The 576,716-nt window shown below is 38.0% G+C and overlaps 9 protein-coding genes and 1 pseudogene across 22 annotated transcripts; 7 read left to right on the top strand and 3 right to left on the bottom strand.

Moving 5' to 3' along the window:
- The first annotated feature begins 121,227 nt into the window (after positions 1-121,227).
- LOC306883396 (ecto-NOX disulfide-thiol exchanger 2-like) lies at positions 121,228-370,775 on the top strand. 4 transcript variants are annotated; one of them, XM_079438609.1, is made up of 16 exons: positions 121,230-121,459; positions 172,180-172,253; positions 234,708-234,851; positions 286,089-286,220; positions 305,514-305,669; positions 319,646-319,852; positions 322,112-322,345; positions 323,706-323,918; positions 333,838-333,944; positions 336,714-336,828; positions 341,188-341,378; positions 346,721-346,861; positions 352,196-352,249; positions 353,626-353,728; positions 357,040-357,125; positions 368,981-369,581. In XM_079438609.1, the coding sequence occupies exons 2-16, from the start codon at positions 172,217-172,219 to the stop codon at positions 369,110-369,112; spliced, it is 2,052 nt and encodes a 683-aa protein (XP_079294735.1). In that variant the 5' UTR covers positions 121,230-121,459; positions 172,180-172,216; the 3' UTR covers positions 369,113-369,581. The 4 variants fall into 4 exon arrangements, with proteins under 4 accessions (XP_079294738.1, XP_079294735.1, XP_079294737.1 ...); XM_079438612.1 differs by lacking the exon at positions 172,180-172,253 and having other exon boundaries at positions 121,228-121,459; XM_079438610.1 differs by lacking the exons at positions 121,230-121,459; positions 172,180-172,253 and adding an exon at positions 182,355-182,635 and having other exon boundaries at positions 368,981-370,775.
- A 13,744-nt stretch (positions 370,776-384,519) lies between these two features.
- On the top strand, positions 384,520-430,368 carry LOC306883702 (ATP-binding cassette sub-family C member 5-like). Its single transcript, XM_079439113.1, has 29 exons — positions 384,520-384,539; positions 387,174-387,349; positions 389,389-389,544; positions 394,676-394,823; positions 397,663-397,896; positions 398,199-398,372; positions 401,079-401,226; positions 404,664-404,812; positions 404,909-405,016; positions 406,568-406,918; positions 407,129-407,200; positions 408,527-408,651; positions 408,748-408,820; positions 409,572-409,775; positions 411,195-411,320; positions 411,640-411,751; positions 412,492-412,676; positions 415,464-415,610; positions 418,580-418,709; positions 418,834-418,987; positions 420,293-420,421; positions 422,055-422,241; positions 422,379-422,468; positions 423,902-424,088; positions 424,209-424,368; positions 425,575-425,653; positions 425,748-425,861; positions 427,683-427,847; positions 428,753-430,368. Exons 2-29 carry the CDS (start codon positions 387,180-387,182, stop codon positions 428,849-428,851), a joined length of 4,176 nt encoding a protein of 1,391 aa, XP_079295239.1. The 5' UTR covers positions 384,520-384,539; positions 387,174-387,179; the 3' UTR covers positions 428,852-430,368.
- A 2,887-nt stretch (positions 430,369-433,255) lies between these two features.
- On the top strand, positions 433,256-483,007 carry LOC306882968 (mediator of RNA polymerase II transcription subunit 12-like). 7 transcript variants are annotated; one of them, XM_079438000.1, is made up of 44 exons: positions 433,256-433,454; positions 434,360-434,464; positions 438,090-438,281; positions 438,451-438,610; positions 438,785-438,960; positions 439,664-439,774; positions 441,128-441,400; positions 441,501-441,647; positions 441,735-441,834; positions 443,165-443,301; positions 443,802-443,933; positions 444,171-444,297; positions 446,674-446,903; positions 447,000-447,059; positions 447,169-447,342; positions 449,892-450,036; positions 453,037-453,155; positions 455,659-455,802; positions 456,606-456,769; positions 457,727-457,858; positions 457,947-458,174; positions 459,039-459,183; positions 460,704-460,824; positions 462,989-463,099; positions 463,204-463,317; positions 464,377-464,540; positions 464,710-464,889; positions 465,849-465,920; positions 465,998-466,158; positions 466,340-466,501; positions 467,208-467,319; positions 467,402-467,491; positions 468,592-468,701; positions 468,787-468,922; positions 470,549-470,698; positions 470,782-471,138; positions 473,346-473,490; positions 473,634-473,824; positions 475,248-475,325; positions 475,408-475,640; positions 476,385-476,586; positions 479,913-480,080; positions 480,787-480,868; positions 482,532-483,005. In XM_079438000.1, the coding sequence occupies exons 1-44, from the start codon at positions 433,353-433,355 to the stop codon at positions 482,567-482,569; spliced, it is 6,480 nt and encodes a 2,159-aa protein (XP_079294126.1). In that variant the 5' UTR covers positions 433,256-433,352; the 3' UTR covers positions 482,570-483,005. The 7 variants fall into 7 exon arrangements, with proteins under 7 accessions (XP_079294126.1, XP_079294125.1, XP_079294129.1 ...); XM_079437999.1 differs by having other exon boundaries at positions 433,279-433,454; positions 447,166-447,342; positions 479,916-480,080; positions 482,532-483,007; XM_079438003.1 differs by having other exon boundaries at positions 433,283-433,454; positions 447,166-447,342; positions 473,634-473,815; positions 479,916-480,080; positions 482,532-483,007.
- Positions 483,000-486,951, bottom strand: LOC306883630 (methionine--tRNA ligase, mitochondrial-like; annotated as a pseudogene). Its single transcript has 4 exons — positions 486,947-486,951; positions 486,734-486,856; positions 485,932-486,261; positions 483,000-484,133 (listed from the first exon to the last, which is right to left on the bottom strand). The product of its transcript is annotated as a methionine--tRNA ligase, mitochondrial-like (transcript).
- Positions 486,952-488,350: 1,399 nt separating this feature from the next.
- LOC306883395 (heat shock 70 kDa protein 4-like) lies at positions 488,351-508,996 on the top strand. The gene is made up of 19 exons (XM_079438608.1): positions 488,351-488,635; positions 489,147-489,204; positions 489,526-489,666; positions 489,876-489,998; positions 490,935-491,034; positions 491,127-491,260; positions 491,351-491,595; positions 492,594-492,670; positions 492,754-492,905; positions 494,587-494,693; positions 494,772-494,905; positions 496,115-496,299; positions 496,466-496,558; positions 497,337-497,492; positions 497,573-497,698; positions 505,459-505,566; positions 505,812-505,931; positions 506,020-506,181; positions 508,510-508,996. Exons 1-19 carry the CDS (start codon positions 488,529-488,531, stop codon positions 508,705-508,707), a joined length of 2,526 nt encoding a protein of 841 aa, XP_079294734.1. The 5' UTR covers positions 488,351-488,528; the 3' UTR covers positions 508,708-508,996.
- An 854-nt stretch (positions 508,997-509,850) lies between these two features.
- Positions 509,851-512,605, top strand: LOC306883518 (glucosamine-6-phosphate deaminase 1). Its single transcript, XM_079438821.1, has 7 exons — positions 509,851-509,970; positions 510,340-510,477; positions 510,562-510,663; positions 510,746-510,928; positions 511,000-511,184; positions 511,966-512,140; positions 512,247-512,605. The coding sequence occupies exons 2-7, from the start codon at positions 510,354-510,356 to the stop codon at positions 512,285-512,287; spliced, it is 810 nt and encodes a 269-aa protein (XP_079294947.1). The 5' UTR covers positions 509,851-509,970; positions 510,340-510,353; the 3' UTR covers positions 512,288-512,605.
- A 907-nt stretch (positions 512,606-513,512) lies between these two features.
- Positions 513,513-518,450, top strand: LOC306883517 (NEDD4 family-interacting protein 1-like). Its single transcript, XM_079438820.1, has 8 exons — positions 513,513-513,716; positions 514,983-515,070; positions 515,158-515,288; positions 515,372-515,459; positions 516,212-516,336; positions 516,465-516,531; positions 517,357-517,463; positions 517,615-518,450. Exons 1-7 carry the CDS (start codon positions 513,687-513,689, stop codon positions 517,461-517,463), a joined length of 636 nt encoding a protein of 211 aa, XP_079294946.1. The 5' UTR covers positions 513,513-513,686; the 3' UTR covers positions 517,615-518,450.
- Positions 518,451-520,075: 1,625 nt separating this feature from the next.
- On the bottom strand, positions 520,076-522,872 carry LOC306883233 (putative fibroblast growth factor 1). 2 transcript variants are annotated; one of them, XM_079438357.1, is made up of 4 exons: positions 522,495-522,687; positions 521,048-521,151; positions 520,871-520,959; positions 520,076-520,782 (listed from the first exon to the last, which is right to left on the bottom strand). In XM_079438357.1, the coding sequence occupies exons 1-4, from the start codon at positions 522,625-522,627 to the stop codon at positions 520,755-520,757; spliced, it is 354 nt and encodes a 117-aa protein (XP_079294483.1). In that variant the 5' UTR covers positions 522,628-522,687; the 3' UTR covers positions 520,076-520,754. The 2 variants fall into 2 exon arrangements, with proteins under 2 accessions (XP_079294483.1, XP_079294482.1); XM_079438356.1 differs by having other exon boundaries at positions 520,076-520,959; positions 522,495-522,872.
- A 2,850-nt stretch (positions 522,873-525,722) lies between these two features.
- On the bottom strand, positions 525,723-554,780 carry LOC306883394 (glucocorticoid receptor-like). Of its 3 annotated transcripts, XR_013785351.1 has the most exons (10): positions 554,539-554,780; positions 551,950-553,058; positions 535,383-535,531; positions 531,996-532,112; positions 531,570-531,857; positions 530,638-530,782; positions 529,734-529,864; positions 529,449-529,606; positions 527,835-528,130; positions 525,723-526,305 (listed from the first exon to the last, which is right to left on the bottom strand). XR_013785351.1 is itself a non-coding variant. In XM_079438606.1 (9 exons), the coding sequence occupies exons 2-9, from the start codon at positions 553,047-553,049 to the stop codon at positions 527,978-527,980; spliced, it is 2,241 nt and encodes a 746-aa protein (XP_079294732.1). In that variant the 5' UTR covers positions 553,050-553,058; positions 554,539-554,780; the 3' UTR covers positions 525,763-527,977. The 3 variants fall into 3 exon arrangements, 2 of the variants coding, with proteins under 2 accessions (XP_079294732.1, XP_079294733.1); XM_079438606.1 differs by having other exon boundaries at positions 525,763-528,130; XM_079438607.1 differs by lacking the exon at positions 554,539-554,780 and adding an exon at positions 554,100-554,522 and having other exon boundaries at positions 526,013-528,130.
- Positions 554,781-559,305: 4,525 nt separating this feature from the next.
- Positions 559,306-574,973, top strand: LOC306883348 (BTB/POZ domain-containing protein KCTD16-like; the record flags this gene model as incomplete). The annotated part of the gene is made up of 2 exons (XM_079438538.1): positions 559,306-560,110; positions 573,979-574,973. The coding sequence occupies 2 exons, from the start codon at positions 559,306-559,308 to the stop codon at positions 574,410-574,412; spliced, it is 1,239 nt and encodes a 412-aa protein (XP_079294664.1). The 3' UTR covers positions 574,413-574,973.
- Between the last annotated feature and the right edge of the window lie 1,743 nt (positions 574,974-576,716).

Genomic DNA, 576,716 nt, shown 5'->3' with positions numbered 1-576,716 from the left:
AGGACAGTGTTCAGCTGATGTTATCTGTAGTATCTGCACCTTATCTCAATAATAGTCCTTTACATGACAAAGACTTTTCACTCTCGTACAAGCTCTACATCGTCAACAAAAGCAGAGACAACAAATCCCTCTCCTCCTTCACTCCCTATAGGCGATCACTGAAACTAGAGCTTCATGCTTTTAAACTCTCACCCCTGAATTAATGAAAATCCAGCATATAGATTTGAGCGTGTGCTGCAGACCCGGGCGCCAAGATTAACATTTGAATGTTTCTGTTGTGTCATTGCATCCTGAAATATTCAATATGTCTGCTTTTATTTCCTACCGCGGGAGCATTTAATATTGCCTGAAGTCATTGCGCACTGTGAGTTCAAATCAATGCGAATAGCTTCTCGCAACCCATTTTACTTCTGTAATGTGAATGAAACGGGATATTCGAGAAAATAAATGTAAGGCGAGATTTGATTGGATAGTGAAAAGAGGACATTACATATCAGAATGCAGCCAGAATGGACATGAATGTGTTTATCTTTAGGAAAACAGACATCTAGGAATTGTTATGAACGTAATTGGAATGTATTTGGATTTTATCTGGTCACTTGTAGTCTAAGCAGCTATTTGTGTGGTTTCTGGAACGTCACGGTTCTGTTGAAGGGTTGTTAGTAAGCACGTAAGGGACATTTGGCCAGTGACCTGTGAAGGTTTCAGTGCCCCGTGTCACTGATAGTGTCACTGCTCTGGAGGAAAGTGCTGTCATCGAGGTGAGACGAGGTCATGACACGCTGTTTTTTCATTTAAAAAAAAAAAAAACATATTGAGGTTGAGCTTTTTACCTTGCTATAGAAGTTAAAATTCCAACTATGGCCTTTTCAATAATTTTTAACTAATAAACACTCACATTTCTTTATACATCTTAAAGTGATAGTTTAATAAAATCTAAAATCTATATTGTGTCATCATTTATTCATATCTATGCTGTTTCATATGAATATGACTAATATTTTAAAGGTGCAGTATGTACAGCTAGCAGTGCTGCAATCCAAATACTGGAGAGAGTCGTTTCTCCTGCCAACTTCTTTAGACTTCACACTCACGTGGGTTGCCAGATTGAGGACGCAACAAGAATGAGCACATTGACAATGGAAGGCAACGGCTTCTCACACTGTAAGTCGATGAGTTAATTTTAATATTCCTCTGATCACAGAGCTTTAGGTCGAGTAAAATCTGTGATCACTGAGTCAGTTCATTTGTTGGCTTTCATGGCTGCAATACGCTGTGTTTTCCGCCAACTGGCAACAGGGGTTTTCGAAATACTATTGGTTAAACTGGCAGTGGGTGGAGTCACACAAACCAAAACAAAAACAGACATTCTGACGCAGAAAACATTCAAAATAGAATAACTGGCTGTAGTGTTGTTTTTCAGAGTGTGTGAAAAAGTGTGTGAGTGTGTGAGTTTCCTAAATATATTTTGGTCCTTTGTTTATTGAAGTTTACAATTATTCACATACTTATAGAGAAATAATAATAAAAAAGACATAATAACAGCAAAAAGTGAAGAAAGAAAAAAATGCATATCTAAAATAATCAGAACAATACCCCACATATTATCCCTCATCCCTACCCACTTATGACAAAACAAAAACTTTTAAAGCAACAAACGATTATTTGTAATGTTGCCTTAGCATCTAATTGAAAGTTGAAGTCCTAAAATTACTAAAGCAAAAGAAGGACATTTTAATTAAGGATACATATACAACATTTTATTTAATCCTGACAAAAGCACAATTTTTATGACAAACCCATTTAAAGAATTTTTTGTTATTGTTGTTATCATTCCTAGTTACTGTAAGCTACATAAACATAACTGTTTTGGCTTTAAGTAAAAAAAAAAAAAAAGTATTTATTGTGTGTATATATAGGTTGTTGAATCTTGACTATATCTACCATGAAAATTTTCAAGCTCCAAAACGGATAAAACAGCATCTTGTAAGTATCCTCAATGTAGTCCATATAGCATGTGTTATATCTCAGTAAATCTCCTGAAGCCATTCTTTACTTAAATAAGCATACAAATACATACCTGTTATTACATTAATGTAAAGAGTTTTGTGTGTGTGAGAGAGAGAGAGAGAGAGAGAGGACATTAATAATGATAATAGCATTTGAACAACATTAGATGAGTAGAGATAACAGAAACAGCTCCTTTAATCACATCTTCAGTGATGTGGCTACTGGTGTGGTTGTGGTTGTAGTGTTACACAGATATATTTATTCATGTATTCTCGGTTTATATAAAAACAACAATAGGAAGCTCAGCAAAGAAATAGAGAGAAACATGTTTGATGAGCCAATTTTACAAAGAGCTTCATTTACATACTGCATGATAATCATTTGTGGCAAGGTCAGTGTCAAGTGGCCATAGAGCTTCTTGTTATCTACACAGACATTTTAGTGAGGCCATTCTAAAACTAAACAATTGCTTGAACTTCACATTTATAGCAAAGGGTGGTTAAAGTGCTTTTTTTTAATGATTTTGCATTTTCCTCACTGTCAGAGAAGACCTAATGTCACCCACATAATGATCATTCGCTGTGTTTGCAGCATTATATATTCAACGGTTCTCATGGTTTTGGCAACACAAGACAGACTCTGTGTTTAATGACTCTCTGAGGATTGGATGTAATGTTCAAACATTGACCAACATCCATCTATCCAGAGTTTGCTTCATTAAAACATCGAGAGCAATAGGTTAATTTTGCTGTATTTATTAATTCTAGTGGAATGTATGTCAGTGACTTGTCATGTTAATGAACACCAAGCTCTGGTCATTTCAGAGATTTGCATTAAATAGCATTCTTACAATGCTGCTACCCTTTCAATTCCATTTACATATCACACACTTAGACAAATGATGACAATGACTACGTTTACATACGCACGAGTAATGCGATTATTTTCAATAATCAGAGTAAGGACTTAATCGTATTTTGATGTTTACATGTCAAGAGCAAAGCTCTTACTCCCGTTTACATGCCATTTCCATTATTCATTTTACTCGCTAAGAATTGTGGTTAATTTTTTTACTGCCATTATTCACATACCCCACTGGACAGCACAAATGATGAACTCAGAAAGAGCAAGTGTGTTACTGGCCGCTGTTTTAATTTATTTACGTCTAATGCATAATGATTTTGTATGGCTGTATTCCACTCTTTTTTGGCGCCATAGAAATATGATGGAATTTATTTGTCTATACACTGCTATCGTTTCTGGATGAGGGTAAGGTTTTCCCCAGAATGCGATACTGTGGGGAAGTCGTGGCCTAATGGTTAGAGAGTCGGACTTGTAATCCGAAGGTTGCGGGTTCGAGTCTCCGGCCGGCAGGAATTGTAGGTGGTGGGAGTGAATGTCCAGCGCTCTCTCCACCCTCAATGCCACGACTGAGGTGCCCTTGAGCAAGACACCGAACCCCCAACTGCTCCCCGGGCGCTGCAGCATAAAATGGCTGCCCACTGCTCCGGGTGTGTGTTCACGGTGTGTGTGTGTTCACTGCTGTGTGTGTGCACGTTGGATGGGTTAAATGCAGAGCACAAATTCCGAGTATGGGTCTCCATACTTGGCTGAATGTCACTTCACTTTCTTCCCCGCCATTGTTTCTTATGCTGCATTCACGTGCTATCAGAATTATCGTAAATATGAGCTTCCTAGTCGGAAATTGCACATGAACGGCCTTAGAGAGGCCTTATATGGCCAATTTGCGACTAGGAGACTCGTATTTACGATAATTCCATAGTTTGGGCAGTTTTTGTACTTGAAATTCTGGAGGGGACGTCGGATTTCATCACGTGGGCACGTAATGACGCATGCCATTAATCAAGCTATGTACTATAACATGTAAAACGGGAACATGAAAGGATTATACTGAAAGCAACTCATGTAAACACCTTAATCATAATATTGTTTTATTCAGAGTAAGGTAAATAATTAGATTACTGATGTCCATGTAAACGTAATGACTGAGAGGACTGACAAAGCCACAATGTCCAAATGTTTAAGATGGCCTGTCAAAAGCGTGGCGCTTCAGTTTTAAAGCAATAGTTCACCCAAAAATGAAAAATCTTACTTAAATGTACTTGCCCTCAGGCCAGGTGTGTTTGTTTCATCATCAGATTTGGAGAAATGTAGCATTACATCACTTGCTCAGCAATGGATCCTCTGCAGTGAATGGGTGCCGTCAGAATGAGAGTCCAAACAGCTGATAAAAACATCACAATGATCCACACCACTCCAGTACATTAGTTAATGTCTTGAGAAGACAAAAGCTGCATGGTCAAACTATTGCTTCCGGCTAAAAAAAATATATATATTTTTTTCGTTCTGAGAAGCGAGATGTGCTCTGATTGGCCAGCTATCCAGTGCGTTGTGATTGGCCGAATACCTCAAGCGTGAGACGGAAATGTTACGCCCCTCACCGTATTGTGATGCTATGTCTCGACGCGACGAGACAAAAACAATAAAACCCATTATAAACGAGGCATTTGTTGCATCCAGTGGGGACATAATTACTGATTATAATGACTTATACTGTCTTTTTACGCGTCACGTTGCATCGAGCTGTGTAAACATTATCATGTCTGCATTTGTGATCGGAGAAACGACAAACAACGAGTACTACTCTACACAGCTCAAAACTCGCGTTTGAATAGTCAGTGGCAAATTCTTTAAATATGAAAGTCAGAAGTCATAGTCAGAAGCGTCAGACTGTCCTTGCAAAGTTGGAATTGGCCCACTTTATAGAAATTTGTTGAAGCCAGCATTGTAGGCTACTCTTCCAGGTTTAGGAAATAGTCATCTGTAAAATGCGCTGCACACACTCTAATATTTGTGTTGTACTGTTCTGGAACAGTGTTGTAAATACAACTTAACCACTGATTTCTTGTTGTGTCCTCTTTTGGAAGCCCAAACAAAGTACTTTTTCTTTCACAGCAAAACACAGTGTCTCCCCAACATGCCGCCAGTGGCAGCAACAATACTGCATCGAGAATAAAAATCACACCCTCTTTCTTTGCGTATACATTTGGGTGGTGTTATGCAAATCTTCCCACACCATGACATAGACATGTGGGGGCGTGTTTAAATGAGCCGTTTTAGGAGAGGGTGGACAAGTCTTTACTATTATAAAGAATTTCTCTTTGGTTTTGAGACTTTAGTCTTTGCAACTTCAATCTATGCACAAACAGCTTGTAACATTCCAAAGAGAAAGGAAAACTTGAAATCGCATCATATGACAACTTTAAACTGTTTTATGAAAAGAATGTTAAAAGACCAACATTAAAACCCAGTGATGCAAAGTATTCAACTGTTTTTTTTCAACTTGCTGTTTTGAATTAAACATAGTTTGTCATTTACATGATTCATAATGTAATTCTTAATTGAATGTGATAAGACAAGAAACATTATCAGAGTGTGCATATTAGATTTACAATTAAGAGTGTGTGCATATTTTAAAATAAAATGTTATTTACAAATAGTTAAAATACATAAAAATAAATTTGTTATTTTACTGATAGGATATGCTTTATTTATTCCCTTTAAAAAAAAAAAGACTATTACATAGGTGACAAGACCCAATGTTCAAAACATGATTATAGCCTTATCTCTATGATATTCTGGTCTGTAAATTAAAAGAAAAATGGGTGTAGAAAAAAGTTCACAAATTGCTAGTAAGATTTGCAAACAATTTCAAAGAAACAAGTAACACATTTAATTAAATATGAACATTTTAAGTACAAATTGAAAACTGAAATAGATTTTCTTTCAAAAGGTACTCCAGTAATCTTTGTTTTATTTACCGCTTGGAAAAAGCGTTTTTTACATTATACATATGGTTCCTGTCAGTCCTGTGTCTTGTTTTCCCCTCCTCTCGTGTCTCTATTTGACCTTCCTCGCTCCTGTGATCATTAGTTAATTAGTCCTGAGCCCCGTTTGATTAGTCCTCACCTGTTCCTCGTTGATTTCCCCATGTTTATAAGCCCTGTGTTTCCCTGCCTCTGGGTCCGGTCGGAACGTCGTCTATGTTCGTCTCTCCCCAAGCTCCACGATTCTGTGATCTTGATTCCAATAAAAGATTGAATTTGGAATCTCCTTGTCTCCTCGTTCCTCGCGCCCCGAGAGGGATCTGACAGAAGAGAGATCTGACAGACCTAAAAAACCGAAGTAAGCGGCACTTCTCCACCCCCGTTTTGTTTTCCGTGTTTTGAAAAGTTTTTGTTTGTTCCTGGTTTTTCCCCCTCCAAAAACCCCCTCCAGTGCTGGCTCCTCACAAGTGCCCTCCAGTGCCGGCTCCTCGCAAGTGCCCTCCTGCGTCCCCGCTGGTTCCGTCCAGCTCCGCGCTGCAAGAGCGCCCCACAGAGCCTGCTCCCCCAGAGCTCCCCATAGAGCCTGCTCCTCAGTGGCTCCCAGGGGGGAACTTCCCCAAGAAAATTTTGGGAGGGGGTTATAGGGCCAAGGCCACAGAACCCGAAAAAATAAGGCCATGGCCTCCCGAGTCCCTTGACCAGCCATGGCCTCCCGAGTCCCCTGACCCGCCATGGCCTCCCGAGTCCCCTGTCCAGCCGTGGCCTCCTGTGTCTCCCGTTCCGCCATGGCTCCCGGAACTGGCCCCCGCTCTGGAGGCAGGTAGCCCTGCCCCTTGATCCCTGGAGGCCTCCAGAGCGCCCACCCCCCCTCCCCATTAGATGGAATAGGGCGTGAGGACACACCTTCCGGAGGGGGGCGTTATGTCAGTCCTGTGTCTTGTTTTCCCCTCTTCTCGTGTCTCTATTTGACCTTCCTTGTTCCTGTGATCATTAGTTAATTAGTCCTGAGCCCCGTTTGATTAGTCCTCACCTGTTCCTCGTTGATTTCCCCATGTTTATAAGCCCTGTGTCTCTCCCCAAGCTCCGCGATTCTGTGATATTGATTCCAATAAAGGATTGTATTTGGAATCTCCTTGTCTCCTCGTGCCCCAAGAGGGATCTGACAGTTCCTCAGTCAATGTTATTTTTATCGTTTAGCAGAGGGAAATTGTAAGTCTGAAATCTGTCACAACTTCTCAATAAGCTGCATGTTGTTTTAGGTATCATTCATGTCCATAGCACAACATGTATAAAGAAAATTTACGTTTTACAGTTTAAGATTTAGAGTTAAAAGTTTAGAATGAATAGTAATTGTGATACTCATTCTCTTAATGACCAAAATGTATTGATGGTTTTATTAAAACATGTATAAATGTGATTGCAAACTTTTCACACGTTTGGCAGTTTTCAGCAGTGATCTATTAGCAATACCAGACTGTATGCCACTTTACTTCTTTGCTAGACATTGCAGTATAGACATCTGCTGCTATTGCAAATCTTTAAAATACTGTAGTCTATACCTATAAAAATTGTAAGCAGAATCAATTTAGCCATGTTGTTTTTTTTTAGGATAGACAAGCTTGTCCAGCTGCATTGGGGGTGGAAAAACACCTCCAAGTCCAACCTCTGGTGTTAATTGTAAATGTAATGGGAAAACTAGGTTGTGCAGGAGGTGGCATATAGAGTGTAATAGAGTGCAGAACTTCTGAAAGTCCTCGGTGAACCTTTAATTAAATTTTACCCTGCTTTCATTTAGCATCATAAAGAGGGCAACTTCAGCATCATGACTGACACAGCCCTCATTTATAATAAACCTCACACATTTCTGATGGCCACAGCAAGTTTATTAGCTACGTTAGAGACTTAAAAAAGTCTCTTCTGCTCATCAAGTCTGCATTTATTTGATCAAAAATACAGTAAATCAGTAATATTGTGAAATGCTATTGCAATTTAAAGTAACTATTTTCTGTGTGAATTTAAAAATGAGAATTGTCAGCATTATTGCTCCAGTCTTTAATGTCACATTGTCACGCCTGCTTTGGGTTTGGTCTCATGTTCATGTTTTCATGTCTTTTATTTTGGAGTTTAGTCATGGTCCCTGTTTGTGTCAAGCTTCCCTGGCCCTCATGTATTCCTGCTATTGGTTCCTTTGTTCATTGTGTTCTGATTGGTTATTGTCTTGTCATGTGATGATTAGTTCTGTTTTCTCATTGGTTGTCATAGTCGTGTCTTGTTTCTCATTGGTTGATTATTGTCATGTGACCTGTATGGTTTGCTATAAGTAGCCATCATGTTGCCATTGTCTCTCGTCATATATTAATGCTGTAACCTGTTGTTGGTGAGTGTAGTCTGTTCATGCCAAGTTAAGTCTATGTCAAGTCAAGCCTCTGTTTGGATTATGTTTGGATTTTGGATTTCATGTTTAAATAAAACTGCTCTTGGGTTCATCACTACGCTCACCTTCAGTGGACTATCGTTACACACATGATCCTTCAGAAATCATTCTGATATGTTGATTTGTTGCTCAAGAAACATTTCTGATTATCAATGTTGAAAACAGTTTAGAATAGAGTTTTCAAAAGAACAGCAATTGTTTGCATTGTGTAACAATGTAGAACTTTAACTGTCACTGTTGATCATTTTAAATGTATCCTTGCTGAATAAAAGTAAGTTTTCTTTTAAACACACTCATGACGCAAAACTTTTTTAACAATAGTGTATAAATACACAAACTTATACTGTATGCATTAATTTAATATACACATGTTATTGTTAAATGGATAAACATTGCTGCTGCATTTTTGGAAAGATTTTAGGTAAATTCATTCTTGCCAAGTTTTTGCATTAAAAGATCCAAAAACCAACAGAACAATGTTATTTTGTTGACTTGTGTAGTTACATTATCCAACAATGTTTAAATGAAAAGAAATGAAACTGTCCGTGTTATTACTGTGTCATTGTGTCATATCCCCTCTACCCTCTACATAAAGCTGTAATATTCACAGCCAGCACAGAGATATCATGTAATTAATATGACAAAATAGTCTTTCAGTATTACATGATAACTGTGATTTCTGAGCTTGACTGGTCTTGAACTCTAGTGAATGCTGTGTTGTTGTTGTTCATGAGTGGGTGGCAATTATTGCTTTCCCTGATTAAAGCTGGCTGTGAAATACTTGCTGGGTCATGATTCTGCTGGGAGCTAGACGTCCGGGAAAGGAACCGGAGCTATTAGCTGTTATTGCCATTGCTCTTTCTCTATCAGCCTTCTGCTCTGGAGTAAATTTCGGCAGCCCTGAACTGATGACCACAGGCTCAGAGGTCGACCTCTTCAGTTGCTTTCTGAATAGCTGTTGTCGTCTGATATGAGTCTCCTGCACAAATGAGTACAGTGCATGCTGGGGGTGTCCCATCTCTCTGTCAGGGCTTTGGCGTGTATTGTCACTGACCCGCACCGAGGAGACGCCTCACAGTGGCTGTCACGCTGGGCATTATAATGAGCTCCTGCCCTTCCATCCCCTTGTCATTTCCACCTCTTTCCCTCCACGCTCCTGCTGGAGAGAAATCAAACAGACAGAGTCACCAGAACATGTTCTGGGACAGTGAGATCCACCAGCTAAATATAGCTCTTTACCAGTTCTTCATGGTTTTGAATCTGCTTATTTACTGTAACCAGTTTGCTCTCATCTGTTAGATCTGATCAGCATGCTGAAATAGTCTTGAAAAGAGATTTTGTTGCTTGTATAAGAGTTAACTACTGAGCCTTGTATTGTAACAAAATATAAATATATTATAATTAATTTTTTATATTTCATACAGTATTTTATCATTATTTGTTTATTTAAATATTTTATAAAATATTATATTCTAAAGTTTATGCCTGGGAGACACACTCTGAGAATTCAAGTACACCCAATAAATAACCTGTAAACTATCAGTCAGGTTTCAGGCCTCACCATAGTAACTGCACTTGTTAAAATTATAAATGTCTTGCTTCAGACCAAGGCTGCATCTCATTGCTAGTATTACTTGATCTTAGTGCTGCGTTCGACACTATAGACCATGACACACTCATAGATCGATTACAAAACTATACTGGTATTCAAGGGCAGGCTTTAAGATGGTTTAGATCCTACCTGTCCGATCGCTAACACTTTGTTCATTTAAATGGCGAGTCATCTCAATTATCACCAGTAAAGTATGGAGTACCACAAGGATCTGTCCTAGGTCCTCTGCTATTTTCAATGTACATGTTGCCCCTTGGTAATATTATTAGAAAATACGGGATTAGTTTTCATTGTTATGCTGATGATACTCAACTATATATCTCAACAAGACCAGATGAAACTTCTCAACTATCTAAGCTAATAGATTGTGTAAAAAATGTAAAAGATTGGATGACCAATAATTTCCTCCTATTAAATTCAGATAAGACAGAGATATTACTTATTGGACCAAAAAACAGTACACAGAATCTCTTTGATTACAATTTGCAACTAGACGGATGTACTGTTACGTCCTCTGAAGTAAAAAATCTGGGTGTTATATTAGACCGCAACTTGACCTAGGAAAATCATATTTCCCATGTTACAAACACAGCATTCTTCCATCTTAGAAACATTGCCAAGCTTCGAAACATGCAACCTGTTTCTGATGCAGAAAAGCTAGTTCATGCATTCATGACCTCTAGACTGGACTATTGTAATGCACTGCTAGGTGGTTGTCCTGCATCTTCAATAAACAAGCTACAGATAGTCCAAAATGCAGTGGCTAGAGTTCTTACCAGGTCAAGAAAATATGACCATATTACCCCAATTTTACAGTCTCTGCACTGGCTACCTATTGTCACACTCTGCCAGGGAGCACGGAGCAAGGAACAAGGGAGCGAGGAGTACTTAAAAAGAGAGTCTTTAATAGTCCAACATGGAGCAGGGGAGGCAGAGGAACACAGGGAATGACGTTTAGAACCGACAAACATACACAGAAGGACTGGGGCTTTTAAACATAGGGTAATTGGGGAAGACGACGAGACACACCTGGAGCAAATTAACACAATCAACATGAGGGAAAAACACACACAAAACAGTCCACAAGCCTGACATATCGTCCCCCTCCCGGAAGGTGCGTCCTCGCACTGTAGCAACATCCAATGGGGAGGAACGGACGGGAACCAAGGAGGAGGCTCAGGAGGAGGACGGACACCGGGGAGGGGGCCGGAAGACAGAGACCAGGGAGGCGACGGAGGAGGGAGGAGCCAGGGAAGAGACAGGAGGGACCCGGAGCAGGAGGCACACAGCTGGACCCAGGCCACAGCCATGAAGATGGCCCACGGTGGAGCCGACGGAGGGAGGAGCCATGGAGGAGGGATGGCCGCCGACTCCAGGGGGCCGAGCAACGGCGGCGGAGCAGGTGGTGGAGGAGGCAGAGACGGAGAGCCCACGAGCCAGGGGGATGCCGAGGATCCGGGGGGCCAGGGTGGAGCCGAGGGCTCTGGCGACCGAAGCGGAGACCGGAAGATCCGCGGCGGAGCCGCAGCAACTGAGGACCCAGGTCGAGCTGAAGGGAGGAAGGAGACCAACGGAGCCGGTGGGACGGAGCGACGAGGCGCAGCCAGAGGAGAGGAGTCCTGAGGCGATGGCAGGTCGACGCCCGACCAAGGCTGAGCCGGAGGGACGAGGGAGCCCGGTGGAGCTGGTGGATCGAGGGGTGACGGTGGAGGCGAGGGAGCTAGGAGCCGAGGTGGAGCCACTGGGTCTACGGACCGAGGCGGAGTCCAGCATATCTATCTATGTCTGGACCACCTTGCAGTGATTGAGTGGAATGAATGTCTGCAAAGAAACACTCTGATGGTGCATTTGGCAGACTGATTTATGATATTGCAAGAAAGTACAAGTAGTTAAATGTGGAATTTATTTGATAATTTTATAGATTTTGTAGATTTTGGCACTTAGAGAAAATTAAAATGTCATAGCTCAGTTTACAATTATGTGCAAAAAAAAAAAAAAAAAAAAAAAAAAAAATATATATATATATATATATATATATATATATATATATATATATATATATATATATATTTATTTGTTTTTTTTTGCACATAATTTTTACACAGACATGGAATTTTAAATTGTATCGCATTTTATAGTAAGTATATTTTTGTAGAGGTTTATTTTTTATTTTATATTAAATCGGTTTCTATTCATTAATATGTATAGTTGTACAGTTTCATTTCTTTTGCATCTTGAAATAAATATTTCTATGTTCTGTATCCCTCTGTTGTGTTTTTCCTTTTTCTGTTTAGAAGATAACTGAGCCTTTAACTCTCATTTGTAAATGCTTTACAAGGCATAAATAGTCCTCACTTTAGATGAGCTCACAACAAATAGTTAGCTAACAACCAGTAAATGTTTTATAACTACCTTCATTAATCATGAATTACAGCAGGGATGTGTTAATAAAGCATTTATTAACACATTGAGTAACTGTTATATGTCTGAATAATAAGATGTATAAATGTGCATTCAAAGAGTTTATTAATCATTTACTAACACTTTCTAAATGATCTCATGAACCACTGACAACTCCTAACTAACTGGTTTGTAAGTAATGTAATCCTCAATTTCGAAATGATGAATGTATCCTTAAAGTATGAAAATATGATTATTAAGCATATTATATAAATGCTTATAAATCAAGAATAAAGCATTTGTAGCTGTATTTATAAACTGCTTACTAATGTCTATTAATGTGGGGCCAGTGCTTTATAAATGATTAATTAACTATTTACTTATGCTTAACTAATGATTCATAGTGTGCAGTTATTATAAAGTGTTATAATAACTTCTGTAACTGTAGTTTCAACCGACGTAAAATTGAGATGCTGTTTGCGAATGTTCATTTGAACGATGCTTATCAGGATAAAATGAACAGCATACACCTAAACATTGTTGAACTATATTGATAATGATGAAACCATATGGCTAATGTTGCTTTTGGGAAGCACAGCACAGCACATGTTTGAAGTGACATGACAGATTATTCATTTTTGGGTGAACAGATTTCTTTATGTCGAATGGTTTGCTTAAAGTGTGCTTTTGATGTATTTCTGTAAAATAAATGCCATTTATTTTGACCTTTTGTTATCTAATGCAATGACATTCATACATTTTTCAGTGTAGCAGATGCATAGCCTCTTTATCTGCTTTTCACAACCCTCGAATCAGAAAAAAAGCCATATAACCTTCATTCCACAATCCATGGCCTGCTATACAGACACAGAAAAGCAAACCCAAGTCACACACACACTAATTATCAGGGGACCTTCATATTTCAGGAAGCTTTCAACAGGCAGAATGTGGGTTTTATGCTTTTCCCCCCTCTTTTGGGATGATGATGATGATGAGCGAGGAGAGCGTGCTGACACACGAGGCTCCAGATGACAGATAAAATGCACCTCATAAAATGCATTTCCTTAATGCACCTCACCTCTTCCTTTATAATTGGCTGCTGTTGATAAGATCCTGGTGGCAGCGGCTCTCAGACGGCGATAATGCCAGCTTCAGAACATCAGTCGATAGATTAGGTCCACTAGTCAGATTCCTCTTCATTGCATGCCAACACTCTGTAATAACGCTCTGACATCAATCCCAGAGAGTTACCGTATATACACACCTGTGTCGTCGCCGTCTGCATGTCTCACACCAGCCAAATCCATTTTCTTCAACTTCTCAGGAATCCTTCATGTCCTGCATGAAATGATGCCTGACTCATGGACCATGAAAAACATCATGAATAGGTCTTTTGAATAGATATTTCAGTGAAAGTGTGTTGAATAGAAGTGGATGTGACTATTATAAACAGCAGTGTACCGGGCTCTTATACCTCAATTAAAACACCATAATGACTATGCAAACAAAACAAAGATCATCACCCTTTATTATGAAATGCATTCAAGATTCAAGATTCAAGATTCAAGATTCAAGAGTTTTATTCGTCACATACACAATTATACAGAGTATAACCAGCAGTGAAATGTAGGTCAGGTCCACTCCAAGGACAGTGCAATTATAAAGTATACAAATATTAAGAGAAGAAAAGTAGAAAAAAATAAAATAAAATAAAAAGAATAAAATAAAAAGATAGATAAAAAAATATAAATATAAATGTGCAGGTCAGTATGTTGTTGACTTAAATAGTACTAAGAGGAATGTGCAAAATAATGTGCAAAAAAGTTGTACAGGGTATATAATAGCAGCAATATGAGGTAGAGAAAAATTATGAATAGCTTATTGATATGGTGATATTTACATGGAGTCAAGTGATGTTATGACACAGAGTTAGAGTTTAGGAGCCTGATGGCCTGGGGGAAGAAGCTCCTCCTAAGTCTCTCAGTTTTTGCCATCAGGCTACGGAAGCGCTTACCAGAAGGAAGCAAAGTGAATAGCTGGTTACCAGGGTGATTTGAGTCCTTGATTATTTTGACAGCTCTATTTTTGCAGCGTTTGAGGTAGATGTCCTGCAGAGAGGGGAGAGCAGACCCTGAGATGCGCTCAGCTAAGCGCACAACTCTCTGTAGTGCTTTGCAGTCCTGATTGGAGCTGTTTCCATACCACACTGAGATGCACTGAGTCAATACACTTTCTATGGTCCCTGAATAGAAAGTTTTCAGGATTGCTGGTGAGACCCTGAATTTCCTCAGCTGTCGCAGATGGTACAGTCTTTGCCTGGCTTTCTTTACCTGAGTTTGGATGTGTGTAGTCCAAGTCAGGTTCTCGGAGATGTTTACACCGAGGTACTTGAAGCTGCTCACCCTCTCCACAGGGGTCCCACTGATCATAAGAGGTGTGTAGGGCTGCTGCTGTCTCTTCCTGAAGTCCATGATCAGCTCTTTAGTTTTGCTCACATTCAGAGAGAGACAGTTGTCCTGGCACCATGATGTGAGTCTCTCTACCTCGTCCAAGTATGCGGTCTCATCGTTGTTGGAGATGAGGCCCAGAACCACAGTATCATCAGCGAATTTGACAATAGATGTGGAGCTGTGAGAGGACACGCAGTCATGCGTGTAGAGAGAGTAGAGCAGGGGACTCAGGACACAGCCCTGTGGGGCTCCTATGTTCAGAGTGATGGAGTTTGAGGTGAACTGGCCAACTTTCACCACTTGAGGTCTGCCGGTGAGGAAGTCTTGAATCCAGTCACAGAGTGAGGAGTTTAGGCCGAGGTCTGTGAGTTTAGATGCCAGTTTGATGGGGACTATAGTGTTGAAAGCTGAGCTATAGTCAATGAATAGCAGCCTTACATAATTTCCATTGTTGCTATCCAAGTGTGTGAGGGAAGAGTGGAGAACGTGAGAAATGGCATCGTCCGTGGATCTGTTTGGGCGATAGGCAAACTGAAGAGGGTCCAGAGTATCAGGGATGGAGGAGCAAATGTGGCTCTTTACAAGTCTCTCAAAAACCTTCATGACTATAGATGTGAGGGCAACTGGGCGATAGTCATTCAGGCAAGAGGGTTTATTGTTCTTTGGCACAGGGATAATGATGGATTTTTTGAATGAGGTGGGAACCACGGCGGTAGCAAGGGACTCATTAAAGATGGAAGTGAACAAACCAGCGAGCTGATCGGCGCAGGACCTCAGAACACGGCCGGTTATCCCATCAGGTCCGGCTGCTTTCCTGACGTTCACTCTCTTTAGCGCCCTCCGAACCTCATCCTCCGACACGGTGATTACAGGATCATCGCTGCTCTGCCTGCTGCTTCCAGACGCGCTGGTCGGCAGAAACGCGCCACCGCCGTTGCCATCGAAGCGGCCGTAGAAGATGTTTAACTCGTCGGCCAGCAACGGATCTGCTCTCACCTCCGCGGAGGATTTGTTTCCGAAGTCACAGATGGTCCTCAGTCCCTGCCACATCCGTCGAGAGTCGTTGAGCTGGAAATGAGACTCAATTCTCTCTCTGTATCTGTGTTTGGCGGCTCTTACTGCGCGTCGGAGAGCATAGCACGATGCTTTGTACTCGCTCGTATTCCCAGACAGAAGAGCCTCATTGTAAGCGGCGGTGCGTGTGTTAACCGCGGCACGGATTGTTCTGTCCACCCACGGTTTCTGATTGGAGAATGTCCTTATCGTTATTGTTTCTGTAGCTTGCTCGGTTAGCGTGTTTACGAAGCTTAATGCTACATCCGTGAACTCGCTGACGTCAGAAGAACTCGCCCGGAACATGTCCCAGTCAACGTCATCAAGCGCCGCCTGCAGCATAGTCTCTGAGTGGGAGGACCAGCGCGTCACTACTCTCTGCACCGGAGGTTCCTGAACGAGCCTTTGTTTGTATCTCGGTGTTAGAAAGATGGCGGCATGGTCCGATTTGCCAAAAGCCGGTAGTGAGCGGGCTTTGTAGGCATCCTTGAACTGAGTGTAGCAATGATCCAGTGTGTTTGGTCCTCTAGTTGGACAGGATACATGTTGGTAAAAGTTCGGCATGACCTGCTTGAGGTTGGCTTTGTTAAAGTCCCCCGCGATGATGAAGGCAGCGTCAGGATGTTTGTTAATGTGGCCGCTGAGCACATCGTGAAGTTTAGACAAAGCCAAGCCAGTGTCCGCCTGTGGTGGAATGTACACAGCAGTAACAATGATCGATGAAAACTCCCGGGGCAGATAAAATGGGCGGCAGATAATGGAAAGATGTTCCAGATGAGGCGAGCAGGAACGCGACAGAATGGAGATATTCCTGGGGTCACACCATTTCTTGTTGATCATGAAACATACTCCTCCACCCCTGGATTTACCGGCCTCTGCTGTTCTGTCCGTCCGAAAGACAGAGAAGTTATCACTCGGCATTACAGCAGTGTCCGGGACCGAGGACGAAAGCCACGTTTCTGACAAACAAAGGATGTTACAGTCCCTAATGTCCCGTTGGAAACTAATCCTGGCTCTAAGATCGTCCATCTTATTCTCCAAGGATTGGACATTAGCGAGGAGAATGCTTGGGAGAGGAGGACTGTGAGCCCTTTTCCTGAGTCTGACTCGAATTCCAGCGCGCTTCCCGCGGTGTTTCTTGATCCGTCGCCTCGGGGGGGTGTTGTTTATCTCCGCGTTCCGAAGAATCTCCAGAGGCCACGCAGGATTCGTGGATAAAGTGTCCTGAAACAGGTTGGTGTAGCGGTTTCCAATGTCCAAAAGTGTTTCTATGTTGTAGGTGATCAGTGCCGACGTGAGATGTGTAAAAAGAGAAAGTAAAACTAAGTAAAAAGGAAGGTAGAAGCAAATTCTCAGTGGAGCGAACCTCACGGCGTCCGAACACAGCGGCGCCATCTTGAGTTTTTTTGATCATTCACACACAAATCAGATATAAAGAGCATAAGCATGTAATTCTCTTCTGTTTTCTCTAATTTGAGAGTTTGTTTTGAGAGAGAGAGAGCGAGAGAGAGAGCCTATTTAGTTTTTTAAAATACATATGGTTGGCTGTATCAGTTCTGAGACTGGATGCTAATTTGTATATAAAAATTATAATAAAATAATTAATAATTAATTAAATGTCATTTCCTTTTGGAAGAATTGAAACGTTCTATTACTTTCTGTAACATTCTGAAAATATTCTGGTGCTTTCTGGAACATTCCAGATCATTGTGGGACTAGTCATAAAAGACAAAAATCATCCAGCATACACTTCTGAAGTTAAACTGTTGTTTTTAGCTCAGTATTATGCATGTATCATGTCATATGTATGCATGAGTATTGGCTTGTATAAGCTTGCAACAATTTTTTTGTTTTCATGAGCACTGTTAATGATACACAAAAGTCATGTGATTTTCATATACAGCATGTCAAACTTAAATAAAAATAAGAGCGAAACTAAACTTTGTTTCACAGTGTTAACTTTTTAAATATCACTTTTTTAGAATATCATTGGAAACCTGGAGAGATGCACAAAAGAAAACAAGTTCTAACTTTCTTGCAATATACCTTCTAACCTTTTTCACTTTTTCTTTTGTGACTGAAGTAAACAAACAAATACGATTCCACAGCTTTTGTTTACTTTGAAATAAGGCCAATATTACTTATACCTTGACATTTGAGTAGTTCAGCAACATCAGACAGAGGATCATGTGACTGCCAGCTGAGTTTTGACGTGTTCGACTTCAAAAAGAGAGAGAATAGATTAAAGGCAATCAATTTTTTTTATTAAGAAGGATGTCAAGTTTTCCCCGAGTAGCGCTTACACTAATACATCTTTCCCTCCTTTTTAATGACAGATTATTCTGTTTTAAGTGTTAAATGGATCTGCTTGCCATTCTGTTACACCTGCTTGTCTTACACCTGCTGTTTGATAGACATTACACAAAGATTTCGATTTCACAGAGGAAGCAGGCCAGACGTACATTCATGGAACTTTTTGACAGCTGCATTGCTCATTTTTGTCCCCTCAGTGCCAAAGGGGGGAGAAAGAATGGGAGAATAGAAAATATAAAAATGTGCCTCTTATTGAATTGGTGAGCCTGTCAAAGACACATCCCTTTGGGAGAGCAAACCCATGGGTAGAAAAAGAAGCATCACTAGGGGCCAAGTGATGCTGTAAAAACAACCCAAACTGATTCAGTTCCAAGGGAATTATGTGAGAGCAAGATATCTGTGATATTCTAAGAGAAGCTTGAAAATCAAGGATCAGATGTTTCCATGTTGACCCCATGTGAACAGAATGGGCTGGTACATCTCCGGTGTATCTTGCCTCAGGCCTGTCTCGTCTTAAAGAGAGCAGCTTGTTCTAGCTGAAAAGTTGTGGATCAACCACCTGTTCTATTATATTGACAAGTCCAGCTGTGCTTATTTTTGCAAGGACTTTTTGTTAAGTAAAGACTCATTTGCATAAAAGCATACACTGTGCGATTAAATAAAGAACATTAAGTCCCCTAAACAGCTTGGTTCATTAGCAAATAGCCAATTGCTAGGAGTGGTGGCTCACTCAAGGGATCTCCAAAACTCTTCTGTTCATTAGTCACCATGGACAGGAATCAAATATGACTTTGTGTTGGAACGCCAGATCCTGTAGAGGGCAAATTGTGTTGATTTTCATTGTTTGTTTTTAATAAAGTAGCTCAGTGTTTACCATGCAACGGTTGGTTTAGAAGATTTATGGAAAGGGGTGTTCAGAAATCACTGATATCACAACCATGAGTACGTTATCATAAGACTGGTCACATTTACTGTTGTTCTGCAACTTTGCGGGCGAAATCCAGTTGTTTAAATGGGAAATCACGCAATCTAATTAATTTGCTGTTATATTCCCTGGGGAAAGACAGAATCCTGGTTCCCATAGTACCAGTAATATAGTATGCAGCAGCATGGTCAGTGACACCCAAACTCAAAACTGAGATTAGTAAGTAACATATGTTAAAAAATGTGAACTGTGATCAGTGGTGGATGAAGTACAAACATCAAGTGCTTGGGTAAAAGTACAGATACCCTAAAAATACTCAATTTTACTTCAGTAAAAGTACACAAGTTCTTGATTTTTAATCTACTTAAGTGTTGGAAGTAAAACTTACTGATCAATGAACCATGTTTATTAATTATTCCAGCCAGCTGCAGTCAGACTAGTCATTAGTCAGATTAGTGCAGACATTTAAAATGTATTGATCTGCAGATAAGCTAACTTGTTCTATAAAAACTATTTTATACTCTAAATTATACACATTATCAAAACATTAATCTTTTGTATACTGACAAATCAGTTTGTTACTGAGTTAAATTCAATGAAAGTTAAATAAATTAGAAAAAAAAGTGTAAATATGTGGTAACAAATAGTATAAAGATACAATACAGATGTCACGTGGGGGAATGCATTAATATTTTAAGAGAAACACTATACAAACATGCTGTTTGTATATTAATTGGCTACATAAGTGAAGAAAGATGCAAAATGCAGTGTCTGTGTCTTATTCAATAAACATCTTAATGTTGCAAGATGTTCTGTCATTCAGAGACAAACAACACTGTGAGATGTCCTTTTCACCTTATAAGAAGAAAACAGTGTCATGAAGGTCCATGATGAGCTTAAATGATGGCAAGGTTTGCGGCAGTGTTACTAATTGAAAACGTGCTGAACAAGAGATCTGTAATTGCTGTCTCAAGAGTTTTCAGGCTTAAGGAGACATTCAGCATTTAGCGAACGTATAAATCAAAGTTGACAACATAATTACAAGAGTTGAGGGAACTTAAAAATCTCAAATTGCTAGTTTTCTTAAAGAGTAGTTGCAGTTCTCAGTGCAGCTAACATTGTGATGTTAACTCACGTTATTGACAACACTGTCAGTCACTATATTTACAGAAGTTGTTTACTAGAAAAAGTGCTGAGAAAGTTTGTTGTGCGGGCTTTAACTGTTTTACCATTAGAAAATACGTTGTTGTTGAGCCATGTGAAGGTTAACACTGCAAATCAGCACACAGTATGTGCTTCAGAAGGTGAAATGAGAAGACCTGCAGTAATTGCTAGGGAGTGAAGTGGAGACCCACACGTGTATTAGTGATGTGAAAGCAAAGGATTTAGTTAATAGAGGAGCATCAGCAGTGTATAGCCATTGTTCGTGTTAAGATGAGGATCTTGACATTTTACTGAGGCTATTGTGCTCGTTTCAATAAGATTTCCAGCACTGTAATCACAGGCTTTGACGTAACACAATGAAATTGTAGTGAATTAGCCTTTATGAGAGTATTCCTGAGCACAGACGTGTCATGCATTCAATGTAAGAGGACAAGTGGATTCTTTAAAGGTTTGTGTCTCAGTAATGTAGGAAATTAAGCATGTCTATTCAGCCAGATTTCACTAGGCTTCATAGGTGTGTTCATATGTATTAAAAATCCCTATGATTATTTTATGAATGGAGTTGTATTGCTAGTTTAATATTACATATTTTTTTTTCACTGGCTGTCAACTTCAGTTGCAATTTTGCTCATATTTGGTTGATATTTTAACCCCTTTCACCAAAAAAATAAAATAAAAAACTGCCACAAATTATTTTGTCTTAACAACTAGTAGTTCTTATTTGAGTAGTGCTTTTTCTATTGGTCATGTTTGCCCAGGCAGCTAGGACTGTGTAACGTAAAACGTAATATGTAATTTAAAGGGAAACAGTTTAATTAAGCTCAAAGGGAATAATTTATGATTTTATAGGGAATTTGAACAGAATCACTGTTTCCCGGCTGATCACTGAGGCGGCGGTGATTGACTGAACGAGCCGCATAACAAACTCTTTACTGGATATTAAAATACAACATATAGTGCAAACACTATTTAATAGCACAGTAACAAAATCGGCAGATTAAGACATTAACTTGTGAGCACAAAACACAAGATACTTCTCTTTTCAATATAAATAAGATTTTATTTATATAAACCTAAGACATAAACTAATCTAACACATGAACACACACATTCATATGTTGCAGAAAGAGAGAAAGTGAGGAAAGGAGGAGTTTAAGAATATGAAAATGTGAAATCCCAAGTTTACTGCAAAATGTTCAATTGCATAGACCTGAACAACCATCAATCACTTAATTAACCCTCGCATTGAGTTTCTCAATGAGGCTAAGATTTATATTAAATGCACCAATTCAGTTAGAATCTGGAGGTTACTTGCTTGCGTTGCTAAGGGGTTCCTTTTTGTCGTCGTTGTTGCAGGAAAGGGGGTTCCCCAAAGTTGCTGATTGGCTGGAAGTTCAATAGTCTTTGAAGTGAAGTCTTGGGAAGCCAATCGTTGGGCGTTGGCTGGAGAAGGTTTTTGCTAGTTGACGTTTGAAGTGGGTGCAGTCGAACTGGACTTTGTGGCAAACTTAACTTTTGAACATGAAACTCAATGGAAAGGAAAAAAACTAAAATTAAAGAATAAAAGGATGTAACAAGACTAGGTGGGTTTTCTTCTCATTGTGGTAGCAGCTGGCACGTAGACCAGAGCATGCTTCAAAAGCACGGTGGCAAAAGCAAACAGAGAAGAGCAAGAGGAAGATTTGATGGTGTCCTGAGTTTTTAAACTCGGCTTCTGGACACATCCCCTCTGGTGTCTTGACTAATTAGATAGGCTATTATCTTAGCTAGGGGTGTTCCTTCCATCATAAATCAGCATGTTATCAGTCACATGGTCCGAATTTTATACACTCTTGCAAAGTATACTTTTGGATGTGATTTCTATAACCAGAATATGATACATTTGACAAAGAATCAATTGGAAGAAACGTTTCAAGCTAGAATTGTCAAACTCATACATACCAAACACGAATATGAATCCTTCAGCTATTCAATTATTAAAAAGACATACATAATATTTGATTAAAACATGATAGTCTAATGTGTGGGTTACATGCATAATATGGAATGATGCATAAAAATGATTAGTTTCATTAAAATGAATATGAAAGTCTTTTAAGATGATTTGAGGTGCATATGGAAGTCTCTGTGTACAAAAGAATTTCAGTCTGTTTCTTTGTGTTGTATGTGGGGAGACCTGCCCAAGAAAGTCTTGTAGCTCGTGATTTCTATCACAGATTTACATGTGACGGCCATCTCTTTGATCATTAGTCTTGATTACTTGCCCCCAAATCTCCTTTCTGAATTGGAATTATCAATAAGTGTTCTTTTGTCTTAATGTTGCAAGCTGTTTTGTGAAAGAGGCTTGGTTAGGCTTTCTTCAGACTGGCTGGAGCTAGGACTCTGATTTACGACGTCCTGTTGGGCCTCTCTGGAATTTCAGCTTCTCATGTTTTGATGTTTTGATCGAATCTTAACTTTGTCTGATTCGGTCTCTGATATCCTACAACTGCCACTTCAAAATATGTAACTAAAATATATAATAAATAAATAAAGGAACATTTTCATTATTAGCTCCTATCATGGTTGTAAATAAGTGATTAATAACTTGACTATTGTGCCACATAAACATTTCTTCATCTTTCTCATAGCATTTCCTTTTCTTTGCATATTTAATAATATGCTGTGATTATAATCTTGATTCTTGTTTTAACCTGATTGTGCTCTGAATGGCTAATTCTCAGGTGTAATCAGCCGGATTTAATCAGTCTTCTGCTGTTATTTTGTATGCAGATTGATGAAGGGTTAGTATAATGAAGACATTGTCTGGTATTGTGTGATAGACTGTGAATGTCGGTAAAGGATTGGGTGGATGTGTGGGGAATCATGTGTTGGTTATTGATGGCTGCTCTCTATTAAGCTCCTCGGGTCTTAGAGTTCAGAAGGTGCTGCTCCAGCAGTGCTGTCAGACCCCATTTCTCCTGCTGTCTCTCTCTAAAGCTCCTCACACAAACACACACATCCTAAATTGTGGTGCCGCGGGGGAAATGTGCCACACCGCCACTGAGCTGGAACCCAAAACTAATTATTCCCTTAATCCGGCCAGAAGAGAGACGGAGAAAAAATGATTTGTGTAAACACACGGGCATTGGAGAACAGAGCATTGTTAGAAAGACCTTGTTAATATCATGTCTCAGATTGTCCATCTGGCGTTTGTGAAGAGCTTTTACAGGAATTAAGGGAAAAAACAATGCTTTATGAATGAAGGCCCAGTTCTTTATCAATTTTAAATGTTATTTAAAAAAATGTTTTTCTAAGAATAAGGGATTACATTGAGACTGTATCCATCTTGAATTACACAAGAATTCACATCTTGATTTCAGCTGAATTATATGCTTACAGTAGCTGCAGTGCTTCACAAGTAACTAATTATTAAAGTGGCCTGAGACTTTTTAATAGACTAGCAGCTAGATGTGATAGAAAGATTGAAAGCTAATTAGAAGATGCAACATTCAAGGCTTTGGTACTATGTATATCTGTTATACATATATCTGTTTGTTTTTTCCTTTAAAAACACATTTTTGACCTCCAGAGCCATACATTCCATCCAAAGGATCAAGGGTCAAAGAGATACAGTAGATCTACCTATTATATGAAATTTCCCACCTCCAGATGAATATTTGTTTTTAATTAGACAGGCCATAGCACGTGATGAGCAGTGCTACTGTCATATTGAGAATTAACTAAGCAACTTAGTATTTTTTTTTCCTACCGGCATGACAGCAATTTTAATGCATAATAACCCCGTAATGTGATAAAATTCTATTCAAGGTTTCACATACTTCAACTCATTTTACATGTGAAGTTAAATTTATTTGTATAGTGCTTTTTATAATGCACATTGTTTCATAGCGGCTTTACAGAAAATATTTGTTAATGTTCATATTATTTTAATAACTTCATTAATCACATTTAGCAGATTAGAGCTGTGCTGTAATATAGTTTACATTTTGTGATGATACAAGCATTCAGGTAGTTGAGATTTGCTATATAGAATAAATTGCCCTACACAAGTACATGGATAAAGTTGAACATACTTATATTTCCAACCGTATATAAAGAGCTTAGCAATAATAGTTACATTTTGCAGATAAAAAAAAAAATAGGCAGTTGAGATTTGCAATATAGTACATTTTGCTTGTACTGTATATATTAATTATACTGTGTGTGTTCAAATACAGATGGATGTGGTATATATCCAACTTTATGCATAAAGCTGTGCCTGTGCGATAATACAGTACATTTTTGCAATGATATAAAATCATGCAGCCACGATATTGGTATATAATATATGTTGCTTCATGTGCATGTCTTTTTTATCTATGTAAAATATTTGCAACTTTTTAATATTATTCTTGGGTAATAATATAGTTTACATTTTTTTAACAAAAACAAATTGGGCAGTTGAGATTATTCCCATAATCCTATTAAAGCCACCAATTAAGAAAAAATAAAAAAGGTAATTGTCACTCTATCTCACAATTGCGAGTCTCACAGTTTTCTCACAATTGCAGGATATTAACACGCAATTCTGACGTTTATCCCGCAATTCTGACTTATTTTCTCAGAATCGTGACTTAATTTCTCAGATTGCGATTTTTTTTTTCCCCTCACAGTTCTGACTTTATTTCTCAGAATTGCTACTTTATTTCTCAGAATTACAAGCTTACATCACGCAATTCTGACTTTGTAACTCAAATTTGTGAGTTTATATCTCACAATTCTGAGAAATCTTTTTTTTTCAGAATTGTGAAATAAAAAGTTGCAATTACTTTTGTATTTTTTTTTATTCAGTGGCAGAAATGTGGTTCCATATAATCCAGATATGACGACATCTAAAGAAAAACATGAACTAAATTATAGTTAAATCTACTTATATATTTATATATATATATATATATATATATGTCAATTAAAATAATAAATATGTTAATGCATTAATATGTTAATGCCACATATTAATGCCTTATTCTACATGACCTTACTCTACATCCCTAATCCTACCCAATACCTAAATTTAACAAATACCTTACTAGCTATTAATAAGCAGCAAATTAGGAATTGATTGAGGGAAAAGTCGTAGTTAATAGTGAATAAGTGTTCCCTATTCTAAAGTGTTACTATATGTTTTGATCTACAAATCACGCTACTTGTGTTTACATATTTTTCCTTCTCACTAGTAAATATTAATGCATTAAGAATTGAATGTGAGAGGGGGAAAGCTGGTCCTAGACTGACATTATCCTTCTGCAGCAACCGGAAGTTGCTAGAATTCCCTGCTCTGCTTCTTGTAATGAAATTGTAATGAGGCCGGACACACTTTGAAATCGTGTAGCCGGGACTAGGATCTTCAGGATGTGACATGCATCTCAAGTCAAAATTCACAGAGCTCAGTTGAAGAGAATGCAGCATGGCTTTGTTGTCTTATCTGTCTGCTTTGCATTTCTAAACCAGCTATAGTCAATATTCTGTGGTTTTATGTAGATTTCTCTGGATCTGTTTGTATTATTGTACTGGCTTTGACAGCTCTTCATTCAAAACCTCCAATCCAGATGGAGTCTTTACACTACGACAAATGTTCGCCAGTCTTATAGAGATTTATAATTTGGTAATATTTCACAAATTACTAACTGTCACGGAGAAACAAATCCGGGAAATTATGCTATGAGAGATGGGGTTTGAATATCATATGAGACGTAATGTGATGTTGCCATCTTCACTGCTGCTTGATTTATGACCACCAAAGCAAGTATGTGCATCACATGCAATTTATACACAAATATGTGCAAATGTTTGCATTTTAATTGGCTGGTAACACTAACCTGTCCTGTGTTATAATATAGTGGTGTCTATTTATTATTATTCATGCTGAGCTCACTGTGTTTGTCTTATTTCTAGTATCAGAGCTAACAGTGAACCATGATGATAGATCCGTCTCAATAGATGTTGACCGAAGGGTTGTATACAAATTACCCCATTGACTTAATTCAATGCTTGACAAAAAAAACAAGCACTTTTAATAACTTTCTAAATGTGAAGGTACTTAATAAATAATGTAATTAAATCAATAAAATAATTAAAAGCAGTTAATTAGCAGTTAATTATGCTTGAGACCCTTCCTGTGTATTCTCAAATAAGGTTAGAAATCTTTTAAACACCACATTTAATTTATTTCTTCCAGAAGTTGAATTAAATCAACAGCCCGAGCTGGGATGACCCTGATGATCTCTTGTTTTTAGCATGCAAAATCATGGGAAAACAATTAAGTCCGTTAATGTGATTATCTCCAAGCCTGAAATTGCTACACAATAGAATTGACCACAAATGCACTATTTTTTTTTTTTTTTTTTTTGTCAAACTCAAATTTATCCTGCTTCCATCCCTGATCCCTGAGAGTTTACTCATTAGCATAAACTGTGTTTAATTACATGGATGAAATGAACTGTCTAATGACATGAAAATTTGAACATAAGCTTTTGGTTTAGAGGTTGGACTCTATGTAATCAGTTTCCAAAAATTCAATAATCATAAATAGATTATATTGCATTTTATAATGTTCATAATTAGATTAGAGTTACTTTTTATGGATTACATATTATTCACAATTTATTGATTCTCCCTAATTCTTCTTTTTTTAAGTTTAATTTCTAAAAATCCTACTGTGTTTCATACCATTTAGCTTGAAATCTTTAGACGTGTAATGTCATTGCTGTTTTCATGTTTATTAATGCTTGTCCATGTATTACAGGGATTTCCAAAAAAATTCAGCCAAACCCCTTTGACAGAAAATATTTAGTTGAAATGTTCCTGAGGAAGTTAATGTTTCAATAATTTAACAAAAAATGTGCATGTTCGCAGTTCTCTGATGTCAATTAATGTCCCTTAGACATGCGAGTAAACCAATTTATTATTTTTATTTGACATTTTTATGATTGAATTAATAATTAGCTTTTTATAAACTCAGTCAAACCCACTGCAGTTCTTAAATCATCCCTAGTTTAGGAAATCCTGGAGTAATGAAATGTTTAATGCATTTAATGCTTTTTTTTATCAACATATATCAAAGTTCTAATCTAAAAGTAATCTAAAAAGTAGTCCGAATATGTTATCTATAATGAGTAACCTAGATTACGTTACTACCTACAGTTTTCATTATGCAATCTATGATCAGTAACAGACTACAATGCTTAAAAGATTATATTATGAGGTGTGTTGTGTTTTATCCCATTATTAGGTAATGTGGTTTGTGAATATGTTTGAAGTCATAACATTGTGTATCCCTCTCACATGCACTAATGATGGTGTGGTTTGCTTTTTGATGGGCATTAGTTCAGTGAGGAATTACACTAACCTGACAAATGCCTCTTTCAGGATCAATTTAATGTTTAGTCTGAAGGACGGAGCAATTTGGTCAAATTGTTGTTCCACTGCAGTCGTACTCAAGGCCTTTATTGTGTTGCTGTGTGTGTGATAAGGAGTAATTAATCTTTAATTGGTGTGAGTGTCACTGCAATTAGCCATGTAATAAATCTATAGCTGCTTTTTTTCTTCTCCCAATAAGAGCAGAAATGCTGCAGTCTTATGATAATTAATGTCCTCTCTGGCAGTGTAAGCAGGACTTGTATTCTGTCATGGCTTTTTAGTTGAGCCATTAACTGATAATTGTTTGTAATTAAATTTAAATTTTAATTTAAAACTGATAGTTGTGAATTAAAATTTCCCTACATTTGACCTAACTGCAAGTCCACAACATGTAAACACTGTAATTCATTTCATATGTGAACATTTTGTATTGAAGATCTTAAAGTTACAGTAACAAACAGCTTGTATAATTCTATGTGTCTGAGAGGAGCTTTTTTGAAGGAATAGTTCACACAAAAAAATTATATTTGCTGAAAATGTCCTCACCCTCAAGCCATCCAAGATGTGGATGAGTTTGTTTCTTCATCAGATTTGGAGAAATGTAGAATTACAGCACCTGTTCATCAATGGATCCTCTGCAGTGAATGGGTGCCGTCAGAATGAGAGTCCAAAGAGCTAATAAGAACATCACAATAATCCACAAGTAATCCACACCACTTCAGTCCATCAATCAGAGAAGTGGAAAAGCTGCGTGTTTGCAAGAAAAAAAAAAAAAAAAAGTAATTTTTACTGCAAACCTTTCCTTCTGACTTAGTCCATAATTGCACTTCTTCCAGTAAAAAAGTCCATCCCCTGTTGTCCTCTCATATCCAAATCAACCTGCATATTTCTTTAGAGCTGTTTTGGACTGTTTTGGCTCGTAAACGGTGCTTGATCTGTGCAGATTTCTCTCCTGATTCAGACAAGATGACTTTTTCACTGGAGGCAGCGTTATTTTGAGATTTTGAAGAGGACGGTTGAATGTTTGAAGTTCAAAATGTCATAATGATGGATTTGTTTCTTACAAGCACAAACTTTTTGCTTCATAAGACATTGATGGACTGGAGTGGTGTGGATTACTTGTGAATTATAGTGGCTTTTATCAGCTGTTTGGACTTTCATTCTGATGGCACCCATTCACTGCAGAGGATCCACTGGTGAACAGGTAATGGAATGCTACATTTCTCCTAATCTGATGAAGAAACAAACAAATTACATTTTCAGCAAAATTTCAAAATGCTTCTCAAAATGCTTCCCACATGAGCTTCACATAACCGACAAAATCGAAACTCTTGATTTAGCTCAGTGCTTGATTGACAGGTGAGCGGGCGGTCCTTAGCTGCTGTTTGAACGCATTCCACCTAATGAGATTTTACACTACTACTTATGAGCACTTTCACCAATGAATGTAAGTGGAGAAGCTGAAGATGTTTTGGCCCCCGTATTTATTGTAACATGTCTGTGTCTTCCCTTGTGACCTAGTTTTCCCCGTGTTGTGTAATTAGTCATTGTGTTCACCTGTCGGTCCTCGTTATCTGCGCCTTTATAAGTTCCTGTGTTTGAATGTTAGTTTGACGGTTATTATTTCATGTTCTTGTGTTGGTGCTGTTGGTTTCCTGAGACTCCTAATATTTGTTCCTGGATTGTATATATTAAAAGACTGTTTAACTGTTCCTGCTCCTCATCATGCTCCTTGTCCAGCACAGCACGTAACATTTATCTTTGTCCAACAAGTTTTAAAACTACTGCCTCTAATGATAAACAACAGCAATTACTTGCTGTTTTTAACACACCACTGTGATTAGTAATCATCAAAATAATTGCCAATAAAACTTCATTTCTGAACCAGACACCAATCTGTGTAGAACAAATGGTGATATAACAACATTTTGACCTTAAATGTCAACAACTGGCAACTGTGAAGGAAAGTAAATCAGGCAATCAATAGATAAGGTCTAGAGCTTGAGCGATTGGTTTTCACCTTGCTCATGGCAAACACATACCTATACATGCAGTGTTTTGAGACGGATGTGCATTGTTGTCTGAATGTTGAAGCACAAACTCGCTCCAGGCTCTGTAACTTACCACGCTTCAGGGCTTCAGTGGTTGCCACAATGTTGCATGTAGCTTGTTATTGAACAAGAGTGTTTGGAGACCTTGGGTTAAGCAGTAGACCCTCCCTGACAACAAGAGGAGATCAAGACAACAAGATAGAGAATCTTTCCCAAAAAGGCTTGTTAAGAATTTTGATTGATAGTAGAAGAAGGCCCATAGTGTAAGTAGAGGTTTCCCATGTTCACATAGACAGGGTCATGCATACAGATGGCAAGGATGGATTCCCATTTGAGAGAGAGATCATAATTATTTGATGCCATAAAGCCTGCTCTGACGTGGAAGAACTAGTCCAAAAGGGAGCAAGTGATCCACTTTCTTTTAAGAGTTATGACACATTTCCAACTTGCTTCCAACTGGTCTCTCTTGAGTAACACAGATTTAAAGACCTTATTTCTGGACACCTTTGGTCAGGAAGGATTTTCTAGGCAAATGGAGCATGTGGCGTAAACGCGTGGAGCTGCAGGGTGACTAATTATGTGTTGCAGCTGAAGGTTTTGGGGATTGAATTGGAAGTAATTCATCAAATAAACAGAAACTGGCTGTTTGCGAACAAAGCACTTTAATATTTAACTTGAAAAACTATTTTGCTTCAAAAACATTTTCTGTTAAATAAATATGTACATTTGGCTTTCAATTGATTGCTGCTTGTGCCGAATGCCAGCTGAGAGCGGGGTCCATAATTCATCCAAAACAGGCTCTTTGGAAAAAACTTTCCTGCGACGACATTTTGCAAAATTATGTTTTGCAACACTTTCAAAGAGAAATGTCTAGTGAGTGGTGTTAAATAATTAATGCTCTCTCATGTTTGAAAATAACATACCACCTACACTAAACCTAGCTCATAGTGTAAACTAGGGCTGCCCTCCTAATAGTCAAATATACATTAGTCGTCGAGAAGATGCTTAGTTGACCAAAATTTGATGGTTAGTCACAGAAACAAAAAACCTGTCCTTGTCTGTGATGGACAGATTGTTAATGGCTGGTCCATGAGCTAATTACACTATATCAGGCAGGAAATTCAAACATTTGTTTATCATTCATCAACCTAACTATGGCTTATCATTGGACATTGAAACGTGTAAGTAGTGTCAACTTAGGCGCTAACCAAGATAAATGTGCACTATTATGTGCGTATTCAAGTGTTTGTGTGGAGCGTGGAATCTGTTAACATGTTACTGAATGACATGGAGGGACCAACGCGATCACTGAAATGTTTTCCTGATAACAGTGGAAACAACTTAAAATACGCCATAATTTTTGCTCATACAGACAAGATTAATGCATCATTCGAAACTGTAAAAGGTCTACCTTTATTTGTATACATGCACAATATCAACAAAACATTGTGCTTTTGTGAAATAAAGAAAACAAACAGGATGCCTCACTGAAATGGAACACGTCACAAAAAACTCAGTGTATAGGCTACTTGCCTCAGAATTATGAGAGATATATCTATAGAAAGCTTGACATGTCTACTCATAGAGTTTTTGTTTTAGATTTGAATTGGTTTATCTGATTATGTAAAGCATATAAAAGTGTCATTTCTCTCTGAAGATGCCTCACTGTACTGTGGAGATGGCGAGCCAGCATCCTCTTTGCACATCTTTGCAGCCAGAACACTGACTGAGAAAGCACTAGTTTAATAATATATAATTAAAATATCTCCTTGCTATTTTTTCTGACAAATTCAAAGTCATTACTTTTTCCATTGCTTTGCAACAAGCTTTATGCCTGCACTTGATTGTGGAATATAGCCTGATTATGGTTTAATATTGGCCTAAACGTGTGATTAGACGTCTAATGAATTAAATTAATGACTATTAGTCGACTAGAAATTTTTAGTCAGGGGCAGCCCTGGTGTGAACAAAATGAAACATGATATAAAATGCATTTGCTGAAACAACTATGCCATTTTATCTTGCTTCTACATGTCTTTGAGTTCTTTTGTTATGACTGTGTTTCATGGGCCTCGTACCTGAGCTTTTGACATTGCACATGCAAAGCTGTACCAGGTGTGCTACATCAGAAAAGTGGGTAACACTTTAGAATACTGTTCCATAATTAATGAATAACTACATAGGAACAAATGACTAATGCACTATTAACATTGTAGTATCTACTATTACCTAACAAGAAACTCTTATTAACTATTTAGTAATAATAGCACTCGTTTGAAACTGGTAGTTCACTATTAGATATTCAATAACTACTCGTAAGAACTACTGTATACAGGATCGTAATTCATGTGAATTATGCATAATGAATAATTAATTATATAATGAAGATCATGGTAACCCACTAGTGATGACTCAAGTATTACCAAATCCTTCTAAAGGAACTACAGATTATTTGGATCAGTATTCTAAAGTGAAAAACATCATAACTCCCTAATATTGTCTGACATCATTGTAAGATGTAAGTTTTCACTTTAGAATTAATTATACATTATGTATTATTCATATTAATTATGAACCTGTATACAGTAGTTCTTAGTAGTTCTTAGGGCGGTATGAAAAAATAATAGTTACTGATTAGCTAATAGTGAACTACCACATTTGACAAAGCCCTATTACTTACTAATTCATTAATCAGTTTCTTGTTAGTTACTACATTTACATTTAGTCATTTGGCAGACGCTTTTATCCAAAGCGACTTACAATTGGGGAATACAAGAAGCGATTCATCTTGAAGAGGCAATCAGACAGAGGAAGTGCTCGTAACGCCAAGTCTCAGTCATTGTTCAAATAAGTAAAAGCTAGCAAGGGTAGGAGAGAAAGATAGTGGGAAAGATTGTTGTTGTTTTTTTTGTTTTGTTTTTTAGTTTAGGATGAAGTCAAGTAGTGCCGAAAGAGATGAGTTTTCAGTTGTTGCTTGAAGATTGCCAGGGATCCGGCGTTCCGGATAGGGGTGGGAAGATTATTCCACCAGCCAGGAATGGTGAATGAGAGTGTTCTGGAGAGTGATTTTGAGCCTCTCTGTGATGGTACCACAAGGCGTCGCTCACTAGCAGATCTCAGACTTCTGGAGGGGATGTAAATTCGTAATAGTGAGTGGAAGTAGGAGGGTTCTGAGCCTGTGGTCGTTCTGTATGCAAGCATCAGTGTCTTGAACTTGATGCGAGCTGCCACTGGTAGCCAGTGCAAGGAGATGAAGAGAGGTGTAATATGGGCTCTTTTGGGCTCGTTGAAGACCAGTCGTGCCGCTGCATTCTGAATCATTTGTAGAGGTTTGATTGTGTTTGATGGCAGTCCAGCCAGAAGAGCATTGCAGTAGTCCAGCCTGGAAACGACAATGGCCTGGACAAGAAGTTGTGCAGCATGCTCTGTCAGAAAAGTTCTGATCTTTCTGATGTTGTGTAGTGCAAACCTGCAGGATCGAGCAGTCTTTGCAATGTGCTCTTTGAAGGTCAGCTGGTCATCAAAGAATACTGCATTTCGTTGCCCTGTACCTTACATGTGCAATGACAATAAAGTTGAATCTATCTAAAATTACACCAAGATTTCTGACCGAAGTTGATGGGGCAATCATTGATGAGCCTAACTGAATCGTGAAGTCATGCTGTAGAGTCGGAGTGGCAGGGAAGACAAGAAGCTCCGTCTTTACCAGGTTGAGCTGTAGGTGATGTTCTTTCATCCATGCCGAGATGACCGCCAGGCAGCCTGAGATCCGTTCAGCTACCGTTGGGTCATCTGGTTGAAAAGAGAGATAGAGCTGTTTGTCAGCTGTGTGCATGTATGATGGGACACAGAGATGTAGTGTATGTGGAGAAGAGGAGGGGTCCAAGAACCGATCCCTGAGGAACTCCAGTGACCAGTTGATGTGGTTTGGATACCTCCCCTCCCCAGGATCTGATGATTGACAGTGTCAAAAGCAGCAGAAAGATCCAGCAGAATGAGGACTGATGATTTGGAATGTGCCTTTGCAATTCGCAGGGCTTCAGTGACTGAGAGTAGTGCAGTCTCTGTTGAATGGCCACTCCTGAAGCTTGACTGTTTAGCATCCAGTTTGTTGTACTGTGAAAGAAACAGTGAGAGCTGGTTGCAGACAACTCGTTCAAGTGTTTTCGCTACGAATGGAAGGAGAGAGACAGATCTGTAGTTTTCTAAAAGAGAAGTGTTTAATGTAGTTTTTTGAGCAGTAGGGTTACCCGAGCCTGCTTGAATGCTGTGGGGAAGATGCCTGTGAGGAGAGATGTGTTGATAATGTGTGTGATTGCCAGTAAGAGTGTGGGAGAGATTGTTTGGAGAAAGTGTGAGGAGATTGGGTCGAGAGGACATGTAGGATGGCTGGAGAGGAGAAGTTTGGATACTTCTGCCTCGGTGAGGGGACAGAAGGAGAAGATGGGAGTTAGAGCAGTGGTTGATTGGAGGTCCTGTGTGTGTGGAGTTGAGAACTGGTTACTGATAGTTCTAGTTTTGTCTGTGAAAAAAGTGGCAAAGTCGTCAGCTGTTATCGAAGTGGTGGGAGGTGGAGGAGGGGGACAGAGGAGAGAATTAAATGTTCTGAAGAGATTACGCATGTCTGGAGCGCTGTTGATCTTGTTGTGGAAATGTGAGGATTTGGCAGTGTGGACTTCAGTAGAGATAATAGTTACTGGAGTGCTAATATTGTGTTACTTATTGTGTTCTTGTGTAGTTATTCATTAATGATGGAACAGTATTAAGTGTTACCGAAAAATATAATGTGAGAAAACGTAATGTGATGAAAAAGTCAAAATATATTAATTTACAAATCATCCACTGTGATAAAAGGGATTTGAGGTCGTAACCAGGGATGGGTACTTACGAATTATAATCTGTTACCAATTCCAAATTAAAAATGATAAAAAACGTAGTTAGTAACATAATCCATTTCATTACATGTCTACTGTACAAAATTTTTGGAACCTGATTATGCAATACAGATTACATGTTATCAGTTATTACACAGAACTGGTCATAACATAGTACTGTTCAATCACAACGCGTGTGAAAATAAATAAAAGTTGTTGTAGGACTGCCACAAGAGTTTATTTCAGCTGGAAACTGCAGTGAATTTTGTATTGGTATGTTGGAGTTTTGCAAAAATGTAGGCAGAGTCACATTTTTTTTCATCGGTGGGGCGTCTATTAAAGCAGTACCAGAGTGTTTTACACCTGCCGGCCTCAGGCACATGAAAGGCCTTAGCGGAGGGTCTCTCTCTCATCCCACCCAACACAAATCTATCAGATGCTGTTTTCTTAAAATGTGGTGGGAGAGATGGGCAAGCCGCCAGTTTAGACCGCTTCAGAGTTTGCCATAAGGAGGTCATGAGCCAATGCATTTCAAACTGAATGAATACATTGAAGATATCACATTGTGCTGTGAAATTCAGTTTGTTGGGGTTCGCAATAGCAGCAGTACGTTTGCACTGTCAGAATCAATCAGCCTAGATAGAATGTAGAAAAAAACTGAACAAATGTGTTTATAGTTCTAAGAAAACCTGGCTGGCGGGATCCTAGTCTAGTCGAAGCGCAGCATGGCTTCGGTTTTTCAAGCCTCAGCACAAAGAATCATACAAAAATAAATGTTTGCTGAAAAATTCATTCAGATATCTTCATCTATGACTTATTTCAGCTAGTTTCTCTCTCATTAGTGTCTCTTCACCCGTATGCATATCATCTCTGTGTAAACAGCATCAGGTCTCTATAGTGGAAGATTGCATTCTCAGCGGTCTGCCAGCTTCCCCATTGTGATTCAGAGTCAATATATTGTTCAATGAAATTAAATGAGCCTGCTTGTCTGCCTCTCTCTCGCTCTTTGTCCTCAGCATGCTAAAGTGTCCTTTTTCTCTTTCACCTCTTACTTTCCTTCCAGTTAGTTTTCTTGCCCGTAAACAGCATGTAGAGATCATCTCAAATGAGCTAGAATCATGGCTGAACTTGCTAGGCTTCATGTATGATGGCAGTACAGCATGTTCTGGGTTTGATATGCATGAATTCATCTTGTGATAAGAGTAAGCTGTAACACCCTGGGGCCGGGAGCTCACTGACTTCAGTGCTACTTTAGATGTTTTGCATATTGATCATGAATAATAATGAAGAGCAGTGCTTGTGGTGAGCCAGCACTCAACAGTATGCAGGAAGGATTACTTGAGGATTAACTAGTTGTGCAGAAATGTGGTCGACTCCAGTCAGTTGGCCTTGTATAAATGATTTAGAATACTATGGTCTTTGCTGTATCTGGATAGTCCAAGGCTGCATCAACAGAGTTATCTCTCTGTATCTGAATATGTGTGTGGGGGGGGGGGGGAACAATTCTCTTATAACTGGCCAACCTGTGCAATTAAAAAGTACTTTGCTGTTGGGTTCAAGTAGGGTGTAGAATCAATTTTCACTCAGAAATGGCTAGTAAATTTCACAAACAATTACAATTTGAATTAAACTTTACATTTTTAAACAGAAAAAGTTAAATAATATTTTCTTATTTTCTTAGTATGAGTCCAGTATATATTTTAAAATATGTTAAAATAGTAAAAATGGCAGTATTTCACAGTATTATAGTTTCTACCGTTTTGATTTCTTTTTGATCAAATACATGTAGTCTTTGTGAGCATAAGAGAACTTTCAAAACTTTTTAATGGTAGTGTGTACATATACATACACGCACACATATTAAAAATATGTATTCAAAACAGTTCCTCCTCTACGGAAATAATATTAATTTTATGTTTAAAAAATTGTAAATGTTCATTAAACTGATTATGTTGATAACCAAATGTTCAAATGTCAAAAATATCAAATGTTGTACTAAATTAAGACATGCAAAATAGAAACATTTTCCTTAGGTCTCAGATGTTTGGACTCTGTATATAAAATATAGAGATGACATACAGCACCTGTTTTTCATTACTAATTAAAATCTCTTGCAGCACCTGCTATTTCTTGTCAAATATAATATCATAAGTCTGACTAGCTGTACAAGTACATCTCAAAAAATTAGAATATCGTGAAAAAGTTAATTTTTTCTCACAACCTGTTTCAACAAGTGAAACTTTCATATATTTTAGATTCATTACATGTAAAGTAAAACGTTTGAAAAGTTTTTTTGTTTTGTTTTAATTTTAATGATTAGAGCTTACAGCTCGTGAAAGTCAAAAATCAGTATCTCAAAATATTAGAATATTTACATTTGAGTTTCCATAAATGACCATCCCTACAGTATAAATTCCGGGTATCTCTTGTTCTTTGAAACCACAATAATGGAGAAGACTGCTGACTTGGCAATGATCCAGAAGATGAACATTGGCACCCTCGACAATGAGGGTAAGTCACAGAGGGTCATTACTGAAAGCTGTGGCTGTTCACAGAGTGCTGTATCAAAGCATATTAAATGCAAAGTTGACTGGAAGGACGAAATTAGGTAGGAAAAGGTGCACAAGCAACAGGGATGACCGCAAGCTTGAGAATACTGTCAAGCAAAGCTGATTCAAACACTTGGGAGAGCTTCACAAGGAGTGGACTGAAGCTGGAGTCAGTGCATCAAGAGTCTCCACGCTCAGACGTCTTCAGGAAAAGAGCTACCAAGCCACTTCTGAAACAGAAACATCGTCAGAAGCGTCTTACTTGGGCTACGGAGAAAAAGAGCTGGACTGTTGCTCAGTGGTCCAAAGTTCTCTTTTAAGATGATAGTAAATTTTGTATTTCATTTGGAAATCAAGGTCCCAGAGTCTGGAGGAAGAGTGGAGAGGCACAGAATCCATGTTGCTTGAAGTCCAGTGTGAAGTTTCTACAGTCAGGGCTGCCATGTCATCTGCTGGTGTTGGTCCACTGTGTTTTCTGAAGTCCACAGTCAACGCAGCCATCTACCAGGAAATTTTAGAGCACTTCATGCTTCCTTCTGCTGACTTCATTTTCCAGCAGGACTTGGCATCTGCCCACACTGCCAAAGGTACCAAAAGCTGGTTCAGTGACCATGGTGTTACTGTGCTTGATTGGCCAGCAAACTCGCCTGACCTGAACCCCATTCAGAATCTATGGGGTATTGTCAAGAGGAAGATGAGAGACACCAGACTCAACAATGCAGATGACCTGAAGGCCGCTATCAAAGCAACCTGGGCTTCCCTTACACCTGAGCAGTGCCACAGGCTGATCACCTCCATGCCACGCCGCAATGATGCAGTAATTCATGCAAAAGGAGGCCCAACCAAATATTGAGTGCATAGAAATGAACCTACTTTTCAGAAGCCTGACATTTCTGTTTAAAATATACTTTTTTTAAGTCTTATGTAATATTCTAATTTTCTGAGACACTGAATTTTGGGTTTTCATTATCTGTAAGCCATAATCATCAAAATTTCAAGAAATAAAGGCTTGAAATATTTCACTCTATGTGTAATGAATCTATATAATATATGGGTTTCACTTTCTGAAATGAGTGACAAAAAATATTGACCTTTTTCATGATATTCTAATTTTTTGAGATGTACCTGTATAATACAAGTCACCATTCAGGCTTGAACTGGTTTTTAAAACCACCTGGCATTCATCCTTTAGATTAGTCAAAGTTATGGAGTTAATTATAGAACCACTGGCAGAGATGACATAAATTCATTGAGACAAGATAAAGGGAGATAATCTGACTTCAAAAGACTGCTATTTTTATAACTGCACTAATTTACAGCTTTAATTAAGGGAAGCTCAATAAATTTGCTGTGTGTGAATGAAGGATGAAGGTGGGGTTAAAGTGAAACTCTGACTGTAATTGGACATTTGACCTCTAAGGAGACTGAGATATTCTGGCATGTAAAATATGCCACACAGCAAGAGGAGGGTCAGAGGAGACCGTGATTACCTGAGAGAGTTCGTGTCCTTGAGCCCTTGTGTGCTGAACAGAGAAGCTGTCAAAAAAAATGGTCACAGACAGACTAAACTGATTATTTTACTCTTAAAACTCATAATAGGGGTGTGTGATATTTATTGTCTGCGATAATATCATAATTGTTGTTAAACGATATGCGAGCTGACATTATGAAGTATGTCATTCACTTTGCAAAAAATTAAAAACACATCTTGAGTGTCCAAAAGTATTCACTGCGTGATGAAGACCGTTAAAATGCAACATTTTTACAAAGTATTTTTAAGAAATCCTCAGTGACGAAAAACATGATTTGCGATTCGCGATCCACTTCCTGTGGATCGCGAATCGCAATTTACTGCCTTAAAATGTAAACAATTAAGACAGTAAAATATACTTATATGTTATTTAATTAATATAATACTTGATTGTTTTTTTGAAAACCTGCATCTGAACTGTAAATCATGCTTTTTACAGTCATTTTATTTAATTTATTTTATTTTTGTGCAGATCTTAAAAAAGGTCTTTAAAAGTCTTGAAATTAATCTTAAATATCTTGCATATACCTTGGCCTGGCAAAAACCATCAATTGTTTTTTAGAATTGTCCGGACCTCGGCTGGTGGGGAGGGTTCATTACTGGACCTCAAGCCATTTTAGTTGAAGACCCCTGCTGTATACCAACGACTGCACATCTAAAGACCCCTCTGTCAGGCTCCTAAAGTTTGCAGACGATCCACACTGATTTGCCTCATTCAGGACGATGACGAGTCTGCTTACAGACAGGAAGTTAAAGAACTGGCTGTCTGGTGTAGTCTTAACAACCTGGAGCTGAACACGCTCAAAACTGTGGAGATGATCGTGGACTTCAGGAGAAACCCCCCTGCTCTCCCCCCACTCACCATCATGAACAGCACTGTGACTGCAGTGGAGTCATTCAGATTCCTGGGCACCACAATTTCTCAGGACCTGAAGTGGGACAATCACATAGACTCCATTGTTAAAAAGGCCCAGCAGAGGTTGTATTTCCTTCACCAGCTGAGGAAGTTCAACCTGCCACAGGAGCTGATGAAGCAAGTCTACTCCGCCATCATTGAATCCGTCCTCTGCACTTCAATAACTGTCTGGTTCAGCTTAGCTACCAAATCTGACCTCAGAAGACTACGGAGGGTAGTCCGGACTGCTGAGCGAATCATTGGTACAACCATCCCCAGTCTCCAAGAATTGTACCCCTCACATCCAGCACACTCCCTCTTTGAACTGTTACCGTCTGGTCGACGCTACAGAGCTCTGAGCACCAGAACGACCAGACACAGGAACAGTTTCTTCCCTCAGGCAATTCATCTCATGAACACTTGACAATAACGTGGAACACACATCACTATTATATATAATTTATCACACTTATTTACATTTCAAATTTGCACATATCCTACCTGTACATACATAATTGTCTATACATTGTGTTTTTGCTTTTTTGTACATTGCCTTTTTTGCATATTTGTATATTATTCTTTTTATTATCTGCGTCCTGTCCTGTTGCTGTCTTTCTGTTGCACTGTGAAGTTTCTGTCACTACAACAAATTCCTCATATGTGTAAACATACCTGGCAAATAAAGCTCATTCTCATTCTAAACGGGCTATATGTAGAATTATAAAAACACTTGTTATTAGCGAACCAGTGGCCATTAAGTGAACTGCGGCAAGCAAAACATTGCTTGTGCTCGTGCTCACACTCGTGCACATGTTATGTACATGCCTACTCAGTGAATTTATTTTTCGTTCTTTGATAAGTAAAAAGAAATGTGAAATATCTTTACAGTGATATAGTATATATCACTGATAACAAATGTCCAGATGTCATCCACACTGAGGAGGGCAATGTTTAGAAGAATATGTGAATGTGTTGCATACTATCTTCTTAATAGCAAAATAAACACAAGAAACATGACAGCGATGAGAAAGGATCAGATCATAGCGATGTGGATACGTTTAAACCAGCTCTGCAATTCATCAACATAATGTCGACAGATAAGATAGTTATAACTACACTATCATGATAGTTTGATTATAAAGTACATCTGAAACTATAGAGATCTAGCTATATTGTATAGTTATCAAATAAATTTTCCTGCAAACTTGTACTGTAATAAAGGACTCAATTATGTGATTGTTATTAGATATATTTGTCCATCAGATCTCTTTAGATTTTAAAACTCTTCATGTCAGACATCAGTCTCCCAGCATATCCTCCTCTCACTGCCATGACAGTTGAGCTGAATAATCAAATAGAAAAAGAGCCATGCAGATCGGTTTTGCATGAGGACAACAGAAAGAACAGCACAGTGGTTTCTAGGTCTTTCTTGGAAATGATATATATTTCAGATGATATCTTCAGATTGGAGATAGCTGGAAGGCCAGTTGCTGAGAAGTGAGGTTGTTCGACTGGACGTTTTCAGCTCAGCTTGAAATCTACATTGTCACATCATCTTACTGCTTTCAAAACTACAAAAATATGACATTTGAGCACAGGCTCAGCAGGTTTGGAGAAAATCTTGTCAGTCTCTTTTCCTGCTGTCAGTGTTTTCATTATTCGTGCTATGAATGTTGTTAATTATACAAGACACACGGCAATTACGCAGGAGCTGCCTTTTATCGTCAAACTAAAGTTTGGTCAGATGACAAGCAGATGATGCAAAAATAGCTTAGAAAAACTTTTTAAATTAAATAAAGATTTAATTAGTTAAATTTGTATTGGGATGTTATATTCTGCATATCACAAGCTTGCATTAACATTCCTGACAGTTGCTGACTTACTAAAGTGATTTTGTGAAAGTACAATTGTTATGTAAATGATAATTATCTCAGTTGGTAGCTAAAATTACATTTACACAGAAGAAAACTAAAGTAACTGCAATGTCTTTAGCATCAGGTTGGTAGAGTTAGGGTTTCATAGTGGTTTAACACACATACACACACATATATATATATACTGTATATATTAATACGTATACAGTGGGGCAAATATTTAATTGATACACTGCCGATTTTTCAAGTTTTCCCTCTTACAAAGAATGGAGAGATCTGTAATTTTCATCGTAGGTACACCTCAACTGAGAGAGACAGAATATAAAAAAAATCCAGAAAATCACATTTTATGATTTTTGTATGATAATTAATTTCCATTTTATTGCATGAAATAAGTATTTGATCACCTACCAACCAGCAAGAATTCTGGCTCTCACAGACCTGTTAGTTTGTCTTTAAGAAGCCCTCCTATCCTCCACTCATTACCTGTATTAATTGCACCTGTTTGAACTCGTTACCTGTATAAAAGACACCTGTTCACACACTCAATCAATCAGACTCCAACCTCTCCACTATGGGCAAGAACAAAGAGCTAAGGACACTAGGGACAAAATTGTAGACCTGCACAAGGCTGGGATGAGCTACAGGACAACAGGCAAAGAGCTTGGTGAGAAGGCAACAACTGTTGGCGCAATTATTAGAAAATGGAAGAAACTCAAGATGACTGTCAATCTCCCTCGGATTGGGGCTCCATGCAAGATCTCTTGTTTGTTAAATATTGAATTTATAAATGTATGTGTGTGTGTGGTTGTACATATATATATAGTTGTTGTTTTCTTTTGGTGTTTGGCTTAGTGTTATGTTAGAATCATTATTATACCTTTTTTGTTCTTTAATATTTATTTTTAGCTTTATTTTGTTTTTCATTTAAATGTTAAGTTTTGACATTTTTTATTTTTAAAATGTTTATAGGTAGTATTTATAAAGTTTTAGCTTTTAGTTTTGGATCTGTTTTAGTTGTTTTAATACTACAATTGATTGCTTCTGTTGTCCTCATTTGTAAATTGCTTTGGATAAAAGCATCTGCTAAATGACTAAATAATAATAATAATAATAATAATAAAATAATAAATCTCGCCTTGTGGAGTATCAATGATCCTGAGAAAGGTGAGGGATCATCCTAGAACTACACGGGAGGACCTGGTCAATGACCTGAAGAGAGCTGGGACCACAGTCTCAACGGTTACCATTAGTAACGCTACACCGTCATGGATTAAAATCCTGCAGCGAGCGCAAAGTCCTCCTGCTCAAGCCAGCACATGTCCAGGCCCGTCTGAAGTTTGCCAAAAACCATCTGGATGATCCAAAGGAGCCATGGGAGAAGGTCATGTGGTCAGATGAGACCAAAATATAACTTTTTGGTATAAACTCCACTCGCCGTGTTTGGAGGAAGTAGAAGGATGAGTACAATCCCAAGAACACCATCCCAACCATGAAGCATGGGGGTGGAAACATCATGCTTTGGGGGTGCTTTTCTGCAAAGGGGACAGGACGACTGCACCGTATTGAGGGGAGGATGGATGGGGTCATGTATCGCGAGATTTTGGGCAACAACCTCCTTCCCTCAAGATTTTTATTCGTCACATACACAATTATACAGAGTATAACCAGCAGTGAAATGTAAGTCAGTAAGAGCATTGAAGATGGGTCGTGGCTGGGTCTTCCAGCATGACAATGACCCCAAACACACAGCAAGGGCAACTAAGGAGTGGCTCCGTAAAAAGCATTTTAAGGTCCTTGTGTGGCCTAGCCAGTCTCCAGACCTGAACACAATAGAAAATCTATGGAGGGAGCTGAAACTCTGTGTTGCCCAGCGACAGCCCCAAAACCTGAAAGATCTGGAGAAGACCTGTATGGAGGAGTGGGCCAAAATCCCTGTTGCAGTGTGTGCAAACCTGGTCAGGAACTACAGGAAATGTCTGACCTCTGTAATTGTAAACAAAGGTTTCTGTACCAAATATTAAGTTATATTTTTCTATTCTATCAAATACTTATTTCATGCAATAAAATGGAAATGAATTATTCAAAAACCATACAATGTGATTTTCTGGATTTTTTTTTTATATTCTGTCTCTCACAGTTGAGGTGTACCTACCATGAAAATCACAAATCTCTCCATTCTTTGTAAGTGGTAAAACTTGAAAAATCGACAGTGTATCAAATACTTATTTGCCCCACTGTAGGTACAATAACACATTTAAACAAAAATTAAATGTAATTTAATATTTTAGTAATTAATTTAATTATTTAAATAAAAAACAGTATCTGAGCATTGTAGTGTAGGTAACAATATTTTACTTTATATTAGAATATTAGTAATATTAGAATTTACTTTACCTTCTCTCCTCCTTACTACAGTTTCTAGAATATAATTGACCGTGATCACACTCAAGTCAAGTTCATCATCAATGATAGTTACAATTTAATTTAAATGAGTTTCTTTAAAGATGTTGTATGTAATTTTTCGATTGTAGCTACTAAGTTCACACACTTATTTCTCAAAAAAAAAAAACAATAAAACAATGCAACAGCCAGTTGTTTTACTTTAAAATGTGCGTTCCGTGTCGGAATGTCTGTTTTTGTTTTGATCTGTGTGATTCCACCCAATTTATCCAATAGTATTTCGACACACCAGGTTGTCAGGTATTGCAACCATGGAAGCCAGCAAACAAACTGAGTCAGAAATCACAGATTCTACCCGACCTAAAAAGCCTCGGCATCCGTCTAAAAAGCTCAATGACCAGATGAATATTAAAACGTGCATAAATCAACTCATCAACTTTCAGTGAAAGACTTGTCACCTTCTGTTTCAATTGCACTCATTCCTGTTGCGTGTCATCAATCTGGCAACCCATGTGAGTGTCGAGTCTGAGGACGAGGGACGAGAGAAATGACCCTCTCCATTTTTTTTTTAAATTTGGACTGTAGCATCTATTTCAACCACTAGCTGTCAATATTACATTATGCACCTTTAAGTCAAAAATGATTTCACATTGAAATGTGTTTCACTGAATGGCACAGTGGCCCTGTGGGTAGCACTGTTTCCTCACAGCAAGAATGTTCCTGGTTTGAGTCCCAGCTGAGCCAGGAGGCATTTTTTGTGTGGATTTGCATGTTATTTTTCATGTTGGCATGGGTTTTGCCTTACTGATCCAGACATGCAGGAAATTGCCATAGCTGACTGTGTGTTAGTATGTGTGAAAGATTCCAGCATCCCTTTTATTGGTGATTTTAAATAAAATAATATTCTCAAGAGAGTTATCGGAGTTGTTATTTCAGTCAAGGATAAATTTACTTTGTGTTAACCAGTGAAATATTTACTTTAAAAAGTGTGGGTGTGTTTCATTTGAAATGTAATTGAGTAAAGTACAATGGCACCTAAGAAATGTGCACATTCTTGAGTGCAATAGCAAAATACAAAAACTCGAGTCATTTACATTTCTGGACATTTAGCGTGTCCTTCCTATGCTGAGATGAAAGCATTCATCTCTTCCTATAGTGCTGGATGAGATTATATGAGACGGCACACTTGCAGACTATGTCTCTGAAACTGATCCTTTGGGTTTCTGCAGGATTTTCGGTGGGTTTAGGTCAGGGGACCTGGAAGGCCACAGCAAATCTTCATTCACAGGGTCTGTGGACCATTTTTTTGTGTGGATTTGGAGATCTGCTTTCGATCAGTGCAATAAATCCGGACAAAGATGGTATGTGGACTAAAATCTCCTGGTATCTGGTTTAGTCCATGATGCCATTTATCTTTGTGAAATCACAGATCCAATGTTGGAGATGTGTATTTCTTTCTATTTTATATCTCTCAACAGAATCAAGTTGTAAGCAAAGTTCTAGAGAGGTTTAGTAAATGCCAGTTCATATTTATGATAATAGAGACTTCAGTTTGGCAAGTCTTCCCGATAGTTAAAGTTAAAGTAAAATTGCAGTTCTAGAGACTTTGTGATACCAAGCAATTTTGCAAATCTGTGCATCTTCGACAAAGTCACATAACTTCCAAGTGTGAAGTTGTTTGTGATGCTGGACAGTGTAATAATGAAGGTATCTTCAAGATTTGACAAGTCTCTCAGATAAGTAGCCAAATGTGTTTAACTCCATTTGGCTGTGATTTAACTCAAACAGCCATATTAAAAGCATACCAAACATAAGACCAGCACACTTTTGTCTCTCGTCATTTGCATTATCTCTATCTTCTCCATGCCGATGGGAAGACTAATGGCATTTGCCCTGCATGTCAGCTCATATTTACAGTATAATTCCACAGATCATGAATTCTGAAATGGGAATATGTGTCTAGATTTTTAAAATCAGAATTTTAAATGTGTCGGTAAGGAGGACTGTATAAATACGGCACAGGAGCCAGTTGTATAAATACAATGACTATGTTAAAACTGTGTTAACCCTGTCACCATCCAAACAAGTGGCATATGCTGCCTATCACAGGCTTGTGCACCTGAAAATGACCTTTATTTCCAGCCCGGCCGCCTGCAGCGAGAGATCCGTGTCACTGTGCATTTGCGTCTAATGGCACTGTGTTAAGAGCATTTGGCCTGTTAGCTCTCCTCACATGTATGCTGTATATACATCAGTCCTGACTGCTCCTCTATTGTCTTTCCTTCCCAGTGACACTGCCGAGGGGAACAAACAGCTCTTGCAGAGAGGCCGCGGCAAGTCTTTTTCATGGGTAGCCCATCCCTTAGAGACATCAAAGACTGGCGGGTGTGTGAGCACGTAGCTCTATAATTATCAGAAATGGGCTGAAAAATCACTGATCATACGACGGTGTCCGGTGGGAGAAAATCCTGTTTTAGCGGCTTATGATCACTGCAGGCTTCAGAGCTTTCCCAGTGTGACTGTCCTGCTTTTATTCCTTCAGCAGGGACAATGCACAGCAGGAAGGCAGCTGCGGAGATGAGTGAAGACTGGCGTTTCAGAAGACAGCATGTCTTACGCGTTATCCCTCTCAAGTGTGCAAGAATGAGTGATGCTTGAAGTGCGTCTGGTCCTCTCTAGGGTGCGCACACACATATGAGTATGCGCAAAGTAGTACACAAACACAAGCTTCTTATGAACAGCTGGACTGTGACTGGATCGCTGTGGTTTCACATGGCTTATGAGAATGACTGGCATTAATGCTGTGTTTGTCTTCTTTTGATTGTGTTGTGGTTTGTTTGATTTGCAGAGGAGACTGTGGCTTGTTTTTGCAGCACTGTTTTGTTGTTTGTGTTGGCACATACATTAACATTTTGAAAATTAATATTATTATTTCCCATGGGGAAAAAAAAGATCTTTGTTGTTACAATGGAGCCTGCCAAATGCTTTTCAGCACAATATAAACAAATAATTATGAATCACTGAGGTATTTATGAAAAAGCTAAATTGTCACATACAAAAAACTATCTTTATATGGAACTTTGTTTCCACCATGAATAAAAAAAAGAAGTTTTTTTTCTCACAATTGCGAGTTTAGATGAAAACTCGCAGTTGCTAGTTATAAAGTCAGAATTGCAAGATGTAAATGCACAATTGTGAGAAATAAAGTCAGAATTGGGAGATAAAAAGTCACCATTACCTTTTTTATTTTGTGGCAGAAATGGCCTTTCATATTTGTATTTATTATTTTAATTAAAAATTATATAATTTTACACCTTTAAAATGCACGTAAAAACTTTATGAATTTTATTTTATTATTATTTTTCTTCTGTCCTATCCTTCTCAATGTCACGTTCCCTCTCGGGATACAAGGCGCACGGAGACGTGGAGATTCAATAAGACTTCCTTTATTGAAACACATAAGACGAGGCGCTTGGGGAGAGACGAACACATACGCCGTTAAGACCGGACACAGGGGCTGGGAAACACTGGGCTTAAGAACACAAGGAAATCAACGGAAACAGGTGTGGACTAATTAAACAGGGCTAGGGACTAATCAACTCATAATGACAGGAGCAGGAAGGCAAAATAGAGACACGGGAGGAGGGGAAACAAGACACAGGACTGACACTCAACAGTTAGTTCCAGTCCTCGGATGTGATTGGCTGAGAATCCTGATACAGACAACGGCTTTTTAAAAAGGTTTGTATCGCTTTCCTGTGTTTGTTCAAGACAGACAGTCTCTGCATTAGTGGTGATAATTTTTTCAGTTAATATGATTACATGCAATAATTTTTATCAATTCCAAAATAAAATCAGTACCTACACTAAAGGTTTGCAATCAAATATTCTATTCCTAATCTCATATGTGACCCTGGAGCACAAAACCATTCTTAATTCGCTGGGGTATATTTGTAGCATTGGCCAAAAATACATTGTATGGGTCAAAATTATAAATTTTTATTTTATGTAAATGTATTTTTCTTACTGTAAATATATAAAAACTTAATTTTTGATTAGTAATTTGCATTGCTGAGAACTTAATTTGCACAATTTTAAAGCCGATTTTCTAAATTTTCTAATGTTTTATCTGATCCTCCGGTCTGTTTTTTTTTTCATGTAAATTCCTTTTTAAATAATTTAAATATTTAATTATTATTATTTTTTTATTAATATACTTTCATGAAAACATTTGCAATTGGTTTGTAATCAGTGTCATTATACATGTTTTTGTTGGATTTACACCATTTTGACCAGCAGGTGCCGTCAGGCTGTGGTCTTTCTAGCACTTCAAAATATTTTATAAAACAATTGGTTCAACTGATTAAAAGATTCTTTTCTTCCATCAACCATTTGGTGCCATGTTTAAGACATTCATAATCATACACAGCTCGATGTTGAGAAGTAGTTGATTATTTTTTTCTGATTTTGCCGTTAAAAGCAATATAAGGTTGCATGTACACATAGTGACTCTTCCTGAAAGTTACATTGATATTCCTGTTGAGACAGGTGACTGTCAGGGACTCATTGAATCATTCTTTTAAATGATTTGTTCGAAAACAGTGAGTTCTTCAGAAATTAAACAAGGGACTGGCCTTTAGGAGTGAGTCATTGAATAATTCACTTAATTGATTTGTTTATAAAGAACGAAACACATTGTGTGTGCTGCTCGGAGAGACAACTGCTAGCTGAGGTTTGTTTGGACTATTTTTGCTGGTGGAGCAAACATTAGATAAATTATGTAGCAAAATTATAATTCATTCTAACCTCTTGTTTATCAAAGTGTTTTAGACAAGCAATATCACATGATCGTGTTGTTCTGAATATCAGTTAAGAGTCGATCCCTTGAAATAAGGTCTAATATGTTAAGATGTAAGTAAAACACGATCAAAAGTGTGGGTGCTAAGGACAGATTTCAGATAGAATGAGCCAATGATCACCTCTATCAGAGTCAGCGGTGGAGGTTCTGCAATAAACAACCGTTCATCCACATGATTAATAGCTGTGTAGAACTACACTGCTGCTTTTGTGTGTTTTGGAGGACTTTCATGTTATGATCTTTTAGTTTGCCCCCTCCTTGACCTTGTTGAAATTAATTCTCCTGGGGGAAAAAAATCAATGTGATATGGCAGAAAAGTGAGGAGGGAAACAGCTATAAAGATAAACAGAATATATATCATACAGAAAATATATATTTAATACAATACAAAGAAGCATACAGCTAAAGGGACTTTTTTTTTTAAACCTGTTTACTGGAGGATTTAATAAGCCCAGTCCCTGAAGATTACAAAAGATTAAAATGTAATTTATATTTGATAAACCCTGAAAAGACTGAACCGCTAGTCTCGAGACTCATCATCAACTGAGCAGCTACAATAAACAGGAGTTTGTGTAATGTTGGCGATGATGGATGGCGAGTGTTAGGGGGCAGCTATGGGGTCCATAGAGGCTCGGTTATTTATAATGACAGGCTTATAGCCAAACATGCCTGAACCGCTCTGTCTTTGAGGGTCCGATATAAACCTAGACATGCAGCATCTCAGCAGGTGAGTCCTACATCACTGCTGTTTGCTAAAGTATGAGTTTCAGTCACACATTAGGGCTGGACTGTAGCTCACAGTTGTGGGCAGTAATCCATAAGAATGACAAGTGTGCTTTGGATCTGGAATGGCAAGTGGTCCGTGCGACTCATGAAGTCTTATGAAGCTTTAAAAGAGCTTTGTGAATAACAGACTAAAATTTAAGTCATTTACTGAAATTCTTAGCTCTGCTCGGCACATTCCTGAGAGAAATAGTCTGATTTGAATGGAATATAGTTTATAGTCACATGGACTACGTTTATGATATTTAAATGCATCCTTTTAAATTTAAAAACTTCAATCCCTATTCATTTTAATTAGTGTGTTCCATAGAATAAAATATTTAATAGAAACATCATGATGATGAACTGTCCCTTTAAATCTTTGTATGCAAATATAAGGATGTCCATCTCAGCTTTAGAAAGCAAACTTAACATGCCGGTCATTCCAATAATACCCTTTCCATTATTTATTCTTCTCTGAGTGTTGCTTTCTCAGTGGAGAGGGGTGAGATTGGAGCGGCGCCTCATATATTATGCAGCGTCGTGACAGCTCTGCAGGTCTTTCCATAAATAATGCCACTCATTTCTAACGTAGAACACATCGTATAAAATGTAAAGCAGTGATGGAGAGGTAGTAAACTCCAGAGGACCCTCTCTCTACTGTTGCCGTGGTCAGTTTGTGACCAGAAATTGCACTCCTCCTTCATGCTTGGTGCATGAAGCCAAAATTGTATATTTTCAAAAGATTTAATCACTCTCATGTTGTCTCAACCCAGTAGTTTTCTTTCTCCCATCAATTCCAAAGTGAAACCTTAGGCAGAAAGTCTGTTGACATCTAAAGTGGATGCTGATTTATACTGCTGATCTCTAAAAAGCAAAGAAGCACCATTAAAGTATCATAAAAGTGGTCCATATGACATATGCTCTAAGTCTTCTGAAGTCATACAAACTAAATTTAGCTGTAAACCCCTTGTATTTATTGTAACTCAATTGTAATTTATTTTGTTTTTATTTATTTAAAATTGTACAGAGTGCATTTGAGTTCACTAGATTTTGATTCACCTGAGCAGTTGTTTCAATTAACGAACGATTAATAATTTAGAGGTTGGGGAAATTCTGCAGAAATGCTCTTCCTCCATCTCATTAGCCTTTGCCCATTTAACATTCTAAGATCACATTCTGTAAAGTGAGAGAGAGAGCAGCACTAAAGTATAAATTTATACATGAGTACGTGACTACCAGTTGCTTAATGTTTTATTTTTGTACTTCTTGCAGTTTTAAAGCAGTATTTTTATTGTTAACTAAACTGTTGAAATCATTTTCAGAAATGAAGTTGAAATGAACCAAACGAAAATATAAATAAATGAAAAACAAAAATCTGAAATATTGCCTTGGCAGAAATAGGTTTGTGTTGAAGTACTCAAATTAAAGCTATATAGAAAACTAATAAAAATGACAAATGCACATTTAAAAATTACTTCAACTGAAACTAAAATTGAAGTAAAAATGAAAATATAAAAATAAAACTGAATTCAACATTTTCGATTAATTAATTAAATATAATGGGATTATTTTTGTTCTGTACCCCCCAAACTAATGGGAACAGACTAATTGAATCGGTTCATTCATCTTTGCACTGTTTTGTGTGTGTTTTTCCTTCTGTATCTTTAGAGAGTGACGCTGCTCTGCCTGTATATCTCTGGACTCCTGCTGTGTTTCAGTTAAAGAAAGCACCATCTGTTTTGAGAACTCTTAGAGTGCTGATATTTCGAGTAGGAGCAGAGGGAGTGATCTGCTGTGCTCAGGTATTTTAAAAAAGGAGTCTCCAGATTCAGAAATATTTATCACACGTGTTTTTAACTGGTTTTAGTGAGGTTTCAAATATTATGCATGTTTTTATTTTATTGTGTTCATATACGGATAAATACCCTAACCTATAAACCACAACATAACCCAACAGAAAGCTATCTGCACAATAAAAAAAAAAATCTGTGTATATATATATATATATATATATATATATATAAAAGGGAAGGGGAAGTGGTGTGTGGCCAAGTATGGTGACCCATGCTCTGAATTTGTGCTCTGGATTTAACCCATCCAAGTGTACACACAGTAGTGAACATACACCCGGAGCAGTGGGCAGCTAATGCTGTGGTGCCCGGGGAGCAGTTGGGGGTTCAGTGCCTTGCTCAAGGGTCTCACCTCAGTCGTGGTATTGAGGGTGGAGAGAGTGTTGGTTATTCACTCCCCCACCTACAATCCCTGCTGGACCTGAGACTCGAACCCACGACCTTCTGGTTACAAGTCCAACTCTCTATCCATTAGGCCACAACTTCCCCATATATTAGTGATGTCAAATGATTAATCGCATCCAAAAGTTTTTTTAAAACCCAAGAATATAGTTCTGGTGTGCAGAACAAGGTTGTTGAGCATCACAAAATAGAAAGTGGCTGTACGAAGAGTTAAAGCATTGAAAATCCCCATTTCCACCATCAGGGTAATAATTAAGAGGTTCCAATCAACTAAAGATTTTAAAAAATCTTCCTGAAAGATGACGTGTGTCTATATCGTCCTAATGCATGGTGAAGAGGAGAGTTTGAGTGGCTAAAGGCCCTCCAAGGATCACAGCTGGAGAATTGTAGAGATTAGTTGAGTCTCGCGGTCAGAAACCTAAAAAAAAAAAATATACATGTGTTATATGTTTGATATATATCAAACATCCCCTACATCACCACATGTTGTTTGGGAGGGTTTCAAGAAACATTCTCCTAGCTCCTAGCAAAAACAAACTCCAGCATATTCAGTTATCAGACACGACTGGAACTTCAAATGGCACTGGCTTCTATGGTCACATGAAACTAAAAGAAAAAAAAAAAAAAAGATTTTTGGCAGCAAACCCACCAGATGAGTTTAGTACAAACAGGGATATTTAAATATAAAAAAAAATAATAATAATAAAAAAAAAAGTACCCCATGTCCACAGTTAATTATACTGCTGGATCTTTAATGTTGTGGGCCTGTCTTTCTGCCTGAGGTCTTTAACATCTTGTTCGGATTCATGGAAGCATGGATTCTATCAAATACCAACAGATTAAAAAAAAATCTAAACCTGACTGCCTCTGTTAGAAATCTTATAATGGGCCGTGTTTGGATCAAACATCAAAATTAACACCGAAATGGGTCACTGAGCACAAAATTAATCTTTTACCATGGCTGTCCCTGTCCTCTGGCCTGAACCCAAAAGAAAATGAGTGAGGTGAACTGAAGAGAAGTACTAACATGGAGCTGTGACTCTAAAGGATATGGAGAGATTCTGTATGAAGAAAACTGTCTCTGATCTCTTAACGGGTGTTCTCCAAACTCCTCAGGCATTATAGGAGAAAACTCAGAGCTGTTACCCTGGGAAAAAGACGTTGCAATAATTGGGTGCCAATAATTGTGGCCAACATGAACTAGAAAGAATTTTACAATTATATTTTCTCCCCACTTTCAATTGTTTTACTTCAATGATAGGTTAGAATTTTGTAAATTTTTTGAGTAACATCCTAAACGGGTTTGAGTCAGACGACAGCAAACGTAATCCAGAGGGCTAAACGAGGGGTATCCGTAAACACGGGCAAAAGTCCTGGCGAGGAGCAAGCACAGTCCGAAACAGCAAGCAAAGGGTTAATCCAAAACACGTGGGCAAGAATCAGGAACTAGGAAATCTGGAAGCACAACGAGACTAAACTAGACTAGAACTAGAAACTAAGACAGGAAATGGCTCCGTAAAGCAGCTATCACTAGGAGAGAGATAAATGCAGAACAATACTGGAGACTAAACAGAAAATAAACCCGGAATAGCTTGGTAAAGTAGCCTACACTAGGAGAGTGCCAAACGCTAGACCAGGGGTGTCAAACTCAGTTCCTGGAGGGCCAGAGCCCTGCAGAGTTTAGATGCAAGCCTAATTAAACACACCTGATCCAGCTAATCAAGTCCTTCAGACTTGTTTGAAAACTACATGGTTTGTGTGGTGGAGCAGGGTTGGAACAAAACTCTGCAGGGCTGCGGCCCTCCAGGAATTGAGCTTGACACCCCTGCGCTAGACAATACTCAGCAATCTGAACAGGATCTGAATGGGTGTTATGTAGTGTGTGCAATGACTCTCAGGTGAGCCTGTGATTGTTTACAGCTGTGTGATCAGTGCAATGGTTGATGGGAAATGCAGTCCAGTGTGATGTGTGGTGTGAGGGTCAATATGATGGAGAGGCGACCTCTTGTGGCAGTCGTACGGAAGGTTAATTACTTTCTTATGGTTTATATTAGTGCTGTCAAACGGTTAATCACATCCAAAATAAAAGTTTTAGTTTAATAAATAATAATAAATGTATGTGTACTGTGTATGTTTATTATGTATATTGTAACAACTCTTTTTTTTTTTTTTTTATAAGATGTCACTCTGAACAGAAACAGAAATTTGATCGGTACTGAAAGATAAAACCACTTCACCAAACCAAAATTTTTTTTTTCTATTTTATTCCCACAAGTACACATTTATATAATTAGCATAAAAAATAAGTAAATAAAGAATATGAATAAACAAGCAGTCTTTGTCTCTGTGTAAATGAGTCAATATAATAACTGAAACTTATCATCAATGTCCAGACTTTAGATTAACTAAAGTGATGATGGTGATGAGAGGAGTATAAATCCACAGGGTTATTTGAAAGCGATGCAGTGATATAATCCAATAAGTAAGAAGTGAAGATAGTCAATGGCAATGGCGTTCATTACCTTGTTAACCTTAACACCACGCTGATTCAAGCCTCGCTACAGCGTGGTGATACATAGATTCATACTTCCTGCTTCCCGGAAGCGTGCGGTGAATCCACGGTGCTCACAATGAGCACGGTGAAGTAAACAACAAGAGTATAGTCCAATAGTGATACAAATGAGCTGATATACAAGATGAAAAGTCCTTTCTTCAAAAGAAAGTAAAATAACTAACATCAGTCATTATGCATACAAATACACCAAGTCATTATAAAGGTCAGCCAATACTCACGTTTGAGCGTAAACTCTACGTGTTCTCAAACCAGGACTTAAAATGTGTAGGCAGGTTGCATTAGGTCAACCAAGCGGTTTCCCTCTACCAAACGAACTAATTTGCTCGTCGGTAACCAGGCTTATATCCGGTAACTACTATGCACTAGCGCCCTCAAGTGGCTCCTAGAGGTATTACTCTTGAACCAGATACCTCTTTATAAGTAATAGCCAGTGAAAAATACAATAATAAAACTCAGGTAATGTTTAGACTGTTACAATATATAAATGCACACACATACAATATATCTTTTGAAAATATTTACATGTATACTGTCAGAGAGTCACCTCAGTCACCACAGTCTCCACCAACGACACTCAACAGATCCCAATCCCCTGATTTCTGATCACTGCCACCTGTCAGCACTAATCAGCAGCACTATATCCCTGCACTCCTCCCATTCACTCACTGTCTGGTCTCAACCATTCTATGTTGACTAACCTGACCCACTTACCTTTTGTCTACCTACCATTTGCTCCTGTGTTCCCATTCCCGTTGTCCATTTCTCCTGTGCTCCACCGTCTCCACGCGCTGCTGTTCCCTCTGGATCCCCTGGATTAGGCAACTTGGACATTTACACTCAAATAAAGCCCAAGAGACTTTCCCATTCCCCGCCTGCTTACCCGGACTTACTGCTCATCTCATTCCTCTCTGCTGCTTTTAAATAAACCTGTTGTTTGAATTGCATTTACCTCTGTGTCCCGTGCCTATCTGCTGACAGAAAACCAGACCAGAACCGACTACCGGTGATGGAGTTCCCCGAAACCCGCCGCTACGGCTCCCCCCGAAGAGCTGGTCAGCGCTCTTCGAACCGCTCTCTCTCTGGTCACACACCCTCAGTCTGCCTCTGCCAGTCCCATGGCCATCCCTGCAAACTATTCAGGTGAGGTGGTTGAATGTAGCGGTCTTTTACTCCAAGTTTCACTCTACATAGAGATGCAGTCCCATAAATTTTCCAGCGAATGGCTAAAGTTGCCATCCTGATCTCCCTGCTAACCGGACGGGCATTGCTCTGGGCACAAGCATCTGGAACTCACAGACCACTATAATTAACTCTTTCGACGCTTTCTCTTCCCACTTCAAGGAGATCTTCGGCCTATCCACCGGCTCGCTCTCCATTGCCGACCAACTCACCCGCCTCCGTCAGGGAGATTCTTCGGCCAGTGACTATTCTCTGCAGTTCTAGACTCTGGCGGCCTCGTGTGGATGGAACGAGGCAGCGCTACTCACTGCTTACCGTCAGGGCTTGGATCCACAGATCAGAGCCCAGATGACGATCTATGATGACACTGTCGGTCTGAAGAACTTCATGCAGAAGGTCGTTAAGATCACCTAATTGTCTCACGGCTTGTCAGCCGGACATAACCGCTCATTCTCTGTCCTCATCAGCTGCCTATCCTCCGGTACCAGAACCTATGCAAATGGATACTAATCACCTCTCACGCACTGAGCGTGCTCGACATCTCGCCACGGGTCTGTGCTTCTACTGCAGAGTTCTGGGGCACTTCATTTGGGTGTGCCCCTCTCACCCCCACACCCAGCGGTGAGTACCCTCCAATTGGACCCTGCTATCTCTACCTTACCACTGCTAACAGTACAACTGCTCACCCCATGTCATTTCATTTCAGTACCCACCCTTGTGGACTCGTATTCTCAGGCACTTTCATCTCACAAGCCCTCCTAAAACAGCTTGATTTACCACGCCAGATACAGGCTGAGCTGAAGATTGAGACCATACAGGGAAAACCACTCGGGCGTGGGCACATCAAGTTCTGCCGATCACTCTACAAGTAGGCTGTCTTCATCAGGAGAGGATTTCCTTTCTGGTACTGGAGGGACCCACCGTCGATATCATCCTGGGACGCCCCTGGCTATCTCAACATTACCCTGAAGTCAGATGGGATACCAGCGAGATCCTCCAATGGCGTAAAACCTGCATCCAAAACTGTCCCTCCAACGTCCCTGTACCCCTGGTTAGTAACCTGACGCTCCAAGTTCATTCCACCCCAGTGGAGAGCCCCGAACCTCGTGAGGTTCCGACGATCCCATCTGACTACCGGGCGTTCCAGGATGTGTTCAGCAAACAGGCAGCTATGAAGTTACCACCGCACCGGCCATGGGATTGTGCCATCGACCTGCTGCCTGGAGCTATACTCCCCAAGGGTCGAGTATACCCCCTGTCCATCCCGGAGCGCAAGGCAATGGAGGATTACATCAAGGAGGCTCTCCAACAACAATTAATTCGCCCTTACACCTCTCAGGTGGCCTCAAGCTTCTTCTTCGTGGGCAAGAAAGACGGAGGCTTGTGGCCCTGCATTGACAACCGGACCCTCAATGATCACACTGACAAGCTCCCTTATCCGCTTCCCCTGGTCCCGGCCACCTTTGAGGAACTCCGTGGGGCCCGCATCTTCTCAAAGCTGGACCTACGGAGCGCCTATAACCTCGTTCGTATCCGGGAAGGCAACGAGTGGAAGACGGAGCTCATTACCCCCTCAGGCCACTATGAATATCGGGTCATGTCGTATGGCCTTTCCAACTCCCCTTCCGTCTTCCAGGGGTTTATGAATGAGGTGTTCCAGGAGTTCCTCCACCGGTTTGTCATCGTGTACATAGACGATATTCTGATCTACTCCTAGAACCTGGCCGAACATCGCCGTCACGTGACGCAGGTCCTACGCCAACTCCGGAAACACCACTTCTACCTGAAGCTCGAGAAGTGTGGGTTCCCACTGCCCCACAGTCCAGTTCCTCGGCTACATCCTCAGTGCGGATAGGATCCCGATGGACCATGGGAAGGTCCAAGGCATCCGGGACTGGCCCCAGCCTCAGTCAGTAAAGGAACTGCAACGATTCCTCGGCTTTGCAAATTTCTACCGGAGGTTCATTCTGAATTTCAGTCTCCTCTCAGCCCCCCTCACTTCCATGCTCTGTCAGATACCAAAGTTTCTGTCCTGGAACTCCGAAGCTCGAGCCGCCTACAAGAAGCTCCAGGAGGCCTTCTGTACTGCTCCCATCCTCTCACATCCCAAACCCCAACTCCCATTCATAGTGGAAGTGGATGCATCCACCATCGGTGTGCAGTGCTGTGCTGTCTCAATACCATGGAGAGCCTACCCGACTCCACCCTTGCGCTTACTTCTCGACGAAGCTTTCCCCAGTGGAGCGGAACTACGATATTGGAAATCGGGAGCTGCATGCCATTAAACTGGCGCTGGAGGCATGGAGACACTGGCTGGTGGGAGCTCAACACCCCTTTACGGTCATCACTGACCTCAAAAACCTGGAATATCTCCGAAGTGCTAAGAGGTTAAACCCCCAGCAGGCTCACTGGGCCCTCTTCGACCGGTTCCAGTTTTCCATCACGTATCGACCCGGAGATTTGAAATTTGATGCCTGCTACAGGTCTCAATATAGTTGGGACAGGGGCATGTTTACCATGGTGTAGCATTTCCTCTTCTTTTCAAAACAGTTTGAAGACGTCTGGGCATCTAGGTTATGAGTTTTTGGAGTTTTGGTGTTGGAATTTGGTCCCATTCTTGCCTGATATAGGTTTCCAGCTGCTGAAGAGTTCATGGTCGTATTTTTCATTCAATGATGCGTCAAATGTTCTCTATAGGTAAAAGATCTGGACTGCAGGCAGGCCAATTCAGCACCCGGATTCTTCTACTACGAAGCCATGCTGTTGTAATAGCTGCAGTATGTGGTTTTGCATTGTTCTGCTGAAATACACAAGGCCTTCCCTGAAATAGACGTCATCTGGAAGGGAGCATATGTTGCTCTAAAACCTTTTTATATACCTTTCAGCATTCATGGTGTCTTCCAAAACATGCAAGCTGCCCATACCATATGCACTTATGCACCCCCATACCATCAGAGATGCTGGCTTTTGAACCGAATGCTGATAACACACTGGAAAGTCTCCCCCTCTTTAGCCCGGAGGACACAGCATCTGTGATTTTTCCAATAAGAATGTCACATTTGGATTCGTCTGATCATAGAGGACTTTTCCACTTTGAAACAGTCCATTTCACTTTTTTTTTTTTCACTTATTTTAAATGAGCCTTGGCCCACAGGACACAACAGCGCTTCTTCACATGTTCACATATGGCTTCCTTTTTGCATGATAGAGCTTTAGATGGCTTCTGCAGATGGCACGGCGGATTGTGTTTACCGACAGTGGTTTCTTGAAGTATTCCTGGGTCCATTTAGTAATGTCAATGACAGAATCATGCCGATGAGTGATGCAGTGGTATCCAACAAAGGTCTTCAGCCTTTAGGAGATTTCTCCTAGAAGACTTTGGGTGTGTAATGATGATGTTTTCATGTATGTTTGTATAATGTAATGTTTAATGCATTTTATGATGTTGATATTAAAAAAGCAAACAGAGAAAATATAAAAAACAATTATATATTAATATGGTACGTTTTACATTTTAAAACAAGCTTGATTTAAAAAAAAAAAAGCAGTACAAAAAAATTTGTAACCTAGATTGTTACTTACTACAGTTTTCATCATGTAATCTATAATCTGTCGCAGATTACAATTCATAAGTGTATTGTATAAGAGAAACCGATTTTACAACAATCAGCAAGCAAATGGTACAGTACTTTTTTTATGAGCTGAGGAACAAGTCAGATTCTCAATTCTAGAATATTCTTTAAAATAAATCAAAACCAATATTTCTTCACCCAGATCCATGTAATGTACAGCTGTGACAATGAATAATGTTGATGTGGGAGCATTTGTTTGATTCTGTCAAATCAGATCTGTTCTTTGATGCAACACTACCGTATCTCTGTAGAAAATGCCAGGTGATTCATTTAAGGAAGTGTCAAAACATGTGCCCTCTGGGCCTGACATCACAGACAGAGTTTGGATTTCCCTTCCAGATTTTAAAGTTTCTATAGATCTGCGTTGTCAAAGACTTTCAACACCACTAGCCTCTTTTTACCCATGTTCCAGCAAGGATTTTTGTGATGTTTGAGGGTGGCTTTGAAGCTGCTTGTTTCTTTTTTCTTTTTCCTTCAATTGAATATTTTCAGATCTGTGAGCTTTTAAGGGCACAGTGAATAAATTAGAAATTATTTAACTGGCTTGCACTGAGCTTCACAGCAACTCAAATTTGTCAAGTTATGTGAAAATGCTTTGAGTTTTTTGGAGAACTGTTGTGCTAAACCTTTCATTACTGACAGATTGATGGACTTAGGTGTTCCTTAGTCGGTTGAAAATATTTTCCTTAGTAACAAGAGTCTATACAGTTGGACTCCTCTTCAATGTTTTACATCCCTCTTGTCCGTCCACTGGTTTGACAACTCTGAATTTCCTGAGTCCATGTCCATCACACTGACCTGGATGGAGCAAGGTGAGCTGCACCTGTGAAATACCAACCATGTTTCTTCTATTTTTAGATCCTCCAGGCTCTGTAACAAGCTCATGAATGACAAGTCAACCTACTGCATGAGAAGGACATATAGGATGACGTCCTGTAGCTGAAATGTAAGTGCAGAACTCTATTTTTAGCATGTTTCTAGTATGTTTAAACATATTGTTAACATGTTTAAAATTTTGCTAGCATGCTACTGACATATTTTGGCATGTCAGTATGTTTTAACGCATTGCTTGCATGTTTCTAACATTAGCATGTTGCTAGCATGCTTTAACACATTGCTACCATAACATGCTACTAGCACAGGGGCAGGCAACGTCGGTCCTGGAGTGCCAATGTCCTGCAAAAAAACATAGCTCGTTCAGGTGTGTTTGATTAGGGTTGGAGCTAAACTCTACAGGACAGCGGCACTCCAGGACTGATGTTGCCTTCTCCTGTACTAGTATATTTTAGCATAGGATGTATTAACACACTTTTTGCATATTTGCTAACATATTTAATCATTGCAAGTATACTTAATGCACAATCTAACATGTTACCATTTTTCTACCATGTTTTAGCATATTGCTAGCATGGTTTAACATTTTATGATAATTTTTTATGTTGTTAGCATACTCAAACACATTGCTAACATGTTACTAACATATTTCTAATATATTTAGCTGGTTACTTGCATGTTTCCACACATTGCTAGCATATTTAACATGTTTCTAGCATGATTTATCATTGCAAGTATGTTTCTGGCATGATTTAACATGTTGCTAGCAAGTTAGACAAAATATAGCACACTAAGACAGAGTCTGAAGGTCTGATCTGAGTTTGGTGGATATAGCTTGAAAGCTATATCCTTACAAGCTAGGAGGTACATTCAGGAATTTTAGTCTCATAATAATAATTATTATTATTATTATTTTTATTAATTTAACAAAGTACCAGTACGGCTTTTCCAAGCCAACATAATTCGGAAATTATTATTTCTTGTAGTAATGTTTTCTGGTTTAAAATGCAAGTTGTTGTTTTTTTTTTTTACATCTTTCACTGCTTTTCAGTGTTTTCTTGGCTGATGTCCACTGCTTATGTAGTCTGGAGGCTTCTCAAGAATTCTGCTGTTTGCGAATCCTACATCATCAAAAACTTCAAGCTGAATTTGCATATTTGCTGCTTAACCAGAAAAATTATAAAAGGTCCGGTGAGGTCTGTAAATGTCTTGGGTTTACACAGAGGTGAAGAGTGTAATTGCTACGCCAGATACACGCAGAGACAAATATATGTAAGCTGTGTTTGAAAATGCCATTATGTTGGCACTTTCACACTTCACCTTTAAGTCTAGGTAGAGTAATTTGCACGTTAACTCTACACAGTAAATTAAAAAAAGGCCTGTGAATAGAGCTGTTCAGTCATGACCCGATTTGTAGGCTAAGCTGGAGGGCTAATTTAACACGGGTCGCCTAAGGAAATGTTTTGACAGTTTTGTTATACAGCTTGTATCACATACGCTCATACCTACCTTGAATTTTAAAGGTTTACAATTGTAAATTGCTAGAAAGATGCTACATAAGGACAATGACGGTTCTCTGACTACACCCCTGTGGTATTTGTAGTCTTCGTGTAGAAACTGAACATTATTTACAACATTATTACCTGTAATCTAGAGCCTCAGGCAAACAGTCCGGAGTGATCTTCAGTGCATGAACGAATCATTCTTTTGAACAAATTCTTTCTGGTGAACTATAGTTGAATCAGTTCAGCAAATCAGACTGATCTGTCTGAAACCGTTAACGGCTTGAGCAGCACAGATCTTCAAGTTACTCAGTCAATGTTGTAATGTTGTAAACAATGTTCAGTTTATTGCACAGACTGATCGTTGAACAATTTATTAGCAAATTGGACTGATCTGGTTTCAGCTGCTCTTGAGTCAACAACTCGATTCAAGTTAACATTTTCCTGAATTGCTTTTGTCTGACTCAATTGAACTTCTTGAATACAATATTTCATTAGTAGTACTTTTCCTCGAGTCCTTGATCTGTGCCCTTTATAAATTTATGTTGTAAAACAATATGTGAAAGTCTTTTCATGAAATGTTATCTACAGACCTTATTTTACTCATAAATCAAAAACCACTAGTTTGTTCTAAAATTCTTGATGAATCCCATTGCTAAAAAAATATAATTTTCTTCTGCTTTTATACAGTAGTCAAACTGAACCTATTGACAACGTTAACCGCTTTCGACAACTACTTCACATGTAGTGCACCATTTCATTCTATCAGGAACAGAGGGTCATCAAGTGCAACAAGGAGAAATACAAAACAATGGCATTGTCGTTCCTCCTGCTAGGTTGTTCAAGGGGATCATTCTTCTTTCAGATTCACTTGTTGTTAACTAACTCGTGTTCATCTATCAAGAACCGCAATGGCTCCCTGTTGTCCTTCCTCTTCTCATTATAGGTGCATCTGCACATCTCTCTGCAGACCCGTCATGCTGCTGCTCATCTCTGTGATTGATTAGTAGTCAGATGATCTTTTAGCCGTAATGGAGACAATCAGAGGTGGTCCGTCTAAAGCTTGTTTCACACAGCTCACGTAAGCAACACATTTATTTGGGCGTACATAATAACAGGTTACAGCACTACACATGTAAGTGGTGCAGCGCTGTGTAACTGCAATTAGATGATTGGTTTTTCTGAATTTATAACCGAGAAACTGATTTTGTACAAGTCTCATGTCTCTCGTGTCACTTCGTGATTGCTATAGATTTCTGATGAGCGTTTAGAGACAAATGATACAGTGTTCCTACAGTGGCTGTATTGGGTGTTGGCAGTTTAATTTTTTTTTGCAATATTCTGTATTGTGCAAATGCAAGGTACTTGAGAAGTTTGGGGCCAAACTGTTTTACGTTTTGCCAAATTGGTAGCTAATTCACGGGACTTCATACAATCCCAACCACAATCCCATGGTTAGGTTTAAGGTTAAGGGATAGATCTTTACTTGCTCTTTTTTCCTAAAAATCATACTTTTCCATACAAATCACATTGTGTGAATTCATGACTACGCCAAGTACAATGAGACCGTATATCGTATGTTGCCATAGTGCATGTCCTTCATTTTGAATTTCATTGAAAGTGTACTTCAGTTGAAACGCCTTCACATCCTTCAATAAATCTTAGATCAATTGCTGAACAAAATTTATTAAAGGTGCTTTATATAATTTTTTGACTGTACTAAAGCTGTACTATGTTTGTAGATATTATTCTACTTTGAAATGTGCGTTCCGTGTTGGAATGTCTGTTTTTGTTTTGGTCTGTGTGACTCCACCCACTGCAGATTTACCAAATAGGTTTTTTGACACTCCAGGTTGCCAGCTGGTGGAAAACACAGCTTATTGCATCCATGGAAGCCAGCATACAAAATGGGTCAGAGATCACAGATTCAAGGCCTCAGCATTCATCTAAAAAGCGCTATGACCAGAGGAATATTAAAATACAGTTGATCAGCTCATCATCTTACAATGTAAGGCTCGACGACTTCCATTGTCAATTGCGCTTGTTTTGTTGCGTGTCCTCAATCTGGCAACCTGTGTGAGTGTTGCATCTGAGGAGGAGGGGGCAAGAGATACAACTCTCTCCAGTATTTTTGAATTTGGACTGCAGAACCCATTTTCAGTATTACACACTGCATCTTTAACATTTTCACACAACTGTTCTCATGTAACGCTTTGACGGCAAGGTACAAAAATGGATACAAGGCTGTATCTCTTCAACTCTTTGGCGTATTTACACTAAATTGTATATGTGCCAGTGTCACCATTCCCTAAAAATACTGTATAAAACTGATGACAGTGCCATCTATTGGTCAAAAGTTAAAATCAGTTTTATAACGATAAATAATTCTGCTTTCATGCCCCTCAGAATATTTTGTTGCATATATATTTGTCAAAGACTACATCTGGATCGTATTCAGAACAATGATCATAACACAGATGGAGTCGATCACTTCCATCTGTGTTCACACCTCCAAAGCTTCACAGTCTCAAACTCTTCTTGGGTTGACATTTCATTTTGTAACATTAGCCAGTTTTGATTTATATGTTGTTTAATGTTTCATGATCTCATTATTTTACACATGCATCTACTTACATACGTAATCGCTAGTTTCTGCTTCTTCATCTGTGTTTGATTCAGATGTTCAGATGTGCTGTAGCATATAACAGTAAAAAACACAGAAGGCTGGAAAATCTGTCAGTGGCAGGGAAAAAGTTAATCTAGCTGTCTTTGTGGTCCACCACAAAAATAAAAGCTAGCTGAAGGTCATATGACTTCTATTCCCTGAGCATGTTGTGGAACCCAATCTATCATTATATCCTCTCAAGTCAGGACACCTCCTCCGGTTGTGTCCATCACACACAAAAAACAATAATAAATAAATAAAGACCTCTGTGGGTGTATTGTTTCACCTGTATAAAAATGTCACAACAAAAAGTTCCAGATCCCAGGGGGGCTTGTAAGCAGCGTCAGCGAGCAACAGGAACATACATGTTTACAAGTTTGTTCTTCTGCCAGTGTCAGATCTGAGCCAGTGTGGGATTTGTCAGATTGAGATGTCACATCTCTCTCAGGCACTGATGCCACCTGCCAGTTTAAGTCTGTGCGCTGTTCTTGAGTGTGGCTTATGCATTAGGAGAAATTGCTTTGGAAAATAAGTTTTTCTCTTCATTGTCATACAGGAAGTTGCCCATATGTGCTAACATTGAGTTCCAGGGAAAGGAGGCTGGCACACAAGCCAGCATTTCATCTTAATCTGCTTAATCTTAAAGATAAGAGCAGGATGACACATTTCTTCAGAGATGTATCTCTCAATTTTGGTGTCACATATATACTGTGGCTCTCTCTGTGTGTGTGTATTTCGTCAGTATGTTACTTGACAAGGGATTAATGACTTTATTTCTTTAAAATGGCATATTCTTGCATCATCTCAGTTTTTATCTCCTCAAACCAGACAGTAACCGTTATTGCAAATCTGTCATGAACAAAGATAGGGCACGTATGTCAAAAGAGTCTTTTTGGTAACCCTTTTTAAGTGTAATCCATTATTATATATACAGGCTAAACACACACACACACTCTCTAAAAGAGTCACTGCATATCTCACAAATATGTTTTATTGACATTTCACTTTGTTACCGGGTACACATCAATGGTTATTAACTGTCTACATGCCTTAGTTCTCCTCTCTCTCTCTCTTTTTGGACACCTATGGCATGCAAGGTGGGACAAACCCCGCTTCCCATCTGCCACGCGATCGATATCCAGCGTGAGAATTAAAGGATGCTGAAGTCGGTATCGATCTCGCGCTGTAGCGTCCCTGCACCTCAGACGGGCCCTGTTGATTCCCTGAAGCACATTAAAACCTGTGAGAGAGATTTAGAGGATGTGGGTATGTGATCTGCAAGAAGCCATTAGGAACCAATAAGCAAAGCCACATGAATGTGAGCCATTTCCTGTGGATGTAATGAGATACGGACACACACAATGGAGGTCACTGGAGATGATCTCACAATGTCCGATCTGCATTGGCAACATGCATTAGTAGCTTTATTTGTCTCCAATCCTTGATATTTTTAAGCGGCTACCCGATTATGTTAAGCTGGAGCAGTGACACTGCTTTAAAGGGATAGTTCACTCAAAAATGGAAATGATGTCATCATTTACTCACCATCAAGTTGTTTCAAACCTGTATGAGTTTCTTTTTATCTGTTGAGCACAAAAGATGATATTTGAAGAATGTTGTTAAGAAAACAGTTGATGGTAGCCATTGACTTACATTGTTTTTTTTTTTTGGGGGGGGGGGGGTTCATATATGGAAGTCGATGGCTTTCGTCAACGGTTTGGTTACCAACATTCTTCAAAATATCTTCTTTTTTGCTCCACAGAAAAAAGAAACTCATGATGAAAGAATTCATTTTTGGGTGAACTAACCTAGTATTTTTTGCACTGTGTGTCTTTGATGTAATTTCTCCCACATTCGTCAGCTACAAAAGAAAGTTTATTTGAAATCTACAGATTATTCTAGAAGTACAAAGAGTCCTGTTCTTACAACATACCTATTAGCGGGGTGAGTAGTATAATAGAAAACTCTTTAATAAATGCATGTACAAAATTTAATCTGATGTTAGTAAACTTAAAATATGTTAATATTACTCTAAAACTGTAAATATAAAACATTGGTTAAGAATTAAAAAAAATGTAAAAGACAGTATATGAGGGCATGTTAGTCAATCCGTCATTGAGTCTTTTTTGACATTTGATTAGATTTTTAGTCAAATTATATTAATATATCATATAAATATTCATTTAAATGTTACTATTTTGATTATACAGTATGTTATGCATATAGTTTTATTGTTCTTGAAGTCTCTTCTGCTCACCAAGGCTGCATTTATTTGATCAAAAATATAGTAAAAACATTAATAGTGTGAAATTATATATTTTAATTGTTTTATTTTATAGTATAAATATTTTAATTTGTTGTGCTGCTTTTTTAGCATTTTAAAAAACTTGAAATATAAATATTTTGTTACAATATAACAATTTCAGTGTCACTTTTGATTACTGCATCTTTGCTGCATAAAAGTACTAATATGTTCTTGTTAAAAAAAATCTAATAGTCCATTGTTTGTAGTACTAGTAGTTAGTAGTTTCTAGTACTACAAGTACATTATCTGTTTTACTATTGCTACTGACAGTGAAAACTCAATTGTGTTTGCTGGAGTTTTTGGAATATCAGTGGAAAGAATTCTGAAACTAAGTACATTATTTTGAACACTGTTATTCTATCCCTCACAGTCTTGTTTTCTGGTGATTAATTAAACATGGCATTTATTCTGACTGAAGCGCAATAAACCATTGAAGTTTGATATAAAAACTCTAAATGAAAACATCTTGACAGTGATTGCAACTACATCCTAACGGATTCATCCTCTTCCAGAAAATATTACCTGAAACATCCCCCACATGTAGTCAAACATTTGATTTACTCAAGGGTTTGCTCTAATGAGACTTAAGAGAGACATCCTCTCTAATCCATACCGAGCAGAGTAACGCCGAGCCTGTCGTTCATAAAACACACATCTAATTAGACTTCAACTTTGGATTTTCATATTTAGAGTGTGTGAACATTAATGAAGGTGAGAGGGTTTTTGGTAATTAAATGTGGAAGACGCATTAGAGGGAATAGATGTTTTCTGAAGAGAGTGGGAAGACTACTTCGCTCTTGAAATCATTTTCACGTCTTCTTTCCGACCGTGAGATTATTCAGCGGGAGTCTGACGGTGAGGGAGTAGGTTAGAAGGAATGGATGACTTAAGGAGATTTGGCTGCTAACTTAACCCTGGACTTCCAAAGCCATAGTGTTATCCTGTGGTGAGGATATTGAGCTCTGGTTTTAGGAGGTTATGGTGGTATTCTGTCCAAGAGACCTTTATGTCTGCAAAAAATCTTCAGACATATGCAGCACTGATGGAGAGATTGACTAATTGCACCCAGCATTAGCGCTGTTTCTTGCACATGCTTTGTTGATTTAGCACCTGCGCCACTAAAGAAATTATGCAAACCAGGTAACGGCCCACAGAATTACAGCAAGTGCAATTTGTCGAGTGTAATTCCCCGTTTGCAGCCTGGTTATGAGTGCTGGGTTGTGAGGGGAGCAGCGGACCACCATGATCTGATTGTACAACATCTCTGTAATCCAGACACCTGGAGCCAAATTACAGAAGCATCTCTGAATCCTGCAGCATCTTATCAGTTTAGTAACCATGGAGATTTCAGTTAGGATGTCATTTAGACTTCTCAGATCTTAACTTAAGATTCTCTCTCCCTCTCTCTCTTGATATATGGTTGTATATATTGTCATTTCATTTATAAGAATATGTTTTTATGAAGTAATGTATTGTGTTTAATGGTGTATGTATTTTGTGTTAAGGAATTGTAATTAAAGAGATGTTGAAAGGTCTCTCTCTCTCTCTGTATCATATTAAAAATATATATTTATTTATTTATTTAATGTGTATCTTCATGTGCATGTTGTCATTTGGACAACCAATCAGTAAATAAACTGTAAGTCTTGCAAACCTATAATAAATATTACAGAAAAAAACCCTAATTAATTTAGTATTTGTGTTATTTTAGTATAATGTATACAGCTATGGAAAAAAATTTAAAGACCTATTGAAAATTCTCAGTTTCTCTGGATTTACAATTTATAGTTATGTGTTTGAGTAAAACATAACTTTTGTTTTATTCTGTAAACTACTGATGACATTTCTTCCAAATTTAAATAAAAATGTTGTCTTTAAAAGCAATTTTGCATAATTACAAAAAATGCCATGTTTTCAGACATGTTGATTCCTTGCACAAAACTACATTAAGACTTCAAAACATATTTAGCAAAGGGCATGATTTGAAAATTAATACATTTTTACACACGCGTCACATAATCAACTTTATGTGTGTTTTTTTGACAGTAAACTTGCTCCAAAGCACACCTGGTTAAGCATTTCACTTGCAATGTCAAAGTCCCGTGAAACATGAATCACAATAAAAGAGCTCAAAGCTAAAATGACATGGTTTCTTCAGTTAATGTGTTTTTATTTCATGTTTGCACTATTTGTGAAGGCTTACCATTGTCTTTGGTGAAGGTGCACATTATTTTCAAACACAAAGCATTAACTTTTCAGTGCCACTCTCCAGACATCTCATTTCCAAACTTCCACAATTCATGTGTTTTGGATGAAACTGAACACGCTTTTAGTGCCACTCACTAGACATTTAAATTTGTAAGCATTGCAAAACATGCAAGAAGCAATGTAATAATTTTTTTTTAAATGCTGCCACAGGCACCTTTTTTCAGTGAGCCTGAGTTGAAGCCTCGAGTATAGTTACAAGCTTTAATTGTTGACTGTCTGACACAATCCCAGATTCTGGATTGAAGCTCATCTCAGAATTGTTGTCAAAGTTCAAATGGACTCAAAAACAGGTTTTATTGAATGTAAACAGGGTTGGATCACGGCTTATATATAAGCATGATTAGAAGATCGGTTCACGAGGACCTCAGCAAACTTAAGCTTAAAAAAACCCCACCATGTTATGTACAAGTGGGTGTTTTTTTTTTTTAATTGCAAGCACATATTGACCTTGCACACTTGAAAATAAATATGCCATGAGCCTTTGCCCTGCAGGCTGCATATATTAAATAATGTAGTAGTTTTGTTTTTAAGGGTTAGTGCTGTTTAATAATAATTGCCGTGCACACTGTACCTGCTAATCTCTGTATTACACTTTTTCTAAAGCCCTCTATCATTTCCGACCGCCTGTCTCCTCCCCCAGCTGAAAACATTTAATTAACAGCTAAAGCAGGTTGTTGGAGATTAGACTGTGGAGATCCAGCAGTATTAGAGATGTCTTGTCTGCCATGACGAGCCTCACAGCTCCACTGCAGGTAACAATGTAAAAGCACTGATGCTCACGACAAGGCTAATAACCAGAGACCTTAGGCAGCATAACACAGCCCTCCACTGTAAGTGCATTACTGTAAACACATTTATTGCTTGTTTTTACAAACTGAGGGCAGAAATGATTTTCTGTGATTAACAACAGCATGTCACAGGTTGAACTTCAAGATGGAGTTAGGAATGTTTTGCTGAGCAAATAAATGGCTCATATGGCTAATTAGTCAAAGTGTGACTCAGATAAAATGAAATCGGTTTCCAGTGATTAACACTTAATTAATGAATCCGCATGACAGTGTGCATGTTTTGGAATACTTTCTGTTTACGATTGTTTGCTTTAATTAGTATGCGTTATAAGCATGTTGATTGAACATTGAATTAGTTGTCTGTTGTTCTTGATTATGATTTACAGCAGACAGACCATGTTTAAAATGTACTCACCATTATACTAAACTTTTGTGTTACAGTACATATATTATCATAGTTGTGCTTTAGTCATTCTTTTATGGACTTCTACAGCTTTACAAATATGAAGTAACTGTGTCGCTCATGAACTTTTTATTTATATGTTACCTTATTGATATCACAGTCATGCATTCAATATTAAAAGTTTGGGTCAGTAAGATTTTCTTATGTTTTTGAAAGAAGTCTCCTATGCTCACCAAGACTGTGTTTATTTGATCAAAAGTACAGTCAAAACAGTCATTTTTGTGAAATTACTTACAAAAAAGTAGTCTGCTACTGATTACAGATTATGTTGTGATCATTATAGTTAGTATAGTAATCTAGGTTAATCATTTAGATAATCTGCACAAATTTCCATCATGATCTGACAGAGATAAGAAACAGATATCAGCATCACGAACAGCTGAAGATGAAGTAGAAATGAAAATATAGTCAATTCGTGAATAGGATTTATGAGTAGCAGAACAGAAAGTGAAAGACTTCGCATAAGGGTTTAATAAACACCAACTATCCACCAACGAGGATGAGGTTACACATTGCCAAAGTTTGTCAGAACACAAAGCTTGAGAGTGTGATTCCTTTGGTCCAGATCTATCTAGGATATGCAACATTACAGAATTCATATCTGCACCCAATACAATTTCAAAATCTGAAAACTTCAAGAGATAGGTTGACAAAACAGAGAAAAAAGTAGGGTCAGGAGTACAAGGGGCATAAACTGAGAGAAATACAATATTCCTATTCTCCACTATTGTTTTTATATGTGTTATTCTACCATCTGTATCACAGCCTTTCTCTAAAATAGTAATATTTAAAGTCCTCCGCACCAATATTAGGACACTCTTGGTTTTAGTATCTGAAGATGAGTGAGATACCACTTCATAAAACGTATTATTACACCTGTGTATATCCTCCTCTTTCAAATGGGATTCTTGAACTAACACTATATCAATCTTTCTTCTTCGCATAAAATCCAGAAAACCTGTACATTTGTGAGGGCCAATTAGGCCATTAATATTACAACTCAGAGTATTAAGGTCAGTCATAGGTATCAAACAGAATTACTGCATAATAAGACAAAATACAAGTTTGGAAATAAAACCAATTGAGTCTACCATTAAACCACCCCCCACCCTCCCCGTTACCATTAAAAAAAAACATAAACACATTCCCATAAACTATGGTAGATCAAACCAAGAACAAACCTTGATCTGCCAGCACCCCTTAATATGGTCCGTCGCCGTCAACAAAACCCTGCACATTACTGTAGCACCAACATTTTGCCCCATAGTCATATATTAACTAGGTACTATTTCTATTAAAAAAAAAAAAAAAGAGAGAAGAGAGATAAAGAATACAACTAAAACAAATAAAATATCATAATCAGTAAGCGATACTGTATGCACAATGAACTATGAATTAAGAAGTGAACATTAAAGTGAACAGTGAAAGACACAGTCACCTAACCATTTAGAGCATCTCTTCTCCGATTAGACGGCAGATGTCCAGCTGGAGTTCACTGAGAGTTGGTGGATGAAACGGATCTGAGAAAATCTTTTGCTGCTTCTGGGGCATGTAGCATTTTAGGTTCACCTTGATTGAGAATGACCTTCAGCGTTGCAGAATAAAGGAGAAAATTCTGGATGCCAGCATCTCTCATCTCCTTCCTAATTGGCGCAGATCGGGGCATGAAGTCTGGCTGCCCACAGAATGAGCTCCCTGTCCGTGTACCGCAGCAGTTTAAAGATGAAAACCCGTGGTTTAGCGCGATCTGAGGAGAGCCTTGTGTACACACGATGCGCTTGCTCCACTTCAATCTCTTTGCCTGCCAGAGACGGGAGCCACATCGGTAGCGATCTTTTCAAAAAGCTCATAGGGTCGTCCTTTTCGGAACCTTAAGGCAATCCAACCAGACACAGATTGCTGCGCCTATTGCAATCCTATAAGTCCACAACCTGTTGCTCGAGCACGACTACTCGCCTATCGAGATCTGCAACAACTTTCTTTTGTTTTCTCATCTCCCCTGTAAGAAGATCCAGTTTAGAGCATAGCGACTGAACAACTGACATGTGAGAAGCGAACTAGTTCCGCATCGCCGTCAACTCGGTTCTTAGAATGTCCTCAAAGTGTGTAACAGTGTTCGCCATCTTGTCCATCATATCGCTCGCGGTCGGTGGCTTGGATTTCTTCTTAATCGGAGAAGCTGATGGAGACAACTCCTGCTGTTTACGACTGCATGCCATCAGGTAAAACACAACCAATGAATAAAACTTAAAACAAAACGAAAAAATCTGCAAAAAGAGGCCAAATGTATGGAGCTCTACTCAAGTGCGTCTAGGTTCATGAGCACGTCACATGACTCCCCCTCTTTACTGTCACTTTTAATTCATTTATTGCATCCTTTCTGAATAAAGAAATATGATTTTCTTTGGCCCATGCCTCCAGCAGCTTTTGACATGTTTGATAAATAAGTGTATAAATAAGGATTGTGATAAATGTAACACTATACAACACTATGATGAGAATGAATATTAAAATTATGTTTAGTAGAGATTTGAGATTTATTTAAATTTATATTTTAAGATCTTATGTATAAGAAATTATGATCCGCACTCACGAGAACAGTCTTCATTTTTTGTTTTATTTAACGTTCATCACCATTTTAAGATCTTAAAAATGGTCGCCATCGTTACTGTCAGTATAATACATTAAAATAATTTAGACCGATTAAAAGTATGATTGCATTTAAGTAAAACTGTGGCTGGGACATTATTTCACCAAATCTAAGCCGAACCATTTGCTATTTCATAAAATGAGTAATTATTATGGCTCTCCAAATCCAAATGCTTCTGATTTCGTATATTCTCTTTCAGTTTTTTTTTTTTTTCTCTTTGGTGGTTCTGCCGTCTCAATCTTTCTCCATCTGGTTGTCTGTAAATTGCTTTGACACTGTTGAAGTCAGGAGCAGGTGAGCATACGATGGCTGCCGTTCATCTCAGGGCTGTTTTTAACACTGCAGCTGTGTTTGCCACCTCAGATAAACTTTTCGTTTTTTATGCTGCTGCTTGCAAGCTGCTTACCCACAGGGTGATATCAAGATTCAGCTAGTTCAGCTTCTGTGCCTGTCGGTAAGACACCCGGGGGCTGTTCCTGCATGGCTGGGCCTTGATATAGTCTAATCTTCAGACTGTGTTTTTCTGGCTCTTTGTCCTACAGTCATTTCAAGGTGTTATTTCTCACTGCAGTTCTGTGTTGACCACAAGGCACATGAAAATTAATCATAGCCGGTTGTTACTTCAGGCACTTTCATTGGAAATATTACACTCAATACAGTTGTCATTAAAAGCTTATACAACAACAGTTCTGCTTGCTTAACTGCTTGCTTAACGATCATAATAAAATTGTATTATGATCTCAATCAATAGCGCATGTTTCATTTTAACATTGGCAGGGACCAAATTTAACACTGACTTATTTTTTGTAATATCAGAATGTTTTTTCCTTTGTGCAAAGTCAAAAAGAGATGTTTAGAAGAATATTCACACTGCTCTTTCCATATGATAAAAGTAAATACTGACTAGATGTTCACATACATAACAATCTGTCTCTACACCTCTCTTCTCTTTATTCATAGTTGATCTAGACAAATACATGGAAACTGTTCTAAAGCAGAAAAAACTGTATCTCTATTCATCCTACTGTATACTGTATGTGTCCTCTCAAGGTGAACATGGTAGTTAAACCATGGTAAACACAAATTAACAATGGTTTTGCTACACTAACCATGGTATTTGTAGTAAAAATATGGTTATGCAAAAAAAAAAAAAAAAAAAAAAAACATGCACCATTACTATAATAAATCCATGGCTAATTTTCTTAAGGGATTTGTTTTTGTTATTCTTTCTTTCTTTCTCTTTCTCTTTCTTTCTTTTTGTCTTTCTAAATCAGAAAAAAAGATTTGTGTCTCCGAAGTCCCGATCTGAATCAAAAGATTCATGAATCTGTACCAAATGATTCGTAAACCATCATGTCAGATCAGGACTTTGGAGCGTGGAGCGTGAATCGAAATGATTAGCGAACCCGCTCCAAAGTTCCAATCTGAATCAAATGATTCGCTATAAGCGAAGTTACAATCTAAATCAATTGATTTGCGAACCCACTCAGAAATACTGATCTAAATCAAATAATTTGTGATATGCGCTTTGAAGTCCCGAATTGAATATGATTCCCTATACACGATCCAATTGGAGCACTTCGAAACATTGTGACGCAATGGTTTAACTGATTTGGAGTTTCGAAAAGCTCCATTTCACTCATCACTACATGCTTAAATGAATGGCTCTTTTGATCTTGTTTTTGCTAGTGAATAGCTTGAAATCAAAGTCACGAGTTTGAATTCACCCAGTTGAATCGGTTTGTCTGTTCCTCTGCTTTTAGGGTCTTCAGCCATGTTTTACACGACGCTGTCAGTACTACTACTGGCTTAGCTCGCTGGTTTTATGACATTAACTTTATGATTGTAGCTTAATTCACTATATTTTTAATAGTTTGAGCTGCAGTTTAGTTGGTGACAGTTCAATCAAAAATCAGTTGAAAGCATCAAGTCATCTCATACCACTGAGGTGAATGTTACATTATCAGTATATATTGTAATAAATATTTGAGAAATTATTATTGTATCTGATTGTATTAGTATAGAGTGATAGTAAAAAGAGGAAATGTGAGAAGCAGATGAACACAAAACAGCATAACAACATAAAGCTAAAGAGGGTAAACTTTATCATTCAACTGAACTGTGCAGATATATTTTAAACACTTCGGCTCCTTATAAGTTCTTACTCCGCACATGTTTTAAATGTGTGAAAGCGTGCAGTTTTCTAACATACTACTTCAACTTTTCAGGTAATATCAAGTCAAGTCACCTTTATTTATATAGCGCTTTTAACAATACAGATTGTGTCAAAGCACTTAACAGTATCAAATTGGAGGATAGAGTGTCAGTAATTTATAAAAAAAAGATTAAACACTCAATTTTTAGTTAAGGCATTTCATTATTGAGTTCAGAGATGTCATTGTCAAGATCAGTTTAGTTTAAATAGTATCTGCTAAATCAAATTGACAATAATCACTAGAAATTAAGTGTTCCCAACCGAACAAGCCAGAGGCGACAGCGACAAGGAACCAAAACTCCCTCTGTGACAGAATGGAGAAAAAAAACTTTGGGAGAAACCAGGCTCAGTTCTCCTCTGGCCAGGAGATAATTGTTTATTTATTGTTTACTTATTGTTTTAATTAAAATTAAATTTTGAATGTATAAATGTATTTATTTCTATTTTATATTGTTGCAATTTCTAACAATAATAGTATTATGTAGCTAGGTATTTTATTATATTTTTTGTTATTTTCTTTTATTTTAGTTTTAGTTTTATTGCATTTAAATCGAGGTCTTCACTGGAGATATGTCCCCGGGCTCATCCAGGTGTCCCGGCCTCCGCCGACGATTAGGGAAACATCATCTCCCGGCGCTGATCCACCATCTGATCCAGACACGGACTGAGAAACAGAATAAGAAAGAAACAGACAAATATTAGCGTAGATGCCATTCTTCTTACAATGTAACGAGTACATTGTGTGTTATGGGAAGTGTTCCCGGTTCCGGTTGATTTAATTAATGCAGCCTAACAATCCTTTAATGGATTTGAATAATAGAAGCATATTAGTGTGTTATGTGTAAACCATATCAATGGGATGACCTATTTCAGATGAGGCCGAAATTACAACAGTGCTTATACGTACACAAACATTTAATAGTTTGATCATAATTATTGCTAGGGACAATTTAGTAGTCGCTGGGTATTGGTAGGGACATGTCATAGCGTCTCTACTAAATTCTACTCCCTTTGCACCGTTGATACAAGAGCAGACATCTGAGCTACATATTTAGTCATAAATGCTGTGACTGTTACTGGCTCTGTATGTCAGGTTTTGACAAGTTAACTAGCATTTTTTTTGTCATTAGTGGTGTTACACATAATCACATCACACATAATATTACCTATACTTAGAGTTAGGGTTGCAATTTATGTGTGTGTGTGTGTTTGTATATACTTTTTAACCAATATTTGTATCTTGCTTTTTTGTTTTTACTTTGCAATTTTTCCTCCTGAGGTACTTTGTGCATTAATTCAGTCTTAGTCTTGCTAAGCAGAAATGCATTGCAACACTATAAACAAACAAACACACAAACACACACACACACACACATGTTGGTTTTTGTGGTTTATGGGGACTCTCCATAGGCATAATGGTATTTATACTGAACAAAGTGTGTGTGCTATTAGGGTGGTGATGGCGCAGTGGATAAGACACATGCCTTTGGTGTGAGAGACCCGGGTTCGAATCCACTGTGTGACACCAATGTGTCCCTGGTCAAGACACTTAACCCCCTAGTTGCTCCAGAGGCGTGCGACCTCTGACATATATAGCATTTGTAAGTCGCTTTGGATAAAAGCGTCAGCTAAATGAATGATAAACGTATTACCCTACACCAACCCTACACCTAAACTTAGCCCTCACAGGAGACTTTGTGCATTTTTAGATTTTCAAAAAAAACCACCATTTTAAGCCTTGTTTAAGCCTTTTGAATTACGGGGACATAGGCAGTGTCCTCATAAACCACGTTCATATTGTAATACCTCTGTCATACCCATGTCATTATACAAATTTGTGTCCTCATAAACCACATAAACATGCACACACACACACACACACACAAACAGCTTAGCATTGTCCTGACGAGCACCCAGAACACCTATCGTCATGTTGGTGAGCTTTGCACAACTCACATTTTCTCCAAAAAAACTAAAAATCCAGTTTCCCTTAAATTTTTCAGAAAAAAAAAAAATAAATCTACAGGCCAGTGGTTTTATATCAGCATGCAGCAGATTTAAAATCACGACACTGCTCCTATTGTAAGTTCTCATCCAGTTTAATTTTGACCCCTGTCCTTGCATTTAATAGCAAGACAGTTTATAGAGAATGTGGCACTCTCCATGTCAGCTTGAGCTTGACACTGCTGGCAGAAGTAGTGTCTGCCGTGAACTGCTCTTGATTTCTGTGCTTGGTAAATGGCAGTGCTCATGAGGGAGTGATTCGGCTAGAGCACAGGGCATCAAATGTAAGAGCTGGCAGATGATTCCATCAAGCTTTAAAGGTGTCATTCTCTTTTATAATCCCATAACCCCTGCGGGGACCCGAATGTGGCGACGCATAGCTGACTTTTACTCTCTTATTCCACTCGTTTAGGGTACTTGTGGTTATCGCAGAGGTACCATTAGAGACCATCTGGCATTGAACCGGCTGTGTTCTTGCATAGCAGACGAGATCCAGAGAATGGTTTTAAATCTCTGGTGTGGCATATCAATGTCTGTTTTTGGCACGTGGGGATTACAGCCACTGTTTCTATCAGTGCAGCTTTCAGACATCAAGTGAATACATCCTCTCTGACCCCTACATTTCAGTAGAAATATCTGAAATTCCTTTGTTTTAGGCGTACGTCTTAACGTCTCAGGTTACGTATGTAACCATGGTTCCCCGAAGGGAACGAGACGCTGCGTCGAAAACACTAGGGGAACTTCTCCAGCGTGACCGCGCTCTGAATCACATGTGGAATCTGTCCAATGGAAGGGCGAGACGTCACGGGCGGGTCACGTAATCGACCAGGAAGCATAAAAGCACGTGCGGCGGAGCCGGCGTCAGCTTCTAGGAATGAAGCAAGTGCTGGCAGGGATGCCGGAAGTGTGGCCTCGAGACACAGCGTCTCGTTCCCTTCAGGGAACCATGGTTACATGCATAACCTGAGACATTCCCCTTCAGGAACTTGAGCTGCGTCGAAAACGCTAGGGGAAAGAGATGCCCACGTCGCCTGACTTCCAAGTCCCTGCCCTGTGTGTATTCCTCGGGAGCACAACGAGGGCGAGAGAAAAAGGGCCACGAGTGGCTAAAGTCGGCGGGGCCTGCGTCCCAAAGGCCAACTTCTAAGAAGTGAGTCTTGATCCCCAGGAAAGGGGAGAGCAGAGGACTCGAGGCTGTGGAATAGCATCCTGATCCACCACATAGCATAAGCTCTCTGGCCGGAGGCCTCAGCCTCTGGAAGAAATATGTACTAGGGGGTGTCTACCCACTGAAAGGCCACCGACAAGGGCGTGGTAGGCCGATATAGCTGCCACGTAGACCCTCAGGGTGGAGTGGGTTAACCTGGTGGAGGAACAGGCCTGCACGAACTCCAGAACTGTACCAATCGGGCAGTTAGTTGGGTTGAGCTGGCAACCTCTGCACCATGAAGTGAAGAGCTTCCACTTCAGGGCGTACAGTTTCCTCGTAGAGGGAGCTCTGGATTGGAGGATGGTCTCAACAACCTCGGTTGAGAGACCGGAAGCTATGAGCTGTGCCCCCTCAGTGGCCACACCCACAGCTTCCACAGCTCCAGGCGAGGGTGGACGAAAGTGCCCCCCGCCAGTGTTTTTTTTTTTTTTATCTATTAGGTGGTCAATCTTGGATGTAGTGTTCAGTGCCTGAGATTGCAGTTCAGTAGGCTGACAGCTGAGGGAAAGAAACTGTTCCTGAATCTGCTGGTGCGACAGCGAAGACTCCTATAACGTCTCCCAGATGGGAGAGGAGTGAACAGTCTGTGACTGGGGTGAGAGGAGTCTTTGATGATACTTCTCACTCTCCTTAGGCAGCGTTTGTGGTAAATGTCTTTGATGGAGGGTAGCACGACACCAGTGGTGTATTGGACAGTTTTCACCACCCGCTGGAGGGCTTTCTGGTCCGAAACAGTGCAGTTGCCATACCGCACTGTGATGCAGTTTGTGAGAATGCTCTCAATGGATGTGGGGGGACAGGTGAGCTTCCCTTCGTTTCTTAAGGACGTAAAGGTGCTGTTGTGCCTTTTTGATCAGTATGGAGGTATTGAGGGTCCAAGAGAGATCCTCAGAGAGATGGACACCAAGGAACTTGAAGCTCGCCAAGCGCTCCACTTCGGTCCCATCAATGTAGATGGGAGTGTGTGTGTGGTCCTTCTTAGTCCGTCGGTGGTCTACAATGAGCTCTTTGGTCTTCTGGGTGTTGAGTGCAAGGTTGTTGTTGGCACACCACGTTGCTAGATGCTAGACCTCATCTCTGCAGGCTGTCTCATCATTGCCGCTGATCAGGCCTACCACCGTGGTGTCATCTGCAAACTTGATTATTAAGTTAGAGCCATGTACAGGTATGCAGTCGTGGGTGAAAAGGGAGTAGAGGATTGGGCTCAGCACACAGCCCTGTGGTACCCCAGTGTTTAGAGTGAGGACGGAGGAGGTGTGGGTACTGATCCTAACAGACTGTGGTCTGTTGGTGAGAAAGTCCAGGGTCCAGTTACAGAGGGAGGGGCTGATGCCAAGATCACTGAGCTTGGAGATCAGTGTGGATGGGATCACTGTATTGAAGGCGGAACTGAAATCAATGAATAGCATCCTGACATATGTGTTGGTTCTGTCCAGGTGCGTCAAGGCAGAGTGGAGAGCTGAGGCGATGGCATCCTCAGTCGACCTGTTGGATTTAGAACCAGTCTCTCAAAACACTTTGCAATAATGGGAATAAGAGCAACTGGTCGGAAGTCATTGAGGGCCACTGCACCAGCATGTTTTGGTACAGGTACAATGGTGGTTGTTTTGAAGCAGTTGGGAACAATGGCTTGGGCCAAAGTGTTGGTGAAGACCTCAGTTCGTCAGGGAGGGTGGTACTGCTGTTTGGGGGTGTACTGTTTGCTGGTTTATAGTCTGTGAGGGCATGGATGCCTGTCCACATGCGCCGAGGGTCATTGTTTTTAAATCTGTCCTCAATGCGCAGTTTATAATTGTATTTAGCTGATTGAATTCCCCTCTTCAGATTGGACCTGGATAAGCTGTAAACTTCACGGTCGCCAGATTTGAAAGCAGCGTCACATGCCTTCAGCAGGAGCCGGACTTCCTTGTTCATCCAGGGTTTCTGATTGGGGTACAATTTAATTACTTTATGGGTGGTTACCTTGTCAACACATCTGTTGATATGATGCAGAACAGAGCTGGTGTAGGTGTTAACATCTGTGAGGGAGTCCAGTGTGGCCCGAGAAGCAAACTAATTCCAGTCTGTGTTCAGGAACTTCCAGCCAAACTTTAACAGTCCTCACAGTGGGTTTCACACGTTTGATGATGGGGGTGTATTTGGGTAGCAGGAACAGGGAGAGGTGATCAGATTGTCCAACGTGGGGGAGGGGAGTTGCTCTGTAAGCATCAGGGATGTTTGTATAAACATGATAAAGAGTATTGTCTCCTCTTGTAGGGCAAGCAACGTTTTGATAAAATTTGGGGAGAGTTGTTCTCAGATTGGCATGATTGAAATCAGCAGCAATAATAAAGACTCCATCCTGATGTGTTGTTTGCAGCTTACTAACAACAGAAGATAGTTCATTCCTGGCTAGTTTAGCATTAGCATCCGGGGGTATCCAGTAACGGCATGAGATTCAAATGAGTTGAGATTGCCTAGGGGAGAGTGGGTAGAGTATTTCCAATTGTTACAAAAGAGCAAACTAGTGCCCCCACCCCGGCCAACTTGCCTAGGGGTGTGAGAGAAAGAGAAATTGTGAGAGAGAGCAGCTGGGGTTGCCGAGTCTTCTGGACGAATCCAGGTCTCAGTCAAGCCCAGGATGCTATTTAGCCAAGTTTCTGTGAAAACCATAACGTTACAGTCTATAAACATTTGCTGAGTGATCCGAAGTCGTAGCTGGTCGATCTTGTTTGCCAGAGATCGTACGTTAGCGAGGAAGTTGCTTGGTAGAGCTGGACGATGCGGATTGAGCTTTAGCTTAGCCCGCAATCCGCTCCGCTTACCCCGTCTTTGTTTACATTTGCAGCGCCGAAAACAGGCACTTCCTGTCGGATTGAATGGTTCACTCGAGCCCGGGGACCGGAGTAATTCGGGAGGTAGCAGATGAAGATCTAGTGTTGTATCCACATCGGTGTATGTGTAGCGAAGATAGATATCCAGTAGTGTGTGACGGTTGTACGAGGTTAATGCGAAGCTATGATGAGCAACTGAACTGAAAATACATTCACGCGCCGCCATAACCCCAGGTCTTTCATGTGGGCGAGAACAACATCTCATTGTCGAGCTGCCGTTTGCTCTGATTGAGCTAGGATTAACCAATCGTCTATATAATTGCGGATGCCCTGAAGCCGCAGCAGGGCCAGTACCGCATCCACACACTTCGTGAAAGTATGGGGTGAGAGTGCTAGGCCAAAGGGAAGCACTCGATATTGGTAAGCTTCGCCCCCCGAAAGCAAACCTCAGGAACTTCCTGTGACTGGAAAGGATGGAGACATGGAAGTACGCATCCTTTAGATCTATCGTGACAAACCAGTCCTCGGACCTGATTTGAGACACAACATGTTTGATTGTGAGCATCTTGAACTTCAGTCGCATGACTGAGCGGTTCAGCTGATACAGATCTAAAATGGGACGCAACCCTCCATCCTTCTTGGGAACTATGAGGTACCGGCTGTAGAACCCGGACTCTCTTTCTTGAGGAGGGACCACCTCGATAGCCTCCTTCCTCAAGAAAGTATTCTACTTCTCGTTCCATTACCAGAGCCTGCTCAGGGCCCACCAGAGTGGGATTCACCCTGTTGAATTGAGGCGGAGGAGAACCAAACTGGATTCTGTAGCCTCCCTCTACAGTATGCAGGACCCATGGAGACACATTTGGCAGTAGTTTCCTCGCAGCCAAATAGTCTACTAAGGGAACCAGTCTCTCGACACTGGCCTCTGGTGTACCCAGACCGGCTAGCTCGGTGTCCTGGAGCGGCACACCGGCAGGAGATGGCCGAACTAGCTGCTCTAGAGACCCCCGAAGGGGTGGCGAGCATCTCAGCTCCGCTATGTTTCTGGTCGGAAGAAACTGAGATGTGTGCTCACTGGAGATCGATGCGCCCTGGAACACCATACGTGGCAGGGTTGGCAGACCGATCTCCCGAGGGGCACTGAGGAGAGACGGGCACCGTGTACCGTGGTGTACACCGATCTTCCCCAGAGGGGCCTGCCCTCATGAGTCCTGGACCATAAGTATCAGGACTGCCTCAGCTGAAGTCTCCTATTGAAAAGACGGTCCTCAGACCCGCATCATTTATAGGAAGACTAGACTGATAGAACCAGAGCCTGCTCAGGCAGGACCCAATGAGACACGCTTAGCAGGGGCTCCCTCACCACCAGGTGCCTACTAAGGGAACCAGTCTCTCAAGACTGGCCTCTGGTGTGCTTAGAGCTGCTAGCTCGGTGCCCTGAAGCGGAAGACCGGCAGGGGACGGCCGCTCTAGCTGCTCTAAAGAACCCCAAAGGGGCGGCGAGCCTCTCAGTTCCGCTACGTTTCCGGGCGGAAGTAACTGAGAGAAGCGCTCGCTGGAGACCACTGCGCCCTGGAACACTGGCAGGGTTGGCAGACTGATCTCCTGAGGGCACTGAGGAGAGACGGGCACCGTGTAATGCGATGTACACCGCTCTTCCCCAGAGGGGCTGGCCCTCAGAAATCCTGGGTCATAGGCAGCAGGACGTTTTAGCCAAAGATTACACAGCAAAAATGACGGTCCGCAGATCCACCTTCTGCTAGAAGCCTTTGGTCCGGGAGCACCACTCTGACTCCAATATTATGGGGAGTACGAGAAGTGATGCTCCCTAAATGAGGAGCTGGAACACGATTAGGGCTGCTCCGCCCAGCAGCCCCTGCTGATCACCTCAACCTCCTCAGAGGAAGAGAGGTAAAACATTGTGCTCTCACTCGAGAAATGTCCCAAGAGGCTCCCATACACACATATATGTATATGTATACATATTTACACATCTAACTTCTCCTAGTTAGATGAAAAACATCATTTAATTCCTTAAAATTAAATGCAGAAAGACAACCAGACGAGTAAACACGGTCTGATATGAAAGGATTCATAATAAAAATGAGAATGACGTAATCGTCTCTGCAACGCGCGCTGCAACAGCAAGCTCTCACTCAAAGGGGGAAGAACCGCACTTCCAGACACGAGAGCGCTAGATCTGGGGAATACAGGTGAAGATAGGGCAAACCCGTCTCCAACCCGTCCGCCAGATCCATGTTGCGATCCCCGCGATCTCACTCGCCGCCGTGCCTCAGCAGTGGCGGACCAGAACCGCGAGACCGTACGGCGGGGATAAGCACAATCAGCCACTTTTCTTTAGAGCTGACAATGCAAACTCCATTTCTAGCATTTCTTACACTGCTATAATGATGTCATCCTTCATAATATGCTTGTGCAAACACTGCAGCTTTACAATTCATTGACGTCCTACACATCCACCTCCTCAGAGGAAGACAGGCGGAGCGTCGAGCCCTCTCTCTGGGGGGAAGAAACCGCGGGGTGGGCTTCCGAACCCAGAGAGCGGGCGCTGGATCTGATGGGAAAGGAAGAAGATAGGGGCTCGCCCGTCTTCATTCCCTCCACCTGATCCATCTGCGATTCCCACGAGTGCAGCCGCCGCTCGCCTCGGCAGAAGCGGGACCGGCACCGCGAGGAACGCTGGTGAAAGCTCCCTCCTCAAAGAGAGCCTTCTGAGAGCAAGCAGACGCAGTGACAAACGCTCACTACACAGATCGACAGACACACACACACAGAGTAGAGCTTTCTGAATGACAAAAAGCTGACGCCGGCTCTGCCGCACGTGCTTTTATGCTTCCTGGTCGATTACATCACCTGCCCGTGACGTCTCGCCCTTCCATTGGATAGATTACACATGTGATTCAGAGCGCGGTCACGCTGGAGGCGTTACCTTAGCGTTTTCGACGCAGCTCGAGTTCCTGAAGGGGAACATGCAGATGTGTGGAAATGTAATGTAAACGTGCATTTAATAGATTTTCATTCATCTGTCCATGTGTGACTTTGCTCATTTGGAAACAATGATAACCATCACCCCACTTTTAGATTTTGTCAGCCATGTAAGGACAAAATATCCATTTGGCTGAAGGTGAAGGTTATTCAAATATTTCACAATATTTCAAGTTATGAATTATTTCAAATTTTCCTGATATTTTATATAAAGAGAAAGATTAGTAGGCTTGTATGACACTATAAACACACACACACACACATGGTTTATGGCGACTCTCCATAGGCGTAATGGTTTTTATACTGAACAAACTGTGTGTGCTATTGCCCTACACCAACCCTACACCTAAACTTAGCCCTCACAGGAGACTTTGTGCATTTTTAGATTTTCAAAAAAACACCATTTAGTATTTTGAATTACGGGGACATAGGCAGTGTCCTCATAAACCACCTTCATATTGGAATACCGCTGTCATTCCCATGTCATTATACAAATTTGTGTCCTCATAAACCACATAAACATGCGCACACACACACACACTGCTGGGATCTCTTATCCTCATCAAGGCTGCATTTATTTGATCAAAAATACTGTAAGAACAGTAATAATGTGAAATTTTATCCTTAAGATTGAATTTATTTTTGCAATGCATTACTCTTGTTTTCAGTGTCAAATCATATTTAAGAAATTCTGATATGCTGATTTGTTGTCAGTGTCGGAAACAGTTTTGCTGCTAGCTTATTTATTTATTTGGAACTTGTGATAATTTTTAGGATTCCTTGATGAAGAAAAAAGTAACAAAGAATGGAATTTATTCAAAATATAAATCTTTTGTTATATACACTACTGTTCAATGTTTACTGTTCTTTCTTTTTTGGGGGGGAAGAAATTAATTGTTTTATTCAGCAGGGATATGCTAAACTGATTTGAAAACTTATAGTAAAGACTTATGTTGTTGCAAACGATTTCTATTTTGAATAAATGCTGTACAGATTTTACCTCCATTTAAAGACTAGCTACTGAGTAATTTTAGGTCTTATCTATTGTGCATTTCTGGCTGAGCTAGAAAGTATAGGCTAGACTAGAAGACCATTTGAATTGCTCTCTGTAGTTCCCTCACTATCACACTTCTTAGTACACCAGCATTGTGAACTCAGGTGTAATAGTCAGTAAAAGTGCTCTGACAATAGGCTGTCAGTACTTCTAGGTCTCTGCTTAGATACTAACACAGCCGGACGATGCCGACATCTTAGTGAGGCAGCCGCTTGATGAGAAGAACGGATCAATAAACACTCTACTCGCTCACTTTCTCACCGTCTCTCGCTTTTATCTCTGTCTCCGTTCCTGTTTCTTTTCTGCTTTGTGAACCTGTCCACACACTTATAGCCTACATAGAAAGTGCTGTAACCGAGTAAAGTCAGAATTGTGAGATATAAACTCACAATTGCGAGAAATAAAGTCAGAATCACAATTCTGACTTTTGTCTTGCAACTGCTAATTTATATCTTGTAATTCTTTTTTCCCTTGTAAGTCTGACTTCTATTCTCAAGATTATGAGATATAAACTTCTTGCAATAGGTTGTTTGCACATGACGTCATTGCTGTGCCGCGAAATTCAGCTGGAGGGCAGGAAGTAATTTTTTCTCCATAGGAATCAGTAGCAGAAATTCAAGATGCCTGTGTTTTGCGTTGTTTATGGGTGCTCAAATCAGTCAAACCGAGAAAACACAAGGAGCTTTTATCATGTATGAAAATGTGTTGTTCATAAGGGGGTAAAAGTCAAGAAATTGACTGAAAAACGCAGGAAAATGGGGCTTGTAAACGTATGTCTGCGGTCGGGAATAGCCAATCGGATAATGCTTGTGTGTGCAAATGGTTAATATGAGATATAATATTAATATATTAAGATATTAATACAGATATAAATAGATAATCCAAGGCTGCCACCTCAAGCATTCAGCGTGAGACAGTCAGAAGTCACCCAATGCTAAACGCCACACATAGACACAATGTAAATATGATATTATTTGCAGTTCAGAGAGCTTCATTGTTTATAACGGAACATTGTGAGATTGCAATAAATTGAAGTGAGCCAGCTTTTTAGTGATTATATAGAAGCACTATTCACTCGCGGTCTAGGCTGTAAACAATTCAGAATTTGAATAAAGTTTTGCTTTACGTGCTGCTAGGACCAACGTACACAAACCCCGTATGCAGCAAAGTGTCAGGAGTGACTGAAAATAAGAGAACAGATGAGTTTTCCGTACAAGTCCGTACTGTACTGGTTTAGGTGCTAAGCGGTGGATATAGCCTAAGCAACTTACCCTGACTGCAAACAAGCTATTTCGAAAGTGAATCCCGTATTTATATGAGGGATGTGGGATATATGTCACTCCTGAAACTTTGCTGCATGTACATGGTTTGTGGCCATGGGTCCTGTTAGCAGCAAGTAAAACAACTTTTATTTAAATTCTGATTTGATTATAGCCTAGAAAACGAGCAAATAGCGCTTCCATGTAATCACTAATGCCGTTTATCGCAATCTTACAGTTCCTTATAATCAGTGAAGCTCTCTGAACTGAAAATAAAACTTTTTTTGGAGCTAATCCATTCAGGGCCTTATAGGTAATTAGCAAGATCTTAAAATGTATACAATGTTTAATAGGGAGCCAGAGCAGTGTTGACAGAACCGGGCTAATGTGGTCATACTTCCTGGTTCTTGTAAGAACTCTAGCTGCAGCATTTTGAACCAGCTGGAGTTTGTTTATTAAACATGCAGAGCAACCACCCAATAAAGCATTACAATAATCTAGCCTTGAGGTCATGAACGCATGAATTAATGTTTCTGCATTTGACATTGAATGCAGAAACATTCATATTTCATTCACCATTAAATAGGTCGTAATTTAGATATATATTTTTAAGATGGAAAAATGCAGTTTTACAAATGCTAGGAACATGTTTTTTGAAGGAAAGTTTGATATCAAAAAGTATGCCTAGGTTCCTAACTGATAATGAATAATTTACAGGGCAGCCATCAAGTATTAGACAGTGATATACGTTATTACATGTTTTTGGTCCAATAATTAAGACCTGTTTTTTTTTTTCAGAAATTGCTAGTTATCCAGTTTTTGATATCAACTATACATTCCGTTAGTTTTGCAAATTGGTAAGTTTCATCGGGTCATGAAGAAATATAGAGCTGAGTATCATCAGCATAACAGTGAAAGCAGTGTTGGGGCTAACCCATTACAAGTAACGCGAGTGTCAGAGAGTCACCACAGTCACAGCAGTCTCCACCAACGACACTCACCAGATCCCAATCCTCTGATTTCTGATCACCAGTTCCTCGGCTACATCCTCAGTGCGGATGGGATCCAGATGGACCAGGGGAAGGTCCAAGCCATCCGGGACTGGCCCCAGCCTCAGTCAGTAAAGGAGCTGCAACGATTCCTTGGCTTCGCAAATTTCAACCAGAGGTTCATTCTGAACTTCAGTCTCCTCTCAGCCCCCCTCACTTCCATGCTCTGTCAGAAACCCAAGTCTCTGTCCTGGAACTCTGAAGCTCAAGCCACCTACAAGAAGCCTCCTTGAGGACTTCCCTTCTGGGCTCCCTGCATGCCTCCCCGGGCTCTGGACACCCAGGCAGCCAGCGTACTCTCTCACTCCTCCAAGCTCGGTACTGGTGGCCCAGTATGGCCCGGGATGTTTGTCTCCTGTGTCTGGAAGGCATTCTTCAAACTCCTCAATGTCACCGTCAGTCTCTCCTCAGGGTATCACCCCCAGACTAATGGCCAGACTGAGCGGAAGATTCAGGAGATTGGGAGATATGTCCGGGCCTACTGTCACGACAACCAGCACAACTGGAACTGCTTCCTCCCGTGGGCCGAGTATGCACAAAAATCCCTCAAGCAAACCACCACCGGCCTCACCCCTTTCCAGTGCACACTCGGCTACCAACCCCCTCTGTTTCCCTGGACAGAAGATCCCTCCGTTCCAGCTGTCGACTACTGGTTCCGAGCGAGCGAGAGAGTTTGGGACTCAGCTCATGTCCAACTCCAGCAGGCAGTGTGGAGACACAAGACCTATGCAGATGCCCGTCGGTCTGCCACCCTCGTCTATCGTCCTGGAGATAAGATCAGGCTCTCCACCCGGGATCTGCGTCTTCACCTGCCCTGCCGGAAGCTGAGTCCCCGCTTTATCGGTCCCTTTACCATTCAACTCCCTGCACGGTATCGTATCCATCCAGCATTCCATGTCTCACTCCTCAAGCCTGTCTCTCCCTCAGTCACAGAACCCGACGAGCCTGAAGTACCTCCTCCTCCCGAGATCATCGAGGTGCCCCTAGTCTACAGGGTGCAGGACATCTTGGACTCTCAGCGACGGGGTGGTTGCCTGAAATATCTTATTGACTGGGAGGGATACGGGCCAGAGGAAAGATCCTGGGTGGCCCGGGGCGATGTGCTGGATCTCTCTCGCCTGGCCGAGTTTCACCAGAACCACCCTGACCGTCCTGCACCCAGAAGCCATGGCTGACCCCGAATATGAACATGCATGTATCCATCTCACCGGAACAAAAATTAGATTCAGTATTCCTGAAAATGAATTTTAAAAAATGAATAAAAACAGTCAAATGCAAACTCAGAATATTATATAAACCTGCAATAATTAAATATGTTAAATAAGACAAATATCATTCATGTATTTAATTAACCAGTCTTTGCTACTGACCTTTGATGATCCAATTCAACTATACTAAGCAAATATTACACATTTGTGTTTTATTTTTGCTATTCCTAAATAGTGTTTACCTTTCTTCTCCTGCATCATATTCTTCATGTGATTTGTTTGAGCTGCGCCCTCTACTGTACAGATGTGAATTTACATTTCCTTCAGCCAGAGGCGTATTCATTTCACTTTTGTTGTGAAAGTGCTTTTACATTTGAAAAAGAAGAATTTTTATATAAACAAACAAGCAAGCCATGCCCAGATTTAAAACGTAGCTCAAAAGTAATGTAACACATTACTTTCCATAAAAAGTAACTAAGTAACGTAATTAGTTACTTTTTTAAGGTAGTAACACAATATTGTAATGCATTACTTTTAAAAGTAACTTTCTCCTATGAGAATATGCTGGTCTCGCGAGAACCAAGTTTTGTTTTGGAGCATAGGAAGTACAGTTTCCTTTGTTTAGCAACAGAAAACCAGTCTCCTCTTGGCTTATATTGAAATCCTCTGACACTTTTCTTTACAAATCCTCATTTTGTATCTCAAGGACGCACATTTAATGCATGTGTGGAGTAAGAACAAATAAGAGCTGAAGTGTTTAAAACATACGTGCACAGTTCAGCTGAATGATAAAGTTTACCCTATGTTGTCATGCTGTTTTGTGTTCATTGTGTTTCTCCCATTTGCTCTTTTTACATTGACTATCACTCTATACAGACTAATACAATCAGATACAATAATTTCTCAAATATGTATTACACTGTAAAAAAATAATCGTAAAAAAACGGTCAAATGACTGGCAGCTACGGCTGCCAAACAAAAACCGTAAAATTAAGGTAAAATATCTTAATTCAAACAAGGAAAAACCTGTAAAATAACAGGGTTTTTTTCTAAAACTTTTAATGAAAAAATCTGTAAAATGATAGTTTTTGCACTTTATTGGAATTAAGATATTTTTCATTTATTTTACGGTTTTTGTTTGGCAGCCGTAGCTGCCAGTCATTTGACCGTTTTTTTACGATTATTTTTTTTACAGTGTACAATATACAGTATACTGATAAACTGAACATTTACTTCAATGGTATGAGAGACTGGATGCTTTCAACTGATTTCCTACTGAACTGTCACCAACTGAACTGCAGCTCAAACTATCTAAAATATAGTGAATTAAAGGGGTTCTATTATGCTCTTTTACAAAGTCTTGATTTTGTTTTGGGGGTGTACTAGAACATGCTCTTATGCTTGCTTGCTCGAAAAATTTTCACATAATTTATATTACAATACCTTTCTCCCCAGCCTGGCACAAACAGCTCGATTAGTTCCGGGTTTGATGAAGCCCCGCCTTCCGAAAAACGAAATGTGTTGTGATTGGTTAGCTGTCCCAGTGTGTTGTGATTGGCGAACAGCTTAGACTGTGTTTCAGTATTGCCCTGCCCCTTGCCAAAGCAGCAAGTTCGTCAATATTGCCAAATCAATTTGAGCCAGATTCAGACCCGAGAATATTGAACAAGAGGATCGCGCAGAACCTTTGCTGCACGTATATTGCAAGACACATTAAAGTGGTAACGTTATTGTTTTTTTTTTTTTTTTTTGGCTAAATCACGTTTTAGATGGGATAAAAATAACTGCATTTACTATGTACAGATAAGTGCAACTGTGTTTATTGTTCTTTAATTCTAACATTATAACATGAATTGCAGTGAAACTGTTCTACAGTTGAATTTACTTATACCATAGTCCCACAGACTTACACTATTTGTGGCGGCATATACAGTCAGGTTATCAGACATTACATGCAAGATGAAATGAAAATGACATCCAAAATTTTCTTAAGACAATCGGTTTCCTTCAGATATACAGTGATATAAAAACACCAGCAACGGGTTTCGATTTTGAAATGTGCAGTGCTCAACCAAGCCTTCTCCCCACCCGCCAGCCATTTGGGATTTATTTTAATGATATTCTAATGGACCACTTTGTGATGTCACAAATACAGGAAAACAACTTTGTAGTCCAAACTAGCCGTTTATTGTAGTTCTTGAAAAATGATTTTTTTTTTAAACGAAATATCTCCCTTTGGAGTGGACTTTGAGATTTGTAACTTTGTAGGTCTTTTTATGCCCAAACATACACACTACACACTGACTAAAATTCAAAAGGTGAAAAGGCATAATAGGACCCCTTTAAGCTACAAACTCGAACATTATGCACGTTTCCATCTAACATGTATTCTGAGGTGTCATGTATTTAGCCCATCATATTAATGGAGTGTTTTCACTAGTTAGCAGTAAACAGGTTACCTCACTCGAATATGTTCATAGATTTGTGTTGGATGTTATCTTTGGAATGGAAATATTGATATTGTATGTGTAAAACATCCTTTTTGTAAAACATGCTTATTTCAGTTAAAAGTGCACTAAGCAATATTTGAAAAACACTTTTGACTACCGTGTCGGACATTGTATTTGGTCCGGACCAAAGCAAGTCAACTAGCACTTTCCTGGTGTGAATACACCCTTACATTGGAACTTTGGGTATCACAAATTATTTGATTCAAATCAGGACTTCGGAGCGCATATCACAAATAATTTTATTTAGATCGGAACTTCGAAGAATGTTCATGAATCTTTGATTTAGATCGGAACTTCTGAGCGAGTTTGTGAATCATTTCACGAATTGAATGATTCGCGTTCCACTCTACGAATTCCTGATATGAAATGATGTTATTATTTATAACATCGTATCAGCGTATCAGCGTATCATTATTCAGATTGAGACAACAGAGCGTGGAGCGAAGCATTTGGTGCACATTATCGAATCATTTGTTTTATATTGGGACTTTGGTGCTGTAAATCAATTTTCTGATTACTTTTTTTAATTAAACAGTAGCCTACAAAACATCAAACCTAGCGGTAGAGTTATAAAAACAAGACAAAGGAAAAAAAGGAATACAAAAGGGCAAATCCCATAAGAACATTAACCATGGTTATATTTTAGTAAAAGTGTATTTTTTATTTATTTTTTTATTGATTTTTATATTTTGTATAACCACAATTTTACTACAAATACCATGGTTAGTGTAGCAAAACCATGGTTAATTTGTGATTTGCCATGGTTTATCTATAGTAACCGTGTTTCTTTAACCTTAAGAGGACACATAGGATGAATATAGAGCTTTAGGATTAACAGAGCTTTGGATAGTTTCCATGTACTTGTCTAGATCAACTTTAAAAAAAGAAAAGAGAAGTTTAGAGCCAGATTTTTGTTATATTATGATTTATGTATGTGAAATTTATCTAGCAGGAAGCACAATTAAGTTATATTTTCTTACATTCTCTTTTTATGCTTAAGGAGAAAACTATAGTATCCAAAGTTGGACATCGCTTGTTATGATTTTCATACCAATCCCCAAATCAAATCTACGCCCCCTTGCACTCACGCTCGAAGCAAAACTTACCACTAGATCAACACGCCATGACTGATAGGCTAGAGCTGCTCTCTGTGTTTATCCACTGACATACAACATGCCAAATCTGACCGCGGCAGATGTAAAGATGAAGTTAATAAATTACATGTGTCATAAGTTCAACTGAGCACTTGAACTGGTCAACAAGAATAATTACTGTGCTTTGTCAAAACTAAGAGTACCAAAAGCTTAAATAAGTAAATAAATAACACAAAAATTGTTATTACTTGTGCTATTGAAACGGTTGTTTGAGTATTTTTGTTTTTGTATATATGTGATTGTAAAAGATAAAAGATTGACCACATCACATACACTGTTTATTCAAACAGTACATGATCTTCTTAAAATATTCTAGCATAGCCTAATAATTCATATTAATTTACAGTATTTTCACAGGTTTGGAACAACATGATGCAGAGTAAATGATTACACTATATTCGTTTGTGGATAAACTTTTCCTGTTAGAGAAAAAGATAAGGAGACCAACTTACAGTGCTTGCAACATCTTTTCCTACATGTTTCACAACAGGCAGAGTTTTTCCCAGCACAGCATTCTGTCAAATTCAGGATGTTAAATCTGGTTTTGTTGAAGAACGTTGTTGTGATTTCATCATTGACATTTTTGTGCATTCGTTTGGAAAATGCACTTCTTTCTTGTTTTTGTTTTGCTTGCATTGTAGACGCCGGCTTTCTGTTGTGCAGCCTTGTTTTGTTTTTTGCTTTATGTTTTTTGCTTACCCATTTATACAGCTAGGATATACTCGCTGAGTCTGCATCTTGTCAAGGTGGTTCTCAGGTTTATTTCTGTCACAGTGGACAGATACCCTGCCACCGTGTACTGTCCTTTTAGACTCAGATACGATTACATATTGGCTTTTTCCACAATGTTTATTTGTAGTGCTTTAGTGAGTATATTGTTGGTAAATGCTACATTCAACATCTCAATCTGAAGTTTGCCCATCTGCTGAATTCAACAGTGCCTCCTGCTGGCAGAGAATGAATTTTGCATATATATGCCGCCACAAATAGTGTAAGTCTGTGGGACTATGGTATAAGTAAATTCAACTGTAGAACAGTTTCACTGCAAACTACCCATAGTGGTTTGATCACAAAAAAACAACAGTCTCTGAGTAGAGCGAAGTAGTCGGATGTAGTCCAGTTTATTGTCCAAAGAGCGTACGTTCGCCAGTACGATGGTGGGGATAGCTGGCTTGTGTGGGTTGGCCGTTAGCCTAGCTCGGATACCTCCGCGCTTACCCCTCTTCTGCTTCCTCTCACGTTGATGTTATTGTTGTTGTTGTTATTATTTTGCCGTTTTATTCAATTTAATTCATAGTTCCAGAATACTGTTGTAAGTGTTATGTTGGAGCAGGAATGTAATTATCAGCAGAATTTAGAAGATACACCTGAGAATCTTTATTGAAACAAAAAAAAAAAAGCTATTTTGCTTGTCAGCTCCTGACGTGATGTCATTCACTGTACGTGCAAATTCAAAGCATTGTCTTGGCGCGTCAATGGCCCTCGCGCTCTTTTAAACTCGTAATAAAGCGGCGAATGATCTGACCAGTTGATCGACAGAGAATACATAGCAATCACTCTAAAACAGATGATGACAAATCATCTATACTACTTTGCGTGACTATTAGCCGATTGCATTGCATGGTTCGCAGCTCCTGTGTTCATTAAGCAAACATTCAGAAGGCGGAACCGCTTTGACACTGCAACATTAATTGGTTTAATTGCAGATGAGTGACAATTCAACTATATCCAATAAACAATGAGGCGGTATTTTGCTGCCTGTCTTGATTGGTGGACTGGCATATAGGGGATGCTACGGTTATGGAGGCCCCTCCTCAAAGCCCGAGGCCCTAGGCCAGGGTTCCTCAAATCTTTCCCTGGAGGGCCAATCTGCTGCAGAGTTTAGCTCCAACCCTGATCAAACTCACCTAATGATCTTGGAGACCCTGATTAGCATGCTCAGGTGTGTTTGATTAGGGTTAGAGCTAAACTAGATTTGAGGATGCTTGATCTGGCAATCACCTGCTCTGCCTATAGCTAGCGCCGGCCCTGGATTAAAGACTCAGCAACTGCAGCTCTTCCATGGATCTTGGCTTTGTGAAGTTTTCTGTGGTCAGTTTTCACATGCATAACATTGCTAAATATTTCCATTTCAAATAAATGCTGTTCTTTTGAACTTTCTATATATTCATCAGAGAATCCTTGTGGTTTCCACAAAAAATATGAAGCAGCACAACTGTTTTCAACATTGATAATAGTCAAACATATTCAAACAGAAAACCGTTATTTTAATTTGTAATCATATTTCACGATATTACTATTTTTGCTGTATTTTTAATCTAAATAAATTGGTGAGCACAAGAGACTTAAGAGAATCCTTCTTAATGTTTGACAGTCCCTGTCATTCACTTTTCGCCCACTAGTTTTGCCATACTTTATGTAAACAGGCATAAGACTGCTGTTCTTAAAACGCCAAACAATTCAACTATTAAGATAACAGCTGCTCCTGCTAAATAGACTCCAAGATTTATCCTTTTTGGAAGTCTGACAAATCACCCATTTCACCCACGGCTTGAACTAAACACTACTGAAAACAATTTATACTACACCGATATACAAACTAGAGAATATAGACAAATGAAAGATAAATAAAAGATGACATTTGTATTTAATTTTTTTCAATATAGTCTGCAAAAATGATAGTAACACATATCATTTATATTTCAGAGCACAAGTCAACATTTATCAACATTTTTGACTCTTTAAAGTCATTTGCATTTTTTTAACATTTGTTAAGGCATTTTTTTCTAACCTTATTAAATGTATGTAATCTTTTGTCAAATTCATAAATGTATATTAGAAACTTCTTAAAAATGTTTTACATTCAATTAGAATAATGAGATACAATTAGTATTAATAAGTCACCAATCAAATAAATTCAGAATCAACAATTCACCTGCACTACAGAAGAAGAACACAAAAATGGTATTTAGCTGTATTTACAGACTGTTTAATGAGGCTCAAAGGTGGCATGAATAGCAATATCATTAGATGAATGTTCTAAAGTTTTGAATATATAAATAAATGGTTTAAATAACTAAAATTATACTTTAAAAAACACTAGTAGGTGGCGGCAAGGTCATTCAATCATTCAATCGATTCCTTCAAACGGCTGATTCATTCAGGAATGAAGCAAGTGACTGTCTTCATGAATCATTGACTCTCTAGATTCGTACTAAAATTTAATAGTAGCTTCTGGTTTGAGTCAATATCACATTTGCATACTCCCTTTATAATCATTAAAATGCTGTCACTAATCTAGTTCATAAACTTCACAAACTTCTATCATAATTAAAGAAGCTCTGAACTGCACAATGAATCTCTTACTAACATTGTGTCTACACTTTGATTGTGTTCAATTGCACTTATGTAAGCTAGCAAATCCTCTCATTATAACAATGTAGAGCCCTGCCCTGTATATGAATATGGTAATCATTCAGTACTATGGTATATTTCAAAGATCCACCACAGCGATGCATTGCCTGCTAACGAAGGCTCAGACTCTGTGATCTGTGGCACAGTGTGACTATGGTGTGTATGTCATACGAATAGTCACCGTGCAAGCGATCAGACAGAGACATCTCCGTTCCCTGCTTGACTCCAGATTAATGAAGCATTTAAATGGAGATCTGAGAGCAGCTCAGCATCACTGAGCACCGGAGAGCAGAGGCACACGGTGTCACTTCTGCAGGTGCATGATGTCTGTGTGTTAAACCCATGTGGAAGCATGTTCTTATTACATGAGTTTCAGTTATCATTAATGTACGAACAGACCGCTGCTCTGTGCAAGTACACCGGAAGTATTAAGTCCTGTCAGTTTCCATTTGCATGCAGTGTTTTAATTTGACAGACTGGAGCTATTTCTGCAGCTGTCTGGAGCATCAAGGTGCCAGTCCAGATTGTTTACTGTCTCAAACACTTACCCTATTTACAACTGAACCGGAGCCATAACATTTGTTTTGCACTTTCACATTCAGCTCGTTCACACGTTTAACAAGATTTCTGAATGTGAGAATATTTCTCTTTTTTTTAAACGAAGGTGATTATAATTACTTCAGACTAACCCTGATCTTACACCTAAAAGAAAGCCACTTCCATTTTTAGAGTAACAACAACAACAATAAAACATTATGTGCTTCATAGCTTTTTCATCTTCATAGGATTTCATCCTCAAGGATTTGTCAGATTAAACATATTTATTTGGAAGTTTTTCAGCAAAGTGTCACTGGGTTAGAAACACACGCAGGGTCGGTGCTAGCTATTTGAGTTATGACATAAAGAGCAGCTTTAGTTAGATTTAAAATCATTTCTTATTTGTGACACGCAAAGGCAAATCAAATCAGCTGTTGAGTGGTTTATTTGAGCTGCCAGACTGTAAAATACTTGTCAGCATTAGAACAGGCCTGAGTGTAATTTAGCACTTTTGACAGTGGTGATATTTGTAGAGTGCCACAAAACTGGAAACACCCCACGATGCAAATAGAACTTTATAATCTGAAAGCACACAAAACTGATTAATTGTTGTACAATGTAACAAGGTTACAAAAATTGGTCCCACTTTATATTAGGTGGCCTTAACTACTGTGTACTTACATTTAAATTAATCATTTGATACAATGCACATGTTGTGTACATACATCTTTTTACATTGTACTTATATATTTTTTTAAATACCTATATGTAATTAATTTTTGTAATTACATTAATAATTACACTGTTGACCCATCCTTAAACCTACCCATACCACCAAACCTGTCACTAACCTTACTCATATCCACCTCAATAGCAGCAGAAGTGTTTTGGAATACAATATGACCACAATAAGTACATTGTACGTATTTTTTTATGCAAGTACATAGTAGGTAAGGCCACTTAATATAAAGTGTGACCCAAAAATGTATTTATTTTCTATTTTATAATGGTTCTTCTGTAGTTATGTGGTGCTAATTATTATTGTACTATTTATGTTCATGTAGCATCAATATTTTTATAAATATTTAGGCCAGGTAAATTTTAAAACTTCTATCAATAATTATGAAACATCAGTTTAATACAGATAAGTTTTTGTACTGATTTTGCATGTGTGTTTTAAAGATATTTTGCTTTTGGAAGGAAGCTTCTGAAATATTCTAGTTTGTTCTGGTCATTCCAGTCATAAAAGACAAAAATCATCCAGCATACACTTCTGAAGTTTTGGATGACTCACTTTTGGTAACTGTTTATGTTAAACTGTTGTTGTCAGCTCAGTATTATGCTTGCAGCATGTTTTTGTTGTTGTTGCTTTTTTTGCATGAGTAACAGCAGGTTAGCTTGTATAAGTTGTCAACATATATATATATTTTCATGAGCACTGTTAATGACACAAAATTTAATTTTCATATTCAGCATGATAAACTTCATAAAGAAAATTAAAAATAAAAGCAAAACAAAACAACTTATGAAAAATAGTTTCACAGTGAAATATGAAAGTGTGAGATAAAATATGACATACTGTCCATTTTTATGTAATAGTACAGTTATGAAATTTATAATATTTGATTTAAATAAATGCTGTTCTTTTGAAATTTCTGTTAAAAAACACAAAATTGTACACAACGGTTTTTAACATTGATGATAATCAGAAATGTTTCTTGATCAGTAAATCAGTATATTAGACTGATTTCTGAAGGATCATGTGACACTGAAGACTGGAGTAATGATGCTGAAAATACAGCGCTGCATCACAGAAATAAATTATATTTTGACACATATTGAAATAGAAAAAAAGTGACTTTAATTTGTAATAATATTTCACAATATAACTGTTTTGCTTATTTTTGATCAAAATAAATTGTATAGTAGTGTACATCAGTGACTTTCACAAATGAACCTGGTGAAGTGTAGTTCGACCGCATTGGTCAAAAAGTGCTGTAGATAATGATTTTTGATTTTCGTGTCACAGGTATTGGTTAAACATCATAATAATCACATTAACTCCTTCAAATCTTTATAATTGGCTCAAAATCACAAAAATGACACACTCAAACCATTCGTTTTAATAGAGGACATGTGGAATTTCCAACAGTTACAGCTTCTTAATCAAATTGGCAGAGCTGATGAACCGATGAATCGTTTAGATGTCATGAACCGGTTTTGTGACATGTACTTTTCTTCAAAAACCGGAAAATGATCCAAACTACATTAAGAATAGGTTCAGGTTGCTGGGTGAACAATTTGTGCCGACCATGTCTTCTAATCTACATGTCTATCAGATGGACAGGTCTCAAAGCTGCAGTGTGGACCAGACTTTAGTGATAAATCTAGATATGTTCTTGTAAGAGACAAACAACAAAAAATTATAGCTACATCTATAATTTGCATTATTAGAATCAGAATTCGAATCAGAATGAGCTTTATTGGCCAGGTATGTTTACACATACAAGGAATTTGTTATAGTAACAGAAGCTCTGATATGATATGTGATATATATGTCTGATATGTGCACATTTGAAATGAAAAAATATGTGTGGTGAATAAATAATATATAATAGTGTTGTTTGTTCCACGTTTAGTGTAAAGTGTTCATGAGATGGATTGCTTGAGGGAAGAAATTGTTTCTGTGTCTGGTCGTTCTGGTTTTTGCTGGTAAAATCACTCTGGACCCCTCACATCCAGCACACTCCCTCTTTGAACTGTTACTGTCTGGTCAACGCTAATGCCCTTTCTACATTAGGGAGAAAGTGGGCCCTCTTTGCCCCCATAGGTTGAACACATTCAGTGGCAAAGCACAGTTTTTAAGTGAACACATCTAGCTGTTCCTGTGAAAATCAAAGCATTACGAACCACATGGCATTTGGCCACTTTCCCAGATGCAGCAAATCAGTGTTGGCGAGAAACACGTGGTGTGATTATATTTACCGTATACATCTCCAGCAGCCTTTTCATATTCAATATTATCCTGTGATATGTCATCAACAGGACTCATTTCGCACTTCTGAATCGCTCTCATGTATGACTCCGTTTTACCGCGCCGTTTTCACCTTCAGACCGGTTTCAGTGGCTCTGTGTGATTAATTCACGAGCAGGAGGATGTGGGCGACTGCAATAGCTCATGGCCTTTTAAAGACGCACATTGTCTTGCATATACAAATCCTTTTTTGCGTATACAAACAGCGCATAAGGTTAAAAACAGCTCTTCAGGCAGGAGTCTCAGAAAACTGCTAATGTTCTTATGTTCTTTCTTCACGTCAGCTTCAATAACTAGCAATAATACGTAAGACTTTTAAATAGAAATGATAACACTTTATAATAAGGTTTGATTCATGAACATGCATTGATATGCTAAGTATCATGAAATAGCAATAAACAACATTTTTATTAATGGAATTTTTATTTATGGAAGGTTTGTGTTTTTTTGTGTGTGTTCAGTGAGAGGTCACAGGTTAGACTCTTGCACAACTAATACTTATTTTTTTTAAAGTGGATCAGAGATGACTGACAGAAAAGTGAGGCTCAATCTGATGCAATCACAGATGTCTTTGCTTACAGTGCTAGAGGGGAACTATGTGTCTTATAATGCGATATGACCGATTTTATATCACATTAACGGTATATGTCATATCTGGGGCCCAGATTTGGACTGCGGTCCACTAATTGATGATTTCTGGTTTAGTAAGGTATGTATCATTTTTGTTTTAATTTGTTTTGTTTGTTTTTTTGGGGGGTGGGGGGCGTCCTACACCACTGTAATTAAAAACCAAACTGTTACCCATTTCTGAGTTCTGTCAGCATATTCAACATGTACACTAATTGCAGTGAGAGCGGTGAATCCAAGTCAACACTGAGACCAGACAAAGGTTGAGTCCGAGTCAAGAAAATCAATATTTTCATGGTCTTTGGAGCATGTATGTAGACTGGGTCTTGACTCAGACTCGACCCCTTCCTAGTCTAGGTCTTAACTCTGACTGGAATAAGATGGTATTGACTACAACACTATGTAATTGTCTATTTATGTTTCTACAATGTTTATTTATTACTGCTCCGGTGTAATTTCACTACTGTGTGTACACTTGGATGGGTTAAATGCAGAGCACAAATTCCGAGTATGGGTCACCATACTTGGCCACACAGCACTTCCCTTTCCCCTTTATGTTTCTCTGAAATGTCTTCACCCTCAGGCCATCCAAGATGTTCACCAATAATGGATCCTCTGCAATGAATGGGTGCCGTCAGAATGAGAGTTCAAACAGCTGATAAAAACATCACAATAATCCACAAGTAATCCACACCACTCCAGTCATCAGTTAACATCTTGTGAAGACAAAAGCTGTGCGTTTGTAAGAAACAAATCCATTATTAAGGCGTTTTAATTTCAGACTGTTTTGGTTTGTAAAGAGTGCTTGATCTGTGCAGATTTCTCTCCTGATTCAGACGAGATTAGACAAGGAAGCATTATTATAGATTATTTTAGCCAGAAGTAACGGTTTGAAGTTAAAACATTTTAATAATGGATTTTTAATAACATGTTTCTTACAAACATGCAGCTTTTAGCGTCTCAAGATGGACTGGAGTGGTGTGGATTACTATGTTTTTTATCAGCTGTTTGAACTCTCATTTTGACGGCACCCATTCACTGCAGAAGATCCATTCGTGAGCAAGTTATGGAATGATAACATTTTCTAAATCTGTTCCGATGAAGAAACAAACGTCTTGGATGGCCTGAGTAAATTTTCAGAAAATTGTAATCTTTGGGTGAACTATTTGTTTAAAATTGTTTTAAAAAAAGATATTATGTTGTTGTTATCAGCATTTTATTGTACATGTAAACACTTTCAACACAAGGGGGAAGTCGTGGCCTAATGGTTAGAGAGTCGGACTCGTAATCCAAAGGTTGCGGGTTCGAGTCCCCGGCCGGCAGGGATTGTAGGTGGGGGGAGTGAATGTCCAGCGCTCTCTCCACCCTCAATACCACGACTGAGGTGCCCTTGAGCAAGGCACCGAACCCCCAACTGCTCCCCGGGCGCCGCAGCATGGCTGCCCACTGCTCCGGGTGTGTGTGTGTGTGTGTGTGTGCGTGCGCGCGCATTTGTTCACTACTCACTGCTGTGTGTGTGCACTTGGATGGGTTAAACGCAGAGCACCAATTTCGAGTATGGGTCACCATTACTTGACAATACGTCACGACTTTTCAAAAAAATTTTTACTTTCAGTGTATTCAAAAGTCTCAGTTTCAGATTAACATTATACCAGATTATGATTAACAAATTGCTAATATTTGCAATCTTAAAGGTGCAATAGGTGATTGTCTTCAGAAACATTTTTTGTTATTCTGGTTGAAAGTCTCTTCACATCCTGATAGCAATCATTAAGCTAAGTGGTCTAAATGTATTTTATCTGTATTTATATATTCTGTGGAAGGTGTAGGACCAAGAAATGTTCATCCAATCAAAACGCTCGGTCCGAGCATTTTAATTGGCTTTCCTACCTGCCTGTCAACGTCTGTATTTGCATACCTCTGCGCTGACTGTTCACGCAGACAGATACGTCATCAGCGCGTTCACGCACGCTGTGCAGACAGAGCGAGAATGGCAGACAAACATCAACAAACCAATCTTCCTTCCTGGTATTGTAGTACTTTTACTAACTGTGCTATAAAGTTTTCTCACCGGTGAATGGCACTTGATGTAGCCCAGCGGTTCCCAATTCCAGTCCTCGCGCCCCCCCCGTAGAATGTAGAATTACATCACCTGTTCAGCAATGGATCCTCTGCAGTGAATGGGTGCCGTCAGAATCAGAGTCTAACTGATAAAAACATCACAATAATCCACAAGTACTGTAACCCACACCACTCCAGTCCATCAGTTAACATCTTGAGAAGCAAATCCATCATTAAGGTGTTTTAACTTCAAACAATTGCTTCTGGTCATAATACATTATGAGTCTATAATCCATAATAATGCTTCCTCCAGTGAAGAAAAGTCTGACCCCTGTTGTTTCAAAATCATAACATGTTAAACATCTCACAAAAAGCTCTTTTACATCAAGTAAATGAAGACTAGAGCCTTTGCAAAAAAAGCACTGGTTCATATAAGACTCATGAACCGTATTTCAAGTCATCTGAAGCCATAAAGTACTAAAATGTAAATTATTACTCACTGAAAACCTTCCCATTGGTCACAGATCTCAAATATCACTCGCATTCATACTCAAATATGTCGCTTCAGGGCACATCACGCCAGGTTTGACGTCAATGATGACACAAAAAACGATGCCGCAAAGCTTGCCGGCTATACCCTTTCATTTTCACTGTATGGAAAAGAATGAATCGGACAGGGCTGAGAATATATATTACTGAACACATTAAAAGAAATGTGGAAGTGTAAGATGCACATTTGGTCCTCTTGGATTTTCCAGGCAAATATGAGCACTCAAAGCTTTAGTCCTAGAAAAAGAATCCCAGTGTTCCTCTAACTCGACCTGTGATGCTCGATGCTCGGGAAATGTTTTCAGTCACCATCTGGGAACAAGGCTTGCTTTCTGAACAATGAGTGCTCTGATTAGACTTCCTCTATTCACATCTCAGACTGTTTGCCATGTGTGATGAGAGGTCAGATGTCGAGCCGCTTTAAGGTCAGCGAAAGTTAATGAGGCCGAGCTGCTGAAGATGTTCAGGGATTTCACAAAGAATGAAACAATCTGATACCCGCGACTCTAATTAAAATTCAATTAACTTGGATGGAGTTAGCATGCGTGAGGAACAGTTAATACATAGGATATTGGCGGTTGAAGACCAAAGAGAACACACTGGACTTTTTTCTTATCTTAAAGAATTCTTCAAGGTCCAATGCAAGATAAAGGAAAAGTTTGCACACACAAAAAAAAACATTCGAATGTTTACTCATTTTTGTTTTCCCACACAGTTTGCTGTTTCTTCCCCCCATGGAACACAAAAGTATACGTTTCTAAAGAATCATCATGCAGCTTTTTCTATACAATTATAGTCACGTTGCTAGTAAGATAAAGAATTCTTCAAGGTTCAGTGCAAGTTAAAGGAAATGTTTGCACAACAAAGAACATTAGGAATAATTACTCTTTTTTGTTGTTGTTTTCCTACACAGTTTGCTGTTTGTTCCCCCATGGAACACAAAATATACGTTTTTTAAAGAATCATTTTGCAGCTTTTTCTATACAATAAAAGTTCAGTTGCTGTCAAGCCACAAAAAGAACAAAAAAACTCATAAAACAGTCATAAAAGTGGTTCATATACTTTACCTCAAAAGTTCAGGGGCAGAAAGATGTTTTTATGTTTTTAAAAATAAGCCTCTTGTGTTAACCAAGGCTGCATTTATGTGACCAATAAATATGGAAAAAAAAGTAATATTGTGAAATATTATTACAATTTAAAATAGCTATTTTCCATTTGAATATATTGTAAAATGTATTAATAAATAATTACTTAAAGTTCAGACTGTTCCTACTTACCTCATGATCTCAGGTGACTCTTAATATGGTTATTACTTTTATTACTTTTTTTTGAGCTTGATATTTTCACTGGGTGGCAAAACACTGTATCATGTTCTGTTCCATGTAAAAAGGTAAGTAAAATTTGAGTTACTATTCCAACTAAGCTGCACAGACACAGAATAGACACGTAATTTATAAATAATATATATATATATATATATATACATACACACACACACACACACACGCACACACACACACATATATATATATATATATATATATATATATATATATATATATACACACACACACACACACGCACAACATAAACACAAAAAAAATTCCTAAAATTAAAATGCAAGCAGAAAATAAAAATCTAATTCAAAATATTAACAAAAACTATAGTATCTCGATGATTTTAAAATAACACTGTTCATCAGTGCAGCAGTGTAACATGATTTTTGTTGTACAAACTGAGGGTCAAACGTGTCAGAAGGATTTTCTGTGGTAATGGACAGCGTGTGCCACAGATGCTGCTGATGGATCTTAATTTGTACTGAACCCAGAGAAAGGGCAAATGTGTGCTCTCTGTCAGAGCTCAGTGTGTCCTGTGGCTCCTCAGATGTTTGTTGATGTGCTATGAAGCGTTGAGGTGTTCATACGATCAGCGCAGCAGCAGAGGCTAATGAAAACTAATGGCTGCTCTGCAGCTCCAGACGCCACACCAGCGGCTACAGCAAGCCTATTTCAATTAACTGTGTCACCGCCGCTGTCCTCAACAGAGCTCTTATTCACCAAAACACGGTGACTGTGTTGCTTATGTCTGGTATACAATGTTTGATTTTGGGTTGTCCCAGACAAAAGAGGACCAATGGGAAACAAGCGCGGTGATTTCTTTGGGCATGGCTTCTAAACGGTGCTCCTACATCGAACTGTTGGAGAGGTTCAAACATGGCTGTTGACAAGGTCTTGCAACCAAAGATAGGCTGCGAAAAGTTTCTGACAGTGTCCGAAATTTAGCACAATGCTGGGTAGTAAATAATTACATGTAATCTGGATTACATAATCAGATTCTAATAATTGGGTACTTGTAATTGCATTACAGTATATTGCATTTTAAAATGCTCATAATCAGAGAATGGATTTTTTTATGGATCACATGAATACATGTTATTCACACAATGGCAGTAAATTATTCATCATTTATTGATTCTCCCTAATTTCTCTTAGTTTAAGTTTTCATTTTAAAAATGTGTGTTATACTATTTAGCTTTGACTATATTCACAATATACTGTAGAATGGCCGTGTAAATGTCATGTAAATAATTCTGCGATACGTTGCTTTTGAATTTGGGGGATGCACCTCTTAAGCAACTAGACCATGTATGAAACAAATAATTATGCAATTACTGAACACAGGTGATGTATAGCTGTGTCTTCATCATATCCAGTGACCTTCAGAAACGGTTGATTCTGGAAGTCTGAGCAGACTAATGTAATGTAAATACAATGTATTGTCTAATGCATTTTATATTGAATATATATTTTTTTCTCTTTGCTTTTTATATCAATATAGTGCATTTTACGTTTAAAACAAGTCTGATAAAAAGTCAGATTACATTACATAAAATGAGTAATCTAGATGTCATTATTTACTGCCGTTTTCAATGTAATCTGTAATCAGTAACAGACTACAATTTGTAAGAAATCTACCCAGCTCTGTCAATATGTGTCATCATCATGCATACTTGTACTTGAGTTTATTAGATCCCCTGTGATTTGTAACGATCTTATAAGATCTGTAGAAGATCGTTCCCAATGCAAACTGTCAAGTTCACATTAAGTCATATGTTTAATTGGATAAAATGCTTTAAATTCCTAAACAAATGATGCATGTGCTGTTTTTGTTGGCTTTTTATAGATACTAAAGAGACAACATCAGCATTTAATTAACTACATTTTCAGAGGCATGAAGCTAGTTGGTCTGATAAAGCAAATTTATTGCGTAATTTAATCATTACGAACGTCATGGCTGGTTGATGACTGATAATTTGCCTGAGAGAGAGAGAGAGAGAAATGTTGAAATGCAATGACTTTGGTTTGATTGGCACTCGGTGGTGCGGTTTATCTCGGGACTGTTGATCCGTGACAAATACTGCGAGGGGTCCTGTGTGCCACGAGACCATTTCATTAACGCAAGAAAGGAAAATCAATTTGCAGCTGGCGTTTCTCCTGCTAATTCAGCTCTTGCTCCTGTGTAGAAACATGTTTGTACACTAATGGCTGTTGTTTTTTTTTAGATTCTCAGAATTATGTGACGTGTTTCTATTCCCCCTGTGTTTTTCAAGCACTATCGTCTTTTGGGGCTTAGCCTTCCAATGGGAAATGTTCCCGCTATTGTTAGAGATATAGAGACACAATGACTATAGTAGCTGGCCTCAAAATTATTCCCCATTTTCACAGCAAAACAGCATGCGTTGTGTCTTTATATTCAAACAAAGCAGCAGGGAAGAACATCAATGCATCCTCTGCATAGACATGAATATCAATTATTTTTGTGTGATATTGAATTGACTTTGTATTTGCTGGAGTTCAGTGTAGATCAAATGGACAGTTCAGACCTAACCTTCAGATTGGATCGGCTGTTGTACAATGCTGATAATCATGCGTATGTGACTGCACATGCAATATAGTTATATTCATATTCTGATTCAGTCTTAATTGTTTGTTTGTTTTTTTTCTTTCTTTCTTTTTAGTCATAGTCTATGTCATTAAAAATATGCTTTATATATGTTTTTTTATATATACTTTTATTCAGCAAGGATGCATTAAACTGATCAAAAGTGATAGTAAAGACATGCATAGTCTTACAAAAGATTTCTATTTCAACTAAATGCTGTTCTTTTGAACTTTATATTCATCAAACAATCCTGAAAAATTAAATGTGTCATGGTTTCCACAAAAATTTAAATAAAATAAAAATTAAGCAGTACAACTGTTTCAAACATTGATGGTAATAATGAACGTTTTTAGAGCAGCAAATCAGCATATTAGAATGATTTCTGAAGGACCACGTGACACTGAAGATGCTGAACACGTAGGAATAAATATCATTTTACAATAGATTCAACAGTTCTTTTGCATTTTAATAATATTTCACAATTTTTACAGCATTGATGATCAAATAGATACAGCCTTTCTGAGCATAAGAGACTTCTTTCAAAAACATAAACACACACATCCCCCTGTATGAATTAGTGGGATGGTCCTCTTTGTTTGAAAGAAGGAAAGTGCATATGCTGTTGTTTATCGCTAAGGCATATGTATATCTGCAGTCTTTTATTATTATATCTGCAGGCAGAGGGTTATGCTGGAAACACTGTTTTAAAAAACCTTTTATGGTCTACTCTAAAGGAAACATGTACTTGCTATGAGTAAATTCTGTAGGGCAAAATATTAGTTTGTTTTATGTTTGTAATTTTTATTGTGAAACTTTTTGTGCTGCCATTTTGGCCAGGAGAGGTGAAGAAGAGATTTTGCATCTCAATGGGACTATCCTGGTAAAAGAAAGGATAAATAAAACATAAATAAAACAAGCTTAACGACCCCAAACTTTTAAACAGTAGTGTAGCTTTTTCTTCTCAAAAAACAAGTCAGTTATCATATTTCCGTTATGCTTAATTATGGTCATGATGTGTATATACTTTTTTTAATCTTATTTGTTATAGTTGACAATTTTACTCAGATATTAATTTTGTCCCCTTTACCTTTGGTAAAATTACTGTATTTTGTCTTATTGGTTTCATTTGTATATGCATATAGGTGTGTTGTGCACATTCACTGCTTACAGAGGAGTGATTTATTCACACCAGCCTCTAATTGACTGTAGCTGTGAATGAACAGGAAGCAGTGATGAAAACACATTGTGTCACCTTTGCGTCCTTTGGGTTTTGTCTCTCCAGTTATCTTTCACCTGCCTCTCCGCTTGGTTCACAGATGCTGTATGAACATGACTGCACTGCGGTAAAAACTGGAGCATTTCTGCAAGAACCATCTAAGAGTCAACCTACTTTTGGAGTATGTCTCTTGTATGTAAAAGCATTCTGCAAATGAACATACTGTGGCTTTCCAGACACTCGGCGTCCTCCCACACAGCTTCTGTCTGCTTGTCGAGCTAGTAAACAAACAGCTTGATTATTACCTCGCAATACTACAAACATGGCACACTCGTACAATTTTTCACACCTATTTCTCTGAGAGTTGTGCATCTTCACATAATGACTGCATAATGAATAGAAAGGCACTGAACACCTTGTGTTAGATGTGAAAGGGAACTTACTATTAGATAACACAGCTGCTGATTAATGTCTTCATCACTCTTTTATGTTGAATTGCATGCAATGAATATGTACTTGGGGATGTGGCTAACGCAGTGAAAGAAAATGAAATGTGTCACACTAAGAGTAGTCAATCTTTTACAACAGCATCTGTGATGTTCTAGCAGAGAAAAAGACTTGCTGGAGAAAATCCCAGGAGCCCTGCAAAATCAAAGAGTGCTGCTTATGGGTTTAGGGCTATTGGCTCAGATTTCCCAGATTTTTGCATCTGATTTATAGTTTTGATATTTAATATTTTCATTTTTATTCTTACTTAATAGTATAAAAATATATATATATATATATATATATATATATATGTATATAATAAAAAATATTTAATAAACTTTACATTTACTACAATTTAAATAAATGGGATTCACATTCTGTTAATTTTTAACTTAATAATACATTTTAAATGTAATCAAGTTTAAATTTAATAACTTATGTACTAATACATTTTAAATAAATGCGATTCTAATTTAAATTTTAATAATAGATTAACAATACAATGATATAAATTAAAATTTAATGAAAACATTTTGTAATAAATTGTAAATTTTATAATTATTTTTAAATGTATTAATAGATTTTAAAAACAGGATTTAAATTCAATTTTAATTTTAATAATGCATTAATAATAAAATAATAACATTTTAAATTTAATAATACTTTTAAAATAAAAAATGGGATTCAAATTCTAATTTTAGTTTACTTTTTTATATTTGAGTTTGCATTTCAATTTGAATTCAAATGCAAATCTCAGTCCAAGTTAACTATTGTAACGCCAAGCCAGCAGAGGGAGCCCTCTCCCGAATACTGACTGCCTCCCTCCCTCTGCTGCTTCTTCACCCACTTCCTGTTTGGCTGTATTTAAGCTCAGACCATGTGCTCACTCACCGCGAAGTATTGCCAGTTTATTCCTGCCTTACTGAGCGTTCTCTAATTATTCTGTTGGATTTCCTGTTGCCATTTTGCCTGTTTCTAGATTTACGAGTATACGGATTGCCCTTCTGATTTGGTTGCCTGCTGGACTGTTCTCTTGATTGGATCTATTGCTGCTTCTCGACTTCGACTCTGGTTTGCCCTTCTTGTTAGTTTGCCTCTCTGGACTGATTACCTGGTTTTGACCCCTTTGCTATTGTGTTTCTGTTTGCTCTAAAGCCTCTATTAAACGTCCGCATATGGATTCAAACTCTGCCTCTGCGTCTGCGTCACAGAATACTTCGCCTCCCATGAATCCAGCGGAAGTTGCCAATCTGCAAGCTGCCTTCGCTTACCAAAGCGAGATGTTAAAGAGCTACCAAGAGCAACTTACTAAACTTCAATCAGTCAACGAACATCTAACCCAATATATACGAGCACTCCCTTCTCCTACTCCGTCTACGGTAAGCTTCGCTCTTCCAGAGAAGTTTGATGGTTCTGCTGATGCTTGCAAAGGGTTCGTGAGACAAGTTAAATTATATTTTGATCATCAAAAAGATAAATTCAACACAGAGGAGAAGAAGTGTGCTTTCCTTATGACGCTATTAACTGGCAAAGCTCTTGATTGGGCCTCAGCGGTGTGGGATTCTGATCTACGTATTCGACATTCTATTGATTGTTTTGTTGAAATGATTCGTGAAGTATTCGAATATCCCGCAGGAGGCAGGGATATTTCGACACAAATTATTAACCTTCGACAAGGCCACCGCACCGCTGCCGAATTCGCCGTCGAATTCAGAACGCTCGCCGCTCAGAGTGGGTGGAATGACGTTTCACTCAAGGCCATGTTTTACAACAGTCTGCATCCCGAACTCCAGACCGAACTAACCTGCCGCAGAGAGGATTCTTCATTTTCTGAGTTTGTGTCTCTCGCCATTAAAATTGATAACCTAATGCGACAAGCACCCAAGCGCAAGGTTGACAAGAACGCTGCACGTCATTCATCCACCACTACAGCTATGCTCACAACACCACAGGAAGAACCCATGCAGTTAAGCCGATCACGATTGTCAGTGGAAGAACGTGAACGACGTCGTAATCAACATCTGTGCTTTTACTGCGGGGAACCAGGGCATCGCAGTACCGGATGCCCACAAAAGACTCAACCCCAGCCACGGGTAAATATCAATCATTTCTTCAAACTCAATAACCGCATTCTCACCCTTCCTGTCACTTTGAAGAATGATACTCTGTCTCTTGCATTGACAGCGATGGTTGACTCCGGAGCGTCATTGAATGTCATACACCAGGACATTGTAAAGAAGTTCGACATTCCTATTCAACCATGCATTCCTCCAATAAAAATCAAAGCCATCGACAACGCTCTCATCGGTGAAGGAATCACCCATTGCACCCAAACTCTCACTCTCCAAGTCGGACTAATGCATCAAGAATCCATCACCTTCTACGTTGTTCACTCACCACATCACGAGATCATCCTGGGATTCCCATGGCTATCGACTCATGACCCCAACATCTCTTGGAAAACGGGTGAGCTAACACGCTGGTCTGAATTCTGCCTCCATACCTGCTTCCCCAATCAACCCAAACTATGCTTCACTACCAGTATCGAGAGTCCAGAGAGCACTAAAACTGTAAACATTCCCCCTTGTTACCACGACCTCTCAGAAGTCTTTAGTAAGACTAAGGCAACACAACTACCCCCTCATCGCCCCTGGGACTGCGTCATTGATCTTTTACCAAATGCAATGCCCCCTAAGAGTAAGGTTTATCCTCTTTCCCAGAACGAAGATCAGGCTATGGACGAGTATATCAAGGAAGCACTTGACTCCGGGTTCATCCGCCCTTCCACATCCCCAGCTGCAGCAGGTTTCTTCTTCGTCCAAAAGAAAGATGGAGGGTTACGTCCTTGTATTGATTACCGGGGCCTTAACAATGTAACTGTGAAATTCCGTTACCCACTCCCTCTGGTGCCATCCGCCCTTGAACAACTACGAGAAGCAAAAATCTACACCAAGCTGGATTTGAGAAGTGCTTATAACCTCATCAGAATAAAGGAGGGCGATGAGTGGAAGACAGCTTTCATCACCACCAGGGGGCACTATGAATACCAGGTAATGCCCTATGGGTTAGCTAATGCCCCAGCGGTGTTCCAATCTTTTATCAACGAGATTTTCAAGGACCTCCTCAACCAGTATGTCATTGCCTACATTGATGATATCCTCATATACTCCAAGAATGAAACAGACCATGTTCACCATGTCAGAACTGTCCTCTCCCGATTGTTGAAACATCAACTGTATGTGAAAGCAGAGAAATGTGAGTTTCACGTAAACCAGACTTCCTTCCTCGGTTACCAAGTAAGTCATCAGGGGGTGAAAATGGATACCACCAAGGTTCAAGCAGTGACAGAATGGCCCCAGCCCACTACCATAAAAGAGTTACAAAGATTCCTGGGATTCGCCAACTTTTACAGAAGGTTCATCCGTGGTTACAGTACCGTCGCAGCTCCTTTAACTGCCATCCTGAAAGGTAAACCCAAGAAGCTAACATGGACCGTTGAGGCTAACCAAGCATTCACGTCATTAAAGGAAAGGTTTACTACAGCCCCTATCTTAAAGCATCCCGATCCCAGTCTACCGTTCATTCTTGAAGTAGATGCTTCCGACTGCGGCATAGGAGCTGTACTCTCTCAGCGACACGGCCAACCCAGCAAACTTTACCCATGTGCTTTCTTCTCTCGCAAACTCACCAGTGCAGAACGCAATTATGATGTGGGTAACAAGGAATTACTCTCCATGAAGGCCGCCATAGAGGAGTGGCGACACTGGCTGGAGGGTGCCTACCATCCGTTCCAAGTAATCACAGACCATAAAAATTTGGAATACATCAAGGGTGCCAAACGATTGAATCCACGGCAGGCCCGTTGGGCCCTCTTCTTTACCCGGTTCCAGTTCACAGTAACATACCGACCTGGCAGCAAGAACAGCAAGGCTGACGCTCTTTCCAGGCGACATGATCCTACAAAAAATTCAGAAACCACAGAACCTATTCTCCCTCCTACTGCCATATTAGCACCAATTTCGTGGGATCTTATGGAAGAGATCCAACAAGAACAGCAAAATTAACCATCACCTCCCAACTGTCCTCCTGGAAAGCATTATGTACCTCAAGCACTACGACAACGCGTCTTGCAATGGGCCCATGCCTCACTGAGCTCTGGACACCCCGGTATATCAAGAACCCTCAAACTCATCCAAAATTCATTCTGGTGGCCAACAATGGGTCAAGAAGTAACCAGGTACGTCAAATCCTGTCATGCTTGTGCGCAATCTAAGACTCCCAAGGAATTACCCTCTGGCTTACTCCAGCCATTACCCATTCCTCAGCGTCCTTGGTCCCACCTATCCATTGATTTCATAACAGATTTGCCTCCCTCCAATGATTTTACCACAATCCTCACCATCATTGATCGATTCTCCAAATCCTGCCGCTTAATTCCCCTGAAAGGATTACCTACCGCAATGGAGACCGCCCTTACTCTGTTTAATCACGTTTTCCGGGTATACGGCCTCCCAGAAGACATTGTGAGTGATCGAGGCACCCAATTCACGTCTCAGGTATGGAGAGCATTCTGTAAACATCTTGATATAAATGTTAGTCTCACCTCAGGATACCATCCCCAAGCCAACGGACAGGTGGAACGATTAAACCAAGAAATAGGTCGCTACCTGCGGACATACTGTAGTCGGGAGCAACACAGGTGGTCCGAGTTCCTTCCTTGGGCCGAATATGCCCAGAATTCCCTTACTCACTCCTCTACGGGTCTCACCCCCTTTCAGTGCGTCCTGGGGTTTCAGCCTCCTCTGTTCCCGTGGTCTGGTGAGCCGTCAGCGGTTCCTGCAGTGGATGATTGGATCCAACGTAGTGAGAGGGTGTGGGACAGCGCTCATGTGCGACTCCAACGGGCTGTAAGACATCAAGAGCTTCAAGCCAACCGACGACGCCGTCCGCACCCTCACTACCAACCTGGACAACGGGTCTGGCTCTCCACGAGGGACATCAAGATGCGGCTGCCCAGCAGGAAGCTCTCGCCAAGGTATGTAGGCCCTTTTAAAATTCTGAAACAGATTAATGAGGTGACCTATCGGTTGGAGCTTCCTGCTAATTATCGTATATCTCCTTCCTTTCATGTGTCCCTCCTGAAACCGGTCCACCCGGAGGCTGACCCCGGCCAGGAGGCCCCAGAACCGCCACCACCACTAGATATTGACGGGAACCCCGCTTATCTGGTGAATGAGTTGCTGGACTCGCGACGTCGAGGGGGTCAGCTCCAGTACCTGGTGGACTGGGAGGGGTATGGCCCTGAGGAGAGATCATGGGTAGCCGCCCGTGACATCCTGGACCCATCCCTCGTAGAGGAGTTCCATCGAGCCAGACCCGACCGACCTGCACCCAGGCCGCGGGGAAGACCACGTCGAGCTCCGGGAGTCGCTCCTAGGGGGAGGGATTCTGTAACGCCAAGCCAGCAGAGGGAGCCCTCTCCCGAATACTGACTGCCTCCCTCCCTCTGCTGCTTCTTCACCCACTTCCTGTTTGGCTGTATTTAAGCTCAGACCATGTGCTCACTCACCGCGAAGTATTGCCAGTTTATTCCTGCCTTACTGAGCGTTCTCTAATTATTCTGTTGGATTTCCTGTTGCCATTTTGCCTGTTTCTAGATTTACGAGTATACGGATTGCCCTTCTGATTTGGTTGCCTGCTGGACTGTTCTCTTGATTGGATCTATTGCTGCTTCTCGACTTCGACTCTGGTTTGCCCTTCTTGTTAGTTTGCCTCTCTGGACTGATTACCTGGTTTTGACCCCTTTGCTATTGTGTTTCTGTTTGCTCTAAAGCCTCTATTAAACGTCCGCATATGGATTCAAACTCTGCCTCTGCGTCTGCGTCACAACTATAGATCTATTGGACGGATGGACACACATTAAGACCAATTGTGGCAAATATCAGGCAAAACAAAACCAAAAAACATGCCATTGGCTATCTAAATTTATCGAATCTATCCATTTTTAGCAGCATCACATGCATGTCTTTTAACTTTAATATAGTCACACCCCCTTTAACATGGTTAAAACAGCATTGATTAAAGGATTGATCTTGGGATTATAAGAATCAATATCAGATGATTCAGATTAAGAGCTCAATTAATCAGAAATTCAATATTTCTTGACCCGGTAGATGTCAGAGGGCTGGAGCATCTGCTACACGAGTGTCTTAATTCTCATTTTGTGTAATTAATCATCAGTTAATGAAAGACCTGGGCCCTGCTCATAGCTCCCATCATCCACTGCTCTGTTTTAGTACAGATGTTAATTGCTCAGTCAAACGAGGTTCTCTTTTGCCTTGAATGCTCTGATTTTTAAAGTTCTCCTCTCGTTCATCACAGATAGTGATATCTCTGATATCTGATTCTATCGCGGTGTCATTTGTCCACAATCATTAGAAGGTTTGTAAGCGTGCTGCTGTCTGTTTGATCTGTCAGAGCTTCTCTCAAAGGCAGAGGAGAGCACACTCCAGGTGAGCCTCGCTTGTTAACGCTGGACTCTTGGTGTGATCCTTCTTTGATCCATTTCTTTCATATATTTACCTCACATATCTGCACGCTCCGCTTTGAGAAAGAGCCACTGCTGTGTGCATTTGCCTTTCATATTGCATGAGATAATTTTCTTTAAAAAAAATCTGAACCATCCTTAAAACTAGGAGGGGGTGCATGATATTTAATTGTTTGTTTGTTTAAAATATTGGTAACACTTTATTTTAGGATCTCTTAACTAGCTGCTTGTTAGCATGCATATTACCAATTAATATTAGCCATCATTTATTAGTACTAATTAAGCACATATTAATGCCTTATTCTACATCCCTAATCCTACCCAATAAACTTAACTTAACAACTACCTTACTAACTATTAATAAGCAGCAAATTAGGAGTTTATTGAGGGAAAAGTCGTAGTTAATATTGAATAAGTGTTCCCTATTCTAAAGTGTTACCAAATATTGATATTATTATGTAGATATACACTTTTGCAGCAGCTAGAGTTCTTACTAGAACTGGAAGTATGACCACATTAGTCCGGTTCTGTCAACACTGCTCTGGCTCCCTATTAAACATTGTATACATTTTAAGATCTTGCTAATTATCTATACAGCCCTGAATGGTTTGGCACCTCAGTACTTGAGAGAGCTCTTATCGCATTATAGTCCTACACGTCCGCTGCGATCTCAAAACTCTGGCCATTTGATAATACCTAGAATATCAAAATCAGCTGCGGGCGGGAGATTGTTTTCCTATTTAGCGCCCAAACTCTGGAACAATCTACCTAACACTGTTCGGGAAGCAGACACGCTCTATCAGTTTAAATCTAGATTAAAGACCCATCTCTTTAACCTGGCTTACACATAATACACTATCGCATTTCTATAATTCAAATCTGTTAAAGGATTGTTAGGCTGCATTAATTAGGTCAACCGGAACCGGGAAAACTTCCCAAAGACCCGATGTACTTGTTACATTGTTAGAAGAATGGCATCTACGCTAATATTAGTCTGTTTCTTTCTTATTCCGAGGTCACCGTAGCCACCCAGATCCAGACTGTATCCAGATCAGATGGTGGATCAGCACCTAGAGATGACCTCTACAGCCAGGACACCTAGATGAGCCCCAGAGACTGATCCCCAGTGAAGACCCTGTCTCCAAGACGGCCATCGGGACAAGACCACAGGAACCAGATGAGTCCTTTACACAATCTGATTCTGCTTTAGCCTAGATTTAAACTGCTGATTTTGTCTGGCCAGAGGAGAATGACACTATTTTGACAAACTATTTCCCCGTCTAAATACTGTAAAGCTGTATGTAAAGCTGCTTTGACACAATTTGCATTGTTAAAAGCGCTATACAAATAATATTGACTTGACTTGACTTTTTCTGAACATCTTCAGCTCTTGGTCTGTGGACCATTTTTGTTATATTTGTTCTTTTTTTCTGCACCTTTCTGAAAAGGTGCTGTAAATATAAAACGTATTATTTGTATTACTACTACTACTTATCTGTTGATCTTTAGCAAATCTCAAAATGAAGATTTTTCATACTGTACATTATAATATTTTCTTGTTTTCAACACACACACACACACACACACATGAATATTATATTATAATCTTATAATATAATATTTATGATGATGATGATGTGTGTGTGTGTGTGTGTGTTGAAAACAAGAAAATATACGTAAAAATGTAAATGCTTCACTGCTTAGAATAAGCTGAGAATATATCTTTATTTCAGTATGTTTTTTCATGCATACATACATGTATACTTTTGACAGGACACCAGTGTGAACTTAAAGACATGCACTAAAAATCTTGAGATCCATCCATCCATCTTCTTCCGCTTATCCGGGACCGGGTCGCGGGGGCAGCAGTCTAAGCAGAGATGCCCAGACTTCCCTCTCCCTAGACACTTCCTCCAGCTCTTCCGGGGGGACACCGAGGCGTTCCCAGGCCAGCCGGGAGACATAGTCTCTCCAGCGTGTCCTAGGTCTTCCCCGGGGTCTCCTCCCAGTGGGACGCGCCCGGAACACCTTCCCGGGACTTGATCTTGAGATCAGTTGGTCAAAATTCAATGCAAAAATGTTGACTCAGAAAAAGGGATTTTTTTTCTGCATCTGTAGCTAGACTGAGCAGTAGCGGTTGTGTAGTCCTTCATCTCTGGTCTCTGATGAAGTGAAATGGTTGTGTACCAGCTCACCTGGTTAGGTAACCAATGGACTATTCCTGGGTTCTGTTCTTTATGAGGCTCTTTCTTCTCGTTTTTCTGAGTTATTTCTCCATTTTGATTGGTTATGAAGTACATCTGCTCCTACTCAAAGCACCTGGACACCAACGCAGAGGGGCATTAGCTGAACACACACACACACACACACACATACACACACACACAGTTACACTTCATAAAACGAGTTATTGAGAGATGCTTGTATCCAGTTTCGCACAGACTAACACTCCCACCCATCACCCATCACACATTACAGCTTCCTGTTAGCCAGGGGTCTCTGGTGTAAACACAGTCTTTTCCTTGAAGAACTGTATCCTACACACAGCACATGCACAGCCTCTCTTCCTCTGGATGTTCAGTCTATGATTTTCTGCTCTCGAACCTCAGGCTGTTTCTTTTCTTTTCTTTTTTTCTCCACACTGGCTTCCTGAAAACATAGTTTTCATATCTTTATCGACAGCCCTGCATGTTTTCATGAGAGATGTGTTGTGATATTGCACTCGACTGATTGTGTTCCATATGTTTCTGAGCATGCAATTAAAATTATCCTGTATTGTGTTCTGGCAAAATACATATTAAGCTTCTTTTAAAATAATGCATTTGAGAAGCATGAAATTTATTTTAAAGTATTTTACTTTTCTTACTCCAGTATAGCAAATGTGTGTTTATTGTTGTTGTTGTTAGATTTGTGTGGGGTAAAACAAAAACATTTTGTCAATGGAACAAGATAAACATTAATTTTAACATATACCAAGGGCATAGATTTGATTTTAGCATTGGTAAGGACATAACGCAGACAACAGACATTTAATTTTTTTTTAATCAAAATTATTGCTAGGGACAATTTAGTAGTCGCTGGATATGGTAGGGACATGTCATAGTGTCTCTACTAAATTCTACACACTTGAAACATAACAAGTGATGTCTGACTTTTCTTATTATTGTATCTGATTGTATTAGTATAGAGTGATAGTAAAAAGAGGAAATGTGAGAAGCAGGTGAACACAAAACAGCATAACAGTAAAGTTAAAGAGGGTAAACTTTATCATTCAACTGAACTGTGCAGATGGGTTTTAAACACTTCGGCTCCTTATAAGTTCTTACGCTGTTGTCTTATACAACTTTGCTTATCAAATGGTTTTGTTGATGTTGTTTGTTTTTATTTTGTTAAATTTATGTAAGGGAAAACAAAACCAGATTGTCAGTGGGACAAGAAAATGTCTTTTAATGCCTTTAATGCCATTTTGCTTTGATTTGTTTTTTGGTTTTGTTAGATTTATGTTGGGAAAAACAACAAAAATAATTTTCTGTCAATGGGACAACAAAAACATGAAATGTAATATCTAACATACTTCGCTTATCAAGTTGTTTTGTTTAGCTTTGTTGATTTATTTTGATTGATTTGATTTTGCTAGATTTATGTTGGGGAAAAACATATATTTTTTTTATTTTCTTTGTTAGATTTATGTGTGTGTGTGTGGGGGGGGGGGGGTTTTGTTGATTTATTTTGATTGTTTTGATTTTATTAGATTTATTTGTGGGAAACACAATCTATTTGTCAATGTGACAATAAAAAAAACATTTTAATATCTTATACAACTTTGCTTCTCAAATGTTTTTGTTTTTTGTGTGTGTTTTATTTATATATATACTTTCAGTTTTGTTAGATTTATGTGAGGGTAAACAAAAACTATTTGTTAATGAGGCAATAAAACAGTTTAAGTTTTAACACCTTGTACAACTTTGCTTCTCAAGCAGTAAATGCATCTTTGATTTAATGATGATTTTAATAATAAAAAAAATGAAAATGTTTTATTTTTTCTGCTGCCATAAAATGTCAAATTCATGCAGTGTCCATGCGTGCATACATTTGTTCCCAGTTTGTATGCTTCTAATGATACAGAGTCATCTGAATTGGTTTGAAGATTAATTGTTTGCCGTTCATGAATTGTCCAACCTCCCAGTGCAGCATTGTCTGTGGACTTTGTATGAAAAATGAGGACAATTGTTTATGTGAGTCTTTGTGCTTCCATATTTCCTTTTCCCACATTGCTTTATTCAGCCTGTCTCTCTAGCCAAGTGCTTTTATGCCGTAAATCTCAGAGGAACCTCAGTTGCGGGTTAAAAGACACGTCATAAAGCATAAAATGGTTGTTCTGCAGAATATCTGCTCATAGAAGAAAACTATTGTTCTTGTAATAGTATATATACATTATCACCTCTGATGTTGGAGCCGATGTTCAGGAGAGAGCATTAAAGTATAAAAAATTTTGAAATAATATTTTTTTCATGCTTAAAAGCTTGTGATGAAGAATAAAACAGTGAGATGTACTCTCTTGCAGCAACTAAAGGAATAAAGAACACAGGAGAGCAATAAATCATGAGGGGTGTGATCTGTTCAGGACGTGCAGAGCGTTTTCTTGTTGGCCTTGTGTTCTCTGCTCTATTTCAGAGCTACATTAGATTCAATGTGTTTATGGTGTTAAAAACCTCACGGTGATTAATTGCATTGCACAGAGGCAAAGCCTACCAGAATTAGCTGTGTTTATGTGTGCTGCCCAATGTAAGAATGCCTCGCTGATCATTTACAGTCACTTGAAATCAAACATTGGCCTTACTAATATGCATTCATGGTCATATTGTTCACAATTCATCAATGCATGTTATATATAAAAAACATGTTTCTCATCAAAATAATAACTTGCTCTTGTTCTTGTAATGAAACTACTAATGGAACGTTGAAACTACATAGATACAGTTTGTGTCCGCTGAGGAGAATAACCAATAGCCAAAGAGGTAATCATTGTGTTGTGCTGCTGCTGCAGGTAATGTACCTTTTCTCTTTTATTATGAAGACAATCTGAAACTTTCCTTAGGTGTACCTTCATACAAAAATGTTGTCTGTTGAAGGAATAATTCACCCTAAAATGAATATTTGCTGAAATGTACTCACCCTCAGGCCATACAAGATGTTTATTTCTTCATCAGATTTGGAGATATGTAGCATTGCATCACTTGTTCACCAATGGATGCTCTGCAGTGAATGGGTGCCGTCAGAATGAGAGTCCAAACAGCTGATAAAAACATCATAATAATCCACACCACTCCAGTCCATCAGTTAACAGCCTGTGAAGCCTATGCTGTTTTTAAGCAACAAATTCATAATTAAATTGACCTTTTTTTTTTCTGCTTCCTCCTGTGAAAAATTGTCTGGTCTGAATCAGGAGAGAAATCTGCTGAAAAGTTCAAATGAAAATGATAGATTTGTTTCATACACAGCTTTTCACTTCACAAGATTTTAACTGATGGATTGGCGTGGTGTGGATTACTTGTGGATTATTGTGATGATCAGCTGTTTGGACTCTCATTCTGACGGCACCCATTCACTAAGTGATGTGATGATACATTTTTTCAAATCTGTTCCCATGAATAAACAAACTCATCCACATCTTGGATGGCCTGAGAGTGAGTAAATTGTCAGCAAATGTTTATTTTTGTCTGAACTATTTCTTGATTTTTGCTTCAGCGATCTTGATGGAAACCAGCGTTATTTTAGTGTCAGTTAGATACCTTTCTAGTTTTTTATTTTTATTAACTTTTGAATTCCCTTTTATTTTAATATTCCCTTTCATTTTAATTTTTGTTCAAGTTTTAGTAATGCTGTTGTGTGTCTGTCATTTCTATTAGTTTTTGTTTTCATACATGTCTGCATAGTTTTTATTAATTTTAATATAAATGTTAGTTATTTTATCACATCAAGTGACAGTAAATGAAAATCACACATTGTCTTTTAGCAACTAGCTGAAATAAAATATGTTTAAATTTGTTATATTTTATTTCCGTAAGTGTTTAATTTATTTCAAGTAATGAAAGTGTAATTTTTTATGGTTTTAGTTTGATCACGTGAGCTTGATTTAATGGAACAGACATTCTTGCTGGAGAACAAAGCCTTAAATGTAAGTTTTCTTCTTTTTTTCAGGTTAAAGAGTTCTTTGATGATAATTGCAATCTAATATGCATTTATGGATAATTACACAAAATCACGGATGCTCAGCTGACAATAGTCTGTATTATAACTCTAATTACATCAATCAAACTCAACATTTGTCGAAGGAAGCCTTCAACAAGGACAAAAGTGTTTCATTAGGAAAGAGCACACAAAGACAAAATTGATTCAATGCTTGTCTAATTATCATTATTGGGTTATTCAGAGTAGTTTGAAATAGTGAGTGTGTGGATCACAGGCAGAAAATCCATCTAATTGTTTTTTTTTTTTTTTTAAGTCTTCTTTTGAACTTAAAACTATTTTTATTTTTAATCAATGCTATTTTGATTTTGTTTTTTGCTTTTTTCAAATGTGCATTTTCTTTTTGTGAACCGTCAGAATTCCATAACACACGCATAATCCTTTAAAACCCTCTAAAATATTTCATAGAATGCTATGGTATTACCATAGTGGCATGCATGCCCAAATAAAAACACTAGTGTCATGCTTCTTGTTTGTGTGCATTTGAAACATTGTTGCACCCTAGATGTCGCTGTGCTTCCCCGTGTGAATACAGCACGTTGCTCCTCCAGATTCCCATAATGCCTCGTGTTTACCTCCGCTCTGACAGCAGCGATACTGCTCCCTGGCTCTTCTAGTCACCCGCTGGAGCCCAGCCGATCTCCAGCAGTGCTGCACGCGCTGGAACATCACCGTCCAGCGAGACGAGCCCAGCGCAGCGCAGCAGCCGAGCACCGGAGACTGTCGCCGGCTCTGGAGTGTTTATGTTCGCGGCGGTGGGTTTGGACACTTCCTCGCTCTTCATCTGAGGTGAGCGCTCCTATCAACTTATACACAGAGAGCTCGTTCTCATGCATTGCAGACCTGAAGCCTAAGTTTATGCTTTTCCGTGTTATTTCATGTTCCGCGCTGCGCTTTTAAACACTAACATGTCTCTTCTTGTCATATTTAAGAAAGCGAATGCAAGGTGTACGGAATCTATTATACTCTTCTGTAAGTAATGGACAGTGTCTTAATGTTTCTGGGCATGTTCTCTTACATAAAACATTATTCAACTACAAAATGCTACTTATAAGTGCTACATTTATAATAAACTATGGTAACTTCAAGCTATTAGCCACTGTTACAAAAAAAGGCAAAAAAAAATTGCGGAAATGAAATATCAAGTTCATTAACGTTTTAGAGAAGAACAATAATTATAGAAATTGGTGTAAACTATGGTTACCTTAAATGATAACACTGTGTCAAGCTAAACAGTTTTACACCCCCCCCCCCCCCCCCCCCCCGTTACGCCATGAGTATATGATTCGTAAAGCGAATCGTTCTTTTGAATCGGATCTTTTAATGAACCGGTTTAAACGTTCAGAATGATTCGTTCTGAATGATTCGTTCAGTAACCGAGACAGGTGTTTGATTCGTGATGCGCTGAGAGCCGATAAGAGCATCGTATTGCAATTTTATTAACATGATGAAATGAATAAATAATATGAATTGTTTTAATAATGAACTTTTTATTAAAACGCCCACACACTTTTGTGGCCAAGAGATATATTAGTATATCTTTGGTAATTATTAGCATATAATTGAGAACTGTAATTACTATGCGCTGTATATTTAGTATACATGATTTTGTTTAGTTGAATCATGATTAGCAAAATTAACTGAACTGGCACGTATGCAATTACAGTAATCATCCTTATTAATTCCAGTTATTAGTTATATATATATATATATATATATACATACATGCATACGCACACACACATATATATATATATATATATATATATATATATATATATATATATATATATATATATATATACATGCATTCATACACACTCACACACACACACACACACACACACACACACACACACACACACACACATATATATATATACATACATACACACACATACATGCATATATATATATATATATATATATAGACATGGTTTAATGGAGAATTTTCTTATTACTCAAATTTCCAATTTTTCTTTTCCTTTCGTGATCAATTTAACCTGAGCTGAAATATTATAGCACAATTACTGTATTAAGTTTGACAGTTTCAGTCTCGCCTCATATTTGTTACATTTGCTTTGATTAATTTAGTCTTAGTGCTTGTTGACTGTAAACCTGAGTTAGAAAGCAATTATAAATAATTAGTTGATTTGTGGGGTATGACTGCTGACAGTTAAGCACTAAGATTGGTATTTGGGTAAATGTTCACAGTGAAGCGAAGTGATGCATTTAAACTGTTGTTAAATATGCTTTGATCATCTTAATATTCACGCCAGGTGTGCTGGTAGAAATGGGCTCTTGGTGGAGCATTAATTGAATCACTCCCTGTCTCGTTGTTGTCCTCTGTGCACTGTAGGTGTTCAGTGTTTCTGGAGTGCGGAGCGCTTGGAATGGCGCAAAGTGAGTGAGTGACAGGACTGCAGCAATAACACGTCTGTATGATTCACATGAAAAGCTTTGTATCCTAGCAACACAAGAGAAATGCACAACCACCGGCGGGTATCAGTGCATGACAGTTATAGGCCTCGGTTTCAATAAGACGATGAGCGGCCAGTTTCTTGTGTGAACTTATCAAAGTTTGGGTTGTTTAGACTCTGCTCAGTGGGAAGCAGAGGTAATTGTAATATTGTGCAAACCACAGCTGTTTTATTGAATGCCAGCTCTCTGTTGCAGAACAGTATCGATCGAAAGCAGTGCGTTTTACACTTCTGTCATTCACTTGTCTTTCTGTCAAAAATGCAAACTTCTTAAATCATCTCTTAGAAACTTTAAGAAATGTTGTTGCGCCTTTTCATGCAGTTAAAGTTATGAGGACTAGAGCTTTAAATTTTTTTACAAAAGCACCACAAAAATAAAATGGTCCATATGATTTTGTGCATTATGTACAAAGTCTTCTAATGCCATACGGTAATTTCTGTGTGATAAACAGACTAAAAATTCAATCAGAATTCATAGTGATGCTCCAAAGTGATTTGTTTACAGTTCATTTAACCGGAAACTGAAACACACAGAAAATGGTAATTAAATTTGTGTAATTGAGCTTGTATGCTGTTGAGGGTGTTGTGTTTTCAGGTGATAAATTCAACCAGCCGTATTCAGTTTTGTGACTGATATCTTAACCGAACACTTTTTGATATTGATACTTTAGTATTTTTGGTTATGATGAAGTGTCCACACAGCTGACATATTTGTCTAGTGTATCCATCCTCGTACAGAGGTTATGATGCAATATAATGCGATACTGGAAGAAAATCTGTATGTTGCAAAAATGTCATAAAAAAACAAAACAAGATATATATATATTTACAGAAAACAGATATACATACAAACCATATATATTGTTAAATATTCTTATTGTATTGTATTCTATATCGTTACGATCAGATACTTTCCTAACTGCTTATTTTCTTATGGCTGTCGTTTTTGTTGTGTGTTTATTTCGTTATTGAGTGGAAAGTGTGAAGCATATATTTTAGGGCCCTTTGAAAAGTTTTTTTTTTTTTCAGATTCTATTTTTCCCTTTTTTTCATTTTAAATTCTTTTGCACTCCGTTTTAATGGTTCAATTCACTTTCGTTAATCAAAAAGCATGTCTAATTAACTGAAATCATTATTCAGTTTTATTAAATTTATTAAAAGAAATTTGTTAAAAATGTAGTTTGTAGGGCCCTATGAAATGTTGTTATTTTTTTCATAAATTCTGTATTTATTTAGTTTATTTAACCATTTTTTGGGTGTGTTTATCATTTTAATTATTTTTGGATTAAATTAAATTTAAATAATACTCAAAAGCATCTGTAATTAACTGAATTCATAAAAACATCTTCTTTATTTACAAAAATAGGGCCATATGAATTTCATTTTTTTTTTTTTTTCTGTTGTGTATTTAAAAAAGAAAAAATTGAGGAATGTTTCCCGTTTCAGATGAATATTTTTTTTTAAATATTTGACAGAATAAGTGATTTATGAATCATTCTTTGGAGTCAAATATTTTCATTGAATCAGTTGAACTTTTTGAATGATTAGTCAGTCTGGTTACCCAGTTTACCGAAGGGGGAAATGATCAGTAAATAATACTGGCATAATTTGGGTCCATTTCTCACATAATCGCATGAATTCTAAAGACTTAAATTCTAGTGCACAAGTAATACGGACAGCTTTTTTGAGTTTCATGCACCATTTTATGAGTGAACCTCACACAGCGATGCTTTCGTTTCATTCCAGCGTCTGTCTTTCTGTTTTATCCCAGCATCTCTTTAGCCCTTCATGTTGTGTTTCTCCTGGTCTGAGATGGCTTTGTGACCTTCCACAAAACCACTAAGCCTCTCTGCCTTCACTTCATATAAGGTTTATCAGTGCTGTTGAAGGCATTGTATTCCTCCGGCTGATGCTTTGAAAGCGAAGCGCTGTAGTCTGTTCTCGTAGAGCTCAATTTGCTGCTCTTAACACTCTGTGCAGCGAGGACTTAGATTAAATCCTGGCTTAGTTCCTGCGTAGTCTTTGACTAAAGTAAATAGGGGCTCAGCAGAGAATGTGTTTATTTCCTTACGCTTATTTGATATTCGGCTGTTCGAGAGGAAATTACTGGAGTATTTAAATGTATCTTTGTGTATCATTTTATCCCGCCTTATAGCATTCAAAAAGATGTTTAATGGCGAGAGAGATTTAATTCACATTTACCAGCTTAGAAGAACTATTAAAATGTTTACGCTCAATATATATGGCTCAATGCAATGACTGAAACCGGTCTGTAAGAGCGCCACAGAATCCAGTATTTTTTGCTCTTTCAATCTAGATTGAACGTAAAGAGGCATTTCTCATCATGACGCACTAAACGCACACATACCCGTCTCTAAATGAAGGACGTTCACACAGCTCAAAGGTTGGAGCATGAAGGATGCTCTGGTTAGTCAAGGGCAGAGCATCCATGAGCACTCATGGGGCTTTTCTGTTTGTTTTGTTGCTTTATGTTGTATTTCGTTGTCGTTGAGAGATAGCTGGTGTCATTTGAATATTCTTTCAAGCAGAAATGCACTGTCACAAAACTCGCTCCCCTCTCTCTCTCTCTCTATCTCTCCGCACAGAAATAGAAATGAGCGAGCGTTTCTCTTTTGACATTCCTCTGATAAGGTAATCAATGAACCATGGCTGGTCATTGAGTGGAAGGTGTGTGTGTGTTTAATACTAAAAGCTTCCTGTCACTGACAAATTCATTGTATGAATTTGCTGTTCCTCATTTCATTGAAGAAGCTCTTACATGGGGAACCATTTTTGACAGCGTAATTTAACATTTTAAGACAGAATAGACTTGATTGCTTGATGGAATCACTAATTAGTTGTCTAGATATTTTCAGGGCCTTGATAGCGGTATGAAAAGCATGCATTTATCATTTATTTAGATTGCAAAAAATAGTGGCATTTGGTTAAGAAAAAAAAAAGATGACACTTCAAGCAAAAATGTCAAAGTTTTTATCAATTACTAACAACCATTTAGATCAAATGTGTTTATAAGAATAAATCACAGACAGAAATCAACATTTTGTTACAAAACTAAAAAGTCCAGGAACGCTCTTCTGAAGCTGAATGGAAATATTGGAGCAAATATCGAATGTAGGTAGTTACAGAAACTCAAGAACAGCAAGTCTTAAAACAGCTTGCATGCCTGAAACTTTGAAGTGTCTGAAAATAATTGTCAGATGGAGAGAAGACGTGAACACTGACCTGCTGCTGAGCAACACAAATAAAGCATACACAGAAAAAGCAACTGGCATTTCAAAAAGTAAGTAACTGTTCAGTGGGCCTGCTTTACTTCTTTTAATTGATGAAGTTTGGTTTCTGCTGACAGCTGCAGTGGTGAATTCATAAAATGCTGTCAAATGCTTTAATTTGGATTCATCTGATTATTTCTTAGGCTTAATCACAGCCATGCTGATGTTCAGCTTGATTATGAGTGTGATGTTGCTCTAACAAGACATAAATAGGACTCAGTCTAAGGTGCATTTTAAAAGTTGAATTTCTTTTAACTTGACAATGTCTCAAAAATGACAAAAAAGACGTCTGTCTAGTGCATGGAAAAAAAATGCACTGCAAGACAACTTGTTCTTTTTTTTTTTAACCAGCCTTTAATATGCTTCTGATATTTATACAACAGAATCTGAAAAATCTGGTTAATATTGAGTTACAATTTAGAAACGATATTGTTTTCGCCAATAAAATAAAAGAAATTGAAAAATAAGGCTTTTTTTGAGGCAAACAAATATAATTGTTTTTGTTGTTTTATTAGGGGGTAAACTATAACCTGGAAATGTCCTGGAAATTCTCCATTGCTGGCTCTGCTGCTAAAGATAAAAATGAAAAAAGTGTCTTTTGACACATTGAAATGTTGTAGAGTAGATTTTACTTTAAAACGACAAATGTAAGATCTTTTGTAGTGCTGCAATGTAAATGTCAGTCGGGCGACTGGGAATATTAATGAAAGCAGAGGTTTCACTGAGATGACACTTGTGCAAATATGTCTAAGACGAGACATTTATGAGCAGACCGCAGCAGAAACGTTCTGAATCATTAAACACAATCAATCTACGGACATTCAGCTGCTACTCTGCTTGTTTTGGCTTGATCCCGGATTGACCTTTTTTGATTGCTTAAAGAAATTACTGGGCTGTTATTTCTAACATTTGTGAAATAGTAGGCCTCGCAGATGTTGAGTTGTTGTCAAGACTCACTCAGTTCATGCATTTGTGTTTTCAAGTGGGGATTCCTAATTGCGATCGAAAACATTGAAACATTACAGTTTGTTCCGGACTGTTGAGGATTTATGCTGCTGGTGTGATTAAATTATGCATGGAGTCTATGTGTAATCAAGACTTCTTAAACAAATCAACTGAGCTGTGCAGTGTTGCATTTTTAAGGATGTATCCCAGCTGTGAGCTGGAATATCATAGTACGGCTTCATTTAGAGAGAAACTAGATATTACGCATTTTTAAAGTGAGACTAGAAGTGGCCTAGTTTTATGATGAATGTTTCCTGCTCTCCTAAAGTTTATTTTTTGTCACATTTGTCAGCCAATTAAAGTGCAAATCCATTAGAAGACTTTGCGGAAATGATGAAAAGGTAAATCTGAAAAATTGATAAGATCAGGTGCCTGTCGTTGGAAGTGCTGTTCACTGATGAAAGCTTCACCGTGAAACCCCTTTCCTGCTACAAGTAATGGCCATGCAAGAAAGTCAGTCTGATGCCCGTGATCTTGCATCGTTACTGGTTGGATAGACTTCATCTCCTATTCTAAAGTATAGCAGAGAATAAATGTCAACTCAACCAAATAGGTCTATAAGTGAAATCTGCTGCAATATACATATACATGAATAAAATCTCTTGAAGTTAGTTCTCCAAAGTTTGCATGCCTGTAACTCAAGAAGTTTTATATATATCTTAATGGCCTATTAGATTTTGGGTCTTAACAAACTTTCCTTCCGGCATCTTTATTTTTAAGGCCCCAGATGGTTCAGTTCCAGAGATATGGGGATCTCAATGCACCTCCATGTCCAGATTGTTGGATAATAACCAGTGGTCGAAACCAAAAGGTTTGGTTACAGCTGATACTTATTGTTTTTAAAGGGGAATATCTGAGGAATAAATAATGTTGAAACTAGAAGGCCTTTTTCCCATTTTTGAATGGTCACCATTGGCATATGATGCCACAAAGACTGCTAAATTCAACAGATTTTACTAGTAAACTAGACATACCAATCTCTGTGTAAAAATAATATAATAATGCCATCTTTCTGAAGGGATTTTTAGCATCCTGTAATTTGGCTCTGAATCTAGGTGAAAATTTTCATTTTGACACTCCACTGCAAAATAGGGGATAATTCAGTAAATATACATAAATGACATTTCATATTTTGGCTTTTATCACTATGCATGTTTATCATCTGAAAAAATGTTAACAAAATCAGAAATTTGACCTGGGAAGTTTCTGAAACTTGGTTGATTTGAGACAGAATGACCCTACTGTCTAAAAGAGGATAGTGGCAATTTAATAATATGCAACTCATTTTGAATTGTATACATTTATAAAATGTGATAAAACACAAAACAGTAGCAATGGTTTCTTAATGGTTAAACTAATAATCATATTTTTTTTCTTAAAAATGATAATTCCTAATGTTTATTAAAAATATAATTCCTCATGATTACTTTAGATTTCATCAGAATTATTGCATTTTCAAATAAGCACAAATGAAGAGAATGCCAAATTGCATACTTCATCTAGTTTCCTGATGTGTTATAGTTATCATATGAATTACCACACTATAGGCCTATTTATGAAAACTGGTACAACAAGAATCTTCTTTCAAAAGCTGAACCACCGAAAATTGTTATCGTTGTTCAGTGGGCTATATCGAATGTCACTGGGCAGAAAGTATATCCGTTTAAGATACATTTTCTAATTGGGGGATTTAAACTCTTGACATTTGGCAACCCCAAGCACAAAAGCTTGTGACGGCTTGCTACCAATGCAAGATAATGACAATGTCACACTAAAATGACATTTTTTAGAATAAATAACCAGCGAGCAAATATGCTTAATTAATCTTGCAGAGCAGAAATCATAATCACATTTAAAATACGATTTATAGGCAGCTCTAACATTTTTGGCCTGAAAAGGTGCTGTACGCACAAACTCACATTAGTATGTACGACAAGATGGCACTTGTAAATGCGTTGGCCGAGCATTTGCATTTGTATGCTTGCACAGAGTGTATCTGGCTGTAGTTTGAGAGTACGACTGTCCAAGCAGACCAAAAAAAATCAAATCAGTGGGTGGAGTAATGTGATGAGGGTCCTTACTGCAGACTTGGACACATTTCATGTGGGCACGTTGAACATATGTGGTTGGTCGACTTTAAGGAGTATTTCCCCCGCAGACCTGTCCTCTTTTTAAAGCTGCATTTTCCTCCCATGATGGTTTCGACATCACTTCCATTACATCCAGTGAGTGTCAGAGCTGAGGGATTTCAGACGTCTTAATCACATCAATATGAAAGCAGTGCCATGAGAGGGGTTCTTCCACTAGTTTGAGACGTGCACTATTTTGAATAATATAAACTATTGATCTTTTAAGTGTTGTTGGAGGAAGAGGACAGCATGGCTCAGCTAAAGTGGGACTTTTTTCATTTGTGTCTGCTACTGATAAGGATACAAATATTTTGATATGCATTTAGAATGTACAAATACATTTTGTGTTCAACCTTTAATTTAAATTTCAAAATGTTTAGTCCATTTTAACATCCAACAGGCAACAATCTGGAATATAAAAAGGTATATTTCACCCAAAAATGAAAAGGTACTCACTCTCAGGCCATTCAAGATGTAGATGAGATCTTTCATAAACGCTTATTTTGTTTACTATGTTGAGAGTTGCTGAAATGGCGTTTGGTCTCATACTGTACTGTATCTTGTCAGTGTGTACAGTTGCTTGGCCATTTTTAGTGATTAATAGGAAAGTGGGTTCAGCTGAATTCTAGCAGTGATTTGTTAGATGGGTATAAAAAAGGTTATTATACCGCGGCAGCCCTCGTGTGAAGCCCTCTTAGTGTGGATTATTGTGATGTTTTTAACAGCTGTTTGGACTCTCATTCTGACGGCACCCATTCACTGCAGAGGATCCATTGCTGAGCAAGTGATGTAATGCTACATTTCTTCAAATCTGACAAAGAAACAAACTCCTGAGGGCCATGAGATCAAATGATTTCATGTGTGGGTGAACTATTCCTTTAGTCAGATCACTTATTAAAATAATAGCACATCTCTCTTCAACAAGCTGCTTGATTCAAGATATCATTTATGTTTGTGCAAGATGAGTTACATGCCAAAATTGAATAGGGTTAGAGGTTGTTCAAATCCCTAACCCTTATAAGCAGTGCTAACAGTGATGCTTCCCTTAATAAATGTTACTGCTATATCTTATAGGGAAATAATAGAACAAACGCAGTTCCCAATTAACGTGTTTTAATTATATTTAACACATTTATTTCCTCATTCTCAGCCTTCAGAGTTTTTCGTGGGTTTTTAGTGCTTGGGGGTGGTGTTGAGTTGCTGTGATATTGCTTTTCCCTGCTTTTACTGTTGTTGATGTGCCTGACAGGAGAAAACATCACACCCTGACCTCAGTGGAACGTGTTTTGAAAGCCTTGGGCCACACATGCTGTCCTTTGCAGGCACCGTTTATAATGTTTTAAACAATAGCCCCATTTGGCAGACATTTATTTTCTGTCTCGGCTGGTGTTTTATTTGTTCATCTTCTGGAACGGCCAGTAGTGTCTCTCATCACAATAGATTGTTGACCCTCAAGGGCAGTTAGAAAATAAGAGAGATGTAGATGGGAATTGATGTCAGCGTCACCGATCAATAGGGCTGTTTGGTAGTCTTCATCTGCCCATCAGAACAGGCTTTGCCTTTGATAAACGTACTCTTTGCATTCATGTTAGTTTCATATGTTTTTATACGATTTTCAAGAAAAGTTCCAATTGAATGACTCTAGTAGATGACAACCGCTAAGTAAAAAGTACTGTAATAGCATTTTATTGTACTTTTTTAAATGTTTAAATCATTCTCCAAACAATAATTATTTTTATTTTCAAATATTGTGAATTAATTTATAAATATCAAATAGTTCAAGTCAAGTTAAGCTTTATTGTCATTCTGCTACATGTGTGGACATACAGTGGAACTAAATGTCGTGTCTCGCAGGACCACGGTGCTACATACTAGTTAGACATAAGATAAACATACAACAATGCAAGTATAAGATAAACAAAAAAAAGAGCATCTGACTATATAAATACTATAACTACTATACCTAGTTGCCTAGACATACACAAACTGAGACTGTACAAGAACTTTACATATATACTGTACATGAAATTGTGCAAAAGGATAGAAATAAAAATTAAAATTGTATATATATTTCGTACATTAAATTGTTGTGCAGATTAAGGAGAGATTTTGTGGGAAGCAGCGCATAGTGCAAAAAGATTTGTAGTTCAATGCTCAAGTAAACTTTTTTTTATTGAGTCTTTGTAGCAGGGTGAGTGTTCATAGAAAGTGTCTAGTGTGCATATAGTGGAGTGAGTGCGTTACTACATGTGGTTTGTATAGCCCAGTGTGTAGCACACTCAGAATTGCACTTAAGAAAAGTTGTCAACAGTATTAATGAGTTGGGTGAGTGGGGGGTCAGAGGGGGACAGGGAGATTGGAGTTAAGAGCTCTCACAGCCTGTTGAGCAATCTGACAGAGCGAGCTTTGATACTCCGGTACCTTCTACCTGATGGTAGGAGCTGGAAGAGGTTGTGGGAGGGGTGGGTGGGGTCTTTCACGATGCTGGAGGCCTTGCTGGAGCATCGTGTAAAGATAATGTCCAGGATGGAGGGGAGAGGGGCACCGATGATCTTTGCGGCAGTGTTCACTGTCTGTTGTAGGGTCTTTCGGTCAGCAGCACTGCAGTTCCCGTACCAGACAGTGATGCAGGTGGTCAGTACACTCTCAATGGTGCCTCTGTAGAAAGTGGTGAGGATGGGTGGTGGGAGACTTGCCCTTTTCAGCCGGCGGAGAAAGTGGAGGCGCTGTTGTCCCTTCTTGTTGAGTGACGTGACGTTGGTGGTCCAGGTGAGATCCTCTGAGATGTGCACCCCCAGGAATTTAGTGCTACCGACTCTCTCCACGGTTGAGCCGTCGATGGTCAGTGAGGGGGGGGGGGGGGGGGGGGGTCAATGGAGTTTCTCCTGAAGTCCATCACAACCTCTTTTGTCTTACTCAAATTGAGGGACAGGTTGTTAGCACCATACCATTTCGCCAGCTGTGCCAGAGCGTTTCATCGTTGTTGCTGATGAGGCCTACCACAGTTGTGTCATCAGCAAACTTGATGATGTGGTTGGAGCTGGACTTGGCAGTGCAGTCGTGGGTCAGAGAAGAGCAGCGGGCTGAGCACACAGCCTTGTGGGGCACCTGTGCTCAGTGTTGTAGTGCTGGAGGAGTTGCGGCCGACACGGACTGACTGAGGTCTTGCAGTTAAAAAGTCCAGGATCCAATTAGAGAGGGGGGTGTTAAGGCCCAGCAAGTTTAGTTTGTGGATGAGCTGTTGTGGGATTATAGTGTTGAATGCTGAGCTGAAGTCGATGAACAGCATTCTTACATAAGAGTCTTTCTGTTCCAGGTGAGTAAGAGCTAGGTGGAGAGTGGTAGATATTGCATCGTCCGTGGAACGGTTTGGACGGTATGCACACTGGAATGGGTCCAGTGTGTTTGGGAGACTGGACTTGCTGTGATGCATGACTAACCACTCAAAGCACTTCATTATGATTGGGGTCAGTGCCAATCTGGTCTTTATCTGAAAACTAAGTGTTTGTAAGAAACAAATTAATCGTTTTTACAAATTAAGACGTTTCAACTTTAAACTGTCACTGGCCTAAATAAGTGTCCATAATCTAAAATAACGCTTCCTCTAGTGAAAAATTAGATATTATGGATAGGGGAAATACATGCAAACACGCCTCTTTTCACTTCTCAAGCCATTAATTGATGGACTGGAGTGGTGTGGATTACTTGTGGATTATTGTGATGTTTTTATCAGCTGTTTGGACTTTCTTTCTGACGGCACCCATTCACTGCAGAGCATCCACTGGTGAGCAAGTGATGGAATGCTACATTTCTCTGTTTTGATGAAGTAACAAACTCATCTATATCTTGAATGGCCAGAGGATGAGCCAAATTTCAGCAAGCTTTCAGTTTTGGGTGAACTATTCCTTTAAGTGTTTTTGAATAAATATATTAGCTGTTGACAAAAAAGTGCTTAGTTCAAATGGGTAGGCATTTTTTTTTTTATGGTTCTTTTGACCCTTGGTATGAGCAATACACTTGCGAAAGCGACGCTTGTTTTAGCCAGCACTAATAATGATATTTATAGGAGCCACGTTCATTGTTTGGACACTGCAGCTCATCAACACATATATATAGGCCGTGCTTTTTAATCAGGGATCTCTTTTCCCTGAAGAGTTGTACTTGAGAGCTTGATAATTTATGCGTTATAGCCATTCAGCCGCAATAATCCTTATCGGGGTCTCAAAGAATCACCTCCTGTCATCTCAAGCGAGAGCTCCATGCTCTAATTGGCCTCCCACTGTATATTGCAGAGGCGGCGTGATTGAGCAACAGAGCGATGACTCTCCCACTGGTCTTTAAGCCATGGCACCTGGAAACCGGAGCGGTCAGGTAGCGCCATTATATTCACTCCACGAAATTCATTAGAGTTCATCCTCGGCCGAAATTGAATCGTGCAATTTATCTTGCAGTCATTCAGACATCTATTTAAAATTTCATAAGTTACAAAGTTCATGCTTGATAAGATGAAGTTCACAACAAAGTAGTGTGGGTTTTTTTTCAAGGTGCAGTTTCACAAACTGGAAATAATAAGCTTTGTGTGCCTGACATGGCAATCTGCATACATCTCTTCAACGATGCAGACGTCTTTGCTTACAGTCGTGCTGATTTGTTTGCATTGGTGCTGTGGAAATATGTTGGTGTGCAGATAAAGACATTTATCCTGCATTGTGCTTTAATCGCTCGCTCTCGTTCAGCGTCAAGCTCCAGTCTGTATGCTGCTCTTCTTTCAGATCATCTTAAACTTGAACATGGGTAAACTTTTCTTTTGCGTGAAATGGGAATGAGGAAAGTGACTGTTGTCGATCCCTAGAGAGATCTAAATATAGCAACATTAAAAGACTCATTCTTTCAAACCCTGAAGGAGAAGTTCACACAGATGCGACGTGTGGGTGCCTTTACTATTTTTAACAGTGTCATTTGAATAACAGGCCTATATCTTCATACTTGGAAATTAATGTTTTGACATGCTTCAGGATGTGGATTATCCAGATTGATATATATAAGGGGGAAGGGAAGTGGTGTGTGGCTAAGTATAGTGACCCATACTCAGAATTTGTGCTCTGCATTTAACCCATCCAAGTGTACACTCAGTAGTGAACATTCACCCGGAGCAGTGGGCAGCCAATGCTGCGGCGCCCGGGGAGCAGTTGGGGGTTCGGTGCCTTACTCAAGGGTCTCACCTCAGTCGTGATATTGAGGGTGGAGAGAGCACTGGACATTCACTCCCCCACCTACAATCCCTGCCAGACCCGAGACTCGAACCCACAACCTTCGGGTTACAAGTCCAACTCGCTATCCACAAGGCCACGACTGCCCTATAGACTGAATTAATTCTGTGAAAATCATTTTGAAATCAGACATTGCATTACTGTGGATATGGTACTTTAAAATCTTTTAGCAGGCTCCTCCCCCTGGTGGGCGGTGTCAAGTTTCATGTTACAAAAATGTATTACAATATTTTATAATCTTGACAAAATGCATATCAAAGGTCTTAACATACCATATTTGGCAGCTATTGGTGATAGGAGTAATATTGTGACAGAAATTCATACATTTTGTTACAGAAAAATGCATTTAAAAGGCTATTTTGTGTGTAAGGCCTTAATAAAATTTCATAGAAACCTTGATTTTGATATCAACTTCATATTTGGAACATAACTCATTTAGACGTATGGCTTTGATTTTATAGCAATTTTAGATTACAAAATATTTTGTAAAATACTTTATATAAAAAAAATCTTCTTAGTGCAGTACATTTTCTTTATGGTAAATTTAAACCTCTTCAACTTTTTTGTACTTTCATTCTTTTTGACATTATTTATTTATTTTGATTATTTAATTAAAAAGTCTGTATTCCAAAGCATACATGGTGCTTTTCTTTAAATTTACTGACATTGTAGAGCATTTAATGATTAGGCTGTGTATTTATTTGAATGAAACCGCATCAGTTTGGTTTAAAGATTTTAAATGTACTTGGGTTTGATTGTGTAATTGCTTTGAAACGACAGCAGATTTTAGACTATTATGCACAGTATAGACTAATAAGCAAAAGACTTTTGCATTCATAGTAATCTCAGATCCTTAAAGCTGATTTAGGGGCTCTCCTCTCAGTTTTGTGTAAAGTCAGCTAATCAGATTGGAGCAGGATAAGAAATGTTTCTTGAGCAGCAAATCAGCATCTTAGAATGATTTCTAAAGGATCACGTGACACTGTAATAATGTATGGCATTATTTCACTAATTACTACTTTTACTGTAAGTATGATCAAATAAACGTGGCCTCTGGGAGAATAAGAACCTTAAGCAGACTTTTGGCTGGTAGTGTACATCAGGTGTTTAGTGACTGCCTGAGGCTGAGACTAGCATGGTTTGTGCTCTATCATGAGCCTAATTTCTTGAAGGAATAGTTCATCCAAAATTGAAAAATCTGCCCTCCTTTATTCGTTCCCATGTTTCTCCAAAGCTTCAGAATGTTGTTTCGGATCAGTCTTGAGATGTCGGATGGAAGAACAGTTTGTGCCTCCAGTGAAAAAGTCAGAAAAGTAATCTGAACATTCAACAAGTTTTCGTGATCAAGTCAGCTAGGGGAAAATGTAGAAGCAGAGTGCTGAAAACATCCGAATCCCTGTCTTGAGGTTGAGGGATTCCAGATAGGCATTATTTTATTAATAAGGAACGGCAAAGGATAGAGCTCGAGCTCTGTGGGCTTCTGTGAGGATTCAGACAGGTGCCTTTATTATAGTTTTTTACTTTTTAACAAAGCTTGATGATGAGTTAAGTGAGCATTTTTCATTTTTCTGTTATGTAATTAATATGTCCAGTTGTATCTTTTTTTTTTTTTTTGCATCTTGAAAGCTGTAACAATCTGAAACAGATAAAATGTCAGTGTATCACTGCATTGTAAAATAAGTTTTGTTAGGTTTAAGACCGCAACATCAACCCGCAGAGTTCATTTCAGTTCGAAAATTGAATTACCAGCCTGCTCCTAACATGATTGAGGGGCTGTCCGAGCTCTCCCACCCATAAACAACAAATATTTCTCATGGACAGTAAATCAATGTGAATATTAGTCACTGAGGGATCCAGACCTTTATTTTGGTGATGAATTCTGAATGCAGTGACATGAAGCGACTATGACTTTCACGGCCTGCTCTTTTTTACGATCTCGTCACGTGATGTGGATCAAAAGAGAAAGTACTAACACAACTATCATAATCTTTCAGCTAAGTTTTTAAAGCTCTGTGCTCTTCAAAAACACCTGGAAAATCAAATCCGGAGAGATAGGAGGATATCTTTAGCCCCTGCAGGCAAAACAGCTGACTTCATTCACACATTTTATCATGACTTTTATCAGCTCATGCAAAGTGTGAATTTCTTTCTTCTGTGGCACCGTTTTTTAGAATCACATACTGTAGGTCTTTCCCGTACAATGATAGATTGCAGTGATCGCAGCTATTAAGCTGACAAAAGAAAATCCATGAAGCTTTGTGAAGAATGGCTTTGTTATTTGGTTGTGATCTTCTCCTTCAGTGAGCTGTTAACACAAGAACTTCTGCAACATTGAATCAGTGAGTTCATAAAAATCAGTCCAATTCATGAAGGAATCATTTCAGTCTGATTTGTGAACCATAAAACAGTTCTTTCTGGGGGAAAACAATCTCCTTTTGTGTTTTGTGGAAAAAAATATATAGGGCCTTATGAAATCTGTTTTATTTCCATTTGATTTTTTTCCAAATTCTTTTTTTTTTCCCTTTAATTGTTCTGGATTACATTTTTTCCCATTTAAAATGATCTGGTCTTTGTTTTAATGGTTGAATTAAATGTGTATATGTTATCAAAAAAGCATGTCTAATGAATTGAAATCAAACTTGTACAAGTTAACAGCAATTTATTAAAATCTATAACAGAAAATGGCCCTATGAAATACATTTTATTTTCTTCTAAAATTCTAGTTATTTTTCACTAAATTCTGTGTTTTCTGTTGTATTTTTTTCTGGAATCTCTGCATTTTCTGGATTTCAATAGTTTATTTAAATTTTAATAATTACATTTCTTTTCCTTTTTTTCAGAAATTCTGTTTTATGTACATTATTTTTCTTGTAATCTATCTTTTGGTGGCATACAAAGTGCTGCACAACAGAGGTTTACTCTTAAAATTAATTAAGAATTTCAAGTTAAACAGAAGTTTTCTTTTGACGTTATATGATATGAAGAAGTTTTTGATGAAATGAAATGGTGATATGCTTGTGAAGTGACTCAGAGCAGCTCTAGAGATGTTCATGTATTTATGTCCTTGTTTAGCGAGATGATAGACGCTGAAAGCACTGCTAGCTTCATGCACGCTTCAGTAGGGCCCTAAATATTGGAGCATTTGGTTTGGAACAACATGAAGATGAGTAAATAGCAACACCATATACTAGCTGAAGTTGGTATTTCAAATAACACACTTGTTTATACTGATTTGTAGTGCTCCATATTAGAGCTGGGCGATAAAACGATAACGATATGTATCGCGATAGACACGTGAACGATATCAATAAAAAATGTGTTCGATAAAACGTTCGATATTTTTTATTCTTCGTCGGAAGAAAACAAAGGCTGCGAAGCAAGTTTGGTTGCATTAACAAAGGCACTCACTCTCTGGTAACCTAGCAACGTAGGGAGTGACACGCTAACAGCCAATCATGTAACAGTATCACGTTTGGTTGCGCCATATCGTTGTCTCGTGTCTAAGTGCGCACGCGCGGCTGAGAGTGCACGTCTGCAGCCAGACCCTATTGGCTGGTCTGCTGGATTCCTCTTCATAAGCAGAAAATGAGTGCCGCAGCGAGCGAGGAAATTGTAGATAAAAGAGAAAGTCAGCTCGCCAGTATGGCAGTTTTTTGGATATTATAAGTCTGACCGTAGTCAGACCAAATGTCGTCTGCAAATTATGCAAGACCGTCGTCCCCGCCAAGACTGGTAATACCACGAACTTGATGTACCACCTTAAAAAAAAATCAATAATTATCGATATCGACCGATATGAAACACTGATATCGTGATACAGTTTTCAGCCATATCGCCCAGCCCTACATATGTTTATATGTTCCACCATGCCACTTATCAAACTCGTGCAACTAAACATTACCTATTAGTGGCATCAAGATAGATCCTCTTTTCATCCTCCAAATGTTTTTTTTTTTTTTTTTTTTAACGAGACAGCATTTCGATTTTCAATCTTCAAACCATGATCGAAGGAAACAGGTCAGTTTGGCGAAAAATAGTTCTCATATATCCACCGACTCTTTTTACTAATGCCAAATCTGTCTGTTTGACACGTTGTAAATGTATTCACCCCTCACCCATATGTGAGGATTTATTGGATTTTGGTATTTTCATTTGTGATGCATGTGTGGTCATCCGTAATAGCCCCGTACGGCTGGTGCCGTTGTCTCTGAGGGGCCAACTAATAGCGGCTGGGATCAGAGCTGAGGCACGGGGGATTGCAGTGATTTAGAGACGTCTCATTTTGCGCTGCTCTCCACAATGACTCTCTAAACTTTGTCGGATTAAATGGCTTGGGTTAAAAGCCCTGAAAAAGTAATTTAGCTGTTTTCCACAGGCCGTATGCTCTAGGGTCAGGAAGAATGTTCTTGTCAGACCATTTTTATTATGGCAGCGGTTTCCTGTATTATTCAAACTTGGCCTGCACACATTGCAGGAGATGTTATTTTAAATCTATACAGTGCAGTGGACTAAACAAACACCACAACATTACAACCACCTGCCTAATATTGTGCAGATTCCCCTCGTACTGCCAAAACAGCTCTGAAGAATTAAAGATGGGGTCCAGCAAGTTGTGAGGTGGGGCCTCCATGGATTGGATTTGATCCCAGCTTAGATGCTCAGTCGGATTGAGATCTGGACACTTTTGGAGGCCAAGGCAACACCTTGAACTCTGTCATGTGCTCAAACCATTCCTGAGCAGTGTTTGCAGTGTGGCAGATACGTTATCCTGCTGAAAGAGACCACTGCCTTCAGAGAACACTATTGCCATCAAGGTTGTGCATGGTCTGCAACAGTCTTTAGGTAGGTGGTGCATGTCAAAGTAACATCCACATGGATGCAGGACCCAAGGTTTCCCAGCAGAACATTGGCCAGATCATAAAACTCCCTCCGTTGGCCTGCCTTTTTCCCACAATGCATCTGCTGCCATCTCTTCCCCCTGTAAACAGTGCAAACAGACCGGGCCTCCACCTGATCTAAAAGAAAATGTGATTTATTAAACCAGTCAATCTTCCTTTCTTGCTCCATCATCCAGGGGCTCTTAATTAACATTTTCTTGTTAACACTCTTAAAAATAAAGGTGCTTCACGATGCCATAGAATAACCTTTTTGTCTCAATGGTTCCATAAAGAACCTTTAACATCTGAAGAATCTTTCTGTTTCACAAAAGGTTCTTTGTGGCGAAAGAAGGTTCTTCAGATTATTAAAAGGTAAGAAAGAGATGGAACCAAAAAACCTTTAAGCACCTTTATTATTAAGAGTGTGACTTGAGAAAAAAGTTAAGAATACTTTGTACTCTCAAAAATTATTTTCTTTATTCTTAAGATTGTTCTTAATACAAAACTTAAGAATTAAATTTCTTGAAAGGACTCTTCTTAAAAATCATCGTAAATAACTTTTTAAAGTTAGGATAGCCTCAACTTAAATCCCCAAAGATTGATTTAATTAATTTATTGGGTTAATTCAAATTAATTGTTGTAATGAAGTATTGCAAACTAGTTCTAGCTACACACATATACAGTCATGGCCAAAAATATTGGCACCCTTGGTAAATATGATCAAAGAAGGCTGTGAAAATTAATCTGCATTGTTAATCCTTTTGATCTTTTATTTTAAAAATTCACAAAAATCGAACCTTTCGTTGGACAATAAGAATTTAAAATGGGGGGAAATATTATGAACTACATGTTTTTCTCTAATACACATTGGCCACAATTAACGGCACCCTTTTATTCAATACTTTTTGAAACCTCCATTTGCCAGTTTAACAGCTCTAAATGTTCTCCTATAATGCCTGATGAGGTTAGAGAACACCTGACAAGAGATCAGAGACCATTCCTTCATCCAGAATCACTCCAGATCCTTCAGATTCACAGCTCCATGACGGTGCTTCTTCACTTCTGTTCACCTCAATCATTTTCTACAGGGTTCAGGTCAGAGGACTGGAATGGCCAGCAGAAGCTTGGTTGTGTGCTGTTTGTGTTGTTTTTGAGGATTGTGTTTAGATTATTGTACGGTTGGAAGATCCAAACATGGCCCATTATAAGATTTCTAACAGAGTGAGTCATTTTATAGATTTTTTTTATCTGTTGGTAATCTGTTTTATCTAAAAAGCTCATGTTTTAGTTTCATCTGACCATAGAAGCCAGTCCCATTTGAAGTTCCAGTCGTGTCTGATAACTGAATATGCTGGAGTTTGTTTTTGGATGAGCTAGGAGAATTTTTCTTGAAACCCTCCCAAACAACATGTGGTGATGTAGGTGCTGTTTGACCATTTTTTTTAAAAGGTTTTCTGACCCCGAGACTCAACTATTTTCTGCAATTCTCCAGCTGTGGTGCTTGGAGAGTCTTTAGCCACTCAAACTCTCCTCCTCACCGTGCATTAGGACGATATAGACACACGTCCTCTTCCAGGCAGTTTCGTAACATTTTCTGCTGATTGGAAATTCTTAATTATTGCCCTGATGGTGGAAATGGGAATTTTCACTGCTCTAGCTCTTTTCTTAAAGCCACTTCACTAATTTGTGAAGCTTAGTTATCTTTTGCTGCACATCAGAAATATATTCTTTGGTTTGTCTCATTGTGATGGATGATTAAGGGAATTTGGGCTTTGTTTTCCCTCCTATTTATATTTCTGTGAAACAGGAAGCCATGGCTGGATAATTTCATGTTCATAATCACCCTGGAGATCTCAAAATTGTGAAAATTAATGGGAATATAATTCAGAGATATTTTACTCATAAGAATTTCTAGGGGTGCCAATAATCGTGTCCAACGTGTATTTGAGAAAACCATTTATATGTGTATATATATGTATGTATATACACACACACACACACACACACACACACATATAATATAAATTGTTACATTAATTTCCATTGATTATATAGTATAAATAGACCTCAGTCACAATAATCATCATACTGTTGTGTACTTGGATGTCTCTAGAAAACATGCAGATTTTAAAACGTTATGACATAGTGAACTTACTGCATTACATTAAATGTGTTGTTGACTCTACAGTCTTTTATTAAATATATAGTTTATATATGGTAAGTATGCAAACAGTTAACTCTAGTGGCTGTAGTAACCTATTTAACCTGCTATTAATCAGGGTGGCAGGCACACTAAAGGTAAATGGAAGGGCTGAAGCCGTTCCTTGTAAATCAACACTTAGTAATCAATGTTTAACTCTTAGGTCTGATCCGTGAAATAAATTAACAATGATTACATCATAGCTTGACAGGCGTGTGTGCGAATAAGATTAGCTGCTCCGTTAAGATCTTACCTTAGCATTGTCTCATTAAACTAGTGTCAACCTGATATTAATGTGAGTGTAATTAGGACCGTTGCTAGATGCACTTGGGTTGTAACCGACCGACGCCAGAATGTGCATAGTTACTGGATTTTCTGTCATAAACTCTTCAGGCCCAATCAATTTTGATTAACAGGCTTGCATAAAAATGAAAATCCTAGAGCCTCTTTAAAACGCTCTCAGAAACCATAAGCATGGCCATTATTGCCTTTCTCATTATTTTGGCTGCAATAAATAAATGGCGTATGTGTTAGCAGGCTATAGAACCCCATTACATTACAGCCCTCGGTGCTAATTAATTAGCATGTATGTAGGAGAATTTGTTTGTCAAGGTACAACGGGTGTGCAGTTTTATTTCGCTCCTGGGTCACATATGCATAACTTTGGGATTCATTTGCTCTAGTGCTTATTTTCAAAGAGCAGTGTCTTTTCCTTTTGCCTCTGGCTGATTATGAAGTATCCATATAAAACGCACCAGTGCTGAAGCTCCAGGAAGTTCATCGCAGAGAAACGTGAGGGAAGCTCATGAAAGACAAGTGTAATATCCCAGCAGACTCTGAGTCCCGAGTTCCCTGCTTCACACTAACAAATTGTGAATAATTTTTCCTGAAACCGAGCTTGTTCAGCAAGCAGCCTAAATCTCATTTCAAATCTTCATTCATAAGCGCCTACCTCACAAATTTCACAAGTTTCCTTTACGAAATTGGATTTCCGCCATCAGAGTTCAAGGCTTGTAATTGTGACGTCTGTGCACTCACACACTCCCCGAGAAGCTTCCCTATCCAATTTGTTTTATCTAATAGCTGATGTTTTTGCTGTGTAGTATTCAGAACTTGATTTATTCATTTGAAATCTTCACTATACTTTAACCGATGTGTTTTTAATTATGCTCAGATGACTCGTGTCCAGATAATTTTGAGCGACTGGGAAATAAATGTGCCATCAGACTGACAGACAGCTGTGTTCAAATGCTAATATGGGACATTTATTGAAGTATCATTTGTGTCAGTGGCATTTAATTAAGTGCACTTAACACAGAAATCTGCTATTAAGTGTTTGCAAGCTTAAAAATATTCAGAATACATAATGAATGCATTTTATTAAAGACTTTGTGTTGATGGTGTACTGATATTTAAGATATTTCTTTAAACATGTATTAAAACAAACTGGAGTGCATATAGGATTTCCCTATTATCACTTGATTAATTTTTATGAACTGCGTGAGTTCAACCACATGCTTTGATATCTAAAATCTTACTTTGACAATCGTACATTGCAAATTAGAAATAGCTAACTAACGGTTACAGTACAGTAATAAATGAATGCAGTGTTAAATTATGGAAGCTTATTTGCACCACTAAATAAAAATATTTAATAAAAATAAGGTAATTGCGACATTTTATTGCACAATTCTGACTTTATTCTGAACTTTTTCTCAGAATTATGAGATATAAACGCAATTATGAATCATATAGTCAAAAATATGAGAGAATAGTATTTTTTTTTCCTCAGAATTGGACTTTATAGCTCGCAATTGTGAGTTTATCTCACAATTCTGAGGAAAAAACATATTGCGAGATGTAAACTTTGTCACAATATTCCGACTTTGTATCATGCAGTTCTGACTATAACTCAGAGTTTATATCTCGCACTTTTAAGAAAAATGTCAAAATTGTGAGTATGTATCACAATTCCGTTGTTATTTAATGTTAATGTCTTGCAATTCTAAGAAAAAAAAGGAAGAATTGTGAAATTAAGACTTTTAATTTTTTTTAATTCAATGGCAGAAATGGGCTTCTGGAAAAATATGAAGTCCAGGTGTCCTTTATATTAGAATGGAATTTCTCATATCTGCATTATATGCTGTTTTTAAAACATCCAGAGAGTTGTGAAGCGATAGTAAATTGCTTCTTGATGCATAATTCATTCGTAATGCTGAATAGTGTGTGGGCTTTTCAGGAAGCCCCTGTCCTCTAGTTCAGTTTTTCCTTCAACACGCCTTTGCAGAGTATTACAATACGCAGAATAATTATTCCTGCTGCCAACCGATATACCATCAACACACACGCGCGCAGATTAGCCCACTATATTTAATGCTCATCAGGATGGTGTGAAGCTGTGGACACAGCTTTTTTACTTTGCTCTGCTTATAAAGAAGCTCTTTTGTGGTTATATAGGCCAGTGTTGTGGGCTTGTGTTATAATGAAGCCAGCACATTAATTATGCTCTACTTTTACCTCTGATTTGTGTTGTAGCCAATTGGAGTTGAAGAATAAAATCCTGTTTCAGGCATGCAAATTGCTGGAAATTATAAGGAAATGCATTGGGACATCAATTATCTGCTGTATTAAATATAGCCATTATTAATGTTCCTCAGAAAGGGTCGCAGATGCTGCACAAAGTAGCCCTAATGTCTATTAAAGTTTGGAGGTATTGCTCATTTGCTTTATGTTGTAAATTAGAAGCATATTAAAGTAGCAGTCTTATGATCCAAATAAATTCATCACTCATCTGTTGATAATCGATGCACTGTGTCATACAATCCCTCATTCTGACCACATTTCATTGCTGTGTCACGCTTTCTGGCAGGTCATTTATATAAAATTGGTCAATTACAAGTAATGCTACTTGTTATTAAGACAAAAAATGTTTCTGCCGAACAGAACAAGCAGTTTAATTGCATGCTGTCAGTGTTTACCAGCCTCTAGTTTCCTCTCCGGCTAAAAATAAATTGTTCTAAGAATTATTTAAGAAAGTTGGCTGTTGAATAACCTCAAGTCTTATTACCTGAAGCACTACAGGAGACCATGTTGGAATTTCTTTTCGAAACCTTGCCCCTAGTGGACGATAAAATGCTTGGAAAAACTTTCCCTGGCAATATGTACAGTCCAGAATATCAGAGAGATTTGCATAGCAATGCGTTAAACTGCACAGCAAAACCCTGGCAACCAACCAAATACCACATCGCTGGCAGTCTGATAACAATAAGAACGCACCGTCAAAGATAACGTGTGCTAACAACAGTTTCTTAGCGCTTTGTGTTAAACCACTCTCTTGAAGAAACTTTATATAATATGAAGATCATTTCACTATCAGATGCGCTCTATTCTCCGCTCAATCGGAGTACAGCTGTGCTTACCTGCAGTCGTGAATGCAGTGATGGACAGCTGTCTTTCCTCAGTCGACTGTTTGGATTTCATGATTTCTCATTGTGGTGGTGATATTATGATAAATCAGTTTCACCAATTCATTTGATCTGAAGTAATTACATTTTGCAGCTTTAAGTATTTGTAATAAGATTACAGTCAGGTCCATATATATATTTGGACACCGACACAATTTTCATAATTTTGTCTTAGTATGCCACCAGTATAGAATTAAAATGAAACAATCTAGATGAAATTGAAGTGCAGACTTTAAGCTTTAATTCAAGGGGTTGAACAGAAATATAACACAAAAAACTTAGGAATTACAACCATTTTTATACACAGTCCCCCCATTTTCAGGGGCTCAAATGTAATTGGACAAATTCATATAATCATAAATAAAATGTTCATTTTTTTATATTTTGTTGAGAATCCTTTGCAGGCAGGCAATGACTGCCTTAAGTCTGGAGCTCATAGACATCACCAGAGACTGGGTTTCCTTCTTTGTGATGCTTTGCCAGGCCATTACTGCAGCTGACTTCAGTTGTTGTTTGTTTGTGGGTCTTTCTGCCTTTAGTTTTGTCTTCAGCGAGTGAAATGCTGCTCAATCGGGTTGAGATCAGGAGATTGACTCGGCCATTGCAGAATATTCCACTCTTTTACCTTCCAAAAACTCCTGGATTGCTTTTGCTGTATGTTTTGTGTCACTGTCCATTTGTGCTATGAAGCGCCGCCCAATCAACTTCTGCTTCTGTCCTCTGTCACATCATCACTAAACGGCAGTAACCCAGTGCCACTGGAAGCCATGCAAGCTCATGCCATCACACTGCTCCACCATGTTTCACAGATGATGTCCCAAGCCTTCTCCATACTTTTTTCTTCCCGTCATTCTGGTACAGGTTGATCTTAATTCCAGCCCTCCAAAGAATGCTTTTACAGAATTACTCTGCCTTTTTTTTAGATGTTTTTTGGCAAGGTCTAGTCTGGCCTTGCTTGCACCTTGTGGTGAACCCTCTGTATTTACTCTGGTGAAGTCTTCTCTTGATTGTAGACTTTGACAGTGATGTGCTAACTCTCTGATAGATTTGTTTTGTTTTTGAAGCTTAACAATTGTCTTTTTCACTTGTATGGAGAGATCCTTTGACCACATGATGTGGTTCACAGCAACAGCATCCAAATGCAAATGCCACACTTAGAATCAACTCCAGACCTTTTACCTGCTTAATTGAGGCAGAAATAATGAAGGAATAGCCCACATCTATCCATGAAATGGCTTTTGAGTCAACTGTCCAATTACTAATGGTCCCTTGAAAAAGGGAGGAGGTACATATTAAAGAGCTGTAATTACTTAAACGGTTACTCCACCCCATAATGAAAATTTTGTCATTAATCACTTACTCCCATGTCGTTCCAAACCCGTAAAAGCTTCATTCGTCTTCAGAACACAATTTAAGATATTTTGGATGAAAACCGGGAGGTTTGTGACTGTCCCATTGACTGCCAAGTAAATAACACTGTCAAGGCCCAGAGAAGTATGAAAAGCATCATCAGAATAGTCCATCTGCCATCAGTGGTTCAATTTGAATTTAATGAAGCAACAAGAACACTTTTTCTGCGCAAAGAAAACAAAAACAACAACTTTATTCAACAATTCGTCTCCAAATTGCATACGCTGTTCTGTGTCAGCCGCGCCAAAAGAATACGCTGTTTTCATTCAAATCAAAGAGTAGAAAACGTATCCATGTGGTGCAGCTGACACAGAAGAGCATACGCAGTTTGTGTCCAGCGGATATTCTCCAAAATGGCGCTACGCTGACGCAGTGGAGATGAATTGTAAGTCGTTGTTTTTGTTTTCTTTGTGAAGAGAAAGTGTTCTGGCCACTTCATTAAATTCAGATTGAACCACTGATGGCAGATGGCCTATTTTGATGAAGTCTTTCATAATTTTCTGGGCCTTGACAGTGTTATATACTTGGCAGTCAATGGGACAGTAACAAGCCTCCCGATTTTCATCCAAAATATCTTAAATTGTCTTCCAAAGACAAACGAAGCTTTTTACGGGTTTGGAACGACATGGGGGTTAGTGATTAATGACAGTTTTCATTTTGGGGTGGATTAGTAACCCTTTAACCTTTCCTCCAATTGTGATGAGAATACCCTCAAATTAAAGCTCAGAGCCCACATTATATAACTGTAATTGGAACATGTTTTGGTCAACAGCTAAAATAATAAAAAATTGTGTCAGTGTCCAAATATATATGGACCTGACTGTATATTGCATTGCAAAATGCTTGTAATCAGACTACAGTTACTTTTTTATTGATGACATATTATTCACACAATAATAAATTATTATTATTATTATAAATGGAGAATTTATTCATTTTAATTATTACTAATTTGAAGTGTTTTCTCAATATTTCAACATTGCATCACCTGATGAAGCTATAATTACACCGAAAATTGAGATGCCACAGATTTACAGAAATCATTTCAGTTTTAAGAAGTGTTTTCTCAACCTTTCAACATTGCATCAAATGAGGAACACATTAATTTTTATTTAAATGATCTCTCAGTGGCTTATTTAACCATGTATTACTTTGTAAGGCTTTGGAGTATATTGAATGGAATATATTTTCTTTCTCTTTGTATTTTTATGTCAATATGGTACAAGATTATCCTATTTAAATCAATGTGATAAACAAGTTAGTTCAAAAGTCATCTAAAAGTAGTATGACTATATACCTAAAATGTGTAATGTAATGGATTACAATACTAACTACAGGTTTTTGTCATGTAAATTGTAATAAGTAACGAATTACAATTTGTAAGTAATCTACCCAGCTCTGGCCGCTCTGCTTTAATCAATAATCGACAGGCTCCATCAGTCCCAGATGTTTTAATTAGACAGTGTTTGATGGGTTTTTCATCGCAGTCGGCGTCCAAGAGTATTGTAATTAAAGTTGTCAGTCAGGAGCCAAGCAGCTTTGTTTGCTGAGATTAACATTAGGCCCCTGTCTGAGCCCACATTAGACCAACCATTCTGAAACTGTGTCTGTGCTTGTGGGTGTCACAGAGGCTTAAAAGGCATTAAGCAGGGTATCAGGCCAAAAGAGAGAGAGAAACCAACCTGACAAGTGCCCAAGTGTAAGGTATTAGTAACATGCTCTGAATAGTTATCTGTTTAACACAAGCAGACGACTCGCATGCTTCAAACAGCTGTTCTTATGACTCACATTGACATGCAGCGTTTGACAGGAGAACGACTGATGTGTGCTTCCACAACATGCTCATTCATTTGGCCAAGAGAACAGTGTTTTTTGAAGAATGGAAAGAAATAGTATTTCAAATGGTAACAGTATACAAACAGTAAAGGTCAATAAACCATACAGTTGTGCATAGTTAAAATCACTAAATAAACTGAAAGTATTTAAAAAGCAGATATGTTATTTTGAAATATACATGCTAAAATGATTGATTGATTGATTGATTGATTGAAATCAAGCAATCGCTTAACCTCTGGGCAAAAAGTGAGGCATGTTTTCTGAACCTAGAATGACCCATAAATGCAAAGAGTAAAGGTCAACATACCATAAAATTGTGCATAGTTAAAATAAAAAAATAAACTGATGGGATTTAAAAAAGGAGATACATAGTTTTGATATATCGGTCAAATTACTATTATTTATTTTTTGTGCAAGTGCAGCTGTCACTTGGCACACTGGCCAATATTAATACAATATTTTGAGCAGTGTTTGTCTTGTTTTATCTTGTTTTATACCAAATTTGAGTATAATCTCCTATTCAGCCAATGCCATTTTTAAAAATACATTTCATGTTTGATTTAAAGGACATTGTGGTTGATAATTATTAGTTTTGCACCAATATTTAAATTCTATTAGGTAAGTCAATTATTTTATCTGAATAAGTAATAACGCAGTAAACAATAAATTATACATTTTTAATGTTACAAAAGAATGTAGATGTCATAAAATATTAAAATACAGGATTAAACATGAATATTAATTTTGAGATTTGATGAAGATTAACAGTTTATTTGAGTTGCAAAGGTAATCTAAGGCCCCGTCCACATGGAGACGCGTTTAGCTGTATACACAATTTTTTTTTATCAGATTGGCGTTTCGTCCAGACGCATCCGGCATTTTGGGAGCATGAAAACCGCTAGTTTTTTGAAACCAGGTCCCCAAGTGGATGAATCTGAAAACGACACCCTTGCGTGTTTGTGTGTACAGCCAATACGTATATTTTATGCTCCTAGTCAGACACCGCTACGTCACGTAACGGCAACAACAACATGAACAAACACTGAACGATTGCCTTTTTATTAACTAACATTAACACCGAGTAATAAATGTGTTGTTCCGTGTTCGTTTGTATACCGCGTGCAAGGTTTATGCACATAGTCCAAGTTGTCCTCTCCGTTTTTAATGTATCTCTGTGGCAGAATTACAGCGCCACATACTGGTCTGGCATATATACTACATCGTTTTGTGTCGGTTTCTTGTGTACGCAGAGATTTCTTGAGACGAGGGGGGAAAAACGAACGGCTAGGGAAAGCTCTGGCTTTGTGTGGATGTAGTCTTAATGTAAAATTAGGCGGAAAAAACCTTGAACTACTAAATATCCAATAGACATTATTATAGAACCAATCTATCTTTAAATTAAATTTTCACATATGCTTTATGTTATAAAATAAAATTGATAGGACATAGAAATGATACAATGCCAAAATGTTGAGCAGAACTTTAATTAAAAAAATTATTCCTGAAGCAAAAACACAGCTTTAAACCAACAAATATCTTGCTGTCTTTCATCAGACTACTAACTATTTCGACAACAATGCAAGAATATGCCATTAGTGTGCATGCAGCTGAGTTCTTGAAACATGACCAATTAATATCCAAATATCATCATATAAATATAAAATATAAATGATATAGTACCAATACACTGTGCGTCTCTTTAAGAAATCTGGTACTGTGTTGGGTCGCCTCTTAATATCCAGTATAAAGTCTGGTTTCAGAAGCTTTAAACTAACAAATATCTTGTCTCCAGCACTGCCTGTCACTGCTGTCTTTTTGTCAGACTTTTAGCAGTTTCAACAACAGAACGCAAGAGAAGATTTCATTTGTATGCACAAAGCGAAACTCATAAAAAGATGTCAGCCCGGCAGAATGCGTTTCTTGTTTGTTTACAGCCGACAGCAGATCTCCTTCAAAGCCTCTTAGTTGAGCTGCACTTTCATGTAAAGGTGCCTGGCACGTATAAACGCTATTGCTCATTTAAAGCAAAGAATAAGGTCACCGCTGCGTCCATTAGTGCTTGTCTTTTTCTCACGGCTCATACGTAGCGCCGGGCTCCGGCTCGCCAGCGGTAATTTATTGTCTGGGGTATAAATAGGATGGCAGGATTGTTGAGGCAGGTGGTCTAATCTGCAAACTCAGCTCGCTGGTCCCGCCGCGCTGCAGAGGTTCCTGGGAGTCTCAGCGACTCCAGCGAAAGCCGGGGAAAGTAGTCCACAGGAGGTGGGCTGAGTGTGTCATGTGGCTCTCCTGAGTTAGTTTGCATGTCATTATTCAGTCACGAGAAATGTCTCGCTATTCCCATGTTTTAGTGCAGCAAATCTTTTTTTTGTTCTGGCATACATTAGGCCGTGACTATGCATCACGATATCCGAGGTTCTCGTTGAATTATTCATCTGATTCTGACTAGTCCAGACCCATTCATCTGTACAGAACTGGTCTAAGAATACTGCAGGCTTACTTCATAAGGCTTCAACACCCGAATGTGATAATTGCGTGACAGCGTTGGATGATACAGTTTAGTGGCTACTGATGAGTTGTCAGTTTGTCTGTGCTAAACTCTCGGTGCAGTCACCATTAAGTCTCACTTTGAAGTTGCTACTATTGATATAACAGATCTGTGAATGACAAAATTGGAGCACAGTCCGCAGACTGTTTCAAGTAGCAAAGCAACGTTTCAAAGACACTGCACGCTTATTGAAGTCATGAACAACATCTGCAATGCATTTTACCTCCGGAACACATTTCTGAGTAAAATGGGATGTTCAGCATGGAAAAAATGTAGTGGACTTTATTTTTTTTTTTAATGTTGTTAGATTTAATTTAAATAATTAACAATAAAACAGTCATTTTAAATGCTACAAGTGAATTTATGCATCACAATATTAGAATACATAGTACTGTTCAAAGGCTTGGGGTTGGTGAGATTTATTAGAGCAAAAAAAATAGTAATATTGTGCATTCTATTTATTTAACAATTACTATTTTCTGTTTTAATTTACTTGAAAATATAGTTATATATGATTAAATATAATAATTCTGAAAGTTCAAAAGCAGCATTTTGAAATAAATCTTCTGTAAATTAAAATTGTTTTGTTTTTGACCAATCCTATGATCAATATATTTGCAGAATAAAAGTATTCATCAAGTAAGAAAGAAAGAAAGGAAGATGTATATTCATGTGCAATCTAAAGATTTAAGGTTTTGAAATGTTATAAAATAGGTGTTTTTAAATATTAACTTTAGGTGGGTGTTACATGAAAGATAATCTATGTATAAAAATTGAGAAAATGAGCATTAGTACATGACCAATATTGGCCGATACCAACCAGCAAACAAAACAAAAGTCTAATATCTGGCAGTAGCCAATATGGCACCAATATATTGCGTTTGTCTAGATTTTATCCATTAAGAATTGGTTGGATTGTGAAAATTGGGCATCTCAACCAAAGTGGCATTGCCTTGTAAAAGGGTTTTCACAGCGACATAGAGAGCTGATGACTGAGCAACATAAATCAAGCCTATGTTCATACGTGTCCGAGTCTCCAGCCGCTCATGTGTCAGTGTTTGTGAATGAGGGTGGCCAGCCGGCGCTTCCCAGCAGAGCTCTGGCTGCTAATCACGCTGGAAGCTGCCTACGCGAGAGCCAGGAGAGCATCACAGACTACAGAGGAGTTGTTTATCTTGGGAGGCAGGCCCTCTCTCCATCATCCTGCCAATGGAGACAGTACAGTCGAGCACGTTCCTCAGCAAGATAAGGTGCCCAGACCCTGCCGGCCCTGACAGCCTACAGCTTAGACAGGACAGCAGGAGGAAGTGGAGAGGCTTGGCCTTCTGCTGCTGCAGTTTTCCACCTATACTGATGTTTTCACACACGGACAGTGCTGCGCAGTAACTGATTACATGTGATCTGGATTACGTAATCAGATTGCAAAAATTAAGTACTCGTAATGTTGTGTTGGGAAGGTTACTTTGGAAATGTAATGGGTTACAAATTACAAGTTACCCTATTTAAAATGTAAGTAGTGTAACTATTTCAATTACTTTGTAATGCAACCAAGAAAAGTAACTGATTACATTTAATTACTTTCTGATTTTAACTGTTAAATTGAACTGTTAATCATTTTGAAACATTTAAGGGTTAACCTTACAGCAGCACTCAATACTGAATAACGACAGATTTTCCTACATCACTTGAATTAAGATTATAAGAATTTTAATTTTAAAGCACAGCCACCACAAAATCAGACTTTAGCACCTGTTTTTACTTTGAGAGTTCGGAGGCTTAATACGGATTTAAAATCATAAGTTCAAGTTTATTTGTATAGCGCTTTTTACAATACAAATCATTAAAAAGCAGCTCTACAGGAAATTAAATATTTATGTTGCAGAAACTTAATATGTTTAACTTATGGCAAAATTTGTTAATTCTGTATGTTGTCTGAGTGTTGCATCCTCTGAGGTCCTCTGAGGGGTTGGCATCATCTTTTCTCAGGTGTTCGGTCATCTCAGATCATTTAAGGGCTGGATCCAGACTGAAGCTTCTGTCATTCCTAGTTACAGAAACAGAGAAACAAATAGAAATGATAAGATATAGTTTTATAGCTGGGGACAGGAAATGACAGGAAACATTCACATCTAACAATGCCTTGTGAAAAAAAACATTTAATCTTAAAAAATAAAGCATATACATAAACTCATTGTAAATTTAAAGCAGTTATTGTGTCATAAACTCCTGAAACATTAGTATCTCATATTTTAGAGTAGGCAATGCAATTTGGGAAAGAAATCAATCATATCTGTATGTGTGTGAAAATAATCAGATGTAACTTTGTAATTGTTAACATTTTTATAAATAACTGTAATTTAATTGCATATTTTTTCTCAGTAACTGTAACAGTTTAAAGTTACATTTATTTTGGAATTAAATAACGTAATTGCATCACATGTAACTAGTTACACCCCAACACTGTACATAATCAGATTACAGTTACTTTTTATGGATTACATATCATTCACACAGTGGCAGCAAATTATTCATAATTCATTGATTTTTCCCTAATTCTTCTCTTAACACAAGTTAGGTAAAGTTTAAAAAAAGTAATCAGAATGCATTACATAAAATGATTAACATAGAATACATTACTAACAACAATTTTCATCATGTAATCTGTAATCAGTAACAAACTACTATGTGTAAGTAATCAACGCAGCTCTGCACACAGATATATCATGTAGCGAGAGCACGTTTATTATTCGCTGTATTGGTAATGTGATTGGACTCTTTATTTCAGTCCCCTGAAGAAAGCGCGAGTCCGTTTCTGCAGGTTTGGTCTTGCTAAATTTGACTGTTTTGTTATGTTTCTTGACAGCAATGTTTTGGAACGGTTGTGCTTTTTTGGATCTTGGACGGTGATTTGGCTCTGTGTTAGCCCAACCATGACAGTCCCCTTAAGGCACACACATCCGGAAAATATCTGGGTCAGCCAGACTGTCGTCATGAATAAAAAGAGAGGTATTATTTTATTATACCGAGGTGTGAGCGTGAATAATGTGCAGATCCTTGAAAAGACAGGGGATTTCTTCAGTTCCCAATCAGTTTTTTTCCTCTCGCTGTTCAGATCTCGTTATCAGTCTCCGCTTTTGGTCTGCGGGGGGATTGGGAACATTTTTTACTGGATATGAGGCAATTTTGTCCATCAGAAGATGAGTCCTTGCTGAAGAGTTCTCCAGAGCACAGTAGGCAGATTTAGAGTCTTTGTCTGTTGATCTTGTGCTCATCTGTTGTCTTGGCTTTTAAGTAGCAGAAGATCCAAATATTATGATACTAAAGATGGAGTGGCCACTTTCTTTCTGGCATTGCATAAGGTCGACGCCAGAGAAGAACTGGAATCTGTGGAAAAATTCAGAATTCTTTTGTGGTGGAAAATAATAATAATAATAGTGGTAGTAATTATAGTGGTTGTTTTTATCAGTAGTATTAATTATTATTATTATTATTAATAACTCATATGAATTATTCCTTGTTGTTGTTATTAATAATAATAATAATACTGCTTTTGTTGTTGTTATCAGTAGTATTATTACTGGTATTATTAATTATTAAAACTAATTAATATGTGGCTTTTTTCACGTCATTATGCAATGGTCAGAATCACAAAATTAATTATATTCTGTTCTGTTCTTCTAACAACAGATACATTCATTAATTAATAAATTACATTAAATTAAAATTGTTTGCCCAGCAAATATTTTGCCAATATATTGAATCTTTTGTTATATACACAGTAAAATGTGTCTTTACACAATATATGAAAATATGCTAATTACTATATTACTATATTTTAGAAAAGAGGTCTCTGGCAAAAATGTTCAGTGCCTGTGTTTAGAGTTCCAGCGAACAAGAATGTTTTGGAATTGGATGCTAATTTATCCGCTGTAAATTAAACAACAGACATTTGTTGTCCTGTCCTGCTGAGGTTAGTTTTATTTATTTTTTAATACCGATAAGACACGACAGAAGCCAACAGCGCTGGCTTCTGCATCTAGTGGGGCTGCTTTCATTTTTGTTTTTTATTTATTGCTTATTTTTCACGAGTATTTTTTCCCACAGGAAATTAACTTAGTTGCAGTGTTATGGGACAATCGTGGGCAGAAATTGCTGATCCAATTGCACTACCCTGGGACCAGCAGAACCATTTTTCTTCGGCAGGCCACTTAATGGCCCTCGGTGATGCCGGGGGTCGAAACCCAATTGGATCAGACAGAGATCAGCGGTGTGCTCAGTGCCATGTCCAATGTGTTAGGGGTCTCCTCAGCGAAATGAAGGGCTCTTCGTTTTGTCACCTGACCCAGCGTCCCACAACAGAATCATCCAGTGTGCACAAAAGAATAGATTCTGTTGGTCCAGACCAATCTAGATTGCTCTAGGCAGCATAATCTATGTTCATTATTAAAGCAATAGTTCACCCAAAAATGAAAATTTGCTGAAGTGTGCTCACCCTCAGGCTATCCAAGAAGTAGATGAGTTTGCTTCTTCATCAGATTTGGAGAAATGTAGCATTGCATCACTTGCTCACCAATGGATTCTCTGCAGTGAATGGGTGCCGTCAGAATGAGAGTCCAAACAGCTGATAAAAACATCACAATAATCCACACCACTCCAGTCCATCAGTTAACATCTTGAGAAGTGAAAAGCTGCGTGTTTGTAAGAAACAAATCCATCATTAAAGCGTTTTGTCATTTCAAACAGTTGTTTCCGGCTAAATATGCGGCCATAATCCATAATAATGTCTTCTCTGTTGCAGGAAGTCATTTTGTCTGAATCAAGCATCAAGATCAAGCACAGTTTAGAAGTGAAAACAGCTCTAAACAAATATGGGTGGATTTTGATGTAAGAGACAGCAGGAGATGGACTTGTTATTATGGATGGAAATGTTATTATGGATTATGGACTCATTTTAGCTGGAAGCAACACTTTAAAGTTAAAACACCTTAACGATGGATTTGTTTCTTAGCTTTTGTCTTCTCCAGATGTTAACTGATGGACTGGAGTGCTGTGGATTATTGTGATGTTTTTATCAGCTGTTTGGACTCTCATTCTGACGGCACCCATTCACTGCAGAGGATCCATTGCTGAGCAAGTGATGCAATGTTGAATTTCTCCAAATCTGTTCCGCTCATCTGGGATGGCCTGAAGGTGAGTAATTTTTCTTTTTCTTTCTTTCTTTCTTTTTTTTTTAGGGTGAGCTATTTCCTTAAAAAGGCCATTTTACCAGCGGACAGCAAATGCATCATGTTTAAAGTTCACTCTGTGAACGTATTTTCAAAGCACAGCTAAGCTGTTTCTGTGACCTTCCTAAAGTTAGGCAGCTTGTAGCACCTGCTGTCTGGCTTGATTCCTGAGGGAACGTCCGCACAGCTGGAGGGATATAAATTGCCACGGAGGTTATTGTTCTAGTGGTATTTAACCTGCAAAAAGCTTTGGATTTCAGGCAACTTGCATCTTTTAGCAGTGTTATTGTTATGCCCTAGATGTCCAGGCCATCGGGGAATATTTGATTTCATTTATTGCACTGCTATTTCAGGTAATAATTTCAGTATTCGCTGTTGCCATGGCACCTTGCGGGGAACGGGGCCGTCATGAATGCACCTCGTGAATGTTTCCTTTTTACCGGGCCGAAAGCCATAATTCATGTTTTTCACAGAGCGAAGGAACAAAGCGAATAATAAACGGAAAGAGCACACGGTGTAATTTCCCTCTGCCCCTCATCTGGCCGGCAGAGGTTCAGACAGACCGGCTAACAGGTTGAAGCGCAGCCTCGGTGTCAGCAGCCTTCGCCGGTCATTTACATTCATAGGCACGTCACCCGGGATGAAGTTAATGACCTTAGGTGCCGCAATCAGCCTTGATGATGGTGCCCTGCAATATGAAGGAATTGGTATTCACTGTGTCCGCCGAAAACAATGAATTATTAATGGCGGGATTCTCTGTTCTCTGAAGACACGGGAAGGACGGCTATGGGGTAAATGCTGGAGAGAGAACTGAATATAGAGGTGTCATGAAACCAGCCAGGGGTGAGAACTTTAACTTTACCTCACAGTTAGCCCAGCTATATTCATTTGAGAGTTTCTGCTTTGCATCAGACATAAACTTTTTGTTTTGTACAATCTGAGTGACACAGGTTTATTTTTCTTGCCGCTTTTAATGTTCAGCTTGCGTAATTTGGGTCTGATGGTACGTTTGATTGATTGCTCCACACTGAAGTCTACCCGGTGCGATTTTCAAGTTTGTTTTCTTGTCCAGCTTCGATTGAGATGCATTTATTTTCTTCATTGCAGTTAGATTGTTGCCTGGTTCTCAACCTGCCAAAATCCGCAAATGAGCCACCAGAGACAGCTGTGAATGATTTCTCCATATCGACACATTTTCCTGCTCAACATGTGGCCACAGCTGTAAAATAAAGCACCTTTGGCCTTCTGCCTGGATATTCACAACACCGTCACATCCAGAGCAAGCTGAACATTTTAGTGCCAGTTCTCCACTTGCCGATCTGAAGATCTACAAGTACAATGTATTGTACCCTATTGTTCAGCAGTCCCAAGCAATCTCCATATTTTATTTGTATTAATTATTGTTTGATTTTGAATAAACAACATAATTTAAAAGAGTTGGGGTACCTATTTTATTTTTGTTTTGTTCAGCAAGAATACTTTAAAATTGACAGCAAATTTTTATTTTACGTTTTACATTTCTGTTGGTCCGAGAATCCTGAAAAATGTACTACATTTCCACAAAAACATTAATCAACATTGGTAATAATTAAAACTGCATCTTGAGCAGCAAATCAGTATATTAGAATGATTTCTAAAGGATTGTGTGACACTGAAGACTGGAGTAATGATGCTGAAAATACAGCTTTGATCACAGAAATAAATTGCATTTCACAATATATTCAAATAGAAAACATTTATTTTTAATTGTAATAATATTTCATAATATTAATGATTTTACTTGATGAGAAATTTAGCTGTTTAATTGCAGGCTTATTTTTTACATAACCTTAGATATAATTTAACACTCATCTTTAAAAAAAAATAATAAAATTAAATAAATGCTCTTAAATGTAATTTTTAAATCTCAAAATATATTCATTTTTCAGATACCTGGTTAGGATGATTCAATATGATGTTCATGGGGCCCAGGGTGGAAACCACCCTGTTTAAAATAACAGATTTTATGTTTTATTATAGTACTTTAATATTGATCATTTATTAGTTATCAGCCATAACATAAATAATTGCCTGCTTATCGTTCTAAGCCAGAGCAATATTTTAATATTAATGCATCCCTAATTTCCAGTGCTTTCTGTCTATATGGTCAGTCTTTCGGTCCTGCCCAGTCTTGACCTTCCAAACATATGTGAGTGAGTAGATGCCCCGGCTAGTTTTGGAGGCCAGGGGATAATTGATTTGCTAGTTACCCACCATCGAGTGCTAATGCCTCCTAAAATGGCTTTCATAGAGCCGTGTGGCGGGGCCTTTAGGTGAAGCATGTCACGGCACAAACGCCATCACTCAGGAAGTCAGATATCATCAGCACGTCTGGAGTCCCACAGGGCCGCGGGCTGGATTCAATTGACCGCAGTTCAGAGGAAGATAAAGGCTAATACTGAGGCCATTTACTGTCCGAGTGGCAGTGCTGGTGACTTGACCAATGTTGTGGTTTACAGTTCAATTCAGTGAATAGGATTGCTTCAAAAATATATTTAGTCGACTGATAAAAATAGCTTTTTCAGATTCTACTGGTCACAAATTGTGCTCCTTTTTGAGAGCAGTTAAAAAAAATCCTTCAGAAATCATTCTAATGCAGATTTTTCTGCTCAAAAGACATGTATTATTATTATCAATGTTAAACAGCTCTGCTGCTTCTTATTTTTTGGAAAATTCATGATTCTTTTGTATAATGTAAAAAAAAAAAAAACTATAGAATAAAGACATTCTAGATTTTCTATAAAGATTTAATATTAGAAGAATAATGTCTGAAGGATCATGTGACACTGAAGACTAGGGTAATGATGCTGAAAATTCAGCTTTAATCTCAGGAATAAATTACATTTTAAAGTCTATTAAAATAGAAAACTGCTATTTTAAATTGTAATAATATTTCACAATATTATTATTTTTTTACTATATTTTTGATCAAATAAATGCAGCTTTGGTGAGCATAACAGACTTCTTTATATCTTACTGATCCTAAAATTTTGAACGGCAGTATCTAAAACTAGCAATCATTGTTTTTCGATCCTGATTCACTTCAACATGTTCTAATATCCTAATTAGTTCTATTTAGTTTGCGCTGCCGTTACAGACATACCATTATCTTTTATGACTGTTATAGTCTCAGGCGTCATTTTACCGCAGGCAGAATGTCTCCTGCTTCACCGTGAGCTTTATTGTCATGTGGCTCTTCAGTCCTGTTTTGTAGTCATGTTAATTGGCTAATATTTGTTCTTTTAATAGAAACACAAAACAGAACCCATTTAACAGCACAAATGGTGTTGGTTTATGGTTGTGGTCGGACTGAACATCACATTCTGTAAAGCTCTTGAAGATTTTTATGTTTGTTGTGCTGGCTAGTGTTCATCATCTTAAACTAACAAAACTCCACAGTGAGCGTTTTTACTGACCACTGTCAGTGTGGATGCTTGTAGTTTTGGTTTTATTAAGTAATAAACAGATCTTGCAAAACATGGCTGGTGGTCTCAGCGTGGCAGACTCTACAGGAGGGTTCATGCCTCTTTTACATATCGCTTGATGTTTGCACCAGTTCATGCTTTGTAAAAAGGGGCGCTTGTGAGCACTAGGGGTGTGCGATATATATTGTCTGCGATAATATCATAATTGTTGTTTTAACGATGTGCGATTTGACATTATCGAGTATTTAGCAAAAACTATTCAGAACACTCTCAGAGTGCACGCATGCATTGTTAAATCTAGAATAGTGCACTGCACATACGCATTTAGAGTGCATTCTTTCACTGCATGATTCAGTCTATTAAAATACATTTAGAATGATCACAAATTCAAAACATGGGGGCAGAAAATATATGTATTTTTACCACTTCATATAGTTAATCAATTTCACCCAAAGAGTGCCGTTTTTCTCCACAATTTACCATGATTACAAATGTGATATTGATTCTTTACAACAGTTCAATTAACAAGAAGTTAATTAAGAGACTTAAGTTTTAGACACCATATTGCCTGTTTTGCGCTATTTTGACAACACAAATAATTCCAGCCACAGCACTGTTACGCGTCTCTGAGCAACATGACTGCGTTTCGTTCCTGAATGAATCAACTGTTTAAATGATTTGGTTCAATCGCAATGACTCACTTATTAACAGTGACTTGCTGCCATCTACTGGTGGTTTTAATTTCACATTTAAAGTGTCTTTTATTATTAAACTAATTTTAAATATCCGTATTGAACGTTTTATTTTTAATATAATACAATACTTCAAAATGTGCACAAGTCTTAAGATAGAGAGCTTCAGTATCTTCTTGTACAATCACAACATCAAACATCAGGATTATGAAAAACTACTTCCATTAAGCAAATTAATGCGCAGACATCACATCCACAAGTTATTGTTCTAGGTCGCGTAGTGTGTGCACTTTCTTGGCCATTTTTAGTGATTAACAGGAAAGTGGGTTCAAGCGCCAGCAGAAGGCAGTGTAATGAAGTGGTCTTTAAGAGAAGCAGTCTATCAGCGGAAGTTTAAAATCAGCTCGTAAGTGTATTTACTTGTCTCAGTGTTTAGCGCAGTTGCCGTTGCTAGGAAACGCTTATTTTGTTTACTATGTTGAGAGTTGCTGAAATGGCGTTTGGTCTCATACTGTACTGTATCTTGTCAGTGTGTGCACTTGCTTGGCCATTTTTAGTGATTAATAGGAAAGTGGGTTCAGCTGAATTCTAGCAGTGATTTGTTAGATGGGTATAAAAAAGGTTATTATACCGCGGCAGCCCTCGTGTGAAGCCCTCTTAGTGTGAAGACCAAAGAGTGTAAAGACCATCGACTCTACCGTGGGACTCCACCGGGCTAGGACACCGGTAAAGGATATAAGTATCGCTTTTTAGTTTTATTTAATTTATTTTTTCCTTTATATGTTTACTATTGAAATGTTGTTGTATGCATTTGTCAATTTTATTTAATTTCTGTATTTTCTTAAATGGGTGTTTATAGAGTATTTACAGAGTGTTAACTTTTAGTTTTAGTTACTTTTTCTTATTTGTAAGTCGCTTTGGATAAAAGCGTCTGCTAAATGACTAAAAGTAAAGTAATATATCAAAATATTCTATATGCATTTGTAAATGCAGGTTAAATGCATTCATGTCTTGTATTAAACAGTGTGTAAATATCTAAATGCCACTTCAGATGCAGCTTCTGTGTTTCCTCTGCATTGCAAAGATGAATTTTGTTGATACTGATATCGTTTTTTTGGTAATAGCCCAAATGTCAAGTTCAAGTTCAAGTTTATTTGTATAGCGCTTTTTACGATACAAATCGTTGCAAAGCAGCTCTACAGGAAATTAAGTTTCTACAATATATTTATATATTGCAGAACCTTAATATATTTAACTTATGGCAAAATTTGGTAATTCTGTATGTTGTCTGAGCGTTGGCATCCTCTGAGGTCCTCAGAGGGGTTGGCATCATCTTTTCTCAGGTGTTCGGTCATCACAGATCATTTAAGGGTTGGATCCAGACTGAAGCTTCTGTCATTCCTAGTTACAGAAACAGAGAAACAAATAGAGACATAATTAGCGTAGCTGCTGTTCCATCTAAGCAAAAATGATTTGTTCAACCCAAGCTAAAGAATAATAATAATGTACATTTGATCAGATATAACTGCAGTACAAGATTATAAGATGCATTATGTGAATGCTTGGCTAAAGAGATGTGTCTTTAATCTAGATTTAAACAGATAGAGTGTGTCTGAACCCCGAACGTTATCAGGAAGGCTATTCCAGAGTTTGGGAGCCAAATGTGAAAAAGCTCTACCTCCTTTAGTGGACTTTGCTGAAATATGAAGTTGCTGTCTAATATAACACCCGGATTTTTGACTTTAGAGGACGTAACCGTACATCCATCTAGTTGCAAATTGTAATTCAAGAGATTCTGTGTAATGTTTTTTGGTCCAATAAGTAATATCTCTGTCTTATCTGAATTTAATAGGAGGAAATTATTGGTCATCCAATCTTTTACATTTTTTACACAATCTATTAGCTTAGATAGTTTAGAAGTTTCATCTGGTCTTGTTGAGATATATAGTTGAGTATCATCAGCATAACAATGAAAACTAATCCCGTATTTTCTAATAATATTACCAAGGGTCAACATGTAAATTGTAAATAGCAGAGGACCTAGGACAGATCCTTGTGGTACTCCATACTTTACTGGTGATAATTGAGATGACTCCCCATTTAAATGAACAAAGTGGTAGAGATCGGACAGGTAGGATCTAAACCATCTTAAAGCCTGTCCTTGAATACCAGTATAGTTTTGTAATCGATCTATGAGTGTGTCATGGTCTATAGTGTCGAACGCAGTACTAAGATCAAGTAATAATAGCAATGAGATGCAGCTTTGATCTGAAGCAAGAAGCAAGTCATTTGTAATTTTAACAAGTGCAGTTTCTGTACTATGGTGAGGCCTGAAACCTGACTGAAATTCTTCATAGAGATAATGTTTTTGCAAGAAGGAGCACAATTGAGCAGACACAACTTTTTCTAAAATTTTAGACATAAACGGAAGATTTGAAATGGATCTGTAATTTGCCAGTTCATTAGAATCTAGTTGTGGTTTCTTAATAAGAGGCTTAATAACCGCCAGCTTGAATGGTTTTGGGACGTGACCTAAAGATAACGATGAGTTAATAATATTGAGAAGCAGTTCTTCTGCTACAGGTAACAACTCTTTCAGTAGTTTAGTGGGTACAGGATCTAATAAACATGTTGTTGGTTTAGATGCACTGATAAGTTTATTTATCTCTTCCTGTCAAATGTCTTATTATTCTAATTCACAGATTTAATGTAAGAATTTGACTCAAAAGATAATGGACACTTTTAGAGAAAATGGTTTTATAATTCCCATAAAATGTAAAAATCAGTTTAAACTTATTGGAAAAGATTAATTTCTATCAGTGAACTGACCACCGCACAGAATATGAAGAATATGAAAAACTGTAGGAGTCAGCTGTCCTTAAGAGAACAGCACAATAACAAATCAGCAAAATATCGTCTGATTATCATTATCAATAAAATCCCAGAAAATATCAAGATATTATTTTTTGTCAATATCGCACACCCCTAGTGAGCACCCATTATAACATGAAAAATGGGACACTCTATGATCTTTTGAACTTCATCGTCACACACAAGTGAACACCGCTAGTCCAGTGTGGCATTTAGGACAAGGTAGAGCTTTTTTCTAGGTCAAGGGTTTATTGTTATTGTTATTTATGTAAGTGTCAAAATTAAGATAGAAAAAAATTGTGGTAAAAAAATCAAATAAGTGGTTAAAAAAAATACTGTAGGTATTTACTGTTTAAATTCTAAAAGTTATACATATTGCCATTCAGAAGTTTTGGTTCAGTAAATGTTTTTCAGTGTTTTTGAAAACAAAATATAATAATAATAATTCTTCTGCCCAACAAGGCTGCATTTATTTGATTTAAAAATACAATAAAAACAGTATTTTAAAAAAAATTAAAATTGTGTTTTCTTTGTGAATATATTGTAAAATGTCATTTATTCCTGTGATCAAAGCTGTATTTTCAGCATCATTACTCCAGTCTTCAATGTCACATGATCCTTCAGAAATCATTCTAATATGTTGATTTGCTGCTCAATATTATCAATGTTGAAAACAGTTGTGCTGCTTCATGTTTTTCTATGTAACAATTTTTAAATATATTATTTGTTGAATACATATATATACAAACACTCACACTCACACACACATACACACACACATGAAAAATAAACATTAAAGATAAAACATAAAAATAAATTGTAATATTATTGTAGTATATTTTACAAGTAAAATACTATTTCAGTCTTTACTTAATTTCATGTTTAATCCAATGTGTTAATTTTCATTTTTTTGTAATTAATTGTGAAATTTGCTAGCAATTTCTAAATTAAAATAGTTTCTACACCATTTTATATTTGTTTGTGTTTTGTCATCAGGCTTTTTTGTACATCAGTCTTTTGTAAACTTTTGTACAGTTAGATTGCTTTTTATCTTTGTCTTGAATGGAAAGGATCATATCTGCAAAACCTGCTTTACAGTATTTGTGGTTATTTTTAGAAAGGGATGCATCTCCGGTTATTTCTGCAGTTTAATGTAAACCGGAACGAGTTATGAAAATCTTAGACCCCAGTTTCTCACTTGAAAGCTGAATATTGGCTCTGAACTGTAAGTGTGTTGAGATCAGGCCAGTCTCTGGAGACGTCTTCCCTTCCACACAATTGGAAAGCACATTGCAGGTGATGATCGGCTCTCTAAACAATATTCTGATACGCCGCGTGCCCTTTCTGTCACTGTGCTTTGTTGTTTCTATGACGGTGACATATGAGGATAATAACTGTAGATAAAAAGGCCATTTTGGAGGCACTTCCACATCAGAGGCCAGGCCGCGGGTTGTTTCCTATGGTAACAAATGCTGCAGAGAATCGAGCACCAATTCTGTTAAAATAATGCTCATCATTATAATGATTTGCTCTGGAGGCAAAGCACTTTTTGCCAATGTAGCATTCATTCATGTTTTTTTTCCCCCTTCAAATGCAATATAAAGAATTGCACTTCGTATACCTAACTACCTTATTATGTATGAAGGCCATTTTATTCAGAACATTAAACATTTTGTTTCTGATTTCAGCTGTTGGTTTGTTGATTTGCTGATCTTCACAGGCAGCGGTTGTAGCTGTGGATTGGTGGTGGAGATGGGCTGATTGGTAATCTCCTCATTTCCTGACGGCGGTCCGTTGACAAAAAAAGCTGTTTTGAAGAATGTCCTGGCCACTGGTTTCCACAACAAAATATACAGTGATTTTCAAGCTACATGTTTTTAAATATGACTCATGCTCTTTTTCAGGTCTTCTAAACAACAGCTATTTGCGAGGAACAGATCGAAATTTAAAGGTATAGTTCACCCAAAAATGAAAAGTTGTTATCATTTAAGGCTAAAGTGTACTTGTAGTAACACGTAGCCTTGCAAAGTATACTCCATTTGATAGTGTGCACGAACACAGGCAATCAACACATGCACACTACAAAGATTCATCCTTGTCCAGTGTCTGCGCTACTTTTTTCCCAGTTATGACCGATAAATTATCGTAGTACTTTTTAAAAAAAAAAAATAGATAAGCAAGCCCAGGCCCGGTGACAAAAATTAACGTAATGCATTACTTTGCATAAAAAAAGAACCAAGTAGTTACTTTTTTGTGGAGCAACACAATATTGTAATGCATTACTTTTAAAAATAACTTTCCTCAAAACTGGTGAACTATACCTTTAAGTCATTATTGATAATCTTCCCTTTGGTGTAGCTTTTAAATCCGAAAGGAAAGCTTTTCTGTGAAAGCTGTCATGTGGCATCAGAAGACTTGGAATTGCATGCACGCTTTTTTGTTTGTTTTCTTTTATGCAACTTTATAGCCCTTTGGCATTGAAGTCTTTTGTAGAATGGATAACAGTGCTTTGGCCATTCTTCAAAATCTCCCTCTTTTGTGTTCCAAGGAAGAAAGAGAATTCAAACTGGTTTGGAAGGACATGAGGGTGAGGAAATAATTTTTTTGGGTGAACCAATTCTTAAGAATCCCAGAATTCCACTGTAAATGCAACTCTTTGACTAATTTTAGCCTGCAGTTCTTTGTGATCCTTGTGATGCTTGCCATTTGAAAGCCACTTAATTCGCTCTCATACCATTGTAAGCCTATCCCATAAAACACAAATGCAAGCACCACTTAGAAGACATTACTTCCAGCAACACTTTCCCGAAATGAATGTTTGAGAGAAGCTAAAAGCTTTGCTTTCTTCACATTACAGAGGAAAAGTCATTGAAAAATCTTACAGTGAAAGCCTCACATATCTGTTCTCTTCGGTTCTGAAGACCAAGCAGGCATTTGAGGCTTGGTCTTTATGCAACATTTAGTACGTCTGGCCCACATTTTATGGTGTCTTCTCAAACTGTGAATGTCTAGTATGATAATTTGCCTCTCTCGGTGAAGAACAGGAGATTGTCTTCAGCACCCGAGCCAGGATTTCTACAGCACTGAGAGAAAGAGCATTTAACAGACATGGCCCAAAGTTCAACTTCTCTGCATTTTGTCTCTTGGCTCGGCAAATAGGGAACGTTCAGTTGAAGAAGATGGCAACTGTCACTTTTTAGACGTTTACAAGTGATAGATTTAATAGATTATTCTTTTATCTCTGTACTTCATGCGTATTGCGTTGGGTTGGTGAATTATTGAACATTACATGTCGAGATGTTCCCTTGTCAAATGAGCTGCATTGCTGGTAAAAAATAAGACATCAATCTATTTAAACAACTAATCAGTTTTCTTGCTTCTAAAAATGGAGGGGAAAGTGTTTGTGTATTCATAGCAGTAGCAGTGCATCATCATATCATGAACATGATAATTATCAGTGCGTGAATCTAAACCACTCAGATTGCCCACAAATTATTTTTTGATTATATACTGTATGTGGGCAGTGACAAATCATATAGACAAGTGCAAAATCATATACAGTAACTTCCTCTTTCCTACGGTCAACTACGGTTGCTGTGTCTCATTTCGAAGGCTGTGCTACATTTAGGCTGTGTCTTATTTTAGAAAAGTAATCATTGTAAAATTAATTGTTATTCCTCTTGAGGCATAAATTACTATAATGTATTTCTTGTTTTGGGATGTAACTGTTACTTTTCTGCAATAATGCAACTTTGAAGAAGGATTTGTTTAGAATGTTGGTAACCAAACAGTTTCTGTAGTATTTTTTCTTCTTCCATAATATGAATGTCAGCGTGGACCAATAACTGTTTGGGTACCCACATTCGTCAAAATATCTTCTTTCATTTTTAGCCGAAGAAAGGTTTGAATGGGGTTACTCTGAAACTACAATGGTTTAGTTTAGTGCTTGCTTTTATCAGCAGGCCGTGTTTCATCTTGAAAGTTGAAAATACCCTCAATGTTCAGTTACTGTATGGTGGTATTTTTATAAATATCTCGCTTTGATTTAAGCGATGTCTCAAAACCTGCTGAGCGGCCTACCTAGACAGTACTTTTCAAAAACATAGGCATGAAATATGCTATGATTCGCCTGAGGAAATATTGTCGTATCATTAGTGCCTCAATAACAAGAACCTGGGCAAATCTGTAAGTAGAAATCCCAGCATCTGCTCCACAAGTAGATGGCATGGGAAATTATTTATTAGATTGTGTATTTATTCTTTTCCCAATGCAGTAGTACTGAATGTGGGTCGAGAGGCATGTATATGTGTTCTGTCTCATTTCTTGGCAATTCCAATCTTGTTGACTAAATATACCCTCATTTGAGATGTGTCTTCTGCTTGCTGGGAGGTAAGATGATGTCTGTTTCATGCTGGCCAGTGCCATTACTGAATCATTTTCTCTGGGCCACTGACTGAAATCTAACCTCGGATGAATTCAAATGCATTTTTAATGTCCATTTTGCCAAAATGCAGTCTTATATGCCTCATAAGTTCAACCCCGTTGCTAACAGCCCTGCAAGCTATAGTCGAGTTTGAGGAATAGACATTATATAGTGGTGTTTATCATAAGGAAGGATTTTTTGCTAACGTTTTTCTGTCAGTTATGACTGCTGCAACCAATCATGTTCCTCTCCCTCCAGGCTCAACCTCAGACTAAAGACTGAACCATACCCGTTTGTTTTTGACACTTGACTTCACTTGCTGCATTTAAGCCATAAGATCAAATGCACAGATTTATTAGAGCACCAATAAAGGTGCTGTAAGCAATTTTAACTAGAATTCCACTACACTTAGCCACTACGAATGGGAATGTAACGTTTGTGGCTCTGTTCACTGATTATCATTCTTTAAAGATTTAATCACCAATACTTTTTTCCTGGCATGGGAATGTGCCCTACCTACTTGACTAAATGCATATTTTAGATCTTGCTGTGAGCAATTCATCCATGCATATGTTTAATCTTTACTTTTTTTCTGGCTTGCACCGTCAGCGAATTCCAAATAGCTTTTTTTATGTCCTTGAAGGGCACTTTGTGAACGGGACAACAGTTAACAAATGGAACCTGTGATGGTCATTTCAAGCAAGTGATGTCCATTTGTGATCACGTGATCGTAGTTTTTGAAATATTTAATAGTTAATAGTAAAACGACTCGTTTAGACAGCATTTGAATAAAATAATAATACATATTTATTTACTCCTGCAAACATTCTAATATTGTATTTCATTTTTGCGCATCGAGGAGCCGCTATTAATATGCAGGGTATTGAAATTACTTTTGAATGAGCGCTCGCTGTTCACTTTCACTATTGATTTCGCGATCGCACGTACTTTGTAAACGGAGCACATTTTAACTAAATATTGTTTATTATGACTGGACATAAACTAATACAAAAAGATGTTAACATAATAACATGGAAATATGTGACTCTGGAGCACAAAAGCAGTCATCAGTAGCACGGGTATATTTGTAGCAATAGCCAACAATACATTGTATGGGTCAAAATTATCAATTTTTTTTAATGCCAAAAATCATTAGGATATTAAGTAAAGATTATGTTCCATTAAGATATTTTGTAAATTCCCTACCATAAAAATATTAAAACTTAATTTTTGATTGGTAATATGCAGTGCTGTGGACTTCATTTGAACAACTTTAAAGGCAATTTTCTCAATATTTAGATTTTTTTGCACCCTCAGATTCCAGATTTCCAAATAGTTGTATCTCAGCCAAATATTGTCCAATCATAACAAACCATACATCAATGGAAAGATTATTTATTCAGCTTTAAATCTCAATTTTGAAAGATTGACACTTATGACTGGTTTTGTGGTCCAGGGTCACACAATCTTGAAATCGAACATTTGGGTTGGATTTGCATGTATTCGCAATTTCAGGAGTGAGGTTCATTCTGTACATACACAAAACGCAGCTGTCACTCCTGAAACTTTTCAGTCTGCACATGGCCATTTAGTCAGGATAATTTCGTCTGCTTAAACCCACCACTGCAAGCACATGTTTATCTGCCTCCACATCTCAACATCCAATCAACAGTCTCTGCCCTACATTTTTTGATAACCCATAAGTTCACTAATCTTAAATATTTTAACTGGTATAACAGTCTTTTTAACATTTTAAGAAGTCTTATATTTTGCGATGGAAAAACAAGAATTGCAATATGCCCTAATGATTATTACACTTCAGAAGGCTATGATGTAATGAAAAAAATGGTTGCATATTTAAAGTAAAATTGCAGCACAATTGCACGTTCTACAAGCTTGATGTTTCAGAGAGGTTTGCAGTCAGTGAATACAGAGCCATTATGCCAAGTGATTGCTATGATCTACTATTGATGAATTATCACAATGTTTAATTTAGGATGGCTGTAAAATTGCATCTTTTTTGAAGGAGCACCTGGGAGTGATAAAGCGTAGACCTTTGAAAGTCCAAATGTATTTGGAGCTTGTTTATGATTAAGTCCCACATTATAAATAAAATCTATTTTGGTTACACAATAAATTAGCTTTTAATTAAAGTAAACGCTTATAGCTTCTTGTCATAGGAAGGAACATCTAAGAACGTTATCACATTCACATCTTTTTTTATTTCTTTTCTGTAAACACATTAGTGTATCAACGTGTCTTGCATTTTTTAAACTTGCAGTTGAATATGTGCTGCAACCCGTATATTTATATGTATTATTTATATTATTCCATTTACACATCCTCATCTGTTTTCTTCTCACTTTGTTGTTTTTGTGGTGCTGTTTGTTCAGTTCAAATTGGATATTTCTCATAAAAGCCGTGTCATTTAGGTCGGGCCAGCCAGAGACTCGGGGGCAGGGTGACTCGGACAAATGTCAAGAGGTTAGAGTTCATTACCATGTTCTTTACTGCTATTTGAGGAGGACTGTTTCCTGGAACTCTCTCAAGACTCACACGCTTCTGTACTGACCATGCAAACCAGTCACTGCAAAACACTCATTCCTGTCTAGACAAGGTTTGTTTTTTTTGATTGTATTGATTTCATAATATAATATGTTTCCAGAACGGTGCTCTCTCTATGAAGCTGTGAATCAAGCATTCACAGACCAAAGTGATGAAAGACGGCACTCAGGATTTCTGACATTTCAATTATAGATCTGAATGAAACCTAGATATGCGATTGCAGTTTTGAAACAAAGATGCACAATGTTAATTTGTATCTTATGTCCTTTGTGCATTTTGTTTCATAGTTTGAAAAGTATAAATGTAGCACAGGTCGAAATTTACACTCTTTAAGCCTTCAGCAAGTTAGTTGGCCTTTAACTTAGCGAGGAACTGCAATATTACATGGTTTAAATCCAACATTGTTGGAAGTTGCTTGTTTAATTTGAATACATAGATCATCTACTAAAAAACCTTCTTGGTTTTATGAGCCTTATAACTATTTACTTCTGTGCAGAATATAACATCGAGGGGCCAGATTCACAAAAAATCCTCTAAAGATAAATTCTAAGAAGTTCCTAAGTACACAAGTTCTATATTATTTTCTTTAGCACATCTTTTGTTAAGAGGAAAATTAAAGGCTTGGTGTTGTCTGATTGTATGGTGGTTTTGATCAACTCGATAAACGCCCTTACGGTCATTTTTTTTGTCTACAGGTTACCTAATCAAAAATGGTTTTTGTCACAAATGGCTTGAAGGGAGTGCATTTGTGTGTTGTACTTTTTAATGTGCTGTGTAAGTAGTTATCAGCTTGTTTAAGATGGAGTAGTGTTGTCAAAAGAACCGTTTGCGATACCATTCAGTTCTGAAATGTTAAAAACGTCCATTTCCCGCTAGCATTTGAGCACTGTTGAGCAGATTCTTACACTGCGCTGATTGGTCATTTACATTTCATCAGTTACAACCCATCGCTGCTTTTAGGAATATGAGACAAATAGAATGTTATGCTTCAATTTTTACAAGAAGTTTTTTAAGAACATTCTTATCAGGAATTCCGATTTTTCTAAAGTTTCATCTTAAAAGCAAGTTAAGAATACTCTTAAATATTTTAGGGAATACAAAACATTATTGACCTTTATTGTTAGAAAAAAATAGCAGTTAAGAATCATTTTAATAAATAATTTGATTTTGTAAATCCAGTCCCAGATGCTTATCTAGGATGCTAAAATAACGCCAGAACACCATTTGGCAACACATATTGTCACATTAAGCTACTGACACACAAATATAAGACACAGAATTATAATACAAATTCTAATCTTCACAGTTTTTATGACAGGTGCCATTTTGCTGAAAGAGTGAGACTTTAGGAGAGACACAGTGACCCGAGCTGTCACAAATATGCAAGAAAAAGCAGCTAGATAATTCCATTGTCATGAGGGACAAAAAAAACATTTTTAATAAAAATGCAAAACGCAGTTTCAGGACTGGGAAGAAATATTTATGCCTGGTAAATAAACTCATCGGTGCTATCGGGAGCTAAAGTAAACAGTTAATTTTGGACTCTGGCTTTTCTTGAATCAGATGATCCCCAGCTACTTTGACTACTAAACTGCTGTGCATTATGGATATTTTGGTATTTATTTGGATATTTGTTTCTCGCTGAATTTAGATTGCTTTCTCCAAGACATTTACTATGCTGATGAAAAGGCTGTTTCATAGAGATACCTCAGTCCCCTTACCGTCCAAACGCAGCTAAGCCTGTATTGTCTTCTTAACAGGGTGCCGTCACCGGGAGATTAAGCCTCTGCTTAACACATGATGTTCAAGGACTACAGATCTGGCCGAGCTGTAGGTGAGTTGATATGCCTTCCGCTGATGGAAGTTCTGTCTGCTTGATGTACCATCAGAGACCCTTTAAGCTTCTCATTCACAGGCAGAGTGTAGATCTCACAGCAGAGAAAGGATTTGTTGGCAAGATCTCTGCTGCACACCTGATAAGGCTGTCAGTGTCCCCCACGAGAGGCTGCTTCTCAATAATAAGAGGTTTCTTCTCCGCTTCTTTGACATTTATTCTGTCACGAACAGGTGGAAACGTCTGCCGGATCGCCTCCGTCGCTTTTCGCTTCTTATTTGCGCTTTCTAAATGACAGGAAGTTTAGATTTCAGACTTTTATCAAGTTTGGAGAGATTAAGCTGAAAGGTGAAGCCGGCACTGCTTCAGATGTGTGTTTGCGAGCCAAGAGGAAAGTATAGGGTTTAGTCTGACATTAGAGCGTATAAATAACCCAAATGTTTATGCCAGTGGAGAAGTGGTGCTTTTCGGAGGATAAATCCCGAAAGCAGGGTCTCTGTATGAAATGCCAGGTGGCCAGATGGACGTTCTGTTCAATCTCTTGTGTAAACCCTCTCTGAGCTCTCTTTTTGAGCTTTTTCTGAGAGATAAAAGCTTTGTGCTTGTTAAAGTGACTCGTTTAGTTGTATTTTTAATGCTAAATGCTTTCAAAACCAACTTAACTCGGTTTTGACATCTGACGTTTGACGTGACGGACAGGTCTTCAATCGCGCAGGAGAGTGAGTGTTAGAAATCAAGTCCTGACAGGAGGATTGAGCCGGGCGACTGTGAGGGAACCAAAGGCTGTAATTTCTCAAAGGCATGTGGAAGATGAGCGTGTCCGTCCTTATTACATGGGCCGTGCCGGTCAGTTGGCTCGTGTTTGCTCCGCACGGTCCTGCTGCAGCTGTATGGGGGCAGATTGCCTCATTTACACTGGAGCTTTTCTTCCACGTTCACCTTATCTAGCCCAGCGCACAGCAAGTTGACTGATGACTTCCTCTTTTCCACAATCAAGGACAGCCGATCCGGGAGTGCTTTTTTGTGCTTTCTCATAAGGTAATTGAATGCAGGTCACAAAAAGAGAACTGACAGCACAGACTGAAAGCTGATGCATATTAAGATCAACGTGAAATCAGAATTGTATTTAATGCACGTATTGAGAACCTTCCAGTTCTTGTTATTGCACATAAAATGTTGTGGTAGAAGTATTTAATTAGAATGTTCAACAACCAAACAAAATAAAAAAAATTATAATCTTTCCTTTTTCTTCTGATGTGGGCTGATGGATATTATTAACCAACAGCTAAGTATTTATCTGGCTCTATTCTGGCTTTACCAAAAATTGCCTCATTTTAGCTGATTATTTGATCTGGGCCATGTATTTAACTAGAATTACACTACTATTCAAAAGTTTGTGATCAGTATTTTTTTAAAGAAATATTTTCAGCATCGATGCATCAAGTTCATCAAATGTCACAGTGAAGACATTTTATAAGGTTTCAAGCGATTTCTGTTTTAAATAAATGCTGTTTTTATTTGTACTTTCTATTCATCATGGTTTCCACAAAAATATGAAGCATCACAACTGTTCTTGACATCAATGATGATATAAATTTTTCTTTCCTTTTAATCAGGATATTAGAATGATTTTTGAAGGATCATGTAATGTGACTGGAGTAAATTCAGCTTTGATTACAGGAATAAATTACTTTTTAACAAACTCACATAGAAAACAGTTAATTTAAATTGCAATAGTATTTTACGATATTGCTATATTTTTGATCAAATAAATTCAGCCTTGGTAAGCATAAGAGACCTCTCTTAAAACCATTAGAAAATCTTTCAGACTAATATATTACGAATTCAGGGAGATTGACTGTAAGCCGAATGCACACAGCACAGCTTTCCTCTCTCTCAAATCTCTGTTGCAGGACTCGTGTAGGCCGTGAGGTGAAGGGCTCTGCAGGTGAAATGTCTGCGTCAATCAGTCATTAATGAATCAGGAGGTCTCATCGAACTGTCTTTGTAAAATAACACAAGCACGGTTTTGCATTATTCTGTTGCATGATTGAAGGCCTGCAATTAATTTTGCGCTTCTTTGCCTTTATATTAAAAGTATAGCTCATCCTAAAATGAACATTTGCTGTTAATTTACTCAGGTCATCCAAGATGTAGGTGACTTTTTTTTATCAGTTAAACAGTAAAGAAGAGTTTTGGCCAAAACCATGGGCCTTGGTGATTCACAAAATGCAAGTCAACGGCTGAGAATAAAAAAAAACATATCAAGGAAGACAAAATTAATACTCGTGGTTACTGATGATATATTGAGGTCTTATGAAGTGAAATGATTGGTCTGTGCAAGAAACTTAGTCATGGCCAAAAATATCGGCACCCTTGCTAAATATGATCAGAGAAGGCTGTGAAAATTAATCTGCATTGTTAATCCTTTAGATCTTTTATTTAAAAATTTCACAAAAATCTAACCTTTCATTGGACAATGAGAATTTAAAATGGGAGGAAATATCATTATGAACTAAATGTTTTTTCTCAAATACACGTTGGACACAATTATTGGTGCCCCTAGAAATTCTTATGAGTAAAATATTTTACAATTTTGAGCACTCCAGGGTGATTATGAACATGCAATTATCCAACCATGGCTTCATGTTTCACAGAAATATAAATAGGAGGGAAACCAAAGCCCAAATTCCCTTAATCATCCATCACCAGTGTTGTGCAAGTTACTTCCAAACTGTAATACATTATAGATTACTTGTTACTGTTATTTAAAATAATTCCTTACCTTACAATATTACTGTCTCAGAATTGTAATGTGTTACATGATTCCTGTATTACTTTCACCAAAATAACTACAGAAGTAGAACTTAACATTCTAAAAAGACAAAATATACTAGAGCTTTTAAGGATGAAAAAAATATTATTTCAAAAATGTTTTATACTTTAATGCTCTCTCTTGAACAACTGCTCCCACATCAAAGAAGATGCATTTCTCTCTAAAGGCGCGTCTAACGAGGAGATGACGAATCCTTACTATTGCCCCTGGACACATTCATGGTAATTACTTTTGCTGGGGCTTTTGCTTTATTGTGTGTATTTGAATGCAGAACTCTTCATCTGTGCTGACAGCTCGCTGCTGCTGCGGGACACTTAACACCGTCGAGCCGCTCTTGACAGTCGCGGTTGCACGGACTCATGTTATTTCCACCAGCGTGGCAATTTTTTCATCAATAATTGATGGGTGTCTAAAAAATAAAGATAAGTAGAAGCCTAAAACAGGCCCGAGGACCGGCCCGCGTCTGAACTATTACGTGAATATTGTCCCAAAGGGACATAAAAAAGTCGGAGCCCGACTTTAAATTAAATAAATAAAAATAAATAGCTTTTGGGCTAAAAGTGTGTTGTAACGCAAGCGTTACTGAACATGTACAGAGTAAAATATTACTGAAAATTGATTTGTAATGTCTTACACTACTGCGTTACAGCAAAAAGTAATCCGTTACTGTAATGCATTACTTTTGTAACGCGTTTCTCCCAACACTGTCCATCACAATGAGAAAAACCAAAGAATATATTTCTGATGTTCAGCAAAAGATAATTGAGCTTCACAAATTAGTGAAGTGGCTTTAAGAAAAGTGCTAGAGCAGTGAAAATGAACATTTCCACCATCAGGGCAATAATTAAGAATTTCCAATCAACATAAAATGTTACGAAACTGCCTGGAAGAGAACGTGTGTCTATATCGTCCAAATGCACGGTGAGAAAGAGAGTTTGAGTGGCTAAAGACTCTCTAAGGACCACAGCTGGAGAATTGCTGACAATAGTTGAGTCTCGGGGTCAGAAAACCTTTAAAAAAATAAATTGTCAAACAGCCCCTACATTACCACATGTTGTTTGGGAGGGTTTCAAGAAAAATTCTCCTAGCTCATCCAAAAACAAACTCCAGCATATTCAGTTATCAGACACGACTGGAACTTCAAATGGAACTGGCTTCTATGGTCAGATGAAACTAAAAAATGAGCTTTTTAGCAGCAAACACTCAAGATGGGTTTGGTGAACACAGCGATAAAAAGTACCCCATGTGTACAATGAAATATACTGCTGTATTTCTGATGTTGTGGGTCTATATTTCTGCTGGAGGTCCTGCACATCTTGTTTAGACACATGGCATTATAGATTCTATCAAATACCAACAGATATACAAACCTCAAAAACAACACAAAAATGGGTCATTGAGCACAAAAGCAAGCTTCTGCTGGTCATTCCAGTCCTCTGACCTGAACCCTGTAGAAAATGAGTGAGGTGAACTGAAGAGAAGAAGCACCGTCATGGAGCTGTGAATCTGAAGGATCTGGAGTGATTCTGGATGAAGGAATGGTCTCTGATCTCTTGTCAGGTGTTCTCTAACCTCATCAGGCATTATAGGAGAAAATGTAGAGCTGTTAAACTGACAAATAGAGGTTTCAAAAAGTATTGAATAAAAGGGTGCCGTTAATTGTGGCCAATGTGTATTAGAGAAAATCATTGTGAAGCTCAATTATCTTTTGCTGCACATCAGAAATATATTCTTTGGTTTGTCTCATTGTGATGGATGATTAAGGGAATTTGGGCTTTGTTTTCCCTCCTATTTATATTTCTGTGAAACAGGAAGCCATGGCTGGATAATTTCATGTTCATAATCACCCTGGAGTGCTCAAAATTGTGAATATGAATGGGAATATACTTCAGAGATATTTTACTCATAAGAATTTCTAGGGGTGCCAATAATTGTGTCCAACGTGTATTTGAGAAAAACATTTAGTTCATAATGATATTTCCTCCCATTTTAAATTCTTATTATCCAATGAAAGGTTAGATTTTTGTGAATTTTTTAAATAAAAGATCAAAAGGATTAACAATGCAGATTAATTTTCACAGCCTTCTCTGATCATATTTACCAAGGATGCAGATATTTTTTGCCATGACTGTATTTACAACATTATTACTTGTAATCCAGGGCCTTAGACAAATCTGGTTCTTTTGGACAGTTCCTTTCAATGAAAATGGTTCTGTACTGCTTGAGCTGCGAACTGTGAACTCAACTAGTTTACTAAAAGGACTTGTTCAGAAGAATGACTTGTTTGTGAACCGAATATCATTCTGGACTGTTTGCCTGACACTCTGGATTACAGGTAATAATGCTGTAAATAATGTTCAGTTTCTTACACAGACTGATCATTTCGCTTCATAAGACCTCAATATATCGTCAGGAGCCATGCATATTAATTTTGTGTTCCTTAATATGCTTTTTGTCATCAAAGACCGGCAGCTGCTCACTTGCTTTTATGAAGCACCAAAGACCACAGTTTCAGCTAAATATCTTGTTTACTGTTATACTGATGGGGACAAAAAAGTCTCTCTTAAAGCCTGTTTGCAACAACTTATCTCGTTAGTTCTAAAAGTTCACCAAACAGTCCTATTCAGTCCTTTAATTAGCCTCTTGGAATATAAGCTAAATCTTCCAGGTTTTAAAATGGCAAAAAAACTGCAGCTCTGCCTGCCAACATTCAACCTCTAAAGCAGTTAAAATGTTTAACTGACTCTCACCACCAGACATTTTACATTTCCAGTGAAACATTCCTTATGGAAACCAGAATTGTGAACTGCAACACAGTGTCCTAAAGTACTTGTGACAAGGACTTCACTTCAGCTGTCTTACCTTAGCCATATTTATTTGTTTAGTAGGTCTAATGAAGTTATAATATGGGCATTATCTCATCTTACCAGCACTACTCAGCCCTTGCCACCTTGGAAAGACTTCATCAATGTGATCCCTGAAAATGACAGAGTCATTAGTGTTGCTGAATGGGACAAATCTAAAAATGTCAGTGAAAACAATAAGAAATGGAAATGGCTTTAAAGAATCTGATAAATTCAGCTGCCAGGTTTATTTTTGTTTGTTTTTTTTGTTGTTTTTTTGTGCTTTTTTTGTTTGTTTTACATTTATGCCTTTGACAGACACTTTTATCCGACTTATATTGCATCAGTTCATACATTCCCTGGGAATTGAACCCATGACCTTGGTGTTTGTAGTGCCACGCTCCACTGTTGGAGCTATATGAATGCCCAATTGCCTGCATTTTATATGATTTCTATGCAGTGAATTGCTCTGAACATAGTTTAAATTCTCTCTTTGTCTGATTTTCAAGGCCTTCAGGATTTATATTTAGGTGCATCACTCTTTCAATATGAGTTGGGCCAAATGATGGGCAGAATTCCAGTTTAGCTCTTGGGATTTTAATTGCTTTTCGTGACCCAGTGATTGAGGCTTTAGCCTTTTTTTTTTTTTTTGTGCTTTTTTTTTCCCTTCATTAGAGCAGCCCCCCCCCCCCCCCCCCCATTTTTCCCAGTGAAAGAAAGACATCCTATAATGTAAAGAAATTAATGACTTTCTTTAGAATTTTTTTTGGGGATATTGTTAACCAATATCTAAATAGCTATTATGCAATCTGGCTCTATTCTGGCATATTAAGTCATTTTTGCACCTTCTAATCTATGGATGGATAAATCCTGATGGATAGAAGTCTTGCCGTACACTTTTTCGTATTAAAAATCCTGAGAAATGTGTTGCAAAGACAATTCATGGCGACTTGACTGGCTGATATTATGATGATATAAAACCAATTAATCCATGTATACAAATTTATTTTGATGCACTTCATCAAGAAAACTTAAAAGGAGAAAATTTATGTTAAAGCTAACAGTTCTCTAAATCTTCTTTTGCCTTCTTTGACCTGAGTCACATATTCACATATTTATCTATAATTACATTACCATTCAAAAAATGTTGCATTTTAGGTAATTTGCTCCCATCTAATGCAATATTAATCCTTTTTTTTTTGCCTGTGGAAGAAAACGTTGTTTGAAATCGGGAAAAAAGAAGTAGAGTCAGTCCCTCAACTTGGCATGAATTAAATAAGAGCTCAGTGCAGCTTTTAATCATTCTCTGTGAGGTGAGAGAATTCATTAGATGCTGCCTTGAGAAACTTTGGCCTGTTTTTATTGTGTTCAAGTTATTAAAACATGAACACCATATGTGTGACTAACAGGACATGGGAAATGAACAAACACCCTTCTAAAGACCAACCAAACACATCTGTGTCACACAAGTCGCATTATTGTGTAGAATCAGGATGAAAATGCATCTTACTGTATTTGCTGTTTTGCAGCCAGGGGCAACGCTGCCATCCATGAAAGAACTAGCTCACCTTTGTAAAGGTGAATCATCTGTCAAACACCTACAGCTCTATTACCACCACATAAATGATAGCCGCAGATGGGAACGGGGCAACATGATTAGATCTTTGCTGGCCCTTTCCTAAAGTCAGAATTTAAACAGAAAAGCAAGATACTAGCAGATTATTAGTGTTAATTGTACCTGTTGGCTGTTTAATATGTGATGTAGTTCACTGAAATTTGAGGGAAAACGTCTGTTCGATTAGAGTAAATGAAAGGAAAGTGCACTGCTCAGACAGGCTTTGATTGCTGTTATTGGGCTAATTTACAGATAAGAGTCGTGACATGCAAGAAAGCTCTTATGTGGAACCCTCTCTTTAAAGAAAGTTTTTTCACTTAAGCTTAATAATATATTATAGTAACATATCAAAGGCCACGTTTCCAGTGCTTTTAATGTGTCACTTTGATGCTGTGATATGTAATTTCCTCGCAGCACAAATGACTCAGGCGCAGCTTTGGAATATTTCTACGTGACCAAAACAGCAGCATGCCACATTTATTTCCCTAATTGCATGAAAACTGTTTAAAACGAGTGCCGAAAACATAAAAATGCTCATTTTACCTCTGAAAAATCATCTTGACAGCTGTTTGTATCCCCTTTGGCTTTGGAATATTCAGAGCTAATTGTTAAGAATGGCAAAATAAACAGTTTATTATGAATATGCCAATGCTTTCATTCATGCACATCAAAAGAATTCCAAGGGAAAGCGGCTGATGCCAAAAACGATGGCTGGTGTTGGTGTCCAGGAAAAGTGAGGGAATAAGGCGACTTTGTATCAGGATACACGAGGGCGGTGTGCCAAAACAAGCTAATTATATTTGCATCTAACATCTAAGAATATAAATAGACTCCTGAGCAGTACACTTGATCTGCTGTAGATATTTCAGGCTTCTTGAATGTGCTTCAGTATAAAAAAAAGTCGTGACGTATTGTCAAGTATGGTGACCCATACTCGAAATTGGTGCTCTGCATTTAACCCATCCAAGTGCACACACACAGCAGTGAGTAGTGAACAAATGCACACACACACACACACACACACACCGTGAACACACACCCGGAGCAGTGGGCAGCCATGCTGCAGCGCCCGGGGAGCAGTTGGGGGTTCGGTGCCTTGCTCAAGGGCACCTCAGTCGTGGTATTGAGGGTGGAGAGAGCGCTGGACATTCCCTCCCCTCACCTACAATCCCTGCCGGCCGGGGGCTCGAACTCGCAACCTTTCGATTACGAGTCCGACTCTCTAACCATTAGGCCACGACTTCCCCCTATGCTAATTCTATAAAGTCTTGACTCTTTCTTTTCCCCCCGAGGATGTTGGTGTGCAGCGTTCATCAGGTTTGAGATAAACACAGCAGCTGTAGCAGGCCGCGGTTTCCACCCACACTCTTATCATGCTTTTATGAGACCGTTGTAATGTCAAATGCTGTGCTCACAACACCGGTCTCCCCTGCTCTCCTAAACGCGGTGCACGGTAGGACTGTGAATTCCTCCTGAATGTGTTAAGACATCTGTTAAACCTTCTTAGCTCTGAAAGTAACCCTGGCTATGCCGCGCAGCTCAGGCCGCAGATAGTGATCTGTAAACATGGAGGTGCTAAAGTTCATCTGGGATTCTGGCAAGCCAAAGCATTATTTAACCCTTGTACATCAATTTAATAAAAATTACACAGAGGTCCTTAGAGGATGAAAATGTTTGTGTCATAAAAGTATTATACATTAATATTTTTTTCTACTTTCAGAAATATTATACTTGCATATAATATTTTTCTTTTTAAACCAAAATAACTACCAAACATTTCATTCATTTAGAGGTTTAAACTAGCAGAACACAACAAGCTTTTTTTTAGTGTAGAGTGATAATTTTCCCTGGAAAATCATCAGTATCATTACTTAATTATGAGGGTTTTTGTGTTTTAATAAAATTCTAATAAAAATACATACTTGGAACCTTTTGTATTACCAAAATAGTCAAAAATGCACAAAGGTTAATCTTTTTTTGGTCCTCTCGTGTGCTGACAGTCATATGTGCTGCTAAAATACCTTGCTGCACTCATTGTTCTGAGAAAATTGATAATCACATGTAAGAACAGTAGCTCAGTGTTAGTCGGTTCATATGTGCTGGTCACCTACATTGCTTTTGTGCTTGAATGTCATTTTAATATTTTTTTAAAATAAATAAATAATCAGGTCAAATTTGAAGGCATGCTATCCCTTGGTATCCCTTTACATTGAAATGTGCTTCCTTTGACACTTGAATATGTATTACTTTAGCAGTGTTCTTGTCCACTGCAGTGAATGGCCCATGCTTGTACATTATTTAAGAGACCTTGGGGTTTTACTGTAGAGCCTGTTGTAGTTTATATGGCAATTAGCCTCAGGTTTAAGTGTTGCTCTGCTCCCTCTACTGGCACACAGCCTCACATCCACTATATGCACACTTTACAGTGATAAAGAAACACATCTAAAGGATCCCTTATTATACACAGACGTGTTATTGCATGCATTTACTAAAGATTACCACGGCAACTAGCAACCAGAGTTTTCGCAATGCATACATAAAATAATATTGTGCACACATATAAGTTATTTTTGTTGGCTAATACCAAGTTATTGCTTGCATTTAAATAGGCTAAATAAATACCAAGTCCTAACAAGAAGTAGACTAACAACTTGTGTGCCTCAATAGACACATTTCACCTTATATTTCACCCACTGACCGCGAAAAAAAAAAAAAGAAGCATATTTTGTGAATGGGATTCTCACGCGCAGCAATCAATATGAGTAACGGTCAACCGTCAATCGAGCGCGTGAGAGACGCTCGCGTGCAGGGTTAATTATAACGACAGCGTGCTAGTTTAGTCGCGTCGCGGGCAGTGTAGTAGTTATGACTGTGGATCCTCCTCTCTCTCTCTCTCTCTCTCTCTCTCTCTCTCTCTCTCTCGCTGTGGTCTGCTCACTTTAAAGCAGTTATAAGCGCAGCGGACCCACAGACACCAGCAGCCAAGCTCCTAGCGCGGAATAACGTCCACTACCGGAGCCCTACGGGACTTTAACTGGCTTCTTTTTCAACCGAATCCTCAGGACGATGTTCCTTGTGCAGTACACAGGTACGCTGTCTTCAGTTTAACTTTATTTGATAGATTAGAAACATTAAATGTGGCTAGTCCCGTTTCTGAGGTGTATAGTACAGAATAGGGAGCCGCCCGTTAAGAACGGACGTACGGTCAGGAAAAAAATGAATGAAAACTCTGATAAGAATCAGCATTACATACAGGGATTTCCTCACGAATCACTTTAGTGACTGAAGTGACATCGCGCTTCACTTTAAATACACATCTTAGCGATGTTTCGCCGTTATATATCGGCCGTGTCTTAATACCTATAGTGAGCTGTCTACTAAGACACGGGCGCGTGCAGCGTTTGTGAGAATCACAGACCCATAAATGCTGTTTATATTGAGACACAGCCATCGTCGTCCAGACGACATTAGAGCGCAGTCACTGACAGCTCCGGTGATTAAAACAACTGTTTTGCTTCCGTTATAATGAGATTATAATGACATCGCAATTAACTATATTTGCTCGCCTGTGTTCCTGCAACATCTTGCCACATGCGCTTGTAATGCATCAAGCCATTCCAGTGGGAAGTGGAAACCCAATCCACATGTCCACTGGAGTGAATTGCCACATAAAAATATTTTGGCTTGAAGCTTGCTGACTAGTGTCATTCATTACCTGACTTGTAAGGAATCATTCAGCTCAGAATACAGACTGTAAGGCATGTTGTCAGTCTCAACAATACAAAGCATGACTCAAATCTTAGGAGTTGTAAAGGTGCTGGCAAGATCAATGATAGTTCAAATTGATCAAAAACAAGTTGACCTGTATGGTGAGAAAGTAAGAAAACAGAATAAAAGAAGCTTTGTTTATTCAGAAAGCTACTCAGTACTGGGTGACACTTTAATACGGTTCAATACAGTAATAGCAGGTAATGCATTAGGTGTCATGAACTTATTTTTACAGCATTCACTATAGTTTTAATGATTAGTTATTAATATTGCTATTTGCATTTGTTTCCAGTATGTTAGAATGCTGAATATGTTACTTCATGTTAACTGTTGTGTTAACAAAGTATACAACTTTATAGTAAGTGTTATATACTGTAATTATTTGGTAAACAGTCATAAATAGTATAAAGTATACATGCACCTGTTATATTTGAAATTATTATAACAGAGAACATAAAGTGTGTGACTTACATGTGATTTATTATGAAGCTTGTGTCCTCTTTTGATTGCACGGTGAATGCATCATTGTTAACGAGAGGAGAATTGAAACTATTGTCATCTTTTTACTCAATAACAGAAAAGAGGCTTACTCTCATAATAATATTAATAATAATAATAAATATGCATCAATCAAGGGTGCGTGTGGTTATATTGTGTGTGAAAATGATACTAATATATTTATAAAGTCAGATTTTTTATACCTCCTCACAGGGCTGCACGATTCTTGCTAAAATGTGAATCACGATTTTTCTCCATGGGAATTGAGATCATGAATCTCTTACACGATTCTCATTTTTTCAACCAAAATGTATTGCACTCAAGTACAAAAAACAAAAAAAACACAGGACATTCAGTATAATAAAGTGCTGGAGTAACAAAAAATTATCTTTTCTTTATTTTAGACCCCTTAAAATTAATAATTTTAAAGCTTTAAGTTGTTGAACATAAGAGAACATTAACAGTAATAAATAAAAATATTCACATTCACACGGGACGTCGGCGTCAACGCCTCTCGTTTACTTTGAATGGAGTGACGTCAAGCGTTGCCGAACTGAATTGTGGGTCCCTCGCGTCGCTTCACTGGCGTTGCACGCGGCAGAAGTTGAAAACTTCTCAAATTTTCAAGCGCCAACGCAGGCGTCAGCCAATCAGATCGCCTTATGCAAATACCCTAGCGCAGACGCTAGCCAATCCCGTTCATGCAGCACCAGAAAAGTATGTGATTGGCTGTTATCACTATGACGGTGCGTCAGCACCATGGTCAGCACCAGAGCCGTTGAGAAACAGAGTTGCGACACTCCCATAGGCTTCCATAGGAACTTAGGAATGCGGAAGTAAAGCGTGTCATGGAGCAGCCAATAGTTCCAAACAACCGATAGTTTCAGCATTGAAGCCCATTCATTTCAGTGCTTCTCAAGCACAGTCGCCAGAAAGTTGAGGAAATTACAGCATTTTTTGCCATTATAACGCATTGGTTTACCTCTCTGAAATCTGACCAGTAGTTGTATTTTATGAAACGCGTTATAGTTAATGTTTATTTTTAGATAATAGGCAGTATATGCTATATTTGCAGTTAGATAACGTGGATATATTATATAATAAAATATTTTGATGAATACAGTTGGTTGCCTTTTTTTATTTTGAAGTAAACTTAAATTCTATTTTTTTTTCATTTACATTTAGTAATTTAGCAGACACTTTTATCCAAAGCGACTTACAATGTAGAAGCAAACAGACCAACGAAAGAGCAACAAAATACAAGTCTCAGTTAGTCTAGCACAGTTCACATAGCATTATTTTTTTTTTAAATATCAATAAATAGAATAGGTAAGTGCTAGTATTAATTGGTCAGATGGTGGTGAAAAATATGTCTTTAGATGTTTTTTTGAAAATGGCTAAAACCATTTCTAGCATTTTTCTTGCATTCATTGATATTCACTTGTATATGCATATTGTATCTTATATTTTAACATAATATTGTATTAAAATGTGAATAATAGATGACCATAGATGAAGAAATATATATTAATACAATAACACATTTTACATACTAATTAGATTTCTTATACTCTTTAAATGATCATAATTTATTTCATCATTAGTCTGCACATCCACAGGAATAAGTGTAACACAAAAACACACAAAGGCATGCCTCAAGTCTCCAATCTTTATTAAGCAGTTTACACTATTTATACTTTGCATACAAAGAAATGTAGCCGCCTTATCCTGTGTGTTGCATTGTACTATGCTTTTACTCCTCCATAGTTAAACAAGAAAAAAACATTAATATTATTTCCATTAAACTCCACAGACAAACGTTGTTACTTTGTTGTTGTCTGACCCGATTAATCCCATTCAAACCTATGGACAGCGCGGAGCTGTTTGGAACTATTGAGAGCTCCATGAAGCACGTGACCACGCGGCGGCGAGATCAAAGCGTGTCACAACTCTGTTTCTCAGCGGCTCTGGTCAGCACCAAGCTTCAGACACGCCCTCCGTCAAGCGTTGATGCTGACGCCCCGTTGAAGCAGCGCTGCACAGAATGATCACCGTATGACATCAAAGTTCAGCAAGAGCGATTTGAATGCATAGGATCCGACTGCTTTCTTACCGCTCTCGTGGTACTTTGATGTCATACGGTGATCATTCTGCGAACGCGCCTATTGACTCCGTTTAGGTCTGACGCCTTGTTACACGTCACGTGAGTGACAGCGGAACGTGGCCAATGAGGGAGAGGAGAAAAGTGATCGAGATTTATAATTGATTGGTGAATTAAGTGTTTTGTTACTGTGTGAGTGTGACCAATAACGCGTGAATGCAGCATGATCTGAATGCAGGGAAATACACGGAAATGAATTGCCGTCATTTAGAAATGAGATCGCATTTATGTATGAATCGAGATCGTGATGTTTTTTTTTTCGATTAATCGTGCAGCCGTACCTCCTCATGCCTATTTACTGTGAAAGGCGTCCGGCATTTGTCTGAGTAAACTTACTCATCCAATCCTCAAGTGTGATGGAAAAAGCCTCTTGCTCTGTGACAGCCATGAACTTTCTCACACATTGCTCTTTTGCTGGGTAGGGAGTGGCCATTTAAATTGCACATAATGGATAGTCTCTGGGCTTTCGTGAAAACAGAAGAACCGAAATGAAAAAAGGGGAGTGCGGCACTGAAGACGTGTAAAATGCATTTGTGACAGAGGTTACTTACGTAAAATTAAGCAAGAAATGGCTTTTTTATATATATATAGAAGAAGACTCGAGTGAGAGAAGTAGCTTGTGGGCAGATATCTGTGGTTTGGTGATTCAGTGACTTTCCCTTAGGAGTTGCCAAGAGGATTTAATGCACAGAGAAAATTATTTTAATCCAAAAATCTGACAGTAGACAATACGTCAAAAACAATCTAGCATGTTATAAATCTGATCAACTGTGAAGTACTACAGCAGTTGTGATTGTTCAGCAGCAGAATGAGTTCAACATCTGTGATTAAAAAGCCACAAGTCCTTGTCCAATAGATTGAATTTCTAATAGATTAGTATAGAATAGATTAATGTACGAGACTCTCGGAGTAGATTCAATGTTAAGAGAAAAGTACAAGACAAAGTAGCTGATGTATTCTGCTTTCTGAGGTGGTATTGTAGATAGAGTGGTCTGGCAAACGTGTTGCTTTGTCAAACCAATGTATGCCTTTTGATTTTAACTGGAGGTTACTATATTTCTGGATGTGCTCTGTGAATTGTTTGCTGTATTACTTTGTTGAATCACCTTGGTTTGTACTTTGTCTTTAGAGATTTTTCTTGTATAGAGATCAGGTAAATGTTTATCAGAGCCCATTTGATAATTTGGCTTGAAGATGAGAGGACTGTAGAGAGCATGTCAATAGAGCATTTAAAAGTTCATTTTGGTCTAAATATTTTGAAAAAAAGTTATCCGAAGTTATTTATTATTAGTAATATGAGCTGCAGCAACAACAAAGTTGAGAAAAGTTAAGCGTTATGCCAAATGATGTGGCAACTACCAATGGGGGGCGAAGACAGTGGAGCTCACACGATCCGTCTCCTGTAAGATACAGTTGAGGGTAGGCAACTCTCAGAAGAAGTCACTGTGAGCGATTTCACTCTTCTATACAATTTGTCTTTGCCCACATAGAATGATATAATGAAAAAATGATGCATGGAAAAGCGTGTCAGAAATTGTCGGCATTCTGAGCGAGTTTGATTCATACATTGATAATCGTTCATCTTGTTTATGATAGCATGCATTATTCACTGATGCAGGTTTATATACAAGTGCTACTGCTTTCCCCTCCAGAAACTGATGACTTGTCAAAATAAAATTGCATAATTTGACATTATATTTTCAAAAGCTATGGCCAGTTGCACAGCCCACCAGTAACGTTAGGCCATCCAGACGCCTACTAGCAATCAACAGTACAGTGACCTACCTTTCTCCTGCAGAAAAAATAGCTGTCAGTGTGAATAATAAATCCAGATGGTCTGAATTATTGTTACACGGTGTAATTGACTGCAGTTGCACAAATACATAATCATATTGTGAATGCGTAATCATATTGGAAATGCATAATCACATTGCTTTTCCATGCAAAACAGGAACTTCAGGATTTACCATTTTCAAAGACGCCTGATGATTGAAAACAGTTTGATTCATTATTTCATGATTATCTTTCTGCCCTGGATGTCACTCATTTCATACCTTTGTTCTCTCCATGCATGAAATGTGTCTTGTGCTCACAGTCTTATTTAGGCTCGCAAGGCTTTTCATGTGTTCTCCCAACCTCATTTCAATGCATGTGCAGTATTTTGCCATAATTGAGTTTGTTGTACTCTCACGGCTCTCCACATGGCTGTCGCTCCAGCAGTTTGCACAGATCTGCATCTTTCTGTGCTTTGCTAATTAAAAGCTGTGGTATTCAGTGCTAAGGTACCTAATAATTGATGCTGCAACAACTGCTCCTCAGTGTAGGATAATGAAGAGCCACATTGCGCTGAGTCCTGCTGGGTAAGCGTTATCAGTGTTATTTTTATTTAGTGTATTTTCCCTTTCATTACAAGAAACCGAGTGCATAATGAGATGCTAGTTGTAAATATTTACTATATTAGACAGTTTCAGCTCCAAAATAAAACGGTGTATATAAATGTAAGTTAGATCTGATTTTTATGGTGTTAAACAGGCCACGTCTTAAAGGTGGGGTAAGTGATTTCTGGTAGCCAATGTTGACGTTTGAAATCACCAAAACAAACATGCCCCAACCGTAAAAGGGTCTCGCCCCTATTTTTATAGCTTCACCCCACACATACGTGTGGCAACAATTAGTTCTGTGAAACAAAGCAAAACCAATGTTACTCACCTATCGAGAAGAAACAAAGCAACTTTGGCGTCCGATCGCAGGCCTTCCCACTCCTTGAGTTCTCTCCAACACTGGAAAGCTGATCCGATGTTTACATGGGTCCTACTTCTTGCCTTATCGTAACACCGTGTCTAAACCGGACGCAAGCGGCGCGGTGTGACAAAATAGTATAGAACTCATTATAATCAGTTATACTTTCTACACTGGATGCCACGCCACGACAAATCCCCAACAGTAAACTGCTGCCGCGTTCTATTTATGACATATTGACACAAATTTCAAATGATTTTCAATGGTCGCTTTGTTACGTCCAGTGTAGACCCGGTGTAAGCCCAGTGTTAGTGGAAAATCTCCCCTCACCCTACACGTTTAATCTTTTAATTTTACATTATTGACACACTATTTTCCTTTTTTGATATTGTGCAGTTGCTTTGACACAATTTACATTGTTAAACGCGCTATATAAATAAAGGTGACTTGACTTGACGTTTCGTACTGCTCGTTCTGTGTGCTCAACTGTCGACACTCCCACAGACAACCTCCAGTGTTTCTCATACGTTGATTTATTTGTGGCGGGCCGCAACAATATCCACCACCCGCTGCCATCAGCTCCCGCATCTCACACACACGAGTGCGACTTTAGCACAATATTTAGCAACTTTCAGACCCTTTTGGCGGCTTTTTCCCCATAACAGGTACATACTGAGAAACCTAGCGACTTTTTTGAAAAAACCTTAGCTATCGTTCAGTTGGAAGATATCTCCAGTACTGCCCCGCGAGCGTGAGGTCTGACTCTCCTGGCGCAGTGTCGCCTCTCTCTGCGTCTGTTCTGTGCAGTGAGCGACAGAGAAGCAGCGCATTCAGTTGGCCATAACGCAGCAGACTCGTCAATAAATCATTTACAAAACAGCGTTTCCAAGCACCTGTCGCTTACTGACTGTTTGGACTTATGAACATATGCACATAACATATGAATATGAACATAATTCGTCTGTTAATATGCTCATAGTTTGTTACTCAGACGCAGACAGTGTGCTGAATGAGTCAAAACAGTAATATAGCCAAAACCACCACATATAGTTGCTTTTTAGTGTAAATTAAGCCCTATTCGCACGGGATTAGTATTACCTGGTGACCTCCAGTCATTTGTAATAATTGCGGAGATTGTCTGTGATCTTAATCTCATGCGAATCGGCCATGTCTGTAATTTGTAAAGTAAAAATTCCCCCGCAAATGACCTACCATATTTCGCCGAACACCGAGGTCCTGTGATAATTTTAGTCCCGTGCGAATCGGCATCTCTGTGATTTGGCCAGCATTTGGCGGGTCGTATATCATTTTTCAAGGTTTTTGTTTCCTGTGCGCCTTTTTATCCATCTTTCGTGAAGAATGGAGCTGCGATGGAGTGTTTGATAGTATTTTGGGTGCTGTCATATCGCTACACCATACAATTTGCAGAAAGTGTATTACATGTATTACAAATAAATCAAGCATAAAGCTTGAGATATTATTTTAACCTGGTGAAATGTAAATGGCACGGGGCACAAAACGTTTTTTAAATCCATCTAATTAGACCATAGAACGGGACTCTCAAAGCCTTGACATCCGGGTATCTGGGAGATAAGTCAGTAAATTTGAGTAAAATCACAGGCTTCGCTTATCCCGTGCGAATGCACCACACGAAATTCAGATGTGGGGGGGTAATTTCAAAATCACACATGGTCCCCAGATACTACTGGTCCCCAGATAATACTAATCCCGTGCGAATAGGGCTTTAGATGTATATTGATTTGATCAGACGATGTCATGATTTATAAATCAGGATTTAAGGAGTATAGTGAGAGTGATTCCTGGTTAACATTTAGTATCAATGGGTCATGTTTACTATTTATACTTGTTTTATGTATGACAACAGAAAATATAATGTGAGCTTTATTGGGCATTCAGTTGTATTACAGTATGTGACAGTTCATAGAATAGAACAGATCTGAAGTGCCAAAACTCTCATTGGCACAATGATGTCATAAATATGCAAATTAATACATGACGTCACCTGCCGCCACAAGTCTCACATAATCCTGTGGGAAACACTGGTAAGTTTTCTTCTGTACCGCAGACGTTTTCCTCTTTTGTTTTTTATCACGCCCCTTACTGCTGATTGGCTACAAGTTTGTTTTGGTACTGGCCAGACTTAGTTTTCTAAAGCGTTTTTGAAAAAATGCATACCCCACCTTTAACTGTGCGCAAAACAAAACTTAGCCTGAAGAACTGCAAATCACATTTGTTTAAATGGCATCCATAAAATCTCAAATCCTAATGAGAAATGCATATGAGATTTATTTATTTATTTTTTAAGCATAATTGTTGTTTATGAGGCCCTTTGTGTATTTGTTTGGCTCTCTCCTCTCAGACGTGCCAGAGCACAACAAGGCGGTTGGGTCTCTCTCCATCTGCTAATGCTAAACATTCTGTCCCAACACATTTCAATTGTTCAACAATTAATTCTTGCTAAAGCTGTTTCTTTTGTAATAATGTATTGGTAACATTTAATTGCTAGTTCATTTGTATACTGTGACAGTGTTTCCTGCACCATTTTGAATTACAAATCTGAGTTTCATTCTGTAGATGTGATGTAACAAAAAGACTTGTTAAAAAGTCTTGTTAAAAAGATATGTAGTATAATGTGTAATGCACATTATTTCTTTTAATGAATAGTAAAGACCAGTTATGAATAGTTTGAATCAGCCTAAATCCTTCACAGAATGAATCTATCAGTGCAGTTAACAAATCAATATTTGACTCAAGTTACTCGCAAGTTATGTTATATTCAGTATTATAGATACATATTTCCGACATATATTATAGCAGAGCCCCTGACCATCCTGCACTTTATAGAGGTTTCACTTGAAAATCTCTTTTGCTGAAAATGAATGTGCGTGAATTTGTGAAGTACTGCTCTGATCATTCAGGCGGTCACTCAAAAATCTCTCTCTCTCTCTCTCTCTCTCTCTCTCGCTCTCTCTCTCTCTCTCTCTATATATATATATATATATACGGCCTGCTGGGCTTTCAAGCAAGGGAGGAGGTTCAGGTTCAAGTGTCTGTGACAGCAGGCCCTCTCACTCAAATGTTTCCTGAAGTGAGATAGAAAGCAAGAAGATTCAGCTCAAACCCCCAGCTACTAACAAGGTCTTATCACTTCAAGTTTAAGGAAGCAGGCATAATGGCCGAGAGGATTCTTCTCTCCCCTTGCAGTGATAAATAATGGCCTTGAATCTGGCAGAAGCGCAGAACTTGTGTTCAGAGGGCCTAGAAGTGAGACAACAAGAACAAGCTCACTGTTCATTATTAACAACCATCTTTTGGAACACAGGAGGCATCTAATTCTGTGTGGCTGTCTAATTTAACCCCTCGAGGTTATTCTCGCTGAGCTCAGGCAGCAGAGCATGCTGGACCGCCAAGGGCCAAACGCAGCCACTGGAGAAGCACTAAGCCTCGGTCCGCCTCCCAGTTTGTGATGGAGCAGATTGGTGGCTTAAACATGCACTGTTGCCGGGTCTCTGCTGAGATGACAGAGCCAAAATGGTGAGCTCTTCTTCTGAGGCGCTAGTAATATAGTACAGTGCTGCTGTAACACACAACAGTGTGAGAGATAAAGCGAGCCCAAGATTTTGTTGTTACTATGGTATTTTTTCTTCTTCCTTCCCTGTTCTGCCAGGAAAAACCATTGGAATCAGCACGGCATATAGCATGATGGATCATCCAGAAGATGCAGGATACTATATCTCTCAAGTGTGCCTGTGTTTGCTAGGGCCCCTGAGAACGTGCCGAGATGCAGCCACTAGCTCACCGTAGATAATGGAAAAAATCACATGTTCGTCCTATTTTTCATCTAATACTATAAATCTGCACTTAAATTGCTTTTTTCGTTTAAGCCCGAGTCACTAGGTAACTCGTGCACAGCCTCAAGTAAAGAACTTTCCTTTTCCATGCACTTCTCACTGGAACCTTTCTTCGCCTCGTGCCCTTGTTTCATTGAACTCTGAAGAACTGTGTATTTTCTTTTATTCATTTTTTTTTTGTTTGTTTGTTTTCCTGTTTTCAGTATGGAACAGAGAGTCTAGTTTACTCCAGTTCTGACTCAGTGATTTTCCACATTCAACGTGGTTTTGGGTTGGAGTTTGTCAGCTGCTATTTTTGCTAGTTTTGCATAAACACACAAACCATTTAGACCACCTCCTTTCATTAATAATCTAAACACTTCTAAAAAAGCTCAAATGCAACCCACAATTTGAAGAATGAATGAACGGCTCAGTGTATGATTTGAGGTCAGGCGTCAAAGGAAAGGCTGTAACTGTTACTAGTCATTGCCACTAACCAGCCTCCATGCATTTAAAACAAAATCGCTTAACCTTTTACCGGGCTTTAAAAGGGGCTTTGAATTTGTTTTTTGTATTTTTAGCATGAGTTTGGTCAGTGTTTTCAATCCTCTAGATTGGTTTTGCTCATTAAAAGATGACGGATCACAAGGTGGGATGATTTACCTTTGGTTTCGTCACTAACTTTATTGCTATCTCTATTTTTACCGTAGGAATGCATGCTGTGGAGATGACCCAGTAAATCTCTCTATGCTTGTAAGGGAGGTCAGTGTTGGTTTACAGCTCGAGATCTCTCATTACTTTTTTGTGTGTTTTGACCTTTTCTCAGCCTTGATGCTCCACAGTGCTGCAAATCTGCAAACTTCCAAAACCAAATTCTGTTTATTTAGCGAGTTAAGCTCTTTAGTTTGTCCAAAGGGGAAATTTTATGGAATTAAATTGTTTACATTTGATACTGAGCACTTTGTGTATCTGTTTGTCTAAAAAGTTCACAAGACCTTTAGAGTTGAACCAGGTATTGTCAGTAGTCATTCAGTTTGTAATGTCCCAAATAATTGGTTGTTTTCTAATTAATTTGACAAAAGTTCACCTTATTCATTAATTATCCGTTTATTTACCAAACTACTAACACACTTTAAAATGTTACTCAGGCTTATTTTCAAAACAAAGGCACCAGAGTGGTTGTATATCATGGCCTCATTCCGTACGCAGTTCTATTGATAGTAACAAAACCTCTTGAGGGTACAGAATAACCAGGAATATCTCTCCCTGTGATTAAGAACATTCACCTTTAGATGATGTCTAATATCATTTAGGAATGGGATATTGCTTGCTATGAACATCTTCCTCTTCATGAAGTTTAATTAATTGGATTTTCATTTTGGCAATAAAATGCACTCCAGCTCACAGTATTTTCTTGGACCTTCTCGCAGTGCTTAAATGCCTCAGCGAGACTTAAAACAGCCAGCTTGCTCTCATATGTGGAGTCAGATATGTCAGTAGCTTCACACCAGCAGCGCCAGGGTTTTGGAGGGGACACACCAGGTGTTTGGTTGTGCAGTGGCTGTGATTGGTTTACTCTGGCCTGCCAGTTCAGCTCTTGCAGAAGCCAGGACCACCGCTGGCCCTGAAGATAATCCATCTGTCAGCACCTGTCAGCTGGCTCCCCTGCGCCCCTGTACCCACATGGCCGTGTTGACAGGGGGATTCAGCATACATCTGGGTTACATCACCGAGGGCCACTCAACCGAATCCACTGCAGGTGTAAGCAGCCCCTCTTCGATAAATGTGGAATGTCAATGGCGTTCTAGAGCTAATGACAAAATGACTGACCTCTTTCGTTTCCTGTGGATTGTCATCCAGGAGTTGAAGGCACATGACGAGTGCTTTTCTTGGGGCACGGTCCGAAACGGTGACCGCTGAGGTCAGCGACGAGCAGGAAACTGAGGAGCTGCCAACAATTGACTGAACATCATGGCACTGAACATAGCCATTACAGAAAGAAAGTAATTGGATCCACAAATCAGCAGATGGGTACAGGTTTATAGTGGCACACAGCTTTATGGCCTTATATTTCAGAGCTCGGAAGGAGGACGTCATGGCCGTTTTGACATTGTGGGTAGCTTTTGACAGCGGGCAGCACACTCATGCTTCTTAGCCCTCGAGGGCCTTGTTGGTTAGAAGATGGAATTTCACCCAAGTCCACATAAAGGGCGCGGATGGCACAACCGTGTTCTTATTTGATTAAAAGTGTGGATTTCTTTACTTTTTTCTACACATAATCTCATCCACCTGAACAGATCAGTGAATTTTTTTGGGGTCGTTCACACAGAATGTGTTTTTCCATTCCAATGCGTTACGTTTCCATAGTTTTCTTGTGTAAACATGCGCTAGATGGACATGTGTGACCGTTGCACTCGTGTCTCACATATTTTGCAATGAGTACCGCATTTTTTAGATGCGTCAAGTTAAAAGAATACACAACTTTTACACACAGCGTCGCTCATCAATGTCAGTTCCAAAACAGTGGATCAATCAGAAGACCCTGGAGGCAGGGTAAGCTGTGCGAGCTTTTTGCTGAGTCCCAATTTGCCTACTTATACTATGCCCTAAAAGTATGTACTCTTTTTGTGAAGAAAAAGTATGGTAACACTTTATTTTAAGGTGTCATGATACAGAGTAATTTCTAATTAAGTACTTAGTAGTAGCCGTTGTACTTACATGAAATAAAATGTACTTACCATGTAACTAAGTTATGGAACAGCCTGCAATTACAGTTTGTAATTATGTAGATGTAATAGGCAGCTACTGTTACACATAGGGTGACCACCCGTCCCGCATTTTGCGGGACAGTCCTGAAATGGGACGCTTTGTCCCGCGTCCCGCGAGTCACAAGCAGTGTCCCGCATTTCAATTTGTCCGTTTTATTTTTTATTAGTATTGTTTCTGTATTTTGTCCCTATTCCTTTAAATTATAATTCCAAAATTAAAAAAAAAATTATAATAATAAAAATAATTAGAAAACACTGAACATGGGCAGCGTGACAGTAGCGCCAGAGCGGGAAAACACAGAGAGAGAGAAAAAAAGCCGGCAACAGAAAAAATTGATCTATCGGGAGCTCCAGATAATCTTTGGACTATAAACCCTTATTGATGCTTTTCAGTGAAGCTATGTGAACAAATAAACCGCTGCTGATGTAACTGAATATGAAAGCCTCGAGAATTTCTATTTCAAACATGACACATACAGATTTATTATTTTGTACTCCTGACATAAATTATGGACACTGCAACAATGTTTTATCAAAACAGTGGTCAAATAAAATGTCCGACAGCTAACGTTAAGGGCTTAATGGAATTTATGTGCTTATTTGGAAATGTGATTTTAAGGCTTAGATTATTTTTATTTTCACTTTATATTTAGATTGAATAGGTCTAGTACAATAGCACCTGTGCCAAACTGAGTGATGTACGTTCACGACTTCACAGTGCCATCATTGACTTTTTATAACGTTTATTAGCGATTTAAAGCATGTTATAATCACTGCAAGAAGACATGTTGTTTAAAATCATAATTTATTTACATGGAATAATATAGTAAGTTATCTCTCCCTTGTGTCCCGCATTGTCCCGCAAAATCACGTCGGCTGTCCCGCAACAGAGCAATAGCCAGGTGGTCACCCTAGTTACACATATGTAACAAACCGAGTCTGTTACACCGCTACTAGTACACTTAAGTACAATCTTGATACACTTTGTTTTAAGTAGCTTTTGCCTGTGTAATATTCTGCAATTTTAATGTAATTAGAAAGCTATTACATGTATTTTAGCTGTGTACTGGTGGGTTAAATCAAACTAAGGTGCAGCTGGATAAGGTGTACAGTATAGATACACATGAAGTACACTTAAGTACAATCTTGATGCCCTTTATTTTAAGTAGCTTATGCCTGTCTACTTACATTTGTAATTACGTTGTGTAATGTCTGCAACACATGTAACAATCTTTTGGTTACACAAGTTGCAGCAGCGTGCGCAAGTGACTTCAGCGCAGCTGAAGAGTTCTGCGTTCAAATGCATGCAATAGGCTAAAGCTTGCTGCAAAACCCCAGCAAACATAACCATGAATGTGTCTGCGGGAAATAGTAAGGAGATATTTGAATTATTTACTAATAAACTAATGTTTTCTGAGTCTGTGTCGCAAGGATGAAGTTGCTGATCCTGACTCGCCGTCTCCTCATTAGACGCGCCTTTAGAGAGAAATGCATCTTTATTGATTATGATTACGATTATAATAAAAGAGTTTGTTTTCGATTTTTTTATTTCGTTAAGTGATAATTTAAAGCTTTCTATAGATATATTTATCATGTCTGTGAGGCATGTATTCGCCCAGCTTCGGTTCATTTTTATGAAGCGCTCCTGTTCAAGACAGCAGAAAGCGCATCATGTTTGTTTTCTTTGTTTTATAAAAGAACTACCTTTTGTTGGTATTGTGAGTGCGCACAAATACAAGTAGACCCTTTACAGTTCCGAATGATGTATTACTCTTACCTTTATCAAAAAAAAAAAAAAAAAAAGACGGCGTAGGCTATTTTAATTTGTTTCCACTGAAAAAAATCCAAGTGTTTGCGCAGGTGCCTCCATGTCCTGCAGAGCGCGCTTTAGCTTCCACTCTCCGCACAAACTTAAGATATAGGCTAGCACACATTATTATTATAGTGCAGGTTTAACGTTTAAACATTGTTATATGCTTGAACTGTTTTAGTATATCTATAGATTTTATTTTAGGCAAGTTGTGATGATATGAGAAAGCAAAATTTATCAAACATAGGCTATGATCAGCTCATGCCGCTGGCCGCTTGGTCGTTACTTAAAAAAAAAAAAAAACGTATAGGCTATTTAACGAACAAAAATGCTCCAAACGTTTTTCTAAATTAACTTCATGAAAAAACAAAACGAAATATAATAATTTTGCCATTACACACAAAACTGAACTATTTTAATAGCCGAAACAGTAGTATAAACTGTTTTAGGAGAGGGGGGGGCTCGGGTCGGACTCGGGCCGGTAATTCTGATAAGCTGTCGGACGTGGGCCAGGCTAGGGCCTGAGCGTCTCGGGCCAGGGCCGGGCTAGGCCCTAAATTGGAGGCCCGTGCAGGGCTCTAATAGGACAGTTGGTTTGGAGGATTGAGGAATGTTGTTTATTTTTTTGGGGGGGGGGTAATTAAAAATTAAGTAAGGTCAGTTTTGATTCGATGTTGACTTTAGTCTGGTAACCACATCCTGCTACATCTGGATTAATTCTCAGTCTGTGAAAGATTTGCAAGTGCACAAGCTGATTCATGTATTTTACATTGAGTACTGAGATCTGCCTTTTCCTGGAGAAACTTTTTCTACTGTTCTTGCTGTTATTTGTGTGTTTGTTTATAGCAGGCAGTCCGTCTCCTCCGTACACTCAACCAGGGAAAGTAGGAAGGGTCAGGGGAAGGCCAGTGGAGAGGAAACCACGTGATGTGACTGAAAAGCAGAAACACGTCAGCACACCATCTTTAGTCAATTTTTTAAACTCTCCTGTCTCTCTCTCACTCTCACTTCACCCCTACACTTTCTCTCTTGCTGCCCCTCGTTCTGTGCCATTGTCCGTGAGAAAGAGAGAAAAGGTAGATTAATTGTTTTCTACAGGTAAGAGATGCATCTCCGACGGTCTGCTTATGTGAATCCTGGCGAGGTCCCATATGCTCTGCGAAATCTGTTCCTCTTCTCCGTGAGTGTTAGCGTGTTCAGTGAAGCGGCACTGCATAAAGACAGGCCTGGGCTGGGTTCCAGGAATACCGTGGTACCACCAGCTGATCCTCAGCATCCACAACACATTCATCTTGTATGAGGAGCCGTGTCTAAAATACTTTCCCCAGTGAGACTTTCTGTGCCCTTGGCCAAAGGGTTTGTTCCTTATGTAATTAAAAGTCAGAGAAAAAGCCTGAATCCCAAGACCGTCTTTCCGAGTTTCACTAACATTCAGCTTCTGTGTTTTTGCTTTTGTCCCTGAAGTAAGTTTGAGGTTATTTTGGGTGCCAGTGCACTTTGGAATTCTTTTAGAAATATTATTGTTCCATTTTTTTCTTTAAAACGTATTTCATAATCGCCTGACTTCACAAGGAGAGAAATCAAGCAGTGGAAATCGGTATTGATTTGCAAAGTATGGGTAGGCGAAGCCAAACCCAGTCAGTATTCCCTGGGTTCTGCTTATTTTGAAGCCTCTTTGCCTGTGAACATCTAGTCGAGCCAATCCAATTCAACTGGAAAGACTTGAAGCAAGACGTTCTTTAGTTTTCTATAAAGCTTCTCATCCTAAAGAAATAATGTTCTGTTGATTATATGAGCATGTCACACTTACGTGTAAATTTAATCCTAAAAATCCAATCCTGTGAAGCCATTGTTTGTTATTTGGCCTAAACGCAGTGATTTATCATGGGATGGTTGAATTATGGAGCTGTTCTTTGACGAATGTCGCCAACTCATGCTGACAGATGTCTGGGGCTGATGTCACCCCTGGGGCTGGTGGGTCTGTCAGATCGGAGGGGTGAGAATGCTGATGAAAACATCACATAGAGGAATGCTTAGTGAACCCAGTCAGGTTTTCTCTGTGTGTGTGTGAATGCTAAACACTAGTTTAAGTACATCTTCAGTCTAGAGCAATCTGAATGAAGCCTCTTGTTTGTTTACACATGTGTACCTATCATATCTAGGCCTATTTCCTATTTCTTGAGTGATTTTTCTGGCAGTATTTAGCCAGTCGCAGTAGATAAAATATTTAAGGAGCAATCGTGGAGTGCAGAGGCGCAAATTTAGCAGTACATTTTTATTTTTTTTCTCTCTTCCTTAAGGCTAAGCAAATCAGGGAGTGCATTAAATATACTGTCTCTACACTTCAGTCTGATTAGTTCTTAACTACATGGATCTGTTGCACCCTAGACCATTTTCCATCATGGTTGGGTAACAGTTGGTCAGTAATGGACACTGTAATTATGCGTTTTAGGAGTGGGACATTAGCATAACTAAGCAATGTTTTTCGTTTAATGAGAAAATTGTAATCGAGCCAGTTTAAAATGGCAAGACTTGGAGGTGAAAGTAAGGGTAAACAGAATTTCTTTTTTTTCTCAGGCTCCTGTGGGACTGACATTGCTCATATCTCTCGGGTGTCATTAGCTGTGTCATTGACAGATCCATTTTTCTTTTCGCCTGCTGTGTAGGTTGTGATGCCTTGTGGATGCTGAACAAAATGCCTGTGGTTTCGAGTGCCTCAATCAATTCAGTTCTTTCTGTCTAGTCGGGATTTGTTGCTCACTAGATGCCTGTGAGCCTATTGTAATCCATATGTGTGTGGAGAAATTGCTGTAGTATTCTGTTGTATTCTTCCTTGGCTTAGTAGCCTATATTGTCATAGTAACATCTGCTAACCATGCTTCTGAAAAAGTTTATTTATTAATTATCTTACTCTGCAGTTCAAAGTACTAGAAGGTTTTGAATCTTTTTTTCCACAGATTTCTGGAGGATCCAGTAAAACCTTAATTTGTGGTTTAAGTCTTGTATCTAAGTACACAGAACAGTCCTTGTTTCAGAGAAATGGCTTGTGGTTTGCTTCTTCATGGCTGCCACTTGTCATAGACCAATCAGAGATTATTCATTATCAATTACCTTTACTGTATCTTTTATGTGTTCAAAAACAGATTTTATGGTTTAATACTAGGGCTGCCACTAACGACTATTTTTATTTTGATTAAGCTAACACATTGTTTGATTAATCGATTAATCTAAACGACTAATTTCCCGCAAATAAAATCAACAATATTACTTAAAAATATTTTATTAAACCAAATGAAATCTAAATTTCTATGAAATCCTTTTTTAAAGCAAAAGTGAAGTGCACCAGAGTGCAAGAAGCAAGTGTCCATCTCATAGTCCAAATCACTGAAATCACAGTTCAGTATTATAGTGTGAGAATGACAACATATCCACGTGTTCTAGTCTAATAATAATCAAATTATAATCAAAAAACACTTTTTAAAGAAGTATTTACCAGAAATATTATTTACCAGAATTTATTTAGGTGAAAAATGTAAATGTGCAGTATTTCTGAAAAAATACTTTTTATTTTTAATATAAAATCAATTAATTGGATATGCTTTTTATTATTAAAATTTAATGGAACAATTAAAATGGAATCCAGAAAATAATGGAAAACAGAATTTGGTAAAGATAAAACTGTAAAACTCAATTAATTAGACAATAAAAATGTAATAAAAAAATTTAATAATATTTTACAAAACTGAATTTGGAAATAAAACGGATTTCATAGGGCCCTATAATTATATATATATTTTTGTGGTAATAAAAATGGATTTAAGTGAACAATAGCTTTTAAAATGACTTAAAGTACATATATAATAGCAATGATGCAATAATAATTAGTTCAAATAAAGTATCAAAAGCAAGAAATCATATATGCTTTTATTGAACAAAACTGTTAAAATATATAATGTATTCTAAACAACAGAGTTAATGTAGATTACGCATTACAACAAAGGCCTGCAGGGGGCACCAGCGGCCTGACGATTGTTTTTACACATTACTGTTTAATATTGACCAGCACCATTTAATTCAAATGTACACTTAATCTTTAATATTTGGCCATTTCTTTAGGACAGAAATGTTATAGCCGCTGTAATTAAATGAATATGTGGACATCAAACCGTGTAAACTCAGAGTGAGGGTTTGAGCTTTTATTTTGAAATTGCGATGTATTCTCCTGTGTATGTGTAGATTTATAAATGATTTACCTCACAAATGTGATGAAATGGCGCGCGCTGCGTTCTCAGATGAGCGTTAATAAACACAAACTCACAACAACATGCAGAGATGAGTTTGAGATGCTCCACATGTAAATGATCGTTTCTGTGGAGCTACTATGAACGGAGCCGCTGTGAGACGCACGTACTTAACCTACACGCATGGAAATAATTAAAGAGCATATACTGTGTGAACTGCATCGCATATAATTATTTAATTAAATCATAGCGTTTGTAAATTCACAGTTATGCTTAATTATGATTTTTAAATGGGTTTAATATATCATGCAGCCTTGGAAAATAGTCTAATAATGTGTTTTATGGATTCTCGTCCGTGAAATGCGCCACTTCCGGTATTTTGCCGGTTAGTCGACGCGAGCAAAATTAAGTCGACGATTTTTAATAATCGACTAGTCGCGGCGAATCGCGACAGCCCTATTTAATACATGCCATTGCACCTGAGCTTAATTTGTAATTTTATTATATTTTCATTTAATTTGGTTATTTTTATTAGCTTTTACTTCCTTGCAACATACAATTCAATATTTATACAGTAATTGCCTCATATGAGCAGGCATTATTGCCATCATTGTTCATTACTACGGCAATAAAAAGTTGTTGCATACTGTGAAGAATGCATTCGCTTGTGAACTAGATTTATTTTTGCATGTGTACAATGAAGACGACGCAAACAAAGATGTGTTGACTTTGCGTTTCTTTACGGTTTTATATGTTCCCTTATTCAGTTCAGACTGCAGTTCCTCACAACTCTATTGCAATATAGTTTATTTTGCCATGCTGCTGTCGATTCAGTAGCGGTGCAGTGCCACCGCTTAATTATGTTTTCAGGAAACAATGATGTGAATATGACCTAGTCTCTGGAATATCATTAGTTGTTTTTTTATGTCACAAGTCATCATGTACTCGCTGTCCTTCAGTTACCAGAATGCAACAAATAACCTCTAAACCTCTGATATCACAGTTTGCGTCTTGGGGGGAGGCAGATGACCTTCAGGCATTTCTCTGTGTATACGTGTGGGCGACTTCAAGAGCTAGCAGACTGTTTGTGAATATAAACTGCAGAAGCAATGACAGCCCCACATCAATCTCTCTGCCTCCAGTCAAATGTTTGCTTTAGCTCACTTTGAGGGATTAAAATTTAATAGTGGTGAGCGGCGAAGCCCCTGAAGATATTTCCTTCGTTCTCATCAGCCTGAAAACCAAGGGAGGGGCCTACTAAACAGACAGCAGCAGATCGGAGCATGTTTCTTTGTTAGACGTCCATCCCCCACCTCATGCACAGCTGCCCACTCCTCGCACCGAAGAAAGAGAAGAATGAGGGAGGAAACGAGCAGGCTATGTCAGTACTCAAGTGCCGCTGACCCGTGCCACGCGCATTAGTCTTCCTGCTCGGTTTACTTTGGACGGGTAATTATACTGGCGAGGCATGGCCGAGTCTTGCAGTGTTGTTTTCCGTTTGCTTTTTTTTTACCATGTCCTAATCTTCTTGTAAAGCCAGATAATTAATAGCGGGGCGACAAGAGGACCTGTGGTTGTCATGTTAATGGATCGGATTCAGCTTGTTGCACCAACTTCTCTCTGTTGCTCACACAGTATATTTTGTCCCAGTGAGTTGAAACTCAACAACTGACTTAGTGTAGGAATAAAAATGTCACATTAACTTTTTTATCTTTTATCCTGGATCCACATATCAGTTTGGTGCTGTGACCCAGTTTTCATAAGCTGTTTTTTGGCCCAAATTGTTGCATTGAAGTAAACTAGAAATATTTTTTTTGTGCACCAAATTAACTGCATCAGATTTGTTATTGAAGGCTTTAGTTTTGAGCAACATTGGCTCGCTATGGATGTATTGTTTTTGCCAAGAATAGAGTCACTCAACACAGTGGCAATGCAGGAGAATCTAGACTTTGGCTACAAACTTGTTTACATCACCTTTGATGTGCGAAAGTTGACATTTCGCCCAAAGGAATAAGACTCGCTGTCAGATTTAAGGGATAAACCGTGCAGCTATTGGTCAGCGTGGAGTGTAATGCTTAAAAAGCCCCTCGGGCACACTTAAAAAGGTCTTTCACAATCTGTCACATATAGGCACAAAGCCAGACCTTCATTAGCTCACAGCAGTGCAGCCAGATTGAGAAAAGGGATTTAGGTCTACTGTTCATTTTAGATCCAGTCTACTGAATGTTAAAGTAAAGGACTTCTGTTTGGCTGAGAGAAGAAAGGAGCCAACTGCATTAGTGTTGCTTAGCGGTTGCCACACTGTGTGCTTTTCATTGTGATGACCAAACTCAAAAGGCTTCTTATAACCTCTTAAGCCTCCTGTAGGAGTGGGAGGTATGACCAAAATCTTATATCACGATATGAGTCAGACTATCACAGTAATGCTATATTTCACAGTATAGTTATTTTTGCACAAACATTTGAGAAGAAGTGTTAATATAATTAATGTAATAAATAGGAGTGTGGTATAATACATATTTGTGCACATTCCAGTTAATTAAATAATAAAAAAATGGTAGGTGTTATAATTTTTGTAATATTTTTCTCATTTTAATTTGAACTAGAAAGATTGCAAAACAAAAAATCAGCTTATTTATAACAGATGACTGATATATCTGGCATCCGTGCAAAACCGCTTCATGTTATGTAAGACATCAGTTGAATTCTACATTAATGAGACAAGTTATGTTGCTCAGAAACTGTAAACAACTAAGCTCACATTCACAATGTTAATGACAAGTTCTACCTCATCTCGATTTGTTCTTGACTTTTCTCACTCTTTTACCATTATTCCACATTTCATTGTTGCTCTCATGTATAATTTCAGTGAGAGTATTAACAGGTTACTGCATTTCGCAAGATGTAGCCTAGTTCTAGAAACTAGCCAGCAGGATGGTTCCTAGAGAAAACATTTCTCCCTCGCACCGGCAGCAGCGACAGTCTTTATTTGCGGCATTTACAAACGTCAATAACCGGTGAATCGAGGACGCCGTGATCGGAGCTGTTTTTGTTGTGTATCGTGGGTTTTGTGATAATGGAGACAAACATGTAAACAAACAATTTACGTGATTGAAAGAGCATGAAAATCTGACTAAATCTCTTCAATTCGAGGCTGAGAAAAGAACTCAACGCTGCAGACAACAGGCAACAACAGGTTCATGGATAAAATATTTTTACATGGCTTTTTAAAAATGCCAGGTAGTCGATGTTTCGCATGCTACACTACGTCACTGGTAGTTCCTATAGACCTAATTAGCTGAATTAATTCTCCCAAATGGAGTTCCTAGGACTAAATACGTTCCTAGTTCCTGTGGTGCGAACACTGCAAAAGCAGGAACTTTTGCCAATAGTTCAAGGAGCTGTGAAAAGGTTCCTCCAGTGTGAAGGTGCATATTCACACTGCCTGCATGACCTCTGTGATGCTGAGACAGGGTTTCCCACAGAATTTTGTGAGACTTGTGGCAGCAGGTGACGTCTCACATTAATTTGCACTAGTGCTGCCACTAACGACTATTTTTATTAATCTATCGACTAATTTATCGATTAATCTAAACGATTAATTTCCCACAAAAAATCTACTTTTACTTAAGAATATTTTAATAAACCAAATGAAATCTAAATTTCGATGAAATCCTTTTTTTAAAGCAAAAGTGAAGTGCACCAGAGTGCAAGAAGCAAGTGTCCATCTCATAGTCCAAATCACTGAAATCACAGTTCAGTATTATAGTGTGAGAATGACAACATATCCACGTGTTTGGAAATTTGGAAATAAAACTGATTTCATAGGGCCCTATAATTATAATAATTTTTTTTGTGGTAATAAAATAAAATAGATGTTAGTGAAGAATAGCCTTTAAAATGACTTAAAGTACATATATAATAGCAATGATGCAATAATAATTAGTTCAAAAAAAGTATCAAAAGCAAGAAATCATATGGTTTTATTAAACAAAACTGTTAATATATATAATGTATTATAAACAATAGAGCTAATGTAGATTAAGCATTACAACAAAGGCCTGCAGGGGGCGCCGACGGCCTGATGATTATTTTTACACATTACTGTGCGATATAATCCATGTTTAATATTGACCAAGCACCGTTTAATCCAAATATCCACTTCATCTTTAATATTTGGCCATTTCTTTAGGACAGAAATGCTATAGCCGCTGTAATTAAATGAATATGTGGACATCGAAACGTGTAAACTCAGAGTGAGGGTTTGAGCTTTTATTTTGAAAACGCAATATATTCTCCTGTTTGTGTAGATTTATGAATGATTTACCTTACAAATCTGATGAAATGGCGCATATTGCGTTCCCAGATGAACATTATAATAAACCCAAACTCACAACAACATGCAGAGATGGAGTTTGAGACGCTCCACATGTAAATGATAACAGTTTCTGTGGAGCTACCGTGAACGGAGCCGCTGGGAGACGCACGTACTTAACCTACACGCATGTAAATGATTAAAGCGCATATACTGTATAGACCAATTTCGTGTAGACGTCACAGTTACGTCACTTACTTCATTGTGTATTTTTATGTACTTTTAAAGCATAAATTTGATTTAAACAATTGGTCTACATAATATTCACATATGCAGTTCAGTGTTTCCCACACATAGAATCTAAAATCTCCCCTCGCCCTACGTGTTTCGTACTGCTCGTTCTGTGTGCTCAAGAACTGTCGACACTTCCACAGACAACCTCCAGTGTTTCTCATATATAAATAATATCCACCACCCGCTGCCATCACGAGCGCGACTTTAGCACAATATTGTTATATTATGTTATGTTTACGACGTAAGGATGCAATAGTAAAATGCGCACGTTTGTGAAGTTAAATTTGAAAATAGCTGTGAAGCAAACATAAATCAGATCAATTCTTTAAAAAGTAAAAGTCTTAGCAATAAATCCAGACCATCTACAAATGAAACCCGACAGACCACCTGAGGGTGCTGGATTTATCGATTGGAAACTTCTGAACCAAGTGTGTTTGAAACATCAAATTAGCATAGGTACAGTGTTTGATCCGCTAAACAAATGCGTCCTTCGTGGAAAGAAACACATAAACGTTGTGCTAGATCAGGCATCCTCAAATCTGGCCCACTCCTGCAGAATTTAGCTGTAACCCAAAATCATCAGCGAAGCCCCGTTGTTTCACACTGAGGTAATGCTTTTTAATAAACTTCCTTTAGTTACAGCTACACAGCTGGCCCACCCAGTTTTATGTAGGCCCACCCACTTAAACATTTTTGGCTATGCTAGTGGTTGGAAGATATCTCCAGTACTGCCCCGCGAGCGTGAGGTCTGACTCTCCTGGCGCAGTGTCGCCTCTCTCTGCGTCTGTTCTGTGCAGTGAGCGACAGAGACGCAGCGCATTCAGTTGGCCGTTGCGCAGCAGACTCGTCAATAAATCATTTACAAAACAGCGTTTCCAAGCACCTGTCGCTTACTGACTGTTTGGACTTATGAACATATGCACATAACATATGAATATGAACATAATTCGTCTGTTAATATGCTCATAGTTTGTTACTCAGACGCAGACAGTGTGCTGAATGAGTCAAAACAGTAATATAGCCAAAACCACCACATATAGTTCCCACTTCCGGTTCTTCTTCAGTAGTCCACAATGTGAGAGTAAGAGGCTTCTATTGTAAAGCCAATGGTCAAATGAAAACGTTTCCCTTGATTTCTCTCATTTAGCCAACTCTTAATGCTTTTAACCACCTGTGGTGTTGATATGCATAATAGGCTGTGAGTTTTTTCAATGATTTATGCTATCCCACGGATTCGGCCATCCATCTGAAAGGTCTTTACCAGGCAGATTGGCAGGCATTTTCATTTCTGGTTTTGTAATTAACTCTAATGGTGGAGTCCTGAAATAGATGTGGTTTATAGTTGGAGTTAAATAATATTCCATGACTTGTCTCTCTGTTCCCTAAATAGAAAGCTGATTTGTTTGTGTATCTGGCACTGTGCATGCCGGTGGTCTGGTTCCTGAAGTCTCAGAACCAGCACTGGGGAAATCAATTAAAAACAAGTCAGGCCACCCCTCATGCAGTATATTTTAATGCGGTATTTATTTCCTCGTAGGGCATCCGTCACAACGGTGGATGGCCGTCTTGTGTTACGAGACAATATGCTGTGTGTACTCAATGTAATACTCATCCATGAGTCATGTCACATGTTCATTTACTAATGCATTTGGTGGGTGTTTATTTCCCTTGGTGATTGTCTACTGATGCTTTCTTTTATTAACATCATATAAGGGGAAAACAAATCTGTAAGACTCTTTAAAAGACTACTTTTTCAGTCACGTGACGTGCTCATGAACGTAGTTGCACTTGAGTAGAGCTCCGTATGTTTGGCCTCTTTTTGCAGATTTTTTTCGTTTTGTTTTAAGTTTTATTCGTTGGTGGTGCTTTACCTGATGGCATGCAGTCGTAAACATCAGAAGTTGTCTCCATCGGCTTCTCCGATTAAGAAGAAATCCAAGTCACCGAACTCAAGCGATATGATGGACGAGATGGCGAACACCGTTACACACTTTGAGGACATTCTAAGAACCGAGTTGATGGCGATGCAGAACAAATCACACCAGACGTGAATGAAGCGTTAAGCGCGAGTGATTTACATGTTAAGTCAATGCAAAGACGCGCATAGACATCCTGCGGCGCGAATTGAGCGTTTCAGGCGTTTGACACGCATAACGCGTGATTCGTGCGAATCGAGCAAGTTGAAAAATCTGAACTTTGGCAGATATTCGCGCCGCGTTAACCAATCAGGAGCTTGCTCTAATAGTGACGTGATTACGAGCGGAGGCAGAAATCCGAAACAACAGTAGAGGACAAAATCATCGTCGCTGTATGTGGATACCCGGAGCTGTACGATAGACCAAAGATTACCTGTTAGATTTACCCAAAACAAATTATATCTTATGTTTATCCACTACAGAGACATCAGAGCCAGCAGCAAATGTCAGAAGGACTAGCCGAGGTTATGCTCCTCTCTTCGGGATACATGAGCACGAGCGCCCAGTGATCGAAATCGCCGCTGAAATTTTCAAATAGGCGCTGTTTTTATAAATAAACCACAGACTTGAGTTTTAAACAACTACACTCTCGGCTGAAATACACGCGTCCCGTGTTTCCATAGCACATAAAGTACAACTACCCTCTCAACAAAATCTATGTCAGCCATTTCGCAACGAGACTGGAGCCGCCTGGTAGAAGCCCCTCCCATGACGCTAATTCGCATCTGTTGTGAAGTGAATTTCACTCGAATGAAGCGAGTAAACTCAAAAATATTCAAGCATCCAACTACGAGCGAATACATTTATTTTAAATTTCTCAAAATTTATAATAATCAGAAATGTTTCTTGAGCAATAAATCAGCATATTAGAATGATTTCTGAAGGATGATGTGACACTGATGCTGAAAACTCAAATTAAATTAAAAACAGTAATTGAATTCTAATGATTTTTTACAATATTACTGTTTTACTATATTTTTGATCAAAAAAATGCAGCCTTAAGATTAAGCATAAGAGACTTTCAAAAAAACTTCCCAAACTTTAGAATGTTGGTATTAAGAGCAAATGAATGCATTAATATTGAATTACCGACAATAGCTTTGAATGCAGAGTTGAAAAAAGTCTATTTTATAAGCCTAATTTTAATGAATTCCTCCCCCTGATCTGACAAGGTAATGTCTGTGTCTGATATAGAATAATTATGTAAAACTGCACACATATTCAGTAACATAAGTGCATCTGATAGAGCAGAATGCGTCTGTGGCAGACCTTGTTGAGTGAATGTGGTGCGTTGACTCTAGGGTGATGGAAGTTGTGATTGTGTTCTTCGGTCTGTTCTTGTGGGAGCATCGACTGTGTGGGCGGATTTGTTGTAATTTAACAAGGATTAACCTTTCTAGCATTGCCTACTGAACAGAAATCTGCAAACCTCAGCCCAGCTGTTACCGTACACTATGATAAGAGGATTTAGAGAAATGTAGTGAAGTTCTCAAATGTTGTAAGACATTTTGAGTTTAGATTTATTCCTTCATTTGATTTTGGGCGAAGTGTTTTCTGCCAACGGTTGTCTTGTTAGTACGTTCTCACCTCTGATTTGCACTTTGATAGTTTCACACTGTATAATACAGTTGAAGTGAATTACTGCTTCAGCACGTGTTTATTTGAAACAAGTCAAATTCTAGTCTCATCCTCCACGTTAATGAAAAGGTGAGAAAAAGTCTTCACACCATAGCAGTGTGTGATTTATTTATTTATTTTTTATCTTTTCAAATAATTTTAAACAATCAGTTTGTTCATTGTGTGTATAAAGGAGGACATAAGTGATGAACATAACACATTCACTTTCATCAGTGCTGTTGGTGCAATGATACTTTAACTGAGTTTGTTTCTCACTAATGCAGTTTTGATGTCTGAAGGGGCCCGGTTTACCAGTATATGTTATTAGTGTGATCTTATGGACTGTTGTCTTGGATTCATTTCAGAGAACTGCTAAATTGTAATCCATAGCCAGACTAATTGCCCCCATCCTTTATGGTCTTAATGGCCTGTGTGACCTTATTGTTTTCTCTGTCTGAAAGGCTTGTCTGCTGGGTCTCAACAGAGGCTTTCAAGTGGGACCGCTGTGCAGAGATTATTCGTGGTACATGTTCACTCACTGATGTATTTATTTTATCTGTACCCAAGTTTGTTTGTGAAGCAGAAAGAAGCGAAACGCCAGAAACGGAGATCGGAATGTCGTTCGACGGTAATCATACGGCCCAACGTTACTGTCGCTCTTCATTAGTGACGCATTTCTTTGTGAGTCTAAGGGAATAAATGCGCTCTACAAGAAATAGCGGCCCTCCAATTACCGAGCAGGCTTCCGGATCTGGACCACTCAGATAGAAAGAGCTGAAAATCAATCCTTGTTCTGACCGTTCTCTGAGGAATTTGTGCTTTTTGAGGAGCATGTATTGCATCAAACATCCTGAGGAATCTTATTCTTTGTATTTGTCTTAGTCATCTGTATTCTTAGTGAAGTGTTTTTGAATTGTGATGGTTGGAAAGCCAGTAAAGTAGACTGAAGAGACTGAACCGGTTCTCTATGTAATCACTATGACTCAACATCTTGTACATGCTCTGTTTTCCATCTGCTGGCTCGTGGAAGTTTCTGTTAGTTTATTTCCTAGGGTCATATTAGTGTTTGCCCTCCATCGTCTACTGCAGAGTCAGAGTTCGTTTGTTGAAACCCCAGCTCAGTGAATGAAAACATGATCCACAGGTCTTTAGGGAACACTGGAAGCAAAACACTGAATGTGCTGTTTGTTTTGAGCTTTTGTTCGTTTTCTTCCCCACTGGTAATAGGCAGATGTGCCAGGCTTCACCTTCGGTGATGAATATTTTGGAATAACAACATTCCCATTCATGAAGGTGCCACAGAGTTCTCTCAGGGCCGACTGATTCAGCGAGTTCATCTGTATTCCGCTGTTGTGTTTGTCATTTGTAGGTGTGTCATGGGAGAATTTGCAGAAACGTTGCAGGGTAACTGTACAAGTGTGATGTGGAAAATGTTTATATTTCAGGAGCAAATAATCACGTTGCTGCGGTGTAGCCACTCCCTTCATGTGGGCTTTTTGAAGTGTAGCCTCAGCCTCGCCTGACCTCTCTATCCCTTCATCTCTCAGTCTGGTCCTGGTGGAACTGGAGATGTGGTCTTGAGGTTTAGTGTCCTACTTTAGCTTTCGTCTTTATTTATTTCCTGGATATCAGAGTGCTGGCTTTGGGAATCATTGCTCCCTTTGATATCTCCCATCCTCCTCTTTAACACCACCATCTCAGAATCAAACTCTCCTGCTCCATTTGTCTATAAACTACGAATGGTTTTGAAGTGAATTGAATTTCAGTGCAAAATATTAAAACTACTAGTACAAGTACAAAAATAAAATTTCTGAAGGTTTTTGTAGTATGTCTTTCATGTTTGGACAAAACCTTATTTCATTATGCATCATCTTTTACTTAATGCTTACATTTAATCAATAAGTTCAGTTAAATAAAACCAGTATCAACAAAAGCAATCTATGCACTGCACAAAAAGATCAGAAGCTGCATCTGAAGTGGTTTTTTGTTTGTTTGTTTGTTATAAATGCAGCTCAGAGGTGGCATGAATGCATATACACTGCAAGTCCCTGTTGTAATGAGTCATCGAATAATTCATTCCATTGATTCATTTAAGGTGGCTGAATCATTCATAATCAAAGCAAGTCACTGTCTTAATGAATGGGTATTAAGTAATTTACTTCAGTGATTTGTCGAAAAATACAGATTCATTTAGTAAGCTGTCTGTTGCTCGGAGATACACAACAGTTTCGTTCTGGCTTTGTTGTCGCTCCACCTCTAAAAGTTGGAGGCATACTGCAGTACCCAACTCTTCTCAGTCCCATCAATAATAGAACTGTTCTACTTTTTAGTTTTAAAGTAACTAATAATCATTTTCTCACAACAATAAAAATCAAGTTTTCCATCTTTCATGATGTTTTTGAGTTAGCTCGTACTCTCTGGGGCTTTGGTAACTCTTTGGCCATATGCAACCTTTATCATGACGAGAAGTGCTCAGCGTGGGCCTGTATCTTATCAGCCGTATCATTGTTGTAGAAATTAAACCTTCATGCTTGTCATATCAATTTATTGAGGTGTAATTTCTGTTTGCTATGGAGGATTGTGATCAGCCAGAAGACAGTGTGGTTCCTCTCTGCAGTGTGTGGAGGGGTAAGCTCCAGCGCTGACTCTCAGATTAGAATCATCCGTATATATGGAGCGCTTGGGATTTGTGGCACATCACCTCACTCATGCTGGATAGGGTGAAGATTGCTTCAAATTAGAATTAGTGATAAACATTTCACACAGGTATTAACTGTGGCAAAGAGAATATGAGTTGTACAATAGTTCTTCTTGAATCTTGATTGCATCTCAAATCTGTTCCATAAACAGAACATAGCTTGATATCAAATCACATTATAAACAGACCAGAAAAATACCTTTTTAGAAAACAGATTTTTTCTTCTTCTTCTTCTTCATTCATCGCCTTCCTTGCCTTGTCTTCTTCAGATTCTTGTCTTCTTTTTCTTGTACTCATCCTCCTCTTTTGTCTTTTTTCTTCATCATCCTCTTCTTCACTACTGTCATCCTTTTCTTCTGCTTTTAAGGAAAGGGAAAGGGGTGTGTGGCCAAGTATGGTGACCCATAGTCTAAATATTTAACCCATCCAAGTGTACACTCAGTAGTGAACATACACCCGGAGCAGTGGGCAGCCAATGCTGCTGCGCCTGGGGAGCAGTTGGGGGTTCGGTGCCTTGCTCAAGGGTCTCACCTCAGTCGTGGTATTGAGGGTGGAGAGAGTGTTGGTTATTCACTCCCCCACCTACAATCCCTGCCGGCCCGAGACTCGAACCCACGACCTTCAGGTTACAAGTCCAACTCTCTATCCATTAGGCCACGACTGCCCATTTACATTCTTGTTGTATTCTTCTCCTCTTTCGTCCTGTTATCCTTCATCATCTTTGCCGTTCTCATTTTTTTCTTCTTCATCTTGGTCTTTTTTCTTGTATTCTTCATCCTTTTTCATATTTTTCTCCATCTTCATCATCTTCTTTACCTCCACCATTATCATCTTTGTTTTCATCTTGTTTTCTTTGTCTTCATCCTCATCTTATTCTTTTTATCATCATCTTGTTATATTTTCAATTTAGATATTGCAATTAAAAATGTAAGATTTGTGATGTTACTGTAATATGTCCATATTTACTGTATTCCTGTTTTGCAGAAGTTGGCATTTCTTGGTATTTCATATACAGAAACAAAGCCTACAGCCTACTTTACATAAAATGTCAACACTATTCTTTTTCTGCCTTTTTCTTACTTATTTCCTTCAAGTAATACTCAGTTTTTTTTTATTTTTATATATAAAATCAAAAGACTTCACTGTCTCCTTGGTTGCTTCATATCTTTTGTGCTGTTCAGAGCTATGTTGTGTAGTTTCCTCCTAGATTAAACCATTTTATCAGAAAGACTGCTCTGTATGTCAGGTTTTTTTCCAAGGTGTGAGTACGAAGCCGAAAAGTGCAATCTCTTCCTAGTGTTGCATAAGTAACTTGTCAGATGAATCAGGAGTGTAATCTCACTGCGAAGTCTTCGTCTCTTCTGCTGTTTTGTGTTATCATTCTCTATCCAGTTGATTAGTCATTTCTCTATAACTCCTTGTCTGTCTGTTCTGTTGTATTGCTGCTGGGAGCGATCATAGCCAGTCCTCTGGCACAGCTCGGCTGTGTCTCTCTGACATGTGGCGCTGGCCGTAGTCTTCCTGGAAGGATCTGTGGAGCCGTGACAGTGTAAAGCGGATTAGGTGCAAACCAAAGATTCATTAGTTGCATTTAATGAAATAGAAATGAGTAGTGGGGATATTTGAATAAATTAACCTTCACTGCTTCCCCAGAGGCTGGAGGGAAACTACCGAAGGGCGAGGATTTTTTTTTTTCCTTGGCCACTGATATGATAAGTTGATTGCATTATTGTTTCATGGGGTATGTTGTCATTTAACCCTGCCCACAGGAAGCAGCTGGTTGCACAGCATGATATGGGCAAATGAAGTAAGTTTTTGTGAAATGCGCTAGGGCATTGTGAATTATTGGTTTTAGCTGTCCTTTTAACTTCTGGAGACAAATACAAGCACAGATCTTTATACTTACTTTTCGGTGTGATTATTTGGATGTGCTATCTGCAGGCTCGACGTTCATCAGTATGCAGGTCAGGTGAAGTGTAATTGCAGTGCCTCTCAGTCTCTGAATCTTCTTCAGTACAGGAAGCAGAGGAAGCGGTTAGTGACGATGGGGGGAGAATGGCACGCTCTGGATTTTCCACATCACCTGGACCTTTGCAGATGCTTGTCTGTCTGCTGTCTCATCTCGTTTTTGCTGCCCATACTGGCTCACGTTGACTTTTAATGTCATCCTGACCCTCCCCGGCCTCTCGACACACTGCCACAAGCTCACCTTAACTCCCTGTGGATCATCAGGAGCTCCGGATGAAGAGGGCATAAAGAGCCGGCTCTCCTTACCTCTCCAAAGGCTCCTTACCTTCATGGATGTTAGAAGGTTTATTCTTCCAAGTTAAGCGATTCATCTTATGGAGGCAATAAACACAAGAAGTGCCAGCTATATAAAGTTTCAGACATAATTCAGAATAGTTGCATAAAGGTAGCATACTGAGAACTTTTTCCCTCCAACTTCTATCCAAATTACATGCAAAAACACAGTGGCACATGAAAGCCGTATTGAAATTTGCCAACTATGATCTGCTAGTATCATGACTGTCCCTTAGGAATTAAATGTAGATTTCCGTGTACAGTGTGATTTTCAGTAAAATGAGCTCATGAAGTGGTACAAATCGATTGGATATTATTCTGATGTAGGTTGGAATGAATTGTAACATTGCAAAGTAATGTCATCTGCTGTTTTTCTTCAAGAAAACTGTTAAATTATGCAGTAATGTGAGTAAAACCACAGAGACTGCAAATCAGAATTGGAAAGGTTGTGTACCTTATGTCACTAAGTATCGCTTTACCTTATTTTTGGGGATTTGTCAAAAAATTACATTTTAAAATTATCCAAATGCACAGATATTCCATTGATGATCTGGTGATTCATTGTTTCCTAGTTATTCATAAAATGCATGTCTATAGCTACCATCACTTTGAGAGTCAAAAAAGCATACAGGCAACACAAAATTAATACCCGTGGCTCCTGAGGATATATTGAGGTTTTATGGAGGTTTTAATGCCCCTGGGGTAATTTTTTGTTGCCTGTTTATGCTTTTCTGACTCTCAAAGTGACGGTAGCTATAGACATGCATTTTATGAGCCACCATGAAATACTAAAATATATTTTTACTGTTCTACTGAAGAAAAAAAAGTCACCTAATGGACATCTTGGATGGAATGAGGGTGAATAAATTAACAGCAGACTTTCGTTTTTGGGTGAACCATACCTTTAAGACCACAAAAGGCAAAGCTATAAAACAGATTTGCGTGTCTAATACGTACACAATTGTGATTCCTGTTACCTCTGTGGCTCATTAAGCGATCGATGTGAACACAGCTTCTCGTGAAATGCCACTTCAGATGTGGCTCGTCTGCCTCCTTTGAGGTGTAAAGATGGCGTTCATCTCTCTGACCAGTAAATTACAGTGACTAGTCTGGCATAGCCTGCAGATTAGCACAGCAGTGCAGCGTGAGTATTATCCTGCTGAAAAGGGCCAGAGGGAACTGGACACAATTTTTTTTAGTAAGCAAATGTCAGATTTTCTGGTGGGAATACATTAACTTTTACTGGACCCCGCTGGAGCAGTTGTCTTTTGCCGATCTGCATGACATTGACCTTCATTAGGGGCTGATTTAGGAAAGTAAGTTGTGTGCAGTTTGAAATGGAGATGTTTAATTGAATTGTGTTTCTGCATGGATAGTGTCGGTGCTCGTGCTGTACGCTGTGGGCTCAGGCTGTGGAGGCAGGTGCACTTGTCAGGTACATGTAAGCTCTGGGCACAGCCTCAGGGGTGAAGCTGTGCGTGCGCTCACATGGCCGAAGAGACATATCCCATTCACCAGCCACACTCGGCACAGAAACCTCAACATCTAGTGAGCTACCTACCAGTCAAAAGGTGTTTTAGAGTCTCTTATACTCAAGACTGCATTTATTTGTTGAAAAATCCACTTAAAACAATTATATTGTGAAATATTTAAAATTACATTCAATTTTACTGTTTTTTAAATAATAAATATGATAAAGCATAGTTATTTTCATTGTAATAATAGATAACACTGTTTAAACATGTAATTTATTTTAAAATATGATTTATTCCTGTGATTCAAAGCTGAATTTTCAGCATTGTTATTCCATTCTTCAGTGCCACATGACATATCAGTATTAAAAATCATTTTTTCTGCTTACTATTTTTGTGGAAACCTTAATTTCTTATTTTTGTTTTTATTAATACAAAGTTCACAGAATTTTTTTCAGCATGTCTTTACTGTCACTTCTGATCAATTTACATTTGTTTTGATCAATACAATTTTTTTTATTTTATTTTTTCCTGCAAATCATATTTGCCCAAAATGTTTGAATGGTAGGGTATCAAGGCTTGCACAAAAATATCGAGCAGCTGAAGTGTTGTCATGATTGATTATAATAATAACCGTGTCCTAACCAGATGCGACGCGACACAGTGACACATGATGAAAGGTATCTTTTCACATGTTAATCTCGACGAGTGCCACGACATGTGACAGGGATTCTATTTTAGAAACAGTTTTCTGCGACATAGCGGCTGGAACAACATAAACTATGACAATGATAATCTCATGTACTGTGCTTCATTCAGTGTTAAACGTGTCTAATGTGACTTTGAATATTATTTTGTGTGACCTTTATAGGCAACAACAGATACCTCAGATCTTAAAAATAAATTCAAACAAACATGTATATTAAAACTGGGAACTCATTGCAAACCAACAACTGTATTCCATAACAAAGATGGTGTCAGTCACTCAGTTCTTATATCATATTAGAATGATTTCTGATATTTATAATATTTTAAAATAAGCAAAAAACAGTTATTCTATTGTAACAGTATCACTGTTTTACTGTATCAAAAATAGTCAAATAGAAAACCGATTGTAATGATATTTCACAATTTGATTGTTTTACTAAACGTGTTTTTAAAACTTGGTTGGTGAGCATAGGAGACTTCCAAACCTTTGACCAGTAGTGTATGTGTGTATTTGTTCATGATGCAAGCAAGCTCTCTGTTTTTCTTTCCCCTTGTGGACATCCTGTTCTCCTGAGCATGAGTGTGTGTTGAGGAGAGGAAATTGCTAATACTACGGTCCAGTCTGTGTGCTGCGAGTCTGATGGTGGATGGTTTCGCTCCAGGCCCCCAGCTGGGTTTTGAAATCTAAAGATGACAAGTCTTCCAGCTGAGATGCTCAAGCGCCGCTATTAGACTGCCATTGAGAAAAACAACAGCTCGCATAGCAACCGGTGCAGGTTCAGCACACTGTAAAAGTGATTAGAACACCGCGCTGTAAGGGCTACCATTTGTTTCTGCTTTTATCACAATGTGAAATGTAATGCAGCCTACAATGAAATCTTGTTGATCTGAAATTTCATATCATAGTGCTGTAAAAACATTCTCATGAATACTTAATTCAGATAAGGGACTTTTGCACTGCTTTAGTTCCAGAACTAAAAGTACAGTACTAAAGTACTGGGATGATTTTGCGCAAACTATTTCCCAGTACCATTTAAAGGTTTGCATTCGCACCGACAGTGACGTAAGCCGGTCGACACCGAGGCTGATAGAAGCACAAAACGCCGTAGATGAAGTCTTCAGGTAAATGCTGTTTATAAATGCTCTCAGTATGATACAATGTTTACACAGTGTTTTAAATCATGGCGGGTTAGGGCGTTTTCGTACGAGTTTAGCCAATCAGCATACACTTACGTCACGGATAGTTCCTAGAACTGTTTTAGACCCTACTCTGAAGTAGGAGCTAATTTAGTTCCTCCAAACGGAGTTCCTGGAACTAAAACCGTGCCTAGTTCCCGCGGTGCGAACATGCCAAAATGTGGGTAGTTCCACAATTAGTTTGAGTACTATGAATAGGTTCCTGCGGTGCGAAAGGCCCTATTGTTGTTTTTTTTTTTTTTTTTTTTTTATATAGTCATCAAGGATATATTCAACAAAAATATGAAGAATTGTTTCTTGAGCAACAAATCAGCATATTAGGATGATTTCTGAAAGATCATGTGACACTGAAGACTGGCGTAATTATGCTGAAAATTCAGCTGTGATCACAGCAATAAATAATTTAAAACATTTAAATAAATTTAGATATAAATATTTTATATTTACTATTATAAATATTTTATATTTACTATTATAAATATTTAATATTGAAATATTAAAAATGTAAGTTATTTTTATGTTAATTAATTTTAAATGTAGACTTTTTTTTTTGTCTGGAAAAAAAACAAAAAACATTTTACCAACCCCAAACATTTGAATAATACTGTAAATCAGAGGTCCCCAACCACCGGGTCGCTACCCACTACCGGGCCGTAGAAGAATTCCTACCGGGTCGCGAGAAAGTTCTGGGGAAAATGTGTAAAGATATGATGCTCTGTTATTTATTGTGCGTAAATGATTTTTCTAATTATTCTGTATTTTCATTGTATGCGAAAGTAAAAAAAAACTGATGGAGTTTTCTAACGCTGCATTAACAGCGCATATTCTCAAGAGACAAGAGACAAATATACTTCAACGTGCTGATAACAGTATAAATGAATAGACCTGTTTTAAGACCATCCACAACAACAAGACCCCCCCCCCCCCCACAACATCAACAACAAGACCCAGCCCTATTCATTACCTATTAAATATCAATATATTTAATATGTTCTCATTGTTAGTAAATTCCACTTTTTCAGTGTGGACCGGAAGATTTTCCTGCTTGTCAATGGACACTTGTCACGCTGTGTCTAATGAGAACAAGGTGCATCATAGAGTGGTATGGTTTTCAGTTTCTCATCTGCTGGTGTTTACATGTTTGATTGAAGTTCAGCGGAGCACAGATGGTTATTCAGCAGTTAGGGTCTCATGTCTAAACTGTTTTTATGGACTGTACACCAAGCCAACAAAAAGCCACAGTGCGTTGGGCTGTCCTCAGACAGAGAAGCTGTGCTTGACCCATAACGAGTGGCGAAACGTTTGGAAATGTAATTAACTGGAGCAGATTAGCAGTCAGACGTCAGTATTTGCAGCCTCTATGGGCTCCTCTGTGCATCCATACATAGAGATGATTGTGTTTATTTGTGTGTTCATGCAAGTGTTTAAAGTCGTCCCTCCGCCCCTCTGAGCAGTCTTTCATGTGTGCACCGGGGGCAGGAAACGCACTGTACGCCATTGATGAGAGCGACCTTTGAGCTTCGCCGCTCAAAAAAAACCCAATAAAGGGACTGCTGTGCTGGACACGCTCTGCTAAAAGCACGTTTACATCAATGTTTACACGCCGCGCATGGCTCCACCACCTTTAATTGATGAATTCACATCTCGGCCGTGATTCACACTTCTATGAGGGAACTGTTTTCACCCTGGCGAGGACAGAAATTCAGAAACCCGATGAATTTCAACTGTCGCCTTCTGGTTCAACAAAGTGCTCTCTAATCATTGCTTTCACTTTTTATTTTTAAATGTGTGAGGTGTTTGTATTTAAGCTACATTTTTTTTAGGTTTCTGTATATTTACTGTACTAAAATAAATATTGCGGTACCAGAAAATTGCCACAGTCTGTCTATTTTCCAGGACTATATAAGCTCTAAATAAGTCAGAACTTGCTTGTTGAGAGATGCAGTGCAGTTTATCTTTGCAGTGTACAAACCCAATTATAAATTCATTTGTCACTACATAAAAACCACAGAATATCTGCAGAACAAATCCATAAAGGACTTTTGTTGTGGAATAGTAGCAGTACCGTTAATACTGTATGATCTTGCTTGGTGATTGCAAGGGGGCGTTCACACAGAACATGTTTTTGCGTTTAAAAGCATTACAATGGAAAGAATAAAATGCCAGGTCTAGAGATACGTTTTCTTAAAAGCTGAACTTTTAACTTGAACGTTGTATTTTTTTAAATGCAGTATCATGCATGAGATGCTGCAAAAGACACAAGACATGAGTGCATGTCCATCTAGCAAAGAAAAACAATGGAAAAGAAGCGCAGTGGAGTGCAAAAATGTGTTTTGTATGAACAGCCCCCAAGACTTTCTATTTTATATAAAGTAGCCTATATACAGTGCCCTTCAAAAGTATTGGGACAGTAAAGACAAAATTGGTCTGTTGGCTGTGGAGTCAAGACATTTGCAAATATGATTAAAAGATGAATATGAGACAAAACTACAGAATGTTACATTTTATTATTAGCCGTTTCAACACATACATGTTTTACCAAATAAAAAGAACAGCACTTTTAGAGTTCATCCCACTCATTGATGTGAGAGTAAGTATTGGGACAGTTGAACATAAGGCAGATATTAAAGATTAAAAGCTATTATTTAGTTGCAGATCCCTTGCACACAATCACAGCAGTGAGTCTGTGACCCATAGACATCACCAGACTCTTGCTCTCATCCTTTGAAATACTTTCCCTGCCTTTACTCTCCTCTCCAGCTGGTGAAATTCATGTTCAATCAGATTTAAATCTGGAGATTGACTTGGGCAATCTATAAACTCCTTGACTGAACTGGCAGGGTGTTCTGGGTCATTGTCCTGATGCAATATGAAGCACTTCCCAATGAATCTGGTGGCATTTTCATGAATATTGGTAGGCAAGATGGTTTTGTACCCTTCCAAATTCATTCTGCTACTGTCATCATACATTAAGTCATCAGTAAAGTTGAGAGGGCCTGCTCCAGAGACGGTCATGCATGCCCATGCCATGACACCACCTCCACCATGCTTTACAGATGAGGCTGTACGCTTGGGATCATTTGCAGTTCCCTTTTTTTCTCCACATTTTTGCTTTTCCATCACTTAGATAAAGGTTCATCTTTGTCTCATCGGTCCATAAACACAGTTCCAAAACTCTTCTGGCTCACCTTTGTGCTTTTTTGCAAACTCTAATCTTGCCTTTCTATTTTTGGTGCTGGTCAGAGGTTTGCATCTTGCTGTGTAGCATCTGTAATTCTGTGTCAAAGTCTCCTGAGGACAGTAGATTGTCAGAGCATCACCCCAGCTTTCTGGAAGTTGTTGGTGATTTTACAGACACGTCTTTTAGGGTTCATTTTCACAGCTTTTATGATTTGTCTGTCATCAACTACTGTTGTATTCTCATCTGATCAGGTCGTTGTTGGTTGCTGGTGGTTTCCAAACTCTTGATTTCTCCATGCCCTTTGTTTTTGCTAGAGCTCTAATTGACTTCCTCTTTTCTTTTAGCATCCAAATTGCTTGCTTTTCTCTCAAAGTCAGCTCCCTCATCTTCATCCTGGTTTGTGTGTATCATCATATGCTTATATCACTTATGCTCACATCAGATAGAGGGATCAAACTCTAAAAGTGCTGTTCTTTTTATATGGTAAAACATCTACGTGTTGAATCACCCAATAATAAAATGTGACATTCTGTAGTTTTGTCTCATATTCATCTTTTAATCATATTTGTAAATGTCTTGACTCCACAGCCAACAGAGCAATTTTGTCTTTACTGTTCCAATACTTTTGGAGGGCACTGTACATATATATATAGAGTAGTGTCACAGTTAGGTACATTTTCAATACGGGGGGCGTGGCAATTGGTTACGTTGCAATGTTGGAAATATTTCTGTTTTAAACCATGAAGGCAAGCCAATGGATATCACACAAGCACATCTTTGAGTCAGGGTTTGCACACGTGCAAACTTCGCGCAAGGTTTATGCCGGTGAACATCTTAATCTCAGTCAATTCACTATAAGCAGAAAGTGAAAGTAAAAAAGGAATGACGGAGTAATGATGAAGCTTTCGGCATCTGACGTTGCTTATTCTCTCAGAGACGACGAGAGAGGAATCTACTTCAATATATGCTGATAACGGTATAGCCTATAGCTGTTTTCATTTATTTACTTTATATTTCTCTTGTGGCCCTTACATACTGAAAAAAAAAAAAAAAAAAAAGGTTTTTGAAAGTCGGTGCTTGAAATAAAAGCTTTTTATTTAATTGATTTTTAATAATGACTGCAGTGTTAATTTTTTAATTATAGGACTATAGACTCTTTTTGTGTCCACGTCACAATTACGTCACAGCGCTAACTGGAGGCAAAACAAAGGGAAAACTGGAGACGGCCAATTCAAACCAGCGCATATTCGGCTACATAAGGAGCTTAAAATATCGTCGTCTTGTGATGTTGGGTGCCAGAATCGACATAGTACAGGCTCCAATTTGAAATTTTATCTCTTACCTGCTGCCACTGCCAGACAAAAACTGACAGCTGTGGTTCAACGAGATAAAACGAGCGGACTGGAAAGAAACAATCGTCAAAAATGCTCACGTTTGTAGTGCACACTTTTTATCAGAAAAAGGTTCAATAAAGTATTGTCTTTTGTTGTTATGGGTGCATCTAAAGATTTCTTGCATCTCACGACTATGTTGTGTATGAAATAATGTCTGTGTGCATGTGTGTAAAACAACAAACGGAACGATTTATATGCTTAATTATTTGTGATTGTATACATTGTTGTGATTAATTGTGGCTGGAATAATAATAACGTTGTTGAGTGCAGTGGCACTGATATTTCACACACTTTAAGCTTTTATTTTCCAAACGTAATAGGATTAGTCCAACGAATCGTTCGGTTTGCAATCGTACCGAACCAAAAGCCTCGTACCGAACGGTTCAATACGAATACGCGTATCGTTACACCCCTAATATAAACGTATAAACAATGTTAATTAATTCTAATGGAATTAATGTATTTGACTTTATTTTATTTATTTGTTTTTGTCTGATTATTTTGTATTTTGAGTTTCACGTTCTGTTATGTTTTTGTTTGTTTTATTTATTGTTTTGTTTTTTTTGTTTTTTGAAAGAGTGTGATACCTTTTGAATGTTTTGAGCAAAGCACAAGGGCTGGGGCCTTTTTTGTCCTTTTCTTCTGTTTGTCCTTTCAATTGTAACCTAAGACATTGATTTAGCCAGGATACTGCAGTATCAGAGCCTGATATCGTGCCAAAGCCAAACTTCTGGTATTGATCCAGCTCTACTAGACACAGAATAATTCCTCACACATTTCTGTAAGCTGGGTCAGTCAGGCACCTTGTTTATTCATCTGGCCAACATTGCAGTCGATCTCACACGGTCAACGTGTATATTTGCTAATGCGTTAGATGTTCAGCTAGGAATAGCCACACGTTCTATTCGTCGCACACCTCTGATCTACATTCCAGCGCCACACCTTCCTGAGTGTTGCTTGTAGACCTTGTGACGAGTTATCATCACCACTCTCAGGGGCATAAGTGGAATAGTGCCCGCTTAAAGCTAATTTTGGATCTGGTTCTCTGAGCTGCCCACATTCAGTGCAACAATAGGGAGTGAAGGACAGGCTGCCAGTTGACCTTGAGAAATTACTGCCCTCACTACTCACCATTATTTATTTCACAACATCTGCTGGCCAGCACGATGCTGCCCGGTGTGAATCTGACCGCTTCAGTGCCTCAAGAATGTAACCCTTGTACAATTATATTAGTGCAATGTTGGCTAAGTAGCACAATGTGACCTCTGTATGGACTGCAACTAAGTGCCTTCTTCCCCAGGGCAGCTATTCAAGTACTCGGTGCCCAAGGCTCAGATTGGTTGTTGGATAGCCTACAAAGTTCTTTTTTTTATATAGCTTTTGTTCTGGAAAACAAACAGTGCTGGGGAAAGTTACTTTTAAAAGTAATGCATTACAATATTGAGTTACAGCGTTGCTTTACTAGTTCCTTGAAAAAAGTGATCTGATTCCATAAGTTGTGTTACTTGTAATGTGTTACCCCCAACACTGAAAGTTATATAGAGATGGAAATCTAAGGTCAGTGTGTAGCATTATTAAATTTTGACATTGAATCCCATCAGTGCAGAATTCAGGTGCCTCAGTGGGATGTTTTCCCATTTTTTCCATGTTGGAGAGAAAGAGAAAAAGCAGTAAAAGTCTAGATAAATTTGTCAGGTCACTGACGTTAATGCTCTGTGACATACATTTGCCCCCCTCTCTTTCTCTGAGACTGAAAGACAGGGTCTGATCTCTCAGTTAAGTTGTTTTTATAAGCTTTCAGAAGATTAATGGCTCAGCTTGTGCCCTGCAGACCAGCATGAAGAGGCTCTTCTATTCCCTGGCCTCTGCTGTTTGAATGGACTTGATGGAATCATTTCTGCTTTGTAATAAATCATTTATGAGACATTGCCGCAGCTGTTATTAATAACATCTGTATTGTAAAAAGGAAGATGTCTGTGAAGGAACACCACTTAGAACATTGAAAGCAGGTGCAGCCGAGTAAAACCAGGACTCGGTGTGCGAGGGGAACATTTCAGGATCTTTAACAGCTCTGTTTCCAGTAAGGAGCTACATGTGTTTTTCCTCCGTGCTTTAGCACTTGGCTGTGGAGCAGCGACGACTTCAGCTGCCAGAGTCTCGAAAGGCTTCTGGCCTTTTGTAGCACTAGACTTCTCGCTCAGTGTAACGGAAGTTTAATGTCTGCTCGAACCTTTAGGAACCGAAATCCTGAATTACTCGTTCCACACAGGAGGTGTTGTTTCGTAGGCGGTTGTTCAGTTCAGCTGAATAAATTGGCAGCAGGTTTTGGGATGTTTACGATGCAAGTAGCTAAATGAGCTTCCCAACCTTTCACTTAGTTTAATGAGAGAGTTCACGAAGACCAGTTACTTACTAATTTGATCATTTGTTGTTCTTATTTAAAGTGGCGTGTAGTACATTTTGCACTGTTCTTCTGACATAAACTTTGATTAGGTACCTGCTCAAGGTTCATGGTTCAATCCCTGGGACTGAAACCTATAACCTTCTGGTTACAAACCCAGATTTCAAACTTTTGCCATAATTTTTACTATTTGTATAACGTCTCTTTGAGGGTTATACTAGCCATGAATCACCTAATTAGACAGGAATAATATGCTTGACAAACATGATTTGCTTTGTTTCTACGTGCTGTTGTAGAGAAGGCTTTATTGTGCAGAAGATACAGAAAATATATGTGGAAATGTATAGTGTAAAAAAATGTGGTCTTTCAAAAGTGCTAAATTTTAATGAGCTTTCATTTTAATTTAGCTTTGACAATATCATTATACTCTTATTATCACCATATAATATTATATATACGGTTATTTGAAAGTGAAAGTGAAGTGACCTGTGGCCAAGTATGGTGACCCATACTTAGAATTTGTGCTCTGCATTTAACCCATCCAAGTGCACACACGCAGTAGTGGACACACACACACACACACACCGTGAACACGCACCCCGGGGAGCAGTTTGGGGTCGGTGCCTTGCTCAACGGTCTCACTTCAGTCGTGGTATTGTGGGCGGAGGAGAGCACTGTACATTCACTCCCCCCACCTACAATCCCTGCCGGACCTGAGACTTGAACCCACGACCTTCGGGTTACAAGTCCGACTCTCTGCATTAAGGCTGGACCAGAATATTAGATTATTCGAATATTCGTTTGGTGGATTGGCATTCGATTTTCAGTTTTGAGATTTGAATATTCTTTTTTTTTTTTCTCTCGAACACCTGGCATCCCCCACGAAACGGTTCTCATTCGCGCTTGAATATGAATCGCCCATGAGTGAACGTCATGAACGTCATGATTCAGTTCATCGGGAAGAGAAGACAAAAATGCCGAAGACCTCAGCTGTGTGGGAGCACTTTAAATTGAGTGAGGACAAGACAAAGGCAGTGTGCCAAATATGCGATTTGAAACTGGCCTATCACAACAGCACATCAAGTTTGAAAAATCAGCCGAGTTCTGTAAGTAGTACGCCTATATTATATTGTTGTTATAAAAAAAATGAGCTGATTTAATCTGTTAATCAGTAATTTTACACATGATAAAAACGTGCCCTTAATTTGCCTGGAAAATACTTGCGAATAGACCCTTTTAGGGCCTACGCCACAATTATGTCACAGCGCTAACTGGAGGCAAAACAAAGGGAGAACTGGAGGCGGCCCATTCAAACCAGCACAGATTCGGCTACATAAGGAGCTTAAAATATCATCTTCTTGTGATGTTGGGTGCCAGAATCGATGTAGTAGAGGCTCCAAATTGAAATTTTAAGGCATACCTGATGCCACTGCCAGAAAACAAACTGATGTCAGCTGTGGATAAACGCGATAAAACGAGCGAACTGGACAGAAACAATCGTCAAAAATGCTTGCGTTTGCAGCGCACACTTCTTATCAGAAAAAGTTCAATAAAGTATTATCTTTTGTTGTTATGGGCTCGTCTAAATATTTCTTATGCATCTTACTACTATCTCGTGTTTGAAATAATGTGTGTGTGAAATAACAAACGGATGATTTAAATGCTTAATCGTTTGTAATTGTATACATTGTTGTGATTAATTGTGGCTGGAATAATAATGTAGCTGTAAAAATAGTTGCCTGCTGAAATTGAAATATATACATCTTCATGACTAGATAGACACGGTGAGTTTGTCTTTACTATACAGTTTAGATGCGAGTCACTCAATTGGAGGGAATCCTATCAGATCGTCCATCCTTTGAGTAAAAGAGTGTTGGGGTCGGCCAATCAGGTTTTGTCCGTTAAAGTTAACATTTTCAAATAACAATCGCGGTCCCGGACAGAGAGTGACCTTACATATGCAGGTTAAATCGGAATTTCTCCAGTTATCGTTAAAAAAAAACCAAGCAGACTTCATAGCTAGCGTTAGTGAAGCGGTCAGGGGGATCTTTTTGCCTCCACCTAAGCTCCGCCCACAGAAAAACGTCACAATGTTTACTAACAGAAAAAGGGTCTATATGGCAGTCATAATTAAATTTTGGTTGCACTTTATTTTACAGTATGTGTATTACATGTACTTATAATGTACTTACAATATACTTACCCAAGAAAGTATTGGTAATATTCTGAGCATATAAGCCCGGACACTTTTTTTCAGGACTCAATTTATCACAATTTAATTTAATGCATTCTTGCTCTAAAAATGTATTAATTTCTTTCATTTATACAGTATACACTCACCTAAAGGATTATTAGGAACACCTGTTCAATTTCTCATTAATGCAATGATCTAATCAACCAATCACATGGCAGTTGCTTCAATGCATTTAGGGGTGTGGTCCTGGTCAAGACAATCTCCTGAACTCCAAACTGAATGTCAGAATGGGAAAGAAAGGTGATTTAAGCAATTTTGAGTGTGGCATGGTTGTTGGTGCCAGACGGGCCGGTCTGAGTATTTCACAATCTGCTCAGTTACTGGGATTTTCACGCACAACCATTTCTAGGGTTTACAAAGAATGGTGTGAAAAGGGAAAAACATCCAGTATGCGGCAGTCCTGTGTGCGAAAATGCCTTGTTGATGCTAGAGGTCAGAGGACAATGGGCCGACTGATTCAAGCTGATAGAAGAGCAACTTTGACTGAAATAAACACTCGTTACAACCAAGGTATGCAGCAAAGCATTTGTGAAGCCACAACACGCACAACCTTGAGGCGGATGGGCTACAACAGCAGAAGACCCCACCGGGTACCACTCATCTCCACTACAAATAGGAAAAAGAGGCTACAATTTGCACGAGCTCACCAAAATTGGACGGTTGAAGACTGGAAAAATGTTGCCTGGTCTGATTAGTCTCGATTTCTGTTGAGACATTCAGATGGTAGAGTCAGAATTTGGCGTAAACAGAATGAGAACATGGATCCATCATGCCTTCTTACCACTGTGCAGGCTGGTGGTGGTGGTGTAATGGTGTGGGGGATGTTTTCTTGGCACACTTTAGGCCCCTTAGTGCCAATTGGGCATCGTTTAAATGCCACGGCCTACCTGGTCATTGTTTCTGACCATGTCCATCCCTTTATGACCACCATGTACCCATCCTCTGATGGCTACTTCCAGCAGGATAATGCACCATGTCACAAAGCTCGAATCATTTCAAATTGGTTTCTTGAACATGACAATGAGTTCACTGTACTAAAATGGCCCCCAAAGTCACCAGATCTCAACCCAATAGAGCATCTTTAGGATGTGGTGGAACGGGAGCTTCGTGCCCTGGATGTGCATCCCACAAATCTCCATCAACTGCAAGATGCTATCCTATCAATATGGGCCAACATTTCTAAAGAATGCTTTCAGCACCTTGTTGAATCAATGCCACGTAGAATTAAGGTAGTTCTGAAGGCGAAAGGGGGTCAAACACAGTATTAGTATGGTGTTCCTAATAATCCTTTAGGTGAGTGTATGTGTGTGTAGACATACACATATAATTTCATTCTAATGTCTAAAGACGGCTGCGGAATGATGAATCACAATTATTGCATTCTGTTAACAGATTCCAGCCATTTCTCTGTGATATACAGAAAGTCAGAGAACCGATTGTGGGCTGTCCAGAAACCCATAATCTCAGGCAAAGACTAAACTTCACCATGCATTCATCAGTCATAACCCTGAGCTCTTTAGCCATACTCTCACCTCGAGCCTTTGGTTTACCTCCTCACCACTTAAAAGACGTGGATGGCATGATTCCAAAATACAGGTTTTCTGAGGCCTTCTCTGAGACCCATCCTGCCGACTTCGCCTTTGATGCGTTGAGCTTGAGAATATGCAGCTTCTCTCCAAGCACTGATGTGTACACAGCAGCATGCACAGACCACACCACACCGACTGTCATTGTGAATCAGTTTCATCTCTGAACACCAGAGATGTTATTATCTGTGCTCCTGCATTGATCCAACTAATTTGGCAGCATCAATGGCATGTGTTGAGCTCAAAACACAGCTCGGCACACCAGGAGGTGCTAAATCCAAGACTGGATGAATGTGATTTGTGTTTATTCATGCGATACAACAGAACTTCTGGCATCCGTTGTGTTGCAAAGCCTTAGAGTGCACAAGAAGACGTGTTTTCGCTGCTTTAATAATACAGTCTTTAGAGGGAGGGATGAGACCTCAGTCAGCCCTGCTGGTGTTGTCATTACTATTATTGATTCTCATTTATTCCAGCTGCGAATACTGCGGTGTGGCCCATTGGCTGGTGTTAAGTGACTCAGATGCTTCACAGCTGCGGCGACTGTCAACTTCAGCTCAGCGTGGATGGGATCAATGAAGCAATGAGAGAAAGATGGGCTGGTACGAGAGATTGGACATGTGACGTGCCAGAGGAAATTATATTGGTTCAATGTGCCTTTGTTTATTTTCTTGCAGCAAGAAAACGTTCCTCATCTGGACTCGGCCTGGACTTTTCTTTCATGTGTGCAATTAAGTTTAATTTACATTTCCTGTAGGGCACAGAATAATTTTCCGGGATGTTTAGGCTGTCGTCTTGTTTGTTGTGTCTTGGAAATTTGTTTTTCATCTTACTTCATGTCACGAGTTTTCAAATCCGTATCTGATTTCTGTCAACAGCTCTCGTAGTCGTTCACACCCGTCACTTGCGCAGGCTGTCCTTTTGCGTTCAACCTCCAAATCCCCTTCTGCCACCAGCCTGCTGTTATTTGTTTTCACTGGCATCATGGGAGTGATATTCTTCCTTCAGTTTTTTCTCTCATAAGAGGAGAAGTGGGTTTCTGACCAGATGTTAAAGACCGCTTTAGCAACTCTCATTCATCTATTAGCGACTGGAGGACCTGGGGATAAAGTGCAGATTCCTCAGGGCTTTGGCATGGTTGACCCACATGGTCACTCTCCTCCTGCCGTTAGATGATCCAACAAACTCCAGTGCCACAAAACGGTGAATTTTTCTTAATAAATCTGCTCAGTTTGTTTCTTTCTGCTCATTCCCCATCTCTCTATTTGGCTCGGAGTCCCTGGAGACTCTGAGAATGAATTGATCGCTAAACCGAGCCTAATTAAACAGGCTGGTATAAATATGGTGTCTGCTCTCAGTTTAAAAGCGGCTGGTTTACAAGAATAATTGAAACATTTTTCATACCTGAGAGGAGGTTCTGCAGTGAAAGACCTGCCAGATGGAGGCTGCGGGACAGGAGCAAACAAACAGACATGGTCTGTCCCAACTGCCACATTTCATATGGACTAGCCATCCTGTGACCCAGCGCATTACTATAAAGTAACACAAGACCACAGTGTGTTAAATTTGCTTAAATTTACATGCAAAGATTGAGTTTTCTGTATTAATTGTAAACCGAGCCTCTCAGAGACGCAGAAAACACAGAATCATGAGCTGCTCGTGTATAAATGAACACAGTGCTGTGTTTCTCTCTGAAACATGCATTGTAACAATGCTTTTAGTAATTAAATTGCAGCCTTTTCTATTTTGATAAGTGCACTAAGCCAAATCGAGACACCACAGTCTAGGCAATTAATGGGAAATGCTGATATTAATAATAATAGATTTTTGTCCAAATGTAAACAATTAATAAAACAACAAAACAGGCATAGCATTAGGCCTCTGCTATGAGAAACTAACATCAATAACACTTGGCATTGTTATAGCTTCACTGCTAGCACACCACAAGACGTTATGAAGGTATCATGACAACTTCTGACAGTTCACAGCAACTTACGCAACACCCTCATGAGGGAAAACACAAAGAATTGCTTTATTTAATGTATCCACGCAAGTCAGAGGTTTTGGTCCGTGATGCGCTCCGAGTCTTTGTGTGAACTTGTGAGAGAGACAGTAAACAGAATAAAGAAGGAAACTTTCTCCTCTCCTCGACATTTCCCTGCTGCATTGTGAGTAGAAGAGTGCAGAGGTGATTATGTTCCTCCCTTAAACAGTTTGTCTTGTCTTGTTTATAAGCACACAACAGTCCTCTCCCAAATCAAGACCCGGAGGCCGATGGCGAGGCGGGAACATATCGTTCCTCTAAAGCGCAGTGGTAAATTGTGATGGTAATGTGATTGAGAAGCAAAGAAGGAGTGGTTTCATCACGCCACACCTGATGCGAAGCACACCATTCTGCCTCTGGATGCTGAGACATTTCAGATTCCTCTGTAAAGACATTAGTGAATCACTTGTCTTAGGTTACAGATAGAGAAATATTCATCAAATCTGTTGCCTCTACGCATCCATAAATGAATGAGTCTCATTTGGTGTCAGAGGCCGCCGGCTGACTACGAGTCCCCTACTCAGAATTACTCAAGATTTCACATGCTGGAAAGCCCCCCCCCCCCCCCCCCCCCCCCTCCCTCACATCTATCGCTCCTCATCTTCCACTTCATCTCTCTCTCTCTCTCAAAGATAAGAGAGTGTTGTGCAAGTTCTCCTGCTGCTGCACTGAGTATGTGATCTGCATCCGTCTTTCTCCTCTGTGGCCATCAGGAGCAGGAACAGTAATACTCATTTAAATCTCATCAGCGGCTCTATTGAAGCATTTCCATCTGCAGCAAGAGAGCAGTGTCAGAGCCAGAAAGCAACCTAATTCCTTTTTTGTCTGCCTCTCCTAATCTATTTTTTTTTTCTGTCTTTTTTTGGGATGCTGCTTGCGATCAGGTATTCAGATCTTCATATTGAATTTAGCTTTAGTTATATTTCATTCTTACTCAGCAGAACTGGATGTTCTTTCATTTATTGACTTTTCCCTGCTTTTTCCATAATATATATCCCTTGTCCGCACGGTTAGTGTTTATGCGCCCCTTTTCTGTCATTGGTGGTGGTTTCCTCTTGGCGCGTATGAACAGAATTTGGCCAACATGGGCAGAAGGAGCATCAATCAGAGATATATATCCACTCTGTGCCTGGAGAGCTGTTAGGGGTCACACATGGGCCATGGACCCCTAGACGGGCAGCAATCGGCACGTCTTGATTTACTTGCTTGCAGACTCAAAAGTCTGATCTTACTGTACCTATATAAGAAGATTTCCAGTATTATCGACAGTGACGGTTTGTTTTCTCTGTGTTTGAGTGGTAGAATATCCAGCAGCTACTTTGCTTGGTCAGTACAGCTTTAAAAAAACAGTGTCGATATATGTCTTAATATTTATGTTTTTACTTTGAATCAAAAATGTTTCTTGGCATATTTGCCAAGCTGTTTTAAAAGATGTTTTTCACATTACTCTTTGATTACATACATATACACATAATTCTAATAAGAAGTGTTATTTCAGTGCCACATGATCCTTCAGAAATCATTTTAATAGGCTGATTTGTTGCTCAAAACACATTTATGATTATCAAGGTTGAAAACAGTTGTGCAGATTAATATTTTTGTGGAACGCGTGATGGGTTTGAACAGAAAAGAACAGCATTTATTTGAAATAGAAATCTTTTGTTTTTCTAATAGTACAGGATAAATGTATTTGATCAATCTAATACATCCTTGTTGAATATAAATATTAATTTATTTAAAAGAATGAATAAATTAATTTAAAAAGTCTTACCTTTTTAATTATTATTTTTTTAAATAAATGTTTTAAAAAGAAAAATGAATCCATGAACTCATGAGTGATGATGCAAATTAATTGTTCAATTACTGTTTTCAGCGGAAACCAACAAGAAAGAACTGATCAGCGTAACTGAATAGAACTTCCTAAATCCGTGAATGAAATAATCACCAAACTTTCATAAATATTCTAGAAGCTGATGTCATTGACAGGCTTGATCTGGACTGAATATATCATTACAGAACATCTTTTGTCATTAACAGCTAGTTACATGCCAAGGACTTCTCACTTCTGCAGTCGCACATGCAGCATCAGCGAGAGCTTGCGAGGGCTCTTCAGCGCTGTTTAAATTAGTCTTCAGCCACCCTGTTTTTCTGTCTCTTCTCATGCTGTCATTCTGCGGCGCTGCTCTTCTGTCACAAATTCCATCTCCTACTTTACGTATCTGCTTTTTCACACTCAGTTGCCGCCTCCTCCATTCAGACGCCGCTATTTCTTCAGTCTTGCCTTTGCTATCTCATGCACATGAGCAGTGCGATGTCGGAGAGTTTGCGTACTGCTGAGGGCAGATGTGGCAGATTATGACGCAGAGTTTTGAGCCGTGCCCTCTGAACTCTGTTAGCCTGTTTCTCTCTGTATCTCTCTCTCATCATACGGGATATGCAGTGACAGCCCCCCAGCTCCACACTTCTGTATCCTTCAGGCAAATAATGCCAAGCAAAACAATGTAAACCGAGAGGCGTGATGAATATTTCATGAAAACAGACCAGCATGCATATCTCAGACATCACTCTGTATTCTAAACAGCACGTAACGCACGCTGCTGTATACCGGGACAGGAAGTTACCAACATAATAGTAACTTTTAAGGACTTATTTTGTAAGATGGACACAGAAAAACTTACAATTATTATCATAAGTACTTTTAAAGAAACTTTTATACAATAATTTTTTTAAACTTTTTTTTTTCCAAGTTTAATTTGATAAAAAAAAAAAAAATGATATTGTTGAATGTATCTGCCATGTAATAGCCAGTGAAGCTGATGTGGCAATCAATTTAAATATAGCCAAAACCTGACATATTAGTGTTATTGCTAAAGCTCTCTCTGGAATTCATTATCTTTAGGAACTTTGCAATCTTGTCGTTATTATTATTGAATCCATCTTTCATTGGATGGTTTTGTTGTCTTTCTCGTCTCCTTGTGCATGTCTAGAACGGAAATGGAGGGAGTCCTTAGGTATTGATTGCTGTCTCAAGAACGTTTCCTAATTTAGCATCAGAACCTGCAGTCAATTTCTGTAATGGAATTCACAGAGGGGTTAATAAAGAATGAGACTGAGTGTGTGTGTGTGTGTGTGTGTGTGTGGATAATCCTGTCTTTGTGGCTTTCAGAGCAGAAATATGCCGTCATTGAAATGAAGCTGCACCATTAAATTAGTCTTAAAGGGCCATTTCTGTTCTCACTTCATGAATCATTCTCTAGCAGGCCAGATAGAAACATAGGAAACTTTTAATCAGTTCTCCCTCACTTTGGTTCGTTTAGTTACTGCTTCGGCCCGCTTGCCCACTGACTGTTCCTTGACCGTACACAGCTGATGCATAGTGCACACTAAAACAGCAGGAGCACTCATAAAAAGGGGGGGGGGTTCTCAGGAAATGTCTCTGCTGCTGTAATAAGAAAATCCAAGGAAGCGTTAGTGCTATTTTATGAGATCTGTAAGATATGCAAGAGGTTTTTTGAAGTATGCATAAGGTTTTATATTAAGTAAACGTCTAGATGACCTAGAACAAGTATTTTCCAGTATTTTTTTTATGCGAGGGACCTTCTTCCTTAAATGCAATGACAGCCACATGATTAATGTATAAAGACTCATTTATATACAACACATTAAATACATGTACACTACCATCTAAAAAAAATTGAAAGATTTATTTATTTATTTATGTATATGTATAGATTTTTTTGGTATATAGTATGCTTTTCAAGTAGGATGAATTTTTTTAAATATTATAACTGTTGCCACAAAAATAGCACAACTAAACATTATAATAATAATAATAAAAACATTTTAAAAATTTTTATATAAGCTTATCTGTTCTTTCCCTCTGTAGGTCTGAATCCGCTGCCCTTTGACCCTGCCACGAACAACGAACCCCTGCAATTCAACAGCTCCAATGGTCCTCTGGTCTCTGAGTGTCCTCTGGAAAACGGAACAGAAAACAGCAAAAAGAGGAAAAGACCCAACCTCCCTCCAGGTACGCTTAATGATTTCCTCTCTCCTCAGACCACGCTCACTCACACTCGTCAGGCCCTACAGTCGTTAACTGCATTCACATCATTATTTCTGCCGCTGCTCTTTTCCTGACCTTTGAATGTGGGAAGTGAACGCCTGGGGGTCCTGCATTCTGAGAGACGTTCACTTCAAATTATCACCTTCATTAAAACATCAGAACACAAATATCAGGTTATTTCCACTTTTCTAGTAGATTTGATCTCATAATTTGACATAAACATTGAGGTTAATAGAATAAAAATCTATTAAAATATGCCTGGAATACAACACTAAAAATAAGTAACCAAAGTACAAATGTCTAGAGGAGTGACTCAAGCATTTCTGCTTGTATCTTCTCACAAATATGACTAACACCTTGCAATCTGGGTTTAAAAAAAAAATGAGTAAAAGCGAATCCGGATATATGCCAGTCATGAACAGAGACTCTGTCTGACGCTGATAACCTTCAAAATTACACTTGAAAAGTAACGCCCAGGGAATTTTACAAACCTTTCTGATGCAGGTTGGCTCAAATGAAGAAGAGCCTATTCATATTCATGCTAATGTTAATGGCGTACTAATTAATTGAATTATGATTAGCTGAAAGAAATGGATCTAGGAAAGGCTACTCAATGTTTCTGGTTGTCAAGGCAACTTAATTGGATCAGATTAATTGTTAATGTTAATTAGGCAGTCTTTTTCCTGTTTAGCATTTTAAAATCTTTATTTATGACCACATGACCAGAGCTAGTGGAATTCATTACAGTATGTGACCATTAATGACAAGGACAATCCACCTGGATGATGATGGCTCAACTGGTTTTTTTTTTTGTTCCTTCCGAGTCTGTCAATTGCTTAAAGGTTTAGTTCATCCAAAAAACGAAGCTGTTCCAGCAGATGACGTAGGCGTTGCGTGATTAGTGACGAGCGCGAAGAGAGAACAAAACAAAACGCCGGTCACGAATTAGAAGCACAAAATGAGGATGTGTAAAGAAAAATGTCAAAGGATTTCGATATAAGCCAAGAGGAGACTGGTTTTCCTTTGTTTCCTTTGCTCCTGCATATCTCAGAGGCGCTCGCACGACGCCTACGTCATCCGCCAAGACATCCGAAAGTCTTCTGCGTACCACAGTCAGCGGAAGTGAGAAAAAAGTGTTTATTATGCTTGAAATATGGATTTTTATCTTACAAAAACATATGGATTCGCTACAGGAGGCCTTTATTCACCCCCTGAAGCTGTATGAGGGATGTTTTATTACGGATGGGCGCACTTTATTTCACATCTTCTGAACTGTTGACAACAAACCACCGCTTACCCCCATTGAAAGGCTTTGAGGGGCCAGGACAATTTTTAATATAACTCCGTTTGGATTCGTCTGAATGAAGAAAGTCACATACACTTAGGAAGCCCTTTAATAATTGTACATTTCAGCCATCATGTGTTTCCTCTCATGCTGTTCTATGTAAATATGGTCTCCATTTGAAGTCCGCCGCTCTAATCTCCAGGCCCTTGATGGTCATTTCTCCCTCAGGAACACTGCCGCCATTCATAACTTGAAGTGACTCTGATTAGGGATAAATGGCAGCAAGTGACGGTGAGCAGAGCTTCTCATCGTCGTATATGCTCATAGAATTGATACAAATGGAAGTGAAATGGGCTCATATTGTGTTCTGGTCGTGGTGAAGAGCTGCTTGTGCAGATCAAAGCTAGCCAGCGAGCTTTAGATCAAAGCTTCCTAGCGTTAATCTAATCTGCCTATTTCAGAACATTTTTTTCTTGAGTGCAAGGACATCATTTGAGAGAGGCTTAGATGAGCTGTATTCACCATACACTGAATATTTAGACACTCCAGAGTCCGGCTGCTGAAATGGAAGTCAGTGAGGTAATGGGGTTCAGACAAAATGTTTTATTGTTCTACTGAGGTTGAAGAAGAGCTTTTAAGATTTTGTTAGTGTGGTGCTGCTCATTTAGAAGACGTGGGTTTGAATCTGACATCCTGTAAGACTTAGTCATGACTTAGTGATGAGCTCTGTTGCTCATGCAGACAATGTGCTCGCAACACTCCCTAATCTTACTCCTTATATTACTTTCTTTACTCTTCTTTAATTGAAAGAGACAAAATACTAAAACAGGACACTGTATTAGGTCAGAGCTGTGGCTTAACAGAAAGCTGAGGTGATCATTCAGACAATTTGAGTTCTAATCTGGCTCGCAACATTCCCTGATCTTGTTCCTCTTATTATTCTCCTTTGAATGATAAACAACTAAAAATAGGACTTTTTAGAATGTTGGAGCTATGGTTTAACGGGAAGCTGAGGTGCTTATGCAGACAATTTGAGTTCAAATCTTGCTTGCAACATTCTCTAATATTGCTCCTCTTGTTACTTTCTGTACTCTCCTTTAATTGAAGGAAACAAAAGACTAAAATAGGACACTGTAGCATATCAGTTCTGTGGCTTAACACAAAGCTAAGATGTTCATGCTGACAATTTGAGTTTAAATCTGGCTCACAACATTCCCTAATTTTTGCTCCGCTTATAATTCTCCTTTAAATGAAAATGACAAAAGACTAAAAATAGGACATTGTAGTATGTTGGAGCCATGGCCTAACAGAAAGCAGAGGTGCTAATGCAGACAATTTGAGTTCAAATCTGGCTTGCAACATTCCCTAATCTTGCTCCTTTTATTACTTTGTCTACTCTACTGTAAATAGAAACACTAAAAACACTTCGTATGTCAGAGCTGTGGGTTTATAGAAAGGTGCTCATGCAGACAGTATGACTTCTAATCTGGCTCGAAAACATCTCTTTGATCTTGCTTTTCTTGTTACTTTCTCTACTCTCCATTTAATGAAAGAGACAGAAGACTAAAAAAGTACACTATTGCTTAACTGAAAACTGAGGTGCTTATGCATACAATTTGAGTTCAGATCATCACTCCCTAATCTTGCCCTTTACTCTATTATTACTCTTTCTACTATCCTCTAAAAAAAAAAAGGCAAAAAACAGGACACTTAACCCTTTAGGCGCCAGGGTTTTTTGGAAAAAATGCTGGATTTTGACATCAAGATTTCAAAAGCTTGTGGCTTGAAATGGCTTAAAGATAGAGATCTACTGTAAATTAGAAAAATGTTGGGCATGACCGAAAGTTTATGTGGGGTGTAAATATACTCATCTAATTTGCATATTATGACGTCATCAGGGGCGCCCCTCTTGAAATTCATAATATTTAGGAAATAGTAGATATTGAATTGATGTTTGATTTTTATGTTTGTTTTTTTTGTCTTTTTCTCCTCATTCCAAATAATCAGAAAAGAGGAAACCAACAATAAAACAGGAGAAAGTACTAAATTATTACTATATTACTATACTATATAGTAGTAAAACGCATGTGAACAGTAGCCTACTTTTTGATAAGTTCATCAGTAATATTCAGGAAATAATAGATATTGAATGGATGTTTGAACTTATTTGCATGTTGTTGTTGTTTTTTTGTCTTTTTATCCTCATTCCAAATGATCAGGAAAAGAGGAAATCAACAGTAAAACAGGAGAAAGTAGTAAATTATTACTATATTACTGTGCCATAGTAAAATACATGTGCCTATTTTTTGATCAGTTGACCAGCTATCTGCCCAATCAGGTATCTATGTGACAGTTTATAGTTCTTGAGAGTATGGTACCTCTCATTGCATGGCACAGCGCACAGACCTACCCCAAACTGACTGCACCTGTACTGTCTGCCGGCGGCACTTGGAGCGCGCGCGATCAGAACAAACAGCGCAATCTGGCCGATTATCAGAGAGAAACATCTCTCCTATGGACACTAAGACCACGTCCACCCCTGCCACCCCCATCCCCGTTGGGCAAAGTGTTGAAATGATCACTTGTTTGTGCTTTGTGAACGATCGCGCTTGCGCAGCGGCACCATTGCGCGGAAAAGATGTACCCGGAGAAGCGCGATCATTAGACGGCCGATCGTCATTTCCAAAAGGCAAATATTCCCCTTCAGAGTCAGAATCGGCAAATGACATTTGCAACACATCCTCACAGTACAACATTTTATTAGCCGTTTGACGATTTTCTCTCACAAATCTCACAATTTACTCAGACGCTATGAACTGAATTGCTTCCGCATCAATGACACGATAGCTCACTTACTCTGCTATTTCCTCGAACAATTTTGGTCTAGAATCGAAGTACTACATGTCTGCCATCTAGTGGAAGGGAATACAAATGAGCCATTACACCAGATTAGGAACTACAGCCCATTTCATGAAGTATGACGTCTTGTCGCAATTTTGCGACTTTGGCGCTTAGAGGGTTAAAGCCGGTCACAGACTTTGTGCATACAAAATTTATTCAAGCACTGTAACAGTCATATAACATCACACTCTGTAGCGTTGTTGCGTATGCAGACAATTTGAGTTCTAATTTGGCTCGCAACAATTCCTGATCTTGCTTTTATTATTACTTTCCTTTAAATATAAGTGTCACAAGTCTAAAAACAGGTCATGTAGCATGTCAGAGCTGTGGCTTAACAGAAAGCTGAGGTGCTCACACAGACAATGAGTTCTAATCAGGCAGGCACTATTTGCTAATCTTGTCGTTTTAATACTCATTCTAATCTTGTTTAAATAAAAACACTAAAAGATCAAAAATAAGAGATTTGAAGTACTCACAACACTAATATTGGCTGAACTCAGTGGGGAGTGTGCAGTTTGCTTCTCAGTTACTCAGTGCAATTAGCACCTGTCTGATTTTTTAAGTCTCTGATTATGCTGGCTGAATCACACGACTGTTGTCTCGAATCTTACAATGCCTGGGCTCCTGTTAAGCCACTAGCACTTCACAGCCGCTCTAAATAGTTGTGCAGTACATGTCTGCTTAGCAACCGGAAGCTGCTTAATGGGGTTTCTTTTTGAACAACGCCAGCAGTTTTCCTTCCCGGCCTGTCATTATGCCGTGCTCTTATCCGCCGTGACCGTGCCTGATCAATCCGCTCCCTGATGGAAACACATCTAAATGATGAAAATTCGCAGCATCTGGAGCATAATGCATTCAGCCGCTCTGATGTCCTCTGGCAACACAAGACAGAGCCGCTCCTCCGAGGAGTGGAGCTAATGCAGGGGCGTGGACTAATTACCAGCCATGCAGATTTACTCTCGTTAAAGCATTATAATGGATAGATTCATCTCATTAGCACTGGCACTCCATTAGACGTCCAACCCCTCATTCCCCCGCCCCGCTGCTGTTGATGTTACTGGATAACGGGTGCGCTGCAGAGAACGAGTGGGTGAGAATCTCTGCGCTCGTACAGGCAGGTTGTTTACAGCGCGGCCTGAACTCTTCGTCGCTCTAATCTGGAGATACTTAATTGGTACGATGTCGCTAATTCAAATGTTTAATGAACTAAATAGTTTCAATTCCAGTGATATTGTCAACCCAACCTGGAGCACATATCTGACATGTTTTTCTGCCATTTATATATTGCAATGTGAAAAAGAAAATCAGGAATTGATTTAAATAGCTGTATTTGGAAAGAATGAATTATTGTAGAGTTAGTAGAGTGGTTTTGTTAGGGAGTGCATCTGCATAAAAAATAAAAAGATCCTTTTTTAATATTAATATTTACTCTGAAGATTAATTGAATTATTTGGTTGATTGGTTGATTTGTTTTTTGACTATGACATCTTTTTAGGTCTAAATAATTTGGGAAAATCTGGAGAAATATGGGTGTTGTTACAAGAACCAACTCAAGCCTCTTACAGAAATCTCTTTCCACTTAAGATTTGATAAACCATATTCCCATACTGACAAATCAACATAACTATAAAGTAATGATCATGATTTTATTGTGTTTATTATAAAATAAAAATATTTAACTGTAATTAACTGTAAAATTAAAAATGAGTAAATGAAATAATTGTTTTATATATATATATACATATATTAGGGGGAAACAGTTCAACTTACTCGCTGTTCGGTTTGTATCGCGGTTTTAGGGTGCTTTCACACCTGTAGATCGATTGCCTTGTTCCGAAACAGGGATTACAATTATTGCAATGTTGCTTTTTATTCTTGGTGTGGTTAGCTTTCACACGGCAAAGTTTCCAAATTTGTTAATACAAGTCACGCGCGAGTAAACCGTTCCCTCATTTGTCAAAGTTCCACGGTTTATTTTCCGGGATTCCACTTAGCTGTCACGGCTGTCATCCGTCAGGATGGAACGACAACAGCTTCGCCGGCTTTTTGTTGGGGTTTTTTTGTATCTGTCATTATAAAAATTTATAATTTTGAGCGGGAGTCCAGGATTCATCAGGAAAACAATTTTAAAATGCACCTACTACGAAGAAGAGGCATTAGAAAATGAAAAAGTAGGCTTTGATTTTGAATGGCGAAGACGTGCTCACCCACAGACATTCACAGGTTCATTTTGAGGCATTAGCAAAACAACAAAGTGAATGCTTTTCACGGAACTTACAAAATTACTCATCATACATTGTGATTATAGCCTGGTCCGTTGGATCGAATTGCTTTCTCACTACAACCAAACCGCTCCAGAGTTCGTTTTCAATCGAGCCGAGACCACCTCGTTCAGGCGATCTCAGACCGATTGTTTTGGCGTGGATCTGAGCGCGATTGCCGTGTTCACATATGCCCAAACGAACCGAGCTAAGGGGGGAAACGCGTCAGGTTCCGAGACAAAGGGCCAGGTGTGAAAGCACCCTTAGAGTCACGGTTTCGGTATGGTTCGGTATGTGCTATGTTTAGGGAAAAACTACACTGTCGAATAAAAATAAAGAAAATAAGAATAATCTATCTAACTACAAGCAACAGCACAAATAAATACAATAGAGTAAAGATACAAATAAAATAAACAGTGATTTTTTTTTTTGGGGGGGGGGGGGTTCATCGCTGCTGTTGTAATGTATTGGGAAGCCAGAATGTGCATCCATCAACAGAAACAGATATTAGCCGAACCCTGTTTGTTTTACGTGTTATTTATAACAAACCATATTACAGATGCGTTGTCAGATATAAGTTTAACCGCGGTCCGAGTGCAAATTTTTTTAAATTTTTTTTTTAGGCGAACCGTTCCACCTATATATATATATATACAGGGCTCGAATTGAGGGGGGATGCGGGGGGAAGGGGGAAATGACAAAAAGCATCCCCTCAGTAAAACCACCATCCCCCTTAACCATCCCCCTTTAGATGAATAATGTTGTGTATTATGTAAAACTTATCATGCAAATTAAATGCTAAAATTCTCTACTTATGATAATTCACAGACTATATTGGCCAATCAGAACTCGGTACTGTGTCAAGCTGCGCACAAGCTGAAGCAAGTTTCGGGCATTTTTCATGCAAAATGTTTCAAGCGCAACTTTTGAAGTTCTTTAAAAAGAAGACAACAGAAGGTATGATTTTTTTCTTGATTAGGATTTAAAGACATTCCCCTGATATAATGTCATTGTGTTGTATGTGTGTGAGGCACTGAGAGACAATATAGGAGCGCTGCCATCATTGAGTCACCAACTTTACAAAAAACTAACAAAAACGACTCCAAGAGCATTCATTCAACCAGCCAGGTGCCAGCACAAAAACACATGTAGCAAAATATTGTTTAATTAGCAGTATTGACAAATCTTATAAATAATAGTTTGTTTAATAAGGCAAATTCTTCATTAAATAAAAACCTTTTTAGACCAAATTTGTAACCAATGTGTAAAATTAGCTACAGTACATTGACCCCCCCCCCCCCCCCCCCCCCCCCCCCAAAAAATCCCCCCGTACCTCAATGAAGCGCTTTACTGCAGGGCAACTCGACCAAATGCATAATATACGAGATTAATAATATATAGGCTACACGATATATAAACCAGCTGAAATGTTTTGAAATCGGTAAGTGTACCCTACCTGATCGTAAAAATGCATTCTTTCAGTCTGCCTGTGTCAGTTTGAGTATTATTAAAAATTTAAATCCCTGCGCCAAGATGCTCCTCTGTCGGTCACGGATTAAGGAAAGTGAAACTTAAATCTATAGGGGTGGTTGGATTTATTCATGCATATTAAAATATTTATTTGAAGCTACTTTCTTTTAAGATTCTTACTTACAGCATTATTTTAATAGGCTGTATATTAACTTATTGGGAGAAAACTGGTAGTTTTATATGAAGTCAAAGATTTGAGCATCCCCATATTTCCAAAATGGCATGATCATAACACCCCGCGAATATTCGACTGTGAGATTGGGAGTCGAATCAGGCTCATCCCATCGAAGCATTGAATCGTCAACTATTCGGGGTCACCCCTGATATATATATCTGCACTTTGTTTGCTGCAATTTAATTACAATTATTTAATTATTAATTAAATTGCAACCTGCACGATTTGACAATAGCGCTATGCCATATTGTGGTACAGACTCTATTACGATATAGTGCACAGACCTAAAACACACCCTTTTTTACAGCTTAAAAACAGAAAAGTGTGCCGACTGTTCTACTCGGTACCAGTTTGTAAGCGAGCACAATATAATGCAACAGTTGAGTGACCCATTTAAACAAAAAATAGAGAAATGAAGGAATGCAGCCTGAATTCTAAATCATACAAATCATCAGTGGTGAAAATGAACTCTGATTATTTCAGAACTTGTTTTCGTCTTACAAAACACACCTAGGTTTATTTTAAACCATCTCTGACTTTCTTGCTTTTGCTTTCCTACTTTCTTTGTCTTTGTTTTAGGCTTGAAGATTTTTCGCTTTATGAATGGCGTACGCTTTAACTTCGTAATTGATGAGTTACTATAGCAACTTTAAAAGCCTTGGGGTTGTAGTTTTTCTCTTGAATTGCACAGCAAAAGAATGCATACATTACCCGAGAGGGTATAAATAATAACCCAGCGCTACCTCTGTTCTGTGATACAAATATTTGAACTACTTACCTGTGATATATATCAGTGGGTAATAAGCCATTGCCGTGTAGCAATTGATTTTCTTTTCAGTATTGCTAATGGCGTGCCACAATGGTTCTGTGTCTTAATGAATCATGGGAAGACATTTCCTTCATATTTCAGTGGAATTCTGTGCAGCAGGAGGTCGCTGATGTTCTTAGGCTCAGCTGCGTGTGGATCGCGAGCTGTGTGTGTGTGGATTGGGCAAGGCTAAACGGGCGGAATGAAAGTCTCAAAATTAAATGAATCAAATAGAATCGACTCAGAAGAGATGTGAATGAATGCACGTGCATCGCCTGTTCCACAAATGCACAATTTAATCGCTGCATGCACAAATTATGATAGTTTAATACAAACTATAACATTTGTATTAAAAAATAAGTCTATATTTGTATAAAATGCTGCACATTGATGTAATTCTTAACTCTGCAGACACTGGCTGAAAAGCATTTGTTTCAGTGTAGTGATGCACATTTGCAAATTTTTCAAATCGTGTACACGTCAATGAATTGCACTGGGCTTTGTTCATTGGTAGTTGTGTGTGTGGGCGTCGTGAAATGCTGCAAACTGCGAAAATGAAGTCTCAAAATCCAAATGAACCGAACAAGATTAATGCAAACAAGATGTCAATACATGCACGTGTGTCACCTGATCCACAAATGCAAGGATTCCTTTTTGCATGAGCAATTTATGATATATTAATGCAGATCACAACATTTTTATACACTAACATATCTGTATTTGTTAAAATCGCTGCACAATCATTTAATCCTGAATTCCACAGACTCAAATTGAAAGACATTTGTTCGTGGTTAGTAAGATACATGCATAAAATGTATGCAGTACATGGATAATTGTGCATGCATCTATTAATCATTTTGAGTCTAATATCATGCCATAGTATTGTGTTAAAGTTACCTTTCATCTTCATGCAGTTATAACTTATAACACTTTTTTTATTACTTATTAATCAGTAACAGACACCGTTATAAACCATATACAAAAGTAAGCTTAATGTACTGTTACCACGTTAACTTTACCACAGCGTACACAGTTTATAATAACACAATAACCATAATGCGTTATTCATTACAAACGTGGAATTATGAATTAAATTGAGAACGTCGTACATAGAAAACATGCCGTAATGAACACTTGATTTCACGTAATGAAAGTTAGTGTAAACTTTAGCCACATTCATGGTGAAACATGCAAGCGATTAGCAAAGATTAATATAAAGGTTAATAAAACGTTACACTCACTTCTTCTGGAGGTGCAGCAGGAACACGAATAGTTGGAACCGATCCTTTTTTCAGGAGCAGCTTCTTGGCAAAACCAGCTTTAAACTGACCCTCGTTTATAACGCAGTCTGGTGAGAAATGATTCGCACAAACATGAAAGAATTGAGGTTGATCTGGGGGACTATTCCCTTCGAAAACAAAACTCAGCCACTGCGTCTTCAGCGGTTCTGATTTAGGAACATCAAAACGACTGCTGTGTTTGTTATTACACCCAAGAACAGAACACCACGATCGCCAGACGCCATTCTGCTCCAGCGTATAAACAATGGCGGACTATGATGACAGCTCGCTCAGGGCGAGTCTGTGTTGAAACACTCCTGTCAATCAACAATCGTGGGAGGGGCCTCCGATCTTGTGACGTCACAAGAGGAACAGCTCGATTTGAGACGGGAAAACATATTAAGAGATGATAAAAATCCATCCTTCTTTTTTTTTTATTATAGGATGGTTGTGTACAGGCACTGCCAACACACATCTCAGTACAATCAACTTGTAAAAGTGGATGTAGCATTATATGACCCCTTTAATGGTCACATGACATGAAAGTAAAAAAAAATATTTGTTTTTGTTATTTTGTTTTGTATATGTTATTAATCTTTCATAGTCTCACAAACTACCTGTAGTTCCTTCACAAAGACCTAGTGGTGTATTTAAGTTAGTTGCTAAGGCAACATTTATATTTTTGTTTTGCTTTGTTTTGTTTTGTCAAACAGATAAAAAGATAACCATGATAAATAAATGGCCAAAACAAATAAACAATAATGTTAAACCAGTAAATTGCAGTCTACATTACAATTAAAATTGTTCTTAAAATCTGTGACAGGCCGACCTTTTGACCTTTTTATTGTTTTTTCAATAGTTGTTGAATCATTGTATATGCATCAATTGTGATATAACTGTTTGCATATATCACCCACCCCTACATCAGAGCATGGGCACTAACCGCTTGGCTGCGGCTCTGATAAACTGAAATGTTTTTAACTGTAAAACATTTGCATGTTGGCCTGAGAGATCATTTTAGGAAAATGACAAAAATTCTTCTTCTTTTTTTTTCAGCTTGCAGTATTTTCTTCGGGCCAGAAGCTGTGGAGACATAAATCAGGGGTTATATCAGCCAGCAAATGTTTTTATTTTTATGTTTGAGGATGTAGCAAGTGGCATGATATATACAGTGAGTCACGCTGCTTTGCTGTAACCCTTCGGCACCATTAGCCTGCAATAAGTGGTGCTTGAGAAGTGCAGCGTGAAACTCTATTGATTGGCGTTGAGGAGGGGAGGTGCAGATGAGCTGCTGCCTCTCACCCCAACACGATTGAGACAAAAGACAAGGGAAGCAGCACTACAGTAAGCAACGTGTGTGGGAGTAGCGCTCGGCAAAGGTTGGCAGCCCCGTCTGGCTCATTGCTTCTGTGTGTGTGTGTGTGTGTGTGTGTGTGTGTGTGTGTTCGTGTTCGTTGTGGATGAGGACAGATCTCTCTCTGTCTGCTGTTTTACTGATAAATGAGTTGGCGTGGAGAGGCTGGGCTGTCTGAGAGCCTGTGCGGGGGTGTTTGAGGGTAGGAAGGGGCATCTGTGTGTGTGTGTGGATGCTGGTGTTGTAGGTTTATGAGAGAGGTGTTCACAGCACCACTGATGACCCCCGCTGTCTCCCATTATTTCTGTTCTGTATGAGAGCTTCACCTGTTAATCATGTCAAAGTCTTTCCAAAAATCACTTTTCGAATATTTCATTTTAGTAAGACATTTATTGAAATACATTATATCAATAAGACAATAACACATGATGTTTTTTAATGGTCACATGACATGCGGGTAAAAAAAAGTTTTTTTTGTTATTTTGTTTTGTTTGCTATTATGCTTTCATAATCTCACAAACCACCTGTAGTTCCTTCATATAGCCTGAGTGGTTTGCAGTGGGGGGGGGGGGGGGTTTATGTGTGTGTTTTGATTTTATTTTGATTTATTTATTTTTTTAGCATAAAGCCTACTAAATTTTGTTATATTCATGCAGTTGGGGTGAGAAAAAAGTTCTCTAAACAACACAATTTAAGGACAAGGTTTAATAGATGAAGAGTTTGGTTCCAAAACGAGATAAACGCCATTTAAAAAAAAAAACAAAAAAAAAGTTTCCACCCAAATCAGTATTGTATCTGATCGGTATTGAAAAGTCTATTTTTAATTTTATGCAAAATACAATATTTGTAGTGTTATTCTGTCATGTTTTCCAAACCGCGACAAACGCCAGTCTCCTTTTTCTGCAGAATGCGATAAATCCGCTCAACCAATCACAGCGCACCATTCCACGCACTGTGACCAGTACCGGTAATGGCGGTGCTTTGAATACAACTGGCATCCTAGTATTCCTGATCTACTTTGTACCTTGTGATCAACACACAAACAAAAATTAGGGCTGTAGCAGGGCTCTAGGCATTTGCGACCATTTTTTGAGAGTGTGCAAGTAAAAAGTAGTTTTTCAGAACCAATCCGATCCGATATTGAAAATTCTGCGTATCTGCCGATACCGATCCAATCCGATACCAGCGCAGTTTTTTTTTTAAACCGATGTACAATTTCTATACTTTTTTGTGTTGACCTGATCATCACTCTTTTGTGTGTTAAACACAATCTACTACATATAGATAACTTATAAAAAAAAAGAAAAATAACAAATGAAAATATATATAATCGTAATCTATGACAAAAATACTATTATAAACTAGGTTAGTGGATAATTCAGCAGCAAAAGATACTCTAGAAAATTCATGGGTGCACAATAATTTTAAAATTTTAAAACCTAGTGAAACATTTTTATTCACAAATAAAAGTGAATAAGTGTATTACTAAATCATAGTTTTCTCTTTGTATTGTTTTAAAATACATTCATGGAAAAACAAGCAAATGCATTTATACATAAATATATACTATAAAATTAAAATACATTTATTTTAAATCTATAGCACGGTAATGAAGGCAGCAACATATGATAGATAGGACAGAACAAGAACGACTATTAATAATCTTTCATTGCGGAAAAGTATTATAATACGAAAGGCTCCAATACAGAGCGGCACTAAGCGCTTATGCTTATGAATGATGTGCTTGAAGCGACACGGAGTCACAGCGCGCAAAAGCGCAGCCCTCCCAGTCCGCACAGAAAAGTACAAAGGGAAGAGATATTGATGCGTAGTGTATTAAATCTGTGCGTTAGTTTATTGATCCTTTTCTTTTAACAGTTTTAAACCTCAGTTAATATGCGCTCTTGAAGAGAGTTTGACTGTAGTAACCGAACGGGACACGTAGTTTGAACGCTGAATGGAGGATGACAGACAGCTGCAGCGGAGAGAAGAGTTTACCTGAACTTGAATTTAACGACTTAAATATTCATCTGGACCTCAGATTAAACTATTGAACAGCTTCAGAACACTTGAAATATAGTGCACAAAAACTTTATGGTGCTTTATAATGTTTTTGTGCCTTTCGTGGGGCTCAACAATAACACAGAATAGTATACACACAAAATCGAATTTGGATCGGTCTCGTCTGACCGATACCCGATCCGCAGAGAATGACCGTATCGGAGCCGATACCAATCCTGAATATCGGATCGATGCATTCCTAGTTTATACTCACCGCATCAGCACGAGCGCGAAGGTGTGCGCTCTGGACGGAGCGCAACGGAGGATTTGGTTCTCAAACTAAACTAAAAGACCGCTTCTTAAACCAGAGAAGGTGAACATGTTGGTATTCTTGTAGAAAAAAACATGCAAGTCCTGTCAGCCACAGCCAGTTTAGTTTTACTTTTCTTTTGTTTTCATTTTGAAAAGCTCTTTGCTGTTTGCTCGTGCGACCAACTGAAAAAGTTAAGTCGCACAAGTGCGACCAGAGGGAAGAGTGAGTCTAGAGCCCTGGGCTGCAGGATAAATCGCATGTGATTGTCATGCGCATCTCGTCAGTAAAGCTGGTGCTGTGATCTTCATCACATGCTTTCAGATGGAGCAATATCGCGTTCATAATCGCAGATGAACCGCATTCGATTATGAACGTGATATCACGTAGCTTGTCAGTGTGAGTATTTTTATTAATGCCATTTAATGTTTTTGTTATATAGCCTACAGTGTATAGCACTAGTCAACTAAATGAATATAACATGGCAAAGACTAATTGAATGTATTTTTAGTCCAGTGCCTGTATATAAGATTAATATTGACCAAGTTCAGAGGCTGTCATATGTGGATCAACTTACTTGGTTGTGTATTGTCAATATGGAAAAAAATTACTTTTATATTGATTCAATGGATTTATTGCATTTTGGGAGAAAAAGAAGGTGAGTTTTTATAATAAATCTTTGAAAATCAAAATCTAGATTTGAATTTGTAATGTTATTATAACCTAAAGATGCTATGTGAAAGTTTGAAACAGAAAATAGTGGTTTTCATCTTGCCACTTTCTTGGTAAAGAAAACACATTTTTACTCAAATTAATCAAAATGGATTTGTAACGTATTGGAACCAAACTCTTCAGATTGAACACACCTTAACTAGGGAAAGTCGGGGAAGTCGTGGCCTAATGGTTAGAGAGTCGGACTCATAATCCAAAGGTTGCGGCTTCGAGTCTCGGGCCGGCAGGGATTGTAGGTGGGGGGAGTGAATGTCCAGCGCTCTCTCCACCCTCAATACCACGACTGAGGTGCCCTTGAGCAAGACACCGAACCCCCAACTGCTCCCCGGGCGCCGCAGCATAAATGGCTGCCCACTGCTCCGGGTGTGTGTTCACGGTGTGTGTGTGTTCACTGCTGTGTGTGTGTTCACTGCTGTGTGTGTGCACATTGGATGGGTTAAATGCAGAGCACAAATTCCGAGTATGGGTCACCATACTTGGCAGTATGTCATTTCACTTCAACTAGGACACTCAAGCCTTTACAGTATAGCTGTTCTAACAGAACATTAACATCAGTTTTCTAAATGACTACATCGAAACATAAACATACAGTATTACTGCTGATTATGATATTTTGGCCATGTAGGTCATAATTGGGTATCCAGCAGAGGAGACTGTGTCTGTGACTCCTCCAGGACCCTGTGACAGTTCAGATGAGTTCTGGCTCGAGCTGCTCGCTGATGTATGATCTAAACGTTCAGGCTGTCGTGCTGCGCCACTCGCTGACGGCAGTTCAATCAATCAGTCTCGTTCCTGAAGCTCACACCCTGCCTCTCAAGCCGCTCTCCCCGCAGGGAGCTTCCGTATTGATCTCAAACGCTTCTGTCATTTCATGGCGTGTGTGTTTGGCTTGTTTATGTGATTGGGACGTGATGAAAGGCTGTGTGTCTGTAGGAATCCCACCCTGTGATGATGGGGGCTCGGCTCTCAGCTGTCTCTGTTCAGCGTGCCACATGAAACAAGTCAATGATTCAATCTACATAACAAGCTGTGAAGTTTTCTGTAGGTGTCTCTCAAGGGGTCTGTGACATCAATCACCGTTGCCCTTTCCATCTCATTACATCTGTGTTTGGATGTTTACACATTACATATACGTTCGTGACGTCTTTCCAGTAGTTAACACAGTGTTTGTGCCAGTTAATGGAAATCTAATAAAGGTTATGGCAGTAAGAGAAAGTAACGATGTCAAGATGCTCCAAATGTGAACTTTAGCTCCATAATGTCCACTTTTCATGAGCCAGTCAGGTCCCGCCCTGTTTAGTCACATGTTTAGGGCCCTTTAAAATCCAATTTATTTTTTCCCAAATTCCATTTGACTTTTTTTCCCGAAACCATGTATTCTGTTTAAATTGTGGATGCCAGAGTGGACTCTTGCATATTTAACAATTAATTTTAACCATAATATTGTCCTATGCTTTTTATTTATTTTTTTAAACTGTGTTGCCTGTTTTATTTGAAAATTGAACAACTCCCTTCATTTTTGGGGGAAAGAAAGTGCTGCACAGCAGAGGTTTACTGTTTAAATTATGTGTAAATTATGTTTGATATTCCTAAAAAATAACAGTTTTTCCTGTATAATTATTATTATTATTTACTGGTATTAGTCTTATTACTTTGAGAAGTACATTATTCTGTACAATAGTAATATATTTGTCATAATTTCTTCAATTTAAACTTGTATTTTAACAGGTTGTAGTGAAGCTGTTGTTGTGAAGATTCTGTGTAAGTGATAGTGATAGTTTTTCTCTAATGAAGTGATGAGATGCTGGTGAAGTGATTCTCATATAGTTCATGTCCTCATATAGTGAGAAAGCAACACCAGAAACACCGGGAGCATCACACGTTCTTCTGTAGGTGTGAAGTAGATGAAACTGCTCCATGCAGAACATGCAGACTTTATATTTAAAAAGTCTTTCTGTGGTCTAGTATTCACAGACACCAGTCCGTGTCGTGATTTAAGTGATTTACAGCACTGCTTTTGATTGATTCATTCAAATTTTGCTACATTCTGTGACATTCCGCATTCTTTTTTCTCCGTCCTCGTTTTCCGCATTGCAGAACTCATAGGACCCTACATGTTCGGTTTCACGTTGACTTTAAATCTTCATTCAAGGCCAGGAGTCAAGTAGTTACGACAGCTCTTCAGAAGCGTGAAGTCTTTATGGAAATACTTCACGTGGGTGTTGTGGATTGACAGCGTTCCATCTCCACCTCTTCCTGTAACTATTCCAGCTGAAGTACTTTTAGCACAGTCATGCTGATAGCGTTAATGTCTCACTTTCATTACAATATAGTAGTTTTCTAACACTAGTCAGATCATTTTTTCTTGCATGTAAATCAATAATGTGTGATGTTTTCCAGCACTCAGCAGTATCAGAGGAACAGAATAAACGTCATCAGCACCGACTCTGTTCCAGAAGTTACGCCTGATGTCTAGATCATATGGGATTTCCTTTTATCCGTATACGCCTTTTCTGCTGCGCTATACTTGCATTGCAGACGCTTTCATCAATGGTACTTTAATGAGACTCCCTCTATCTCTCTCTGGCTCCCACTCTTGCGTTCTTTGATTCTCAAGTTTTCATCCTCTCGCAGGGTAAGATAACTCATCTAGATATTCCTGAATGTGTGCATGTGTGATCTGAGAGAGCTCAGCGAGTTATGGCTGACTGAACTAAATGCTTTTCTCTGTCTTTCTCTTTCTCTGTCCAGTAGACCGGTACACACGTTTAAAAACACACTTTCTGTTTTCTGTTGTGTAGTGACTTCAAATAGTTTGTCCTTTTGAAAGCTTCAGTCTTACAGTCTGGACAAACTGAAATATGTTCTGTAGAAGAAAGTCTTCTCTTTTCTTTTCCTTGCTTATGGGTCATTTAATCTGTGAGAACCACCAAGTCTTAGTATGTGAGAATACTCAATGGTTTTTGTCACAGCTTGGATCTTTGGTGAGAACCAGCCCTTTGGTTTGCTGCTTGGTGAAAATGAGCTGCAAAAATGCCTGTGGTGTTTTTAGAGATTTCCAAACCTTTTGTGAACACCCTCTTGAGTACACTCTAACTGGACAGACTTGAAACACATTCTTATGGTCCACAGTAACTGTCTCAGTGGTCTTCCAAGCCCTTCATGCATTAAAATAGCAACTCATCCTGCATTGTTTTTCTGAGTGAAATAAGATATCCAATAAGAGAAAGTGTAGGAAAATGATTTTATTTATCATATGTGTGTATATATATATGTGTATATATTAGTTGAATATTATTTTTCTCCTTCTGCAGCTTCATAACTATTTGAAAAGACAATTTTTGGCCTGAGCTTGAGAAAAAGAAGAGAGATTGAGCTGTCAACGATCAACGGTTGAGCTGACCGTGACCACAAGCCTCTGGCAATTGTAGGTCTTTTATAGATTGAAATTGCGGCGATCAGATTTGACTGGCTGTTCCCTATTGAAGTTGTTAAGCTGCAGTTTTGTCCTAATACTATTCATTAAGTGTGCAGGGACGGCGGCAGCTCCTCCACTTCTCTGTGATGCTATCAGAAGTCCATTAGAACTCCTCTCTCTGATAGGCTGACAGGTTTCAATGGCCTTAGTCAATGTACAGTGAGGATTTCCTACTAAAGTGCTGGCAATTGCAGATCAGTTGATTCCCAAAAGCAAGAATAACCATATGCTTTCACCACAGCCAACCCCACCACAGATAAAGCATCTGATGAAGTCTAATTGGAGATGACATTTATAAAAGTTACTTTTATTGATGGCATGCAGTGATCTGAGCAGGTTTCTCTTCTGTAGTGAGCCTCTTAGGATGTGAACCCTCAACTCCTCAATATGTGTGTGAGTTGAGCAGACATCAGGTGGGCTTTAACTGGAGCTGATTAACAAGCCTGCTGGGTTTACTATAGATCTGATGCGTGTCCTTATGCTGACTGTGAGGAATGAGTGCCAAGGCTGAATCTATTGATGTGGACATCCAGTGACGCTGCTGGGTCCAATGTGTATAGCAACTGTGTTTGTAATATATTATGTACACTCTCTTGAAATGTAATGTCAGTTACTCCCTCATTCAGGTTTTCTCTAGATTCCTCCATTTGAATTGGAAGTGGTTGACATTTTATTGATAGTAAAAGTATAAAGGACTGGAAATGATGAATAGAAGAGGGCAGGACGGGATTTGGGCACAGCAAAGTCTGTATTCAAACACATTTCCCCCCAAATGAGCACCGATTGTCAATGTTTTAACTGCTAGGTCACGACTCCAATATTAATGTGACTAACTTCGTTTTACACTCTCTAGAAATGTGGTAACTCTTCTGCAGTAACCAAAGTTTAGAAAAGATCGCTCTCATAACAAAGCAATAAAAAGACAATGTTCATTTTCAGATCGCTCACCTTCGACGCGGCAGAGGCGATGGCTTTTCTCGCACACTCTTTTTCTTTAACAGACGCAATGATCTGTGGGAGTGAATTTTACAGCTGAGCAAATGGTAAATGTCATCCTCATCTGTAATGTTTGTACCTAGCGAGGGATTATTCCATTTGCATCAGTCATCATTGCGCATCCAGACGCGAGTCGTCGTCTCATCAGCATGCAGCTTGAGGCCTCCGCATACATATTAAATAATCGTTCCTTACAGCTGGCGAACAGACTCTCATCTAGAACCGTGATTGCCACCGGTTAGGAATTAGAACGCTTGTGCTAACATGTAGCGCTTAAATGTCCTTTTATCACTCTGTGTCTGGCAGAATCTCAGCTTACATTTGGAGTGTGATTTTTCATTACCATGAGGTTGCTGTTTTTGTGTATTTAATTTTGATGCATGCGTACTGAGATACACAGGCGGCTCGGCTCCACGTAAGCTCCTTTATAGACTCTGCTGTGAAATCGCATGTCTGCTAGGTGTCCTGGACCAGAGCGAACTCATTAGCCCATTTTCTAGATGCCCTCCTTCTCTGAGAATTTCTCAGCAGTGAGTCTCAGACTGATGGGCCTGGATGCAGGGGTTCAACTGTTTGGTCACTTACGCAATAGCTGCTGTCACATGTGGCCCCAGCTTTGGACAGGTGAATTGCAAGCTAGGATTGCCTTCCTCTTTCTGTCACAGCTGTGCCGAGTGTCGCCGCTGACCCGCACCAGGCAGACACCTCGCGCGGGCTGTCATGACAGCTACTAGACTCTCACCTGCGAGGAATCATCCGTTTTCCAGTCTGACACATGGAGAAGGAAACAACGAATCACCCTTCACTGCCAGACTCAGTTTTTGGAGCTCCCGCTCATTAATGTGTGTATTCCTGTCTGCTTGCAGCTGTGCTCAGCATGTCGCACCAGCCTGTGTCCACGTCACATTCCTCACTAGCTGTGCATTCAGTAGTACATACTGCGTTGCTGTATTCCCCTGCATTGGTGCAGTATATATTACAAAAAAATGTTAGGCAGATGCTGAAAGGCATGAAGTCTGATCTATTTTTCAGCAAGAATCCACCCACTTAAACAGGAAGGAGTTGTTTGATTGGATCGTAGTGCATATAATTTTGACTAAGGTTTTGCTACCCTTGTATTGGGTACTACGGTAGTCTCGCAATACTAAAGCTTAAAAATACCCGCGGCGCAACTGCATTTTTTAAAACGGTAGTAAGATATGTTGTATGCACAGCAGGAACACTGTTTAAAACGTTCATTTGAAAATGCATGCCAGCAGAAACATTACAAGTTGATTGCCAAATGTCTTTCTGTTGTGCTCTGTGTATATGCTTTATATGGTACTGAGTGTTTCCTGACGCTTCAGTTCAGTTTGCAATGAGAAGTACTTGCACGTCGTTGTTCATGCTGCAGTTTATCAGAAGAAAGGGTCTGATTCAAACCGTCTGATGTTAATTTAAAAAACAGCAGCTCAAGCATCACTTATTCAACATCATAATATCTTACAAGAAAGTATTCTCGTAGTTTTATTCATTTGAACACTTCTAGAACAGGTGTAATTGTTTGTTGCTACAAACATCTTCGCGATCACGAATGCAATTCCATTCATCAACATAGCGGCTTTGCACTTGGTTCTTATCAATCATTATATATATATTCTTTTTATTCATTTGTAATGTTATGTTTTAATATACATGCTGCTAACTTGGAAATGTCAAGATATGCAAGCAAAGAATGCTCCTGACAGTTCGGCAATATGACACGAGCAAGAGTGCTGTTTTTTATTTGTTTCTGTGTTCGAATCCAAATCCGCGTTGGCTTCGGCAAATCACTGATTCACTAAGCCTTTCCTAAAAACAGTCATTTGATTCGCTCCTGAAGGAGTCAGCCGTTTTGAAAGAATCGTTTGAATGACTCTGCCACTTGCTGGCCGTTTTAAGTTTCCCATCTAATAGTAGGTATATTCCATTATTTTCCAACATATTTCTATATTCAGAATTTAGTATTTAAAACACTAATCTCATAACATTATTTATGCAATAATAAATACAGTCTAAATGTATAAATGCCACATCTAAATGTCACTTCAGCTTCTGTGCAGTGCTAAGATGAGTTTTGTTTAGATCATTTCATGGATAACAATAACCAGTCATTCATTCACATTAATTAACTATTCAGAGAAAAATATTGTCTGTTTTCATTTACATGTATTTATTTAGGAAGTTTTGATTCATTTTGTAGAATTGAATTTTAAATGAGCACAATACTGCATGGTATCGTGATACTTCAGCTGGTATAGTATCGTAAGACATTTTTATGGTATTGTGACAACCCTACCCTTGTGTGCAGTTTGCATCAGGAATATCATAGATTTTGATTTCGTCTTTATTTCTGTTTTATTTTCAATTTGTCTTTTATTCATTTAGATTTTATTAGTTTCTGCCCTATTATGTATGTGTTTTAGGGCTGTCGATGTGCTACCTGGTTTTGTTAAGAAATGTTGATATAATGGTGAAGGTGTCCCAACACAGTCTATAGCAAAATAGCATTTTCATTCAAAGCAGGTGGTTTGTAAGGTTTTAAGTTTTATAATTAAAAATTAAAACTAATTTTATTTTAGTTTAATTGATTTTAGAGTCATGAAAAATGTATTTTAGAAATTTTCCTAGATATATTAGTTTTTAGGTGTTCAGGCATAAAGTTGAAAATCTACAAACATGGCTATGTTTACCTATTTATGCAGACTAGTCCTTGGCCGTTTACTCAATCAGAAGCATTGATCCGACTGACTCGAAAACTGTAATATAGTGTATTTCTCCAAGGTGCCATCATTGAGTATGATGTATTTGTGTATCTTGAAAACATGGCCACCATCTTCCTTTTTACGTGTGCATTTAAAGGTCTTAAAGCACTTGAACCCAAGACGATCACTGCGTGCGGCTGTACTTACTGTAATTTTAGTAAATGAGGCCAAGACTATTCAAAATCGTTGTTCACTTCTTCCAGGTGACTGTTGGATAGAGCACATTGAATCTACAATGCAGATTCCTACCCGTAGCGAAACTAGTTAAAAAGCTAGTTACAGCACCCCAGGCACATCAACATTTAATTAGTGTCTATAAAAATGCTTATTGATCCACTATGGTGGGAAACACTGAGACAGAACATTGAAGTGTTATCACAAAACTCTTCAGTTGGTTTCTAAATCATGTTTCCAGAGCAGAGAAGAAGAGGTGAGAGGAATACCTCTGAGACCACATAGAACCAAATCTGAGGATCAGGCTGGATTGTGCAATTTTGGGCTGGGATCGGTGGTGTGTAGTGTGGGATAAGACACATGTGGCAGTTGAATACAGTTGTGTCTGTGTACTAAGGAAGATTTGCTGTTTATTTCCCAAGAGAATGGTTTACATAGCCATGATGAGACCATTATATCTCAGCCCTTTGCTTATTCTTTCTGATGATCATGACAAATGTGTCACACACCAGCTCTCGTTAGATTTAATTGGCAATAGCACCGCGGTTCACCTTCAGCCAGATGTAGCGTCTTTGTCAATGATTGTGCGCGATCTCTGGGAGGGGCCGCGGACCCCACCGGCGGGGAGCTGTTTGTGAATGTAGGAAGACAGACACCCTGTCTGACCTTCCCAACATCAGATGCTATTTCCAGGCCTCCCTTTAATGATTCATGTCACCAGAGGTGTTGTTTGTGCCCAGACAGGATATCTAGCCATTTTTTCCCAGTTGCGTTTGTCTCCTCCTGCTCACCATCTATCAGCTTCATCCTCTTTGCGTTTGTCTGGAAGTTTCCTCTAAGGCCACACCTCAACGTCTCTCGCGTCTGCTCTCACTGTCCCATATCCTAGTGCTCTCTTTTTGTCTGTCTGAGTCATTCTGCAGATAAATAAAACAGAAAACGAGAGGCTTTAATGGAACGTGTGTGTTATTATGCTCTATGTTGTGTGTCGGGCAGAGCTCATGGTTGCTGAGAGTATTGAAATGTAAATGGCTGCCCATTGTAAACACTGTGCTTGCGTCTGTCTGGGAAATCAGTACAATATACAATGACATTGCTTGATGGATGAATGAATTAATGGGTAGATAGATAGATAGATAGATAGACAGACAGACAGACAGACAGACAGACAGACAGACAGACAGACAGATAGATAGATAGATAGATAGATAGATAGATAGATAGATAGATAGATAGATAGATAGATAGATAGATAGATAGATAGACGGATGGTCGGATGGACGGATGGATGGATGGATAGATAGATTACCCTGCAAGCCATAGTTATTCCATGATTATGATCGATAGATTGATTTTATTAAATTATTATTATTATTATTTAGTTGGTAACATAGTAACAGTCATTCTGGCCTCCTGCAGCACTCTGTGTGTCAGTGAATATATCTTTCTCTGTGTGTGGGTGTGAGGATTTGAGATGACGGCAGTTCATATTTTATAAGAATATTTTTTGGGGGGGATATCGATTATATATCTCCTGAATGATGCCATGATGTGAATCACCATGTAACAGGTTAGTGTTCACTGGCTGATTTTATAGGCTGTAAAGTCATGAATGCACATACCTTTGAGGAGATCAAAGACGAGGAGCGGTGTATCTAACAGCATTAAAGAGCACAGAGCTCCTCTTTGAGCAGGATGTTGCCATAGCAGTGGCATTACAGCAATTTCCTTTTCTTTCCCGCCTTTCAGAGGTCTGCGATTCAACCTTCAGTGTGTCCCAGGAGGGATGTGTGTGCCACAAAAGGGACACAAGTCTCTGAAAAGACATGTAAACATGCTGGTCAAGTGCTACTCAAAGCAGATGTTTCTCTTGTCTCTCACTCAGGGGTAAAATATTTAGTAGGTTAACTTAGTCAAGTTCTCCACTGTAGAAATGTGGTGGCATTTCAAAACCTTCTAATCATAATATGTGCTGGAGTCTTAAAATATCTATTCAGCAAGCAAGGCCTAAGTTTACGATGCTCAACTAATATATTTTTGTATTATACAACAGTTTGTTCTGGTCCTCAAATTTGATTGGCTGAGTGGAATTCCCATATTTATTCTTTTCACTGTTTGTATAACTGTGTTTGTTCGTTCCAGACAGACTGTCATTCTGTTCATTAGTTGTGGGGATCTTTTTACCTTTCCTGCAGATTGCATCATTACAGCAGTATGTGTAAACTGTCTGAATGACTGTGTGAGTCATTCACTCCGCTAATTCATTCCAAACATATATATATATTAGTGCTGTCAATCAATTAAAAACATTTACTAATTAATCACAATTTTCTTCTGAAATTAATCGCGATTAATCCCCTAACATTAAAGTTTTTCAATATACTTTTATATTGCAATAATTTCACATTCAATCTTCAAATTAATGTACAAACAACATAAAGACAGTATATTTTTAAATTTGTTTAATGGCATCTTTTTTATGTTTGAAGGCCAGTATCACAGATACCAATTAATACTGATTTCCCTATATTAAAAAAATCCCCCTAATATTTAACTATTGACTATAGCGATTCAACATTATATTAAGAGCTTTCAATTTGAACATTTATTAGACTTTAAAAAAAACTAATAGAAGATATAAGTATCTTCACATAGACCCATTATAATAAATACCTGTACCCCTCAGCAGAAATATACAGAAATTGAATAAAGTTATCAAACACTAAATTCTAGACTAAATACAGATGAATCCTTAAAACTATAAAAGCTATTGATTTCCTCTTTTTTTCTTTTGTTCTTGATGAACAGTCATCGCAGCAGCTGGTTATTAGGTTATTTTGGCTTCTATTTCTTTAAGAACTGCCACTACTGAACATGACGCGGATCTGACACGCATCGTATTTTCTCTCAACTCTACCATTTCTGACTGATTTCAGGTCGGACTCATTTCAGTCTCTACTAATGAGCTGACGAATTGCATTGAGTGTGTTAGATGAGGGAGACAGTGCTAGGATGCGCCAGGACAGTTTTGAAAACCATTTCAGAGACATGTTCTTAATAACTCATATATAACATATTACATGCATGCACAGTTTTATAGCACCTTTAATCACCTTTTTGGTAACTTCATGACTTAACGGATCACGACAGTGCATGCTCGTAGTTTCTTTTGCGATTTAATATGAAATGATACAGGCTATGTGCGCGCTGGCACCTTTGTGCGTGTATTGAAGAGCATGCGCTGCGAGCACAGTACAGTACTCGTTTGACTCGCTCTTGCCGCTGAAGTGAAGCGCGTCTGAAACGTCTCCTGTTTGATGTGCTCGTAAAGACGTTCTGCGACTGAATAAATGCACTTCTTGCCAAGAAAAAAAGAGACAGAATTAGCAGTTATGAGTGGGGTGGCCAACCCAGGCTCCACCCATAATTTTAAAGCGTTAAACTGAAAAAATTAATCGCCTGCGTTAACGCACTAATTTTGACGCCACTAATATACAGTGTATATATATATATATATATATATATATATATATATATATATATATATATATATATATTAGGGGTGGCACGGTACACAAATGTCATGGTTCGGTATGTACCTCGGTTCGGGGGTCACGGATCGATACAATTTCGGTACAACAGGAAAAAAACAAATCTACTATGCTCGGTTTCTTTTAATTTATTTTGAACAGAGAGTAGTGCAGTAGTAATACTAAACATTATATTACATTATATATATAATCTGCAGTACATATATACATACAAGGAATAAATGTGTGTGGTTGTACATGTACATATACATATATATATATGTCATGGCCAAAAATATCGGCACCCTTGGTAAATATGATCAAAGAAGTCTGTGAAAATTAATCTGCATTGTTAATCCTTTTGATCTGTCATTTTAAAAAATAACAAAAATCTATATTTCTTATAGATATTTCTTATAAAATTTCTATATTTCTTGTTTTATTTCTTAAAACAAATTAGTGTAGAAACAACATAGAGACAGCTTATTTGAAATGTTTGTTTAATGGCATCTTTTTACCAGGTACTATGAATAAAGATTCATCGATACCAACAGTCATACCTGTTAAATATTTTTTTTTTTTGTTTTTTTTTCAGGAGATAAAATGAATAAATTCCACAATTCTGAGGGTTTTTGTCTCAAAATTGCAAGATATAAACTCAAAACTATGAGAAAAAGACATTTGTGAGAAAAAGAGATTGAATCTCGCAATTCTGACTTCAGAAATGCAGTTTGCGAGGTTATATCTCAAAATTCTGAGAAAAGACGTCAGTATTGTGAGAAAAAAGTAGCAATTACCTTTTATTTTATTTTTGTTTTATTTTTTATTCAGTGGTAGAAACAGGCTTCCATGGTTAGTTTATCTTAACTAATGTAGTTAACTAATGTTAACAAATGGAACCTTATTGTAAAGAGTTACCGAAATACGTATGAGATAGGAAGCTCCCAAATTCACTTCTGTCTTTTATACACTTTGTTCTGAGATTTGAGCTTCCCATTAGATATCAGTCTGTCAGTAAGCCACAGTGCTGGACCTGAGAACCTGTCATGCCTGAGGGAGATGGGCGATCGTAAACGTGTCAATCATCCAGCTATCTTTCTGCATTTAAGAACCGCCGTCTCTCTCAGGCTCTCTGCCAGTCTCATCACGTGGCTCTGATATGAGCCGCGCTTGGCTCCATTCCTCAAAATCAGACGTACAGAAAAAGCTGGGCTCTTCCGTTTCTGCTGGAAACGCTGCATGTATTTATCTCTGCAAGCCGTTGAGTGGCTGGAGAGGGTGGCATGTCAGACGGGATTGCGTCGCATCTCAGTCACTCTTAATGTTAAGTGATGTGGCAGAACTAGGTCTGAACCCATTGCCACTTGACCGATCTCTGCGTCAAACACCCCATCATTGCAAAGGCACATGCTCGATCGCTCTCGCAAGAGTGGCTTGTCATTCACAGAGAGAGGCTCTGCGATCTGCATCTCCGCTTTTATCCTTTCCTTCGTGCGCAGATATCCTCGAACTCAGCTGGGCAGGCCATTAACACACGCTAATGAGTGTTTGTCACCGCATCCTCGGGCTCCTGGAACGGCTCTCTGTCCACGGTGAAGAATCGGATCATTGACTATGGCGCTGATGGATGGATAGCGTGCTGAGACGTCCCTCATCTCTGATGCTTGATGGGGATTGAGAGAACTAAAGTGATCTTCCTCTCTGCTTTCCCTATAAACGGCTATGCATCTTTTAGGGCCCTATGAAAACCGTTTTATTTTTATTTTTTTCCAAGTTCTATTTTATTCTTTACCAAAAACACTCAATTCACTCAATTTTAAAGGGGTCCTATTATGCTTTTTCACTTTTTGAATTTTAGTCCGTGTAGTGTGTATGTTCGGGCATAAAAAGATCTACAAAGTTACAAATCTCAAAGTCCACTCCAAAGGGAGATATTTCGTTTAAAAAAAAAAAATTTTTCAAGTACTACAACCTACAAGTAGGTTGTAGTACTTGAAAATTTTTTTTTTTTTTGGCTCATTGTTTGGACTACAAAGTTGTTTTCCTGTATTTGTGACATCACAAATATAAAACCCGCTTAAGAAATTCGAATGGTTGGCGGGTGGGGAGAACGCTTGGTTGAGCACTGCACGTTTCAAAATCCAAACCCGGTGCTGGTGTTTTTATATCATTGTATTTCTGATGGAAAATGAAAATTTTCCTGTTTTCATAAAATTTTGGATGTCATTTTAATTTCATCTTGTATGTAATATCTGATAAAGCAGCGTTTGTGAGCGGAGGTCTGCTTTGTGTACAGCGTTACCGTGGAAACCTCGATCTCTCCCGCTCCAATAGAAGCTCCCGCTGGCAGAGAATTAATTTGCATATATATGCCGCCACAAATAGTGAAAGTCTGTGGGACTATGGTATAAATAAATTCAACTGTATAACAGTTTCAGTGCAATTCATGTTATAATGTTAGAATTAAAGAACAATAAATATAATACATATTACCGTTGCACTTATCTGTACATAATAAATGCAGATATTTTTAAGCTGTTCATGACATCCTATCTAAAACGTGATTTAGCCAACAAAAAAAAACTAACGTTACCACTTTAATGTCTTGCAATATCCGTGCGTGTAAAGGTTCTGCACGATCCTCTTGTTCAATATTCTCGGGGTCTGAATCTGGCTCAAATTGATTTGGCAATATTGACGAACTTGCTGCTTTGGCAAGGGGCGGGGCAATACTGAAACACAGTCTAAGCTGTTCGCCAATCACAACGCACTGGGACAGCTAACCAATCACAACACATTTAGTTTTTCAGAAGGCGGGCCTTCATCAAACCCGGAACTAATCGAGCTGTTTGTACCAGGCTGGGGAGAAAGGTATTGTAATAATGTAAATGATGTGAAAAATAATGCGATTTTCGAACCATCAAGCATGAGAGCATGTTCTAGTACACCCCCTAAACAAAATCAAGACTTTGTAAAAGAGCATAATAGGACCCCTTTAATGGTTAAATTAAATTTTACTACTCAAAATGCCAAATTAAATCATGAAACTTATACAATATTTATTAAAAGGTTTACAAAAATGACGTTTTAGGGCATTAAACGGAATATATTAAATATTAAACAGAAGACACAAAATTTGGGAAAAACTAAAACTTTTAAAACTTGAACAACTTAATGTATTATTTTAATTTATTTATTTAATTCTGTTGTATGTTTAATTTTTTTCTGGATTTATATAAATAAACCAGTGGTAATGAAATCGAGGCATAAATCATTAAAAATGTGATTAAAACTATTTAAACAGACAGATGCCGATTATGCAGACTATATATTTGAATAGTCTTTTTGAGGTTTAATATTTACAGACACTAGTCAGTATCATAATTTAAGTGTACAGCCCTACATTTGATTTATTAATTCAAAATTGGCCAAATTCTCGGACATTCCATGTTATACATGTACAATAAATTCCATTTTATTAACTGGATTCCTCAATTCTGTCTGTCTGAGTTTTCCTCATGGTGTAAATCATAAGGCCCTGAGCTTTGGGCCAAACAGCAGCCAGAGGAGCCACTGTATCTTTTATTAAACATCTTCCTGTGAAATAAATCAGAGCGTTGTGTACTGTGGTTTTGTCACTAATTGCACTAATTTGTCTTTGATTCTGGGTTTTCAAAGGGACTTGTATTTCCCTCTGTGTGGTGAATGAGACGGAGGAGACATGTGATTATTGAGGACAGATAAGATGAGCTGGAGGTTACAGAGTTGCTGACATTTCCTTAACTCGACTCACCTCCTTTCCTTTATAATTGGCTGCCCTTGATAAGATCCTGGCGGCAGCGGCTCTCAGACGGCGATAATGCCAGCTTCAGAACATCAGTCGATAGAACAAGCTGCTGGAAACTGGACACGTTTCCTACCATCATGAGATCCTCAAGCACTCGTGCGCTTGGGCATCACAATACGGTGCGAGACTGGCAACGGATATTTTGGTCAGTGTAAGGGGCAGCCTTTAGATAACTGCCTGATATCTTGATATTGATAACAAGCATGGAGCTTGTGCTCGACTAAAGGCTAAAGACTCTTCAAATACCAGCATAGATTTTATGTCATGAAGGGCAACTCACTGCTGCATTCAGCTCAGCACACAAACCTTCTTACATTTCTGCCCACCCCAGTTTACTCTAGAACCCCAGAGATGAAAATTTGTTATTTTCGCCTATTTAATCTTAATAATCGCCTATTTTCTTTATTATTCTATCAATCTTTATTTTATTTTTTTTCAATATACACTACTATTCAAAAGATTGGGGTTGGTTATATTTTTTTGTGTGTTTTGTTTTTGTTTTTTAATTTATTTGAACAAAAATACAGTACAGACAGAAATATTATTACTACCTAAAATAACTTTTTTTATATTTGAATTTATTGTAAAATTTAATTTATTGCTGTGATAAAAGCTGAATTTTTATTTTCATCATTACTTTAGTGTTCGGTGTCACAAAATCATTCTAGTATGCTGATTTGTTGCTCAATAAATATTTCTTATTATTATCAAGTTTGAAAACTTTTGGGATTTTTAATATTTTTTAAAAACCGTGATTCAGGATTATTTGATGAATCAAAAGTTCAGAAGAACAGCATTTATTTCAAATACTTTATTTAAAGCCTTAATGTCTTTAATGTCAATTAAATCAATTAAATCCATTAGGGATTCACCGAAATGAAAATTCTTGGCCGGAGCCAAACAAAATGAAACACTAGGCCGAATACTGAACACGGTTTCTCGCATCCCCCCCCCCCCCCCCCCCATGTAGGCCTATTTTGCACTTTTTTTCACCATTGCATAAATTAAATAGCCAAAATGTTTTTACTGTTTTGTCCTGCTTTTCAAATAAAAATAAATAACAAAACAACTATTTAAAAATATTTACTTAACACTGAACATTTTTTAACATTCTATGAGACATTATACCAACAAAGCACAATTTAACTTATAATTAATAAGTTACTGAATTAATATTTTTTGCCCATTTTTGAGACCCCCTTCTTGAATCAGGCATGTATTTTTTACTGTACAAATAAATGCAGCCTTGCTGAGCAGAAGAGACTTCTTTTAAAACATTAGAATATATTACAGATCCCAATCTGAACACTGTGTGAATGTTATAATAAAGGTATAGAGCTGTTGTAGGGTAATCATTATTATCGTTATTATTGTCTTATTTATTTATTTTTATAGAACAACAGTAAAATTACAATACTAACATTTATGAATGTTGATGGAGTTGCTTTTTCTTCAATTTTATTTAGGCAGAAACCCGCAGGAAGATAGTGCTTCTTTTTGTTGACAACAGCATGCAGATATTTAAATGATTCTCATTATGAATTTGGGAAGATGTTTGTCGCACGTGCCACATTGTCACGTCTTTAAAAAATGATAAAAATGTTACAGAGCAGCTGAAAGTAACAGTGTTTTAGTGCAGATTTTTCTCATGCTTTGGACTTTGAACCCTGGCACCGCGAGCTCGTGCAGCGCTGTTTGAATACATGCAGTCCGTGCGTTTATTAGAAAACATCACATTCTGCAGTTTATTTACTAATCGTTTGAGGCAATTTCGTGATTTCAGTCATCATACAGTAACCGGCAACAACCACCTCTTCCTCTTCTCATCGGAGACATGAGATGCAGCACTAAGCAGTCTCTCGCTGTCGGTGTTTCGTGCTTGTCTTTCTCGAACCGTTTTAAATACTTTCACACTGCAGACGTGTTTGCTGCATTAGTGCACGCCTCTATTTGATCGCGTCGCATCATTGTTCGGTACAATTTATTTGGTCTTTTCACTTATTCAACAATTGCCGAACATTCGGTGTATCCCTAAAATGCATTCTTGTTTGTTTAAACGCATGTCTGATGCAGTTCATTCAATTAAATGCATGTGCGATGAATAAAAATATTCAAACGCATACTTTTGAAGAGTAGTAAATTTTGATATATGTTAGAAATAAATGTTTTTAATTTTCTTAAATTACATTAGTATATTTTTTGAAAAAAAAACACATTGTACACATTTTCAGTAATAGTAGTCAATTAACTGTAAAAAGATGGTCACTTCGACACTAAAGTGATGAAACTACGGCGCTATGTGCTTTTTAAAACCATTTTTATAGGTTTCACATTATATTGTTGGCTCGGAAAATATGTAAATGTGCATGCTCAGTAACTGCAGCTGTATCCCTTCTGGCCTTAACCACAAATCAGACAGAAGAGCAGATTAACTTCGGTGGACTTAAACTTGAAAAATGGTGTATTTCGCAGAAATAAAACACTTTCTGATGTTTATTCATGTTCAGTTTGTGCTTTAAGTAAATATGAAAAGACCATCGGTTCACGTGTTTGAACTGAGGCAATATAGTGATCTGTCACAACACATTGAAGAACCACAAAACAGTATTTATTGTTTGAATTTCTTTATAAATGACTCTGTTTAAAAGCTGAGGGTCCTGAGAGCTTGTTTTATATCAGAAGTAACCTGCTCTGTCTCCTCTGTCGGTGTGTTGTCAGTTTTCTCTTTGCTCTGCGATGTACTTTTCACTGTGTGAGAACATGTGTAAGTGTGTGGGTAAGTGGATTTTGCGAACGGTCAATTATGCAGCAATAGTTTACCTCAGTTACAACTCTGTTGTAAAGAAATGCATATAATGATTTGTTTATAATTTTATTTATACTCTGTCTATTTAAAGCCACCTTGGTAACACATGTAAGTGAGAATTCACAACAGCAGTGTTCAATACATACTAAAAAACAAAAAATATAAGCTTTCTTGACAGTTCCGTCATCTCACATTCATTTTGATCACCTCTCACATTTTCTTCTGGAAATGTAAAAAACTAGTTTTTTTTTCTTCTGGAGAGTCAGGTTACTTCCAGATATCTGCATTGTCCAATCAGCAGCCGGAATCAAAGTGGCTCTGTGAAGTGAGCTGTAATGGGTGTGTAACAGATAGCTATTGTTTTCATGTAATAAGATGATAAGCTTTCAGCGCTGACCTTTACTCATCATTTTTCATCATTAAAAAGATGAAAGAATAGGACTTATTCTGCTGCTTTTCAGTAGCTACAGTATTTTCCTCTTGTCTTCTTTTCAAGCCAAGCCTTTCCATTTTTCACAATAATAGAGGCTGTTGTTATGTTTCTCTCTCTCTCTCTCTCTCTCTCTGATGCTTTTCAGGCAGCACACTCAGTTAAGAGGTATTTTTGCATCCAATTTCTTTTGTCTGTGTGTTTTTCTGTTTCATTTCCTTCCGATGTTTCACAGGCTTATTTAATTTTTTTAAATAGATCCACCTCAATTTATCATCACTTTCCATCTTTCCCTATACCTGACTCCTGCACCTGCCAGTGTGGGTTTGTTTCCTTCTCAAGCGGAGTCGTTGTCAGTGAAACATTACTCAAGTGAGCGTGCGTTGTTGTGGAGAATGTGTACATTTGTCTTCAGCAAACCGTTTCTGTGGTGTAATGGTGCAAGGAGCAGCCATTCGCTCCGACACAATGCGTTTCCATCAAAACACATTAAACCAACCCCGCTTAATGGATCTACCGTTTCATCTCGTGATTCTCTCTGTGAATGAGAGTTAATAAACTCTGACCGCTCTCCTGCTCCCCGACTGAGACTGTCGCTCGGTCTTTAACATGGCATGACCGTACAGCCACATGTGTTCTTCTCTGATTCTCAAGTGATTTTTCAGGTTGTAGCAGAACGTTCTGGGACTTGGCTGAGATGTTTCGAGGCTGACGTCGGCATACGCAGGGGTTGTGCCCATGTGAGAGTGATGACAGAGACTGTGTGAACAGAAAGATGAACAGCACGGGAATGGTCTAAATTGAGCTGCTCTGCCGTGAAGGTCTTGAGATGTGCATCAGTGGGCAGCAGGAAGTCTATAGTCCCAGAAAGGCTTGTGCGGTCATGTAGTGCTCCGTCTCAAATGACATCAGCTCTGTGGTGATTTAATGTGTGGTGCTAGTGGTTTTGTTCTCCATGGCTCCGTATTTCACCTTTCTGATGAAATGTAGAGCCATGTTTTTCTGGTTCCTCAAAGAACCTTTTAGTGACCAGTTCTCGAAGAACACTCTTAAAAATGAAGGTTCTGACATTGATGATGCCAAGAAGAACCTTCAACATCTGTGGAATCTGTGTATCTTCTCATTACACAAAATGGTCTATATAGTGGAAAAAAATGTTCTTTAGAATATTAAAGTCCCCCTGTAGTCAAATATTTTATCCCTTAAAACTTATATTTGATCATCAAAATTACATATTTAAATGTTTTCTTGTGAAAATAATTTTCTCATGCCTTAAAATAGCTTGAATGTAACTCAACACTCTTGCCTCATTTACTATACGCTGATCTATGAATATGCAAATTAGCCCTGCCTCCACTCAGTCACACCAGCCAGCACCTCCTGATCCACTGAACTGTAGTAAACGCAAAACAGTGGCATACACGGATAATGACTGATAAAACTATGCTTTTACTAGCGGACACCTACAGTGAATACTGTAACATTCGTTAAAATTACTTACTTGACGATGGTGTGTCCTCAAAATGCCTTGAAGACTCGAATACAGCCCGTGAGCATACGTGTGTGAAGTGCAGACACCGATGCGGTAGACGTGGTCTGACTCCGGGCTACTTTTGCACTGTTGCCGCAGGTTATAATGCAATTTAGCAGTTCTAAATTCACATTAAACCACATCTTCTTGGGTTTTTTGCTCTAATTTATGTTTGGTTTTATGCTGGTATTGGTTTTATTTTGCATGCTAGTGATAGGAATCGATCCCTTGACGTGATTGGTTATTGGTTTGTGACGTAGCAAACAGAGGGCTATTTCAATCCGTATTTTCTTGAGAAAATACTCAGCGATGGTGTTGATTAATGGATTGGGACATGGTTTGTTTAAAAACATATTAAAAACACCACATACACAAATAAACTACAACACAGGGGGACTTTAATGTAAGAAAATAAATGCTCCTGAACTCCGAAATGTTCTGAATGGAACCCAAAATGGTTCTTCTATGGCATTACTGCAAAAACCCTCTTTTGAGAGGTTTATTTTCAGAAGTTCCTCTTGGAACCATATATGTCAATAAAGAAGCTTTATTTTTAGAAGCGTATGCTATTTTATGTTATACTTTAGCTGTAGAAAAGCATTTTTATGTGTTGTCTGGAAGCACCTGATGCTGTCTGCCAAGAAAGAAGGCGTTACTCTTCTTCTTCTTTCTTCTGTTTTAAGTGATATGTCTTTAAAAAGCTTGATGGGAGGGCAGGTCCTCTGAAGGGATTTGAACCAAGGCCAATTCTAAATTAAACCGCAAAGTTAATTGAACATGGAATGACCTAATTTCCATACTAACACTTACTGTCAACCCAAATTGCTCCTATACGGTGGCATAATTTAGCACGTCTGAGATTTGATGGTTTACGGCATGATGGTGTTTGTTTTATTACATTCCTGTCATTGAGTGCGTAATATATGGGCTGTCAAATGAGCAGAAGAAATCTTGTGTCAAGACAGGAAGCAGGTGCTCTAATTAGAAGCTTAAGATATGTGTTGACATTTGTTAAGAGTGCAAAGTTTGAAGGAGCCTGCTGTACTTCCTGACAGGTGCAACTTCAAAATGAGAAAAAACTAATTAAGCAGTGCGTTTTTCTCCAAGGAACATGCTAACGTCCTGCCAAAAAAAAACAATCACAAAAATAATAATGCCTTTTTTTCTCCTGGATCCTGTTTTGCATACAATGCTGCCTTTTGTTGACTTCGCTCACTTGTGCCTGTGGCACTGTACTGCTTCACATTCATTCACCTTGGTATGGTTTGCCACTTTTCTCTTTGTAGCTGTCAGCACTTTGATTGCTCCCAGTGACTTAAATAGTTAGTATCTGTTTACCAAAAAAGAGTCACTCAGTGAGTTGTTCAGTGACCCTTGCTGTTTACCTAAAATGACTAATTAACTGCAAGTAAATACCCTTTCTTTTTACAAGGGATAGGCTCTTATGTGGACAGAGTCTAGACAGACATGCCCCCATTGGAGTCCATTGGGTCTGAAAATCCATTCAGATGCTTCAGTTGTAGTACTCCAGCTGTTATTGCAAAGTAAAAACTTATTGGCACTTATTTATGTATTTATCTGAAGACTGAAGAATAAATATGTTTGAACCCTGCTTACATTCAGTAAATTCCTCCTGTCTGTTATCTGCTCTTTTTGTCGATGACAGAAGCAGGACTATTTTAGTGCTTATTTATTTTATTATTTAAGTCAGTGTTACTGTTACTGATAGTTAGAGATCAGCAAATAGATGGCAGATGTATGACATATTTCATTTTGTAATGAAGGGAAGACTTTTGATTATCTCACCATTAGGCATGGTTATCGGTTGATGAAAATAATGTTATAATAGCCAAATATTGACAGACTAATTAGTCTTGCTTATATATCGATCTGTCACTAGTCTATTAATCAGACATATTCAGTAGGGAGTGAGTGTTTGAACCACTGCGCCAGAACAGATTTTTGGCATTCACTTGCAAAGAACGAACTTCCTTGAAGCAAACCAGACTCGTAATGATAGGATTTGCTTCTTTAAATCCCTTCATATGGTATATATTAAGTCATATATTCTGGCTGCTGCTTTCTATTATTTCTCTCATCATTCTCCCTGTTAGTCTCTTCTTCATTTCATGGCCCTTTCCTTTGACACTCTAGAGTTTAAGGCCTTTGTCAGAGAATGTGAATAAGGTTTTGATCTGCTCTGAGATTCTTATACATATGAGGTTTCACGGCGCCTGCACCGACTCTAACATTTAAACTAATTGAGGCTTTATTTGAGGAGATCTTTCGGTGTGCAGAGCAAAGGCATTTGAAACGTCTGCAAACAGTGTAAGCAAATACCGTCTTCCTATGTTAGAGACAATTAAAAATCTGTTTGTTCAGAAAGATGGTAAGAGCTTGTCAAAACAGCACCTTTTATAAAAAGAAAAATTGTGCAAACAGTAAAATGCATGATACAAATAAAAAAAATGCATGATCATCAGCACTTGCTCCACTAACATGCAGCAATATGTTGACGTCTGGCATAAATTGCTGTGGTAATCCATCAAGCACAGAACAAAGGAAATGAAACGCGGTTGGCTGACATGGAAGCAGTCTGTGCCCTCTAGTGCTAAACAATTTGAGCTGCCAGCAGGATCAAACATGTTATTAATTCTCTCATTTCTAACAGTTTCTATGAGTGTATTTACTCTTTAGAGGGATTTGTTGAATACGCTTGATGGGTGTACTTTTCTGGAGTCTTAAACCTTGAAATTACTGACAGTTTAATTTTTGGAAATACATTATGGAAGGTTTGTGCCAGATATGAAACATTTTCTCTATGTAGCTGCATAAACAATAAAGCAAGGCAGTTTGTTTCTGAATATTGCATTTAATTTAATTTTATTACAAATTAAAATAACATGAAAGTGAAATGTGTGATTTTATATTACTCTTAATTTATTGATAGCTTCAAATGCAGGATACTGTTACTTGCAGGTATCATTTTGTTTGTTCTATGTCTTGCGTACTGAACTTGTTTTTGTGTATGAAAAGTGTCTCTGCACATGTGAGAAATAAAAACTTGCCACATACCACGACTTTACATTATTTAAGGCTATTCTAACTATTAGGACATTAAAGGGGACCTATTATGCAAAAATCACTTTTATAAGGTGTTTGAACACTTGGACACTGTGGTTAAATTTCGTTTTTGAAGGAAATATCCCGGAAAAAATCGGTAACGTCCCCTAAATTTTTAGGAATTAATACCAACGCTTCGTGCACGAACGTCAGCTCCAGACAAAGTAAGTATCACGCGTTTGTTTTTAAAATTGCCTTTCTGAAAGAGCTTCTTGGCACTCTGTAAAGCTAATTGCTAAAGCTATCATTGTCTCATGTGTGTTTTCACTTTGAAACCGAGTAGTTCTAGAAAAGATAAAGATAACAGGCTTGTATTAAGGGTGCTTTCACATCTGTAGTCCGGTTCATTTGGTCTGGACCAAAGGCAAAAAATTATACATTAGCTATTTTTAGCCGTTTTGGTTCCTTTTCACACCACACTGTTTGCTCTGGTCCGAACTAGCTGAAACGAACCAAAATGCAGTCACGTGACAACATCTGCTTCACTTGTTGGCTAGAGGTGTCTTTGAACGCATTCCCTAAACTGCTTTTCGATTGGTCAGAAAGAGCGTGTAAAATTCCAACGGTGCTCCGAAAGTAAACAAAGACAGGAGTAAAATACAGCAGACAGCACACTGCTATTTTGAGGCTCCGCACCTCCTCTTCAAGGAGGTCTCTGTATGCTTGTTTGGTCCGCTTTTGGTGCGCACCCGAGTGCGATTGCTGCTTTCTCACCTGCCCAAACGAACCGCAAACGAACCGCACCAAGAGGGAAAACGAACTCTAGTGCGATTCAACCGAACTAAATGAGGCAGGTGAGAAAGCACCCTAATAGTGGAATGTTTATTTGCAAAGGCTAGCACTGAGCTCTTGAAGCTCCGCCCCCTTCTCCGGGAGCAACAGCTCACTCGCATTTAAAGCAACACTCAAAACAGTGCGTTTTGGCTCACACCCTAAAAGTGACAATTTTAACAAGCTATACAAATTGATCTGTTGAGTATATTAAGCTAAAACTTCACACATACACTCTGGGGACATCAGAGACTTATTTTACATCTTGTAAAAAGGGGCATAATACGTCCCCTTTAAAATAGGAACTGTCTTATTATCAAGTAGGTTTCATTCGTAATATATTGTCCTTTATAATTGATATAACTAGTATACCGTGGCAAGCCTACTTGTTACACATACAAATAATTTATCAAATAGGATCTTTACAAAATGACTAAGCAGCATCATCATCATCACCAGCACCAGCACCGTTTTCAGTGCAAGCAATGCATTTGAGAATTCAGGTTTCTCCATGGAGGCACTCTGTTTTAAACAGCTCAGCCTACTCCTCTGTACTAATTAAGCTCCGTTAATTAAGTTGTTGTGATTAATTAAAGTTAATAGGGGAAAGACTGCAGAAAGATGAGCACCTCTGGTGGGTAAGCAAACAGCATGACAGTTTATCAGTAAACTCTTAACTCATTACCCGCCCCACTCATTTGTTCATTAACGAAGCGTTAACATCATCATCTGCCAGTTCTGATTCAACACGGAAAAAGGAAAACCATGTTTTATTCTCCACAGATGAACCCATTTAGGATCATGTGCCAGTGACATATGTTATTGGTTTTGAATGCAGACAGATATATACTGTAGGATAAATGTGCCTGCTACATTCAGATTCAGAGGCTTTCATGCGTTCTTCGATGCTCCAACCCACTTCCCTACCCCTTCCATTGAATATTCTGGTTTATTCAGGAACACATCCCATTACAAAAGTAAAATGGGTTGCAAACGGCATTTCATGTCAGGGCAATGGCCCTTCTCTATATGTGCATATGTCAGACATCTCTGAACAGGAACAAAGGCACATCCCCTGGGCAAGCTGGAGGGAAAAAACAGTGAACCCCAGCACCTCTAACACAGCTCCCAGAGCGAAGCCTGAAAGCAAGATGCAATTGTTCAAAAAGCCCAGAGAGACGCAGCACAGGAACAAGCTAAGAAATCAGACGGAGTAGAGCTTTTAAATCTCTGTGCGTCCACCGACTGAGCACAGAGCGCGGAAGACTGAGTTTCTGCTAAATAAATAAATAGTGAGATTTATGGTAAAAAACAGCAGCTGTGGTTGCCAGAACTTTAACAATGCAGTAGCAATATTTTAACTTTGCAGTATTTAAAGGGTTTAGTTCAACCAAAAATTGTAATTTTCATATTTCAACAGTGAAATATTCAGCAGTGGATAGCAACCAGCATCAAGCTTTAAAAAACTGCAAAAGTCTTCAGAATGCTCCCTTGCAACACATGCGGTACATTCAAACTGATCTGGTGTTATATGACAGAAAATTGAATGATAATCCTGACATTGGCTGTTGATTTCTGTGCACAGCTGCATGTTCATGAGACTCAAGTGCACTGTTTTGAGAAATCAAGATTAATAACTTATACTTTATTCACAGAGTTGAATATCTGCGGTTGTCAGATGACAGTCATAATGACAGTTGACAGATGTGAATACGATAGCTTGTTGCTGCTATGAGCATGATAGATAAATTCATCTCAGAGAAGAATGTACATGGATTTTATTTTGGGTTGAGTTTTTATTCGTATTAATTTCTCGCAGCTTTTCCTGAGCAAGCTGGAGTGAAGTATGGCACTAATAGTCTCATCAATATGCAGTCATGTATTTTCATTAAATAGTACATGGATAAACGCAGATATAATATGCACGTGTCACATGACTTGGAACCATTCTGCGATACTTTTGACTTTAAAAAAACAAAAAAAACAGTTAACATTAGGAATTTACGATAAGATTTTTACAGTCTTTTACCATTAAAATTGCATTTTTTTATTATTTTTTTACAGTGTAGCCTTTCCATTTCACTCTTGTAACACAGTGTCTATGGACCTTGCTGAACCTGTAGCCTGACTCTTAATATGTATCTTAACAAGTTATTTTCTGTACAGCACTTTTAACAAGTCAATTAGTAGCTCTTTTTTTTTTCTTTGTAACAAACTTCACAAAGAAATTAAAGTCACTTTTTAATTAGCTCTTGTCCTAGAACTCTGTTCAGGTTGAAAGAACTTATCTCTTTTTGAACCCTTTGTGTGGGTGTTGGGACGGGAAAAGAGATTGTTTCAGTCCGTAACAATTCCAGATCAAACACCAGCCAGTTAAAGGAAACGACACACTGTTAATTTAGTCAAATGAGCTTCAACTTCACACAGATATGGTCTTTAGGCACCACAAACTATTACTTCAAAGATGGCGATGAGCTCTGATGTACCTGTAATTACATAATTCATGCAGAAGTATTTGAAGTGAAGTGACATACTGGCAAGTATGGTGACCCATACTTGGAATTCGTGCTCTGCATTTAACCCATCCAACGTGCACACACACACACACACAGCAGTGAACACACACACACACACCGTAAACACACACCCGGAGCAGTGGGCAGCCATTTATGCTGCGGCGCCCGGGGAGCAGTTGGGGGTTCGGTGCCTTGCTCAAGGGCACCTCAGTCGTGGTATTGAGGGTGGAGAGAGCGCTGTACATTCACTCCCCCCACCTACAATCCCTGCCGGCCCGAGACTCGAACCCACAACCTTTGGATTACGAGTCCGACTCTCTAACCATTAGGCCACGACTTCCCCATTATAAATCAAGCAATCATTCTGCCCTCCAGCAGCACTCATCCACAGATCTTATGATTTTAACCGCTGTCCAGCCATGCAGAGCCAGACCCACTGTTAAACCATTTTATGGCTTTAAATGTGGTTTTAAGGCAGTATGAATATATATATATATGAGCATTTACTGAGCTTAGAGATTTCCATGAAGTCAGATCGCTTAAATGATTTTTGCTGGTCGTCTGCGTTCTTACGGTGTGAACGATGCACAATGGGAATCAGTGGCGGGACCTGACTGCCAGAGTGAGCACGAGACAATGACGAGCCTGTGTTTGAGCTGCTGATATGAAATTCAGAGCAGCTTATCGTGATGGCTGACCCTTGTGTTTGAGCATTAGCTGAAGTGCTGCTGCTTTCATGTCATTCTCGCGGTGTCAGACCGAGGGTTTGCTCTGGCGCATCACAGTCTCTCAGGATCCCTGCGGTTCAGAGCTGCATGCCATGGATATTAATGTAATGCACGTCAGTGTGTGCATGAGTTCAAGTTTCTTCGCTAGTTTTATGATTTCATGTGTAAAGCCAAGTAGTGATGGTGTTGTTAAGCACACTAAAATAACAGCATCAGCAAGATAAGTGTTTAAAAACAGTGTGCCATAAATGTAATGATCATTTAATCTTATTTAATTTTTTTTGTTTTTGTTTTTGTTTTTGTAATGCCAACCATTAAAAATATACACAACCATTGATTTTTTTTTTTTTTATTAATTATTTGATTCAGCTAGGACACATTAGATTTACCCAAAGTGACAGTAAAGACATTTATAATGTCATAAAAGATTTGCATTTAAATAGGGATGCACCGAATGTTCGGTAACCGAAATTGTATAATTTAATTGAATAAGCGAAAAGACAGAATAAATTGTACCGAACAATGATGCGACGCGATCAAATAGAGGCGTGCACTAATGCAGCAAACACGTCTGCAGTGTGAAAGTATTTAAAACGGTTCGAGAAAGACAAGCACGAAACACCGACAGCGAGAGACTGCTTAGTGCTGCATCTCATGTCTCTGATGAGAAGAGGAAGAGGTGGTTGTTGCCGGTTACTGTATGATGACTGAAATCACGAAATTGCCTCAAACGATTAGTAAATAAACTGCAGAATGTGATGTTTTCTAATAAACGCACGGACTGCATGTATTCAAACAGCGCTGCACGAGCTCGCGGTGCCAGGGTTCAAAGTCCAAAGCATGAGAAAAATCTGCACTAAAACACTGTTACTTTCAGCTGCTCTGTAACATTTTTATCATTTTTTAAAGACGTGACAATGTGGTACGTGCGACAAACATCTTCCCAAATTCATAATGAGAATCATTTAAATATCTGCATGCTGTTGTCAACAAAAAGAAGCACTATCTTCCTGCGGGTTTCTGCCTAAATAAAATTGAAGAAAAAGCAACTCCATCAACATTCATAAATGTTAGTATTGTAATTTTACTGTTGTTCTATAAAAATAAATAAATAAGACAATAATAACGATAATAATAATTACCCTACAACAGCTCTATACCTTTATTATAACATTCACACAGTGTTCAGATTGGGATCTGTAATATATTCTAATGTTTTAAAAGAAGTCTCTTCTGCTCAGCAAGGCTGCATTTATTTGTACAGTAAAAAATACATGCCTGATTCAAGAAGGGGGTCTCAAAAATGGGCAAAAAATATTAATTCAGTAACTTATTAATTATAAGTTAAATTGTGCTTTGTTGGTATAATGTCTGATAGAATGTTAAAAAATGTTCAGTGTTAAGTAAATATTTTTAAATTGCTGTTTTGTTATTTATTTTTATTCAAAAAGCAGGACAAAACAGTAAAAAGCACATTTTGGCTATTTAAGTTATGCAATGGTGAAAAAAAATAGGCCTACATGGGGGGAAAAATGCGAAAAACCATATTTGGCTTTCGGCCTAGTGTTTCATTTTGTTCGACTTCGGCCAAGAATTTTCATTTCATTGCATCCCTACATTTAAATAAAAATGTCTCATGGTTTCAACAAAAATGTGAAACAGCACAACTGACTGGAATAAGCTGCAGCCTCTTTCTGGAGTGTCTGAAAACACTGGTGTGGAAGTGCTCAATCACTGACAGACGTACAGTAGAGCTGTTTCAACTTCACTGAATCCCTGATCAACCGTGATGCAGCCGCATAGAACTGAAATGATTTTGTTACCTCCAGACCAAAAGAAAACCGCTTTTATTTTGTCGAGATCACATGACAATGAATGTCTTTTTAAGGCTTCCGTATCTCATGGCTTGCTTTCCCAGGCATGAATAATAGACTTCTCAGCAGTCGTGACTGTAGATGTTGTAACAGGGTGGTCTGCACGCCTGAGTGCGTCTCTCGTGAGCGAGGTGAAGTGTCTGGTAATGATGTGTCTTTATTGATGGCTGCTCTCTATTAAGCTCCTCAGGTCTTAGAGCTGAGAGGTGCTGCTCCAGCAGTGCTGTCAGACCCCGTTTCCTTCTCAAATGGATCATAACATCCCTTCCAGAGCCCAAAGCCCTGACGCGCACATCCTCAATCGTACATTCGGGGGATGAATGTGCAGAGGCGAGGGAAATGTCACCGCCACTGAGCTGGAACCCAAAACTAATTATTCCCTTAATCCAGCCAGAAGAGAGACGGAGAAAATAAATAATTTGTGTAAACACACAGACGTGGGATCACAGCACGCGTCGCATTGTTAGAAAGACCTTGTTGCTGTCATGTTTGCGAGCGTCTGGCTGGAATGGGTCTGGGGCGTTTGACCCGCGACAGGAGTTAATTTGAATCCACCTCTCCACATTATAACAAGCCTCTCTTAACGGCAGAAACTGCCAAAGCAGCTTCCACAGGAGCCAGAGAAAGCCAGCCAAGATTCAACAATGTCTGTTTCAACTTAACAGACTCACTTTTGCTGGTGTAAAACGATACTCGGAGCCTCTCTGTACGCTGTTTCTCTCGTTCCTGTTTTGCTCTTAAACTCCATTCGAGGCCTGAAATTGTAAACGGGAATTCAATTATATCTCATTTACTAAGTTAAGACAGCTGGTGACTCAGCTGTCAGTATGTGTGCTTTTGAAGCTGAGACTGTGCTGTTTTGTGAATATAGTCACGGCTGAAGGGCACAGTTGAGTTTGACATGCAGCAGAGCGCCTGCAACCCTTTTATCCGGGACTTCATTTAACAGAATAGTTAAATGTGTGCCTTGAGTGACTTTTAGATTTGATAAAACGGTTACTGCATAATACAAAAAATATTAAGGACACATTTTTCAATAAAATGTTATTTTACTACTTTATTATTAATTCATGAAGTGCTATTTCTTTGTTAGAAGATTTGGTCTGGGACATGTTAGCCTACCTAGAATTAATGAACCTGCTAAGATTAATAGGTTTTCTCCATATATATTAAGTCTCTTGTCTTGTGCTTACCAGAACTGCATTTATTTGATCAAAAACAAATTAAGAACAGTAATTTTGTGAAGTAATATTACAATTTAAAATAGCTGTTTTCTGTGTGAATATATGTTAAAAAGTAATTTATTGCTGTGATGCAAAGCTGAATTTTCAGCATCATTTCCCTTTTTTTGTAGTAAAAGTAAAAGAAAAACAGTTGTGCTGCTTAGTATTTTTGTGGAAATCATGATGCATTTTTTTCAGGAATCTTTGATGAATAGAAAGTTCAAAAGAAAAGCTTTTATTAGAAATAGATTTTTTTCTGTAATAATTTAAAAGCCTTTACTATGACTTTTCATTAATGTCATGTATCCTTGCTAAATAAAAGTATTAATTTTCTGTCCAAATAAAATAAAATAAAACAAAAATCTTCCTGGCCTCAAACTTTTGAATATCAGTGAATTTATAGTATAGAGTGATAAACACAGCAGAAGTACTGGACTCAACTGGACTCTGACCGATTGACTGATTATTATGTAGATACCATAAACACAGCACAATGGCTGTATTACAGATCACTTAAATCAGATGAAAACCTCAGACATTTCATAGGAAAATCGAAAGTGTTGAAAGTCTAATTACTCAAGTGATCGTACTTCCTCCTACCTTCATTAAGACATGGGCAATCCATAGATGTATGAATGAAGTTTGCATTCAATAAGGCTCTTGAGATGCGGGAGCGCTCTCATACAAGTGTTTATTCTGTGAAAAAATAATGCTTATCACTTGATAGCCATCATATCTCAGCAGGAGGGCTCTCTGCATGTTTGATGTGCAGAGCTGGAACACCTGATATCTGGTGTTTCAGAGAGATCTCCTCAAGGACCTGCACGGCCTGAACCCTGTAGAAGTGATCTGTGGGATCAGATGGAGGTGTGTTCTGCTTGCCGTTTGACACTTGAGTTTAAAGCAACAATCTTTTGTTGTTAGCTGGCTTAACTTGTCTTTTCAAGGTGATCCGAACGGCTGATTGAAACCGTGATGCTTTGACATAATGAGGTTTGCAATTGTGGTGCATCCCCAAAGACTTCATTCTAATGCTTGCCTGCCGTCTCCGGCTCAAAAGATCTCCCAGAGAGGGTTCAGTCTTGCTTATGAAGTGAGAAAGTCATCTACACATGGTTTTCGAATGAGAAAGATGCAAAGTTGTATTTTAGAACATATTTATTCGATTGTGTTTGGTAAACACAATACTTGGCAGTTTATCAATTGCTTTGTGCTAAATTATGCAGTGTAGAACAAATCAAAATATCATGCTAAATGTCAAAATAAGAGCTGTTTAGACAGTCAGTGCTGATACACAGTGACTTGACAGTGTCAGATATTACATTGCGCATATGTTCACATTCACAAGAGCAATAAATACGCACGGGTATGCTATTATAATAATCTTGTAATATTGACCTACATTATTTTAATACAGTGAATTTTGTTCTTATTTATATATATTTATTTATAATTTTTTCACAATGACACTTTAAAAGGATAATTTATGTTAAAATGAACAATTCTGTCATCATTTACTCACCATCATGTCATTCCAAAACATTTTGCAGAACACAAAATATATTTAGAAGAATTTTGAACTGTATTTGCACATGCAATGTCTTTTTTGTATGGAGGTTTTTTTGATGACAGAATTGTCATTTACAGATGAACTATCTAAGAAAATTATCGGGGTTAGTAATAATAGATATGATTGTTCATGTATCATTGTTCATGTTCATGTATCATCTATGTATCATCTTCCATGCAACTCTTCATGACCCTCAACTTCCTCCTAAAGTTGTCCCAGATGCTGAAGAGCAAGTAATTGTCTGTCTAGCTGTTAAGACCTTGTAGATCGTAAAATACATTTCTCAGAGTTTTTCTTGGCCTTCTGAGGGAGATTTGGGCAGTGAGCCATGGACAGCTTTATTGAGAAAGTTTTGTGACCACACAGTGGCAGAGGTGTGTGTGCGTGTGACAGATATAGAGCCGTAGATGAAGAAAAACAGGCCTGTGGGGGACACTTTCCCCATCCATCCCCGGTGACTTTCAAACAGCCTTTTTTTCTAATTGCTCTCTCTCTCTCTGAAGTTTTAGAAAGGTGACTTAGAGTTCCAAAGGACGTTTAAACCTAAAGAGATGAAACTGTCCCCTGGGACAAAGTGGGTTTGTTAGGTCAGCACATCTACTACAGTGAGTACATACTGTAAGCCCCTCTTGGAATGGACAGTAATAAAATACTGTAGTACTAAAATGAATGTCAGTATTTTCAGGACTTAAAATCTAATTCATAATATTAACAAAATGATACCATTTATTTAGTATTTTCATATCAGTGAGATATTATATTTTGTAATATTTTAAATTGGATTGTAATTATTGAAAATATTGAAATTAATTTTAGTAAAGTTTTAGTAATTTTGCTGTGGGTTTTTGTCATTTTTATTAGTCTTTGTTGTTTTAAAATATTTTTTCTAGTATTAGTTTTAGATATTTTAGTACATCAAGTTAAAATAAATGAAAATGTGAAATGTTGCCTTGGTAAACTAGCTGAGATAAAATAAGTTTCAGTTTTTAATATTTTATTTTATTTCAGTTAACATTTATTTCAAGTAACAACATTTTTATATGAATTTGGTTTTATTTACCTTGAATAACATTGTTTGCATTTAGGCTTAGAATTTTGGCATGTTCATTACTACATATTTTCAAAATCAAGTTTGTTGTCTAAACAACCTAGTAGATTTAAAAAATCTTGATGAACTAGTCAGAGTCAATAATTGTCGTCAACCAATCCTCAACCATTGCTATTTCATATACACTGAACAAAATTATAAACGCAACACTTTTCTTTTTGCCCCCATTTTTCATGAACTGAACTCAAAGATCTAAGACTTTTTCTATGTACACAAAAGGCCTATTTCTCTCAAATATTGTTCACAAATCTGTCTAAATCTGTGTTAGTGAGCACTTCTGCTTTGCCGAGATAATCCATCCACCTCACAGGTGTGGCATATCAAGATAATGATTAGATAGCATGATTATTGCACAGGTGTGCCTTAGGCTGGCCACAATAAAATGCCACTCTAAAATGTGCAGTTTTACTGTATTGGGGGGGTCCGAAAACCAGTCAGTATCTGGTGTGACCACCATTTGACTCAAGCAGTGCAACACATCTGATTGGGTTGTTGATTGTGGCCTGGGGAATGTTGGTCCACTCCTCTTCAATGGCTGTGCGAAGTTGCTGGATATTGGCAGGAACTGGAACACACTGTCGTATACGCCGATCCAGAGCATCCCAAACATGCTCAATGGGTGACATGTCAAGTGAGTATGCTGGCCATGCAAGAAATGGGATGTTTTCAGCTTCCAGGAATTGTGTACAGATCCTTGCAACATGGGGCTGTGCATTATCATGCTGCAACATGAGGTGATGGTCGTGGATGAATGGCACAACAATGGGCCTCACGATCTTGTCACGGTATCTCTGTGCATTCAAAATGCCATCAATAAAATGCACCTGTGTTCGTTGTCCATAACATACGCCTGCCCATACCATAACCCCACCGCCACCATGGGCCACTCGATCCACAATGTTGACATCAGCAAACTGCTCACCCACACGACGCCATACACGCTGTCTGCCATCTGCCTTGTACAGTGAAAACCGGGATTCATCCGTGAAGAGAACACCTCTCCAAAGTGCCAGACGCCATCGAATGTGAGCATTTGCCCACTCAAGTCGGTTACGACGACGAACTGCAGTCAGGTCGAGACCCCGATGAGGACGACGAGCATGCAGATGAGACGGTTTCTGACAGTTTGTGCAGAAATTCTTTGGTTATGCAAACCGATTGTTGCAGCAGCTGTCCGGGTGGCTGGTCTCAGACAAGCTTGGAGGTGAAGATGCTGGATGTGGAGGTCCTGGGCTGGTGTGGTTACACGTGGTCTGCGGTTGTGAGGCTGGTTGGATGTACTTCCAAATTCTCTGAAACGCCTTCGGAGACGGCTTATGGTAGAGAAATTAACATTCAATTCACGGGCAACATCTGTGGCATTGTGCTGTGTGATAAAACTGCACATTTTAGAGTGGCCTTTTATTGTGGCCAGCCTAAGGCACACCTGTGCAATAATCATGCTGTCTAATCAGCATCTTGATATGCCACACCTGTGAGGTGGATGGATTATCTCAGCAAAGGAGAAGTGCTCACTAACACAGATTTAGACAGATTTGTGAACAATATTTGCGAGAAATAGGCCTTTTGTGTACATAGAAAAAGTCTTAGATCTTTGAGTTCAACTCATGAAAAATGGGGGCAAAAACAAAAGCATTGCGTTTATAATTTTGTTCAGTGTATGTATACATATGTATATACAAACATAAACTTTGTACAAAGTCATGAGTTTGTTCTGGTGGTTTCACTCTTTGATTCTGCTCTGTCATCAGTTTGGTTCTCCTCTCCATCCTGGCAAGACAAATGGCCTCTTCAGGCTTGGCAGAGGTGGCGGTTGGTCCAGCAAACATCCTGTGCTGTTATTGAGTAATCTTTAAAGCAATCTTAAAAATGCATTTTCTGCCTGCCAGTGAAAGAGCTTTTAATGAGTTCCAGTTCCTGACCAAACAAACTTCATATCCTCCGATTGTATACAAGATTTACGTCCTTTCATCAGAAAGTGAAGTATGGGCTTCAGTTTCACTCTTCTGCAGTGCTGCATTATCCGTAGTACTCTTAAACACTTTCACAGCGCGATGCTTTGATGGCAGTGTGTTTATACTGGATAAGGCTTTTGTAACGTTCCTCTAGCCTGCTGATCAGAGTGTGTGAGCGCTGAGGACTGGAAATGGAGCAGAGAGAACAGTTATGTGTTTCTGAAAGTCTCACAATGTTCTCTCACTCCATCATGAACATTACATGCATTTTAACGGGCCAGAATACAATTCCACATCAGCATGATTTCACCATGAATTAAAACATGTTAATGGACTGTTAGCCATCAGAATGAAAGAGAGATGGAAATGTGATGATTAAAACTTAAAACTCATATAAATGTATAAAAGTGAGTAGGATTTTTTTTCTCAATTACTTTTTTTTATCAATTTCTCAATTTTTATTTCAATTACTGTAAATGCTTTTCAACCTTTTATTCATCAAAAAGTCCTAAAAAAAATTAAAAACAAAAACAAAATCTCAGTTTGCAGTAACAGTAACACAGCACGGGTTTAGATTAATTAATTTTAAAAAAAAGTTTCACATTTTATTATAAAATTTATTATAATATTTAAAATGATCAAAAATATATTATTTAAAATTATTATTAAAATTGTAGTAATATTTCACAATATAATTTTTTATTCTATATTTGATTTTTGATCAAATAAATGCAGCCTTTGTGAACATAAGACTTCTGTAACACTTTAGATTAGGGAAAACTAATCACTTAAACTAGTTGTTTATTAGCATGTATATTACTAGTATGTTGGCTGTTAATTAATTGTTATAAAGCACATAATGCATGTCCATATTCTAGAACCCTGTTACCTAAATGTTTAACTACCACAACAACTACCTTACTTACTATCAATAAACAGTAAAGTAGGAGTAAAGGAGCGGGAAACCCCTTAGTTAATAATAAATATGTGTTCCCTAATCCAAAGTGTTAAGGACACTTCTTTCAAAAACATAAAGACCCCAAACTTTTGAAAGGCATTTAGTTTTGGAGTAAAGTTTCTTTAACCGATGAGTGGGAAGTGATTGAGGAGCGGAAAATGAAAAATCCGGCGAGGATTTGGAAGGGCGTGATTACAGACTGCTTTCAGTGGGAGGGAAATTGCCTGTTGCTCCAATCTGCTCACACCGAAGGATTACGAGCTTCCGAATGTTCAAATAAAATAACATTTAAAAGTAGTTCTGTACGTCATTCTGGTTTCTGCTTCATATTTCTGTTTGAAATGTCATTTTATTGTAGCCAGTGTTACCTGCTTCATGTTCTTTATTTATCAGTGTTTTCCAAAGAAGTATAGAGGTGAATAAATAGAAATTAAATAACAACAATGGATCCATGTTGGCACTATGAGTGTTGCCATAGAGACTAATCATTTCAGAGTGCTAGTGCGAGTACGTGAACAGCTGAGAGCAGAATCCGAGTTGTTGATGTATAATCATGCAAATTTAGACACAACGTGACGTTATTTAAATGTTAAAAGATCCCGTAAACCCTCGAGGGGTGATTTATCTTTAAATAAGGAAACAAAGCATGAAGTCACATGTCGAGAAGGTCATTTTTTTGTTTTCTGTTCTAAATAAATGTGCTTTTTTTTTTTTTTTTTTTTTTATAAAAGATGTTTTGCCCAAAACCACTTTTGATATCCCTCTGGAGAACCTGAAAACTAATTACCATGCTGTTTTTCATTATCTCCGTATAATAATTCCCTGACCAACCACGAAACACAATGGCATTTTCTCAATAGAAATGATCTCCTCCGTGTGACTGCCGCCCACTCCGCACAGGAAGCATATGTTCTCTCGCACACAGCGGTCACACCTCAGATATGGGAACTCTCTGAGCTCTGTTTCTAGCGTTCATTCTTTCGGTGGGCGATTCTGAAGTTTATCAGACCTCTGGCAGCAGTTAAAACGGCAGTCTGTTTCCTCTGAAGTGATGGTGTGCTAAAACACATTGGCACCTACATCAATTTAAAAAAGCTCTCAATTTATCATAATAAAATATGTTTTATGTGTTAAGCTGATGAAGACTTTTCTCTCTCTTTTAGAGGGGCTCAGAAATATCGTCATGGACTCCAACTCTTTAGCGATGCCCATGTCAGACCCTAATGCTTGGGCGACTGCCATGAACAACCTCGGGATGCCCCCCATGAGCATGACTGGACAACCTATCATGTCAGGTAACTCACCATACTGTTCAATGGCATTTCAAGCTTTTAATTTTAGTTTATTTATTGATGTTTAATCACATACTTCTCTACAAAAAAAAAAAAAAAGATCCTCTGAAGTGTAGCCTAGTACTTCTGTCTACTGAAATGTTGGATATCGTGAAAACACTTGCTAGTAACATATTTTGTTCCTGGCAGATTTCCACTCTTTTGCTGAGATATATCTGTGGAAAAGTCTGTTCTTATTAGTTTTAGATGGATGGAAATTTCCCTGTCATTTTCTGCATAGTGTTATTTTTTTATACTCTAATATTTATTGATGAATTGAATGACCTTTTATTTTTAAATGTTCAGTATTGTTTATTTTCATTTCAGAATTTTTTTCTAATGCTTTTGCCATTATTCTTCTTATTATTATTAGCTTTAATGTTTCTATTTAGCTGTATTTATTTTTTTATTAGCCAGCACGTTTCAAATTTTTATGTTATATTTTTATTTGATCTGATTTCTTAATGTCAGTTAACAGAAATGGTTTTAATAGTTTTAGTTTTTGTTAACAACACTGGCCTGTACTGCCATGGAAACTGCCGTGTCATTACTTGAATCAGCTAACACTTTGTTTCACACCGCTCTGTTATTTTGCTGTCAGATTTTGGCTGCACTCACCCTATAATCATCATATAAAAATAGAATGATGGACTGGTTGTATTACGTGCTAAATGACCTGTTTTTGGATCAAATAAGCTGCAGTGTGGACCAGACTGCAACGGATCTATGTATGTTTGCTGCTCTGCCTCCCTGTGCTGCAGTATTAGCCAGAGACTGAGGCTGATGCATCCTGTGGGCCAGAAGCAGAGCGCTCCACTGAGTCAGCAAGAGTGTGAAAGTACCAGTGGGAAAACTTCAAACACATTCCCACAGTGCCATCAGAGTAGCCAATTAGTTTCAGGGCTTTTTCATCTCATTGGTTAGTCGGCAGCACAATGCGAAGGAGCGGCTGTGTGATGCTGGGAGCAGAGGCTGTGTTATGCCAGCTGGATGGAGACGCAGAACATCTCAGCTGGTGCGCATGAGTCACTTAAACCTACACATCCACAGGACTCATTTCAGAACTCATTTCTCTTTCGCACCGCATCATTTATTAGCGTGCGCGAAAGGTGAACGGTCCAAAAATGCCATTGAAGCGTCGATTTAATTCCAGGGAGATTAGAATGCAATGCAACTGCACGGCGGATGGATTGTCATTACGCTGAAATGAAAACACTAAAGCAGGGGTCGGCAAGTAAGTTTGACATTGGGCAAAAATTTCTCGACTAGATTGGCGGGCCAGAACATAGCCGAAGGACAATGTAAGATATTAATTGATGAAAAAAGCAACCAGAATTGCCTATGACTGATTGTTACAGTGTATTTTGTAACTGGTAGTGAGCTGTTACTCTGTGTAAAATCTTGTGACAGTCATTAACAAAAAGCCACATTTGTGTGGTGGTGTCTGATCAGAGTATGTGAAAGTCACAATCCTGACTTTTTTTTTTTTGTATGAGATATAAACTCGCAATTGCGAGTTATAAAGTCAGAATTGCGAGTTAAAGTCCAGTTTTGAGGGGAGAAAATACATATGTTCTAGTTTATATCTGAGTTTTCTATCTCAGAATTATGACTTTTTAACTCGCTCCATTAAAAATCACACCGCTCCGCTCACATACTCTGATTGTGAGTAATTGTTGCTGTCATGACAGATCTATTTCAGAACCAGCCGCTATCAAAATAATCTGGCTACGGGTGCAGGCCACTTTTGGCCCACGGGGGCCGCCTGTTGATGGGCAGCAAACATCTAATTTTTGTCCTTTTTTCAGTATCATTCAAAATTATGGGCTGCATTTATCAGTATAAACACAGTTTATGCATGCATGTGTCTTTTCTTTTAGAATAAATTCTCTGTGGAGTTTCGCAAATCACCTCCTTTGTCTCATTTAAAGTCGCAGTCGCAGATATATATGCGCGGGTGTAGGCCGCTATAGGCGAATGTTTCAAATGAAGTGGGCCGTGGGGATGCTCTAGCCACCTACGCTATTTTCCTATCAAATTTCATTTGCGCTGTTTACGTGGCCGCCATGCGAACGTCTCGAGCTCCCATTTTGCGAGATCAATGCCCGAGAGCAAATTATGGAGTTTGCCTAGCTGTTTATAGACTGGCATTGGGAGGAGAGAAATGATGATGGCAGTTTTATGTCAGAAAGACTATGGAGCCTTGATCTGTGAGCCATGCAATGAGCTGGAATGAAACGGCTCTTAGTGCTGTTAATGTGTCCTGGCTCCCAGGAGCTCATTCCGCCAGTACTGTGGGTCTTTTATTCTAATCAGTCCCGCCGCGGGGAATTCTGGGAGCCTTTTTGCCTCCTCTTGCTTCCTGCCTGGCAGAGACTGGAAGAATACAGATGAAGGCCTCGAAACAGGGCATCACAGCGGTTCACTTCTGCGTATAGATATTTCTCAACTTTCCTCGTCCCGTTCTCTTTCCTTGATTGTCATTGATTCCTTAGGCTGCTTAGCTTTAAATAATATAAAGGACGCAGCCTTTGATCTGAGCTTTCTACTGACCCGTCCTTTCCACCGTGCTGCGGGGAGAACTGGGCCTGCATGATGTTGTTATGACCCGCTCTGTTCAGTCGGCATTGACTCAGGCTGTGTTTTGATTGGAGGCTCAGGGAAGAGGCAGTACTGTCTGCCTCGAGTCGTACCTCATTAATCACACAGAGGGAGCAGCTGTTGCCTCCAACATCCTAACACTCTCCCAAACTAAAACTCACCACAAACTCCATTCTGTTCCTGTACTTTGCCACCTCAGCAAGTTGTGTGGAGTCACACGGTTATGAATATGACACGGAGTAGTCCAACCAGCTAATCAGTCCCGCCTCCATTACGCACATCTGATGCTATAATCTACAGAGAGATGAAGTGTGTCTCTTTTAAAGTTCAGAGTGCAAACTTTTGTTGAGCAACTTTAGCTATAATTCTTTAATTATAGCTAAAGAAATTTTACTTTCAATATTTATCTTTCTAATATTTTTTTTTTTCCCAGTACATTAAAAAAATATTTTTTTAACAATAATTTCAACCAAATTGTGGGGACATACAGTGGAACGAAATGTCGTGCCTCGCTACATAAATACAGACATACAACAATGAAATAAATACGAATGCTTCACATAAATATTTACCCTATACAAACTAAAAAAATAGAGGATAAAAAATACAAACTATACGAATGCTTCACAAATACTGTACATGTGCAAAGAGAGACATTTGAGTCAGCAGCTGGTTGAGGAACAGAGCAGGATGATTTGTAGTGCATGAGCATGTAAACATACATATATTGCTGAGTCTTTTGTGGGATTGTGTACACGCAGCAGTATGTGTAAAGTGTCCGAAATGAAATTTCCTATTTCATTATTCAAAATGTTATTTTTAATGAATGCATTTATACCTACTCTAATCTGCATAAATCTGTTATAAATCTCAAGGCCACTTCAGATGCCACTTTTGTGCCACATCTGCAGTGCAAAAATGGCTTTTGTTTCATTTGACTGATAACAACCTTATAATGTGTGAACTAACCAACCACAGAGAATAAAGGAGCATTGTGAGTCAGCTGTCCACAACAGGCCTAAACTAGCTGAAGAACCAGCACAAAAAGACACTCAGCAAAATCGACATATTCCCCTGAAAAAAAACATTGAGATATCGTTTTTGTCAGTATCGCTCACCCCTAGTGAATATTCAGTATATCACTCAGTCCTTGTATCTACAGTGTATTCTAGATGAGCACACTGTACTGTGTGTTTTTACTTGGCTTCGGTCTGGCTTGCACTTCACTGTGATTAATTATTCAGAATCTCTGACCTGCTGTTCTCGAGCGGAGGAATAGCAGCTTCAGTCCTCTCATGCCGTGGACAGTGTCGGCACATTTTGAGCTACACGGTTTTGGATTGCGGCATTGGAGATGGTATTCCGAGAGGACTGTTCAAGTTCAAGTTCAAGTTGAGCTTTATCTGACTGGGATCTTCTAAGTCGCAAGAAGGTGTTTCACCAGTCCTGGCGATGTCGTCGGATTGTGTTACAGTAGATTTAAGAACAACATGAAACCTCCCCCACTTCTGTTGACTCTCCATTCACAGCAATGTAGTATGCACACAGCTCGCTTTAGCTCACTTCCCTAGTATAAAAGAGACTCCTGTGTCTTCGTAAACATCTTCCTCCACATCCACTGTTATTCTGAGTTTATTATTTAGCATTTTTCCCTCTTTCTGCTCTCCAGAGCAGGTTTCTCAGCTTCTGCTGTTGAGCAGATCTCACCTCATGGGGACCTGTGGGCAAGTATAGCAGCTCTTGACTCTTCATTCAGCTGTATAAATAAGACTTATGCTATGAATGCATAAAAGAGATATGTGTTATTGCTCTTTGGGGGAGTCCACAGGCCATATTTTTATGCCGCTCTATATTTCTAGTCTCCTTAGGCAGGGAATGTGGGTCTGCTGTGTGATACATTATACTTGTATCCGCGGGATTCATGGGGAGCTCATATTATGATCAATATCATCAGGAAAGACAGCTAATTGGAACAGACTCCAGCTGAGCTCAGACTCTTTTATGGTCGTGATTTAAAGCCACATTTACATTTTTCCTCAACAAACCAGTCAAATCTATTTACAGAAACTCTGTGTCTGTCTGTCTGTCTGAGCAAATGAGCATCTGTCTATCTATCTGTCTCTGTCTGTCTGTCCGTTTGTCCGTCCATGCATCCATCTATTTGGGGTGTAACGGTATGCGTAACGTGTATCGAACGGTTCACGGGCAAGTTCCAAATGGAAGTGATCATCCTTAGAGTGGGGACTTTGGACTGAACAGGGCACGTGCGAGCCATTATTTTGTGGTATGAAACGCACTTGGCAAAGGGAGCGTAATTTCCTCATTATCTTCAGCTGGGATGTTCCCGTGACAACGCAGCACGTTGTCCGTCAGCAGATTCGCTGATGGTCATCGGCATAAAAAAATATACATTTTACGTTCTAAAAAGTTTTATATATTATATAGCATATTTTAAAAATGCATCAGTTATGCTAACAACAATAATAGAAATAAAAATAAACATTTATGACATTAAAACAGCGACATCTGCTGACGGACAACTGCTGTCACAGGAACATCCCAGCTGAAGATAATGAGGAAATTACTCTCCCTTTGCCAAGTGCATTTAAAACCACTAAATAATGGCTCGCACGTGCCCTGTTCACTCCAAAGTCCCCACGCCAAGCGGATAGGGATGATCACTTACATTTGGAACTTGCCCGTGAACCATTCGATACACGATATGCGTACTGTTACACTTCTACCATCTTTATATCTGTCTGTCTGTCTGTCTGTCTGTCTGTCTGTCTGTCTGTCTGTCTGTCTGTCTGTCTGTCTGTCTGTCTGTCTGTCTGTCTATCTATCTATCTATCTATCTATCTATCTATCTATCTATCTATTTGCTGTATCTATCTATCTATCTGTCTGTCATCTGTAAAATTTGATTACCTCCATAACTTTGTAGATTATAATAGATTGTAATAGTTTTTTAAACGTTGTGTTGCAGAGCCCATATTGAGAACCGACTGCTGCTTGCTTCTGGTGAAGTAAATATGTTATTGGCAACATGCTTCAGCTGTATGAATCCGAAGCCTGGGAAACCATGCTTTAGACATTGCTCAATGATCTTGACCTGTCAATTTATGAGCTGTTTGATATGCCAGCTACATCTCCTGTTTCAGATTTGTCAGTCAATAACCAGAAGCCTGCAGCAGTCATCAGGGAATCAATGTCTTTTGCTGCTGATATGAGAGGACTGGTTTTCAATGTCTGAACAGAAGGCATCTGAAATGATTTGCTGTCAAAGTATATAGAAATAGCAGATAACTGTAATTCAGTCTCTAATGTAGTGATAACCAAAAGTACTTGATATAGCAGAACATTTACAGTCAATCCTGCAAACTATTTAGCGTTTGTCTTGAAGCTGATTCTCACTCCTTCTGATACTAATACTTTTCACACCTCTTTCCAGAGTTTTAATATAGCATCTGTTGTAACTTTTATTAGGCGTTCAGTTTAACACGGTTCTTGACACTGGGCATTGTTTGACGCTGGATTTATCAAATCTCACCATTATACTAGTGAACTTGCTGTACAAATATAATGAGTGCATTGTGCTTGAACGTGTGGAGCTGCTATATTCACATCTGGTGTTGTTTGGAAACAGTTGCGTGGCTGTCCCAATCTCAGTGAAATGAGGAAAATGATGGTTATACAGGCCAAAATCTCATCTGTCAGAGCGGATCTTTGCACAGCTCAGGCTCTATACTCTGGTGTAGTGGGGTAAAGTGATTTCCGGCCACCAAAATTCCTGTCCGTGTCAGGGGTGAATTGTAGTGTGAAACTGCAGGTCTTCGGTTGCAGATTTCCCACAAAGACATGTTGACTTATTCCGCTGGGAGATGGTTTACATGCCTCATTTGAGAATAGCCAACATGCCTCACGGGGTCTAACTGTGTCATTCTTCAGCGGTGCTGCTGAGGGGGACGTTTGCGGAGGAAGGCAGAGAGTGTTTCAGTGGTCGCCAGCAGCTCTCCGCTGTTAAATACCAGGCTGATTTTTCTGACTCTCTTGCTCTTTTGATTGATGGCTGCCTTTTAATGCAGTTGCCCAAAGCGAATCGAGGTTTTAGAAGTATTGCATATTATTAGTGGAATATCCAACACGCATTCCAGTACAGCATCAATATTTAAAGTGTTCAAAGTAATCCCACAATAATTAATGGAAAAGCTGTTCTTGCGTTTTGCCATAAATTTTGTTGGTTGTTTTTTCGGTGTCTCTTGCATAATTTGAGGTGGTCACTGTTAGATATTTAGCAGAATGTCACAACACCAAACACAACTACACAAGTTGTTCCAAACCTGCATGACTTTCTACACTTTGTTTTTTTCCTTGGCTCCACTCGTAGGTATATGGCTTTGTTTGCATCCTTAGTGTTGATTTATAAATGCACAACATGGCACTTACACCCTGCTCACCCCAGAACATATTTTCTTACTTTACTGTATAAGTAGGGAAAGGTGGTCATGTTCTTGGTTGTGACGTCAATAGTGCAACAATTTCTGAATGAAACATTTTTTTCTGCCTGGTTTTAATAAACAATATGGGTGGACAGAAGCTATGTTGTAAATGACACAAACATCAAACCGTGATTGTTCCCCGTTTAGTCGAGCTTATCAATTTATAGGCTACTGTATATCTTCTCATTTAAGAGACTGCTCCATTCCAGAGTCTCTAAAGCTGTTAGTTTTCTTCTGGAGTAGTTGTTAACAGAACTGAGACAAGAAAACATGAGTGTACTTTCCACGTCTATTATTCCTCAGGCTTGAGAAAATCCTTCCTGGGCTTTGCTCTGAGAACAAATGTAAATAATCTCTGTTAAGCTTTACTGCCCTAGGATATTCCCCTGCCTTTCCTCAACCTAAACATGATCCTGAGGATCCAGCGGTGAGAAACGGTGTGGATTTGATCAATCTACTTTTGATTAAACTAGGTCAGGTTCTAAACCAACGTATTGTTTTATTTATCTGGAGAGACCGTTTGTTTGTGAGGATCATCTGTCTTATGGGTGCCATGAATAAATATCTTTCCAGGCTCTATAATTTTTTAACCAGCTGCTTCTCTGGGAGAGCAGGCCTGTAATTTCTCAGCCTGCTTAATGTGCTGCATGCCAGCCGAGAGCAGGTTCCATAATTCATCAGTCCAGCGCCTATTACCTCAGTGCCAGAGCACAAGCAGACCCGCACCTGCTGCCGTGAGGCACATTAAAGGCCTCAACAGAGGGCCACGTCCATCCCGCCCAACACAGAACCGTCACACATTACTTTTAAACTGCTAAGAGAGATGGCTAACGGCCTGATTCAAGTTTCTCACACTCCAGACCTAAAGGTGAAGATTTTTAATGTCAAAAACATTTTCTTAACCCAGTTTATTGTTCATTGACTACTATTAGTATGAGTGTATCTCCCCCTAAAGTGTAAAGATTGAGCCTCTCAGGCACCGTTAGAACATTAGCATGGTCCTCTCAGATCTGTCAAACTCTTTCCAGCTCAACCAATAGTGTTACATGGAAAAAGAAATTCAAATTCAGTTACAGTTACAGAAGCGCAGGCCTAAATTTGAAGCCTTCACAGACAAAACAAAAGTGAACATTGGTGGTGTTTTTACTAGATGGAGGAATTTGATTGGATGTTTGAGTTTCAGTCGAGACACTGATCTTGTTGAGTTCATTCTCAGTAGGTAAGCTAAACTAAAGACTTTAGATATACAGAGATGGTGCATGCACATTACTTTTGAATGAGAGAAAGCTCAACACATGGTGAAATATTTTCCACCTTCTAAAAAAAAACAAGCCAATCACCACTTGCTAGAATCTTTGCATCACTGCAGCTGCCATTAGTAGCTCCAGCTGCCTAAAATTCAGTTCTGAGATGCACACTGACTACGTTTACATGGACATCGGTAATCGAATTATTTCTAATTTCTAATTATTTAAGACAATATTATGATTAAGGTGTTTACATGAGTTGCATTTAGAATAATCCTTTCATGTTCCCACTTTACATGTTATAGAACATAGATTGTGAACATAGATAGTGTTTACATGTCTGTACTGCACCTCGATAATGCGACTAAAATAGAAATACCCCATGTCTTAATTCGATTTGTGTTTACTTTGATTATGACTTTAGCCGGATTGAGGTATTCAAAAATCTCTGTTTACATGGTAGATTCTTAATCAGAGTATTGTCTTAATCGTATTAAAATCGAAGTATTCTTGTCCATGTAAACGTAGTCACTTAAGTCAAGTCAATATTATTTGTATAGCGCTTTTAACAATGAAAATTGTGTCAAAGCAGCTTTACATACAGCTTTACAGTATTTAGACGGGGAAATAGTTTGTCAAAATAGTGTCATTCTCCTCTGGCCAGACAAAATCAGCAGTTTAAATCTAGGCTAAAGCAGAATCAGATTGTGCAAAGGACTCATCTGGTTCCTGTGGTCTTGTCCCGATGGCCGTCTTGGAGACAGGGTCTTCACTGGGGATCAGTCTCTGGGGCTCATCTAGGTGTCCTGGCTGTAGAGGTCATCTCTAGGTGCTGATCCACCATCTGATCTGGATACAGTCTGGATCTGGGTGGCTACGGTGACCTCGGAATAAGAAAGAAACAGACTAATATTAGCGTAGATGCCATTCTTCTAACAATGTAACAAGTACATCGGGTGTTTTGGGGAGTGTTCCCGGTTCTGGCTGACCTAATTAATGCAGCCTAACAATCCTTTAACAGATTTGAATTATAGAAATGCGATAGTGTATTATATAAGCCAGGTTAAAGAGATGGGTCTCTAATCTAGATTTAAACTGATAGAGCATGTCTGCTTCCCGAACAGTGTTAGGTAGATTGTTCCAGAGTTTGGGCGCTAAATAGGAAAACAATCTCCCGCCCACAGTTGATTTTGATATTCTAGGTATTATCAAATGGCCAGAGTTTTGAGATCGCAGCAGACGTGAAGGACTATAATGCGATAAGAGCTCACTCAAATACTGAGGTGCCAAACCATTCAGGGCCTTATAGGTAATTAGCAAGATCTTAAAATGTATACAATGTTTAATAGGGAGCCAGAGCAGTGTTGACAGAACCGGACTAATGTGGTCATATTTCCAGTTCTAGTAAGAACTCTAGCTGCTGCATTTTGAACCAGCTGGAGTTTGTTTATTAAACGTGCAGAGCAACCACCCAATAAAGCATTACAATAATCTAGCCTCGAAGTCATGAATGCATGAATTAATGTTTCTGCATTTGACATTGAGAGCATAGGTCATAATTTAGATATATTTTTAAGATGGAAAAATACAGTTTTACAAATGCTAGAAACATGTTTTTCGAAGGAAAGATTACTATCAAAAAGTACGCCTAGGTTCCTAACTGAAGACGAAGAATTTACAGAGCAGCCATCAAGTATTAGACAGTGATATACGTTATTACATGCAAAAGTTTGTGGTCCAATAATTAACACCTCTGTTTTTTCAGAATTTAGCAGTAAGAAATTGCTAGTCATCCAGTTTTTTATATCAACTATACATTCCGTTAGTTTTGCAAATTGGCAAGTTTCATCAGGTCGCGAAGAAATATAGAGCTGGGTATCATCAGCATAACAGTGAAAGCTAACACCATGTTTCCTAATGATATCTCCCAAGGGTAACATGTAAAGCGTGAAAAGTAAGGGGCCAAGTACTGAGCCTTGAAGTACTCCATAGTGCACTTGTGATTGGTATGATACCTCTTCATTTACTGCCACAAATTGATGGCGGTCAGATACCGATTTGAAAAGTACGATTTGAACCATGCCAGTGCACTTCCTCTAATGCCAACATAATTTTCTAGTCTATTTAAAAGAATGTTGTGGTCGATAGTGTCAAACGTGGCGCTAAGATCCAGTAGCACTAATAGAGAGATACAACCACGATCAGATGATAAAAGCAGACTGCACATGCACATTGGCTGGCCTAGCCTCAAAAATGGGCTTTTTTTAATGCTATCTGAGCATAAGATGGGGACAGTTCATGTCAGATTTGAAATGATTTTTGAAATTTAAATGTGGGTGTGATGAGCAGTTTTTGAGAATTCAGTATTTCCCCATTTAAGTAGATAGGAATGGTCTTGGATGCCCAAAAGAGACATTGAGACATTGAAAATATGGCAGCCAAGTGATCAGACTTTCCTTGAAGAGACTTTGACTAAACTCAAGTTTTTGCCACACAAGTTGGCTCTTTACTGTCATAGGATACGTTCACACTGTCAGTTTTTGGGATTGACAACCACATTTTCTTTGCAGGTGTGAGTCTCGAAATGTCTCGTTCACACAGCAACTTACAGTTGTGTTTAGAATACTGTCTGTATGAACGTGCAACGGGAGTCAAGCCCGTATTCCTTACCAGTAATCATAGCGACAGTGATCAAAGTAAAATCGAAGATGGCGAAGTCCATAAAACTGAAAGGCTTATCACTTTCTGACACGACAAGAGCCAATCGAGCCACGAGTTCTTCATCAAATCTTCATTAACTGACAGCAGCTTTTAAATTTGGGTGGAGAGCGGAGCATTTGAATCGCGTGCAGAACGCAAAACTGACGGAAACGGCTCCGGAGGAAAACTGACTGGATCTAAAACTGAATCGAAACATACGGTAGATGCACTTTTGTGTGACAGAGTGTCTCTCTCTCTAGCACTGTATGACGTGACAGACGTTTACAGAATGCGGTTGTCACGCCTGTAAATAACCAAACTGTGTGTGAACGTAACCGTATTAAGGACTCAAATACAGGACTGACAACTGTATTCTGCTGCTGCGTGAACATGGCCATAGCCCTGATAAAACAGTAAGATTCTGCGAGGATAAAGATAATTGTAGGTGTGTGATGAGTGTAAAGGGCTGGTCACACTAAACTTTCTGTTCCATTAACTTCAATTCATACCAATGCGAAGGCGGGAGAGAGAAGCTTGTGTGAATTTCACTGCATTCCAGAGTATAATTTCGGTGAACTCTGCCCTGCCAATTCGTATATTGCATGAAGATGTGTGACCACTTGAAGAGAAGCATGGCCTCTTAGCTGAATTAAAGAACACAAACTTTAAATGTGTAGGATTGGAATGTTGCAGTAAAGTAGATTATATATTCTTATATTTAGGATGTTTGGTATGTAGAATTATTTTTAAAACGCGCTGGAAAGTGTGACGTCATATCATGACTAGCGGTGTTATTGAAGGCTGACAGGGCCAAAAGTCTTTAAATGAAACCGGTGAAATTTCATTGGCTGCAGAGTTGTCGCGTTAATGAGGACAAACAGTGCAAATTTCACGTGTTTTCATATAAAGACTATTGGCCCCATACGCCTTCCATCACGTCTGTAGAAATGTATTGTACGCAAAGTCTAGTGTGACTGTCGTTTGCAAAGGTTGTTTGAAAATATGCTTTATTTTTTGTAACTTTGCTGACACTAGTAGCTCAGAAACTGCATACTTCACCTTCAACATTGTTTATAGTGTAGATGGCACCACAAACCTCTGAAACTGAATTTGTGGGTGGCTGTATGTTGGCAGATTGTTCTGAAACCTTGCTTTGTTTCAGAAATCCAACCCTGGACTCTATAGCTTCCTCCAGCTCTCTTCAGAGATACTTTTGGTCAAAGGCAGGTTTCCACTGCATGTGGCATCTGGCAGTGCGGCCAAGCAGCCTTATTTTTGTCTCTTCCATAGAGAGCAGATTGCAGCAACAGTCTTGATCTTCACCTTGACATGATCTTCTGCTGCACTCATGGATCTGTACTCTTTTTCGTGAGCAGGGGCTTCTTCCTTCCTGACTCTTCATGTAGGGCAGAGTCTCTTTTGGATGGGTGGCTTCTGTACTTTGACACTGGCTGAGGCAAGTCTTGCAAGGCTTACTAGAGGACGCCCTGTCCTAGATAGATTGCCAGTGGTTTGAAATGTTCTGTATTCGTAGATGGTATTTCAGACTGTGGAGTGATTGACTACAAAAGCCTTTGAAATGGCTGCCTGGACTAGTGATCTTTTTTGCTCAAGTTTCTCTCTAATAGTGCTCTAATCTGGTTTGGCGCACCTGATTCTAATTTTGGATACTGCAGAGATAAAAGTAGCGGTGTAGATTTTCCACATGTTGACGTCATATCTCTCTTGATTTGTTTCAGATGAGGGAGTTGGTTTTTTTAATGCACTTATGAGTATGAATTCTGTTTCTCACTACTCCTTCTCACATCCTTCTCTTTCTTTCCATATTCTTATTTGGTTAGCATGGCCCATTAGCCCCTAATTATAGATGTCATAAAACATCTTTCTTCAGTGACAATTCAAATATATACATTATTATTATATATACAGAAACATTTCTTATCAATGTTGAAAGGATTATCTGGTAAATATTAATATCTTTATTGTCACTTTTAATCAGTCACTTTTAATCATGCATCCTTTCTGAATGAAAAAATTATTTATTTTAAACAAATCTTTTATATATAGACCTATATTATTTAGAGCTATTTTAAAGAAGTTATTAGTAATTTGACTTGATGTTTAATTAAAAATACGAGTATAACCAACAAACTCTAAATGTTTAATTAAAAATACGAGTATAACTATACTTATTGCTTTTGAAAAAGTGTTTTAAAATATGGGCCAGCAGAACAAACCCTTATTATTGAGCCTGTTTGAGAACTGGTGCTTTGCTTATTATTCCTTAGATTATAATGTTTTCTTCTGCACCGCAGAAGTAAAGGAATCATAGGCTGAAAACGATGCAAGTCTTTCTCAGTAGTGCACTCAAAACCTTCTGTATCCTCATTTTATCTCCATTGCTTGGTCACACTGGACATGCAGCTTCACAGGGATTTGCCTCTGGTTGTTTTCTATGTGGGATCGAAAGGTGCAACTTTGAACGTTTTTCATCATCTGCTGTGTTCTTTTGGCTGCGATTTAATATTTCTCTTTCAAAACCATATCCTTTGAAAAATCCTTTTTTTTTACCCTTTAGATTTTAATGCCATGACTATCATTGATTTTCCTGTTCCTCCACACGCACTAACTTGTTTATTATACTGTATAACTACAATTAATACATTTGATTTGTAATTGTTTAACTAAAATGTGTTATTAATGATTGAAGCACACTGAGTCTTTTAAATTCAGCCCAGATTTCAGCCCAGAAATCTAATTGTTGTAAGAAGTCAAACTAACTCAATTAAGACCTTATTTGTATAGAGCTGGTTAGAATATTCTGACTGAGTAGACCTCTGCTGAGCCGGGAATGTGTTTCTAATGAGAATGTTTGTTTCCTGCTCTTTCACAGATATTGTTTTCCTTTCATCAGACTCTCTTAATGATTTAACTCATATCTTGTGATATCCGAAAGCAAACAAGCCTGTATTTCACAATATCTGAGAATGGCAGTTGTGATAAAAATGAAGTTGACTTTCTTGTTCCTAATAGATTATTGAAAAGAGTGGTTCAACCAAAAAAAAAAATTGAAAATTGAAAATGTACTCACCCTCAGGCCATCCAAGATGTAGATGTAGATGAGTTTGTTTCTTCATCAGAACAGATTTGGAGAAATGTAGCATTGCATCACTTATGGGTGCCGTCAGATTGAGAGTCCAAACAGCTGATAAAAACATCACAGTAATCCACAAATAATCCACACCACTCCAGTCCATCATAACATTTGTGTTTGTAACCATTACTTCCAAATGTATTTTGATGTGATTTTAGATATTTTAGATGTAATTTTCACTGACGGACGCATTATTATAGATCATGGACTGGTATTTTGAAGTGATGGAATAGAGCTGAAACAACTGATGGATTTGTATCAAGATTCAAGATTTTTATTTGTCACATACACAATTATACAGGGTATAACCAGCAGTGAAATGTAGGTCAGGTCCACTCCAAGGACAGTGCAATTATATAGAATACAAATATTAAGAAAAAGAAAAGTAGATAAAATAAGAAGAATAAAATAAAATAAAAGATAAAAAAATATAAATATAAATGTGCAGGTCAGTATGTTGTTGACTTAAATAGTAATAAGAGGAATGTGCAAAAAGTTGTCCAGGGTATTAAATAGCAATATGAGGTAGAGAAAAATTATGAATAGCTATTGATATAGTGATATATGCATGGAGTCATGTGATGTTATGACACAGAGTTAGAGTTTAGGAGCCTGATGGCCTGGGGGAAGAAGCTCCTCCTAAGTCTCTCAGTTTTTGCCATCAGGCTACGGAAGCGCTTACCAGATGGCAGCAAAGTGAATAGACGGTTACCAGGGTAATTTGAGTCCTTGATTATTTTAACAGCTCTATTTTTGCAGCGTTTGAGGTAGATGTCCTGCAGAGAGGGGAGAGCAGACCCTGAGATGCACTCAGCTAAGCGCACAACTCTCTGTAGTGCTTTGCAGTCCTGATTGGAGCTGTTTCCATACCACACTGAGATGCACTGAGTCAATACACTTTCTATGGTCCCTGAATAGAAAGTTTTCAGGATTTCTGGTGAGACCCTGAATTTCCTCAGCTGTCGCAGATGGTACAGTCTTTGCCTGGCTTTCTTAACCTGTGTTTGGATGTGTGTAGTCCAAGTCAGGTTCTCGGAGATGTTTACACCGAGGTACTTGAAGTTACTCACCCTCTCCACAGGGGTCCCACTGATCATAAGAGGAGTGTAGGGCTGCTGCTGTCTCTTCCTAAAGTCCATGATCAGCTCTTTAGTTTTGCTCACATTCAGAGAGAGACAGTTGTCCTGGCACCATGATGTGAGTCTCTCTACCTCATCCAAGTATGCGGTCTCATCGTTGTTGGAGATGAGGCCCAGAACAACAGTATCATCAGCGAATTTGATAATTTAAAAGTCTTTTAAAGTCGTGACGTATTGTCAAGTATGGTGACCCATACTCGAAATTGGTGCTCTGCGTTTAACCCATCCAAGTGCACACACACAGCAGTGAGTAGTGAACAAATCCACACACACACACACACCGTGAACACACACCCGGAGCAGTGGGCAGCCATGCTGCAGCGCCCGGGGAGCAATTGGGGGTTCGGTGCCTTGCTCAAGGGCACCTCAGTCGTGGTATTGAGGGTGGAGAGAGCGCTGGACATTCCCTCCCCCCACCTACAATTCCTGCCGGCCGGGGGCTCGAACTCGCAACCTTTCGATTACTAGTCCGACTCTCTAACCATTAGGCCACGACTTCCCCACCGATAATAGATGGTGCTGTGAGAGTACACGCAGTCATGCATGTAGAGAGAGTAGAGCAGGGGACTCAGGACACAGCCCTGTGGGGCTCCTACGTTCAGGGTGATGGAGTTTGAGGTGAACTGGCCAACTTGAGGTCTGCCGGTGAGGAAGTCTTGAATCCAGTCACAGAGCGAGGAGTTTAGGCCGAGGTTTGTGAGTTTAGAAGCCAGCTTGATGGGGACTATAGTGTTGAAAGCTGAGCTATAATCAATGAATAGCAGCCTTACATAATTCCCATTGTTGCTGTCCAAGTGTGTGAGGCAAGAGTGGAGGACGTGAGAGATGGCATCGTCCGTAGATCTGTTTGGGCGATAGGCAAACTGAAGAGGGTCCAAAGTATCAGGGATGGAGGAGCAGATGTGGCTCTTTACAAGTCTCTCAAAAACCTTCATGACTATAGATGTGAGGGCAACAGGGCGATAGTCATTCAGGCAAGAGGGTTTATTGTTCTTTGGCACAGGGATAATGATGGATTTTTTAAATGCGGTGGGAACCACGGCAGTAGCAAGGGACTCATTAAAGATGGAAGTGAACAAACCAGCTAGCTGATCGGCGCAGGACCTCAGAACACGGCCGGTTATCCCATCAGGTCCGGCTGCTTTCCTGACGTTCACTTTCTTTAGCGCCCTCCGAACCTCATCCTCTGACACGGTGATTACAGGATCGTCGCTGCTCTGCCTGCTGCTTCCTGGCGCACTGGACGGCAGAGACGCGACGCCGCCGTTGCCATCGAAGCGGCCGAAGAAGGTGTTTAACTCGTCGGCCAGCAACGGATCTGCTCTCACCTCTGCGGAGGATTTGTTTCCAAAGGCACAGATGGTCCTCAGTCCCTGCCACATCCGTCGAGAGTCATTGAGCTGGAAATGAGACTCAATTCTCTCTCTGTATCTGTGTTTAGCGGCTCTTACTGCGCGTCGGAAAGCATAGCACGATGCTTTGTACTCGCTCATATTCCCGGTCAGAAGAGCCTCATTGTAAGCGGCAGTGCGTTTTTTAACCGCAGCACGGATTGATCTGTCCACCCACGGTTTCTGGTTGGAGAATGTCCTTATCGTTATTGTTTCTGTAGCTTTGATCGGTTAGCGTGTTTACAAAGCTCAATGCTACATCCGTGAACTCACTGACATCAGAAGAACTCGCCCAGAACATGTCCCAGTCGACGTCATCAAGAGCCGCCTGCAGCATAGCCTCTAAGTGGGAGGACCAGCGCGTGCGTCACTACTCTCTGCACTGGAGGTTCCTGAACGAACCTTTGTTTGTATCCCGGTGTTAGAAAAATGGCGGCATGGTCCGATTTGCCAAAAGCCGGTAGTGAGCGGGCTTTGTAGGCATCCTTGAACTGAGTGTAGCAATGATCCAGTGTGTTTGGTCCTCTAGTTGGACAGGATACATGTTGATGAAAGTTCGGCATGACCTGATTGAGGTTGGCTTTGTTAAAGTCCCCCGCGATGATGAAGGCAGAAAGGATGTTTGTTGATGTAGCCGCTGAGCACATCGTGAAGTTTAGACAAAGCCAAGCCGGTGTCCACCTGTGGTGGAATGTACACAGCAGTAACAATGATCGATGAAAAGTCCCAGGGCAGATAAAATGGGCGGCAAGTAATGGAAAGATGTTCCAGATGAGGCGAGCAAACATGCAGATTTTCACTTCACAAGACATAAACTGATGGACTGGAGTGGTGTGGACTACATGTGGATTATTGTGATGTTTTTATCAGCTGTTTGGGGTGGCAGCCATTCACTGCAGAGGATCCACTGATGAGCAAGTGATGCAATGCTACATTTTTCCAAATCTGTTGTGATTATGAAGGTTTTACTGTTTGTTTTTAATTTTTAAATTTTTTGACTCATGCATTTTACTCATTCATTTACACAGCACCAGCATTATGGGGGCCTAAAAAATGCTAACTTTTGAAAACGGTGTTGTCTGTACACACAACTTTTCAAGAACACAAAGGAAAAAGTTTTCAATTTTTAGTACAGCTGTTGTTGTGTAAACTAAACATACCTTATGACACAAACTCCAAAGTAAATGTGAGTAAATGTTCAGAAAATTTTCATTTTTTGATGTACTAGTCCTTTAATTAATCTGTGACATTTCTATGAATATAACAGTTACACTTACTAAAACAAAACCATGGTCATATATTAATTTGCTTTGGCAGGCTACAATTTTGCATTGTGGCAGCCGAAAAAACTGACCATGCAGGAAAAGCCCTAATTATGTGTTACTGATTTAGACTTGAACTAAAATACACAGCAGAAGCCATGGCATCCATACCACTGAGGGCCATCTTATCTTCTGCCTCCATTAGTAGCTGAGAGACAGAAATATCAATACTAACAGAGTCATTAAGGCAGGCAGGCGATGTGGCGGTCAGCTCCTCTGTCTCTACATGCTGCACATCCTGTCCCACTTCTAATAATGGTTCTTCTTGAGAGACCGTGCTCTGGACCTGTCTCCTGACACATCTGCCAGTTCAGCGGTTATCCACATGCTCCAGCCTGACCCTCCTGTGAGACAGCTTCATGTCCAGCAGTTCTCACAGACCATCATGTGTTCATATTTGACTCTCCTACCTCAATTAGTGTGTTTTATATCCTCTAATCAATATTCTTAACACTAAATTAAGCTGTCTGATGTAATAGAGTTGACCTCAAGTGAATGAGAGCATTTTTAAGATGAGATCAGAGGATTCTGGGCTTAGATTTCTAGATTTCTTTGTCTTTTTATCTATCAGATAGATAGATAGATAGATAGATAGATAGATAGATAGATAGACCCTGAAATGTGTCATTGCATTATTTACTTACAGTATTATGCACTTATTTACAATGCGATTTACATTTCATAGATCTTTACCCTCAGAACGTTTTTGCTATTTTTTCCTCCATGCCAGAGACAGAGCTTGTTTATCTTATGGGGCTGCAAATAAGGGAAATATTTGAAGTGTGTGAGTTGAGTGCTCTTAGTAAGGATAGGCAGACGTATAAACTCTCCACAGGTGCAGGAGAGACCGCAGAGAGCGAGGGCTTCTTCATTTCCATTTCAAAGAGCTCCACGCTGTCATGCAGCTGTAGTCTAAACCAATACCTGTAAATGAAAGCCAGTGTTCACTTTTTTGCCCACAGATGGACCGCTTGTGCATAGTAAAAAGCCAAGGCAAACAGCTGGGGGAATGAGTCAGTAAAAACCTATTCATTCGGAAAGCCTTTTAAATATGTATTAGACTTATGTGTTTATTTATCTTCGAAGGAGAGTGTTTAGCTCTCATAGCTTTAATTTGTGCCACAACAGAATGGTAGCAGCGTGCAGACTGAAGTGGCTTTTATTCACTCAGTCCTTTGTCATGTCCTCCCTTCTGTTCCTGCAGACTTTGACCCCAGCCTCGGCATGATGACTGGAATTGCTCCAATGAACCCCATGATGCCCGGTCTTGGGATTGTGCCCCCGCCGGTTTCGCAAGACATGCCCATCGTGAAGGAAATCATCCACTGCAAGAGCTGCACGCTTTTTCCACCCAACCCCAGTGAGCGTCTCTCTTTCTCTCTCTCTCTCGGCTGCGTTCCAAAACCTAATGAGCTGACTCCACAGGCAGCATTTTAAGGCAACTTAAGATTTGTTTTAGCCAAATACAAAGGCAGAGTTGCATGAAACCTTCACCGAGAAGACGATCTCAGAATATATTGCAAAAAGCTCAGTTATATTGATTATAAATAACTTGGAACATAATGCAATACTAAAAAAGGGGTTACACTTATTTCTATAGTCCACTTTAGACGTTCTACTGACTAGAACTTTACAACTACATGTCAACTAACTCTCATTAGAGTATTAGTAGACTGTTAGGATTAGGGTTAGTAGAAGAAAGTAAAAGTTACTTATAGTGTGTTAACAGATATTAAGTAGACAGTCTACTAATGTTCTAATGACTGCTAGTAGATTAGTATAGTTAGTACAGTGTCTAAAGTAGACTATCAAAGTAGAGGGTTACCAAATATGGCATAATGGAATGCTTTCTCTGTAACCTTGTGAAAAAGAAGTGTGCTTAATTGCATTGATTGTGCACTCAGAGCACTTGTTGATATTTTTAAAAAGTCTTGTTTTTACACACAAATTGCATTGCTCAATCAGTATTCACTAAAAAGAAATATTTTTTTCTCAGTGTAAACCCTTGTGAAAAAATAAGAGCACTTAATTGTTTAAATGTGCACTTGTAGTGTACTTCAAATCTTTAACATATTGTTTTTTTTTTATGTACTTAAAGATAATATAATGTTAATAATGTGAAAGGTCACTTAAGTGCCCTTAAAGAGTCACAATTAAGTACACTTAACACATGTGCACAAGTGCACTTTGTAATAATGTCAAATTAAGTTTTACTTTAAAGTACATTTTAAATCATTGTTTTCATAATCCTTTAAATAGGTACAGTTGTTTTAATAACATAGTAAAGCACATGTAAAATATTTAACTTTTTTATTATTATGCTTGTGTAATTGCAAATATATGTAAAAGCACATGAGTTTCAGTAGAAATTAATGTATTTTTAGCAGATATAATTTCAGTACATTTGGCAGTAAACTTCAACCATACATATAAAGATGTACATAAGTCCTACTTAAGTGGGTCAACAAAGTTCTCTCAGCTAGAGTTCATTTCATTGTAATTAAATTCACTGAGGCAGTCGTGGCCTAATGGATAGAGAGTCTGACTTGTAACCCGACGGTCCGGCAGGAATTGTCGTTGGGGGGAGTTAATAACCAGCGCTCCTTCCATCTTCAATACCATGACTGAGGTGAGACCCTTGAGCAAGGCACTATTGTGTGTGTGCACTTGGATGGGTTAAATGCAGAGCACAAAGTCTGAGTATGGGTCACTATACTTGGCCACACGTGTCTGAAAACATTAAATTCAGTTTTTCCTTTAGACATATTTATTTGAAGTATGTTATTTTCTGTAGTAGATGTTTTTTTTTTTTAAAGTATACTAAAGAGTACTTCTTTTTCACAAGGGTTTTTCAGAAATCGGTCAGGACGCTGCCCTAGAAGTCAACTGCCTCTGTAGGCAGCAAGGCAGCTCACTTGGTCTGAGAACAGATCTCACATCTCACTCCATTTAACATGCATGCAATGATAAGCAGTATTTGTAGCCCTCATGCATTTTAAATTATATTATTGACTCGAGCGATATAATCTGAAATGCTGACCCGATGAAAAGACTGATATAGCCACGAGCAACTATGCAGCCTGAATATGATTTAATATTATGATTCTATAAAGATTTCGGTCTCCATAGCAGTGCATGTCACCTTGATGAGATGCAGATACGATTTTAAAAGCCAGCTGCCAATCAAATCCTCAGACTGACGCTGGATAGAAAGGCTGTGTCTTTATTTGAGAGAGGAGCTGTCATCCGATCTCCCGTATTTACCCTCATATCCCCTCATGCCAGCAGCTGAATAAGCTCATCTGAATTCGTCTCCTGTCATAGAGAGAGAGGTCAGGCAGAAGAATGAAACAGGAGGGGGCCGTCCGGGTGATGGGGTGAAACTCTGACTGTAATTGGACAGTTGACCTCTAAGGAGACTGAGGTATTCTGGCATGTAAAATATGCCACACAGCAAGAAGAGGGTCAGAGGAGACCGTGATTACCTGAGAGAGCCCGTGTCCTTCAAACAGCTGAGCGTTCTGCCTGCCGATCACGCGCCGAGTGCACATCTGTAATCACAGGCTAGGCGCTCTCATAACGCTACGGTCAGCCTCACCTGCAAAGTGTCCTAACCCACCTTCCTGAGAGAGAGAGTGACGGACTGACACGCCTGCTCCGCGGGTGCTAATACGCAAACAAACGATGGAGACGTTGATTGATGCCAAAGCACGGCGTACGAGAAGAGCATTCAAAAGCCAACAAAACAATCCTCACCTGGCCTCAAGTGAAACTTATTCTTTTCAGCAAAAACAACAATTACCAGTGAAAGTATCTTTTAGAAACTTTTAGAACAAAGACTTGAATGATAAACAGAGGCTCTGTTAGAAAACCAAGTAAACTGCCCAGGGAGGGAGTGTTTTAAGATGTGTGCTGTCTCTAAATTCTCAGGGAGCATGTTTCCTTTGCGCTTGTGGTAAAGGAAACCCTAGAATGCATTATGTTCAGATAATATTTGACCTAATGTGCTGTGGGTTTCATGCTTAATATAATATTTTGCTGTTAGCAACATGTTAACGCCAGAATCAAGTCAAGTTTCCCATGTGGAGCAATAATTGGGCACTTATGACGGGGGTCTTCAAAACAACGTTTGGAACCCAAAATATGATGATTTCCTTGCAGAACATCGAAAAATATATAAGCATAAATTCATTAAAACATCACAGAAAATAATATATTTTATAAATTAATTCAATTATGTATTTGTTTGTATAAAAATCAATTTGTTAAATGTTGCAATGTTAAAACAAATATTATCTGGAAGATATTTACTGTCTATCAAGTTTCTATCGTTTTTGTATATACTCAACCATTCAAATTATTATAATTATAAATATTATTAGAGTTCAAAATAAAAGTTTTCTATTTGAATATATTTACAAAATATTATTTATTGCTGTGATCAAAGCTGAATATTCAGCATCATTACTCCAGTCTTCAGCGTCACATGATCCTTCAGAAATCATTCTAATATACTGATTTACTGCTCATGAAACATTTCTGATTATTAACAAAACATTTGTGCTGCTTCATATTTTTGTGGAAGCAGTGATATATTTTTTGAGGATTCATAGAGGATGATTTATTTTACTTTTACTTTATTTAATTTATTTACTTTTACTTTTGACTAATGTAAGGCATCCTTTCTGAAAAAAAAAGTAAATTTATTTAAAAAAATAATAATAATAGTACTGACCCCAGTGCCATTACTGTTAAGCAGACAAAGTATTTGAAAGCAGAATGAAACTGATAATATTAAAAAAAAAAATTTTTTTTTTTTTTTACATTTTTGACACTGTTTTTCTAAAATATTTCCGCACTCCTTGCACCAGTTTGAAAAACTTTGAATTTCAGTTTGGCAATGATAGAATGTGTGTCATAATATGAACCAAAACAGAATAAAATTACAGAGAAAATATAGTAAAACTCTAAACCAATGACAACTAGTCAACGTTATATTACCCCTACCTTGTGATGTTCATGCAGAAACTAGTTTTTATCAGTGTGTCGTATTATGAGTTTGCAAGAGTTGATGTGGTTTAGTTTGTTATCAGTACTAACTCTGCTAAGGAAAGAGTTGTGTCTGTTTTTCAGGAGAACTCCATTGTGTGAAAGAAAAAATGTTTTGAAAGAATGTTTTGAAAGAATGTTTGATCGTCTGTAAAGGAATCTGATTTTCTTTGGCAATGCGGCCTTGTCATCATTCACCAGGATCGATTCTTCAATTGACAACAGAAGCAGCTCGCTGTATATCGATCCTAGAATTGCAGAACAACAACATGAAAAGCCCTGCTCATATTCCCTCCCCGTCTTTCAGCTGCAGATTAGAAATGAATGAAACCTGGTCACTCCTGCTTTCCCTCCTGGGCTCGGTGAGATCGTACAGGAGAAAGACAGGATGAGGGACGCAGAACAAAGGCCCTCATGATTCTGGGGCGTCTGATTCTTGGATTATAGTTTTTAATGATGAGAAACTTGAAAGAGACGGCCATCGTGATGAACGCCGCGTACACTGTCTGATGAGATTTGAGCATATCCATAAACACGAGCATCTCCTCTCATCTCGTTCAGACAGAACAGGCTATCATGCGCATATCTGGCATTGTAACGAGTCTCTTTTTTTCCGCACCAGTCCGTGCAGAAGTGGATTTAATAGCTGGTGACAGCTGTGCTCTCCTGACTACGCCATACAGTAATGCGGAGAAATCATTCATGCTTATTCTCACCTCAGTTGCCAGAAAAAATTACCCAAGTCCTTTTCCCAAGGGCCCACGATGGCTCATGCCATTTAACATGAAATTTTACAAACTCCAGCCTCTCTACATCGCCTGCTCTCTTATTTGTTGCAGGAATCTCTTTTCCTGGTTCTCTTCAGCCTAACCTCTTTTCATTGCTTGCATGCTCCATCTCAGCCAAAGTCATCCACCCTTCTCGCTCTGTCTACTCTCGTGCCCTTCAAGTCAAAATATGATGGGAGATATCAGCGTTTATACCATATGTCATTCATCAGTGCTTTTTAAAGGGCAGCGGCGTTGGTTTTGATTGGAGCTGTATTAAAAACACACAGGCTTATTGCTGTCAGCTTCACCTCTTGTTATTTATTAGATCTGACCAATGGGGATATTTGAAACCTCCGTGTTTTATTCAACTCGTGGCGTCTCAGTGGATCAGCAGAGGGCTAAGCTTAAAGCTTTCCTCGCCTGACTTTCTAATAAGGATACAGGCAGCTCCTCTTGCAATTATGCTGATTTTTGCTTTGTGTTTCTGTCATGGTCACACATTGTGACTTGTAATATTCAGTGGCCCTAAAAATGTATTTGGGTACTTGAGTCCCACTTAAAATATTAAATATGTGAATGTCACTGCTGTAGATAACAGAATATCAAACGAATGATGGTGGAGCCTTTTTTTAACTTAATTTGTCTTTTAAATAACTGTTTTTGGTGATTTTTAGTGGATGTATGAAGTCAGTTGTCCTCAGGTAAAATTCATAATTTTTATGAACATGATCCACTAAAGTTTTACAAAAAGTCAGACGTTATATCTGTATTTTGAATGATGTTTTAATGAAAAAGTGTTATATATAATTATATACAAAACATTCAAAAATTGTAATAACATGAATACTTTCTAAATTCTAAAATTAATATACTAAATAATTCTAAAATTAATACTATTTATAATGTTAAGATTATTTCAAGTAAACGACTAAATGAGTAATAATAAATAATAAGAAGAAATAAAATCAGCATATTAGAATGATTTCTGAAGGATCATGTGACACTGACGACCGCAATAATGGATGCTGAACATTAAAAATCTTTTTTGTATGCGTGTTAAAATTAATTGACACTTGGGATGATATTTTATTGTAAGGGCTTTTATGAATTGTTATAACTGTCATGTGACCTTTGCCACTGTTGTTTTTAGTAGCTCACTGATATGAGCCTTTGGGCCAATGCAGATATCTAGAGGCAGGCTGCTGAATGGCTAAACAGAGTCTGTCTGAATGATATATATGTCTATCAATAGTTACTTTCAACCAAACCTCCATAATTACAATAAACAGATGCATTATATTAGCATTATTATTTGAGCAGGTAAGCAAACTAAGTGTGTCTGTTATTGATGGTGGCTGATAATGGAATAAGATCTGCTCCACAGTCTAGCTCCAGCTCTAGTGGACCGACTGAATCTCCTCTGTCCTGGATCTCTGTCCCGCAGCTCCAGCATAGCTTCACACCTTCCCGACCCATCAGTCTTATTCTGCAGCTCTGCACAGCCCCAGCTTGACTCAACTCCATCTCCGCATCGCCACCGCCACCTCATTCTAGTCCACTGTGCTTAATAAATGGCCATAGACCGCCTTTCACTCACTGTCGTTTGAAAGGCCTGGCTCTCTGAAGGACATTGAGTTCTTAGAGAGAGAGAGAGAGAGACCAAGCATGGCAAATATCATCCGTTTTCTCTGCAGAGCCTGGAAACCCACATGAAAGGATTGCAGCGATTCAGTGCCCAGTTGTGGATGCACCTTCACCGTCAGGTCAACCTGCATATGCTGCCTTTCACTGGCTCCAGTCTGCCCTGGCTCTGTGCCTGAGACTGACCTTTATATCAGCCAGAGCTCTCTTCTTCCAAGAGCCGAGAGGGCCGTGTCACTGTGTTTCTGCTTCTGGAAGACTCGGTTTGCCGAGGGCACTGCCAGTCTGGCCTGTTTCCTCACTTCAGCCCACTCATGACACATATCACCCACACCTCGCTCCGCTACACCCGCCTGTGCCTGCAGAGGCCTTTAACCTCACTTACACACTCTGCTGCCTAAAATAACTACTGGCTATGTCTCAAAGCCATGGGATGTCATAGTTGCTTTTATTCCTTAGAAACAGTGTAATGTTAGTATTATTTATTGAATAGTATTTTGAATTTGCTTTTATTTTGATATTTTCAGTTTTTAATTACAATTTTAATTTCAAGTTTTAGTAAGTTTGCGCTTTTGTCTTTTTATAAGTTTCTTTTAGGGGTGACCCCGAATAGTCGACAATGCTGCAAAAAATAATCTGAAAAGAAAGAAGCTTTAAATAAATATTTTAATGTACATGAATAAATCCAACCACCCCTATAGATTTAAGTTTCACTTTCCATAATCCGTGACCGACAGAGGAGCATCCTGGCGCAGGGATTTAAATCTTTAATAAGACTCAAACTGACACAGGCAGACTGAAAGAATGCATTTTTTCGATCAGGTAGGGTACAAGTGATTTCAAAACTTTTCAGCCGGTTTATATATATCGTGTATTATTTATCTCGTATAAGATGCATTTGGTTGAGTTGCGCTGCCGTAAAGCGCTTCATTGAGGTACGGTGATTATCTCTTCAGTGTGCAGCGTGAACAGGACAAACATCTATGCAGAATATTAATAACTATGACTGGGACTGTCATATAACATTATGATGAGAACACTATTATAATAAAACGCTGTGAATTTTTAGAGTTTCGTTGCCGTATTTCTGCACGTTGTTGCGTGAAGAACGCGTCCACAAAAGGAATGCAGAAAACAGAAATGCTGAACATTAATAACTACTGTCATATACATAACGTTATAATAAGAGCACTGTTGTAAAAAATGTTGTGAATTCTTAGGGTTTCGCTGACGTTTAATGCTATCTTTTAATCAAAACATAAAACATTATTTTTGTTTCTGCGAGCCGTCTGTAATACATTTTCCCTGTGTGTTAACATCCGTAATTATGACTGTCGAATGTCTGACTTGACTCTTGGTAATGTATTTTGCCCCGCCCCCAAACATACGATTCGACTATCAGCAAGATTCGAAAATTCCGATTCGACTATGAAAATCCTTAGTCGGGGACAGCCCTAGTTTCTTTTAATATTTTTATTTAGATTTATTTTTAATTTTTGAATTTCAGTATTAGTTTATACTGTGTAATACTATATTAGTTTTCAATTTAGCACTTCAACTTATTTTCATTTCAGTATTTATTTTTTATTTTTTAGTTTCTGAGATATCCTGGATAGAGATCAATTATATTAGTCAGTTATAGAAATGCCTTATTTTCAAAAATGTCTAATGTTATTAATGTTGTTTATGTGTATGGACCAAGAGAGAATTTTGGGGCAATATGGGTGGCTGATTGAATCTTGTAGTCAGACCTTGATGGCTTTTTTGGGAGTCATTGGCACGTTCAAATCTGTACTCATTTCTGGGCATTTTAGATATTTATTTAGGTTGTTCAGTGTCCTAGTTAAAAAAAAAAATCATATTATATTTAAAATACATTGATTTCATACAAAATACTTCAAATCCATTAAAGGGGTCATTGGATGCAAAATTCACTTTACAAGTTGTTTGAACCTAAATGTGTGTTGGAAGTGTGTGTACACATCCATCCTATAATGATAAAAATCCACCCAGTGTTTTTTTTTTAATCCCTATTTTAAAATCCCCTTTCTCAAATCAGGCTGTTCTGAGATTCCTATCAGAATGACGTAATTCTGTACAGGCCCCTCCCACGATAGTTGATTGACAAGACTGTCTTACCTTAGACCTGCCCTGAGTGAGCTGTCATCAGTCCATGATTGTGTCGACTCCAGTGCAGGGGAAGACAAGATGTCTCAGATTAAGCAATTGAGGTGTTCTGTTGTTGGATGTAATAATGAATATAGCAGTCGTCATTTACTCCTGACATCTGAGCCACTGAAGATGCAGAGGATTAACGTTACTTTCGCTTTGAAGTGAATGCGCTGGTCCCCGATCTGCCTAAATGCGCCTGTTCGCGTGAATAATTCGTTATCCAGCTTCATCTACAGAAGAAGTGAGTATAAGGTTTTTTGTTTTTTTATGAATCTTTGCAAATCGCCTTTCCTTAGAATGTGTTGGTTAGCCAGTTTCACGGCTGAAGTTTAAAGTCTGCTCGCTCGTCACTCCATGGAAGAGAGGGATGGGATCAGCAGATGCATGACCATTTAAAGCAACATGGACTAAAAAACGGCTTGCTGTAAACAGAGCTGATTTTGACAGGGTAAAAAAGGTGTTTTTACACTACCATTCAGAAATTTAAACCAAAGTATGTTATAGACTTTTCATTAAGACCCTAAAGAATCATAACAACTTGTAGAAAATGGGCATCCGATGACCCCTTTAACATATTTTATTTACATATTAGTTAAGACTTACTGTTTAATTATAATTAAACTTTGGTGTTCTTTATTGCACAATGCACATTTCTTAAAATAATGCTTAAATGTGTTTTAATATCACTATTATTAAGGATTGTATGATCTCTGTATAACATCTGTCTTTAAATGCAAGATATTTAAAGTGTACCTAAAGTATACTTGAAATAGTTGCACTTCAGCACAATCAAATATACTTCAGTATATCTTTAGTTGGACTTCCGCACAACTAAAGTGCATTAAGTACAAAATTAGACTTTTGGTATACCAGTTTAGTGTACCAAAAGTACAGTTGCAGGGTATTTTTATTAAGCACATAAATATGGAATTGTATTTGTAGTATACTTGCAAAATAAATGTATTTTAAATACATTTTCGGGAATATATATATATATATATATATATATATATACACACACACACACACACACACACACACACACACAAAATATAATTGGACATCAGAGACGCTTTCAGATCAAATCTTAAATGTTCAAACCAAACATCTTTAAACATCATAGGTATGTTCAAATGAAACATTTTGGGCATCATAGATGTTTTAAAAATCAATTTAATAAAAGTATTTTAAACCATCATGGAATTGTTTGAATCAAGTCTAAACAAAGACGGTGTGATTGAATGTTGAAATCAATTTTGGGCAGTGTTTGACTGTTCAAACTGACCTGTTCATGTTGAAGCTCAACGACATTTCTGGACTTCATAGAATGTGTGAATGCTCGAATCAAACCCAGACCCTTTATGCATCACAGACTATTAAAACCATCATAGATATGTTCATTTCAAACTTAGTATTTTGGGCAGCAAATTTAGACAAAAAAAATACATTATTGCACTTTAGAAACATTTCATAACTGTGTGTAAAGTAAGTATTTCATAAAGTATGCAGCTTACTCTATTTAGACATTTCTATGGCTACGTTCACACTGTCAGTTTTTGGGATTTACAACTGCATTTTCTTTACAGGTGTGAGTCTCAAAATGCCCCGTTCACACAGCAACTTACAGTAGTTTCTTGAATACTGTCTATATGAACGTGCAACGAGTCAAGCCCATATTCATTACCAGTAACCATAGCAACAGTTACCAAAGTAATATCAAAGATGGTAAATAAATAAACGGTATATAAATGCACATTTGTGCAGCAGAGCGGCTCTCTCTCGCACTGTATGACGTGACAGACAACTAGTTGTCCAGTCCTGTTCCATTCACACAGCGCATGTTTTTCGAGAATGCGGTTGTGAGTCCTGAAAATTTACAGGTGTGAGTTTGATTACAGAATGCGGTTGTCTCACCCATAAATAACCAACCGTTCTGTGTGTGAACGTAACCGTATTAAGGACTCAAATACAGGACTGACAACCATATTCTGCTGCTGTGTGAGCGTGGCCTATGATGTCCAAAAATGTGAGCATGATTTAAATATGCCTTTAAATTCGACAAATCTGTTTAGGTTCAGTATAATTGCTTGAACCTTGCTGTGATGCCCAAAAATGCTGGAACGTGGCTCAGCAGATGATCGGACACAGTCTTTGTGCAGACAATACAACAATACACAATACAGCATACACAATACAACCACTGCAAAATTTTGATTTGTATTCAAAGTGTTGCAATGAATACAAATAAATACAAAGAAAAAGGAAAGAAAGAAAGAAGTGGGGAAAAACATAGAGATCATATATAGCTCTCCTGTGGAGAAAAGCCTGTTTAAGGTGCTTGTGATCGCCACAGGCTTCCTACAAGAGACACTGTCCTGCTCTCCTCTTTCAAGAGGGACAATACGCAGCAGGTAGACGGCTGTCAAGCTGAGTGAAGACTGGCTTTTGAGAAGTCAGTTCATCTTATCTGCAGTCTCACTCCCGACAGCCCACTCGAGCAAACAAAAAGCTCAGGACTTTACCTTTACCGCCTCACATGCACAGATCTGAGTCAGGCTTCCTGTGCAGTTGAGTCTTCTGGAGATCTGGGGCTTCACAGAGCGACATGCTTGTTAAGATCAACGCAATGCATCTGTGTGGTGCGACTGAGGCGTCTATCTTCAGTGAGGGTGGCAGAACTGGGCATTTTCTTCAGCTCTTCTGCCTCACTTGTTCCATATATGTTCTCACATCCCACGTTCCTATCAACTTCTGTCTGCGGAGCGGTTGTCATCTCCATCGTCTGTGAGTATTTGAGCATGAGCGAGACAGTGATACACCTGCGGCTGTCTTCATTTTAGCTGATTAGCGTTAAGCTTGTTGACAAATGTCTCTCGGTTGAGCGCTCGAAGTGCTGGAGGTACACAGTGCCCTCCTGAATTTATGTCCCAGACCCTCCTGTGTCATCTTAACTCACTCTTCAAAGAAGCGCCTTTGACGGCACAGGATATTTAGCCACAGAGCTGTGGGAAGAGCATTGGTTTGTGAAATAATAGGCTTTGATTTCATTGCTGTGCAGTTTCCACTTTGAGACGTCGTAGTTACTGGAGAAACTCTCTAAAGCTATCTCAGACATCTCAGATCTGATGCAGCGTTGTGTGTAATTTCATATCGCCGTCTAGGGTGACAATGGAAACAAATCAGCCACCGGCTGCATGGTGAAACTCATGAAATTATATACTTTACTTTGCTTTGCTTTCTCCCCACAGTGTGAATATGAAAACACAAAGTGGGTGTATTTGATTTAGAAAAGTTCAGAGGTATCAAACTCTTTCTTGTGGAGCTCCTCTGTTCCTCCTAAAGCAAACATCTACTCTGTGTTTTTATTGCTTGCTCAAAGTTTCAACTTTCAAGAGACTGCTGATGTCAAACTAAAATGTTTCATGTGCGTTTGACAAAGTAAACATTTTCTCACCTGGGCCAGCAACCAGTATTTAATGGAGCTCAGCGTAAGACGTGACGGAAGATGAAAACAAAACTACTTGCCCCTTTGAGATTCTCAGTGATTGTTCTTAAACTAGCAGCCTCAAGTCTCTCGTTCTATGCTCATAATGAGAAAAAAATCTACTTTAACGTTAGTATTCAGCTTTTAGATTAGTGTGCTGCACATTATGGGCATTTTATATGTGCTGGATGCGTTTGTGTTTTTCATAAATATGCCTTTGTACTGGCGGGATAATCAAAGCTCTTGATTGATAATAGTACACAAAAATATACATAAGAAAGTAGACATAATAACCATGTTCATTTCTAGATGAATTCAATAAACAGCTTTACCACTGCAGTATAAGGTGTTACAGCAGTGTTGCCAAGTCACGGTTTTCCAACGGAGTTTGGCTACTTTTATACTGTAGTTCTTTTGTTTCTTCGATAAGAGGCGGAATCCCCTGGAAGGAGGTTTTGACTCCCTAGAAGCCAAATGGGCTAGTTTTGAGTAACAATTGGGGTGGTTTTGTTATGCAGACCTGGCAACCCTGTATTTCAGCACAAAACCATACATGCAGCTTAAGGCGAGGTCACATTAACGAAAATTCACAGGTGAAACAATTGAATTTTGCTTGCAGAATTTCGCTGTAGAAAGGTAAATATGACCATACTTTATTAATATAAAAACTCACAGCCCAACATAAGCAGGTGCTGTATGTCATACAGTGCTGTTCCATACATATTCAAATTCATGTCATTCCTTTCTGGGCAAATCCTTTCTATGCAAATGAGGCTCATTTGAGGAACATTAACATATATTGGCTAACGCAGTTGACACTGCTTTCAAAGGAAAGACATGACACTATTAAAACAAACTGTATTTTATTTCAAATGAATGTTTATGTATGTTTTCTAGTGATCATGGCAACCATAAAGAATAATTTTTGGCTTTGTAAAGAGTCAATTCGTGAGGCTCAGAAGAGTGGATCAAATCATGGTATTCAATCTTTCAGATCCAGCCGAGGTGTGAATTGCGATCCGCACTAATTTTGTTGCTGTATTTGCATCAGCACCTGATTTACATAATTCCTTCAATGAATCAGGTGCTAAAATAAGGCAAGCAAATAAACAAAGTCCCATTCAGACTTCAGTGATGATCAGACAGACAAGTCATTTTATGCTTGGTAAACATGTTTACAGAGTTATTATTTTTTATAATACCACAGCATGGCATCCAAATCCCACGACTGACATCTGAATCGTTTTGGTCCATATGCATGCTCGTATAGTGATGTATTGAAGCTGTACACATATGTCACGTCCTCTAGTCAGTGGAGTATTATATTCTTTCCACTGACATGAGCTGACATAAATATAAAGCTCATCATGAGCCGCCACAATAAACAGGAGTTAGTGTAATGTTGGTGATGATGGATGGCGAGTGTTAGGGGGCAGCTGTGGGGTCCAAAGAGACTCACTTATTTATAGTGACTGGCTTACAGCCAAACATGCCTGAAGCGCTTTGCATCCGACTCTGTTTGGACCCCCCATAAGGCACGCGGTCCCCTCTGAGTCCCAGCAGGTGCTTCCTTCAGCTGCATTCCCATAGCTTGTTAAGACTGTCTCTTCAATCCTGATGGAAAGCATGGGTTATCACTCGTTGGTCTGCACAGCATCGCTGAGGAATCAGCTAACAGCAGAACATGGCAAGCTTTGCACTTGTAATCCAGTCATGTAACAAGTGCCGAGTTTCATTGATTATTCCTTCTCAGCCTGGTTTTCTCAATGCATCTTATTCATGGTTGAATTGGTTTATCAAGAAGAGATTAGCTTTGTGAACCTGGAGGTTCGAGTGCCATGTTCTGAAAATGAAACCAGTCAAGAGAAAGATCCAGTGACATGTTGAGTTTGAGTCCTTTCTATGCTAAGACTATCAAATAAAAGTGGCAAAAGGCCAAAAATATGTCAGTCTGATCAATGTGATTTGGCGCATTACCGTTTTTAATGATCTTCCAGATGAACCCTGGTATTTTAGATTAGAATTGGATAATAAATCATTTTAATGACAAGGTCGTTAAAAAAAACAATCAGTGATTGATTTTGATCTTTTTCATATGTGGCATCCGAGTCAATAATGAGCGATGGACTTAATGTGGTGAAAAATAGAGATCAATAACTAGATGAAAGAAAATGTCAAAAATTCTGTTAGTTTAATATTCTTTTGTGCTTGTCTTCAAAGACCTGCCTCCCCCGGCCACCAGAGAGAGACCGCCCGGCTGTAAGACGGTGTTTGTGGGCGGTCTGCCAGAGAACGCCACAGAGCAGCTCATCGTGGAGGTGTTTGAACAGTGCGGGGGTATCATCGCCATCCGCAAGAGCAAGAAGAACTTCTGTCACATCCGCTTCGCTGAGGAGCACACAGTGGACAAGGCCCTCTTCCTGTCAGGTACATGATCGGGGGGGATTTCCTCTGTCACTACAACAGTTGCTCTATATGAGAATGGTTTTATTTATTTAAATATGGATATATCTATGGAAAATTAAAATCATATAAATAATTTAAATAACTATAATGTATATGTAATATATATATAGTATATATTACATATATAATATATATATATATATAATATATATTCCCTTCATTTACATATATCATTGAAATATTTTAATTTACATTAACAGCAGCTATCTTGTAAATTAGTTATTTTCATTGCCGATTACACCCTTAATTTTTCACAATGTCATAAGCAAGAATACAAATAAGAGCACTAAATCATGCCTAGCGCTAGTGATTTTTGAATAATTTCACTTAACCTTTTATCACATGGAAATGAGGCCCATGTGTCCACAAGTTCCCTCTTGACTTGATGGATTGATGCAGAATTAATTATGGGGGCGGGGCTTCTGTTCATCACTCAAAGAACTCAAGATCTGTAGACGCTGGCCGTGGAGAGTCCCTGACAGAAGAGGTCAACGAGAAGACAAGCGCCGACACCTAGTAATACATTTCTGCCTTTGAACGCTGCATATCAATCACCTCCTCACATGAGCTGCTTCTCTTATCCAGTTACATCTTAAATCAGTCTTTGTATGCAAATATAAGGATGTCTGTCTCAGCCACAGAAAGCTAATTTAAAGTGCCGGTCGCTCCAATAATACCCTGTCCATTATTTATTCTTCTCTGAGTGTTGCTCTCTCAGTGCAGAGGGGTGAGATTGGAGCAGCGTCCCATATATTTTGTGGCCTCGTGACGCAGCTCTGCAGGCCTTTCCATAAATAATGGTGCTCATTTCTAACGTGAACACATTGCGTAAAATATTTAACAGCGTCTCGGGGCTGTAAAGCAGTGATAGAGGGGCGGAAGCAAACCATGAAGCTCTTTCTCATTTCTGTTGACACGGACGTCTGTGAATATACATTCTCCTTAAAAACACTTCAGCCTCTCTGTAATGTACTCGCGGCATCATACGGTTCATAATTCACCGGAGCCTCCTTCATGTACCGCTTGGCCATTTGTCAAGATACTTTTCCGAACAATTTTCTTTTTTATGTTGAAATATATAAACCTTAATACAAAATCACTTTCTTTTTTCAGCCCTATCACAAGCCACATTATTCTCATACATCATGGCTTGTCTGTGGTGGTAGGGTTTTGGTTTCGATTTCCTCGTCTGAGTCTAACTTTTGAGGCTGTACACATTTCGTACAAAATAAACAAATATGCGTGATTTGGCCTTGATATGTCAGCAAGCACATGTTAGAAGTGAAGCTTAAGCGTCAGAAAGTGTTTGTGGGTGTCTCTTTGTCACGGGTCACTTCATGAATCAGTGTTACTAATATGCTGTTTTTCTCATTACATTCTTCTGGTTTGTTAAGGCTCAATGTTTTTCTGCTGCTCTCATTTTCTTGTCCTGTTCTCCTTCCTTTTTTACTATTTAACTTCTTGCACTCTTTTTTTCCCTTTCCTTTCCTCTCTGTTTCCTTTCCTCTCCGTCCTTTTCTATACTTACCCCCCCCCCTTTTTTTCGTTTTCTCAATTTCCTGTTTTTTTTTTTCTTTTTCTTCTTGACCTTTTCCTATTTTCTTCTGTTTCCATTCCTCTTTTCCTTTCTGTTTTTTTTTTTCTTTTCTTGTCCTGTCTTTTACTCCCCTTAAACTTCTTTTCTCCACTCCCATTTCCATTGTTTTTTTTCTGTTTCCCGTTCCCCTTCCTCTTCCTCTTTCTTTTCCTGTTTCCTTTTCCTTTTCTTTTTCTGTCTATCCATGTCTTTTCTTGTCCACTTCTTCACTCCATTTCCATTCTTTTTCTCTTTTTCCCTTCATCTTTCTTTTCTTTTCCTTTGATTGGTTTACCCTTCCTTTCCTATCTTTCGATGTTTTTCCTTTACTCCCCTTCCCATTCTTTTAACTCTTACCCACTTATTTTCCTTTGACCGGTTCCTTTCCTCTTTCTTTTCCTGTCTTTTCTTGTCCATTACTTTAATCCACTTTCCTTTCTTTCTCACCTTTCCCATTTCCTGTGCTCCATTTTCCCTTCCTGCTTTCCTTTTTTTCTGTCATTTCCTCCCTTTTTATTTTATTTTCCTTTGTCGTCCTGTTCTTTTCTTTGCCTTTCCTGTCCTTTCTTTTCCTCATTTTCCCTTTCATCTTTTCCTTTTCCTTTCCTATGTAATTGTCCATTGTCCATTTCCCTGTCCTGTAGGTTATAGGATCAGGCTGGGATCAAGCACAGATAAGAAGGACACAGGCCGGCTGCATGTAGATTTCGCTCAGGCTCGAGATGACCTGTATGAGTGGGAGTGCAGGCAGCGCATGCTGGCCCGGGAAGAGAGGCACCGGCGCAGGATAGAAGAGGACCGAATGCGGCCTCCCTCGCCGCCCCCCATCGTCCATTTCTCTGAGCACGAGTGCAGCCAGTTAGGAGAAAAGCTCAAAGGTGGGACACCTGACGTGTTATGCTTGTGTTACAGTGATTTAGTTGTTTTTGTCAGTAACACTTCTGTTGTTCCCTGTTGGCTGGATGCATCTAAAAGCTATTTGTCTCTTTGAGTTTGACGTCCCATGCGCTTTAATAGAACCCATCTGTTTAACGACTGTGTCTCAAATCTGTGTCTGAGAGAGAAAGTGTATTAAAGAGAAGCTTTTGAGATGAAATCAGTTTAATTTATCCATGTGTATTAGCCACTTTTCCATATGTAATGGTTAATATGGAGTTCAGCTCAGTTTGCAGTGTTTACAGGTAAAAGATGAAGGAAAGAGAGGACAGGATTATATTGCATGCTGTTTGCTGGAGAAAATCTCAACAGCATCCGCTAGATTTGTCTGTATAATCAATATTGGGCAGTTTTCGACAATTATTTTTTGAATCTGTTAGTTCTGACTTATTGAGTCTGAATCAGATAAATGAGCAACTAAATCAGTTTATTGATGGAGAGGGATTTCATATTCATGACACATTAATGCAGTCTTAAAAGGGTTGATGGATTATTCATTTAAATTATTTGACAGCATCTTTTGATAGTTAGGATTTCTGTAAATAAATCAAAGCCTCCTAGGAATCTCAGTAAGACATGTGTTTGTGTGCTTTACAGGATTACAGTAACAACAATACAAAAACAAAATAATTGTTTGTCTTTTTTTTTTCTTCTTTTTTTGCAACACCAGTCATATTCGATGTACAGACAGCAATAGCTTTGCAACAGTTCTTCATCTGTCACGCAGTTAACGCCAAACAGCTCAGCAAATCCCTGCCAAACTGTTCTTTTAGTTTTTTGCAGATTTTAAACAAACACAACAACACTAAAAAATAATAGATTTCTGGAAGAAACTCCCTGTGGCATTCATTACAGTGATTTTCAGTTTCCTCTGTTTCTCATCTCATTCCCAGCTGAAAATCACAAGCCAAAGCTTTGTAGTTTCAGAGCAATCGGCTTGAATGTTTTCCACACGCAAGAACACACACACACACACACCTGTGTCTTAGGACTTCATGAACAACTGAATCATTTTTTAAGTTATATTACCCCTTTTAACAGAAAGCACACAATAATATCTGTGAGTTATAGTCCAAGCCTATTGCATGCTGCTGATGTCCGTCCCTGTTCTCTTGTCCTCTCCTAAATGTCCTCTACTTCACTAGTGGGTATTTGCTGCCTTTTCCGGCCCAATAAACATGTCCTGGTAATAAGTTTTGACACTAGAAGGTCCCAAATGAGAAGTGTTCCTCTCCAACATTGTACTCAGCTCTCGTCCCACCATCTGTTTCTCCCCCACCATTTTTTCCTTTCTCTACTCAGACGACTCCAATTTTGCTGAGGCGGTGCGTGTCTTGCTGACCTGGGTGGAACGAGGGGAGGTAAACCGCAGAAACGCCAACAACTTCTATTCCATGATCCAATCCTCCAACAGCCACATTCGCCGGCTGATGAACGAGAAGGCCGCCCATGAGAAGGAGATGGAGGAGGCCAAGGAGAAGTTCAAAAACGCCCTTGCTGGGATTTTAGTACAATGTGAGTGTTCCTCTACAGATGTTGCTTCTGTTTCAAACCCTAGTAAGCTGCTTACCCAGACAGCATTTTTGGGCATCATATGCATTTTCTGCTCACTAGGCTTGGAGAGATACTGATGATAAATTTACTGTTTACAACCAAAAAAAGTCACTTTGGGTTCTTCAGGCACTCTGCATAAATGATTTTCAGACTGACCTGGAAATGACTAAAAATGCTGTTTGAGGGATTGAAACGTTGATTGAAAATATTGGATTTTGGCCTTCTGCTGATTTCCATCATTATTGGTGGTGGATTTTACATGAATTATGATAGCTCACAGATCACAGCTCTGATGTAATAAGACCCAATTGACCCAATCGCAGCTGGTGGCTGTAGATTTGCATTTCTCGGAGGCATTGCACAAACCCTGAAATGATTTCTCTGATTTCACCGTTCAGAGCAAATATAAGGGCAAATACATGACCTCTGACTAATGCAGAGATTTAAGGCCAGATAATACATTTCACACATCTTCGGGTGATTATTTGACTTTTATGACACAGTTCACATTTAGAAGGGTTGGGCTTTATGTATGAAAATGTGTGATCAATAACTTGATAATACCATTCAAAAGTTTGGAGTCTGTAAGACGTTCTGAATGATTTTGAGGGAAGTCTTTGAAACCAAGATTGCATTTATTTGCATTATATTAATTTGATTTGTTGATTTTTCAGGAAGAATCTGTGTATTTCGTATCACTTTATAATAACTTTCATTACACTTAGCGAGCATTATTACATTGACATTTTTAACTGATCATAAGAACTGCAGCGCCAGCACTAAAAGCTTCTTGTCTGAAGAGCCCAGAAGTGCCTGTTGTGTGACGTCACTGTAGTTTCATCTATTCTATCAGACACAAAAGGAAGCATTCGGTAAATGGGTGCTGTCAGCTACCGCATGATTACACTTCACTTCCTGCCATCATGATAGTACGCCCAACACAGCAGTGCTTTGTACCTGATTGATCCAATGCCCAGAGAAATGGAACTACCACTCACACACTCACACATGTATAGTTTCCTTGATGCATGGCAGTGTGCATTTGATTCAAGTATATGGGGGGTTTGTGGGCATATAGAGAGAATGTTTCATTAAAATGCAACTAGGGTAAAAGAAATGGAACACAAATGAATACAGACCTATTGAAAGGTCAAGGCAGAGAAAATATTGCCTTGAAAATGAGAGATTTTCAAAAGAAAATAAAAAGTTAGTGTATTTGAATATCATATCTGTTGATGAAGGTTAATGTACCAGCGTGGCATGTATTTACTGAAGTACCAGCAGGAGGTATTCATTAGAAAGCTACACTTCTGAATGCAACGGCAAAGGTTGTTTTACTGTCTCTAAGAAAATCTGCCCAACTCTTGACCTCAAAAGCAGTTCATGCTCTGCCGTCAATGCAGCTTTTCCACGAATGGGTTTTATAGTGTACATGCTTTGATCTGAGATCAGTATGGACCAAAGGTAAGTTCTCCAGAGGCTTCTACCACTTTGAGCTGAATGCAGAAGAAGGTAGAGTATGTGAACCGCATTAGCGCACAGCTACAGACCTGTCATCTGTAACCTATTGGGCATGTGTAGATCAACACATGAAGACCCCGAGTCTTTGATTTGGTTTAGCTGCTTAGTCTCTGGACAGCACACCTGAGGACCCTTCATAGATTAAAAGTAAGTAACCCCAATCATTAGATTGTCATGTCTAGCTCGACTGATTGCTCACATAGTATGCATAGACTTTTAACTATTACATAACACTTTGTGTGAAACCTGTATGCATGATGCATTATATATAATGCACAATTCCTTATAATGCACGAGGAGTGTGCAGCGAAAGCCATTTTCTGTATACGCTACCTTTCAAATGTTTGGGACTTTTCTTCGGAAGCAGTTAATACTTTTATTCAACAAGGGCACGCAAAGATTTCTACTTATAATAAATGCTGTTCTTTTGAACTTTCTTTTCATCATAAAAATCTGTGAAAAAAAAATATGAAACAGCATAACTGTTTTCAATGTTGATAAAAATGAAATGTTTCTTGAGCAGCAAATCGGCATATTAGAACAATTTCTAAAGGATTATGTAGCACTGAAGACTGAAGAGTTATGATGCTGAAAATTCAGCTTTGCATCACCGAAATAAATTACATTTTACAATATATTCACATAGAAAACATTATTTAAAATTTTAATACTATTTCATAAAATTACTGTTTGTACTGTATTTTGATTAAATAAATGCAGCCTTGGTAAGCAGAAGAGAATTGTTTCAGAGACATAAAATCTTATTGGCCCCAGACTTTTGAATGGTAGTGTATGTATCTGTGGAAATAACAAAATTGTATCTGGATGTAGTAATATATGGGCAAACAAATGCCTATTTTTAGATGTAACAATATTTCATTTATAGTTCCTTGTTAAAGCAAATATATCATGAATAATTCATTGAATTATTCATTATGTTTTGTGACTGTGCTATAAAAAAAAGATAAAAGTGGTGAACAATGAAAAAAAAAAATATTGTGACTTCTAAGATGCACCAAAATATGTGCTTTTTCTTTGCAGGTGACTCTGTACCAATTGTTTTTTGGAAAAAAAATGGAGAATAAACAAATGTTAAAGTTCACACCACACTTAGTCATATTGGCTTTGCAGACTTGCCAGAAATATCCTTTATCTTTGTGTTTGTTGAACAATCAGTGAACCTTTTTTTAGTAATGTTATTCGATAGAAAACCTCATCTGAGTCTTTTCATATAAGGTATTCTGATTCCTTCACATAAAACATTATAATACTTTCATGGTAACACCTCTAAAGAGTAAATGCACATGAAACGCATGATGGCGCAAGAAATGTGGTGCTAATCATGGAGTTTAAAGGGATATTTCACCCAAAAATGAAAATTTGATGTTTATCTGTTTACCCCCAGGGCGTACGAGATGTAGGTGACTTTGTATCTTCAGTAGAACACAAACGAAGATTTTTAGCTCAAACCATTACAGTCTGTCAGTCATATAATGGCATTCAATGGGACCCACGGCTTTGAGAGTCAATAAAACATACACAGACAAAACCAAATTAAACCAAAGTCTCTTTACGACAAGTCATGTCACTCGGCAGCCATCTTTGAAACGCCTCTCAGGCATGCAAGTGCAGCTCCTCTCTTTGTATGGGGAAACATCAAATTCTCCTAAACTGTTCACTAAGCTTACGATTAAATTTTATATTTGAAATCACCAATAAAATCTGACAACTGTATTATAAATTATGTTTCTTTTGCTCAAATAGCGTTATAAAAAGCTTATTTTTCAGGCTAGATCAGCCAGTGCGCATGCGCAGTCCTGAGTGCACGTCTCAGTGCGCTGACTGTTTCTATAGCAACCGGGACTTCGAGCGGCAGCTACAGTGACGCGCTGACTTTACTGATTGGCGGGGCTTCCTGCGTTTGAGCGGCAATATTGAGCGTTGCATTTTTCCCTTGGGTGTTCTATAGTCTTTGATTAAACCCTGCGGCTCGTGACGATACATTGAGGTCTTAAGACATGAAACAATTGGTCAGTGCAAGAAACTGAACAGTATTTATATGATTTACACAGTTCACAACAGCCAGCGTGTGACGCATCAACATGCTCTGGTATAGTAGATGCATGCGCAGAAGCGATCTAAGCAATGAGTGGTGTATACGTGTGACAGATCGCTTCCGTGCATGCTTCTACAGTACTATGCCAGAGCACGTTGATGCGTCATGCACCAGATATTGTGAATGCGCACAGGACAGTTGGACATTGTGGTGGATCAGAGGTAAAAAATTATATAAATACTGTTCAGTTTCTTGCACAGACCAATTGTTTGTGTCTTAAGACCTCAATGTATCGTCACGAGCCGCAGGGTTTAATTTGGGTTTGTCTGTGTTTGGGTTTTTTCTCTCAAAGCCGTGATTCCCATTGACTGCCATTATATGACTGACAGACTGCAGCGGTTAAAAACCTTCATTTGTGTTCTACTGAAGAAACAAAGTCACCTACATCTTGGATGCCCTTGGGGTAAGCAGATAAACATCAAATATTCATTTTTGGGTGAACTATCCCTTTAATGCTTCATACTCTTGAAAGTGTTATAACCAGGGTTAAAATATTTGCAAGAACATGCAAATGATATATAAGGCATTATGAATTATACTGCATCAATATACAGGCTTCATAGAAAGTTTTCCTCCTCCAATACTGACTTCGCTGCTCTTATTAGAGATACGATTGGAATTCCTGATCCAATCATGGTTCACTGTCGTATAGACATGAAGATCAGGAATAATGCTTGATTTATCAGTGATGTCATACAGTAGCATGATCTAATTTGAATGTCATGGTAAGTTTCTGCTTATCCCTTCACAGACATCACTGCACAACACCACTGATATCTGTCTATCAGAGCATAATGCCATTCACTGTAGTCACATCCATCCTGATGTCATATATAGATGGAGTTTAACAAGCATCCGCAGACATAAACATATTCACCAATACATCTCTTCTCTAGTGACAGGTTGAACTCCAAGGGTGTTTTATTGTTTTGAAGAGACAAAACATCACCTTCCCAGAGATACAGACTTCATCTGCCAGAATATGTCTTTTCTGTTTGTTTGTTTGCTTGTTTGTGTTCTCTCTTATAGATATTTCCTTCTGAAGCCTGTCAGGTTATTCTAATGGGTTTAGAACGAGGAAACGGTGACTGTACTGATTTGCTACCAAGCCTGCTCTAGCTGTCTGTCAAAGTTATCTTCTATCAGGAAAACTAGCTACAGATGTTTCATCAGAAAGGTCACATCACCTTAGATGCACCTTCTAGTAGCTTGCCCTGGTATTTAGCAGCGTCCAGCTTTTTATCTGCAAGCAGCAGACAGCAACCTTTGATACAAACCAAGTATCTGGCACTCTAGTAATGTCTCGTCTGTCGTGATGGAACACGTGCGGCGGAACAGTCGCTCTCGCAGAGGAGAGAAAGCATTTTGACAGCTGAGCATCTGTCTTATCTGAACGCAGACAGAACACAGCAAAATAAAGAATGAAATGCAGGATACAGCTAAAAGCTTGCTGGGGTTGCAGCCCTGCAGGAGGATAGAGCAGCAGGTTGTCGCAGTGGCAGGTGGGACGCAGTGACAGGGGAATTCTGGGTAAGATTATTTCAGCTTAAGATGCTGGATTCCGGCTGAGGCGGCAGACGGGTGCTGTCACAAACCAAATCTGTGCTTGCCCCATCTAATGGATGGATTGTAGGAAAAGTGTTAATGTTTCTGTGAACAACCTCGCAAAACCAGCTTTCTTATTGCACAAATATGGGAGACAAGTAAATATTTTCATATAGTAGTTGATATTATAAATCTGTAGTATTTTATACAAATAAATTCACTAAATTATCACTTTGCTTAATGTCATAGATATATATTTCAGCTGAAAGACCTTATTATATACTGGAGTCATATTAGTAAAGGCTAAATTAGTTACATGCACAGCACATCCTGTATCAAAAGTGCTAATTCTTTGCTACATTCTGTCATTATAGTGCTAAATTATTTATATAATTATTGCTGTTAATAGTGTTCATCGTCTGTTTGATTACATGACACTAACTAACTGCTTGATTTTTCCGTACATTTCTGCCAAATGGATATCAACTTGAGCTAGGTCATTGATAAGCTACTACTAAATATAATGTAGAAACATTCATTTTCTGTAAAGCTGCTTTGCAACGATTTGCATCATGAAAAGCGCTATACAAATCAACTTGAATTCAATTAAATTCAATTGTATCTTAGAATTAAAAATTCACTTTGGATAGGCAGAAATAAACATTCAGATACATACAGTATCAACTGATGATTAATAATTACCATTATCAGCTGATATGGTTCCAATAATAACAATACTAACTTAGTGAAAGTCACACTACCTTTCAAACATTTGGGTTCGGTAAGATTTTTTAAATTGAAGTCTGCTGCTCGAGAAACATTATTATTATCAGTATTGAAAACAGTTGTGCTGCTTCATAGTTTTTCAGGACTCTTTGATGAATAGAAAGTTTAAAACATTTATTTAAAATATATATATATATTTTTGTAACAGTATTAAAGTCTTTAAATCAGGAGTTCAGTTTTGCTTTTTACTACAATATTTGTTTGGAAATTTTAGGCAATATAAACGCAGAGAAAGGCCAGTAACATACGAAATACACTCTAAAAAAATGGTGCTATATAGCACTAAAAGTAGTTAGTGTATAGCACCAAATCTTGCTGCTTCAGTGGTTCTTCAGTGGTTCTTTGGCATGACTGAGGTGCTATATAGCACCGCTACCATACAGAACCTGTTAAGCTCCTGTATGGTTCTTTGGGGTGATTAAGGTGCTATATAGCACCACTGCCGTACAAAGAACCTGTTAAGCCCCTTTAAAGGTTCTTTGCGACCCAAAGAACCATTGTTGGTGCTATTTATCACCATTTTGAATTGTTGTTTTGTTAGTGCTGTGTTTTAAATTTGATAGTCTTGTTGTATCCATCTTATTTCTGTGTTTTTTATTCTACTCTGTACAGCACTTTGGTCAACCTTGGTTGTTTTTAAATGTGCTTTACAAATAAATATTGTATTGTATTATATTGTATTTTTGTTGAAGAAATACAATGCAATATGGCACCTCTTATGGTTCTACATAGCACCATTTGACAAAGGTGCTGTATAGCACCTTTAAAGATATGGTGCTATATAGCACCAAAAGTGGTATAAAGTATATATAGTCTATATAAAGTTTATATAGTGGTATATAAATATGCAAATGCAGAAGTCAAGGCTAGACCAAGTACAGTATGTAGTAGCTAAGCAGCAGAGAAAGCTGCTAGTAACGCTGAGATCATGACTTCTGTTCCCAGAGAATGCATGAACATAGAAATGGAAATGTATACCATGAAAACAACATAAGTCACTTTAGATAAAAGCATAAATGTAAATGCACATTACAGTGCCATAGCCCAGTACTCTGGGGGGAGATTGAGTTATGTTCAAACGCCTGTGCCATTAAATGAACATGCTGAGCAAGACTGCTTTCAGACTGTTGCTCTGCCATGACACTGTAGAGAGGCCCATTACGAGAGCTGGCCTTGAGGCAGTGCTGAGAAGCAACACATACCTTTATTGCATTATAAACTTGTGATTGCAGTCCGACACAATTCATAATGATGCATGAAATCGAGCTTGCACGACTCGAGGCTGTTGTTTTGGCCTAAATCAGGCACAAGTTTAACTATTACTACAGAATTTTCATTTGTGGATAGTGAACAGGCAAAACTCAAACTAGTGACACTTTTTCATGGCAGGGCTGCTGCACATCAGACTAAAAATACTGCACACTTAGACGCACCTACACAATCTCAGTGGTGCATACACTCAGGCACATGCTCTCCGTCCTGGCTTTGCCATCTATCTCTTCCATCAAATTAAAGGATGCTGAAGTCACTATCGATCGGGCCTCTCTCACTCTTGAGCATGCCGTTGCCACAGAGAGATGTGTTTGGCAGCCTTCCTGACTCCCCAGGGTTTGTTAACCCCCCTCTCACGGAGAGAGAAATGGGATCTCTGAGTGAATCTGCATAGGGCACGTTATACCATCAGTAATGATGTCATGCATCCATCAAGCTGCTGGCACCATATGTTTTTGTCTGTCAGTCCTGCAGTTACAACACTTCAGCTGATGGATGCTTTGATGTTATTTCCCAGACATATTTTTTTGGATCCATGATGCATTGCACATGCAGAATCTCTTTGAAATATGATATGATAGTCTCAAATGATCTAGTAATGACAGTAGCTTAAAAGACCTATGAGTTTTTGCTAAATGTAACAGGCATGCCCAGATTTAAAGTAATAGAATAGAGGACAAAACCTAGTGAGATGCCTTGCTGTCTGTTTCCTACTGAAGTGTCGTTCACACTGGCAGTGTTAAATAGCAATAAACCAACCTGAAGTCATTTGGATATGAGTGACAGTGAACTTTGCCATGTAACAAAATTAAGGTATCTTGTGCAAATGAAATGTAATCCGTTAAGTGATTTTTTTATTTTTTTATTTTTTTTCAACCTTAACATTAGTATTTTAGTATTAGTATTTAGTATTTGCGGGTTTTCCTCGCTTCAAGCAGATTAGTATTTTTTTGTAAGAGCAAGACATTCTAATAGATCAACACTAAAATCATCACAATCACAAAATAGTTGGTAAAGCACTCCATTCATTGCATTGATGTATTTTACTGATATTTTTCAAAGTTTAACAAAAGTTGATCGGTAAAATTTGTTCATGTTTTTGAAAGAAGTCTCTTATCCTCACTGCATTTGTTTGATCAAAAATACAATAAAAACAATAATATTGTTAAATAATATGATTTAAAATAGCTAATATATTTTAAAATGTAAATTATTCCTGTGATCAAGGCTGAATTTTCAGCATCATTACTCCAGTCTTCAGTGTCACACGATCCATCAGAAGTAATTCTAATATGCTGATTTGCTGCTCAAGAAAAATTTCCAAATTTTTAAACAATAGTGTGTTTTGCCTTGTCGTTCACCATCTTGGATGATTTTTTTTTCTTCTCTACAAAGGATACGTGTGGTGCTGCCTTACGTTTAGGCCACAGGAAAGCGCATAATTATGCCGCCTACTTTTTGGTTCCGCTTTCACGTCATAAGCGCCCCGATATTACCTCAAAACACCGTCTAGGTTGGCAGATTGCTCGTTTTTGGAACTGAGTTTATGTCAAGAGATGTCAGAGCAGCACATTCTGTCAGCAGCTGTGATTCTCAGCAGCTGTTCCCCTTTCACCCTGCGCCTTCCTCCTGTCTTACATTCTCACAGGAAATTACTGCCATGTATCTCCAACATCCAAAGCACTCACGCCCCCCAAAACAGTTGATTGACTGCCTCATCTCTTAATTCTGAACAGATGACTATTTCTGGAAGGTTTGCTTTAATGAGTTTACGTAAGTGAGACGTCCTCTCTAATCTATACACACTGAAGTAATGAGCCCATCCTGTCATAGATGAAACATTCATCTCATTAGGCTTCCACTTGACGTACTCTTAAAATACAGGAGATGCTTTGACTATCCGGCCAGCAGAGTCGATGAAGGTGAGAGGTTTGTTGTGGTAATTGAGAAAGAAGAAACATGAGACGGAACAGTTGATTTCAGGTAACGCTGGGGAATTCATTATTCTGCTGTTTAATCTTCCAAGAGAGTCTACAAATCTGTCATTATTGACTCACCCATGTCATTTGAAACCCAAAGGATTTTCTTTCTTCCATACACCTCAAAATGAGATGTTAGGCAGAATGCTCCAGCTGCTGTTTTGCTACATACAACAACAGTCCATAGCTGCCACAGAAGTTAAAGCAATAGTTCATCCAAAAATGAAAATTGTGTCATCATTTACTCGTTCTCATTTCGTTCCAAACAAAAAATGTTTCAGAGATTGAAAAGCTTGTTGCTTGGACCCCAACGTTCTTCACATTATATTTTGTGCTCTACAGAAAAAGTAAGTCATAAGGGTTTAGTACGACATGAGGGTGAGTAAATGATGACAAGAGTATTCATTTTTGGGTGAACTCTCCCTTTAACGTGATTTTTTTCAGAAGAGACAGAAATGTGATCTCATTCAGATCTCATCCCTGCAGATACACCAGTCACCCCAGCTCAGTATTTATGCTGTATAGAGGGGGGTAGGGGAAAACAACATCACTTCCTTCAAACCTGACACAAATTTTTTCACTCCTCTGCACCTTCCCAATCGCCCCTCTCTCTCTTTCTTTCTTTGGACGCCCATACTGGCCCCTGCATCCCCTGCCACAGTTGAGCAGATTGTGTCTGTATTCCTCGCTGCTTCCAAACAAAAGGCATGGGACCATTTCTCCAAAGCCCAGCGCAAGAACCTGGACATGTGGCGAAAGCAAGCAGAGGTTGGTGTTTTCATTTCTTTAAGTGAATGTGTTCATGCTTTACATCTTCAGAATTAAGTATGCCGTATGTTACTGTAAGATATTAGTCTTTTCCATTTCTCCTTCCCTGCAAGCTCCCCATGAGTACTTTAACTATCCTGAAGTCCATGTATTTTCTTTTGAGTTGAATGTTAATGGTATGATAGTTTAATTGCTCAGCTCTCTCTGGTAGTGAAGTGTGACCCGACACTGACCCTGAGATTTCAGCGGTTCACAACTGGCAGGTAACATTGAGTCTTTTCTGATAGAAACCATAGAAATGCCAGTATCTCAAATCATTAGTACTCCAAAACCCATAAAGCTCAGTAAAAGAGATTTATTCTCTGTTAGTGGAAGCCGGAGACAGACACTGTGAGCAAATTAATGAATCCACATTTTTGTTGTTGAAGTGTTTTTTTCTGTCTCTTTCCTCTGTTTTCTGTGGTCATTAGGTAGTTTTTAAGACATCTCTCTGATTATTAGTGCACAAAGACCCAATCTGGTGTCTAATTAGCTCTTTAATTTCCATTGCTGGCAACATTAATACACTATTTTACATGGATCAGAGGGCTGATATTGTTTACATCTAATAAAACTGAGATAAAACTCCTGCTCAGCAAATGATGAGTGTGAAATCAACCGAGGACTGGACTTTCCATGTGTCATAAAAACAAGTTCCTAGTAGTTTGCAGTAATTAATTCTCATGGCTTTAGAGTCAACATGAATTTTTATCTACTGAACATGAATCATCAAAGAAAAAAAATTGTTTGTCTTCATAATAGCACATGCTAAATGAATGAAAAAAGAAGCAAGACGCATCAAGATGTTCTAGTGGGTAAACTTGACCTTCAGCAGCCTCCTTAAAGTATGTGTTGGAGAAGGGTAGTAATCTACAATCAACAACAAACTGGCATTCAGGTCTGACTTTGTTCTAGTATGTCACGGCCACTTTTAATGATTCAATCAATTCACAAGCTGAAGCCCCGTCCTTAATTTTTTCTAGCTGAATTTTGTGTTTCACTATGACTGGGTTGTAAATGTTCACTTGAGGCCATTGGAACAGCTTAAAGATGCAGGTACTGTAAATGCCGAAAGAGACTCCTCGCTGTTTAAGGTAGGTGTTTAAAATGGGTTGCACCATGTCCTAAATAATCCTTTATAGATTCTTATCTCATAGTTGTAATTCATTTTCTTTCATTCATTCTTAATAAACTTCATCAAATTTAGAGTCATCAGAAATGTACATTTCCATCAGAAATATTGCACACGTCCATCCATTTCCAGCTCATTGTGAAGCGCATTAAGACAAAAATCGCTATTACTGCCAGTTAGTGCTTTTGTTAACTTCATGAACTAAGTGAGTCCTTGATTGACTGCCTTATTCTAAATTTTAAATGACATTTTATTCGATTTGTCTCCAAATGAAACAGTTACATATAGAGTTCTTTTAGCACTTACCCTGTTCTTCATCTCTGAAAGGAGCTTATTAATGCAGTGGTAATTGCATCCATATTGAGCTCTCTCTTTTATTGAGTTCCTCTCATTTCGTCTCTTTCATTTCTCCCATCAGACGACAAGAAAGGGTATGCAACAACCCTAATAACCCTTGATCATTTCAAGAAGCTGATGTAGTCCTCACTTGCTGTTTTCATCCTCCAATCCCCCTTTTGCCCTTTGCTCTGACCACTTGACATAAGTCGAATATGTTTAGCCTCAGATATGAGGAGCTTCTCACTCCCAGGTTGGCATTGTGCTTGCAGCTTCACCGTGGCTATGACAGGAAGCCCTCAATGCTGTCACAGCAGGGTGAAGCCTCATTTGAGAAGAAGAGAGAGTTAGAGTTAGGAATATGCCACGCTTTCACAAGCCTTTGAACCTCACACTCAAAATGTTTATGTTATAATACAGCCCATTAGGGCCATTTAAACATCCTCCGCTGTTGGAGGAGGTTGCTTCACTCCTAAATCCGGTTAGTTATATCTGGAGCAGGTGACAGTAAGTGATAGGTAATAGATGACACACTATTAAACTATGTTTACTTTGCTTCTCACCCTTGGAGCTGTTTGGACCCTTGCTGCGCTTCTCTCGTAAATGTGACGGTAAGGTTGTGGCTTCGGATGAGTTGTTGACCCAGAGCTACATTCAGGTTTAGCGGAATTTAGAGGCCTGTTCGTGCTACCTGCTCGACCTCTGTAATTCTCAGTGAGATCATGTGTTGCTGTGCTAGACAGATGGTAATGTTTATGCCAGGCCTTTTGTTTGTTGTCAGAGAGTAAGTCTCTCTCTCCCTGTGGCGGTCATGTTGTGTCTTTGCACAGCCTTAGCCGTTTGCTGTGCGCATGCCTCATTAGGCGGAGAGCTCCCCCATCAGGAGCACTTACAGGACAGCACCTATGCCTAGACATCTGCTTCATCTGCCCCTGCCCAGCCCTGCCGATCTGTGGTGGCTATGCAATCACTTCCTGCAACATTTAAGCCCCTCTGGCAGCCATTATAACACATTAAGCGTCCCTGTGCAAAGTTTGACTGTGCACATTGACAAGGTCGGCCAATATCAGGTGTCTCTCGGCGTCAATACCACTGGAGCAGCTCTGCCTGCTTTTATAGCTCTTGACGAGTCCAATCTCTATTTTACAATCTGATCGAATGGCTTATTACATTTTCGGCTCATATATTTCATTTATTAATCAAAGTGTGAGAGATCATCCAGCAGCAGTTGGGATTATAGACTCTATTCCTCTCATTCACAGGAGATCAGAAACATCCACAACGAAGAGCTGATGGGTATTCGGAGGGAGGAGGAAATGGAGATGTCGGATGATGACATGGAGGACTCCCCGGAAAGCAAGGATTTGGATGATTCAGGTATCCATCATTCCTGATTGACTGTCTATAAGCAAAAGATACACATTTTTCTTAAAGCTGTGCAAGCTGTACTTCCTCGTTATCTTGAAGAGGCTTCTGTGCACCAACCGCATATAGATTGAATCCACTGGTGATTTGTCCGTTTTATGAGGAACCTTTTCTCAGATCACACAGCGCTGACTTTTGCAGATAACCAGCTAATTTTCACAGTATAAATGGAGAGCAAAAAAAGAATTGAGCTTCATGGAAAGCTCTGATTGTTTAATAACCCTTGATATATATCTGGATTCCGACTGTGTAACTGCCACTTTTCAACAACATTTTTCAATAAACATTATTTTAGGAACTAATGAAGCTCATATAATTTCCCTTCCCTGTGAGACCTCCAAAGTGGTTTTGAATCTTTTTGTATCAGAAAACAATTTAGACATAAATATCAATTACTGTATGTGGCTTTTTTCCCCACACCATAACCAGACCTGGGAATCGTAAAGAATTTAATCATGCTGGGTCCTTAACGATTCCATTAACAGTTATTTTCGTAATTTTGAGGAAGTTATTCTGACTGTATTATACAATATTTATTTATCTTGTAGGACGCCATTGTCTTTCTTGGCATCTTGAGACCACTTAGCACACCCTCTTTACAGTCAATTTGAAGTGAGACCCTCGTTGGCTCCACATATGTGCCACTCAATTCGTGAAATTTGAATAGAACTATTAGTGTAACAGAGAGTCCGTCATTAGTATGAAAATATATGCAAATATAATCACACGTTTACCAGGTTTGATTCACACGTCTTCTCATCTGCGACCTTAGTTATTAGAAAACAATGATAACAATCACTGTCTGTGGGGTTGTCAGATATCTGGAAGGATGTCACAGGATAGAAAGGGCAGGATATCCACATGGTTAATGAAGGAGGTAATTCAACACCCACCATGGTTATGAAAACAAATATTTCATACCTGCCAGTAAGTCGTGCAACCTCCGTAAAGAGTGGGAGTGGCTTACGCTAACCTCTGTGTGAGTTTTAGCCATATTAACTTGAAACAGATTCACCTCCATCTTCACTGCGGCCCAACTTGTTTGCTTTTATTTTCCCCCAGAGTTTATCGATGATAACGGGCAAGTGTCCTCTGACAATAGCTATAGTACAGTGTGCAAACGGGAGCTGCTTTCTTTACTGTCATCACCCCTGGGCAGCACAGATCGATAGAGCTGCCTGCCATGTTGCGGAAGGTGAACCTGGATGGCTCTGAGGGCAGCAGCTTGATGAGACGAATCAATAAAAGCCGCCTGCTTTCCTTCCTTTCTGTCTGTGTCTCTATAACTCTCTCGCTCTTGTTCTCCATCTCTCTATTTCTTTCCCCTCTAATTCACACCAAACATGCTTCCAGACAAAACACAGAATTGGTAACATGGCAGCTACCTTCATAAAGTATGCGTTCTTGCATCCCGTGTGAATTGCCATTCCATTGTGCTCGGTCTAGCACGACAGAATGGCCATTCTGCAAACTTCAGGGATCTCAAGACACATTTTTTCAAAGATGAGCTACCTTTACCGGCACATAGCATGGTAAAAAATTTTGCATTTATGCTGTAAGACAGGTTTACATAGACAAATGATTAGAAAATTACACTCATCCGACTTAAGAGACTCGACTCAGCTGATTCCAATAAAGTCACATTTGCAAAATTCTGGTGAAATTTTGCAGGCCAAAAAAGGTCCATGTCCATTGTCAATAATGTATCGATGAATAATCACACAGAAGGCACATTTAAACCCAACTTTCTGTTAGTCAACGCAACATGACCAACTTGACCCTTTTGCGAAATCTGCATAGGGAAATCTTTCGCCCTCACGCAAAATTCCAGAGTGCTTGGAGTCCTATGAGAAACACCTGTGAAAATATGCAAACCTTCAGAGTTTGTCGTTAGTAGTGCGACCGATATAATTATTTTTTTTTATAACCGATACCAATACCAATTATTTGCATGTTTATGTGCCGATAACCGATATGCAGAACCGATATCAATTTACTGTTATAAAGTAAATAAATGACTGTTTGAAGTAAGTCCATACTTCACTTTGGTTTTTCTTTCATGTTAAATTTAATCTTCATATTACAACAATAAAAAACATTTTATTTATAAAAAGCATCAGCAGCAACACTAATATTAGGAGTAAGCAAAATAAATGTAGAATGTCTAATGTTTTCAAATGGAGAAAATAAAGGACAGGAATCATATCAACTTCATTTTTAACTACAGTTTTAGTAGGTTTATAAACTGTTTAATAGGCTAAAGAGCGAAGAATAATTCACTGGATAATGTTAATTCACTGAATAATGTTCTCTGGAATATTGGAATTTAACAAACATTGTAGTTTATTGCATTTCTCAACTGGCATGTTATATTTTTTGTCGTTGTAAATTATGCTGCAGACAGTGCGGTTTATCTATGCATGTGCACAGAACTATACTCAAACTGCGATCTATCGCGGAGCATTTCTTGAGCATCAACCCGCTGAGTGAACAGCAATATGAAAGCGGCTTCACTAGACTAATGATGAGCATATAGACAACAGAGAGAGAATTAAATTCAGCGCTTTTATTTCCAACATGCAATCATTCATGGCTGTATTATTTAATTCAGGCAAAGTTACGTCTTTATTGGGACAGGGCTTGACAGATTTTCTTATTTGTTAGAGCCAAGTTGCATAAACTACATATCAGGCATTTATGTAATACATCTAATTTGTGCATTAATGGCTATGTTAAATAAAGTTTACTAACTACAGCAAATCAAGTACCTGCACGCCGTTGTTGTTGTTGTCTCGTCTCCCCTCAGATGTGCTGCAGTGGCGATCCTGCGCGCAATTCTCAAAATACCGACAAGATGGCGGCGTTTATCAGTGAATCCGATATTACAAAGCCGATATCCGATTATGGTAAAATGCTTAAATATCAGGACTATATCAGTAAATCGATATATCGGTCGATCTCTAGTCGTTAGCTTGCTGATAAGCTAACAACCTGACACTCTTAAACATAAAAAATATAAAGCACATACAAAAAATATCTTTCTAAAACTATGAGCTGCTTTATCAATACTTCTAATTATTGAATGAAATGCGAGTATATTTATAGTCAATAGGATCATCCCAATTCACGTACGTATGCACTATTCTATGATAAATGCGTTCACACTGAAAATTCCAAAAATCAAAACTTAAAATACCCGACACAAAGTGTGGAATGTTGGACACTTCATGCACTCAACTGTTGCAGCTTTAATTATCTTGCGGAGGGGGCGGGGCTATCAGACTCTTATAATGACAAAATAACCCTATATAATTCATACACTACACGGTTGAGTGCATAGTGTATAGTGCATCATTTGGGATGCAGCTAATATTTCTCATATCCACCATCTTGCATTGTTGGTTGAATTCTGGGATTGTCTTCTTCATGAGGGATATATTCGTTGTTTCCCTTTGAATTTAGCCAAAAAGAGGTATCTCAAAAGGCGGAATACCATTGCTGCCTACCTTTCGGGCCACTTAAAATGCAGTCTAGGTAGGTAGCTCGCTAGCTTTCGGAACAGAGCTGAGACAGGTAATGATGCGTTTCCCTGCAGAGTTTGGGCGGTGTTCATAGCTCAACCTGGCTTTCCTTATCTTCCACCCACGTCACTCAGACGCTCATCCTCTCCCTCTTCAGAGCCGCATAAGCAAAGATCCTTCATCAGCCTCACAATCAGACGCCCAGCAGTTCCCCCTGCTCCCTGCCCAATCTGAGAGGGACACGCTTCTCGGCATAATCCCGTTATCTCCTCCCGCTCGACGCGGAGCAGAGGTGGCGTCTCTGATCATCGGGTTGTTAAGAGACGGCTGAATGACGGAATGTCTCTGTGTGAAGAACCCTTTTGCGTCCATTTTAATTACAGTCGTTTGATAACAATGCCCATGGTACATTAAGTCTAGCATTAAGTAATACACTTTCTCTCCATTTAATCCTCTCTAATTAGCCTCTGAAAGCAAAATGAACGCAGCAGTGGTACTGAGGGTCCTTTCATCTCGGTCCATCAGCAGAATTCTCTAAGCAGCTTTTGAGGAACGCTGTTTTTTTCTTTCATTTCACCCTTTCCAGGCCTCACCGCCACCACCCTGTGACTTATTACTCCGCACACGACTCTTAATATGCGCCTCTTCTCTTTCTGTTCCGTTATTGGTTTTCACCCCTGCCTCCTTTGCTCGTGTGTCTCTGTCTGCTTATTTCCCTTTCCTGTCGCCAATGCAATTGTCATTTTTCATATCTCTCCTACTCCCTCTCTCTCTCTCTGTGGTCTCCCAGGGCCGCTGGCTCAGGTGGAGGCTCTGAAAGAAGAGAACGACAGTCTGCGGTGTCAGCTGGATGCCTACAGGAATGAGGTGGAGCTTTTGAAACAGGAGCAGGGTAAAGCGCAGCCCCAGCGCAGCGAGGAGGACGCCACCCGCCAGCAGCAGCTCAGCTTCCTGCAGCAGGCTCTGCAGGGCATGCAGAAGGTACGCACACAGTCAACACGGCATACAGCACAAAATCACTTTTTACGCAGTGTTTTTGTCTCGTTTCCAGTAAAACGGTCTACACATCATTAAAATAAGGCCAATTTATTTGCTTTTATTATTATTATTTGATGTTACGAACAATTAATCCATGCATTATGTATTTTTTCCCCCTTAAAAAATTGACCTAAAAATTTACCTTGTAATTTTTAATTAAAAATAAACTAAATTTTCCAGTGAAATGGCAGACTTCTCTCTGATGATGTATGCCAGATTTTTTCAGTCATTTTGTCCCTTTCTTCCAATCAACTGCATTGTTTTTATTAAAAATGCAATAAAAACAGTAATTGTGAAATTGTAGTACAATTTTAAAGGGCTGTTTGCTATTTTGATACATTTTAAAATGTAATTTCTTTCTGTGATCAAAGCTGAATTTTCAGCATCATTACTCCAGTCTTCAGTGTCACATGATCCTTCAGAAATCATTCTAATATGCTTATTTGGTTTTCATTTATTATAATGTATTATTGGTGCTCAATTATTAATAATTGTTCTTATTATTATCATCAATATTTTACTGTGGTGCATTTTTTCAGGATTCTTTGATGTGTAGAAAGTTCAAAAGAACAGCATTTATTTGAAATAAATCACTGTAACATTACAGTGTTTTTACTGTCACTTTTGGTTCATTTTAATTGCTAAATCCTGCTAAATAAAAGTATTCATTCCTTAGTTTTTTTCAATCTTACCTCAAACTTTTGAATGGTAGGGTGTCTTGGTTTCCACAAAATATTAACTAACAATAATAAGAAATGTTTCTTCAGCAGAAAATCAGCATTCTAGAATCATTTTTGAAGCATCATGTCACACTTTGAGCCTTTATACTGTTTATAATGCATTATAAAAGTGGTTTGTATAATTATATAATGTATTATAATATATAATATATGTATTATACATTATAATATTTATCTATTCATTGTTATGCTGTGGCATATTTTTATTAATCAAAATATGAATTAATCAAGCATAATCAATGTGACTCTGTCCATATATATTAATGAGTTATTCTGCTGTTCATAATAGTCATGTATTTAACTGTGTGTGCTCAAATATAATGAGCTGCCATTAAGAGAAAACATAAGATGATTTTGTGCTGACATGTGATGAACTGCTGAGACCTCTTTGTGTTCCTATATGCTGTCATGAGGAGATATAGACTGGGGTCAAAAGTTAATAAGCAATATTGGCCTGAATGATATATCTTGTTTATGAAACCTAAATAGGAGTATCTAAAGACAGAGGGGACAGATTCTCTGCAGAGTCTCTCAGCTTCATTATCTCGGATAATAAAGTCTATCTTCTGGCATCAAAGCCTCAAGACAAGAGGGTGATCTCTCACAGGAACGGCAGAAGCCACCACAATACCTTTAGAAAGTATAATGCATTACAATTCATGACAAACAAACCTTCAAATATTATAATGCACTTTAACTTTGGATACAATTAGTTATTAAATGTCATAATGCATTACAGCATACCTTTATAATGCATTATACATAAAGGTTTCTAGTAAAGTACCGAGACTTTAAAACAAAAAATCATCACTTAGTCATAGTTTTTGTTTAGATTGTTTAGATATTCTCACTGGAAAATGACAAAAAAATACAGGAAAAGAAAATATTTTTTGCATGCAGCGCTGCTGGAGGTTTTTGAAGACACAGGCGGATGCTTGTTGGTGGTTTGGCACAAAAAGATCTGTGCCGGTAACCAAAAAGTTGTCGTTTCAAACCCAGCATGGGGTGATCCATGAGCCGTCACTCATCTGTGTGTTTACAGTCTCACACACCTACTGTTTCCTCACTCGCTGAATACAGCGTTGTTATGCATGAGAGTTTAACCGCAGGGAGTCCCGAGCCCAAACACCTAATTTCTACAGATCATCTAGGTCATCAATCACACACACAATAATAAACACGAGATGTTGAACATGTGGAATGGAAATTTTGTCTGCCCACATGGGCACATACTGTAGACGTCTCCCACCCATCAAGCACTTTCATCTCTTTTATCAAGCGTTATTTTATCTTCTCTTGAAGGCTGCCGCTATTTTTAGCTATCGTCCTCTGTTCTCCATTGTTCTTCGCCGCTCAGAGTGACCTAAAGATCTGAGGGTGATTTTCAGCTAGGTTTATTTTCCCAAACCGTGCATTCACACAATACAAACTCACATGGGCAGGGTTAAATCTGTCCCATGTTCTGTCTATTTTTGTACCTTGCTTTACTGTACCTATCAATAGAGCACAAAGAGTCCTGGTCACCCTCGTCGTCCTCCTGTAAGCCCAGCACATGCAGATGTTCCACACGGCTTTGATCTTGTCATGTGAGCGTTATTAGGCCATGAAGGAGACCCGTTCTGAGAGGGCCGTTTGTCTCACTTTGAAGGTGTGCGCTTGCCGCTAATGAGCCCTAATGGGATTCTGCATATTGAACATTGCTGTGGCATGAGATGAACTCGCTGCCCGGTCACACATGAGCCGCACGCAGAGCGATTTGTTTGAGTTAGTGTTCACTGATCTCAGGCAAGATCTTGAAGACGGCATGTTATTCTGTCACATGAAGTGAACAGCGCAGGCCATTTCTCCGGGTTGAATCACTCTCAGATGGCATGCTAGGCTGCGGAGACGTTCTTGCTCCTGCACTCAGAGCGTGTTAAACTCACCCTCGGTCTGATTTATTCATGAGGAGGAGGCCATGAAGGCAAACAAAAAGGTTACATCACCACAGTTTATGTAGCTCAGATCGCTCCTGGCTTCTGAATGCTGAGCGGGATCGGTAATGAGAAATCGGAGCAGTCTGAGGCACCTCGTAGCTTCTGATTTATTAGGCTTGTCGACAAATTAGCATGCTTGGAAACGTGGTATGAGAAATGTGTTGCATAACGTGTTACCTGAGTAAATTGTGTTACGTCTGTTTATTTATTTTTTCCGAAAATGTTAATTTCTCTCATTTGAAAAAGATACATTTTGTTGCATAAACTACTGTTGCTCACCAACACTACATGTATTGTGTTAAAAAAACACAGCAAAAACAGTAATATAGTAACATTTTATTACCATGTAAAATAAATATATTTGAATATGTAATTTATTCCTTTGATGCAAAGCTGAATTTTCAGCATTATTACTCCAGTCGTCAGTGTCACATGATCCTTCAGAAATCATTTTAATACCCTAATTTGCTGCTCAAAACACATTTCTGATGATCAGTATTGAAAACAGTGGTGTTTTATATTATAATAATCTATAATAACGGTGGCTTTACCATCTCATTATATTATATTATATATATATTTGTAAACACATCGTTTTTATTCATTTTTATTATTATTTATTTATTTTATTTTATTGTGTTTTTTTTTTTTTTTTGCCAAAAGCACACTTTTTTTTATGGACTTTTTACACCCCAGCAGCACTTTTTTGCATAACTTTGAATAATAGCACACTTATTCTCAATATGCCAAACAGTTTGAGGTATTATTCCCATCTGTAGCTGTTTATAGTATGTTTGAGCAAAAATAAAACATATATATCCCTTCATGTATGAAGCATTCTTAAGCTGGCAGAGACGTGGATATACAAATCAATTACATGTATTCAGTGGGCACACTCCTCCGCTGAGACTGGCAGCTCAGAGCCTGTGTGTGTGTGTGTGTGTGTGTGTGTGTGTGTGTGTGTGTGTGGTTCTGTATCCAGCTTTGGATTTAATCAGTCCCTCACCTGAGCCGCTACAGACATACAAACATCCTCAAGGCACAAAATCTATTTACTCGTCTCTGACTGAAACGCACACCGTCCAAATATTTTCCCTCCCGTTTCTGAATGTCACTGGCACAGCACCTCTGGAGGTCGGGGAACAGCTGTCATATCAGCTGCATACTGTTGAAATTTCTTTATGAGCTAGAGGTAATCAAATAAAGCCATATTCAACACAGTCATAACACCTGAGATTGAATTATCTGATAGCAAGACGTCTCAAACCCTGGTGAGCAGTCCAAAAACGACATATTTGGGTATCGAAGTCTTTCTAGGTCAAGGACGTCTACATAATACCTGCCGCTATCTTATCCATTAGTATTCCCATTCATCTCAATAACAGTTAGCTCAGGACCTCTGGAAGTGCTTACAATCATATTAATCGCATATTAATTTGAACAAACTTGGCATCCACACTGAGATGGTGTTTTTGTCTAGCTTTTGAAAAAGCAGTCCTAAGTGGATAAATGTATGCTGTAATGATGATTGTGAGAACAGAGGTTCATGAAAACAATGGCATGTTCAGTCATGTGATGCATAATATTTCAATAGAAATGTATGGTTTCACTGGCATAGTTGCGTCTGCTATTTACTTAACATTATTGCTACTTTTTACAATCTTCATATTACATTCCTGCATAGATCATAGACAATTTACTCACAAATCCTGCTGTTTTCAAATATATTCAGATTAATGTAGATATAGCCTAACCTAACTTTAAAACAAACTCAGAAATCGCTTGCAAATTTCACAGTTACAAAGAAACAGTGAATTAAACATGAAATTGGGAGAAGAAACACTTTTTCTTGTATTTTCTTGTAAAACATATTCCAATAAGTTTTATTCATAAGTACAGCACTTATTTTGTACAGTGTATATGACATGAGCCAGTGAAATTGCATCTGTCTTCTTTACTTCTTCTGTCCTTTTTTTTTTTTTTTTCTCACCCATGCCACTTACAATCAACAATAATCAGCCCATCATTAAATTAAAATCATGTGAAATTGCACTGGCCAACTGGCAAGTAACTGTGTTTTATTTACCAACCAAAGCCCATGTTGAAAATCTCATTTGGTGCTTAGTGAGTGTTCATTTTGGATCCCGCTAGCACCTAGCTGTGATGTCAAAGGCAGCAGACCTTGAAAATACATTTCACGCTTTTTAAGAGCCATGTAAAAAAAAGTACTGGGCACCGCTTGCATATGTTGCTTGCAAAAAAACTACTTTGGAAACTACTGTCCGTCAGTGCTTTTTGGGTGTAGCTGGGATAGCCACTGCATCCACTGCTCCGATCTAACCAGCCAAATCTGGACCTATTGGAACAGGTAGACGTAGAAAGCCATAGATATTCAGACATCCTAACATTCAGTTTAATGAAGCAGCTCAAACTGGCATCAAAGCGATAGTGCACAGCGTGTGTTCTCTTTAAATACTGATGAACTGATCTGCTTGTGGCGTCAGGCCTGTTGAGCTTCTCTCGTTGTGTGTTTTTAATGTCGTCGTTTTCCTTTGTGCCGTTTCTTTAGCAACTGCTCAAGCTTCGCGAGGATCTGAAACAGAGAGAGATGGAGCTGGAGAAGAACTCGGAGGAAAAACAACAGCTCGAAAGCCAGATCCAGACTCTGAAGGATCGGATTCAAGCTTTCCCCACATCACACGCTCTGCCTGTGAGTAACAGACGGCTCTCTGTCTGTGCGTGTGTGCTTTTAACTCTGTCTGCATTCGCTGTGTTCTGTCTGTTGAGGAGATGAGATGAGATGAGACGGCTGTCAGTTTGAGGACGGTGTGTATTAATGAGTCTGTCCTGCTGAACGCTCTCCAGGGATTCAGATCAGAACGGCGATATCTGATTCCCTACACTCTAATTAAAGGAACATGAGCTCAGGATGAGCGTCGGTGTACGAAACAAAGAAAAACAGTGTGAAATTCTTGCATTAGACTCCCCTGTTTACAAGCAAGCCGACATTTGAGTGCTTTTATGTTAATGCATGAACACACCAGGCATAATTTCAGAAATAAGATCGCAATGATGCAGTGGGGATGTTCAGTATTGGGGAAAGTGACTTTTAAAAGTAATGCATTACAATATTGCGTTACTCTATAAAAAAGTAACTAAACTGCGTTACTTAATTACTGTTTATGGAAAGTAAAGCATTACGTTGGGCACCTGGGCTGAGCTCACTTATTTATTTTTAATAACAGAAATCCCAGAAGTTATATTTTTGGCAACTGTAAAGGTCCTTTCACACAAAGAGTGAAATGAATAAGCCTCAGGCTGAAGAAAATGCCTCTGCCTCTACACTTACTCCCAATTTCTCTTAACACGGGGACAGGAAAGGTGTCTTTAAGTAACTTGCGTTGAAAAATTAACTCAAATATTTTCTTGTTAATTTAAAAGTAATGCATTAATTTACTAGTTAATGCAAAAAATAATGCAGGTAATGTGTTTAAAACAGTGTTTTTTGACATTTTGGATTTGAAGTCTTCCGATCTGTACTGATACAAACCTCTGGTACTCCCATTATGATAGACATAAATAAAAACAATAAATAAATAAACAAACAAACAAAAATTGATGTCTGATTAATGTTGTACATCTTTAATTTGAGTGTTTTTAGCATTAATTAAAATTGTTAATATAACTTAAAAAAAAATTATCATTTAAAACAAAACATTTTAACTCCCTGATTTAAACCACTGGTTTAAAAACACTTAACAATTTCAAACAATTTCTATCTCATTTCTGTTCCATTCCAGGGTTTGTCTGTTTCTTTCTTTTCTCCGCTTTGCGCTGAAATTTTTAATACATTTTCAGCTCAACACACAATGTTATACATGAAGTGCCATCTGAAATTTTCTTCTAAAATTAGCATTTTTCTCAGGCTCTCATGTGTAGGTAATAACAATGAATAGGTTCGTTAGGTTTTCTATTCAATAACTTCAAAATTTCTTTATTTATATACATTGATTTTATTCTCCTACTCGTGCTAATCCTGTCCATAATAGTCACAAGGAATTACTTTTTAAATGATCATCTTTCTAATAATATTTCACACTTAAATGTCATGTCTTTTTTTTTATTCTGACTGTTAATTGTCTGTTAACACTGTATTGAATTCTTGATGAATTCATGTTGACATGCACATTTGTGTTGTCACATAGGCGTGTCATGCTCTTGATGGTGTGGCATCATGTCTTGAAGTGAGAGAAAAACGCTCCTTGCAAAATCACGCACCTTCCACTCCACAACGTTTGCATATAGTTTATGTGGATAAGCAGGCCCATGCAACAAATTCTTAAGATTTTTCCTCAAAATCAGGACAGGAAATGCAAAACAATCCTGCGTTTGGTCCTCTTGAAGCGCTGAGGTGTTCAGTACGATCAGCGCAGCAGCAGACGCTAATGAAAACTAATTGCAGCTCTGCAGCTCCAGCCACGCGCCACACCAGCGGCTACAACAAGCCGCTTTCAATTAACCGCGTGTCACCGCCGCTGTCCTCAACAGAGCTCTTATTCACCAAAACACGGTGACTGTGTTGCTTAGGGGACAAACACAGCAAACACCTGCTCGTTCATGTATGAAACTTGGGAAAAGTGACATTTAAATCAGACTTAGTTTCAAATTTAACTTCCAAAAGGTAATGACAATTTGAGAAGGCTAAACGATGCACGCCTCAAATTTGATAGCCCGTTATCTTGTGCAGACAGATGTTGTTATCTCGCTTTTCCTTATCTGGTACCGTGAAGTGGATCGTTTTAGGTTAAGTTTGGGTTTTATCACCTCCAAGACTAATCATTTTGGAAATGGTTGGTCGGCTACTCATCATTCAGAGCAGGAAGAGAAGGAGAAATGTCTGCATGTGGTACAGCAGCGGGTCTGCTTTGATTGGCACTCTGCGGTGGAATTTATCTCGGCACCACTGATCCATGCTGAAGGAGAGTTCAAGGCATCAGCGTGTGCATTGATGAATCACCTGAGACAGACTCATTAATGGAAGAAATGAAAATCAATTTTAACGCTGCCGTTCCTCCTATAGATCTGTGCCCATCGCTTGTGAATGTGTTGTGTATGTCATACATCAGTCTGTGCGTGTGCGTCTCAGTGTTTGCTCTTCCGTCTCTTGCTGTGATAAACTTCATTAATATTTCTTCTAGAATCCTAGAATATCTGTCATAGAGTTTTGTGCGCCATCCTGAACTCACTCACTGCATTAAAAAGCAGTAAACCACGAGAGGCCTTTTACTTAACAGAAACACGATAAAAGATGCAAATATTCAGTAAATAATAACAGTTTATTATTATTATTATTATTATTATCAATTGCATATTTATATATCTTTTTATTTATTTATTAATTGTGTACTTGGATCCCCTTGAAACAATGTATTATTATTATTATTAAATATTTATATATTTATTATTTTGTGGACTAGGCCCCCCTTGAAACAAAATACTATTATTATTATTTATTAAATATTTATATATTTATTTTTGTGTACTTGGACTCCCTTGAGACAAATGATTGTTGTTGTTATTAATTAAATATTTATTTATTTTTGTGTATTAATTGCAAGAATCAAAATAATTGTTTATTTTATATTTTATTTTATTTTAATTATGCAAATATAGAATTCCACCGATGTGGTCACAGGTGTACATACTGTATATTGGCTATTTCAAGATAGCTTTAAATGTGATTCATCTAATCATACAATGCTCAAAAAAATTAAAAGAACACTTTTTAATCAGAGTATAGCATCAAGTCAAACTCCTGCGATATTGATCTGGTCAGTTAAGTTGAGGAGGGGGTTGTTAATCCGTTTCAGCTGCTTTGGTGTTAATGAAATTAACAACAGGTGCGCTAGATGGGCAACAATGAGACAACCCCCAAAACAGGAATGGTTTTACAGGTGGAAGCCACAGACATTTTTTCCCTACTCAACTTTTCTGACTATTTTTCACTAGTTTTGCATTTGGCGAGGGTCAGTGTCACTACTGGTAGCATGAGGCGATACATGGTCCCTACAGAGGTTGCACAGGCTGTCCAACTCCTCCTGGATGGCACATCAATACGTGCCAGAAGGTTTGCTCTGTCTCCCAGCACAGTCTCAAGAGCATGGAGGAGATTCCAGGAGACAGGCAGTTACTCTAGGAGAGCTGGACAGGGCCGTAGAGGTTCCTTAACCCATCAGCAGGACCGGTATCTGCTCGTTTGTGCAAGGAGGAACAGGATGAGCACTGCCAGAGCCCTACAAAATGACCTCCAGCAGGCCACTGGTGTGAATGTCTCTGACCAAACAATCAGAAACAGACTTCATGAGGGTGGCCTGAGGGCCCGACATCCTCTAGTGGGCCCTGTGCTCACTGCCCGGCACCTCGGAGCTTGACTGGCATTTGCCATCGAACACCAGAATTGACAGGTCCGCCACTAGCGCCCTGTGCTTTTCAGAGATGAGAGCAGGTTCACCCTGAGCACATGTGACAGACGTGAAGGGTCTGGAGAAGCCATGGAGAACAGCATGGCCGGTTTGGTGGTGGGTCAGGGTTGGTCTGGGGAGGCATATCCATGGAGAGACACACAGACCTCTGCAGGCTAGACAATGGCACCCTGACTGCTATTAGGTATCGGGATGAAATCCTTGGACCCATTGTCAGACCCTACACTGGTGCAGTGTGGGTCCTGGGTTCCTCCTGGTGCACGACAATGCCCGGCCTCATGTGGCGAGAGTATGCAGGCAGTTCCTGGAGGATGAAGGAATTGATACCATTGAATAGCCCCCACTCTTGCCTGACCTAAATCCAATAGAACACCTCTGGGACATTATGTTTCGGTCCATCCGATGACGCCAGGTTGCACCTCAGACTGTCCAGGAGCTCAGTGATGCCCTGGTCCAGATCTTAGAGGAAATACCTCAGGACACCATCCGTCGTCTCATTGGGAGCATGCCCCAACGTTGTCAGGCATGCATATTGCATACAAGTACGTGGGGGCCATACAAACTACTGAGTATCATTTTGAGTTGCTGCAATAAAATTTCAGCAAAATGGACTAGCTTGCTGAATCATTTTCTCACTTTGATTTTCGGGGTGTCTTTGAATAAAATCCTCTGTAGGTTGATCATTTTCATTTCCGTCAAACGATGTGGCATCCTTTGGTTTCTAACACATTACCCCGTCCATATCAGTATATATATCCAGCATGATATTTTTCCCCATTGAGATCTGATGTGTTTTCAAAGTGTTCCTTTAATTTTTTTTAACAGTGTATATTCTGAAGAAAATGTCATTGGTGCTTGGCCCTCTAAAACTTGCCGTTGGCCAGACAATATTTTCATGATTTTTTTTTTTATTCTGGTGCCCCTAGGGCCCTCTATATGCTGCCACGAGTCAAAAAAAGCCAGACAGAGCATTTAATATTCTGGTATCTAGATATGGCTTAGGTCTTTCATGGGATTTCTTCACCTGTTTTATCACAGCACGCCGAAAATCGGAAATCAGATCACTTAGAAAAGTAATAACGCGTCTCTCCTGGACAAGCCGTGTGATTTGAGATATCATTCATGTATGTAGCCCAGATGGTGATAATCCAAAGTTTAATACATGGATTTGAGGTTTGTTCAAATCCCTAACCATAAGCATAAGCAATAACGATAGTGATGCTTACCTTGGCAAATGCCACCTAAATATTCCGTCAGCATCCGGTTGCGTTACTAATCTCAGCAGAGCGGCTTGAAATGGCTGCCTTCACTCTGCGATTCAGCTGTGCTTCATTAGAGTTTCATTGAGTAGGACAAATGCTTTGGAGCTTTGCTGCTTATTTGGCATTTAGAGAAATCCATTTGCAAACGTGACCTTCAGCTCTCGGCTTGTCAGGCCTGTGATTCGGCTTCCTGCCCCGCGGTGTGTCCTGCGTCCTTTCGTTTCCCCGTGTGAACGTGTGTGAGCGCGAGCCTGTGACATATTACTCGCTGACAGCTCTCTCATTCTTTTAATTGACTAGCTGGAGACGGCCAAGCGGGAGGACAGAGGCGACGAAAGTGCCAATCACGCCAGCGTAAGTGAGAGACACTGCTCTCTGTCTTTGACTCTCGTCCACATCACCGCTCCTCATCACACCTCATACAGGCACCTTCCACGAGTACGGTACACTGTGGGGTGCTATGGCTTTTTTTGGGAAAAAAATTTGAATGTTAGAAGCACAAAACGCAAAGTTTGTTTTATGTAGTGAGCTGAAAATGTTATATAAGTAATATCATATACAAAATTAGCCTTCTACGAGCTTTAAACATATCAAATGCCTGTAGTTTTTTTTATTTGTTTTTTTTTACTTGACTTGACTTTATGACTTGATATTAGACACAACTATTCAAAAGATTTTGAAAAAAAGTATGTTATGCTCACCAAGGCTGCATTTAAAATTCAAAATATATAATAAAATATATATATTGTGACATATTATTGGAATGTAAAATAACCATTTTCAGTTTGAATATATTTTAAAATGTAATTTATTCCTGTAACCAAAGCTGAATTTCCAACATCATTACTCCAGTTTTTAGTGTAAATCAGAAACATTCCTGATTATTTATTAATGTTGAAAACAGTTGCGCTGCTTAATATTTATTTTTGTGGAAACCGTGATGCATTTTTTCAGGATTCTTTGAGGAAAGTTTAAAAGAACAGCATTTATTTGAAATCAAATTATTTTGTAACATTATAAATGTCTTTACTGTTACCTATGATCTATTTAATGAATCATTGCTGATTAAAATATTGATTTCTAACACCAAACTTTTGAAAAGTAGTATATGTATTTCTATTTTTATTTATTTATACATTTTAATACATTTTTATTTTAATAAATGTTGTTGTTTTATTTTAGATATTAAAATTGGCTGTTTGTTTAATGGTAGAAAATAACAAAATCACAACAAAATTAAAATTGTTTTAGACATGCCACTGACATGGTTGCAAAAATTGCAAACCATATAGAAAATAATTAGAAAATAAAAAGAGATATTATAATGCTGGTTTGACTAAAAGTTAAGCACCTCCTTTCACTGACCATTTATAGAAGAAAAGAAAACATTTTTCTATTTTGCACCCTATTCGTGGAAAGTGTCTATTATTCTGTTCCAGCCTTTTGTTCCTTCCACTCTGCTGCTCTTTCTCTCTACATTTTCCTTTCTGTGCATCACCCTATACCCTGTTCTGTTGTCCCATTTCCCCTCCTCCATCCTCTCGCAGAACATGACAGATCATTACAGGCCAATCGAGCGCTGGAGAACTTTATTTGTCGCGGAATAAATCACTCTGACACAACTGGGCGAGGAGATTTCAGCCCGTCAGAGGGCTGGGGTAATGAGTGGAGGGGCAGAGGGCTCGTGAGAAGAAAACAACTTTCTCTTTTGTTGTTATTTCCTACCATAGGAGGCGGCGGCGGCCGTGGTGTCCTGCAGCCAGGAGAAGGAGAGCCTGCCGGAGAAAGGGCCTCCCAGCCCGGTGAAGTCAGAGAGAGAGGCTCTGCTCGTGGGTAAGCGTCGAGGGGCAACTGAGAGCTCTTTTCACACTTTATCTCATCAGACACAAGACTGTGAAAAAAAAAAACCTCTTCTCATTATTTTCATCATCCACAGCTATGTCTTCTAGGGTGCAGGTGTTAATTGCCTGGCCAAAAGAGACTCAAATGAGTCACCTCGGATGCTTTTTAATGAGGAACTTTAACATGTCATCCGCAGCACAGCCGTGAGAGAGAGGCTGCCAAAATCCATGGCCAAAAACTGTCTAGGTATATATTTTGAGAAACAGCCAGAAAGAAATAATTGACTCTGGACTGTTGAATTATTAAAAACGAATGCACACCCTGAGGTGGCACCGAGTCCACAAAGTGGAGAGGCGATGATTTTCAATCATCCAATGATCCCGAGTCACTTATCACATGAACATTTGTTTATGCCAAAAACATTTTCAGGTTTTTAGAATGACAAACTGATTGTCACAGCATAAGATAAAGATGTGGATGTGTGTAGTGAAGAAGATGCAGCATTCTCTGCATGTGTAATTGGCTTGACACAGCATGTTCGCCAGGGTTTTATCTGGGTTTTATTTGGCTTATTTGCCAGTCCAGTGACCGTAAAGAGTGCTGACCGTGCTGTTGTCCAGCAAATTGCTCTCTGATGAAGAAAGCAGCTTCAGTACGCTCTAGTGGAGTGGATGCTCCTCCAGCAGCCTCTTTCTTTCCATCAGATCTGTGTTTGAGGAGGAGCTCCTGTCAGAACTAAAGGAGAAGCGACCATGCTCGTATCCAGACATAACGGAGTGGAAATGTGCGTTGCGATAGTGCATTCTTGTAGCAAATCAAATGTGTTTTTGAAAGCAGAGAGGAGCCAGAGCACACGACAGCATCTGAGCTCTTCTAATCTTCAGCACCGGCGGTTTGAATTCCTTCATTCACGGTCACTCACTGTGTTCCTCTGCTGTTCTAAGTATTCTGCTGTTCTGTTACAAAGATCTCATTGCTTTACTTTACAAACTATCATTGTTTCATCTTATTTTTGGCTATAAAAATATCAGCAGCTGCACCAAATTGTATATTTTGCTCAGTTATGGCCGCTCAATAAAATTGAGGTATTTTCTTTTTCTTTATGAGCTACATATCACCAGCCATAAAAGCCTGATGCATCAAATATGGTACTCCAGACTGACTACTTTTTTTCTTTCGTTACATAAAAACATAGATTAGTGTAAATTGAATGGAAAAAAAAGACTTGATTACCCCTTGGTTAACTGCTAGTTGGACTAGACGGTGTCTTAACATGACAGGCTAGGTTTATGCAGCTGGTCCCTGGGCTTCCTCTATTGACCTCTATCCATCATGGACTCCTAATAATCCCCACTTAATTGGCTACATCAGTCTCTACTCGAGCCTCCACTGATAGCTGCTGTGTTTGTGGGTCCCGAAAACAGTTTCCACTGTTAGACATGACAGGAAGATAAAATTGTGTATCATCAGCATAACAGTGATAAGAGACATTATATTTCTGAAAGATAGAGCCAAGAGGAAGCATGTATAAAGAAAGAAGCAGAGGACTCAAAATGGAAACTTGTGGGGCACCACATGTGATCAGTGTTGACAATGAATTATGCTTACCCATATTAACTGAGAAAGTACGACCTTTAAGATATGAGGAGAATCAACTTAATGTAACCCCCTGAATGCCGCACACTTTCTCTAGACGATTTAATAAAATGGAGTGATCTATTGTGTCAAATGCTGCACTGAGATCCAAAAGAACTAAGACCCCGTCACCAAAAGCAGAGGAACACAGGATATCATTAGTTACTTTTAGCAAAGCAGTCTCAGTACTATGAAAAGCCCTAAATTTGAAAAAAAAAAATTAAAATTGAAATGTATCAAGCATGTTACAGTCAGTCAGATAGGAAGAAAGCTGCAAATAAATGACCTTTTCCAGAATTTTGGATTGGAATGGCAATTTTGAAATGTGGCCACAAATAATTAAGTTGTTGTATCTATATGTTCTTCCATATGTCATGTGCGAGGCTCTGTACATTTGACTCTTGCACTATTTTGCACTTATTCTCAAGCCGTGTGATAGCCATCTTATATACACAAATGACAACTGAATATAGCGCACAAGTCATATGAGCTCCTTTTATGATGCTTTCTGTAATTTTTGGAGGTTTACAGCATCTGTTCACTGCTGGTTATATTATAAAAGGTCCATTTTCTTTCACCTAACAGTGTTTGGCTTTGGATCAATGTATGTAAATGGAAAGACATGGTTATCCAAACACTGCAATGAAACCATGTATAATATATAAACTATATCTATAGTCCATCAAGACTAATGGAATATTGACTGTGAGGCACCTGTGCGCTTCTCTCTGGAGAGCTGCTTTGCTTTCCTGATCAGACCATAATGCGTTCAGAATAATTGAGTTATCAGCGTGCACCTATCGCATTCAAACCAGAAGTGCTAATAGCAGCCGTTATTGTTATTCCATATGTTTGAGTGTGTGAATGAAGCACTCAGAAGGCCGAAGAACAGCCTTGATTATGCCAAACAGCATCAAAACTGCAATTAAACACTCATAATCATTTAGAAAGTTCAAGAGGCAGAGTTAGCTGATGAGGACATCCACTTCAGGGAAAGCAACTCAAGTACTTGGAATCATTTGCAAATCAGTTGCTGATGCAGTAGCGCTCTGCTCCAAAACCAAGTGAGCTGCCTTTAGACAGCATTTTAGGGCCTCATAGGCACGCTCTCAAGTCAAGAATTATTCTGTCTTCTACCTCATTTGGGCTGAGATCTGAGGTAGCATTGTATCCTATGCAGAGCAAACAATGGCAAAATGCAACAAGAATAAATTTATCCAAGGTGGATGAAATGTGAATAATTATGATGTTTTGTAAAATAGTACGTTTTGAATGGATTCCATTGCTAATTTCTATTATTAAATGAAGAAACTTTATATAAATAACTAATGTTCACATAAAACATAACCTAAGCAGTTCTATGTAAATTCATTAATAATATATTTATATTTTAGATAACTATACAAATACTAATAAATATAGATATTAATTTATCTATGAATATACTTTATTCAAAATACAGTAATTTGTCATTTTATTATATATATATATATATATATATATATACATACACTGTTCAGTGTATAAAATCAGTCATTTATGAGGTTAATTTGAGTTAGTACTTGGTCTTAAAACCTGGCAGCTTCTGAAAGGTTTTGGAACAGATTTTATATTTATACTGTACTGAAAGATCTATCAGTGATTCATCTTTGGCTTTTCTTCCACAGGAATTATCTCAACGTTTCTTCACGTCCATCCTTTTGGAGCCAGCATCGAATATATCTGCTCCTATTTACAGCGGCTGGACACCAAGGTATGAAACACACACACACACACACATTTCACTGCTTTTATTTTTACTTCTCATTTTCAGTTAGTTATAATGATGCCATTTTATTTTTTATTTAGCTTCAGTAGTTTTATGGTTTATTGCAGCTGTTCCATCTTACTATGAGGACATACTACACTTCATCAAACAAACTGCACCCTGAAACAGTAACATCTTTGACGTTTATGTGCAAAGTTTCATTTATCACAATTATAAGAATGCAGCTGCAGTACTTGACAATTAAATGTGCTAAAAATGTGTCGATTTTAGCAGTAAATTGTGACTATCATCACTCTGGCGTCTCCAGAGCCTTTCTGATTCAGCGTCGAGTCATAAGGCCCACACAGGAGAACAAATCATTGCTGGAATCTCCAAAGTTTGTGCTGCTCATGACAAAACGTTTGAATTATATTCAATTCTTATTTCTTTTTTGGACCTTTAATCAGTGGTGGATGAAGAACACAAATCAAGTACTCGAGTAAAAGTACAGAATGAAATATGACTCTAGTAGAAGTAGTACTTAATTTCAATTTTATGAGTAAAAGTACAAAAAATGCTTTATTTAATGTACTTAAGTATTAAAAGCAATCAGTAGTGATCGATGAACCCTATGTGTTATTTTTGCAGCCAGCTGTTGTCAGACTAGTCATTACTCAACACTAATAAAAAAAGATTAGTGCATTCATGTAATGTGTATTTATCTGTAAATAAGTTTAATTAACCAAAACTTTTTATACAATACTAAAACGCCAAACTTTAATTTACTAAATTATCCATTTAAGCTACTTAAGAGTCATGACATAAAAATGATTTTTATTTACTCTACAGTAATCAATACTAAAATTCAGCATTATTAACTTTTTGCACCATCAGTCGCATGTACATTCAAGCTCAGACTATGTCCCTGTTCACTGAATCATTGAGCTGTTTATTTATGAACAGCTGCAAATGGTCCAGCTTGTGAATGAATCGTTTAGAGTGATTCGTGAATCAGTTCAACTGGTTCATTGAAAAGAATCTGCACTTTCAAAAATCAGACATTGCTCTCATGGTAAACCCGAATTGGATGGTAATTGTTTCTTGTGGAGATGTAAGCTATTTCCTACATTTCACTGCTGGTTATACTCTGTATAATTGTGTATGTGACAAATAAAAATCTTGAATCTACATTTGCAGGGATTAGTCTGGGATTTTACCGCTGTCCAGAATGTCTGTGTTTTTCTCCTACCACCAGTGTAAAAATCCCCAGCTGAATTACATACTGTTTTTTGACAAACACCAAAGTCGTGTGGTAGTTTAATTGTTGGCCGAATCCACATCTCTGAATTTACAAGAAGAAATCGATTCAAAATCCACTGTTTTGGTCCTTTTTGACAGCTGCTGATCACCGTACATTAACTGTAGCACTTCACACATGTATGTATAGATAGATAGATAGATTTTTTTTTTACAGTTTCCATCTTCATAAAAGTTTTCATTAGTGATTATAACCTTGACACACACACACACACACACTGAAAATATGGCGGTCTGCTTGCCATTCTAATGTTCTGCTGAGTAAACAGCCCTTGAGCAGACAGAAAGAGCTTGTGGTGTAAAGCACAGCTCTCACGCTCACAGCAGGACCACACACACATTTCCCACGTGTGTGTGTGTGTGTGTTTTCATCTTCCTGTTCTCAAATACAATCCTCAAGCTTTTCCTGCCAAAATGTTTAATGCTGAAATAAAGCGCTCATCTTACTATAGCGCAGTGTTGATTACTCTTTATTTTTCTTCATCTCTCAGGCTTTATCTCACTCTCTCGCTCTGCTTTCGCTGTCACACAGTGACTAATTTACACTTACAGATGGAGGGTGAAAATGAGCCTCTATATCTTTTCAGTTTTGAGTTAAAGCCCTCCAGCTGCGGATGCCCACGCTCTCGCTCTCCGCGGCGCACACATGCCTTCATATCTTCATCAACACTCCGCTCCTTTGCACTAAAAACAATGCACCCCGGTGGGAGGGTTTAATTGATAAACCGCCGTTCACATCACCCTGCCTGCCACTCGATAAGCTGCTGCAAGTGGGTTACACGATCCTGTCAAGAACACAATTCACATCGCTTGTGGGCTCTGACAGTCATGCTGCGCTTATATATAGTGGGGTCCAAAAAATCTGAAAGCACATCAAAAATTATAAATTGGAGTTAAACCCAGGAAGTTTTAGTAAAATGCAGGGCAAATGTAAAATTAAAATGGAATGCATTCTGCAATATTTAAGTAATCAAGTAAATTTGTGACATTGATCTGGCTTGATTATGAGTATCAAAGGAATAATTCAGGTTGCTTATAAATTAAGCACAATCAGCAGCATTTGTGGCATTATGCTGGGTAATAACGGCACAAATATTACACACATAATTTCAATTTATGCCTAATTTCCTTTAAAACAAACAAACAAATAGAATGGAGGAAAATGGGTCCAACTTTAAAAGCAGAAATGTAAAGTGTATAATAATTTTAAAAAAAATTAAACTTGTGTATTATTTGAGCTGTGAATTTGCAGTCACTTTGGGGTTTTGAGCGTTATGCTGGCAATGTAAAAATGTAAAACCTTGTGTTAACATGCATATTGTTTATATCTTGTAGATGTACCATTGAAACCGTGAGATTTTACAGGGTTTTTACTGGTTTTAATAAGGTAAATTTAAGACATTTACAGACATTTTTTTAAGACCCATTTACAGATTTAAAGAAAAAATATATATAATTAAACTTTTACAAATTAGCCCCATTCACTTTAATTGTAAGTGCCTTACTCTAACCCAGATGTTGGCTTAAAAAAAACTAACAAGACTAAATTAATCTTTGTTTTAATCAACATTATTGCACAGAAACTGTCAAATGAGCTTGTATTCGACCCTGAATATGCCAACAATGCTGAACTGCCATTGTATTATCTTCAAATTGCAAGCATTTCAATCACAAGCTATATTAACTGCCTTCAATGCTTTGAAAGATCGCATCCTCTTTTAGTTTAAATCTTTCGGAAAATCCCGAGTCGAAGTGTGCCTTGTTTGTAAACGAATTTGTGGTAAAATAAAGGGAACAAAGGGCCAATTTCATACTGATGTAGTCTGGATCATCATTAAAAATAAAGTTAATTCATTTTAATCAGAATGAAGAAAATGCAAACACTGTTTTTCCTCAGCTTGGCATTGCACATCGTCTTCTTGTCTTCAGAGCATCTTTATCATTTGGTTTATGCGTAGACCTGCACGTTCGCCTCTCGTTATTTACACTATGTGCACAAATCGGTGGGCAGGGCTAAACAGGCAGCGATGTAGAAGCAGGTGTTGATGATCTGCGGAGGCGGAGCTTATACATACTATTACATCATACACTCTAAAAATGCTGGGTTGTATAACCCAACCTTTACCCAGCCGCTGGGTAACTATGGGACAGAACACGCGCTGGGTTGTTTTGACCCAAGTGCTGGGTTGAGCCATTTGACCCAGAATACTGGGTTGTTTATTTGACCCAACCAGTGGGTCAGGTTAACTGTGTTGCTTGGTTAAACATTACCTAAACATTGGGTTATTTGTTGTCTCATGGCCTTGCTACCTTTATATTTACCAATATTACCAATAATAAAAAATAACAACCACAAAGGAATGTAAAATTATTATTTTTCTGTAATACAATTACACGACTTGAAAAATGTGTAATGTAAACTGTAAATATCAATTTATTGAGTTTTCACATTTCTTTTTAAAACAATTTTTGAATGGGTGCTACTGTTACACATGATCCACTTGATCCAAGATGGCGGCACGGTCAGACGCAGCAGCTGCTCCGGGTCCCAAAGACAGTGCTTTTATGTTCAAGTTTCAATTCAAGTTTTCAATTCAAGTTTATTTGTATAGCGCTTTTTACGATACAAATCGTTGCAAAGCAGCTCTACAGGAATTTTAGTTTCCACAATATATTTATATATTGCAGAACCTTAATATGTTTGACTTATGGCAAAATTTGGTAATTCTGTATGTTGTCTGAGCATTGGCATCCTCCGAAGTCCTCAGAGGGGTTGGCATCATCTTTTCTCAGGTGTTCGGTCATCACAGATCATTTAAGGGTTGGATCCAGACTGAAGCTTCTATCATGTTAATGTTCTGGATGTTAATCCCGTGGCAGAAACAGAGAAACAAATAGAGACATAATTATCGTAGCTGCTGTTCCATCTAAGCAAAAATGATTTGTTCAACCCAAGCTAAAGAATAATAATAATGTACATTTGATCAGATATAACTGCAGTACAAGATTATAAAATGCATTATGTGAATGCTTGGCTAAAGAGATGTGTCTTTAATCTAGATTTAAACAGAGAGAGTGTGTCTGAACCCCGAACGTTATCAGGAAGGCTATTCCAGAGTTTGGGAGCCAAATGTGAAAAAGCTCTACCTCCTATAGTGGACTTTGCTATCCTAGGTACTACCAAAAGTCCAGAGTTTTGCGACTTTAGAGAGCGGGTTGGATTGTAGCGTGGTAGAAGACAAGTTAGGTACGCAGGAGCTAAACCATTTAGGGCCTTATAGGCAAGTAATAATATTTTGTAAATGATACGGAACTGAATAGGTAGCCAGTGCAGAGACTGTAAAATTGGGGTAATATGATCATATTTTCTTGACCTGGTAAGAACTCTAGCCGCTGCATTTTGGACTATCCGTAGCTTGTTTATTGAAGATGCAGGACAACCAGCTAGCAGTGCATTACAATAGTCCAGTCTAGAGGTCATGAATGCATGAACTAGCTTTTCTGCATCAGAAACAGGTAGCATGTTTCGAAGCTTGGCAATGTTTCTAAGATGGAAGAATGCTATTTTTGTAACATGGGAAATATGATTTTCAAAGGACAAGTTGCTGTCTAATATAACACCCAGATTTTTGACTTTAGAGGATGTGACAGTGCATCCGTCTAGTTGCAAATTGTAATCCAAGAGATTCTGTGTACTGTTTTTTGGTCCAATAAGTAATATCTCTGTCTTATCTGAATTTAATAGGAGGAAATTATTGGTCATCCAATCTTTTAAATTATTTACACAATCTATTAGCTGGTCTTGTTGAGATATATAGTTGAGTATCATCAGCATAACAATGAAAACGAATCCCGTATTTTCTAATAATATTACGAAGAGGCAACATGTATATTGAAAATCGCAGAGGACCTAGGACAGATCCTTGTGGTACTCCATACTTTACTGGTGATAATTGTGATGACTCTCCTTTTAAATGAACAATGTGGTAGCGATCGGACAGGTAGGATCTAAACCATCTTAAAGCCTGCCCTTGAATACCAGTATAGTTTTGTAATCGATCTATGAGTATGTCATGGTCTATAGTGTCGAATGTAGCACTAAGATCAAGTAATAATAGCAATGAGATGCAGCCTTGGTCTGAAGCAAGAAGCAAGTCATTTGTAAATTTAACAAGTGCAGTTACTATGGTGAGGCCTGAAACCTGACTCAAATTCTTCATAGAGATAATTTTTTTGCAAGAAGGAGCACAATTGAGCAGACACAACGTTTTCAAAAATTTTAGACATAAACGGAAGATTTGAAATGGGTCTGTAATTTGCCAGTTCATTAGAATCTAGTTGTGGTTTCTTAATAAGAGGCTTAATAACTGCCAGCTTGAATGGTTTTGGGACATGACCTAAAGATAACAATGAGTTAACAATATTGAGAAGCGGTTCTTCTGCTATAGGTAACAACTCTTTCAGTACTTTAGTGGGTACAGGATCTAATAAACACTTTGTTGGTTTAGATGCACTGATAAGTTTATTTAGCTCTTCCTGTCCTATAGTTGTAAAGCACTGCAGTTTTTCTTTGGGTGCGATGAATGAAGCTGAAATACTAGACGCAGTAGAATCTACATTTGATATTGTATTTCTGATGTTATCTATTTTATCAGTAAAGAAATTCATAAAGTCATTACTATTAAACGGTGAGGGAATATTTAGATCGGGCAGTGTCTGTTTATTTGTTAATCTAGCCACTGTGCTAAATATTAACCTTGGATTGTTTTGGTTATTATCTATGAGTTTGCGGATATGCTCTACCCTGGCAGCTTTTAGAGCCTGTCTATAGCTGGACATACTATTTTTCCACGCAATTCTAAAAACTTCCAAGTTAGTTTTTCTCCATTTGCGCTCAAGATTACGAGTTTCTTTCTTGAGAGAATGGGTATAACTGTTGTACCATGGCGCAGTACCTGGAGATGTTTTCCGACAGGAGTTCCGCTCCGACTCTGCTGGGGTGCAGGCCATCAGCACGGAAAAGCATAGAAACTTACATAGACGCTCCCAGAAAAGATTCCAATTATTAACAAAGAGCAGTTTCTGTTCTTTACACCATGACAATAACCATTCGTTTAAAGCAAACAGTCTACTGAACCTTTCGTGTCCTCGTCAATACGTGGGAAGCGGTCCTGACACGATGATCGTTGTCGCGGGCGATGTGCTGCGTACCGTCTCGATCAGGCTCCTGAAGTCCCTCTTCAGTGTCTCTGTCTGCCGCAGCTTGGTGTCATTAACCCCCGCGTGCTGCACGACAGCACCGACACTCTCGTCGCCCTTCAGGATCGTGGGTATCTGCGCAGAAACATCGAGAACACGAGCACCGGGGAAACAGTGAGTGTGCACTTTACCTTCAGCTAACGTAGCACGGACATGCTGGACGATGGAGTCTCCGACGATCACAGCGTCACGTTCCGTCTCGCGGAGGGGAGCGAAGCGGTTCCGGGTGGAGATATCGAAGACAGGAGGCAGCGGGGGGGGAGAGGTCGGCGCCGGAGTGAAGGACATGTGGGAAGATCGCGTCCTGGGTGCACAGGGTCTGTGCAGAAAAACACACGGAGTAGAGGTGGTGGGAGTGTTAGCAGCGTGCTGTATATTTACCCCGGACTTGTGAGCATCAACCCGGGATGTTTCCAGCGCGGCTCTCCACTCTCTCAGCTGAGCCTGCTTCTCCACCAGGTCGCAGATCTGCTTCTCCACGGCTTCCAGCTCCAGCTGCACCGAATGCAGCTCGAACGTGTCCTCACCTGCACCCAAAGGTAGACACAAATCCGCCATTTAAGCAAGTAAGAGTGAAACAATGGTAATGTGTGTGTATAGAGTATTAGCAATGCTCGAGATTAGTATTAGCAATGCAAAGCGAGATTAGCGGCAGCCACGCTGCCGATGCTAATGGGCTATAAGCTAATAGCAGACACGAGAAATCTAAATAAAACTAGTGACAACAAGGCGCTCTGATTGGTTTTGTTTTAGACTGCTATAGTGGATATATTCACACGTTATAGAAATGAAAATGATAGTGTATAAAAAAAAATTTAAGGTAGAAAATAGATGATAAACTCAAAACACGCAGTCACAAATCAGTGCATGCGCATATGTCTTTTAATGTCATCTGTTCATCTCCAAATAGTGTAAAATTACCGCTAACTCACAAGGAAATCACTCCAAAACGCATATATGATCAGTCCGTGTCAGCCACAACACCTAGAGCACTACCACACTGAGCACAGGTGCCCCACAAGGCTGTGTGCTCAGCCCGCTGCTCTTCACACTGCTGACCCACGACTGCACTGCCAAGTTCAGCTCCAACCACATCATCAAGTTTGCTGATGACACAACAGTGGTTGGTCTCATCAGCAACAACGATGAAACACACTACAGAGAGGAAGTGGCACAGCTGGCTGAATGGTGTGGCACTAACCATCTGTCCCTCAATGTGGGGAAGACAAAGGAGGTTGTGATGGACTTCAGGAGAAACTCCGTTGACCACCCCCCACTGACCATCGACAGCTCGACTGTGGAGAGAGTCAGCAGCACTAAATTCCTGGGGATGCACATCACAGAGGATCTCACCTGGACCACCAACACCATGTCACTCTCCAAAAAGGCACAACAGCGCCTACACTTTCTCCGCCGGCTGAAAAGAGCAAGTCTCCCTCCACCCATCCTCACCACATTCTACAGAGGCACCATTGAGAGTGTGCTGACCAGCTGCATCACTGTCTGGTACGGGAACTGCAGTGCTGCTGACCGCAAGACCCTCCAGCAGACAGTGAACACAGCTGCAAAGATCATCAGTGCCCCTCTCCCCTCCATCCTGGACATTTTCCTTACACGATGCTCCAGCAAGACCAACAGCATCCTGAAGGACTCCACCCATCCCTCCCACAGTCTCTTCCAGATCCTACCATCAGGAAGACGGTACCGGAGCATCAGAGCCCGCTCCGCCAGACTGCTCAACAGCTTTTTCCCCCAGGCTGTGAGAGCCCTGAACTCAAACCACCCCGCCCCCCTCTGGAACCCCATATAAACCCCTACCTCCGGAAACATGGACCACCCCCCACCCCAAACCTTACCACACCAAAGAAAAAAACTGTAAGGAACTTTTTTGTGCAATTGGAAGTGTGCTACACACAGGTGAGTGGGCCTGTACAAACCACCTGTAGTAACACACTCTCCTCTATGTGCATTAGACACTTTACACACACTGCTGCGTGTACACAATCCCACAAAAGACTCAGCAATATATGTATGTTTACATGCTCATGCACTACAAATCATCCTGCACTGTTCCTCAACCAGCTGCTTGACTCAAAATGTTTCTCTTTGCACATGTACAGTATCTGTGAAGCATTCGTATAGTTTGTATTTTTTATCTTTTATTTTTTTAGTTTGTATAGGGTAAATACTTAGTATATATAGTATACTTATAGTTAAATCTGTCAGTAGGTTAGTTCTGTATAGGTTTATAGTGTTTTTTTTTTACTTCATTGGTGTATGTCTGTATTTATGTAGCACCGTGGTCCTGCGAGGCACGACATTTCGTTCCACTGTATGTCCCCACATGTAGCAGAATGACAATAAAGCTCAACTTGACTTGACTTGACTTACATCCAACCCCTACAGACACAAATAAAACAATGGTTTTGTAGATCAGTTTCATTAAAACACAAAACTTTGTAAACTAGGTACTGTAGATTCCTATTCTATGTCAACATTGCAGCATCATAACACTAAGAACTTGATTATTGCCACATGAGAATCAGTCCAAACATTGTGCCATTAAACTAAGCCAAACAAAGAGACCTACAACAGACAATACATGTGACAAAAAATTCAAACATTACAAGTGGCTATAAAAACCTGTTGCCCTCAAATACTTCACACATGAAGACTCATGTCCATCAATATGATATACTGCATGCTGGAGAAATTCCCAGGAAGGAAGATGTTATTACGAAGGTGTGGGATGTCGTTGTCTCGTCACCAAGGCACAAAATGTGCAGGAATGCATCACCATGTTGGTCCCCACCTGTTAATTACACAACACTTAGTCTTGCAATATAGCTTACATTTTTACAAGTTGTAACATTTAAGTTGACTTAAATAAATAACATATAACGTATTTAATGTATTTTATGGAAATCAGCCACACCATCAGGGTTTTCCTGTGAACTGGGTCTGGTAAAGATTGCTCAAACAAAATATTTATTGTGTTAATGATTTAGGTTTATTTCTGCTTACTGGCACTTCTTGGTTGTCTACCTAAATTTCATCCAACCAACATGGCATAAATTATGGGGTATTTAAAGCCCCCAATATATATCTATACGTATAGTACTGTGCAAAAGTTTTAGACCACTAGTATTTTAGTCAGCTAAATAAAATAAAAAAGAGTTTTAAGTCAGTTATTTCAATCTTTTGCTGTAATGTGTCAATAGGAAATATCAGTTTACATTTCCAAACATTAATTTTACCATGTAATATTCCAGTGAGATTTTTGTTTGCACAAAGAGTCTGAAAACAGCCAGAGCTCCACACAGAGATCTGATCTGATCGTCATCCAGTCTGTCTGGAATGACATGAAGAAACAGAGCAAACGGAGACAGACTGCTTCAAGAAACCTTCCTGCAAAGCTCCTGAGAAACTCTACTCAAGTGCACCGAGGGCAAAAGCTGCTTTAAATTTAAAGAAAGCTCACACCAAATGTTGATTTAATTTAGTTAATAGAAGTTAATTGATAAAGAAAATCTATTTATGACATTATTTTAGACAGCATCCTCATTTTACAGCATTTTTTCACAAATGTCTAAAACATTTAACAGTGCTGTAGCTTTGCAGGTAAGTTTCTTGAAGCGTCTTGGAGACGTTGCCACAGTTCTTCTGGATTGCGTCTGTCTCAGTTTGTTCTGTTTCTTCATGTCACTCCAGACAGACTGGATGATGATCAGATCAGATCTCAAAAATCTCACTGGATTATTACAATTAATGGCAAAATGAATGTCTGGAAATATAAACTGATATTTCCTATTGACGCAAAAAGATAGAAATAACTGACTTAAAACCATTTTTAACTGTTAAAAATATTAGTGGCCTAAAACGTTTGCACAGTATTGTGTATAGGGTAGAAAAAATCTCAAATACAAATGACTATTTCTAACACTTTACATGGCCTCTCTAACTTACTGTTAACCTGGATAAACCTCTTGTGTTCGGATTAAAGCAACAAAAGCATTCACTAAAATAGAGGAAGAGCAAAAGGACCTCAAACACCATGAGAGATTAAAGTCTAACTTTACATACTGTTGACAACATTGCATTTAACAATATTTATTAACATACCTGTAATATCTTGTTTTAACGTCAAGGGTAGCTAATGCAGCTAACGTTACCTGAGGAGAAAAGAGCTCGAAAATAAGTTATTGTTGGATTCGGCACGTCGCAGACATTTACTTGGAAAAAAAAGACCTTAAAAGATCAATTTTAGTACGAAATTATCTAATTATGACAAAACATTACAAAGCCACACAGAAACGTTACACAGACAGTAAGTTAACTGAACTTAACCCTGTATTTCTGACCTAACGATAGTTCATACCTTTTCCATGAGGCGTTAAAATATATCAAACTTTGCACGCACACACACACACACACACACATATATATATATATATATATATATATATATATATATATATATATATACATATATATATATATATATATATATATATATACATACATATATATATATATATATATATATACATACATATATATATATATATATAAACTTTTATGTAACGATAAAGAGATTGAGGCCTTTTCTGTCAACAAAAAATGTAGGCAGCTACTTCATTCACAGAATAATGCTAACGTTAACCTGCACAGCGACAGATCAAATATCACATTAACCGTGAAATCAGTGTGCTCTTACTACAGTTCATTAAAAATAGAGGTAAATAATCATATCATCATATTAATTTACCTTATAATCCTGCTTGCTGCGAGTTGCTTGACCGTTTGACGACGAGACGAGTGAAGAATCCAGAAAATTCGATGAAGCAGAAAAATAAACAAACCGGTTGGGTCAAAATAACCCAACCCAGGTGTTCAGTGGGGAAAGAACCCCTTGCAGTCCATCTGACCCATCATTAACAACCCAGCTGTGTGTTTACAGTACCTCAAACAACCCAGAAAACCCAACAATGTGTTTACAGAAATAACCCAGCACTTTTAAGAGTGTAGAGTAGAACATTCCACAAGCTGTCGTTTTGGCTTCAATATAAGCTGTTTTTAGACTAACAAGAAAGTTTTGAGTTCTGAAACTTACAGGATATTTGTATAGCACAATGACCTCTTATATGTCAAACAATAATCAAGGGAATTTTGGCTTCTCAGTTCATGACCCCCTTTAAATTGGAAAAGCGGAAGCATTTTCACTAGTAGTCGCAGGACAGTGATTGTTTGGATGGGTCTAATGGTTGATGTTCTTGTCGTTTCAGATCAGCACCACAGAGGTGGAGACTCTTCTGGGTCGGCTGCCCTGCACGTTCAAGCAGGAGTTGACGGGCGTCGGGGCGAGTCTGGAGAAACGCTGGAAGTTCTGTGGGTTTGAGGGCATTAAGACGGCGTAGAGACACGGGTCGAGGTTCCCGCTAGAAAAACAAAAACGGCCGATGGACCGGAGGGGTCAGAACCAATCACCTGCCAGCTCTCCGCGTCCATCCGCCACCCCACGAGATTCTAATCTCAGAAACACTCTAGACCTGGAGATCCTCAAGTCTTTGGTGTGTGCGTGTATTATGATGTAGTTTGTGTACACACGAGCACACTTCAGCGTGTGTGTTTGTGTGTGTGTGCACCACGTGAACGGACCGTACGCTTGTACCACACAACGAAAAACTCATCGGGTAAAAATCAGGGTTTGCTGAACCGAGGACTTGAACTGTCAACATACATTTTCTTGTTTCACCTCTGATTTTTTTTAAAATATATAAATAACACGAATATATTTCTTTTCTCTTCTGTATAGGCTGCAGAAAACAGTTGCATAGAATCTTTTGTTCACATATCTTGTAAATGTTTGAATAACTTGCTATTTTTAAATAAAAAAAGAACAACAAAATCTGCAACCAGACCAATTTAACAATCTAGGCCAGCACTTCTAAAATCTTCAAAAGTTCCGCTTTCAGCACCTCTGCTAATTAAAAGAGGAATCGTGGGATAAAGATCAGATTTATGCCACACACGTCCGTTCAAACCTTCAGGCTTTTCCTGCTTAAGCTGGTGACCAAAGGAACGCTCTTCCGCTCTTCCCCAAGTGATCTGCTGTGTTTTCCCATCTTATATCTGTTTTATATATGGAGTTTTTTAAGCAGCGCTGCTGGTTTTGCACAGAGCTTGTGAAGTCTAATTAACAATCAGAGCTGTGTATGTGTGGGTGTTTGTCTGTTAGTCAGCAGTAAACGCCTGGTTCGCCGCTGCTGGAGAGGAGAGAAGGCTCTTCCGGCGGCACAGTCAAGCGTCCCTAATGCTCTTCTGTTGTGCAATTTGTAAGGTTATATTTTTCACTTATTGCTGAGAGAAACTAAGGCTTTATTACACATGATTGGTCCCCACTGCCCCTTTTCCATTTCCTTGGGCCATATGTTTGAAAAATGAGTTTCAAATGCTTGTCAGACATTTGGCCTCTCAAACATGAATTAATAACGGCTAATGATTGTTTCTTCCGTCGTCGAACAATCCTTAATTCATTATTATATCTCTTTGCCATGCATTTTTAATATATACACTCCAGATGGACTGCAATATAAGTGGATAGAACATGAACAAGTAAAGCATTTTTACATTATGGATATTTCAATGCTCAGTTTTTTGCCGTGCTGTTTAAATCATTCCAGCTTAATGAAAGTTTAATCAACAGCATTTGTGACATACCACTAAAATGTGTTTTAACTCATCCCATTTTCTTAAATTAATTAAGAAATACAAATCTAGATTTTGGTGAGGCACTTACAATTGAATTGAATGGGGCCCATTTTTGTAGGATTTAAAAGCAAAAAATGTGAGGCTGATACTTTTATAAAATCACCTATATTAATTATTTTTGGTAAAAAAATGAGCTTTCAAATTGTTCTCTTATAAATATGCAATGTTTTCATGGCAGCATAGTTGTATATTTGAATATTTTGCTTAAAGAAATTCCATAATTTAATTAGAAACAATATAACATTCTAACCATTCTAACAAGTCACGGATTTAACACATCCTTGCTGATTGAAAGTACAAATTTCTTCCAAAAAAAGAAAGAAAGAAAGAAAGAAAGAAAGAAAGAAAGAAAGAAAGAAAGAAAGAAAGAAAGAAAGAAAGAAAGAAAGAAAGAAAGAAAGAAAGAAAGAAAGAAAGAAAGAAAGAAAGAAAGAAAAGGAAAAATTACTGATGTCAAACTGTTATTATTAAACTATATATCTCAAAGTGTGTATGGTTACAAAATATTTCTATTTTAAATAAATTGTACTTTTCAACTTTTTATTTCTGAAAAAGTATCACAGGTTCCCATAAATAAATAAATAAATAAGCAGCACAACGGTTTCCAACACTGCTAATAAATCAGTATATTAGGATGATTTCTGAAGATCATGTGATGCTGAAGACTGGAGTCATGATGCTGAAAATACAGCGCTGCATCACAGAAATAAATTACATTGTAAATTAAATTAGAAAACCTTCATTGCAGTAATATTTCACAATTTTTCTTTTTTTTTTTTTTTCCTGTATTTTTGAACAATAAATGCAGTGTTGATGAGCAGAACAGACTTGTACAATAAATCTTAAAATCTCATCCCAAATTACATATAGATTGATTACATCTAGTTTAAATAGTTATTAAATCATTGTATTTTATTTAAATCTGAGTTCATTTATTCCAGGTTTTTTATGGCAATCAGCATTTCGCCATGCTGTTGACTGAGCTTAACTTGTACTGAACCCAGACTATTCCTTTAAATGCATCAGTGCCATTAAATCTGAGACCCTCTTCAGATGCTGTTTGTCTGCTCGCTCTCATCCAGCTTTCACCGGTTTAGAGGTTTTTGGACTCGGACGAGGAAAACAACACATGCACAGATGCAGGAGCAGCGAAAGGTCATGCAGCGAGCGTACAGTACGTGTCCTGTTTTCTCTCCTCGTTCCTCTATTTTTGGGAAGCTCCAGCCGCTCCATCAGAGCACTTAGCCGGAGAGCCGTGTGCATCAATTCACCGGCCTTTATGTGGACTCCATCACTGTCATTCAGCCTGCATTTGACAAATGGATGTGGTTTTCACATCGACAAGCACAGATATTCTCTGGAATACCATTAATTTGTGTTGTTGTGCTTTTTATGCACTTTTGTTCCCCGGTAGACTTTATTTACTCCTGACAGGAATCCTCCATTTTTCAGATGTTCACACAAAACCCTAAACAGACTAATTAAATCTCTCTGTGAAGCCCTGGAGATGTTTCTCATTTCTTCTTTACGCAACACCACCGAGAGTCGTGAATTCAATTCTGCGCAGAATCCACACGCTTCACTTCTCCATTACCTTCTTCCTCTGGAAGCTGGAGTGTCCTTCAGCACCTGGCCTTGTTTTTGAGCTCTCCTAAAGAGCAGAGCGGCTCTGAATCCAAAGGGCAGCGATGTCAAAGCATAAACACCCCAGAGTCAGGCTCATAACCCATAATCCCCCCAATGCCATGCTCCTCACATCCTTGGAAGTAATTGGATATGGAGTGATCCAGCTTCCGTGGATCTCTTTTTGGTGGGCTCTATCTTGATGCTTCTATTTAGTTCACTCTTACCCGACTTCCTCCAGTCAAAGTGAATCCAGGCAATTACAAAGAGCGGCTCAAAGAGCGATGGGATGAGAAGGAGGTGATTGGATCGTATGGAGAGCGAATGTTCCCTTCGTCCCGCGCAAGTGAAAGCTCCTCATTACTCTGCAGCAGTCAGAGCGTATGACTGAACGTGTCCATCTGTTTAAGGAGGAACCGTGGAGGTTACAGAGGGTCGCCACTTCTATAATAATGCTTATGGATAATAGATCAGATCCAATACATAGAGTACAACGGTTCATGAGCTCCCCCTTCTGGACAGAAAGAGAGACGCCACGGTGAAATGCCTTTCTGGGAGCAGATTTGTGTGTGTGTGTGTGTGTGTGTGTGCGTGTGTGTGCGTGTGTGTGTGTGTGTGTGTGTGTGTGTGTGTATACAATACTGATTGGGGTCAGTAAGCTATTTTATTTATTTATTTATTTTTAAACAAGTCTCTTCTACTGACCAAGGCTGCATTTATTTGTTAAAAAAAAAAAAAAAGTGGGAAATATTTAATTTAAAAGAACTGTTTTCTATGTGTATATATGTTCAAATTTCTGTGATCACAGCTGAATTTGCAGCATCATTACTGTAGTTTTCAGTGTCACATCCTCCAGAAATCATTCTAATAGATGCTAATTTCAAGATTCTTTGATGAACAGAAAGTTCAAAAGAACAGTGTTTATTTGAAATAGAAATCTTTGTAACATTATAAATGAATAATCAAATCAAAAAGGGAAAAAATCCTTTAAAACAACAATATATACATCTTTTTTTCCTCAAAACAATTTTCTTGAAAGCGTTACGCATCTGTCTGCTGCTGACAGAATGTTTGCCACTTTCTGTGGTCATGTTGACTTTACCGTGTCATAAATTATTAACACTGTGACATATAAAGTGGACTATCATATAGAATTGTATGCAAGGGTCAAAGGTCACCTCTTACATTTAAAGGTTAAGGTAAAGTTGGAGCTCAAGGTAATAACTGCACTTCACAGTTTGTTTTTTGTCATAAAATTAAAAATCAAGTGCTTGCAGTGATGTCGTTTGCTCCTGGCCTTTTACATAAATGAATCTGATGTCCTGATGTGTTTGATTTGAAATGCCAGCGGTCGTGATACCTTTGAGACGACACGCTGCCTGACTAATGAACTACGGTCACACTCCTCTTCATTACGCCCCTGACCTTTCAAAAACAAATGGAGAAATAGATGACTTCAGTCCAAGTAATTGGGTGAATTCACAACTATTTTTAAACATGAAAATAACTTTGTTTTCATGCTCAGACCGACGCTCCCAAAAGCCACTCTTGTTTTTTCTTTGACTTAACATCCGTTTTGTCTAAATATCATGTTCTAAATATTTATTTTACTGGGAAAAGCAAGCTGCCTGCTTCTAAATAGATCTTATTTGTCATGTGCAGTTTCATGAAGTCTTTGAACAAAGCAGAACGTCACAACTCTCTCAAAATAATGAACTGAAGTGGTTTGCTTTCTACCAGTGTTTTACTAAAAGCCTGTCGTCTCATGCTAACAGCGTGCAAAAAAGTCAATCAGACTATATTCCAGTAGCAACTCTATTAATTAGTTAGCATGTTTCCTCAGTCGAGCACTAGGCTTGCTGTAGAGCTGATGCACAAATAATATCATGAGGAGTGCAACAGCAGGTCTAAAGCTGTAGCGCTGCATATTTATGAGCGAACAAAAGTTCAGTCTTGTTTGTTCTGCCACCCATGAAACCTGCGGCATGTAGAGGAACTGTCAATTTGATAAAAACTTTGAAACGGTTCAAATCTAGTCGTGTTTTAACGTGCATGTCATCAGCTTCGCTTAATGAGGGAGTCACGGTGACTTAGTTAACTTTGTCTAACACTGTTGCCCTTAAGTCACATTTATTAAATCTAAATTAGCGAGGCCTTTGCTTAATGAGTTTTGATTTGTGACCGCACCATCCAATAAAGATCTTAAGGATATGCGAAGACGAAATTGTCTGTGACGGCTCGAGAGCGGCCACTTTACGCTTGACTGGCCATTAGTGCTGATTTGAAGGGCTGGTTGCTCGCTTCTGCCCATAAGGTTCACCTCCAGTCAATCGCTGTCCTTCTCCAACTGTTTGCAGATACACTCTGTCTGAATCTTTAAACAAGTCTTTTGGCTTCAAAACAAGTTAAGCTTTATTGACGGTGACACTAATGCCGACTCGTTCCTCAGTTAAACAGCCAAAGTTGTCAGCTGAAAATTGTGTTTGCAGTAATGCACTTACCGTGGGAGTTTATGGCACATTCTTGAGCTTTTTAAACAGCTGTATGGAGTTTATTCATGCATATGATGACTACATCTATAAATGCAATGTCATGATACAACAGTCCCGATGATAGCAGAATGGAGACAAAACCTTAATTAATGAATAAAAAGAAACTTTCAGTAGTTGACAAGCTTTTATTTTTATTTAAAAAAAATAATATCCCTCTGGTGCACTTTTGACCGAAACATTTTCAGTTTTGAATTTGTAAAAATCACAGCTTCATAGGAATGGTACAAAACTTGGTGACTTTTGTGGCATTTGGAATGTGAACACACACAAAAATTGAGGGCTTGATTTGAGCTGCCTAAGTGGTCGTAAAAAAATAGTCACACTTGTGCTATTCGGTCAAATTTGACCGACCATAGGAAATGAATGGGAAATTGACAAAAATTCAGCAAGTTTTTGTGTGTGCAATCTACAAATCTGCCACAATGCAGAAAAAAAGTACACAGCATTGACGCGCTCTAAAACTCTAAAACATCAAGAGTGCAAAACCAACCCATCCACTCACACACACACACACACACACACACACATATGAACTGGTGTGACTGTAACACAGGAAATGTATAAAATAAAAGCAATAATTCAGCTACAATGCAGTAAAAAAGTGGACAGCAAGGAAGGGGTTAAACTCTGAAACATCAAGAGTGCAAAACAGGCACATCCACTCACACACACACACACACACACACACACATCCACTCACACACACACACATCCACTCACACACACACACACACACACACACATACACATACACATACACAAATATACACATACAAATGAATTGGTATGGTTATAACCATATAGCCATAACAACTCAGAAAACTGAAATAAGACCCAGAAGGATTCAGCTCTGATAAAACAATCCTGCTCATTTTTGTTACTTTTCATTGTAATATTTTGTGTAACAAAATGCTTTCTCTGTGTTCAGGTTTGACTGTAGTAATAATAATTCTAAAACTTGACACTTTAAATCAACATTTCAAACAAAAAAAATAAACTTTTACAAAAAGTTGTCTTTGAAAATGTCTAAATATATATCTAAACCCACAACTTAATAAAAATAAGTATTTATGTCTTAAAAACAATTAGAGAATTTATAGGCCTTTTATATAGAGTTATGGAGGAATCTATTTAGTATTATTATTATTATTATTTAGTCATTTAGCAGATGCTTTTATCCAAAGCGACTTACAAATGAGGACAAAAGAAGAAATCAATTGTAGTATTAAAGCAACTAAAAACAGATCCAAAACTTTATAAATACTACCTATACACATTTTAAAAATAAATTAAATAAAAATGACAAATGCATACAACAAAATTTCAAAACTTAACATTTAAATGAAAAACAAAAAAATAAATAAAGCTAAAAACAATTTGGTATAAGAGTATAATAATAATGTTGGGGTCTGTCCATTTACTGCAGGCTATATGAGGATGACATGAACGTGCTTGAAAACTCATAAAACATTAGTTCTCACATTAATTGACATACTGTTCTAGCCTGTATGCATGCATGAGGTAAGTAGTCTTACATGCACAAAATAATGCTATGTTTCTATGCATTGTAAGGGAATTGAGAGTTAAAACCCGAGGACCAGGTGTTGAATGAAGACCAGGAGTCAGACGTACTCAGGAAAAGATGCAGACACACACATACACAGACAACACATATCTTCTGTTCAAGGTGGCCTAGCTCTGGCAAGACTCTTATCAGCATTCAGCATGGTTCATTACACACACACTATGCTCGTCTCTTTTTTGAGTGTAAAAATACAGAATAACGCAGGATTATTTCATATCTATTATGCAAATACCAGTTAAATTGCTCAGTAAGCAAGTTGCAAACAATATCATAAAACAGCAGAACACATAAATGTCCCAGTTGTCCCAATCACTGTTGCTCATGTAGATGGGAGGCCACCCTGACCTAATCATGGCTCTGTGACCCTATGAACAGAATAGACTTCAGTATGGAAACACGTCAATCATCAAATAATCTAGGAGGTTAAATACTGATCAATAAACACACAAGAAATAATATTATTGTGAAGGGTATGGTAGATCGGCATCCACTCCTTCAGCATGAATTGATGATGATTCATGTACCAAAAGTATAGATGTATCCACAGTGGATAGTAAAGGAACAAAAAACATCATGATCATGCGTAACAAATCATAAATCATGGTGATGTACCCATCTTAGTTAATGTCTTCATTAATGTGTTGTTCATCCATGAAGTCATGATAGAAATATTTTGAATTCTTGTTAGTTCCTGATAATTCATGAGATATTAATGCATGAAGTAACGCATAATTTATGCATGAGTTCATGGTAATTCTTGTACCCTTACCGTAAAGTGTTACCAATGATTCTAACATAACACTAAGCCAAACACCAAAAAACAACAACTATATATGTATATGTACAACCACACACACATACATACATTTATAAATTAAATATATATATATATATATATATATATATATATATCATTTCCATTTAGTTTAAGTATTAAAATAACTCAAATTAAATAAAACTAAAACTTAATAAAAGACCTATACAGACATAATAAATTCAGACATTATATAGATAATACAAATCATGACAGTATAGTTTATCAGTAATCCTAAGAAATAACACTGAGCCAAACACACATGCTAAAAACAACAACTTACACATAGTAAGAAATGATTATAAAACTGAAACAAGTCGTAGAGAAGAGGAGAAATAAAAAGTGATTCTTCTATCCTTTGCCGGTGTCTCTGTCCGGTGGAGTCACACAGTAGAGTCGATGATCTTTACACTCTTCGGTCTTCACACGAGGAGATTTCACACGACACCTGCCGCGGTAAACTAAGCTTTTTTATACCCATCTAACAAAATACTAATTGAATTTAGCTGGACACACTTTCCTTATTTTTTCACAACAAAAGGCCAAGCAAGCGCAGACACTGACGAGATACACGAGACAGAATGAGACCAAAAAAAATCATTTAAAAAATTTCTAAATTTTCAAATCGTCATTTTAAAAATCTATGGGCTAAACCAACAGTTCTCAATTCCAGTCCTCGCGCCCCCAAAAATTGGATTTTAAAGGCATTGGCTCTATTTTAACATGAAATATTGCAATAATATTAAGTAGCTAAATGCCTGTCTACTTACATTTGTAATTACGTTGTGTAATGTCTGCAACACATGTAACAATCTTTTGGTTACACAAGTTGCTGTGTAACAGACTCTGCCTGTTACATGCAGTATGTGTAACAGTAGCTGCCTATTACATCTACATAATTACAGGCTGTTCCATAACTTAGTTACATGGTAAGTACATTTTATTGCATGTAAGTACAACGGCTACTACTAAGTACTTAATTAGGTAATTACTCTGTATTATGGACACTTTAAAATAAAGTGTTACCATTTATTTTTATGATAATGATGATGTGATGAATGAATGATCAATGATGATGATGATGACTGTTTCCACCCCGGCCACTCCTAGTTTGACCTTTTGCCCTCAAGAAGGCGTTTCAGGTCAAACAAAGCATGGACTTCCAGATTTATGAACAGTTTTTATCCTAAGGCCATCCTCACTCTCAATCGACACACATAATATCTCATTTGCTATAGGTCTTACGAGCATCATTCCATTCATGTATTTATTTTGTGCAATATATACCACAAGCATCAGTGCAATTCTATTTTTTGTTTGTGCATGTATTTATGTTCGTATGCGTGGTATGTTGTGTTGGAAGAGCATATGGTATTTATTTTTATTTTATATGCAATGACAGTAAAGGCAATTCAATTCAATAATACAAATTTTAATAATACTATTTATAATAATACATTCATTCTGTATAACAATACTATTTTTATAATAATAATAATAATGTTTATAATAATTAAATAATGTGTACACTCGCTTCTTATTTAATGCATTTGAGTTAAAAGGAAAATGCTTTACTCGATTAAACCACATGATATTCATCTTATATATATAAGTATATATATAAAATATTAAAAACAAATATTTTGAAAATAGTATACAAGTTCATTAATTAATATTTCATGATATTTGTCAAATATAATATATATCTTGACATTTTTATGTTTCAAAAATAATTATTTTTTTAAATGGTATAAAAGTTTGGTATAATTATTTTCAAACCTGTAAAAAAACAAACAAAGGAAAGAATACAAATAGCACATTTCTATATAAAGTTTTAACTTTTTTCCCTTTTATGACCATTCATGATATTTGTGAAAATAAATCTTGGCAAATAAATTTAAATATGATTGAGGAAAATATGTTTTATTTGGTTACACCACGTGAAATTCTTTATTAAGTGAGACATTAAATATTTAAACGTGCATACATACATACATTTAAATAAAAATTTTTTTATAAAAGTTTGGCAATAAAAATAAAATATAAAAATCATAAACTAATATGAATACAAATAAATGTAAAGAATTTGGAGAAAAAAAAAACACTCCCCCTTCTCTATCTAGTATAATGCTCATAAAGTAATGTTGCTGCAGACTTCTGCTGTAAAAGTGCATTACGGAAAACAACTTTTGCTTATTTTTACAAACTGAGGGACCAGTCTATATGTTTTTCAGTGGTAATCAACAGCATGCCATAGATTATGTGTAGAGCTTAAGTTATATTGAACCAGAACATTCTATTAATCTGATTGGCCTTCACACAGAAAATACTTCCTACTGCAACATAAAGCTTTGCCATTATCTGTTCTGACCACACAGCTGAACAGAAACGCGAGCTCCAATCTGTCCAGCCCCGGTGTGAGTTACGCTCTGTATTTTCCAGACAATCTTTTCAGTGCCGTGTACAACAAGGGGTGAAAGACAAGAAAGAGAAATCTATTTTGAGACAGAGCTGAGACTGGATTTGGTTTCGGAGGCATATTTGTGGCTCTCTGTTGATAGCGGCTGTGGCCTGGCCACCCAGTGCTGGGAATAGACAGATAAAGGGTTTAGTCTACCTTATGGAGTGTGGGATGGCACTGGACCTCTATTCTCTCTGACCTCATATAGCTGAGGCGATGGGATGCACCGCAGGTCAGAGAGGAGCCGCTGCTGGACTCGCATTGTAATGTGCATCAGCTGTGTCGCCTCCATCCACGCGGCTCTCACTGAGGAAGGGGAAAAGATGGTGATAATGAACAATTCTGATATTGGCACCAAATAAATATGTGCTGTGTTGTGAAACAGGCTGCTGGAGATCCTGATGCAGTGATGCAAGGCCAGTTTCACTTATTCATTCATTCTATGTGAAGCAATGGCATTTTGTGTTTGATGACATTTAATTAACATTTTAAAGGTTGTTTGTCTGTTCATCGATGTATCTGTCCATGTCTCTAAGCAGGTAGTTCAGCAGTGTGTGTTGCTTTAGACGTATGCATTATGAAGCCTCATGGAAATTGAAAGCTTTGGATGCACTTCATTGATTGCCTGCGTTCAGCAGATTTCCCAGCTCAGGAAAGTGAAACCGTCTAAGTGATTTCTGGACTGTTAATGTATGACTCTCAGCAGGCTAACAGACAGCAGCGGACAAGCTTCATAACTACATTAAAGTGAGTGAATGGCCTTAAATACATGACTCACGACTCACCTTAACCATAAAACTGAGCTGTCCATATGCAATACAGGCAAGGAGACACACACACACACACACAAACATAGACACACACACACACACACGCACACACATGTTGGTTTTTGTGGTTTATGGCGACTCTCCATAGGCGTAATGGTTTTTATACTGAACAAACTGTGTGTGCTATTGCCCTACACCAACCCTACACCTAAACTTAGCCTCACAGGAGACTTTGTGCATTTTTAGATTTTCAAAAAAAACCCATTTAGTATGTTTTTTAAGCCTTTTGAATTACGGGGACATAGGCAGTGTCCTCATAAACCACCTTCATATTGTAATACCTCTGTCATACCCATGTCATTATACAAATTTGTGTCCTCATAAACCACATAAACATGCACACACACACACACACACACACACACACACAGACACACAGACACACAGACAGACAGACAGATAGATAGATGCATATAATCTAGATTAGGTAATCATATTCCAAAAATTAAGTATTTGTAATTAAATTGTTACATTTTAAAATGGTAGTAATCCAATAAATTATTTTTTTATGGATTACATATTACATATGTGGTTACAAATTATCTACACAATGTGAGTAAATTACTCAATTGTTCATAATTTATTGATTCTCCATAATTCCTCTACCCCAGTCTGGGAAACCCTGATTGTGATGTTTAATGCACTGCATGTTGTTGATAAAGAATGGATTATGTATTTATTTATGCCAATATGGTATGCAATAATCCTGTTTAAATCGATGGGATAAATTAGATAAAAATTAGCCTAAAAGTAATCAAGTAGTCAGAGTACATGACCTAAAATTGATAATCTAATAGATTGTTACTAACTACAATTTTCATTATGTAATTTGTAATCAATAACGGACTTCAATTTGCAGTTTACAGTTTGCAAGTAATCTACCCAGCACTGTATATATATATACTGTATATATGTATATATGCCTAATTTTTCTGGACTGTTGCAGAAAAAAATAAGTCTTTAAATTGTGAAATATTAGATATTATTTGTCAGTTTGGAGGTAAAATTGTGAAAATGCAAATGTTACAAGACAAGTTCTTCATACAAAATTATTTTCACACTGGGCTGAAATGTGACACGTTTTGTAAAATTCACATAAAACCCAAGAACAAAATATAGTTAAATGCAACTTTAAATTAAATCTAAATTCAAATAATAATAATAATTCAGACCATTTGTGCATCATTTTGTCCAATTCATTGAAATAATTTGAGGAAGCACTCATACTTCAAACATCTTTTTGATGTGAAAGCAAGTTTACGCTACATAAACTCTTGACTGACTCTTAGACATAATTAGTATATGAAATATTTTAGAGAAGATCAAAACTATTGAAATTTCCATGACTTTTCCAAATCTGAAAAACATTTCCCTGATATTTCAAGGTATTTCATGATTAGGCGAATGTTTGTTTTTAATTTTCTTGAGTGCCACAAATCACTAAGAATAAGAATTTTGATTTAAATGTTGCATTTGTGTCCCTTGCATTAAAGAGTTGCCACTCATTCAGGATTTCCAGGTGCTGTCCTGAATTCTGCTCATCTATCCAGTACAACATATGCCAAGGACATTTGCAGGACTAAAGCCCTAAACACACTGCACGATTTTCGGCTGTCCCAGATGAAAGATTGGTATCGTGAAATAATTGTGGCCAATCAGAAATCGCCGCGATTGCTTCACGATGCCAGTCTTTCGTCTGGGACTGCCGAATATCGTGCAGTGTGTTTAGGGCTTATGGCGGTGACCCTACCATGAGTACATTCAGACTCACCTCTGTTTTGTGACTCTGCAGGTCAGTGGCTCTCAGGCCAGCTCATTCTGCACTGTATGATCTGAAACACTCCCTGCTAATGAGCTGATGATCTGAATCACGTGTGTTCAATAAAAGAGACTTCACTCTGCAGTCAGGACCTGGATTGAGAAGCACTGCTTTAGGCAATTCTCATATATCCAGTGTGCTATATGCCAACAGAGGTCACTACAGCACAGGTCTGCAGCACTTCTAACTGCATGAGAATGAAGAATTGTATAAAACTGATGTGTTTGACTGCAAAGGATTTTACTTGTTGCATTAAGTGTTACAAATACCAGTAAGTTTCCTATATACCTTAAATTAATTTAGCAAACACCAGTTTGATATTCTTCAACTAAAGCTACTATTCTTTTACTTGTCTTACAGTGTTTATGATCTCATATTAATAGGACACTTATACTTGTTGGACTACACAACAGCTAAAAGGTTATTTAAAAATGTTGCAAAACTTGTCGACCAGTAACAGCAGCTTAGACATTGTATAACCTTACATAACCTACATTTTTATGTTGTATTCAAAGTTCATGTTTATTTGTCAACTACTGCAGTGTTTATTGTCTTTTTCAGCTTGTCCGGTGCTCTTGTACTGCATAGAGCCATGTTATATAAAAATCACAACAACTTGCTGTCAGTTGTCATTCACTGTTATGTCAACACAGCCGACCTTTACATAGCGAAAACATTATAAAGAATGTAATATACAGTATATACAGTGCCCTCCATAAGTATTGGGACAGTAAAGACAAAATTGCTCTGTTGGCTGTGGAGTCCAGACATTTTCAAATATGATTAAAAGATGAATATGAGACAAATCTACAGAATGTTACATTTTATTATTAGCCGTTTCAACACATAGATGTTTTACCAAATAAAAAGAACAGCACTTTTAGAGTTCATCCCACTCATTGATGTGAGCATAAGTATTGGGACAGTTGAACATAAGGCAGATATAAAAGATTAAAAGCTATTATTTAGTTGCAGATCCCTTGCACACAATCACAGCAGTGAGTCTGTGACCCATAGACATCACCAGACTCTTGCTCTCATCCTTTGAAATGCTTTTCTCAGTCTTTAATGCAGCCAATTCCAATTGTTGCTTGTTTTGGGGAGTTTCTGCCTTTACTCTCCTCTCCAGCTGGTGAAATTCATGTTCAATCAGATTTAAATCTGGAGATTGAGTTGGGCAATCTATAAATTCCTTGACTGAACTGGCAGGGTGTTTTGGGTCATTGTCCTGATGCAATATGAAGCACTTCCCAATGAATCTGGTGGCATTTTCTTGAATATTGGTAGGCAAGATGGTTTTGTACCCTTCCAAATTCATTCTGCTGCTGTCATCATACATTAAGTCATCAGTAAAGTTGAGAGGGCCTGCTCCAGAGACGGCCATGCATGCCCATGCCATGACACCACCTCCACCATGCTTTACAGATGAGGCTGTATGCTTGGGATCATTGCAGTTCCCTTTTTTCCTCCACATTGTTGCTTTCCCATCAGGTTCATCTTTGTCTCATCGGTCCATAAACACAGTTCCAGATTGTCTTGAAACTGGTTGAGTGACACCCTGGGCAGTGGACTATTAATCTGAATTGAAACTGTTCTGTGGAAACAGGGAGTTTTTTGCGGAGACAGGTTTTTTTTTTTTTTTTTTATATAACTATGGGAATTTACATATACAAAATGGTTATATGCAAATTGTAAAAGGCTTTTATTTCTCATCAGACAGTTTTTTCATATTCATTGGTCTATTTGTTTATTTGTTCATTCATTCATTATTGACAGAGAAAATGGCTTAATAAATGAATCCCACAGATGCTTTTCCTCTGATCTGAGTTTTCACACGCTATTACCGTAACGCGTAGTATATGCGCAAAATAACGTGGCGGCTAGAATGACAGAGGAGCATTTCGTCCCACCGCGCACTCTTTCAAAGATATACTAGTTCCGCAACAGCTACTATTAAAAACAATAATAATAAGTGTTTCATGTCAGACTGCTCATCTTATTGCATATAAGCAATGCTCTACAGATGACCAGCTAAAAATAGTCCGCTAATCTGTCTGCACGCTTCTGCAAAGATCACCACGTGCCCTTTCCTTCCCCTTCAGGTCCGGTAACCATAGCGACGACCAAGCAAGTCCGTGATTGGCTGCTAGGGTGTGACGCAAGATGCATTTAGGGAATTCCGTCAGCTGTGCTCCGTCAAACTCTCCAGTGCACCTTCAGTGCAACTCTCACTCAGGATCAGAGCACATGCTGTTTAACTTGTTTTGCGAGAGGAAGATGTGTCATGTGCAGCAAGGGACCCAGAGAGCGTTGACTTTCTGAATAAATCATTTGTAACCTGTGGGAACATCCAGAAGCTGAAAGGAAAGAGGCGTTTTCTGTTTGATATGTAAGTGACCTTCTTCAGCTCCAACTTTATTAGAAACTTTCTGAGACAGTTTTTGTGTTGCTTTTAAACTCCTTAAATAGTGGAGGGCCAATATTCGTGTTCATTAATAACATGCCATGCTCATTTAAGATAAAAGTAGTTCTGATAATCTATAAAACGTCCCATATGAGGATCCCAATGGAGAACATCTCCAGAAATGTCCGGGAACACACACAACAGCGAAGACAGGTCAAGAGAGCAGGTGTAATGCTATCATATCATAAACTGATTTCTTCAACTATTTCTGATTATTAAAGGCCATCTAGCAGATACTTATGTGCAGTAGTGTTAGTCCCACTGGATCAACACTGGGCAACTGTGGTAGTAGAGCTTTGCTTTTCCTTTAAATTGTGTGCAAATGGATATTTATCCATTTGCACACAATTTAAAGGAAAAGCAAAGCTCTACTACCACAGTTGCCCACTACTATCCTCTCCAGCTGCTGAAATTCATGTTCAATCAGATTTAAATCTGGAGATTGAGTTGGGCAATCTATAAATTCCTTGACTGAACTGGCAGGGTGTTTTGGGTCATTGTCCTGATGCAATATGAAGCACTTCCCAATGAATCTGGTGGCATTTTCTTGAATATTGGTAGGCAAGATGGTTTTGTACCCTTCCAAATTCATTCTGCTGCTGTCATCATACATTAAGTCATCAGTAAAGTTGAGAGGGCCTGCTCCAGAGACGGCCATGCATGCCCATGCCATGACACCACCTCCACCATGCTTTACAGATGAGGCTGTATGCTTGGGATCATTGCAGTTCCCTTTTTTCCTCCACATTGTTGCTTTCCCATCAGGTTCATCTTTGTCTCATCGGTCCATAAACACAGTTCCAGATTGTCTTGAAACTGGTTGAGTGACACCCTGGGCAGTGGACTATTAATCTGAATTGAAACTGTTCTGTGGAAACAGGGAGTTTTTTGCGGAGACAGGTTTTTTTTTTTTTTTTTTATATAACTATGGGAATTTACATATACAAAATGGTTATATGCAAATTGTAAAAGGCTTTTATTTCTCATCAGACAGTTTTTTCATATTCATTGGTCTATTTGTTTATTTGTTCATTCATTCATTATTGACAGAGAAAATGGCTTAATAAATGAATCCCACAGATGCTTTTCCTCTGATCTGAGTTTTCACACGCTATTACCGTAACGCGTAGTATATGCGCAAAATAACGTGGCGGCTAGAATGACAGAGGAGCATTTCGTCCCACCGCGCACTCTTTCAAAGATATACTAGTTCCGCAACAGCTACTATTAAAAACAATAATAATAAGTGTTTCATGTCAGACTGCTCATCTTATTGCATATAAGCAATGCTCTACAGATGACCAGCTAAAAATAGTCCGCTAATCTGTCTGCACGCTTCTGCAAAGATCACCACGTGCCCTTTCCTTCCCCTTCAGGTCCGGTAACCATAGTAGTCTGAAACTGAAGATAGGGGAAGACAAACATGAACTACACGCCTTATATAAGGTCCAAAATGTGTGCATTTATGTCTTACTCAGCTGTTTGTGTGCCTATTGAAATGGGCTCATGTATGGAGCGTTACCTAAAAATGAAAATGTTGTTTCAGATCTGACTAACATTAGATGATTTAGTCATTAAGTCGAGAACCGGATTAGTCTGATTCATGAATGAAACATTCAGATTATCAGTATTAGGCATTGCTCAATACAATTTTTGAGTATCTACTGATACTGATGTCAAATCGATTGGTTTAGAATATCTACACCTCATTACCTTGCTAACTAACTACACACTGCTTCATTGTAAATGAAGAGAAAACATGACTATATACTTGCTCAACATAAATGGCCCTAATCAGGCCGTTGAACTATCATAAACACTCCAAGGAAAGATAGAGTTGATTTTCAGTTTATCTAAATACCTACATTTCAGTGTTTCTCACACAAAAAAACAATCATATGTCTTCAGAAGTACTGGAATTTATAGTGCTTTATGACGCTCAAAAGCCTTAATCTTAAACCATTCATTATAGTTGCATAAATAACAAGATCAATTCCTTAAATTCTGAAATAAAGTCATGCATGTAATGACAGAATGCTCATTTCTGATTGAATTAGCCCTTTACCATTTCAAAATGTTCACATTGTCATTGTTTACATTCACTATTGCATTAGTGATTTTTTTATCAAACATGGGCTCTTTCTTGTATAGAGTGTAAATAATGAAACTATGTGCCTATCTTTCATTATCTGGCAGTCGCCGGTGACGTACACCGAGCAGATACAGAGAGTCACGGCGTTGCTGGATTTACCTTATCGTGTCTTATGCCACAGATGGATCAGTGACAGGGTCAACACACACACGGCGAGCTCGAATATCCTCCGTCTCAGTATCCACCAGCCTTGAGGCCACCCACAGGCGTCTTTAAATAGATAAACACTTTAACTTCACAGCCAAGCCCATAACGTTAGAGGAAGGTTTGTGTCACTGCACTGATATTAGTCAGCAGATTCAGACATTCCCAGTCTGTCATGAGAGTGGACAGGAGCTCATCACAAGTGTCTGACAGTATTTAGTAGCTTTTGAAGTGTTGTGTTTTTCTGTTTTTGTTTGTTAGAGACAGGTATGTTCTCAGATGCCTTGGAGGCCGCAGGACAGGTGGAGGGTTTGACTCTGTCCCCTCCACAGACTCTCCCAGACCCCGATGATGAGGTGGACCTCGGCACCGAAACAAAAAGACAAGGCAGATATCGCCATAGCTTACAGATACTCAAGCCCTTTCGGATCACACACAAGTAAGTTCTTCTGGATATAATTGTTATAACCATATAAAATTAATATGTGGGTAGCTAGCAAATAGATTTAAGACTAAAATTACTTTAAATAAAAAATGTGACCCTGGACCACAAAACCAGTCATAAGACTCAATTTTCGGATTTTCTGAAAGCTGAATAAATAAGCTTTCCATTGATGTATGGTTTGATAGGACAATATTTGGCTGAGATACAACTATTTGATAATCTGGAATCTGAGGGTGCAAAAAAATCAAGTCACTTTAAAGTTGTCCAAATTAAGTCCTAAGCACTATACATATTACCAATCAAAAATGAAGTTTTGATATATTTATGGTAGGAAATTTACTAAATATCTTCATGGAACATGATCTTTACTTAATATCCTAATGATTTTTGGCTTAAAAGAAAAATGGATCATTTTGACCCATGCAATGTATTGTTGGCTATTGCTACAAATATACCCCAGCGACTTAAGACTGCTTTTGTGCTTCAGACAGGGTCACAAATTTCACAAATAATTTTAGAAAGGTATGTGTATATTTTAGGGGATGTGACCAGTTACCACTTTTATTTTATCTTTTCCCCTCACTTGTTCGTTTTAAAGGCCCTGCTGTGTGAAAAATGAATTTGTTTACAAATTAACATTCCAGTACATTTCTCAGTTAGTTTGAGCTCATAAACGCCGCATGTATAATAATTATAAAATAATTAGCAAATGCTGTTTAAAATAGCTCTTGCTGGTGTACAGCATGTCACACTGCAGGAAAAGGTATTAATTGACTTTGACGCATTGTTTCCGACAGTTAGGCCTCCCATATGCACAAACACATAAAGCTTACTTTATGATTATTAATGCTTAAAATGTGGAAGAATAACTTCACAGGACTTCATAAATTAATATAAACAACTTATAATTATATAACATATATTATATGAAATTATATAATACATAATATATATAAAGTATACATTTATATACTATATAATATTTTTAAAGTATGTTCGACTGTTTTTTTTAGCCCACACTGTTTATTTTATATATTTTGTATTTCTCACTTCATAATGACAGCCACACCACAGGACAATTTTCGACAATATTTTAATAGATATTTTTATGTTTATGCTCAAAACCTGTGTTCTTTCCTGTCCAGCCAAATTATCTGACAGAAAAAATGAATGACCTCTATAATAAATTGATTGGCATGTCAACCTTCCTTGAACGTTTCAAACCTAAGTTTCACAAACTACAAGAGGAGACTCATATTTTACTTTCACACAGTGGCTCTTTATAGAAAATAAAATCATTTCTGGGCTACTACTTTGAATATTTCTTTAATAACTGGTTAGTTATTAGGCGACGCATTTACATCTAAATAATAATTAATCTACTTTAAACTCAAACCTTAAAATGAAGCTATGAGCTGCTTTTATCATCTGAATCTGTCACTTAATTAAATAGAAATTATCCTGCATTTAACATGATTGTCGTTATTTTTAACATTGAATAGGTCACACCAGTTCATATAAGCCTATATTGTAAAAGCTTGTGTGGATAAAATAAATTTATAGTGTATTTTCAACATGGTTTCTGCTGAGTTTAATGTGGAAAAACCTAACTTATATTACACTTCTTCCACACTGCTTATGCACACAGTGTGAAACTGGGGCCAAAATAAACTTATGCACCGAAATACTTTTGTGAGGTGTGAAACAGACCTTAGGAGATGTTTGCTACGCTGCCATTTGGATTCAAGGGACAGTCAATGAGGTCCTGATAAGAACGCTCTTATCCTTTACTCACAGATGGCTCAATTTTTAACATGCTTACTGATAAAGAGCCACTGAACTTTTTCACTGCTTCGTAAGAGTTCTGAGAGGGACGTGCAAACTGCTGTTCAAACACGAACGTGTGATTCATCTCCTGTTTGGCCGTAGCCAGTAAAGATTTTCTCTCACGTTCAAGGTCACGTCATTCTCAGACATAGCACATAGCGCCTAGATGACTGATATGAGCCAAACCCTTCCATTTTCACCTCCAGACATCAGCACCCGGTGGACAATGCAGGATTTTTCTCCTTCATGACCCTGCAATGGCTGTCCCCTCTGGCATGGAGGGCCCACAAAGATTCCTGTCTGAAGATAGAAGACGTGTGGGGTCTGTCTTGCCACGAGGCCTCAGAAACGAACCGCCAGAGGTGAGCTACTGGCCAAAACCTTCTGATCCAGGGTTCGACTGCTGATTTTTAAAACAAATTAACAAAAAAAACAATAATAATTAGATAAAAATAAATTATAAAATAAGAGTATTATTCCTATTTAAGCCAGCAAATTACTGAGTGCTAACACATGTATGTGTTAATACTGGACGCCAGGGGGCGCCCTCGTGCGGAAACTCCACATATGCATCACAGAAGTAATAAAACTCATGACTTTCCAGGAAATCCCTAATATGTGACTGAATAAAAACAATATAGAAACTCTTGAATTGATTAAACATTAAGACAGTAAACACATGACTCAACAAAATAGGGTTTATCTGTGTTCTTCAAGCTGTCTTAGGTATTTTTATAATAATAAAGTACATTTAGAATCCAATGCTAATCGACATTAAATTATTACTGTATAGAAAACATTTTCTGCCTATACTGTGAGAAAGATCCACATCAGAAAATGAAGTTATTGATTTTATTAAATGTTCTCTTTTTTTTGGACAACAGGTTTATAAAAGCTTCTTGTTTAGTTTGGGAGAATGTTGGCGTGTGTTGCTTTTTAAAGGGGTCACATTATGACGATGCTAAAAATAACATTATTTTGTGTATTTCGTGTAATGCAATGTGTTTACGCTGTTCATTTTTCACATACCGTACATTATTGTTTCTCCTCTCTGCCCCGCCTTTCTGAGACATGTCAATTTTCACAAAGCTCATCGTTCTGAAAAGCGTGGTGTGCTCTGATTGGCCAGCTATCTATTGGGTTCTGATTGGCCGAATACCTCAAGTGTGTGATGGAAATTTTATGCCCCTTACCATATTTGGAAACACAGCGTCTCCACGACATGGCAGCGGCAACACTACTACAGTGAGAAGAAAAGTTATACCTGTTTTCTTTGTGTAAACATTTGGGCGGTGTTATGCAAATCTTCCAACATCGTGACGTAAACATGTCTTCCGTTTGCATTTTCTCAGCTGAATGTAAGGTCAGACAAATTTCTGAATGAACCGCTCATTTTAAAAACTTATTGGTCTACTGACATTTGTTATGACATTCAACAGTACAATGCTCATGATAACTTTATTAAAATATGTAAATCCACTTAATAACCTGCTAATTACTCCTCAACAGCGAAGCTATAGAGCTACCGCAAAAATGGAAGTTCCAAGACAATATTCTAAAGAATTTTGCTCACTTGTTTCTCTGGACCACAAAACCAGTCATAAACTGAAACTGAGCTTTATACATCACCTGAAAGCTGAATAAATAAGCTTTCCATTGATGTATTGATGTATTTGTTATGATCGGACAATATTTGGCTGAGATACAACTATTTGAAAATCTGGAATCTGAGGGTGCAAAAAAAATCTAAATATTGAGAAAATCACCTTTAAAGTTGTTCAAATGAAGTACTTAGCAATGCATATTACTAATCAAAAATTAAGTTTTGATATATTTACGGTTGGAAATTTACAAAATATCTTCATGGAACATGATCTTTATTTAATATCCTAATGATTATTGGCATAAAAGAAAAATCAATAATTTTGATCCATATAATGTATTGTTGGCTATTGCTACAAATATACCCCAGCGACTTATGACTGCTTTTGTGCTCCAGGGTCACATATGGTATATATACACTACTTAAATATACATTATAAAGAGGCAGGATGTGTATATATTTTATAAAAAAAATTGCAGCACATTTATTTTTTAAATTTTATTTTTTTTCATTCATTTGTTACGTTTTATCTTTTAGGCTTTGTACATTCTGTAACATGATGGATATATGTTGTGATACTGTTAATGTTAATTTGATACTGTGGGCAAACAATAAATCGCAGAATTTGCCAAATGCCAAATCATAATTTCAGTTTGATTTCAATGAATTGTTCAGCCCTACCCAGGAGCCAAGCACAAGTTAGGCATCTCTCGTATGCGCAAACGCTGAACCGTGAACAAACAGAACTATTAGAAAACATCTCCTGTGCCAAGGTCTCACACAGTTGACGCCTTGATATCAAGAGGTTGATGTGGGAATCCCTCGAGTCACGGTGGGGATTGATAGATGCTGGCCTACCACGCTCACACAGCCCAGAGAGTTATGGCAGGTGGGTGTTATTCATAGCAAGGATTAAACATCAGAGAGAGAGAGTCAGTCTGTACCTTTCCTGCAGGACGGTTATGTCATTAACACGTCAGATCGCAGCCCGTGACCCTTTTGACTAAGCTGGCTCATTGATGGGGCTCAAAGGGTTTCTCGAGGACAGGGGAGCATAGAAAAACACCTGTAATCTGTAACTGCCAAGGGCGTAGGTTCGCTTTTGTGGACCCCCGCCCCGGTTATAATTCATATAGTTTACAGAGTTTTTTTTTTTAAATAGTATGTTTAACAGATAATAAATACACAATTATGATTTTGTGAACCGACAGCATCAGCATCAAAGCGCTGGGTGTCTTAAAGGGATAGTTCACCCAAGTCATCATTTACTCACCCAGTTTGAATTTCTTTCTTTCATTCAGCACATGTATTAAATGCGCGTCCTTGAGAGCGCGCAGATTTCTAACATCTTTACTTTAACTTATTAGGTAATATCAATGATATGATGTTTCAGATGCGTCTGAAATGGCAAAAACATGTACATATTTTTAATTATTTGATCGAAATATTGCTAGGGACAGTTTAGTAGTGGCTGGATATTGGTAGGGACACGTCCCTAGCGTCCCCCCCTAATTCTACGCCCCTGGTAACTGCCCTTACTAATCACAGATCTGAGATTATCCCATGTTCGTTGAATGAATTGGATCAGACTTTGGCTGTGCTTTCTTTTGTTGCAAGATCAATGATCGTGTATAAATACAGGCTCCTGTATTTGCCGTCCACATGGCCTGAAAGCTTTGCCTCAGTGGCTCTGTAAGAAGCGGTGTCAGTTTTCAGTGTTTGACCTCAGGGTCTGTGTCTCCCGTTACTGGATTTGTGTCAGAGATAGCTGGGACGTTTGAGCACTTGTTTGTGTGAGGGGTGCGCTGAGGTGGATATTTTATGGGGTCTGGAACACTTACGTAAAGTGTTATCCTCAAAACAGAAGGCTGTTGAAATTTAACCAAAAAAATAAGATAGTTCAACACGTGTTGTATACCCTTGTGAGGGATAAAAGCTGTGAGTGATCTTTGGCATGGGAACTGAAGGCTCAAAGCCTTGGCCCTTCAGACTAATTGTTCATTCTGAGGCTGAATTTCGATGTTTTCAGTGAGGCTTCATCCTTGAATGTTCCAAGATTTTGCATTACAATATGAGAAATCATTTTTTATCATTTATTTCTTCACATAATTGATGTTCATCATCTGACTGCATGACCTCTTGTTATTAATTATCTGTGTTTGTTTGAATATCCCCTCTGATTGTCTGGTGTATTTTGTTTGCCAATAGCTTGTATTATTTTGTGAAGCGTCCTTGGTTTCTTGAAAGGTGCTATAAAAATACTTATTATTAAAAAAAAAACATATTATTATTATTATTTATGATTTATAGTGAATGTATGGATGTTTTGGCTTCTAAATGTGTGCCCAAAACAAGTTTTACTACCCGAAGACCAGAAATATATGATGGGCTGTTTAACCCTTGAGTTTAAATACAGAAGTTAAATACCCCACATTTATTAATTTTGATATGAGGTCGGGATTATATCTAGTCAAGTTGCCAAAATATTTGAGCGCTGAATGCTGCTATTAACCAATCAGAATCAGCCACTGCAGAGAGTGTTCTAATAAAGTGGCAAAAGCTATTTGACTGATGTAATTGTGATATTGTAGATTTAATTTTGGTTTGGTCTAACAATTTAGAAAGTTTAATTTCTTAAAGTTGCAATGAAATTAAAGTAGCAACCAATCTTTGCTGTTATAATGTGATGGACATTTGAGTGTAACAGATTAAAAGAAACAAAATGATGGTTCTATGCATTGGTTGTTGACTGGATATTTTGATGCTGGTGTTTCACTCAAAAGTGGAGGCACACTATAAAAAAAAAAAAAGTTGAGCCAACTTAAAATTTTAACCAGCTTCAGCAGATTTTCGAGTTTTCTTACCTTGTTGTTTTAAATTTATTCGACAAAAAGTTGAGAATCTCCTAGAAAAATAAATTGAGAGAATTCAAAAATCTGCTGAAGCTTGTTGCCTTCAAATTTTAAGTTGGCTCAACTTTCTTTTTTTCTTTTTTTTCACAGTGCAGATGAGTGCGAGTAGTGCTGGGTAGCAACTCATTACATGTAATCTGGGTTATGTAGCAAAAAATTAAGTACTTGTAGTTAGATTATATTATATTTTAAAATGCTCATAATCAGATTACAGTTACTTTTTTTATGGATTGCATGATTGCAAATTATTCACACAATGGCAGCTAATTATTCATGATTCTTAGATTCTCCCTACTTCTTTTTTTATTTATTTATTTATTGTGTGTGTGTGTGTGTGTGTGTGTGTGTGTGTGTGTGTGTGTGTGTGTGTGTGTGTGTGTGTGCGTGCGTGATGTAGGTATTTCCAAACTCGTTGTCAGTCGAACCACATTGACATAAAATATTTACTTGAAGTCCCCCTATAAACAAGTTATGTCAATAGTAATTTAAAAGTAATCCAAAAGTAGTCACAATACATTACCTATAATGCATAATCGTAATTACATTACTGACAAAAAAATCGTAATGTACTTGAATACAGTCATTAACCTCAAGTTAAAGAGATAATTCATCAAGAAATTAAATTTTTGTCATCATTTACTCACCCTCAAGTTGTTACAAACCTGTATATTTTTTCAAAAAAGGTGATATTTTGTAACCAAATACTGTAGTTGCTGGAAGCCATTGACTTGCATTGGTTTTGATATACTATATCATAGAAGTCGAAGGCTACCAGAAACTGTTTCTTCGAAACATTCTACAAAATCTCATCTTGTGTTCAACAGAAGAGAGAAACTTGAGGCTGAGTAAAAGATGGGTGCACTATCCCTTTAATAAAAGATTTTAGTAAAGATGTACCCAGTTCTTCATGTAACACTAACAGTCCAGATGCGTGTGCTGTAGTTTAAAACACTCTGTGTTTGGTACTGCATCATTCAGACTGGAGTGGCTGTGGCAGGAGGAGCTCAAGCGGCGGGGGAAGGACGGGGCGTCTCTGTACCGGGTGTTCTGGAGGTTCTGTCAGACCCGTATGCTGGTGGCCATCTTCTCCCTGCTCATCACCATGGTGGCTGGATTTGTTGGACCTGTGAGTTGTCCTCATTTTCCTTTTGACATAAGTGTTGGGTTGCATGCTGACCTTTGACCTGCTTCTGCTGTCCAGACCCTAACTGTTTGTTTTAATGGGATAGTTCAATTAAAAGAACCAAGAGGACAAAAAGCATTATTGAGACATAAAAAATCATTATGATGTGTGCATTATATTTAAGTCTTCTGATGCAATAGTTCTTCTGAGCTTGACAGCCAGCAATCATTATGAATCATTGTTGAATGAAGATTTTCTGTGTGTGTCACGAAAGAAATCAAGTTTTACACGTTTGGGGTGACAAAACAGGGCAAATATAAACTGGGATAAACTGTATGATATCAAGATCCCAATAAAATTTATGTTGATATATGAGGACATGAATACATAAACTTCATCTTCAGAGCTGCTCCGAGAGTCACTTCAGGAGCTTTACAGAGTTTCATTTGAGAAAAAAACTATTGTCAAATACACACTGACACTGAAAGTAAAACTGGCTGATGATACACTGGGCAACTTTTTGAGCAATGTTGCTGTACAACTTTGAGAAATGTTGCCGTCATCTGGCATTCAGGTGAGACACAGGGCCCGCGACCCATCTAAAATATCCAGATAGAAATTTGTTACCATTCTCAATGGGAAAATGCCCAAGCAATATTGCTCAAAAAGTTGTCTCCTGTATCATCAGCCAAAGACCTTCACGACAACCCGTCAAAATATAAGTCTATTTTAACTAGAAGACATTATTACAGAAATTATTACTATTATATACTAAAATATAATTCTCAAAGTAATAATAATACTAGTATTTTTAAAGAATTTCATACAACCAAGGATTTAAAAAATAAAAATGTATACAGTTATACAGCGCTGTTGTGCAGCATCTTATTTGACAAAAAATAAAAATGCATTGTTTTAATTTTATCACATTTTAGTAAAGTTATTAATTCATTTAATTAGACACCATTTTTATGAGAAATTTGTACTGAATCATAAAACAGAGAATCCAGGGTGAAAAATAATCAATAAAATGGAAAACTGAATTTAGTGGAAAATAAAGCAGATGTCATGGGGCCCTAAACTAAAAGCTCTGTGGCATTTAATTGGGAACAAACAAACTATCTTTACATTCGTTCTCAAGGTCTAACAAACCCCATTAATGGTAAATGAATACAGTTATAAATAATGATATTGTATGTTATGGGGAAAATATTGGGATAATATTTGGCCATATTGCTCACCCCTAGTGCAAAAATAATTACATTTTCATAATTCATGGATGAACTGTCCCTTTAACGGCGCATGAACACTGTGATGGTTCAGCACTTTCCTGCTTCATAAACATACCTGCACACATTTATGAACAGTTTTATATTCAAGGGATCAGTAGAGAGATTATATCAGCAGCTTGTGTAGGCTCAAAATTAAAATCGTAAAATAAGCCAGAGATTTTTCATGCCTTCTCGTACTTCAAACTAGTATTAATCTACAGGATTGTGACGTGTGTCTGGATTTTCCATGGTCCATGTTATTCATATTATTCAAGTTATTGCCTGCTGCTTTATTTCTGTTGCCAAATGAGCTTAGATCTTTATTCAACAGAGTGATTTAGAGTTTGGATTAAAACAATTCTTCTAAAAAACACACACATTTTTGATTTTATTAGTTTCACTGTGAGGGGATTTAGCTGGGAGTTTCTCACTGTGACGCTGTTGGGAACGCAGCTGTTCATTTTATTTCCCCACACAAGGCCGCACATGCCCCTGACAGCACTCGCTTAATAGCATTATCAGGGATTACATGTTACAGAATAGCACACTTATTTCCTTGCGTTGATTTGTTTAGTGTTGCGTGGGTCAGCCATTGTCTCAGCAGCTCGTTCATTTATTTGCAGCACATTTTAGTGCTCTTTTCATAAATTAAATATTTCCTCACTTCCCCTGTCCATGGCTTCAAGTAAATACTCAAATATTATTTTTGGCTTAATAACACTACCATTCAAAGTTTGGGGGTCGGTAAGATTTTATTAACATTTTTATGTTTTTGCAAGTCCCTAATGCTCACCAAAGCTGCATTATTTGATAAAAAAAATACAGTAAAACCATAGAACTGTGAAAATTTTGCTGCTTGATATTTTTGTGCAAACTGTGATATGTTTAGTTTTTCAGTATTTGAAAAACAAATGAATATAAAGTTCAAAAGAATAGGATTTATTTAAAGTATTTTTTTTATATATATAAATGTCATTCACCATTGCTTTTGATCAAAAAAATGAAAAATGTGTTTGGTCAGAGGCATAAGAACAATTTGAAAAGTGATTGAATGACAAATTAATTTTCCAGTTCAAATTTCGTGTTTTTTTTTTTTTTTTTTATTAATTGAAAGTTCAAAAGAACAGCATTTATTTAATATATATATATATTATAAATGTCTTTTACTGTCATATTTAAACAATTCAATTGGTTCTTACTGAATAAAAGCAATTTGAAAAATGAATGATTTTTTTTTTAATCCAGTTCCAATTCAGTTATTATTGTTGTTTTTTTTCATTTCATTAATTTCTTTATTTATGAAATCAGTTTTTTTTAGCAATGCGATGCACTGCACAATTGTACAGTGCTGTCCAATTAGCATCCAGTACAAGATCTGTATTATAATTATTAATAATATAGTCACATATAAAAAGACTCAGTGTTTTCTAGTGTTTTCCTATGAGCAGCAGTTGATCCCACGACCCCAGCGCAAATCAGAGGATGTTCTGATACCATTAAACCTCAAAGCTCACCTCTGAATCCCTCCTCATGTAATTTTCAGCATCCTGGTTGTGTGGTGTTATTCACAGGCTCTGCTGGTCCGAGCCCTGCTGGAGTATTCTCAGTGCGCAGAGGTGAAGCTGGTGTACGGCCTGGCTCTGGTCGCCGGGATTTTCCTCATGGAGCTGACACGCTCCTGGTCTCTGGCTTTAGTGTGGGCTGTCAACTACCGCACGGCCGCACGCCTCCGGGGAGCCGCGCTCACTTTCGCCTTCCAGAAGATCCTGCGACTACGCAGCACTAAAGACATCAGCACAGGAGAGGTGAACCGTAATAAACACTAAACTATTCATTAGGAGCAGCACTGTTATAAACAAGCTTCGAACAGCTTCTCAGGTCATGCCTTATTTACTTGAATGTAAGGGGAACATAACATCTGAGAGGGTTCGGGACTTTATGTAGTTTAAGCTCATTTTTGCATGTGACCTTTTGGCTCTTTAAAACCAAACTAGGCTTGTGTTTGTGAGGCCTGAGTGCTGTATGACGCTAATGCACTGTGCCAGGGCTGATGCAGGTTACGCGCGCCATGTTTTAGTTTGGGTGACTCATCCTGTTACTCTTTCAGCTGGTAAACATTTGCTCCAGTGATGGACAGCGTCTGTACGAGGCCGTCTCAGTGGGCTGTCTGCTGGCCGGAGGACCTCTCGTTGGGATTCTGGGTCTGTCATACACCGCCTATTTCTTAGGACCGACTGCACTCGTGGGATCGGCCATTTTTGTCATCTTCTATCCCACCATGGTAAGATAAGACTCTACACAGCTCAAAACTCGTGTTTGAATCATCTGTGACAAAATCTTTAAATATGAAAACATACTCTCAGGCTGTGAGTCAGAAGAGACTGTCCTTGCAAAGTTGGAATTGCCCCACTTTATAGAAACAGCCTTTGAGCAAGCCAGCATTGTAGACTACTCTTCCAGGTTTAGGACACAGTCCTCTGTAAAATGCGCTGCACACACTCTAATATTTGGGTTGAACTGTTCTGGAACAGTGTTGTAAATACAACTGATCCACTGATTTCTAGTTGTGTCCTCTGTTGGAAGACCAAACATAGTACTTTCACTTTCACAATGAAACACAGTGTCTCCACAACATGGCGCTGGATAATAGTTCCACCTTCTTTCTTTGCGTATACATTTGGGCGGTGTTTTGCAAATCTTCCCACACCGTGACATGTGGTTGAGTTGAGTCTTAAGGTGTGGTTGAGTCTTAACTTTGATAAAGAATATCTCTTTGGTTTTGAGACTTTAGTCTTTGCAACTTCAGGGATCTTATCTATGCATGAACAGCTTGTATCACTCCAAAGAGAAAGGAAACTTGAAATCGCATCATGACCCCTTTAATAAAGGAACAGCCTTCACAGAGGCCAAGTTCCTACTGCTGTTGAATGGCCCAAATCTCTTTTTTCCTCACGTTTGACTTGTGACATGTGATTTTCTCAAAAGACATTTGAACATTTTCACTTTTGATCTGACATGTGTTATGTGATGTGGTACGAGAGGCCGTGCTGTATTGTGACTAAGTCACGGCTGAAGTGCATTGTTAGGCCTGCAATCCCTTGAGCCGTGATTTATTCACAATACAGCACGCCTCGAGTACCTTATTGCTTTTATAAACCGGTTAACCCACAATGAAAAAGTTTAAAACAAAACATTTATGTATTGATATATTACTATTTTAAAGTTTGTTAAATCGTGTCCTTACACCAAAAGAGAATAGTTCCTGACAGCAACAGTAAAGGGCGAGAGAATAAACTAATAGAGTTCAAATAAAAACACAGAATCCACCTTATTTTTCCCATGGCCATTTATTAATTCAATGTGTCTGGCTTCCGGTTTCATATGCTTCCAGCTATTTTAGCTGTGCAAAACATCTAGTTTTGCCGCTTGATATTGCACACTGGTGTTTCTTACCATATTATTTTAATTATGAACGCTTTACTGCACTTAGTTATTCTTCTTGTTTTTTCCCTATAGCAGCAATGAACTAGAAGTCTCGCACATTCACAGAATTTAATACAATATATGATATTTACTCACACACATACATCTGCTTATCTCTCAGCATGAGAAAACGTCTTTTAGTTTAAAACAGACTGATTTGGAGCACAGCGTGAGTTTGTAAGTGTCATAACAGTGTAAATTGATGGACATATGGACATACAGAATCATACCTGAAACAGAAAACTAATAAATACAGTAATATTAAATAAATAACAAACAGTTAATCTTGCTGAAATGCAAACATTGAGCAGGTTTGAGGCTATATTATTGATTGTTTATGTTGCGCAGTGATACAGTCATAGCCGTGCTTTATTGTGAATAAAACAGCTGCTGACCTGCTTAAACCAGCCTAAAATTGATTGCTGGTTTAAGACCACCCTGACTAGACTGAGACTTGTCAAGACCAGACACCAACTGCAGTTTAGTTGTGATTTGAGACACATTAAAGTAATAGCTAAAAAAATGGCCTTATTATTTACTCATGCCCAGGCCTTCCAAGGTGTGAATGACTTTCAGCCGAAGAGAAATTAAGGTTTTGCAGGAAAACATTCCAGGATCTAATTCAAGTGAACCAGGCTCATTTTTGATAGACCAAAATCCATATTCATGCAACTTCAAAGTACGACTTCTGGCAACAAATGAAGAGTTTTCTCTAGCAAAACAGTCATTTTCAGAAGAAATAAATAAAATGTGGTTACAGAGTAGAGAATTCTCTATTAACTAAGAGTTTTCCCTCAATAAACTGCTGCTTATTAATAGTAAGTAAGGTAGTTGTTGTATTAGTTATGTTTAGGTATTAGGTAGGGTTAAGGGATCTAGAATACGGTTATGCATTAATATGTGACCATGGACCACAAATCCAGTCATAAGTAGCACAGGTATATTTGTAGCAATAGCCAACAATACATTGTATGGCTCAAAATTATCCATTTTTCTTTTATGCCAAAAATCATTAGGATATTAAGTAAAGATCAAAACTTAATTGGTGATTAGTGATATGCATAAGGACTTCATTTGGACAACTTTAAAGGCGATTTTATCAATATTTGCACCCTCAGATTCCAGATCTTTAAATAGTTAAATAGCCAGATATTGTCCTATCCTAACAAACCATACATCAATGGAAAGCTTATTTATTCAGCTTTCAGCTGATAACTGACCCTTATGACTGGTTTTGTGGTCCAGGGTCACATATGTGCTTTTTTTAATTACTAATAAACAGCCAGTATGCTAGTAACACGCATATATAAGCAACTAGTTAACACTGAATAATGTTCCCTAATCTAAATTGATACCTAAAATGTCTTTCCTTTTTAAACTATATGCTTGTCTTGGTCCATGCACTAATAATTGTGCTCGTGGGATTTCCATTTGAGTCTGGACACACTGTAGCCTTGTGTCTGACTGTACAGGTCGTTCTTCACATTTGAATTATTTCCTGCAGATGCTGGCCTCTCGCTTGACGGCGTATTTCCGTAAAAGGTGTGTGGTGGTTACGGACCGGCGCGTCCAGCTGATGAACGAGATCCTGGGCTGCATGAAGTTCATTAAGATGTACTGCTGGGAGACGGTGTTTGCCAACAACATCCAAAGTAAGACAGCACTCGACTGCACCCACTCAACACTGACTCAGCCAAACAGGAAGTGAGCGTATAATGATGGTGACTGAGCGCTTAGATGTCATAGTCTCCATGGAAATCCAAGGATCATCTCTGTGGCTTTGCACTGCATTCAAAGGAACAAGTTTCCTAATCCGCTGTCTTGGCTCTGTCCTTCCTCAATCCTTCGTCACTGAAATGTCCTGAGAGTCGCTGAGCTTCCAGATTAACTCACAAAAGCATTTAACACTCTTTCTTCTATAATGACTTGGGACGGTTTGACTTTGTTGAATGTTAAATAAGAACAATTTGCGTGATGTGGATCTATACTACCGGTCAAAATTGTGAATTTTTAAAGAAATTAATACTTTTATTCAACAATGACGCATGAATTGATCATAAGTGAGAGTAAAGGCATTTATAATGTTACAAAAGATTTCTATTTCAAATAAATGTCTCTCTTTTGAATTTTCTATTCATCAAAAAATCCTAAAAAATAATATATATTATGGCTTCTACAAAAATATGAAGCAGCATAACTGTTTTCAACATTGAAAATAGCACCAAATAGGCATATCAGAAAGATTTTAAATGATATTGTGGTTAATATTGTGAAATTATAATAATATTATACAAAAAAAAAATCTGTAACACTTTACAGTAAGGTTTCATTTGTTAACATTAGTTAGCCACATTAGTTAACATAAAATAACAATGGAAAATACTTCTAAAGCATTTATTAATCTTAGTCTCTACATTTAATAATACATTATAAAATTTGATTTAATATTATTTAATGGACCTGAGCTAATAAGTACAAACAATGAACAGCTGTATTTTTATTAACATTAAAAAGATTAATAAATATTGTAACATTTATTGCTCATTGTTAGTTAATGAATTAAATATAGTTAACAAATGGAACCTTATTGTAAAATTTTATTTAAAAAAACAAACAAAACTCTGATTTTGAGTGGCCTTAAAAAGTATTTAAATCAAAAAGTATTAAAATCACACTTAAAAAAAAAATCTAATGGCGATATCAGGTGTAGCTCATGACATAAATCAAATATTATTATTATAAATTGAATATTAATATAATATTTGTCTTAAATTTGAACAGTATTTTTAGTATATCCTTTCTTTAAAATAAAATCTCTGAATGCCATTTTATAACATATAAAATATCCAGCCAAGTACTATTTAGGTTGTGTCTTAAATGCTCAAAAACTTCGAAAACAGATCATTTAACCCTTTAAACTGTGATGTACTGCTCCAGTAATCCATTTTTGCTTCAGATATTCTCTGTTATGTAGCTGAGGAAAAGGATGCATGGCCTTCTTTCCTCTATTTACGCTTTTTTTGCATGCACTTATGAATAAAATATCACAACCAGCATAGATTAACATCTATATATATGAATTATGTAGATCCAGCAATGTTTCCAGAGCTTCTGGTTGTTTAGACCAGCAGCAAAACACTTTGGCTGTAAGCCAGAGAGCGGCACTGAATGAATGTGCCAGCTTGCGGCCGGTCGGGAGACAAATATTAGTGCAGCAGAGGGAGGTGAAATGGGGCACTTGGACACCAGCCAGCGCCTCAGCATCCCCGTCTACTGCAACATCCCATTTATGATTATGATCTGTCTTCCGTTACAGTCGCACTTCTCACTGTTGTCGCTGGATTGAACATAGTGTGGCTCGTGTAAATTAGAAACTGTGTTGTAGGATGGAAACACAATATGGCTACATTCAGACAGCAGGTTTTCAGTCTTGTTTGGAGGGTTAAATATGGTTCTGTTTGTATTTAAAATATAATAACTAATACATTAGAAGTGACTGCCGTTATATCTTCATTTGCAAATTAGAATGCAAATTGCAAATTAGAAATGTCATTTTTTTGGACTGAGATAAGTGTGTGCTCAATTTATTTGTATTAATTTTTACATTTTAAAGAATGTCCAGGCAGCTCTTTTTCTGTAAAATTAAATTAATGAAAACTAGGAATCCAAAAATGACAAAAAGCACAATAAATGTATCAGAAAAGTGGTCCACATAAGTCTTCTGAAGTTGCCAGAAGTTGTGGGTTGCCAGATGCAACAACAGACAGTGTTGACTCTGTTGATTTATCCGTGTTTTAATATTCCTCCGGTCACAGAGCTTTTTAGATGGATGCTGAGGCTTTTTAGGTTGGGTAGAAACTGCAATCTCTGACTCAGTTCATTTGGTCGCTTCCATGGCTGCAATATGCTGTGTTTTCCACCAACTGGCAACCCGGGGCGTCGAAATACTATTGGTTAAACTGGCAGTGGGCGGAGTCACACAGACCAAAACAAAAACAGACATTCTGACACAGAACATACATTTCAAAGTAGAATAACTGGCTGTAGCATTGTTTTTCAGAGAAACAAGTTTGTGAACTTGACATGTTTCCTAAATATCTGCAGACTTATTATGGTGTTTGTTTTTGTTTTTTGCTTTAATACAGTCTAAAAAATCACACACAGCACCTTTTCTAAACCCTCTGGGGTCTGAGGGTGTTTTGGGGCCCTGGAGAAGTTTTGACATGCCTTGATATTTGTGCTTTTTTCAGTTGCTTATGAACATATAAAGCCTGATAACACTGTATTCAGCACAAACTGCACGGGCTACAATAATATGTGAGCAGCATGTATGTACGTGATTGAGTTTTTGAGTAAGCAACATTTATGTTAGTGAAAAACTAAAATTTTGAAGTCACTGAAATAAGGCGAGGAGGTGTGAATGATCATGAATAATGCTGTGATTCACACCTGAGAAGACAAAGGCCCACATAATGAGCTGCATTATTTCAGCCAGGTGTGTGACTGAGAGGGAAGAGTTACAAGAAACAATTTGAGGACAAAACTCATTTGTATAGTTTTTGTTTTTAGTTTATTTACAATATATTTAACTGTCACACAAAAAACTTGAGATTCAAAATTTTGAAATAATTTTACTATTTAAAATAACAGTTTTCTATTTGAATATATTTTAAAATGTAATTTATTCCTGTGATTTCAAAGCTGATTTTTTTTGCATCATTACTCCAGTCACATGATCTTTCAGAAATCATTCTAATATTCTGATTTGCTGCTCAAAAAAATATATATATTATTATTATTATGTTGAAAACAGCTGAGTAGAATTTCAGCTTTCTATGATGAATAGAAACTAGTCTGACCTAGCTAGGTTAAGTCAGCCAAGGATTAATCTCTTTTAATTTTCAGATTCGGCTAAAAGACTGAAAGACTAACTTGTAAGACTAGACTAGACTGCAAGCAGCTCCAGGACATTTAGAGAGTCACACCTGTTAGTTGTACAGTTGTCAGTCTCAAAAACTGACTGTGAATGCAGTCATTGAACAGAAAACCATCTCTTGCTTCTTTGACGTCTCCTCTGTTGTGTCTCCAGAGGTTCGATCAGAAGAGAGGGGGATCCTGGAGTGGGCCGGCTGTGTTCAGAGCCTGACGGTGGGTGTGGCTCCAGTGGTGGTGGTGATAGCCAGCGTGTGCACTTTCACTCTTCACATGGCTCTGGGCTATGATCTCACCGCAGCACAGGTACAGCTATATTTCTGCACTTTCTGCCCGAGGCTCGTAAACAACTCCGAACTTGAACTCACAGAGACCTGTTTTCATTTCTGTCACAACCTGCAGGCCTTCACCATCGTCGCCGTTTTCAACTCCATGACCTTTGCTCTAAAGGTCACGCCCTTGGCGGTGCGTGCTTTATCCGAAGGCTCCGTGGCCGTGAAACGATTTCAGGTCAAAAACACATCCACAAACAAACCAAAAATGACTCTTCTGCCACTATTTTCTCACCCTCATGTTATTTAAAATGTGAATTAATTTCAGTGGAACAAAAAAAGGAGAACATTTGAATGACATCCAGACAGCTCTTTTCCAATACAACGAAAAAATAGGGCCTGGGACTTCAAAAATGAAAAAAAGCACCAGAAATGTGTCATAAAAGTGCCCCATATATAAATCTTCTGAAGCTGTGCGATAGTGTAACACCAAAAATGATTTAACCCTATAAAGCCTACAGGATCAAGTCTTCTAAATTATCAACATGATCAAACTTTGCTGAAAGGCCATTCTAAAAATATCCACCTTCAGGATGAGGAACATGTGTCTTTTTGCTATTATTTCTATAATGTAAATGTAATACATTTTATATTTTTAGTAATATTTCAAGATAAACATTTACTGAGATCTTAGTAAAGATATCACATACTGTATGCTGATGAAGATCTTGCTTATCAACACATATGCAACCCTTTTTTTATTTTTTTGTTTATTTTTTTTAGATTTTTAGATTTAATCGTCAGCTTTTGAGATCACCGATACATGATATAATGATGCTAATTTATTTATTTACTTTCATTACCGGAATTTTAATCAACTCTAGCCTTATGTTTATAATGTGACTGAATTTGTATTTAACTTGATAACAATTTAATAGAAAAATTGTAAGTTACTAATCATACTTCCTCAGTTATTCAAACAGCAGCCACAGAAAACGAGCAAAGCACATTTACATTATCAGAGAACATCATCACTGACTTCAGTCTAGCGTGAGTTTATGCCTTTTAAAAACATTCCTGTTATAATCAGTGAAGCTGTCTATATTGTATGATGAATAAATCTCTTATATTAACATTGCATGTACATCTGCACTTTGTTGTTTATGAGAGAATTTGTGAGTCAGAATACAGTCAGCATACAACAAAACTCCACTGTTTCAGCGATGACTCATCTGAACACCTCTGATTGGCCATTGCATTCATAAACCCAATATAATCGTATGTGATTGGTTATAATGCACAACACTGTAAAAACGCGGAAAAAGAAATGATGGAACAAATAAGCCCTAATATTACTTGGATAGTATTACTAGCCTGATAATAGTAATAATAATTGTCTTGCTATTGTCAAAGGCATCAACTACCGTAGATATCATCTATTGGCACAACCCTACTTGACACTATGTTTTAAAATGTATGAGATGCTGCAAAAGACACAAGAACATAAAAGAACATATTTTGAAGAATGTTGTTAACCAAACAGTTGATGGTCCCCATTGGCTTCCACAGTATCATTTTTCCCTTTAACAGTCCCAGTACTCGTTCACAATTATTATAAGGAAGAGCCTGGATAGTCTGCTGTATTTATCCTTAAGTGTTCACAGAAAGTCATTCAGGTTTGGAACAACATGATGGTGAGTAAATGATGACTGATTTTTTTCGTATGGGAGAATTGTTTAATAAACAAGTTCAGGGTTCTCCATTAAAATGCCTCCTCTTACGTCCACAGAAGCTGTTTATGATGGAGGACAGGGAGCTGATCTCAAACAAAACGGAAGATCCCTATAATGCGGTGGAGTTTAAAGACGCCACACTGGCCTGGGAGAAGACCTACGGCTCACCGGGGAAAAAGAGCCGAGCCCAGCAGAAAAGAGGAGGCATGAAGAGAGTTTTGAGGAGGGAGAAACTGAGCTTGTACATCACCACAGAAGACAGCAAAGGGAAGAGCGAGGAACCCAATGCAAAGCACCTCCTCACACACATGGAGCAGGAGAGCCCACAGAGCACCATCTCCTCCACACAGAGCATCCGACCTCCGCTGCACAAAACCCTGCACCGCATAGACCTCTGCATCCGGAAGGTACTGTGATACATCATTACATAGCACAGTGTCAAAGGTCAACATGTCTCATTATATTCAGACAAAAACAAGGTTTTCGTGGGAAGCTCAAGTCTTGCATGCAGCATCATTTATTTACAGAACTTTTCATAACAAGAATTAAATTCACTCTACTTCCATAAAATACCTGTGACGTAATTTGCTGGCCTGTTTTCTGTGCCGTACACCCAGCGGTCGCTGGTTGGGGTTTGTGGTGGAGTCGGCAGTGGGAAGAGCTCGCTGTTATCTGCTCTACTTGGACAGGTGAGGAATTACATACACTACTGTACTAAAGATTGGGGTCAGTGAGAATGGTGTTTATTTGTTTTGTTTTTGAAGCAAGAAAGATATGAATACTTATATTCCGTAAGGATGCATTCCACTGGTCAAAAATGACAGTGAAAACATTTTATAAGTTTTTAGAAAACTTTTTTCTATTTTCAATAAATGCTGTTCTTTTGAGCTTCATCTATTAATCAAAGAATACTTTAAGCAAAAATATCCCAGTTTCCACAATAATATTAAGCAGCACAACTGTTTTCAGCATTAATAATAATTTAAATGTTTCGTGAGCAGCCAATCAGTATATTAGAATGATTTCTGAAGGATCATGTGACACTGAAGACTGACGTAATGATGCTGAAAATACAGATTTGATCACAGCAATAAATTACGTTTTACAATATACTCAAATAGAAAACAGTTATTTTAAATTGTAATATTATTTCATTTTTTTTTTTTTTTTTTTGATCAAATAAATGCATCCTTTCTGAGCATAACAGACTTGTTTATTAAAAATGTTACCAACCTTAAACGTTCAACAGTAAGTGTGCATGTTAAAACATTTTGTTTATGGATAATTCTGTGGTTTATGTATTTATATCAGTGCTGTGAAACGATTAATTGCATCCAAAGTAACAGTTTGTATTTGCATAATACATCTGTGTGTACTGTGTATATTTAGTATATAAATACACACACATACAGTATATATATTTTTAAATATTTACATGTATTTATATGATTATATTTATATTCATTTAATATATATAAATATATTTAACATGTAAACTTCACATATTTTGCTTAAATATATGCATGCATGTGTGTGTATTTATATATACCGTACATAATTAATATACACAGTACACACACATATACTATGTGAACAAAAACATGTATTTTGGATGAGATTAATCGCGATAATAATCGCACTAATTTATATCAAGGATGTAATCACAACAGACATAGAAAAGGACACATTTTGATTTGGGGACGATCATTAGTGAATAACGCCTTAAATTCCAGTCTGTTTTCTCACAAAAAGTTACCGTATGACTTTGGAAGCGGAGTATACAAGTCATACGGTACACTGTTATGGTTTTTGAAGCTTGACAGCTGTTGTTTTACAGAAAGCATGAGTGTTTCTCTTTATGAGCTCCACTGAGAAAATAACAGTAAATAATGAAAAGCCTTTATTTTTTATAACCACCCCTTTAACCATCATAAAGCAGCCTGGACATAAAGCAGCTGGTCCTCTCAGCAGGGTGAAAGCAGATGTATAGGTCTGATTCTCCGCCTTCTGTCTAGATGACCCTTCTTGGCGGCTCAGTAGCTGTAAACGGAGACTTCGCATATGTTGCTCAACAGGCCTGGATCCTCAACGATTCCCTCAGGGAGAACATCCTGTTTGGAAAAACATACATTGAGGAGAAGTAGGGAGCTGTATTCATGCATACATAAGTTCTGCATAAAAATTACTTTGGCCTTTCTAGTAAAATTAAACACGTTTTTTGCTCGTCTCTCACCAGGTACAACGCAGTTCTGGAAGCCTGCTGTTTATTTCCCGATATTATTGAGCTGCCATATGGCGATATGACTGAGGTATCTGCATTATAGCGCTCAGAATATAATCTCTGACCTCAACAAACACAATCACAGCACAAGGTCGTTCAAATCTCACTCATATGTGACCCTGGAGCATAAAACCAGTCGTACTGTAAGTAGCACAGGTATATCTGTAGCAATAGCCATTGGGCAACTTTAAATGCGATTTTCTTGCACTCTCAGAGTCCAGATTTTCAAATAGTTGTATCACAGCCACATATTGTCCTATCATAACAAAACATACATCAATGGAAAACTTATTTATTCAAAGCTTATAAATCTCAATCTTCAAAAAATTGACCCTTATGACCGTTTTTGTGGTCCAGGGTCACATATTAGGAACACCTTCAATATTTTTTGTGATTTGCAGTGGCATTGTTTTTTAGGATTTGTAAAGGCATTTTTTTAACCTTATTAAATTGTCATCTTTTATGTCAAATTCATTAATTTGTATTTATAAACTTCTTCAAAATGTTTTGGTTAAACAATAAATTCAATTAGAGTAATAAGATACAATAAGGAAGGATAAGTTACCAATCAAATAAAATCAGTATCAACAATTCACCTTTGCACTGCAGAAGTGGCACAGACGAACACAAAAGTGGCATTTAGCTGTATTTACAGACTGTTTAATGATCTTAATAAATAAAAAAAAGACCCTTATGACTGGTTTTGTGGTCCATGGTCACATATTAGTTTTCAGTTTTCAGTGTTCATTACTGTGGCTGAAGTGAATGATCTGCTGTAGATAGGAGAGAGAGGAGCCAACCTGAGCGGCGGCCAGCGGCAGAGGGTGAGTCTGGCCCGTGCGTTGTACAGCGAGAGACCCGTGCTTCTGCTCGACGACCCCCTCAGCGCCGTCGACGCTCGCGTGGGATCACACCTATTCCACAGCGCCATCCGCCACGCAGCCAAGAGCAGGACTGTTGTCTTTGTCACGCACCAGCTGCAGGCAAGAGGCTTATGAATGCATGTGATGTACCGCATAGACACAGCACAGACTGGGACAGGTCATATTGTACTCGTCCACCAAGCTTCACTGAGATTATATACGTTTGTGAAATGAATACGTTTCATCCGAGTTCCTATATTGATAACACAGCATGGCTTTAAATTCCTTTTTGCGCTTTTAATTTTTTTAAAAAATAAGTTCAAATTTAGGCCAAAACCAATATGTTAATTACACATTTATTGTTATATGTTTATTTCCCTGCATAGCTGTTATTTTAATAATAAGCTTTAATTTTAATTTTTTCAGGTTTTGTTTTCATTTTTGTCTTTTTTTCTATTTAGCTTCATTTTATTAGGATCTCTTTTTTTTTACTGATATTTCAGTTTTTAGTAATGTTAGTTCTTTAGCTTTAACTTAATTGATTTCGGTTAGTTGCCAAGGCAGCACTTCTAATTTTCAAAGTTTTTAAATTGATTTAATTAAGTATTTCATTTATTTGTATTTTATTTTATTTTATCTTTAATCCAATTAACAAAAGATTTTTAATACTTTAATAGATGCAGTCCGTAACTTTTAGTTTTTTGTGTTAAAAATTTACAAAAATAATATAATAAGCAAGTACATCATGAATGCATTTTCCAAACCATGTTTTAGGCGTATCCTGAATCACTACGGTGCACCTATAATACATTTTTACAATTGGACTATTTCAGACGGGTACTGGTGGAAGAAGTAGCTCCAGCTACAATGTTCTTCCACAAGATGCACTCAATTCTGTTTATTAACTGCTAGAGCGCATACCATTTTTAAATGCCATAACATTATAATAAGCATTTAAAAACATTCATAATATTCAAGTGAGCATTAGATGTCAGAAAGGTAAGGTAAGGTAAAGGTAATCTAAAAAAGTAAAAGTAAAGGAAATTTTAAGCATCATTTAAAAGTCAACATATAGGATGATATATCTTACTGTTACTAATAAATAAAAAAACATGATAAATATAAACAATATTAACTGATAACTGATGGCATGTCATCCATCATGTCATGCATTTGAACATTTTTAGAGACACAAAAACCCCTTAAACCATTTTTTATTGAGCAAGTGACTATTATGAAATTTATATGTTTGGGGATGTATCCCATATTTACTGTTACTGACATGTTACTGTTAATGTGATATTAATATGCTTGGGGATATATCCAATATTTACTTAATAAAATCTTAATAAATATATATATATATATATAAAAAATGTTTACTGATTGCATGTCATGCATCCCTATTTATTTAAAAAAAAAAATTAATTGAGCAAATGCCTTCTGATTTGATATTAATATGCTTGGGGTTGGGTTAATGTAGCATAAGGTCTCCTCACGGTATTTTCTGACACTCTATGCCCTTTGTTTATTCTACAGTACTTGCCTGAGTGTGATGAGGTGGTGTTAATGAAGGACGGTCAGATAGCAGAGCACGGCACACACGTCCAGCTGATGGAGAAAGGCCGAGACTACGCTGCCCTCTTCAACAGCGTGCAGCAAGAGGTGCGATATGCCGCCCGCAGCGGCACTGCCCTATGGGAAAACACCAGGGTCACACGTTCACAAAACATCCTACATCACCTACTGCAAAATTCATGAGCCAGGGGCTGCAAAGCCACTGGGTTTGAAATGTTAATTCACACCGTGCTTTCGCAATTTATAAGTGAATTGATCTGTGGGAGTAACAGCCGAGGGACATTGTCACTGATCTCTGTATTAATGACCCAGCAGCCATTGTTCTGGCTGATTTGTTCTGTTAATCAGGTGCGGGTTGCTCTTTACTAGGTCTCGCTCTTTCTCTTTTTCTTCATCCTTCATCCAGAACCTAGTGAGGAAGAACCTGAAAAACAAGCAGAGGGTCGAGGAGGAGAGCAGCCCGCGGTCCCTGCATGTCAGCCCCGCAGCCAAACCGCATACTGAGAGCAAGAAAGGAGGTGAGGAACAATCCAGTGCTTCTCATTTGTTTTCTCCCCAGGACTCTGGAGATGCAGTACCATAGCCATCAACCAAAAACAAAAAAGTAACAAAAAAGGTAAAAATGTTTGAAATCAAACATTGAAAATGGCAAACACTGAGTATTTTTGCAGAATTGTAGATTTTTTTTTTTACCTGTTCAGATTGTCAAGTTTTGTGTTGATGCATTTATGTAATTTTAACTTATTATAAATATATTAATATTTATAAATATAAATACATTAGCATTTATAAATATAAGTATATATATATATATATATATATATATATATATATATTATAATTAATTAGCATGTCATGTTAACATTATTAACATACAAAATTAATTTTAGAAAATTATATATGATCTATTCAGATTTCCATCCTCATGTTTTGTATTAAAGCATATAATATATTATTTCACAATATATATTGGGGGGGGCACAAGGGGGCCCAATCATATTTTAGGGGGGAGGGGGCGATGCCACCACGTGCCACCCCTCTAGACACGCCCCTGAACACAAGCTTAGCCATACAAACATCCCAGGACTGTTATACTCAATATAAGCACTTCTGGAACACCACCCAGCAAATAAATTGCCTGTTTTCTTTGATCTGGTTTGGTCATAGGCTAGCCACCATGTGACCTGTTTTGGTCGTGGATGAGTCACACTTCTTTGTTGTTCTTCTCTCTTTCTGTTGTCTGATGTGCGCCTCACAGATCAGCTCATGCAGGCGGAGGAAAAGGGGAGCGGGGCTGTGGCCTGGACCGTGTATGCTGCTTACATCAAGGCTGCCGGAGGGCCTCTGGCCTTCATCGTGAACATCCTCCTCTTCCTCTTCACCACCGGCAGCATCGCCTTCAGCAACTGGTGGCTCAGTTACTGGATCAGGCAGGGCAGCGGGGTAAGACAAAGTGATTATTCATCTAAGAATAGCAGCTCTTCACTTAACTCACCTTCTCTTCTAACGAACGAGAGGTTCTGATTCAGTAAAAACAAACCATTGAATGAATCATTCCCGTCACTGACGATCTGACTCAAAAGAATCATTTGTGTCCTCGCCACTTGCTCATGATCTTTCATCAGTGTACTTAAGAGAATAAGGGTGGATTTCAATTATTTGTATGAATAATAGCTTTAATGGTTAGTTCACCCCATAATTAAAATTTTGTCATCATTGATCAGCTAACAATGTTTACAGCATCCAAAGTTGCATTCAGATTTTCAGATACGTCAACAAATAATCGATTAATTATTGTTGAGGACGGGTTGATGAATAGACAACACAAAAAGTCAGTATTGTATATTTTATATTACTAATCATTAACTCAACACAAGTTCCTGTATTCTGGATGTTTCTGGCCTCTGCATCACATCTTGCTCTTTAAAGTGATACTCCACCCAAAAATCAACTTCTCTCATTGTTTACTCACCCTCAAAATAATAAAAAAATATAAATAAAATTCCCTTTTTTTCTTTGACTCATGTATGTTTTTGGCCAGTTCATTTTAAAATTCATACTTAGTATGTGTACACCCCTGTGGGCACCCCTGTGGTGCATCAAGTAATTGTTATGATGTTTACGTACGTTATTAAGTCAGACATTGAAGTGAGTTGCTGATTGACACTCTCCTGAGGAAGATCCCATTTTGGCAATATTATAAGTGACCTTTCTTTCTTTCTGTTTTAAAGATATATTCTTTGGATTGTTTAACTACTCAAAAGAGAATATAGGAAAATATAACTTAATTAATTTGCGATTCCTGCTAGCTAAATTTCACATACATAAACAGAAATTTACTGTCTCTAAACCGAAGTCCCGATCTGAATAATGATTTGTGAACCATTATTCAGATCTGAATAAAAAAATTCACGAGTCCACTCCGAAATTCAAATGATTCGCGATACGCACTCCAAAGGTACGATCTAAATAATGATTTGCGAACCCTTCAATATGGTGGCCATTATTGTTTTCATTCCGAAGTGCCCTTCGAAGGGCGATATATTCCGTTTGGAACACAATGAAGATCAAATGATTTGTGTTCTGAAATCCCAAAAGATTTGCAAACCCAATCCAAAATTCCGATCTAAATCAAATTATTTGCGATTCACATTCTGAAGTCCTGATCTGAATCAAATGATACGCGATCTGATTGGAGCGCTTCAAAACAGTGAATCATTTTGCGATGCAATGGTTTAACTGATTCAGAGTTTTGAAAAGCTCAGTTTCACCTGTCACTACGTGATTTTAAATCATAAGCGATGTCGAAATTCAAAAATGCATGGCTCTTTTGAACTGGTTTTTGCTGGTGAATCGTTTGAACTCAGCAACCATATCACCCTGTAGCCCAAGACTGGTTGCCCACTGAAGCTAAGCAGGGTTGAGCCTGGTCAGTACCTGGATGGGAGACCTCCTGGGAAAACTAGCTTGCTGCTGGAAGAGGTGTTAGTGTTAGTCTGGGTGGGTCCTAGCGCCCCAGTGTAGTGATGGGGACACTATACTGTAAAAAGCACCGTCCTTCGGATGAGACGTTACACTGAGGTCCTGACTCTCTGTGGTCATTAAAAATCCCAGGATGTCCTTCGAAAAAGAGTAGGAGTGTAACCACAGCACCCTGGCCAAATTTTGCCTATTTGCCTCTGATTATCATGGCCTCCTAATCATCCCCTTACACTGATTGAATTCATTACTCTGTCTCCTCTCCACCAATAAGCTGGTGTGTGGTGGGCGTTCTGGCACAATATGGTGGATGCTCAATTAATATAGATTTACTTTAAAAAAAAATCTCTTTATAAATATTTTAAAGCATCAGAGTTTTGGGTAAACAGACTTTCAGTAGAGAGACAGATTTAATTAAAAACATCTTCATTTGTGTTATGAAATTGAACAAATTTCTTATGGGTTTGGAATGACATGAGGGTGAGTGAATGATGACAGAATTTACATTTTAGAGTAAAATAACCCTTTAAAATTGACCTTGATACTTTTTCGGTTCTTTTGTACCCTTTTTGGAGCTTGAAAGCTTACACGTTCCTTATAATTGCGAGGAAATCGGAAACAGGTCAGAATCTCTCATTTTGAGTTTCATAGAAGAAAGTGAGTCTTCACAACTCTGCTGAAAAAAAAACAATAGAAACCATCACAGAAATTCTAATGGTTTCCACTACAAAAACCATTACAAATCATCAACTTTTAACCATTAAAAATGGTATTATGTAGTGTGAAATGGTATTAGTGGGTTTAACAAGCCACCAATAGAAGGCGACCAATTATCAATAGAGACCCACATTACAATTTCCATTAAAACCAATACAATTCCCATTATAACCAGTAAAACCAGCACAAATTTTGTGATGGTGTCTGTTGTTTTTTTCAGCAGGGAGGTTTGGAAAATGAAAAATTATGCCAGTTTTAATTTTTAGGTGAATTATTCCTTTAAGGCGACAAACCACCAGCTTTAATCGCCGAGTTTTGATGCTTAGCCGAAACGAACATCAATCCCGAAACTAATTAGAAGTGCCAGACTCCACACGATTTACTCAGAGGGACAATCACGGCAACAGATGTTGCAGTTAACTCACATTCTGTAAAATAATTGAGACTGGGACTGGTGCACACAGTTCAGCTGGTTTGTTGGGAGTCTCCAGGGAAGGATCATGTTTCCAAGGTGATGTTCCTTTGTCCCTGCAGAATTCCTCGATGCTGCAGGCAAACGAGACCGCCGAGAGCGACAGCATGCGGCTGAATCCACACATCCAGTACTACTCCAGGGTGTACGTCTTATCCATGGGGGCGGCGCTCTTCCTGAAGACGGTGCGAGGGCTGGTGTTCGTCAAGGTAATCTGGAGTTTATTTGTCAGCGTACGAGATTCCTCTGTTCAGTCTTCCTGTCTCCATTACACACAGCTGAATTTTTTATCAAACACTTGGGTCCTTAGGCAGATGCATTTCCTCTTTGCTCATGCACTATTCATCACTGCCTGAATCTACCTGAGAGGGAGATCTCTTAAGGGGGTCATTGCAATTAATGCCTTTTTCCCACGGTGGTATAGTCTTTGTAGACCGATATGTTATTGACTGTGCACGTGATTTTTGAAGCTTTGAATCAACTGAACCAATTGCTTTGCAAAGTTATTTACTATTTTGAAGCGCTCCAAACATCGCACATTGATGACGCCTGCTCGTCAAAACTGTAAAAGCAACAAAAACTCAGGCCAAAAATGTTAATATAGTAAATGCAATAAACACATCATGAAATACCATCACATATGAAGTCTCTGTATTAATTTGCAGGGTTTGTATTGTTTTGTTTGTTAAAATAAAGACGATTTGATTGATAGCATTATTTTTATTTTTATTTTTACAAGACTTCTATAGATTTCGTGACATATTGTTACCGTGAATTCTTTTGGCCACAATAATTGTGGAGTGAAAAATCTAGAAGAGTGTACTTCCCATAGTTTCAGCTTCATTTCCACTGCAAATCCCTGCTCTGCAATCCATGACATTGCCAAGTGTCTGCTTTTCTCTCTCTTTTTTCTGCTCTTTAATTGAAATTGCCTGCAGGCTAAATCCATTTATCTGTCCAGTGTCTTGACTTTGAGCTGGAGGGGTTGAGTATATGTGTCCCCTCAGGAACCCGTGCCCTCTTCTCCATTAAGTAGAGCCGACAGCACATTAGAGAGGTTATGTGTCTGTGTAATTGTGTGCCACTTGTATTCACTAATTCCTCGATGATGGCTAATCTTTTTTTACCCAGAGGTAAGATTGCAAATTTGGGAACTTTACATATTCTGTTAATGGAACGAGTGCCAGAAAGCATCAAATCCAAACAGTAACATGTTTTCCCATGAGGATAACATGAGGAATTTTGTTATGAGGGATGTCTGGCATATTCTCAGTGGTCTCCTGACATGTGTTTGAGAATATTTGTACTTATGTAACTGTGTGTGTTTTTATATGTGTTGCTGCTGCTCTTTGCGGCACGGCCTGTCTGTTCGCTGTACAGTTCACGGTGACTGTTTTCTATTTCTGATGTACTGCAATCCCAGCCACTTTATTTTCCCTGTGTGACTTAAAATGACAAAATTAATTAATTTATGTATGTCTTTTATTTTTATATATATATTCAATGTATTAGATACACTATCATTCACGTCTTACTTTAATGAAAAGAAGTCTTTTACTCACCTGTGCCTCATTTATTTGATTAAAATGACAGAAAAATTGGGAAATAGTATTACAATTTAAAATAACTGTTTTCAATTTTAATATAGTTTGAAATGTAATTTATTTCTGTGATCAAAGCTGTATTTACAGCATCATTACTCCAGTCTTTAGTGTCACATGATCTTCAGAAATCATATTTTTGTGGAAACATTTTATTTTTCAGGATTCTTTCAAGAATAGAAAGTTCAAGAGAACAGCATTTATTTAAAATAGAAATATGTTGTAATGTTATCAGTGTATTAACTGTCACTTCTGAATTTAATAAATCCTCACTGAATTAAAGTATTAATTTCTTAGGGGGAAAAAAATGTTACTGACCTCAAACAACACACATTTTCACTTAACCACTACACAACACTGAACCTCAGTATGCTTGCACAAAAATATCCTCTTCTTTCTTTTTTCTCCATTTCTCCTCTGTTCTGTCTAGTTTCCTAAATTAGCTTTCTTATAAGCATCACATTGTATACCGCAAATATCGTGACGAATTACTAATGCTCCTCTAATGTAAGGTGCTTTGGATAAAACATTTAGCTACTGTAAATGCATACAGGTAAACATACATACAGGTAAATGTTAAAATAATACTGTTTTCAAGTGACTAGTAACGTTTTCATTTACAAGCACATATCTGACATACTTTTTCAAATAATTAACACCATTTATATATTTTCCGTTTATATACAGACAGCTCTCCTGTCCTCATGTTGACAGAAATGGGTTGTAAGTGCAGAGGTGTTTTGCGCTGTGTGAACATGATTTTAGTGTATTACAGACTAAATGTGAACATGCATTTACTCATCTCACTTACACAAAAACAGATTCAGTATTCCTCAAAAAAAATCATAAAAACAGTGAAATGCAAACTCAGAATATGACACAAACCTGCTTAAATGTTAACACAAAAATCCTTTATGTATTTAATTTCTTCAGCCTGAGGCGTATTCATTTCACTTTTGGTGTGAAAGGTCTTTTACATTTGCCAAAAAACAAACAAGCAAGCCCAGACTAGATAAGAAAAAGTAACACAATTTGTTTCTTTTTAAAGGGAGTAACCCAATATTGTAATGCATTACTTTTAAAAGTAATTTTCCCCAACACTGATATTAAATATGTTGTATATTAACTTTCATTTGCACCAAAAAAGCTGGTAAAGGGGTCTCCGGCCTCTTAATTAAAATCTTCTATTGCTTCTAACCAGATGTTTCAGGGGTGTCCTCAGGAGGGAACAACAGTGAACATTGTTTAAGCTGTTTTGCTGTTCTGAAAAGGGTCATGCAAAGTCTTTATTCCAGTGAATATCTGTCATCAAAGCAGGTAATTCACCTGTTTTCCTGAGGCATGTGTGTGATGTCTCAGGCTGGGCCTTACAGAGCAGAAGCATTCCTGTGTGCTTGCCAAGGTTTTCCCCATGTAAATCTAGCTATTATGGCTGTTTAAATGTTTGTGTGCATCCCTGACCTGTTTATTTGCTTTATAATTCTTGTAGGTTTTTTAAATCTCCGGCCCATTTATTAGCATTTTGGTTGTGTCTGGGTGCATGCATTATTAACACTGTTGTTTTGTTGTTTTTGCAGTGCACTGTGCGGGCAGCCTCGGTTCTGCATGATAAGCTATTTAAGACTCTACTTCTGAGCCCCATGCGCTTTTTTGACACAACACCCCTGGGACGCATTCTCAACCGATTCTCCAGGGACATGGATGAGGGTGGGGAACCTCTCTCTATCTTTCTTCACAAATCCTTTCAAATGCAGGATGACGGGGGCGTCTCGAAACGGTTTGATGTCTCGTTCTCTCACACGTTCGCTCTCTGTTCTTCCTCTTTGCGTAGTTGACGTGCGTCTGGCGATGCAAGCTGAAATGCTGCTCCAGAATGTGACTTTAGTGCTGTTCTGCCTGGGCATGGTGGGCGCTGTGTTTCCCTGGTTCCTGATCTCCATCATTCCTTTAGGGGCGTTCCTCTTCATCGTCAACCGCATCTCCAGGTTTGGTCTTACTTACTTATTTATTGGGTCAAACGGATAGTTGAGCTGTGTCATTGTATAAAATAGAACCAAATATATAGGTCAGGCTGATTAATCAACTAATATGTGTTCCAACGATTTGCACAAAGTCATCAAACCTAGTGGCTTCTATCTTAAATAAACTTTAAAATACACACTTTTCAAGAAAAACATTTAACAAATATTATAATTAATCACATAATTGTTTAATTAAAATTTATATTTTTTTCTTATATATTAACCACATACTGTATATACTGTATATATATATATATATTAATAATCTCTAATTATATTATTTGAAAAAGTAAATATTTATATATATGTGTGTGTATGTTATAAAAAATTATGTATATGTACATAAAATTAAACATTTAAATATTTACATTTTATAAATATTTGACATTTATATTTTAATATTTATAATATTTACATTTACTTATAGATAATACATAGACTGTAAAACATTTGTAATAAACTTGGTAAATAAAACAATTATTTAAAAAATTATTTTACAAAAAATCATATTTTAGTTGCTATTTCATGCCATTTCTACTTCTAAATTTCATGTTTAATTAAATGTTTTACTTGCCGTTTATTTGTAATTGTACTAGCAAGTTCTAAGTGAAAATTTCTAGACTAATTTCCTGAAATTGCTAAATAATTTTAAATAAATGTTTATAATAGAAAAAAAATGTATACAGGTGTATATATATATATATATTTTTTTTAAATATATCTAAAAAGACAACAGAACCACCCTTATAAATATATTTTCATAGCATTTGTCTTAGAGAAAGCATGTCAAGGGCATGTTTGTCCTCCTTCGCTTGGCCTCTTTTTAAGAAAAGAATGAATCATTAACAACATAATTCACATGCAATGCCTTTTTCATATATGCACTTAAAATCAGCCTGACTGCTCATCATTAATGGCCTGTCTCTGCCTGACGCTGCTGTCCTGCCTGCGTTAGCACTGATGTGTCACAGGCCCTATAAAGCCCCGTATAAATCAGTTCAGAAGCCAGAAATGACTGCAGCTCAGCCAGGAAGATCCCCTCAGTCTCACCGCTATTGTCCCCTGTGGGCCTCCATCTCATAAGCCACTAACCTGTCACATCACAGGCAGCTCTGTGAGCCACACAGATAAGCAGATGAGATGAGCCAGAGCTTTGATCAAAACTCAGCCGTATGTCACCGCTCATATTCTAAGACTGGCTCACTTTTTGTCAGGGACTGAAAAATATATATATAAATATACTTTTCCGATTGTCCTTTTTACCCAAAGGGTTCTCATTCGTGAGCTGAAGCGCCAGGAAAATATCAGCCAATCCCCTTTCACCTCTCATATCACCAGCAGTCTGCAAGGCCTGTCCACTATCTATGCTTACGGCAGGGGTGCTGACTTCATACACAGGTAATATTCAGACAACAGAACGCCCTTCATGACTTTACTGAACTTTTCTCTGAAACAAACACTGCAGTGAAACTTTACTTGAGGTCTGCATGTACTGTGGCCTCAGAAAGTTTGCACAAAGTTCAAACAGTGCATACAAGCCACACTCACTAATGGCATTGCATCAGAAAATCATGACAAATACAGAACCTAGTGACCTTTATTTTAAGGAAACTTTATTATACATACTTTTCAAGAAAAATTCACAATAAGAGGTTTAAGTTTTAAATAAAACTGTAATAATAAAGACTTACTTTGATAATGCAATATATACTTATATTTTAATACAGACAGACAGACAGACAGACAGATAGAGAGATAGAGAGACAGACAGACAGACAGATAGAGAGAGAGAGAGAGAGACAGACAGACAGACAGACAGACAGACAGATGGAGAGATAGAGAGAGAGAGAGAGACAGACAGACAGACAGATAGAGATAGAGAGAGAGACAGACAGACAGACAGATAGAGAGACAGATAGAGAGATAGATAGAGAGACAGACAGACAGACAGACAGACAGACAGACAGACAGACAGACAGACAGACAGACAGATAGAGAGATAGAGAGACAGACAGACAGACAGATAGAGAGAGAGAGAGAGAGACAGACAGACAGACAGACAGACAGACAGATGGAGAGATAGAGAGAGAGAGAGAGACAGACAGACAGACAGATAGAGATAGAGAGAGAGAGACAGACAGACAGACAGACAGACAGATAGAGAGATAGATAGAGAGACAGACAGACAGACAGACAGACAGACAGACAGACAGACAGACAGATAGAGAGATAGAGAGACAGACAGACAGACAGACAGACAGACAGACAGACAGATGGAGAGATAGAGAGAGAGAGACAGACAGACAGATAGAGAGATAGAGAGATAGAGAGAGACAGACAGACAGACAGACAGACAGACAGACAGATAGAGAGATAGATAGATAGATAGATAGATAGATAGATAGATAGATAGATAGATAGATAGATAGATAGATAGATAGAGAGACAGACAGACAGACAGACAGACAGACAGACAGACAGACAGACAGACAGACAGACAGACAGACAGACAGACAGACAGACAGATAGAGAGAGAGAGACAGACAGACAGACAGATAGAGAGATAGAGAGAGAGAGACAGACAGACAGACAGACAGATAGAGAGAGACAGACAGACAGACAGACAGATAGAGAGAGAGAGAGAGAGAGAGAGAGACAGACAGACAGACAGATGTTTCTTCAGCAGTAAATCAGTATATTAGAATGATTTCTGAAGGATCATGTGACACTAAAGACTGGGGTAATGATGCTGAAAATACAGATTTGATCACAGATATGAATTACATTTTACAATATATTACAATAGAAAACAGGTATTTTAAATTGTAATAATATTTCACAATATTACTGTTTTTTTTAATCAAATAAATGTAGCCTTGGTGAGCAGAAGAGACTTCTTTCTATCTATATAACTGTGTGTGTGTGTGTGTGTGTGTGTTTATACACACACACACAAGATTAAAAGTGTATTATAAATAAACTTACAAAGTAAAGACTTAAATAAGGCTAAAAATGTGTTATATTCCACCAGGAATCAAGCCCTGCTTGACACAAATCAAGCGTGTCACTATCTGTTCAGCTGTGCTATGCGCTGGCTGGCTGTGCGTCTGGACCTCATCAGCATTTCTCTCATCACCACCGTCGCCCTCCTCATCGTCTTCATGCACGGCCGCATTCCTCCTGCCTACGCCGGTCTGGCCATCTCCTACGCCGTACAGGTGCGCCGCTCTCTCATGCTGTATATGAGAGGGGAAGCTTGTAGGGCAGGGCCGTTACTGTGCCGTGAATAATTTCCATTGCTTACTATTGCACAGTTGTTATTCACTGCTCGTTTTCTTTCCCTTTCCACATCCAGCTAACCGGCCTGTTTCAGTTCACCGTGAGGCTGCTTTCTGAAACCGAAGCCCGTTTTACATCAGTGGAGCGGATCAATCATTACATAAAGGTAGAAGCTCCTGTGACACATGTGTGCTGGTTGTGTCAGTGGCAAATAGAAAGAGACGGACCGTTTGTTATTCAATTGACACAGCTCACAAAAGACACCGGCTCTTTGCTTTGCACAGGCGGCTGAGCCCAGCGGTCAGCACGCTGCATAGTGAGCCTGCAACATCCCGCTCAGCAGGCTTCATGGCATGCGTTTTTTGCCAGACAGAACATCATAGCGTATGACACAGCTTGTTTCAGGAGGCTCTTATCAAAACAGAGCAGTACAGCTGTCTTAGCTGCCGCCCAAGTGGCGGAGAGCATTTTACAGTGATTAATGAAGCCAATAATGGTCTCGCTGAGTTCTGAAGCACAAAGTATCCAGCTTATTTTGCAATGCAAAAGTAAGCCGCTATAGGTAAGTAACTCCGTATAAAAAAGTGCAGTAAAACTATTTGATCCATTTAAAAACAGCTTGCTTACTCTATGAATCAACAGTCAAATCCCAAAGTGAATACCTCTAAAATAGGTCATATAGCCTACAGTTTATGTGCTTGCCTTGCATTATGATCATTGTACACTCTTAAAGGGATAGTTCATCCAAAAATGAAAACTTGCTATTAATTTACTCACCCTCAGGCCATTCCAGATGTACCTGTAGGTAGAACAGTACAGAAGGGTTTTAGCTGAAATCATGGTCCTTGGTGATTCATAGTCAAGTCAGCAGCTGCCCTTTTTTGGAAATAAAAAAATCAAAAGCCTATCAAGGAGCACAAAATGAATCCCTGTGGCTCCTGATGATATATTGAGGTCTAATGAAGTGAAACGATCGGTCTGTGCAAGAAACTGAACATTATTTACAGCATAATTACCTGTAATCCAGAGCCTCAGACAAACAGTCCGGAGTGATGTTCGGTTCACGAACAAATCATTCGTTTGAACTGGTTCTTTTTAGTGAACTAGTTGAATAAGCTTTACCTTTGCTGTTTGATCACATTTCTCATGTATGTAAAGTACCTGTAAATATGGCAAATCGCAAGAGAAGCTTGATGTGTACTGACAGCTATACATTATTTACAGGTATTATATTCGTAAGGATTTTTATATAGTAACTATATTGTTGTCATCAAGTAAGTTTTTTTCATAATGCTTCCCCTAATCCGGTAAAAAAAATTCTTACAAGTGTTGTCCTGCATAACTGGTAGTATAACAAGCCTTCGAACAAATAAAATCAAAACAAATAGGTGCAAAAAAAGACTAGTATTTTCAATGTTGACTAGCAGCAGCATAATTATAATTATACGTTGAAATAATATGATAACAAATAGTAATATCAAGCAGTATAACAGACTATTTTGTACAGCTAATGACACCAGAAGCCTCACACATTCAAGTTACTAATGGTTGCACCTGCTCTTTCATTAAAAATAATGCAGATAATCATTATTCACTCAGAACCTGGAAAGCGAAGGTCCTCGACAGATCTGCGGCTCCTCTGCTTCCAGCTGGCCAGAAGAAGGACGAATCTCCTTCCAGAATGTGGAAATGCGATATCGGGATGACCTTCCTCTGGTCCTGAAGAATCTGTCCTTTAGTGTGCTTCCAGAGGAGACCGTAGGGATAGTTGGCAGAACGGGTTCAGGTACGCCTGTCTACTTGGCTTTGTTTTTATCCTATCAGATGTTGTTTGTGTTCGTCTGTACTGCGGGTCATATTACTGGTGGAGGAAATAGATTGTGACACAGGTGGGTTGTTTCTTCAGGGAAATCTTCACTGGGCGTCGCACTCTTCAGACTAGTGGAGCTCAGCCGAGGATCAATCATCATTGATGGTGTCAACATCGCTCACATTGGTCTGGAGGACTTGAGGAGCAAGCTGTCAGTCATCCCCCAAGAGCCGGTTCTTTTCATTGGTACTGTCAGGTACGGTCCACGTCACTTTACCAAGACTAGCCGTGCGCTATCATTCCTGAAGTCATGAAGTCAAAATGATGCAACCCATTTCACTTACGCAATGTCACATACAGTACTTCAGTGTGAAACAGGATATTCAACAAGAAAAAAAAAGTAGGACTAGACATGTTATCTATCTAGGATTGATTGGATTGAGAAAAGTGGGCATTATATAAACTGTCATTCAAACATTTTGGATCAGTTAGATTTTTTTTTTTTTTTAAAGAAGGCTCTAATGCTCATTTAAGCTGCATTTATTTCATCAAAAAACAAACTGTGAAATATTATTACAATTTAAAATAACTGTTTTCTGTTTTAATATACTTTAAAATGTAATTTATTCCTGTAATCAAAGCTGAATTTTCAGGATCATTACTCCAGTTTTCAATGTCACATGATCCTTCACAAATAATTCTAATATGTTGATTTATTATCAATGTTGAAAACAGTTTTTCAGGATTCCTTGATAAATTAAAAAGTTAAAGAACAAGATTTATTCAAAATAGAAATCCTTTGTAACACTATACATGACCATTCAAACGTTTGAGGTCGGTACGTTTTCTTTTTTCTTTTATTTATTCTGCAATGATGTGTTAAATTGATAAAAGGTGATTGTAAATGCTTATATTATTATGTAAGATTTCTATTTTTTATAAATGCTGTTCTTTTGAACTTTTTACTTACAAAGAGTTCTGAAAAAATTATCACAGGTTCCAAAAAAAGATTTAGAAGCACGACTGATTCCAACACTGATGATAACTGAGCAGCAAATCAGCATATTCAAATGATTTCTGAAGGATCATGTGACACTGAAGACTGCTGAAAATTCAACTTTGCATCACAGAAATAAATGACATTTTACAATATATTCAAATAGAAAACACTTATTTTAAACTGTAATAATATTTCACATTATTACTGTTTGTTTCTGTATATTTGATCAAGTAAATGCAACCTTGGTGAGCAGAAGAGACTTTAAAAACACATTAAAAATATTACTGATGCCAAACTTTTGAACTGCAGTGTCATTTCAGAAGTAGAGCAAGTTATTGCATTTTGATGAAAGATTGCAAAGATAAACTTTTTTTCCCCTTAAGAATAAGATCCACTTGATGAATGGTGCACAGTAAGACTAGGGTCAGATTATGTTGACTAAGTTTCTTATATCACCAACAGATCAAATCTGGATCCATGGGATCAATATACAGATGCACAAATCTGGGAAGCTCTGGAGAAAACACACATTAAGGACATGGTGAGTAAGAGCAGAAGGTTTTGGCTTGATTTTCCTTGACATCGTATTGGCTTTGGAGTAGCTGTGCTTTAGTCACATGTTGATTTATTTTCAGGTAAGCCAGCTGCCGAATTCACTGCATTCAGAGGTGACGGATAACGGAGAGAACTTCTCAGTGGGAGAGAGACAGCTGCTGTGTGTGGCCAGAGCTCTTCTCAGACACAGCAAGGTAACGGTTGAGATCAGATACGCTCTCCAGCACTGCTTCTTAGCCGGTTTTACATAAGAAACAACCCATTGCTCTTACAAATGTAAACAAACCAGTCCTTAAAATTTAATCTGGAAACATATTAATACTGTCAGGAACTATATTGTGGCCAGGAACTACAGTAGTCAAAAGTGGATCAAAAAAATTCATCAAAGTTGTCCTAAAACAAGAGTGCATTCTGGTTTCAGGACAACTTTGATGAAAGGTTTCCATCCACTTCAAATGCTGACTAGTGTATATTGTTGGCATCTGCCTAATTTGACTAGCCCCTATCAAGTAAGAGAATTTGTTGTGCCATAATACCATCAACAACTAAAGTCACAGCTTTCTTCTAACTCTTTAAAATGGATAAACCGGTGTGTGTAGCTGCTTTGACTATATTTGATTATATGGTTAGTTGCAGTATATTATTTGCATTCATCTTTGTTTTCCTCCTGCTGTTGAGATGCACTGGTGAATCTCAGCTGTGGTAAAGTGGTGAAACATTGCCACCACATGGCAGACAGTGAAGGACTATTGAAAAATCACAAGTGGAAAGTTCGTTCCAGTCTTTTCTTTTTTTTTCTAACTTGTTAAAAATGTAAACATGGGAAGCTTTGCACAATATGTGCAATGATCTGAGAATGGGACATGATGTAATGTTCTGTACAGCACAGTTTACATAGAATGCAGTGGAACCAGTGGTTCTCAGTGTTTTGGCTTCAAGGCCCCACATTTTGCATAAAAATATCAAAAAGCCCCCAACCCTAGGTGTGTTTTCTCAACTGTCGGCACTCCTAGTCTCTGTAAATTAAAATAATTTTTATTAAAATTAAGATAATTTATCATTTTTAATAAATATTTTTCAAGGATCCCACTCTTTTTAGCCAATGAATTTACATGACTTTACATTTAATTTGTGATTTAAAAATATTAAATATATTTTTACTCACATTTTCTACTCTATTTTAGAGCAAGGCATGACTAGAAAAATATGTATTCATTATTAATAATTAGTGCTGTCAAACGATTAATCGCATCCAAAATAAAAGTTTTTGTTTACATAATATACGTGTGTGTATTGTGTGTATTTATTATACATAGAATACAGCATATATTTTGAAAATATTTACATGTATATATTTATATTTATATCATATATAAATATATTTAACATATACACGTAACATATTTTTCTTAAATATATACATGCATGTGTGTGTATTTATATATACATAATAAATACATAAAAACTAATAATAATCTTATGGATTTTAAAGGTTTGTTTCATTTTTTATTTATTTAGAAAGAAGTAGAAATCACTTTTAAAATGAGACTCTCTCATATTCCCGGGTTTTCAAAGACACAAAACAAAAAACAAAACAGTTCTTGAGGGGGTAAATTAAGAAATATCTTGTTTTTAGTTGTTTCAGCTTATTTTAATACTTGTTTTGTCATATTTAAGTCATTGTAAGATCCTCTTAAAAGTTTGCCAAGTTCCCCTGGTTGAGAACCGCTGATTTAGACAGTTACAGTTTAAATAATAAACCCATGTTTTTATTGAATCATTTTTGTATTTACTTGATCAAAAATCATGTTTCGTGACTATTGGCTATTCTAAAAAATGACGAGACAAGCCATTGGATGTGTCCTGCCACAATGTCAATTAAACATGTCAATAAAGGAAACAAACTGTGCTTTTCAAACCATTTCATGGGGTCTAGAAGTTCATTTAAAAAACAACAACTGGCCATTAAACAGATTTGTATTGTCATTCATGTGCTGTATGTAATCTTGTTTCAGATCCTGCTGTTAGACGAGGCAACAGCTGCTATCGACACTGAGACAGACCGCCTCATACAGGACACGATTCGAACCTCGTTCAGTGGCTGCACCACTCTCGTGATCGCCCATCGCCTCAACACTGTGCTGAACTGTGACAGGATCATGGTCCTGGACCAGGGGCAGGTGTGTCTCCTCCCTCATCTGCTGTTGATTTAATGACAATGATACAGTGACCCCAAAGATAGTTTAGACACAGTCTATGAGCAGGGTGAGCGATACGTGTCAGCCAATATCATAGTTGCTTTAACAGTGTGGAAGCTGACAGGTAGACTTTATCACTTACTCTGAAAAACAAACAAGCACACCTGTGGAAAAATGTCCCTAGAAATCAATTTACTGTAAGGTGGTAAATATCACACCTTAATGAACATGTTATTTCTGTCACTGCTGTGAACTAAAAATCACACATAATATAATATGAATATGAAAAACTTTGGGAGTCTCAAAACAAATATTGAGATTGTTTTTTGTCAATATCGCTCACCATTATGTGCATAGACAACAAAACATTAAAACAAGTGGCATTTATAAGAAACAGCTCAATCACACATTTTAGGGGGAAAACATCCACAAAAGACAAGTTTGTTAGTTTTTAAATAATAAAAGTATAGATGTAATGTATGGAATAATTAAAGAATTTGCATTGTTTATAGTTAATGTGATAATCAGACTAAAAGGTGCAGTCTGTAAAAATCTCACAGAGCATAATGAATTAGTTAAATGTCATAATAAACACATTTAATTGTAAATCTGCAGTGCATATACATAGAAAGAGAGCGAGCTGTCAAACTAACATTAACATATGCAGTTGCAATTAAATATTTAACAGTGTTATGTTTTCAAAGTGTTAGCACATTTATCTGATTTGTTTCATGCGTAGAATAACTGACTCAGAACAGTAAAGTGAGTATTATAAAATGTCATTTGTTTAGAGATTGCATATTTTTGGTTTAATATTTTGTCAAAATACTGTGTGGATTTTATACAGTAAGTCATGTTCATGTGACATCATGTTGTCTTTGAAATAGATTTTGGAGTTTGACACCCCTTCATACCTGCTGGCCGATGAAAACTCACGTTTTCATGCCATGATGGTGGCAGCAGAAGAAACGCTTAGTCACCCCTAAGAAGAAAGCAGGCACCGAATACACGGAGCCTCCAGATTGAAATCCTTGAAGCTGCTCAAACTGAGATTGCCGGTTTGTTTGTTGTATTCTAAGACGATGATATTGTTATAGTTAGCACACAGAGAGACTATATAGTGTTTGATGTCATGAAGAAGAGCCTTCCGATGGGAACGGTCACTTTATTTGTGTTACCCGGAAGCATCTGGACTCCTGGAGTCAGTCTGAAGTGTTGATGTGTTTCTCAAACACGACTCCCTTCTGCCTGTGTTTGGTAGAAGTATATTTTGCACACTGATAATGTATTTGTTTTCCTGTTTTTTTTTGCTTTATAAAGGTATGCATGCAAGATATGTATCGACCGCAAGGTAACCTGTTGATTTGCCTTATTTGTATCTGACATTTTCAGACATATGAATCCAACCAAAGATGACAGATCAGTCACACATATCAATCTTTCCAGACATCAGCACAAAACCTTTTATTTTTATTATATTTTGTATTATCTCCTTGTGCTTTCATTGTTACTCATACTGTGCATTTTGTGCCTCTGCTGTTACATATTTGGCAGATATCTGTCAAAAGCATTGTGCAAATAGTGTTTTAGTGACAAAAATGTGCAATGTGAGTTCTTGCAATAATTCAACGAGACACTGCTGTTCTTATTTGTGCATATTTCTGTGTAAATCACATCTGTTGTGATGTTTTTCATTATGCTGGGTTGATTATATTCTCAGAAGATTCATGAAACCTGAAGAGACTTTAATTTATGTTTGAAATCAAGGTAGTTTCATGCACACGTGGAGGCTGGGAAGATATTAATGCTAAATATCTCATTCATTCTTGAGGAGTGCCTGTACTACTTCATATCAAGACTACACTTTGTGATCTCTTCAGGAATGGATGACTTTGTTGTTTTTATTTTTTCAGGATTATAATTGCACATAAACCTGATGATTATGCAAGAATTTGGGTCTATATATATTTTTGTATATATATAATGTATGCCATACCGTGTAGTATCTGTTAAGATATTTATCTTGAACATATCAGGATGAAGAGAAATCAGTTCACAAGCTTAGATATGCTAATCATTAAGAGTTGCCTTCTTTATGATGCAGAGATTATAGTTTTGTGGTTGTTTTACGAAACACTTGTTTTATGAAAAATTCTTTATTGAATAAAGATTATATTTATACATTTAATGGTTGTGTGTGTGTGTGTGTGTACAGGTAAACCCTATAGTAAAAAAAAAATGGTGAAATAAATCATTATTTTATTTATTGAACATGTAAAAATACAATAAATGTTTGCTGTGAAGGTTAAGGGGATAGAATATACAGTTTGTACAGTATAAATTGTTTATGTAAAGTTACAATATAACTTGGAAACTCTGAGTGTTTGTGTGTTTTAATAGCATAGTCATGACTCATATGATTTATAATTATGCGTTATTTTACCTGTCTGGACTTTTTTTGACATGTCATACATTATATAAAGACAAATGTTATATAAACATTATGTATGAAAAATTACTCCTCATGCATGACACTCAATTAGGACTTTTATCATCCTGAACAGTAAACTTCAAAAGCAGTTTTCATTTGCTAATATAATAATTTATCAAAAACAACACAAAGCCAAAAAAGCAGAATGACGCTGCGGGACCTCCTGATATAACAGGTAAAAATGCCAAATTTCCAGTGATCCTTTAGCTGATGTTTTTTGGAGATCACAAATTCAAGATACCAACTGGAAAGAGACCTTTAAGATCTCAAGTCAAGTCAAGTCACCTTTATTTATATAGCGCTTTTTACAATGCAAATTGTGTCAAAGCACTGCACAATATCAAAAAAGGAAAATAATGTGTCAATAAGTTTAAATAGTGTCTTTGCAATCAGGTTGGCGATATCGCTGGAAATGAAGCGTCCCCAACTAAGCAAGCCAGAGGCGACAGCGGCAAGGAACCAAAACTCCATCGGTGACAGAATGGAGAAAAAACCTTGGGAGAAACCAGGCTCAGTCGGGGGGCCAATTCTCCTCTGGCCAAACAAACCAGCAGTTCAGATCCAAACTGCAGCAAGTCAGATTGAATGGGCTCAGCTGGTTCCAGTGGTCTTTTCCGATGGCTGTCTAAGTGGCGGGGTCCTCAATGGGGATCTGTCTCTGGCGCTCATCCAGGTGTCTGGCCTCCGCCTACGATCAGGGACACATACGTCATCTCCCGGCGCTGATCCTCCATCTCAGGTGTTCGGTCATCTCAGATCATGTAATGGTTGGATCCAGACTGAAGTTCTGTAATTCCTAGCTACCACCACGGGATGTTAATCCCGTGGCAGAAACGGAGAGTCAAGCAGAGACATAATTATCGTAGCTGCTGTTCCATCTAAGCAAAAATAAATTGTTCAACCCAAGCTAAAGAATAATAATAATTTACGTCTGATCAGATATAACTGCAGTACAAGATTATAAGATGCATTATGTGAATGCTTGGCTAAAGAGGTGTGTCTTTAATCTAGATTTAAACAGAGAGAGTGTGTCTGAAACCCGAATGTTATCAGGAAGGCTATTCCAGAGTTTGGGAGCCAAATGTGAAAAGGCTCTACCTCCTTTAGTGGACTTTGCTATCCTAGGTACTACCAAAAGTCCAGAGTTTTGCGACTTTAGAGAGCGGGTTGGATTATATCATGGTAGAAGACAAGTTAGGTACGCAGGTGCTAAACCATTTAGGGCCTTATAGGCAAGTAATAATAATTTGTAAATGATACGGAACTGAATAGGTAGCCAGTGCAGAGACTGTAAAATTGGGGTAATATGATCATATTTTCTTGACCTGGTAAGAACTCTAGCCGCTGCATTTTGGACTGTAGCTTGTTTATTGAAGATGCAGGACAACCAGCTAGCAGTGCATTACAATAGTCCAGTCTAGAGGTCATGAATGCATGAACTAGCTTTTCTGCATCAGAAACAGGTAGCATGTTTCGAAGCTTAGCAATGTTCCTGAGATGGAAGAATGCTGTTTTTGTAACATGGGAAATATGATTTTCAAAGGACAAGTTGCTGTCTAAAATAACACCCAGATTTTTTACTTTAGAGGATGTAACAGTGCATCCTCTAGTTGCAAATTATAATCCACGAGATTCTGTGTACTGTTTTTTGGTCCAATAAGTAATATCTCTGTCTTATCTGAATTTAGTAGGAGGAAATTATTGGTCATCCAATCTTTTACATTTTTTACACAATCTATTAGCTTAGATAGTTGAGAAGTTTCATCTGGTCTTGTTGAGATATATAATTGAGTATCATCAGCATAACAATGAAAACTAATCCTGTGTTTTCTAATAATATTTCCAAGGGGCAACATGTAAATTGAAAATAGCAGAGGACCTAGGACAGATCCTTGTGGTACTCCATACTTTACTGGTGATAATTGAGATGACTCCCCATTTAAATGAACAAAGTGGTAGCGATCGGACAGGTAGGATCTAAACCATCTTAAAGCCTGCCCTTGAATACCAGTATAGTTTTGTAATCGATCTATGAGTATATTATGGTCTATAGTGTCAAACGCAGCACTAAGATCAAGTAATAATAGCAATGAGGTGCAGCCTTGGTCTGAAGCAAGTAGTAAGTCATTCGTAATTTTAACAAGTGCAGTTTCTGTTCTATGATTGGGCCTGAAACCTGATTGAAATTCTTCATAGAGATCATTTTTTTGCAAAAAGGAGCATAATTGAGTAGACACAACTTTTTCTAAAATGTTTGACACAAACGGAAGATTTGAAATGGGTCTGTAATTTGCCAGTTCATTTGAATCTATCTCCAGATGCTTTTGTATCACAAATAAAATTAGGTGTCGTTTAAGATTGTTCATCATATTTATCTTGTAAAACAGGTCATTGCAAAGTTTTGTAAAGACATTGAGTTGAAGTGTGTTTTTTGTAAAGAGGGAACAGAGTATTGTCCATTTATTTTTTGATTGTATTTGAATTGCAACTCAAAGAAAGTGATGTTTTATTTTTTATGAGCATACTGTTGACTTCAAGATATGGTATATTGTGAATTTATATATGGAAATATATTCTTCATCCACAAATGTAAAAAAAGTACTCATTTTAAAATAGAAATTAATATAAACAAGAAATAACAAAGCAAAAAACTGTAAATTATTTTGAAACCTTAAATATATGAATAATTTGTAACAATTTGTACTTGTTATGAGCATGTGAATTTCTTAATGCTTTTCCTATTTTATTATTTTTATATTATCTTTGTTTTCATGTAATTTATGTCATTGCCCTCGCATGTTCGTTCTTCTAAACATTGCAATAAAAAACAAAAAAATACATCAAAGAAGCTCTATTTGTTGTAGTCAGGGACTTTTATGTTGTCTCGTATTTACCCGTCATTCTCGTCGGAGCGGAAGCAGCGGGTGAAGCAGCGGAGCTCTAGCCGCAGAAGCAGCGCTCAGGATCGGCCACACACCGGCTGACATGCCGCGGGGATGATGGCTGCCTTCGGCATTCTGAGCTACGAAAACAGGCCTCTTAAACGGCCCAGACTCGGTCCTCCGGACGTTTATCCACAGGACCCGAAGCAAAAAGAGGTAAGACGACTTTCTCCCTTCCTCTGTAGCGACTTTTAATATTTAAATAGCGAATTAAAGTGTGTTTTTCTGGGCTGTTGAGATCAGGCCCCGCCGTCAGCTAACGGCCAATAACAATGAAACCAACGGCTCGGTTAGCTGGACAGAAAAACAACATTTATGCCTCAAATTATCTCGGTTTTCACCTGTGGTTGTTATTCCAGATGGTTAGAGAGTGGAAAGGGTCATTTTATTTGTGAATCCCATCTTTAAAAGTGATTTGAGGATCTGTATTTACCGTGCTTTTATTTAAAGCCCTTTCATCGTTACAGTGCCTTTTAAAAGGGCCTCATAAGAAACCTACAACCCGTATTAATCATTATTTTATGTATTTTAATAAAGCTGTATTACTTGCAAATAAATACTAAAGATGTAAACAATCCCAGTAGCCTGTTAGTACTGTAGTACAGTTGGGATGTGTTTGTTGACAACCCCTTGATTTGATGTGTTTCTCATGGATGCGTTTTAAAACATTTTTGACTATCATGGGTTCGTAAAGCATTTTGTACATTAATTATCTATTCATGCAAAGAAAAAAATAAATCATGCACATGCCTAAAATGCCTGATTAGATGGACACAGTCTCGGTTGTCAGCAAACAGAAGCAACAGAAAATACATATGAAAGTAACTTTGAATATCTGTTTCTTTATATAGAGTGCATCATGTATTTTTCAGCATTGCATGTTATGATTTATAATGGCACCTGCAGATTTTGTCTGAATTCAGTGTTTGATGCACTTTGAGAGTTCATTAGGATGAATGAGTGATTAAGTCTCTGGCGTTTGATTAACCCTCCAGCACAATGAAATGAGAATGCATGCATGAATCATTTAATAACTGAAACTATCACTCTCTCATGGTTAGGATGAGTTGACGGCATTGAACGTCAAGCAAGGATTTAACAACCAGCCAGCTGTTTCAGGCGATGAGCATGGCAGTGCTAAAAATGTCAATTTCAACCCTTCAAAGGTAAGATTATCAGTGCAGAGGTTATCTGCATGCTTGCATTAGTGGTGGGCGATATAGAAAAAATATCCTATCACCATTTAGAAATTTCACGATTTTATCACGATTCTTTGTCATGTTGGTTTTACAAGTTGTCTGAGCATTACAGCCAAACTAGAAAGACAAAGCCTGTCAAGGTAACAAAGAAAAAGACATGGCAGATATTTAGTCCAAAGTGGGCGAAGATAAAAATGTCATTATTTTCTTTTTCTTATTAAAAAATAAGAATAAAGATACACATTACAAATACACATAATATACAAATAAAACAAACAGTGCTTTATTTTCAGGTACAATAGGTGTATTTAGCAATGAAATTGAATGAACGAGTATAAAAATAAAACACTATATAGACTAGGGGTCGACCGATATGTGTTTTTCAGGGCCGATACCGATTATTACAGACGAAGTAGACCGATAACCAATATATTGAACCGATATATATGTCTGGTGTAAAAATGAAAATGAATGTCAAAATTAAGAATAACAAGGGCTCTGACAAAAACGGCCTTCCCTAGTGTTGGTTGCACTTCTTACTCTTGTCTTCCTCCATGCATCCATCTACAATAAGGGTAATATATAAAGAGAGAGTTAAAAGTGGGGCCACTGTATGCTTCATGATTAAGCCTATGAATACTAAATACTACAGCTAAACAGCTTGGGGAAATGTAAGTATTTGGCTTCAGTAATTTGCATGTTAGAAATGTATGTGTAATAGCATAACCTCTCATAATTCTTCATTAATTATTTTCGGTTGACTAAATCATAACCTACAAGAGGGGACTATTCAATTCATCATCTAATGCAAATCAATTGATTAATTTAAAAAGCGCAATGTATATAATAAGTGTAAATAATTTAATTGTCTTCATAGCTCCATTGTAGAAGTTGTGAAGAAGACCGCAACTATTTTAATGAAACTATAACACTAATAGCCTGTTATAGGCTCACTTGGTTCAATAGCCTATTGAAATGGCCCAATTGCCGTCATCATAATCTTGGCCTATGTGACAGTATCTTAGTCTTGGCCTATGTGACAGTATCTTAGTCTTGGCCTATGTGACAGTATCTTAGTCTTGGCCTATGTGACAGTAATTTCCATTAGTTTTCATTTACAGAGCAGTGCAAATGAAGGCATAAAACATTAATTTAATTTATCTTTTAATCAAATGAGAGTTAAACTCAAATTTGGCAAACAAATGGGTTTACTATTAAAATTAAAACATGGAAGAAATAGCGTATTGTGTGATTTGTTCTTTTAAACAAAAGTTGTAATAATTGCAGTAGTATTAGTAAATAACCGAACTTTTATTTTGACAGGTTGCCATGAGGACCTCTTAAGTTTCTGTAGCCTATATATGATATGACGATCGTTTTACTCAAACGAAACAGTCAAATGCTCAAGAAGTAACTCTCAGAGCAGTTCTGGGGATGATGTTCATGTATTTATGTCCTCATTTAGTGACATGGCAGATGCGGAAAACACCGCGAGCGTCGCGCACTTCAGTGTGTGTGTGTGTGTGTGTGTGTGTGTGTGTGTGCCTTTCACATATACAGAGACACGCCGAACATGCAGAATTCATATTTAAATAGTCTTTTTGCAGCTTAATGTTTACAGATAGTTCATATTGTGAGTCGATTTAAGTGTACTGCCCTACTTTTGATTAATTCATCCAAACTTTGACTAATTCCGTGACTCCGCGTTATACAGTAAACGCTGGATTCCGCGATTCCCCCTGCGTTTCCCCCATCTCGGAAACCATAAATAGATAATATTGAGGTTTTTACAACTTCAGTGTAGTGGATTGTAATTTATTGCAACTTGAGCAACGTCTGCTGCTGCCTTTGAGAGAGAACTGATGCGTGAAGCAGCACCAGTTAGCAAGCGCTTTCGGTGTGAGAGCGCCTTTAGTCTTCCACGTTGATTGGTCGGACTCCTGACTCTCAACAAATCAGATGCGTGGTGGGCGGAGACTGCTCTAGGCCACAGAGTGGTGAGTTCCGACAGGCTGCATCAGAGCCAAATAGCGCGTTTCAAAATTAAATAATTTTATCAGCACATCGGTTTTGAAAATGACCGATGCCGATTATCATAAAAATGCTTAATATCGGTACCAATAATCGGTCAGGCCGATAATCGGTCGACCCCTAATATAGACTGATTCCTAAAGCAACTGTATTCAAGTTTTTCAGTCAAGAATAGTGAGTGATTTTTCTCTTTGCGTTTGTTGTTTTGTTAACATTAAATGAATAGTTCCCCCAAAAATAAATATTCTGTTATCTGTCTGTCAATTCTGTCATAATGTTTTATTTTTATACCATCGTTTACTCAAAAGTTGTTTTAAACCTGAATGAGTTTCTTTCTTCTGCTGAACATAAATGCTATTTTGAAGAAGGTGGAAAACCAAACAGTTGCTGGTCCTCAGTGACTTCCATAGGATTTTTCTTTCCTACGATCAAAGTCAATGTAGACCAGCAACTGTTTGGTTACCCTCATTCTTCAAAATATCTTCTTTTGGTTTCAGCACAAGAAATTAACAGAGGTTTGGGACAACATGTGAGTGAGTAAATAATGACAGAAATTAAATTTTAGGGTGAACTATCCCTTTAATGACAGTCGACAGCACGTTTAGTGTCCTGTCCCTTTAAGAGCTGCACGCATCTAATATACAGGCACACATCCGTTTCTCTCTCAACTATTTACTTTCATTTTAGAGATAACCAACTGAGTCTGTATGTAAACCTTGTGTGTTTTGACAGTATTAGAGCAAAAGATAAGTTAGTTGAGTAATCAGGCGCTGTTAGACAGGCTTTTTAGTGCAAATTAAACATTTAACCAGCAAGGCTTGTATGCAAATAATGTACTTTTGCGATCGTGAATAAGTGCAGTGTCCTGTCAGAGTAACTCTACTGCTGTATGTGGTGTTGTACAGTACATAGAGACGGAGGCGCCAGAACTGTATTTGATATAATGTGTGCTGTAGCACGATACTACGATATTTCTTCAAAAGCAGATCGTGGAGACATTTTTATCGTCCACGATCAAAAATTGTCATATCGCACACCTCTAAGTCAAATCCTCACTCTTTTACAAATTGTCGGAAACACAGAACTTCGTATATTTTTGTCGGGTATCTGGTCGTTGTGGTATCCCAAGGAACGAACAAATGGACCCTTACAGATATTCAATATCACAGATATTAAAAAGTGTTTCATAACTCCATCAGATTTTTGTTTTAGTTGTCTGGTACCCAAAACTGTATTAATCTTCAGTCAGCGGAGAAGTCTACTGAGTAAAGCCAGAGAAGAGCAAGATCAGGAGATAATGTAATGATGGTAAAAAATGAGCAGAGTTTATTAAATAATCTTATTTGTCCATGTTTCAGTGCTCAGACTTCATCTGACCCGCACAAATCCAACAAGCGTTATTATAGCACAAGCAATAGCAGTGGAAAATTACTGCTTCACAAAAGCGTGTTAAAAAACATATCAAAAAACAACAAATGGAAAATAATATGAATGGCTAATTAACTAAAGTCTATAGATGGTTTAAATGATTATTTTAAAGCTGTTACCTTCTGTTTTTCAGATCAGCTCAAACTTCAGCAGCATCATTGCGGAGAAGTTACGCTGCAACACATTTCCAGACACTGGCAAGAGGAAGCCGCAGGTCAATCAGAAGGACAACTTCTGGCTCGTCACAGCGCGGTCGCAGAGCTCCATCAACAACTGGTTCACAGACTTAGCCGGGACCAAACCCTTAACTCAGCTCGCTAAAAAGGTTGGCTTTTGCCATGCTGCGGTGTATAAACTCTGAACAGATCACTTGTGCAGATCCAGAACATGACACAAAAACTTCTAAGCATTACTGCGTTTCACATTACAAGGTCAAATGGTTTTTAATCTTGGCTTTTGCATTAGACTAATTGCTGTGTGTGTGTATGCACTAGGTTCCCATCTTCAGCAAGAAAGAGGAAGTGTTTGGCTACCTTGCCAAGTACTCTGTGCCGGTGATGCGATCTGCTTGGATGATTAAAATGACATGTGCGTATCACGCTGCCATAACTGAAACCAAGGTGAAGAAGAGGCATGTCATTGACCCCTGCATAGGTTAGTGTGGTTATTGTGCATCGCTCTATATGCTCGTATAATAATTTGGCTTTACTGAACATGCAGTGCTGTCCTCGTTTAATCTGTGAATGAAGATAAAATGTCCTCTGTTGTTGTGCTGTGTAATTGGGCTTTGTGCAGCAATGCCTCACTTGTTTTATCTGGCTTCTGCAGAATGGACTCAGATAATTACTAAATACCTGTGGGAGCAGCTGCAGAAGGTGGCAGAGTTTTACAGGCAGTCTCCCAGCCAGGGCTGTGGGTCTCCTCTGCCTGCTCCTCCTGCTGAGGTGGAAACCGCCATGAAACAGTGGGAGTACAACGAGAAACTGGCCATGTTCATGTTTCAGGTAGGCGGCCCAGTTTTATTTACAGATGCAGGGCTGTCAGTTTGTAAGTGGGTGCAACAAAGAAACATGGAATTATGTCCCCCAAAGATGACGTTTTTAAAGGGGTGGTTCACTCAAAAAAGAGAATTTCATCATTTATACACCCTCGTCATTAGGGTAACCCATAACTTTTGTTTATGTTTGAAACACAAATGAAGATATTTTTATTTCAAATCTTTTTATTGGTATTTTTGTGACAATGCAGATTGAAATAATGATAAGATAAAGAGTAAGATATTATCTATTATTAATCCCTTCCGTTCATATTAACTCAGATGGACAGAAAATCAATAAATAAATTATAACAAGTGAAATAAAATGCATATAATGAACTATGTAAGTAAATAACAAAAACAAACAGTAAAAAAATTATTTCCCTCTAACAGATGACAATGCCAGTTACAGGTGTCTTTAATATAGTACAAAAAAGGGATCCCAAGTCTTATAAAAGGATTTAAGTGAGCCAGAGAAAATTATATTTTTTAAAATATTGTTTTTATATATCTTCGCCGATCTCCCAACTCGATACTATCACTTGTCATGCCATATTAAAGATATGTCATACTGCCCACTGTTACCATTTATAAGTCCTTTATCAAAAGGGGAGTGTTTTTGTGGATGTTGATGGGATTATTTATTGTTTGTATGTGTACATGTGTAACAGGATGGCATGTTAGACAGACATGAGTTCCTCACCTGGGTGCTGGAGTGTTTTGAGAAGATCAGACCTGGAGAGGACGAGCTTCTGCGATTCCTGCTGCCAATCCTGTTACAGGTCAGTTAACGCTGCATGAAGCTGCATGACCCCAGCAGATCAGCACATGCCCTGACCTTTGTGTTTAAATGCATTACATTTTTCAACTGAATTTCCACATTGCAAAATTGTTTATTGGGCTGATATTTTAATATCATTGGTTTGCTAGTTTATTCATTCAATTGTGAATAAACTTTTTATATTTTCTGTTTTCAGAAAAATCTTTTTTTTTTTTTATTAAGTTTTAGTTTTTCGTTTGTTATTTTAGTACTTAAATATGATAAATATTGCCTTGGCAACTAGCTGAAAAAAAAAAAAAAAAAAATATATATATATACACATAATAATAATAAAAAAAATTATTAATGCATTCAATTGATAATTAATTATTAATAAATGTATTTATTTTATTTCAGTTAATGTTTGAGTCAATCCGTGTCAACTCAACCAGGAGTCCCCGGTTAAAATTTTTGAGTTTGAAAAAAAAAAATATATATATATATTCTAGTGAAAGTAATACATAACATAAATGAAGAAAAGAGCCAAAATATTAAATGTCATGGATGTATATTTACAGAGTAATCCAGTAGAAGAGGGTCAAAATGACCATTTTCACCTGAGATTCAGAGCCAAATTACAGGATGGTAAAAATTACTTCAGAAAGATTGTTATTTTAACACAGATATTGGTAGTCTATTAGTAAAATCTGTTGACTTTAGTAATCTTTGTTGCGTTATATGCCAATAGTGACAGTTCAAAAATGGGGAAAAGGGACTTCTTGAGTTTTTTTCTCCAAAGTTTGCAGGCCTGTAACTCAAAGATATCTTAATACCCTTTTAGATTTAGGGTCTGAACAAACTTTCCTCTTGGCGTCTTCATTTTTAAGGCTCTGTATGGTTCAGTTCCAGAGACACTGGAATACAAATATGCCTCCAGGAGTAAAATGTAAAGCTGTACACATTTTCAGTGGCCAGAAACCAGATGTGGTTTCACTTTGCATTCAGCTGATACTTTTTTATTTTAAAGAAGAATGTCTGATGAACAAATTATTTTGAAACTAGAAATCTACCTCGTTTCCCTGTCAAAACATTAGAATTTCTGTCCGAGTGCCATAAATATTATTTTTCCATAGTTTGTGTGCCTGTAACTCGAGAAGTATTAAAAATATTAATTCCACCCAGTGCGACTCAATGTCCAGTTTGTTAAATTTTACCCATTTTTACTCAAACAATGAACATGAACAATAAAAGTATAATACTTTCAATTTTATCAGAGATTTCTGCAGATTGTCTCCCAAAGAATCGAGTCTGTCTTGACATGGTCGTTTTCAGAATGGATTGTGATTATTTTGACCTCTGTCTTTATTTTATTCAGTACTCGGGGGAGTTTGTGCAGTCAGCCTACTTATCTAGACGGCTGGCGTATTTCTGCACACGCCGGCTCAATTTGCTGCTGAGCGATGGCAGTCTCGGACCAGGTCCAGGTGGACACCCGGCCCACGGCATTTCAGCACAGCAAGGGAACGCTCTGCCTCCGACCCCAACCTCCCAGCCTGCAGGGGGCAACCAGCCCCAAACCCCCTTCACAGACTTCTACATCTGCCCCCAGCACAGGCCCGTGGTGTTTGGACTCAGCTGCATGCTGCAGGTAATGGCAAACATATTCTAGTCATTCCAGCTGCGTTTCTCCTGATTCCAGTCATTGAGTTTCTCTTGACACTGGTTTTATTCTGTTTGTCCCTCTGTAGAGTATCGTGTTGTGTTGTCCCAGCGCTCTGGTCTGGCACTACTCTCTGACAGATAGCCGTAATAAGACTGGCTCGCCATTAGACCTCTTGCCAATCGCCCCCTCGAACCTGCCCATGCCGGGGGGCAACAGCAGCTTTAACCAGCAGGTTTGACGTCTTGATTTGACATGATCTGATCTACTGGCACTTCATCTGATCACAGCACTTCATCTAAAGGAATGTGATGTTTCTCAGGTTCGTGCCAAGGTGAGGGAGATTGAAGAGCAGATCAAAGAGAGAGGACAGGCGGTGGAGTTTCGCTGGTCTTTCGATAAGTGTCAGGAGACAACAGCAGGTGGGCATGAATGAGAGCTTCAGCATCTCAGTATTAGGGCTGGGCAATACGACCTAAAATCAAAACCTTGATTAATCGAACACTTTACCTCGATTATGATTTATTGAACCATTATTTTAAAAAAAATATGTGTGTGTGTATAAAATGTTTTTTTTTCTTTTGCCCTCATAGTTAAAGGTTTGTACTGTATATATATACTCTATTATTACTGGTGGGATTTTTTTTTTCTAATGAGAGAGTGCATTTCTTATCTTTGTGATTTTAAAATAATCGAAGGAAACAAACTATTTATGCTTATTTGTTGAATATTTCGAACAATTGAAATCAAAGCTTGCTTGAAATTAAGACGTCTTATAAAAGTCGCATTTCATTTTTATTGTAAAAAGCAAGTTTCCTTAAAAAAAAAGAAAGAAAATAAATTTTTTGCAAACAAAATAAATGAATATTGCCATGTCAAAAGTAGAAAGTAACCAGTATCTCTTGAAAACAAAATACATTTTAAATAATGCAATGTGAAAAGTAGAAAATAACTTGCATCTCCTGTAAGCAAATGTTTTAAATAATGAATGTAAATCGAATACTGCTGATTAAGAGAAAGAGCATGGCACCATCTCAGCGATCTTGTCCTGTCAAGTATTTACTCTTAAGTTCTTACTGACCATTCACACAGAACATGTCTTTGCATCTAAAACCGTGAGACGCAGCGCTCAGGAATGCCTTCATGTTGCCATCAAATACGAAAGTTGCCATGTCAACCTGCTACTATAAACAAAAGCTCACAATGCTTGCCCTGCCTCCGGGGTCTTTTGATTGGTCCACTGTTTTGGAACTGACATTGATGGGCGACACTGCATGTAAAATTTTAAAGGGTTAGTTCACCCAAAAATGAAAATTCTGTCATTAATTACTCCCCCTCATGTCGTGACAAACCTGTAAGACCTTCGTTCATCTTCGAAACACAAATTAAGATATTTTTTGGATGAAATCGAAAGGACAGTGAGTAATTAATGACAGAATTTTCACTTTTGGGTGAACTAACCCTTTAAATAGTTTTTTAAAGCACCACTCACGTTCGGGACGCTGCAAAAGACATGAGCGCAGCAGTCATACACGTCCGTATAGCGCCGACTACACACACAGTAGTATGTTTTTAAGAGGAAAGTATTATTAGGATTAAAAATGAAATAACCGACATGGGAAAATTACGTCTGTTAGAGGTTCTAAATTTCGGTTTCGATTTCTTTAATCGTCTAGCCCTACTCAATATGGACAGGGCTTGTTTTATCCTGGTTAAGCCTGTGTAATATGTGATCCGCGGTGTGTCCGATAGGTTTCACCATCAGCCGGGTCCTGCATACGTTGGAGGTTTTGGATAACCACAGCTTTGAGAAGTCTGACTTCAGCAATTCCCTGGATTCGCTGTATAACCGGATCTTTGGCTCAGGACAGAGCAAAGATGGACAGGAGGTTCAGACAATTGTGCTTTTAATTTGTTGTTATGGGGTTTCACTGATTTTCAGAGGTTTGGGGTCAGTTCAACAGCTCAACTGTTTTCAGCATTGATAATAATAAGAAATGTTTTTGAGCAGCAAATCAGCATATTATAATGATTTCTGAATGATTATGTGACACTGAAGACTGGAGCAATGATGCTGAAAATTCAACTTTGCATCACAGGAATAAATTATATTTTAATCAAAATTTAAATAGAAAAGTTATTTTAAGTCGTTACAATATTTCACAATTGTACTGTTTAAAAAAAAAAAAAAAATCTTACCAACCCCACATTTTTGAATGGTAGCGTACTAATAATGGACAGTTATTATTATTTTAATCAGACATATAATAAGTGTTGTGATGCTTAGACAACTGTTCACCAACTTTATTATAACAATGTAATAACTATGTAATACTAATGATGTAATACCAAGGTGTTTTGTCTGGATCTGATGTGCTGGTAACTGTAGATGAGTCCAGACGACGATGCGGTGGTGACCCTGCTGTGTGAGTGGGCTGTTTCCTGTAAAAGGTCAGGGCCGCACAGAGCCATGGTGGTGGCCAAACTCCTGGAGAAGAGGCAGACGGAGATTGAGGCAGAGGTGCTGCTGGGAACCATTATTTTCCATTATAAATTACTGTTGGGGGCGATATGCTCAATTGTCATGTTGCCCTATCTTCAGCCTGTGAGGTCGCCGATACATGATATTATCATGCGATATCTTTGCCTATCGTCGATATTTGATACTATCGTCTATCGGCACAACCGTATTATGAATATGGCTTCATTATATCCAGCTGCACAGTTTTCACAGTGATATGTTCCTGTGTGTTTTTAGCGGTGTGGAGAGTCGGAGGTCGTGGATGAGAAGGGCTCTGTGTCCTCAGGGTCTCTGTCTGCTGCCACTCTGCCTGTTTTCCAGGACGTCCTACTGCAGTTCCTGGACACACAAGCTCCTGTGCTCAGTGAGTTCATATTTTAGCATCCGTAGGGTTTTCTTTCCATTTCCAATCCCTGGACTAAGCTACATTTTCACAGCTGAAGCTTCTGCATTACATTCAGCTCTAGAACAAATACAAAAGGAACAACCACATCATTTTTTTTATTTGCACAGATTCTATGCCTTGCCTACAAGCACTTTGAAAACTGAACATCCTACAATTATTAGTATACTAGAAAAAGTTGACTTTTTAAAAAAATTGTAACATTATTTTTTGCTGGATACCCGGCCATATGGCATTGGTCGGCAATGAACAGGCAGATAAAGCGGCCTAAGGAAGCTCTTCAGTTGGAAGTAACATAGTAATATTCCAGTATCTGATGTAAAACCTATATTGAATCGTATAGTAATAATAAGTGGCGAAGGGAAGGAATGCATATACAACAAACTATATGAGGTGAATCCAGTAGTAAATGAAAGAAGTAATTATTTTGAATATAGATATGACCAGGTTGTACATATAAAATGTCGAATTGGACATTAAAGACTCACTCATTTATATTTATTGAAAGGGGAAGGGAAATCAGTTTGTGTGTTGTATAAGAATTTTTTTTATTGTAAAAAATATTTTAATAGAATGTCCAATTTTAAATGATACTGAACAATGTCTTTACTCAGAAAATGTACTAAAAGACATTTTTAAAACGGTCTCTCCTGGAATAATTTTAGATTTTTTATTTTTTTTAATCGTTGATTAAATCTAAAGATTCTATATGATTTTTATCAGTAATATTGTTGTTACTTGTATGTTTTTGTATAGTATTGTTTGTTAAGAAATGTTATATTATTGCAAATGATGTATTGAAATGATACTGTTAATGTTGCCTTGAATATAGCCATTGTTGCTGATATGGCATTAAAACTAGGGCTGTCAACCGATTAATCGCATCCAAAATAAACGTTTGTGTTTACACAGTATATATGTGTGTACTGTATATATAAATACACACACATGCATGTATATATTTAAGAAAGATATGCTATATTTATATAAAAAATATTTATAATATAAATATGCATATACATAGAAATATTTGTTTAATATATAAATGTATGTGTGTGTATTCATATATTAGGGCTGTCAAAGTTAACGCGTTAATGCAAATTCAATTTAACGGTGCTAATTTTATTAGCATGTGATTAACCCAGCGTGCGTTTTCTGTGTGAACCATGGCCTAGCCCGTAGTTGGAGAAATGGAGATGCACAGTGTTGCCAACTAAGCGGCTATGCAGACCCCTTTAGAGACTTTTTTTCCCTTAAAAAAAAAAAGCGCCTAGCGACAAATCTTTTAGGTTTGCCCAAACTTTTCGTTTCTGAGACGCAAGGTCTTGCTTTCCCAGCGTGCACACACACCTCTTTCTCTGCGTCTGCTCTGTTCAGCGCGCGGCGGAGAGGAGCAGCGCTTTCAGTTAAACGGATATTATGTTGCTTCTCTAAATTTACATGCAAGTAAAGCAGAAATCACAGCGCAGCTATTGTCTTTATCTTATGTGTGTTTGATTTCATCAGACGATGGCTCGATTATCAGAATATTTGTGCAGATAAATATCTTGGAAGGGAGCTGGTTATGTAGCCTAGTCTCAATGGGTCGTGTTTCAGTTACTATTTCATATTCATTCCGTTGTCTGACAACAGAAACAGTAAAATGTATATCAATGAAAACAGTTTTGAGAATTTAGCTGCATCAAAATACAGTATGTTGGCACAGAGAGGCAAACAAATGTAGTAATAAATAATAAATGTACATTTTGCATGTTCAGAAGAAGTGAGCTGCCCTGTTGTACATAAATGTTAACAGGTTAGTGTGAGTAAATTGCTCAGTGCAAAGAAAGAGAAGTAATGGGAACCTGGAATTAATTTTTTCATGTGTCTAATAGACTTGAACACGTTCTTTGAAAAACATCTACAACCTTTGAAACATGTCTGCTCTTCATGCTCTGTTGACTATGGTTTCAATAATAATAAACATATTTGCATAAAGCATCCATATTTGTCCATGCCCATGTAGTATTAAAAACTTGAAAAGTATTAATTTAAGGTACATTTAGAACAAATAAAAATGTGCGATTAAGTTGCGATTAATCACAAGTTAACTCATGACAATCATGCGATTAATCGCGATTAAATATTTTAATTGATTGACACCCCTATCATATATACATAATAAATATACACACAAACTGTGAAAACCTAATTTTTATTTTGAATGCGATTAATCACAGTTAATCGTTTAACAGCCATAAATATCTTTCCAGTTCCATTAACCACTTTAAAGATGGATTACGCTTTTAAATGAGGTATAAATGATCTAAATCTTTGTTTCTCTGTGTGTCTGTGAAGCTGAGCCCGGGAACGAGAGCGAGCGAGTGGAGTTCTCCAATCTCGTGCTCCTCTTCTGCGAGCTCATCCGTCACGACGTCTTCTCACACAACATCTACATGTGCACCCTCATCTCCCGTGGTGACCTGGCCTCCGACTCCCATCTGCCCCGCCCACGTTCCCCCAGCGACGAGCCCTCTGACGAATCAGAGCGCAAAGAGCAGGATGCAGGAAGCAGTGTTAAAATGGAGGCAAGTAGCTTTGTTTTTTTTTCGGTCACAATGTGGTGGAAAATTATTATTATGAAGTCACGTTTTATTGCTATTAATTATATTTGTTTTTCTTAGGATACTGGTATGTCCGAGTCAATGGAGATAGATCACAACTCGAGCGCTAACTTTGATGAGGTTGGAGAAAGTATTTCATTACACTTGTCTGTTTTGTAATAGCGATGGTACCCGATGTTTACCAACCAAGGTCATTGACTGAATGTATTGTCGTCTGAACCTTCAGCAGATGTTTTCTCCTTCAATGCACTGTGAGTCGAAGGGAAGCCCTTCCCCGGAGAAACCTGCTCCGGAGCAGGAGAGCAAAAACACTGCCAAGGATAAGGGCATGGACCCGGCCTTCCCACTGGTTTACGAGCAGCCCCGCCACATACAGTACGCCACCCACTTCCCCATTCCTCAGGTGAGCTCGTGCAGGACTGAGAGGAAATGATGCTTTCACAACATAGATAAATATAGATGTGTTAATAAGGTCACAATATAGTTTGGGGGCCAATTCTCACTATTAACTGCAACTTTTGTCTCAATGAACCCCTAATTTGCTGCTTATTAATATTTAGTAAGGTAGCTGTTAATTTAGGTATTGGGTGGTCTTGCAGAATAAGGCATTAATATGTGCTTTAGAAGTACTAATAAACAACCAATATGCAGGGGTGGGAATCTTTAGTCACCTCACGATTCGATCCGATTCCGATTCTGGGAGTCACGATCCGATTCCAGAACGATTCTTGATCTACTTTTTTGCCCCTTATTAATTAATTAGTTTACCGACTTGAGAATTTTAAAATCCTTACATAAGTAATTAAGTACTTTTTACAATAATTACAAATAAAAAAATAATTAAAACAGTTGTATTTTTTATTTTTTTTTGGAAACTAATATAACTTCAAAACATACAAGCAAGTAGCAAATAATAAAGAGGAGCATAGAAACATATAACAAACAACAAAGAGTGCTTTCAGTATTTAAGATTATCTGAACATTTCCCTTAAGACATAACTGGCTGTGTTTACATTAATTTTGCGTCATAAAACCATTTTGAGACGCAAATACATTAAACCACGGAGTACATTATACATTAAACCACGGAGTACATTATACATTAAACCACGGAGTACATTAAACCGAGCAGTCTACGCAAACAAAGCGCGCGTCAGCATTTGAAATTGTTAGTGAGGTTCATATTTTAAATATGTAAGTCCACTGCATTCCAAACCACATAGTGATGACTTCGTAGAGCATTTGTAAGGAAAATACCGACTTCAAGTGTAACATCAAACAAAGTGCACGTCTCTCACAGCGCATCCTGTGCGATGAAGCTCGTGAATGTCGTTGTAATTCGCTTCAACCTCTCTGAACTTTATGAAAGATTATTTTACAGAAGGTTCGAGTGGTGTATGTTTGTGAGGAATTGGAAGCAGGCAGAATAAGGGTGTTTCTAAAGCAAACTCAGCGTCATCGCACATCTGGTTAAAAACTAAGCTCAGAATCGATTCACAAATTCCCAGAATCGATGGATCGTTTTTTTTTCACCCCTAGTTAACAGTGAGAATTGGTCCCAAAACTAAAGTGTCACCGTTAGTAAATAACAAGGGTCTCTTTCTTTTACGTAGCAAAGGTTTTCCTTCAGGGTTTCCACAAACACAACTGTTTTCAACATTGGTTTCTTGAGCACAAAAGCAACATATTAGATTGATTTCTGAAGGATCATGTGACACTGAAAGCAGTCGTGTTTACAAATGTGACGGCAAACGCTTATCAGGATCAAATAAACGCTGGATTTTCAAAAGTATGTGAAATATTAAAAGTTCGTGGCATAGAATCTTTAAAATATGTCCGAGAGTTTCATGGTCTGTTATTGTGGTGACATTTCCACGCCACTAAACGAAATGAACTGTGATTGGAACATGGGTGGGCCTTGGCCAATGAAAGCTACCATAGATTCCAGACCTTCAGCCGTCAGTCTGAAGCTACGCGAGACTACCTATAGAGTAGTATTGCATCCTTCATATCTCCAAAGAGTCTTTAGTTTTATCATATTTATAATAGAAAGATACAGCTTTACGATTCTCTCCGAAAACAACAGAGCTCCTGGAGGCATGTTGTGGGCGGAGCTAAAGAGTCACAAGCACTTGCGTAGCGATTACCAAAAAACATAGAAATTTGATGCAGTGTCGGCGCCAATAGCCTCGTGGTTAGTGATATAATAGCCACGGTGACCTGAGTTCGATTCCCGTCTCAAGGTCCTTTGCCAATCCTGCTCCCGTCTCTCCACCCAATGCTTTCCTGTCGCCACTCTACTGTCCTTTTTAAATAAAAGTAAAAAAAAAAAAAAAAAAATGTTTTATGCAGTTTCACTTACCGTCTGTGGTTCCGACTCATGGCTGAGATCTTTTATCGCTGGGATCGCTCCATCTTTCAGTATGAAAGTGTGCAAATCCAGCGCCGATCTGGGCCTTGTTTATATAAAACATTTGTCACCAAAATGACGGGAACCAACAAACACACTTGCGAAACTCCGTTGATGCCCCAGAAAAAACAAACTGCGTCCACTGTTCACTTAACGCTGGGTTCTTTTCCCTCACATCCAAAAACACACTCTTTTAGAGACATTTTTCTTGAGCAAGTCCTGTGCAGCGCTGCCGATGACGTTGATGGGTGTGCTCTTGCTCTCGCTCTGGTTGATGTGTGTGTGCTGATATCACGGAGGGCCATGCCAACTTATACGAACCTGGAAGTAGTGTATTTGACACAGAATTACTCCATCATACATCCAAATCGTTTTTTGAACTTTGTCCATGTTTAGCACGAGAATCCAACTCTTTAAGTGTAGATAACTCAGAATGCATGAAATAGCATTAGACCCCCCCCTTTAAAAAAATCTTACCAATCACAGAGTTTTGAATGGTAGTGTATGTGACTAATATTGTGACTAAATTGTTTGTTGTTCAGGAGGAGAGCGCAAGTCACGAGTGTAACCAGCGTCTGGTGGTTCTCTATGGGGTTGGCAAACAGCGAGATGAAGCTCGCCACGCCATCAAGAAGATCACCAAAGACATCCTGAAGGTTCTCAACCGCAAGAGTACAGCAGAGACAGGTGCGGCAATGAACACAACTCAAACCGACAGATAACTATATTAGTCATTCCTCTGGAAATTTATTTGCAAAGGAATCAAAGTCATTTATTAAGCCTTATGTAAGACTTATTTGAAGAATCTTTTTTGCAGATTTTTAGCAATCAAACTATTGTTTACTGAGATCTTTGCTTTCTCTTTTATTGCTGTGGTTGTAACTCAAATAATTTTGTGCTGCACGGTGACGGTCACAATCAGTCTTGACTGCAGTTGTGTGCTTCAGCTTCACCTTTCGGCTCTGAGTGACACATAGATCATAGATCGCATCTCTCCTCGAGGGCCGAGTAAAGACCATTCATCATTAATGCTCAATTTCATTAGTCTTTTTTTCCTCCTTTTCCACTCTCCTCCATTATTAACAGCCTTTCATGGCACTGAACCTTTGTTGCTATCATTGAATATTCATAGCTGTAGCCCCATTTCTTTTTTTTTATTAACAACTGTTTATTGAACTTCACTCTGTGGAACAGCAGTACAAAACCAAAAAGCAGCCGTACAAATCCAGAACCCACCCCCCGGTAGACCCAAAATAATAAAAAATAAAATAAATAATAATAATAAAAATATATGAACTAATATCAATAGATAAACAAATAACAACAAAATAACTTCTACAAAGACTTTAGAAAAGAAGACACAACATTAAAAGCTGAATGGCATGAATTAACAGTTTTCATGTTAGATGCATGTATTTTTTTGCTACTGTGAGAGCAGCTAACAGTAAAGATCTTTGTTGGACGGACAAGGTGAAGTCCCAAAAGTCATTCATGAAAAAATGGCACAACATATCTCAGTACCCAACAAATATGATAGGTCCAGTGAGAGCCTAAAAGCTGAGAGAGAGGGGCACTCCCAAAAAAATGCAAAAACGTGCCTAAAACTCCTTGGGAACAGAGATTACTCTTAGGAGAAGATGAAACGTTATAAAAACGTTTAATTGGAGTCAAGCAAACCCTATGCAGCAATTTCCAATGAATCATTTGGTGATTAGGGTTTTTAGAAGACAATTTAGACATACCCCATACCTGATCAGAAAATAAAACATGCACATCCTCATTAAGATCCTTAGTACAAGCAGTAGTAATAGATAAAGGTTTGTAAGAATGTTCAAGAAGAAAGAGATAGATGACTGAAGCAGAGGAGGGAGATTCCTCAGAAGGAAGGATTAGTTTGTGCAAAGGGTGAACAGACAGTTGAGAGTTCCAAGGCATCCCATACACCTGTAGGGCCGATCTAATACATAAAAAAGGAGGTGCCTGGCAGATTATATTGAGTTTTATGATTCTGGAAGGATTTTAAACCACTATCATCATAGATATCTCCCAGAGTGTTTACTTTACTATGAGTCCATTGCGGACAATGGAATGGAGTACTGCCTGACAAAAGGTTATTATTGTGGAAAATAGGCAAATGCCTATGCCTTTTTGTAGCTAGTTGTGAACGTCTTTCAACATCCCTCCATGAAGTAAACACGACTTACTACAATTAATTTTAAACCCAGAGAGAGATCCAAAATGGTCAAATAAATTAAACACATGAGGAATAGAATGTGACGGCTTCTCCAAAAACAATAAGATATCATCAGCAAACAAAGAAATATGATGTATTCTGTATATTTATGGGAGAAATAGTTTCAGATTGTCGGACCGCTTGAGCTAAGGTTTTCCAAGGATAGGGCAAATAACGGAGAAACTGGGCAACCCTGACAAGTACCTCGATGTATAAAGAATGGGTTAGAGCGAACAGCACCTGTGAGAACAGTGGCTGCTGGATTGGCATACAGAACTTTTATCATATTTATGAAACTCAATCCCAGACCCAAATGCTGTTGAACCGCCCATAAATAGTTCCATTCTAGCTGATCGAAAGCTTTCATCGCATCTAGAGATAATACCATGCAAGGAGAAGACAAACTATTATTTGAATTAATAATATAATATAACCTGCGTAAGTTATCCGAAGCTGAGCGAGAGTTAATGAATCCTGTTTGGTCATGAAATAGCCTATTCATAAATTTCTCTAGACAACGAGATAGTACTTTAGCATATAATTTAACATCAGTCCCTATCAAAGAAAGTGCTGCGTCTATTGTGATCCTGTAAGTCCGCAACCTGTTGCTCGAGCGTGGCAAACGCCTATCGCGATCTGCAACAACTTTCTTTTGTTTTCTCATCTCCCCTGTAAGAAGATCCAGTTTAGAGCATAGCGACTGAACAACTGACGTGAGACGCGAACTCGTTCCGCATCGCCGTCAACTCGGTTCTTAGAATATCCTCAAAGTGTGTAACCGTGTTCGCCATCTTGTCCATCATATCGCTCGCGGTCGGTGGCTTGGATTTCTTCTTAATCGGAGAAGCCGATGGAGACAACTACTGCTGTTTACGACTGCATGCCATCAGGTAAAGCACCACAAATGAATAAAACTTAAAACAAAACGAAAAAATCAGCAAAAAGAGGTCAAATGTTCGGAGCTCTACTCGAGTGCGTCTAGGTTCATGATCACGTCACGTGACTCCTCTATAGCTGTAGCCCCATTTCAGTGCTAATAGCAATCATGGTCTTATTATATTCAAGCTTAGCTGCTGACTCGGTCAGAAAGAGCAGCCCTCCGTTTGCTTTTACTTTTTAATGGAGGTGTAATTGAACATCCCATTATTTCCTTCGCAGCAGCCTGAGCCTCGGTCCTGGCATTAAACACCTCAACCCACAGCTGTTACTATTTCAAGCACGACAAAAACACTGATCCGTCACCCAATGGCAGCTCTGTGCTTTTAATCTGAAAAAGTGTTTGACGGAGTGGCCTCAGTGGTTGACTGATGGATGGTGGATGAGGGCACTTTATGCTTTGATAGCGATCTTTTGTGTTTCATCTTATTGAAATCTTATTAGGGCTCTCTCTTTCTCTCTCTCTCTCATGTGTGCTGTCTGTTCATTGATTTTTGTCTTTTGTTCTCTTTCCTCAGGAGGTGAGGAAGGTCAGAAGAGGAAGAGGAGTAAACCTGAGGCTTTTCCCACCGCTGAAGACATTTTCTCTAAATTCCAGCACCTCTCACACTTTGACCAGCACCAGGTCACCTCTCAGGTCAGCCTGACTTCCATCAATGAACTGCTGTGACCTGTTGTTATTGTTTGTTTTCCTCAAGTTTGTGTCTTAAACCCAACATATACTTATTTTGCTTAAATAGAAGGGTTCACTAGGTACTGCATATTAGGCGTTTTCTTAATATAATTAAGAAAACGAAAGTAAAAACTGCAACAAGTAGACTAGTATGCAGAGTTTCGGTTCATTTTTGTGCTGCGGAAAAGGAAACGGCAGAAAGCAGCATCCTATTTTTCTTTAGGCCTATTTTACAAAAGCACAAAGATTTGTTTGTGTTGTGAATGTACACAAATAAAAGCAAACCTTTTACAATTCTGATTATCTTTGACTAGGAGAAGTTGCTTCCACCGTTAGAAGGAAAAAATTCATGTGATTGTGCTGGCGTCACATTCACGCGCACAGTTAAGCTTTGCTACCTTGACAATAATGCAGCCTGTTCATTATCATAATAAAATACAGTCAGTCAGACATATGGAAAAAAAACCCACTGCTCAGTTTAAATATGTTGTAAAATCTATGCCGTTAAGCGTTATCACCGTACCGCTGTGATGTTATGCAAAACATTTTGTTTTACAGGGATATTGGAACGCCAGTGAAGTAGGCTACATAATAATATTTTGCCATTTAAATACATCGCGAATATGGAAACGTTTGATTTTGTTGAATGAGAGACCCACCGTTGGTTTCAGTTTCGTTTTAGACTAAATGAATTTGTTTTGGCATGCCGTTTATATAGCTATAGCTTCTTATATTGTTAATTCTTGTTCTTTTCGAAATACTGTTAAATTGAAAGGACTTGTTGTGGAGTGAGGGTAACTAAAATAACCTAGCTATGTTTACAGTGTTTATTATAATGTTTATAAGCATTTTGTGTCGGCATTAGGCCTATTTCTGAATGAAATAATAAAATGCAACTTATACGCAACTTGTTTTTTTTTTTTCTGAAAACGCAATTTGTTATACGCGTAGCGTATTTTAACCATGCAGCAAACCTTTTAAAATATTTTAATAAATTAGGCCTACTGAAAAACAATAAATAAATGACTTTTTAAACCGTTTAACTGGTCGGTCAAAATTCTTACGGTCCGTTAATGGTTAACCGGTTAAAATGAACATCCCTAGTGCATATGCATTGATCACGCTCTCAGACACTGGAGTATATTTCAAAAGACTCAACTGTGAGACACTTTTGTAGCACTAATAATGTGCATTCAAGTTTATTGCACCAAAGGCAGTTATTTTATTTTTTTCTTCTCACCCTCTCTCTGACTCTAAATGTGGAGCTAGTCACATTGGCAAAACCCCAGCTGCATTTTGCGTCAAATAAAGGTCTATTCTCAAAAGTGTAACAATGCACGATGCAATTCTCACACACAAGTTGCGCCAGAATCATAGTATTAAACGGGAAACTAACAGAATCAATGATTCAGATATGATTTAAATGAGGCAAATCCAAATTTCCAAATTGTACTTTCAACCAGTCAGCTTTCTTTTTTTTCCTTTTTTTGATTATTTATAACACATTTTAAAAGATAGCTATTTTCAATAAAGCCCAAGATCCGCTCAGTCAAAATTAAAAAAGGAAAGTAAATAAACAAATGCAATTACATAAAGCATATAAAGTGGCAGAAAAGATTAAACTCAAGACAAAAACAAAATACAGATTAGTACATGTATAACTTAAGATCTCAAAAGATCCAATGAATTTTGCAAGAAGGTCCACCAATCAGCTTTCTGTTGGTCAGTGTGGCAGATTTGTGTGACCGACTTGAACATGAGCGAAATCTGCTTTGGGAGTTTCATGTGAGGACACAACTTTTCCCTATCTCATAGATTCCTATTGAAATGACTGGATTTGCCAGCAACATTTTGCCAAGCTATGGAAAATGTGACTTTGCCTTGACAGGTTGTTTTTGCTACTGTGCCTTTAAGAGTTGTGTGTCAATGAGCTCTGTCAGGATTGCCTAAACTACACTGAAGCCTGAATAAACTACACAGATGTTAAATTCTAAACCATTTTTTAAATATTAGGCATTATACATTTGCCAGCTTTGTAAATGGTTACAGAAGAAAAACTGGGAATCGTACACTGAACAACTGAGGATCGTACAACCAGACTTTCTAGTCATTCCAGATGCAACAGAATCACACAGAACCATCGCATCGTTGCTAGGAGATGCATGACAATGAAACACTGTATTCTAAAATCATTTCAAAATGTATATATCCTCCAACTGGATAGAATCATTGTCTGAGCCCAACATACACAACATGATTTTCTGCTAAATTTGTTGATTCCAACTGCCCAATATCTGCAAACTGGCTCTGAATTTCCAGACTGTAAACCTGGGCAACATTTGTATAGTGTATTCAAGCCTACTGATTTAAATTCACTGTAAATCATGACTGTCTGCAAATCTCATTCGCATTCAGGTGTCATTCAGATGTTTAAATGGGTAATACTGGTGTGTTTGGGTTATCACAGGTGTCCAGGAATGTTCTGGAACAGATCACCAGCTTTGCCTTAGGGATGTCCTACCACCTCCCACTGGTCCAACACATCCAGTTCATCTTTGACCTCATGGAGTATTCGCTCAATATAAGTGGCCTCATTGACTTTGCTATACAGGTATGTCAGCTGATCTCCAAAATATCGTCTCTCACTCTCTGTTTGGGATCGTATGAATTAGGGCTGCACGATATTGGAAAAAACTCCCATTGCGATATTTTGTTTTGACTTGAATAGCTCGATTTAGAAAAAATAAATAAATCAATGATTGGGGTGATTTTTAGGTGAGTAAATCAGCATAGGAAATTAACAAATTACAAGCATGGATAAATATAAATTAATAGAACAAAGATAGAAATGAAATAAACAGTCTAACAAGTCTAACAGTATTCGGGTACAGAAATTGAATAATCAAATGCAAAATAACACTGTGTTAATGCTACAAAAGTTATTTTTCTCTGACACACGACACAGAAAGCAACAGGGACATTAAACTGCTGTTATTGTCATTCTCTTTCTTTCTCAATTGTTTACCTTCACCTAAGACATAAGCAACTGTTTTTGACAGATACTTGCAGAGACATGCATTTTGACGTAGTAAATGCAGTGTCTGTGTGTGAGCAAAGGAAACGATCAGTATAAATATAACGATCAATATAGGCCTACTAAACATCGCACATCCTACGATGTGACTATCGCGGATGCGCACACCGCGATATCGATGCTGAAACGATATATCGTGCAGCCCTAGTATGAATGCATTAAAATAGTCTGTAATGTGAGTATATTTGTTATGATTTCCTCCCTTGCTGCTGGCCGATTGGCGATCTAGATGTTCTCTCGTTTAATATAATGCTTGTAGAAGAAAAGTATTATTGCTTTGTCTATAAGTGATTAACTTCAGTATGTGTGGTGTCATGTAGCTGCTGAATGAGTTGAGTCTGGTGGAAGCAGAACTCCTGCTGAAGTCCTCCAACCTGGCGGGCAGTTACACTACAGGACTGTGTCTGTGTATTGTGGCCGTTTTGCGGAGATACCATTCCTGCCTCATCCTCAACCCTGACCAGACCGCACAGGTCTTCGATGGGTACGTCATATTCATTTCCACCGCTCAATGGGATATTGCTGTCACATAGTTTTTTTGGAATGACGTTAAAGGATAAGTTCACTTCCAGAATAAACATTTCCTGATAATTTACTCCCCAGCCCACGTCATCCAAGATGTTCATGTCTTTCTACAGTCGCAAAGAAATTAAGATTTTTGGGAAACATTACAGGATTTTTCTTCATATAGAGGACTTCTATGGTGGTCAATGATTTGAAGGTCCAAATTGCAGTCAACGCAGCTTCAAAGGGCTCTACATGATACCAGCCAAGGAATAAGGGTCTTATCTAGCGAAAAAAATTTCTTAAAAAAAATATTTATACACTTTTTAACCACAAATTCCTGGCTAGCATTAGCTCTGCGATATGTGTCTGTATTAAGTGATGTTGGAAAGGTCTGGTGTGACGTAGGCAGAAGTACCGACCCAATGTTTAAAAAAAAGTCAAATGCCCTTTACAAAAAAGGTAAAACTATGATGTCGGACGATTTTACAGTTGTAGGACAAAATGAGATGGAGTTTTTAACCGAAGAACACAGACGAAGAACTAACTGCGCGTGACCTTTCCAACAGGATTACGTAACGTGTGAAGACGCACATCATAGAGCTAAAGCAAACTGAGGATTTGTGGTTAAAAATTGTATAAATATATATATTTTTAAGAAAATGTCCGATCGTTTCGCTAGATAAGACCCTTATTCCTCGGCTGGGATCGTGTAGAACTCTTTGAAGCTGCCTTCAAATCGTTGACCACCATAGAAGTCCACTATATAGAGAATGTTTTAATCAAAAACCTTCATTTCTTTGTGACTGAAGAAAAAAAGGCATGAACATCTTGGATGAGATGGGGGTGAGTAAATTATCAGAATTTTTATTCTGGAAGTAAACTTATCCTTTAAGCTATTTGGACAATGATGAATATATCGTATCATTCTTGGCAGGTTGCGGATTGTAGTCAAGTCTGGTGTGAATCCTGCAGACTGTTCCTCAGCTGAACGCTGTATCCTGGCCTATCTCTACGACCTCTATACCTCCTGCAGTCACCTGAAGAGCAAGTTTGGAGAGATTTTCAGGTGAGAGCAACCAATCCATGCTGCTTTGTAAGTATTTCCCTATATTCCTGGTCTCTAATGGTGTCTGGTTTTGTGTGAATTCCCACAGTGAGTTCTGCTCAAAGGTGAAGAATTCCATCTACTATAACATCGACCCATCAGACTCCAACATGCTGTGGGATCAGGTGTTCATGATCGACGCCATCGCTAATCCTACCGCACACAACCTCAACCACTCTATGGTGGGAAAGCTCCTCAATGACAGCCCAGCCAACCGATACAGCTTCGTGTGTAACGTGCTTATGGATGTGTGTGTGGACCACCGTGATCCCGAGAGGTTGGCATCTTGATTTATGTTTAAAATGAATAAAAACATTTTAGAATTTGGAAAAAAAAAGCTGAAATAAAATTTAAGTGTTAGATGAAAAATTAAATGAAAATTAGAAACCGTCAAACAAACTGAAAACAAAACTTAAAAATAAATTAAACCCAAATAGTAATATTAATAAACAATCAAATTGACAAAAGCACATTAAACAAATTAAAAAGAGAACTGAAAATACTAACGTAATAATATAACTATACTAATCTAAATAACTAAAAATAAAAGTGAATTCAGAATATTAATAGGAAGTAGTATTTAAATAATATTTATTATATAATATAGAAATATTAAGTGGATATATTATAAGTTGTATAATAATATTCATATAAATAAAATAATACTGGTTTTAAAAAATAAGCCTTTAATTTTTTTTTAAACCGCAATATGAGAAAACAGACCAGTGTTCAGTTAATAATTATCAGTTAAGCAGTAATAATCAATAGATAAAATATTCCAGTTACTTAACCTGTAGGCAGTTTATGGTAGATATTAACAATCATTTTGTTTTTTGTTTTTTTACCATTTTACTACCAAAGTTTAAATTGTAGAATAGAGCAACATCTGTCTTTAAAACTTCAAGACAAAAATTGTCTATTTAGACTTTAGTAAACTTCATGGCCAAATAAAAAAAGATAATTGAAATCATTAAAATGTGCTGCTATCATAAAAACGACCGAGATTATTTATATAAACACTGCCCTGGGTCCTGTCGCATTATTCTCCGTAAGCATCTTCAGTAATAGCAGAACAGCTGCATGGCATCTGTAGCTGCGCCTGCTCTCCTGCGGTTCGTAAATGTTGTGTGGTTTGTTTCAGGGTGAATGATATTGGTATCCTATGCGCGGAGCTGACGGCGTACTGTCGTTCTCTCAGCGCTGAGTGGTTGGGAGTGCTCAAGGCTCTCTGCTGCTCTTCCAACAACGGCAACTGTGGCTTCAATGATCTGCTCTGCAACGTTGACGTGAGTCAGCTTTCAGCTGTTGCTTTTGCTAATATGTTGTAGCCATGTGATCTCATTTTAAGCATATTTATGCTGACTAAAACTTGAAGGCATAGTACACCCAAAAATAAAAATGTGCTGTTAATTTATTCACCCTCAGGCCATCCAAGATGTATCTGACCTCTTTCTTCAGTAGAGAATAGAAAAGAAAAGTGGTCCTTGGTGATTTATAAAATGCAAGTCAGCGGCTCCCTGATTTTGAGTTTAAAAAAAGCATATCAGGAAACACAAAAGTTATAGCTGTGGCTCCTGACAATATATTGAGGTCTTATGAAGTGAAACGATCAGTCTATGCAAGAAACTAGGGGTGCGCCGATCCAATATTCAGTATCGGTATCGCTTCGATACTGGCATTTCCTGCCGGATCTGGCAGAAAATGGATCCGGATCCGAATTTTGCACAATGAAAGATTATTAATAGCCTTTCTTGTTCGTCTTATCCATCATATGTTTCTGGCTCATTACTGTGCTATACATTTAAAAGAAATGTATTTTAATTTTACAGTATATTTACATATAAATATATTACTTGTTTTTCATGAATGTATTTTAAAACAATATAAAAAGCAATGTATATTATTTTACATTATCATTTTAGATTTAGTCCTACACTTTTATTTGTTTTATTTTTATTTTATTTGTAAAAATGTTTTTTCCCCCACAAATTATAGATTTTATAAAATTGTGCACTCATGATTTTTTTTCTAGAGTAACTTTTGCTATACTGAATTAATAGTATTTTTGTCATATATTATAATTATATATGCATTAATTTGTTTTTCTTTACAATAAAGTCGTCTATATTTAGTAGATTGTGTGTAAAACACAAAAAAGTCATGATATGGTCAACACACGTTGAGGTATAAAAATTCAACACTGATTTAAAAAAAACTGCCCAGGTATCGGATCGATATCGGTATCGGCAGATACTCAGAATTGTTGGTATCGTATCGGTTCTGAACAAGTGATATCGAGCCACCCCTACAAGAAACTGAGCATTATTTACAGCATTATTACCTGTAATCCAGAGCCTCAGACAAATGGTATGGAGTGATGTCCAGTTCGCAAAACAATCATTCTTTTGAATTGGTTCTTTTTGGTGAACTAGTTGAATCAGTTCATCAAATCCGACTGAAGCATCTAAAACAGTTCGTGGCTTGAGCACTTAAGTTAAAATAAGTTAAAACACCGGCATATCTGATCCTGTGATGAATGAATCATTCAGCGCTCCAGTTCCTCCACCAGTCGTTACTTGCTGTTTTACTAATATAGTGGCGTATACGTGACCTCATTGCATGATTACATAAACCGAACCAGTGAACTGAACCAGTTCATTCTACTGAAGAAACTCTGTCACATACATCTTATATGGCCTGATTGTGAGTAAATTACCAGCACATTTTCATTTTAGGGTAAACTATCCCTTTAAGTAACTGTACTAGATATTCTTGGTGGTAATTGAATGCGTTTTCTCTTTGGCAGGTGAGTGATCTGTCTTTCCATGACTCGCTGGCGACATTCGTTGCCATCCTGATAGCTCGGCAGTGTTTGTTACTGGAGGATCTGGTGCGCTGTGTGGCCATTCCCTCTCTCCTGAATGCAGGTATGGCTCTTTCAGTTGATGTCCACTAGTTTTCTACAACTACCTGCCATACAGACACACAGTCACTGCATACCTCGCTCTTTGAGGTGCAGTCGTTCAGTTTTCACAGTTACCTAAGAGAGTTCAGAGAAATCAGAGAGACGTCAGCACTAACTGCCAGCCTGTTTAAAGTCTCCGCATTTCACACCGGGCAGCTCCGTCTTTAGCCAAAATGGTGTGTGTCCTGCGGTCAGAGAGCTGCTTCTGCTGCCCACAGTCTCTCTCTCTGTCTCTGATTGGCTCTGTGCACAAGGAGCTATTCATGGCAGCAGTGAAAGACGGGTAGATGATGTTCAGAAGTGTATATTTTGAGAAGGAGCATGAAATGCTGTGGGAAAATGTGTAAATGTTGGGCCTCTTTTTAAAAATGTATTTAATCAAGGACCATACACATTAGCAATACATAAAGTTGTTGTAAAATGTTTAAATAATTTTCATCTGTAGTCCCAGGGCAGGTTGATGTTGAAATAAATTGACAACACTTTACTTAAAGACTTTGTATACAATGCATTATAAAAGTAGTTTTAATGCATTATTTATGCCTTGTAATGCACCTTATAATATGTTGTATGATCTCATGGATAATTGTAACTACAGTTGATATACATTTAGCTAATATTTAGCTATTCATTGTTAGAAAGGATAATACATTAAAATGCATGGCAGTCAAACATTCAAATATTATAATGCATTTTAACTTTGGTTACAATTATTTATGAAAATATATAATGCATTACAAGCTGCATTATGGATGCTTTTATACTGCATAAAGTCCTTATAAAGTGTTACCAAGAAATCAATACATGAATGCTTTGTATTGAATGTTTTATGATTTGACGACAAACTTTTTTTTCTTTTCTTTTTACATTTTTTAAAGAATCCACAATACTTTTTTATATTCTCATGGGATTCTGTTCCATTCAAGGGTTCCTCTAAAGCAAAGGATAATTTAATAATCTCATTGAAATATTGCAATCACACCTTGTCTTTGTGTTCCTGTTATTTAATTAAAAAAAAAAAATTATTTGACTTTAAATTTTCATTGTTTACTCAACCCTCATATTGTTCCAATGCCGAAATTTATGCCGTGTCTTCGTTAACAAGACGAGACGGGACTAAAATGTTATTTGAGGACTACCGGACATTCAAAATACATCCTATAGGCTAAGTTAACTGTCTTGTCTTTAAATACAGTCGGTTATGGCTTAAGTGAGCCTAAACAGGTGGGTGAAAACTGAATGTGTGTCAGTATTGCATGCATACCTTCCGTCTTAAATGGACAGCATTCCTAATTATCTGTGTCATCAATGTTAACCAACAAAAGATGTTAAATAAATGTATACTTAAGTAAACCTACTGTATCTGAAAAATGAGTTTAATTTGTATCTCTACCAAAAAATGTTTTTCCAAATTCAATCCTTGGTTCAAATTTCTCATAACTAAGCTTAATTGATTTGGTCTAAAGAGAGAAGAACTGACGACAATTTTTGTTTGAATACTACATATAAAATAGCTACCAAAATAAATGTTGGTAACTGCAGTTTGACTAAAACTTGACAAAAATGCAATAACTTTTCATCGACTAAAACTATGAAAGACTCAAATGACTAAAATGTGACTATTAAGACTATTAAGCATTTTCGTCTCAAGCTAAAGACTCAGACTATATCAAAAACGCCTGCCAAAATTAACACTGCTTCAAAATTGGCAAAATTCATAAAAATAGTCCATATAACTTGGTTCCATTTACTGTATTTGATTAGCTCTATCTGTCTACCTTCTGTGTACATTTTTTCAACATTTGTGTCATTCAGCTTGGAACAACACGAGGCAATTCATGAGCAATTCATGACAAAGTGTTTGTTTGGTTGAACCAACACCTTAAATCAAGTTTGAAGATCCTTCTGGGAACTTCAAAGGATGCCCGGGTGTTTATTTATCCTGCTCGTTTGAGTCACAGGTGGTCTGTCTGTCTGGCAGGATACAGTATTGTGTTCGGCTCATTCTGTTTGTACTGCGTTGATGCAGCTGTGAGCCAGAAATGATGGGGTCATATTCTGAGGCCAGTGGCTTTTTATGGAAGACGCTGGTTGTGACATGTTCTTGTGTGTGTGTGTGTATTCAGCATGTAGTGAGCAGGATTCTGAATCTGGAGCCAGACTGACATGTAGGATCCTGCTCCATCTGTTCAGAACCCCACAGCGCAACCCTTGTCCTCAGGACGGCACCAAATCAGGTAACAGCTCCCTCCAAATAAAGTACATCAAACTCTTTTACACATCCCGCCTGAACCACTCCAGACCGTAACTATAAACCTGAGAATAATATTTGTGTCCACAGACAAATCCACAGTGGGCATCAGATCGTCCTGCGACCGACATCTACTGGCTGCTTCTCAGAACAGCATTGTGGTGGGAGCCGTGTTTGCTGTGTTAAAGGCTGTTTTCATGCTGGGTGAGACTTTGGGTACTTTTCTGTTGTGCATTCACATTTTAGCCAGTCAAACAGGTGATTAAAGAAATGGTTCACTGAAAAATGAAAATTTGCTGAAAATTTACTCACCCTCAGACGACTCAAGATGTAGATTAGTTTTTCTTCATCAGATTTGGAGAAATGTAGCATCACATCACTTGCTCACCAATGGATGCTTTGCAGTGAATGGGTGCCGTCAGAATGAGAGTCCAAACAGCTGATAAAAACATCACAATAATCCACAAGTAATCTACACCACTCCAGTCCATCAGTTAATGACCTGTGAAGCAAAAAGCTTTTGTAGCTTGTTTCCAGCAAGTCCATAATCAATAATACTGCTTTCTCCAGTGAAAAAGTTGTCTCATCTGAGCCAGGAGAGAAATATGCACTGATTACAAGCAAAACAAAAAAAAAGTCCTAAACAAGTAGGCCATGTGATTGGATTTTGATGTGAGAGGACAACAGGGATGGACTTTTTCACTGGAGAAAGTTTTATGGGTGTTGGACTGGTATTTTGTCCAGAAGCGACAGTTAAAAGTTAAAACGCCTTAATGATAGGTTTTTTTTTCCTGCAAATGCAGCTTTACGAGATGTTAACTGGTGGACTGGAGTGGTGTGGATTACATGTGGATTATTGTGATGTTTTTATTAGCTGTTTGGATCTTATTCTGACGGCACCCATTCACTGCAGAGCATCCATTGCTGAGAAAGTGATGTAATGCTACATTTCTCCAAATCTGATGATGAAACAAACTCGTCTAAAATTTACTCTTCTTGAATCGCCTGAGGATTAGTAAAGTTTCATCAAATTAAAATTTTTCAGTGAACTATTCCTTTAAAATGTCTTGGTGATCATAGAAGATTTAACTATATCTAGTAATTGGAAAACAACACAAGAAGACCAGAAAAGGCATGAAATGATTTAGTAAAGGAGAAGAAAGCCAGTTGTAGTGGGAGATGGAGCTAATGGGACCCAGCTGGAGGTTTATGCATTCAGAATTGATTGGTCCTTAAAAACTGACTTTGTGTTTATTTCTCTAGGAGATGCTGAGCTGAAGGGTTCAGGCTTCTCCCACTCTGCTGGATTGGACGACATCGGAGAGGATGACATGGGGTCCAAAAAATCCGGAGGACGTAATGTCTCGATTGAAACGGCCAGTCTGGTGGTTTACGCCAAGTATGTGCTGAAGAGCATCTGCCAACAGGTGATTGTTTTAAGTGGATCATATTCTCATCCTTGCAGGAATTTATCTGTTATAATCCATAGTGTAATATCAGTATTGACTAAAGTTGTCTGGAAAGTTTTTCTGTAGAAAAATATAACCCTTTTCTTCGTTTAAGATTTAATTTTTCTGAATTTTCTCTCTTGTTCAGGAGTGGGTGGGTGAGCGGTGTCTGAAGTCTCTGTCGGAGGACAGCAGTGCTCTGCAGGATCCGGTGCTGGTGAACATCCAGGCTCAGCGGTTACTGCAGCTCATCTGTTACCCACACAGGCAGCTGGACAGCGAGGAGGGCGAGAATCCTCAGAGACAGCGCATCAAACGCATCCTGCAGGTCACACGCTCTCACATGACCCCATCAGAACATCTGCTCTTGAGTTGACCGAGCTTTTTATAGTAGTATAGAGTTCATTTTTAGATTTTCACATTACATATAAACTATTAGTTTAAATAAATTTAAATATTACTTTATGTAGTACAATTTTTCCCATTAATTACCTCGACCCTAATCTGTCCCACCACAGTTTCATACTGAACCAGTATAATAACAAAAGACCACTAACATTGTGTTTTGCGCTGTTGCTTTGGCAAAGTATAATTTAATAAGGCTGTATATTCTAATGTGTCTCAGAGCAGCTCGGTTCACAGTAAATGCATGTGCTGTGATATTTAAATTTAATTAAATTATTGTATTTAAATGGTTTGGCTTCCTAAAAATACCAGTGTGACCGTGATGTGGACTGACACACTGTCACAACAAAAAAAGAGGTTTTTAGTCCACTTTAAAGTACTGCAACAAAGCACTGAAAACTTTTAGATGTCTCACAGAATCCTGGGAAAACACTGCAATATATTATATTTAAACACAATTAGGGAGGAGTGTTCTGAAAAGCTGTTTGATTGTTTTTGCAGTTCCATTTGGTGATGCTCTCAGTGCAGAACGTATACAGTTCAGCTTTAAAACCCAGTAGAGCAGGCCTGCATACGTTAAGACAGACACATGCTTTAGAGACCAGGCAGCTCTGCTGCGGCTGTCAGCGATGGAAGAGCAGCAGAGAATGAACAGATAGTCATTTCCCCGAGCTTAATTATTAATTTCACACCCTTTATCCTTTAAGCCATTGATGGTTTGTGTGGGTCTCACAGCAGCTCATTATTCTGGATTGGTTTTCATCTTCATAGACTGTGAAGATAGGGGCCCCTCACAATTAACATCCAGCTGTGGCTCTTAAGCTCTGCTTTGATTGCTTTAAAAGCATTCTTTCCATATTCTGTCTGTTTTTCTGCTTACAGAACATGGACCAGTGGACCATGAGACAGTCCTCTCTCGAGCTTCAGCTCATGATCAAGCAAAGCTCGAATAACGTAAGCCGAAGCGTGTTTGCCGAGTTCATTTCTCTTCTTTTCTTTAAGATTTATACATCTGAACCCACTCTTTGCAGGAGCTGTATTCTCTTCTGGAGAACATAGCCAAGGCCACCATTGAGGTTTTCCAGAAGTCTGCTGAGATGAACTCCAGTAACCCCACCTGGAATGGCTCTGCGGTTTCTGGCAGCTCCGTCTCCAATAGCAACAGTGCCAGCAAACTCAAACCTGTGCTCAGGTCGGTGACCCCAATTATTGCTTTGTGCTTTTATTTACTTTCAACTTGATGGAATTGATGGACTGGCCTTCTCTTCTTCAAACAACACCAATCAATGTTCGTATCAGTGTCTATGCTGTAAGAAGAGAGCGATGCCCTGTGTGTTTCTCAAATACTGTTGTTATTGTTGTGTTTCCTCCAGTTCCTCCGAGCGTTCAGGGGTCTGGTTAGTGGCCCCTCTGATTGGTAAGCTGCCCACTTCAGTGCAGGGTCACGTGCTGAAGGCCGCCGGTGAAGAGCTGGAGAAGGGACAGCACCTGGGTCCCTCCTCACGGAAAGAAAGAGATCGGCAGAAACAAAAAAGGTACTAGACTTTTAAACTGCTGCAACTGCTGCTTTTCTCCTGATGTTTAGTGCCTCAAATGTACCTAAACATGTTGAGTAGATGTGCTGCTCACTAGGTTTTTTTCTAAACAAAGTTGGTTCGCAACACAATTATACTGCCCTCTGAGAGGCAGCCCTGTCCTCCTGTCCTGTCCTGTCATTCACACAATGCATTGTAAATTATACACTACCATTCAAAAGCTTGGGACTGGCTGTATTTGATTTTTTTTATGTTTTTGAAAGACATCTCTTGTGCTTACTAAGGCTGCATTTTTTTGATCAAAAATACAGTAATATTTTGGAATATTATTACAATTTAAAGTATTTTATACATTTTCGTATATTTTCAAATGTAATTTATTCCTGTGACTAAAAAGTAGAATTTTCAGCATCAGTGTCACATGATCCTTCAGAAATCATTCTAATATGCTGATGTCTTATTATCAATCTGAAAAGCAGTTGTGCTGCTTAATATTTTTATCAGAACTGTGATTTAGTTATAGTATCTTTGATGAATATAGGTTCATCAGTTCCTGGCAAAATTGCTCAAAAAGTTGCCCTGTGTATCATCAGCTTAAAAAATATATATATATATATTTGAATGTGCCTTTTGTTTTGTGCTTATCACAATAATTAACAAGTGTGACTGTGCTATCGAGAATGACCTTTGTTTTCTTTTCTTTCAGTATGTCTCTCCTGAGCCAGCAGCCCTTCCTTTCTCTGGTGCTGACGTGTCTCAAAGGACAAGACGAGCAGAGAGAGGGTCTCCTGACTTCCCTCTACAGCCAGGTCCAGCAGGTACCTCATCAACACACACCGTGTCACTGTCAGTCAAATGCATCTCATCTCTTTGGACTGATGTGATGTATTTCCCTGTCAGATTGTGACTAACTGGCGTGAGGACCAGTACCAGGACGACTGCAAGGCCAAGCAGATGATGCACGAGGCCTTGAAGCTGCGACTCAATCTGGTGCGCGACTTATCTCTTTCTCTCATACATCATCTGCCTTCAGGCTGACCAAACAAGTACATTCTGTGTGTTGATCTGCCTCTCATCAATCTCATTTCCTTGTATTGTGTGCCCGAGGTTAAACTCTGCCTAAAAGACAAATGAAAGTCACCAAGATGTAGGGTTTAGTATCGAAATCCGGTTCCAAATTTCCAAGAACCGGGTATTCGTTAAGACGCATTCATTTCAATTCTGCTTAACGATTCCTGCATTCGCATTTTAATGTAATTTAAAACTATTTAAGTGCAGGGACGGAAAGAACTTGCGCCTTGTTTGCGTGCAGTGCACACGTCGCAAGCGAGATCAGAGAACAGCGGTCTTTGTGCAGGCTCCCGGTTTAGTTGCCGTTCAGTGCATTTCCACTTTAGAAAAGGTTGTTCCGAGACCGAACTGACTTCTTTCATATTCATCAACCAGTATGCAGTAAAACTACGTCAGTATATCATCATAAACACAGCTGTTTTTGTCTTGAGTGAATGTAAACCGATGAGAAAGAAAACGCACGTGTACAGTATTGTTAGATCTGTGTGCGTTGTGTTAAAGGACAGCAGCTTAATAAACGTGCTGACGGAATATCTTTAATACTTTTAATTAATCTAGATTTTCTTTATGAAAATAAAACTGAAGTGTTTTTGAACTTTTAATTACAGTTTCTGTATTTTTGGTTCAGTTGTATTAATTTATGCTGTTGATAATTGATTTGTTTGTTCCTATTTTATTGCTGACTGTTTATTGTCTTTAACTTTAATATTTGAAATTTGTATAAGTCTAGTTGTTTGTGCTGTGGTATTTTGTTAAAAGCATAGGCAAAAGTTCCTCTTGTAAGTGTTCTGTAGGCTGCTGATTTTTGCTCATGTTATTTAGCTGCAACAGAATGCTTTGCAAAAAGACAAAGAATAAATGTTTGAACTTTTTTATATTGGATTTTTTATCTTATTGGAATCGAAACTAGGAATCAATAAGCAGAATCGGAATCGATAAAATTCAAATGATACCCAACCCTACCAAGATGTGGTTAAACTGCACTGAGCTCATTGGTTATTTGGTGTCACATGGTCTAGGTGGGTGGGATGTTTGATACGGTGCAGCGAAGTACACAGCAGACGACGGAGTGGGCGGTGCTTCTGCTGGACATCATCAGCAGTGGCACAGTGGACATGCAGTCTAACAAGTGAGATCTGACACTCCCCTCATTCAGTCTCTGATCGTCTTTGCCATACTGTCTAATTTGAAAGATGTTTGTTGTTTTCCATTAGTGAGCTCTTCACTACGGTGTTAGACATGCTGAGCGTGTTGATTAATGGCACTCTGGCGGCTGACATGTCCAGCATCTCTCAGGGCAGCATGGAGGAGAATAAGAGGGCCTACATGAACCTGGTCAAGAAACTCCGGGTGAGACTGAGCAAAACTGATACTGCTTAGAAAACCAGAACAGGCTTTTCTTAGTCAAGTCAATAAGGAGCGCATTTGCGCATTTGAAGAATTAAATGTTTGACATTAGACTTTTTTTTTGTGGAGTAGGTGGTGGAAATGTCACAAATGAACCTTATTCACGCAATATACTACTTTATATTTAAAATATTATGATAGTTAATATTGTATTGCTATGACTATCCTCAAAGTACTTTGATTTTAATCCCATAATGCTATGACTTTATTCTTAAAATATTTTGACATTATTCTCAAAATATTATGACTTTATTCTCAAAATATTTAGACATTATTCTCAAACTATTATGACATTATTCTCAAAATATTCAGACATTATTCTCAAAATATTATGACTTTATTCTCAAAATATTATGACTTTATTCTCAAAATATTTAGACATTATTCTCAAAATATTAGGACTTTATTCTCAAAATATTTAGACATTATTCTCAAAATATTAGGACTTTATTCTCAAAATATTTAGACATTATTCTCAAAATATTAGGACTTTATTCTCAAAATATTTAGACATTATTCTCAAAATATTATGACTTTATTCTCAAAATATTTAGACATTATTCTCAAAATATTAGGACTTTATTCTCAAAATATTCAGACATTATTCTCAAAATATTATGACTTTATTCTCAAAATATTTAGACATTATTCTCAAAATATTAGGACTTTATTCTCAAAATATTCAGACATTATTCTCAAAATATTATGACTTTATTCTCAAAATGTTGACTTTATTCTCATAATGTTGACTTTATTCTCATAATGCTGACTTTATTCAAATGTTATGAATTTAATCCCATAATAATGACTTTATTCTCAAAATATTACATTATTCTCAAAATGACACGTCTGTTTTCTTAAAATGTTACTACTTTAGATTCATATTGCTGACTTTCTTAAAGTATTACAACTTTATTCTCAAAATGTTACGACTTTAATCTCGTAATCTTAGATTGTAAAAAAATATATTTTATGTGGCACTAAAATGCTGTCGTATTATTCAGCAAAGATACATTAAATTGCTCAAAAGTAACAGACATTTATAATAATTTCAGATAATTTCAGCTCTTTTGAGCTTCCCATTCATCAAAGTATCCTGAAAAATATTGGCTATTATGGTTTCCACAAAAATCTTAAGCAGCACAACTTTTTTCGACATTGATAATAATCAAAAATGTTTCTTGTGCAGCAAATCAGCATATTATAATGATTTCTGAAGCATCGTGTGACACTGACTGGAGTAATGATGCTGAATATTCAGCTTTGCATTACGTTTATGATATATTCAAATAGAAAACAGTTATTTGAATTGCAATAATATTTTGCTGTTTTTACTGTGTTTTTAATCAAATAAATGCAGTCTTGGTGAGGATAAGAGTCTTCTTTCAAAAGCATCTTACCGACCCCAAATTTTTTAAATGGTAGTGTACCTAAAAATGCACAAAAACGCAGAACGTAAAGCAACTGTAATAAGCAATATTTTATCATCATGGCAGTGATTTTGCACAGGCAAGTCCCACACACTTTTCCTTCTGGAAATGTTAGACTCTAGTTTGCTTTGCCCTGCAGAAAGAGCTTGGTGACCGTCAGTCCGAGAGCTTGGAGAAAGTGCGGCAGTTGCTGCCTCTGCCCAAGCAGACGCGTGATGTTATCACCTGTGAGCCCCAGGGATCACTCATTGACACAAAGGGCAACAAAATAGCTGGTTTTGAAAAAGAGGTACGTAGCAGCTTGTCAGTGTTGTAGCACTGCTCAGCTTCTGGCCATTCGCTTACCTTTGCACTGTGATTTCTCACATACAGGGTCTTCAGGTGTCGACTAAGCAGAAGATATCTCCTTGGGACGTGTTCGAGGGCCTGAAGCACTCGGCTCCGCTGTCCTGGGGTTGGTTTGGGACCGTGCGGGTCGACCGCAAAGTCACAAAGTATGAGGAGCAGCAGCGGCTCCTGCTTTACCACACTCACATAAAGCCCAAACTGCGCAGTTACTACCTGGAGCCCCTCAATCTGCCCCAAGAGGAGGAAGAGCCACCCACACCCGTGCCTCCTGAGCCGGACAAGAAGGTGGATCCAGGGAAGCCGGAGAAGAACGTCTCTAATGTTGCACCTGACCCCGCTAAGAAGAAAAAGAAAAAGAAACCACCTGCAAATAAACAAGAGGTACATATGAGGGAAAAAATGCATTTACTGTGTATATTTTTATTAGATCCTTTAGAAGTGTTTTTCTTCTTTACTCTTTCCCTGTTAGCATTTAAAAAAAATTGAAAAAAAGTTACGAGCCACTTTTGGTAATTTTCACAATTTTCATGTCCCTTAGAGTATTTTATTATATAAATATCTCAAAAAAAGAGAACAGAGCATCTGCTTTTAAACAAACAACCAAACAAACAAACAAAAAAAGATTCTAGCTTCATGCATTCTTTTTTTTTTTTTTTTATCAGCACTGTGGGCAAGTTTTATGAAAAGCTAAATTTTAAAAATCTTTGGGGAAAAAACACGCTGGGGGCGTGTCCGCTGTCTGCGCTGAAACCACGCCCACTCACGGGAAAGCGGCCATCTCGCTACAACCTGCATGGATGCTACTGATACTACGGTTGCTTAGCAACGGCAAACACCATGAGAGCGCAAGCTCCGGTGCGCTTTGAAAGAAGAGAAAGTGGTACAGCTCGCGTTTCTAGATGCGAATTGTGAACGCTCCATGTTTTTAAATTGTATGTATTCTGCTACATATTGATGTCTCTGGGCTAAGACCTGGGTATCCATTCAACCTAGAACTGTCTCTGCCTAGAATCTGTATATCTAACATCACAGACATTCAAAAAGGCAAACTAAGAACTTGACCTCTCAACGTAGTTATTATAGTGTTAGGGGCTAAAAAAAAAAAAAACGGTTTAACTCCACAATTAAGTACTACATAGTTCAGAGTCTTTGTAATGTGTTTCAGCAATACATTTCTAACATTTGTAATGTGTTTAGAAACAATTATCATAATTCTCTTTACACAGACTTTAACAAAAAGCCACATTTGTGTGGCGGTGTCTGATCAGAGTATGTGAGCGGAGTGGAGCGTCAACAATCTCCCCTCCGCGCTCTGAGCATTTAATAATCACTCCGCGCTCACTGATATCAGAAACAGTCTAAAGTATTTCAGTATGTTTGAAATATCACACTTCTATGGAAGCCCGCTTCCACCACTGAATAAAAAAAAAAGGTTATTACGACTTTTTATCACAATTCTGACTTTTTTTTTCACAGAATCGTGAGAGAAACTCACAATTGCGAGTTATAAAGTCAGAATTGCGAGTTTAAGTCCAGTTTTGAGGTGGTAAAAAAGACTATGTTCTCAGAATTGCGAGTTTATATCTCAGAATTATGACTTTTTAACTCGCAATTGAGAATTTATATCGCACAATTATGAGAAAAAACGTCAGCTGAAAATATTCAGAAGGAACAATTAAATTCCTTGAGAAATATAACTTCCCGCTCATGTCAATCGTCATAGCCTTCACATTCTTTCTGATTTGAGTGATCCTTTTCTATCTAGCTAGCTAAATATGTTTAACTTGTGAATTCTTGCTAAATATGCAGTTATATTACGGGTCGTTGGCATGAATTGTACTCGTGATGGAGCGCTCTTGGAGCGAGTGAAAACCGCGACGCTCCGACTTTTTAAAAATCCGCTCTTCGCTCCATTCAAAATCACACCGCTCCGCTCGCGCGCCGCTCACATAGCCTACTCTGGTTGTGAGTAACTGTTGCTGGCATGACGGCACTTGACCACTTGACTACATACAGTATATGACATACTTCCTGGTATCTGGACAAGGGGTTTATTCTTTCAGAAGATGTGAAATAGCGCCTCCTGCTGTATAACAGAGATCTGAGCACCAGAACAACCAGACACAGGAACAGTTTCTTCCCTCAGGCAATCCATCTCATGAACATTTGAACTCTTAACAATAAACATGAAACACACAACACTATCATACTTTTTTTTTTTTTTAACACACATACTGATTACATTTAAAATTTGCACCTAACATACCTGGACATACTGAATTGTCTATTTTGCATATTGTGTTTGTGCTATTTTGCATATTGTCCATTTTCTATATTTGTACATTATTATTATTCTTTTATTTTTTTATTATTATTATCTGTGTCCTGTCGCTGTCATTCTGTCGCACTGTGGAGCTACTGTCACTAAAACAAATTCCTTGTATGTGCAAACATACCTGGCAATAAAGATAATTCTGATTCTGAAAACACGGAAAGCTGGAAAATTCTGTCAATGGCAGCATTGGAAAGAGTTAAAAAGTTTAAAATCAAGTTTTCTATTAAAATTGTAATAATTTCCTGTGGTTTAGGACTACAAGCCGCACAACCCAGTCATGCAGTACACGCCAGGCATGGCTCCTGATCTCATGAGCATGAGCCAGTCAAACATGCCTTTCCGAATGGGCTACCAGTCTCCAATGAACATGTATGCCCAAAACCAGCCTCTGCCACCAGGTCAGTGCATGCCTTTTAACCTCTTCTATGGTTGAACTTCATAAAGCAGTTGTTTTAGTAATTTTAGAATCATGATATGCATGTAGGACATCTATTTTTTTTACCTATCTTTTATGCTTTTTTTGTATTTTTTTCCCCCTAAGGGGGCCCCGGTTTAGAGCCCCCTTTCCGTCCCAGGGGTCCTATGGGCAAAATTCCTCCACGTCCTGCCTACAGCATGCCTAATATGCAGGGTGCTGGCATGGGCAACATGATGGGAATGGACAAGCAGTTCCAGATTCCTCAGAGCATGCCTCAGGGGCAGATTCTCCGTCATCAGCTACAGGTCAGACTGGTGAGTCTGGTTTTACTGATCAAGACCCCAGACAAAAAACACATGGTTTTGTTGTATTTTGTCTGATTAGGTCATCTGCCTTGTCATTTTATTGCATGTCCTATAATTATTGGTGCTTGCTCAAGCAAACATGTACTGCAGTGGCCCCACACATTTTTAGGACTAATGACTTGACATGGAGAAGTCTGACATCATGCGTCACTATTTCCGGGTCCAAACCCTCCTTCAGATATCAAAAGCAAACAACAAATGGTGATAAAATAAGAGGGTAGCCAGGTCTGCTAAATAAAACCAGCCAAAGTGCTAATCAGAACTATCATAATTGTGTATTTTCTGCAGTTTTCCTCTTCACTGGGGGTCCCTTCCATCAAAATAGTGTTCTGGGGAGACTGAGTTAATTCTGTGGTAAAACCGCAGACTTGGCAACATGTATTATTATAGCTTGACATGATTGCATGTAAATGGTTGTATATGTGAGTATGGAAGTCCATTTAAGCCACTAAATACATAGTTTTTTTTATGGAATTGCAACCTTTTAATCTCACAATTCTGACTTTTTTTTCTCAGAGTTGCATGATATAAATTCTCAGTTGTGAGAAATTTGGAATTGCAAGACATAAATTAACTCTTTTTTTTTTTTTTTTTTTTTCTTGCAATTGCCAGTTTATATTGTAATACTGACTTTTTCCTCACAATTTTGACGACTTTTCTCAGAATTGAGAGAAACTCATAATTGAGAGTCCAATTCTGAGGGGAAATAAGACTATTTTCTTAATTGTGAGTTTATATCTCACAATTCTGACTTTATTTCTGGGAAATTGCATGTTTGTATATCACAATTTTAACTTTATAACACTGAATTTCAACTTTACTGCACACAACAGATTTTTTCCCCCTCAGAATTGTGATATAAACTCAGTTATAAAGTAGGAACTGTAGAATATAAATTGTGAGAAATTTGGAGTTGTGAAATATAAACTCGTAGTTCTGACTTTCAGTTTTGACCTTTTCTCAGAATTTAAAGAAAATTGCAAGTCCAATTCTGAGGAAAAAGATTGTTCTTATAATTGTTTATTTCAAAATTCTCTTTATTTCACAGAATTCCATATATATATATATATATATATATATATATATATATATATATATATATATATATATATATTTTTTTTATTCAGTGGCAGAAACAAGCTTCCATATATGGGTCACCTCAGTTTAAGAAGCAAAAAATGGGTCACTCCTAAAGTTTGAAAACCACTGATGTAGACCATCATGGAGATGTGTTTCCATGGGCAAGCACCATCTGTGTTTTTTGTCTTGTCTCCTAGTGGTTTGTGAATGTTTAATTCAGAAAGTTTGGATGATCATTTTCAGGAAATGGAGGCATTCGTGTTTTTTTAATGCTCTGTTTGCACTTATCTAGAATCATAATCATTTACTTGGACAGCAGATTAGACAAGTGGCACCTAATCAACAGTATCCATCAATGCAGCCGACACAGGCAAGTATAGGCAAATCTGCAATGTTGATTTGTTCAGCATTCACTGAAACCCGGAGATAACAGCCCATGTTTCTCTCTTCAGAATATTTCCCAGGGCTACACCTCGTACGCTTCACACATGGGGATGCAGCCACACCCCTCTCAGCCCGGAGGAATAGTTCCTACCTCGTACGGTAACCAGGGCTTCCAGGGGGGACATCCTGGCACAAACCCAGGCATGGTGGACTCTCTTAGGCAAATGCAGCAGAGGCCTAGTGGCTACGTCCATCAGCAGGCTCCTGCAGCATACGCACACACAGTGCCGAACACGCAAAGGTCAGTCTTAGTCCTGGTCCTAGCACCTTGCCTAAAATAATCTAATTTGCTAAATATAGTTTTAATTTGGACTTTGCCCTGTGTCATGTCTTTTTTCAGTTTGATCATATTTTTTTGTTGTTGTTTTTTTCAGTCAATTTTAGTCATGCTTCATAATGGTTAAACTAATAATCACAATTATTTAGCTCAAAATTATAATCGTGATTGCTGATCATGACTGTTGTCGATTCAATCACAGAAAATCAGAATTATTGCACCACAAATCAATAGTATGTCAACTCTTACACACTATTTATTTTACCTCACCTTGTTGCCTAAACCGGTAAAAGCTTCTCTCAGAAGCTCAAACTCTGCCAGTTTATCCAATAGTATTTTTAACACCCCAGGTTGCCAGTTCATGGAAAACGCAGCGTGTTAAAAAACATGAATAAATCAACTCATCAACTTACAGTATAAGGCTCGTCACAGTCCATTGTCAATTGCACTCATTCCTGTTGCATGTCCTCAATCTGGCAACCCAACTGAGCATCGAGTCCAAAGAGGAGGGTTCGGAGAACCAACACTATCCAATGTTTTGAATTTGGACTGCAGTTCCCATTTCAACCACTATTTATCAATATTGCATACTGCACATTTAATCTAAAGTACTGTATTACACCATACTTATTTTGTAACGTTATACTGCACAACCCTACTTTGAAGCAGTGTAAAACAAATCAGCTCAACTTTCACCATCTGTTTCAGGTTTTCCCATCAGTCCATGCAGCAGACGCCTATGATACACGGCCTGGGTCAAGGTCACTTGGCAGCGCAAGGCATGCACCCCAACATGAGGCCCAATCAAATGATGGAGCAGCAGCAGCAGCAACAACAACAACAACAACAACAACCACAACAAGTAGTCCAACATCAGCAGCTGATCAGACAGCATTCATCTCTCAACAGGGTTCGTACGGTCATGAAAAACCTGGAAGAGTCATGGAATTCTATTTCACAAATCTCTGTATAATAGAATTGTTTAATCAGGTCCTGAATTTCGGTGCGGGATTGCGCATAGGCTATATCGCATTGTTTTACTCATTCCCGCTGCATTCGACTTGAAAATGATGGATATTCACACATTTATTCAGTAGCCTATAGCTTGTAGGTTTGATGAGTAAATAGATCCACACAGAATATCAGATCAAAACAATCATTTGAAAACCGATTAAGCTGTACCGCGTTTTCTCTCTGACTTTCTCTTATAGCGGCTTCTCGTCTGCACTTACCGGCCCGAGTCCGACTGGAGCTCGTGTCTCTTTTCTCTTTCTCTCTTCCCCATTACACAGCTGCTGTTGTAGCCATTAAAATAGTTGAGTTTCATTTTTAATGGTAAAGTGTTTTTAAAGTAGCCTAACGACCAAGCGGCCAGCAGCAGAGAGTGAGTTAGCCAATGTTTGATCAATTTAGCCTTCTCAAGCCACTTGACTAAAATAAAATCTATATATAAAATACTTTAAAAAGCATATCACAATGTTAGTTTAAACGTTTAACCTAGTCAAATGTGTGCTATTAGGCGCATATCGTTTGTGCGGAGAGTGGAAGCTTTGCAGGACATGGAGTCGCCAACGCGATCACTTGCATTTTTTTCTTATAACAGTGGAAACAACCGTCATTTTTGCTCATAAAGGTAAGAGTAATACATCATTCGGGACAGTCTCGTGTTGTTTCAACCAGCGCGGCAAATCCTTTTCATCACTGTAATAATTGATGGATATCTAAAATATAAAAATAAGGAGGACGCCGCGTCTGAGCTATGACATGAAAATTGTCCCAAAGCCGTAAATAAGTCAGGGCCTGTCGGGCTCGGGCTGAAATGCAAGGCTCTAAAGCGCAGCTTGTTGCGTTTAAGCAGCACAAATACACAAAATGATGTTAAAATGGCCATCCTGGCGAGTGTTTTAACTCTTTAATAGTTGCGAATAGGGATGTAACGATTACCGGTTTGATGATAAATCATGATAAAATTCCCCACGGTTAGTATTACCTTTTCATATTTTAATTATCATTAAAACCGTATTCGATTACCACGATTTGAACAACTCACGATAAATAAATTCTGTCCAGCATAAAGCGCAGTTTTCAGTAACAGTCTCACGTGCGCACGGCAGCAGAGTAGTTTAGCTTTGAGTGAAAATAGGGAGGAAAAGCTGGGAGGTTTTAAAAGACTGCTGAGGGAATTATGCAAATTAATTTAATTATATAAATGTACCTCTGAATGTCTTGAGAAACGATTCGATGGCATTTTGTTTTCATCTTCGCTCCATGTAATACCTAAAAGAGGTGTTCTTAATCGCAATACTGCTTTGTTCACGGAGGTTACTGGAAACCGCTGTATTCAGCTTTCCCATAAGCGCCACCTGCTGTCAGAGAGGGGATTTACAGAGACTTATATTTACATTCAGCTTGTTTTTGGCCAAAAACGGACTGAATTTGCATGCCCTGCTGTAAATATTGACCGGTTGATGAAAAGCAAGCTTATGGGGATTCTATACATTTAAACAATTCAGATAAGTTATCTAGAATTATTTATGGAGCAGATAAAATACATATAATCATTTTATTAACCCTTTTCTTTATTTAAAGGCTGAAATGTGAGGTTTTTCAAAGCTTTATTTGAACATTTACATTAGATATTTGAACATGCTATTAAACTGGTGTCAGTCAAGTTGTCATTTAAAATCTGAACATCATTAGTCGTGTTATTGTTTTAGTGATTATGCAAACAAAAATCATTTTAGTTGCAAGTATAAAACTTGAAGTGATTTATGTGTCGGTATTTTTTGAACATCTCCAGCACATTTTAATAATACTGATAAGCGTGATAATTTTGGTCGCTATAATCGTGATAAGAAATTTTCATACCGTTACATCCCTAGTTGCGAAAGAGAAAAGTTTCCCAAACTAAATTCAGGTCCTGCGTTTAACAGAGTGAAATGATAATATTCAGTGATGTGATATGTTCTCTGTGGAGTAACATCTGGCGCAGTTGCAGCTTGTACTTATTACTAAAACAGATAAAGCAAACAATACCATTAGTCATTCGTTTTAGTTAATGCTATGATAATTTGAAGGTTTTTATTCTTATTGTAAAATAATGGAACATTAGGTCATGAATATTGTCTCAAATGTCATGGAAATGTATTGGTAAAAATGTGTCCAAACCCCATCTCAGGGTATGCCCCCCCAATGCATTGTTTCAGGGCTGGATGATTAATCAAAATGAAATCCAGTTTTTTTAAATCCTGTTGATACTTTACCGTTAAAAACTTACTACCGCCTGTGTTAGTAGGTGCTATACGTTTTTGTATGACCGTTGAGCTTGCATGTTTTGCAGCATCTCAGACATGAGTGGCGTGTTAAAAATATTTAAACTTTTACACGCAGCGCTGTGTCAGTTCCAAAACAGTGGACCAATCAGAAGACCTCGGAGGCGGGGCAAGCTTTTGTTTACAGTAGCAAGTTAGCATGCCCCATGTTGTATTTAACGGCAACATGGCGAAGTAGGCATCTATGCCATAAATATGTTCTGTGCTACGTTTTTTTTTTTTTTTACCATTCCGGAGCGATGCGTCTCGCGGTGTTTGATGCAAAGACGTCTGCCATGCTCTTTCTCTTAATCAGCAGTGGTTTATATTTACAATCATTATTTAAAACATTTGTTTACAGGAGATGCAAGTTATTATTTTCTACTTTTCATATTGCATTATTTAAAATGAATTTTGTTTGCAAGAGATAATGGTCATTTTATACTTTTGGCGTGGCAATATTCATTTATATTGTTTGCAAAAAAATTATTTTATTATTATTATTTTTATTTTATTTTTTTCAATAAAACTGAATGTGACTTTTTCATAAGACATCTTCATTTCAAGCAAGCTTTGATTTTAATTGTTTGAAATATTCAACAAATAACCATAAATACCTTGTTTCCTTCAATTATTTTAAAATCACAAAGATAAGAAATGCACTCTTTCATTAGAAACAATATCCCACTTTTAATAGCCGAGTATGTTTACAGTACAAATCTTTAATGACAAAAAAATAAATGCATAAATATTTATTAAAAATTGTTCAATAATCATAATCGAGGTAAAGCGTTCAATTAATCGAGGGTTTGATTTGAGGTCATATCACCCAGCCCTACATTGTGGGATACTGCACATTTGACATAACGCCTACATTTCAGCGATTCACCTGTAATGTTATTGTATTTGTGTGTTTGTCTAACAGCAGCAGGTGCAGCAGCAGCAGGTTCAGCAACAAGTGCAACAGCAGCAGCAGCAGCAGCAGGTTCAGCCTCAGCAGGTTCAACAGCAGCAGCAGCAGCAGGTTCAACAACCGCAGCAGCAGGTGGCATCAGCCCAGCCTTCCGCTCAGGCCCTGGGGATGCAGCCCATGGTGAGACCATGCACTTAAATTACACCATGTACTGAAACACAAAGGGGTGGAAAAGTGGCTAAATGGTAGGACTGGGACAATAAATCAATGCATCGTGAATCGAGTAATTGTCCTGCATCGGATCTGAGATTATCGGAATGCATGGCGATTCTCTCTTGAACTGATTCTGAGCTGAGTTTGCATGCTTTAGAAACAGCCGTACTGTGCTTGCTTCCAGTTCCTTACACACACACACCACTTGAACAAAATAATCATTCATAAAGTTTGAAGCAAATTACAAGGGTGTTCATTTACTGTGTGTTTACATTAAAGGGTTAGTTCACCCAAAAATGAAAATTCTGTCATTAATTACTCACCCTCATGTCATTCCAAACCTGTAAGACCTTCGTTCATCTTGACAGAATTTAAATTTTTTGAATTGTATGAATGATTTTTTTAGGTTCAAATGGTGCATGTGTCAGGAATTAAAAGCGAGCAGAGTAAAGCTGTTTCTAAAGCACGCAGTGCCATCTGCTGTTACAAACTAAGCTTGGAATCAATTCAAGCCATGCATTTAGAAAATCTCTGAATCGATGCATAATCATTTCTCGATTCACAATGCATTGATTTATTGTCACAGCCCTTGTAGATAGACATTATAAAACAGTTCTAGAAGCTTCTGTGGCTTATTGCTGTACTTTATATTTTCTTCTGTATTTTGTCTCAGTTCCCTCGGCAAGGCATGCAGCAGACCCAGCAGCAGCAGCAGACCGCAGCCCTGGTCAGACAGCTCCAGCAGCAGCTCTCAAGTATGCTTCAGTATTTACATTACTCCGTTTCAAACAGCCATGACACACTATTGTGGTTTTGCTTGATATACATTGCCCTCCATACATTACAAATGCTCATGGCAGGATATTGGACAGTATCAACATGAATCCTTTTTTCGTGTAGGGCTGCCCCCAATAGTCAAGAACATGTTAGTCAAATATGGCTTATCATTTATAAGTGAAATATGTTCGTAGCAACTTAACACAGCTGCTCACTCTAACATTAACCTAGATAAATGTGCGCTATTAAGCACATATCCAAGCGTTTGACTGAAAGCTACTGCACTGGCATTGTTTTCTGGTGGAGACGGCTTAAAATGTCGTCAGATAAGAGTAATACATCACTTGAAAGTGTAAAGGGTCTACTTTTATATGTATACACTCACAATATCAACAAATGTTTGGTAAAGTAAACGAAAAGGATGCACTTTCTGCCGTTTCAGTCAACAAGCCTAGCAGCACCAACAGCAAAATAAAAGTTAACTGGAGCACGTCACAAAAATGAATGAAACTCAAGTGTGTAGCTACTTGCCTCTGACACACTGACTCAGACAACACTAGTTTATTAATAAATAATTAAAATATCTCCTTGCTATTTTTTCTGACACATTGTCATTACATATGCAAATGTGTGTGCTAAGTTTAGTAATCAAAAGCTATGTCTTGAAATCATGAAATTTAATTTTTTTTGCAATTCTATGCAATGTGTTTTATTTTACAATTAGTTTTTCCTGGTACTCAAATGAAGGCATAAAACATTCATTTAATTCTTCTTGTAATCCAATGAAGTTTTTGGCAAACAACGTGCTGCACAACAGGTGTGCCGTTAAAATTGTGCGATTATTTCTTTAAAAAAAATTAAGTTTTAATAACAGTTTTATTATTAGTTGTAGTAGTATTAAGACATACATTCTGTTGTACAAAAGTAATATATTTATCACAATTTTATCAAGTTAAACTTAACTTTTATTATGGCGAGTTGCCGAGAAGACCTTTAAGTTTCTGTGTGTTTATGATATGACAGTAGTTTTTCTGAAATGAAACTATCAGATGCTTATGAAGTGACACTCAGAGCAGCTCTGAAGACAGTGTTTATGTATTATGTGTCAAGGTTTTGGCAAAACTGTGCATGTCATGCCAATGAAGCTCACTTGAATTAAATAGTGTTCAGACGTTCAGAGGCTGAAAACACTGCAAGCATCACGTGCGCTTCAGTGTGTGTGTGTCGTAAACAAAACCACACGTCTGTGCCATTAATTCACTCAGAGACAAGCACAACATGCAGGATTCACACTTAAACAGTCTTTCTGTGGTTTAATGTTCACAGACCAGTCCATTCTAATTCGATTTATTCATTCAAAAATCGGCAAATTCTGTGACATTTCACATTATGCAGAAAAAAATGATTTTTATGACTGGATTTTGCAGTTCCGTCCATGTTTTCCACCTCACGGAAATCATAGGGCCCTATATATATATTAGTATTCAAATTAATATAAACATGCAACTACTAGTCAACTGCAAGCCACCAGTTCTAAATTCATAGATTTTATAATGAATTGTTTTCATTCTTAGTGCTGTTCTTTATCAATGCAAAGTCATCAATATTTAAAAATTCTGTATCTGTATCTTCTTTCCCTAGGTACTCAACCTGGACAGAACACCAACTCATATTTCTGAGAGCGTCTGAATGCATTTCACCAGTGGTAAAGCGTAGTTTTGTGTCTACATTAGCGGATTCTCTACTACATGGAGCTTTCTGAGAGAAGAGGAAGCCAACAGAATCTGAAGTAGAGTCAAACATTGTTTTCAGACATGTATTTCTGAAAGTCATAGAGGATTCATTCTGAGGTGAACCATGGAAGAGTTTATGTAAAAAAGAAGTACAGGAAATTATAAGAATATTGCAACCTTTTTTATTTTATTTCAATTTGTACAATTTCTCAGTTTAGTGTATTTCTCATTAAAAAAAAATCATGTCAGTTTTTATGCCTTGTTGTACATTGTATAGCGTGTGACCTTAAATCATTTGTTTGCTTCAATTTCTGTGCAACCCCGACACCATCGTTATATTTTATTACTGTATTAAATCATGGTAAGGTTCAAGAATTCATTCAGATTTTGACTCGTCTTGTGTTGTTGCCATTTTGGGAGTTTTCCGTTTCTCTGTTCTCCTCTCCAGGCGACTAAACAACTCAGGACCCAGCGCTCTTCCTTCCAACCCACAGTCTCGTCCTTCATATCTCATCAAAAATTTGAGAGAATCCCAGCTTCTCTCCTCAGGCGTGACTCCCAACCTGGATAAAATGTTATGGGCAAGCCCTGGCACCACAGATTGCAGGAGAATCCCATACACCCTGAGGCACTCTAAAGACACATGAATGACTGTATCAAGCCACCGCCGCTCTCCGGGATCGTTCCGGTCCAGCTTCCACGGGGCATGTCTTTGTACAAACCTGTTAGTGAGCCGCACGCATGCACTAATTGCCTCCAGCGCTTTATAGATGTGCAGATTCTCAAAGTGCTGCTCTACTAAGACCGGAAGCGCCGATACAGCCTCCATCATTCTGTAATCATCCGAGACAGCTCTTCCAGCGAGCTCTTCCCTTGGGAAGCAGGTGTTGGAGAAGCGAGGATACACCTGTGTGGGGTTAATCGAGGGTGCTGTGCATCGGTTTAACAGCCCTCCGAGAGCGTCCGCTAACTCGCTGTTGCACATCTTAATGACTTTATCGTCATAATAGTCACAGTCCGAATCAGGAACGCCTTGTCTGAGAAGAAAGTATCTCACGTTTCCGAGACTCTTGGACATTTTCTTTCCCTCCACTGTCCAGTGAGAGTGAACATATATCACCTGAGGAAGAGGCAACCCCGCAGCCATGAGAAACGCCGGCCAGTATATGGTGTGAAACTTGAGGATGTCCTTACCCACGACGTGATGCACCGCTGTCCACCGTTGAGAGTGATTCTGAGGGTAACCGACCACCGTCAGATAGTTCACCAGAGCATCCAGCCAGACGTAGATAGTCTGCTCTGGATCGCCCGGGACCGGGATTCCCCACTGGAGCCGGCTCTTCTGCCGAGACACTGACAGATCTGGGATGTCGTCCTCCAGCCACTGGAGAACCAAGTCGTGAAACTTCACCGGCTGGATGACCTTCGGGTTCGATTGAAGCCAGTGAAGTAGTTCGGTGTGAAAGTCTGATAGGCGGAACATGTAATTGTCCTCCTCCATCCACTCCACCTGTCGGAGAGAATAGAGAAATTATATTATACCACTTTGAAGAACTTCAGAAGCGTTTGATTAGGTCTTGTGTGCCAACACTCAACACTATTAATAGACTAGTGCTGCTCCCCTTAATAACTTAAAGGGATAGTTCACCCAAAAATGAATATTTGATGTTTATCTGCTTACCCCCAGGGCATCCAAGATGTAGGTGACTTTGTTTCTTCAGTAGAACACAAAGAAGATTTTTAACCGTTGCAGTCATATAATGGCAGTCGATGGGAATCACGGCTTTGAGAGTCAAAAAAACATACACCGACAAAACCCAATTAAACCCTGCGGCTCGTGGCGATACATTGAGGTCTTAAGACATGAAAAAGCTGTGAGTCCCATTGACTGCCATTATATGACTGACAGACTGCAACGGTTTAAGTTAAAAATCATCGTTTGTGTTCTACTGAAGAAACCAAGTCACCTACATCTTGGATGCGCTGGGGGTGAGCAGATAAACATCAAATATTCATTTTTGGGTGAACTATCCCTTTAAGGGTCAGTCTTCTAAAATCTACAGAAGTTGTTTCCAAACATTCACTCCCCATCAGTCAGCCTGTGGATGTATTCTAGATCAGGGCTTTACTATCTCTTAGATGCCATGGACCCCCAGATATAATCATCCTCATGAGAAGGACTAGCTCAGCTAGCTATAGTAACGTTTAAAGTAGAGACCTCAAGCTCCCGCAAGATTCTGTCCCGCTCCTGCAGAAATATATATTTTCTTGTCCCGCTACCGCCTGCAAAAGCCTGCATAAAAGTAATCTATATAGAATTGTTCAGTATATTGAAGAAATTTACATGAAATATAAAACATGAAACATCTCCTCAACATCCCAGCATAAACACTCCCGATAAAATATTTATTTAGGCTAAGCATCAACATTCACAAACCACTGTTATTTTTAACAGAAAATGGTTTGGCATGGCAGAATACGACCAGCGTTTCCTTTATTATCACTAAAAGCTGACATCTCAGTTAATTGCGATCTCATAGCTCTGTTATAACACAAGGAACATATGCACAATCAATCTTTCACAATGTCTACACTTCGTGTGTTAATATACACTATTACTATTATAATACTAGCTACTAGTTTAAAGACCTAAATTGTCCTAATATTAATTGGTGTACTATATATTACACCAATGTAAAATGTTTTGTTTCTATTAAGTTACTTAAGTTTTTTTTGTTGTTGTTAGTTCACTTATTTAATTTTAATCTATTTTTTGTTTACTTGCATAATTTAGTTTCATTTAATAATCTTAAAAATAAGAATAATTGTTCTCGTAATCATTTAATTTAATCAGCTTTTTGTTATTTACTTATATATTTTAGTCTAATTTTTAGTTATATATTTTTATGCAGTCATTGTTTAATTTTAATCTAATTTTCATTCTGTATTTCAGTCTATTTTTATTTTTAGTTCCCTTATATTTTAGTCTTTACTGAGTACGCTCTTAATTTATTTTCATTTAATTTAAGATTTTATTCAAATGTTTCATTTATTTTAAATCTAATTTTCTTGTTCACTTGTTTATATAATTTTGTCTCAATTTTTAGTTTATATTTAATCAATTTTTTTTGTTGGTTTTTTTTTTATCTAATTTTTAATTACTTTAATTTTTAAATCTAATTTTATTTTAATCTTATAAGCGTTTTTTCTTCTAAACGTCTTCATGGACCCGTTGCACCCCGGTTATCCCACCCCTGCTGTAGATGGTGCAATCCCCTGACAGAGCAGCACAGGACTGATGGATGTACCTTGTGTCCGCTCTCGGTGGATACTTTGATCCGTCTTCCCTCTGAGTCTGTGCTGTCAGTGACTTGAGCTGGAGTGAGAAAACTTTCATCTGGAGTGGAGTACCAGCCTTCATAAGTGCCTTTGTAGAGGAAGCCTTTGCTCTGGAGAACCGTCCAGAAGTGTTCAACAGCCTGTCTGTGCCTTGGCTCTGTTGTCCGGATGTAGTCTGTGTATGAAATACTGCATCTCTGGAAAACATGCTTGAAACGCTGTGATACCTCAGAAGCTCAGAGGCTCTTGACCAGCATTACTGGCTGCCTGCTGGATCTTCAGACCATGTTCATCAGTGCCTGCAGAGTATATACAAACAACACACTATAACATTAGTATATGTCACCCTGGACCTGGTCATAAGAGTCCATTTATAAATAATATTTCCATTGATGTATGGTTTGTTGGGATCGGACAATATTTAGCTGAGATACAACTATTTGAAAATCTGGAATCTGAGGATGCAAAAAATCTAAATATTGAGAAAATCTCCTTTAAAGTTGTCCAAATGAAGTTCTTAGCAATGCATATTACTAATCAAAAATTAAGTTTTGAGATATTAATGGTTGGAAATTTACAAAATATCTTCATGGAACATGATCTTTATTTAATGTCCTAATGATTTTTGGCATAGAAGAAAAATTGATAATTTTGACCCATACAATGTATTGTTGGCTATTGCTACAAATATACCCCAGCGACTTCAGACTGGTTTTGTGATCCCATATAACTTTCTTTCAGTAATGCATAACATAAATGAATGAAACACACCTGTGGCAAATCTTGAGTTGTATCCCTTTAAGAGCTTGTATCTGTGCAGGGCGCACGTGACCGATGTGAGGAGGCGCGTTCACGTAGAAGATGGGAGTTTTCTGTGCACGAGCATCGCAAAGACTGTAGACGCGCGGAAATCTCCCGTGTTGAGCATGACTGGATAATCTCAGTGTTATTTTTCTGGCTCGAGTGAGAATACAGAAAACAGACCTCATCACGAGACCGAGAACATCCGGGTCAGCGCTGTCATACCTGCGTTAACTAAAAAAAAAATAAAGGTCCAACAAATATTCCCTACTATAAAATTTCCCCACCACCAGCGCATCTAATATTCTCTCCGAGTTTCCACAAAAATGATCCATGGTTTTAAATAAAACCGTATAGTTTTGAATCATTCTTGAACGATTCGAATCTTTAATGTGATTCGTTCAGTCGCGCATGCGCAGCATGGTTCGTTCATCACGTGACCGCCCTGAAAGAATAATAATAATAATAATGTAAATTAACCAATTTCTCTATTAACAATGCTTGTGTTACTTCAAATAATAATTTACAAATAAGTATCAAGATAATATTTTTTTGTGGTTATAAAAACACAACAACAGCCTTTAAAATGACTTACAATGCATTTTCTGAGACGATAATGATTGGCTAATTAATTATTATAGGGTTTCATAGAATAACACTGTTAAAAATAAACAATGTATGTGCATGTTATTACAAAGGCCTGCTGTTACTCGATCAAATCTTTGTTTAATAGACTATTGACCAAACATTTAATTCAAAATATATACTTAATCTTTCATTTCTGGCCACTTTTTGCTCTGATGACAAAACATGTGGCCATCACAACCCTTACAAACAATAACCATGCTTTTATTGTGTGATTTCTGAATGCTAAAATCAATCAAACAACTGTATTAATAAAATAATAGCCTAGGTAACTGTCTAACTGCAAATAATACAATTTAATTCTAATTTATATTGCATTAAAGTAACTCCTAGGTGTTTTTTTTACTTCCATAATATTTTAGGGAGAGGGCACAACAATAAAATCCTGCTGATGCTCCCATTTATCCTGAATATCATGGATTATGGTACTATTTACTGAATATAATTTGCAAGTAATCTAAGCAGCTCTGAATATACATCATGTATAATATTATAAAACAGTGCATATTTAATATTTTAAAAGCCACTACTACAATATCTAAACTCAATATTTTTGTATTATTAAAAAAAATAATATTTTGCATTCTGTTGTAGTTCTTATAACACTGATCTATATTATTGTGCATTATAAATCAGTCCTTATTAGCAACATAGCAGCTTTCCAAAAATAATAGCATCATGTTTGAGTTAAAAAAATATTTTAAACCTTATTTTAATCTCAAATTAAATTCTTAAAACCAACAGGAAAATCATTTTAAAAGAACAACATGTGATGCAAAGCAATAAAATGCACACAAAACACAGTAATATTCTGCTAAAATAATAACATAAACATCTTAAGAAAAATATTAAACTAAAATAAATAATTGCACATAAGAATAATTAGAAGGTAAGCCTTACATCGAAGTCAGTATTTGTTTATAATTGAAAGAGATTCACAATAGAGCTTCTGTGTTGGACCTTTTAGCTCCGCCTTGAACCGGAAGCGGTCCTGTTGTCTCGGAATCATCCGCAGCCTCATTCCTCGCTGAAGTTACAGTAGAATAATGAAGTAAAACGGTGTTGTTTACTCTCTATATTTGACAGATCGTCCAGTGTTCTATCGTCCAGTAGTTGTAAGATGTCAGTGGTGGGTTTTGATGTGGGGTTTCAGAGCTGCTATGTAGCGGTAGCTCGAGCCGGAGGAATAGAGACTGTGGCGAATGAATACAGCGACAGATGCACTCCGTGAGTCTCTCTTTAACCTCAACACTGCGCTGGACACGACACTAGTTACTACTGCTAGTCTCTCTTTAACCTCAACCCTGCACTGGACACGACACTAGTTACTACTGCTAGTCTCTCTTTAACCTCAACACTGCACTGGACACGACACTAGTTACTACTGCTAGTCTCTCTTTAACCTCAACCCTGCACTGGACACGACACTAGTTACTACTGCTAGTCTCTCTTTAACCTCAACACTGCGCTGGACACGACACTAGTTACTACTGCTAGTCTCTCTTTAACCTCAACACTGCACTGGACACGACACTAGTTACTACCGCTAGTCTCTCTTTAACCTCAACCCTGCACTGGACACGACATTAGTTACTACTGCTAGTCTCTCTTTAACCACAACATCTGACTGACAGTTTCTTCTTATAAACGTGTGTGTGTGTGTGTATAATATGTGTATAAAATATATAAGTGTGTGTAAATAAATGCATGCTCTAATAATTATTGATTTTCGTTTCAGAGCATGCGTGTCTTTTGGACCACGAAATCGATCTATTGGAGCGGCAGCTAAAAGCCAGGTATGTGATGTATCTTAGTCAGGTTAACACGGATGAAAGCAGGGCTGAGTGATAGATTCCAGTCTTTACAATTGTACACACTGTAAGGTCCTAGATCCTGTAATTTTCACAACTGAAAAATTGGTAAGTTGTTAAACAACATTGCAATCCATTGAACTACTCCTGTACTTCACAGCCTTATTTTTGTTCCTGTCAAAAATTTAATATGATGCTTCCCTGAATAAGGACTCTTCTCGAGTATTTTTATGCTGCCTTCATACACTCTTTGTATTTGTGATAATGCAAGATTTACTCATGTTTTTTGTTCAAATTGAAACACAGATGGTCACCCATTGCAGTAACACTGTCCAAGGATTCAAGCGTTTCCACGGTCGGGCGTTCTCAGATCCATTTGTCCAGAACTTGAAGTCCAGTCTCGTTTATGACCTGTCACAGATGCCATCGGGCACAACAGGCATAAAGGTGAGTAGCTAAAAGTGAGATGTCAACGAGAAACCCAGGATTCGCTTGGCATGTGCAAATACATCACATTGTGCCAGCATTGTTCAGAGGTCTAGTTTTGGCAGCAAAACCTTCTTTTAAAGCCAAGCGCAGAGTTCTGTTGTGCAGTGAATGTGAGAGCGATTGTGAGCTGTTTTTGTCCTTTAGCACTCGTGTGTTGTATGTTGTAGGTGATGTACATGGAGGAGGAGAAGGTGTTCAGCATTGAACAGATCACTGCGATGCTCCTCACCAAACTCAAGGAGACTGCTGAGAGCGCCCTCAAGAAACCCGTCGCTGATTGTGTCATCTCTGTGAGTGCATCTCTAAAGATGTTGCATATAATTGGTGGGTTTGCAAGCCATACTGTCCTTATCAGGGCTCAACAGTATGAGCGTTTCACTAATAATAGATGTGCAAACTGTATTTAGGTGAACGTGTATGAATAAAAAATCCCCATGCATCAGTTTTAAATTTAAGGTCATAAATATTTTAAATGGTATAACAAGTGTTTTGATCATTTTAATGCACCCTGGGCTTGTTTATAAATAAAGGTCATGCAGTATGTATATTTAGTTTCTCTCTGGTTATTATTTGGTTGCTCTAACTGTATTTAATGCAATTTTAATGAAATTATTTCAAAGTAAACTATTGCCACTTTTATTTGGGATGCCCCCGTCACAAAAAGGAAAGACAAAGAACATTATTTGACAGTACATAGATTTGACTAGTATTAGGGTTATTAACTGAAACAATAAAAAAAAATTAATTTGAAATAAAAATAAATGTTAACTGAAATACTTTTAATTTTCATTTAGTTAAACCTGATGTACTACACTGAAATAGAAACTTTAAAATATAAAAATGAATCAAATCTAAATATTTATAACAATTATAGTATATTTTCAAATATGGAAGTCCGTTTCCGCCACTGAATAAAAAATAAAATAAGGTCATTTGTGACTTATCTAACAATTCTGACTATTCTTAGAATTTTGAGATACAAACTTGCAATAGCGAGTTATGAAGTCTAATTCAGAGGAAAAAGACTGTTTTCTTACAATTGTGAGTTTACATCTCACAATTCTGAGAAAAGTCCAATTTAGGTGCAAACTTAGGTGCTCCAAAAGTAAGCATCATGCCATGTATGGTAATTTTTCCCATAAATGAGTTGTTGGAGACAGAAATCCACCTCAGATTCTATGAATACTCTGATATCTCTTTACCAAGCGAATGCTGTTTTCTCTAAGGTCCCCTGCTTCTACACTGATGCTGAGAGGAGATCCGTCATCGATGCGGCACTGATCGCAGGACTCAACTGTCTGAGACTCATGAATGAAACCACCGCAGGTGAGTTGTTCAGGTTTTAACGCCGCATTTCAAATGCAACATCCAATTTCCGCTCTTGAATGACATCTGTGCTGCTTTTTTTGTGCATGCAGTGGCTCTGGCATACGGGATCTACAAGCAGGATCTTCCCGCTCCTGAAGAAAAGCCAAGGATAGTGGTGTTTGTGGATATCGGTCATTCAAGCTACCAGGTCTCTGTGTGTGCCTTTAATAAAGGCAAGCTTAAGGTTTGTACCGATGACATTTATACCTTCAAAATGTGATCTTGTCTGTTATGTGGAAATATAGACAGATGTTTTTTTTTTCCACCCTTACAGATTCTTGCTACAGCCTTTGACCCTGAAATGGGAGGAAAAGACTTTGATGAGCGGCTGGTCAGACATTTTTGTGAGGAGTTTGCGGTGAAGTACAAGCTGGATGTGAAGTCCAAGCCCAGAGCGTTGGTCCGACTCTACCAGGAGTGTGAGAAGCTCAAGAAGCTGATGAGTGCCAACTCCTCCGACCTGCCCCTGAACATCGAGTGCTTCATGAACGACATTGATGTCTCAAGCAAACTCAGCAGGTATGTAGTTATTTAATCTCAGCTGAAATTAAACAAGCTCTTGCAGTCACATAAAAATGTTGTCGTTATATCTTGTCATTCCAAGCCTGTATGGTTTTCTATGAGTTTTCAAGGTGCTGTTTTTCATAGGTCAAGGAAAGTCATCAAAGGGCTGTCTGTGTCCAGAAAGCATCATTAAAGTTCAAGTAATCCATAAGACCTGTGTGCTACGTTACAAATCTTAAAGAGATCACTCAAAAATGAATATTGTCATACTTTACTCTCATGTCACATTCTAAACTTACAAGTCTTTCATTCATCTTAGAAAACACAAATAAAGATATGTTTTATGTCCCTCCATTAAAAGTCCATTATACCCAAACTTGCTTTCAAAATTCATTGAGTGGTTTAATCCAAGCTTTTTGCAGAGAGTATGGCTTCAAGCATGTCTGAGCTTCTGTTTGTGATATTTAATGAGCTCTATGTATTTGCATATGTGTGTTGGTCAATATTTGTGTGTGAATAAATAAAATTAAATCAGTAAATCATAAAAAGTGATTGCGTGTATTCAGAAGACTTTGATTAAACTACTCAATTCAGGTGGATTTCTTTTAGAATAGATTTCTTTTTTGAATTTTATGAAATTTTGATATAATGCACAGACATCTCTCAAGTTTCTTTAAAAAAAATACCTTCATTTGCGTTTCAAAGATGAATGAAAATCTGGTTCGGAATTATGAAGTAAGACAGAATTAAAGTCTTTGGGTAAACTATCCCTTTAAGAAGATCACTCCAAAGTTTCAATCTTGCCCATCACTCATATCTCATTTGCATATTGGCTCTAAAACCAGGTTTGGAATGACAGAATTTTTTTCATGCACTTTTCCTTTACATTCACAGCTTATACTGTGTTATACATTCATTCGTTCCCGTCATCCACAATTAAAGGACTTTTATCAAAGTTACCATCCTGACAGGAGTTCATTTGAGCTTTATGTATTGTTTTATTCCTGTGGCAGGGCTCAGTTTGAAGAGATGTGTGCTGATATTTTAGCCCGAGTGGAGCCTCCGCTGCGCAGTCTAATGGAGCAAGCTCGTAAGTAATGATATTCATTGGATAGGAAGGCTATATGTCATAGAAATTATTAATTCAACCGTCTGTCACCTGCTCCTGTGCAGATCTGAAGAAAGATGACATCCATGCTGTAGAAATATTGGGTGGAGCCTCTAGAATGCCAGCTATCAAAGAAAGAATCAGCAAGTTCTTTGGGAAGGAGCCGAGCACGACGCTGAATGCAGATGAGGCTGTGGCCAGAGGATGTGCCCTCCAGGTCAGATTACGTTTCCTCTGCTGACTCTCGTAGTTTAATGAGACTGTGGGCCTTTCCAAATACCAACATTTACATTGGTCACAAGAAGTGCATGCACAAGACTGTCCCAGGTCTAAGTCTAAGTGCAGACAGATCCTTGTGGTACTCCATACTTTACTGGTGATAATTGTGATAACTCTCCTTTTAAATGAACAAAGTGGTAGAGATCGGACAGGTAGGATCTAAACCATCTTAAAGCCTGGCCTTGAATACCAGTATAGTTTTGTAATCGATCTATGAGTATGTCATGGTCTATAGTGTCGAACGCAGCACTAAGATCAAGTAATACTAGCAATGAGATGCAGCCTTGGTCTGAAGCAAGAAGCAAGTCATTTGTAATTTTAACAAGTGCAGTTACTGTACTATGGTGAGGCCTGAAACCTGACTGAAATTCTTCATAGAGATCATTTTTTTGCAAGAAGGAGCACAATTGAGCAGACAACTTTTTCTAAAATTTTAGACACAAACGGAAGATTTGAAATGGGTCTGTAATTTGCCAGTTCATTAGAATCTAGTCGTGGTTTCTTAATACATGTTCTCTTTTTCATGACGGCTCGTCCTGACAGTCTGTGTTAAACTTCAGATTTTACTGAAAGAGCGGTGGCGCTTCAAACAGACTGAACACAGTAAAGAGGGAGAAAATGAAAATGCAGCCCAAAAATATTCATTTTGCTGAAATAGCTGTTATTGTATGTTAAATTTAGGTTTAAAAGTCAGCGTGCCATTTGAATAAAAAGATGTTCCTTACATTTACAGAATGAAGAACTGACGGTAACAGATTAATGTATTCAGAGTGAATGTGTGTATTCATGCAGAACATTCCTCTCATCTCTTAACACGGAGTTTGCGCTTAATTATTTTTATTATCTCCATTTTTAGTGTAGGGATTCAAACTGTCCTTTGTCTATTTAAACTCTCCATTTAAACTATGCTTTATAACTCTTTCACACATAATGTATAGCATAGATATATTCACCATATAGAATGTTTATGGCACTCAGTTGGGACGTCTGTGTGAAGGACCGCATTGGGCAGCATGTGGAATTTGTGTATTTTGTAAAAAAAAAAAAAAAATTATATTTAGTTGCAGCCTTAGAGGCTAAGCTTATCCCATCATGCATCTTGTGACGGAAATACATTGTGAGACTTTTTGCTGATATCTCACGAGATGTTGCGGAAACCTTTCCAGTGCAAGTTAATAATAATTAGATATTACATATAATTTGGTAGCAAAACGTAAAGTGTTGCACATTTTATTGGTGCAAAGATGAGTATGCATATTTTGTACAGCATTTGCAACTGCTTTTAATCACTTAAATAGAAGCACCACAGTTACTAAATTGTCGTCTGCTATAGAGACTACTGAACAGACATTTAGAAGTTTATTTTAAAATGCAAAAGTATTGGAAATCAAAATAAAGTTCTGTAAATACTTACATTTTTATAGTGAGTCCCATCTGGTAATGAAAAGTTCTACACACACTTGTGGTCTTCATGCTCACTTGGGCCAAATACAGGAAGAGCATCATGTGGTCAAGTGCAAAGACCACTAGTGTAGGTATTTTGACAGGCCACCATTAGATAGCAGGCCTTTTAAGAGTGTTTTTCCCCTCCTCACTGGCTCTGTCTCCTGATCCCACAGTGTGCCATCCTCTCCCCTGCTTTTAAAGTGCGTGAGTTCTCCATAACAGAAGTGGTTCCGTTGCCCATCTCTCTGAAGTGGAACTCCGCCGCTGAAGATGGAGTCAGGTACAAACATGCTGTCCAGTCATCATGCTCGATACTACTGTGTTTTTATTTACACTGCTCTTTCATCTTGCGTTTCAGCGACTGTGAGGTCTTCCCAAAGAACCACGCAGCACCTTTCTCCAAGGTGCTGACGTTTTACCGGAGAGAGCCGTTCTCCTTGGAAGCGTACTACAACTGTCCTAAAGAGCTCCCTTACCCAGATCCCATAATAGGTACACACACACAAACACACACTCAAGAGTTCGAAAGTAACACTCGCAAAGTGCCATATGTGAGTAAAAATGGGTTTTGTGATTAAATGTGGTGTTTTTTTCTTTTAAGAAATCAAAAGAATGCATGATTTAAATTGCAGTCACAACAGTCTGATCCTCTTTTTGTCCGCATGAAATGAAACTTCAGCTGTTCTATATTCTACAAGCATATTATCGATGTTATTGTGAACAAATCATCAGTTAAATTTTTTTTTTTTTTAAATACTTTGACCTTGTAATTTTTAATCAAAATGTCATAACTGAATCCTTGGAAAAATGCCAGACTGCTCTCTGATTACGTATGCAGGACTTCAACATTGAGCCTCCACTTTTGAGTGCAACCTCCATATCTCAACATGCCATCAAAAACTGATTCATAGAAACCCCTTGTCCAACCCACTTTTTTCTTTTTCTTTTTCTTATGATCGATTACACTCGGATGTATGAAAGCCTGTTTCCGCCTGTTTAATAATAAAAAAAAAAGGTAATTACGACTTTTTCTCTCAATATTCTGACTTTTTCTTCTCAGAATCGAGTGATATATATTCACAATTCTGACTTTAAAACTCGCAATTGTGAGTTCATATCACGTAATTCTGAGAAAAAGTCAGAAACTGTGAGATGTAAATTCGCAGTTGCAAGAAAAAAGTACAAATTGTACAAAGATCTACCGCATCTTCCATTTGATTTTTTAAGCAAATTAAGCAATTGAGATAGAGATGGACCGTTAAAGAAAAGCCAGGTGTCTGTCAGCTTTACTACAACGTTTACCTCAGTGTAAAATGTGCATTCAGGGTTTTAGCTGGGAGGTAGTTCTCTTTTATTCCAAAACTGAGGAGATGCATTCCTGGCATTGAACTACTAAAATGAAAATATGAGGAACCAAATCACAATGTTTGTGTCTTCTCACAGAGAGGCTGGCGATTGCATGAGTGACACAGTGACCTAAGAGAAGAACAGCTCAATAATTCTGTTGCTATAGAAACTGAACTCATGCAAAAGCTTGTTTTTATTGTCAGTAACCTTTCTTCTCAATTCACCTGCCACTTCCAAAAGTGGCAAATATTCTGTCCCTGCACATGCTCTGTTTTTCTCATAGCATATTTCCACTGTACAGTCTGTACATGATACATTCTGTATGTAAACATGTACACTGAAACTCTCACGCAGGCCAGTACTTCATCCAGAAGGTGGTTCCCCAGGCCTCAGGCGAGAGTTCAAAGATTAAGGTGAAGGTGCGAGTCAATATCCACGGGATCTTCAGTGTGTCCAGTGCCTCGCTAGTGGAGTTGCAGAAATCTGAGGAAGAAGAGGAGAGCATGGACACAGAGCAGAGCACAGAAAAAGAAAATGAGGTATTCCTGCAGGATGCTAGTGTTCACATGGCATCTCTCCCAACTAAACTCTGCTTTGTTAATGTGTATTCTGTGCCATGGGGAAAAACCATCCATATAACTCAGCTCTTCATCATAGATCGATGTTCTGGTGAAGTTACCACCATGTGTGTTCAATCATTCACAGAGCAAAATGCAGGTTGATCAAGATGAACAAAAAACGCCAGGCACCGGAGAACAAGAAAATGAAGAGAAAAAAGCTGGAACGGAGGAAATGGAGGTAAATGAGATCTACAAATAGCACCTATGAAATGACCCATAGATTTTGGGTTATTTGACAGTCTTGCTGATTACTATTTATGCTAGGGGTGTACGATATTTATTGTCTGTGATTTAATATAGTACAGTGGTTCTCAACCTTTTTTCCACCGGGCCGCACTATGGTCCAAGTGCAAATCTCACGGGCCGCACGCATGTCATTTACATATTACGTCATCAATACAAACCAACCAGATTTATAATATTATTTATAGCCTAAATATTATGATATCTAAACGATTACATTTATTGAAATAAATAATTCTACTCAATGCATGGCTGACCAATTTTGTGAAATTCTGCTCGAAAGGAGTAACAACACAATGAAGTTACGATTGTAAGTTGCAGTGTGTGAGACGCGCATGGAAGCCTGATTTGACACGCGACATTGCAGAAAGTAGCTTATGTTGATCCAAATATGGAAAAGCATTTTCGAATTTAATAATCTGAGGTTCTCTCCAGAGATGTTTTGACACATTTCTGTAATTAAGGATGATTGCTGCGTAGTAGCCTATGAGTGTTTCTTTTTGCCTATTTTTATTTTTGTCATTAAGACTTGCTGCCACCAACTGACTGTTTTAGTGTCATTTGTTTATCCATGACAGGCCTAAACCAGCCAAAGTGCCAGCACAAAAACACACTCGGCAAAATATTCAAATATTGATATAATTTTGTCAATATCGCACACCCTTAATTCAAACATCTATCACATATCTAATAATGGATCATGATTTGTTCAGACATCAGCAGAGGAAGGCAAACAGGAGAAGAAATCAGATCAGCCTCCACAAGCCAAGAAGGCCAAAGTGAAAACAAAGGTCCTGGAGCTGCCCATTGAGAACAACCCACAGTGGCAGTTAGCCAATGACATGCTCAACCTCTTTGTGGAGAGCGAGGTATGCTTTCTGTGCAGATGAGAACTGGGGAAGTGTTTTCAACAGAGAGTTCAATCTACTGTGAAATTGTTTTTCCTCAGGGTAAGATGATCATGCAGGACAAGCTTGAGAAGGAGCGAAACGATGCCAAGAACAATGTGGAGGAGTATGTGTACGAGATGAGGGACAAACTGCACGGGACATTCGAGAAGTTCGTCAACGAGAGCGTGAGAGCAGTCACATGGCTTAAAATCTAAATTAGGGAATTTATAAATTGCGAAATGTCTTGGAAAAAACAGTTTATATAAATGAAGTAAAAGAAATTGCTCTTATCAGTGAAATATCTGCATGAAACGATCTTGAAATCCTTGTCTAGTAATCACAAAAAAGTCACATTTCTAGGCATTCATTGGTAAGAAGGTGTTTTATATCACCATTTAACCTAAAGATCACAGACTTTCACTGTTATTGTGCAGGTATTAGAAATGTATTAACTTGATCCATGCTGTATTTAATAATGTACTAAAATAACAAACTAAACTTATAAAACTTCAAAAAATATTATAGAAAAAATTCTAAAAATAACTTAAAAACTTAGACTAAAATTAAAGTGAAAAGCTACTAAAATTGATCTCAGTGCATGAGTTTTTTTTAGTATTATATATTATAGTAATTATTAAGTTTTAATTGGCTTTTATTTTATATATTCAATTTTAATTTTATTTTAAGTTTAAATAATTTTGCTTTTAATTTTATTCTTTTTAAATATTTATATATACAGGTTGTTATATTTGATATACCGGATTAAAGGGCTAAAACCCCTGATTCTCATCTACCATATTCATAAATGGATCATTATGAACAGATATATAATCAGTTGATATTGGCAGAAGTCTCCCGTCCTTCCCCCAGTGTCCGTCCTGGCTCTTGGGACTCGTAATAAGGATTTTATTCAGGTTCTGATAACTAGTTATTGTTTATTAATCACTCAGAGACTTGTTTAAAGGGTCAACGAATCACCAACACAATGGTTTCGTTTTATTAAAAACAGTAGCAAATAACAAAAATAACAGCGAGTAAAATCTTCACCACGAATGTCAGCCTCGTACATTCATTATTCCAGCATTTTATAGCCTTGAATATCAATTTGTGTTAATCACATAACAAAAACCTCTTCCCCTCTTCTCCCCCTGCCTGTGTTCGCCTCCGCAGGCAAGAAATGTAACCTTCGCTACAGAAGCCGCACAAGGCAGGGTTAGAAGTTCAGCAGAAAACATTATAACGCCTTTAGACAGCAAGCATGCAGATTGCTATTTTAAACTATAAGGAAAGCAGCAACAGCTTAGAAAACACATACAGTTCTTGTATACACTTGTCTGAACCACTATATCACATCCCTAGTGGGTGCGAGTAACACTTTTAAGTCTCGTTCTCAGCTAGAAATTCCATTGTGCAAACAGGTTGCAAAATGCATCTCCTAGTTTCGACCGCTCTCTTACAAAACGAGCAATCAATACATGTGCTCTTAAATATACAGCACATACTTTTTCATTACAGCATCTAGCATTCACATGTCCATGATGGGAGTTTGAAGTTCTATTGTTTCTAACTCTTTTGTCACCATTTGCAATTCAGCTGAAAAATCATGCAACTTAAGTATTAACTTCATTATTCTTTTATTCACCAATTCTTGTTTCCTCATTAACTTCAGAATTGCTCTCATTTTGAAGATCTTTTGGTCCTCCGGTCCCCTTTTAGGTCCGCTTCCTCCATTCCTCCTTCTTCTGTCTCTTGACCTTCTTATCCTGGAGACGTTTTAGTCCCTGTGCTAAAAGATCATTAAAATCAACTTCTATCTTATCTGACCATTTGTTTACTGCTCCCGGCTGGGGATTGATCAGGAGATCGCATAATGCTTATGGCAGGAAATGCTTCAAGGTACATCTCAAAAAATTTAGCTTTTTTTTTTTGGTAACTTATTTCAAAAAGTGAAACTTTCATATATATATTTTAGATTCATTACATGTAAAGTAAGGCATTTCAAAAGTTTTTTTTTTTTGTTTTAATTTTGATGATTAGAGCTTACAGCTCATGAAAGTCAAAATCCAGTTTCTCAAAATATTAGAATATTTCCTAAGATCAATCAAAAAAAGGATTTGCAAAGCAGAAAAGTTTAAGTTGGTTAAAGGATGTTCATTTATGCACTTAATACTTTGTCGGGGCTCGTTTAGCACAAACTCCAGCATCAGTGAGGAATGGCATGGAAGCGATCAGCCTGTGGCTCTGATGAGACACTATTGAGCCTTCAGCTCGTCTGGATTGTTGGATCCACTGTTTCTCATCTTTCTCTTGAAAATATCCCATAGATTCCATATGGGGTTCAGGTCAGGCATGTTGGCTGGCCAATCAAGCACAGTACAGGGTTCCCACGCTTCTTGAAAGTACTTGAATTTCAGACGTATGGATTTAAGGCCTGGAAAGTACTTGAAAACAAACATAGGTCCTTGAAAGTGCTTGAATTAAATTTGAAGTAAATTTGACTCGTGCTGAATTTCTTACCATTACCTCCCGGCGTTCCCACAATGTGTGTGTCCTGCAAACATTCTAATATTGCATATAATTTTCACACATCAGGGGTATTTATGCAGGGTATTTAAATATGCAAATCTCACGGTAGCTGGAGGTTTTACCTTTACTATTGCGTCCCGCGGGATCCCAATCAATGTATAGCGTATGAACCTATGGAGAAGCAGTGCTAATTAACAGGCCCAATGCCAGGAAAGTGCAAATTCAATGATTCTTGGCTCAGTATTGACCTATATAAGAACTGGCTACTGAAAGCTCCAACAGATGTTCATTTAGCAAGATGTACAATTTGCAAGAAAAACGTCAAATTGGATTGCATGGGGGAGTCGGCACTGAAGAGCCACGCAAAATGCAGAGGACATCAACAGGCAATGAAGAGTCAAGTGAACGGTAAATGTTTTTTTTTTTGTTTTTTTTGCTAATTACCTTATCCATCTCTTCACTCAGTTGCAAAATGTATTCATAATATCATCTCTATATATATTAATGTTTTTAATCAAGTAATGATTTAAAAAAGGGAAAACTAAAACTAGTGTGAAATAATTGTTAAAAGTAGGGATAAGAAAGCTGCAAACTCTCTCGTACATTCTGTCAGCCCTCTTTGCTCAATTCTTTTTTTCTTTTTTTTTTTATCATATGCTCCTTAAATTTTTGATTTAGTTCAGTTGTAAGTATATGCATTAATGTTACTGCAGTATTGATGGACACAGGTAAAGGGCTCTAATACTGTTTAGAATGGCAGTAACAAATCTTCCTTTAGTGTCTTCCTTGTTTTCTTTGGAAAGTATTATAGTTGAATTTGCATTTTGACTAATAACCTTTACATAAAAAAAAGTGTTTAATTGTCGGGTGACAACAAGTAGACTAGAGTGTTTATACATTCAGTTCCAGCATCTATTCATTATAGAACGGTTCCATGTAGGGTTCAAAAGCACTCATATGTTGTTTTGTTTTTTCACAGCTATAAATATTCAACAGTTTATGCCAGTGCAACAACCTACTACGATAGCCTCAACACTTGGGACACAGAGACAATCGCAAATGATCAGCGTCACAAAGGAGGCAACCATGAAGGCAGAAATATTGTGGTCACTTAAAGTAACAATCAAAACAGTGCGACTTTCATGTCCGATTTTGAAATGGTGATCAGTTTCAGACGATTTTTGGATACAGAATTCATGGGGCATGCCAGAGCAGATGATCTCAAATTGGCCTTCGAGAAAGGCATCGCCAAAGAAAAGCATGTTGCAAATATCCATGGATGGACCAAATGTTAATTGGTCCTTTTACAAGAAGGTCGAACAGTCCCTTGCAGATGAATATGGATTGAACCTCTTGAATTTGGGCAGTTGTGGTCTGCATATTGTGAATGGGCCATTTCAGAAAGGACTTTCATCAACAGGTTGGAGGGTCGATGGTTTCCTACGTACCATATACCAGCTCCTACATGATTGTCCTGCCCGTCGAGAGGAATATATTAAAGTCACTGATGCACAAGGTGGTTTTCTTCCTCTGTCATTCTGCCCAACAAGATGGGTAGAAAACACTCCTGTCTTGGAGAGAGCATTGCAGATCTTGCCAAAATTGGCCACATATGTAAGTGCTGTTGGAGAGAAAAGAACACCAAATCCTGACACCAAGTCATTTGATGAAGTCTGTCAAGCACTGAAGAATCCTCTGCTGGAAGCACAGATAAATTTTGCTTTATCTGTGAGTAAGACTGTCACCCCATTTCTGACAAAGTACCAGACAGATAAACCAATGGTCCCATTTCTAGCTGCAGATCTTCACAAGATGTTGAAGAATCTAATGTGTAGATTCATAAAACCAGAGGTCATGCAAGAAGCCAAATCTGTGAAAAATCTCCTGGATGTTGACATTAAATTGCCAGCAAATTATATGGACTGCTCAAATGTCGACCTTGGGTATGTCACCAACAGAATCCTAAAGGAGTTGAGGGTAAAGCAAAAGGTTGGTGCAAGCTAGTTAGATGGTCTAGTTGCTATGGTTGACAAACTTCAACAGAAGTTTTCCCTGAAATACATCTTGGTGAAAAATATGGGCTTCTTGGATCCTGTGAAGATGGCAGATGAAAATGAGACCGAACAGTTGAAGGGCATTCTAAGAAGAACCCTTGCCTATCTGGTAGATCAAGGAAGGATCAATGAGCAGGACTCAAATTAAATTATTCTACAGTATGCACATTTCATTGATGGTGTTGTGCAAAAAAACCATTCTGCATTTGCTGACTTCAACCCACTTTGGGATCGAGTAGACACTCTCCTGCACAGCTATATGTCCAAAGAAAAGGAATTACAGAAACTCTGGAAAATGTGCCGTCAACTCCTGCTGCTGTCTCATGGTCAAGGGACAGTTGAGTCTTTCAGTTCTCTGTCAACCGAAAGATTGAAGTGGAGAACCTTGTAGAGGATACATACAGAGCTCAGAGAATGATTGTCGATCACCTCCGGGTTGTAGGAGGAATCGAAAATGTGGCAGTTGACAAAGAACTGCTACTATCTGTATCGTGTGCAAGACAGAGATACTTAGCCAGCTTGGAGGAGAAGAAACAAGCAAAGAATCAAAAAAGAAAAGCACTGTTTGAAGAAATTGAGGAGCTTCGATCAAAGAAAAAAAGGCTGGAGAGTGACATGCAGGCTCTTGTTGAATCAGCTGACAAATATGCTTTGAAGGCTGAAAGTACAGGGCAAGTTACTCTGATAGCAAAATCAAACTCCCTGAGACATGGAGCTAAGGAGAAAAAACTTTAAAAATTGGAAAAACAGCTTGGTGAAAAGTGTTTACAGTTTAAAGGCAAATATCCTATTTTTTTTATAAAAGTCCTATTTTTCCTTTTTTTTTTTTTTTTTGCAGATTTGCAAATGTACAAGGTTTAAAATGTTCATGAAATACTTTCCAAAAATATTGAGGTTTTGAGAAGCTGCATGTTTGAGCAGCTGCATCCCTCTAGGTCAAAGATGAAAAAATGGGATTTATAATAAAAAGTGATTTACAAAATAATTTTGACTTCAGTTTATTTATTAATGAGTAACGTCTCTATTGAGTGAATGTGCAAATGTTTAATGTTAACAGGTTTTACCATGTTATTACAATATTTAACAGCTTATTAATTTAAAAATTTTAGAAATTCTTCATTTAAAAACTCTTCAATTTAAATCTTGTTCAACAACTACAGCAAAAAACAGTTTAATGCATATTTTATCAAGATTTCAGAAACTGCATTTGAATATTTCCAGTATTGAATTCAGTTAAAGTCCTTTGAACACAACTGTTTAAAACGGTCTAAATTTATGAAACCTACACATTCAAAACATCATTATTACTCTGACATTTTTAAAAATATAAATATTAAGTGTAAGTGAAATGTTAAGTACAGTAAGGACTTTCATGACGCTACATATGCTGGGGGTGTGAATTTCAATGGTGCTTGATTTAAAGTAAATGGTGCTTTAAAAAGTCCTTAAGTCCTTGAATCTGGTGATCGTGAAAGAGTGGGAACCCTGACAGTAATATGATGGCCAGCAAACCATTTGGAAGTGGTTTTGGCACTGTGGGCAGGTGCTAAAGTCCTGCTGGAAAAGGAAATCAGCATCTCCATAAAGCTTGTCAGCAGATGGAAGCATAAAGTGCTCTAAAATCTCCTGGTAGACGGCTGCATTGACTCTGGACTTGATAAAACACAATGGACCAACACCAGCAGACGTCACGGCAGCCCAAATCATCACTGACTTCAGAAACTTCCCACTGGACTTCAAGCAGCTTGGTTTCTGTGCCTCTCCAGTCTTCCTCCAAACTCCAGACATTGATTTCCAAATGAAATGCAAAATTAAAATTTATCTGAAAAGAGGACTTTGGACCACTGAGCAACAGTCATCTTCAATTTCAACTTTATTTATAAAGCACTTTCATGACCACAATGTGGAGACCAAAGTGCTGTACAGGAAGACTATAAGAATAAAAACAAGCATAAAACATCATAAACCTATACCATAACAACAGCAAAGAACAAATTACAAAACATTTTCAAATCCTAATGCAAACAAATGAGTTTTAAGCGCACTCTGAAATACAGGAAGTGTAGGAGAAGATTTTACAGACAGAAGAAGATCATTCCAAAGCCTAGGAGCAGCAACAGAAAAGGCCCGATCACCTTTGCATTTTAAACGAGATCGAGGGACCATCAGATACAATTGATCATTAGAACGCAAAGACCTATAGGATTGATGCAAACTGATTAAATCAGAAATATACTCTGGTGCTAAACCATGCAAAGCTTTAAAAATATAATAGCACTTTATAATGAATGCTGTATCGTACAGGAAGCCAGTGTAATTCAATAAGCACAGGAGTAATATGCTCTCTCTTCTTGGTTCCCGTTAAAAGCCTAGCCGCAGAACAAGCTGTAGGCGAGAGAGAGAGGCCTGACTCGCAGCCAGATACAATGCATTGCAATAATGCAAAAGAGATGACACAAAAGCATGCACAACTTTCTCCAAATCCTCAAAAGAAAGGAAAGACTTCAACTTAGATCTAAGATGGAAAAAACTAGTTTTAACTACGGCATTAATTTGATGATCAAATTTAAGTCAAAAATAACACCAAGGTTGCCACCAGTCCAGTTCTTTTTCTCCACAGCCCAGGTAAGATGCTTCTGATGTTGTCTCTGGTCCAGAAGTGGCTTGGTAGCCCTTTTCCTGAAGACGTCTGAGCGTGGTGACTCTTGATGCACTGACTCCAGCTTCAGTCCACTCCTTGTGAAGCTCTCCCAAGTGTTTGAATCAGCTTTGCTTGACAGCATTCTCAAGCTTGCGGTCATCCCTGTTGCTTGTGCACCTTTTCCTACCCAAATTCTTCCTTCCAATCAACTTTGCATTTAATATGCTTTGATACAGCACTCTGTGAACAGCCACAGCTTTCAGTAATGACCCTCTGTGACTTACCCATTATTGTGGTTTCAAAGAACAAGAGATACCCGGAATTTATACTGTAACTCAAATACTGATTTTTGACTTTCATGAGCTGTAAGCTCTAATCATCAAAATTAAAACAAAAAAACTTTTGAAATGTTTTACTTTACATGTAATGCATGTAAAATATATGAAAGTTTCACTTTTTGAAATAAGTTACAAAAAAATGCAGTTTTTCACGATATTCACATTTTTTGAGATGCACCTGTAGCTTTAGTTTTATTTGGGGTTTTAGTAATTTTAGTACTTCAGCTTATTTCAGTTAGTAGCTAGGCAGAATTTCTGATTTTTAAGTTTTTCATCTATGTATGTTTATTTTATTTCATCTTTATTTGAATTAACGACAATGATTTTAGTAGTTTTAGTTACCAACAGCAACAGTGGTGCCTGACTCGGTCTGCTTTCTCTCACAGGACAGAGATGCTCTCTCATTAAAACTGGAGGACACTGAGGTCTGGCTGTATGAGGACGGAGAAGACCAGTCTAAACAAGTATACATTGACAAACTCGTTGAACTGAAGGTACTAAACGTCCTTTGAGGTCTATAATTCATGATGTGAGCTGTGTATAGCTAACCACACCAGTTACACAAAACACAAACAGCACTCAGTCACCTAATTATCTCCACTAAGTGCAAAGGACTGGTGCTTTTGATATTGCTAATTGTACTTGTCTTTATGCATTTAGAAGGAAGATGTATTCTGAGACTGTTAACGTATTAAAAATATTCATTTCATTTTCATTTCATTTAAAAATATTCCTGCAGAGTCTCGGCCAACCCATTCAAGAGAGATACACAGAATTTGAGGAGAGACCCAAAGCTTTTGATGAGTTGGGCAGACAGTTGCAGCAATACATGAAGATTGTAGAGGCCTACAAAACCAAGGTGAGCTTGTGCTGAATTAATGTTACATAAGATACAGATCTGCACCTGCCTGGTGCACAATGGCTTCACATGTCTTTTTGAATTACAGGAAGAGCAGTTTGACCATCTGGATGAGGCTGAGGTTCAGAAGGTGGACCGGATGGTGAACGATGTCATGATCTGGATGAACAGTAAAATGAACCAGCAGAGCAAACAAAGTCTCGCCGTGGACCCTGTGGTGAAAACGACAGATATACAGGCCAAAACACGGGTCAGTCACAGTTAGATGAACTTTTTTCTGGAATATGTCATCATTCAGCACCATGGTAGATATCAAAGTACTGTGGTAGGGTTGGGGGGTATGACGGTATAGTTACCACAGATTTTGCTATATTATATATTTAGCGGTGTGCAAATATATCCACGTAGCACAGTACTACTTAAAAGTTAGGCTATATACACCTGACCTAAGAATAATAAAGAAACGTGCATGAATGAGAAAATAAAGAGTGGGCTGTGCTAGATGTTAAATGGAGTGCAATAAGCAGTGAAGAACTCACTGCGGTGCTCACGCTGACTGACACAGCCGAAGTGCGCGCACTAGGGATGCAACAATACAGTTAGTCCACGGTTCAATACATGCCTCGGTTTTTAACCACGGTTTTCGGTTTGGTTCGGTTCTGATAGCTTGGCACATCAGTGTTTTTTTGCAACAAATTAACATCAAAAAACTCCTGTCTGCTTAACATTTCTTTTGAGAGAGGTAATATTTTTTTTACCCAAAATAGGATGGATTGGCCATTATTGAGTGCTATAAACACGTAATGTGTGTTTCATTCATACTGGACGCCAGAGGACACCCTCGCGCAGAAAATCCACACATGCATCATAAAAAAAAAAAAGGAAATCCCTAATATGGATAAATGCATCGCTATGGCTGTAACTGAATAAAAAGAAGATATAACGTTAAACGTTTTGAATGATGAAATGTAAGGACAATAAACACTCGCCTGCGACAATAAATGTGACCCTGGAGCACAAAACCAGTCTTAAGTCGCTGGGGTATATTTGTAGCAGTAGCCAAAAATACATTGTATGGGTCAAAATGATAGATTTTTCTTTTAAGCCAAAAATCATTAGGATATTAAATAAAGATCATGTTCCATGAAGATATTTTGTAAATTTCCGACTGTAAATATATTATTCAAACTTAATTTTTAATTAGTAATATGCATGGCTAAGAACTTCATTTGGACAACTTTAAAGATGATTTTCTCTATATTTAGATTTTTTTTCCTTAGATTCCAGATTTTCAAATATTGTCAACTATTGTCAAATATTGTCCCAACAAACCATACATCAATGGAAAGATTATTTATTCAGCTTTCTGATGACGTATAAATCTCAATTTTGAAAAATTTACAGTTAAGACTGGTTTTGTGGTCCAAGGTCACATGTGTTCTTCAAGCCATCTCGGGTATTTTCATAACGATTAAGTATGTTTGTAAGCCATTTCTATTGGGTCAAATATGGGTCTTTGTGACCCGTACTCGGAATTCGTGCTCTGCATTTAACCCATCCAACATGCACACACACAGCAGTGAACACACACACACCGTGAACACACACCCGGAGCAGTGGGCAGCCATTTATGCTGCGGCGCCCGGGGAGCAGTTGGGGGTTCGGTGCCTTGCTCAAGGGCACCTCAGTCGTGGTATTGAGGGTGGAGAGAGCGCTGGACATTCACTCCCCCCACCTACAATCCCTGCCGGCCGGGGACTCGAACCCGCAACCTTTGGATTACGAGTCCGACTCTCTAACCATTAGGCCACGACTTCCCCTTTTGAAGGACAACAGGTTTATAAAGGTTTATTGTTGCATGTCATTACAAGGCAAGATGCTCGGCTTGTGTTGCTTTTTCAAATATAAACGGGGAGGCGTTTCCTCATCTCAGCACTTGAACTCATGGGCACACACACACACACACACACACACCGCCAATTCTGAGAAAAATAAAACACACTGATATTATTTAAACGCAAAACCGAGAAACCACAATTCACAAGCGTGTATTGAACCGTGGGTGTCGTACCGAATGTTTCGATATTATATCGAGAATTGTGAGATCCTTAGCATGCACAGAGATGGCGAATTCAAGATGTACATGATGTTTCATAAAGTAGTATGAAAGCACAATAAGCAGTAAATCAATGTGGTTTTCGCAATCACGAATTCAGATCTCTTTCACGTCTTGTTGCGCTCGAATAGACAAATACACACATAATTACGTCAAAATGCCCATCACGCGGAGCATTTACGTAAACACAGCCATTTATGTGTTAAGTAAATGTAAACAGTTGGATGAAAACTGGATGTTTCAGTATATTGGATCCGTGCATTTGGTCTTAAAGAGACAGAAGCCTAATTTACCTGCTGCAGTCTGTTTCATTAAATGTTAATTAAGCAACAAAAGAGACAGAGAAAATCACTCACTGCTCTTGACTGAATCACTTTTAGATCTTTACTAAGAATCAATTCATATTTGATTCATACTGCACCAGGTTGATACAATCATATTCAATCTCTACATTTTCCACAGGAGCTGTTCTCCACTTGCAATCCCATTGTGACCAAACCCAAGCCCAAAGTGGACTTGCCAAAAGAAGAGAACCCCTCAGAACCGAACGGGCCGGTCAATACGCAGGAAAACCCCGAAGCCCAGTCCAGCAGCACAGAGCAAGCGGCTGCGGACAGTGCAGGTGCCACAGAAGCCAAGCCAGACATGGACCTCGATTAACCGCGCTGTGTAATGTTATGTTAACGTTACACGTTATGTTATGTAACATAATGTTTAGTTAATGTTAACTTATGTTTCCAGTGACTGCTAACGCTAAATCATTATCCTCACGGCGTCTGCCAATGAGAGAATCAGTGGCTACATTTGCATGTCCTTTTATATCAAGAAAAACATAAATCACAATGCTGTATGATTATGATTGAGAACAATTCTGTCTGCCTACGATTGAGCTTCTGTCATATGCTGGTTCTGTCAACTGTTGTTTCAATAAATATGGATTGAAACATACATGTGCACGCTTATATTGTAGAATTACTTTAACATAATGCAAAAGCATGTGTTTTCAAGTTTGCTTCGCTTATTGATTTATGAATACATTTACACGTTACTTCAATGCATAGGCCAGGTGAATATAAAAAGTGTTACAATGTTTGTCAGGTTTACCCAAGTAATCAGTGGTGCACATAGGTTGTAAATGCTTTATTTCACATTCACCATCTTTGTCTTTGTTGATCCCGGATCCAGTTTACTTGTGTTAACATGGCACATTGTATACAAAAATTGATATTCAGTTAATTGAAGTACTTTATTTTCTCACGTTTTGCATTCAGCCCTCTTACAGATTGATATTCCACATAAATCAACTTTATTAAAAAAAATGGCACCTAAGAAATTACATCATTTGGACACTTGCAACAGCATGACAGCAAGTAATTAAGCTAAGCTTGATCATTGTTACCCTGTTACCAAGTTTTATTAAGATCCATATACATCCATTTATCATTAACTACAAAACAAACGTTGGTCCCACACTAGCAAACTTAAATTAGGCTAAATTACCCAGTATGGTGTAATTTAATTTTAAAATGTTTAATTCTGTTAATGTTTTATTCTGTTTATATATATAGCCATCTAAATCACACAAATGAGGGTTTTAACTTTGTTGGAAAATGTTCCAAAACCTGAAGAAACAGACAAAATTAATGGTGAATTAACGTCTCATACAATATACAGTTGTTTTTTCAGGGCCCGTTGTTCGTGGAAAGTGCTTTATAAACATTAATGGATTAATAAGCTATTTTAAAGTGTATAAATCCTGCCGAATTTGCCAAATTAGTTTTTTTTAAATCATTCCTATTTTTTGATGACGCCATGTGTTTTACACACAATCCTGCGTGAGATGTGTTTCCTCTCGATCACATGATCATGTTCCTCTGAGCTGTTCTGTGCTGCTGGAAGAGTTGCTCACAAACACATGACCTGGTAAGTGTTTATCAACTCAATACGACAACCTTTTATGTGTCTTTTAATATATTTTGCATTGATTTCAGTGACATTTGTTTTCTGGTCACGTGTTCTATATATATTGTAACCCAGAGCAACCGATTATAGTTTGTTTTTATTATTAAATTACGTGTTGGTGTGTCAAAAAGTGTCGAAAATAGCTTCAATAATCTGTCGCATGTTTACAGTTGCGGACGGTAAAGTCTCTACTGTGCACCTGTGAATATCACAGTGAAGTGTAATAAGCTACAACTGTACTTCCGTCTTAATGCATGGACGGTGCTAAAGTCTGGAAAAGGCAGGACTGAACACACACTCCAGGTCTATTTACCTGTTTGCTTCTCTCAGACACAGATAAAGCCATGAAGCTCATCATACTGGATGACTATGCCCATGTCAGCGAATGGACTGCCAAATACATCAGGAACAGGATCAAGAAGTTTAATCCCGGTCCTGACCGATTCTTCACCCTGGGTCTTCCAACAGGTAGAGTCATAAAAAATGCACTGTTTTGCGCAAACACGTTCATTTGTAATATAGGCCTGTTCATATATTTCCTGTGTTTTGCAGGAAGCACTCCGCTTGGATGCTACAAGAAACTGATCGAGTATCACAAGAAGGGAGAAATATCTTTCCAGTATGTGAAAACATTTAATATGGATGAGTATGTAGGTATGTGACCGCTCGTTTATGCTTGGGGATCAAGGGTTGAACTGCCTGTCATATATTTAGTTGAACACTGAACTTGTTACAGGACTTCCTAGAGACCATCCTGAAAGTTACCATTCGTTCATGTGGAATAACTTCTTCAAGCACATCGACATCCGAGCAGAAAATGCTCACATCCTAGACGGCAATGCATCCAGTCTAGAGAAGGAGTGTCAGGACTTTGAAGCCAAAATCAAAGCTGCTGGAGGAATCGAACTTTTTGTTGGCGGTAAGACAGTCGATTGAACTTTGACCTGTGAGTGCACCATTAAACAACACTGGCTTGTAATGGTGTTGCAGGTATTGGACCCGATGGCCACATTGCGTTCAATGAGCCTGGATCCAGTCTTGTGTCCCGAACACGTGTTAAGACCCTGGCTATGGACACGATTCTGGCTAACGCTCGTTTCTTTGATGGCGATCTCTCTAAAGTCCCCACCATGGCGCTGACGGTCGGTGTTGGCACAGTGATGGATGCTAGAGAGGTACAAATATTTTCCTAATGCACTATAATTACATCTATTTCTCTGTATTCAAACAATGCCTTCAAACATCTATTGCAAGCTACTTTATATGCAGTGTAGCTTGCAAAAAAGCGACTATTTTATTTACAGTACATACAATGATGCTTAAAAATATATAAATAAAAAATATATTTAAAAAAATGTAAAAAAGATATTTATAATAATGTGCATAATCAAAATTAGCAACATGTCTCTGTTTTGAGACGTGCACACTATTCTGAGTTTAAGATATCAAAAATATCAACAAATTGCGTTCTCTAATTGTAAAGAAAACTGCTAGATTTACAATTTTAATAATGGCGAGATCAGTGTTACATTTAAAAGTAATGCATTACAATATTGCGTTACTACTTAAAAAAGTAACTGTTACTTAGTTACTTTTTTATAGAAAGTAGTGTGTTCGTGAAAGAATTGGATCATTGAAGATCAGCAGCAAAGACATTGATTAATAAAATGGCATTTAATACATAAAGGATATTTGTGTTAACTATTGCATGTTCACACAACGCCTCTGAACTTACTCCCAATTTCTTTAAACGTGACGACAGGAGAGCTGTCAGTTAATAAATGGGAAACAAAGTAACTGGTGTTACCTATTTGAAAAAGTAATCTGATTACGCAACTCGCATTAACCCCAACACTGATCTCAGTTTGTGAAATGCATCCATTCAACGGCATCAGCGGTTGTGGGCTGATCTGAAACAATACAAGGAACGCTAACATGATTATATGATATTTTCAGGTCATGATCCTTATCACTGGCTCACATAAAGCGTTTGCGCTCTATAAAGCCATAGAAGAGGGAGTGAATCACATGTGGACGGTGTCAGCGTTCCAGCAGCACCCGCAGACTGTGTTTGTGTGCGATGAAGACGCCACACAGGAGCTGAAGGTCAAAACGGTCAAGTATTTCAAAGGTAACACTGACTTCTGTGGTTTTGCATTGCTTTCTCTCTCTACTGAGGGAATGAAGTGAATACAGGGATATCGTGCATGTAAGAAAATACCATAAATGTTTTTCAGGCATTATGGATGTGCACAACAAGATGGTGGAAGAGCTGTAGACTGATGTTAAGAAGAATGGACACAACAGATCTGTGATTGTGTATTTAGCCAAATTGTACTGTTTTTATATTACTTGATTTCTTTTATTAAATCTCTCAATACCTGATTGAATTAAAATGTGTTTATATAATAATCGATGTGACCAAACAAATAGCAAATTGATGAATAAATAGATTTATTACTGTAAATATTTATCTTTGGATTGATGATTTGGTATTTCAGTATTTATGTTGTTATAATATTTAATATTGCCTTTTGTTTTTATAGTTTTATTTAATTTTTTGTTGTTTATATATTAAAGTACATATACATACATACACCTTTATTTTTATTTCACTTTTATTTTTATTTTTATTTTTATTTTTTCAGTTTCTTGCCAAGGTAACATTTCTAATTTTCTTTTTTTTTAATATTCATCTATTTATATTTTAATATATATTTTTATTTTTAGTTATCAATGACAACACTGGTGGAGGAGGGCAATGACATGTTTAACTGTACAAGAAATACCTTTTTTTTTATTGTGTGACACTATTAGACTAAAGAGACATTTCCCATCATGCAGGTCATCCTGCTAAAAAACCAATAGAAGCCCAATGAAAACCATCACAGAAATTCCAATGGTTTCCATTAAAAACCATTAGCTTTTTCCAGTAAAACCAATACAAAATTCCTTTTTGTAGTGTGTTTTGGCCATTTTTCCAATAGGATTTTACATCCCACCAATAGAATCCATCACATACCAGTAGACACCATTATAGTTTCCATTAAAACCAATACAATTCCCATTATAACCATTACATCCATTACATTTTCTGATGTGTTTTGGGCAGGGATAAAATCATTTCCAACAGCAAAGGACCAAATAGGCAGTTCAATGTAATCAAGTTCATACATGACTGAGCCTAAATAACTTAGTGATTCACAGTAGACGTGCCCTGCAGGGTACAAAAGACTACACTTACAGAAATCCTGAGTGTTTATTACTGTACTGGGACTGAACTAATCTCTCTAGCCACTGCAAAGACAAGAGAAAATATAAAAGTTCAAAGGTACTTTTAGCTCGACAGTAAATGGAAATTTCTCTTTAATTGGTTGCATAATCTTTGCACTGACATAAATACACCCATGGGCTGTGCCCAAAACCTAGTGAGCTGCCTAATTAGACCACGTCGAGGCACGTCTATAACAGAGCTAGTGTGCTGTCTAGGTAGGGAGCACACTAGGCTTTGAGACACAGACAGACTGAGCAGTCGCCATTGTTTGGGCTACAGATTAGCCTAGTACTGTCAATCTCATAGGAGAATATTTTAATTAACGAGCAGTCAGTTTGAGATATTAAGTAAAAGTTAGGTTAAACTAGTGATCATTACTGTATGAGTGATTAATAGCGGAAGAATGACAGATCAGAGGAGTGGATATCAGCAGGTAACAAACACGATTAGCTCATTTTGAGGGTCTTGTTTTTCTGTAAGGTTAATAGTTTTATAAACATATATCGAGTCGATGAGGTTTTGCTAATAATTTCGCAGACTCTAAACTGCAATGTTTTGAGAGGAGAGAGGATAAAGTCCGATGGATTAATTAGCCGCTGCTTCAGTTAGCATTAGCAGTGACAACAACCCGGAAAAACAAGAGCTCACGATGATTAAATCGACAATATCAATACTTTATTATGGATGATCGATATATTAGGTTGTCAAGTGATATTTGATATCATGTAAAACAGTGTTAAAGTTAAAGAAGACCTATTTAGTTTTGTGAATGATCATCTAAATCATATTTCAGCACTATATATATGTATATATATATATTATTAATTCTATATTAAAATGTTGTTTATCTTTGTGTATATATAAATGTTTGTTTATATATATATATATATATATATACACGCACACATTCGTTTTTGTGAATTGTGGGGATATTGCATAGTTGTAATGGTATTTTACTGTACAACCCATATTTTCTATCGCCCTACACCTAAACATACTCCTTACAGGAAACTTTCTGCATTTTTACTTTCTCAAAAAAACTCATTCTGTATGATTTATAAGCCTTTTGAAATATGGGGACATGGGGAAATGTCCTCATAAATCACCTTCTCCTTGTAATACCTGTATCATACCCATGTCATACAAATTTGTGTCCTCATAAACCACATAAACACACACACAGTGTATCTATATACACTATATGGACAAAAGTATTGGCACCCCCTTCTAATGAACAGGTTTGACTACTTTAGTAATTTCTATGAGTACAAATCTTAATGTTTAAGCATATAATGATATTCTAGAGTATTGTGTACTTCTAATTTTATAGCAACAGTTTGGACAGGACCCTTTTCTATTCTAACATGACAGTGCTTCTGTGTATAAGATGCGGTTCAAAAAGACATGATTGATTGAGTCAGTGTGGAAGAACTTGACTGGTCTGCAGAATCCCAGCTGAACACCTCTGGTGTGACTTTATATGCAGACCTTGAGCCAAAAACTCATCACCAAACACCAATGACTTGTACATACGTGTGTGTGTGTGTGTGTGTGTGTGTGTGTGTGTGTGTGTGTGTGTGTGTGTGTGTGTGTGTATGTATTCTGATTGTATTATTTAAAATGTTACTTTCATCTTCTATTAAAAATCATATTGTTGCAGTATGATATCAGCAGCTTTGTTTTTGTTTTTGTTGTGTAGCTGAATAATGAGGAGGAGTCAGCAGAGGTGTTTCAACAAGCTGCGGATGTGCCTCCACCGTACAGCAGCATCACAGCGAGTAACGCAGGTAACACATCTGTCCAGTTCCACATCTGCACTGCATGCCAGAAATAACTGCTGCGTCTGTCATTAATCCTAACCGCTTTCTCTGTAGCTTTCTTTGAGTACAAAGAGGACGAGGTTTACCCCAAACCCCCGTCATACAATGTTGCCACGTCACTGCCGTCATACGACGAGGCTGAGAGGAGCAAAGCAGAGGCCATCGTTCCTCTAGTCACCGACAGGGTGAGCGTTTGTGATTATTTTAGAGGTAATTACAGTTAATTAAGCACTCTTCTGACACATCCGTGCTTGTTCCTCTACTACAGGACGAGGACTTCATTGCCAGAGACAGCTTTGATGATACGGATCAACTGCGTGTTGGGAACGATGGGATATTCATGCTTACATTTTTCAGTAAGAGCACACAGTCCTTTGATGCAGAACAGTTGTTTTTGGTCTTTTCTCTTTCTCTTTATGATACACTTAGTCTGCTGTGGATTAATAATAATTGGGCTGATGGTATGGGTGTGCGTTATTTATTATCTGCGATAATAACGTAATTATCGAACAAAAACACGTCTTGAGTCCAAAAGCATTTACTGCATGATGAAGCCTATTAGAATGCAGTTAGAATGACCCCATAATTAAATAAATTCCTGTTTTTATATTTATATAGTTAATTAATATCACCCGAGCATCAGCAGTTTTCCTAAATATTAGCATGTGATCACAATCGCAAATGTGATATTAAGTTTATACATCAGTTAAAAAAATTTCATATGGATTGAGTGACATTTTGAAACATTTTTTCTGTTTCGCCTACGAAAATACTTCCAGTCAGAGCCAGAGCAGAACATTTATGCGTCTCAGAGCAACACTGTGGTGTTTCCTTTCTGAATGAATAATTTAACAATTCATTTGAGTCGTAGAGGCAGTCACTTGCTTCAATGCTAAATGAATCGTTTGAATGAATGATTCAATGAATCGCTCATTAAGACAGGGACTTAAGTCACCTACTGGTGGTTTTAGTGTCATTTATTTATCCATAACAGGCCTAAACCAGCCAAAGTACCAGCACACAAACACACTCAGCAAAATATTAATTTTTGTCATCCAAAAAATTGCATCAGATATGTTGATATCTCTTCATTTCTTTGCGTCATCAGTGGCGTTCCTGTTTAACTGGATTGGCTTCTTCCTGTCCTTCTGTCTGACCACGTCTGCGGCTGGACGCTATGGGGCCATCTCTGGGTTTGGACTGTCCCTGGTCAAATGGGTCCTGATTGTCAGGGTATGACATGTTCCATATTACATCATATGTTTTAAAATATTTATAATTTCATATGATTTTATTAGTGCTTTTTATCAGAGGATAAACAACACTCACCTTTGCTTTCTGTGATTTTCTTTTCTTTTCAGTTTTCTACCTACTTCCCTGGATATTTCGATGGCCAGTACTGGCTGTGGTGGGTTTTCCTTGTTGTAGGTGAGTGTATATTTGCACATTAGTTTAAATAAATGCTATTACACTGATTCATTAAAAATAATAGTTACAGTAATAGTTTTCCCCAAAAATGAAAATGTTATGACAATTTACTCACCATCAGACCAATCATGATGTAGATGAGTTTGTTTCTTTATCAGATTTTTGGTAAATTCATCAGTCTATCACTTGCTCAGCAATGGATGCTCTGCAGTGAATGGGTGCCGTCAGAATGAGAGTCCAAACAGCTGATAAAAACATCACAATAATCCACACCACTCCAGTCCATCAGTTAACATCTGGAGAGATGAAGCATCCTTCATTAAACATTTTCTGTCCAGTGAAAACTCATCTCTTCTGAATCAGGAGAGAAATATGCACAGGTCAAGCACTGTTTACAAGCCAAAACAGTTCTAAAAAAAGGATGTAACAGGAAACGGACTATTTCACTTATTATGAATTATGGCCTCATATTTTGGCCAGAAGTGATGGTTTAAAGTTAAAATGCCTTATTGATTAATTTATTACAAACAAGCAGCTTTTCACTTAGTCACAAGTCATTAACTGATGGACTGGAGTGGTGTGGATTATTGTGATGTTTTTATCAGCTCTCATTCTGACGGCACCCATTCACTGCAGAGCATCCATTGCTGAGACACTGATGCAATGCTACATTTCTCCAAATCTGTTCCGATGATTAAAAAAATCATATCTTTAACATTATTACTTTGTTGACATAATTTTATATAATTACTTAAGTATTATTCATTTATATCTTTTTTATTAAAAATTAATATATTACAACTAATGTCATTTTTATTACACCAGGATTCCTGCTGTTCTTCCGGGGATTTGTTAACTATTCCAGAGTTCGCAACATGGCAGATCATTCCATGTCTACCCTTCCTCGAACCCGAGTTCTTTTTATCTATTAGGTAAATCACAAGACATGATTTATTTTTTTTAGATGAGGTGTGTTGCATTAGGGGAAAATCAATTAAAAGACAACCTTTCAATGATGTAAATGATTGCGGACACATTAAAATGAAGGTGAAGTGCTTTCTCTTTTGATTTTGTGATCAATAGATTAAAATCTCAGGATAAATTGCAAAATGAACAAAACGGCAAAGTCAAAGAGCGCCACCTACAGATTTTTTGAATCTTCGGGACATAAACAACAACACATCTGCTTCAGACGCCCTTGCACTTCTCAGTTGTTTGCATAATGCAACTAATTACATTGGCATTTTTGACTAAAGGATCCGAATTCCTCCAACCATTTATCAGTGCTTAATTCAGTCGTTCAGCATACATTCATTATGCAGTTAGAAACTACTTCCATGTGCATGTGCTCCAGTTAGCCATCAGAAAATCTGTTTTTGTAAAAATCCCAGTCAGTTTCTGTGGATTTTCTCTTAATTTGTGGGAAAGTTGTAATTTTACTTTGTGAGTAAATCTAGTAACTGAACTTTGTGAAGCAGAACAAGAGTATGTATTTACAGTATGCGAGAAAAGAGATATTAAACATTATAAACATGCACTTTCAAGATATAAACAGAACAAGATACACAGCGCGACTGCCAGGTCCTTGTAAAGCCAAAAGCATATTAAAAGTTTATTCAAAAATGTCAGCTTGTTTTAAATGACTGTCACCAAACGGACCAAAATACTCTTATTATGTAAAAGGATTCATAGCAGTTCAATATAAACAGCAATTAAAGCACACCTGAATATGTAATGAGCTTAATCAATCAGTGTGAATAACAGATTTTATGATGCCAAATGTAGCATTCGTTGATCTTTTTATTTTTATTGAAGACTTCAGTATGGGATAGTGCTTCACGATGTGTTGTTTGTGATGTCATTTGTATGTTTTACACTTGTCAAGTAGCTTTTAATAAACGTAACATCTATGGCAACACCACAGATCACTTGTGTATTTGTCAGTATTATACACTACCGCTACTAGTGTGTGGTTGTAGATTTGAACATGTCTGAAAAGTCTCTCATTCTCACCGATGCTGCTTTCATTTATGTTGTGAAATATTATTTAGGGCTGTCAAGTGATTTCAAAATTTTAATCTACTGTAATTAATTACATTAGCCTAATTGCTAGTCACATCAATTTTCGCTGAGATATTACCCCACAAATTGTTAAATCATTGTCTTGGATGAGAAAAACATTGTATAAATAATGATAGTAAATGTGGTTGAATTTTTTGTTTAATATTGAAATATGATTTTTATTTTTATGAAGTGATACTCTCAATATGAAATTAAAACTGCCAGTAGTCGAGTCATTCAGCCGATTAGTTTAATGATTAATTTAGAAGCAAATTCAATCTTTGAATGGGTCACTGAATCATTGCTTCACTTGATTTATTCAGAAACCGTAAAGGCACAGTCCAAGCAAAACCAAATAATATTAACAATATTGAATCTAAAATTAAACACAATATTAACTATTGTATTAAATCAACATCAGACTGTCAAACAATATCACATGATATAAATATAAGACTTTTTCTTGAATTTTAGAAGCATATAACTGTATTTGAATAGGCTAAATCACACATTCAGTCAGTCATCCTGCATCAGTTTCGTCAGCAGCTGGATCAATGCAGGTATTAGCGGAGTGGGCTGATTTTAATGCATTATTTTTTCTAATTTAACAGCATCAATTTAGTGCGCTAAATCAACCGGCCTAATACTATTACAAAGGTTTTCTATTTAAATACATTTTAAAATATATTTGTTTCCTGTCATGACAAATCTGAATTTTGAGCATCTTTACTTAGTCACATGATCCTTGAGCATATTCTAATTTTTGATTAATAGGGAAGTTCAAAAGAAACGCGTTTTGATCATTTTAATTAATTTAATGCAACCTTGCCTTAATTAACCCCACCTTCCAAAAAAAATAAAAAATCTTATCGCCCCAAACTTTTAGATCCTCAACTGAAGGCTCTTAACTATGTATGTGTTAGTAAAGATTAACTATGATTTGTTGGTTTGGTGACTTGTGTATTGTAGTATTTATAGTAACATTTACCATTTATTCATTTGCAGTTATTATAATTTTACAAGAATATACTTTCAATGACCACACACACACACACACAGACACACGCACACAGACAGACACACACACACAGACACACACACACACACACACACACACAGACAGACACACACACACACAGACACACACACACACACACAGACAGACAGACACACACACACACACAGACAGACACAGACACACACACACACACACAGACACACACACAGACAGACACACAGACACACACACACACAGACAGACACACACACACACAGACAGACACACACAGACAGACACACACACACAGACAGACACACACACAGACACACACACACACACACACAGACACACACACAGACAGACACACAGACACACACACAGACACAGACACACATACAGACAGACACACAGACAGACACACACAGACACACACACACACACACACACACACACACACAGACAGACAGACACACACACACATATATAGTACATGTCCGTGAGGAGATTTATTGTGTAACATGATCCAGAAAGGTACAATGACAGCACAATAACATTGATATTTCTGAGCTGCTCATGAACAGAAAAATAAAACTCAATCAGACACACATAATTACATAACCATAAGAAAATACAACATGAAATGTCATTTGAGATTTTTCGGACAGAAGAACTCGATTTAAAAATAAAAATAGATTGCTATTCTGGTAGTTTTATTCTATATACTATATCTTTCTTTGTCAGTGCATATTTAAACAGTAGATTTTGACACGTTTCCATCTAAGGGTTAGTAAACTTCTGCTAGTCTGCTTATGTTGTATGTTTAGCCATCTGACAGTGAGTTAGATGCGGTTCATGTGTGGTTAGTACAGTAATCCTGTGACTTAACAGTGGGTTAAATGGTGATTCACTAACACTTACAATAATGTCCTAATAATTCAAGTTATCTGATGCATTAATGAACAATACATCTGTTACAGTATTTTTGCTACAGTAAATATACAGTATTTATTTATATTATCTAACATTAGGTAATGAAAATGTAGCTTTATTGTTAGTTTAGATCCATGAAATGAATGAATTTAAGAGTAGTTAAGTAATGTTAACAAATGGGATCTTATTGTAAAGTGTTAGCAGCTATTCTGTGATTAAATATGATCAGGTTTCAGGCCTCAGTCCTTTGTCTGGTCCACCTGTCGAGGGAGAAAGAAAATGGCCTTTTGTCCAATGTGTGTTCTTGGACCGCGTTTCATTTTTCCGTTCTTTTTTATTCCGACGTACCAGTTTTCACCGTGCTTTTGAGACTGATACGTGTTGTAGTGGTTTTCCTCCATCCTCTCCAAGAAATAACTTTCATCTGTTACTAATGACTGCAAAGACAGAAAGAACATGCATCAGATAAAAAAATGCTGATGTAGTTTTGTGCATTTGTATCAGAAGGATTTCTAATAGACTTACTGAAGCGTACAGATTGCCGTCTTCATTCATAGAGAGGTAAAGTCCTGTCTTTGCTCCTTCAATGACCACCACTCCTGGACTTGTTGCTTTTATGCGCAGTATGCCTTTAAACACACACACACACACACAGTAAGACTGTTGTAAATATGGGAGGATTATTGAAAATGATACAGAACAATCCTACATTCCAGAACAGTGTCCAATATCCACAATATCAGAAGATCAAGGACAAACATGTTTATGGATGAAATTAAGTTTTCAAGCAAAACATACAGCAGTGTAAATCATTTTTAATGTCAATTTAAAACAGTCTAAAAGATTTGAATACTATTGAGCATTAGAGTAGACATGCTTACAGGTTGATGTACATAGTTTGTGTGTGTGTGTGTGTGTTTATGTGGTTTATGAGGACACAAATTTGTATAATGACATGGGTATGACAGAGGTATTACAATATGAAGGTGGTTTATGAGGACACTGCCTATGTCCCCGTAATTCAAAAGGCTTAAAAAAACATACTAAATGGTGTTTTTTTTTTAAATCTAAAAATGCACAAAGTCTCCTGTGAGGGCTAAGTTTAGGTGTAGGGTTGGTGTAGGGCAATAGCACACACAGTTTGTTCAGAATAAAAACCATTACGCCTATGGAGAGTCCCCATAAACCACAAAAACCAACATGTGTGTGTGTGTGTGTGTGTGCATTTGTTCACTACTCACTGCTGTGTGTGTGCACTTGGATGGGTTAAACGCAGAGCACCAATTTCGAGTATGGGTCACCATACTTGACAATACGTCACGACTTTAGACTTTATGTATATAAACATATTTTTCTTGAATATATACATGTGTGTGCATTTATATATACATAATAAATGTGTAATAGTATATATGCTATGTGGGTGTGTAATGGTATATATATATGTTTATTTAGTGTGCGCGTGCGTTTAATAGTATACAGTATGTTTATTTAGTGTGTGTGCGTGCGCGCGCGCGCATGTGTTATATAGTATATATATATGCTTATTTAGTATGTGTGTGTGTGTGTGTGTGTGTGTATAAGCTAACTGAGACTTATAGCACTTGCATATAATTTATCTTTTGTTGGTTTTGATTGCTTTCATTTATAAGTGGCTTTGGATAAAAGCATCTGCTAAATCACTAAATGTAAATATATATAGGCCTATAGGCTATGAAAGATAGATAAATAAAATGGTAAATTACGTAGCCTACTCAGTACAGTTTAAGTAGGCCTATTCAATTTTTTTAGAACTAACATGTTTCATCAAGAGCAATATTGAGGAAAAATAATTGCCCTTTTAAAATGAAAATGTCAACAATTCTTAATTGCATCAATCCCCATGATATCTACTTTATTCTCATTCTGCCGGCAGTCTGATAGCACACTTGCACTATTGAGCACCGATAAACGCGTTATCATCGCAACTCACTGTATTCGTCTTCCTCTCGCGCTCCTGCCACGCTTCCGTCCTCCGCGAGCCGCAGGTGAAATCCTCCGTTCATGCAGTACAGCCGCGCGAGCTTCTTGTAGTCGAGTTTCACCGCAGGATCGGCCTCCGTCATGCCTACTATTCAGTGCGCTCTTCTGAGCACTGGCGCTGTTTGAAAACTGAAAATGGCCGTGTCTCACTCTCAGTCTGGAGAGGCATTTCTGGGCGGCTGGCTCGGGACGTGCATACGACGGACGAAATGCTGACTAGGTAGGCAGCTCCGGAGGATTGAGACACGGTTAATAATGCTGAAGTTTGTTTTGATTACCCCGAGACTCTGAAGCTGCCTGGGCTGTTCAGCAAGACCCGTCTCATTATAACATCCCAGGGAAAAACGCACAAAATGAGATTTTGTTTATATAATATATATATTTTTTTATCTATATCATATTACATTTAGATATACATTTTTAGCTTTTTCCCCCAAATGTATGTAATAATGTCATCTCATAACAATATTTAGGTAAATAATACTTGTTTAAATAATTTGCTTCATTATCACATAGTTTGATTATATGGGCCAATTACAAATCTTTTAAAAAGCTGCCAGGTTCTTAAGAAATGTAATCAAATTGGTAGCTTGGTATATGTGACCCTGGACCACAAAACCAGTCATATTTTTTTTTAATTGAAATATATTGATTTATACATCATCCAAACGCTGAATAAATATGTTTCCATTGATGTATGGTTTGTGAGGATCGGACAATATTTTGCAGAGAGACAACTATTTGAAAATCTGGAATCTGAGGGAGCAAAAAAATAAAACATTGAGAAAATCATCTTTAAAGTTGTTCAAATGAAGTACTTAGCAATGCATATTACAAAGCAAAAATCAAGTTTTGATATATTTACAGTAGGAAATTTACAAAATATCTTCATAGAACATGATCTTTACTTAATATCCTAATGATTTTTGGCATTAAAGAAAAAAAAATTATAATTTTGACCCATATAATGTATTGTTGGCTGCTGCTACAAATATACCCCAGCGACTGACGACTGCTTTTGTGCTCCAGGGTCTGTCTCTCTCTCTGCTCACTCACAAAATATCGGCACCCTTGGTAAATATGATTGAAGAAGGTTGTGAAAATTAATCTGCATTGTTAATCCTTTTGATCTTTTATTAAAAAAAATTCACAAAAATCTAACCGTAACCTCAAATACACGGACACAATTATTGACACCCTTAGAAATTCTTATGAGTAAAATATCTCTGTAGTATACTCCCATTCATATTCATATTTTGAGCACTCCAGGGTGATTATGAACATGAAATTATCCAGCCATGGCTTCCTGTTTCACAGAAATATAAATAGGAGGGAAAACAAAGCCCAAATTCCCTTAATCATCATCACAATGAGAAAAACCAAAGAATATATTTCTGATGTTCAGCAAAAGATAACTGAGCTTCACAAATTAGTGAAGTGGCTTTAAGAAAAGAGCTAGAGCAGTGAAAATGAACATTTCCACCATCAGGGCAATAATTAAGAATTTCCAATCAACATAAAATGAAACCGCCTGGAAGAGGACGTGTGTCTATATCGTCCTAATGCACGGTGAGAAGGAGAGTTTGAGTGGCTAAAGACTCTCCAAGGACCACAGCTGGAGAATTGCAGAAAATAGTTGAGTCTCGGGGTCAGAAAACCTTAAAGAAAAATGGTCAAACAGCATCTACATTACCACATGTTGTTTGGGAGGGTTTCAAGAAAAATTCTCCTAGCTCATCCAAAAACAAACTCCAGCATATTCAGTTATCAGACACGACTGGAACTTCAAATGGGACTGGCTTCTATGGTCAGATGAAACTAAAAAATGAGCTTTTTAGCAGCAAACACTCAAGATGGGTTTGGTGAACACAGGGATAAAAACTACCCCAAGACAATGAACATACATAATGAACATATACAATGAAATATACTGCTGTATTTCTGCTGGAGGTCCTGCACATCTTGTTCAGACACATGACATTATAGATTCTATCAAATACCAACAGATAAAAAATCAATAAGTGATTGACTCTGTTAGAAATCTTATAATGGGCCATGTTTGGATCTTCCAACCGTACAATAATCCAAACACAAACCTCAAAAACAACACAAAAATGAGTCACTGAGCACAAAACCAAGCTTCTGCTGGCCATTCCAGTCCTCTGACCTGAACCCTGTAGAAAATGAGTGAGGTGAACTGAAGAGAAGAAGCAGTGAATCTGAAGGATCTGGAGAGATTCTGGATGAAGGAATGGTCTCTGATCTCTTGTCAGGTGTTCTCTAACCTCATCAGGCATTATAGGAGAACATTTAGAGCTGTTAAACTGACAAATGGAGGTTTCAAAAAGTATTGAATAAAAGGATGCCGTTAATTGTGGCCAACGTGTATTTGAGAAAAGCATTTATTTCAATGATATTTCCTCCCATTTTAAATTCTTATTATCCAATGAAAGGTTAGATTTTTGTGAATTGTTTAAAATAAAAGATCAAAAGGATTAACAATCCAGATTAATTTTCACAGCCTTTGATCATATTTATCAAGGGTGCCAATATTTTTGGCCATGACTGTGTGTGTATATATATATATATATATAGATATTATTTGAACTGAACGGAGCTGGACGATGACATAACTGAATCAATAAAGAGCTGTCTTTACTGTTTTGCATTATTTCACACTATTGTTCCTATTGAATACTGTAAATCTGCTTTGACACAATCTGTATTGTAAAAAGCTCTATATAAATAAAGGTGACTTGACTTTACCCAAACAAAGCATGTCTTTTCAAAAAGGCTGGTTACACAGCTATAATTTGCTTTAATCACTATAATATACGAGTATAATTTGCCAGATTAAGTTTTATTTTGGATTTTAACAAAATCACTTCTCTGCCCTTTTATATATATATATCTATATTCATATACATATATACATTACATTGTCATTATTTGATCTTATATCGTCACACAACAAACTCGATTGCAAAGATTAAATTTTTTTTGTAACTGGCCCATAAAATAAAACTATGTGATAATGAAACAAATTCTTTAAATGTTATAAAGAAAAAAAAAAAAAAAAAAAAAAAAAAAAAACTAAAAACATGGTATGACCAAAAAAAAAAAAAAAAAATCCAGGTTGTCCCTATACATCAGAATTTCAAACAATGGCATGTTTGATCTGCAAGATTTTAATGAAAAACATTCCACTTTTGTCTTATGATATAATTATACGTTTAATAATATACTTATTTTCTATTAGCATTGATGGTTCCATTAAGAACCTTTAACATCCATGAAACATTTCCATTTCACAAAAAAGACAGCTCACTGAAAGTTCTTCGAGGAACCCAAAACGGTTCCTCAGTGGTGGAGCGTAATTCAAGGCTAGTGATGGAGATGGATCGGTTTGTCGTTCAGAGACAGAAGCCTGTTTTAATGCAGCAGCGGTCTAAATCTTAAGCAGAGGATGATTGTCAACAGTTTTATTTGAGTTATGGGAGCAAAACAAAAGTGATTTCTTCATAAAATACAGGTTGCCTCTGCAACTTATCTTTTAAATATGAAAAGCTGAACATCTTTTAATAATTGATTAGCATATATATATTATCTCACCTCTTTGTTGCCTCCCATAGGAGTTGAGATAATGTCCATTTTGACAACACAGCACGTTCAAACGGCTGATAAGGCAGTCTGTGAGAATTTAAAGCCCACCCCAGCATTGCATCTGATAACATGACAGGCCACTCCTGACACTGTAGGGTCTAAGAGAACATTTTATTAGACGTTGCAAAAAGTTCATGTAAATACATCTGTTTATTTGTATCATATATATCTGTAGGAACGGAAGAGCAAAGTGAAAAGTGCTGCTCAGATTTGAAAATGAGTGTTGATGGCTGAATCTGTATCACACAATGCAATGCTAAGCAGTCTGAAGCTGGAGAGCGTTTATTTGTGTATTAAACAAGATGCTTCCACAGAAGAACTGTAAAATATTCGGATCCTCTCTTGAATATATATATATACCTTTGACAACTGTTAAGACAAGCACAGTTTTAGATTGAAAGCAATACATGTTTGGCACAGAAATAACAGATTGCAACAATACAGAGGAGTAGAAATTCCCAGAGAGTTAAAACCCTGCGCCTGCACCACAGTTTGACTGATTAAACCAACAAACAGGTCAAGGGTAGTTTAATATGGATTAGTCTGGACCTGATCAAAAAAATAAAGAAATTACAAATCTACACTGTCATACAGGATTTAGAGTGCTGCAAATATAAATGACGTGGGCCTGAGTTGATGTTTGGTGTAGCTAAGTGTGATTGTACTGTATCTGACCATTCAAATCATCTGTCTGTATAAATGGTGTAGTTAGTGTAATCTGCATTCATAGTTTTGGTTGTATACTGTGGCATTGCTAAGGAACTAATACGACACATAAAAGCAAAAATTCATGTTTCACATTGCATAATTCCTATATGAATCGACAGGTGAAATTAATAATAAATGGCTTTCTTAGACACAAAGAAACCTTCACGGCAGAACAAACCTAAACCAGCCCCTTAAAAGCATTTAGAAGTAGTGAAAGTGCTTGATTTGCATTTCTAGTAAAAATAATAGACTCATCTCCATGATAAGGATCACTTTTTTTTTTTTGAAGTTCACACTAATGATTATAGAGCTGCCAAAAAAAGAAAAAAAAAGAAAAACAAATGGCCATTTTTAAAATTACAAGTGCAAGTGGGTATAAAAGTACAATCAACTATGGAGAAGAAGTGCCAGATGTCTGGTGCGGACGAGTCAAGAAAAAGGCTAAAATAGGAAAGAAGCTTTAAAAAAAGTAAAAATAAAAAAAGGCACATATTTTCCCTTTTTCTGTATATATATGTAACTCTGTTAATGACATGAGTTGTTTTAAAACAGTGACGATATGTCATACAAAACATATTTCATTTCAAACCAAGCTGAAGCCATTATCTCTGTACATGTTATTGAAATTATTATTTCAAACTGTTATCATCTGAAGTTAAAAACTAGGATACTCTGATTCGGACTATATAATCTGCGTATACTAGACTGTGTAAGTGCTGAATCTGTTCTGAAAATAAGAGACGTATGCAATTCTACATAGTGACCTTGGACAATTAGCTTTCTTCTACTAATAATCGTTGATACTGGGAGTCAAACACCTGTGACGACATATATGGGATAATCTATCCATGAGATTCATAGTTATGTCATTTCAACAGTTCAGCCGTTTGTTAGCTTTTCAGAACCTCTAATTAATTACCCGTCTCTTCGCTGAGTTCTGTGCTGGGTTGCATATAGTCCTCTCTCTCGCACGCCTCCGCCTCCCTCTGCTGTCCCGGTGGAGTGGGAGTGAGGGGACGGGGTGAACGTTTAAGGCATCGAGTCCTGCTGCTGGGAGGAGCTTCACTTCTGGTGAAAGAGCAGCGCTTTGACACTCCCAGCTTTGAATTTTGGTAACTGGTTGCTGATGATCTCCGCCAGCATTTCGGGAAACTCCACGCTGAGGGATTTATTCACAAAGGTGTAGAAACAGAAGTTCAGGAGTCCACCCACCATCTGAAGAGACACAGAGGGGTTAGAGCGTTTGTAATGCACTTTACTTTCAAGTGAATCCCAAGAGTAGGTTAGGCGTGTGTGTGTAAAAAAATAGCCTTGTTTTCATTAAAAGTAGAGGAACTGTTTTGAAACAGAATTACGAAAGTACTGTTCAAAAGCTTGGGGTCAGTGACATTTCTGTTGAAAGAAATCGATTCAAAGTAACTTCAGATTTTTGCATTGTTAGGAAAAGCTATTGTTTAAGATAAATGCTTGTTTGTATGCTATTGTTTCTTTTAAACAGTATTCATCAAATATAAAAAAGCACAAATGTTTTCAACATGGATCATAATCAATCTTGAGCAGCAAATCGGCATATCTGAATGATTTCTGCAGGATCATGTGACAAGCCTGGAGTAATGATGCTGAAAATTCAGCTTTGATCACAGAAATAAATTACATTTTAAAATATTTTACAATAATAAACTGATATTTTAAATTGTAATAATATTTCACGATATTTCTGTATCTTTGATCAAATAAATGTAGCCTTGTTGTGCATAAGAGATTTCTTTCAAAAACATAAAAAATCTTACCGACCCCAAACCTTTAAACTGTTTTCTCTCATCAGATTAACATGCACTGATGAACAGCCTAATAAAATGCACATACAAAAATTGTACCAGTTATGATTTCATGTCTCATGTCTTTAAACTACAATAATAATTTATGCTTCATTCATTGGCCATAAAAAGAGAAAACACAAAAAGAGTTAAAGATGCATTTAATAGTTGGCACCAAAGGCTTCATGGGGAGTGCGCCGACATATGTTGTGCTTTGTGCGAGCCGAGTTCAAGTCCTGGCCCAATGCTGCTTTATCTACAGCGGTTATTAGGGAAACCTCTAGTTCTCCCGCTTTAAAGCGACCTCCTGCTGGCAGAGAATTAATTCGCATTTTCAATAAGTCTGCCTGATTTACGCAGCAAACATATTTTGCTTGTTATAAAAAATAATCTACTCTAGAGGGACTTAGCTGTTGTTATTGATTCTATTTGGATGTCTACCGGAAGTTAAATTAGAGCCACAAAAGCGTGCATGTGCAGTAACGCTTGTTTATGTTGTTGCTGTTGAAACAGTCTGTATACTGCCCCAGTCTATATACTATATAATTGTTGATTGGAGTCTCCCAAGCGTTAGTATGACACACAGTCGCTTCCTATGCACGGCGTTCCTAATCAGTCCATATCATTTAGGATGCGGCCTTAACAGGAGCAGCTCACTAGGATTTGGAGCAGAGCCTGAGTTTTCAAAGAGCATTATTTAGGATAAACTTCATTACGTCGTGCATGGAGTCCAGTAGCTTAGTTAGCTGATAGAATCGTTGCCAGTTCTTGCTGGAGTTCTCCTCTCTCTTCACAATGGCCTTGCCCAGTTCTTTGATGTAAGACATCCGTAGCTCCTCAAACACTGACTGGCTCTTCAAACCATCCTTCGGCACTGACAAAGCACAAAAACACACAAAGGTTTTGACCGATTCTGTAAAATAAAGTAATTTGACATCAAACGATGTCACCTGGATTCTCAGGGAACCCAAAACCGACTAATGGCTTCTAAAGAAGGTCACCTGTGCTCAGGAGCAGAAGGACCTTCATGCACAGGTACTCCTCGTTGGACACTTGCAGTCTCACAAACTCATTGGAGATCTTCAGCATCTGTTCACACTGATCATTCATGTAGGGCAACCTCATCCTCTCTCTGCAGACAGACACACACGACTCTAATTTAGGCTTTTATGGGCAGTTAAAGGAATAGTTTCCCCAAAAACTGAAATTTGCTCATCCTTAGGCCATCTAAGACGGAGATGAATTTGTTTGTTGATTGAAAGAGATTTGGAGGAATTTCGCATTACATCACTCTCTCCTCTGCAGTGAATGGGTGCCGTCAGAATTAAGTCTTATTATGGACTGGTATTTTATTCAGAAGGATTTGTCTTACAAACACACAGCTTTTGGCTTCACAAGATGTTAACTGATGGACTGGAGTGGTGTGGATTATTGTGATGTTTTTATCAGCTGTTTGGACTCTCATTGTGACGGCACCCATTCACTGCAGAAGATCCACTGGTGAGCAAGTGATCTGATGAAATCTTATGAAGAAACAAATTCATCTACATCTTGGATGGCCTGAGGGTGAGTAAATTTCCAACAGACGATAATGTTGTGTTTATGAAGAGAACACTACAGTTTTGTTGTCTACGGCTTCTCATAAAAGCTGGGTGGATTTTGATTGGCTGTCCATGTTTTTATTGTTCATCAGCTAGAAAAATGTATGAACTGAATTGAATCAAATTGAAAAAAAAATTCTGAATGTGATTCCAACGATAGTTGCGGTGTGAAATATTCTTATAGAATTAGAACTATTATTCAACACTTTATAGTTGTTTTCATAATAGTCTCCATGGTGTGAACACATCTTTAAACTGCCAGAGAGATTATTAAAGCAAATGGCCTGTTAAATGAGACACATACTCATTGATGACCAGGTCTGGTGCGAAACACAGCATGTTTCCATTACACTGCTGGTATGACCTCCAACCTAGTCCGAAGGACATGAGGAACAGCCAGGAACATTGCAGGAGGGTCATCTGATCATCCAGGTGAAGGTTCCGGAACCCTAAAAAGTGCAAAACAGAGGTTTTAGTACGTGCTGTGGTTGAAGATTTTCCACACAGCTTTTTAAAGACGTCTCAAGTAGGGATGTACCAATTCACTCAGCTGATTTCACAATATGTTTTTCTCAATTGTTTTTCAAAATCAGATAAGACAAATTATAAATGAGGTGTACTTTCATTATTTCTCTGACAAAATGCTGCCCATTTCTTTGTGAAAGTAAAATATGTAAAATAACAAAACTAAACTGAAATTTTAAAACAAATCCCAAATTAAATAAAATTAATCGCTTCATATAAACACATTAAGGCTTTGTCTGTTCTCTTTCCATTTAAAATAAGAGGCAAAAACTGCATTTTAATCATGATCCAAACAAAGATGTTGCATACACGTTTATTTAAAATTAGACTGTAAAATTTTGTTTGAAATTTAAAGCAAAAACAGAACAGTCTGACTTTAGCTTATTATACTACATAAAACATCAGAATGAAACAAAAACAGATGGGCTGAATGAGATGCAAATTCACTCAGGACAGCAGATGGCGCCTATGGAACAGCAGCAATACTGCATTTCCTTGGTTACTGCTTTAAACAAAGCAGAGCTGTGCTTATAAACACTGATTTGATATGCATTATACAGAGGCAAGATGAAAAGGAAATAGCATCTAAGCTTTTCTAAAGTCAGTTCCCTCAGTGCATTCATATGAACTCCCACTTCCAACTGTATCGCAATTCATTTAACATTTCAACCGACTTGAATCGTCACATACATTTCTATTCTCAAGTTGTACCTGGCAGAGCTTTGGCCCATTTGACCGCAGAGATGACCTGCCGGCCGCCCAGCCTGTTCAGAGTGGTCATGAGGCGGGTGGAGGTGTCAGGTATGGTGCTGTCGTACCCAGCGTAGATGGTGTCCGGCTCGATGGCCTTTAGCAGTGACAGCATGGTGGGCACCACCTGAGGCATGGGTTTGTGCACCAGCGCCTGGATTTCTGGCAGCGGAGGAAGACTGCGCTCTGGAATCGACGGCTGCTGGATTACCTTGCTGGTGGGACGGGCCCCCTTCTTGGTTTTACGGGCTGAGCGGTGAATGAGGAAAATTCACGACAGTCAGTTTTCAAACTTTATGCATTTCCTGTGATTGAATTTATGTTTTCTTATACATCTAAAATGACACGCTGGTGTAATTATGTAACAGGTGGAACATTTTGTGTTACCGTCTAGGTTCATGCCTGCCATGAGGCATTTGCGGTAACGACAGGCAGGGCAGTTCTTCCGGCGGATTTTGTCAATGATGCAATCGTTCCGTCCAGCGCACAAGTAATTGTGTTGCCCTATGAGAATCAAGAATAGTGTGGATTAGACAGGATGTTTCAGGAGTCATGCTGTCAAAGACCATCCTGAACCCCACTGCATTGCTTTTAATTGCCATTTTTTAAATGCAAAGCCATAATTTGTATAGTTCATATATATATGCACTTAAAATACACACTGATTAGCTGTAAAACCTAATTCACGTTATCTGTCTGCATTAGAGTGATATTATCAGAATGCATTTCCTCTGTCAGCCAGATGCATTTCAACATCCACAGAATAAAAAGCTTTTGACCGACAAATGACTCATAGTATGACTCGTCTGAAATAGACATGCAGTGAGAAAGTAAAAACACATGCTGTCTAACTCTACGCAATCAGGTCAAGAGGTAAATAATCACAATCACTCATTTGTCTTGCTCACCTGCATTTTGTGTGAAAAAGAAGCTTGCTTAATTGTATTGAATGTGCACTTAAAGCAATTTTTAAAAGGTATTTGTAGATAATATAATATTAATTAAATAAAAGGCAGCTTAACTGTACTAAGAGTGTTCCATGGCTTTGTTTCTTAACACACTTAAGTACAATTTGCAATACAGTTAAATGAAAATAATTAATGTACCATTTAAATCATTATGTTTTAATATTTTGCCATGCTTTAAAGCACATTTTTCATGTGTTGACAAACATACAGTACTAAAGCACATGTAAAATAGTTAGAATTTTAACTGCAGTGTGTTCATTATTATTCAATTACATTTGAAGTAAATATATTTAATGTATATAATGTATAATATATAACACATATAAATGTATTATTAATACAAGTGTGTAATATATTTTCAATAGAAATTACATTAGAATATATCTTAATTTACCATAAATACACGTCAGCACATTCAGCAGTACATTTTAACCATATTTCAAAGACACTATTCTAAAATTAGGGTCGTTCTGTGTCAAATCAACCAAATTTACTGGCTCAAAGTTCTGATTTTGTCAGTATTTTTTCTGAGGAAAGATAAACATGTATAGTGATGAAAGCCAAAATATTAAAAATCATGGATGTATATTTACTGAGTAATCCACTATTTTTGTAGAGGGCGTTCAAAATGACTATTTTTACCTGAAATTGATATCCAAATCACAAGGGGGTAAAAATGCCTTTAGAAAGATGGCAGCATCATTATGTTTTTTTACACAGAGATTGGTAGGTCTGTTAGTAAAAGCTATTAAGCAATCCCTGTTGCATTACATGCCAATGGTGATCATTCAAAAGTGGGGGAAAAGCACTTTTCAAGTTTTTTCTCCAAAGTTTGCAGGCCTGTGTAACTTAAGAAGTATTAAAGATATCTTAATGCCCTATTAGATATTGGGTCTTAACAAACTTTCCTGTTGGCATCTTGGTCATGGAATTGTACGGTTCGGTTCAAATACTGGGATCTAAATAAACTAGAAATGTGTCTCGTTTCTCTCTATAAAAACAACTGCATAGCACAAACCTGTCTGCAAGCCATAAATATTATTTTTTCCAAAGTTTGCATCCTGTAACTCAAGAAGTATTAAAGATATCCCAGACATTCCCAGAGATATGGGGATCTCAAGAGAGCTGCATGGCCAGATTGTTAAATATTTCCTATTTTCAGCAGATTACTCAGTAAATATGCATTCATGACATTTAATACTTATGAGTTTCTTTCACCCCAAAAAAAAAATGAAAAAATGTATATCAACAATTTGCACCGGGAACCTCTGGTTGAGTTGACACGGAACGACCCACTAAAGTGTTTCAAAAAAGGCAATGCTCAGAAAAATACAGTAAAGGCCACAGATATAAAACAGAATATACAGTGCCCTCCATAAGTATTGGACCAGTAAAGACAAAATTGCTCTGTTGGCTGTGGAGTCCAGACATTTGCAAATATGATTAAAAGATGAATATGAGACAAAACTACAGAATGTTACATTTTATTATTAGCCGTTTCAACACATACATGTTTTACCAAATAAAAAGAACAGCACTTTTAGAGTTCATCCATTCATTGATGTGAGCGTAAGTATTGGGACAGTTGAATATAAGGCAGATATAAAAGATTAAAAGCTATTATTTAGTTGCAGATCCCTTGCACACAATCACAGCAGTGAGTCTGTGACCCATAGACATCACCAGACTCTTGGTCTCATCCTTTGAAATGCTTTTCTCAGTCTTTAATGCAGCCAATTCCAATTGTTGCTTGTTTTGGGGAGTTTCTGCCTTTACTCTCCTCTCCAGCTGGTGAAATTCATGTTCAATCAGATTTAAATCTGGAGATTGAGTTGGGCAATCTATAAACTCCTTGACTGAACTGGCAGGGTGTACTGGGTCATTGTCCTGATGCAATATGAAGCACTTCCCAATGAATCTGGTGGCATTTTCATGAATATTGGTAGGCAAGATGGTTTTGTACCCTTCCAAATTCATTCTGCTACTGTCATCATACATTAAGTCATCAGTAAAGTTGAGAGGGCCTGCTCCAGAGACAGCCATACATGCCCATGCCATCACACCACCTCCAGCATGCTTTACAGATGAGGCTGTATGCTTGGGATCATTGCAGTTCCCTTTTTTTCTCCACATTGTTGCTTTCCCATCACTTAGATAAAGGTTCATCTTTGTCTCATCGGTCCATAAACACAGTTCCAAAACTCTTCTGGCTCACCTTTGTGCTTTTTTGCAAACTCTAATCTTGCCTTTCTATTTTTGGTGCTGGTCAGAGGTTTGCATCTAGCTGTGTAGCATCTGTAATTCTGTGTCAAAGTCTTCTGAGGACAGTAGATTGTCAGAGCATCACCCCAGCTTTCTGGAAGTTGTTGCTGATTTTACAGACATGTCTTTTAGGATTCATTTTCACAGCTTTTATGATTTGTCTGTCATCAACTACTGTTGTTTTCTCAGCCGATCATGTCGTTGTTGGTTGCTGGTGGTTTCCAAACTCTTGATTTCTTCATGCCCTTTGTTTTTGCTAGAGCTCTAACTGACTTCCTCTTTTCTTTTAGCATCCAAATTGCTTGCTTTTCTTTATGCTCACATCAGATAGAGGGATGAAACTCCAAAAGTGCTGAACTTCTTAGCTGGTAAAACATCTTTGTGTTGAATCACCCAATAATAAACTGTGACATTCTGTAGTTTTGTCTCATATTTATCTTTTAATCATATTTGTAAATGTCTTGACTCCACAGCCAACAGAGCAATTTTGTCTTTACTGTTCCAATACTTATGGAGGGCACTGTAGGTGTCAAGACTTCCTCACCTTCAACTGCTCTCTTAAAGAAGACTTTACAGCTTCCACAGGTGAGGACTCCATAATGGCAGCCTGAAGCTTCATCGGAGCACACAAGACAGCTCTTGTGTGTGCCAGACTTCCCAGCAGCTGAGGAGGTGGCAGTGCTGTCTTCAGGTCTGAAAACACACAAAACAAAGGAATATTAATGAATGGGAATAATTAATTAATATTGTTCAGCAGGAAAGGCAAACTAACCCTCAGCACACATTCCATTATATATGTTTACTAACATAGTAAAATAAGTAATGCAATGATTACACATCATGAGGATGCTAGACTGGCCACCAGGGGGCGACGGCTGAATGTAGCCTAAACGTTTAGCACTGCTCCACCTCCACACTGAGCCACAACGCCTACACATGCATTCAGCGTGAGAGAAAGACTATGAGTAGAAAATACGAGTAGGGCTTCACAGTGTAGTAGATACATGCAAATCCATCAAGTGAAGCAGAGCAAAAAGGAGGAGAGGACAGTTGCATATCCTCTTCAGACCGCATGCACGTGTTTCCCTCTATTAACAGATAACAATGCCAAACAAACAGCTGTGCTATCAATAGGATTTCTGGCCTAAATTTTAAAGTCAGTGTGTGGAGAAAACAATACAGGCTATATGTGCATGGAAACAGCTATGATTCAACTGGTAGAGATTTTTCTGTATCATTGGTACAAAAGTAAATCCATTTGCATGACTATCAGCAGTCAGGACTGCTTTACTACATGCGAGGGAAGCAAAGAAACGTGGAGTGACATGAAAATACAGAGTGAGACGTGTTGCAAACAAGTCTAAACATGTCAGGTCTTGTTAGGCATAAAATGAACATCACAGTTTGCAAGATAAAATTGATTTGCATTTAATATTAGTTTCATCTAGTGTTTTGACTCACGTTACGAAATGTGAAGTTGTTTTTGCTCAGATGCCTGATTTATTGCTTTCTTATCAATGCTCTTATCTTTTGGTTTGCGTCCATCAAGTTCCAAATAAATAATTAAATGAGATGCCTGTCATTTGTGTTATTTTTATTGATAAGAGTAGACATCCTACATGGTTACGCAATGTATAAAAGTACACGCTCATCATCACATGTATTTTATTGCTCTTTTAAACAAAAACAACAAATATATATTTTTTTTATTAAGACCTGTAAAAGAAGCAACTTGTGCATGCACGCATGAAGTTTTAATAGCATCATGTCATACCTTGCAAGATCAACCTGATCTCGATCACCTACAGAACATTTTAATAATAGTTTTAGTCATAAGTGTCTGTTCCAAGGCTTTTCAACTGTTGGCCCGAAGGCCAAATGTGGCCCTGAGATTACAAGAGCCCTGCTCTATCAAGTGAGCGAACAATATGCATCAGAAAACATTAGAAAACTGCAACTAGGGCTAGGTGATATGGACAAAAAAATGATCACGATAATTCTTTTCATATCAGTCGATATCGATAATTATCAAGATAAATGGCAAATCTTTATTTCTTTCACGTTTAAAGCCAGATGTTTGCTCCAAAATGAAAGCTGTGGAAACCAGACATGTTCCAATGAGTGACAATATTTCAAATCAAGAAACGGGTTTGTGTTGCCCGTTAATATTAATAACAATATTACTTTTTTTTGTCTCTTAAAAATGCATATTTGATAGTAGTAGTAGCTTGAGTTAGGATGTAGATGCAATTTTTTTGTTCATTATCAAAATCAGTAACATCTGTAAAAATTGTAGCAACCTCAAAAAATTGAGTTTTCTCCCATAGCAGCATACATTTAAATCATGATAAATACAGTTAAAACCACACCTCAATACCATGGTAAAAATAGAACTATATATCGTTTTTAAGTATTTGCGAGCCTGCAGTTATCCCTACTTAAGACTGTTTTTCTGCCATGTTTAACACAAAGACTCTAGAGCAGAGAAAGGCTAGTATGGCAATATCACTTCATAGAGTTGCGTTCATAGAGCATTTTATTATTATACGACAGTCAGAACCGCATATAGCCGAACTGACTGTACATTGTCAGGATTCACAACCGCATTCAAAGCTGCGCTGAATGAACAGAGCAGCACAGGACATCGAGTTGCCTATATAATCATGACGGGTTTAATTCACCCACAGAGACGGAGAAATGATGGGTGCGATCGCGATCGAGGCCAAACGCGCTCCCTGCACTCGCTAACAAAGCCTTTTAAGTCGTTGTTAGTTGCTTAACTGTGTGTTGGATTGGACAAGCCTCGACTGGGCTCCTTTATTTAAAAAACTGTGTCAACTGTGATAAAACTTCCCAGTGTTATGACGCCATTTTTGATTCTGTCGCTCTAGTGTCCTGAATGCGGTTGTGACTTCATACAGATATGTATTCAAGCAGATGTTTTAATCTGCTGAATAAATAAAACATTTCAAGTCTCTCACCTGTAAGCAACTGCTGTCAGTCCCTAACAGTAACTGTGAATGCAGCCATAATGTGCATTTCTATTGATTGTATCACTGCCCTGTTAATCTTTCCTTCCTTCCTTCTTTCTTGTTATTGTTATTTCTTCCTTGCTTCCTTTCCTTTCTTTTTTTATTTTTTATTAATTATTTAATGCTATTATTTTTATTTTTCTTATTTATTTATTATTTTCTTTCATTTTTAATTTTATTAATTATTTATTGTTATCATTTCTCTTTTTCTCTCCCTTTTCTTGTTATTATTTTTCTTTTTTGTTGTTATTTATTTTTGTAAAGTATTAATTATGAGAAAACGTTAGAATAAAATATTAAGATTAATAGCAGAAGTTACTGTTATTTATTGATAGTTTAAAGAATTAATCAACTGATAAGAAAATCATACATAGATTAATTGAAAAATAATCGATAGATTAGTCGACAATAAATATTTCCTTAACCGCCGTTTTCTCACAGCTGGCATTTCTGATTTGTGTTTATTTTGTTATTGAGAGGACAGCATATTACATACTCATCTAAACGCCACTCTCAGCTTCGTCAGGATGTTCGCCAACAATAAAGCATATATTGAAAAACAATAATGTCAGTATGTCAGGGCCACATAGCATCGTTTATGGTTGATAGTTTTGTAAAACTTCCCCACACTGGTTTGTCTCCATTTGCGTGTCGTCTTCTATTGGTTTGTAGCCCAGGAGGGCTTAATTGCAGTCTTGCTCCACAGCGCTACTGCAGGCCCTTACATTAGATCATATGAGATCAAACTACTATTAGAATTGATGTTGTTGATAATGTCAACAAATCGTTTCAGTCCTAGAAGCTACATTAGATTGCTGCAGAAAAAAAAAAAACACTAATATTTATAAAAGATATGACATGTTGATTAAATCTTATGAGGTCATTTTTTTTAAATGAGACATGCATGGATGAATAGTTGACAATGTGATCTGGAATGCATTTAGAAAACAGATAAAGTGAATTTTCTTTTCATGCCAACTTTAAATAGAAATCAGCCCAACCCTGCAATGACGTATTTTGCTATTTTGATTTTGAAAACGAAGAGAGGGTGGCTAAAATCCTACCCTCTCCATCTTCTGTTTACTTATTTATAGACTGCATTTGATGGCCACAAAAGCACGTGACTTCCTCCACATTACATATCCATCTGCTAGTGATGTATCGATCCCAACAGTCCCTTGTATCTATTGATCACACTCACAGTGGGCTGAAAATCTCACGTTCGGTTTGGTTACAGGGCAGCATTTTAGTTGTCAGATGCTAGATTAGTCTATTTGTTGTAATAGATTCATTATACCTTTAATAACACATAATGATGTTTTTCAGAAGGTTGTGGGTTTTAATCTATTTGACAGAAATGCCTAATTTGTGGCTGAAGTCTTCAGTCTCCCAGGATCGGAGAGCAAAAGCAGCAATAGAAAAAGGAAATAGCACCTACCCAGAAGAGAAACACATGAAAACTGAAAGAGGAAGTTGAGCATGCCATCGCTGCGTCTGCTATTTTTTTAAAAGCATTGCCATAATACACTGCCTCATGAATCAGACAGTAAGTACAAACACACTGCATTTTAAACAACAACTCTTAAAATAAAAATAGTAATTGTTCCATGAATATATAATCGCAATACGAGAAGCTCGTTCTTTCTATTTTGCACAGATGACTCATGTTTGTAAAAAAAACAAAAAAAGACAATATGGGTCACATTTATTTTGCAACCGGTCTAACCACACTGGTTTGCTCAACCCGAAGTACAGTTACATTATCTGCATTCTTCTCAATGGAAACGTCACTGGGTTCAGACAGTAATCAAGTGCACCACGAGGAAATTATCCGAAGCCATTTTACAAATTTTCCTTGGTAAAACGATAACAATTGTTCAATATAATGTTCACGCTCTAGAAGGACTTACTGTAGTAATACTAACTGCAGTATGGTATTGTGTCAGGAATGTGGGATATTCATATTAAACTTTATTATATGATTAATTTAGACGCATTAAATGTATTGAAGTAATGAAATATAATCAGTTTACTTATGATTAAGCAATAGCATTGTATGTGCATTTAAAATTTATTTAGACTACTGTTTTTTATAAAATGACCTACCATACCATACTTGTGTTACTGTTTTTGATAATCAACAAATTTACATCTGCATCCTAACTCAAGCTACTGTCAAATGTGAATTAAGATATTTTTTTTAATATATATTATTAATATTGCAGCCTGCACTGCAATCTGTCCTGAAGATACACATCATCAAACTAAGTCAACACAAGCCGACCCTAATATCACTCATTAGAACATGCAAAATCAAAGAAATACATTGTTCAATTAATTTATTTTGTTAAGCAAAAATGACTGGAAATGTGTAAAGAATTGAACGTGTTTGTCATGGTTTGACCATAAAGACCAGTTTAAAACCACAATTAACAGTATGGTTTCTACAACTTTCACTTAGGAGCAAAAATCTGACTATAAACTTGAAATAAATACAGATTTTAAATGTGTTAATTATCGATATTGACTGATATTATGATAATTTTTTGGCCATATTGCCCAGCTCTAACGTACTTTATTTGTTCATTATACTTTGGTTTGTCCTTCATAGACTGCTTCATTTACTATGATGGAGGTGTTACGTTTTGTCGCGCCGCCGGCCTGCAGCGTATAGACACAGGGTACTCTCCATTCGACCCTGCTGCGATGCAGAAGAGAAACTAGGTCAAACCAATGGCACTCAGAGCGTTTCAGTCGGCTTGATCACTGTGTGCTAAAGTACTTATAACACAGAGGTGATTTACATCCATTATCCACTTCTGCTGACTGGCAAGATTTCTGCTCTACAGGAACCGAACCGAGACGGTGAGAGAGTGAGTGAGTCAGAGAGAAGGAAATAACAGAGAGAGAGAGAGCACAAGACAGAGAGAGACTGCCCTGTTTAATGGCTGTAGTTAAACCCAGGTTGGCTTCCAGTGTAGAAGTCTGGGAAGTTGGTTTTTGGTAACAGAAAACAGTCAAAGCTGTTACTATATTGTATTTTTAGCACAGTTGGAATGTTGTGTTGATTAACTTTTTAATTACTAATAGGGATGGGTACCGAAACCCGGTATTAAATCGGTCTCGGGGCTAAATTATGAAAGACTGGAGTACCGATAAGCTCTGACATTATCGGTTCTGCTATCGGTACAGGAGAAATTAAGAACACACACATACATTTATTGTTGCTATATATACACTTTATCTCGCCAGCTGTTTTTATGTGCAATAATATTCAAACATTTGTCTATGATGCATTTTTGCTGTTTGCAATTCAGAAGCGAGATCGTGCTCGCGTGGAGGAGCTTCAGCACGCGCAACATGAAAGCCCTGTGTAATTATGATAGAGAACCAACTATTCAAACATCTGCTTACGCTTTATGCCTGTGGCTGTTATATTAAGGTAAGTTTATTTTTATTTCGATTTTGGCTTCTAAGGATTATAGCCGCGTTTCTTCTAGCACAACTTTCCCTTCACAGTAGCGCGCATTCGTTCCTCCGTAACCAAAACTTAACGTCAGAATCAGCTCAATCGGTGATTGTTGTAAAATGCCGTCTTTACTGTCGCTAAATTGCGGGACGTTTGATAATAAAACGTTGAAAGTACAATCTGCACAAGAGACGCTGTTCCCCCAGGCTGAAATGTGTGTGCGTGCACGCTCCAAAACGGACAAGCAAAGTACACTTTGAGCTTCGGGCGCATCCAAACGATCAAATACACACAAATGTGTCAAAATGCCCGACTACGAGAGTATTCACTTAAACACAGTTTATGTCTTAAGTGGACGAGAAAGTTGGGAGAAAATCCGGTGTGTGTCAGTATATTATCTTAAAGTAACAGACAAAATGCAAAGAGAAAATCGGCCAGAGCTCTCAATCTGAATAACGTTATAGCTTTAATAAGCATTAATCTATCAATACATACAGTGAAAACTATGCAATGTTCATTTACATTTGATTACTTTTAGATTTCTTTTGTAGCTATTACTTACCTGAACATTAATATTAGTAGACCTTCATGGAAAAATTAAATCACTGTTTATTTCATTTGTATATTTGTTTTATTGTATTTGTCATTTTGTTTTACTTTGTTTTTTTGTTCATGTTCTTACTGTATCTTATCTTATGTATATAAAACACTAAAAATGCCTGCACACTGGTGCATTTAAAAATTAATGTTTTATATTCATTTAATTAAAAATGTATTTTACATTTCAGAATATAAAGCAATGTTAATTCAGCTCCTAATCTGTCATATATATATGTAAAACAAAAAGTACCGATAAGAATACCGTTAAAGTACCGGATTGATAAGCAGTATCGGTAAGAGTAGTAATACCGTTAAAACTGTGGGCGATATGGAACAAATATCATATCACAATTTTTTTAAAGAAATATCACGATTCACGATTTTATCACGATTCTTTGTCATGTTGGTTTTACAAGTTGTCTGAGCATTACAGCCAAACTAGAAAGATAAAGCCTGTCAAGGTAACAAAAAATAAATAAAGAACAAGACATGGCAGATATTTAGGCCAAAGTGGGCGAAGATAAAAATCTGTCATTATTTTATTTTTCTTATTAAAAAATAAGAATAAAGATACACATTACAAATACACATAATATACAAATAAAACAAACAGTGCTTTATTTTCAGGTACAATAGGTGTATTTAGCAATGAAATTGAATGAACGAGTATAAAAATAAAACACTACATAAACTGATTCCTAAAGCAACTTTATTCAAGTTTTTCAGTCAAGAATAGTGAGTGATTTTTCTCTTTGCGTTTGTTGTTTTGTTAACATTAAATGAATAGTTCCCCCAAAAATAAATATTCTGTCATCTGTCTGTCAATTCTGTCATAATGTTGTATTTTTATACCATCATTTACTCAAAAGTTGTTTTAAACCTGAATGAGTTTCTTTCTTCTGCTGAACATAAATGCTATTTTGAAGAAGGTGGAAAACCAAACAGTTGCTGGTCCTCAGTGACTTCCATAGGATTTTTCTTTCCTGCTATCAAAGTCAATGTAGACCAGAAACTGTTTGGTTACCCTCATTCTTCAAAATATCTTATTTTGGGTTCAGCACAAGAAATTAATAGAGGTTTTGGGACAACATGTGAGTGAGTAAATAATGACAGAAATTACATTTTAGGGTGAACTATCCCTTTAATGACAGTCGACAGCATGTTTAGTGTTCTGTCCCTTTAAGACCTGCACGCATCTAATATACAGACATGCATCCGTTTCTCTCTCAACTATTTACTTTCATTTTAGAGATAACCAACTCAGTCTGTATGTAAACCTTGTGTGTTTTGACAGTATTAGCGCAAAAGATAAGTTAGTTGAGTAATCAGGCGCTGTTAGACAGGCTTTTTAGTGCGAATTAAACATTTAACCAGCAAGGCTTGTGTGCAAATAATGTACTTTTGGGATCGCGAATAAGTGCAGTGTTCTGTCTGAGTAACTCTCCTGCTGTATGTCGTGTTGTACAGTATATAGAGACGGAGGCGCCAGAACTGTATTTGACATAATGTGTGCTGTAGCACGATACTACAATATTTCTTCAAAAGCAGATCGTGGAGACATTTTTATCGTCCACGCTCAAAAATCGTCATATCGCACACCTCTAGTTAAAACCTTAACGATACCCATCCCTACTAATACAGTTATATACCTCATAAGAAAGGAAAATAAACAGCATTGATTTATGCATTATGTTTTTTTAATGTTAAAGGAGAAACCATTGACCAGTATTAAAAATACCGTACATCTTATTAAAGGTTTAATTAATGTAATACAGCTAAACTAAAAAGACATTCAACCACCATTTATTTCAGTACAAATTACAAAGCTCTATTATTTAAAAAATAGAATTTGGATTAAATGTTTAATTTCCTTTATTGGCTTTGTCCATATATGGAGAATAAAAACATAACCCATTTCATCAAAAACATAATTCAATTTAAAATACTTGCTTTCGATCTGAATATATATTAAACTGTAATTTATTTCTGTGATCAAATCTGAATTTTCAGCATCGTTACTCCAGCATTCAGTGTCACATGATCCTTCAGAAATCATTCTGAAATGTTGATTTGCTGATTTTATCAATGTTGAACACAGTTGTGCTGCTTCATATTTTAAGGAAACCAATTTTTCTTTCATGAACACAAATTTCTTTTTTTTTTATCTTTCACAAACCTAATACCTTAAACCTTATATATACATACATTTTGAAATATTTAACATTATCAGTCATATTATTAAAAAGGAATTTATTACAATCACTCAACTGAAACTAAACACAATCAATGCTGTGGGTAAAAAACAGTCTGTAAAATACAGACTGTGTTATTTTCTAATGGCATCTGGAGCGTCTCTATGTTTGGCATCTGGAAGGGAGTCTCTATGTTCAGCTACAAGTGTCATCCAAGCAAACTGCGTTTGGCAAATAGAAGTAAAAGCAACTGTGTGTTTGCATTGTAGTAATATAGAGCTGCCTTTCAACTTTAAATGAATGCAGTCTGTTTTTGTATAAACCGTATTTACAGTGTTTGCAGACGAGAGCGTGACAGTCTCCATACATTTCAAAGATCAGCCTCGGGCTTTTTTTTCTTTTTCAGAACCTATATTTTCACTCGTCAAAAGGTCCTCATTGTGGGACTGGTTATGCAGAGTTAAAAATATTCTGTGGGTGTGTGCTGGAGGGAGGAGAGGAGAGAGAGAGAGAAAACAAGCTACTTATTCATAGCTGCCTAAGAGCTGTCCATGTTGACTCATATAAAAGCCAAACTGAGCAAAGTTTCAGGAAGAATTTCTGAGTCACTACATATCAAAAGGGTTTGGCTCAATTAGATCCTCATTCATGATGGAGAGAGTCATAGGAGAAGAGATAGAAAAACAATTTAAAAAAACACCATGAAACAAAAGGGGTGTGAACCGATTTATGTTTGCGTGAGAAAAGAGGCGCCACTGACCATGTTTGCCACATAGCGTGCACACGACAGAGAGAGAGAGACGAGCAAACAAAGAGCGCGAGAGAGAGACAGCTCCTGTCTAAGCTAGCTGCAAGCCACTAAATGTCACACAGGTTGGGACGCAGCGCAAACAACCCTGACTCCCACTCAAAACCTGCAGACCACAAAGGTCTGATAATTGAGCCCACGTGTAAATTAAAGATGAAACCTCTCGTGTTTCACCATCTGTTCCTGCTCTCTGTGACTGAACCACGAACTGACTGTTTTCTATCCAGAACCACTAGCTATTTAGATGATTTTACGGTGCACTTTCAAGCTATTGCTACGTTTTTCATCTGACTACTACTAGGGCTGAACGATATATCGTTATCGTATCTATATCGAGATATGAACTTTCAAGATATTACTATCGAAAAAAGCAACGATATAGACGATATAGATTTCCCCTCTCCGCGCTCGCCCCGCCCTGCATACAACTCTGGCAGTCACACAATGAACATCAGTTTTACGAGTGCCCTTGAATGCACCGCTGAGGTCCCTATTCGACCGCAAACTTGTATGGTATAACTCTGGAAATTCAGACACACAGAGAATCAGCTGTTCATCGATTTTGAGTTCGGCGCTTGTTTGGATGCCCCGTTTCTATTGGCCGCGCGGGGAAACGTCACAGAGCGCAGCGGCAAAAGTTGAACTATTTTGAACTTTGACCGCGGCGCGCGCGCAAGCTCGCCGCTGGTGCGCTCCGCTGCGCGTGCGCTTTGGTCGGCACAACTAACCGCCCTCGCGCAGCGCAAGCCATTGAAATGAATGGGTTTCATAGCGCAGCGCAGCGCATGCCGCGTCCTGTGTGAAAGGGCCTTGAAAGGGCCTTTACGCCGTACGAGTAGACGTCCACCAGTGAGTTCTTAAAAATAAAACTACACTTTCCAAATTTTTTTGTATTATGATGTTTTTATTTTTCTGAGAAATGCTTGGTTTTCACCGAATCCGTAGTCATATCGTATCGTATCGATATCGAGATATCTGGCATGAAAATCGAGATATGAAATTTTGTCCATATCGTTCAGCCCTAACTACTACCCTAGTTTAGAGTCCAGATGAAACAGCATCTATTTAAATTCCATGTGACAAATATTTGATTGAAACAGGGTGCAGAATTAAATAAAAATGGTTTTATCCATCGGGAATTGCTTGGATTGTGAAAAAGTGAGTGTTACCAAAAAGGGAGCCAGATGCAGAACGTGGAGGCTGAAGGTCAAGATCACCCCTGAGAGCATCTCAATGGGCCTCATTTATCAATCTAACGTAGAAACGAGCGCAGATCCGTGCGCACAAATCAGCTTACGACAGATCTCACGTGTGTGAAACATTCGTATGCCGCCAATCCCATCGTACGTTGATAAATGTGGCGGCTGAAAACAATCGTCATTTGAATATTACGCCCCTAAAAACAACCCGTTTTCGAAGCCTCGCCCCTAGAGTTTACGACACGGAGAAACATTACTTCCTTTTTTGGCCGGGTTATCTAATGAAAGAGAAATTGATCTTACTCCAAAAACACCCTTTAACCTTATAATTGCAAACAATGGCATTCATTTAAATGTATATTAAATACCAGTAAATATAATGAAACATTTATAAAATTATAAACACTATATAGATTATTTAGTTCTCCTTAATCCACAGCAAACCCTTTAAATTTAACGGTATTACAAAACAAAAAATGAGTAGCTATAAAATTTTATATGAAACTATGAAGTAAAACACAAATGAGGTTATAGTGGCATTCATTATAAACAGAATACAACGTCAAGCTAAAATGAATTAATTAAAGCGAAACTAAACGGCACTGGACTCACAAGCCTCTCTCATTCAACATCCAAATGTTTCCATTTTTGCCATGTAACATTTGGTTGCTAAACTATTATCTATGATGTAAACAAGGCTTTGTACTTCACTTGAGTTCCAATATCCACATAAAACATCACTCTTCACATGCGCAATAAATGTTTGTTTCAGCGCTGAACGCTGATTTTACAGGACCTTGTAAATTGTGCAATGTAACATTTATGTTTGGTTGACTGCATTTTAGTCAAGTTAGTAACGCTGAAATGTTGTGTGTGCGCGTGAGGCACCTGCGTGATCACCAATCAGTTAAATAATAAATAAAAAAAGTTATAGAAAACAAATAAAATGCATTAAGTGTGTCTATACTTGTCGCACTGTTTTTGTCTTTTGTTAAAGGATTAGTTCACTTTTAAAAAAAACTTTTGCTGATAATTTACTCGCCCCCATGTCATCCAAGATGTCCATGTCTTTCTTTCTTCAGTCGAAAAGAAATTAAGGTTTTTGATGAAAACATTTCTCAATATAATGGACTTCATTGGGACCCAAACGGTTCAAGGTCCAAATGACAGTTTCAGTGCAGCTTCAAAGGGCTTTAAACGATACCAGACGATGAATAAGGGTCTTATCTAGCGAAACGATCGGTCATTTCAAAAATAAATTAAAAAGTTTAAGTTTTATAAGCACAAATGCTCGCCTTGCTCTGTTCTGTGATGCGCGTTCATGATGTCACGTAATACGCAATGACGTTGAAAAGGTCACGGTTGACTTAGGCGGAAGTACCGAGTCAGTGTTTACAAATGTGCGGAAGGAGGACCATATACACATATTCAAATGTCTTTGTGTCAGTTTATCGTTTAAAATGCCCATTTCATGTGCGTATCCTGGGTGTTTTAATATTAAAAAGCCTACTGACTCGGTACTTCCACCTAAGTCAACCGTGACCTTTTCATCGTCATTGCGTATTACGTGACGTCACAAACGTCGATGACGATGAGATACGACGATGTGTGATTTCTCACGGTCTGTTGTTTATGCTGCTATTTGTGCATAAAGCTAAAGCCCTGAAAGGAAAAATAAAAGCTTTGTTTGTTGATTTAGGAAAATAATCTAAATGAACAAAATGCTGTCGTTATACAATTCTCCGAAATTCTCTATGCTGCACGCAGGTTCTGGCTAACTCAAAAACTAGCGTACATGAGCTCAGACCTGACGTGAGATTTGATCGTAGCCACCGCTCACGTCCATATTGATAAATTCCAAGTTTTGCGAAGAAACGACGCAAGCCCAAATTCCGGTCGTACGTTCGTTTCGTAAATGAGGCCCAATGTCTCTTATTGGTTATTTTACAAAGCTAGTTATTTGCTATTTTTGATGTCCAATCTTGCTCCAGGAGAGCTAATCAAGGTCTTTAGGATCACTAGAAACAAGCAGGTGCGTTGGAGCTCCAGTTGTGAAAGTGGAGCCGGTGTTATTTATATACTACTACAGAATTTATTAATATTTAGCAGATGCTTACAATTTTAATTTTTCATTTTAAGATTAGTTTAAGTTTTAGTAATTTTGTTATGTGCTTTTGTCATTTGTATTAGTGTTTTGGCGAATTCCGGTCCTGGAGAGCCCTGCAGAGTTCAGCTCCAACCCTAATTAAAACTCACCTGCGCGTAGCTTTCTAATAACCCTTCGAACCTTGATTAGCTTGTTGAGGTGTGCTTGATTAGGGTTGAAGCAAAACTCTGCAGGGCTGCCGCTCTCCAGGACCGATGTTCGCCACCCCTGGTGTATATATTTCTATTTAGCTTTCATTTATTTTCATTTCAGATTTTAAGTAATTTTATTTCTATTAATTTTGTTTAATTTCTATTTATCTTTCATTTATTTTTATTTCAGCTTTAGTTTCAGTAATTTTAGTGCTTAAACTTATTTTATTTCAGTTATCATCAAGGCTGGGTAACCCTAACTTGCACACATTTGTTTTAGTTTTTTTTTTTTAAAGTGCATGTTTAAGGTTAAGTTTAAATGTATATTTTATTTCAGCTTTATTTCAATTAATGAAAATTATTTTTAGAAGTTTTAGTTTCAGCTAACAATAACAACACTGGATTGGACACTTCTGTAACCACGCATTAACGTTATCTTCCATTAAAATACTAAATACTCTAAACTATTGCCAAGATTTTGGAATGGCTTCTTTAAATAAAATAAGTCTAAAAACAATGCCTAAATAGTAGGGATGTAACGATACTAAAATCTCAAGATATGGCAATTTTGTGATATTACTAATGGCGCAATACTAATAAATATCCACGATAAAATATTTATTGCGATATTAAAAAAAAAAAAGACAACTGAAGATTTGGAAAAAAAAATAAACATGTACATTTTAAAGTTAAATTATTCTATCTAATGAACCTTGAGAGTTCAAAATTAAGAGCCTCGACCCCATGTTCTTAAACAGAATAAGGCACGCAATATTTCATAGAATTCTAAGCAGTGATAAAGGCGGTGTCGGTTAGCATTGCATTATTATATACTTTATTATAATAAGAAGAACTCCGATAAACCATATATTGTCGTAGTCGTGCGTTTATTAGTAACGATGAATCAATGAAAGCAGTTAAATCTTCTGTTTATTCCACTGCAGCGATTTCCTGGGTTTCTTCTGCTGGGCGCATATGGCGTTTCAGCACGAGAGCGCCCTCTGGCCTTCGGATGGAGATTTACTACTGATTACAGAACCGTGCTTTACTGAAAGATACACTTTCAGTGACAATCGCAGCTTCTGCCTGATCGTGATTTATCGCCTTTGCGATTTAATTTCGATTAATCATACAGCCCTAAACAGTAGCATGCACTTTTAAGCCATCAAGTCATATTAGACGCAGAACCAGTTTATGATGAAAAATTACAAAAAGATTGATTTCCTTTGGACTTCAAGTTTCTGTGAAATCGACATGAACTAATGAGTTGATCATAATAAGACCAGGTGCATGTATTAATAATGTAAGGGTTGATTCCAATCTCTTGTTGACTAAGTAAGATTGCATAATGTTATCAGTGCTTTGATTACTGAAACAAGAAGTGAGGACACTGGCATTTGATCTGAACTTGACGACTCCGACATTAGAAAAGCATTCTTGTGTTTATTTTAAGCATCTAGCAAAAGCTGAACTAAGTGGGTGTGTCGCCAATGACCCGTTCACGTGACAAATATGCAGACACTTCCCCAAAGCCTGTATGCCTGACATGTCATTAACAATCCATCAAACCGATGCAGTTTTGGATGAGCAGGTTTCAGGTCGAGCTGCAGAGACCTGCTCTGTGGAGATCTTCAGATATGTGTGCCACTTACATAACTCCTTCGTGAGTACAGACTTCCTTGTCTTATGGTAAACACGAGACCGTTTGCACAGTAACAAAAGCAGCACACTAACGGATTACTTCCACAGAAATTCTGCCTTACTGTCATGCCCTCTTGAGAAAATTTCATACGATTACGATTTTTGCTCACACAGAACACAGGTTTGCAAATAGGTGAGGAGAGATCCATAACAAATCCATAATGGTGTAGCACAGTCATTTTTAGGCTAATTTAGAGTGCAGTGCTGTCTTTAAAACTGATTTTGTCTGGTCTGACCTCCATTTCCTGTTTGTTCCTTACTGGAGGAAATGCATGGGATGATTGTTCCCAGAAAAGACATGCTTGCAATTTTGTGCTGTCCTTTTCTCTTTAATAAGAATTATATTTTGTGCCACATCTGCTAAAATCTGATTTATTTCTGAGATAACGGTGGCAAAACAGTCCCCACACTTTAGTGTTTTATTAATAACTACAGCTAAATCTATAATGTAAAACTTTTTTATTTATTGAAATGGAACTGAAATAAGTTAAGGCTGAAGAACTAAAAAAAATGGAAACAAATAAAAGCTAAAACTAAAGCTGAAATAAAAATAAATTAAACCTAAAAGTAATTTTTAAAGGTAGGGTAGGCTACTTTGAAGAGCAAGCTAGCTTTGAAAGCATAAGATCTCACTCTCCCTGGAAAACACTCTCCAAAGCCACGCCTCCTCCAAAACACATGAACACGCACAGGCAGAGCAGAGGCTAACCAGCAACATGATAAGAGACGGCATTGGTGGAGGGTTAAAAGCAATGCTGTCATATTACCTCATGTCTCATTCACCGGTGAGAAAACATAACAGTACAAAACGCATAATATTACAATAATAGCGCCTTCCAGATCTGCAATAGTGAAATGAAACGCGCTGATGATGTATCATGTCTGCGCAAACAGGGTGCAAAGAGTTATGCAAATACAAACGTTGACAGACGGGTATGACAGCCTATCAGAGCCCTCGGGCCGAGAGATATGATTGGACGAACATTTTATGGTCCTACACGATATAAATAAGGGGGAAGTCGTGGCCTAATGTTTAGAGAGTCGGACTCGTAATCCAAAGGTTGCGGGTTCGAGTCTCGGGCTCAGGGATTGTAGGTGGGGGGAGTGAATGTCCAGCACTCTCTCCACCCTCAATACCACGACTGAGGTGGCACCGAACCCCCAACTGCTACCCGGGCGCCGCAGCATAAATGGCTGCCCACTGCTCCGGGTGTGTGTTCACGGTGTGTGTGTGTTCACTGCTGTGTGTGTGCACGTTGGATGGGTTAAATGCAGAGCACGAATTCCGTGTATGGGTCACCATACTTGGCAGTATGTCATAAAAAATTTAAAAAATACCACTAAACTTAGTGATTGCTATCAGGATGTGAAGAGACTTTCAACCAGCATAACGAAAATGTTTTCGAACCAAATCACCTACCCTGCCTTTAAAAGAAACAAAAACTAATAAAAATGACAAAAGCGCAGAGCAAAATGAAACAAATTGAAAATTAAACTAAAATTTAAATAAAAAAATTCAAATTTCAAAAAGTTATTCTAAAATCTGAAAAAAAATATTTTAATACCAAAATAGCACTGCCATGCTTTTGACCAATGAGTTTTGATAGTGATAACTGGAATTTTACAGGAATTCTAGAAATGAAACTGAAAAAATACTTGAAATGCCATTAAAATGTGTTTTAGATCTCAGCAAAACAAGACAGATAAAATTCTTAAGATTTTAAGTCATTTGAAAATTCCCTGGAATTTCCAGCTTTCATTAAATATTTTCATCCACAAGCACAGACCATCATGTTGGCTTTCATGGCTTACCTGGCATAGGGACTTGTGTAGTTTTTGGAAAAGCATTCGCTGGCCCTCTGCTGCATTTCACTTGCATTCCCAAAGCCCAGGCCCCTGCCCCAACCGTCTTCTGAAGAGGTCAGAGGGGTGTACAGGTTAAAGACGGGCTTCTGATCTTTCTGCTGACTGACAGCAGCTGTGGATGGGCCGGTCCCAAATAGGAAGCTCTGTCCACTTGAAGTGGTGACACCGCAAATGTTAATGGTTGTGCTGTGCAGACTCCCCTGACAGCAGCTAGTCCCACTGTTGTTCTCCTTTTTGATGACCCCAGGAGTGCACAGCTGGATTATAGAGTCCTTCTCAACCTTCACGATGGGCAAGCTGGTGGTGACCATGTTGATGCTGGAGGGGCTAGAAATGGTGGCCGCGCCACTGACTGCAACCTTTGAGTCCCTCTCCGTATTTGTCTGCAAGTCTCCGAGCAGAGAATCTTCACCTATGGTGGAGAGGAACGCGTCATCCGCCACGTAGAAATCGGAAGGAGATCCGTCCAACTCGAAGTCCTGCAGGAGGTCCAGAGTGTTGTCACTAAAGAGCTTATGATTGCCAACATCAACATATTTCCCAATAGGCCCAAAGGAATCTTGGTCAAGGTCCATATCGCCTTTATCCATGGGGGAAAAGTCCTCTGTTTTTAAATGAAAGAGATTGGGGTCAACTCCACCGATCAGGGAGTCCACTGAAGGGGAGGTGCTGTTGAAGTCTGCGATGCTGGCCTCCAGACCTGAGAAGCTGTCTCCCAAAGTGAAAGCTCCCAGGGTCTGGTGCTGCTGAGCCCTCTGCTCCTTCCCAACCAATTTGAGCTCTGAATCTTCCCCAAAGATGCCAAGGGTGGAGGACACGGAGGTGGTGTGCTCTTCCAGAGTGGGCGAGTTGCTCAGGCCATTGGGAAGGTCCCCGGAAACCGGCTGCTTCAGCAGATTGGGTTGAGGAACCAGCAAGGTGGGGGCAACAGACATGGCGCTTTGTATTCCGCTTCGTAAAATTCCTTCAACTGGGCTGTTGCTGTAATCCAATGTATTCAAATGATCATCTCTCTTGGCGCCGTTCTTCAGTCCTCCTTGATCCATCTTGCATTACTGTGGTAAAACAGAACAAAACAATTATAGTCTCTGAAATGCCATAAATAACATCCTTGAAAAACCTAGTTTACTGTAAGTATCATAAAAAGAAAACATTATTAAGTGCATTAGGAGTACAGACAAATTGCACCATGGTATGAGCATTTTTTACTTAAAAAGACTTTTATACAAACCATTAAACCAGTATTAAGTAGCACAGGTATATTTATAGCAACAGCCAACAATACATTGTATGGGTCTAAATGACTGATTTTTCTTTTATGCCAAAAATCATTAGGATATTAAGTAAAAATCATGTTCCATGAAGATATTTTGTAAAATTATTACCGTAAATATAGCAAAACTTAATTTTTGATTAGTAATATGCATTGCTAAGAACTTCATTTGGACCACTTTAAAGGCCATTTTCTCAATATTTAGATTTTTTTGCACCCTCAAGTTTCCAGATTTTCAAATAGTTGTATCTCAGCCAAATATTGTCCTATCATAACAAACCATACATCAATGGGAATATTATTTATTTACATAATATATTGCATAAGTATACATATATATAAAACCACAATAAAAGCATGTGAACAGTTATTTAATAGTTTTTTCAGTGCACTGGAAGTTTTAGCAAGACAACTTTCCTTGTTTGCACAATCATACTCGGTTATAATTCTGATTCTAAAATAAATCTTATTTAGATTAAACTATTTGTAAAAAAAAAACAAAATCTGGCAAATAAGTAGCCGCAACAGTCATTAAAAATGTAAACAAACTGACAAAAAGAATCAAGATAAAATTATTCTTAAAAGGCTTCTTCCAATGAAGGAGATTCAATATCAACTGGTTTTTACTGCGTTAGCTATGGTATTTTGTAAGATTTAAGGCATAAAAATGCATAGAAGTTGAACTGTTTTGCATATACATTACATATTGTATATAAGTATGCTTTTTAAGTTTATAACTTATATAGATTATAACTTTGGATGTGTTATCTGTATTTAAATGTGTTAAAATAACAAAAGACCGTTAGCTAAATATGTCACTCACTTGTTAGCATGCGCACCCTTGCCTGAAGTTGTTTTAATAAGAACCTCATAAAAATGGCATAATCTCTAACGTCGTAAACACTATTTTGTCCAAAAACTAATCCATGAGGATTATTAATATTAAAATAAACGGATGAAAAGTGTTAGTCTGGCGCGCTCGCAGCAGAATCAGCGACACGCACTGAGGCCTAGTTTCTACTCCGACCATTAATCCTCAGCAGACAGACGAATAAATCACTATAAACCCCTAAATAACGCGTAAAACATATGAAATCGGCCTAACAGCGCAGCAAAACAACGTGAAAAACAACTCGCGAGTTCAGTTAACGAGTGCTAGTTGATCTGAAACTAACGCTAGTTACTATACTTTTACGCTGTGAGTGTCAATATTTGTATTCAGGTGCACGGTTAGCCTGCAAAGGTCGAAATAACGTACGTACCTTGTGATATTTACGTTCCTGTTTTGATTTGTTGCATCATCTGACATTGTTTTGTTTGGACGTTTCTGTTGTTAGCGATTAGCAACACCACCAAAGCCTTCACCGCAGTCTGAGGTCGTTTCAGAAGAGCCTCGTACAAGTCCCAATTCATAACATCATCTGGGCAATTTACTCGTTTTCGGTCATTAGAAAAGAGGCGTACCATAAAAACATTCAAAATGGAGATTACAGTAGAGATCCGTGACGATCACGTGCAGTGCGACCTATTGGCAGCACGGGGTTATTACAGTGACGTCATGGAGTGAGAGTGAGTGACCTCAGCATTAAACAAACATCACACCTCCCTTATTCACTCATTCATACACAACCAGAAATATTGCTGACGCTTTATATCATATTTCATTCATAACAAACATCATTGCAAGATATATCATGCAGAAATAAACATTATTAGTAGATCATAACTAATAACAACATTTGTATTACTTTTTCTTATGTGCTTTATTTTGCTATGCATCCGTTTTTGCTTTTTTTTCTCAGGTTGTTGCATAATATTGCAGTGCAATTACAAAGACAAAACTTTTATGATTTTTAACACTTTATTTTACAGTGCCCTTGTTACTCGTTACAGTAAATGATGTATAATTACATGCAATAACCCTAAAGGAAATTCTAATTCTAATTCTATAGAAAGCAGGCTACATGTTAATTAATATTACTCAGGAGCCTACTTAAATGATTACACTTTAACCAGGGCACTGGTTCATTTATTCATTCATTTATTCATAAAATAAAGTGTAACTTTTTTTTTATTATTATTATTTATTTATTTTAGATGAATTAGGCAAAAAATATACAAAAAATTAATTAATGCATATAAATTTTTAATTAATATTACTCAGGAGCCTACTTAAATGATTACACTTTAACCAGGGCACTGGTTCATTTATTCATTCATTTATTCATAAAATAAAGTGTAACTTTTTTTTTTTTTTTTAGATGAATTAGGCAAAAAATATACAAAAAATTAATTAATGCATATAATTTTTTTTTTTTTAATTTTTCAAATTTTAAATTAGACACGTGGTGTTCATTAACATGCCATTTTTTGTCAGTTAAACAAAACAACATAATTAGCACAAAACATTCTAATACATTTATTATAATTTATTTTAAATTCTTTAATGAATCAGACTGCACTGGGTTACACAAATTAAAAAAGTAATATTTCAAGGGTTCATTTCATGTATAAAGGCTGCTAATCACTGCTATTATAGTAATTATTGAAACAAACAGCACATTATGCAGGTGACAACTAAACACTTCCACCTAGTGGATGCTTTTTGCTTCATAGGTAGGTTTTTGGAGTAGAAACATCTTAAAAGTGCTTTGATGAATTACAAATGCTCTTGAAAGCACTATTGCTATTACTACATTTGCATATTTTCCTTTTTACTGCTGTCATTCATGGTTTTTACACTGGCTTTGTATCTGTATATTACAAATGCAGCAACATGCTTATGTGTACTAATAATCAGTAATGCATCACAACCGGCACAGATAGTCAAAAAAAAACAACATTCAGCTGTACGTGTTGATTGTGAGGGTAAGCAACTAAACAATCATTAAAACTCATCGTGACAGAGCAATTCTTCCCACCACAAAGTGACACGCCTGAAAGAAAATGTCTATTATTAGGGATGAATTTTAATGTCTTTTTTCCCCTACTTGAGGCACAGCTTACAGGAAAGAAAAACAGATGCATAAATTGAGGTGGCGTGTATGTTTTTGTGTCAAATATGAGGAGGTGTACATAAATCAATTTATTTGTGTTGATTTTTGAAACTATCAGGAATAATGAAACCATTAGAAATCACTAGGCAATGTGTTTACTGCAGGGAACGGGATCAAACCCTTTCACTCAAAAGCAGAGAAATAAATAATTGAAATAATGGCACTCTTCTGGTTCCATTAAGCATGAAGGCAGCCCCACAGCCCTCCGAATGCAGAAACATCCAAATCCACATAAATGGCTCCTCTCTGAGGCAAGGGTGGCTGAAATCCAGAGAATACTGCAAATCTAGGTCAATGGATTGCTGCACAGCTATGATGACTCCCTCCTCCGAAGTGTATGCGTTATGCTTATGGATGAAAACCACACAGTCGGACCAGTAATCAAATAATAAAAAGATAATATGCATTCATACATGGATTATCTGTAATGCAACATGCATGCTTTGCATTAATCTGTGGCTGGATGCTAATTTCTTTTGCATTGCATTTCTTAGTTTACACTTTATACATTTTCCAGTGATCCAAACCACTCCGGATAGGGCTGAATGAGTGGTAGATGTGCACCTGAAGAGTTGTCCTGCATTATTCAAGTGTTTTAAAGGCAGTGGCTGCAGGCATGTTTTCAACTTTGCATGTCATCGTGTGGAGTCTTACCTGCTTTAAAATGAATAAAATCAAACAAAGTACATGTTGGCAGCCTAGCATAGTCAAATGATTCATATCTTCTGAGAAATGTGTATTTATAGCAGTCCATCATGAGAGGGAACAAACGTCATCTTTAATTCTAAAGATATCATTATGTTCATGCCTGTATTACTGAGGGTATTAATGCAACAAATTACGAGTCTTTTATAACGAAACGTTATTGCAGATAAAAAGAAAACAGCAGAGCATTTGCCATCTGAATCCCACTCACAGTTTCTCCTTTCGGTGCCTAGCAACACTTTTTCAGCAGAATACACAAAATTAGCAGGGTAAGCGTGACCACAGCCTCAAAGCCATCGCTCGGTGAAGCCCAGAACACAAATTCCTTGAAACAAGATCAGCACACAATGCCAAAGGTTTGCATACTAAAATAAATATGTTCTCTAACCCAAATAAACCTCTGGGTGCACACAGTCTTGTGAGGGTTACACTAGACGAAAGTCAATAAAATGCCATTAAATTCAGAGTGGGTTTTACTAAATATTCTGTAAGAGCAAAAGCGATAGGAACTGAAATGCAAATGAAGTTGGAAAGGTGACAAAAAATATGCATTACACAAAGCCGATGCACTATCAAATATCACGTAATACTCAAATTACTGTAAAATATATGTTAGCTGTTTAGTTAAAGCCGACACACAGAGCCAAGTTTGTGCGGATCTGTCCGTGGTCCTGAAACCATAAGATAGCCTCAGATCCCCCAAAATTTACCAAACCTAATCTCTGGGAAACTCAACCACTGTTAAAGGAATAGTTCACCCAACAATGAAAATTTGCTTAAAATTTGCATACAAGATGTAGATGAGTTTGTTTCTCATCAGAACAGATTTGAAGAAATGTAGCAGTGTATCAGTTGCTCAGCAATGGATGCTCTGCAGTGAATGGGTGCCGTCAGAATGAGAGTCTAAACAGCTGATAAAAACATCACAATAATTCACTCCAGTCCATCAGTTAACATCTTGTGAAGCCAAAAGCTGCATGTTTGTATAAACAAATCCATCATTAAGACATTTTTCACTACAAACCATTGCTTCTGGCTAAAATACAACTCCTCTCTTCATAATATTGCTTTAACCAGTGAAAAAGATGCCTCGTTTGAATCAGGAGGGAAATATGCACAGATAAAGCACCATTTACAATGGTTCTAAACAAATATGCTGGTGGATTTTGATGTGTGAGGACCACAGGAGATGGACTTTATCACTGGAGGAAGCAGTGGATCATGGACTCATATATTGGCCAGAAGTGACTGTTTAAAGTTAAAACGCCTTAATGATGGATTTGTTTATTACAAACGCACAACTTTTGGCTTCACAAGATGTTAACTAATGGACTGGAGTGGTGTGGATTATTGATGTTTGTATCAGCTGTTTGGACTCTCATTCTGACGGCACCCATTCACTGCAGAGCATCTATTGGTGAGCAAGTGATGCAATGCTACATTTCTCCAAATCTGATGAAGAAACAAACAAATCTACATCTTGGATGGCCTGAAAATATTTTACATTTATGTGAACATTTATTTTGCAGCCGGACCATGTTAATTGGATGAGTATGTATTTGGAAAACTGGAGAAGCAGGGTGAAATGCTTGTATCTTTCCAGCTGTCATTTTCCTTTAAGATGATGTAAGGCTCATCTCCCTAAGAATGGTCTCCCTCCCCCGTCCAAAGCCTCTCTCGGCACGCTGCATTCATTCGCACTACGCTGCTGATGCTCAGGAGAGTCAGGATGCACAAACTTCCCAGTGCACCGTCCTTTTCAACTACAGATCCTTTTACTGAAACGCTGGGTGGGTGCCAAGTACATGAAGACTAGCTGTTCTGGACAGACCAGATTTCATGAAGGAGAAGCACTCTTCTGAAGGAAGTTGAAGCTGGTGCAGTTTTTCATTTTTTTATGAGCAGAACTTATTTTGGGATTTTCAGCAGGAGGATAGCTACATGAGCTGCACAACTGGCTCCCTTGGGTGAGAGCTCTTCTATTTCTGCATTATTATAAATAACAGAGAGATGCGTGTTCAGATTTATCATAGATGCCCAGCTGTATTTGTGGGAAAAGCCGAATAGTCTTACCGTGTCGTTTTGATGCATTTATACTTTTATAAACACCCTGCAGGTCTCAGAGATGCTGTACACAACACCATAGACTGTGAATGTCTATTAAAGCACTTGCAGGTTATGTTCCTCTTGACTTTTTGCTCACTAAAAACAAATCAAAAACTTTTGCATCTCCGCTTTTTCGTTTTTTGAAGCGTGCAACGCACCAAAATGGCCCTGACTGAAAACTGCAGGACTTATCAAACGCCCAAGGACAGTGGATGTGCTCAGAGTTGCTCTTCTGATGTGGTCGAGCTCAATGTAGGTGGACAGGTGTACTACACTCGCCATGCCACCCTCACCAGCGTGCCAAACTCACTGCTGGGGAAATTATTCGCAACTAAAAAGGACATTTCCAACGACCTCGCGCAGGATATCAAGGGACGCTACTTCATCGACAGGGACGGATTTCTCTTCCGATATGTGTTGGACTATCTCCGCGATAAGAGCGTCGTCCTGCCGGATTATTTTCCCGAGAAAGGGAGGCTCAAACGCGAGGCTGAGTTCTTCCAGCTGCCTGAGCTCGTCAAAATCCTGACACCAGATGAATGCATCCACGGTGATTTTGACGAAGCATCCCAGGGAAGCGATCAGAGGTTGTTCCCCGCGTCTTACCTGGATGCGCGCGATAGGCGCTACGGCTTCATCAAGGTGGGATACAGGAGCCCGTGCGCCTTTGGGAGGGACACGGATGCCAAAACTCGCGGACTACCCAAAATCTTCATCTGCGGAAGGGTCGGTCTGGCCAAAGAAGTTTTTGGGGACACCCTAAACGAGAGCCTGGATCCCGACAGGCCAGCCGAGCGATACACCTCTCAGTTTTACCTGAAGTTTCGCCACCTGGAGCGAGCGTTTGATATGCTCGCGGAGAGCGGCTTCCACATCGTGGCGTGCAATTCATCGCTCACCGCTACTCCGCACAACAGACATACTGATGACAGATACTGGTCCAATAACGCAGAGTATGTCTTCTACCGTAAGTACAGTTTAATTCACAACAATACAATATACAGCCTGTCGGTAATTTAATGCCAAATCGTAAAAGTGGTTTATCAATTGTTGTCCATTATGAATTACATAAACCATTATTGTTTTAGGTTAAAAATATTTCGGTGTAATATTTTCGACTTTGGTGTCGGTGCCGATAGGCCGTACAGCGCCGTTGAGCTACAGGCGTCCCGAGTTCGAATCCCGGCTCAGGGAAAATTATAATTATATTATTATCATAATAAAGGCAACAAAAAGAAAAAAATAATATTTTAATATATATGTGTTTATTAATATATGATGAGTTAATTTTCAAAAACAGATAACTCTGTTTTTACAATTTTCAAAAATCATGTTTTTTCATTGTGCATTCCAATTAATCTCAATCAAACTGCAGTTGGGTTATTTTGATTAAGTAAAAAAAATAAAAAATACAGCTAACTAACACAATAAAACAATAAAAACACGATAACATAATAAAAACATGATTTTTGAACATTTAAAAAAAATCTGTTTTTGCAAATACACTCGTCATATATATATATATATATATATATATATATATATATATATATATATATATATATATTCTTCGGTATTCAGAAATATTTTTCCACTACATGCTACAGCTGGTCAATCAGAATCAAGTATTCCAGTGTGCCAGTTAACAATAGCCTTATTAATCCAAATCACAGGGATCCTCAAATATGGCCCACGAGTTCCTACAGAGTTTAGCTCTAACCCTAATCAAACACACCTGAGCATGCTAATCAGAGTCTTCAGAATCATTAGCAAATCACAGGTAGGTGAGTTTGATCAGGGTTAGAGCTAAACTCTGCAGCGCATTGGCCCTCCAGGGCAAGATTTCAGGAACCCTGCTTTAGAATCAGGTGAATTCGATTCACAATATGTGTGGTTTTCACGCTTTTCTCAGACAGTACCACTAGGCGGCGCACTCTGATGGTTTGATCAATTCTATTCGGATCAATTCTATAATCAGCCTCGAACTAAGAATGTGCTCATTAATGTAGGCGACAAATGCACTTCCCTTCAAGTATTAGCAGACTGAGCTGAGTTTGTCCGCTCAGAACATCGATAGAAGAGAGAGAGTGAAAGAGGGAGGCTTTCGAGCCAATGCAGATGTGGAGAATTCCCTCAAGTATAGCTCTCAGGGATGTGAACAGAGTGTGGTATGAATATTTCAGTAATCTACCACAGTGATGATCATGTCACTTCCTCCTCTCTCTCTCTCGCTCGCTCACTCACTCAATCTCTCTTTATTTAAGTAGCTACATGTGCACCTTTTGGATATGTAATTGTTCTCTAGCGCCTGCCTTCATTAGTGGTTCATTTGACTTGCCTTTGTCTTAAATGAGAGAGATGTTGCCGCATATGGCCAATTAAAAATCACTTTGTGCTTAATTCCAAACGAGTCCCCTTGGAAAACCTAAAAAGAGTGTGCCTGGAACGGAGAGCTTCTGGAGGACAGTCACGAGATTTGGGGAGAATGGACATATGGCTGCTTAATGATTTGTTCTCTGTCATCAGTATAATTACTGCAGCATTCAGCCCCTCCCATTGGCCACACATAATGGAAAAACTTATGACACATCAAGATAAGGAGTCATGCTGTAAGTCTACAAATACATCACAGTCGTTCTGATATTCAGACCAACAGCATGATGGCAAATGTGCTACTGGTTTAAACATCCTGTCAGTAATCGATGGATAGAACCAAGTCCCACCCTATATTTTTTATTTTTCAATTATATGTTACACTCGGATATACATCACAATATACGGAAGAAAAGATTTCTTGCTACTTCCATTTCATCGCAACTTTGTTTGCTGGAACTTTGTATTCTCTCCGTTTTTATAAAGTGTTTTATTAGGATGCCATTTGATTGACAGGCTCAAGCGTTCATACCTGTTTTAAGGAAATAGGATAGTTTATCTTGGCTGAATTTTATGGCAGATGAGATATTTAACTTTGGCTTCTAAAACAAATACAGAAGGGCTACATAAAATCAAATACAAATTGTCTTATCTCAAAAATCACATATCACCTAAAAATGACTTTAAACTCCATATAAAATAACCGATTTTATCAGTGTTTCCTGTGACACCATTTTCTTACTGATCGTGATATTTAAGTAAAAGTGGGGAATCACTAGGGGTGTCATGAAATGATCTTATTTTACTTGGTGCCCATAGATGAAAAAAATAAGAAATGACAAAAGAAAAACAAAAACACTTTTTTTCTAATTAGCTGTTACTTTTTATTAGGATAAAATGGGACGATCTAATAGTACACTTTTATTTAACATGAAGGGAGACCTGGCTTTAAATCCCAACCTATTACTTTTTAAAAAAACCAAACAAATGAACTTGACAGCTATGATCATCATGAATTTTTGTTGAAGCATGCAGCTTTGACATTCTCCTCCACGGGAAGGAAAATCTTATGAGTTTGGAGAGACATGATGTTTAAGCAAAAGATCTAAAGATGATGACTTCATTGGATTTATGTGATTTCTACCACAGCGTTAGACAAGTATGCAAATTATTATATTTTTTGCATTTAGAGTTGCATTTAAAATCCACTTGGCTCAACAGGGGGAATGTGCATCTGCATCGAATGGGCTTCTGCCACACCAGATAGCAAGATACAATTATAATGTAGTTATTTTGCATTACACTTACTGGTTGAAATGTTATATTTCCACTTTACGCTGCACAGTTCGGTTTGCAGCATGATTGGTAGATTCTTGTTTCTCTTCTGAATTTGTTTGCTCGTGAATCCCCTGGTGAAATGAACCAGTTGCTTTTTACAGGCCTCACTGCCTTCTCTTGTGCTGTTACTTCTCAGAACATCACCCACATGACACATTTTACCAATTTAGACCGCCTAAGAGATTGGTAATATATCATTTGCGGTCAAAGGGGTTGCTTATTTTTCTTTGTCGCTTACTTACTCATCCTCCTTCTTATATGCTTCATCACTAAACATGCCATCTCTGCCCATTCTTGCTGTTAGAAAATGTGCTGCAGGTTGTCCTCGACATTTTTTAAATTATTTGTACCAACTGGTCAGTTTTGTCTCTGCATTAATTAATAGCTGTGATTAATGACCAAAGATTACAGCCACTGTGATTTCTTCATGGCAGAAAAACAAATTGCATGAGCATCATGCGATGCATAAACGTCTCACACATTTCATAGCTGCATTCAGACGAAACTCATTTACTGACTTCTTCCCCTTTTTATTTATTGCTTGCATCAGTCTTGGCATTACGTTTTAATCTTAAAATCTTGACCTGTTGTCAAGCAAAGCCTTATATTTGAAATTCCAAGCACACTGCACTTTGATGATGAACAGCCAAAAATATGTAAAAAGAAGACTTGTTTCTTTTCCGGAAAGTTAATACAATAAGAATATTTTATGAAATATTCATAAAAAAAAAAGTTTATCATTATCAGTAACAATCCCTCTTCAAATGGATGAGCCTTATTCTTTTGATCATTAAGGACCAATACAGTACAGTAATTATTTACATCACTAGCCAGCTTGAAAGTTTCCCAATCAAAAAGCTATTAGATGTTTCTTAAGGTCACCTTCTCTGTTGCCCAAGAATACTGATGATCTACGGCATGTTTTTGCATCATAAAGTAGAAACGTCCAGTGAAGTTGACGCCGCATGCATAATTATCTCTACATTCAAAACCTAGAATCTAGCCCACGCTATATAATTTTGCATTTAATGTATTGCAACATCACGACTCAGCCTGTCACACTGTTTCCAGTCCAGTGCAGATTATACAGTAGGGTGTGGGGTGGGGGGTAATCAAATGTGCTTCAAGCAGTGTATTAGGCCCACAGCACTTGAAACACGAGCTAGGCAACTAAGCTTGTCAAAATACACCATGGACAGAGAGATATTATTCTTGCCATATCCTCTAAGAACCTCATGTGAATATGCAGTGTCTATTTTTCCTGTGAATCCTAGTGATTTACAGCCATTATTGAACTGGCAAGAAATGAGTCCTGTGTCCAGAGATGGGGCAAATCCAGGCTGTTCCCATCTAGGCTACTGTACAGAAAGAGCAACTCCACCTGAGATGGAAAGTAAATGGAGAAGAGCGAGAAAGCAGTGCAAGTGATTTTCCAACGGAACCGGTCGTATCCAGTGTGTTAAAGATTTCTGTGCTTAAGAAAACTACAAGTGCACAGGCATGATGCTTTGTTATGGAGGTTTGGGCAAAAATCCAATGTAAGATGTAGGATACAGACATGGGCTGCATTCAAAATTGCATACTCTCTTAGGTACTTCATTAGTATCTTCTTCTACATCCTGTCCCGCGGCTCAGTGATGCACATGCTCAGGTGCGCATGCACGGCCGAAATAACAAATGCGCTGCATGGGTAAATAAGTTCAGAATACTCATTTGCTGTTAATGCACAATCACCGTTATCATTTGCGCCTAAATAAACTAAATAAAGTGCAACAGTAACTATCATTACTAATATTAATTTTTTTATAGTTATATTTAATAGATTTACACTACATGCAGGGCGAGCATTAAACCAAATCTGCAGTCGCTCTCATGAGAACCAGACTGAAAAATGTATGTGCATCCCTGCTTATGAATTTCATAATTTCACCAAGTCATCCGGGTACTTTTTTATGCCTACTGTTTTTTGAATACTGTGAATTCTGGTCATACTATTGCACATTTTGTTTTCATTTATATTATGCAGTATGCATAGATGCAGTCATTAGAGAAGATTACTACCATCATGACTGCTTAAGTGCAGGACGCTAATGCTTGGCATTCGTCTTCTGGCTACCTGGTTGATCCAACCTAAACTCAAAGATTAAAAGGACAGTTCACCCAAAAATATTCTGTCATCATTCACTCACCCTTATGTAGTTCCAATCCCACATGACGTCATCTTCGAAACACAAACTAATGAAACCTGGGAGGTTTCTGTCCCTCCATTGAAACTCAAGGTGACCAAAGACTTAAAGATCCAAAAAGGCCATAAAGGCATCATAAAACGAATCCATATGGATTGAGCAGTTTAATCCAAGTCTTGTGAAGAGATACAATCACTTTATATGATGAACAAATTTAATTTAGGCATTTATCCGCATGCAAATGGACATGCAAATTGTTAATGTTAAACAAAAATAGTAGTCTAATAATTTGCAGTTTATTACTTAATATACTTAATAAAAATTTGATATGCCATTAAACTAATATTATACGGATGTGTACACTTTAGGTATTAATATATTAATATGTATTTTTAAGGTACTACTTTTAATATGTCCCATAACAAGGGACAAAGTTGTACCTTTTATTTTTTGTGCCTTGGTGTAAAATAGCCCAGTGACAGTTTTGTAGCTTACTTAATGAACTTGTGTGATTAATTAGTCAAATTTAATAAATTAGTTTGTTTAATGGGTGGATTGAATGAGCTGGTGAAGTAAATGTGTCCAGTATACACCTTCAATACAGTTTAAAAAGCATTTCTGATGAATATGTCTAGACTGTTAGTGTTTATACATTACAAGCATCAAAAGTGTTTTATACTCCCACTTAAAGAAACCTTCAAATTAGCAATGGCTCTTCTTTCGCATTCGAATAGTCCTGCTCTCCCTCACTGTCCTTTCTCTATGACACTGTGAAATCTGCCTTTCTCCATGTCTCAAAAGAAGCCACTGTAGTAATGACAGGTTCTCTGTCATCTCATTCTGCTGGTCTTATTGCACCCCATCAGTGCTTTGAGAGGGTCATGAATACACTGAGATGATCTGGGCTCTCCAATCTGTCTGTCAGATGCTTCTTTCCCTCAGACACACATGGCTGCCTTTAACAATGGAAGGAGATTGCAGCTTGTGTCAACATCAGTCAGAGGATGAAATTATCATATTGTCTGTAATCTTCCAGCACAAAGCCTCTGGATAGCAGACTTGGAGACTGGGATTGGCGTTACTTGTCCTTGGATTCGGATAATGTGTGTTTATTACGTCCAGCCCATTTGGACCCTTCTGTCACCCTGCCTCATTTCCCATGATGCATCAGCTCTTTTTACATTCGGACACCTCATTTGTATTATTATCAGCACAGTTTGTGTTTCCCCAGCTTAATATTCCAAGTAAAATGATTGTTTCTTAGATACAGTACAAGCTTTTTTTATTTGCAAAGATGAGTTTTCTATATGACTGCTCCCCTGCAAGGACAAAATTGGCCTACTTTGTACATTAACAAGCACACACACATGATCAAACCTCAGGCGAAGCTCAAAAACCATAAAAGAAGGACTTTAATCAGACATTATCCATATTTACACAGAGCTCTTGTACTGAACTAACGTAACCCTGAGATGCACATAGCTCATAATAATGCATTGAATTGATGTTGATCTTCGGTTTTTCGTAGGATGAAAAAATGGCACAGACGCACAGTATTTAAGATTAGCATCAGTGGTCCCGTTCTCATTAACAAGCCTCAGGTGTGCAAAGATTCCTTTGCTAATTTCTCATATCAAACTGATCTGTTGAGAATGAAGAGGCTGTTTTTTTTATCTTTTCTATGATCTGAAGTCAGAGCCATAAAAGCTGTGGGTGCAGAAAGACTTTTATTTCTATGTCTGTATGTGTGTGTTTGTGTGTGTGTGTGTGTGTGTGTGGGGGGGGGGTGGAAATAACTCCAATCCAGAAATGCCTGCAGGGTTGTGGTGGTGAGTATGATTGGTTGACTTTCCTGGCATACCAAAATGGACGGCTTGACTCAGTCATTTATCAAGAGCTGAGAATATTCATTTTTTCCCTTTGCTGTTTGTAGATAGACCTTATATTTGGGAGCTGGATGTTTTGGATCCACACAGATCACAGGAAAATTGTTTTGCCCCACTTTTATAGGATATTTGATTAGTACATCTTTCACAGATTTCACAGAGTGCTGCAGTGATGTTGTTTTTTTATAGGCCAACCTGGAAGTTAGCATCACCCTATAGTCTCAGCCCACAGACCGTTGAATGTCTGATGCATAAGACAAACAAAATATGTTATCAGCTAAACACTGGATTTTCAAAAGTATGTGAAGCTCACAGCACAGACTCTTGGCAGCTGAAGATGACATCTTGAATGAACAGTTTATTGGTTGCACGCCGGTCTGTTATTGTAGGGACATTGGCTACAATTTCATGCCCCTAAACATGACGCTGGACAAAGCTAACTTTGGTTCTTTACATGTCGGTCAAATGGCGGTCCTTGGCCAGTGAAAGCTGCTATGGAGTCCAGACCTTCGGCCCTCAGTTTGCAGGTTTGGTTAACTGAAGCTAACTGACAAATATAATGATTAATAATCTTTTTCTCATCAAGATAATATTCACAAACAAACACAATTGTTTTATTATTATTATTATTTGTTATTACAGAGGGCAGAAGTCAAAAGTTAAAGTTAGGAGATATATATATAAATGCTCTACACCACAGTCACATTACTTTAAAGTCACCACCATTAACTGCTGTGAAAGCGGTAGGGCTGCCCCCCAATTGACTAAATAGTCGACCATCGGTTAGTCACAGAAAAAAACTGTCTGTTTCTGTGATGAACAGATTGTTAACTTCTGGTCCTTGAGGTAATTACAGTACATCTGGCAGGAAATCCAAACATTCGCCTATCATTCATTGACTGCAAATATGCTTGTCATTTGAAAGTGAAAAGTGTAAGTAGCAGAAACTTTACACGGCTGCTCGCTCTAACGTTTACTTAAATGTGTGCTAGGTGCATGTTCATGTAATTGTGTGGAAGCTGTTGATGCAATCCTGATAAAAGTGAAAAAAATTAAAATATGCCATCATTTTACTCATGCAAATAAGAGTAATACGTCATTCAGATTTGAAAAAGTCTACTTGTATTTGTATGCACTCAAAATATCAACAAAACGTTGTGCTTTTGTAAAATCAAGAAAACAAACAGGACATGCTTTCAGCAGTCTTGTTCTCCGTGTACTGGAGCACGTCACAAAAATTAAGCAAATCTCAGCGTATAGACTACTTGCCTAATAGACATGAGAAATATATCTACAGGAAGCTTGATATGCCTACTTTTAGATTAACCAATTCAAATCGAAAAACAAATATTTTCTGATGATATAATCTGTATGAGAGATGCATTTCTCTCTGAAGGTGCGTCACTATATTGCAAAGCTGTCAGAGTCATCTTCATGACTCAGAAAACACGAGTTTATTAATAAATAATTAAAATATCTCCTTGCAATTTTTTTGACACATTCATAGTCATTATTTTTACCAGTGCTTTATGCGTCAATAGGTTATATATGTTAAAGGCTCATTATGATGAAGTGCAAAAATACCCACTCAGTTCCTTTTTTTGGGGTCTTGGATAAATTTGATGAGAAATCATTGAGTTTATATTGAAATGTCAGACTTTTGATTGCATATCCTAAGAACAGTTTGATATGAGTAGAGGAGATTATTTTGGGGGGTTTTTTCCTCAGGGAAAAAAATCGGAGAAGCAGAAGATTTCAGCTAAATTTCTCTGTTCTCAGTTTAATCTCATTAGTGTAGGAAAAACTATTAAGACATTAAAGAAATCTCATTTGTGATGTCTCTTTCCTACGGAAGAGGAAATCAAGTGAAGTAAAAAAGTAGATAATGGGTGTGTATTCCTTGTAATTTCCAGTAGATATAATCCATAATTAATATCATAGTTCTGAGCAGTTAAACATCTCTGCAAACTTTAATGCACAGCAGGAAGCATTATGACTGCAGGTCATAAACACATATACATTAGTTGCCGCCCATATGATTGACCCATATTAGCATCAGCTGCTTCATGTGAGCATTAGGAGATTGAGTGTTAATTAAAAATGCATAGAAGTGCATCACACTATTTTTGGGATCGCTGTCTGAGCTGCGCTGTAGTGCTAGCAAACACATTACGCCAGGCACGCCGCTCAGGAGAATTGCGATCTGAAGCACTCTCAGGCATTTAGACGCAATGCATTGTGGGTAGACGCTGGTGGGTGGTTGCCCCTTGTGATGAGATTGTCTCTGCTCGAGCCCGGTGCCAAATGCATCTCTCAGGCTTGTGTAATTCATGAGAAGGCACTCATATACGGTAAATGATTTAGCTCTGCAGACAAGCCCCAACCGTAATGGGCCTGCAATATGATCCGTGCAGCTGTATACGCAGCTCTGTAGTCGCTCAGAGATCAGAAGACAGAGGATGGGGTGGATACAGCAAAATGCAATCAATTTCTTGTCTGATAGAAACTGCAGCCATAAGCTTGGTGAGTATTAATGGTAAACAGCACGAGATTAGCCTAATGTCCTGCTGACCAAGGCCATTTGATATTTACCGCTTACAGTAATACCAATTAGAAATGATCGTCTCCAGATCTTTACAGTCTGACTCTGGGAAACAGGTGAGTTTCCATGTAAATGCACCGTCTGAGGACAACAACAAGTTGAGGAGCAGTTCCCATCTTATTTAGTTTTATGGCAAGTGTTATAGTTGCTCGCCTCGCTTCTTGACTTGTGGTCCCCATCAGGCTGCACCGTCCATTTTGAAACAATCCTTCAATAAAAGCCTTTCTATCTACCCTTCATATGCTGCAGAGAAACAAAGATGAGAGATGGACAGAGAGAAGTGGGTGCAGAGGAAACAGGAGAACCTGCTTTAATTGTTATACAGGGAAATAGTTGGCTTATGCTGGTATTTTTGTAGACCAAACCTGAAGTTAAAGAGATAGTTCACCCAAAAATGAAAATGACCCCATGATCCTACAGTATGTGTATCTTTCTTCTTTTAGACGAATACAATCAGAGTTATATTAAAAAAACGTCCAAGCTTTATAATGGCAGTGAATGCTGGTTGAGATTTTGAAGTCCAATAAAGTGTGTCCACCCCTCATAACAGCTCCGGGGGGTTAATAAAGGCCTTCTGAAGAGACACGATGCAGAAAAATATCCACATTTAAACCGTAATCTTTAGCTCCTGCTACCTGTCGTACACGTGTTCACGAGAGAGTGCTGTTCTAGCGGATGACAGTGACTAAGTGACTAATGCGGAAACGCAGAGGAGAGAGCAAAAAGTGGTTTTCAGAATAAAAAAAAGCATATCAAGGAGCACAAAATGAATAACCGCCACTCCTAACGATATATTGAGGTCTTATGAAGTGAAATGATCAGTCTGTGCAAGACACTGAACATTATTTTCAATATTATTAACTTTACCTGTAATCCAGAGCCTCAGACAAACAGGGAAATCCGATTCTTTTTTGTGAACTGGCTCTTTCGAACGGTTTGTTTGGTTGAATTCACTAGTTTGATTACGTAATAATCACACAATGTCGTCACATATATGCAATTATATTATCAAGGCTAATTTCGATTCGCAGTGACTGTCAGGCATCTGAAAGTGAGTTTTGATCGAGTAACTGTGCTGACAGTTTGGTAGCTGCAGTGATGCAACAACTTCACCAACTGCTGATTGGCTCTTTAATTTAGAAGGCGGGACTTATTCTGCCAAAAAGCATTGCGCATTGAATTTTCTCCCATTCACAGTATTGGTATTTCTATAGTCTTTGCTTTAACTTCTCCATCACAAGCTTCCAACAACTCACTCTTTCAATCATTATTTGCACTCTACAAGTTGGAAAGTTTGAGTTTCCAACAGCACAAGTTTAAAGTGTAAAAACAGACTAGAAAGTAAATGAGTTTTCCAGCTCTGCATGAGGACATTTAATGTCCTTGAAAACCTCTATTTAGCCACTTGTTAGCGGTCGACTTTTTGTCAAGACACATAAAAGCTTCAAGTCTTGAGTGGGGTATTACTGATGTGTTTTATTTAGTAGAATAAAAGGGGAAAATTATTTAGTTTTATGGCATTGTTGTTCGCCATGCTTCTTGACTTGTTGTCCCATCAGGCTGCAACAATCCTTCAGTAAAAGCCTTTCTAGTCACCCTTCATATGCTGCAGGGAAAGGGAAGCGAAGATGAGAGATGGACAGAGAGGAGAACCTGCTTTAATTGTTATGCAGGGAAATGTTCTGCTCATTCTGGTGTCAGATTCATGGATTCCCATTAGAAAGCCACTAGCAATCACACCGCCTTCAATTAGCCTGTTATTGCATTCAGTAAAATGTATTTGCAGCTCAGCTGAATGATTTTGTTATTAATCAGGATAAATTAGCAGCTTCGGAGACACAACGAACACAAATTATTGCTTCTGAGAGTCGTGTTTAGCTAATAACGATACTCAGATGTAAAATAGCATCCCTCAAAGCAGATGACGTCTCACTGGTGATCATTCTTTTTAATAGGATGTCAAGCTGATGGGAAAAGGGTTGAAATTCTATACATGAGAAACATCAATAAGAGGAAGGTGGAGATACGGTGACCCCTGGGGAGAAAACGTCGGACTTATTTTATCGAGCCTCTGTCAAGCTATAGGTATTGCGTTTTATGTTCTCAAAACCACCGCTGCGATTTAATAGGGATTGGACTGAGAAAGCGCAGCAGCGATTTTATATACACACACACAAATGTGAAAGATCGTACGCATATTTTGATTTGGGTGGGTGAATCTCTCATTGTAACGTCCAGGTCATATTTCATCACCCAAATTATAGGAACAGTTTACATGAGAAATTGCATTAAAATATGCATTAAGAAGTTCTTGAACCAAATGATCAAATTAGCTAAATTTAAACCAAATTATCATAATTTAAACAATATAAATTCTCATTATTGTTAAGGAAAAATTTGTGTATTTATTTTAATTTTTCAATTTTTCAAAATCAGTAAATGCAAGCAAAACAAGCAATGCCTCTATAAATCTATAAAAAGTTATCTATAAAAGCTTTACTATTTATTTATTCATAAGAACTGTAATTATATTAACTATGCTTTAATTTAGTGCAAAATGTTTCAAATACTTTTTTATATTTATGCATGTATGTATTTATTTACTTTCACATTTCTGTATTGAGAATTTTAATGGCCTTAAACATTTATTTTTAATATCATGGTGTATTTATTTATTTAAATTTTATTTTTGCATTACAATAAAGATCATTTTAATGGTCTTAACTAATGCTTCATTTTACCACAATGTTTAAATTCTTTACTATTTATTTATGCATGTATTTATTTACATTTTGCATTAATGAGAATTTTAATGGTTCTTAAAGGACCATTTTCCATGGAGTATAAATGTGTAACTGTTTATTTAAATTTGATTTTCTTTTTTCAATACAACAAAGAGAATTTTAATGGATTTAACTAATGATTCATTTTAATATCAATACATAAAATCGTTACTACTTGCATTTATTTCTATTATTTATTTATTTATTGAAATATTATTTTCTTTTTGCATCACAATACAGAGAATTTTAATGGTCTTAACTGTTTAAATTATATATGTTTTTTATTTATGCATTTATTTATTTACATTTTGCATTACAGAGAATGAGAATTTGATGAGAATGATAATTTTTATGTTCTATGAAGGACCATTTACCATGGTTTATAAATTCTGAAATATTTTCGTTTTTTTCTTTTATAATTACAATAAAGAACATTTTAATAGTCTTATCTAATGATTAATTTTAAATGCTATGACATATAAAGTCTTTACTTTAAATTTTTTAGACTAAAGATTTAATGGTCATAACTAAAGATTTGTCTTAATATCATGTTGTATAAATTCTTTGCTATTTAAATATTGTTTTATGTAATTATGCATTACAGTAATAATGAGAATTGTAATGGTCTTGATAAAAAGACTTATTTTCTTTATACAAAATATAATTTTTGCCTTGATCTTGACATGAAATATGACCCGGACACGTTCACAGAGTTCTTCATCCAGGATCCCTGCAGTGGGAGGTGATTTGTGTCCATGAACTGAAGGAGACACCTGGGCTGGAGGGCCGATACAGGCCTGCCAGGAAACAGAATAGCTAGAGGTTGGTTTGCGGCCTGCCTGTGAAGGTGAACGGGATGTCATCCGTTTCACAAAGTGCTTCAAAGTTATATTTTCAGACATTTAAATTTAATTTTAAACAGAAAGCATGTTCACTGTTTTCAGAGCTCAGATTCTCCACCTCTATCGCACTCAAGGATTATACGCAAATATGAATATGTAAATGCTTGTGAAGGTGTTCCGTCCCTTCATTCAGCTAATACTTTGATGTTTGGAGATTTCTCTGCAGTCATAATCTGTTTTGATGCATACACATATCCATCAGATAACAAAAGTGATTGATGCACGCTGTTATCTTTTTGAGACAAGGACTCAGCCCTTTGTGGTTTTAGCACAGTTCTTTGTCCAAAAAACAAAACAGATCGATACATATAGTTCAGATGGTGATTTAAATGTGGATTCTTTATGTCTTTGATAAGGTCAACTTGATAAGGTCAACCTGCTCAATGCCAAGCGACTAGCTTGCACTCATGCATATTAATGTATTTCATCATGTGCACGTGATGCTTTTTTATTTTCAAGTTTGCGAGTTTAATTAGCTTTTGAGCAAATGATGCATTTTAAATGGACTACTTAAGCATGGACTGTGTAAAATGAGAAACATCTGTGCCATTAGAGGAGCATTTGTGTTGGTTGAAGTGCTGTATAAAAGGAAATGAAGAATATCTTTGTTCACCTCAGTTCTTTCTCCTTTGTTGCCAGGTTTCACACATCCTGATTCCTGAACGGACCATTCTGCAAATTGATACCAACGACAAAATCACACTGATTTTGTTATCGTTTCGGCTGTATGTGCTTTGATGACATCTGTGGCTTTGTGTTTTTAAGGTGGCCCATCCGGATGGTCGTCTTCTCACTGCGACTGCTGCTGCAAGAGCCACAAGAGCGAGCGCGAGGGTGAGAGCGGCACTTCCTTCAACGAGCTCTCCACTTCCTGTTCCGAGACCCAATCGGAAGCCAGCTCTCCACAGGAAACGGTCATCGTGCGTCCCGTCACCCGCCAGCCCAACATCCAGACTTTGGACCGGCCGGTGAAAAAGGGTCCGACCCCGATTCCCAGGAGGACAGATCTGCTCCGCGTTCGAACCGCCGGGCCGCGTGACGCCATGGCTGGAAAGAGGAAACCGGCCAAAGAGAAGCTGACTCCGGAGCAGGAGCTGGAGAAATGCATCCAGGACTTCCGGCGGATTAAAATTCCAGAGCGCTTTCCGGAGAGGAAGTACATGTGGCAGTCGGAGCTCTTGAAAAAATATCGGCTCTGAAATGATTTCCTGCAGGCTCACCGAGCCTATTAGTGCAACACAACAGAGCTCTCAGCGCATACGATGACATAATTCTTCTTTGCTTAGGCTTAATTGGCTCGTCTGTGTAATCATGCGGCAAGATGCACAATTAACAATTCAGTGAACCTCAAGTGACTCCTAAAGGGACCGGTCCTGTTTGACACAATGACATTAAAGTCTAAACCAATTTCACAGCGTCTAGACGAACCTCTCACATAAAAAACTGATTGTGTGTATATATACACAATAATCACAAGTGTGTATTACCTGGTGATGCTCAAAAGTCGGTGCACGGACAGCACAGCACTTCTGTACGGCGTTCCACCTGTAAATGCAATGCACATATGAGAACTGCAGGATTCGTATGTGAATGTGGTTTGCATTATTCAATACTGTGTTTAACTGATGGAGAGTTTTAAAGGAATAGTTCACCCCGAAATTAAAATCTGCTGAAAATGTATTCTCAGGCCATCCAACATGTAGATGAGTTTGTTTCTTCATCAGATTTGGAGAAATGTAGCATTCCATCTCTGCTCTGCAGTGAATGGGTGCCGTCAGAATGAGAGTCCAAACAACTGATAAAAACATCACAATAATCCACACCACTCCAGTCCATCAGTTAACAGCTTGTGAGTGTTTGTAATAAACAAATCCGTCATTAAGACATTTCTACATTAAACCGTCGCTTCAGGACAAATGACATAATCCATTATAATGCTTCCTCCAGTGAAAAAGTCCATCCTCTCACATTAAAATCCACTGACTGTTTTTGCTTGTAAACAGTGCTTGATCTGTGCATATTTCTCTCCTGATCGAGATGAGACGACTTTTTCAGTGGAGAATTCAATATTATGGAGGACTCGTACGGTTTGAAGCAATGGTTTGAAGTCCAATGATGTCTCAAGATGTTAATTGATGGACTGGAGTGGTGTGGATTATTGTGATGTTTTTCAGCTGTTTGGACTCTCATTCTGACGGCACCCATTCACTGCAGAGGATGCATTGGTGAACAGGTGATGCAATGCTACATTTCTCCAAATCTGATGAACGAACAAACTCATCTACATCTTTGATGGCCTGAGAGTCAATGTTTGGCATATTTATATTTTTGGGTGAGGTATTCCTTTACCACAAATTTACCCTTTATTTAAAGAGTTTAAAACAGCACAAGTGAGTATGTTTCTGCGGTAGACAGATGACAATGCATGTTATCTCACTCATATAGAGTAATGACTCATATCAATGAACGCATTTAGTTTGTGATGTGATCTACATTATTCAACAAACATCATTCACCATTCATTCAAACCCAGAGGAAATACATCAACAGGATCGGACTGAAATATTAAGCTGTTTCTGTTTGTCATTGTGAAGGTTTGTGCTGAGACTTTTGATTTCGCTTGTGGGTATATGAGGATGTTTTGTTCTGAATGTGCAATGAATCATTAAATGAACTGGGTTTAAAATACAATTTGTTTATTTGAGTTGGTATAATCCTAACACATTGCAATGTTGCACCTCTTGCGGTTTGCCATTAGAGTAGGCACAGCATTTAAACTGGATTCTTGACAGAAAAATCAAGAGCTGCTTGTTTCTTATTTGTGTCAAATGAATATATGTATGCAAATCAGATAGAAGATGCGGGAGGGTAAATTGTCTCTTCACGAACATGGCAGATGACCTTACCCTTCTCTCTGAATTTAACAGATTATGAGCTTTACCGAATCTAATACTAAACCGCCAGACAAATCTCTTTGCAACAGCCCTTACAATATTCAGCTGATTTCAGATGCATAGCGGTGTGATTTTGCGTTCTGCTGCCTGATATATTAGTTTTCTCTTTTTCTGTCACTGTGAGGGAAAATTGTTGATAAATACATGCATCACAAGTACCATTTTTAACTGACTATTTTTAGCCATTAGGTTCTGCAGTGTTGCTACATTTCATCTACAACAGAGAAGCTTTGAGGGTGCAGAAGCATGACAGACTTGAAGAGGTTTATGCATTTATTGAAGCCAAATCACAAATTTATGGAAGCCTGTTTCCGCCACTGAATAGAGAAAATAAAAACGTAACTGCGAAATATCTTACAATTCTGACTTTTTTCCACTCACGTTTCTGAGAAATCAAGTCAGAATTGCGGGATATAAACTTACAATTGTTTAAAAAAGTCAAAATTGTGAGATATAAACTGTGCAACTCTGAGAAATAAAGTAGCTATTCTGAGATATAAACTCACATTTTGACTTTTTTCTCATACTTTTGAGTTTATAACTCCCAAT

Source organism: Barbus barbus (genome assembly GCF_936440315.1).
Source record: "Barbus barbus genome assembly, chromosome: 17".
Taxonomy (NCBI): domain Eukaryota; kingdom Metazoa; phylum Chordata; class Actinopteri; order Cypriniformes; family Cyprinidae; genus Barbus; species Barbus barbus.
Note: the sequence above shows the minus strand (reverse complement) of the source record. Positions and strands in the feature narration are given on the sequence as shown.

Coding starts and splice junctions, on each gene's coding strand:
- LOC306882968 (XM_079437998.1), top strand. CDS start 433,353: ATGATGGCTGCCTTCGGCATTCTGAGCTACGAAAACAGGCCTCTTAAA. Junction 444,298..446,673: donor CACACAAGCTCCTGTGCTCA/GTGAGTTCATAT, acceptor GTGTCTGTGAAG/CTGAGCCCGGGAACGAGAGC. Junction 464,541..464,709: donor TGAAGAGCATCTGCCAACAG/GTGATTGTTTTA, acceptor TCTCTTGTTCAG/GAGTGGGTGGGTGAGCGGTG.
- LOC306883395 (XM_079438608.1), top strand. CDS start 488,529: ATGTCAGTGGTGGGTTTTGATGTGGGGTTTCAGAGCTGCTATGTAGCG. Junction 489,667..489,875: donor CGGGCACAACAGGCATAAAG/GTGAGTAGCTAA, acceptor TGTATGTTGTAG/GTGATGTACATGGAGGAGGA. Junction 497,699..505,458: donor AGAAGTTCGTCAACGAGAGC/GTGAGAGCAGTC, acceptor TTTCTCTCACAG/GACAGAGATGCTCTCTCATT.
- LOC306883233 (XM_079438356.1), bottom strand. CDS start 522,627: ATGACGGAGGCCGATCCTGCGGTGAAACTCGACTACAAGAAGCTCGCG. Junction 521,152..522,494: donor GCGAGAGGAAGACGAATACA/GTGAGTTGCGAT, acceptor GTGTGTTTAAAG/GCATACTGCGCATAAAAGCA. Junction 520,960..521,047: donor ACGGCAATCTGTACGCTTCA/GTAAGTCTATTA, acceptor CTGTCTTTGCAG/TCATTAGTAACAGATGAAAG.
- LOC306883396 (XM_079438609.1), top strand. CDS start 172,217: ATGATGTTCAAGGACTACAGATCTGGCCGAGCTGTAG. Junction 319,853..322,111: donor CAAGGCCCTCTTCCTGTCAG/GTACATGATCGG, acceptor CCTGTCCTGTAG/GTTATAGGATCAGGCTGGGA. Junction 341,379..346,720: donor CTCTGCAGGGCATGCAGAAG/GTACGCACACAG, acceptor CCGTTTCTTTAG/CAACTGCTCAAGCTTCGCGA.
- LOC306883394 (XM_079438606.1), bottom strand. CDS start 553,049: ATGGATCAAGGAGGACTGAAGAACGGCGCCAAGAGAGATGATCATTTG. Junction 535,532..551,949: donor TACACAAGTCCCTATGCCAG/GTAAGCCATGAA, acceptor GTGTGTTTTCAG/ACCTGAAGACAGCACTGCCA. Junction 529,865..530,637: donor CCAGACCTGGTCATCAATGA/GTATGTGTCTCA, acceptor GTCTGTCTGCAG/AGAGAGGATGAGGTTGCCCT.
- LOC306883702 (XM_079439113.1), top strand. CDS start 387,180: ATGTTCTCAGATGCCTTGGAGGCCGCAGGACAGGTGGAGGGTTTGACT. Junction 411,752..412,491: donor TACTGAGAGCAAGAAAGGAG/GTGAGGAACAAT, acceptor TGCGCCTCACAG/ATCAGCTCATGCAGGCGGAG. Junction 425,654..425,747: donor AAACACACATTAAGGACATG/GTGAGTAAGAGC, acceptor ATTTATTTTCAG/GTAAGCCAGCTGCCGAATTC.
- LOC306883518 (XM_079438821.1), top strand. CDS start 510,354: ATGAAGCTCATCATACTGGATGACTATGCCCATGTCAGCGAATGGACT. Junction 510,478..510,561: donor CACCCTGGGTCTTCCAACAG/GTAGAGTCATAA, acceptor TGTGTTTTGCAG/GAAGCACTCCGCTTGGATGC. Junction 511,185..511,965: donor CAGTGATGGATGCTAGAGAG/GTACAAATATTT, acceptor TGATATTTTCAG/GTCATGATCCTTATCACTGG.
- LOC306883517 (XM_079438820.1), top strand. CDS start 513,687: ATGACAGATCAGAGGAGTGGATATCAGCAG. Junction 515,289..515,371: donor TTCCTCTAGTCACCGACAGG/GTGAGCGTTTGT, acceptor CCTCTACTACAG/GACGAGGACTTCATTGCCAG. Junction 515,460..516,211: donor ATTCATGCTTACATTTTTCA/GTAAGAGCACAC, acceptor TTGCGTCATCAG/TGGCGTTCCTGTTTAACTGG.